General features: G+C 39.7%; 16 protein-coding genes, 3 long non-coding RNA genes and 6 other non-coding genes across 76 annotated transcripts in view; 12 read left to right on the forward strand and 13 right to left on the reverse strand.

Annotated features, from left to right (window-relative positions):
* The first annotated feature begins 3,379 nt into the window (after positions 1–3,379).
* Positions 3,380–16,824, forward strand: LOC122872285 (dipeptidyl peptidase 4-like). Of its 2 annotated transcripts, none has more exons than XM_044188300.1 (27): positions 3,380–3,570; positions 4,075–4,330; positions 4,424–4,511; positions 5,034–5,132; positions 5,941–6,032; positions 6,196–6,270; positions 6,355–6,404; positions 6,640–6,712; positions 6,855–6,975; positions 8,534–8,688; positions 8,842–8,939; positions 9,056–9,185; positions 10,340–10,378; positions 10,948–11,046; positions 11,257–11,327; positions 11,628–11,681; positions 11,790–11,902; positions 12,003–12,050; positions 12,141–12,239; positions 13,277–13,346; positions 13,449–13,643; positions 13,908–13,962; positions 14,180–14,279; positions 14,392–14,450; positions 14,537–14,609; positions 15,682–15,755; positions 16,189–16,824. In XM_044188300.1, the coding sequence occupies exons 2-27, from the start codon at positions 4,328–4,330 to the stop codon at positions 16,279–16,281; spliced, it is 2,226 nt and encodes a 741-aa protein (XP_044044235.1). In that variant the 5' UTR covers positions 3,380–3,570; positions 4,075–4,327; the 3' UTR covers positions 16,282–16,824. The 2 variants fall into 2 exon arrangements, with proteins under 2 accessions (XP_044044235.1, XP_044044236.1); XM_044188301.1 differs by having other exon boundaries at positions 3,382–3,570; positions 5,037–5,132.
* A 3,263-nt stretch (positions 16,825–20,087) lies between these two features.
* Positions 20,088–23,696, forward strand: LOC122872295 (glucagon-1-like). Its single transcript, XM_044188329.1, has 6 exons — positions 20,088–20,166; positions 20,280–20,386; positions 21,508–21,663; positions 22,481–22,597; positions 23,077–23,220; positions 23,302–23,696. The coding sequence occupies exons 2-6, from the start codon at positions 20,289–20,291 to the stop codon at positions 23,324–23,326; spliced, it is 540 nt and encodes a 179-aa protein (XP_044044264.1). The 5' UTR covers positions 20,088–20,166; positions 20,280–20,288; the 3' UTR covers positions 23,327–23,696.
* Positions 23,697–25,741: 2,045 nt separating this feature from the next.
* On the reverse strand, positions 25,742–88,478 carry LOC122872291 (sodium-driven chloride bicarbonate exchanger-like). 5 transcript variants are annotated; one of them, XM_044188321.1, is made up of 28 exons: positions 88,344–88,478; positions 86,802–87,114; positions 84,965–84,994; positions 65,175–65,256; positions 54,514–54,657; positions 54,143–54,284; positions 53,685–53,845; positions 51,590–51,778; positions 49,372–49,460; positions 48,875–49,032; positions 48,634–48,721; positions 45,358–45,504; positions 44,672–44,772; positions 41,031–41,205; positions 37,721–37,854; positions 37,291–37,536; positions 34,987–35,092; positions 33,982–34,143; positions 32,448–32,561; positions 30,837–30,998; positions 30,199–30,450; positions 29,808–29,876; positions 29,547–29,720; positions 29,336–29,458; positions 29,171–29,235; positions 28,606–28,719; positions 28,202–28,239; positions 25,742–27,662 (listed from the first exon to the last, which is right to left on the reverse strand). In XM_044188321.1, the coding sequence occupies exons 2-27, from the start codon at positions 86,847–86,849 to the stop codon at positions 28,227–28,229; spliced, it is 3,288 nt and encodes a 1,095-aa protein (XP_044044256.1). In that variant the 5' UTR covers positions 86,850–87,114; positions 88,344–88,478; the 3' UTR covers positions 25,742–27,662; positions 28,202–28,226. The 5 variants fall into 5 exon arrangements, with proteins under 5 accessions (XP_044044256.1, XP_044044254.1, XP_044044253.1 ...); XM_044188319.1 differs by lacking the exon at positions 28,202–28,239 and having other exon boundaries at positions 54,143–54,281; XM_044188318.1 differs by lacking the exon at positions 28,202–28,239.
* stk24b (serine/threonine kinase 24b (STE20 homolog, yeast)) lies at positions 88,351–101,500 on the forward strand. Of its 3 annotated transcripts, none has more exons than XM_044188328.1 (11): positions 88,351–88,525; positions 92,829–93,059; positions 93,465–93,521; positions 94,252–94,360; positions 94,700–94,857; positions 97,394–97,579; positions 97,701–97,849; positions 98,185–98,308; positions 98,607–98,675; positions 99,138–99,274; positions 99,392–101,500. In XM_044188328.1, the coding sequence occupies exons 3-11, from the start codon at positions 93,486–93,488 to the stop codon at positions 99,426–99,428; spliced, it is 1,005 nt and encodes a 334-aa protein (XP_044044263.1). In that variant the 5' UTR covers positions 88,351–88,525; positions 92,829–93,059; positions 93,465–93,485; the 3' UTR covers positions 99,429–101,500. The 3 variants fall into 3 exon arrangements, with proteins under 3 accessions (XP_044044263.1, XP_044044262.1, XP_044044261.1); XM_044188326.1 differs by having other exon boundaries at positions 88,405–89,211; XM_044188327.1 differs by lacking the exon at positions 99,392–101,500 and having other exon boundaries at positions 88,404–89,211; positions 99,138–99,278.
* Positions 101,501–102,299: 799 nt separating this feature from the next.
* Positions 102,300–115,871, reverse strand: slc15a1b (solute carrier family 15 member 1b). Its single transcript, XM_044188324.1, has 23 exons — positions 115,771–115,871; positions 115,422–115,456; positions 114,994–115,078; positions 114,102–114,243; positions 113,624–113,743; positions 113,416–113,515; positions 111,826–111,916; positions 111,633–111,716; positions 110,680–110,762; positions 110,389–110,475; positions 110,217–110,306; positions 110,031–110,075; positions 109,885–109,917; positions 109,658–109,746; positions 108,202–108,283; positions 107,986–108,102; positions 107,709–107,849; positions 107,049–107,095; positions 106,304–106,411; positions 106,104–106,215; positions 105,864–106,001; positions 105,559–105,666; positions 102,300–103,491 (listed from the first exon to the last, which is right to left on the reverse strand). The coding sequence occupies exons 1-23, from the start codon at positions 115,775–115,777 to the stop codon at positions 103,207–103,209; spliced, it is 2,229 nt and encodes a 742-aa protein (XP_044044259.1). The 5' UTR covers positions 115,778–115,871; the 3' UTR covers positions 102,300–103,206.
* A 3,213-nt stretch (positions 115,872–119,084) lies between these two features.
* Positions 119,085–197,748, reverse strand: dock9b (dedicator of cytokinesis 9b). 12 transcript variants are annotated; one of them, XM_044188310.1, is made up of 54 exons: positions 185,103–186,001; positions 174,927–175,043; positions 166,368–166,457; positions 164,441–164,523; positions 161,323–161,392; positions 160,473–160,568; positions 159,421–159,555; positions 159,071–159,245; positions 158,689–158,744; positions 157,356–157,430; positions 157,052–157,192; positions 156,008–156,352; positions 155,813–155,895; positions 154,775–154,897; positions 154,599–154,678; positions 154,310–154,497; positions 153,624–153,689; positions 151,613–151,705; positions 151,081–151,192; positions 150,673–150,791; positions 149,626–149,712; positions 149,398–149,487; positions 149,111–149,226; positions 148,640–148,709; positions 148,401–148,526; positions 147,252–147,323; positions 147,016–147,162; positions 146,673–146,756; positions 146,461–146,572; positions 146,178–146,356; positions 145,968–146,075; positions 145,625–145,736; positions 145,123–145,253; positions 142,199–142,313; positions 142,027–142,093; positions 141,196–141,243; positions 140,536–140,672; positions 135,014–135,129; positions 134,771–134,908; positions 134,347–134,529; positions 134,068–134,181; positions 132,853–133,068; positions 132,656–132,713; positions 131,127–131,233; positions 130,244–130,366; positions 129,191–129,304; positions 128,971–128,976; positions 127,792–127,938; positions 125,241–125,451; positions 123,637–123,827; positions 123,438–123,538; positions 122,279–122,417; positions 121,565–121,572; positions 119,085–120,250 (listed from the first exon to the last, which is right to left on the reverse strand). In XM_044188310.1, coding segments are annotated over exons 1-54 (6,183 nt in total). In that variant the 5' UTR covers positions 185,265–186,001; the 3' UTR covers positions 119,085–120,249. The 12 variants fall into 12 exon arrangements, with proteins under 12 accessions (XP_044044245.1, XP_044044250.1, XP_044044243.1 ...); XM_044188315.1 differs by lacking the exons at positions 121,565–121,572; positions 185,103–186,001 and adding an exon at positions 196,828–197,748 and having other exon boundaries at positions 140,536–140,603; XM_044188308.1 differs by lacking the exons at positions 121,565–121,572; positions 185,103–186,001 and adding an exon at positions 196,828–197,748.
* On the forward strand, positions 123,838–124,373 carry LOC122872297. Its single transcript, XR_006377071.1, has 2 exons — positions 123,838–123,980; positions 124,086–124,373. It is a non-coding gene; the product is annotated as an uncharacterized LOC122872297 (long non-coding RNA).
* Positions 130,267–131,103, forward strand: LOC122872296. Its single transcript, XR_006377070.1, has 3 exons — positions 130,267–130,383; positions 130,482–130,629; positions 130,717–131,103. It is a non-coding gene; the product is annotated as an uncharacterized LOC122872296 (long non-coding RNA).
* A 381-nt stretch (positions 197,749–198,129) lies between the features above and the next one.
* LOC122872292 (bone morphogenetic protein receptor type-2-like) lies at positions 198,130–234,715 on the forward strand. Its single transcript, XM_044188323.1, has 13 exons — positions 198,130–199,183; positions 210,626–210,811; positions 211,634–211,813; positions 217,023–217,130; positions 217,306–217,397; positions 219,927–220,157; positions 225,400–225,514; positions 226,876–227,036; positions 228,376–228,523; positions 228,837–228,973; positions 229,592–229,764; positions 229,865–231,192; positions 232,820–234,715. The coding sequence occupies exons 1-13, from the start codon at positions 199,105–199,107 to the stop codon at positions 233,071–233,073; spliced, it is 3,192 nt and encodes a 1,063-aa protein (XP_044044258.1). The 5' UTR covers positions 198,130–199,104; the 3' UTR covers positions 233,074–234,715.
* Positions 234,614–249,372, forward strand: LOC122872448 (protein FAM117B-like). Its single transcript, XM_044188695.1, has 8 exons — positions 234,614–234,647; positions 240,048–240,283; positions 242,838–242,921; positions 243,114–243,224; positions 245,457–245,600; positions 245,814–246,021; positions 246,150–246,270; positions 247,810–249,372. Exons 1-8 carry the CDS (start codon positions 234,614–234,616, stop codon positions 248,033–248,035), a joined length of 1,164 nt encoding a protein of 387 aa, XP_044044630.1. The 3' UTR covers positions 248,036–249,372.
* A 1,597-nt stretch (positions 249,373–250,969) lies between these two features.
* ical1 (islet cell autoantigen 1-like) lies at positions 250,970–270,440 on the reverse strand. Of its 4 annotated transcripts, none has more exons than XM_044188345.1 (15): positions 270,304–270,440; positions 269,144–269,176; positions 268,795–268,969; positions 264,964–265,036; positions 263,013–263,136; positions 262,626–262,824; positions 262,373–262,498; positions 261,927–262,025; positions 261,678–261,763; positions 261,077–261,126; positions 258,263–258,301; positions 257,875–258,078; positions 255,952–256,251; positions 255,720–255,815; positions 250,970–254,359 (listed from the first exon to the last, which is right to left on the reverse strand). In XM_044188345.1, the coding sequence occupies exons 2-15, from the start codon at positions 269,152–269,154 to the stop codon at positions 254,244–254,246; spliced, it is 1,698 nt and encodes a 565-aa protein (XP_044044280.1). In that variant the 5' UTR covers positions 269,155–269,176; positions 270,304–270,440; the 3' UTR covers positions 250,970–254,243. The 4 variants fall into 4 exon arrangements, with proteins under 4 accessions (XP_044044280.1, XP_044044279.1, XP_044044277.1 ...); XM_044188344.1 differs by having other exon boundaries at positions 250,970–254,356; positions 257,875–258,108; positions 270,304–270,437; XM_044188342.1 differs by having other exon boundaries at positions 257,875–258,108; positions 270,304–270,435.
* Positions 270,441–271,139: 699 nt separating this feature from the next.
* On the reverse strand, positions 271,140–279,548 carry wdr12 (WD repeat domain 12). Its single transcript, XM_044188348.1, has 13 exons — positions 279,368–279,548; positions 278,893–278,987; positions 278,347–278,441; positions 277,947–278,053; positions 276,317–276,432; positions 276,076–276,230; positions 275,909–275,954; positions 275,732–275,817; positions 275,458–275,598; positions 274,346–274,451; positions 274,050–274,182; positions 271,849–271,921; positions 271,140–271,651 (listed from the first exon to the last, which is right to left on the reverse strand). Exons 1-13 carry the CDS (start codon positions 279,406–279,408, stop codon positions 271,574–271,576), a joined length of 1,272 nt encoding a protein of 423 aa, XP_044044283.1. The 5' UTR covers positions 279,409–279,548; the 3' UTR covers positions 271,140–271,573.
* Positions 279,549–280,556: 1,008 nt separating this feature from the next.
* Positions 280,557–286,141, reverse strand: nop58 (NOP58 ribonucleoprotein homolog (yeast)). Its single transcript, XM_044188347.1, has 15 exons — positions 285,960–286,141; positions 285,350–285,426; positions 285,167–285,219; positions 284,734–284,858; positions 284,508–284,644; positions 284,246–284,310; positions 283,684–283,818; positions 283,239–283,384; positions 282,844–282,970; positions 282,492–282,655; positions 282,253–282,387; positions 281,601–281,662; positions 281,357–281,508; positions 281,138–281,265; positions 280,557–281,026 (listed from the first exon to the last, which is right to left on the reverse strand). Exons 1-15 carry the CDS (start codon positions 286,002–286,004, stop codon positions 280,970–280,972), a joined length of 1,608 nt encoding a protein of 535 aa, XP_044044282.1. The 5' UTR covers positions 286,005–286,141; the 3' UTR covers positions 280,557–280,969.
* Positions 282,728–282,810, reverse strand: LOC122872561. The gene has a single exon (XR_006377204.1). It is a non-coding gene; the product is annotated as a small nucleolar RNA SNORD11B (small nucleolar RNA).
* LOC122872558 lies at positions 283,070–283,153 on the reverse strand. Its single transcript, XR_006377201.1, has one exon. It is a non-coding gene; the product is annotated as a small nucleolar RNA SNORD11B (small nucleolar RNA).
* On the reverse strand, positions 284,386–284,474 carry LOC122872556. The gene has a single exon (XR_006377199.1). It is a non-coding gene; the product is annotated as a small nucleolar RNA SNORD70 (small nucleolar RNA).
* Positions 286,142–286,737: 596 nt separating the features above from the next.
* nufip1 (nuclear FMR1 interacting protein 1) lies at positions 286,738–292,142 on the forward strand. Of its 2 annotated transcripts, none has more exons than XM_044188341.1 (10): positions 286,738–287,113; positions 288,030–288,115; positions 288,253–288,354; positions 288,448–288,510; positions 288,599–288,675; positions 288,870–288,962; positions 289,115–289,296; positions 289,514–289,654; positions 291,035–291,306; positions 291,439–292,142. In XM_044188341.1, the coding sequence occupies exons 1-10, from the start codon at positions 286,870–286,872 to the stop codon at positions 291,916–291,918; spliced, it is 1,740 nt and encodes a 579-aa protein (XP_044044276.1). In that variant the 5' UTR covers positions 286,738–286,869; the 3' UTR covers positions 291,919–292,142. The 2 variants fall into 2 exon arrangements, with proteins under 2 accessions (XP_044044276.1, XP_044044275.1); XM_044188340.1 differs by having other exon boundaries at positions 286,739–287,113; positions 288,250–288,354.
* Positions 292,143–292,277: 135 nt separating this feature from the next.
* LOC122872298 (cilia- and flagella-associated protein 47-like) lies at positions 292,278–358,246 on the forward strand. 9 transcript variants are annotated; one of them, XM_044188330.1, is made up of 67 exons: positions 292,278–292,983; positions 293,999–294,153; positions 294,280–294,395; positions 294,949–295,087; positions 295,375–295,459; positions 295,589–295,729; positions 296,056–296,225; positions 296,548–296,654; positions 296,811–297,040; positions 297,130–297,337; positions 297,869–298,097; positions 298,336–298,488; positions 298,587–298,785; positions 298,916–299,012; positions 299,411–299,627; positions 299,713–299,957; positions 300,178–300,308; positions 302,190–302,312; positions 302,418–302,549; positions 302,654–302,731; positions 306,332–306,479; positions 306,634–306,713; positions 307,916–308,114; positions 308,347–308,444; positions 308,704–308,956; positions 309,899–310,115; positions 312,366–312,483; positions 314,029–314,135; positions 314,907–315,007; positions 315,329–315,451; positions 315,596–315,821; positions 315,946–316,017; positions 316,513–316,650; positions 318,472–318,553; positions 318,814–318,909; positions 319,352–319,538; positions 320,947–321,044; positions 321,512–321,628; positions 322,590–322,724; positions 323,261–323,373; positions 326,018–326,168; positions 326,383–326,471; positions 326,827–326,913; positions 328,349–328,413; positions 328,544–328,680; positions 329,184–329,289; positions 329,685–329,911; positions 330,087–330,228; positions 331,493–331,620; positions 331,744–331,809; positions 332,023–332,166; positions 334,200–334,373; positions 334,963–335,074; positions 335,317–335,370; positions 335,516–335,613; positions 337,212–337,387; positions 337,681–337,788; positions 339,314–339,425; positions 340,298–340,402; positions 342,287–342,443; positions 342,565–342,648; positions 342,812–342,959; positions 344,643–344,827; positions 346,348–346,522; positions 353,695–353,856; positions 355,970–356,135; positions 356,508–358,246. In XM_044188330.1, exons 1-67 carry the CDS (start codon positions 292,840–292,842, stop codon positions 356,697–356,699), a joined length of 9,357 nt encoding a protein of 3,118 aa, XP_044044265.1. In that variant the 5' UTR covers positions 292,278–292,839; the 3' UTR covers positions 356,700–358,246. The 9 variants fall into 9 exon arrangements, with proteins under 9 accessions (XP_044044265.1, XP_044044267.1, XP_044044270.1 ...); XM_044188332.1 differs by having other exon boundaries at positions 315,329–315,433; XM_044188335.1 differs by having other exon boundaries at positions 308,740–308,956.
* Positions 296,397–296,468, reverse strand: trnad-guc. Its single transcript has one exon. It is a non-coding gene; the product is annotated as a tRNA-Asp (tRNA).
* On the reverse strand, positions 333,779–333,849 carry trnag-gcc. The gene has a single exon. It is a non-coding gene; the product is annotated as a tRNA-Gly (tRNA).
* Positions 345,238–345,308, forward strand: trnag-gcc. Its single transcript has one exon. It is a non-coding gene; the product is annotated as a tRNA-Gly (tRNA).
* Positions 358,247–370,580: 12,334 nt separating the features above from the next.
* On the reverse strand, positions 370,581–392,383 carry LOC122872303. 5 transcript variants are annotated; one of them, XR_006377074.1, is made up of 4 exons: positions 384,207–384,407; positions 380,338–380,477; positions 372,408–372,536; positions 372,107–372,320 (listed from the first exon to the last, which is right to left on the reverse strand). XR_006377074.1 is itself a non-coding variant. In XM_044188350.1 (3 exons), exons 1-3 carry the CDS (start codon positions 392,381–392,383, stop codon positions 372,046–372,048), a joined length of 654 nt encoding a protein of 217 aa, XP_044044285.1. In that variant the 3' UTR covers positions 370,581–372,045. The 5 variants fall into 5 exon arrangements, 2 of the variants coding, with proteins under 2 accessions (XP_044044285.1, XP_044044284.1); XM_044188350.1 differs by lacking the exons at positions 380,338–380,477; positions 384,207–384,407 and adding an exon at positions 392,110–392,383 and having other exon boundaries at positions 370,581–372,296; XM_044188349.1 differs by lacking the exons at positions 380,338–380,477; positions 384,207–384,407 and adding an exon at positions 392,110–392,383 and having other exon boundaries at positions 370,596–372,320.
* A 116-nt stretch (positions 392,384–392,499) lies between these two features.
* Positions 392,500–421,283, forward strand: LOC122872304 (transmembrane protein 47-like). 2 transcript variants are annotated; one of them, XM_044188352.1, is made up of 3 exons: positions 392,500–392,739; positions 413,507–413,647; positions 420,251–421,283. In XM_044188352.1, exons 1-3 carry the CDS (start codon positions 392,511–392,513, stop codon positions 420,427–420,429), a joined length of 549 nt encoding a protein of 182 aa, XP_044044287.1. In that variant the 5' UTR covers positions 392,500–392,510; the 3' UTR covers positions 420,430–421,283. The 2 variants fall into 2 exon arrangements, with proteins under 2 accessions (XP_044044287.1, XP_044044288.1); XM_044188353.1 differs by lacking the exon at positions 420,251–421,283 and adding an exon at positions 415,211–415,361.
* A 12,399-nt stretch (positions 421,284–433,682) lies between these two features.
* dmd (dystrophin) overlaps positions 433,683–576,716 on the forward strand; it is a 419,464-nt gene continuing 276,430 nt past the window's right edge. For 13 of the 17 annotated variants that reach the window (XM_044188354.1, XM_044188358.1, XM_044188355.1 and 10 more), the window contains exons 1-2: positions 433,684–433,985; positions 559,587–559,648. In XM_044188354.1, coding sequence (XP_044044289.1) covers positions 433,904–433,985; positions 559,587–559,648 — 144 coding nt within the window. In that variant the 5' untranslated portion in view covers positions 433,684–433,903. Of the gene's footprint in view, positions 433,986–559,586; positions 559,649–576,716 lie in introns of all 17 variants that reach the window. The other 4 variants (XM_044188364.1, XM_044188362.1, XM_044188369.1 and 1 more) reach the window with 2 other exon arrangements.
* Positions 556,419–569,691, reverse strand: LOC122872311. Its single transcript, XR_006377076.1, has 3 exons — positions 569,558–569,691; positions 569,316–569,480; positions 556,419–557,520 (listed from the first exon to the last, which is right to left on the reverse strand). It is a non-coding gene; the product is annotated as an uncharacterized LOC122872311 (long non-coding RNA).

A 576,716-nucleotide genomic window follows, 5' to 3' on the forward strand; every position in this document is an offset into this window, starting at 1 on the left:
GCCTCTTTGCCATAATCGCAATTTTAGGCCTGGTCAATTAGATCTTTATGTCTTCTGTTGGTATGTGTATGTTCAATGGCATATCTTTAAACTGAAATACATATATGTTTAAAATAGCCATAGCAATAGTAGTACAGTGGATAAAGTGTCTTTGTGCAGAGGGAGAGACAGCGTTGAGGTCAGCTGCTGCTACAGTACATTAAGATGATGCTAAAGGGATGTTAATAGAAGCGTCACTGACCCATTTCTAACACCAGCGATTCCCTCACAGTTCTCCAAACAATAACTTCCAAACTCAAACACTATTCAACCTCAAGCCAAGAATGCAATTATAGTACTTACACCAAATCTGTTGACATCCAAACCCAGCTTCTCTGTTTATCCCTGTGAATAAACACTGGACATTCTAACCTTCTGACTTTCAAGTGCAAATACCCAGCATCCAATCCTGTTCTGTAGCTATGAAAAATGATTGTACGCTTAACCTCAGTTCTATTAGGTTTGTGCAACATTAAACTCAGTGTCGGTCTTTGTCTAGAAAATCACAAGTGCTGCACACAGAAACATTTGGAACATGATATCTTGCCTGTTGTTTCATCTTAGAACTGAAGCGATTAGTCAATTAATTAGTCAATCGACAACAATTTTCATTTTTGATTAATTGTTTCAGTCATTTAATCAAGCAAAACACACAAATATTTGCTGGCTCCAGCTTCTGAAATGTGACAATTTGCTGTTTTATTTGCCTTATATCATTTTAAATAAATATCTTTGAGGTTTGGAATGTTTACCAGACAAAACAAGACGTTTGAAGACGTCACTTTGGGCCCTTTGAGTTTTTAGATTCATTGAAAAAATAATCGACAGGTTAATTGACAATCAATTGTTAGTTGTAGGCCTATTTCGTATTGCCAGTATCTTTTTGTAATTTTAACATTGAATTCTTTTGGTTTGTTCATTTTTTCTGTCTAAACCTTAGTTATGAAGCACGTCAATAGTTATGACGTGCTTCCTCATTTTCTGAGTTATTTCTAACAAAAATGTTGATTTATAGGGTACCAGCAGACAGGAGAACACGGTATGTTAGAGTTAAAAATGTTACTGTGATGTAATCTTACTTATATCATTTTATAGACAAGAAATAACCTAAGAAACTATTTTACACACATTAAATGATGATTCAATCACAGCTCTCTCAATCTCTGTAATGCATAAATGGGTGCTTTCTTTCTCATTCATTCTCCCTTTCTTTTTTCTCTGCTCTCTCTCTTTCTCTCTGTCTCCATAGACCAACACTATATCAGTCCAATAAGAGCAAATGTGTTCAAAGTGACACCTGTAAACGATTTTAGTCGCTCTTAGTGTCAGGTAAATGGAGGCATCTATGAAGTAACGCTCTTCAAACAAGCTGTGCTGCATTAGGGAAGACATCCACTGTCTATTTGTTTGCTGAGGATGTCCGGTGTGAGGGGAACAAGTGCAGAATATGATGTCTATTCCTCATGAAGACACAGCTTTATATTTGTTAAGCTTTTAACAGGCTTTTAGCATTTACTGTGAATGGTCAGCACTTACAGTGTATGTACAAAGAGGAGAACTTTCACGGTCTGTGGCAACATGTCCCCCTGCTCTGAAGTGTACTTGACGCTGTTATGTACTTCTGTCTAAAAATATATTATATATATATATAATATTCTTATAAAATGTGAATACTGTTAAGTTTTTACCTTAGAAACTGTGTCCCACAGTCAATGACATAATTCTCATGCTAACTTAAGCAACTAGACCGAAACAGGAAGGATATTAATAATTATGTAAATACAGTGTATGCATTGTATGGCATTTATGACAGTCAGTTTATTAGCCTTCATCCCAGCTGTTATGTTATCAGTCATCCAACAGTTATGTAAAGTCATCTGAGGCAGTGATGAACCAGTCATACCTGAATGCAATTCAGGACCACGAGACATTTGGAGTGACAAATGTGGAGAAAGAGACCTCTGAGTCACAGAAAATGTACTTACTTGTCAATATGACAGTAGTGAATGTCTGAAGTTATAAGAACGGTATTAATGGTCATAAACAACATTGCCATGCCAAGAGCCATGCCACTAGCATGGCTAAAAATGCATGGTTGAGCAAAGTTGTAGCATAGCATTAAATTCCTGTGTTTATTCCCAAATCATAAATATGTCCTGAATGACATAATCTTCTCATGATGAGGTGAATTCGGGCAAAAGCCTTTAGTCCTTCTTCTTCTTTATCAAATCTGTGAAGGTCATAAAGGAGGAACTGGCAATAAACTGAGACAGATAAGTTAGAAAAGATTAGATTGGGATCATGCAAAAGGGAAGCAACTCAATAAACAGGGCCTGAATGTTTTCAGCAGCCAAGTATAGTGAAAAGTATTTAAGTGTATTTAATGAGGTGTTGAAGCCAGGAGTGCTTTAAGCTTGAACTGCAGCAATATTGCAGAGAAGTCTAACTTTTGCTCAGCAGCGTCCACTGTACCCACAGGTGACAACGATGGGATAATGTTAAATGCGCAAACAGAGTAAGCAAAGTAAATCAGTAATGTCTGTTTTACAGCAACTACCTAGGTTTGCTGGCATTAGCTAACACTAGCCTGTGTTTTATTGCAAGAATTTAACATTTCACTTATAAGAAGAAGAATGTGTCATTTATTCTTTCGAAAGTCACATAGTCTCGCTTTAAAGTGAGGCTGTATCAGCAAAACTCTGGATATACCGAATAGAGCAAGGGTTTGTTTTATTGCTTAATAATGAAACTTTTAACTTCTAAGAAGAAGAATGTGTTGTCGCTTTACGGTACTGTAGTAGCAGATAGCAGGCAGGGCCGCAGCCAGGAGTTTTTGTTCATATTAATTTAAATTCAGTTGTACATCCTCAGCTTCCCTACTGTCACGGACTAACAGGCAGAGGACACCGAGATGGATGGGAATGTCTTTATTTAAGATGACAGCCAGAAGTGGAGAGTGTGGAGATAGGTATAGTGGATCTGGGGAAGTTACCGGAGGGAAGCCACAGGAGACCAGAGAGACCACGGAGGAGTGGCGAGACACAGGAATGGTCTGGTGCATGGAGTCCTATCCACAAACGAGGTTGGACCCTGAGTGTGGAGAGTGGAGCGGTTTTATCCTGGGTGTGATTGGGGCTGATTAAGGGCAGGAGTGTAATTAGGAGCAGGTGTGGGTGATTACGGGCTGGTGAGGACATGACAGGCTGTGACACCTACGTGCTACTAAAAGCTGTTTTCTAAGAATGTTCTACACTCTGCCAGGAATAAACATTTGTGGGAAAAACTTTTAAATTGATGTTTTTAGGCATTAAATGTATTTTTTTTGGCTTATATTTGTTAAATTCAGGCACACTGAGTCTAAAAATATTTACATCTACCTTTTGAAAAGCCACCATGTGTAACTTTAAATTAGCAAATTAGCAAATGGAAGTCTGGAGTGGGAGCTTCCAGTGTGCTGGTACCTACATGTACTGAATATCCTTCATGAGATGCCCACACTGACCCTGACAGCTGAAGGTCCAGTAGATGCATGTCAGTATTATATAGAAATATGTTCAACTCTGAATTTGGCCCTAATATTTTGTATATTAATTGTATTTCAAAGATGTATTTTCTGTGCTTCTGAACATTACTTCTGCATATGGAAGCCTGGAAGTTTTGTTTTTCTTTGTTAGGAGGAATTTGTTTTCCTGTAGAACCAGCTGGATGACCGTAAGCAGGAGTCACTGCCTAAAGCTGTTTCATATATTGGGCTGCTCACTGTGCAGATACACCATTACCATTTCATACTATTCACTCAGTAAACAGTAGAACTCCCTGTTAGACAAGAATAGTGTAGGCTATTTGTTAACAGACAGCATAAACTTCCTTATGAGCTGCAGGCGGTTTGTTGCAGTTTTGCACAAAAAGGCAACTTATATTAATTGCAGTTTACAAGTAGAATAATGGGTATCATATTTATAAGTAAAGTCTATACATTTGTCGGCGATTTGCCTCGACTTATGAATCAATGACTTGTAAATATTTTATGGACAGTGGACAGCATGGAGAACAGCCTGACAAGCAGCCGCACACTTCCTCAAACCACTGGAACACCATCAAACTTGACGAACTTTACTCCGCTGGACTTTTATTGTCCCACCTTTGGAATTTCAGTTGAGATAATAGTTAACGGCAAAGCCAGTGTATCGCATAACTTTAGTGTTCTCCGCGCGTGAAGCCGCCTGGATCGATGGAGTTGTGATTTGGAAGGATATTGGTTAGACACCTCGCCAAAGCGCAGAATAAAATGGTTGGTGGCAATTTGTTAATACTCACATATCGATGTTATGTCGGGCTTCACACGGAGTTGTTTTCTGACTTTTGTCCGTTCACCTCTGAACAGGTTTCCGCCCCCAAGGTGCTCCTCGGAGTGTTCGGGTTAGCAGTCGTCGTCATTTTGATAGCGGTGCCCACGGCCATACATTTGAAAGGTGAGTCTTTGCCATTAAATGATACACATGTTTGGCATTAATTTATAATCTGTGGTCGGACGTACAGTTAAACACATCTGAAAGAAAGTACATTACGCACGCGTCATTACGCACGATCCGTTTGGATCGCTGTTAAATGGCAGCTCTTCAAAATACCGATAGGAAATGTGAAGCAATTCAACTCTGAGAATTTATATTTAGAATAAAACGAATGTCTCAATGGAAATTATTTGACTTTCTTCAATTTACATCACAAAGGGAGGACAATTTAGTTTCTCCGATACAGCCAATGCCTGCCATTAAATTGCTTCATACTCACTCAGTACACACTATGACAAATCCCATAAGTACCCCCAAACACACTGACGTTAGCAATATTCCACTTGTCATTATCACTTACAGCCATTACAGCACTTACCTTCTTTTATGATAATGAAGATTATGACGTGTGTGTATGATATCATATCTGTAACCTTTGACCGTCTAGTCCCTGCCAGGTTCTAACTTTCTAACATGTTTCAGAAGAGCAGGGAGGCAACAAGAAGCAGAGAGCTTTCACCCTGGAGGATGTCTTCAACAGCTCACTGCAACCAAAGTCCTACAACATGAGGTGGATCTCAGGTGGGAGACAGTTTATCCTCAGGATTCAACCTGTGAAAATGAGTGGAGATGGAACATGATGACATTGATGTGTGCTCCGGCTTCTAAACTGTAAATGTGTCACTAAGGATTCTTTTTTTTAATCTATCAGCAACAATAATCTCATCTGTTCTAGTTACTAATTCACTTAGATTGATCCCCTCATTAAAGTGTGTGTTCGTGCATGTATGGGGCGTGTACATGGAATTCTTTTTTTAATATTTAGTTGACAACACTTTATAATGAAGGTTCAAAACATGTGTAACGAATGCAAGACATGAATGAATGCAGGATATATCATGAATTTGTGTTGCGCACCATTAAGGAATGGTCAAGTCACTATGAGTTTATGTGATTAGGTAACACTTAATGGAGTATCAGTTAATCTCAGACTATCTGTTAACTCACAGCTACTTCATACATTACTCTATATCTATTACTTTATATTATACAACGGTTTTCATACGCTGAGAAGTACTCCTCATGATGAGTAACCTAAACTTTAGATGTAAAATATGTGGAGTGGCCCTTTAAGCGTTAACCAGTCATATAAACTCATAGTGACTTCATCATTTCTTAATGGTGAGTAAAAGGAATTCATGATACATCCTGCGTTAATTCATGCAGTAAATAATCATGACTCGTGCATTTGTTCCTTAAGCATGTGTTTTGATCCCTTATGATACAGTGCTACTGTTTAGTTGATGTCTTTAGGAATTTGCCTTCTTATCCTCCATTTTTAAATAAAATATTCTATTTTTACATTCATTTTTCTCATCTTCCTGCACAGATCGTGAGTATCTGCATATGTCCCAGGGCTCAGTCTTCCTCACCAACGTGGTCACAGGAACGAACTCAGTGTTCTTGAGCAGAGACGAGTTTGTAAGTCACCTTCCTCATGTGCACCTGTGTGCTTCTTTTGTGTAAGCAGCATAAACCACATGATATCAACATGAGAACTACATACCAGTCAATACAAATGCAGTGTTGTCTGTGAGGTCGCGAGCAAGGGGTCTGTGAAACCGTTTTCTTTTTTCCAACACAGAACAAAAAAGGCGCTTATGATTATCAGCTGTCTGCTGACCGCAAATATGTTGCATTCATGAGCAACCATTCCAAGGTACGCTAAGCTTTTATTCAAATTAATCTGTTACATATTTAAAGCTCCTGAAGTGATCACACTACTTTTTTTTTGTCCCATTAGCTGTGGAGACATTCATTTACAGCTTCATATTCACTTTATGATTTTGAAGGGTAAGTACCCAAACTATGAATTTTCATTGCTTTATTTTTACACCTACAAAAAGTATTTAGCTACCTATGGACAAATAAATGTATGCACTTATGATAATGCAATGTATTCCAGTTAAAAGCATCCACCAAACTGTCTATGTGCAGTTATGGCAGTTGTAGAGCATACTTGAAAGTGAAGTAAAGCTCACTACAGTTCCACAAATCTCTGAAGTATTTTTTCCCCACTTTATTTCAGCAAATCTTTCACACCCTCTGACATCCCTGACAATGTCCAATACTTTGCCTGGGCTCCTGAAGGGAACAAACTGGTATGCTTGGACAGACAAATGTTTGTTTTTATGTACATAGCTTTGAGTTACAGTTCCTTCAAAAAGGGTTTGTGAGGGTTCAAAAAACAAACCTGGCTGCCTTTCCTGAACTTGTGTATTTGTATTTTTATTGTCTTTTCAGGCATTTGTTTGGAAAAATAATGTGTATATAAAGACCAGTCCTGGGTCGGCGCGACAGCAAGTCACTTTCAATGGCGAGGAGAATCAGATTTTGAACGGGATCCCGGACTGGGTGTATGAGGGTAAGTGGCACACGATGTACAGAAGACATGTCAAACTATAAGGCCCCATTTACGCCTGGCATTAACATGTGATCTGTACATGGATACATTATCTGGATATTGACATCTGATCCACAGGCCTTTGCATTTACACCTGGTATTAACAAGAGTTCCCGTTATCTCTTCTTTGCCTTCATTGTGATTGGATCTTGCAAATTAGTTAGGCGGACTGGTGGACCCAGGTCAAGGCAAGCAATGCCATGGACGGATGTCATTAATTTTTTTTGAGTGAAGACTTGCTAGCTACTGCTACACTCGTAGCTTTTGCCGGGCTTGCTTGAGTTAGCAGGAAGAGGCGGTTGTTAGGTGACCTTTCAACTTATTGGTCAGATTTTGTGTGAAGTTGTGTTGCATTTACACCTGGCTGAGATCTGATCACAATGCGAGCCAGACCACCTCCAAATCTGGTCTAGCTGAACTGATCGCATTCTGATCCCAATGCGTTCTGCATGCATTTACAACTGTCATTAACATGCGTTTTTCCTTATCCAGATAAAGTATCCAGATACAGATTACATTTTAATAGCAGGTGTAAATGGGGTATGGGGTTTGTGATCCCTTACAAAAAGCTGTGTCTGGTTGGGGCCCCTTGTCACATTTTCACTTTAAACTTCTCAGCTGCAGTAGTGGGTAGTAATGAGATATATTTAGTAACTCTTTTGGGTAAATTGTACCTGTTGGAGTTGTTTCACTTCAGCATACTTTTCACTCTTACTCAAATGCATTTTGAGAAAAATGAATACTTTTATGTATTTGTCACATATATTGTCTTAAATACAAATAAATGCAGGTGTATATATGTTCACATCTTTGCCTTTACCTAAGGAAGACCATATGTTGTTAAAATGGTGCCACTTATAACTAAATAAGTGGGGAAAAGATAGCAGTGTGCTGGTATTTTTTACTCACTACTTAATAGATACTTTTCTACTCTCACTGAAGTAGTCTACTTAAGTACTAAAATACTTGTGCTTGAGCACAGTTTTTGCCTACTCTATCAATCTCTGCTTAGATGGTTTCATTTACATAACTGTTAGAGTCTCAAGAGGTAACCGTATCCAATATTTCACATCATGCGAGATGATTAATCAGCTCAAGACCCCTCCGATTTATCTTGTGACCCTTTTGAGGGGCACGACCCCTAGGTTGGGACTAAACTAGCTAACTGTATATAAAGTAGTTAAAACTAGCTGGAGCAGCTACAGCAGTGAAATGCTGCTTACACATTGAGGCATCAATATTAACAGTATAATAATGATATATATATAATAATATAAGTCACAGGGGACATCTTACTAAGGAAAGAGTTCTTTTACTTTTGATACTTTTAAGTACATTTTGCTAATAATTTCTTCTTTACTTTTACTTAATTAGATTTTCGTATGCAGGATTTGTATTTGTAAGAGTATTTTTACATTATTGTTTTTGTACTTTTACTTAAGTAAAGGAGTACTTCTTTCACCACTTCAGAGTACTTAGAAAGCAGGAATAACTCAGCTTCATGCTTTCTCCCTTCCAGAGGAGATGTTCTCATCCAATCAGGGCCTCTGGTGGTCCCCTGGAGGGAAGTATGTGGCTTACGCTGAGTTCAATGACACCGAGGTTCACACCATAGAGTACTCCTGGTATGGCGAGAACCAGTACCCCAGCACTGTTTCCATTCCATATCCAAAGGTAGGACCATTCTGGGGGTTGTTTGACTCTAACAAGCTTGACTCTAACAAGGATCATTGTATTGTTGTACGTCAATAAACGTGTACTCTGGGTTGAGACTTGCTTAGCATAATCATTATTATCTGGTGTATCTTATATTCTATTCTTGTGCAGTCAGGTACTCCCAACCCTGTGGTGAAACTGTTTGTTGTGGACGCTGACAACATGATAAAAATTACTGAGGTTGTTGTTCCAGCCTCATTCGGCTCGAGGTAATGAAAAATCTTCAATTAGACTTTGTGTCAGGCTATTCTCTCCTGCTATCAGGGAAGGGAATCAGAAACAAACAGGAGTGTCATCATTTATTTTCTTTTTTTCTTGCCCTCAGTGAGCACTACTTAGCCACTGTTACTTGGGTGACAGATGAACGTCTTGCTGTCCAGTGGCTGAAGAGAGTACAAAACCACCTCATCCTACAGATCTACAACTTAAGTGGATCAAAATGGGATCCTGTCGAGGTAAAACATTACATTAGAACAAAATATTACACTGGTGTCACACAGAGAAACTATACAAGCGACTTCTTGATGAGCTTTAAGTACACAAACCATTTCAACAGCAATAAAACCTACACCTAACAGCACATTTTACTGAAAAGGAGGATAATGTAAAGGTTTTATAGACCTGTACTTAGTTTATTCTGTCTAAATTGCATTCATGTCATCTGCTAATGTGACACCAGCTGCCATGCTTTGCTTGGTTAAATTTAGCCACACATAAATGATTTATATGAAATATATTTCCATATGTACATTGACACATGACTTATTGGAAGATGTGAGTGTTCCTCTTATTCATACTGCCTGTAAGAGGTTTCAAAAGGAGACGGCTCACTTGAGAGTCATTTCCTGTATCTGTGTCACGTGGGTTTCCCCACTGCCCCGCCCCTTTAGGAGACTAGTGGCAGCACGCATTATGACTGATTCTTTCGCCCCATAGTCACCAAAGTAAATATCAGACCCATTTTTCAAAAGCCACATATCTTCTGAACATTCTGACACTAAAATGGCAATTTTCAGACAGACAAATCAGGAGACAATTAACTTTGATCGAGACTCACAAGATCTGGCAACATCTGTTCTCTAACCGTCGGTCTGGTTTTACTGTAGTGCTGCCGAAGTCGCTTTCCAACCAGACAAACAGAAATTTAAAAGGGACTTAGACGTGAAACCATAAATTAAAAGTTAAAACTGAAATAAAACTTTTGTTTCTTTACTAAATAAAACTATTATTGTTATTATTATTTAACTGGGGAGAGGCGACCACGCCCACTGTAACTATGGAAGGTACTCCTGTTGGAGCTTCATATTACATATAATAGGCTAAACTTTGGAATGCCTTTTTGCCTGACCACCATCTCTTACATTAGAATAACATTACAAAGGGACCTCTTACAGCGGCCGATAACACTTGCAATGTACATGTTCAGACATTTTCAGCTTAAAGCAATGAAGCTTGATGCAGCTGCTGGAAATTTCCCATGTAAGCTAAAGGGTTTCTAAATTATATTCTGTGTTGCAACGTCCCTTTGTGTTTAGACTGATAAGGTTGGTGTATTGTTATAAAATGTAACTTAGTGCAGCTATAAAAACTATTCTATTTATTTTTACAGCATCTGGAGTTGAACAGTATCAGCGGTTGGATTGGACGGGTAAGTCCAGTACACTGTTATAAGATAAGTCTGTTGATTCTATGTTGTTATATGTTCTATATTTTTCTTTTTTGTAAACAAATTCCATGAAAAGACCAAAGACAACGATGAACGAATCCTACTAACAAGTACTGGGTCTGTATCCATACCCTGATCCTGATTCACTGTGCCGTAGAGCTCCATTGTCGTCCAAACACTATTAAAAACACATCAGTGAGCCACACTGTTGCACTGGGTGACATGTTCCTTCATTACCATGAACACACACACTGTAGTTTATTTTGACTGAGTCCTACATACACCATCTGGCTGCCAGAAATACACGCTACAGCTCCAAATGTGGATTAATCTGCCGCTGAAAATAGTCCCCATCAAATGTTTCCTCCTGTTTTAGTAATGTTTGCTAAAAAACTACAGTGACCAGCTAAAACAGCTAGTCACTGTAGTTACTTGGTCTTTAAAAAAAAAAAAAAAAAAAGAAACTATATAAGATTTACATCCTCAGTAGAAACCAATGGGCTTGGAGCCGAGTGCCAGAGCGTATATACTAATAAACGTGTTCTTCCTAGTTCTCTCCACCAGAACCAGTTTTTGCCACAGACAAGAACAGCTATTACCTGTTGATGAGCGACACCAAAGGGTACAAGCACATCCATCATGTGGTCCAGGTAGGTAGTCAGTAGTCCAGTATCAAATTAGCAAAAACAGCTTTTTTTGTCTTGTGCAATATCACACACACACACACACACACACACACACACACACACACACACACACACACACACACACACACACACACACTGAACAAAATTCTTCATGAATATTTTTCTGTAACATGTTACCACCCACACACATTCTGTTCGGACTCATTCATGCAGGGCAAACCTAGAGCAATCACCTCTGGAGAATGGGAAGTCATTGGCATCCTGAAAGTAACTGCAGATAGTGTGTAAGTTGGAATTGTGTGCATCATCTGCATACAACTGTGTGGAAGACCTGACATGCAATTTCTTTCTTGCGAAAACATAACACTTTATTGCAGCTGCACTTTTCCATCAAATGGAAATATTCTGGATCTCCCTAATGCATCATTTTATGTACTTTCCCAAAGTTTTGTTAATATTTGGTGTCTCTAGAAATGTTGTTGCTCAGTTATGATGGAGTTTAAGAGAAAATTGTCATGTCCCATGAGCTGAATTCCTCCTTTGCTGGTCTTTCTCTCCACTCATTCATACCAATTATTCCACAGATATTATTCAAGTAACCAAGAGGGCAGTAAGCCAGGAGGAAGGAATGTTTACAAGTAAGGGTCTTTATTTTACTGTTGTACTATTTTTGTTTGTTGAAGACATATTTGTTATTAAAAAGCATTTCTTCAGACTTACAGTGTGTCTGTGTTTGTGTGTGTCAGGTGGACCAAACAAGGGACAGAGTGTCTGACTTGTGCGTTACGTGGAGAAAACTGTCAGTACAACTCAGCCTACTTCAGCCAGAATGCCTCCTTCTACCGTATGAGCTGCAGTGGTCAGTTATACTTTGTTTGTTTGTTTGTTTGTTTGTTTTGTCTTTTCCTCTCTATTAAATAATTAAATAAATAATAACATTATTGTATTTTTACACAAAGGTCCTGGCATTCCTTACCATTCTCTCATGGATAACAGGAATAATAAAGGTGATCCACAAATTTATAATTACATCTGAAATAATGTCAATGAGGAGAAAATGTTATTTTAATGAACTTTCTATATTTTTACATTCGTAGAGCTACGTGTTTTGGAGGACAATACTGGATTTAGCAACCTGATATCTGACATCCAAATGCCCACCATGCGTCGAGGCAGCATCAAACTTGAAGGACACAGTAAGTGAATTCAACAGTGACTAATAACCAGTTTATATTTAACCAGTGGAGGAAAGTAACTAAGTACTAAGTAATTTACTTAATTGCAAATTTGAGGTATCTGTACTTTACTTGAGTATTTCCATTTTATGTTACTTTATACTTCCATTCCACTGCATTTCAGTGTGAAATATTGTACTTTTTACTCCTCTTTTTGCTGAGAGTTAGATGAGATGATTGATATTACTGTCAAGGCTGCACGCTAAATATAAAGCTAGAGCCAGCAGGCAATTAGCTTAGCTTAGCATAAGGAGATAAGAGGAAACAGGGGAAAAAGGTGTTTCTGGTAACAAAATCTACATCCCAGCACCTCTAGTGACCACTAACTAACATGTTACATTTCATTTGTTTAACCCACGTAAAAACAACACGTTGCTGTGTTACAGGGAGTCACCTAATGTGCCAGACTATTTCTTGACCACACTCAGTAACAGGAAGCTACTATGTGCCAGCAAGAAATAGTCCAGCACATGACTGCCTGTAAAACCACATCTTGCTGTTTTTATACTTCGTACTTTATACAATTTAACAAACGAGGTGCTGGTTGGCATTTACTGTAGTTACCATTGGACAGAGCCAGGCTAGCTGTTTCCCCCAGTCTTTGTGCTAAGCTAAGTCAACCGGCTACTGGCGGTAGCTTCATATTTACCGGACAGTAGAGTAGGGTAGAGTAGCATCAATCTTCTCATCTAACTCTCAGTAAATAAATGTATGTCTGATTGTTTGAGGCCCAAAGAGGTAAAATGACCCAATATTTCATAAAAAACAAAGATTAGAAAAAAGTCCAAAAGATGAATATAAATTTGTGTAGAAGAACTTCTTTCTTAGCCCATATATCATCTTATGACATGTCATATTTACCTTGTGAACCTTTGGAGGGGCACGACTAGTAGGTTGGCAGCTACTCAAGTAAAAAAGAATATTTCTTTCACTACTGTTTTTAACTTACCATGAATAATTCATTCACATCTTTCCATGAATATTTATATTTTTGACAGATCTCTGGTACCAGATGTTTTTGCCTCCAGGCTTTGATGAATCCAAGAAGTACCCTTTGCTAATAGATGTGTAAGAATTTATCAAAAAAGCATTCAAATTAATTTATAAAAGTGTAAATGCTTTTCAAAAGAGGGCTCATCAACTGGTAGTGAATGTTGACCAACCTTCCAGGTATGCTGGTCCCTGCAGTCAGAAAGCAGACTTCATTTACAGAGTAAGCTGGTCCACCTACCTGGCCAGCACTGAGAAAATCATCGTCGCCAGCTTTGACGGAAGAGGAAGCGGTTACCAAGGCGACAAGTTAATGCATGCAATCTACAAACATCTGGGAACCTATGAGGTGGAAGATCAGATAACAGCTGCCAGGTAAGGAAAGCAAGGACCAGTTTAGACAAGTCAGTGCATCTCCTGCTCAAACAAACAGCTTGACCCTCTCTGTTTCCCAGGAAAGCTTGATAAAACTGGATTCGACTTGTTTCTGTGGTCAAAATTCTCCCACGTGTACACAGATATACACACAGGAAATGTCATGAGCATCACTGGGTGACGACGATGACAAGGCCTTTGTCCAGTTTACATCCTTTTAATTTGCTGCCCTCAATTGAGATAATTGTCTTTTTTGTATTTTAGGGAATTCATTAAAATGGGCTTCATTGACACAAACAAAGTTGCTATTTGGGGCTGGGTAAGTTGTTGAGACTTTCTACTAAAAATTAAATGTATTGATACAATTTTCATGTTCCTTAAATAATATGCAGGACATGTGTGTTATTTCATAGTTCAGAGGGCAATAATGGCTCAGAAAATAAGTTAATGTTTCACCCTAGTGTCACTGTGCTTGGTCTTTACTTAAGGGTTAGGGTTAAGATGAGTTACAGTAATGATCTGTTTATCTTTCACAGTCTTATGGTGGATATGTAACATCAATGGCCTTGGGATCTGGAAGTGGAGTTTTCAAATGTGGAATGGCGGTCGCTCCAGTCTCCAAATGGGAATATTATGGTATTTTTTTTTGTCTTTTTAAGCAAGTTCTTCATGTAAACAACTTTTCCAGACCTAGTACACTCACTTTAAGGACACACAATATCTGCTATTGTCTGTCTGTTTATTCCAGATTCCATCTACACAGAGCGTTACATGATGGAGCCTTCAGAGAATTCTCCTGCTTACACTGTAAGTTTCACATTCAGTGATATCATGATCAAAATAAATCCTCGTCTCTTATATCTGACAATAAACACAACTCTGATTGTGTGCAGAACTCAACAGTAACTGCCAGGGCCAAGAATTTCCATTCAGTGCAGTATCTTCTGGTTCATGGAACAGCTGACGGTGAGTTATGCAAGGCCTTCTGTATTTATATATTATACAGTTATACCAATCAGGCATTTTCCCTCCATTACAGCAGTGGTTCCCAAAGTGGGTGCCAATCCCTTAACAAGTAACGTCTTTTTGTGCAGAAGCCCAAAAATGAGAAGTTTTTGAGCCCTTTTATTCTGGGTACCCCATAGAATTTTATCAGAATTAGTCTGACACCGAACCAGGTCAAACGTGGCAAAAATGTAGGATTTTTTTTTTTTATTTATTTTTTTTTTCATTATTACATTTTAAAATTTTTATTCTATATTTTTTTTTTTACCTGATCTGTACTGTGTGTATGCACTTACAAAATAGCAACTGTTGCTTTAGTGAAATTGGGATCTGAAAATATTCTACACAAATAGAGTCATAAGACTTTGTGATTTCAAATAATGTATAGGTTGTCATTGTTGTGGTTGTGTGAGAATTCAACCAGATGCCATCCTAAAAAGGTAACAGAACCCTCTCTTGTGAGCGGGTAAAAGATGGCCCAAGGGTACCGCAAGATTTGTTCAGATCCATTTTTTGATTGTACATTTTAATAAAGTTTTACCACATAAAAAACAGGGTAATGTTTACATTAACTAAATGTTTATATTGGGCCTTGCTGTCAATTCCCAAAACCCAGCATGGCAGTGGCAGATGGTCGCCCACCATTGAGTCTGGTTCTGCCTGAGGTGTCTGCCTCTTAAAAGGAAGTTTTTCCTTGCCACTGTCGCCAAGTGCTGGCTCATGGTGGGATTTTTTGGGTCTCTGTAAATAATATTATAAAGAGTACGGTCTATAGGAAAAGTGCACTGAGATAACTTCTGTTATGAATTGGCCCTGTGATTGACTCGCGACTTTCTAAAGGATAAACGGGTATAGATAATGGATGGATCTGTTAAATTTGCACTGAATAGTCTGTGGTGAAATTCTGGGTAGCCCCCTGACCGTTCCTTTTAGCACCACCTTCAGACCCAAATGGGCAAATTGCCTTGAAAGCCTTGTTATTAATTTAATTTTTTTTTTAATTTTTAATTTTTGTTGTTGCTGTGTTTTCTAGACAATGTTCATTTCCAGCAGGCAGCTGAGATCTCTGAAGCTCTTGTGGACGAGCAGGTGGACTTTGAGGCGATGGTACGTAATCTGGAAAATCCAAAGTGGAATCACTGGAAGACTTTTTGCTTTCTGAAGGATATGTGTCATTATATAGAGAAAAGATTAGACCATGTTGCATTTGGGGAAACTTAACAACAACATATTGCTGCACTGTAACTGCACTGGACCTGTCATGTGTTTTGTTTCATTTTATGATTTTATTTTATTTTATTTCATCTTTTTTTTTAAAATCTTATTTTATTCAGGTTTTAATTGCTTATTGTTTTTAAATGTCATTCTAATGATTTTCTTTGCCTATGTAAAGCACTTTGAATTGTCTCTGTGTTTGAAATGAGCTATATGAATAGGCCTTGCCTCACTGATAAATTGTGCAAAAAAAAATCCACTCCATGTTGAATAATGTGGCATAGTGTCAGTAAATATTGATACAGTTTTTGGCTTCTTCTTTCAGTGGTACACAGACAAGGACCATGGGCTTGGTGGCTCTGCCAATCAACACGTCTACACCCACATGAGTCACTTCCTACAGAGGTGCTTTGCATGAAGGCCACTGGATCACCTAGATCTTTCATTGTCTCATGTGAATAAAAAAAAAAATCTTTTTTGGGATAAAGACTTTAAATGCAGGCTTGATTATTAGTGCTTCAGCTGTCAGGAAAAAGTCCTGAGCAGAAATGTAATAAGTAAAAAGTGGTCCACGTCATAATGTCATTCTATGTCTGTGAAATTTTGTCTTGCATAGTTTCAGTCAGAAAAATTAACAGACTGTTAACTGATATTTTTACTTGTAACACATCTACATATCACGTGATTTATGTTTTTAAAGTTTGTTTCATGAATTCGACTTTTATAGAGGTTGTTACTTGACCTGTGGAATAACATAGATATAATAATGTGAAGGTTGAAAATGTTCTGTCAACGTGTAACTGTACTTGGACGTGAAAAGTATTTACAGTATTGTATTAAATTAATCACAGAAACACAATGCACCACAGTGATTTTGTACATTTTTACTAAATGTATGAGATTGTTGACTATTTGATGTAATAATTGTTTTGTAAAATAATAAAGGATTAAATAATGAGAACTTTTTTTAGTTAATATCATCTTCATTTGGTTTTAAGTGGAAATCAGCCATGAGAGCCTTTATTGTTGAATTTTCGAATGCATCTAAGAGTCTAGCCGTGCTAGTGGCTGTACTTATGCACAGCGGTGCTTTGATTTTGCTAATGCCAGTAGCCTATGCTACCATGCTCACAGTGACAAGCATAGTTTAGCATGATAGCATGCTAACATTTGCTAATTAGCAATAAACACCAAGTACATCTGAGGCTGATGGGAATGTCAGTAGTTTTGCAGGTATTTATCATAAACCAAGGTGTCAGACAAATTGAAAATTTGACCCGATGAAAAGTTATAACCTTAGTTATTTTATTAGCAATTATATGGACAAATAAAAATTTGGAGCGATCACCAAACATTTCTGTTTTTTATGAAACTATCTGATCCCCTAACTTTTCATCTAGCACCACCAGCAGGTCAAAAGTTTCACTAATCCAGTGAAATATCTCTTATCTATTTTTGGTTTTCAGTGAAATATCCCAACAACTTTACTGGATGGATTGCCAATAACAGGAACAGCACATATTCATGTTTGATTTTCAATTTGTCCGATACTTTTTTTAATGATCATTACCTAAAAACTAATGCACTAAGATGGTTAATATGGGTAAACATTATACCTTAAATCAATATGTTTGCATTGTCATTGTGAGTATGCTAGCATGCAACACTGGGCCCAACTGCATCTTATATTTCCTTAAGAAGAGGAGTTGGAATTATGGCGGACAAGTAGGCATACTAGGCGTTATGTGTGAAATTATACCAGACAAGGGAGAAAGGGACATACGTTCAAAATGATTAAAAATTGCAGGCGGAAAAAAGAAAACATGAGAAGCTTTCACAGGTTTCAGGATTTACCTCAGGACAATTACTGACATTAGGGTTCAGTACTATTGGAAATAACTATTTGAAAATAATAACTGAAAATAATAACTGATAATATTGTGTTTTTTCAATTTCAATTCAGTTTTATTTATATAATTCCAAATCAAAACAAAAGTTATCTCAGGGCACTTGTCATATTGAGCAGGTCTAGACTGTACTCTTTATAATAATATTTACAGAGACCCAATAATTCTCACCATGAGCAAGCACTTGGCGACAGTGGCGAGGAAAAACTCCCTTTTAACAGGCAGAAACCTCGAGCAGAACCAGGTAGTTGGCCATCTGCTGCTGCTGGTTTGGTTGAGAGAGCGAGAGAGAGAGAGAGCAGGAGGAAAGAGAACATACAGTAGCACAATGCAAGTTCACAGAGATGTAATGGTAGTGGTATTAATATTAATATTAATAATGATAGAAATACTAGTAATAATAACAACAACAATAATAATAGTAATAATAATAGGACTAATAATACAAATCATAGTAGCAGTTGTCGAGCAGGAACATGGGGGCAGTAGGTGCCTTGCAATCATAGATCCAGTCTCTGCAGCTCTGGAGGCAGAAATACCTGCTGAAATCATCAGTAGGAGAGAAGAGAGAGACGAGAAAGCACAAAACTACGGGAGAGAGAAGATGTTGAGTTAGTAACATGCTTTAATGGGATAAAAATGCATACAGATAGTGAGGGAGAAGAGGGGAGAGGAGAGAGGCGCATCATGGGAAGTCTCCAGGCAGTCTAGGCAGGATAACTAAGGGATGGTTCAGGGTCACCAGAGCAAACCCTAACTATAGGTTTCATCTAAGAGGAAAGTCTACAGGAGAGGAGCTTGATAGCTGAAGACTCTGGCTCCCATTCTACTTTTGGAGACTCTAGGAACCACAAGTAACCCTGAATTCCTGGAGTGCAGTGTTCAAGTGGGGTAATAAGGTATTATGAGCTCTTTAAGATACGATGGTGCCTGACTATTGAGAGTTTTGTAGGTGAGGAGAAGGATTTTAAATTCTACTCTGGATTTTACAGGGAGCCAGTGCAGAGAAGCTAATATTGGAGAAATATGATCTCTTTTCCTAGTTCTTTTCAGTACGCATGCCACAGCATTCTGGATCAACTGGAGAGTCTTAAGGGACTTATTTGGGCAGCCTGATAATAAGGAATTGCTATAGAAGTAACAAATGAATGGACTAGTTTTTCAGCATTACTTTGAGACAGGATGTGCCTGACTTTTGCAATGTTACGTAGGTGAAAAAAAAGGCAGTCCTTGAAGTTTCTTTTATGTGGGAGTTAAAGGATAAATCCTGATCAAAGATAACTCTGAGATTCCTTGAGGTGGTGCTGGAGGCCAGGGAAATGCCATCTACAGTAACTATATCTTTAGATAATGTGTCTCAGAAGTGTTTGAGGCTAAAGTGTCTAAGTCTTTTTAGAAAATTGCAGGTCATCCAGGTTTTCATGTCCTTAAGGCACGCTTGAAGTTTAGCTAACTAATTGGTTTCATCTGGCTTGATCGATAGATATAATTGAGTATCATCCACAAAACAATGAAAGTTTATGGAGTGTTTCCTAATAATATTGCCTTGAGGAAGCATATATGAGGTGAATAGAATTGGTCCAAGCACAGAACCTTGTGGAACTCCTTGACTAACTTGGCGTGCATGGAGAATTCATCGTTAACATGTACAAACTGAGATTGATCTGATAGATAGGATTCAAACCAGCTTAGTGCGGTTCCTTTAATGCCAATTAAATGTTCCAGTCTGTAATAGGATGTGATGATCAATGGTGTCGAATGCAGCACTAAGATCTAACAAGACAAGTACAGAGACAAGTTCTTTCAGCCTTGATACTATGCTGATGCACTATGCTTTGTCTTTTTCAACAAATAAAATACATGGGACTGTATGTGAGAGTCATACATGGACATTTACTTTTATAGAGCATCAACCTTGAACAATGGCCCTTGTAAAATGGAGATAACCGCCATTGATGCAAAAAACGGTCAATATTTCCCATCTTTATATTTTTGATCGGAAAGAATCCACGAATACTGACTCGTCCTCCAGATATGACAGACCGCTTATCACTTCCCATCATGATGACACAGTAGCACATTAAAGCATTTTCCCTACTTTCTGTTTAACAGGATGAGCTGTGGTTGTTTGATCTTAACACCTAAGTGCCAGCTGGAATTACGCATGAATACGCATCTTTCCTTTCTGAACAAATGCTCGGCTTGTTGATTCGGCCGATGTGACGGAGCCCGTGTCTAATGGGCTGAGAGTAACAGCTAGACCTGGCACCTGAGCAGATCCACCTCCTTCTATTACAGTATATAAGACCACAAAGTAAGTGAGGAGGGTTAGATACAGACACCAGCAACAAGCAGAGGAACTAACAGCAGCATTCTTTGGAAAGAAAGGAGAAAAGGTGAGTTGTATTTTGTTGCAATGGTGAAACCACCTTTAACGCTTTAACATTCTGATCCAATATGCAAACTTTCTTTGTGTCTGTCTGTGTGTGTGTACTGTTCTGTGGCGTAGGTTATAACCATGAAAAGCATCCACTCCCTGGCTGGTATCCTTCTGATCTTCAGCTTTGTACAGAGCAGCTGGCAGGTTCCTCTGCATGAGGCTGGTGACAGCTCAAGGTACAGAAATACCATCAAAACTAATGAGGCATAGTCAGCATAGTTTGATATGAGAGTCTCCAAAAAACTTTACATGTATGAAGTCCCAAAGACGCCAAATCATCTGTGGCCAAACTGCAGGCACGTTGAGCCAAAATCTGCAAAATGATGGGGGAAATCATGACAACAAATGCATTATTCTAACAGAAATTTAATTATTTCAAAGACCCTGAATGTATCCCAAATAAAGAGGATAAAATATTTCAGCCAAGGATTAGTTCTTTTTTGAAAACCTATAGAGAATAAAGGCACACAGTTATTTGAAGAACTTGACTTGAAATATGATTCATCACCCTTTTTTTTTAATATCTTCAAGTACGGAGCTAGATACAGTATGTCGCAGTCTTCCTAAAAGTGAAACATCGGATGATATACTGTACGTCCTGAACATCATCTTTAGTGTTGTGGAGAAATCTATGCAAATTTAAACTATATATTTTGGTCATGTGAAATAGTCAAATCATGTTGGATTGGTGTTAAAAGGGAAATAGAATGGAAATTTCTATGGCTCCAGATGTTATTTTATTTATCTTATTAGTTGTAATCACTAGTAAAATAATGGATAAAAGTAATTTAAAAGAAATTACTTAAAGTATAGACAAATGGAAATAACTACTTTTCCCTTTCTTTTATTTTTTCTTGTTCTACTCTCTCTGCAATTTTTATTATTAGAGTCTGTACTATAACATCTACAGCTCTTCAAATATGATGAATTATTGGGTTCACGTCCTTATTGGGTTACGAACCTAATAAGGAGGTGAAGGGAATCAATGAAAATAAAGTAGAAAAAAATAAGTTACAAAGAAACAAAATTCCTCTTGTTATGAGATGCTTGTTTTTTTAATCAGGAAAATGGTACAGTGCTTTTTATAGTACACTCAGCGTACCACATTGGCAGGTGTGAAACTTTGGAAATGTGAATGGGTATCATGCCGTTGTAGAAGAGAGAGTATATAGTAACTGTTGAGGAAATTGATGCTATGGTATATATTTGTAGCAAAAAAGGCCTTTTCTAAGACATTTTACAGAATGTTTAAACTTAAACTGAGTGTGATTCTCAAACTACGCTTTCCCTCCTGTAGTTTTGAGGCAGACGACACATTAGTGGATGAGGCGAGGGAGCTGTCGAACATGAAGAGACACTCTGAGGGAACTTTCTCCAACGACTACAGCAAATACTTGGAGGACAGGAAGGCGCAGGACTTCGTTCGGTGGCTGATGAACAACAAGAGGAGCGGGTCAGTGTGATATCCATTCAAAAAATGATCAGAAGAATCATATTGTAAAATGCTTTGACTTATTCGGCCCTATTGCATGAACAATGAAACACTAGTTATATTCAAGCTCAGGATATTAGAATGAACTTTTAAGGGGCTAAACAGCAGTGGTGGAAGAAGTACTCAGATCTTGTACAACAATGTGAAAATACTCTGTTATAAGTGAGTATATATTATAAGTCCTGCATTCAGTACAGAAGTATTATCAGCTAAATATTCTTAAAGCATCAAAAGTAAAAATACTCATTCTGCAGTAAAATGTCCTGTGATTGATATATTATCATATATCAAATTATCAGATTGTTGATACTGATGCATCAATAAGCAGCATTTTACTGTTGTAGGTGGAGCTTGTTAATCTACTTTATATACAGTTGATAGTTTAGTCCTGTGGTTCCCAACCTAGCGGTTGGACCCTCCAAAGGGAAGTACGTGACATTGCCTTTTTCTAACTAAGCCCTGCCCACTTCAAACTAGAGAGAAGAACACAGAAAGAAAAAAAAAGAAATCCATAATTCTCTAATGTGAAACACACAAAACTGTTCTAACTTTGGCAGAAAATAATGTGTTGATGATCACTCATAGTAAGAGACTGATTGAGAACCTTTAACAATGCATAATATTTCACAAGCTTATTGAATATTTTTTATGTAAATCTGAATCTTAAAAGTAACTATTAACTGTAGTTGTCAGATACGACTTTTTACTTCAGAGTAAAAAAACTTTACAACAATATGAAATATTTCAGTCCCTACTGAATCTCACTGTGTGTTTTTAGTGCTGCAGAAAAGCGCCATGCAGATGGAACCTTCACCAGCGACGTGAGCTCCTACCTCAAGGACCAGGCAATCAAAGACTTTGTTGCCAGCCTCAAGTCTGGACAAGTCAGAAGAGAGTAGGCTGTCCCTCCTTCCTTCTCCTCCTCCTACAGTACCAAAAACCCTAATGGCCTGCCAGCCTGTGTCTGATTCTACCATGACAAGAGAGACAGAAAGATCTTGAATCAGAGAGAAAGAGCTAATCAACTGCTTCTTGTGCCACTTCACATTTTTCCCATTCTTTGCTTTTTTTCTTGATGTTCCTTGTGTGCTAAAATAAATCACCTCAACTTTTGCACTGTGTTGATTGATAAGTTACTATCACTGTGTGATGATTGTGTGAGATGAATATTTTTGGTACAAACATGCAAGCAGGCAATGAACCAATGAAATGATCACAGCTACACAATGTCTTAAAATAATGATAAAAATAATGATTTTCTGATTAACACTGCACTGCAGGTCAATAGTAGAGTTCAAATGGCAGGTTTCCACAATGCAGGGTTACTGACCCTGAATGGGCAGTGTTTACATTGTGTGCCCTGTACGTACTTAGATCTGAAATGGACAGGCGGGGTGAAGCGTTCAGCAGGAGGCATGTAGATGGAAGCTTCACCAGTGATGTGAACAAGGTGCTGGACTCCATGGCTGCAAAGGAATATTTACTCTGGGTCATGACCTCCAAGCCTTCAGGGGAGAGGTAAAACTGAGTCACATGGCTAATCTAATAAATGCCAGAAATGCTTGACTTGGCATGATTGTGATTTTCTCTCTTTTGCAGTAAGAAAAGACAAGAGGACCAATGAGACACTCCTCAAGGACTCCCTCTGTGTGCTGCACACAAAGCCATACACAGAAGGAATAGAAAGCCATACTGCTTTGCATGTTGTAATGTCAACACTATATTTAAATTTGTAAGTCTTTTTTTACTTACTGTATGTGATGCAAAGATACAAAAACTACTACTCTTCCATAGTTTTTATGGTGCACCAAAGAGAAGAAATGAAATTGAGGGCATATTTTTTCTACAAATTTAAATTATTTTCTATATTTTTAAGGTGAAAACAAGAACACAAAAAGTGAAATCTCAGGTCGGCCTATAGAAAACACATGTAATGTAGTTGGTTGTCATTGCATATTATTAATCCGCTCTGCAAAATAAAGTCTTTCATTGTGTGTTTGTGGCATTTTTAGAAAATAAATACAAATCAGATAGACTTCTTCAACGAACTTCATACAAAATACTCTAACTATGTCAATGCGTATGTCAGTTATTTCCCTATTTTGTTTGTGGCTCTCAGTTCAAAGCCCATTTATTCTTTTTGAAGACGTGAAGCTTTAAAAACAGCTCACAAAGACTGTATATATTTTCGTTTTTAAATTTTTTAAAATATCTTTATTAGAGATACACAGTAGGGAGATGGCAGGAAGCGAGAAAGATGGGGAATGACATATAACAAAGATCTCCAGCCGGACTCAAACCTGGGACATTGTGGTTCATGGTCAGCGCCTAAAACCCCCTGGCCACCAGTAATTCCCTCAAACAGCTGGTCACTGGAGTTTTTGTCAAACGTTACTCAAACAGGAGGAAACAGTTTATTTGTTGAGGACTATTTTCAGCTGCGGATGAATCCACATTTGGTGCTTTAGTGAGTATTTGGGGCAACAGGACGGCGTATGTGGGATTGAGTCAAAATAAACTACAGTGTGTGTGTTCATGGTAATGAAGGAACATGTCACCCAGTACAAGAGTGTGGCTCATTGGTGTGTTTTTGGACAACAATGGAACTCTATGGTACAGAGGAATAAGATGCATCAGGCTTTTGATACATACACACACAATACTTGTTAGCAGGATACATTCATTGGAAGTTTTGGTCTTTTCATAATATATGTTGATAATAAGAAAAATACAGGCTCATCCTTTAATTTCAGTGTCTGTCATCAGATCAGCTTGAGACAGTCCAACTTTAATAGAGAACACCATTAAGAGCAAATTTTAGAAAATTGTCAAGTTTTAAAGAGATCTATCTGTGAATCGCTTACAAAACTGTCATGCAGGAGCAGGTAGCTTGAAGTTTAATTTCCATTGCACAATATCATTAACTGGAAAAATCACCAGAGCAGTGACGACAAAGTTGAAATCCTAGGAATGAGCCGTTTGCTTTTGATGAATATAGTGCCACAACTAACGATTATTCTCATTATCGATTAATCCGCTGATTATTTTCTCGATTAATCGCTTAATATGTCAGAAAATTGCCCATCATTATTTCCCAGAATCCAAAGTTACATTTTCACGTTAACTGTTTTGTCCGACCAACAGTTCAAAACCCAAAGATATTCCAGTTACAATCACATAAGATGAATAGAAGATGCAAATCCTCACAATTGAGAAGCTGGTACTTCATACTAGACACTTACTCTTGCTGAGTATTTCTTTTACTTCACTACATTTTAGAGGGAAATATTGTACTTTTTACTCCACTACATTTATTTGACAGCTATAGTTACTAGCTACTTTGCAGATCATGAACTTACATACAAAACTTCATCTTATAAAATATGTTATAAACTACCAACTGCTACCAACACTAGTTAAAATTAGCAACCACAATAGTAAAATGCTACTTATACATGAATGCATCATTAATAATAATGTAATAATCATGTATAATATTATAATTAATTTATTAATATAATTATTGTTTTCTGTATAATGTAGTTTATTTTTGACACTAAGTACATTTTTCCAGTGGTGGAGGAAGTACTAAGATCTTTTACTTAAGTAAAAGTAGCAATACCACAGTGTACATATACTCTGTTACAGGTACAAATCCTGCATATAAAACATTTTACTTAGGAAAAGTACAAAAGTTTTAGCTTCAAATTATATTTAAAGTACCAAAAGTAAAAGTACTCATAATGTGGAATGGCCCATTTCAGAATAGTATATCATTTATTAATGGATTATAATTATTGATGCATTAATGTTGTGCATCATTATTGGTCACCCCAGCATCAATAAAGTCTTATCTTGTTCATTACATTTTATATAATTAATCTGAATCTGCAAAGTTACTAGTAACTAAGTTATCAAATAAATGTAGTGATGTAAAAAGCGCAATATTTGTACAAAGTATGAAGTAGCGGAAACTGTAAATATTCAAGTTAGTACCCTCACCCTTAGGGATCAATAAAGTACCACATCATTTCAGTAGTTTGTTTAACATCTTTATTTATGCTCTCATTCACTCACTCTCTCATTCTCATGAAACAAATCACAATATAACAACAGATCTGAACTGATTTCTATACAGGTGACTTAAATTATTGAACAGAAAGTATACAGCTATCACTACCAAATTTAAGGCAGAATTCCACACAGAAGTGGTCAAAATATTTGATATTGATATAGTTTTGACCTATTATTAATTTCTCTAATCAACTAAGAACCATCAGTTAGACAATGGGAAAAGAACATCTACAACAAAACCCTGCCTTCAACACTGACTTCATGTTAGTAATATATTAGTAACATTTTACATGAATAAAATATACTATGTATTGTACATTGTTAAGACTCTTTACCGTTTATTACATGTTGCCCTTCCCAGAAAAAGGGTATTATTGCATCTCTAGAAGTAACCATTGTCCTGCAGTGAGACAGTCAAGTCTGTTTCACCATCATGCAGGATTTTTTTGTTTTAAACCAATTAGCTTCAGATGCTAACACATTGAGGGTCATTTGGATAGGAGATCACATGTCCATGGATGACACTTACTGACAAGATGACAAAGAGTATGTAGGTGGAAAACATAGAGCTTTCTGTACAGTCACCCTAAAGTTCAGAATTTGCAAATTTGATGAGTTTTTATAAAGCCAAGGCCAAGTAGATAGAGGTACTGAAAGTTCCCAAACTATGCTGCCATGCTAGCTTGAAAATGTCATTTTCGAATAAGCTGCGCCCAAAATATACTGTCCTCAAAGGAATAGTTTATTTTGATAAATATGCTTATTCGCTTTATTGGCGAGAGTTAGATGAGAAGACTGATACCTCTCTCATGTCTGTAAGCTAGCTATCGCTAGCTCCCAACCAAGAAGCCGTAAAACCATGTGTCTTTTTTACATTTCGGTTTTGGTACAGATTATAAACAAGATATAATTAATTAGTGATCTTCTGGCAGATTTTGTTACATTTGGACCGCGCCATGCTAGCTGTTTCACCGATTTCAGTCTTGCTAAGCTAAGCTAGCCAGTTGCTAGCTTTAGCTTCATATTTAGTGTACAGACATGAGAGAGTATCAGTCTTCTCGTCAAACTCTCAGCAAGAAAACAAGTACTTCCCAGAATGTCAAACTATTCCTGTAACTTGTTTGGGGAAATGCTTTACTGGAGGAGAGACATTTATTTGTAAAATAGCAATGGAGAAGACTCTGGAGTGATATGAGCTGTCACTGTCACAAAAAACATTTAGATATACAGAATATTTAAAATGTATATTTAATACTTTCAAAAAATTACTAGATTTGCTATATAGCCAACTCTTTTAGATACCAGTGAAATAGATTAGTATTAGCAAATATCTACTCTTTTTTATTGTGAGGTGCATCAAGTCAATAGCGGCATTAAATACTGCACACAAAATCCACACATTTGCGTTTGGCGTGGCAGGTTTTTTAAAGGACAACTCGCAATTGTAGTTTTTGGAAAAATATAAAAACATACAAAATACAAATAAAGTAGATTTAAAAATTGTTTAAAATGTTTACTTAATTGGCCCATTGACACAACAGTTACTGTAAGTGTCATATAATTCTGGCTTCCCTCTATTGCTGGTATCACCAAACATGGATATACATAGAAAAAGAACACAAATGTGTCTCCGTTCCTCGTGTTAATACTGTTTCTAACACATTTTTCTTTGTTTTACACAACTTGCACACAGACTTACATGACAAAAACACAGTGTAGCGCAGTACAAAGGTGGTTGAGTGTGGCACGGTATAGATTTTGTTTGTTGATCTACTGTTTGACAGCACAGTGGCACCGTTAGTATGTGTCATCACAAACTTGTCTCCCTGTCCAAGCTCTTCTCATGCTTCCGGCGCTTGTGTCGCTTTTCGCCGCCACTGGAACAACTGCACGAAAAACAAAGAATTTAAACCGAGCAAAATATTTTTTAAAAGCAAATGTATTGTTGTTGATTGTCTGTTCTGTACTGAATTTTCAAAAATTCAAGCCACAAGTGCAGAGTGCAGATGCACTGCCAGCTGCCTGACAATTAATCAGTCACTCCAGATCACACAGCATGCAATATGTCTCATAAAGCTTAATAGCATTATATCCTAACACTTGTGACATCTTGTGACATTGAAATATACAATAGAGTTACTAGTGAGAGAGATATAGTGCTATTAATTTTACAACTTTCATAACATGCGAAGGACATCATAAAATGTGTCCCTGAAGTATTATGCACACCCATGCCATACTGCGTTGTCAAGCCACCAACATTCATTTCTTACTGATTTATCTCTATTTATTGAGTCAACGCCCATCATCGAACCATAATTTGCAGCACAGGCCAACACCGTTTTCATCATGCAACAATCAACAGTCATCCGCAGTAAACACGAGACAAGATTCTCCATGCTGAAAGGGACTGGGAGCAACTTACCTTTGGGATATCAGCTTCTGAGAGGTTAGGAAGGGGAGCTTAAGGGTGGAATGGAATGAGAGAGGCAGGCAGGAGACACTATGTTAGTCTACTCTGTGGGAAATCTGTGAGGGCAGGGCTGCTCTTAGATAAACCAGTTTTATCTAAACATACTAGCTCCTCAGTTTCCTGGAAAAATATAAAGTAAATGTTCAATAACTTTTCAATAATAAACACCTGCCACTGCTTGCTTTAACACCCAAAGACACAATTTTCCCCCTTGAAATTGACAATTTTTTGACCCTGCATAAATACACAGGATTTGGCTTCAGTAAGTCTCAATACAACAATTGGTATTTAAGCCCTCTGATGTATCAGAGATACTGATCTGGATATCTGAGAGTAATGTGGATAAGGAGGCTAACCTTTTAGCACTTGGTTCCTTCTTTGTGCTCTCAGCAGGGCTGACACTCTTCCACACATTCCCGAAAGATCCTTTCGACATCTCATCAGTGATGTTCACTGTGGCTGGGTCACACCTTCAAAAACACACACAGAAGGCCAAACGTTATTATTTCCCTTTCCGTGTGAAGTTTTCTTCTAAGAAACATGCACGCTTAAAAGGACAGTTCATCCCAAAATCAAAAATACATATTCCCCTCTTACCTGTAGTGCTATTTATCCTTCTAGATTGTTTTGGTGTGAGTTGCTGAGTTTTGGAGATATCGGCCGTAGAGATGTCTGCATTTTTTTTAATATAATGGGACTAGATGGCACTCGCCCTGTGGTGCTCAAAGCGCCAAACAAATACATTACAAAAACTCAACAGCAATGTCTCTTTCCAGAAATGACCCGGTTACTCAAGATAATCCACAGATGTGTTGTGAGCGGTTTCATGTAGGGACTATTTTCTTTCTACCGTTAGTTCCTACATGAAACATTCTTGGGCACCTAAAATGCAGAATGTGATTAAAGATCAAAATTACGTACTTGTAGTTTCCTTCCAGTGGCACTTGTACAATGCCTTCTTCCTCTGCAATAATACTGTGCTCCTCCTGAAGAAAGAGACAAAAGAGAAAATCAATAAAAAGTCAATTTTATTTATACAGCCCAATATCACAAATCACACATTTGCCTCACGGGGCTTTACAACACCTCTTGTTCTGCATCCTCCAGTTTCTTCTTCTTCCACTCTGGCATCAGGTCATCCAGCCAGCTCAGTTCTCTCTTGGTGAAGATGAAGTCCAGCAGCTTACGAATGAACACCAGGGCCAAGACCTGATGCAGCAGAAACAGACAGATATCAACCAATCATATGCATTAAGCACACAAGTATATAATGCATACACAAATACGATCTGGTTACCATCATGGGGAAGACGATGGCAGCCTTGGAGGTCTTGATGACCCAGAGCAGGACCAAGCAGCTGAGCTGGATGATGGTGAAGAGGTGCACCTTCCTCAGTGGGACGTGACGAAGGTAGATGAAGTCGGGCTGATGTTTGGCCGGCATGCTGAACAGCCTTAGACGGTCAAAGAACTGCACAGATACAAACAGACATTCAAATTGCATCTTCTCTCGATTAGTACTTCTAATCAAAAACCGGCAGGCAGTATTTGAGCTCACCTGAATGCCTCTGAGTGAGGAAGCACCCATGTACAGAAAGACTCCGTACAGCACAGGCATGGGGATGAACTGGAGACAGGCAGATAAATATTCAGGATCAGGACTAAAACTATTTGTGTCTACTTCTTTTTGTATACATATACTTGAAAACTTACTGAAAAAATGCTGAAAAGACAATATTTGTAAAGATACTGTATAAGCAAGTTTAAAGAAGACCTTAAGGAAGAAAGAAAATTAAAAGACTTATTTATTGCAGGACTGTTGTATTAGACTGCATTGGTTTTAGTTAGGTGGACCTAATAAACTGGCATCTGATTGTGTATATATATATATACATATATATATATATATGAGTGTGTGTATATTTTGTGTGTATAGTTTATCCCCTGACCTTTAGCACAGAGGTCATGAAGACGGAGCAGCCCATCAGGGTGAAGATCATGAGGCCGGTGAAGCGCTGCTCTCGGATGCCCAGGAACTTGGGCTGCTCTCCGGGGGCCGAGCACTCCGACTCCAGCTTCAGGCTGTTCACGTGGGAGATGGAGAGCACGGTGGCTGCCACGAACCACGGCAGGCCCATCACCGAGCACACGCCCAGCATCACCCCCACCACAAACAGGTCCAGGTGGTAGCCGCAGCCTTTCTGCAGGGGTCAGAAGAGGGACAGTGGGATTTTGTTTCAACAGAGTTATTAATAAATGATTTCTAAAGTAAAGCTCTCTATTGTTGCTTGAATAAAATAGGGAAATCAGAGGTCAGGGTCACCAACAGAACAGTAGCCTCAGAGCTAGCAGGAATTACATTTTTGAGAGGCAGAAGGAGAAGAAGAAGATGGCAAATAATTTGTTATATTCTCTAGCCTTCATTCTGTACATTATTTCACATTTGTTGTACAAGTAATTAATAACTACATTTCCAACCAATTCTCTACATCAGTGAGAGCAGGTGATTTACAGAGCATAATTACAAAGTTTGTTAACGAGGCATTCATTTGGTTATTTTTGTCACTAGGATTTTAAATGAAAGTACCTTCAGTTTGTGCTCCTTCCTGTTGATAATGACGGCTGTGATCTGTTGGTCCATGAAGATGAGGATGGTGCAGAGCAGAGCAGGGATGGAGGTGATGATGGTGGTCCACCAGGGGTTGGGCCCCACCGGGTTTATAAGCCAGCCACGATCATCCCTGGTTGGCTGTGGAGAGTGAAAAAGAAAGGGGGAAATGAGAAAAAGAATGTGATAAGAGGAATCTAATGTTTAAAAATGTGTAGAGAGTATACACACACGTCTGCCAACTCTACATGTGCTTCAACAGGCCAGATCTACTATCGTACTGTGTAAAGTTGTGAATGGAAGTCACATTTTGTGGATATTTGGGGATTCTTCTCTCTTTTGGCCTACCTGCACCTACTCAAGTGCACCAGTCTGAAAGTTTTTACTGATAATTTCTATCTTGACAGGAAGGAACAAAGGTTTTCCTCTTTTATAGCTTCCTGACCATTTTTATCTCTGCCATCGGGCTGAAAAAAAGCTAACCAGGAGGAGGATTATTTACTGTTTATAATCCATGAGCTGATCTTCAAAGACTTACAGTAATTGTGCAACAGGAAAGAAACTTCAAGTCCTTTGTTCAACTATTTATGGACTCTACCAACCAAAGGATTGACAATATCATGAAAGATGTACAGGACATGAAGAACAGTCTGCAATTCTCTCAAAAGGATTTAGATGATTTTAACCAAAGACTCTCAGACCATACCATCGGTCTGAAGTGCATTTCACGTGAGTCTGTACAATCTTTTTTTTGACAAAGTCTCTGCAAAATCCAAAAAAAAAAAGCATCTGGAGAGTCAATCAAAGAGGAATAATGTCATCACTGATGGAGTCCCTGAAGAAATGAGTGAATCACGGCAAGTCACAGAATTGAAAGTCAAACAACTGCTGGTTGACTAAGTTGAATATGCATATCGCAAAGGAAACTGACAGGCAAGCTCACAGGCAATCAATTGTAATGAAGTTGCTCAGATTCCAGAATTAATAAGTGATTCTAATCAATGAAGATTTTACAGACAGTGTGTCACAGATATGAATGGAGCTGCGACCTTAAACTTGACATGGGGCAGATTGCATAGCTACATTATAATTAATTCATCCTACCATGTTCTTCATGAATGATTTGAGTTTATCTCATGCTCACATTCATTTGATCCTTGATTTTTTTATATGATTATATTCAGCTGATTAATGCGGAATTTCTGTGTAGTTTTATTATCATTTATTATCTTTGTATTTATGTGTAATATATAATTATATGTATATGCATGTTTTGTTAAATCATGCTTTACATATTAGATTATTTTTTTCTTAAGTTGGGGAGAGGCCCACTGTATGAGCCTATGGCTTCCTGACCTCTCTTTTCGCATCTGTGCGGAAACAAAACTAAAACTAAACTATATCAGAATATCTAACCAATGTTAAAATAACATGACCATTGGCTGGCATCAAACCTAAATGACATTCTTATTGTGCATTCATTCCCCTATGCCTTTTTTAATCTAAGTAAAAGATAGTACATAGTAATGTTCTGTATAAAACAGATGCATACAGCAGCTTTTTACATGGAAGGCTTTCAAGTGGACTTACTTTGAACTTGTTGGGGACCTGTAATTTAGGTGAGGGGATCCCCAAGGCATAATCTACCAGAACCATAGTAAGGATGGTGATGAAGACGGCAAAGTCACTGATGATGGCCCGCACCTGGAGGGAACAAAGAGACACGCTCTTCAGACAAAGTCTACTTCTACAGGTGCTGGATCGAAAAACAACCTGAAGGCAAAAGTCAGACGAAACATCTGCACGCTGTACTGATAGCACCCAGCACCCATATTTGATCGTCTCTCACAAGAGTTAATATCTGTTGATGCATCCACATTTTTTAATCTTTCTTTTGTTCGTATTTAATTCCCTGTTGTGGGTATTGATACAAATTTGCTAGTTTGTACTTGCTTTGGTAATTTAAATCCTTTTGGATAAATAATATATTATTATTTTCTTCTTTGCTATTTTTAGTATGTACCATTTTTCTATGTAGTAGTTTCTATGATCATTGTTTCCTCTTTGGATGATTTATGTGATTCATATATTACATTTTACTAAATCGTTGATGGATTAGATTTAATATGTTGTTGTATCATATTTTTCTTAATGACTTTTTCTATTTTTGTCCTTTTCATAGAGACATGTTTTGTCCCCTAAATGAGCATATTAAGCTCGGCTCCGATTAAGACCAGTCGGAGAGTAGACTCTCAATCAAGCAGATCAGAATCCGAAATACTTTGTTGATCCCCGAGGGGAAACTCTTTCGTTACAGCTGCTCACTATCACATCAGTGCACACAGGAATAGAAGTACTAATAGAATAGAAATAGAAATAATAATAAATAAGTCCGCAATGAGACAATTATTTCTAGGTAAGAAATAAGAGATGGGCAAATCAAAATATAATACACTATAATACAGCTAAGAACCACCTGAGATATGAATGTGTTTGTGTCTATATATTGCTTGTTATGCTTTGTGATGTTGATTTGACAATGGCTGGCAAATATTGCTCTGTTAAATTCAATTTACTGGGAGCTATTAGAAACGGGGTTTTTTTTGTTTGTTTTTTTTTTACATCTAAATATTGTACCACAGCCAGACTACAGTGCAGCGTTCATCACCACAAGGTGGCGCCCATATACTATAGATTAGTGTGTCAGCATCACGCCACACATTACGCTCATAAGTGTCATCTCAATGATAAATCATAGAAATTGCAAACACAGAATGGCCACACGGACTGCAACATTTTTGCTGTGCCATAAAACAACCAATAGATGGCAGCGTAATCTAAAATGACATAGAAAGAGACTAAGCTGTGGCATACAAACCAATTTCAGTGTAATTTCAGTCCCAAGGCAAAATGAAAAGTAAGTGGAGCACTCTAAAATGAATGAAGCAGATTCAATTTTGCGGCTACCATATACTTGAAGACAGTGTCAAACAGGAACTCTAACTCTGGAAGTGTGTGTATTTCAAAAGGAACAATTGATACAAAGATTGTTTTTAAAGATGGTAATAAGTGGGTGTATGTGTGTTTGTGAGTTATTTAGGGATGACTATAGTGTGATACGTACCTTTGTGGGGAAGTAACGGCTCGTCTTGAACTCCTTGAGGAAGGCGGACATGAAGACGGTGGAGAAGAAGAGGACCACGCACCAGAAGAGGACATCTGGGATGTAGGGGCCGTGGGGGCCACAGGCGCTGCCCTCGAACTCCCCGTGCAACATCTCGCACTCCTACTGGCACCAGAGGACACGGTGAGGATGATGGTGAGGATGATGGCGATGATGATGGCGATAACAATCAGGATGACGAGCACAAGGAGGGCAGGGATAATGATGCCAATAAAAATGATTAGAGTGACAGTGGAGATAATGGATGTCAGTGGTGAATTAGAGAAGTCTGAATACCAACAATCTGATACGTTCAGTATTGATTTTTTCAGTACTTTATGCTTTAAATATCTATAAAGTGCATGATTCATCCATTTGCATACAAGTACATACCAGTGTTGCTATATGTCTAACAAGCATGTGTAGGAGTGACGCAGCGTGCCGCCACTGGCATGACTGATTTGTGTCTGACAGTGAGAAAATCCAGTCTTCACACTGCATCGCCATGCTCATTCTGCACAATTAAATCCTGTGAAATCCTGCCCACATGTTCTTAATCCCCGCCTGGACTTCTAGACTATCGCTTCTTGATAAAGCAAAGTGTGGGCTAAGTGAGACACAACACGGTGCCAGAGACAGTAAGAAATATCCCCAACATTCTAGGGTATTAAGTTTGCATGCTATGTTTGAAGGCTGGGTGAGCAACTGTAATCAAACGTGCTATTTTTGTCTATGTTAGCCTTTCCTCTTCTCTCCTCCACACAGGATCACACTTTGACAGCTATTTCTTAACAGCTTACAGATCAAGATCTTCTTTGGATTCTTTATCCATCATTAGAAGTCTACTTGAACCCAAGAAAGTCTGTTTCATCCACGGATCTCTAGGCCATAGATAACCCTTATTTCTATGTAACTTATGTACAGCTGTTTTGCTATAATTTACTCCAAATGGCAGATGTTCCTTACCTTGACCTCCAGCATGGTCCAGTTGACCTGGGAAGCCGTGATGTTGCTCTCCTCCCAGAACTGCAGAGTCTCATTGCTGGGGTCCCTGGGCTCCACACACGCACACCTATGGAGGATATCTTTGTTTAGTTTTCTTAATAATCGTAACAGAACAAGGTGAATATATGAATCGAAAATAAAAAGAAATTCATTAATAAAGTATATATATGATACATTTTTTATGCTTGACCGTTTCATTGACTTGAAAACAATTAATAGGAAGAAAAAAACTAGAAAAGTACATTTGTGAAAGTAAAAGCAACCAAAAACATTTTCCTTTGTGTTATTTCTGTAACCATGATTTAGGTATACGTTTCAAAGCAGAAATCCTTAAAATGTTATTTTTTCAATTTCTATAATTGTTTGCAAGTAATGATTTGGTTCATTATTGATTAATCTGACGATTATTTTTTCACTAAATTGTTTTTAGAAAATAGTTCAAAATGCCCAGTATAATTTCTGAATTTTTTTAAAATATATTTAAACTCTTTTGAGACAATTTTTCAAAAGCACTGTCTATTTGATGAGTAAAATCTGGATCCTTACTTTTTCTCTTCATCTACATTCAGTGTTTTTCTAATTTTCTTCCAGACTCTTACTGTGTTCTCTATACATTGCTTTCCTATTGTTGTCTATTGTGGGTAAAATATTAATGTCTTTATTATTTTTCCAATTGATCAAGTAATAATATAGTCTTTCAAAAGTTTTCAAAGTCTGACACTGTGGGCCCTGTGACTACAACTTGAGCCCCGATTTTTTTAGCCTGTATGTGTTTACATTTAGCTCAATTGGCACCATTAAAAGTATGCCAAATTAGCTATTAGCAGTTCCTGTTCGCAACGTACTCATGGATGTACACACAGCTGTCACTAGATTACTGTCATACTGAAGAAAACTTAAAAACATGATGATTTTCAGGCAAGTTCTGGAGTTTCAAAGAGCGTCTTTTTTCTTTGATTTCTAAGTGGATTTTTGGACGTTCACTGAAGATAGACATAGATTGATATCAGCCCGGAAGTGTAAGTCACACTGTATCTAAAAATATGTGTATCATGTCTGTGTGTTCAGATTTGACTGAGTTATGACTCCAAGAATGAGTGCAAATTTTGATGCAAATTCCGGTTCAAGCCTCAGGTCTCTCCCTCCGCGCCCCCATTTAACGCTCCTTCTCAATTTGACAATGTTGGGCCCTCACCACTTGTGGGGAGCAAAAGACAGGGGACCAAGGGGCCTGAATGGGAAACAAAGACAAAACAGCTAAACAGCGCCAGATCTCCACCAGCTGTGTGTTTTCATGCTTAGCACGTTCCGTTGTGCATCGGTATCATGCTGTTGGACCGCTTAACTGTGTTAAGCCGGGTTCCTGTGTGATAAAGGGACAGCTATTGTGCTTTACCACGGCATTTGAGATTTCCTGTGCCTTACTCTGTGTGCTTTCTTTCTCCTTCCTCTCCACAAACCCACACATCTTTACACGTACATATACACTTACACACACCTCTCAAATGACCCAGATAGCGTGGTAGCATAACCAGCTAAGCTGCACGCTATCCTGAGGACAAACAGAGCGTGTCCTCCATTTTGGCTCTGCCCCTTTGTTTTAATTTCGCGGGTCTGCCCGCCATTTTGGCTGTGTGTGACGAAGACCCACGTGGTCACGTCCGCCGTCTTCCACCCCCTTTGTCCACCACACAACCACACACCCACACCTCCACACACACAGACCGACCTTATATGCTTGCTGATTGTTGTATGCTTATTGTGTTTAGATTAGACGATAGTGGCTGTTGGCTGAAGTTATTGATTGTTAACAAGAGCTAAGGTTAAATAAATGCTATTATATCTTTTAAAGAGCAGTTGCCTGTGGTTATTGTGTGTACGTGTTGTAATAACAGCTGGTTGTGACGGTCGGTGCTCACATTCACGCCATCAGTACTAAACATAGTACTTTAAATATCAGCATTTTTTGGTGGACAGCCACCTCTGAGACTGTTTTCCATGTTTGGTTATTGGTCCCTGATCCCAGGGTGGTGCCCTGTAATTATTAATTAATATTAATAATTGTATTAATATTCATAAATATCTTTGATATTTTTGATAATAACCAAACCTGCCCTATCTGAATCCCAACAACAACCTCTATAAAATGTCAGAAAATAGTGAAAAATGCCAAATTGCTTATGAAAATTACTTGTTTTTATCCAACGGTTCAAACTAAAATTACAACAAAAAAGAAGCACTTGGGGATTTCAAAAGAGCACTTACGAGTACTGTGTGAGTTTCTGAAGGTTGTTGTGTTTATTGATGGGGTAGTGCACCCCCAGGTGCATCAGCTTCTCCAGAGCCTCATAGATGAAAATGATGCAGATCAGCGAGGCAAAAGCTTCCTCAGTGAAGCGTGTGATGTAACAGACAAGCGAGCTGGCATCCGTGGCCACCAGCAGTAGACAGAAGAAGGCCGTCCACAGGCCGATACAGGCCCTAAGGGAGAGGTAGGACAGGCCATAGTCCCTGAGAGAGACAGGACACACACATACACAGGAGTGAAGGAATAAGTAATTAGTCGTGGCATCCCCACTCAGGCAGAATGTACACACATCCACCGTCAACACTGTAATATTCTATTATAAAAAAAACACAATTTGAACTAAATAAAACAAAAACAAAACAAGAAAAATAAAAAAATTTAACCTACTTGCAGAACTTGAAGAGGATTTTCTCAAAGACAAGAACAGGCCCCGTGCTGCCCAGGATGGTGAGGGGCTGACCGGCAAAAAGAGAGTAGGCTATTCCAGTCATGGAAGCCCCAAACAGGGACTCAATAGCACTCTGGAAACACAGGAAATTATGCTCTGATTCAGCTGCTTAACATCGTTACTTCACTACTACCCAAATACATGTTGCTTTTGTATTGAAGTTCATTTGAACAGACTTGCTTTGCAATATTTGAACAAACTCTAAATCATCAATGTTAAGGTACGCCTCTTCAATAAATTTGAACAAGACTAAGAGTATACAGCCATGCTAGCAGCCCTGTGAGGCTATGCTTAAACACAGCAGAGCTTTGAGCTAAATGCTAAATGTTAAAGTGACAATGCTAATATGCTGATGTTTAGCAGGTATAGAGAGCCAAAGTGAAACCGGAACTACTGGGTTTAGTTCCAGAAGCAAGAAAACCCAAACTCATACATTTACATATTGCAAATATCTAAAAATCCAGCCTGGTAACATGACCTTACTCAAAAGTATCATGTGGTACATTCCATTTGTCTAGATAAGGTAAATCATTCTTTCAAAAACATTCTAATATTGTTGTTCAATATTTCTGCTTTTAGAAGCCTTTAACAAACACCACCACAAGCCCTAGACAGTCGTGGGTAGACATTTTTAAACAGCAGAGTTTACCACTAAAAACATGAGAAAATGACTTTAGAAGAAAGTGTTAGTGAATTTTATGGCTACGAAAGAAACAAAGTTAAAATGACTACCCACCCTGCCACACTGGTTCATTTCCATGGGAGCTGTAGTTTTTTTTTTTCAATGCTGATGAATGAAACATTATTAAACATTCTAAAACTTTGAACTTCTAATGGCAAGTGCTGTGGTGGATCCCAATTTGTCTTAGAAAATGGATAGTAAACCCATGGAACTCATTTCAGTTTTTCCGAAAGACCAGTGAAAGAAATGCTCAGTGGGAGATTGGACTGAGAAGCTAGTGGAACAGAGACTAGCGCTGATGTGACATCAAGACTTCGGCTCTCTATATTGTTTACCTTGTTCACTATCTTAATTTAGCGTGTTAGCATGCTAACATTTGCTAATTAGCACTAAAGACAAAGTATAGCTGAAGCTGATGGAAATGTCATTAGTCACTGCAGGTATTTGGTCATAAATCAAAGTATTGGACAAAGTGAAATTTTGAACTGATGATGGCACAAGATGAAAAGTCAGAGGATTGCCAAAGTTATTACAATTAATCCCTGGGGGGATGAATCTGTGAGCCAAATTGCATTACAATCCATCCAATAGTTTTTGAGATATTTCTGTCTGGACCAAAGCGGTGAACTGACCAACTGACATTGCTATCCCTAGCATGGATAAAAACACAGCGCAATCTTAATTTACTATATCAATTGTTGAATGAAAGTAAGGTTTATGGAATTAAGTGGAGCAACATTAGAAATGCAAGGTTTCCCCTCCAGCAACTACTTGAGGTGCCTTTGAGCAAGATGTGTCAACTGTTTGACTTTGATGCAGGGTGCTGTTGAAAAAGGAGCTTGTGTTCTGAGTCATGTTTTCCCCAGATACTAGGCCTATATGTGTAGATATACATCTGACCTTGATTGTTGTTTCTAATCCATTCTCATTAATATAATGTTTATGACTGTACAATATACCCAATATTTCAAATATATCAAATATGATATTAATAATAATAATTAAAGCTGCAAGCAGCAATGTCAGGGATCGAAGCGGCCAGCGTAGGCTGGGGGCTGCTTTTTTCAATTTTGTAGGAGGCGCTATCAAGCCATTTTGCCATGCCCATGCGCACAAAACACGTACATTTTCAACACTTCTGACAAGTGTGCAAAGTTTCGTGAGTTTTTGAGCACGTTTAGACCCTCAAAAATACAATTCATTTGGGAGGAAAAGAAAAACAAAGAAAAAGAATAATAATTCCTTCAGTTTCAATAGGGTCCTCGCAGTGGTCCCTGCTCGGGCCCTAATAAACTTCATTTATACAGCACTTTTCAACTTTTCAAAAGTTACAAAGTGCTTTACATGGTTGAACCAGGATTAAAACGTTTCAGGACTGCAATGAGGCAAATCAAATCAGACAATTAAAACAATATAAAAATAAAATGGAATAAAATACCCAACAATAATATAAGATAAAAAGTAATAATAATAAAACAGATAAGATAAGTTTGAAATAAAGCTGTTCTAGCATTAATAAAAAGCTTTTTCAAAACGCTAAGTTTTGAGAAGTGATTTCAAAGATGTCACTGATTCTGCAAGCCTCAGATCCTCAGGCAGGGAGTTCCAGAGCTGAGGGACACTGACTGCAAAAGCCCAGTCAGCTTTAGTCTTGAGCCAGGAGCAGCAATTCAGCAATATAACTGGAGGCTGAATGAAGTGCTTGAACGGAATTCAGTAAAATCTTCAAATCAGTTCTAAAGCTTACTGGTTACCAGTGAAGAGAGGCTTAAACAGGGCTTATCAGACCGAGAGAGAGAACCTGATTTTTGAAATGCTCCTCAATTGATAAAAACATGACTGAAATACTTCAGGCTTGTTTTTCAAATGAAAGGTCAGTGAAATATTACACCCAGGTTTTTGGCTGCAGGTTTGACATTTGTAGTCAGGGAGCCAAGACGTTTTTGTAAAGTGTTGGGACATCCCCAGCACTTTATTTCTGACAGATAAGATAATAACTGATGAAAATTGCCTTCTTCACTGTTTTTTAATCACAATGTGAAAACAATGTGATAATGTGAAAGGGGTTGCTCGTAGTGATAAACCTACAAAGACTCACCTGAATCTGCAGCTCCCCTCGGCTTTATGGAGCTTTATAGCGAGTTTCAGATCATTGTCTAGCTGTGCGGCTGTATCTTTACTGTTTTGGTTCACTCTCACCATACATAGTATAATTTTCAGCTGCACAAGGCAGCAGTTTTCAGTGAAAAAGCTCTTAAAACCCACGGTATACTACCTGCTTAGCAGATAAGGAGCCAGATACTTCCCTCAGGAGTTGGTAGAGACCAAAAACAGAGCTAAAAGAGAATAAATATTGGACTCACGTTCGCCAGGTGGACACAAACATTACTCCAAATAACAACAAGTTTGCCATATCAACTTAAAAGGTGATGATATGTCAATGCTGTGTTCACAACTTGTTCCCAGTGCCTCTAAGTGGCCTAAAAAACAGTTATTGCAGGTTTAAGACAAAACCTATAGGTGTGATCATAGAATCTCTTGGCAGCAATAAAGGTGTTACTTCTTACCACACGTCCCTCTGTGGCCTCGCCCAGGAGTCCTCCGAAGGTGATGACAGGTGACATGCAGGCGCAGTAGAGGAAGAGGAAGGAGGCCAGACACTGCAGACTGAGGGCATCTGTGTAGTCGGAAAGGTAGTGAGGAGCCTTTCGCTTGATGTCCAAGATGAGCCCACCAAATAACCTGTGGTGAAACGGGGATTTTATGAAAGAAACGCACGCAAACATAAGGTATACATATGCTAATATGGAACCACAAATGCTTAAACCAGTTTTGTCCATCAGTGGTAATATGGTATGGGAACCTCCAAACCTCAGACAAATGTGAGATGATTCAACTTTTTACCAGACTTGTGAATATGACTGAACAGCATATTTATTAGGCTGATTCTTTTTTTATTTTTCAAAACAGGTAACAGTGTAATATTTATAATGCTCGGTGCAAATTGTTACTTATGTATAGTTTTTGTTATATCTTGTTTTTAAAAATCCGTACAAAAGGGAACCAGTGGGAGTTTGTTGTTTTTACACTTCAGTTTTTGTAAGCATCAAACAAAAGAGATATACCATGTTAATGCTTTCGAGGTGCAGGCAGGTAGATGTTGTTACCTTTGGACAGAGCCAGGCTAGCTATTTTCCCCAACTTTCAGTCTTTAAATATGAAGCTATAGCCGAGTAGTATAAACCCTCTCATTTAACTCTAGGCAAGAAAGTGAATAAGCTTATTAATAGAACTGTTCCTTAAAATAAACTGTATCATGTTCTAAAACTGCTTTGACTCGGACTCTATCAGCTGCAGTATGGTGGTACTTCTCTCTGCTGCCGAACAAATGCTTGAGCTTAGCAGACGAGTATCGAGAGTATTAGCTCCTCTATTTTCAGTGTCTTTACAGTGTTACCCATGTGAACCACAAGACAAAATATTGAAAAGGGACAAAGTGCCCCCACACTGAGCCTGCTTCAGTGTTGCGTATGTTCATATCCATGTAAGTGTGTGCGCATTTGTCGACTCGTGCATCTATCTTTGATCGACTCTCAGCCACAGCGAGCAGGCTCTCCTGCTGCGGCAAGCCAGGACAGTGGTGAACTAGTTGGAGGTGGTTGCTATGGCTACAGTGGGTGGGACGTTATGCTTATTTCAGTCTGAGCAGTAGGCAGCGATGCTATGTCCCGGGAGGGGGGGGGTTTGATAGCTGGGACTGGGCTTCCGGCCAATCTTAGCTGGGATAAGAGCCTGTACCGCAGCATACCGCAGCTCAGCAGCAGCACATCACTCACTCCTCTGCTATTAAACCACAGAGATGTGCACTAAACACCACTGCGCAATCATTTTTTGTTTTAAGCTGGGGTTCAAGAATCCTTTGGTTGTCATTAGGTGATATCTAGGTGATGACAACTTGACATGTTTTCATTTTTAATCCCTTCTGTAAATCTCAACATTTGCCTTGTGAAATCATGCTCTTTGTGATGATCTCTTTGTGCCAGAAAAGTATGTGAAAATGAAATTCTTTGTGTCATGACTTTTTTCACGTGTGCCTTTATCAAGGTGTTATGAACAGGAATAACTACAGTTTTAGATGCCAAAAAATGTTACTTTCAGAATTAGATATTTCTGGATATACCCCATTACATTTTATGTGTATATTGTACTGTTTTACACATAGACTTCTACTGTAACTGCTCAATGATTGGCACTTACCAGACACAAATTAGTCAGCACAATAATAGAAAATCACAGTCACTGTCTCTCATTGTAACCTACATACAAACATATAGCAGTAGTCCATCATTTTGCTGTCAGAATCATGTCCTCTGAACTAGTATTGTCATACTCAGACTCCAATTCTGCTTCTAAATGATCTGATTGATCACTTGGCACAAAAATATAATTATCATTATCGGTCGCTTCAGTGACTTCAGAATTACTGTCATCAAAAGCCCTCAATATCAAAGGTGCTTGCTCTGCTGCGGACCTCGTGAATTGGCGCGGCAACCTCATGTTACCCTGATAATAAGCTAAAATAAAGAAATTTCTTCATCCTTTTGTCAGCATTATTCTATAGTGTCAATGACACAAAATGAGGACAAACAGGAAAGCACAACATGATTTTACCAGCTACCTGCATACCATGAAAAGAAATACAACACCAGAAAACTGTTAAAAACAGGGCTTATTGAAATAAAATGAACAAATTATACAAGGTGTGATATGGTCCCAACCAGGTGTGCTTTAAGACTTAAGCGACAATTTTTAAAAAAAAAGCTTAATGAGGCTACTAATATAGCCTCTTTAAGCTGTTGGCTTTTTTACTACTGTTTATTTATCAATGAGAAATGTTGAATGAATGAAATTCAATTTCAGAGCACAAAAAATGCCCAGTTATTAGCATTGGTACATGATTATTATAATGAGGAAAGCAGGAGCAAAATGACTGCAAATACATAACACACAGTGATAATATGTGTCATGTTTAAACAAATTTAACAACTCACTATCTTTTACTTAAAAGTACCAATGCAATAATGTACAAATACTTCATTACACTTAGTGTAAAAGCCAGTTAAATATACTTAAGTATCAAAAGTAACAGTACTTGTACTATGTGGCTGATATATTATTATACCTTATTAGATTGTTAATTCTGATGCATCAATGTTAGAGCAGCATTTTACTGTTGTAGCTGCTCGAGGTGGAGCTAGTTTGAACTAATGTATATACAGTCAGGTAGTTTAGTCCAGTGGTTTCCAACCTAGGGGCCAGGTCCCTGCAAAGGGTCACAACATAAATCTGAGGGGTCGTGAGATGATTAATTACAGAGGAAAGAAAAATAAAAAAGTTCTGATACACAAATCTATATCTATATATATATATATATATATTTTTTTTTTTTTTTTTTTTCTCAAATGTTTTGCATTTTTTGTGAAATATTGGATAATTTGACCTCTTTGGTCCTCAAACTTAAGTTTAACTTAAAGTAAATTTTAACAGAAATTCCAGAAAATCAGCCAAAAATACATTTAAAAAATTGCATATTCATGCACATTTCCATCCACTACTGTTATGAGAATATTAGGAGGGCTAAACAGTTGGTGGCGCAAATTCTCCAGTCGGTTGCCGTTAAACCATTGTAGAAGAAGAGTGCCAGTCAAACCTCAAATGTTTTTTTTATTTAAATCTGAAAAGTATCTAGTAACTTTAGCTGTCAGATAAATGTAGTGAAGTAGAAGTATACAGAAGCATACAATGGAAGTACTCATGTAAAGTACAAGCACCTCAAAATTGTACTTAAGTACAGTACTTCACCACTGAGTGTGCATTATTTGGAAGTGAGTGTACTCACAAGGCAAAATGTGTTAAATAATATAACAATGTTGCAATATTGAACAATGTGACTTTATGTGTGGGACAGAGTGCTGGTATATCTCTAAACTCATAATGAATTCAAACTCAAACAAAAGGTCTTTGTGCAGTTGAAGTGAGAGGAATGATAATGGGCCAGTAGGGTAGTCTGCCTCTTAAGAGAGCTAAATTTATAGTTTGGGGACAGCGAGGCAGCTAGGAGCAGGAGACAGGAAGACGGGGACAAAGAAGAGCTTAGAGAGCTCAAGGCTGTACATCACAAACCATGCTGTTTCTCTCTCACACTTACATCCCAGTGCGCTGGAGCTCAGGGCCACCGTGCCCTCCATGTTCCTCCGACTCTCCAAGATCTGTCACTCCATTGGGAACAGGGGGAATCTTCCGCTTTTCCTGTGTGGTTAAGATCACCGTCAGTCATCTGTCTGTTACAGGCCATTATCATGAGAACAATAACAAGCATCAGTTGCACTCATTCCAATGTCCTTAACCAAGCTTAAATGCCAAATGATGATCTCGTATGCATGATTCTAGCATATTCTGATACAGAGTTAATCAGCATAACAATCAAAATGCACACTGGTATGTCATTAATTCACCACATGGGCCTAATGATAAAGAGGAAAAGAAAAACAAGACTTTTTTAATCATCTGGAGCAGCTTTCTGTTAGATAATAAAATGTCTCTCCGAAACAAGATGGCGGATAGATTTTCAAAGTAGACCAAAATAACTAATGGAGGAAGAATAGCTAATGTTTTGGAGAGGATTGAGAGCAGAACCCTGGGGAGAGGCATCAAAGCACAGAGTACAACGCAGTTGAGATTAGAGGAGAACGCAGATGTTTAAATATTACTCAGCAGGCAGTATGAAGCAGAGGGGACTCACAGTGGAATTGTGGAAGAACGGTAATATATACAGAGACTCTCAAACTCCAAACAGTCTCTCAAATAGTTCAGTTAGTTAGTAGTTTTGTGTACCTGAGAGGGCACGTTTTTGGGAGGCTCTATTCTGATGGAGGGGTCCCACTCTCCAGGGGGTAACACTGTCACCTGGTCCAGAAACTCATCGATGCCTGCCACCAGGTCATTCCTGTCTTTGGCCTTGTAAGCAACATCATGGAAAATCTGTGGAACAAATGAGGGGAGGCATAAAATATGAGTAAAAGGATTTCTGTGTGGCATAAATATGATATAAATAATTATTTTCTTTCATATTCTGATCTGTTCTATTACGCTGAGTGCATTTCTATGGATTTACACACAGAAATTACCAGTGCAATAAAAGGTTTTTTTAGCAGAGGATTGTTCCTATCGCCATACAAATCTCCATACGTAACATGAACACAACAACATCGGGAGATATTCAGAACATTATCATACAAAGTGAATGTACAGAAAAATAATCATGCCTCAGTTTCCCTGCAAACATCACTCTATCTCAAGTATCCTATTTGTTTGTCATAATCAGAATAATTATATGGAATACAGAATATGATTCCTGCACACGGTGGCTGAAAAGCAAATCATAGTGATGGGTACAATTCATTCCCATACATGATGAAGTAGTTTGACATCCATACGCTTCTATTTTCATGCATCCCAGAGGACTGCTACCAAAACAAAGCCAACATCTGGCTCTGATGATGGTAAGTAACATTAGCTCATAGCTGCACTGTGGGAAATCTTGTCACGTTTTCATGTCATGCTCTGCTCATCCCCAAAGGCTTCTTCTGCTTTTTAACAGAGGTCAAACGTCAGGTTCAGTTATAGCAAAGTAACTCTAGCTCTAGCTGGTTGGTGGACTTTTGATTTACAAGATGGTTTATCTACTCCCTAAGCAGCTAATGCCATATATAACAATTAATAACATATTAAAAAATATTATTATTATAACATTATTCCAGTTTTGGGATACAAATATGAGTACTTGACCGTGAATACATGATTGTAAATTTCAGAAAAATAAGATGCCTCCTTCCATCATCCTTACATAGTGCTTCTTGCTCTTCTTCAAAATATCTACAGTAAGTAATAAACTTTAAGGGGAGTTTTTATCAGGAAACTGGCATCCAGTGGTTGAAGTAAGTACATTTACTCAAGTGCTGTACTTAAGCACAGTTTTGAGGTACTTGTACTTTACGTGAGTATTTCCATTTTCTACTACTTTACACTTGCACTCCACTTCATTTAGAGGGGAAATATTGTACTTTTTACTTCACTACATTTATTTGACTTGACTTTAACTTTTTTTGACATCATTTTTTATACTTTTACGAATTTTTCTAAATTAACGTCTTCTTATTCTAGTGCCACGGCCTGTATCACTCTGTCTTGATACAGACGATTTTTTAACAAGTTGAATTGAATTAAAAACAAATTGAAATATTCTTACTGCACTGCAAAGTGTGTTTTTTAGGACTCAAATACAGACAGAAATGTCTTATTAAGATTGAGGTTTTGCAGATTAGACAGCCCAACACTTTATAAAGTACTTAAAATCAGTTCCACCTCAACTCAGAGCTGTTTTTGAATCTTTTGAACCAACTTCAAGTCAAGTCTCAAGTCTTCTGGACCAATTCCAACTCAAGACTCTTTAGAGGGCAAATCTATGGCACGTCCCAAAGACTTGACTGTGCAAAAAGCCCCATGATGAGTTTCTGTCTGGAACATTGTAGTTTCTATACATCAGCTTTAGCTTTTCAGCAAAAGCTATGGTTTGGCTGCATAGTGCATGAGGGATTAGACTTGAAAAAGCTTCAGTGAAAAAATAAGCATTAGGCCTAAAGGAAATCAGGCTTAACTAGCAGCTCTTGTCAGCATAACCAAACAGTCGTTGAGTGCACCTAATGTAATGTTTGGTTTTTTGTAGTTCAGTTGACTCACTATGTTTAACATTATAACCAGTGAACAAATCTTACAAACTATTCAGTACTAATTCAGTTAACTTTAAATTTTAAGGCAGTTAAGGCAGTGGTCACTCATATTTTTTTGTTGAAACAACCTTATATTTTTTTCACAGTGTATTAATATTTTTACAGTGCAATGCAGAGAGCTGTCCTTGATGATCATGTTGCTGAATGCGCACAACTAAACCAGTGACCCAAACACATGGCTCTCATTTTAAATGTCAGAAGAACGCAAATTTATAGAAGGATAGAAAGTAACATCATACTTTGGTATATTTGTTAATAACATTACAACATTAGCTTATCTAGGAGTACACAGGCTTGTGTTATGATGGACAAAAAACTCCAAAGCCCTGAAAGGCAAATCATAATTAGTTGAGTGCACACACTGACATATTGTGCTGTATTCAACTTAACTAACAAGGCTTATCTTCAGTTTTAATAGTTCTTCCTCTCTGAGGATTATGAAGCGCAGAGCCCTGGCTGTGTGTTTACAAGATGCATGAACCTCTTTATCCTTTATCCGATATTTTTATCACAAATTTCTCATGCAGTAGACGGCCGCCGCCTCGGATGTCTTGTTTAAAACCGGGTGGGTGGCATTAAAATAGGTTATTTCTAATAATGAATACAATAGACAAATTAAAATATTTTAATAATAATCTTAAATATTTAACAAAAACAAAAAGGAGCTCTTTTAATAACCAAAAGCAGGAACTAGCACATAAATATTGAGCTACTCGAGTACAGACTAATTGATTTTTTAATGAAAGGCTAATTTCTCTCATCTGAATTTAGAGTTTTTTCCATTTCATTCTGGTGAAGGCAGCTACAACTGAAGGTGTACATTAGGTTATGAAGAGGTTGTGTGCATCCTGGTTATGTTATTCATTATTCATGACAATTTGGCAGAGCTCCAAAAGACACAACTACATTCAATAGAGCATTTTGTAATATTTATGGGTCACCAAGTCAAGTCTCCTCAGCTTTTGGCCTTCAAGTCTCAAGTCAAGTCGAGTCTTCAGGCATTCACGTCTCAACAGCACAGCAGACAAGTCCAAGTCATCCGATAAAAATGCTGCTCACACATTAATGCATCAGTGAAAATAATCATGTATCCATTTGGCATAACGAGTACTTTCACTTTTGATACTTTAAGCTCATTTTGCTGATTCTTCTGTACTTTTAACTAATATCTTGAATGCAGGACTTTAACTTGTAATAGCTTATCTATACACTGTTGTATTACTACTTTTACTAGAGTACAAGATCTGAATACTTCTTCCACCCCTGCTTGCATTATTACAGCTAGAATTTGAACCTTGATAACTCTGTACTTAGGCCTCACCTCATCAGTCATCAGCGTAGCAATAGACCGGCCAATTTCATGATACTGTGGACCTTTTCCCAGAGGGCCAAGCAGGATGAAAAGAAACCTGTGCAATACAAAGGACAACAGGCTTTGGGTAAAAGTCAAATCCTTTTCTAATGAAGCATTCAGGGAATTATCAGCTAATCTATCAAGACTTGAATACAGAGAGAGAGAGAGGCAGACAAGCAGACAGTTTTTCCAGCAGTTCTTGTATAACCTGGTGGTGATGGGAACCTCAGCCAGGCCATTGAGCAGCACAGCAGGAGCCAGGCGGATGAAGGCCACCACAGGGCGGTCTAGGAATTCCAGCTCTCCCACCAGGACGTTGGATGCCTCAGCACCAGGAGGGATCTTCTTCATGAAGTGGAGGTCAATCTGTGAGACAGAAAGAAACCAAAACAACACTACATCTTTAGACAAAAGACTAGTATAAATGTTTTGTTCTGTTTTTATCTAAAATATCAAAATATGGTTTGAGACGGATTGAAAGTGTTTATTACACTAAATCATCTAAATAAAGATCCAAAATAATGGCTCGATCTGACTCTGATGGTCCACACAACAAAAGAAGACTAACTTTTCCCAGGGCAAGAGCCTTAAGGTGATCATTTCACACGTAACCCAATCTTGGTTAAATATACAGCACTAGTTATGTGTCCAGCTATCAGTGCCCGTAGATAAACAGCGGGATCAGTGGTGGGTCTGGTTGCTCACCTTACTGAAGTCGACAGCACTGTTTTCCCGGCTGACGTCCTGTTTGCCCTCATTGTTAGCTGGCTGGGACTGAGGTGAGACCGTTTGGCCTGTCAGGCAGAGCAGGAAACCAACATTATGTCAATTTTCATGGAGGCTCAGCCTATCACAATACTACTTTCCCACACAAAGACAAAGGTCTCCAGTGAGTGACTAGAGGGTACAGTTACATTCTCTGAAAAACATGATACAACAGTGGACCCTTTTGTTGTAGGTGCTGTACCTTTATTGACGAAAAGGTTCAGCACTAGTGACAAAAGATACAGTACTGTACCTTGTTTCAGAGTGTACCTGGTGAGTAAGCTGAATATTAAGATCATCAGATGAATGCTCAGTGATGCAGTGGAGATAGTGATTTTAGCTAGACCTTAGGCTCAATCTTTCCAAATCAAGTGTAGTAAACTAAGTGAGGTACAATCTTTAACTTCCATTTCAAATCAAAGAGTACAACTAATAGGTGCTTATTTAAATAGCTTTTTTTGTTTAGTTTTGCTGAAACAAAGTCAAAGATTGCTCCCTTTAAATTTAAATTTCAAGCAGTTTGTGATGTCAATGCACCAGTTGCAGCTGTTTGAGCAATTCACAGCACAAGGGAATGCTAAAAATGTGACTTGTTCAAAATGTCAGCTGTTTGAGTGAAGGTGTGATGCTATTACTAGTAAAGAAAATGTTTGACACTTTAGGAAATACTTTTATACGCTTTCTTGCCGAGAGTTAGATGAGAAGATTGATACCACGGTCATACCGATACCACTCTCGTCTGTTCAAAATGAAGATGGAGCCCGGTGGTCAGTTAGCTTAGCATAAATACTCTGGCACATAACCCTTCTCATCAAACCCCAAATAGTGTTTTTTACGCTTACCCTTTTGTATGGATTAAACAAACTAGATATAAAGTGTTAGTGAGTTTTAGAGGTGCTGGTAGGCAGATTTTGTTACCCTTAGACAAAGCCAGGCTAGCTGTTTCCCCCTGTTTCCAGTCTTTATGCTAAGCTAAGCTCATTGGCTTCACATTTACCATAATTGTGGTATAACTAACTATTTTTTTAAATAACAATCCCAAAGGCAACAAAATGAAGATTATATTTCATGTTAAACCATGAATTTAAAGCAAGGAACTACCACTATTAGTAATTAGTGACTGTTATGAGTGCAGAATATGAGTCACAAATCTCTTTTGGTTTCTAGTTATCAAACACATTGTTGACAATGACAAGAAGTGGAGAGCATTATCATGAAAATTGGTACCTGTTTAGACATATACATAAATAATTCTGCAGAATGACTAACACTTACCCAAAGTTTTTTTAAGATGTTTAAAGTACAAAACTTCTGAATGCTTAAATCCATCAACTATCCTTTTTATTGCCTCACTTTTAAGTATCAAAAATAGATAGAGAAACATGACAAATGTGGGCTTTGCTTAAAGAGAGTTCTCTTCTTGACTGCACATAACCCATTTCTAACCTCTCATGATGATGCTCTCCCCTTTAATGTGTTCCTTTTTATACTATTACTACTACTATCTCTAGGCTTTTAGTGTTTAGCATCAGCTTAGGTGCTCTGGTTGCCTGTGCAGATTTCCTGCTCTGTGTCTTCCTGTGCGATGGGACAGTAGCCTTGTGCAACTGCCTGAAGGACACTAAGACGTTTAGTCTTGGTTTTGCCAAAGGGTGTGTCTGGGGTCATGTGGCCATGGCTCCTGGAGGAGCTCAAAGGTGATGGAGGGGTGGACAGACGTGACACGCAACACACACACCGTGACCATGCCACACAGGAAAAGGCCTTTCTGGGTGGAGCATTTTTGGTGAGAGTTTTTTCAGGCAAACACTTGGGAGATTTTATGGTTTGATCATAGAGGCCATTTACTGGTTAAGTGAATCACACACATGTAAAATACAGCAGACGAGAACAAACACATAGACAAACATGGAGAAACACAAACAAGAGGAGAAAATGAGATATCAAACAGCAGTAAAACAGCAAGTCACTGATGGACACACCTTGGAAAAAACATGCAAAGGATTACAAGATTATACATAAAAACATACTGTATATATTACATATAACAACAATATATGGTCACCATGGAAAAGCAGAGAATAATACAGGGTGTAGAAAAGGCTACAGTCTTGGCAATCGACAGGTGTGTGTGTGTGTGTTCAGACCATTTGCTCACCATTCTTGTCCATGGAATGAGGCTCAGACTGCTTCTTGCCAATATCAGCGAAGGAGCGTACAATAGGTATGCGGTTGGCCAGTTTCTTGTGGTTTTGGTGGTGGTGCTGTTTGAGCAGGGCCTCGCGGATCCTCTTCCTGGCATCCTGACCTACAGGGCCCGACACCTCGTGCTGATCCAGAACCATGTCTGACAAGGGAACACACAAGTGTAGGTTTCCACATTACTCTTTGAACAGTTTGTTTTAAATTCACAAAGGCTATTCCTCCTGATAGCGTCTGTCCCTGCATGGCAGCCAGCGATGCTAAGCTGATTATTCCGACAAAAACCGACCCACTGCTGCTGATTTAATCACACAAAACCAGGTTAACTTCAACAGATCTCTTCAGCAGCACAGTTTCCCCCACAATCAGATAAACACTCTCTTCAAAAACTAAAACAGTTCCCTTATTCCTTCCTAGACAAGGTCAAATGAGCTTGTACATGAAGAAGCAAACTATTTTAAACCAAAGTTCTGGGTGAACTTCTGTTAATATGTTATGATGTTAGCCTCGTTGACCTGGCCTCTGCCCTGTTACAAATCTTTGGAATGGTAACTTTAACTATTCATGTTGATTAATAGTAACAGGCAAGACAAGTTTATTTATATAGCACCATTCAACAAGGCAATTCTGCAATGCTAAGACAAGATGTATAAGCATACTTGCCAATCATGAGATTCCAAAAATAGAGAGGATTTCGAAACAGGGGGGTCTGGGGATCATCCCCAAGAAAAATTTGAGTTTTGTTGTTTCCTGCATTCTGGTGACTTTTAAAGAATGAAAATAAAATAATAAGTAGACTGCAACAGCATTTTTATATTAAATAATTTTAATTTTACTTTTAATTCTCAGGAAACAATACAGAATAATTCGCCCCTCTGGCGTGAACTTGCGTGAATCTCTAGCATAAACTATTATTCATCAGTTTTCATTCATTCGCTCATTCATTCCATTTCTCTCTCCATCTTTCACTCACTCAGAAGGATGAGGCGTGAACAGCTCTCTCCTGTGTCGTGACTGCACAGTGCCAGAAACAGGTTGTGATAACGAAAAGGAAAAAAAGGCGTGAACATTTGCTATAAATCGAGATAAATGTGGGATAATTGTGACTCTGAAAGGAAACTGGGAGAGGGCAATGAAAAACGTGAGTCTCCCGGGGAAGTATGTGTATAAGACACATAAGGCAATATAAAAACACACATATGAAAGGATTTGAAAAAGATTAAAATAAAATAGATGGTAAAAACATTTGCTAAAATTGAATAAAACAAATTAAACAGGAGAATTAAAATGACTACAGTTACAGTGCAGTGAGAGATTAATGCCTTGATTTTGAAGAGAGTTGGAGCAGACCTCACATTTTCTGTTTGTTCCAGATATGTGGTCCATAAAAACTGACCTGTGTAGACCTGTCCCAGATGATCTGAGAGGTCTGGATGGTTCAGAATGTAGCAGTAGATTAGAAATGTATATTGGTGCTTTATAAACTAATAGTAGCATTTTAAAATCAATTATTTAACACCAGTGCAAAGATCTGAGAACTAGACTGATATGATCCAGTTTCTTGATTGTGTCTACTAAATAAAAAAGCATGGACAAGTTTTGCTGACACAAAAGTTTTACTTCTCAAGGTGTATGTACCCCAATTTTTTAATTGTCTTAATGTGGATGTAAAAATGTAGGTCTAAGTTCATGTGGTCTTCAACCTAAGCATTTGAAAGTGAACACTGACTTTTACTCATTCCTCTTTTTGCAATCATTGATTTGTTCGGTGCACTCAGTGATTGTACAGGACCATAGTCTCTTGGTGATATTCTTGAAGGGGAATTCTTTTATGGCTGCAGAGGGAGCTGTTCAAAGTCTGATTAACTGTTGCATAATTATGTTAAATATCTTGTTGTTTTTTAAGATGTTGAAAAGAAGAGAACCAAGAATGGAGTCTTGGGGAACTCCACATGACATTTTTTTTTCCCTCAAATGTGGCACAAACAGTCATATTTTAGTTTTAACCACTGAGCTACACAAGACCATGTGACACTTTTCAGCCTGTTCACCTGCAATCTCCTCCAGCGAGTTGGCCCTCATGTCCAGCATCACGGTGCCGTTCATGATGCAGCTGCGAAGCTCGAAAAGACTGTGTAGAGACAGAGTGGCTACGTAGGGTTTACTCCACCGCTCACCACCATCCTCAACATCCTCCTCAAACTTGAGCCACCTGCACACATTAAAAACACAACTCAGTAAATACATAAACCCATGATACATTGGTATTTGACAGAAGTACAAAAAACAGATTTTATAATTTCCCATCCCAACACAAAGCATTGTGGTGGTTGTTGTAGGACAACAGTATATGATGTGAAATGAAGTAAAGTGTGGATATCCCAAGAGGTATGGCGCCATAACAACATCCCTGTGATATAAGCAAACAGCATCAAACTCTCAGGTGCAACAGAGGAAAAACGCCACAGCTGGCCAGACCCAGCCCATGTGGCCGACTGCAGCGGTGTACCTGGCTGTCTCTTTCCATTCGGCGTCCTCACCCTCCCTGAGGCAGATTTCATCCAGCTCGGTGAACAGGGCGTGGGGGATGTGTTCCTCGTCGCCATCCTCTGTCCCCAACAGAAACTGCACCCTCTGAGCTGGTGTATCTGCTGCAGCAAATGGGAAGGGGCGGAGGACAAGTGGAGATAGAGCAAGGAGGAGGAAAGGAATGAAGCATGCAACAGGAAAGATTTGAAACATAAATATAATATGTAATGTGCATTGGTGAAACTGGTTTGGAGTGAACTCATATCTTCCATAAAAAATTTACTTTTGCATATATTTTAAAGTCAATTGTTTAAAACTTGCTGGAGTTTTCAGTCAATTTTGAAGACCTACTGTGTGAGGGGGATTCTCTTCCATCATCAGCTGTAGAGTCCCTCTCCTTGGACCTCTTCCTGTGTCTGTGTCCGTGGTGACGATGACGTCTGTGCGACCTCCTGCCCAGGGGAACATGAACCCCAATGTAGAGAGTGCGGTGACCTGGAGACAATATGCAGCAGACAACATAAGATTCTTCGCTCTGTCCTTTAAAGACTAAAGAGTCTTTCCCACCTTTTTACAATGTCAGGAGGTACTTTGAAAGATTGAAGGGTAGTTCACTTAATTTGAAACAATAGAAATTATGATTTCATTTAAGAAAAATATCCACATATTGAGCCAGCTGTAACACATGAACTCCACATGCTGAATTGAGAGTGCGTGAAAACGTTAAAGAGCGAGCTGGTAGGCCTAAACAGTTTGCTAAAAGTAATGGATAAATGGCTGACATTGCTAAAGATACATTGTTGAAGCTAAAAGTAATGGATAAACAGTTGAAATAATTAGCTAAAAGTAATGGATAATTGGCTGAAACATTCAGCATGATTGCAAACTTGACCAAACCGATCTAAATATTGACAATTGTATGAAAAATATCAATATCCACTCTGTCTGAGCATAAATGTGATTATTTGAGAGCTGCTATTAAAGGTAACTTCACTGTAAGTATAAGTAAGTGACTTGAAAAATGTCTTTTTTACTCCTAAATTGGCTCTTCATGTAATCAGTAGTGTTGAATAACATCCAGAGTACAAAAGGCACATTTATCAAGTCACTAACTTACAGCGAAGTGTAAGGGTAACCTTTAAGAGTATGTCTCAAGTGATCATATGTGTGCTCAGAGATGCCACTCACTGGGGTTATATATATATATATATATATATATATATATATATATATATATATATATATATATATATATATATATATTTAATATATATATATATAGATTGTTAATTGAAGATTGTTTGAAATGGAAACAAGAAGAAAACCAAATCAGAGCAGGGAGGCGATTTGGCTGCAGTACATCAGAGAAAATATGTAATAAAGGAAAAATTGCAGACACTGAATATGCATGGAAGGTGATTGTAAACAAAACCAATCCCAGCTTATTCTTGTTGCTTGTGCAAATGATTAATACAAAAGAAAGAGAAGTGGTGTAACATCCTATCAAATGTCTGTACTGCAGCTACCAAGGACCCCAACAGGCCCCTCTTAACCAACTTCAGAGACCTAAAGAGAGATAAAATTTAAGGGTATTTGTAAGTAAAAATAAATTTGATAAATATCTTATATTCATAAGTTTGTGAGTAGGAGGATTAGTGAAGGATTTCTATGTTTTATTTTTCACTAAACTCAAAATTTTTACTTTTACAGTATTTCAGTCTTAGAGAGACTGAGTTGACAGTGCTGTTCCATCGTAGAAATGGTTTCAGTCGTAGTCATCTGGACACTGTTTTCAGAATCAAGACGTTTCAGCTCCCATCCAGAAGTCATTCTCAATGTCAGTGCTGTTCCATCATTCTTCTTGAAATATCAACGAGGCTGGCTGAGATCTGTGCTATGACAGTGGAGTTGTCAAGGGTGAAGGACAAATAGAGCTGGGTATCATGGTAAGAAAAACCATGGGAGCAGATAATCTGACCATGGGAGCTGGTGTATCTTGAGAAAAAGAAGAGGACCAAGCACCAATCCTTGCGGTACCCCAGTGGAAAGGAAGTCACGCTTGAACACTTCTGCATGTTCTTAAGTTCGGAGTGCAGAGAAACGGTTTATCCACCTTATTCCTAGTCCCAATATACGTTGCATGAATTATGGGTGGGATTTCCAAGTCTGACTTTTTCTTTTAACGGGATAATGTGATCACAGCTATGCATTCTACTAGCAAGGAACCTCCTGAATAAGTGGCCTCAGATAGCAGTAATAAAGTAAGTTACCATGCAAGGTGCTGGCCTGACCATTAGGAGCTATTTGGGGTTCAGTGTCTTGCTCAAGGACACTCTGACATGTGGACAGGAGGAGCTGGGGATCAAATCGCCAACCCTGTGATCAGTAATTAGTGGACGATCTGCTCTACCTTCTGAGCCACAGCCACCACACAATAACCAGAAGTAGCCCCCGTAATTCACACAAGGTATCATGGGGCTAGGAATAAAGTGGATAGGTTTTAAGAGCTGGTAGCTTGTAATATTGAAAAAGTGACACCCAGCAAAAGGTAGTAGCAAGCCATGTAGTTAGTTAAAGTGGTAGTTAGTAGTTAAAGATATAGAATGATAGAAAAATAATGAGACTGGGATTCTGAAAGGACAATGTGAGCACAAGGGCCTTTCTCTGATGAGTCTGTCTGTGCCTGTGCGTGTATGTGCACACATGAGCGTGCACCTACAGGGTCAGCGTGAAGAAAATCCGAGCTGACTTTCTCTTCCTTTATTGCAGTCGAGTTGCCTGGCCGATGCTTCCTTCCCACTGGCCCTCGGCTCAATGGCCAGACACAGACAAGACCATTGGACACCCTGTTCTCTTTATCTGCCTCCTGCACCATATGAGGCGCCACAGTGTCCAGCATAATGTGACACCAAAGGCAATTTGATGCTTAGGAGCTATAAAGTGGGGTCCATCCGAGGATAATAAATTGGTTCCCTATTTAATCTTTACCTCTTTTTTAACCAAGAAGAAAGCACAATGGGAGATTGCAAAAGGATTACTGTAAATAATATATTCTCTCTCTTTACTGCTAGTAAATCACCAGAGTTTCAAAATCCTATTTTTGTCCCCCTCACTTCTGCAGTTTTAGTTTGATTCATTCACTAAAAGATCACTACTCCTCTGCATTTTTGGGTGAAAAATTATTTAGCTGTTTTTATTTGCTGATAATTCTCCTAGAAAGACGTTAGAACTAATCATCAATCAAAGATAAAGCAGTAAAAGACAGAGCTCTTAGTAGCAAAGACTGAAATAAAACATTATATATTGAGTTTAAAGGTTCATTGTTGACATTTGTTGTATAACATCACAACAACGTATCAAAAAGTATCAGGTCTTCAAGAATCTAATGACTATTATTAGAAAATTTATACTAACATTAATATGGAAAGCATGATAACCAATTTAATCATAATTTCTCATTTATTAGATGATACCCCCAAACACACACACACACACACACACACACACACTGCTCCAAACCTACGCTCTTGAATCTAATCTATTATAGAAAAACATTAAACCATTTGTGCAAAGTTGTTCAGAAAAAAAAATGAGCATATTATTTATCTGTTTATTATTGTCAGAGTTACAGTGAGAAATCTCAGTATATTTTCATTTAGTCTGAAGGGAAAATATCCCACGTGAATGACTTCCCACGTGAGTGAATTGTTTTCACTTGGTTGGAGACATGACTAATCACATTATAGCACACTAATCAGATTTAAGCAAAGCACAGACATAACATGAATCACCTAGGAACCCAGCGACATCACAGCATTTGAAAAGAGCCACTTATTCAGTACCTTCCACCAATAGGAATCCAGGATAGAGGTTAAGTGGGGTCTCAGCGAATGTAATGAGAAAACTAAATGTATGTCAAAATGTATTTGTCGTTTGGGAGTTGGGAGTTGGGAATTTGTCTCTGTCAGAGTGTGTGCTGCTGTAGACGCATTCAGCTAGAGCAAATTACTATTAGCATCGTGTAAATTATGTATGTCAGAAGCAGATGAAAGAGAAGAGACTGACTTTGCACATGAAGTAAATTTCACAATAAAAGGCACATTCCAGTCGACAGGAACAATAAGGTATCTGAGGAAACTATAAGGATGGAGCACTAGAGCTTTAAAGTTCATGAGTCAAGACTCATGAGGGGAGGACTTGACAAAAATAGCTCGCCTCCTCCAGGCCTGAACTACTGCTGATGTCATAGAACGTCTTTTCTCTTTTCTTCTGTCACCACATCTCAATGACTTTCAGCCAGTCAAGGATTGAATCATGCAGTGATGTGCTGAGTTTTAGTGTTCCATATCCTTAAGTCTTTTTGTGTGTATTCATGTATGTACTGCTTATCATGGCCACTGAATACAGCAATTCTGATTGGCTGGGGGTTGTGCATTCTCTTTACACAACTGGCTCTGGCTATGCGGCTCTGACATAGCAGCACAATCACTGTTCTAAATTGATTCTCAAAGCTGCAGTTACTAGGCTATAACTTCTTCTAATTGTTGGGGTTGTAAAGTCAAACATATTACCATGGTGCCCAAACAAAATTTCTATTCAAATATCATATAATACATATATTTTGATCTCTGGAAAGTGGCTGTGGTAAAAACTACGCTGACCAATGCAGCAAAAAACTTCAGGAGCCTCCATATTGTTTATTTTTTGATAACTTCACGGGTCATTGATAATATTTTTAAATGATGATAAGACTGACAATATTCTATATTCTTTCGATGTCAACAACGCCTATGAAAAGAGTAACACTAACAGTGTGTTAGTCTGTCTTTGAATACTTTTTGACTTCCCTTCCTCTCAGCCCCAAGCCCATTGGTTGCTACTGAAGACATAAATCTTTAAAAACAGCTCACAAATATATTGTTTAATTTTTTTTTAAAAGGCTCAGTAATTTCCTTAAACAGCTGGTCTCTGTAGTTTTTAGCAAACGTTACCCAAACAGGAGGAAAAAGTGCATTTGTTGGGGACTATTTTCAGCTGCAGAATAATCCACATTTGGTGCTCTAGTGAGTTTTTCTGGCAGCAGGGCGGTGCATGTCAAAATGAACTACAGTGTGTGTAATCATGGTAATGAAGGAACATGACACCCAGAGCTCTATGGCACAGAGGAATAAGATACTGTATACCAGGATTTGGATAAACACACAATACTTAGTTAGTTAGTTAGTAGAATTAATACATTGTTAGTTTCGGTCTTTCCACAGGATATGTTATCCTGGCACAGAGGAATAAGATACTGTATACCAGGATTTGGATAAACACACAATACTTAGTTAGTTAGTTAGTAGAATTAATACATTGTTAGTTTCGGTCTTTCCACAGGATATGTTATATAATATACAGTATATACAAATACACACACACACACACATATATATATATATATATATATATATATATATATATATATATATATATATATATTATATATAGCATATACAGCATATGACTCAATGCTGCACACATGGATCACTGAATGCTTGGAGATGTACAACATCAACAGGACTCAAAGAGACTTCATTGCAAACTCGATGAGGCTGTGGAAAACCACCCTTGAGGCCAATGGCAAGCCACTTGCACAAGTATTCATCAAATGTGGCATATACCAAGAAGATGCTCTGTCCCCACTGCTGTTCTGCATAGGTCTGAACCCCCTCAGCCAAATAATCAACAAGACTGGCTATAGATACCGACTCAGGAACGGGGCCACCATCAGTCACCTCCTCTACATGGATGACATCAAGCTATACACTAAGAGCGAGCGGGACATCGACTCACTGATCCACACCACCAGGATCTACAGCTCTGACATTGGGATGTCATTCGGGCTTGAGAAGTGCAGTTGAATGGTGACAAAGAGAGGTAGAGAGGAAGGTAGTCCACACAGAAGGGGTCTCACTCCCAGAAGGAACAATAGCAGACATTGAGGATGGTTACAAGTACCTTGGAATACCACAGGCAAATGGCAACCTCGAAGAGGTAACAAGGAAAACAGCAACGGCCAAATACCACCAACGAGTAAGGCAAGTCCTAAGAAGTCAGCTCAATGGCAAGAACAAGGCCCAGGCAATAAACAGCTACGCCCTGCCAGTGATCAGATATCCTGCGGGAATAATAAGGTGGCCAAAGGAAGAGATACAGACCCCAGACATTAAGACGCGAAAACTCCTCACCATGCATGGAGGGTTCCATCCCAAATCCAGCACCCTGAGACTGTACGCTAGCCGTAAGGAAGGCGGCCGTGGACTAGTGAGTGTGAGAGCCACTATCCAGGATGAAACATCCAAGATCCACGAGTACATCAAAGATAAGGCCCCAACAGATGATGTGCTCAGGGAATGTCTCAGGCAATGGGGAACAGAGGAAGACGTGCTGGAGGAGGGACCATCATGGGAGGACAAACCCCTGCATGGGATGTACCACCGGAACATAACTGAAGTGGCTGATATCAAGAAATCCTACCAATGGCTAGAGTGGGCTGGACTGAAGGACAGCACAGAGGCACTTATCATGGCTGCACAGGAACAGGCCCTGAGCACCAGAACAATAGAGGCCCAGATCTACCACACCAGACAAGACCCAAGGTGTAGGCTGTGCAAAGAGGCCCCTGAGACAATCCAGCACATAACTGCAGGGTGTAAGATGCTGGCAGGGAAAGCATACATGGAGCGCCAAAACCAAGTGGCTGGAAACCCCGAGGTCAAAGTGGGAAACACCTCCAAAGGTGGTAGAGAATGACCGAGCCAAGATCCTGTGGGACTTCCAGATTCAGACTGACAGAATGGTAATGGCAAACCAACCTGACATCGTGGTGGTGGACAAACAGCAGAGGAAAGCCGTTGTGGTTGATGTGGCAATACCAAGTGATGGCAACATCAGGAAAAAGGAACATGAGAAACTAGAGAAATACCAAGGGCTCAGAGAAGAGCTGGAGAAGGCCTGGAAGGTGAAGGCAACAGTGGTGCCCGTGGTCATTGGAGCACTCGGGGCAGTGACCCCCAAACTGGAGGAGTGGCTATTGCAGATCCCTGGAAGAACACCAGACATCTCGGTCCAGAAGAGTGCAGTAATAGGAACAGCAAAGATACTGCGCAGAACCCTCTGATGAGACCACCCGCGGAGGGTGAAGGACAAAGTTTTTATATATATATATATATATATATATATATATATATACACACACACAATATTGCCAGACTTATCCTTTAAGTCATGTCCTGTCATTTTATCCCACATTGTCTGACAGTATCATATATATTCTGTATCTGCTTATTTTAACTCTTCATTGAAACTGAGTAAAATGATCAAAGCACACCACTCCATGTTTTATATGACTGCATCATTCTTTCAAATTGAAATATTCTATATGCCATAGAATATGTTATATTATTATATAGAACATGTTATATTATATTATAAAGACAGTCAGACAACACTTGTTTGTGTGATAGTCTTTTCATGGGATTCATCAACAGTATGAAAAATATAGAATATCACCTGACCAATCCTTTAAATCCCCTGCTGCTATTTCTTTTTTAACATCTAACATAACATAACATAATTCAAACGGTATATGTAGTAGTAAACCAGTCTAGGATTGGAACTTTAAATCCCATAGAATCACAATGGAAACAGATCATGTCATGCTAACCTTTTCCTTTTATCCAAAATGTGAGAGTGTATGAGAATGAGGAAGCAGGTGAGTGTGGGGGCTGACAGGCGCTGTATGGTTCGGAGCCAGATAACTTCAGAAGCTCTCCTTCTCCTGCGTGGTGCTGACGCAGTATCAGCATTACCACAGCGCCAGACAGAGAGCTAGTCATTACGGCAACCATCATACGAGGATGAGGGTCCTTGAGATGAAAGCACCATCTCACCGGCAGAGTGTCAGAATCAAAGAGTGACATCTTTGCTGGCTGCCTCGGCAAGCGTTGCCTGGCAACAAAAATACAGCGGACACTGACAGAGGAACCACTTTCTGCTTAAGCTTCAGTTATGACTCACATTTTGAATGAACCAAAATTTTATATTATTTGAGTGAGGGGTGGCTGTGGCTTAGTGGTAGAGTGGTCAGCAGTTCGATCCTGGCTTCCCGCAGCCCACATGTTGAAGTGTCCTTGGGCAAGACACTGAACCCCAAATTGCTCGCGAGGGCTGTGCCTTCAGTGTGTGTGAATAATTAGTTAGTTTCTTTGAACTAATAGCAGTTAGCATCTGCCATCAGTGTGTCTAGTAGAAAGACTAGAAAGGCGCTATACAAGGACAATCCATTTACCACTTAGTATTATATAAGAAGGACTTCTAAAATGTATTTGACATTTTGTTCCTTGATTCTGTTTTGTATGTTGTTGTGCCTAGATGGTTCTTTTTATTTTTTCCTTTCTGCATCACTATACCTTCTTAACTTACACAAAAATGCAGTGGTGTGGCAGGTAAAAAGGAAAAGTTCTGCCTAATAAATGTTACAAGTTATATACATCATCAATGATACATCTGTCATCGTCAGCATTTTCCTGCAGTTATTTTAAAATTAAGCATTGTCATTTATTGTCCCCACTTTCCCTCAGCTTGCCTTGCCTACTTCTGCTCCTCTTTGTGATTTCCTGTGTTTCCCAAAGTACCTTTCAAGAACACCCAGACAATGTGCCTGAACTTCAGTTCAGCTGGGTTATACACTTGGGGGGGATAGTAGCAGCATTAGTAAATGCAACTTACAGTTTTTTTCGGCATTTAGTACTGTTGCATAACACAAACAAGATGTCATGTGGCTGCATTGCATCCTGGGGCCTGCTCCAAGAAGCAAGTTTACTGAGTGATCTGGATAACCTGGCACTTTCATCTAAGTATTTTATTTGGTATAATAAAGACATTGCATTCAAAAATCAAACTTTCTTAAAAGCATTAACCAAAACATTATTCTGATTAGTTGATTGCTCAGTGGCCAAGATTGAATTTTAAGTCGCCAAGAGTTTATTTAAAATCTTAATTTTTTCGATTCCTTATTGTGAATTTGTCTCTGTTATGCAAGCAATTCCAATTGGATCTCTTGTGTTATTTGAGGATAACATATTTAAATACAAATTCTCCCATGCAAATCCCCTCCATTAAAGGGGAACATTCCCCTGATTCTACATCAAAGTGTGTTGTTGGGGTGTACTACTGCAAATGTGAAAAAAATTGTACAAAGCCTTTAGTGTCTCCAGGGGGAGCTGTGTGATGTCTAACAAATTGAACAAATTGAATTCAAGTGATGTCACTTGAGACAGCGTTGGTTGGGTCTGAAGACTGCAATTTTGAAAATGAATCAAATCGGGGGTGTGGAGTTAGAAGTGAGCTTACCAGACCTCTGTAGCCCGCTCCTCATCTCTGCTGGAGGCCAGAGGCTCCAGGCTACATCAGCCGCTATTAGCATAACACACCTGAACCACATCTGCGACTGAACTGTCGGCGGTCGAGTTGTATTGTGGTTATTGTAGGCGCCAGGTTTTAACAGGGAAGAAGAATGTGTGGAATAAAAGAAACGATATCTCTAGTTCTGCCGCATCGATTTTGATCCTTTTCTTAAACTCTCCCCCGGGGAATCTGACAATGTTATAGGAGTGCAATGCTAAATCAGTGGAGTACTGTTTCAACCCCACTGATTCCTATATAAGGAAACTGTGTTTTTGTCCTACATCAAAGAATAACAATAGAGCCATCAGGTCTCTTTTTCAGCTAGATGTTTTTGTTGTTTGCTGAATATAATTGTGTATTGGAACAGCCACGTAGAACATTTACAGTGGAAGAGTATATGGATGTTACCACATAAATCTTTAATCATGAATAAAACAATGGAAGTTTCATTATTACTGTTAAATGATTGTTCTTTGCATTACCATAATGTGCAATTTGGTTTCCATGATTTTTCTTATAAATGTATTCATATTATTAGCCAAAAATCATATACATTCTGGTTTCAAACCTTTATTTTCTGTTTCTTAACCTCCATCTATTGAAACTTCAGTTAACAAAAAGGCTTTAAATTATCTTTATCCATCTGTAATACTTATAAGTTGTTCCTCATTGCTTGTTGTTTTTATCTGCATTACTGTTTAAATAATTGTCATGGACTATGTACCTTTACTTTTAGCTTTTTTTCTATCCATTTTTGTATTCATATAAACTTTCAAATAAAGAAAAAAAAAATAATTAGTAGATAAGTAAACCCTGGAACATGTCTTTTTACATCAGTTTATGTTCTAGATTTGAGAGGAATGCTTCAGGATGTTGTTGGTGCAGAAATGGGCATCTCTGTCACTTTTACGATGAAATGCTGATGCAAACAAACGTGTAGAGAATAACACTCTCGCTCTTTGATGCTGCAGGACTCACATCAAAATATATTCAATATATAAATATTCATTTGGAATGACTTGGACAGACAAGTTTCCTGCTGTAATTAAGCTCTGCTGTTAGTTATTGCAGCATTGAATATGTTTTTTGCTATCAAATACTGCTATTGCTTAGCTGGAAATATATTGTAACATCCCATCAGTTAAGCTTGACTACAAAGGGACAGAAAATACACCTCCAAACAATAAAATGAGGCCAGAATACAAAGATACAATAGCTTTTTTTGGAAATGGTATTTTTGTACTTTGATGTGTTGATGATCATCACGGTTATCTCAGCTCTGGAGTCTAAACATTTCTAACAGAAAGACTGTGTTACAAAATGGGGGTGTGGAGTTTTAAAATAAATGGGCATTTACCTAGCATGAAAGTCTAAGGAAGGATGAATTATGGGAAATGTGTTTTTTGAGCTGTCACTTGCAAGTCCCCTAACTTTATGGATGTGCAATACTAAATCACTAAATCACATTTTCTTTATTCTTCTCCACTGAAAATATGGACTACAGCTGCAATGCCACTCTTTACTGTGTAATGTAAATGGTAATTATCACTTATGGTTGTTACCTTCTAGTTCTTCCTTCTCAAAGTTGGTGTTGAGCATGGAGCGTGTGCCCCCACGGTCCACCACTGCCTCCTCATCGGTTCTCTAGAAGAGGCACACACAGACAAGGAGTATGAATATTTTACGTACAACACCCACATTTTTAATATTATTCTCATACAGATTCACACAAATACACATACACGTTACACATACAAGTTATGAAGTGCACACAAGTTAACACATATGGAGAGTTGAACACATGAACCATATAACACACCACTTAATCAGAGTTTCAACTTCCCCAATGCTGATCTCTGACTTAATGGCACGTTCTGTCTTTGCTGAAGAAAAATCCAAATTTCATTTAAATGCTACAAGTTGTTATGTAAGAGCACGCTGAGAGCACACACCCTCTGCCTAGTGGGAGGATGTGTCCTGAAATAAATACATATACACATACACAGACAAACTCAGCATTATAAGGCTAACTTCTACCGACTGTCACCATGGCAACAAAAGGCATCCAATCACAATTTGAAAAAGCCACGCTCATCAACTGAGTGCCAGATTACACTGGTTTTGAGTCATGGTTTTAACAAGAATGCATCATTGTGCATAAGCCTTAAATGTGTATGCCCCGCCACCCACACCTCTGGCAAGACGAATTTCTCAGGAACTGCCGACGCTGGATGCGTAGAGTGGAGAGAACAAGGACTGGTGCTAATGGATGCAACATAGTGCTTCTCTGGTTATTCCATGCTATAAATAGCTCTGACCTTGAAAAATGAAAGAGGGACTGGTCTTTGAATGCTTACTATGCTTTTTAATATTTAATGAAAACACTGGCTTGTTATTCATGGTGTTTGTTTCAATTGTGTTTTACCAGGAAGGAAAGTTACACATAATCTGATCCTGACACTGCACAATTCAAATGTGCAGTGGCACAGAAATACTTCTACACAGCAACATTGTCTGCTCTGATACTGTTAAAATCAATACTACATGCCCATGTGTCTGTAGGTCTGCACCAATTGTTTTGAACACATGTCCTCAAGCCATGTCAACTCTGTGAGTGAACCAACAACTCTCCAATCAACATTTATGAACTCAAAATGTGTGTCACTGAAAAACCAACCCTTATTAACATTGGATGTATCCAGTCATGATCATTTAAGCCAGTTGACAGTGATATTGACAGTTTTTTTTGTATAGAGAGATGGCTTCCTGTGGTTGTACTTAAATTCACAACCTTGCTGCACAAGGAGCTGCACGTCAATATCTCCAGGCCATGAACACCAGAACAAAAAGTTGCCATGGTGACGCCTCCTCCATCACCTTCTCCCTCCTCTCCTGCCTCGGACTCTTGTCTCCCTCCAGTTTCTCTGTGTGTTTGTGTTTGTTGTCCAGTGTCTAGTCTAGTGTTTATCATTTAGATCATGTGTCCTCTGCCCTCTAGACGTCCTCAGTGAATTTCCCGCAGGTCTCCTGTGTACCTGTCCTGCATTAGGTCATTACTGTTGTAACAGCAGTTATTTTTCACATTGTCTGAGTTGCCTTGCAGTTCTTTGCACACTAGTCATTGATGTTACCTTGCTGGTATTTAACAGTGGTGGAATGTAACTAAGTACATTTACTCAAGTACTGAACTTAAGTACAATTTTGAGATATGTGTACTTTACTAAGTGTTTCTATTTTATGCTACTTTATACTTCTACTCCACTACATTTAAATATTGCACTTTTGACTCCACTACATTTAACAGCTATAGTTCCTAGTTACTTTGCAGATTCAGATTACTAATTTAAAATATAATCAACTAATAATTGTGATGTATTATAATAGATTAAGCTATTCGGCAGTATATAATGTAGTTGCAACATCAGTGATGCTTACACATTAATGCATCATTAATTATATTATAATAATTAATTATAATCAGCTGTAACAAAAGAGTTTCCCCTCGGGGATCAATAAAGTATTTCTGATTCTGATTCTGATATTATTCTGAAATGGGCCATTCTGCAGAATGTATATTTTGGTGCTAATATTTTTATTGTTCTTTTACTTACATAACATTATCATTCTGATTCTGACTGCCTAATGCCACCTGTAAGCCAACCAACTACTACCAACCAATAAAAATAAAACCAATGTTTTATTTTATTTGTGTAGAATTTAGGAAGAAATTGTAATGTTTTCTGTTTTGCATGTTGTTTTCTCTAGATTGGTCTTTTCTTTCTTTTTTCTTTTCTTATTTTCCCCATACTTGAACAATAAAATGTAGTGGTGTAGCGGGAAAAGCTACAAGTTATATATATACTAAAAACTGGATCATTATACACTCACCAGCCACTTCATTAGGTACACCTCTTCTGCTGAAGTTCAAACCAAGCGTCAGAATGGGGAAGAAAGGTAATTTACGTGATTTGAGTATTTCAGAAACTGCTGATCTACTGGGATTTTCACGTACAACCATCTCTAGGGTTTACAGAGAATGGTCCCAAAAAGAGATCCATTGAGCAGCAGTTCTCTGGCCGAAAATGCCTGGTTGATGGCAGAGGTCAGAGAAGAATGGCCAGCCTGGTTCGAGCTGATAGAAAGGCAACAGTAACTCAAATAACCACTCGTCACAACCAATGTATGCAGAAGAGCTTCCCTGAACGCACAACACGTCAAACCTTGAAGCAGATGGGCTACAGCAGCAGAAGACCACACCGGGTGCCACTGTTTTTAGCTAAGAACAGGAAACTGAGGCTACAATTGGCACGGGCTCACCAAAATGGGCTAATAGAAGATTGGAATAACGTTGCCTGGTCTGACGAGTCTCTATTTCTGCTGCGACATTCAGATGGTAAGGTCAGAATTTGGCGTAAACAACATTAAAGCATAGATCCATCCTGCCTTGTATCAACAGTTCAGGCTGATGGTGGTGGTGGAGGTGTAATGGTGTGGGGGATATTTTCTTGGCACACTTTGTGCCCCTTCATACCAATTGGGCATTGTTTAAACGCCACAGCCTACCTGAGTATTGTTGCTGAGCATGTCCCTTTATGACCACAGTGTACCCATCTTCTAATGGCTACTTCCAGCAGGATAACACGCCATGTCACAAAGCTCAAATCATCTCAAACTGGTTTCTTGAAGATGACAATGAGTTGACTGTACTCAAATGGGCTCCACAATCACCAGATCTCAAACCAAAAGAGCACCTTTAGGATGTGGTGGAACTGGAGATTCGCATCATGGTTGTGCAGCCGACATATGTGCAGCAACTGCGTGATGCTATCATGTCAATATGGACCAAGAACTCTGAGGAATATTTCCAGCACCTTGTTGAATCTATGCCACGAATAATCAAGGCATTTCTGAAAGTAAAAGGGGGTCCAACCCAATATTAGCAAGGTGTACCTAATGAAGTGGCCATTATCAGTGATCAATCTGTTATTCACCAATTTGTTTTAGTTATTTACGAATTAGACAAGAGACACTGTCGTCATGACAAAGAGAAAAAGATCCACACTTGGAAATTGCTTTTAAGTAAGCTTATGAGAGATATATCTGTCCTACCCAAGCTACAGTCATCCTAATACTGGTGAAAGACGGCACTAGGCACCACTGAGACCATATCACCCACACATATGGGTTGTGAATTAGAGGAAGCACATTAAAAGCCCATTAATTTTTTGATATTGCATGGTTTGCCTGTATATTCTGACTAGGATGTCCTTCACTTCACCTGATTGAAAAACAAAAAAAGTGCATCACGGCGGTTTATGTACAGTGACTTATTTTGACGGCAAGATGACCACACACTAAGCTCAAATAATTGAATGTTATCACCTACGTTTCAACCACACTTGGGTCTTTTTGGTGGAGAGTTTGAATATCAATTACAATAAATATACATACACCACCTGGTGGCAATCTAGAAACAGTGACATCATCACAGAGTTAAAGGCGCACCTGAGTTCATCACAAATAATTATTCAGCATTAGAAAAAAGGTTGAATACATACATCCTCATTAACATCTATACATTTTGACAAAAAGAAACATGACATGAAAACTATACCTGTAAACAGTATGTTCCAAAATTATTTAAATGTACCGATAATCAAATTTAAAAAAGGCAATCTAAAAGTAAGAGCCATACAGACATGAACAAATGGGCCTGATAAATATCAGTGATAAAATCAAATAATTTATCACCACACAGCAGGATTTGAATCAGCAAATTAACAGAATTGTAAAGGTCTTGCTCTTCAAAAACTGAGAGCTACACTATACTGTAAATAACGACACAGGGATGTGGTATACTGTATTGTGACAAGCTAAAGGTGGCTGATGCTGGCCATCAATCTCTGATTCTGAGAGATTAAGCAAGAGAACATGTGGTACAACAATCTCTCACACACAGACACACACGCCCACACACATGGACAACCATGTGAGAAACAAGCCAAAGCATCAAAGGAGTGTGTGGTCAGATGCTGAGAGCTGACATGGTGGGCTTACTGTATGGAGGGACATCAACAGAGCAAGCACTCATAGACATGCAAGCACACACACAAAGGCCCAGATGAGGACTCATTATCAAGTCCCTGTAGACAGACTTCTCTAGATTTCCCCTGACAGATGGTTAATGGTAATCTGAAAGACATTTTCTCAATATGTTAATTTTCTCATTGTCCATGCCTCTGCATACCAATTCACTCCGATCCAACCTTTCACAGACTTCCACTGACCACTGCACACTATCTACTGCGAGAGGAACCACAGACATAATCAGCACCCAAGACAGCGAGGTAATATTCCACTGCCAATAACTAAATAAAGAACTGTCAAACCAGCCTATCAACTAATACATTTCTTATCTTTCCCCCCCCTCCTCGTAGTGACGGCAGCAACGATGTGAGTGTTTGTGACAAGCCTGGGAGAGGAGCAGGGGGGTTGGCACTGCTGATTTGCCCTGCAGGTCCCCAGGGAAACTCCCTCAGTCTCCGTAACACACTGTGTCTCCCTGTCCCCAACCCATGAGAACTACACACATCTAAATACAGCTAGTATGCAATTCAAAGCCCTAATATGAGTACCACCTGATGGCAACAGGATGAGGAATTTAAAACCAGTGTTGCAATATATTGAATCTGACTAACTGTAACCTCTGTCTATCTAATACTGTACATGTCTAACAAGTACTGTGATAGCCATCTCCTATAAGTCCCCTCTATCTATCCTGCATCTCCTCTGCATTAGCACTGCAGTGGTCACAGCTCACACCTCAGTATGACAGGCAGACTATAACACATTTATCTGAATTTCCCTCACTAAGGAAAAGAAACAGTGCAGCTGTATTTCACTGTAAATAGTAAAAAAAAAAAACTTGTGGTTAACTAATGCAGTGCAATGCAGTGATTAAATGATTTACTGCTAAACTGTTACAGTGATATTTTAAGTTGATTGGCCGAACAGTATTATTAAAATCCCATTTGAGTTTGTTACCTTCATCTTGGAAAATAATCAAGCGTGTTTACATACACACTAGTATCCTGGTTATGATCAGGTTTTTGGAGTATGCCGGTTATGTGTTTGCGCATGTAAACACCATATCCGGGTTTCAGAAACCCAGATAAGCCCTTATCCTGAGAGCACAGAGCTTAGTTGTTCCTACTCTGACCCATACTTTCAATAGAAATCTAATAAATACAGTACCGCATTCTAAAAACTTTATAAAGAGTTTGGTTAGATTGAACGACAGTTGAACGACTCACTCAAAAATGTAAAATTCAAATTGGATTCTGATACCAGAGCGGAGCTGGTTTTTCCTGGCCTGGCATGAACCTCATTTTCGATTTCCAAGGGAAATTATCAACAGGCGCAGACCAAAATGCCTCTGGACGCAATTGGAAACATGCTGAGCGACACATGCGAGTTGGGGCATAAACTTTCTCAAATTACAGCTAAACAGTACACTAAAATGTGTTTCTGAAGACATTTGAGGCAGGAAATAGGCAATACGGTAACAGAATCTTGATTCATATTTGATCAGCGGTCAAATGGTGCCTTGCGCCGTCTCAACCAATCAGAGCAGCAAAACGTGTGACATGTGACTTCAAATCTGGACCGGTAACACTACTCTGTCAGTCATCATATCAAAACCACCCCATATTAGATGAAAGGCTGTGATTGGCCCAACCAAATCCAGGACGGGTGGAAATCTGTTTGAATGGGAGGGGGGCCAGACGTATCTGCCAGAGCAAATGAAACATGAGCTTGGCAGATTGGTCTGGTTCCCAGGCTAGGTTTCTCCCTTTAAAACATTATACAATCCACTATACTATCTACACTGGATTATGAAGAACTGTATACTCATGCTGCTGCCATTAAACCACTGCATACTGGATTTACCACCGTGCCATTCAAACTATAACTCAAGACAGCTATTGCACTCACCACTGTGAGTTATATGAAAAGATCAGAGGTCATCACTGACATCCAGAAGGCATCGGCTTACCTGTGTTTTAATTTAAAAGGCCTTAGTATCTAAGTTGCTGAGATATTTAATATCCTTAGCGGAAATCAAAGTGAACAAGCAGATTACAGAACTGGTTAGCTTTAAAGGTTCCTCACACCAACTGTGAATTGGGAAAGACTGGGTTCCAGTAACACCTTACTACTGGATTGAACTGCAGAACAAACTCAAGTTAGAGACACTCATAATTCCTTTGTGTGACTGAATTATCGTGTCGTGATGTTGTGTTTGTTGTTTTTCGGTATCTCTTGTAAAAGAGAGCCTGATCTCACTGAGACTTTCTGAATAAATAAAGCCTAAAACAACTAAATATCTAAATAGCTGTCTGATGAAATGTCAAGCTATGACTACTTCTCATAAAATGACACAGTTTTCAGTCCTACTGTACCTATCTGATGCCACTTTCCATCCCAATCTATGCATTTTCTGATAAATAAAAAAAAAACTATATCCAAGAATATCCAAGGAATATACATGTACATGCTATATTCTGCTACTCACTGACAGAGTAACTATGCAGCATTTCTCCTTACTCATTTGCCCCTTTCACTGGATCTGTATGATTTTATCAACATAGTAAGAACTAAAGAGTGCGTTTACAATCTTGGCCGTTTTCCTCAAACAACAGGGAAAACAGTGAATTAGAAAGAATATAATCCACCTCCTTTTCACAATGGATTTATTTCAGTATATTTTACTCTTTCCCTAGCAACAACAGTTTATCTGAAATGATGACTACCTTACATATCTAAACCTGATGCTCTGCCCCTCTCTGCTCTGTCCCAAACAAAGCTTTAACCTGCTCAGTATGACAGATGAGCCAGAATCCCCCACCTGCAGGTCCCTGCTTCTATTTATAGACACTGGTTTCTCTACTTCATGATTCTGACCCCAGACCAGCCCAGAGAGTCGTATCCCTGCTCACCAATCTGGGTTGAGATTAATCTGCCAGCCTTTATGGCAGGATAAAACCTTGTTTCTGACCATGGGATCAGTGACGGAGGGCCCTGCGTGGTGGAGAGAATTAAATCAGCCGTTTCTCGGTTGGTCCGCTGGTCGGTGATGAAGGCTTCAGGGGGAACGGGAGCAGGGAGCACGTGACCAAGACTCCGGGGGAGTCGGGATGGGATAGGTGGAGGAGGGGTAGACATGTGACCAGCATGATAAATAGACACACTCTAACATAACATGAACCTTTGTGTCGAGAATGTGTTCACCATGAAGCTTCTTTCCTTCACAGGTTATCGATTTGATGGGTGTGTACATAGTCCTACACACCTATTAATTAAATGTGCAGCAAATAGCTTGCACAGAGTCATACAATGCAGGCTGCACATGTACTGTACACAGGGGGACACACATCATGCATAAGCCCACTAATGCATACAGTCCCTTTGCAGGCAGTGGTGTGATGGGGAGGAGCAGTGTGGATGAAAGAACACAGGGGAAGAGGAGCAAAAGGCTTCAGGCCTGGAAATGAACTGTGGACCAGAGGATGTTCTAATGTCACACAGTGTTAAGAGTGCATGTGTGTGTTCATGTATGTGCGCACAGTGCAAGCATTTGTGCAGTGATGGTAAGTAGAGCATCATGACCTCCATGAAAAAGGCTTGACATTGGACTCTGATTTTGATTCAGTGCGCATTCTGTAGATGTATGCAGTAGAGTTTCAAAGTCAATATCCTGCACTAGCAGAAATATCAAAACGTGAAATCAGAAGTTGGCACTTAAGTCCCAAAATGTATAATATAACCTGCTACTTAAAGGGAAACTCCACTGATTTTACACATCAAAGTGTGTTTACAGGTGTTGGGGAGTGTTACTGCAAATGCTCTGTAGCCCGCTGCTCCTGTGGCTAAGCCTGTCTAGAGGCTCCAGGCTTAGCCGTTAGTAGCTGACACCCGAATCTACGAGCCAACTGTCGGTGGTCGAGTTGCAAAAAGTAATTCTCCTGCATCGAGTATATGCCTAGTTCTGTAGCCTGAATAAAGTTTGTTATTTCAGTCTTTCAAACACTTTTCCTGAGGACACCTTGACCTAACAATAAAACTCTAGGTCTTTTTCCTTATCAGCCACAAAATATAATACATTAAGTGCAATAGCCTGAATACTAAAATCCCTCACGGGATTACCACCAGTGTTCCCCTCTGAAGAACAGGTGTCCCTGGGAGGACTGGATCTAGAGTTACAAGTCAAAGCAGGTGAGGCCATGCACAGGTTTCCCACAGGTTGATTTATTATTTGTGGTGCTTGTAACCAAGCTGGATGAATGTGGGGGGCTGCAACAAGCACTGAATTCACACACTAACTACCAATTGCACTTAAAAGCACCATTCTTGCAGACTTTTTAATCAATCTGCACTTTGAAATGCATTTTCACACAGGGGCCACCCAGATATATTCTATGCACGGTAAACACTGGAGGCATTTCTAAACCAATTCATCCGCCACCTCTCAACACCTGATTCCACACCTCAGACTGCCACACGTGCGGTCCGTGTGACGACCACTCTTCCTAATGAGTTTCATGTCTGACATTGTTAAACAGTGCCTGCGGAGGATCGAGTGATTGACCCAAAAGGGCCAACAAAGCCAGTGTGTCCTCAGGATTACCAGGCAGCCACCGCCCTTGCTTTTGTAAACACATCTGGTGACCACTGGTAAGCAGAAAAAATACCAGCAAGAACTGAAAAAATATCCAAATAGAACAATCTGTCTTTTTACCTGCACATACACTTACTGAATGATAATCCTAACCACTGCTATTGAATATTCAGAATGAATGAAAAACACTTCTGCTGTACCCTCAGCATAATCCTGTACACAACATCTTGTGGTGTATTTTCAAATGCTACAGCCCAGCCAACAGTGAAAGTGACCTGAAATGTATCTGCTTGAACTCAGAGGATGCTTTCTGAACATCCTGCTCCAAAAACACAACTCTAACCAGACTCATTTCACCACATCTTACAGTTACATCTCTAAATCTCCTCTACCTTGTGCTCCAGTTTCATCCTGACTCCGACCTCTCTGTGATAGTGCAATTAAAGGTGAATGCCACTCATTTGAAACTCTCGCAAAGCGACAGCCCAGTCAGCATTCGTTCACATGTAGACCACTCTGCCACAGCTGTAAACCAGAGAGCGAATGTAAGATTGTAATTCAGCTTGTCACAGCAGTGTACAGCCTGGAGCTACTGTCGTGGCAATCAATGGGAGACTGACTTTGTTGACTAATGGTGTTTGTATGTATGCAGAAATTGATGGAGGGTACTTTTAAAGACCATCAACGACATTTTGGTTTAAAGGCGATTCACACATGAAGTTCATTTTACTCGTCATGAAGCCTGTGCATATAAAAACGTGAGGCGAGACTCCCAAGGTGCATTTTGGCAAGAAACGTCCAATCTCCGAGCTCAGATTTCTGTCACGTGCGCCACTAATAGCGGGCAGAAGCTAAAGATTATGATGTTGAGAAAACTGATTTTACAGTTAAAAGCTTAACTTAACAATCCACATTACATGTACAGTTACTTCAATAGATCCTGGTCCAGTTCATAGTGTTCATTACAATGGACGTTATTTTCCTTTTTCAAGGGAAGGTGGAGACATGGAGGGACTGTGTCACTGCTTTCAGTTTCTATGGTGTGTGTCAGGGTTTATATACATTTTTTTGAATTTGTGAAGGGGGCGTGTTCAAGCTAATATGGGGTACTAAGTTGCTCTTTAAATCAGTTCACTATTATTTTCTGGGTCACTTTTAGGTCAATTCAGCAACTATGGTGCTACATTTTGTTAACGACTATAACGAGTGTTTCGATTTTCGATACCCATCTGATTTGTGCCTCTTACTGGCTTTTTCTCCACAGCAACAGTGGCAAGAATCATGGGTATTATAGTATTTTGAATTGTCCACCACACCAAACTGGTAGACAAAACATGATTTCTCAGAAACAAAGCTGACATAATTGAAACTGGTGGTCAGAATAAATCTGTATGATCGTTACATTATCAGGGAGAGTCCTGTATTCTATGTTCAGCAGAAAGAAAAATTTGAAATGGGAACACAGAACACAGAATGAAGAAAAATATTTCCAGAACCAGTGGCCACTCACACTTAGCAACTCCATGAAAGACACCAAGCATCCAGTTGCATTATGGGAATTGTAGGATCCAGTGTGTTTTGAGTTTGACCCATACCAGGAAATAAAAGTCAGAATATCTCTGCCTGTGCTGATTTGATTTTGACCATTCTCTTTTTTAATCTGTCTCTTGTGAGCCCCCCCAACTTTGTTTAACAGCAATACTAAATTGCCAGAATATCCCTTTAACGATCATTTTTCCTGTGGCATCAGTCTGAACAAATGCTCTGGACTGATATTACAGAAATTCAAGTTAATTTCATTTCACCAACAAAAACATGACTCAAATGAATTAAGTAGGGTTGCCTTGTACAGCATCCCTTGAAATTACAGTATGCCACAAATTAGGAGGAGGAATTTGACAAACTATTTTCTCTGTTTCTAGTTATGGAGGAGTACTTAACTTTTAAGACCAATTTTGTGATTATTTCGCGTATTCCAATTATGGATGCAAGCAAACTACAGATAAAACATGACTCCATGTTCTACAAAGATGAAAAATAAATTTACGAAAAATTACTGCTTCACATTTAGCTCTCAGATACCACACATTTATTTTACAAGAGCCTGGCCAATTGATGTAAAGATGAAAACTGCTTTCAAACTAATGCCTTGGCTTCCAGTGTTAGAAACAGTTAGAGAGATGTTGCATTTGGAATAAGGATTAGTCAGCAAAACAAAAATAAAAGTCAATTTTGTTTCATGTGTTTTTATTTTCATACAGTTGGATTTCTACCAGTGCATGGGAATGAAAACACAAGACGTAATGGAAAATAATTATGTCAGTAAATACAACACTAGCTGGGCATATTAACTATCCAGCGATGTTATCTGTCATACGTAACTAGTTATAAAACAACAGGGAGGATATCTTCAAGTGTCAACACCAGATTTGTCTGAGAGCTTATATTCCATTTTCTTGGCCAGTATAAATCACAGACCTATTGATTCACACAAGCTCCTTTCCAAGAATCTGTGCACATTATCACATTGCTCTCAGGGAAGCAGATACTATGTGACCTCATTTCTATGTTCTTTAGGGATATCTCCTGAGGCTTTCACAACAGCAGGGATGATGAATGTTTACAATAATATACCTTGATATCTAGGCCAGGAGGTGTACTCTAAAAATAATATTAGTGTAAGTAAGATGTAAGATGTAGTAAGTTGCATACATTTTCCACAGTAAGCCCAGAAAATAGCCAAGCAGGTGGTGTTTTAATGCAAAATCACTAAGACTGGGTCTTAATGTCAATCTGTCTATTTACTTTCAATCTGCTTTAGTTGACTTTCTACATGTGCTAAGAACCAGAGTGATTCTATAGCTTGCAGCTAGCTAAGAGGGGACATGGATTATCAGCAGCTGTACAAGCCCTTTGATTGGCTGACAGCTTCTGTTGTCATGGTTTTCATCCCTATATGGTTACCGTGGCAATGGCAGCAGGATCAGCATCGGCAGCATCACAGGGAAGAATATGCTAAGTGCACTGGGAACATCTCTGCATCATCACTTCTTGCTAACCTTGTCGGACATAGGGAGATAAGGAGTGTGAACACTGCCCTCCAAAAACAGAAAAGGAGGTTGAGATTTTTAAAAGCTGCTTGGATTTGAACTAGCAGAAAAACTTTCTGTATGTCCTAAAAGCAGAAAAAAAGAAAAGACCAGGAAGAAATCTATATACATGACAAAGTGCTCAAACACAAACAAATCCAACAAATGTTCCTGGCTTTTGTTTGCCTGTTTCTCCCTCAGAGATCACCAGGGTCAGTACAGCGGGTATAAGCTTCTCTCTCGCCCCAGAATGACAGTCCCATCTGTCAGCCAACCTCCCCGGGACCTTCTGCATGCACATCAGTACAACTGGCCCTCTCTGCAGCACAGGAGGCAAGCCCCCCACAGCACATTAACTATACATGCATTAATGTTATGCAGTTGGTAAAACAGTAAGATCACATGCAAGCTTTTTCAAGCTAATATTGTTATAATATTTCTAATTAGCTATCATAATATCTACTGTAGCTACTGTTTAACCTCAATGTCACAACTATAGTGCATCCAAATCAGTCTAAAACTTAACTGGTAAACAAATGTATATTTTTGCATGTTGCCAAAATCGACGAGACTCAGTGGTGGCTAACTATTTCCCATTTGAATTACAGCAAAGTCACAGAAATGCTCACCCTCTTACAGCTTGAATATTTTTGAATGCAAGATCAGAGTAACCTACCTGATAAATAAATCCTTTATTGTGGTCCACTGAGAGCATGGTGTGCCTCCTATAAGGTTGGGGCAGGATGCCCGCTAACTCCCCTTGTGCTTGCGGCAATGGTAAGATGAGAGGCTAAGGCTCAGGGCCTGAGCCCCACTCTGGACTCAAGAGTGTGTGTTTGTGATGGTATATGAGAGTCCGAGAGAATAGCAGACAAAGCTAGAGTTAGCGTCTCTGTTGGGCTATTAGTGAAACCCTCTCATCTCCTCAGCCGCTCTCCTCAGCCGCTCTTCCCATGCTGGAATATGGCAGCAACCTCACTCCGAAAGCCCCACGAACACAACTCAGCTCTGCTCAGCACAGTTCCGACTCTGCCTCTGTCTTTCCCTCTGCCTCCAACGGCTTTCATCCAGGGTAGCATCAAATGTTTCTGACGAGCGTCCATCCGCCAATCCCCCCAGAGAGATTAGCGCTCTGACATCACCGATGCTGTGCAGTGCACAGTTCTGCTCCGCTGATCCTCCAAGCTCTGTAGCCCTGTTACCTAAGAGAAGCCCTAGGTCGCAGAGAGTCTAACAACAACATCCTGTACAAGGGGCTTCACACAGCCCCGGTACACCTCACTGCTACATGTGCCATGGTCACTAAACACCTCGAGTAGAAGAAGCAATGAACAGGGTTGGCGTTGCAGTCTTACTGTTTACAGTATGTGTATCTTTAAGTGCATATGTCTGTGTGTGTGTGTGTGTGTGTGTGTGTGTGTGTGTGTGTGTGTGTGTGTGTGTGTGTGTGTGTCGGCACAACCTACCTGAGGCAAAGAAGCGGCTGTGGTGCATTGTCAGCGAAATTGTGATCGAGACATGGTGTGCTAGAAACAGATCCGGAGGAACCAGCAGCTATTTCTGCTGCGCTACCTGAGATGTCTGTCAAATTACAATAATGCTGTCTTTGTGGTTTATGTCGTCTGATCTTTCACAAAGTTTTCAACAGCAAAGATGACACTTAATGTAATATTCACAGGTGAAGATTTGACAGCCAAATCACACGTAACACTACACAATCTAATTTTCTATATGCCTCTCTCTACTCATCTTACCATCTGTCTCTCACGTTCTCCATAAGATTTTGTACCCTCTCCCTCTATCTACCTCCATGCCCTCTTCATCCTCCTCTCCACTGACACTGCTATAATTAACCATGGAAAGGAGCACAGCCGGTCTAGGCTCCTAGCTGCGGTGGGGAGGCTTCCTGCCTGCCCGCCTGGCCTGCCAGTTTTGCACAGTTGGATCACCAAATCAAACAGAGATTTCACACTGATCCAAGAACACCACGCTCAAAAGAACAAGCCTGGGCAACTCCAGCAGACTTCCTCCGTCTGTTCTCACTGATCTTCTCCAACCCGGCCAATCAACCAGTCCTAACTGGACAGCCTGGCAGAGAGCCTGCTGTTATGTCAGGGTTGTAATTAGGGCCACACCAGTAAAGTCCAAGTCAAATCCAGGACCAGGTCCACTTGAGTTCAAGTCAAGAAGTGGTTGACAGGGGTTCAAGATATATATTTCTGTAACCTTCACTATACAACAAATTATATCATAGGCACAGAAAGGAGTTCATTATAATCATGTACAAGGACAAACAAGGTTAAACCGCAGGTTCACCATAGCAATGTTAATGATGCTTATTGCTTTACCAGCTAACACACTGGCAACACAAGTGATGGTTAAATGGACTCAACCAAAACATACTATTTAAATACAACCTCCCATTTCTTTTCCTTGGTGAGTGCCAAAAATAATGTAAAACAAGGGATTTGTTTACACATTGTCCATTATTTTGTGTACATTGACTAATCAGTTAGTACACAGAAGTTTGAGGACTGCAGTAGTCTATACACAGGTTCCTACAGGTCAATCCCCTACCCTTTTTATGCTGGTGCAAAATTAAACAAAACATCAATAACATTTTTAAAAATAGTTTTAGAGCAGCAGGAATGCTTTGAAGAATCCAAAAGTGCTGCAGAGTCTCCTAGAAATTACATTTATACACAACTAATTTGCAACAGCAAATATGTTTTGAGGTAAATGACGTTTTCTATTAACATAATGAGGAAATGTTGTTAATTAACGTACCTGGCAAGTCGCAAAAATGTTGATACTGAACGTATCAGTAAAATGTTCACTGACAACATAGTTCACTTGTTTTCTGCCAAAATAGGCAATCTTGCAATACACTATCCCCTCGTTGTGACTACAGCATTATTAAACTTTTTTATGGTTATGTTATTGAAATTTAACCGAAATCATGATCTTTCCCCAACCATAACCAAAGTGCTTTTGTTGCCTAAACCTAACCACAGGAGTCTGGACGCAAACCCTGGATTCTGGTGTCACAGTCCTGCACTTTGTATGCCCGCCATCCACTCCCTTGCGACTCCTGCGCAGTACTGTTTCATTCATTAAAATAAACGTTGTCTTTGACGATAATCCAGGCAGCAATTACGTTGTCACCACAACATAATTAGGAAAACAATTTAACGTAATTTCTAGGAGACAGGGCTGACAGGACATAAATCAAAAACAGAGAACAAAACTGGCAGAGAACAAGTCCAAGCTGCCAAGACAGAGTTCTCAAGATTGGATTCAAGATTATTCACTTTCTTGCCGAGAATTAGATGAGAAGATTGATGCCTTTCTAAAATCTGTACGCTCACTATGTAGCTGGAGATAGCCCCCGGTTAGCTTAGCTTAGCATAAAGACTGGAAACAGGGGGAAACAGCTAGCCTAGCTTTATCTAAAGTTAACAAAATCCACCCACCAGCACCTCTAAAGCTCACTAACGATCTCATTTGTTTAATCTGTACAAAAACAGAGATGTAAAAACAACAAGTTGTGGTTTTGCTGGTCGTTATGTGCCAGACTATTTCTTGGTCGGGTGCAGTAACTTCCTGGAATAGTCTGGCATATAACCACCCGTAAAACCACAAAGTGACGTTTTTACAAAGACTGTTTCCAGTCCAGCTAAGCTAACCAGCTGCTGGGTCTAGCTTCATATTTAGCGTACAGACATGAGAGTGGCATCAAGCTTCTCATCTAACTCTCGGCAAGAAAGTGAATAAGCGTATTTCCCAAAATGTTGAACTATTTCTTTAAGATGTCAAATGCTATTGCACTGAAACTGTCTACACCAAGTCTTCTGGAGCGAGCCATCAGAGAGCTTTAAAATAAGTACACAAACTACCTTACTTAAAGCTATAATATGTAACTTTTCCACATTAAAATGTCTGAAAATGACTAGACCTTTGTTATATATTTTGTTGAGTTGTGTACTCACATTATCACAAATGTTTCCAAAAATGTTCAAACCTAGAGAAATCTATCATTTTAATCAAGCTAATGGTGCGTTTCATTTGGTTGCCTGTCAATGGCGTCATATCCCCTTTACGCATGAGTCAGCATTGTGGTTGTCATAAATTGAGTTTTTATCCAGTTTTAAGCGACACTTTTTACAATACACTTATTAGATCTTTGTCCTTTTTAACTATATTTTTTAACCTGATGAAGGATTTTAGTCATCGGAGGTCTGGTCTTAAGTAATCAGAGAAACAAACTGAGCAAACGTTGGCGGCAGCTCCACTCGCAGCCCCTCTGGGACGTCCTTTGTCCACCGAACAGCATCGGGAGAAACACAGATTTTTAATGGGAAACTGCTTTATTCAGTGTTTTTACCAGTTTTAATCACCCGGTCCGTTTGTTTTGGAGAGGAGGAGACCTCTGCGGATAATAAGTCTCCCGGTAAAAACCTCCTGAACGATGAACACTGAAGGAATCCTAACCGGAAGAAGCTGATTGCAATGACAGCAATGGTGGTGAAGACAACAACTCCAATGTTCCCACGCTACATCACGACATCATCAAACTACGTCTTTTGTTATTGTTTTGATGTGAGAGACCCCTAGCGGCAAGAAGCAAGCAAGCAAGAAATTACATACAGTGTGTTTAATCTAGCGTAAAAACTAGTATAAAAAATGTGTTCATTATAAAATTGCTAAAGATTACACCAAATATTCTATCTATAGATCTATATCAGAAATACTTTATTGATCCCCAAAGGGAAACTCTATACTGTACTTCTCTCACGAAGCAAGTAAACATACTTCTTGACTTGTCAATAAGAAGCTTAGATTAGATTAGTACTGAGTTTGTGGTTAGATTTATTCAAACACTAAGTTCTGAGATAATCTATTTATGACACCCATAATTCATTATACCATGTATCACAAAAGGCACCTTTATTCGTTTTATATGTATCTGTGAACATGAAATTTGATTTATCTACCGCTCTTGCCCAGAATTTATCCTTAAAAACCAATAATCTAACAAGTAACCTCAGCTACTCAGGAGTACAAGGGTTAACAACAAAAGGTGACAAATATCCCTGCGTCCTCACAATATTTAGGAATGTAGAAGTAAAAAACTAAGTTCTAGTATATGGAGGATTCACAGTTTGGCCACTGGCAGACACTTTGTGCTCAGCCTTGTCCTTAGCCTGGCTCACAGCCCACAGTTGCATAAGCAATATTCTATCAGGACAGATGACATGCATGCATCAAAACTCTTCTCCACGGCTGGCTCAGTTGTCTGCTTACACTCATATCTTGTGAGCTCTTCAAAGCCATTTCACTTCATTCCCATTATCTATCATTATTTATTTACCCAGTGCGTTATCAGCCTTGCGTAGCTGCCAGATACATAATGACATGTGTGACAATTGTGATCTAAAAATATGTGACATCTGCTCAACAAGCTGGCTACTTAAAGATAGAAACCAAATACAGCTGTGCAATATTACTGTAGATTACAGATTATAGAAAACATGGATTAACAGCAAAATGTGATCACACTGTTGCCATCAGAGCCATCAGGAAAATAGAACAGCCTGCCTGAAACCTATGTGATGTAAAAATACTCCATTACAAGTATGTCTTGCATTCAAATTAGGTAAGTAGTAAAGTCAAAGTTCATAGGTATTATCAACAAAATGTACTTCAAATATCAAAAGTAAAAGTTCTCATTCTGCAGTAAAATGTCCCCTGTGACTGATATATTACATATGACATTAGATTGTTAATACTGATGCATCAATGTGTAAGCAGTATTTTACTGTTGTAGCTGTTCGAAGTGAAGCTAGTTTTAACTACTTTATATACAGTTAGCTAGTTTAGTCCAGAGGTTCCCAACCTAGGGGTCGGGCCCCTCCATAGGGTCACGAGATAAAGCTGAGGGGTCGTGAGATGATTAATGGGAGAGGAAAGCAATAAAAGTTTTGCTATACACATTTATATTCATTTTTTGGACTTTTCTCTAATTGTTGTTTTGTGACATATTGGATATTTTACCTTTGGGCCTCGTTACTTAAATGAAACCATCTGAGATGTTTAGAGGAGACATTTATCTTTGGTGAAACTGCTAACAACTGATACGCATCTGAAATGTGATAAAGGGCCCGACTAGACGCTTTTCTGTGAAGGGTCACAAGACATTAACAGTGTTGTGCTTAAAGGAGCCTTTTGTAAGATTTAGTGGCATCTAGCGGTGAAATTGCAGTTTGCAACCATTTGAATACCGCTCGCCTCACCTTCCCCTTTCAAGCATGTAGGAGAAACTACGGTGGCCGAGAAACTCGCGCAAATCGCAAACGTCCCTATCTAGAGCCAGTGTTTGGTTTGTCTGTTCTGGGCTACTGTAGAAACATGGTGGTGCAACATGGCGGCCTCCGTGGAAGGAAACCTGCTTTCTTTGTAGATATAAAGGGCTTATTCTAAGGTAATAAAAACACAACGATTCTTATTTTTAGGTTATTATACACTAATGAAAACATACTTGTGAATACTATCGCCATATTCTGCAAATAGAGCCCCCTAAATCTTGAACACTGACCTTTAAATCAGTCTGACTTAATCCGACCGACTTATCACTTATTATCACTTTATAAAGATGGCAAACTTGTTAGCAAACAGTTACACTTGGAGCAGACACAGAACAACATTGGCATTCATTTAGAGTCATGTTTGTGTCCACCTGATGAATGTAAGTTCAATATTCACTCACCTTTTAGTTCTGGTTTGGTCTCCACTAAGTCCTGAAGGAAATATCTGGCTCTTTAGCTGCTAAATGCTCCGCTATGTTCACCAGCTACTGTTTGGTGCTGGACAGGTAACGTACATTGGTTTTTTAGCATTTTCTCTAAAAAAAGCTGCCTGCTGCTGCTGGAAACAACGCTGATAAGAGTGGTATATGAACCAAAACAACCAAGTTGTAGGGTGTAAAACCAAAACAATATGCTGAAAGACACTAAAACTCTCTGTATAACTGAGGGGAACTGCACAGCCAGGTGATAATTTTCTGTTTCTGTTGTCACTATTTTACACAAAAGCAGTTATTATAAAAAATATTGATTATAGCCGCTTTAACAATACATTGTATTTTATAAGCTTATCATATGTTTTCTGTTAACTAATAACTATGCTGTGAAATAAATGTAGTGGAGTAAAAAGTAAAATTTTTCACTCTGAAAGGTTGTGGAGCAGAAGTATAGTAAGTATTTATAGTACCTCAAAATTGTACTTAGGTACAGTACTTGAGTAAATGTGCTTAATTACTTTTCACCACTGCACCTCTTAAAACTCTTTACAGACCTGCTTTAATGTAATGACAGTCAGTACATTTCTTGTGACCCCCCTTTTATTATTCTTGCCTTGCCCTTTATATTTCTTATTTTATTGCTTTTTCTATTGATTTTTTGATTGTATCCCTGTGTTTTAAATCTAGTCTTTAACAAGTGAATTAAACTGCGTTATCATTGTTATTACACAGCAAATCAATATGACATTTTGCAGGCCTGGTGGAGAGAATGGGAAATGTACTCACCACATCTTTATTTTCTTGAGAACTTTGTTCCTGCAAGTCAAAGAACATCAAGAAATCAATCAACAGGACAAAAGCAAGGCATGTGGACACAATACTGTCATGGAAGATGCTCTGTTAAGAAATCTCTTAACATGTAGAAAATTCAAGTGTCCCACCTCAAAACAACTAAGAGAAATGGCACTAGCAATGATGCATTCAGATACAGTCCTTCCTGCTGTAAATTAAACACACTCTCATGCTTGACCTTGGGAACCTTGTAACCTGGTAGAATGGGATACAATAGGATTGTTTTTTCTAGCCATGTTGTGTTGTCACATACTGAGGAGTCCCTGAGATTCTCACCATACTAACACCTCACATACCCATACACATCCTGGTGAAACCATGACAACGCATTCGCTTGCTGTGTAGGCGGAGGGACAGGGGAAGCAGCAACGAGTTACAATAACAGGAAAGCTACCACACTGCATTGAGACTGCAGGGGAAACAGAACAGCCATCCTACGCCACATCAGCCCTGTCAGGCTTCACTGTACGCTGTAAGCTCTGGAAAACTAAGTCCTCATGTAACACATCCACAAAGAGAACAAACGAGGAGAGTATTGATTTGCCTCCAGAGCAATCACTGCTTTTAAACATGGTGAGCACAAAGCAATATACTTCATCTCTCTCCTCTGGCATTGACTGTGCATCCAAGTTTTTTTTTTTTTCCTTCTCAGCACAGTCGCACCTGAATGCTAATAAGGAGAGGCTGACCGCAGAAGTAGGCTCTGCCTTCAAGTGGCTCAATGTGTTATATTTAAGACATGGAATTCTGCCAGTGGGTTCATTGGGCTCTCACCTGACGGGACACATATTCAACCTGTTTGTTCCCTGTTGTACTCAACCAACATGTGATACAACCCGAGCGCACACTGGAGAGAATAAGTCTCAGTGAAATAAATAAGACTTTGGGATGCTTGAGTGGCATCTCTCTATATTTCAGGTGGATGGATGGTGATTTCAAGAGAAGGGAGAGATAACTGCTCGGGCAGAAATACAATGACGATCATGTACACATGTGAAAAAATCGGATTACTTTTTATGAATATTCTGTGTTACGCTCTCAAAATGCATACAAATTGGCCAAATGGGTTATGAATAAATCATAATAATCCAGAGAAGCTCCTCATGGAAAGATGGAAAGACAGTGAGCTCATTACATGAAACTGATGAAGCATATTCCTCCCTCTGTCTCCTCACTGTGAGGATCAAACACTTCATGCTCTCATCTTAGTATAACATCTTAGACCCACAGTACTGTATACTTAAAGCAACTGCTTGACAGCACGTTTTACAAAGAGTATAAAAACTGGGTGGACTGGTAAAGCATAGTATTTTGGCTGAAAGGCAACAGGAGCCCTTCCATGCAGGCAGTAGGGTACCAATGAATAACTGTAGCTGCTGTGTAAAACTGTCTCAACCTGTTCGGGGCATCACAAATGCCTTCTGTGAGAAGGCTTCGTAGTAAGGGAGTAATCTTTTGTTCAAATATGAATTGTGCACACGGTGAAAATATCAATTTTGTCCATTTATGGTGCGCAACAACCAATCTTTGCTATGATATCCAGGCGACACAACCAGTAACGCAGTCAAAATATGGGTCATTTTGAAATACAGAGGCATTGAAAATGCTTCATACATTTATGGGACGTTTCATCCCAAATGTGCCTGCTTTATTCTAAAGAGAAATTACATAAACTCATGACAACCAGTCCATTTAGCTTTGTCCGAGATTCAAAGCTACAGTAGCCTATACGAAATTTAACATAAACAATAGCGTGTCTATTTAGTCTTACCGTTGGTAAGAGCGGCTCCATTTGAGCTCCTTGATCCGTGATGTCCATCTTTTCTTCTCCTTGGCTTCACAATGGGCAAGTCGTGATGCGCTACTCCGCTTCTTGTCAAGCGCTTGTTGAAGACGAGGCTGGCTTTTTGTGATTCCTTTGGTTTCCCCTCACATTCACCGGCCGGGTTTTCTCAAATGGAGGTAGCACAGCATTCCCGTCCTGCCCTACATAATTTACGCATGAAGGAGGGAGGTAGTGCTTCCCATTTCACGCGTTCAACCCTGGATGCGATGATGAGGCGCACGAGTGAGACACAGAGCCGCTGCGAACACAAACATGCATATGTGGATACATTTTAGTCGTAGACTCTCAAATGAAAAATCTCTTGTAATAGGCTGTTTCATTACAGGGGCATGTGTATCACTCAATTGTGAATTTAAAAGCCACCAGGCGTTTCATTCATAGGGTAGCTCCATTGTATGGGCTACTCTTATAGGTTAGCCTACGATTTAATAGTTCTATATGATCTCTTTGTATCATTTCACCTACAGAGGTCAGATCCAGTTTAAAGGCAGCCATACAATCATGTTGCAATGCCTTCTTTAATGTACGCAGTGTGTCTTGTTCGGGTTACCCATGTGGATTTTCTCAACCACTGGCCTGCGCCATTCAGGCCCTCTGTTAGAAGAGGTTGAAAACAGCCGCAGCCATCATCATGACCAGAAGCTGGAGCCCACTCGCTTCAGCTATGAGCTATATATTGTATGATATTGTGTCAAACGTTCTTGGCGACAATCCCGCGCAACACAAATAGCAGATGCAGTGATGCACTGGCAGTCCCATCATTATTTCTAGCTGCAGGACGCGATGGTGCAATTACACAAGGATGCTACTGCAGTGAAGTTTATACACTAGCGCCCTCCTCTGGTGAAACACACGAAACGACAATTAGACAGTGCAATTAGCACTGCTGCACTGCAAATAGCATTGGTTGGAAAAGCATATTGGAATTTGATTTACTCACAATCCAATTGTGTTATTTCAATTCAGTGGTAGCCTATACAGTGTAATGCTATTACATGGATATCAGTATTACAGAGGAGAGCATAATGCAGGCCTAAGTGTCTTATTGTAATAAAGTTACTAGATCAATGCAGCCTTTAATAATTCAGTTCAATTTTATTTATATAGAGTAATAAAACGTGGATTTTAGTAGTAGGCTATCAGTAGGCCTAACTCAAGTACAGTGATTCCCAAGATGACAGGCTTTCACAGGGTGTCATAGAAGTGATTTAACCAGTAGCTCTCATTTTATTAAGCATATAGCCTTCTAAAGGATAACATGATTCATTAATTAGCTTAATAGCACTTTTTTCAGGCTATCTTGACCAAATCACCAGATCACCAACTGAAATTTTCTCAGATGGGATTCTGTGGTACACGTCCGTAACAATACGTTTTAATGTGGATCTCTTTAAGTAGCCTATCATTGACTCAAAAACTTTGGGGGTGGGGGGGTTGGACCTCGGTCCAGCCACCTGGCATCATCACCTGTGAGAGAGAAGTCAGGATGTTGTTGTTGATCCGGATCCGCCCAGCCAGGCGTCACACAGCACCGACAAGATGGCCGAGAGTACGGGACGAAAGTGAGGGAGCAAACAAAAACACTGGCGAGCAATCCTTGCCGCAGATGCCGGACCTGTAGAGCTGCTGAAGGGAAAGATAAAAGCTGGGTAATCGGTTTATTCAAGACTCCGTTCTGTGGGTGACATTTGCGGTATGCAGACAAATTGTGCCAGCTCGCTGACGGAACGTTTGTCAGGTTGTCTGCGTTGGCTAGCTAGCTAGCGGGCTAACCATGTTAGCTAGCTGACAACACCGTTAGCGAGAGAATACGCTTTCAGAAAGTGACAGATAGTTAATTTTAAAATAAATAGTTGTTGTTACTTCTTCGTTTCTGAAAATAAAAAAAATATTTCAGCAGCATAACTTCCCTGAGTGGGAAATCGGATTTAACGCTCTAGTTAACGTTTAGCCAGCTGGTTAGCAAACTAACATTGCGGATGTCTTGTTTGCAGCTTCAGAGTTAGCATTAGCAAACGTCTGTTAGCTTGCTCAGCTGTTTTGGATGACTTCGGGTTGTTCCGACACAAGAAAGGTACACCAGCGTGTGTGGAAGGACATTTGTCTCTGTGAAAGGACATTTTTCTCTCTACATAAAAGTACCTGAGACGGTTCTCAGTAGGCCTGTGTAACCAGGTGTCCTGGAGGATTGCTAACAATAACGGTACCACAGCCGGGACTGTAAACATAAGTCAAGCCGAGGAAATCTCAGCCCTGCGTTGTTGGACGAGGCGCAAAACCAGTCAGCATCACCATGGCCCATTCTCCTGTTCAGGGTAACCTGCCGGGGATGCAGGTAAGCCAAATGTCTTTTGAATTTTTCCGCAATAAGTAAGTTGAGGTCACTGCCAGAACAAAATGTACCTCCTTGACTCCCTGCTGTGGGTTTGTGCACAGCACTGCACACCTAACCAACTCCATGGTTTTGGGCATCTTAGAACTCAAGTACACCTCGTGAAATCTCATCCTGTCGCGGTCGGAAGTCGGAAATATTTCAGAGATCATGATGCACCCAGCTGTTGTTTGTTTATGCTGCAGTGTGCGGAATGATTTGGAGGAAATGCACGTCGGGCCCGTAATTGCTGTCACAATTTAGACAAAAACTGTGAAGCAACCTACATATATCCATAGTAGAAACTCATTTGTGTGGGACGCCAGACAACACAGCAGAAAGTTAATTTACATCTCTTCTGCGTCGTCGTTGTTAATTATTGTCATGTTGACAGCTAGTCTGCCACTGAATGCCACATCTTTGCAACAGAAAAACTGACGCAAAATATCTCAGTGATACCTCAGTAATGACTTGAAAGCCATAGAGCTCTCTGGGTCCCCTGTACAAAGACACTATTATGCACACATGAGCCTTGTTCTTGCCTCTGCTGCTATCTTTAGGATTTTGCCTATAGGGGATAATTGTGTTGGGTAGATAACTAGAGGTGATAAAGGCTCCTAATGTAAACTGCCTCATGCACCAGATTATATTCCCTGTGCAGGCTTGTTAGCAGATTTCTCTGGTTTGGAAGTAAATGCATGCATATTCACAATCTGGGATGCGTCAGAGGCAGACAAACTGCTGGGATTTTGGCACTAATAAAGGCACCATAATAACTCTAAGTTGTAAATAAGTTTTTGATGCCAGTCAGGTGAAGATTGTTCCCAGCGATTTTACTTAAATTAAAAGCAAGTGCAATCAAAGTTTTAGCTTTGTCAGTTGAATTTTCTAGCAATAATTTCAAAGACTGGTTTAAGACAGGTCTATATCTTCCAGTGTACATTGTAAATCTGGCAGCAAAAGTCAGTATTTGCCTGCAATTTGACTTGAAGCTCTTGTTCCAGTTTGAACCCTTGTTTCCTTAACAAAGTATCTTATTGTTTTAATAAAATATGACTCATCACTTTATCGCTTCTTCATCTGTTCTGCACCACACTTTCCATTAGTGGAATCACTGTTTAGTTTCTTGAATAAATCTCTTTCATGGCACCAAAAAGATCTTTATTGGTGACATAAGGATCCCTTCTTGCGTAAGGCAGCTATTTCATTTTTAGCTATCTCAAAATGGGCATACTGACCCTTTCTCTACTCAAAAGAGGTCATGAAAGGAAGTTGTTTTTGTCAGCGCCTGCTCTTGTGTTTCCCACATAACAGCCTCTGGAGAGTTAAGTCATTTTAGTTCACTTCCTGCAGCATTCAAGTAGGTTTTTTTTTCATTCAGCACTGAGATACACATGCTACAGTGTTCTACCCCAGAAAAGTTGGAAATATGGCTTGTCATTGGATTCACTGAACACATTTTCAGCTTTTTCCTTGATTTAATAAACACTTGAAAGGTCCACCTAAGCTTTTCTTTTGTCTGACCACCCTAACACAGTTTGAAATCATGCAACAGTACTTGACTTGTCTCTCCTGTCCTTATGGCCTCAAGAGGAGTTATAATTATGTCTCAGTGTGCCAACGGTCCTATTTTGGTGTAAAAGTAATATGGTGTTACGAGATTTTTCGTCATTTCATCTCTGCACAAACTGGCCCATTTACAACTACAGCACCTAATCTGTCCAAAACAGAGAAAATCAGGAAAGAGGGTATAACTATAGGTGACAAACAGGGCCATTTTAATCATTTTTGTCTTTGTCAGGTTTTATATAAAATGGTTATCTATGAGATTCTGCATTAGGTTCCATTCTGGCATCGCCAAGTCAAAATGAATGCATTTCATTTAAAATCCTAATATCAGACCTTGTGTTTTTGGTTTGTTAATGATTAGAGAACTAAACCATCTACACCAGGGCTGGTATAGTTATTAAGCCACTCAGTGTAAAAGTTTGGTCTTAAATGCATCAAAATTCTACAAATGATTGTCTCTTTTTGTTACAATTAAGAATAAGTGTCATTCATAAGCTTTCCTGGGTGTTCAGACTTGGTCTCAGCTCCCAGATTATTTCAGACGGCTCCAGAGGTCTCGACAGTCAGTCAGGAGTGACCAGCAGAGGCAGCGGATACACACTTTATGTATTTTGGAAACGTATGATGATAAGCTGATAAAAGATACAAGATCTGTCCAAATGCACACACTACCTAGTTTACAACATCAAAAAAGGATTCAGCATGAATACAATCAAATGATCACACGTTAGTGTGGTTCTTATATAAATCAGAAAAAGTTCAATAATTGTTATATTAACTATTCTAGTAAGAGAAGGAATCGCAAAACCTATAAATGACAAACTGATTTTAAATATACAAACTTTCTGGTAAACTTGTTAAATGCTTTATTTTTAGGTCGACACCTCTGTTCTCTGTTATGGAAACAATTAAACATGTATTTGATTCAAATACAAACATTGTATAATACTTCTACTAGCAGTTAGCCCTAAAAATGATGGCCACTACATCATTCTTAAACATGTAAGAGTTTTATGAAGAATATCCCAAATAGCATACATTGATATTGTCAACATAACTGTAGGGGAAGTATCATATAAGCTTTCCTGTTGAAGCTACAACATACATTGAAGCATACATATAACTGAACACACTGAATGATGGGTAGTCTTCAACAAAGTATGTATGAAGCTGGGATGACTGATGGGAATCAGCCCTGACCCTGTCACCTTTTGGAGGCCTACTATTGGCTCAGTCAGTGGTTGAAGGAGGGCATTGTGGTTAGACATAATTGTAGTCCTTATTTCACAACAATTAAGAGTCACTGCAGTCAACACTAAAGAATCACGCCAGGACCATTTTTATACAAACAGGTCCAGGTTGACAGAGTCCATAGTAGAGCTGCAATGATTAGTCAATTAATTGATTAGTAGCTTGCTAGTAAAAAAAAAAACCCGGGAACTATTTTGATAATCGATTAAATCGGGGAAAAAACAATTTTTAAGCCAAAAATGTGCAGTGTCAGCCTCTCAAATTTGAAGATTTTTTTTGCTTTTATCTATTGAAATTATTGCAGATTGAATGTCTTTGGGTTTTGGACTGTTGGTAAGACATAAGACATTTGAAGATGTGCCATTGGACTCTGAGAAACTACTTTCTAACATTTCACAGACTAATCGATTAATCAAGAAAATAATCAGCAGAGAAAAAACCCCAAAGGTGCAACGGAGTATTGAAAGGACAAAAATGTTATTTTAGGAGCATATTTTGTGTTATTTAACCTACATGTTATCCAATTGTTACACTCTTTCCCTTTCATTCTCCTGTGCCTTTCTTTCTGTGTACACAAACACAAGGTGTTGCAATGAGTGAATTAATGTATCCTGTAAGAATGGCACCCTGCTGGTGTTTCCTATTTACTCCCCAACATTGAGTTCTTTCCAAACATTCCTTTTTCTGTCTTTTTTTTTTTTTTTTTTTAAATCCACCTTCCCTTTCCTCCCCTGCTTTGTTCCCCCTCCCATCACCGCCAGAATGCCAAAGCTGACCCGGAGGAGCTGTTCACCAAGCTGGAGCGAATTGGCAAGGGTTCGTTTGGCGAGGTGTTCAAAGGCATCGACAATCGGACCCAGAAAGTAGTGGCCATCAAGATCATAGACCTGGAAGAAGCAGAGGACGAGATCGAGGACATTCAGCAAGAGATCACAGTGCTGAGCCAGTGTGACAGCCCCTTTGTCACCAAGTACTACGGCTCATACCTGAAGGTCATTTTTGTTACACACATAATGTCACAGGACACGGTTATAGTCAATATAATATACATTAAGAGTTCTTACTTCAGTATTTTTGTATCTGTTTAAGTAAAACCTCCAATTGAGCAAATGGGATGAGACATAAAAGGATTTCTCTTCCTCTACCCACATTTTCCCTGAATAATCCTAAATTAAAAAGGGATTAGCCTCAGACGACTTCAGACACCCACCGAGCCTTTATTGGTGTCATCATGACTTGTTTAGGAATCCACCTGGCTCTTGAAACCTCGCAATAAGCCAGTAACTACCTTAATTAACCAGCTGTGAATATTTCTCACAAATGCACCATAGTACTTAATGACCCCTTTTGTTCATCAAACGACAGCTCACTCTCTTCCTCTGTCTCCACTGTTCCAGGACACAAAGTTATGGATCATTATGGAGTATTTAGGTGGAGGCTCAGCATTAGATTTGGTAAGTGATTCCTGCTTCACGTTGCACTGAGCTCCGTACAGTCTTCCTTATCACCCAAACAGACAATAAAATATCAGGGTTTCCCCAGGAAATTGGTCAGGGGAGGTGGTAAGAACCTGCATTTGATATTTCCAAATCTTGGCAAATCACACCAAAACCATCTTAATGCATGCATAGCGCTCTGTGTAAATGTTACAATAAGTTTTATAAGATAAGGCTGGCAGTATTCTATATTTTTGTTATTGTTTTTTTTTGGGGGGGGGACTATTTTCAGCGGTGGATGAATCCACATTTGGTGCTCTAGTGAGTATTTCTGGCAGCAGGACGGTGTATGTGGGATTGAATCAAAATAAACAGTATGTGTGTTCATGGTAATGAAGAAACATGACACCCAGTGCAACAGTGTGGCTCATAGATGTGTTTTTGGACAATAACGGAGCGCTATGGCACAGAGGAATAAGATATATCAGGCTTTGAATACACACACAATACTTGTTAGTAGGACACATTTCTTGCTGGTGATAGTATATAGTATATCACCAGACTTATCCTTTAATGTAATTTTAGGTGAACTGTTCCTTTTTAATCTGAATCAAAGTTGTGTTTTTTGCTTTGGATAAGTTAGGCATTGCCATTGCTAAACTGTCAGCCCTGTAGAATTAATTATCATCCACCCTGAGGCTCAGCTGACCCCCACAGCTCATGGGTTTTGTTTGTTTTTCTTCTAAAGATGGAGCCTGGAGCTCTGGACGAGACCCAGATCGCCACCATCCTGAGAGAGATCCTCAAGGGCCTGGAGTATCTGCACTCTGAGAAGAAGATCCACAGGGATATCAAAGGTAGCTGACCGACTGAGAGTGCTGCTATTAGAGGATGCAGGTTTCATCTGACTAAATGGCATCAGTGAGCACACTCGAATATCACATAGCACGTTAAGGGTATTGAAGTCCACTTATGGTTTCATTCACTATATATTTTTTTATTTCATCGAGGAATTGAGATGAACGCTGCAGCGGTTCGCTAAAAGGCTTCTGACAGTCGTTCTGCCTTTATTAAATAAATTGGTGATGCAGATAAATGGCATTGACAGAAGTGTCTGAAGATGTGGCAAAGCTTCTCACTCCGTGTGTGCTCTGAGCCGGACCACATCAACCTTTCATCTGTCCTCCTCTCAACAGCTGCCAACGTGCTGCTGTCCGAGCAGGGAGAGGTGAAGCTGGCAGATTTCGGTGTGGCCGGACAGCTCACCGACACTCAGATCAAGCGCAACACCTTTGTTGGCACGCCCTTCTGGATGGCCCCCGAGGTCATCAAACAGTCGGCCTATGACTCTAAGGTAAGTTAAAAGACAATGTGTTATATTTACAGTGTACACTCCATTACATCTCTTCTAGCTACATTTACATTCCTCTGTGTTGTCAGACTACACCCGATTCAAGTTGCAGAACTTCAGTGTTGTTGACACTAAAGTGACAGAAAGCAGGAAACTGTATATTTATGCTGTGCTTAGACCTACTGCTTTAACACCATATACTGTGTTACATCTGCATTAAAATCCTCAGCTGCTCCTGCTTTTTTTCTCACTATGCAAACAAAGTGATATTGCTAATGGTCTAATGCAATAGCACACTTTAATTGATTCATCCATTTATACAATGAAGATACAAAGCGAATGAGAGAGACTCTCGACAGACAGCTGCGACCTGGAAGACGAGGGTCACATGACCGACCAGGGCAGACAAGCTAGCACTACCACAAGCGAGCTAATCTGTTATTATGTTTACAGCTGGCTGCCCACTATTGGCTGTGCGAAATTGTTATTACAATGTTATCACATAGATCACACTGGCTGTGGGGTTGACATTGTTGTTTTACAAGGTTTATTAATTTTTTTAATTATATAATGGATCATTTCAGTAGGAATTGATGATTGAAAATTGCATTTGTTGTCTTTTTACTACAGTAGCGTTGTTCTGTTTCCTCGCCATTATTTGATCTTTTTCGAGCCAGACATTCTGAACAGATCTGATAGGAAGTCTTTCGGTGGACGACAGACCCACACAAGAATTTTAGAGAGAATTCTGTGATAATAGAACTGTAATACAGAAATCAGAAGGTCCTTTATATTGAAGGGATCCTTAAATGTGTTTTTCAAAATCGGATTTGTGTTTGCTCAAATCATCCGAATGGATATAGAGGTTGGCTTGCTGCAAGATCTGATCATCTTTTTTACATTTGAATTTATTTTTTGCATTGTTCGAATCACAGTTTGTCAAAACTAAATAGAAGTGAAAGACTAAAGAAACTCTGCAAGTTGATAAACAAGCTTTTGCTAATTTTTCAAGGACCATTGTGTTATGCGCTTCTTCACTGTTTACCTTCCTCTACAGTACAAACAAGCTACTGACCCTTGACTTGCAGGTTGCAGTGGTCCCTCGAGAGTCTCCCTCATAGTGATGGCTGGCTAATGACGGGTGTTTTGTCTCAAGATGTCTCCTGAGCTCACGTGGCATCAATGCCACTTTTGAAAGTTTTTCCCTGCAGATGAGATATTCAGCTGTGGGACATCACAGCTACCACAGCCACCTTCCCCTATCCACAAAAAGTCGTAAGCCAAGTAGCTTTCACTTTACAGACACACTTCAGTCCTTTGGCCGGCTCAAAGGGTTGTTGTGGGCTGAGATGTATCAGCATTTCTTTGAGCTCTATTTACAGTGAAAAATCTTTCCATGGCTGCTCTGACGGTCATTATTTCTGACTGCTGTGCACCTGGAAAGTGTGTTATGTTGCTATGACAACAGGCAACCATGAGCTGTCGTCACCAATCTGCTGCATAACTGCTTAATTAACAGTGTTTTTGATGCAGTGCCTTTACGACTTACTTTTATGTTTTTGTTAAAAATGTAATATAAAAATGTAGTTAATGTAAATGTTGCCTTGTTTTGTTTTTTTTTGATGTGCCGAAACATTCAAACAAGTACAGCTAAAAGAGTGGAAATACATCTTGCAGCACCATTGGCCCGTCCTTAAAGATACCCTGTGGAGTTTCAGACCTCTATGTAGCGCAATGAAGCCATTTTTCTATGAGTGGGTCCCCGTTTTGTTGTGTCGTGCATGCATACGAGGACGCACATGCGTGCATATGCTACACAGGTGACACGATACACATTCCTGCCAGTGGCTTCACACTATTCTACTGATCTACAGGTAATACGCCATGGTATACAGCAATGCGCCAGAAAAGGCAGGGACAAAGAAGACTGCTAGCTGGTAAACATGCATGTAAATGATGCAGGTTTCAAACTTTTAAGAAAAGTCACCCTTGCAGATGTTAAATGAGGAAGGAAATGCATTCAACACATTTGTTAGACCTCAAAGATACACACAATGTGTTTCGGTGAAAAACACTGAATGTAAACATAATTTTTGTTTGTTTGCAAGAAAACTCTCCAGGGCACCTTTATGGCACCCCAGGGTGCTGTAGCACCCACTTTGGGAACCACGGATTTTCAATATGTGCTTTTCTGTTGAGATGCAGTCATTCATGGCTGGCAGCCTATGACTGACTTTAAGTATGAAGTCAGTCTAGTTTTTCGCCGCTAGTTATTTTGCATAGTTTTTGGCCTCTGGTCAAAGGTCAAGGATTTCTACAGGCTGTGCTGAGACTCGTTTGCAGCACTTAGCAGCAAGTTTCAAAACACTAAAATTAAAAAGCAATATAGATTAAGTACCATAAGACTGAGGAAGGTGGCAAGATTTATGCAAACCCCAAAATGACTAAAGAAGTGGTGGCTCCGATTGTTGGTTAGCTTATGTTTTTGTATAAATATTATGGATGTAAAGTTATCACCATGTCTCCCTGTGCATCCCAGGCTGATATCTGGTCTCTGGGCATCACAGCCATCGAGCTGGCGAAAGGTGAGCCGCCCCACTCAGAGCTCCACCCCATGAAAGTTTTATTCCTCATCCCAAAGAACAACCCGCCCACATTGGAGGGCAACTACAGCAAACCACTCAAGGAGTTTGTCGAGGCCTGTCTCAACAAAGAGCCCAGTTTTGTAAGTAGTTTTTTCGTATTTAAGGATTTGCTTTTTGTCTGTACAGATAACTCCGACTTGAAGTGTGCTTCTGCTGACTCCATCGTGTGCTCATCTCACTTGCTTCTCTTCATTTCCACAGAGGCCAACTGCCAAAGAACTGTTGAAGCATAAGCTGATCGTTCGCCATGCGAAAAAGACTTCCTACCTGACTGAGCTGGTGGACAAGTACAAGAGGTGGAAGGCAGAGCAGTCTAGAACCACAGAGTCCAGTTCTGATGAGTCTGACTCGTAAGTCTGATACCGTCCTCCTCACTTTAGATATTTGCTGTTTTCCTGGTGTACTGTGGAAATACAGCAGTCATGTTTCTTTGTAACTCTTATCTTCATTGTATTGCTTCTCTTTTTGTTTTTACTGCATGCTATTATGCCAGCAGCTCTTTTTACTCCTATTTGGTAGTACTAAAGTAAATGTGACACAAAAAACATCCTGCTGAGGGAGAGAAACATCCTCTGTGGTGCGTTCCTCCCACATTTGTTATGATGAGCTTTAAGCACTTAACATGCATGACTTCATCACTCATCCTGATAAGTGTCCAAAGCCTCTTTAATATCTGTCCAATCAGAGAGCAGGATGGCCAGGCGTCAGGCGGGAACGACTTTGGCAGTGATGACTGGATCTTCACCATCCGAGAGAAGGACCCCAAGAAGCTGCAGAACGGGGAGGGACAGTCGGGGGCAACAGACCAGGTGAGACATGAGTGCATCACAGCTTAAAAAAATGAACAATCAGATTATTCTTTAGGCTCTGAATTCTGACATTAACAGTTGCCAAAAGCCATCCGACTTAGAGAGAACAGATTTGCAGATAATGTCCACCATTTCACAAGAACTAACCCATGATGATAAGATGGTGTGATGTTATTTGGGGAAGTGTGCACGCCGTGCTGATTTAAAAAGATTCCCCCTAAGGTGAAGCTGCACTACTTTAATTTCCTTCCGCCCCGTCCCACCCCCCGTTCTTACGTCTCTCTCTCTCTTTCCTCAGACAAAAGACATTCCAAAGAGGCCTTATTCACAGAGCCTGGCCACAGTCATCTCTCCTGCATTAGCTGAGGTAAGGATGTTTACAATCCAAACTGTAACAAGACCCTCAATAGTGTTTTAGGTAGGATGTCCGTATTGAGTTCTTTCAGCCCCAGCCCGAGTCCTTCCATGTTGGGTATCTGCCAATGCCGAGTCCGATCCGATACTTATATTTACCTAAATGTTGATTAAATATGTATCTGACACACTGAAATTACAGATGTAGCTACTAAATCTGACACACCTTATTTTTCATGAGCTACTTGTTCCAAATACTAAAGGTCCTGATTTAATATTTGTGGTGGGGGTACTTCCGTGCCTATAACTGACCCTTTGTGTGGTTTGGTTTGGAACACCGGTGCATTTGTCTGGTTCCAATCAGAGAATTATACCCAGATGGGTCCCTCGTCTTATCAAATTGGTTTTCTCATCTTATCTATCTCTTATCAATCTAACCAAATCTCTGCCTCCTCACCTTTCTCCTCCCTCCCAGCTGAAGGCAAGACAGGAGCAGGTGAATGGGAACCCCATGGTCCTGGATGAGCTACGGGAGGCCATCCTTCTGGCTGAGGAGGCTTACCCCGGTATCTCCGATTCCCTGGTGGCTCACATGGTCCACAGGCTCCAGAGGTAACACGTGACTCTGATTTAGTGCACAAAACAGAATCCTTAATCATGTAATCCAGATTTTTTTTTTTATGCAGTAGATGATAATAATCTACCATTCTTGTTTTCTTTTTCTTGCAGTTTCTCCACAAGCAGGATGTCCTCCTCCTCCCCCTAGTAATTGGGTCTCTGCCCCAGCCCTGCTCTCCCAGGCCCCCACCCCCCCAACACCACAGCCAGGTCAGAGGGTTAAAAGCCAGGGGTCAAGTCATTCCATACCAGCTGACCACGTTTGACCTCCCGTGTGGGGGGGGGCTAACCTAGCCTGTAAAAATGAACTGAACTCCAAAGCAGAGGACAACAGAGAAACTCTGGAGAGCTTCTTTTTGACACTTATGAGAGGAGAAGCTCGGGGGGCAGCAGCACCCGTGGAATCGGCTGTGATGGGACAAGACTCAGAGTCAGAGCAACCCAGCAGAAAAACAATAACAACAGCCAAGCCAGACTGTGGGCTCTGTATGTGCGAGACTTCTCCAGCCTCACACCATGGAGTCTCTATATGGACTTTGCTCGACGAGGAGCTGAAAATCTCCCTCAAATCCAAGACAAGACTTCAATCCCCCTCTTAATGCAGGCGTCATATCCCCAGAACCTCTGAAAGCATGCTTGATGAACCTGCAGGGATATTATGTCCGTGTGCAAGCTGTGTGTGTGTGCGTGCTTAAATGCACAACATGTTGTGTGTGGGCACCTGCGAGCGCGTCTGTGTGTGTGCACGTGTGCTCTCGCGTATGTAAGACTCCCTGTTAAGGCAAATTGCAGCATTCTTAATGAAACCTCAGGTAAAGTGCTTTAAGTGGACTTTGTCCTCCGAGGCAGTGGGAGGGGGCGGTGGGGGTCGCCATGCTGTACATGATTACAAGTTGTCATTGCGGGAAATGAATCACTGTGTACAAAATGGTCATGCGCATTTTGTAGATATTGATAATGTTTAAAAGTAGATATTTAAAGATTTCAAAAAGTTCAACAGAGAACAGAAAATGCCTTGCCTTTTTGAGATACACACATCTATGTTCTGGCATTTCATCTGAGATTTAGTTTGTTTTCTTTTACTCGTTGGTGAGTGAAATTCAGTTCAGTATTCATCAGTGTTTTCTTTCAAAGTGACTGAGTTCCAATCTTCTATTTCAATCACCTGCTGAATCATCGAACTAACTATGATACTAAGCTTACTTTGTTTAGAGGCAGAAGCTTTTCCTTTGTTTTTGTAGTCAGGGGGGAAAACTCCTACCTGTACTTATGTTTAGGCAGTTTAAGTCAGTTTAGAAATTGTTTAGGACAAGAATGAAGGTAGTTCTGTGTCGGCACTGGCTCTTAAATAAGAATAACAATACTGAGTGAAGCCGAGGACAATTACAAGGGGGAACCACTATGGGCGGTTGATACTGATATCATGTGAAGTATTATTTTTCCTTGGCTTGTAATTTATCTTTAGCACTACTTAAAAACTACAGTGGGGGCGAGGAATAACTGGAAAGCACCATCGTAGGCAATCACATCATGACACTTGCTCATGGCCAAACTAAACAGTAGATCAGGACAAGCCAAGCTGCAGAAATCAATGCCATCCTTATTTCCTCACTCCAGACATTTCTGTTCTCACTACCACACCATGCTAGAAGTGCCATGTCCTCTTTTATGCTTTCACCAGATGTTTGTAGTATGATTTGCACCTTTTTGTTTTTAAAAAAAAATTTCAGATCAGTTTTTTGCACTTTGAAAGTGTGTCAAGTATTTAAAGAAACCTGTAAGAGGGGGAAAAAATGAAAAAAGTTGCTAATAGCCATGTTTTACTATATATGTTTACTTAAGAGTTCCAGAATTTACTACTGTGCTAATGCAGCAATAATGTTGAGGAGTTGCATCATGACGCACTTGTCAACACAGGGATTGAAAGAAATTAAGAAATATCTAATATTTTTATAACTGCGAAGAGTTAAGTATGGAAATATGGAATGCTTTATGGATATGGGCACCTGCCTCCGGCAAAAAAATATCTATACCTTACAGAAAAACATATGCTACGGAAATAACTACAAAATGTGTACATTTGGTCTCCTTTATCATAGCTGACAGTTTATAGTACTGTATATAATCTTTGCTTGTGTCATTTGAGAATCCCCAAGTTAAATGTAAGCTCCTTGTAAGCTTTCAAAGTGACATGAGAAATAAAGATCTAATGCTAACTGAGATCTTTGTGTCGTGCATATCTCTGGAGCTGGATGTGTGTAGAGCTGAAATTATTAGTCGATAGTTACGTTATCAATACACACTCACCCAAGCAAAGAGCAGATACTCGGTTGCATACTGATTAACCTGACCTTATATCTACATTGTGTGTATACACTAGCTGGCTGTAGACTCTTTTTGCGGCAGATGGCCGCCACCTTGAGCCTATAGGTTCTGCTCGAGATTTCTGCCTGTTAAAGGGAAGTTTTTCATTACCTCTGTCGCCAAGTACTTGCTCATGGTGGGAATTGTTGGGTCTCTGTAAATAATATTATAAAGAGTACAGTCTAGACCTGCTCTATATGAAAAGTGCAATGAGATAACTTCTTATGAATTGGCGCTATATGAATAAAATTGAATTGAATTAAATACCAAAAATTCTCTGAATCCACTTTTCTCAACATTTTTTGGATCTTCTATTATAGTAAATTGGAAAATAACAGTTGCACTGCCAGATGTGTGTAAAAGAACCATATAATCTATAGAAACATTATCAGATTTTGCTGTCCCTTTGGATTTCATAAGAAGATTCCCATAATTTACAAAATGTTAGGAACATCCATCAAATATTTAATTTCGGGCAGTCTTCATCCTTGTGTAAACACTAAAATGAGTCTAGTATCTCAGTCCATATTTCTGAAGTAGTATAATGCAGTAATATGCAAAAAGGTGTTGCATTCAGAAAAAGAAATGTATTTAACATAGTGTCATTGCATAGGTTTAAAGGAACCTGTGCCAGTACACATTTATTGACAACAACCCTTTGCTAGCATCTTTATTGAAAACCTTGGTGAGCAGCCATTATCACAGGGCAGTATTCTCCCAGGCCAGAACGAAAGTTGAGTTTGAATATGAAATATGATTTAACATTTTGAGACTAAATAAGCAGTCTTTGGTGTTAGATTTTACCCTGGAGGAGATGAGAACATTTTATATATCTATATAGATATATCTATATATATCTATCTATAGATATCTATATAGATATATCTATCTATCTATATATATCTATATATCTATATATAGATATATATAGATAGATATATCTATATCTATATAGATAGATATATCTATATAGATAGATATATCTATATAGATAGATAGATAGATATATCTATCTATATATATAGATATATAGATAGATATAGATAGATATATAGATATATATAGAGAGAGATATAGATATATAGATATATAATACAGTGACAATATATTACAATACATACAACACTGTGCTTGGAAATAAATACAATTGTTGGAATGGTTTCTTTGTACGTGTACTCCAGTACATTACAAAAATTACATAAAGCTGTTGCTACACAGTACAAAATAAATCATTGTAAAAAACAATTTACAACAGCAAACGCACAAATTAACAGTAAAGATCCAGGGATTTTAATGATATGAGTAACCTCTAAAAAAGGAATATTCTCTCAAAATTTTGAGCCGAAATGGTGATAATTGTATTTGAATTATCCCTGAAAAGCTCCTTCACTAACACTGTCCACCAAGAGCTTAACAATCTAAGCTCCATTTCACTCAGGTCCATGCATTCATTCTAACCACTCCATGTCCAGCAGTGCATTGACAAAATGTCCAAAACACTTGGCACAGAACCAAGCAGCATTTACATACGAAAGAGGGAAAAGCCGTAGAGAAGGGTCACTTTAGAACTTGGACTGGTGGGGTCCCTTCGCGTCAGAGCTGGAGTCAGAGCTGGAGTCAGAGCTGGAGTCAGAGCTGGAGTCAGAACTCCTCCTCTTCTCGCTGCAGTGCTCAACCGAGTCCTTCCTGGCCATCTCCAAACTTTTCCTCTTCTTGTCTTCAGGCTCCTTCTGGGCAAACTGGGCTTCTATCTTGGTCGGGTCCGTGTAGGTGTAGAAATAGGCCATGAAGGCAAAGATGATGCAGACTAACATCAGCAGAGAGGCAAAGAGGATGTACTCGGCCCACTAGTAATCAGAAACACACACACACACTATTAGTTTGGAGCTAAACTGAAAGGAATAGCTTGACATTGTGGGAAATATGCTTAATCACCGTTTTGCTGAGAGTTATATGACAATATCACTCTCATGTCTCTCTGTTAAATAGGAAGCTGGAGCTAGGAGAGTCATCTTCGATTAGCATAAAGACAGGAAGCAGGAAAGCTAGCCTGGCTCTGTCCAAAGGTTAAAAAAAAAAAGCTACCAGCACCTCTGAAGCTCACTATTAACATGTTATATCTCGTTTGTTTAATTTGAAGAAAAACCGAAGTGTAAAATAAATCTTGTTTTTTTTACTAGGCTTGCTCTTTTCCCCTGTTTCCAGTCTTTTTGCTTATCTAAGCTCACCATCTCGTGGCTCCACCTTCATATTTATTGTACAGACATGAAAGTGGTAACAAAATCTCATCAAACTAAGTGTATTGTAAAGTAAGTGTATTTCCCAAAATGTCAAACTATTCTTTTAATATATACAGCTGAAAATTTGACTAAAAAGCTACATTGATAAAGGCATCACACTTAGCCACAAAGACACCGTTAATAAAAAGCTATGAGAGGCAGTGAGTGGCAAAGGAACCTTTTCCTTTTCTACACTTTTTAAAATTGTTGCAGAAGATCACACTGGGAAAAATACCAAGGAGGTATCTCTCACCACAGACCAGTGGGAAAACATATTGCATATTGCGGTTATCCAGTTGAAGATTTAATTCAGGTTATACATAACCTCCACAAGTGAAAGAAAATGTGTAAAAATGTGGCAGGACAAGTACATTATAACATCAACTGTGGCACTGCTATTTAAAAAAATACTGTGAATGGGGCCAGTTTACATAGTGAATGAGTACTTTACTACTGTAAACTATACTGTAAATTCAGCTACTCTTACTTAAATCTGCAACTAATGATTTGTGGCCACTTGGTGGCAGCGGAGTAAAGCTGTAAACACAACACTGACATACTACCACATATGGCAAAATTGTTAGCGTACAGTTGCCTATTTACACATCAAGCAGACACAGAGCAACATTAGCATTCATTTTGGAGTCGTGTTTGTGTCAACTTGACGAATGTCCAATATTCACTCTCCTTTAGCTCTGTTTTGCTCTCCACCAACTCCTGAGCTGCTAAATGCTCCACTCTGTTCACCAGCTAATCGCTAACTGTGTCTGTCTGCCGTTTGGTGCTGAGCAGGTAGTGTACAGTGGGTTTGTTAGGGCTTTTTCACTGAAAACAGCTGCCTGCTACTGCTGGAAAGACGCTATAAGAGCGGTGAGAAGGAACCAAAAACAGTAAATTTGCCGACTGGAAAACCAAAACAATGAGCTGAAAGACACATTTAAAAAAGCTCTGTAGAGCAGAAGGGAACTGCAGAGTGGGGTGATAATTCTCGGTGGTTTGTCACTACAAGTGACATCTTTCACCTACAAGTAGTAATGTGATCCATTGTTATTATTTTTAAAAATCAGTTAAAGCTTAAATATGATTTTGAATGCTAGGCTTTACTTATAATGGATTGTTTTTGTACTGTGAGATCTAAATATGTGTTCCTACACTGGTCTCTTGTAGCGCTTGTTTTTTGTCATTTTAAAACATTTCAGAGAATTGTATCTCCTCCTCTTCAAGGCCAGCTCTAGGAGTTTGCAGGGTTCCCATGGGTGGTCTTTTTTTTTTTCATTTAAATTTAGCACTCAATAATATGCTTTATGTCATACAGAGGAAACCTTGAGATGGATATTTTTGCTGTCACGGGGAAATTCTCTCTATGACCAATCTCTTTTGACCAATGTTGTGTGTTTTCCCATGACAATTTTTACATATAGCTGAAATAGTTTTTGAAAAAGTCCTTGTGTGCACCTCAGGTACTTTAAGCATCCACCTTATCCTTATCTAACATAACCTGCATTATTATGTTCTATCAAAAGCAATTACAGCCAGTTTCAAACATAAATTATATTCGTTATCACATAAACTGAACTTGCCCAAGTTCAGTAAGGACAATATGTGTCTACAAATGGTTCAATAAAATCCACCCACCTGATCTGAGAGCGTTGCAGCTTCGGCGACAATAAGCACAATGATGTTACCTACAGCAACAGTTAACAGCCAACCAGCCTGCAGCACAGACTTCATGTTGCTGGGTGCCTGGAGAGCAAAGGGAGATTCAAATACAACTACATATTATAGCAGATTCATCGAGACATAGACAGTCATTCTGTATCTGGCCAAATTAACATTAGGACAGACTTTATTGTCGAATGCCACTTTTATTGTTTGTGTTTTGTGTTGTTTTCAAACTGCTTTTGCAGTGTTGTCAGATATGAGAGGAAAGCACCCTCTACCTGTGAGTAGGAGAACTCCAGGCCGGTGACAGAGAAGACCACCTCTCCTGCAGTGATGAGAAAATACTGAGGAATCTGCCAGGCCATGTGGATGGTGTTAGGGCTGATGTCCATCACTGGTCGGATGCTGTCTTTGCACTACAGGGCACAGACAGTTAACCAGATGTGTTGGTCAGGTCATGGGGTAATCAAAAGTTACATTCAAGCTATATTGTGACTCAAAATGTATTCATGAGTTACATTTTGTCCAAATGTGAAAGTTGGCGGGATGATCAAGGTGTAAGAGCTGCCGAAGCCCAGTGTTTGACTGTAGACACACTCTTGTCCATCCTTCTTGATCCGGAACTCTGCACTGACATAACAAGAAAAACGCCAGTCAGAGCAAATCATTTTCTCTAGTATAACTGAATGTGACATATATAATGAAATATCAGTCTTACTCTCCCTGTGGTACCGCAACATATGCTGACATGCTGTTGGTAACGATGTCCCCAAAGTCCTGGTTGCCCACTGTTACATTAAAAACTGAGCCAAAGCCATTAAAGAATCTGGGGAAGGAGAATTCAGCGCACAATAGGTGCAAAAACAAGTGAGACTCTGTAATATTTGAAACAAGATTAAACACATTCTTCCTCCTACAAATCCAAATAATTTATCATCAATAAGACGCACCCTTGCACAATTCAATACACTCAAGGGTTTTGTTGCTTCAGCCTTACTTGGTCTGGCATGACCAGTAGATTGTGGAGGTTAATGTTAGCTAATTTTGATATTGCTGTATAACAGACATTACTGTCTACTGTCCCTTGTGGCCACAGTGACTGCTGGTCAGCAAAAGTCACTTTATGTCTAATCTAAAGTCTCTAATAGTCAACAAAGGACTAACACAGGTACATGGGTGCATTGTCACTTTCACTTACATTAAAAGAAAATGACAGTGCCTCAGATTTAATATGGTTCTTATATGCTGCTGTTAAGCTAAAGACAAAGCAAAACTTTGGATGTCACAATCACAAAATAATTACTCTGTGTTCATGAGAAAGCAGAACCTCCTCAGCTTTGCTGAGAGCAAAATAATTATTTTGGGGGTCACAAGAAGACAAAACAGAAAAGTAATTACACATGGCCTCTCAAGCCTTCTATATAAATTCATTCCTAAAGGCTTTATAACAATTTGAAACTTGCCTGATAGCATTGGCGCCCTGTTCCGGCTTTGAGTTGATATCTGGGAACTGAGAGGGAGTTAGAAAGATACTTTAGAGCCTCCACATCTTTGTACTTAATGTTAAATTTGATACAATCAATGGATAAGGGAAACACACTAGAAACATAATTAAAGTCCAACTGAAATCACATTTAGTCGGCTCAGCTTCAGCCTACTGCCGGCGTTACACCATATTCTGTAACAGTACAACAACCATTTCACCTTCAGGTAACGTTAAGTGCATCACGCATGCAGAAAAATCAGCTATTTATTTAGTTGCAATTTGTTGAATGATAAAATAGATTTGATATATTATCTGTTTTATTTCTCCTTCTGCAGCTGTAGTGCAGCCCCTCAGTGAGGAGCAAACACAGCAACAGGAAAAATGAGTCAGCGTTAATGAATGCCACAGAGCAGAGACTAAATATTTAGTGAAAGCCATACACCCCTTTAGCACAGTAGAATCTCTGCGGTTTAGGTATGATACAGAGTGAAATAAAAACATGTATTTTTTTTAACTAAGAGATGTGGCATTCAGATTCAGAACTAGATTCAGATGCTATTGAATCCAATGCCTAGCTGTAAAAGACAAAAAAAATCTAATAATTTCAGCTTTAACCCTATCTGGCAGGCGCGCTCACCTTTATAGACTTGGGTAGGGGCCCATCCTGAATGATGACCACAGTACTCCGAGTGCCATTCACTACATTGATGACGTTGGTGACATTAGACCCCAGTTTCAGTTCAAATTGTTCATCAAAGTTCAGATAATCCTCATTGGCCTGTAGGACAAAATATAAGTATATATTAATATGTTTTCCAACCTTTAGTGTATGGTGACTCAGAACAGACCTACTTAGTTTTAATACGTTTGGATAGTTAGTGTCTGTGTACTGTGTCTTATGTTGACTGGAGTACCGTGAAAGCGTTCAAGGTAAAGATGTTGGTTCCAGCTTTGATGGGCAGCGGTCTGTCAATCATGTTGATAAACTTCACTTGGCCTACAGTGCTTGATGGGAACTTAGGCATGGTTTGCTGGAGAGAGAAATGAAATTGTGCGTGTGTGAATTGTGCTCCACAAGGTAATGTATGTTTAAGTTGCCCAGTGTATGTCTTTATGTGTGTTGCACTCACATCAATCTGTATCTGGACCAGACCAGCAGCAACGAACGCGAGAGCAGCAAGGAACATCCCCACAGTCATCCTCCTTAACGGACTGCAGAACGAACACACACACACACACACACACACACACACACACACGTTTATAAATATTTGAGTTTATCTCTATGCCATATTCAATCAAATGGAACAATGGTTTCAGAAGGCCAAAACGGTAACACTTTGAGTATTTATAAGCATTACATAAAGAATTACTGAATGGTTTATAACACAAGTTGTAAGTAGATATAAGGACAGTGTTTATTAATGTATTTCTTAACAATTCTAACTTCTGGTTATAATCTGGTGTATAAACAGGTAATGAATGATTGACAGAATAATTACCACAGCACAACAAAATACGTCATTAATAAACACAAAAATAGTTAACAAGTACAATTAATAAATGTATTAAATATTTTCATATAGAGCTTCATATAAATTATGAAGACATATTTACTTCTTTACTCTCTATGACAAATGACACTGATGGAAGCCATGATATGCGGCTGGAAGCTTTGGAAGAAATCTAGTCTTTTTTTTTTGTCAAACTACTATTTCTGAGGTAAAAGTGAACTCTGAAGCTTAGCATGTCTTGAACCCTTTTCAACAGTTTGAAATAATATTTAGTTATTTGTACATGTATATTAATATTAACATACTGTAAGGTTTTGTTCATGTAATCATACTGTATATCATTAAATCATTTATTAACTGTTAACAGATGTTTCAAGAAGTTATAACTTTGACAAATACATTAATAAACACTTAAAACACTACTTATATCTGCTTACAACTACATTATAGTGTGTTATAAACCATTTATATACTGTTTATAAATGCTAAATAGCTTATAGTAACATACATAGTATATCATTGTCTGTCAGTATGTCATGGCTGTAGACCATACCTTTTTTTAAATCCATTTTTAAAACTTTGAATTATAAATATTTTCAGTGATTTACAGGCATACATAGACTTTCAGTGAAAAAGACACAAAAAACCAGTTGAGATAAAAATCACTTTATATGTAAATAGATTGTATTATAATTTTAGTTCTTATATTTTTCTGCTGTATTTATGTGCATAAAAAGTGAAACAATATTTCTTTCACCCTTGAACTGTTCTATAGTAATATTTTGAGTGATTATCACTAAAGATTTCTAAATTTTTATAGGCGCCTGTGACAATTTTTCTCGTAGTTTTTGGTTGCTGGCAGCTTTATGCTTTGTTAAATTGACAATATGTTAAGTCAGACTTGTAGCTGAGTTTGTGCCGAAGAAAGGACACCATCCATGTGGGGTAAGGACAGTTTAAAAGGTGCAACAAAGACAAAAATGAATGCACACAAAGTCGGCAAAATGTAACCAAAATTAACCTAGACTAATATTTTCCATCACACAGGAATAAAAAAGAAAAATAAACTCACGTGAAGTTTAATTTGCACTTGGAAATCAGCGGGTAGAATACACTGTCCATGACTGGTACCAAAATCAGGATCAAGATAGGGTTGACAGTCTGGTGGGAAGAACAAAGAAGAAGGCAAATCACTCTTTGAAAGCCTATTCTCTAGGTTCAGATCAACAGCATGTAGGCACAAGCATCAACAAACTCCACAACAAAGGAAGTAAAGTGTAATCAACATAAGTATCTTACCTGCATCTGATCGGGCTGGATTATGAGAAATCCCTGTTGAAGAAAAAAAGCAGAGAGACAGACAAAATTTCATTTTAAAAATCAATTTCGGAGGTTTGCACTCACAAGATGTGACATTGCAAAAATGCTAAAAGTAAAACACTTACAAAGTCGCCGTTCATGGTGGTCGCCTGGAGGGTCCATCTTGAGCCCTGTGGAGGAGACAGCTCTTCTTTAGTCTGTCTGGATTCTGCCAGTGCACTTCTGGGTTTGCATTATCTTTTTTTTTTTCTATTTCAATTTGCTATTAATTACAATTAGTGTCAAGTGTCAAGTAGTAAATTGATAGTTACCTGCTGGTCAAAGAGAGCCCAGAACATGGGCAGAGGGATGTAGAGGAACAGCACCTTCAGCACCATCTTCACCTGGGCAATCAGGAGTTTCTGAAGCAAAACATAGAAAAGGATTAGGATTTTTACATCACTGATTTTAGCGTTTGTATTTGCGCACGTATACTGCACTTACATCGTATTTCTCCTCAGCCCAGTCCATCCAGTGGTGTCTCTTAGGTTCGTTAGAAGCACGATGCCTAAAGCGGTTCTTGATAGCAAACTACAGATAGCAGAAAGGACAATTCCATGTGAATTTTGCCTCTAACTGGAATGCATTGTTACCTAATCTGTAACTGAAAGTTTAGAAGGTTCACTAAAGTTTGAATAAATAGGATGTTCCTAGGTTCTATTTAAAACGATTCAAATCCATTTTGAAGCTGAAAACCTTTTGGAGAAACATGTTCATCTTTGAGGAGCCACTTACCCCGATGCATTTGCAGACTTTCACCATGATGTTGCCTTGAGGGGCAGTCTTATTGTACATACCATTTCCAACAATGAACACAACTGCCGACACACACACACACACACACACACACACACGCCAGTTATATAAATTAACATTTGACCATTTGTCAAACCAACAACAGGAAATTATCAGAAAACATTGTTAAAATGTCATAGACTTATCTTATATGCACCATAAATATTCATGGTACCCCTGTCTTGTAAAATATAGAGGGCAATTAAGGGTTTATTGTTGTTGTAACAAATGAGTTTAAATCATTTATTAATGCTTTTAGTGATAAGCCACCAATAATGAGTAATGATTTCGCAGCCTGACAACACAGAAGCTGTCCTTGTTGATTTCTTATCTATAAAAATAGTTAATAAATTATTACTAAATCATTTATTAATGGGGCATTGCAGCTATTTAACAATGTACTTTCATCAAGTTGGGAGACTCACAAAAGACATAATTGAAGCAGCAGAGACTGAAATATCTTGACTTTTTCAAGATCCAAAAATGATGGATCCTACAATTCCCATAATGCAACAAAGTAGCATGTTTCATTAGACCCTCCCTCCCTGGTAAATGCCCACATTTTAAACTCCACCCCAGTTTTTAATGCAAGCTCTCTGTTTGAAGTTTGTCGTCTCCAATCCCAAGATGACGTAACTCTGATGACATCACTGTGACATCATCAGGGTTATATTCTCAAACTTGACAAAGCTCCTCCAGAGCCACAGAAGACATTATACAACTGTTTTTATAGGCTGAGTAGCTCAAGTAAGCTGTCCCACATATGTAAAATTGGTTGGGTGCCCCTTTAACAATAAATAAAAACATTACTACAACTCACTAACATTTAATAAAATGCGCCTTATTAGAAACAGTCAATAGAGAAGTTATTTTTAAAAAAAAGTAGTTCTTACTCAGAGCAACCACCATGAGAGCAGCAGGAACACCAAAGGCCAGTGGGTAGCATTTCTGCTGGCTGTGAATACCACACTCTTGAGCTGGAAACCCCAGTACACACACACACACACACACACACATAAACATTTGAAAAAATTCAATATGTGAGTCATTTGTGTATTTTATGCTTTGTGATCAACTTTAGCGTACCTCTGAGGATGGGGGTGATGACAGTGGACAACAGACTGCCGGCATTGATGGACAGGTAGAAGATGGAGAAGAAGGTGCTTCTCTGCTTCTCCTGTGGGACACAGGAAGTTAAACAAGTCCTAGACGAAAAGCACTGACGTTTTTCCAAGATTATATTGGATGCATTTTCCCAAACTCTTATCCCGACTCTTGCATAATATCCCATTTCACCAGAGTCATTAATATCATGGGGTAATCTTTGTCCCTGGCCTTGAACAGTGTAATACCGTCATTGAGACAGATGTACCTGTGGTTACCTGTGGTTAGTTAATAAACAACTAGCTGGAATGAAACAGAGATACAAGAAGTGCTGACGAGATGCCATGGATAGCTGAGCCGTCTTTTTAATTGCTGCGTGTGTGCACACGTGTGCAAGAAAGAGAGAGATAATACTCGTGCCCTGCATGTGGTGCGTGCATGCATGTATGTGCATAAGTGGAAGGTCAATGTACATGTGTGTGTTTACTAGCTGCATTTGACTCATGTTATATTTGTTATATGTGCACCTGTATTAGACGTGCATGTGTGTGAATATACATTATTATATGAATATAGGTTTAGTGTGTGTACAGTAAGTATCAACATGCGTTAGACAGTGATGTGTCTGTATTTGTACGTCCACATTTGTCCAGAGTATAACTGTATGTATGCATGAAGGCAATCTGTGCATGTATCATAGTTGTACGAAATAAAACAGCTGTAAAATGCGACAGCGCTGCAATAAATTCCACCTTTGGAAGCTTATTTGTGAGGTGTCGAATTAGTTGCGTGTCAATGTTCGAGCCTAGGTTGTGGTGTTGTACTGAATTGTGTTGTACTGTAAGGAGTTGATGGCATTTTGAACCGCTCATATACACACAAAATAGCTACAAATACGACAAACAGTTTATAATATAATGCAATCCAATTCGGTAACATGAGGAAAAGATTATATAGTCGACACCAGTCTGACGTAGACTCACCAAACTAATTTTAAGCTCGGTAACAAAGTATTTTTGAGATAATCCAATGGGTTTATAGATGACTCGTAACTACGAGAAAAGTGACTCATTATTACGGGAAAACTGTCTCATAATTAAGAGCTCCAGCTCTCATAATTACAAGAAAACGTATCTTATAATTACGAGACGAGCATCTCAGTTACGAGATAGTAAGTCATAACTGTGATATAGCGAAGTCATAATTGCGAGATAAGACCAACAAAAAACTGTTCCTTTGTGAATACAGTGTGCTTGTCTCTAGACACATTTTCTTGTGACTAAATGACTCAAGGTCATGCTAGCAGCTGCCTGGAATTAATTGTAATTGTACCACTTGAACACTGTCTCTATTTTCCTTAAATAATTACTAAATGACATAGTTCTTCCCAGGATAATAAATCAGAAATTACAGACCTGTAACAAAATCTTTATATTCGAAGAGACATGGTTTTCACTCGGCGACAACAATAAGCCATCCAGTATTTATTGCAGGACTGTTTGTCTCCTCTCCCATGTGTATACAGTATGTGTGTGTGTGTGTGTGTGTGTGTGTGCTTGAGCAACGTCTAACCTGATCGTCTTGAAACTGGTCTCCACCAAAGGCAGCCACGCAGGGTTTGATGCCTCCTGTTCCCAGGGCAATAAGGATCAAACCCAACATGGACAGAGCCCTGGGGGGGGGGGGGACAGACACACAGCACAGACACAATGTCAGTACATATCTGAATCTGTTCACCTGCTGTATTTCTGTCACACAGTTCTGAGTGTGCTCCACTCACACGTGTAAGGTCATGTTGTCAGGCACGCCGTCCTTGTTTGCATCTGTGATGTCATGGATAGCACCTATTGCCATGACAACCTGTCCCAGCGCATAAATGATGGACAAGTAAACAATAGTCCTGTGCAGGGGGAGGAGGAGGAGGAGGAGGAGGAGGAGGAAGAGGAAGGAGCGACGAGTTAAACAGGTGTACATCAGACTCAGGTAGAGATAAGATAGACAAAGGTCAAAAATCCAAGGATGAAATTTAACAGCTGATTCTGTGAGATATGCTTTAACCCTAACTCTCTGAACAAGTTTTGATGTATTTAATATGTCCAGCTAGACAAGCACATAAAGCACAGCATGTAGCTACTACAACAGTATATAAAACAAACACAGCTGATGGATTTTGGTGCCTTTGTATATGCAAACTGCAAGAGAAAATGCATTTTTTTTATTTGGTTGCAGGTAAAAGATTTGCAGGATTTGAAACTCACTTGAACTTGCCGAGCCATGAATCAGCCACAATGGCTCCCAGGATGGGTGTCAGGTAGCAGAGAGCCACAAAGGTATGGTAGATAGTGGTGGCGAAGTCATCGTCCCACCTCAGGAAGTACTTGAAGTACAGCACCAGGACAGCTGCAGACGGGGGGGAGGGAGGAGGGGGAAAATGGGAGAAAGTAAAGATTTGGTGGATAGGGATGCAAAAAAATGGCGGAAGAAGTATTCAGATTTTTACTTAAGTAAAAGTACCAATACAACAATGTAAAAATAATCTGTTACAAGTAAAAGTCCTGCATTCAAAATCCCACATAAAAGTACAGAAGTATTAACAGTAAAAGTACTCTTGCAGAAAAATGGCCCCTGTGAGTGTTATATCATTAAATATATTATTTAATTATTATAAACATGGTTTCATTTAAATAACTGTTAGAGAAAGGTTTAAAAAATGAATCTAAATTTGTGTAGCAGAATTATTTTTTTTTCTGTCCTCTCCCATTAATCATCTCACGACCCCTCAGATTTATCTTGTTACCCTTTGGAGGGGTCCGACCCCTAGGTTGGGAACCTCTGGTCTAAACTACTTAATTGTCTGTAAAGTAGTTAAAAGACTCACAGGGGCCATTTTTCTGCAGAGCAAGTAATTTTGCTTTGGATGCTTTAAGTACATTTTGGAGAGTTTTGAGTGCAGGGCTATGCAGGATCTGAAAATTCTTCCACCACTGCATTTTATATACTGATATTGAATTTATATTTCATCACTCTTAATCTGCAGTTGTAACTATAACTGTCAAATAAATATAAATATATAAAAAAAATATATAATGTGAATAAAGCAAGTTCATGACACAAAGGGAACTGTATCAGATCCTGAACAAACCAACTCACCTCGCATGCCATAGTAGGAGAAGCGCTCGCAGAACTCATTGACCACAATGAAAAAGATGCTTATTGGGTAGCCACAGACAGTAGCCTGTCAGAGGGGAAGGAAAACATTAAGGATATTACCGCAGTGACTGAAAAGGAATTTGCATATTTACTGTGTTGTTTCACGTACATGCTGATAACATTGGGTTTTAAAAGACATGAGTCCCCTGACACCCAGAGTTAGGCAAGGTATTCTTTAAGTGCCTGGTACTGGAATTTGAATGCCACTGTGATTGTGATTCTGATATTTTATGATTTTTTTAATACCCATGGGTGAGTGCATATATTTTCCTCTTGAAAAATCAGTTCGGTTGGGTATCAGAGCAGTAAACAATAAAAATCATAATTTTTATAAATACCGCAGACAGTACAATTACAGTTGGACTTACACTTTTTTGCTTGGGCTTCCTCATCTCGCCTTTGTCTGCAGAAATGGTTACAAATCACACATTATATAAACAGATTTTTTTCAAGGAATAAAATATGGAAAAAAAAGTGAACAAATAAATATTGTTAAACTGAACAAATATAGTTGGTTTGGTATAAAAGTTTGTCAAATATTATTGAATTATAAGCTCACATGCATGAAGCAAATAATAACTCACTGTGAAGAAAGAAACCGTGTAATGCATGATATAAACCAAGAATATCCCCTAACAATAAAACTTGCAGGAAAAGAAATCCCAAAAAGTAAGGATGGGTTCCAGTCACAGGGTTCCCATTCAGACTGGGACTCACCTGCCATGGCTGCTGTGTGTGTCAACTTCGGGTCGCTTCTCCGACTGAATCCTTCAGCAAAAAGATACAGAGAGACTAGTGACCCCTGTTGAGATCCACAACATGAAGACCGAGCCAAGGCCTGGCCAGCTTCTTATGTAACCTCCCATCAACCCCCTCTGCAACGCCCACTGATGCTGGACTGTGGAACACACACACACACTGCGAACACCTTGTCCAGCACCTCCCAACAGGCAAGTCACCATTATTCCCACCTCGCAGCACATTCTCTTCATCATAATCACGTGTGTGTGTGTGTGTGTGTGTCAGTCAGTAATTACTTTATGACTCAGGGAACTCGGGTGCAATGAGAGGGTCTTGCCTTACAGATAAAAGAGGATAGGTCAGGTCAGCTGATAAAGGTGGCAATATTCATAGTGTACACAAGTTCCATTAAAAAGTATACACTGTATTTGAAGATTGAATTATATCAAAATATAATAGTTGTTAAAAAACGTAAATACGATGATGATCTTTCTTTTCTAATCATCTGAATAAAAAAATATTCTCTGTTGCACGATAAAAAAGATTTTTAACCCATTGCCCAAGTTGCACCTGTGTTTCCTAATCATAACAAAGATGGCAGCCAGAAATGACATATTTCCTTACTCAGTTTGAACAAAAACATTTTTTTTACCAGTTACTGTGTATTTGTATATATTTATTTGTCTTTCCAGTATTATATATTGTCATACAAAATAACACATTCATATTTTGCTTGTGTTTTACGAAAAGAGCAAGGACATTAGACTTTTTCTGTCTAAAAATCCTTTTTATCATGCAGCAGTCAAAATATTTTTTTATCCAGGTGGTTAGAAGAGTCTTTCAGGATTCTGGAAATACCTTCAGAATAGCAAAAAATGTTGTAAAATTACCTTCTGGGTTTTTCCAAGATAGCTGGGTATTTCATTTTTTAAAAATCTGATGCTTAGCTCTGTGACTGGAATGTAATGGAATACATGCAAGGCACTGGGCTATGTGAACATATAAAACATTTAAAAAGGTCAGTCTTACAGCAATATAAATCTTGAATTATTGTGTATTTCACCAAAAAAGACACACACAAACACACTCCATGAAACACTAGTAGGACTCACGCCAGACACGTGATGTTTAGCAGCCCAAATCTCTGAAACAATGACACAGTTGGGGTGTTCGTCCAGTAAATCAACAGCGACACAACAAGATGTGTGTGTGTGTGTGTGTGTGTGTGTGTGGTGTTGGTGGGATTAGCTGGTCTTTTACATGACACACAGCTCAGTGGGGATTTCACACGAGTCAGCATCCCGATTTCACCCCTGTCTCTCCTGTTTCTCTTCATTGAGTGTGCAGCTCAGTGCGATCACTAGCCTACACACAGCACAGAAAGCTCCATTCACTCTGACGCTGACCAGTACGCTTACTCATAACCACATACACAAACAGTGCAATTATTTTTAACTGATAATGCAATGACAGTTTTGGCAATTAGAATAAAAAAGTAAGCAAATCACCGTTTCTCAATATGACACATTATAGGCCAACACTATAATCACATTATCACATGTTACACCCTGAATTTACTCTGTAAACTGCATATTGTAAGGCTTTACTGATGGAGCACTGTAACTGACAAAATGTAGTAGCCTAAAAGGTTATAAAGACAAGTCAGGTAATTAAAATGGAGTGCTAAAGTTAGCTAACTTTGTTAGGGTTAGCTTGCTGGCTAAAATACTTTTGCTACTGTTTACAGAGTTTATTCAGTGATGCTGCAGCAGTACGAAGTATATGGACGATTAACATTGCTTGCACCAGTAGGATATTAGCTTTATGAAGATACTTAGCTGACGCTAGGTAGCTAACTGACGCTAGGCTGGTTCTCTGAATGTTTAGCTACCAGTATTTTCTGTTAAGCTAGCTTTTTTTCTTTTTAATATTTTTTGTTTGCTTGGGTTTTTGGCGGGGCATATTTGCCTTTATTGGACAGATGATAGTAAAGAGGCAGGAAATGAGGGGAGAGAGTGGAGTAAGACATACAACAAAGGTCCCCAGCTGAAATCGAACCACAGACGTTGTGGGTATGTAGTAGCCTATGCCCCTTAACCAGCAAGCTACCAGGGCACCCCTTCAGTTAAACTAGGTAGCCACACAGTCCTCTCTATTGCTCCACTAATAGAGAGGACACACACACACACACAAACCTGAATCAATTCTTGAAAATGTTTGGAAGTGATGCAGTCACCCACATTTTATATAATTGAATAGCTCGTGAATAGCTTGTGAGTATCGATGTATCGATCCTGCAGTATTAATCCGCCCATCCCTATTGGCTACAAGTGTAACAGTAGCAAAAGTGGAAAAGAGTCATAAAGTCAGCATAGTAATGCTGTTACTGAGCAATATCTCAAGCAATATCTACCTAAAGTTTGCTAACATTAGCTAACATTTAGCAACCAAACAATGAAATTAGCATGGGTGTGTTTTATTGCTTATGAATTCAACTTTTCATTTGGGAGAATGTCTAATTTCTTCTTTTAAAAGTTACATATTAGAGGTTTAAGGAAAAATAGAACCCTTTATATCTCTTTTTACAATTTTACACAATTTTAATTATTGAACTAATAGTAATATTTATCGATGTATTCAGTTATATTTTGGACTTTTCTGATAACCTTTTGCTACATTTTGTCAGTTTCGGGCCTCCATACTGATGAAAACTCTGCTGTTGCTGCAAACATCTGCATGTTTCAAAGTTGTTCTCTTTTGACATAAACAGTAATTGTCAACCAATCCAGTATCATCACTGTACAGTATAAATACAGCATACGGTATAAGGCCAATATCTACCAATTTTAACAGTCAATTTTTTCAGCTTACCCATAGTAACATACACCCCATATATCAGCCATACAGCGTGAAACACTCATCTTCTGTAGCTACTTGACAAGAGCATTTCCCCCTCTGCGCTGCAGAGTGTTTACACTGTACAGCGAGAGTTGCAAAAGCTTTACTGACAGTTAGGAGTCTGTAGCTTCTGTTTCACAGATAAGGGACAGCTTTGAGTTGTATCTGAAACAAAACAGGAGGGCTTAGAGGGTGAGAATATGCTACTGAGTCATCACTGCACCACATACAGACAAAAGTTTTAGGAAATGATTTTCTCAACAGCTGTAGACTGTGATGAAATTTGGCATGCCTGACCTAAATTTCCTGCTTCTCTTCCTTGAATGATAATAATTGAACAGACCTGAGAAATACTTTACAATGACCATACAAAAGCAAGGCAGGGAAGAAGGTAGTATTACAGATTTTATTTATTTCTAAGTCATATTTACATGAGCAGTCATTACGTAAAAATGTTTTGTTTTATTTGAACTCACAGATAATAAAAGGCATCTACATGACAGACAAAAAAACAAAGGGGGTAGATTACAAATACTGTAGTCACACCCTTGTCTTGCATTGCACATTTTTCTAATGTCTTTGGCAAGAGTGGTTTTCTGTGTAGTAGGTAGCCTTGGTAACGATAGAAAATATTGCACACACTTTTCTTTACAGAAAATAGATTAAAAACATTGTGGTTCACTTGGCTTTAGACAGTTTCTATACACGCCCATTGGCCTAAAATAGAGTGAATCATTCCTTTAAATGTCCAAAGTAAGATAAAAGATTAACTCTGATGCTTCTGCCTCAATGGAAAAGAATAGAAAAGAGAAATGTAAAAATATGCTGTGCATCAGCTGAAGAATGTATGTACGGTTACAGCAGTGGCATTTATTTATTTATTTCCATCAAAAACGTTCTTGACGTGCTCTCTTACAGACACTGTACATAAATGGGAGCCTTACAGTTAAAAAAACAGATAAGGTGTAGACTTGGGTCAAATGCAAATACTGACGTCCCTCATGTTTGTTACAACATCCCTTGGGTGGAGCTTAAGACACCAGGACAATTAGGATAACATAATCATGTTGTCAGTCACAGTATTGGGTACACACTTGCTGTGTCATCACATATGCATACCAGATCTTACATAGGATAAAACAAACTATACAAAATGGATAAATGACCCAAATCTGGCAATAAGTTGATAGAATCACCGTTCTCCAAGTTTGAAAGTCAACAGTATTGACTGTAGTCTCCATAGGAAACAAGAACAATGGGCCTACTGATAACAGGTAGCTGACATGTACAGAAATAGCAGGAGAAAAAATATCAATGGATGATGGCTTCAGCTTGTGTTTAGGTACTTAGAATGTGTCCTAATTGTTTCCTCTTGACAGGCAGGTAGTATAATCAGTCATTAGTGGTGAAGAAGGCATGAGACTGGTGTGAAACATCCATATCAGAGTATGGTGGTTGAGCCATGTGGGTTGACACTGGTTGGCGTGCCACTGATGGCGTTGAAGATGCCCATAGAGTCAGACAGAGTGCTCCTTGTGCTGTCTTCCACTGGGTTTATCTAGAAAAAAAGATAAATTAGGAAGATTAGGAAAGGTAGTCATTTGATCCTGTTTAAAAGTGAAACGCACACATGCATGTTAATTTAAGTTTAGGGACTGTAGGAAAATTATTTGAGGGGGATGGTTATGTATTTTTTTCTTTTTGCTGAAGGCAGGGTAGTCTAAATTTTTGGGGAGAGCAGGGGAGGGTCTTAACATTTTCTCATCCCTGATTTACATTTTGTCATTCTTCCCCTGTGAAATAATTTTAAAAAACATAAAAAGATCAAATAGTTACATCAAAAGGGCATTTGTGTCACTGAGGGTCTCTCTCTCTCTCTCTCGCTCTCTCTCTCTCTCTCGCTCTCTCTCAACCATACATGGCAGCGGCGGATGGCCGCCCACCCTGAGTCTGGTTCTGCCCAAGTTTTCTGCCTCTTAAAGGAAGTTTTTCCTTGCCACTGTCACCAAGTGCTTTTTTTGGTTGATTTGGTTGGTTTGATTTGTTGGGTTTCTGTAAATTTTAGTACAATCTAGACCTGCTCTATATGAAAAGCGAATTCTGTTATGAATTGGCGCTATATAAATAAAATTGAATATAGGTGCATTTTTTGGAGGAAAACAATCTATCTCTGTATTTGGGCATTATTTTCCTCATTAAAATGGACTATTTGCTAATAATAGTCTCTCTCTGCCATACATCAACAAGCACCGCACTTCAATTTATCAATGGTAATTAACGTTTGTTTGATTTTTAACAGTGCGCTCTTTGGTGCTGTCTGGAAGAAACGCCTCCAACAAGCCTGGCCATGCGACTTGGGCATCATCTAATTGGTTTGATTACAATGGCCAGTCAGATATCTGATCTAATCTCTACATCTGATCTCTACAACTTCTGTTTTATTAGATGAGATTAGATTAGATTAGATTAGATTAGATTTAAATAAATGTAAATTAAAATTTTTGGGAATCCAGAGTGCGGTGAAAATATTGCGATCCATCAGCAGTCAAAAAAATGCCGCCATCTGTGTCCAGTCACTCATTTGCTGGCAGTAATTTATTTAGCGGCTCTTTATTCAAAAATAGAGAGTGATGGAATACTCACCATTTTGTTACATTTGCCATAAATATGGATAGTGCTTTTTTCTGAGTTTAATGAAGGCTCCAAATAAAATACTAATAACACTGGGGAGGGCTTTGCTTTTATATAAAATGAATTATAAGATTCGGCCCCACATCCCCATCAAAATAATTTTCACACAGTCCCTTACTATTCCTCTAAAGAGTACACCAGTAAGGTTAACATCAAATGAAAGAATAAAAAGCAGCATTACCATCCAATCTGCTCAGGGCAGCACAAAGAGAGCGGGAGATAGGAGACATGGTTAGTAAATGAGAAGATTGCAGTAGTGGACAGTCCTTTAAGGTTACGGTAGTTACATATGCCGTTAAATATGAAGTTACACAACTTGAAACAGTGAGGAATGTGCAGCTTTAAATATCTCCTCCACATGCCGTTTTGGTGGACACCTTAACCCCAAGCACCTTAGAGAACTGTGGGATCACCAATAAACATAAAAAAGTACGAATAAAATACAACATAAATACAACAAAAATGGGGCAGCACATTTCCACAGTAAATATAGTAGTAAGGCTCTGCAGAATTCATTAGACAGGATACCTTCTGTTTGGAAACTCGTTGGTGTTCGGAAGTCATTTTGATTAGTCACTTGACTGCTAAATATTAGCAGAGGTGTGTTAAAACAAAGCTACGTGATTCTTTTGAGGACCTGGAAAAAATTCTATAAATTCACTTCAGACCTGGTTTGAGTACTTTTTATAGAATGCACTACCTGGGATCTTGATGGGTGGGATTTGGCTCACTGGACAATAAAATCTATCAGAAATCAGGTAACTTGGCATACTTTTCTGTAGCTGAAACTTATCTGACAAAGTGAAAAGACTCATAGTAGTATAAATGTCAATAAACAGTTGATCATGGTCTGAATGATACAGCACATGTCCATTGCCGTCTTTGGGGTTCCTACCTGTTCATGCATGATGTTTGACAGCTCCCTCGTCAGGTCCCTGTAGTTGGCCTTCATTTCATCATGATACTCCTGCTGGTCCTCTTTGATCAGCCGCTCGTTCACTCCCAGCGCCTGTCCGCAGGCGTCCACAAACTGCCTGAGGAGAGATGCAACAGCACTTTAGTGCCACTTCAAAACTCATGTGAAACAACATGGAGAAGACAGAAAGTGAAAAGTGGTAGGCCATATTTCCATCGACATTAGACAAGCAGTGCAGTCATTCGTCCTCTATGTTCAAAACCCAACAACCACAAAAAATAGTCCTTTTAGCAGCTGGTTCCTGGCTCCTCCAACCCCCATCCCCAATCTCCTCTGTACATTATCATAAAGTGTGTTTCTATCCACCTGTTTTTATGCACATTTTATATTTGTGCATAAAAAGACAAAAATGGCAGCAGACGAAACATCATATCTGTGTGGTGCGATGAGGAGATGTAACATTACTCAAATTACTAAATGAAAGAAAACAGAAATGCCATTTCCATCGTGTTTTCTACATTGTTTTCCACTGCCATCTGGCTGTCTTCTTCTGCGGTGGTTTAATGGCACCTGGCTGGAGAATTAACACCACCAACTGTTTATCTTGATGCGTCCAACTCTCTATTAAAATGTGTGCTATATTTGAATGGAAACTTGATACTAGATGTTTACACACTGGTATACTGATACGCACTACACATATATAAACAGATTTTTAGATATATATTGATTTATTTGCATACCAATACATAGCATTTGGACCATCTTTCTTTCCATATAACTACAATATAGAAACTCTGAATATTGTCCACTCAACATTGTCATACAGTTGTTTTATTGTGTTAAACATATATTGTATGTAATAATAATGTTGTCGCATATCTACAGTTCAAACCCTGAAATTTACCCCTAGTACGTGTTCACTTGACTACACCTGCACACACCCAAGGCACTGTATATATATATTTTTTGTAATGTTATTTCTATTCTTATTTTTGTTGAATTGAATTGAAATGTGCTTGTCACTTGAACTTGAAAACAACAAAGCTCTGCCATAAACAAGGAACAATGCAGAGAGGGAAGAGAAGTTCAAGTTTTAGTTTTACATAATGCAAATGTTTCTGTCATCGATAAGTACCTGAACACCTCTTTGAGCTGTTTGACCTTGTTGTCAGGATATTTCTTGGCACTGCTGTCATCAAGGAAGGCTCTGGCGTAAGCGAGAGGACCAGCATTGACCTGGAAAACAATGGAGGTCAAAGATCATACATTACAACTGAAAAAAAGTAAAGTGACTTACAACCTTTTAAATAACAGCACGACCTCATCACTTGTACCTGAACACTGATGCTGCCTTGCAGTTTGAGCTGCAGGCGGATCATGTCCACCTCAGAGGCCGAGCACAGAAGTCGCAGCTCGGCCACCTTGGCACTCATCTCGTCTATGGCCACCTCAATGGGGCTCAGGTCAGTCTGGTGTTGGTACATGACTGCTATGCGCTTCTTCACGTAAGGGAAACAATGGGTGGCTGGATGGGAATGGGATCGGGGGAGGAAAAAAAAGATGAGGAGGAGGATATATATTATGCTTTCAAATGTTATATAAATCGCACAAAAACAATATATCATCAGGAATACAACAGTATCATGTGACAGCAACAACATCTAGCTTGGATACTGAGGTATGTAAACACCTGTTATATTCATGCGGTTGTGTGTGTAGTTTTGTCTCCATGGTAACATTCATAACCAAGATATTAACCATGTTCCATTGTGCATGTAAACAGTCACTGAGTGAGCGAGTCTGTCCTACGGCCCCGTCACCAGGGCAGGAGTCGGCCGTCGTTGCCCCTCTGTCTGGCCTTGATGCCCTCCTGAAAATTGTATGCCCATCGGCCACTGTGGCCTTGGTGCCCCGCTCTCTGCCTGTTTTGTTTTTTTCTTTCCCTGCCCTGCCTCTCTGCCCTCTCCTGTAGAGAGTCCGCCCCAGCAACGGAACGTTAGTACATGTACTTGATTGTAACAGTAACGTAATCAACACGTGTGGTGTGACCAATAAAAATGCAAGTGTGAAAGAGCTCTCGTTTTGAAGCCATACATCCTGCCCAGAATGTTATTGATTAAATGTTATTAATTTATGTTATAGACTATTTCTCCATAGGGAACAATCCCATACATAAATCTGACATATGCAATAAATCTAAAATATGTAAACTACTTACGGTGAATATGTCTGTCTCACACATACTATATGCTTATAGATGTGATGTAAATATAAGTCATCACCATATATATTCATATTATATACCTCATCAGACTGCATCCAGAAGACGTTAAAACTTGTTTTTTAAAAGTTTTTTCCGGAGCTGATGATGGAAGTAGCTAATGAGTGAGCCATCTCGCTTCCTCCTAATCTTTCTCTGGAAGTGTTACACTGTTTATTAAAAAGACATTAATGTTTTTAGAAATGGATTTGTGTATTTACGTAAATTAAAATTGGGGCAAATTATGGCCTTGATGCCCTGGCATGTGGCCTTTGTGCCCTCAAAAAATTGTTCCGCTGCAGACCAAGTGGCTTTGCCAATAAATTGACATCGTAAATTACCCATCACTATCAGTCAGCATGATTATTAACAAGGCAAGATAACACCTGAACTTTGGGATTAAGTGGACAGTACAGTAATAAACCTCACCTGGCCTTATCTGATTAACATTTCAGGTGACTGACGCTAAGGCCTGATGCTTGAGAACAATAACAGATTGCAACCAGGAAGATATTCTTGTTATTTGCTTCCTGACATTGATATTGTGATAAGACTGGCTAGAAAGACTTGCTTTGGTTCTTTATTCCACATTAAGTCCACATTATATTTCTTGCTCCTTCTTCTTCCTGTGTCTAAACTGCTGTGATGACAAATCATTTTCATGGATGCGTGACTTACTGGTGAGAACGGTCCGGCGTTTACACTGCTCCTCAATCCCTCCCTGCTTCTTGCCCGACACTGTGAACGGCGTCTCAAACACAAAGCGCCGGATGTTGTGGCTCTTCTCAAAGTCTGTCTTCCTGTCCTCCAGCTCCTTGTCGTCTAGGTAGGGCGTGACGTGGGTCACCTGGATGTAGGCGTACTTGGAGTCTAGGTCCTTCGGGTTCACCTGTGGGTGCACAAGAGACAAAGATATTTTTGACTCAAACATAGACAGCCGTAAAATACCTGTGGTCGTGGGAAAACCTTAAAGCAATGGTTTGGAGGGTAGTGTCTTTTTTTTAGCCTTTCCAGCCAAAAAACACAAGAGCAAAAGTGCAAGGAATTAGTGTGTTCGTCTGCTCTAACATTAGCATGCCCAGCAAACTGGCTTACAACCTGAAGTAGTAGTAACCTAATGCAGAGTTACTTCCAAGGGAAGGAGTATTTCATTAGGTAAATACGTTATTTTGTGGAGATACTCATTACCTTAGAAAAATGTATTCAGGTCCACTCTGTAAAAGCCAGTGTCCTAGATGCTGCTATATCAGAGTTTAGAGTAAAGCTGGCGGCTCTGTCCTGCTCTTTATTGGATTTAGGGAAATTTACACTCCAGCAACCCTAGCCAAACTCTTTACCCGAGATAAAACCCTTTTCTCTTGTAACGTTATAAGTGAAACAGACTGTTTGAAAATGTGAATTAACACATGAATCTAACATCTGTCTTGCTTGTCCAAGTATGTCAGCTAAGCAGCCAAAAAGGGTTATGTGGCCCGAAAGTCTGATCTTACATTTTTCCTTATCATACTCATAATACTATAGACGTAAATATACTGTAGCTCTACACTGCAATACAAGAACAATGTTGCTCCTTTATTTATGCCCTCTGCATGGATCAACTGAACTGGTGAGGATGCTGACAGTCTCTTAGCACAATAACATGAAGCCAGTCTGTACACATTTAAGACCACTTTCACAGGGTTCTCATCAGTCCGCCAGAGACAGAGTTTTCCACCAACTCATGGAATTAACGATGGTTTAATTAGCTAGCACGCTACAACTGATAATATCTGCAAGCGACATTTGTAATTTCAGCTGGCAACATTTACAGTCACCGGCTAGAAATGAGAAGCATTAAGAAGCATTTTTTTCTATCTTTGTCTGAAATCAAGGAACCACTGTTTCCAAAATAACTACGAATTTCAAATGGTAAACCCCTTCCACCCCCATCCCCCCACCCATAACTATATAGTTTAGAGAATATTATAGATCCAAGACGAAACTGAAGAATTCACAATTACAAATCCATCTGATACTTCTGCACCCTGGGCAGCGCCATGGATTTATCAATACACAGCACAGTTAGGCTACTGATATTTCAGAGCCATGGTCAGAGCCATAGATTCTAACTCATGGAAACCTCAGTCAGATAAAGGATAAAGGAGTCAGGCAGACTAGACTAACATATTTAACTAAACAACCCCTCTGCCCCTGCACCCTCTCTGCTAGTAGGGGATGGAGAAAGGGGATGGCAGGTTGACAAGGGGGATGCATTTTGGTCATTTTGCTAACAAGGGGGATGGGCTTAGGGAGCAGTCAATTAGTAAGCTTTAGAGATGCTGGTAAGCTTATTTTTTACTTTTGGACAGAGCCAGGCTAGCTGATTCACCCTGTTTTGAGTCTTTGTGCTAAGATAAGCTAACATCTCCTGGCTGTAGCTTCATATTTAACATATAGACACAAGAGCGTTATTAATCTTCTCATCTAACTCCTGGCAAGAATGTGAATAAGCGTACTTCCTTTTAACTTCAAATGAGGGGATTTTCATCTTGTAAAATAAAGTATAACATAGGTTGAGAGAGTCAGCTTTATGAAACCATTTCAGGACTCCTCAAAACCCCATTGGACTCAAACTCAACTCAAACATGCATGTTGGTCAACTTAAAAACAAGGAGCAGTGTGGCAAATACTGATTTCACTGCATTACAAGTCCTGTTATTGTTGATCACACATTGCTGTATCTTCAAACAACATTGATGAGAGCGGTGAGAGTGAACCAAAACAGTAAAGTTGCGGGCCATATAAGCAAAATGATGAGCTGAAACACACTGAAACACTCTGTAGAGTTGGGTGATAATTCTCTGTGGGTTTGTAACTACACATGACCTTTTTCACATTACATATAATCATTTGATCCATTACCAATAGAAAAATATTGATTATAGCAGCTTTAAGGCATTCACATGCATAATCATATAGTGAAAAAATCTATAGTAAATTACATAGGGAAAGATTTACCACAAAAACACATGTATGTAAGGAAGTATATCACAAATGAAAAAGAAAAAACAAGCTTTAAATTGATGAGTTGTTGTATGGAGTTGTGTTGTAACCATGACTTTTCTGAATGCCATGCCTGAACTCTGCACTACAAACCTACAGCAACATGTCCTCCCAAGACCATTGCACAACTGTCAGGGTCTACCATTTACCGTCACAGTCATATAAACACACAGAAATGTGATCCCACCCTGCCAGAGTCCTGAATGATCTTGACGTTCTCCTGACCAAACTTGTCAGAGTAGAGTTTCAGGAGCCTCTGGGAAATCTCAGACAGTGGAGTGAACTTTGGCTCCTTGTAGATGTATTCCTTTCCATCTTCATCCTCAAAGAAGCCCTACGGAGGAGAGGAAGGAAGTCAAGAGCCTGAGCATGAACTCTGGGCATTTCAAACGCAAGTCAAACGCTGAAAAAAAAGGTTGACAACTGCTAACTTGCAAACATTTTTGCCATTGTATTAAAAATCCAGAATGCATAGCTTTCATTTTTCTAATTATTTTTTCACGGTGAATATGAAAACTAACTAAACTTTACAAGGGTTCTTTTTCAAAATTTGACAACTTGTAACCTATAAAGACAAAAAATGTTTCTAACACAGTACATACAAAACAATATTGTTTTTAAGAAAACACACACTATATAAGAGTCGTATGGCACACCACATTTGAGTGAGGTACTATATACAAAAGCCACTGGAAGGACAGCCATTTAAACAAAGAAACAAAAACTTACAAGAACTTTGGTGTATAAAAATCTAACACAGCATGCTAACAGAAATAAAAAAGACCCAACAATAAAGCAAAGAGAGGAAAAAAGGATGAAAATATCAAACATGCAAACTTGCTGGTCACTTAACAAACATAATCTATTTAGCATATATGCTACACAGTCGTGTGTGTATGGAAAAGTACACAGGCGTGTGTGGGTGGAAACAGGCCAGTATAATCACCGATGGTGGGAGTCCCAGAGGTAAGATCAAGGGAAAGGTTCAGAGGGAGGTTACCCAAAGCAACACATAGGGTTACAGAAAAAAAAGAGTCTATGTGCAAGCTTGTCCTATTTTGCTTTGGTGGAAAATACAGCAATAATAAAATACAGCTGACTCAGATAAAAGCTTTTGTTTTGCTAAGAACCTACATATGTCACAATAATCTGCATTAAACTAATATTTTCCCACTTCTGGGACCCCGGTTGTTCTCCGCTACTGTTCAGCGATCACAAACCACTATAGAGCTAAATCTAGGAAATCTACAGCTACATTTTGCCACTAATTTAACTAAAAAACATCAGGCCTTAAACAATATAATGATACAAGGACATGGATGAGCACACCAGGCCAACACACATAGCTAAACCTCTACACACTTACCGCAGCCTTCGAGGGAGAGGAGAAAAGAAGAGAAATCTCTATTAAAAAGAGAGTTTTAGTTGGGCTAGATTAAAATTCAAAGGTGTGTGTGTGTGTGTGTGTGTCTGTGTGTGTGTGTGTGTGAGTTAGTATTCGTGTTAGGCAAAAACGGTTGATTACTGTATTACATCTGTGGTTTATTGGGGGTTTTTTTTTTCATTTTGGAAACTCAGCCCCTTACCTGTCCAAAGAAGGCCACTCTGAAGTATGTGCCCAGCAGTCTTTTGCCAGTATGCATCACTTCCATCACTTTAGTATAGGCACGGTGGAGGGTATCATACAGGTGTGTCAGTTTCTGTTCCACAAAAATCAATCATTGACATGAAGAAAACGTCAGTTATGCAGGAGCGGGTAAATCCAATTGGCTGTTTTAATACATTGTATTTTAAACCTGCAATAACTGATTTTTTTTGGCCATTTGGCAGAAACAAGTTTTGAGCATTGACAAATCATCACCTTTTAAGTTGATATGCCATACTTGTTAGCAAACAGTTGTTCATTTACACATCCAGCAGTCATGGAGCAACATTGTTATTCATTTGGATTCATGTGTTCACCTGATGAATGTAAGTCCAATATTCACTCTCTTTTAGCTCTGTTTTTGGTCTCTACCAACTCCTGAGAAAAATATCTGGCTCTTTAGCTGCCAAATGATCCACTATTTTCACCAGCTAGTTGCAAAGTGTGTCTGTCTGGTGCAGAGTAGATAGTGTACAGTGGGTTTTTGGAGCTTTTTCCTTGAAAACATCTGGCTGCTGTGGCGAAAAACGAAGCTATGAGAGCTGTGAGAGTGAACTAACATTAGCCACCATAAGCTACTGGTTATACCAGACCAAAGTAAGGCTGTAGCTGCAAAACCCCTGAGCATATTGAAATAAGCAAGGCTGCATTTAATTGCTTATGAATTAAACTTTTTATTTGTGAAATAAAGATTGTGTTATTTCTTCTTTTATAAGTTACATAGTCTCACTTTTAACCTTCTTATTACCAATTACTTCTACAAAACTTCCACATACATGATTAACAAGTTAAAACCCATTTTTTGTTCTTAAAAGCACTGAAAACATGATGCAGACAAGCTAAATAAATAGCATTCATGTATATATTGCAGGGTTATTGTAACTTTTTAAATCTGAGATGCACACCATGTTTTCTGGCAGGTTTATGTAATGACAACACTACTCCTGCCATGCGATCCCTGTCTATTACTGTCTGTGCTCACTGTGCAATTTACCTCAAAGTCTCTGCGCTGTTCGTAGATGGGAATGATGAGCCTGTAGACATCAGCGATGAGCTCATAACGCTCCGCCTTCCAGAGGCCATCAGCACACTCCTCCAAAAGCTCCATCAGCACCTCCTGAACACACAGATAAAGTAAACTTCATTAACCTTTCCCCTCCTCCCTGCAGTTTCAGCTCAGAATATTTAATTGTTGCAAAGAGGGACATTTCTGTTTGTTCTCATTTGTCTAGGAGGCTACAGTGAACCTAAACTGAGCATAGTGTTCCTGTAAAGACAGCAGATGCGGGAGGAAATGGATCTATCATCTCCTTTCTTTTTATTGGGGGATGATACTGAGTCCAGCTCATAAAGAGGAAAGGATTTTAGAGCAAATGGAAGGTAAAAGCACTTTTCATTGCCTACAGATCTGTTGACCAACTCATAAAAGCTTGCACACACTCTAGCTGTCACTTTCAATTTCACTAGGTTATCAGTTTACCAGAAGACCTAGTCACAGGTGTCTGTGTCAACAAGCCACTCCGGGACATGCAGAGTGTCCTGGAGCAAGACACTGAATCCCTGAACACCTCTAGAAGTGCTGACCCTCAGTCCTTGTCAGATTTCCCAACATTGTTCCATCTGCCAGCTCAGTAATTTTTTTTACATTACCAACACATGTACCAAGCCCTGTGTGTCAAAGTCTACAGTAAATTCACTTCGCAGAGCAATTGATACTCTTAAAAGAGATAAGAGCTCTTCTACACAGTCATTATGTGACACGTGATGCCACTGAGGAACTTAAAAAAACATCCTAAATGCTTGGTCAACACAGCGGGCCTGGCAGATATTTACAGCATGCATACAGTATATGTAAAGATTACAATACAAAGTCTTACCTCATTGAAGTGAACATCCTGCATCCCTACGTCTTCCATCATGGCTGCCTCCTCATCGATGTTTGGAGTGATGACACGGAAAGCCGAGCATCCCTGCCTGAACATACCTAGCATACAGATACAGAACCAACATGAGTGAAATAAAACTTAATTATTTTCATTTTATTTGAGTGATTCCCTCAAAGGTAACAAGAAAAAAATTGTCTTTTTTTATGACACATACATATGGTATGTCAGTGTTCTAGCTGATTTAAAGTGTGCAAACCGAATGGTGGCATGATCATGAACATCCGCCTCAGAAATATTCCACTGACATATACCATTTGGTACATTAAATGAATAAAGAAAAGACATTTTGACATATGATGGCACTATAGCACAATGCAGTAGATACAACTAGCCCTGCTAGTTAAGATACCAGAAGAGTTCATCTTTTTTACTGGCATACATTAAACTACCACTTTTACACTGTACCTGTGGGTGAAAAGTTTCACCTGTCAGTGGAACACAAGTGGCATTCCGTTTTGTGGCACATAGCAGCGAAACACTATAAGTCTGCAGTGACATATGCCAGTAAAGAATCGTCATAAGCTGGTGGAAAGTGGTTTATTCCAGTGGAACATTAGTAACATTCTGATTTCATGTGCTATATGCCAGTCAGACAGCAGCGACACTAATCAAAGTGGCATATCACTAAGAATTGGCATAAGACACTAAAACAATAGAGACACACCATATGTCTATGCCAGTGAAAAGGTGTATCTGCCAGAGAAACAGAAGTCGTTTGTAAGTTACACACAGCAGCGACATGTCATAGCTACTGTAGCAGTGGCATATGTCAATAAGCATTGCTATATTCTGGTGAGAAGCGGTATATGGCAATAGAACATACAGTAAGTGACATCCTGTTTGACATAATCTCAGCGCCCCTGTTGGAGAACTTTTAACACGGGAATGAACAGATGACCCTTGGACGAGTGCTCAGGTGGAAGATGAAGGTGTATGTTCCTGTGTGTATATGTGTAGGTGTGTGGAACATGGCAACATGTGTGCTCATTTTATTTTTCCTAGTAAAAAAAACCCAGCAGTATAAAAAGCACATATGTCAAAAAAGCCAGGAAATATTTACCTTCACCTGGAAATTATGTAAATCATCTTATTTATTTTTCTAATTGTTGGTGGTGAACTGATTTACTGTAGCATAGTCCCATTAAAAAATGAGGAGGAATCTGCATTAATGAGTCCAGACATCCTTAGTTTTGATATGTGTAAGATATACAACATTTTTATTGTTGTCAATAACCTTTCTTCAGTACATAACAACTTAATCAAATCAATTTTATGGAGTTTACTAAACAAATATTCTGGGATAATCTCCTTTCTACTATGTTAACCTTTACCAGTTACTCATTATATGGCCTCTGTAAATTGGGATTATAAAAATGTTGGAATGGAGTTCAAACGGTTGTTTACTGTACAAGGAAGCATACCATTCCCAGGAGATGCACACTCCCATATCCACAACTTACCTTTCCTCCACAGATACTCAGCTACCAGGGCAGCAACATGCACGTAACACATGGCTGCCTGCAGGTGAAGTAGACAAACAGAGACCAGTCACAGGTTAGAACAAAAATGCTTCACTAAAGTGAAATGTTCCTTTAAAAGAATAACTTCCTGCAAGGCTGTGCCAATTTAACTGAAAAAGAAAACATCCTCAAAATACCTCTGACAGATCACCGTTCTTGTTGTGGATGCGAGCCATGCTGTCTAGCCAGGTCTTGCGGAGCTCGGGCGTGCTGGTATAGGACTTGGCCAAGCTGTACTGGAGGTCCACCAGCATCTCCGGGTCGTTCTCATGCTCCTTCATCTGCTCTGTGGCCATCAGCACTGTCCTGATGCGCTTTGTCAGGTCCTTCACATCGGACGGAAATGCTGTGTGCTGCAATAGTACAGTAGCAACAAATAAGGCTTTTATGCCTATTTTTGCATGAAAATGTCAAGGATTGCCACTATGGCAAAATAAAAAGAAAGAATTAAAGTATAAAATTCTATGCCAAAACATGGATAGTTTACCTGATTTAATACACTAGTACAGGGCAGCATAACTGAGGAGCATAACTAAAGATACAAACTCCAAGGGTATAGGAATGGAACAGACTGATGGTACTGCAGTCACTTCCATTTATGACTAAAGTGGACGGGTGAAAAATTTAAATCAATAATGAATCCATTACAGGGACACTGAAAGTATGGTCTGAAATAAGGGAGTAGCTACAAATTTTAATGTCTACATCCAGAGCCCATAAAATAGCAACAAATCTCCGTTGTTTCTTAAATAGCAACAAGTGGATTTGGGTTTTAATGGGTAAACAAGGGCCTAATCTAGATAGAGAATAAAATAATTTGAACACTCTTCCAAATAATTTAATTTGCCTACACAATTCTTAAAATTTAGACATTATCTTCAGAAACACAAAGAGTGGGAGAACATACTGTGTGTAAAATGGCACCTGAACAAGAGAAACTGTTTATTGCACTTGACAAAGACAGAGTTAACAGAGGTAAAATATCAAAGATTTATAAAGTCGTACAACATGAAGTTCCTGACAACAGTTTGGATATCAAAGGAAAATGGGAAAATTGGAAATGAATAAAGAAAACATAGAAAACATTCAAAACTGGACATAGACTAACCAAAAAGCCCAACATGGTCATATTCATTGTGGGTAAAGCCGCAACCTTTGCTTTTTCTTTTTTCAATTTATCTAATTTATGTAATCACTTATTTCTGATTAGTTGTTCTTTTGTGTGTTGAGTCGATGCGATGAAAATAAAGTTTAAAAAAAGACAATGTCAAGGATTACTACTTTAGACAAGGTACGTTAGTGGCTTGATCAAGTTTGTATCATGACACTCTGAGGCAGCGTCCACCCCTCACCTTGATGTTCTTGTCACTGTTGGCACAGTTGTTAATGATGGAGAGAGATTGCTGGAAACGGGTACCCCCGATACCGATGACATCAGCAATCAGCTGACTGACAGCAATTACCACCTTGGTGAATAGAGAGGAGGAACAAACTAAATCAATACTCCACTAATGCATGACCTAAAAAAACATGGTTAGCATACTTAGACACATCAGAAAGGCCATGTCTAAACAGTAAAAATGCCAATATTCAAACTTAAAACATGGACAGACTCAAATAGACACACATACCTGCAGATGTGTTCGTACGAAAGACTTGCGTCCGGTATAGTCGAAGTTGCTTTTCATGAGGAAGTAGAGAAGATGGGCGGCGTCACTGCGGATAGAGCTCAGCTTGGAGTTACAGCACTTGAGGATTTCATAGCACAGAGAGGCACACATGTCGGCCCGGCCGTCAAAGAAGGTACAGGGGAACTGGAGGGAGACACATGGGGAGAGACGGGATGTGATGCATGACAAATGGAAATTAGGTTTTAGAAAATGTAAAGAAGAGGACATTTAAAGAGAAAATGGGGCTATCAAGAAAAAGATAATAAAATTAATTTTCTAATTTCCCTAGCCACCCATGCATTTAAATCACCTGCCTTATAAAGTGTGATTTAATGAGGTGGCATGGTTAAACAGAGGGTGAACCAAGAAAGGGAGACTCTTTCACCTTGTAGATGAAGGTCCTGAGTGAGGTGAAGACCTGTTTGAGGGCGGCCTCAGACTGAGGGATCTGCAGGAAGCACAGATGGACCTGGAACACTTTCTTCATCAGGGGGTTGTGACCAAGATCTGAATTCAGCTGGGTCTGAGGACACACCAGAATGTAAGGACCAACCAACCAAACTGTGATTAGGATGCAAAATGCCATGTATTGTGGTAGTTTCTATCAACAGGCTGTCACAGTTAATACCTTGAATCCCATGATGAAGGTGCTGAGTGTGTCCAGCACAGTCAGACAGACTTCTGTAGACACATTGGCCTCCAGCAGGCACTGGCTGCTCACATCTGCTTCCGTATGAGTGTACACTACACAGAGAGCCCAGACACAAGGTCACTGTTAGAGATATCGCTTTATTGGAGCAATAAATGTGATTTTTGCCTAAACATAGCACATCATCTAATTGATTAGGTACCAATGACTAAACAGATATTTGTCTTATATAAGCACTTATATTTTGGCTAGAAACTTGTTTATGGAAGGAGATAAGCTCTGTCATAGTTATTGCAACTCCTACTGGCTGCCAACAGAGGTCAGTAAAAGACACAGAAAAAATTGTAGTTAGCATTATTTTCTACTGCCATTTACAGTATACTCCTCATACGTTTCCATGTAAGTTTAGCTGCTCACAAAATATACAAATAACATTATATTTTAACCATGTAGCTAAATTAATCAAATAACAAAGCAGGATTTGTATTTGAACACCACTTTAAAATGAAAAAACTAAGTCTGAGAATGCTGAGTCTAAATAAAAGCTTTATAACTGTTAATGGTCCAGGTGGAAATGAATGGGAAGTATTAACAGTGGGAAAATACAAGTCAGAAATGCATTGGGCCATACTGCATGAATTTTCTCTTAAATTTGGAAGTTGCAATGAGAGAGGCCCGAGATCAGTGTAAAGCTGGACTGAAGTGTCCATGATGAAAAATGAAAAAGCTGTTGACAAAAAATGTGCCATAATAGCTCATTGGGCCATAATGCATAATTTAAAATAAATGACAGTGGTGTATATAATGGGAGGAGGTCCAGATGAAAACAAAGAAATATTGACACCTTCAGGGGCAACACGTTTCGTTCAGCGCTTCGTCAGGTTCATGAAAATGTACACTAAATACGCAAACACACTTTGTGTAGTAATTAGCAATGGCATACAGGTGTGTAAAACAGGCTTGGTCACCTCAGACAATCAATGGTCGTAGGTGTAAACGTCATTAAAAATAATAATACAATAATACAAAAATACCCCAGAGCAAGACACAGGAAATAATTAAACAAAATGAAAAATACATATACAGTACTGTGCAAAAGTTTTAGGCAGGTGTGAAAAAATGCTGTATTGTTTAACTAATAATAGTTTTTTTTAATCAATTTACAAAATGCGAAGTGAGCAAACAAAAGGAAAATCGAAATTGTTACTACCCTTTGCCTTCAACACAGCATCAATTCTTATCGGTACACTTGCACAAAGTCAGGGGTTTTGTAGGATTATAGTCAGGTGTATGATCAACCAGTTATACCAAACAGGTGCTAATGATCATCAATTTCACATGTAGGTTGAAGGTCTCTCCCAGACAAAGATTTCAAAGCAGACTGGGGTGTCAAGATGTGCTGTTAAAGGTCTTATAAAGAAGCACAAAGAAACGGACAACGTTGAGGATTGTAGACGTAGTGGTCGGCCAAGGAAACTTAGTGCAGCTTATTTCCCTTCGAAATCTGAAGATGTCCAACAGTGTCATTGGCTCAGAACTGGCAGAAACCAGTCGGACCCAAATACACCCATCTACTGTCTGGAGAAGTCTGACCAGAAGTGGTCTTCATGGAAGAGTTGAAGCCAAAAAGCCATACCTCCGACATGGAAACAAGGCCAAGCGACTCAACTATGCACGAAAACATAGGAACTGGGGTGCAGAAAAATGGCAGCAGGTGCTCGGGACTGATGAGTCAAAATTTTTAATATTTGGCTGTAGCAGAAGGCAGTTTGTTCGCCGAAGGGCTGAAGAGCGGTACAATAATGAGTGTCTGCAGGCAACAGTGAAGCATGGTGGAGGTTCCTTGCAAGTTTTGGACTGCATTTCTGCAAATGGAGTTGGAGATCTGGTCAGGATTCTTGGTGTCCTCAATGCTGAGAAATACAGGCAGATACTTATCCATCATGCAATACCAATGCGTATGATTGGCCCCAAATTTATTCTGCAGCAGGTCAACGACCCCAAACATACAGCGAATGTCATTAAGAACCATCTTCAGCATAAAGAAGAACAAGGAGTCCTGGAAGTGATGGTGTGGCCCCCACAGAGCCCTGATCTCAACATCCTCGAGTCTGTCTGGGATTATATGAAGAGACAGAAGGATTTGAGGAAGCCTACATCCACAGAAGATCTGTGGTTAGTTCTCCAAGATGTTTGGAACAACCTACCTGCCGAGTTCCTTCAAAAAGTGTGTGCAAGTGTACCTAGAAGAATTGATGCTGTTTTGAAGGCAAAGGGTGGTCACACCAAATATTGATTTTGATTTAGATTTCTCTTCTGTTCATTCACTGCATTTTGTTAATTGATGAAAAAACTATTAACACTTCCATTTTTGAAAGCTTTCTTAGTTTACAGCATTTTTTCACATCTGCCTAAAACATTTGCACAGTACTGTATATATAATATTAAATGAAATAAATAAATGCATTGAAAAAGAAATAATTAATGAAAAACATATATATGACAATGTTATGACCAAAAAAGGGGAAATAGAAATAAGAGAAGAAAAGAAATAAAGTAGAAACAAGAAAATAAAAATAAAGAATTAATCAAAACAATTAATTATTTCCTGTCATCTCTCTACTGTCTGCTATCAGGAAAAAGGCATAAAAGCCTACCAAAACAATTTAAAAAGAAAATGAGAAAGCTATTGACAAATCTGAAAAGCTCTCATGGTCATTTTGCATGCACTTTTGAGATAGTCCCCAACTTCAAGTCAACATTTTACATCTACTGTCAAGTCAGCAAGGTGCCAGGCTTCAATATCTGATCATGAGGTAAAAATAACATCTGTGAAACATCAGTCAATCTTAATCCTGCACTGCACAACTAATCTGGTGAAAACTGATGAAATCATGAAATGAATATCTATATTTGTTTACATGTTGGCAAACTTTCAGCGTGTAACATCCTGCTGCTTTAGTTACTAGCAGTTACTGCACAAACAACAACCACCTGGATTACTTTTTATACTAGAGAAAAGTCTGATGACTCTAAACCAAGACCTGAAGTTATAGGGAGTGCCTTTTTCTATTAGTTCTAAACAGATTTATGGGCATCTGCTACCACTGTAAAAAGTGAGTTCCGCTGATTGAAGCAGTGTGTGTATGATGTCTGTGTGTTTTGATAATAATATAAATAATGAAACTTTATTTATAGAGCACTTATCAAAACAAAGTACAAAATGCTTCACAGAGAGAGAAATAAAATACACAGTGAATGATGAAATACATAAAAAAAAAACAATAAAATAGACAGCTCAGGTAAAATCAGGATATGCTTTCCGATAAAAATGCATTTTGAGAAGAGAGTTAAAAGAAGACACTGACTCAGATAACCTAATTTCTTCGGGCAAGTTTTTCCAGAGCCTCGGGGCCCGGATAGCAAAAGCTCTGTCTCCTTTAGTTTTCATCCTGGACTCAGAAACAGACAGAAGACCCCTGCCCGAAGATCTCAAACTACGTAAAGGTTCATAAGGGATTAAAAGGTCTAAAATATAGTCTGGAGCCAGGCCATGAAGAGCCTTAAAAGTAATCAATAAGATCTTAAAATCAATCTTAAAACAAACAGGGAGCCAATGTAAAGAGGCTAAAACAGGTGTTATGTGGTATATCGTACCCCTTGGTCCTGGTTAAAAGCCTAGCAGCTGAGTTCTGTACAGTCTGCAGTCGTGTCAAAGTTTTTTGATTAAGACAAGTGAACAGGCTGTTACAGTAATCAAGGCGTGAGGAGATAAAAGCATGTACACAGTTTCTGCATCAGTAAAATTTTAAATAGATCGGATTTTTGCAATGTTTCTGAGGTGATAAAAACATGATTGGACAAGCTTAGTGATATGTTGCCCAAAACATAAATTGCTATCAAACAGGACACCAAGATTTCTTGCAACAGGCTTGATATGTTGTGACAGGTTACCAGTAGATGGCAGCATTTGTTTAGTGATGTGCTGGGGCCCAATAACAAGGATTTCAGTTTTATTTGAGTTGAGCTGAAGAAAATGTATCGACATCCAGTTTTTTTTATGTCAGACAGGCAGTCCTGCAGAGAACTCAGCATACTAAGGTCAGGGGGCTTGACAGGGAGTAAGCCCAAAGTAATGTGGGACGCAGCCAGTAGACAGAGAGCTGTTCAAAATAGTTGGCAAATGTTGTGCAATACAATCCAACTTCCAATAAGAACCTAGTTGGGATTTCGTCCAGAGGGCTGGAGGATACTCTCATAAGAGACATGATGTCTGTGAGTTCAGGCAGAATAACAGCAGAAAAATTGCTCGCAGAATCCCTGAGCGGGTGATCCTCATCTAAAAAGGCCAGGTTGGGGGTGATACCAGATGTTATTAACTCCACCTTTCCAGCAAAGTGCAAAAGAAACTCTTCACAGTCAGCACCACAATAAGCAGAGGCACAAGGAGAGGCTGGGTTAACTAACTGATCCACAGTCTTAAATAGGAATCTGGGTTTGTGCTGATGGGCAGAAATAAGTGCAGAGAAATGGCATGTTCTGGCATCTTTCACCATCCCACTATAAAAGAGTAATAACTCTTTCATGGCCACAAAGTGGACCTGGAGACCTGATTTCTTCCATCTTTGTTCTGCTCTTCTGCATTTCCTTTTACAGCTTCGAATACTGTCATTTAACCATGGCTGTTTTCTAGTCTTTGAGTTTGGTCTATTTTTCAGAGGAGCAATGATATCTAACATTGAAGAACACAAGTAGTTAAAAGAATCAGCCAACTCGTTGGTGTTGGAGGAATTGGGAAACACATTGCCAGGAGAATTGAACAGTGTACAGAATTATGAGGCACTATGCTCATTAAGGGCACGTGTGTACTCAGAGCGGGATAAGACAGTACTAGCAGCATGTAATTAAAGTTAAAAACAATGCATAGGTGATCAGATACAAACATGTCCCTGATTTCCACAGATGGTATTCTCAGACTCAGACTAAAGACCAGGTCTAAAGTGTGGAATGAGTTTGGCCAGACACATGTTGTTGAAAGTTAAAAAAGAGTTAGTGATATTTAATAAATCAGCAGCAAGGGCATTAGAAGAGTCATCAACATGAATATTAAAATCAGAATTATCAAAATTTAAAACAAGAGTGGATAAAAACTCACGGAGTTCCAACAAGACGGAGCCAGCTAGTTTAGGGGGGGCGATAAATAACAGCAAATATGACTGGGATTGGGCCACCAAGTTTAAATGAGCACTTCAAAGGAGGAAAAATCATTGCAAGCTATGAGGTTACACTTTGAATGCTTCCTATAGACTAGTGATGTGACTGAGTTACGACTCTAAGAAGAAGTAGTGTGATGTTTGTTGCAAATTGTGTCAAGTCTGGGGGGAAAAAACCTATTTTACTGTAAAAATTGGAATGCTGTTTGTATCAGTTAATGTGTTCATATTTGTTTACAATCCTACAATTTTGTCCTATAAAAGTCAGGACAGGACAGGGAGGCTTACTGTTGTTGAAGGTGTGAGCGTTCTCCAGAGTTCCCAGCTGCTGAAGGCGGGCATGCAGGATCCCCGCCCTGTTACGAGACACAGGCAGAGTCAGAGACTTCCTGTCTGGAGCTACAGGCCCTGCCCCCTCCTGGCTCCTGTTGGGAGAAGAGAAATACCATTACCGGTAAGTTTGGATGTCAGCTAAACTATGGCCACAAGACAGCAAAGTTAATACATAGATAAAGAGGCACAAAAGAATCAGATGAACACAAGTCAAATGAGGAAATGTCTCGGTGGTGTTAGATAGAAGATAGAAACTCAGCAAATAAATGAATGTCTAGAATGTAATGCGGTTTTAAAAGTGAAAAAAACAAATGGTAGCATCATGCATTTAATTAAGCAAAGTGAGACAAAAAGACAGCAATCTCTTACCCATGCAGGAGGGACCTGGAGCCGCGACATTAACCACAAAACAACTTGCCAGCAGTGTTACAGATGAGAGAACAAACCAAAGGCAAGAGGTTAACAGATCCAGTAAGGTTTTGAGTTTGTAAGTCTGTGCATGGGTGTGAGTCATATTATTGCATAGATGATGAACATGATTAGTTTCAGTTCAAGAATCAATTCATAAATTCAGTGTCAAAAGAGATATGTGACATATTTCCTTGAACACTCTACCTGACAATGAATCTCTTCCCCATGTATCTAAACTGATGAAGGCAGACTCTGCAGAACACAACAAATACAACAATAAATGCAAGTGAAGCTCAGTCAGAGATCATTACAAGACTCAACACCTAGCATTCACATAAAACTTTCTGAAAATAGGAAGCTCATAGGATAGTCACAAATGTCAATACATAATAAAATGTTCTATCAGTGAAGAAATGTTATTAATTATACTTTCCATCAGGCTGTATTTCTACTAGTAGTAGAAAGTAGTTTCTACTTCCAGCAAAGACGTAAAGTATCAAATATAAATTATTGCACCATTATACTGTACTCAAATCCTGTGAGAAGTAGAGTGGTTAGTTCCTGCAAAGTAAAAATATTGGTGAGGTTGTGTTTTGGACACCTATAAATTATTGAAAACATTGTTTTAATAAGGTCTGAGTTAAACAAATTAATAATTAACCTACTCTTTAAAAAGGAGCACGTAGGCCAGTCTGCACTGGTACTTTCTACTCATTATTTATTTAATTTTTTACCTTCGGACAGAGCCAGGCTAGCTGTTTCTCCCACTTTTAGTCTTTGTGTAAGGCTAAGCTAAGCTAACCACCTGCTGTCTCTAGCTACATAATTAACATACAGATATACGAGTGGCATCGATCTTCTCATCTCACTCTTGGCAAGAAAGTGAATAAGCGTAGTTTCCAGAAGGTCAAAGTATTCCTAGAGCCGGGAGTTGATTAGCTTAGCATACAAACTGGAAGCAGGGGGAAAATGATATCCTCACTCTCAACTGCACATGTACATTATCATAAAAAAGTTGTTTAGTTCTGTACTTACTCTATTAATGTAAAGAAGTCCATTAGTTCTGATGGAGCTGCTTTGTTCCAGTATGCAAAAAGGGCCTCTTAGATGATGAAATGGTAAGAAAATAGCAAGAAAAGATTACTATGGACCGTTTGTTTATATCAACTTGTGTCAAAATCAAGTACAGTGACTTAGACTGTCCTACCCTCTGACATGCTCTTGAGGATATGCAGAAAGCACATGAGCAGGTTTTTTATCTCGTCCCGGTCCAGTTTGTCACAGCGCAGCACAGTGCTGCCCAGAGCCGAAGCACACTGGTTCTGATGCACAGGAATAAAGTAGGGAGAGACAGAGAACGAATGAAAGAGAGAAAGTTTCAGTTATCGGGCGCAGGCGGCAGAAAAATCTAAACTTCAAAGAGATGAAGAAAATCACTCAAACAACCCAAACTTCAGAGATGAGAAATGTCAAGTGTTTTCCTTGGAGGAGAAAAGTACACAACAGCGAAAAAAAGCACATTAACTGCAGCAGCTCTGTGCTTTGAGATAGCAACATCAATTGCAGGTTTGAAGAAACAGTTACATTACAGCATCTGAGGACAAGTGAAAAAGGCTATGAGGTCAGCTCAACATCCGCATTGGTAAAAGCACACACACTCCCTGATGTGGGACACTCAGAAGAGAAGAATGTTGGGAGGAACTTTAGGAGGATTTTGGACATTTTGTACAGATATCTGCAAACCACACAGTGCTGTATGTTTTGGTCTCTAAACTGGAATTCATTGACAAACAAAAGTACCAAAAGCATCAGGTCTGGTTTACTGAATCATTACAAAACACAAATTTGCTGGACTCTGTACAAATGTAACCAAAAGTCTCTGGTGGAGAGAGTCACAAAGGTCAAACAGAATACTTGTATAGGTATGTTTTCCTCATGAATTTCATCCACCCTCTGGCCTGCAGCTTGTTTGTCATTATCACTGTCACTGTCCTGCAGCAGGTCAGGCAGGGGCACAGAGAGGAGGGAGAAGTCCATGGTGACCCGCTTGGTCGCACGGTTCAGAGGTGGGACTCGTTCTTCCGGGTCCAGGGGTAGAGGGGGCACGTTGACCGAGTGCCTCCTGGTAAATCTTTCCTTTTGGTGGGGTTGGGAAGTTACAGAGCAAGGTGAAGGGGTGTGGGAGCTCTGTAGGAGGGGGTGGGAGGAGACAAGGATGTCCAAGAGTGCAGATAATGTGAAATTAAGATAAAATTTATGGGAGTGGTGTGCAAACTATCAACCCCTTGTGTTTTGTTGACATTGTCTTTATTTCCTCATTATTTTGGGTCTCACAGACCAGGGGCTTGTGTCACTAAGCAAGTTCAACTTAGGTTACCTGGCTTCGCTGTTGCGTTCGCGAGAGGCAGAGCTCTTAATTACATGTAAATGTCAGAATCATGGGTTAAGTGTTTAATATGACATAAGATGAAATAGTGGTACCCATAGGGAATTTGGGTTGCTGCAGGAGCAAAAAGTGATATTTGATATTCAGCTATATACAATATAATCACACAATTAAAATAGAATAATAAGATAAAAAAACGTAGGAATAATATCTAAATATTAAAAGTAAGGCTGTAAATAAGTGTAGTAATTATTATATAGGCCTTTTTAAATATGGTCAGCATTATCAACATGTTCAGTAGTCTAGAATAGTGAGCTTTTGGTGCTTTTTTGTCTCATGATGAACACACTTTTAGAAATAAGTGATACGCTTAGAAACAGTTAAAGTAGGACTCATCGTGCTGCTAAAGCAGAGAGGAAAAGTACAGAAAGAAATGTCTAAGGTCTGACCAAATGTTGCAAAATGTTATTACTGACGGTGTGTGCAATTAATGTGCAGCTATAATTGTCATTCATAAGTCTGTTAGTTTGGTAAATAATCTCTGTTTGTTAGAAGTCTTGTTTTAAATCCAGAGTGGACTCATGGTAACACATCTTGGATATAATTATCATGGTAGACAAAGTGATTCTCCTGATCTCTAAAATGTCTCTGTTGGTCTTTAACACTTGTCCCTTTATTGGGACAATAAAGTCAGTACTTTTTTCCGTGTAATCATCTTGGAGGAATGATGACTCAATTTTTCCAGAAAGTTGACTGGTCAGTAGGTGACTTGTTTACAACGTTTTGGTCCAATCTTCTGGAATAAAACTGCTCCGGAGCAGGTTAGCCGTGCAGCTGATACTGGGAAACCTGAGGTAACCCCAAAGATAGCTGGATAATACACTAATCTCACTTTGTGATTCAGGCCCCTGATGTGTGTGTGTAATAATAATAATAATAATTGCAAAATCAACCTTTTTTCTTTTAAATATTTTTCCTTTTCTTCTGAACTTATTAAACCCCTATATGTAGAAAAGAACTGAAATGATAATCCTCCTTTTTGCCACAAACTGAGCTTGTACATTGAATGAAGGTTACAAAATACAGAAATGATCATAAAGCATTGTTATTACAAAGAATATTATATGGGCTATGCATGTACAAATATATATGTATTTTTTGTCATTCACACACAGAGAAATGTACAATAAATAATTGAGGGTCAATTAGACCCCAGAGAGGTCGAAGTTCCTGTTAGTTAAACAAACTTTTAAAACTCCAATAACAGAAATCCAAATAGACTTATTTGGGATTTGGGAGGGGTAGTGCTGCGTACAGAGTACCGTAAACATCAACAGAGCAGGTGAAAATCCATTGTATTTTACCAAGTTTTACAGCTGGAGCCGTCTGAGACTCCAAACAGAAGTAATGAGTCATTTTCTGTAGCAGACTTCTGAAACACGTCATCAGTTAAAAATCGTGTTTAGAAGCAATTCTTATAAAATGAGTTAAAATAATCAAATATCAAGGTGATAAAACAATGTTAATATATATATATATGTTTTTAAACTGAACAGAACATTAGAGAATTTGATTCACTTTCACAAACAGTCAACCATAATCAAAGATACATACACACAGAGGCAAAAACATACACGTTTGGTATCAGAACTGATGACCAAGCAGCATGAAGTCCAGCCCTTAATAAAGGACTGGCACTTTTTACCAAGTATGGAGTGATTCATTAATTTCAAGTATTCATCTACCTTCTCCAGGGAGTTGGTCTTGTCACTGCTCTTGTCCAGCAGGCTGTTTCCAGAGTCAGTGGAGACCAGAGAGCCTCTGGAGTCTGCGTGGTGAACTGAGCTGACGTTGGGAGTGGAGCTGTGAGGGGAGGCTGCGGGGAGAGAGAGTACAGAAATACTCAGTTTGTTGCATGTCAGAAGACGGGATAAATCTACAGTGTTCAAGTTCACATGCAGAAGAGCATATATATATTTGCTGCCAAGTTCAAAATCGCAAAAAACTGCTATTTCGTTTGTTGCCCAGCATGGAAAATGAGGCAAGGCAAAGTAAAAGGATGTTAGGTTTATGATCTGCTTTGAGATGATGATTAAGTTTCAGCTTTAAAATTTTAACGTAATAACCCAGGTACAGTACATCTTTAAAATAACTTTTTTCTCATTAAGAAGATTTACACGAGAATTCCAGCTGCATTAGCTCAGACTATACGCTTATCAATGGTAAGATGGTGGAGTGAGGATTTACCCGTTCCAGAGATGACCCCAAACACATCTTTGTGGAGAGCATTTTCTATGCAGCTCCCAGGTTTGTGAGGAGTCACCATGGAGTTGGGAACCAGAGACTCCTCCCTGGCATTCTGGGACAGAAAACAACAAAGTGAGCTGGTTCAGCTCTGCAACTGAAATCACAATAAAAGCATGCTTTCAGCTGAAGAGAAAACACTAATATTGCCTTGAAATATTCAAGAGCGAGACATGTTAAGCTTACATTAACCCAGTAATTAATGTTTTGAAGAGATAGCAGGTCTTGCTTGAAATTAGAGATGCAAGCTGCTATTCAGTTTCCCACCACTAGATGTCAGGCTTACATTGTTGTTGCTAAGGGGGGCGGACTCCTTGATGTCAAGTCTGTAGACATTCTCCTGGAACAGGCCAAACAGAGGAAGGTAGAGGGTGGCAAGTCTGGCCTGCTGGCTCTGGAATGACACAGTAGATTCCATACTCAAAAATTGTACAAAATTTTTAAAAATCGGGGGGTTCAAAGTGCAGTAAAGGTGGTCGAGGGCTGTGGAACTTACTTTCGCAGCATAGCGGTCGTCAAACGTGTGTTTAATCATCAGCCCCTTGAGCACCTGGATGGCGATCTGACGGATCTCTCGGAACTCCTGAAGAGCCCCGCCCACCTCCCTCAGCAGCAGCCCCACGAGGAAGTGGTTTCGACAGAAGTCATCAGTCAGAGAATAGTCCAGCTGAAGGTCTGTAGTAGGCATCAATTAACAGAAATAACAGGATGCAGACAACAAGCAGAATATAAACTGGACTCCACTTAGATGAAAGTGAGTGAAAGTGTGTGTCATTTACCTTGGAACCTTTGAATTCTGCCTTTTCCAAAGGGCATGGGCAGATTAAGAGGGACATAGTGCTCATGGTTGCAAACAACCCGCAGGAACTCAAACTTGAACTCATACAAAGTCTGGTAGGAATATAAGAAAATACATTTTAGGGAAGCTTATATGGCTTTAAGTTAGCTTCATGTTTAATAACTTAAGACGGTAGCAGGAGAGCCTTTTAACCTTGGGATCTCCAGGCACAAAGCAGTTCATGTAGTTGTTGATCTGCTTGAATACAAAGCCTCTGTCCATGAAGGTGAAGCAGCGCTGAGTGAAAAGGTGAGTGAACACACATTATAACACAGTATATTCATTGAACTTCTGCCTGCAAGCTGAATTTTCCTTGAATTAAACTGAATCTTTGTTTTAAATCATTAATCATTAAACATAAACAGTCTTCAGTGAGGATGATTTATACATAACTCTACAGTCCTTGACATTTTCATATTTACCCTAAACAAAAGGGCAATTTTTCTAACTCATCTACATATTAAAGGGCATTGCAGGCATTGGGATTAGTGCCAACCTTGATAAAAACTGCCAGGCTGTGGTTGGCATTGCGAGCCGCATCCAGGTTGTCCTTGTATTTCTGGGTGATGTGTGGCATCAGCATATTCACCAGAGTCTCCACTGCATGGTAGAATGATGCAGAAAAACGCTGGTTCCTGGAGAGCTAAGGGAAACAAAAAGAAAAGAGGGAGAGGAGTTAGGCATGGAGGAAAGGGGTTAAAGAAAAGTAGCGGAGACTAAAACAAGACCTACCTTGACCTTCCCACTCTCTATGAGATAATGTGCAATTGATTTCACCAGAGCTTCAAAGAAGTACCATGAGTGCTGCAACACAAACACAGAGTCAGTGCAAGGAAAACTATCACCCTAAATGTGGGAGGATTAATTAACAAAATGCAAAAAAAAATTCCAGTTAACCTCTATGTAAAAGAGGTCAGGTGTTTTGTGGGAAAATGTATCATTTCTCTGTGTGAAATGAAAAAAAAAAGTGACAGACAAATACAAATTCGGAACAAAGAGCAATATTGTTGTGCAAAGGCAAAAAGCTGTAACTTCATAGTTTGTCAAAATTGAGTTTAGAATCTGACTCACTGATATCAGTTTTATCATATAAAATATTAAGCCATAGAAATGTATAATTATCATGAAAAAAGCATGTTGAATTTGCAGTTACTAACTACAAAACTAAGCCAAAAAGCCAAGAAATTGTCAACTAGAGAGCTAAGGAAAGAAAGCTACTGTATATCAAGTAAAAGCTAGCTTGGAAAATATCCAGCTAGCCTTTGCACAAGCTAAACTGACTTAATAATTTTTCCCTGGCTTTTATCTGTAATTAAAAAAATACATAATTTGATGAAGTGACATCTTGTAAATTAATGTTCTTAGTCCACATGAGGCAGTAACTAAAAAAAAGCTAAACTAGCCCTGCTAAAAGGTAACTAGCTCAAAAGAGTAGCAGTTATGCTAGTTTAGGTGCCAACAGTTTTTGACAATGTATGCACTCTGTGTGGTTAAGCTACCTTTCAAATGCAGTAAATTGTACATTCCTCTATTATATCAATTTAAATATAAATATTAAGAGTGAATGGACAGGCACATAGCAAAACAGAAATAGCCTACATTTAATTCCTATAAACTAAATTTAAAACAGTTTGTAGACACTGTGTCTTCCCTGTGCTTTTTCTGAAGATTGTCAAAAGCCAAGCACAATATGTGAATTTTAGGTATCATGTAAAATAATCTGCCTAAAATTAAATGCTTACAATTAAGGCATTACAACCTTTCTGTTGTACAGTTTGCCAGCCAGCCTGAACACTTTCAACCCTTTTATCTCAACTTCACCATTTCTTTAGTTACTGCTCTCTGTCTTTCTAAGGCAGGATAGTTATGAATGTAGGTTACCTTCAGCAGCTTGTTGCTAGTTAGGAAGTCTGTGGATGGCTTGAGAATGGCTGTCATGGCTTTAGCCAGCTCCTCATAAACTGTTTTTACATTGGTGGAGGAGTAAGGCTCTGGCTTAAACACAAACTGAGGGTGGAGAGGGAGAAAAAAAATCAGATTATAAAAATTAAATTCTACAGAAACACAGGAACATGCAAATATATTTTCTGCATAATGTCAGCAGTGAGAAAATACTGCACCTTGACATAAGATCTCAAGTAGTGTTCAAGCCCTTCTTCATGGCACTGCGCTACAACATGAACCATCACCCTGAGGAAAACGAGATAATGACATAAAAATAGGAAAAAGGATAAAAGGAGGAAGTAGTGGGGCTCACTAGAAGAAACAAGCCAAAGATATTACATTTATTCATTCTAAAGCACTGACCTCATTTACACACACACACAGACTACACAACTGAGATGTAACACACATACATGGATAGTGCAAGCCATAGGTGGGTGTCTAATGAGAAAAAGGATTCACGCTATTAAAGAGAAACAGGAGGAATGCACTATGGGATGAGAACCAGATGAAAGTGCTGTTATTCTAATCTTTCTACAGATGAAGTTTGTTAAAATAAACCAAAATATTGCTGTAACACAGCTTTCTGCTGCTGGAAACCAGGCATTTCATATATGTGTGTGTAAGTATATGTGTGTTTGGCTTGCCTGGTCACATTGACAGCCACATCCTCATGTGTGGCTCTGGTGAGGATGCAGAACAGCTGGTTGAGGATGGTGGGCAGAAAGTTGACCATCACATGACCCTCCATCGCATGGAGACTCTAAGAGGGAAGGGTGGAAGTAAGAAAAGAAAAATATATTGAATATATGTAGACTTTGGCTTGTCATATTCCTTGAAATGCTAGATTACAAGCTTGTATTTGATGAGGCATGAACAAAAGGGTGTGTTCCATTTTCCTTGGGGCATTAGAAATAAATGAAGCTCAGAATACCTTCAGGTATTTAACCAGCTCCCCCTCTGAAGCTTGTTCTGACGTCTCCATGCTTTGACGGTGGTGGAAGAAGTTGTGCAAGTGCTGATCCTAAAGGAAACATATTATTTTAATACATATTTGACTTTTATTTGCATTTTAAAGGGCATTTAAATTATGTTTTTATCCAAGGATAATGAGTGAGCAGGTGGGATTAATGGACATAATTAAATGGATGTGTGTATATACCTGAGTGTAAACTGTGGAAACAAGATGAGTTGAGACTTTGAACAGGGGTTTTCCTCCGTCTGCCCATTTGATCTCTGAGCCAGAGTGCTGTAATGAAAAGTGGGCATCAATTACTGCACTGGATACTGAATAAAACTGCACTGTGTTGATTTATTAGAGCACATCTTAAATGCCAAGGCATAGACAACCTGATATAAATGACAAATCAGTGACAGTATTTTTTGTAAAATAAGAAGACAAGCTGTTTTGCCATATGGTTGCAATGTACTACAAGATTAACAAAATAAGGCTTTTTTAAAACTAGATTTCTTATGAAAGAATGGCAGGTGTTGGTGTGTTCATTTTCCGCAACAGATGTCCTTCCCAACCACTGAGTTTATAGGCTCAATGTTAGCTCATTTTGAGAAAATTGCTTCTTACACAGGCAGTTAAATTTTAAATCAGCACTAAGCCTTATGCACAAATGCTTATTTTATGAGCCACTTTTGTATACATTATACTAAGGCTTTAATTAAATTTACACTAAACTTTAATCCATACATCAATGAAACACCACTGAGGGATTTTAATGGTGAGATGACATTGATTGTTAGTTTTAATGGATTACATTTTAATGCTGATCAGATTTCACAGGCACTTGATGTGAAAGCCTGTTGGACCTCTACAAGGTCCCAATCCAATCACAACTAATAAGATCTTTATCCATTAACCACAAACTACATTGGATCCTATATGGTAACGTTAGAAATCCCATCTTTAAAACTATTTTGGAAAACTGTTTGAGGGCAATTCAGGAAAACACTTTGACCCAAAAAACAACTTAGGTCTAAAGCACTTACAGTACATTCTTTACTTAAACAGAATATTGCAGCAATCACTGACTTGCCATAAACAACAAGAAGACCTGCAATCATAGATTCCTAGAAGGTCCTGAAAGCTCAGCAGATTATGGGTTCACAGTCCTCATACGACCTTTAGTGCATGACAATTCCCCAAATAACTTAAAAAATATTCAAATGTTAATAATAATTATCTTTTTTTTTTTACCTTGTTGACACCATCCTGGGAGCCGAGGTACCCAGCGGGCAGATTGGCAGCCACAGGCAGCTGCTGTTCATTCATGATGACTCTGCCATCCCTTAGCAGAGGCAGCCATGCTGAACCCACTGTTGGTAAAGAACAGGTACAGCCACACGTTTGTAAAGTAGTGGCAATACTGGGGTGGCTGCAGGATGCGCATGAAGATCAAAATTTCAAATATCTCCACCTACTGGGGAGACTCATAAAGACTACCATCACACTGTGTTAAGTATGCTTGTATCAAACTGCTTTGCCTACATTATGCACAGAGGATATTTACATGATACATTTTCATGAATTCACTTTAAACCACTTTAAATACCCGCTGGTGTTTCCATTCGGAGGGGGAAGACATGACTAAAAGCTGCAGCCTACCTGGAGTCTCCACCAGGTCTTTCTTCTTGCTGTTGCTGTCACAGCTAACATGATAGAAGGTGAAGAGAAGGTGATGCTTCTCATGCAGCTGAGTAGGCAGCTCTATCTTTATCTGAAGGTGAGAAAAACACAGATTCCTGGGGTTGGTTCCCTAATACAGAGAAAGCTTTGTTCAGGAAAATGAAAGTGAAACATTTCTGCGGCGCATTTCCACTGAGTATTCAGTGTAGAATTGAAATGTGCTCAAACAACATGAGAGGTTAGAGGTACCTCTTTACTTCAAATCACACTGCTTTCAAAAAATGTAAAACTTTTTGACTTTGAGCATATTCAATTGAATTCAATTTTGTTTATATAGTGCTAGACCATACTCTTTATAATATTATTTACAGAGACCCAACAAATCCCATATGTCAAAGAGCATATCTGGCTCTCTGATGGTTCAGCCATTAATAAGCATATTAATAAGCATATTACAATATCCATTCTATTAATAAAACTCTGATTATGGGTAGCATTGGCATAGAAATACCTCATCATAGAACTCAGGGTTCTGCTGGTGGTGCAGGACAGCTGCATATGCCTGCTTAGTGAATAGAGGACCTCCTGGATGACCATAGATGCACTGCAGTAGTAGCACAAAAGGTAGGAGATAAACATGAGAGAGAGATATGAGTGCACATTTTTAGACATAGTCATCACAACGTGGTTTAATGTTGTTGGTTTGGCTATGAAGTCCCAAGCCAGGAGTAACAAGTCCAAAGCCAAGATTAACAAGTCCAAAGTCAAGACCTAACTCAAGACCAACAAGTCCAAAGTCAAGTCCCAAGTCAAGACCAACAAGTCTGAAGTCAAGAACAACGAGTCCAAAGTCAAGACCCTATTCAAGACTAACGAGTCCGAAGTCAAGACCCAAGTCAAGATCAATGAGTCCCAAGTCAAATCCTGTCAAGACCAACAAGTCTAAAGTCAAGTCCCAAGTCAAAACCAATGAGTCCGAAGTCAAGTCCCAAGTCAAGACCAAAGCCAAGACCAACAAGTCCCAAGACAAGTTCAACAAGGCAAAAGTCAAGTCCCTAAACCAAGAACGCCAAGACCCAAGTCAAGACCAACGAGACCAAAGTCAAGTCCCAAGTCAAGTCCAAGTTCAAGTTTATTGTCACAGTAAAGTACAAGTACAGTGAAATGCTTGTGCCCCTGCTCTCTCATCCTTTGTGTAAATAAATAAATACAGACCAAACATACCATATAATTTAAAGCCCACAACAACCCTCATAGCCCACATAATTGTGAGCTATATACAACCCACATAACCATACACCCAGTGCACTCACATGTAACACTGCATACATATTATTTACAAAAAGTGATCAGTGCATGTGGGAGTGTCAGCTATTCAGCAGCCTGACTGCCTGTGGAAAAATACTGTCACTGAGACGGGTGGTGTGAGATTTGATGCTCTGGTAATGTTTATTAGGTGGAAGGAGCGAGAACAGTCCATGAGCATGATGGCTGGTGCCCTTAATGATATGGGCTTTCTTTTTGCAGCAAGTGTTGTAAATGTCCTGGAGTTGTGGTAATTCCTTGCCAAAGATTTTAACAGCTGTCTTTACAGTCCTTTTTAGTTTATTACAGTCCTGTGCAGTCAGGCTGACGAACCACACAATGCGGCCTGCCAGCACAGTCTTGATGGTACATCGGTAAAAGTTCGTAAGAGCTTCGGTTCCCATACTGGCATACCCTCCAGGATATGGTCTGGGCCAGCAGCTTTGCCAGCCTTACCCTTCAAGACCAAAGAGTCTAAAGTCAAGACCAAAGCCAAGATCAACAAGACCCAAGACCAACAAGGCAAAAGTCAAGTCCCTAAACCAAGAACGTCAAGTCCCAAGTCAAGACCAAAGAGTCTCAAGTTGAGTCCCAAGTCAATGCCAACAAGTCTCAAGTCAAGTTCCAAGTGAAGACAAGTCTCAAGTTCTACACCATGCCAATTTAAATGAAATGAGTACCAGTCAGTAAGTCAATTTACAGAAATAATTGCTTTTCAAAATGTATATTCATTACTTTCAAATGAATCTTATAACATTTCAAAGCAAAATTATCATGTGTGCCTTGCAGAGAGCACATTAACCAGACAACAGCCAAAAGTTTCATTTTGCCATTATCATATGCCATTAACTACAGATGATAAAAGCTTGTCATTTAACCTGGCAGGTGATACAGTGAATGTGATGGTGTGCACTGCCAAACGCTAATTTCGGCCCTGCTTGTGCAACGTGATTGGCTGCTGTTAAATTGATTCTGTTGTCTGAATATCTGTTGTCACAAAAATTAAGAGTTAATGAAGAGTCATTCCTGATCAAAAAGCTAAAGTCCAAGTGAGGCCACCAGTCATTGGTGTCTTTTTTCCGAGTCTGACTTAAGTCCAAGTCATGTGACTCGACTCCACAAAAAACACCTCTGCTAGTTTGAATTTTGTCATTTTAGATTCTATACAAAGAATGAAATGAGAACTGTGTTCAGCATTTCCTGATATGTAAATGTACCTTCAGTGGTTGGGCTTCATCCTCATCAGAATCCTTGAATTCAATGCAAACGGCAATATTCCTCGCCTGAAGAGGGGAGACAAAAGTTAAAAACAGGCAGATCATAAAAGCAAGAACAAGTTCCAAGAAATCCCTGTTGGCCTCGAACCAATATTTGCCAGACACTTTCTCTACTGTGTCTCTCTGTGTCCATTTCAGATGTCCATTAGTTTCTATTGAGAGAAAATATTTCAGGCGCAGGATTGCCAACTCTCATTAAAAATAAGAGGGCAGAGAGACATATGGGGAGGGAAGGCAGGTTGGTTTCCTATATGGAGCTGACCTAGTGAAAATAACAGCCCTGTATTAATGTATTAATCAGAAGCTGCAGCTCTGTGTAAGGATAATTCTATTCAGCTATGCTCTTTGGCTGTACAAGCCTGAGGCGGTTGCCAGTTGTCTTGTAGGCTAAACAGGAACACAAAATGATGATGATAAGAGGTTGCTAGCCAAAAAAAAGCATCACTTTCCAAAAATATGTTTTGGAATAATTTTATGTTACATGTAAAAGATAAAATACCGATTGTGCAGATCATGTAACCACCAACAGAAAAGCTCAAAATTAAAGTTATAATCCCCTATTTCCTCTTGTTCAAGGGATTGTTACATTAATTCCATTGTATTGCTATGCATCCATCTGTTCGTACCTTAGCAAAGGATTTCTGTCCATCATATTTGAGGTTTTTTGGGTACACATAGAGGTGGTTTTTATAGATGGTAAATGGTTGGGAGCACTTAGCGATGCAGGGTACAAACTCCTCCACCTCCAGAAGAGCGCTGCCGGGCCCGTTGCCTTCAAAGTTCCTCACAGGGATGTAGGAGGAAGTGACACAATCTGCAGGCAGGAAATGAGAGGAGTTACAGGGTTCAAGGTTAAAGTCTGATGATTATAAATAGACGGCTAAACGTGATTTTGTAAATATTTGGAGGCCTTACTGGTAACATCCGGGGCCACGCTGTCAATGGTTACATCTAAGTTCCCTAAGAGTACAGGGAGTTTGGCCATTTTCTCTGGTCTGTTGAAAAAACAGACATAGAAACAGCAATTACAAAAATGTAGCAAAACCAGTACAAGTAGTAGTGATATCTCGAAGAGAGGGGGAAAAGCATACTTTCTGAAGTCAGTAAGCAGTTTGAACATGTCCTCGTCTGACAGCTTGCTGCTGTCCTGTCTGTAAAGAGCTGAGAAGCGAGCGCTTTTGTCCAAAGTTCCCGATGCATCTTTGAACACAGTCCTGCAGTGACAGAAAAAAAAATCATTGAATCCACTAGAGAGAGAGAGCAAATTTCAGTTTTACACTAGTGGTTTAAAGATTTGTGCCTCCCAACAGGCTGACTTTCCTTTGACAGTTTCCATTCAGTTTATATGCAGTATCCTAAATCTGAATCACATGTGGTATCATGGCACAAGAGAATAAGTCCTCCTGATTTTTAGAAGCTAAAAGTTGTCCCTCAACTGCAAGAAATAATCAGTAATAGTATATGAGTCTGTTTATGAGTACAATGATATAAGACAGGAAATGCCCATTCCTTCATTTGTATTATTATTTATTCTTTATTATTGTTTTCCTTTGCTACTTGTGTGGATCGCCTACACAGGCCTCCACAGTCAATACGTCTCTTCACATCCCTATTCGTTATGTTAAACTCAATAAAAAATTGGTCACATAAAAGTAACAGTCTCTGATAACAGGAATTACTTAGGTCTAAGCTTAAAGGAAAGTTTGACATTTTTCAGAAATATGCTTACTCGCTTTCTGGCGGAGAGTTATATGAGAAGATGGTTAGCTTAGCTTAGCATATTATATCTAGGTTTTTTTAATCCATATAAAATGACAATTCACCATTTTACAGGGCTTATGTGCCGGACTATGTCTTGATTCTGAGCAGTTCCCTAGCAACTAGCTGAGACTCCAGGATATTAAACTAAAAAACAACAAATTGTCACTGAAGAAGTGGTAGGCAGATTTTGTAACCTTTGGACATAGGCAGGCAAGCTGTTTCCAGTCTTTATGCTAAGCTAAGCTAACAGGCTGCTGGTGGTAGCCTTACATTTAGTGTACAGACATGAGTGGTATCAAGCTTCTCATCTAACTTCTTCTTTGACACAAAGAATGGAGACAACAGATATACACAATGGCTTTTCATACCTTGCAGCCCAGGCGAATGGCATCCTGTACTGTCCCAGTCTGCTGCAGGCTGTCTTAGCATTCTTCAGCACCTTTTGAGCCATCTACATGTAGGCGAGAAAACAGGGGATTCATTTTACTAATTAATCATTTGCGATGACTTAAGCACACTGTACTTTACAGCCATATCTTTGTCGTCACTGCTAATGTCTGTACCTTGGCAGAGTCTGAGCTCTTCATGTAGGGTTCAGTGCAGTGGGTGATCCCCCCCTGCAGGACCTTCTCAATCCTGGCCACCAGGAAGATCTCTGGATGGGGGCATGTGACTGAGAACACCCCCTTTCTGGGGTACTGGAGAGCCCCCTCTGGGAGCCCACTGGCCTGCCTGTGGCCAGCCAAGGGACCATCACCACTGCCATTGATGTGCAAGTCCTGTCCGCTACTAGAGCCTGATGTCATTTGTCGGACCAAAGGGTGATTGAGATCCACGTGGAAGTCGGCCGAGATTTTTCTACTGTTCTGGACGTCAAAGAGGGACAGGACCACATAGAAAGGCTCCACCTTTGATGACAGAGGAGAGGAAGGAAAATATTTTTGTGACCAAAGTTGGAAGATGAGAGGCAAACAGAAAGAGTAGAGGAAAGAAAAAAGAAAGTAACAGTTTAAAGGATACCCATCCTTCCTAATGCACTTCTCATTTTCCATCAAGTCAAAATGTACCATTGATGTAATTTATCTTCCCATTCACTCTTTCCACCATGCATTTCCATTACACAAACCCATTTGTGTGTATGTGCGTGTGTGTGTGTGTGTGTGTGTGTGTGTGTGTGTTTTGAGTAGCAGAGCTAATAGCTGTGGTTTCCCAGCTGAGTGCTGAGTGTAGCAGGAATCTTCCTTTTACAGAGACAGAGACCTTGGAGTGACGGCAGGAAACCAGCCTCAGACTGGTGTTAATGCATGGTGGGAGGCCCAGGCTGGTTGCCATGGTAGCAGCCATTCCTTGTGCCAACGACACCGGTTTTGTAGGGGGGCAGCTAAGTGGGCCATCTGAACTGTCTGTGATCTTCTTAACTGATTTATACTTCACCCTGGGTTTGCTAAAGGACATTTCCTGGAATTATGCTGGAAGCGTGTTTCTGTACTTGCGAATACATGTGCATTCAGTGTGCCTTCTATGTCAACTTCGATAAAAATAGACGGTGCAGTTTTTAATTAACACCTTCAACTGTATTTGACTGTTTGTTTTTCATTGAAACATACATTAGTTGTTGGTCCCTCTTCATTCTCTGCAACACAGCCCTGCAGGTTGAAAGACAGGTCGTGACAGCTGACCAGGACTCTCTTCCCGAACTTCTCTTCAAACTGCCGCACATCTGGCTCAATGCCAGAGAAGTCCAGTTTCTGTGGAAACAGGAGATGATGTCAAAAGGTTTAAATTGCCACAACAAAAATCTTTGGTCATGAAATCAATAAAAAAGCAAAACGGAATTTGGTGCTAGTGAGAATAAAAACAATACTCATACAGAATACACAGGGCTTTGTAGTCAGTTATTATCTTTGTCACCTGTGTGTCAGGATCCAAAGTGAACAGTTTCAGGCGAGCTTCACTCCTCATTTTGGATTCAATATCTCTGGCAGTCTGTTAAAAACAAAGCAAAAAAAGTAATTCAACATCAATTACAGCTTATCATTTAAAAAAGGAAGTGGGATGGAAATGATCGTGCCGTCCATATCAGATGCCTGGGTTGGAAATACAGTTTCAAGCTTAAAGGAGGAATGAACACGTAATCAGGAAATCCAAGGACAGTGTATATATGCAGTGTGGTCAGTGTACAAAGCAATGTAAATTCACATCCGCCTTTGTAAAATCCAAGTCTGCACCCATTTTCTTCTCCTTTCTTATCTTCTCCATTTTTGTATTCATATACTAATTTTGGCAAACTCTCATACAGTGTACAGTGATAGTGAGCAGCTGTAACAAAAGAGTTTCCACAATATAGTATTTCTGATTTGTGATTCTGATTCTGTATCTTTCTACCCTTAAAGCTGCATTAACTTATTTTTTGGCCTCTTTGGGCCGCTGCAACATGCTGTAAATACAACATTGATATATTATCACCTTCAAAGTTGTTATGTTTGGCTACCGTGTTAGATTAGCATTTATTTAGAGTCGTGTTTGTGTCCACTTGATGAATGTAAATACAAATAATACTCAGCAAAGAGAGTGAACTCTGAGTTGTCTCTCTGTTTTGGTCTCCACCAACTGCTCAGAAAAATATCTGCTGAGTAGGTAGTGTACGGTGGATTTATTAGCTTTTTAACTATAAACAGCTGTTGATAAGAGCAGTGAGATTGAACCAAAACATGAAAGTCATGGGCCGGAAAATCAAAACAATGAACTGAAAGATGCTAAAACACCTCAAGTTCACCTCTCACATTACACATTTGATCCATTTTTTTAATATAAAATATTGATTAGTGCAGCTTTAACTCTATGTGTTGACTTGGTAAGTACAACAAATCACAGACTATGCCTTTAAGTGATCGTTTTCAGACTGCCACGTACTACTGCCAGACTCCTGTTCAGCACCAGTGTTGGCCTCATCAGGCCCCTACATTTGGAGACCATACACATTATACCAGATGTTTACTTGGTTAGCACCAACAGCAAAATGTGGGGACCTGGTTGCAGGAAATACGTCTGTTTAGCAATTCCACTCAAAGCAAAGCTCCAGTTACAGTTCAGACTGCTTCCAAGTGAAGTCATATGGCACCGTCAGACATCCAAAGCACCTCTACAGTATGTAGACTAATCCATATGTGGTCAAACATTGGTTGCATTGTATTAATGTTACTATAGACCGATATATATATATGTAGAGGAAAAAACAGGCCACCTGAAAGCTGTCTTGGAAACTTCCGGAGGAGAGGTCTGTTTTTCCATGCTCCTCATCTGTTGGAGAGATCAACATGAGCTCTGTTAGCTGAAGCAATTATATAAAAACATAATGATGTGTTGGTCTCTGCCTCTCTATGAAGACGAAAGGAGAGTTACATAAGAAAAAAATTTGACAGTAAAGTTGTTTATTGAGCATGAGTGATTTTCATAAGAAACATCCTAAAATTAATTATATAATATAAATTATTCCATGGGGTACAGGCACATTGAAGAACCCTGCAGCTGCAGCAAGCATAAAAAAAAACATGGAGACAAACAAATGCAGACACAAACACCATAAGGCAGGCAAAGATATTTTTCAAAAATGCACAAAAACACACCATCATGCAGGTCTCCGTTCCTCTTCTCCTGCATGGCCTGTTCAAAGCTGCTGTGGAGAATCTTGTTGAGGGTGCCAATCCACTCTTCCATCTCTGCTTCACTGTCTGCAGCCAGCAGGAACGTGCTCTTATCTTGCATCTTCAGCTCAAAGGCAAACCGACGCACTTTGCTGTTCTGAAAGAACACAAATGCAAACATTGATTTCATACATTTTAGTCCTTTCAAGTTTTAATAACATTCCAGCCCTTTAGAGGGCCTTTTTCTACAAGAAGCTTAAAGAATGCACAATTTTTCTAAATTCATATTGTGCGCTATGTTATCAAATGCCTCAGTGCGAAAGGTCCTTTACCTGAACAACCCCCATGCATGAGTCAAGAAAGATGGTTCCTTTGGGTTCCTTAGAGGTGTTCTCATCCTTGTAGAAGTTGAGGTTGTAGGATCCATCTCCCAGCTGGGCCAGATGGAAGTACCTCCTCTTGAAGGACTAGAGGATGAAAATAGAGAACGTAAACATCTCTGTTTTCCACATGCCAAAATACAGCTAGCACTTTGGGGACGATTTATTCCTTTTGTGAGGTGTATGGACTTGATAGATGATCAAGAAGAGGAGGAATAAATTATCCTTCGTGTAAAACTTGCAGAATTTTTCATGTGAGCTCTCAAGGCAGAAATTTGAAGTGAAGTTAATGAATACTTACTACAAAGCACTTGCACTCCAGAAAGTCTTATAAACAGTTGTCAGATTATAAACTCTGGCTGTGAAAGATTCAAAAAATCGGCTACTGTCGATCAGACTACAGAATAACTTGAGTACAAGTGATCGGTGAAGTAAATTAATGAAATATTATTTGATAATATATTTTCAATTTACTGATGGATGAAAAGTCTTTTTTGTTGTTGTTATTTTAATGCCTTAGTGTGTGCTTTCATTTACGCTGCTTTTTATTTTATTTTATATTTTTGTGTTTCCATAAGAATAACTATATTGTTTGAACCAAAAAAAGTGTTGTTATGTTTTAGGCTTCACGTCAAAATATAATGTTTAATGTTTAGTCCATTATGCTGGTCGACTCAGGTTCAACCCCAAGGGATAAAAAAATAACTCTGATGATGTCGTAGTGATGTCATCAGTTATTTTTTTCAAACGCTGAAGCTCCTCCAGAGCTAAAGAAGAGATTATACAACCGTTTTCACAGGCTGAGTAGTTCTCCTTGTGCTGAGTAAACTGAACTTCATGTGTAAATCAGTAGGAGTGTCCCTTTAACCACACTGGCTGAAAACTGTGTACTTACATAAGAACCCTTATTAAAGTCAAAGTCACCACAGTCACTACTAACAATATTAGAAGGGGCTGTGAAAGGCTGTGTTGCCGTTAGTGGTTAAAGCTGTTACCATACCCACCCGCATAGTAACACTGATTGCACTGTTCATGTTGCCTTTGTACAGCCAGCCATGTTTAGACACTCCTCCCTTCTGAGATCCCAGGGAGGCTGTGTCCTGCAGGAGGAGGTGCAAAGAGCACACATTAATACATGTATTCTACCGTTAAATGAAACTAAACACAGATGAGAATTACATACATTTATATCTGTATGTGTCCCCCTCTCCTCCACTAAGGTACAAAACACATACACGCTCTCACATACATTTATTTACACTTTTGAGCTTAAACATCTGCTGACTGCCCTCAAGGCCCGTGGGAGGAGAGGCCCACATTGACTGTCCGTTCAGAGAAGAATGCTCTTCATTAACGTCGGCATTTATATCAACACTGCACTTCTCTAATCTCAGGGGATTTCAGTCATGACGGTGTGTCCATTAACGGTCACTGGCCTTCAGTTAAATCAATGCCTGAAGCGAGGTAATTATTGGGAGGGGATGTGCCCTTAAAATGCTACAAATGTCATGAAGATGTCAGCTATTCTGGGAAACGGCGAGGGCCTAGAACATTAAACAAACCTTCCAGAGATTGGCTTGTAATAAAGGAGTGAAATTAAATAAATGAATACAATGTCGTGCTATAAATTAAATGTTTGTGCGTTATTGCATTCCCTTGTAATCAAGTTTCTGCTTGAATGAGGTTTGGTGAGTACTAGAGAAAGGCTGAACTTGTTGCCCTTGTAGAATCATTGTTATTAACACTTCAAGGGTTTGCTGAATAGTCAGCTGTGTTGTGAATTGTGAGAAGACTATGGGACAAACAGGGTTCCCTAAACGAAGAGGAAAGAAAGTTTGGGATTGATGGTCTTACCTCGTCTTTTTCCACATCTTCATCCACCTCAAACAGGTGAGCTGCCAGTTTCTCAGGTCTCAACACCTTACTGAAAGTACAGGGAAAATATAACTTAGACCTGGCTCACTCAGTTCAACTTCAACTTCAGTTTATTTAAAGGGCACATCACCCAAGGACTTACTGCACACTTTATAGGTTAAAATATAAACACCATACAACTATGAGAATTCACATGTACACACACACACACAGACAGGCAGAATCCAAAACATACATGGAAAATGTTAATACAGCAACATGATTAAGAAATGAAGAATGATCATACAATAATAACAGAATTTAAGGGGCAGTTCATTTTGGGAGCTTGGAAGCTTATTCGCTTTCTTGCTGAGAGTTTGATGAGAAGATCAATACCACTCTCATGTCTGTACGCTAAATATAAGGACAGAGCCAGGACACAGTTAGCTTAGCTTAGCACAAAGTCACTACTCCTGGTCAAAAATAGTCCAGCACAATTGTTCCCAACCTGTTTGACGTGCCCCCACAGTCCCTACAGATGATCTCAAGTACTCCTTCATCGACACCATCCATCATATTCCAAATGTGTTCATTTGAATTGATTTTAAAGTGGATGTTGTTTAACATTGTTAATTATATAAAAGTTTATATTACAATATTGTGTTATACAATTGAACTGTCAATGTTTAGGTTGTGTGATCAAGTTTGCATTCATACTACTACCATTTGAAGTAGCAGGAGCTGGACATTTATCCATTACTTTCATTTCACCATTCATCCATTCATTTTAGCTAACTATTTCAAGTTTATCCAATACTTTTACCTCAACAATTTTTCCATTACTGTTAGCTAAGTATTTCAACCATTTATCAATTACTTTTAGCTTTCTATTTCAACTGTTCCATTACTTTTAGCTAACTATTTGAACTGTTTATTCATTACTTACAGCTAACAGTTTCTCTGTTTGCTTGCTAATTCTTAATGCACTTTGTTACAGCTGACTCAATATGTGGATATATATATATTTTTAAATCAAATTGGAATTTCTATTTCTTCAAATTCATTGAACTACTCCACAATCTTTCCATGTACCCCCTGGCAACTGAACCCTGGTTGGGAATCCCACTTAAGCCACCCGTTAAAAAAAACACAACTTGCCATTGTCGTGGCAATCAGAAAACCTGATGCTGTGTATTGTTGGTGAGATGATTGTAATGAAATACCCAAACACACAATTTCTGTCTTAGTCTCTAGTTACGAAGAATTATTTATTGCTTGCAAGCAAGAGAAAAAGAGAGGGTAGAAATTAGTTGAATGTTTACCAAGCCAGACCATAGCACACAGAAAAAAGATGGGTTTTAAACCTATTTTTGAAAATGTCAACAGAGCCTGCCTCCCAAATTTGAAGTGGGAGCTTATTCCAAAGGAGGGGAGCTCGATGAGCAAAGGCTCTACCCCTGAAAGATGAAGGAGGGGGCAATCCTTGCCTTGTAAGTCTGAAGGAGGATTTTGAAATCTACTCTGGCTTGTATTGGTAGCCAATGCAAAAATATCAGGACCTGTGTAATGAGACCAAACTTCTTAGATCTAGAGAGGTCTCTGGCAACTGCGTTTTGGACCAAATGAAGACCCCATGTTGCTGCCATGGACAGGCCAGAGAAAAGTGCAATGAAATAACTAATTCTGGACGTTATGACAGCATGTGCATTGTATTAGATAGATTTGGACAGATCTTGACTATGTTAAATACATTTAAAAAGGCAGATTTGGTAACATTCTTGAAATGTGGTTCAAAGGTAAGAGTGGGATCAAAAACTCAATATACACGTATGTTTCAGAATCCAAAAATTGCTAAATGCAAAATGATTTTTTAAATTTCAAGGCTACTCAGTAATGTATATCTTTACAGGATGTAGCTCAAATACTGCAGCTGCTTCTCGAAGTGCAGCTCAAACCCCAAATGGACGATTTGCCCTTTGACCTTTACAAGACCCAGCTTACTCTGGGGAACTACTAAGATAAACAGTGTCAAGGCCAAGGCCAGGGCTTGTCCAGTTTGTACTCTACAGTGTTTTAAATATGACACACAACATCTGTAAAGCACATTCCTGTCCTTAAGGAAAGATGCTCGACTATTGTGGGATTTCCCTTAAGCTTTAATGATATCAATCAACAGCAGTCCCAGAATAGCTCTGCTTATCCTTCATAGAAAAACATAGGAAGCCTTCTATTGTTGTGGAAGAGCTTGGAGCCTTTCCGTGTTTCTAGAGATCCGGTTAAAACATTCGCTGGGCTGTAAACACAGGGCAGTGTTACTGAACACAATGCGATTTACAATATCCCTTGGAGGGCTTTTGCAGCATAGTGTGCTATGCGGTGGACAAAGCAGACTATTAGCTGAACAGCACATGCATTTATGGATATAAAGCTGTAGAGAAAATACAAAGCTACAGAGAGAATATATACACACTCAATCCAAGTGTGATGGACTACAACTGGATGGCACATTGCTTTGCCAACTGACACATTTTGACTATCCGTTTGTCAAATTATAACAATATTATCCAAATCAAATTTTAAGTATTCAAATTAAACTGTATAAGAGCAGTAACTTTTAGTCCTTAGTATAGGTCTAGCCCTATTTGGGTCTGTGTCATCCACTGCATGGCAGTCCCAGTCCCAGATGGTTCCCATAGAAAAGCTTAGTGAAGTGGCTTTGCGCTGCTCTTTAATGGAAGTGGGGAAGTTAACCAGACGTACATTTGCCAAAACCAACCAGCTAGTCTTCATCCTTGAACTATTTTCTCTAGTAACAATAAAAAATTGTTTGAAAACACTTCTGATAAAGCATACATTTTACCTTTGTGTGGCGTATCTGAGTCTGATTTCAAGTAAAATGGAATTACTCAAGTAAAGTACAAGATATGAAACTCTACTTTTAAAAAAAGAGTAGGTGTCAGTGACCTTGGCTGCATGACTGCAGCTTAGTAGAATGTTAAGAGTACTACAATAATGTACTGTCTTCTTTCACAGAGACCACAGTCTGATGATGGACCTGTCAGGAAAATGGTCTACACCGCACAACACCAGTTAGTACAGCTGAAGCACACACACTCACTTTGGGAGCTGGCGGAAGTCCCCAGAATACTCTTCATACTTGTAATTGACCACGTGCCAGTCGGACTTGTAAGTTTTGATACACTGCAGAGACAGAAAGTGAAGAGTGGGTGAGGGGTCATTTCAACAGGAACAAATTAAGACGTGTACTTACATACAAGGTCCAGACACAGACAAGCTCAGGTTTCCAAAACGACCTCAGTCAAGTACGGGTATATTTGATTTCCATCCAAAAACTTTTCTTTCTTTTTTTAGTAACAATGGACATGGATGGACTGTTCCTATAAGGCCATTCTTTAAGACTTGAAGGGGCTTTAGCAGATGCAAAATGGTAAGACCACTAAAATACATGACATCCGCCTGAATTAGCAAGACAAACATTTATCTTACTATATGTCAGGCAGTGGAATAGGGCTGTATCCCTGGGACAGATCAAGCACACGAGAAGCGCACAGCAGACCAAAAAAAATCATTTCATTTAAGTCTTGAGAACACAACACCCATTCAGACAGGATTAATATTACAAGGGGATGTGGATGATAACAAATTTCCGCTCCTTCCGTGTAATAAAATTCATCGTTTCGGATAGCATTTTTGCCACTGGTAAATTCTAGGACCTTGTTCTGTAACAGACAATGAAATGCTGCGGGAAAACCATGTGACCTTCCTTGCACAAAATAGTTTGCACATGGTAGAGCGCAGAATGAAGAGCAGCACAAAATGGCAAGCGACGCTATGGACTACACCAGAATGTAAACAATCACATTATTAATTTGATAGCCTGCTATCCACGTCCTCTCTGATATTTTCTGCCAGGCTTGAGATTTTTTTCTAAAGTCTCCGTAGGATCGAACAATAGAGTCACAGAACTCTGTGAATTCAGAGGCACAAAATTAACTATTCCAACATCGTAGAAAACGTTTCAATCGTAGTCATCTGGACACTGTTTTCAGATGACTACGATTGAAACCTTTTCTACGATAGAACACTCCTGGACGAATGAGGGACTACAGTGTCTTATTCCAACATCCTTCTCTACTGTTAAATTTTTGTTGTTTTTAATATTAGTATTACTTGCCAGTAATTATTTTAGCTGTAATTGAATAATTAACAGTGTATGTATGTATGTGCTCCAGACAGGATTAAAATCACTGACCAGTGCAGGTAATATCGATATACACCTGTAGTATCACTTGGTTTGTGATATTCCAATATGTGTTCATCAGTTCAGCAAAGTCATAAAATACACATGATGTTTAAGGCAAGGGGTCACTAAAAAGTGGAAAAATAAATTCAGAAAAAGAACAGCCCATATGTATAAGGCCGCACAGCTGCTCCAGATGTAGTTATGATGTAATTCCTGGCTGCAGCAATGGGGGACTATCCCCTATCAGGCTCTATCAGGCCGCACCCCAACAAACCCCAGCATACAGCTCCTCTGAAACAACATGATGTGAACCACCAATGAACTGTGGACTCCATCTGTGGCCGATCCTCTGCACTGTCGGGAAACATGTGAGGGGTAGAGAACACAAATGGAAGTTCATTTAAAGGCTAACGGCAACATAATTGACATGCACCATATCAGTTTTCCCTTATCTCTAAACACTTTTCTTTTTCACTAGCTTTCTCTGAAATCTAATCAGCTCTGCTTTATCCATACACCATAAACAAATCATAATGAATCCTTGTCTGGATTTATGTCTGAACTTATGAGCTCCAGTATCTGATGGGTCTTCAGGGTGTGAGAGCCAGTTACAGAGGCGAAGCACCTGTGTTTTGGGTAAAAGGAGATAAAACATGGCTGTGTGCCAAACAAAAGGCTAGAGTAGGGCTTCGGTCACGACAGAGAGGTTGAGGCTTTGGCCAAGACAGAGGGATAAAGAATGGACAAAGCAGGCTTACGTCCAGGTATGTATTAGTTTTACCTCTTGGACAAACAGCGAGTGAGCTTCTTTCTCAGCAGTCTCTGGCACGGTGGAGAACAGAGTCCTGCCCTGGCGCCTCAGAGTGGAGATCTGAGGAGAGAAAGGGAAAGCAGGCATGAAAAACAGACTGATAGAAGAGATTGGCACAACAGATCCATCCTGCTGGTGTTTTTATACAACAGGGCAAACACATAGTAGACCCATTTCCCGCTTTGGGTGTATGGTTAGTGTTGGTTTTACTGCTCCTCATGATTGTATTACATTTTATTGATCCCCATAGGGCAGCTCCCTTTGAACTTTCCTTCAAAGGAAGTTCAGAGACCAAGGTAAGCTGCAGACCAGCCCCCTGGAGCTGGTGGGGATCGGTGCTATGCTGGAGGACACTTTAGCAGACAGATGCTACTTGCCTCTCTGATTCCTTCTCATTAATCCAGATGGTCAAATCATATCAGGTAGTTAGCTCCGATTGTCAAAGCTGACATTTAAAGGAATAGTTTGACATTTTGGGAAATACACTTATTTGCTTTCTTGCCGAGAGTTAGATGAGATGATTGATACCACTTTCATATCTGTACGCTAAATATGAAGCTAGAGCCAAGGGACTTTTAGCTTAGCTTAGCATAAGACTGGAAGCACGGGGAAACAGCTAGCCTCTATGGATCAAACAAATAAGATGTGTTCATTAGTGAGCTTTAGAGGTGTTTTTTACCTTTGGACAGAGCCAGTGTGCTATGCTAGTAGCAGCTAATGTAGCCTGGAGCCTCTGGCCTCAAGCAGAGATGAGGAGCGGGCTACAGAGGTCTGGTAAGCTCACTTCTTTCTAACTCCACACCCCCAGATTTGATTTATTTTCAAACTTATAGTCTTCAAACCCAACTGACGCTGACTCAAGTCACATCACAGACTTCACACAGCTCCCTCTGGAGACACAAAAGGCTTTATACAACTTTTTTCACAAATGCAGTAGTACTCCCCAACACCTAGGAACAGACTTTGATGTGCAAAAGTGGTGTAGTTCCCCATTAAAGACACAGTACATTTTCCAAGATCTAATAGTGTGTCCCTGTGTTAATTATTCATTTATCTCTTGTTGAGTCAAATCTTGTGAAATCAAGCTTATAGTTAGAGCTGGCTTGGGTGAGTCCTGAACCATCCCTTAGTTATGCTGCCATAGGCCTAGACTGCCGGGAGACTTCCCATGATGCACTGAACTCCTCTCTTCTCCTGTCCCTCTCCATCTGTATTAATTTTTATCCCATTACTGCATGTTACTAACTCGACATCTTCTCTCTCCCGTAGTTCTGTGCCTTCTCGTCTCTCTCCTCTCTCCTTCTGTCGCTTTCAGCAGGTATTTCTGCCTCCCTCCGGAGCTGCAGAGTCTGGATCTGTGGTTGTGGGCCACCTTCTGCCTCCGTGTTCCTGCTCGACAACTGCTACTACAGTTGTTGTTATTGGCCTTGTTACTATTATCGTCATTATTATTCCTATGACTATCATTCCTATTATTATTATTTTATTAATATTAATATTACCACTACCATTACATTATTACTATTTTAAAATTCTAGGTGGAAATTGCATTGTGGTTCCCTCTCCCCCACCCCCCTTCTCTCTCTCTCTGAAAAGAGAGAGAGAAGGGGGGTGGGGTGTTTGATGTCTAAATTGTTCATTTAACCTTTATCCTCCTGGGTGAAGGTCCTACAGCTCCATATCTCTATCTAGCTCTATCTGCCATTTCACTATGATTTTAAAGGGTAACTACACCCTCAAATTCTGCTAGAACCCTCTCTCCCAGCATATTTAAAAAATGTAACAGAGGAGTGGGGAGTATAGGAGGCGTGGCCTTGTGACTACATAGTGCGTGACGCAAAAGGGTCAGGGGACACTGACTGACCATTGCTCAGTGTAGCATGGAAAGAGATGTAGAGCTGGTAGTCAGAGCTAACCAGCCATGAGAAGCTACTGTCAGACCATTTCTCTGCTGGAAAGACAGGGAGTCTGGTGGAGCTAGCAGCAGAGCTAGCGGCACAGACGAACAATAGAAAGCATCCTGAGTTGAAAAAATGACATGGGATGTGCATGACCCAGAACAGGAGTGCTTTGCAGCAGGTGATTGAAAGCGCCCAGAACATCATTAGTACCCATTTAACAAGCACCAGTGATATCGGTGAGGTGCCTGCACCGAGCCCAAAGGATACTAAAAGACAATACCTTATAATATATAATACCTTACAATATATGAAAATCTTGTTACAGATCTTGTTGCCCTCTACGTCGTATATGAACAAGATTTCATATACGACGTAGAGGGCAACAAGATCTGTAGTTTTTCCGCTGGCACTTATCAGTCTTGCTAACGCTAACGCAACCAGCAGCTATGTGTGAGAGGCACAAACTGGAGCTACGATTAGTAGCTAGTGCTCTGCTTTTTATACTTGGCGCAGCAGCTTTTTCCACAGTCGGGAGGGGGTCAACATATGTAATAGACATTTGAGTCTTGCCTATATCATCACGGTTAGGGAGGGGTGAGAGAATTTGGCTGCACCAAGCTTTCAAATCCGAGGAGACAGATAAAATCACCTGTAGTAACATCATATACCAAAGGGAATGTGTAGAGTGAAAAAAATTTAATTTAGTGTGTAGTTCCTCTGTAAGGGTTCTCCACACACTTGGAAATAAGGTAAATATTTGAAGCTTTGTTTGAAACATTGCACACTGGCACATTGACCCGTGTGCATGCGGGTTTTGTGACTGACGTTTTTCACTCATTTTCAAATTTATGGATAATAAATCTTCTCTAATCATACTATTAATAAGAAATGTTAAGATAGAAAGTAAATAAAAATCTATCAAGGTTAAGACCATTTTTTCAATTTCTGAGTGTTTGCACATAATTTTCCTGTCACAAATTTTGTCCAAAGCAATTTTACAGTATATAGAGTAAGAGTAGGGTTCATATGATGGTGAAAGTGTAGTGTAATTGGACAGATATAATTAACTCATGTGCACTGTATTGGGTATGTCAGCAATCAAATCTAGATTTGTGCTTGACAACTCCACCATACCACATTACAACCCACAAAGCGCATAAGTAACTCTGTGAACTTTATAAGGAAGAATAGCCCCATATTGTTTCAGATCAGTTTCAAACCAACCAAATGTTCACTGACAGAGCATCATCAGTCAACAAAGTTAAAAGTCTAACATAATAAGTAGAGATGAAAGGAGAGGGTACTTTTGTTCTTTTAAGTTGCTCCAAAAAAAAAAAAAAAAGTACTGCAGAGAATGTTCTGCAGCCTGTATTATTCCAGTCCTAATTCCTCCCTCTGATAGCCTTACTAGACGGCTACAGCCAGAGAGAGGAAAGCAAAGGTCCATAGCCAAGGAGCAAAAGGTGCCTCGAGGCATCAAGACTGTTGGGCTGGCAAGCCTTCCAAGCTATTGGACGCTATTGCTCCCACTTAGTGTTCTGCTTTTCTACTCAACTCACAAAGATGAGTAGGAAACAGTGGCACAATGACCTAGTTTTGTCATAAATCTCCTATTCTAGACTGGCAAGCATATGCAGTTAATGAACCTCTGCCCTAATTTGTCCAGCTCACTCTTGCAATAGCTATCCAAGACGTGTCAGTAGCCCAAGCCCCCTGAGCTCAGTTTATTCAGTCCTGTATAATCTATATGCAGATCAAATGTAATTCTTATAAGTAATTTAAATCAGTGGCACCAGTGATATACGTTAAAACATCTGCAGGGAGGAAAATATTGGTCATTCAGGGCGACAATGCAGTTGTTTAGCTACAATTTTTTTTTAACTGTTTAAGCTTTTGTTGTAGCTGTATAAAAGTAAAAATACCTTATTAAGGGAATAGTTCAACATTTTGTGAAATACGCTTATTGGCTTTCTTACCATGAGTTAGATGATCGATACCACTCTCATATATGTCCGATAAATATGAAGCTGGAGCCAGCGGGCCGTTAGCTTAGGTTCACCCTGCTTCCAGCCTTTATGCTAACCTAAACTAGTCGTCTCCTGGATTTAGCTTCACATTTAGTGTACAGACATGACAGTGGTATCGATCTTCTCATTAAGCTCTCCGCAAGAAAGATAATATTTCCAAAATGTCTATTGCTTTAAATTCATGAGTGTGTGAGCAGGATGAGATAAAACTACAGGGGCAAAGTTGCCCTACATTTGGTGATCATAAAAACTCAAGTGCAAACAGATAATGGCTGAATTTCAATTTGAACAGCCAATTAGCAGTATAACACAGTATGACACTCCAGTTGTACTCGCACAAACTTTAGAGCCTATTTCTCAGTCTGCACTTTTGCCAATTCACTGAAAACAAACCATTCATTTGACCAGTCACTCGTGAAAGAGTTTGACCAAAGCACACCGCTGTCAATCGCTGTCAATCAACTGTAACTGGCAGCCAATTAACAGCATTCCTTTCACAGTCATTAAAAAAGGGCTTTGATGGCTTCCACTGGACCAGAGGAGCATGTTCCCACAGACAGTGACACTGCAGAGCAGATAGGGTGATGCCAGGCAGGAATTAAATTCTCTAGCATTGCGCTATCTGGGCAGGGTGATTTAGGGATGGGAGGAGAGAACTGAGTCTTCTGATAGTCCTCTTTCTACTTTGAAAGATGAAAGAACCTGTAGTGTGACTGTTTTATCTGTGCATACATATGGTTACATGTGTGCAGGATAAAAAAAAAAAGACTCTGGATAAGCAAAAGAGAAATGTCAGTCTTACTTGACCACTATACCCTGTTAGGAATTCAAATCTTATAATTTGTTGGTTATGAAGTATATTGACAACATTTAGTCCAATATCAATATAGTCCAAGGATCTCTCCTGTTGTGCATGTAGGGGACGTTAATCCATAACTTAACACTTTACCTCCTTTTCCTTCCTTACTGTGCATGTGTGTGTATCCAGATGTGTGTGTATCTGTGCAGCATGTGCACATGCTAGACACATATGTCTGGCTGGCTCCCCCCTTCTCCTCTAAGCCCAGTGATGTAAAACGTATGGCAGGTTAGACAGATGGACGGACTGGGTCGGACACACACACACGCACACACACACACTCTCTCTCAAGAGTCCTGGGCAGTTACTAATGGCTGTGCTCTGCAGACAGCCTTGTAATGAAAACCATTCATCATCTACTGATTGTGAAATAGTCTGGAAGCAGACTGTACGTTGACGATTTCCTGTCACATACTTTGTTATTGCTATGAACTTAATTTCACAAGTGTGTCTCTTCTGTTCTCTTGTTTTGTTGCCTTAATTTGACTGTTACGGCATTGTCTGTATGATGACAACCAAATCAGACTGACAAAGGGAAGAGCTTATAAAACTGGTCACAAATACATAGTTTTTTTTAATAAATGCTCAGTAATTTCCTAAAACAGCTGGTCACTGTAGTTTTTTGCAAACATTACACAAACAGGAGGAAATAGTGCATTTGTTGGGGACTATTTCAGCGGTGGATGAATCCACATTTGGTGCTCTTATGAGTATTTACAAAAGCAGGATGGCGTATGTGGGATTGAGTCAAAATAAACTACAGTGTGTGTGTTCATGGTAATGAAGGAACATGTCACCCAGTGCAACGGTGTGACTCAATGATGTGTTTTTAATAGTTTTTGGACAACAATGGCGCTCTATGGCACAGAAGAATAAAATATATCAGGCTTTGGATACACACACAATACTTGTTAGTAGGATACATTCATGTTGGTTTGGGTCTGCACACAGGATTTGTTGACAATAAAAAAATATTGAATATGACCAGACTTATCCTTTAAATTCTGATTAATCAGAATATTTTTTCTTGAGGAATGACAAAAATTTGAGCATGAGCCTTGCCCTGTTTTCTCTTTCTCTCTCAAACTGGGAGTGGACCCCGCTGAGATCCATCTCAGCACTATGGTGATGTAATGTTGACACAGTCTTTGAGCTCCTTCAAGCAGCAGATCTATGTAGCGTGTAAACGTTTATAAGACTGTGAGCCAGCGACTTCATACAGTACATGTAGAAATCAAATTTATAACCCATTTCACACATAGGTTCACCAGGTAATATCATAATTTGCCCATTTCCTCATAATTAGCTGTGCTAAGCTGTTTCCTAAAGTCAAGCGTAAGTGCAAGAAATGTCTTAGCTATTAAAGACTTCAGCTCTGTGTAAATCAGTTGCCAGAAAACATTACCAGGTACAGTCATCCAGTCAAAAGCAATGAACTATGTGAACAGGAAGTCACTGTAGCATTACGAGATGTGACATAACTTCAAAAAATTATGGCCAAACTAAATGATATACTAAACTTAACAGCAAATCCTTTGTAAATGTAGGTATGCCTTTGTCTTAGTTTTATATACACACATGAAGAAATATGTGTTTCAGATATCAATGTAGTTTAGAATGAGTGGGAAATATCTGATTATGCTAACCTAACCAACATTAACTAACTTTGTTAGTAAAATGTTGTAATTTGCGGTATATTGTGTTATTTATGTGAAATGGAATTTAAAATGTTCCCAGTTTACATCATTGTTTAACAGCTTTTTATTTTTATTTTACACTTCAATCTAAACCAGTCATATATTAGCAAGCTAACATTAGCTTGGTCAGTTGGTTCCGTTAGCTACAGTTAGTCACCTCTAACTTTCACGGTCATCGTTCATTTTAAATACCAGTATAGCCGAACGCACAGCAGAGCTGTTGTCATTAACCTGGTTTTTAAAAACACTCCATGTGAGAGCATTTAAGACTGGTTCACACAACTACAGTCATCCACTTTCATCCATATCCCCTGTGAGCAGCTTCCATGGAAACTATCTGGGGCCCTTGGCTGACCCTTGTCCCCCTCATCATATTTGTTTGTCTCCCCTGGTAACACAAAATGGAGGTGAGACTATTGCAAAAAGGACTATTCTTCCTCCGTCTTAACTCTTGCCTCATGAATTTCTGCCATTCTGATGCTGTAGCCCTTTATAAAGTGTTTGACTATGAAAATTGCTGTATTACCAAGCACAGCTTCCTTTAACCATTCCCAGCCTTCAAACCTGCAACTTCGAGGTTACAAGCCCACTTCTCCAAAAACAAATCCACTGTCAGTACAGTATATCATCCTTCTGTTCAGAGCATTCCAGGAGTTATATTTTGATTAAGTGCTGCTGTCTTTACTTTATCTCATCATGCCTCACCCACTTCTGCTGCTGTTACTGGTTTTCTACATTTCCCAGAATTCCTTAAACAATCTGCTGAGAACAGGTGTTGTTTTAAGCTGTTCGTGTGGGTGGGGAGAGCAATGGCAACAATAGAGAGAGCAGAGATATAGCAAAAACAGTGAGTTTCCCAGTGGTGGAAAGTAACTAAGTACATTTACTCAAGTACTGCACTTGAGTACAATTTTGAAGTACTTGTACAATACTTGAGTATTTCCATTTTATGCTACTTACGTTTATACTCTATACTATATAGAAGTTGTACTTTTTATTCCACTCCATTTATCTGGCAGCTTTATTTACTAGTTACTTTGCAGGTTAAAGGGAAACCACCGATTTTACACATCAAAGTCTGTAGCTGCTCTTACTAGCATAACACACCCGAATCTCCGACCAAACTGTCGGCGATTGAGTTGCATTGTGGGTAATGTAGGCACTACGTTTTCACAAGGAAGAAGAATGCATGAAATAAGAAAGATGATATCTTTACTTCTGTTGCATCGACTGTTCTGTAAACCGTTCATTGTGAATACGACAATGTTATAGGAGTGCAATGCTAAATCGGTGGAGCACTTTCACTTTACATACAAAACAGATGGGCCATATACTGATCCACTGGTTGGCTGTTCGATCCCCAGCTCCTCCAGTCCCCATGTGTCCTTGGGCAAGACACTGAACCCCAAATTGAGCTTTTAATTGCTTTACAAAATGGCAGAAAGTCAATAGCAATAATCAAGTGTAATTGCTAGTTCAAGTGGCCTGCTCCTTTCCAGCTGAAAAGATATAAAGCTGCTATAGAACAACACGACTACTTGTATGTGAAAGAGGTTCCTCATACAAACACGAGTCCAAAAGAATGCTCTGTACCTTCTGGATGGATAAATAGGCAACATGTTTGTTAACATGTTCTCCATATCAACTTAAAAGGTGATAATACATCTTTACATCCTTACATCTGTATCTGTAACAAAAGAGTTTCCCCTCGGGGATCAATAAAGTATTGCTGATTCTGATTTACAGCTTGTTTCCGCTGATTTTAAGTGTCCAAAAAATCATTTGACACGGGTTTATGTAGTTTTACTGTGTTCAAATTGACATTTCAATGTGGACATCAAACTCTTATAAAATAATCTAAAACATATTATTGTAAGTAGCATCATTTTCTACATGTAAACAGTGGTTTCACATTTCTGCATTAGCCTTAATTAATACCAGATTCAAGCTCACTGCTCTGCGACCGAGTTTGACCTATGAGAGGGGAAAAGCTAAAGCAAAAATTTACCTAGAGGGCTCAATAAATAACTCTCTCCACGCCTTACCTGGAAGTCGTCCGTGGGGAACTGTAGCATGTCCCGCAGAACATCACTGATGATCTGGGTCTTCCTCTGTAGAAGCACATTCTCATAGTCCAGAGGCTCTATGATCTTCGGCTTTACCTAAAAGAGCAGATTACAGCAGTGGATCAACAAGTGGCAACATGTTGCAAGGCAGACTACCTGCAGCTTGTTTTTGTTCTGTCCAGTTGTCTTTGCTTCTCTATAAATATGTGTGGTCATTTAGTTCATTTTCATCCAGAGACATTTTTTTGACCAATAACTGTACAATTAATAAGGGTATCAGTGTGAGGGTTGTGAGATGAGTTACAGAGGGAGATGTGGGATATTCACGCTGTCTGGACAACAATTTGCTATTGTCCTTTTACAGAGTTACTGGTTGACAGCTACACCAGCAGGAACTGGCACAGAGACAGACATGAATGTGGGTTAACAGAAGAGGAGATGCTAGATGAGAGAAGCGAGGGATGGATGGATGGACGCATGAGCGAGAGTCTGTGTGTGCCATTGTACCAGTCACTGTGTCATGAGCTCACGTTCAAAACCCTGAACTAGATAAGTAAACAGTGGTCATTGCAGCTCTACAAATCTCTCTTTTGAGAATTTCCAGTGCTCACATACAGATATACAGTCCAAACAGGATTTTTCATTTTATAGCAAATCCTTATGCTACATTATAACAGAAAGGGCTTTGTAAGAATTGACAGTAGGTAAGATAGTGGAGCCTATTTCATGATCTAGCAGAGATTAAACTCCCCTGGCACTGCAGACGTCAGCTCTAACATTCCACAGAAAATACCCAAGGGATTCCTCCAGTATGTCCTCCCTCAACAAGCCTGACGGTGACATTAGAAAACAGATCTCCACATATGACACACACGTGTGGCTGCGTCTCCATATTAAGATTCTAAGGAAGTAAACAAAGCTTTGATCTATTTAAAGCTGAACTAAGACATATTTAAAATTTTGGGAAAGTTTAACAGTTATTTGGTCATAAAGCAAAGCATTAGACAAATTTATATTTTGACTTGATGATTGTGTTGGATGAAAAGGGAAATTTCAGTCTGGACCAAAGTAGAGGACTGAACAATGAACTGACTGACCGACAATGCCATCCAATCCCTAAAATGAGTATACTGAGTGCAGTTTGCTAACTGATACTGGAACTTTACAGGATTACTTAGTATGTGAAGTTAAAATTCATCAGTTCTCTCACGTGCAAAGTTGCCTATACTGCAGCTTTACCTAAAAAAAACAAACAGAAAAATTGGAAGAAAAACAGCCAGTCAAATATTACCTATCTCTCTGTATGTTTAAAAACTGCTATAGCTCTCTGGTGTGAATGTGGCCGCTAGGCGTGGCTGTGATCCAGATTATTTGGATTAGCCTCTTGGTCTAGTTCCAATGAACACATAACAAACTGAGGCCAATTAAACAGACGTCTGACCATAGATTTACATTTTGATTCGTCCAACCAATCCTACTGATGATGTAATGAAAATATCCCTCCATATCTCGCAGCCCTTTGGATGTATAAGATCATCTGATAAGCAGAAAATCGTCGGTCCTGATTTCCAGCTGGATAGTTGCCATTCAGACAGAAGATAACAACAAGCAGCTGTGAACTGTGACTTGTCATTAGAGAGACAGTTATGAGTTTAACTTAAATTCTGATGAAGATGTAGCTGTTATTATGCTCTGTGAGGTCAAATATTGCCAGTTGTCAGTTTAATAATACTCTTACCTAACTAGTGTAATACGATTTATAATGTTGTTTTGCTGATCAAAAAGAATCCAAAGGTAAATTGTAGGGAAACTATTTTTCTAGCATTTAGAAATAGTAGTAAAGTGGCAAATTCTTTGGTTTCCAAATGCCAGTCCAAATATGGAAATATCTACATCTTTCAAAAAAACTAAGTTATCTCATTGCACTTATCTGATAGAGTTGGTCTAGACCGTACTCTTTATAATATTATTTATTATATCACAGAACAAACTAGTTAACCTACATCTTTATCACTGCACCAGCTTTGCAGCCAACTTGTCAAACCTGACTCTGACACAAAGAAACAGTTAATGAACAAAGGGAGCCACAAGTGCTCCATTTCCTAAAAAAAGATCAACATTGAACCCCCCGGAGAGGTGTACCCTGAAGCTGCTATTTCCCATTTCCGTCTAACCCTTTTAAAATATCTTCAAAGCTGATCTTAAAAGGGAATGTAAGAGATAAAAAACTTGGGTTAAACAATCAGATCACATTGGTTCCTTTTAGCAAGCAACTCCCAGAATGAGAGTGGAGTTTAGAAAACCTTCTACTACTTCTATGTAAAAGATGGCATAGTACACACTTACCGCTGCCACCTGTGACCCAGCCTCCACCTCTGCCTCAATCTCAGCCAGGCTCTTGTACTGCTGAGGAGACTCTATCACCATCTCCCTTTTGGGGGCTTTGCCAGCCCGGCCCTGCATGGTGGTCAATCTTGCCTGATCGTAGCCTGTATTCAGGTGTAAAACTCACTGCACACACACTGCCATGGCACAAAGTTGCCTGCAGTGTGTGAAGGCTGAGAGCGCTTTGCCGACGTCCAGTGAGATTCCCTCTGTACTCAATCACAATGGAACAGCCTCCCGCTCCCTCTCTCCCGCTCTGTCTCTCATCAGAAGGGTAGGGCCCCTCCCACCCTCACAGCCGTGCAGCTGTGAGAGTGTGTGTGGATATGTGTGTGTGATTGTGTGTACAGTATGTGATTTGTGTGAGGAGGAGAAATCTACCACTCCCCCACTAAAAACTTATAAGAGGCCCAGAGATCGTGCCGTCATGTGCCTGCTCCACCTGCCTAGTGTGTGTGTGTGTGTGTGTGTGTGTGTGTGTGTGTACGAGGCACCACTGAAATACTTACTGGGGACCCAGTAGGTACAAGAGAAGAAGTTCAGGGAATAAGGGGATAACAAATATATGTTTTAGGGGGGAAGCACTTTTTTAATTACCCTGTACATATGAATTTAAATAATAACAGTGTACATACAGGGGACATGTCATAAAAAAGGTCCCAACTATGTGTGGCTCTTTTGCTAAGTAGAAAAAAACTTAAACTTTAATATATATGATTTTTTTTTGCAGTGGCCACTATTACAACCGTTAAATGTGACCAACTCACTAACATTTTACCCCAGGCTTATTCAGCTTTATCCGGACTTCCAACCACGGATCTTCAAGCGAACAAATAAATGTACATTCTACTTACTGTTTACACTTTGTCATTCATTTCAGCATTGAGATGGAAATATACTGTTTTCTGTTTAATAGCAGCTATTGTTGTGATTATTGTGTAATTATACTGGAATAAGTACATATTGCATAGTACATAATGCTACATATTACAGCATGCATACCCAATATATACTTTTCAATTACCTTGAAAAAGGGGCGAACAAAGAACCGCTTTATTTTACAGCCTGCATACTCTGTAACTACATGAAAATTAGAGCAAAACTGTGTAGCATAGTGTAATGTTACTAAAACACCCATTACCTGCTCCTTATTAATTATTTATGATCTGATGATATGACGGGATATAAAGTATGGCCTAGAGTCCTCTCTAACATCAGTTTTGATTGTCACGTGGATCCTACATTGGCTCAAAAAAACTGCATTACTGTTGAGATTACTAAAAATAACTGTCACCAGTCACAGTTAGACACTCAATCTGTGTTGATAAAGTTCTACTCCCCACTGGTGTTTTGCTCTGCTTTGAACTGTTCCTACGCCGTATCCGCTGCAGCAGGCACCCACAGCAGGGTCAGTTAAAACACACTTCCCCCTTATCCGGCTCTTAGACACAACACACACACTCACACACACACACACACACACACACACACACACACACACTCCTGCTGCTTCAGGAACAGTTTGACTTGCCCCTTGTTTCTCTATCCAGTCAGCGTTCTCTCCGAGGAGATTCACTCATCTTTGATCTTTACGCAACGAAGGCGCCTCGGCTCAGCTGTTTTCTATCGGAGAGAGTGTTTCAGAATGATGACATTTAGTGAAGTCAAGTTTTCAGTGTGGAATTACTGTGGGTAAATTTATGCAAATCCTGCATTTTGGAGGGGGTTTTTCTCTCTTATGCTGTGATACACACAACTCCCAAACCACACCGATGTTTACAAGCCACCGAATCTTTCTGACTCAACAAGCGCGATTAATAACTCCTCTAATTATATCTATGGAAGAGAAGTTGGGGCTCTCTTGTGCACATAGAATGAGAGGGGGAGAGGTTGGATGTCAGAGAGAGGGTATGACATGCCACGGGTCAGGATGACTTCAAAGGCCGCCGTCTCTCCGTTGCAGTTTCATCGCCTTCGCCCCTAACAAAATTTAGCACAAAGGTGGGCAAGTGTGTGTGTGCATATGAGAGAGTTTCACTTTTCATACAGCGGGGTTCTCTGATGTGTGAGGCACTGTGCATAATTAGCATAACTTGTTTCAACTGTACTCACTTCAAAGGGACTTGCTGAAATGTACCATTCAGAGAAATAACTTTTGAAAACACAGGAAACTGCACAGAGGCTGTAAAATAAGGTTGTTCCACTTATCCAACAGGGCCACAGGAATAACCATCATGAATGGAGCAGCATTAGTACCATAACTAATACAAGTGTGCAGGGATGCCACTGATGATTACTGTAATTATCAATTAATATGTCAATGAACCATTTAGTCTATGAAATGTCAGAAAAAAGCAATTACAATTTCCCAGAGTTCAAGGTGATCTCTTCAAAAAACAGTCCATCAACCGACAAAATTCAATTTATGATATAAAACAGAGTAAAGGAGAAACTCCTCACATTTGAGATGCTGGAATCACTGATTTTTTCATAGCCTTGATAGCAACGTGCCTCTAGGGATGGCAATGACAATCGTTCCGCCACTTTCGTCCAGACTGAAATATGTCAAGAACCACCAGATGGATTGCCATGATATTTTGGACAGACATTAACGGTGCCCAGAGGATGAAGCCTACCAACTTTGGTAATCCTCTGATTTTCCCTCTAGTGCTACCATGAGATTGATTGTGTGTTGATAGCTAGCTAGCTAGATAGCTAGACAGAGAGATAGCTAGATAGCTAGATAGATAGATAGATAGATAGATAGATAGATAGATAGATAGATAGATAGATAGATAGATAGATAGATAGATAGATAGATAGATAGATAGAATCTGTAACCAGTTACTCAACACACCTTTTTAGACTAATAAAAACATCAAACAAACAGGGGGATGACCTTCAAACTAAAGTCAATTTATTAAATGGGAATTCTCCTCCTGGTTCTTTCCATTCCAAAACCATCTCTAACAAGTCATGAGTCATTCCTATCAATGGAAGTACCTTAACATACAGCAACATAAATCAAGCAACTGGCCACAAAACTCTGATAGAAAACATCTAAGAGCTTCTTCCTGTACCCTTGAAGTGAAGTGAAGTATATAAAGCACATCTAATGCAGGTTTCTGACTTGACTTTCCTCTGGCCTCAGTCTGTAATGGCCTGCTGACTGTACTGCGTCCCCATCGTCCTGCGGAGGCCTCAGTGACAGCGTCACCAGCTCAGCGTGATAATCAGCCTCTTGTCAAAGACTTTGGCTGCACTGAGGTCATCCCGCTTCATTCACCCACATCTCTGGCGCACTCTCACGCCATCACGCTTCCTGGAGCTATCGCTGGTACCATGCCAGCAATACCACGAGGATGTGTGCATGATGGGTGATTGGGGTGCAAATTAGTTTCCAAGGCCATCTGCGTAAGAGCTTGACGTAAAAAAAAAAAAAAAAAAGGTTGTCCAAGAGAGAGTGAAGGAGGAGGAGGTGAAGAAGGACGCCGTCCATTTGTTTTTACACAGCTTGAACCCATTAGGACATGCGAGCCTTCCACACCCTTCCCAAGAGGCATGTGCGCAAACACACACACACACACACACACACACACACACACATAGAGCGTCACACAAGTCTCTGAAGAATTGCATAAGAGCAGGTTGACGTAATGTTTGGGAGCCGACCATCGCTACAGACGCCCTGGAGAGAGAAAGTGTGAGGGTGTTGCCTGAAAAGAAGTGAAACTTCCTGTTCAGACTGATCCCCTCAACACACACATAATACATACACATGTAGTAATCACATGCAAGTTAGCTCCCTAACCTAAAACCCACTCATCTGTCACAAGCCATTGTCTATCACACCAAGTAAAATTGCAGAATCCTTTAATCAAAGAATGAAAGAGCAGCTCTGTGTCTGTCTTGTGGTCAACATTATATTATTGTGGCTCCAGGTAGTACAGGGGGAAAACATGTGGGACAAGTTAAATATGACACGAGAGAGGGGAGTTCCCTTAGTCTCTATGATGTCAGAGCTCTCAGGGGCGCCGAGAGATCAGCTCAAGACTGTACAGCAACAGGAACTGAAGCGCAGAAAGTCCCTGCATGGGATTAGTCCATAGGAACTCCGAGAGGGCCTGTATGAGAAACCAACCTAATGATGATGCAGTGTGGGATGAGAGAGCACATTAATTAGCGGCGATTGTAAACTGTAAGAGCAGTGTTTTCTGCTTACTCACCAAACTTCATTCATAAAGCCTAGTTTCATTTCCTGTTGATGTACAAATGCACTCACGTAGTGAACGCACTTATTTGAGATGTTTTATAAATCAAGTGGGTAAATTCAGCATGGATGATTGCCAACAAAACAACGCTTAACGTCAACGAAAAGGCAATCTATTGTAAAGGTAGACAGAGTAGCGAAGGGACAGTCGAGGAGAGAGAGAGACGCAAACAGCTGTTTCAGCGCGCCTCCCCCTGCTTCTCTGTTTGGGTAGTGGAACACAACATGACAGACAGGCTGAGGGATAACAGAGCAGGAGGGTTTCCTTCTGTCTCACAAAAAAATCTTCTTAATAGTCGTCTTAATCGTCTTAATAGTCTAACCTGTAATATTTCTCTCCCATAGACTGTCAAAAATACGGAACAAACCGTTAGATGAATAATAACGACACATTATGAGATTGTGTGTTCCTCACTTTGTTGAATGGAACTGCATGGCTCATAAAATCCCATTTGAGCCAGTTGTGGTGAAGGAGGGTGGGATGGAAAACATGATGGACAGGGGGTGCGTGCTCTAATTGAGGTTTGGAAAACACTATCCTAGGTTAGTCCACTGTTGTGTGGGGCAAGGGAGAGAGACGGGCAGGAAATTAGCCTGAGATATTAACAAACAAAATCACAGAGAGGATGTAGTGGTAAAATAAAAGGTAGGTAAACTATAAATGTCTGCTGGCTAAACTGTCCAGTGTTAGGTAGGCCTAGAGGTAACCCGATGTTGCATTTGAAAAATGTGGGGTAAACTGCGTTTGTGTGTGTTTACCTTCCACTACATCCCAAATAATAAAATCAACAGGGCTAATGCAAAATATTAATAGCCACGTTACATTTAAAAGAGCCACTCTTTGATTTGGCTTCTTCACGAGTGTCCCATCTCCACAGCCGAATCCTATCCGATCGCAAATTGGTTCAGCATTTCAGCGACATTACAATCCTACTTTTAGCTAATTTAAAGTTTGGCTGGAGTCAGTGTTCATTCAACATACGCTAGCCTGTCTTTTCCTATGTTCTATTTTCAGTCCATGGTCACAGTTAGGCTAAATGGCATGTTTCTCACCTTTGTAAACACTCAGACTCCTGTGGGGATTGACAGACTGTGATTGACAGCCAAAGCATGCTGTGGCAAATGACCAGCGATGACTGAACCAACTCAAAGGCAGGCCCAAAAATGTGTTATTTTTTTATTACTTGTTTTTGTCAGTTGCTGAAAATAGTAAAACGATCATTGATATAGGCTGCTTAAATATAATCACCTTATTGCGGGGACTGTGTGATGATACATTTATTTTTTTTAAAGACAAAAAGTGGGGTAGCAAAACTATAACTTTACTCTCCCTAACTGAATAATGGGGATGCATTTGCTCCACTTGCTCCATTGCTCAGGTGCCTATGTCTTACTGTGTAGGTATACAAGAAGTGGTGCAGGAGTAATGTTGCATTCCAGACAACTCGGAACTTGAAAATTTCAAACCTCCTACAAGAAAATGTACAATGGAATGCAACTCAAAGTCGGAGTTCCTACTTTTAAACTCAGGGCAAAACCATCTACCCCGACTTCATGAAGAAGAATGGCAGCACCCATGGAATCGCACATTGTAAATGGTAAACCATCAACTAAAAGGTAAAATATATTTGCCTATATTTAATTAATGTAATACATACTTTCATATAGTAAAACCTGTTCTGCATGTGAATTGATGTCAAAATATGTCGGCAATGTAATTAGGTAGCTGGTTACGGTAAACAATCTCTGAAAGTCAATTCCGACTTTGACTGGAACGCAGCATAAGGCCCAGTCACACCAGCGTTTAAAGAGGCGTTGACCAATAGCAAGCCATCTTCATAGTGGTTACTTCTGAGGAACTGGAGAGCTGGAGAGTCCAAAATAGAGGAAGCTATGGTAGCTTATTAGCTGTGTTTCACCCTCCTCTGTCAGAGTATAAACTGCTCCACAAAAGAGGCATGGTCTTTAGACAGTTACGAGACAGGAGTCGATGGTACAAATACATCTTTTGAATAAACTGGGTGAACTATTGTCCCGTTAGGTTGGAAGTGGAGACACGTTGTCCATCTCTATATACAATCTATGATTTTAACTAATATCTAAGGGTGTTTTTCCTAACTTTAACTTTAATTGTTGCTTATTTAGTCAGGATATTTCAAGTTATAGAGAAATACTGAATATACCTGATTTTCCCTTCTGAGGATCAATAAAGGCTTATCTTAGCTTTTCATATCTTCCTCTACTATCTTGGAGGGATCAAAGACAAAAGAAAACAAGGACATAATGTATGTTTTCCAGCAACATAAATGATGAAGGGAAACATTTTGGATTTGGTCCACATACTTCATTTTATGCAATATTTTAAGCACAAAATGTCTGAAAGAATCTGTATTTTGAATGCTTGAATGAACTATAATTTGGATATTAATGGAAAGCTATATTCTGCTGCAAGTGCAGATGTAATAGTTGTTTTAATGGGAAGGGTTATAGGAGGCCACTCACAGCTTAATGGTTGTAATGGAAACACTGCATCCAAAAGTGATAATGGTTTGTAGTGAATGTCCTTGATTCAGTGTGCACTAGCAATCCTACTTAACCCCCTCATTATTGATTGTCCATTAAATCTCTTTGACTTAACACAGGGCAGGACTGCTGGCTAATGGAGCTAACTTGAGGGAAGTAGCTTAATGTAGCAGTGCATAAATCCAAGAGGAAGACAACATGGCTACAGACCAAGGAAAAAAAGAACCTATTTTTTACTTTCCTTGCTCAGTGCAAGCAAAGTTGTGCAAATCCCGAGATGTATCTTATATATTCCTCGTAGCCAAATGTTAAGCTTTTGATGTGCTGCACCAGTAATTGTATGATCGGGGGCACTGAAAGATATACTCAACTTCTAAATCTAGTTCCTCAGGGGAGTCTATTAGGAAGATTATTAGCTAAAATTCTGCTGATCTGTGCAGTAACTCATGTTTAATCCGACAAGTCTCTGCTCTATCTGTAAATTATTCATTTTTTACCTGGTTTCCATTCTCAAGAAAGAAATAATGATATACAGTATGTATATGTGTTATATATATATAGAAATTAAACTACTGTAACTCTGGCTCGTGGAATCACTGATCAGAAAGAAAAGCAAAGGAATTCTTTGCTATAACCAGTTTAGAGGAGAATTCAGTAATATGGACCCAGAAACAGTTAATTCTACTAAATGCTCATTTTTTGCTACTATCTGTTCAGAAATACAAGCCTTGGATGGTGTTGAGTTTCTGGAGATGAACCCTCCTTGTCATACGGAGTCTAAAATCTACTAATTTTGTGTGTTAAACATGCTGGTTAACAACTGTATAAAAATGAAACTGGAAAAAGAAAATTCTTCTCTACAGGCATGCTGGAGTTTAATTTAATCCCAAACACAACTGGTTGCAAAAGAGTGGAAAATGATTGGAAATTACCCACATAAACGACAGCAAAGAGGTAATATTTCGAAGTGGGTTTACCAGAGCAGTCGTGGGAATCCAGAGTTGAGATCCCCTCAGACTCAGTGTTTCCTCTTCCTCCTCCAGAGCCCCCAGCTCCACCGCCCCCTTGATGTAGCCACAGTTTCTCTCAAGGATGGAGCGCAGCCCCTGTAACAGAACCACGCTGGTGGTGCATCCCATGGTGCCACCAGACACTCACCACCACCATGCAGGGAAAAAATGATCTCGCTGTTGGAGCCTGATTTCTAAACTCTTCACCTTAATTTCAGCTCCAGGTTGATGCAGCAGTCCTAACTTTCTCTCAACCTTGACCTCTTCTACATCTAGAAAAAAAAAATCCTCTTACAGGTAGATTTTAAAATTCACTCAGGTATCGGTTTATCGGTAATCCAAGGAGTATTCACTATCATTCCGCTTGAAACACAACCACTTTCTTCGAAAGCAAACCCCAGCCCAAGTGCTGGGCCGCTCAGTCGTATCCTCTTGTGTACAGCTCAGCAGGGATGGAGGGATGAGCATGCGGAGGAGAGAAGCTGAGCTGCTCATTCAGTTGGAGCAGGGCGTCGACTCTCCGTCTCCTCTTCCTTCCTTCCTCCTTCTGCTGGGGGATGAGGATGCTCCGACGCTCTCACTTGGCTCTCCCCCTCTCACTGACTCTTCGTCACTGGTTTGCTTTCTCTCCCTCTTTTCTCAACCTTGCCATCTCTCTCCATCACTCACGCATGCCTGTCACTTTTTACTTCTTCTCTCCTCCCTCTCTCTCTCCTTCTTTCTCCCAGCGGGCTCTCTCCCTCCCTCGCTCTCACAGCTTAGTCATTTCTCTGACTCTGCATGCTTTGTCAACAGTAAAAGCAGACTGCTACCAACAAAGACACACACACACACTCACCCACACACACACACAAACTGGCTGCTGCAGACAATGTTTTACTCTTTCTCTCTGCTTCTTTCCCTCCCTTCCTTTTTCTCCCACAGACAATGAAATTACAAGCGATGCAGTCATCTTTCTGATGTCATTTACATGCGCTCTAAGACATAAAAAGGAATGATTTAACTTCTCTTTACCCACGTTGCCAGGCCCACAGCCATTAAGACTTTGCTGGACTGATCCAATAACCATGACACGTCATAGGACAACCAGGACAAACCTGGCAACACTCTGCAAATCATCATCTACTTAACATCACAGCATCCTTAACATCCTCTCTCCAGAGGCAAGGATGGTACTGAAGCTGAAGGATTTCTTTTTTTATGTAAGGCTAATTCAAATGCACATACAAACAATTCCTTGATTTCTCTCAGTTGGCTGGTGTTAATATTTCATCATTTGACACACTCACCTACTTTTAAGTGGATGATGCAGCAAAATGGATAAAAAGGAGAATCAAATTAAAAAGCAAGAGAGAGCACAAAGTAGAATCAGTATATATATATTAGCGTTAAAGCAAGCCTTTGTAACTGTTACTGACAACAGTTACTGTGGCATTTGAATTGGCATTTGAAAGTATGAGGTGAAAGAAAGCAGTTGAAATGTCATTTGATATGTAACTGAAAGCAGTCGAAGTGTTGTCTGAAGAGCAAAAGATGAAAGTAGTTAGTTGAATTGTGAGTCTGAAGAGTAAAAGATGAAACACGTTCAAATGTCAGTTTGAACATGAAGAAAAAATCAGAAGATTGTCATTGAAAAACACATCAGAATGCAAAAAAATAAAATAAAATAATTTTTTATTCCTGTGTTTTAATTTTCAGTGCCAATACTTGTTTTAGTGCCAATACAACTTTTTCCAATACAACTGTTTCAATGCAATGAGCGACACCTTTCACATAGAACTAGTCATGTAATCCATTCTTAATGTAAAAAATACTGATTATATATAAATTAAATTGGGGGAGTCACAAGAGACAGATTAAAAAAGAGTGGTCAAAATCAAAGCAGCAGAGGATGAGATATTCTGACTCTATCAATTAGCTCCAGAAATGGTGGATCCAACAATTCCCACAATGCTATTCCATACCATTAGACCCTCTCTGGCTGGTAAATACCCACATCTGTCAAACTTCACGCCCCAAGTTTGCAGTTTTAAGCTCAATCGGAGAGAACTCTGATGACATCATCAGGGTTATTTTCATAGACTTTAGAAAGGTCCCTTCAGAGCCACAGAAGACATTATACAACTGTTTTCATAAGTTGAATAGTACTCCTCGTGACAACTGATTTTCAATCAATTGGTGGCGTGCCCCTTTAAAGCGGTTAATTAATTTCTTTCATTGCAGTGTTTTCAAGCTTATTCAAAGAGCCTCAGCAGCATTCTTTGAACACTGTCATTACACTGGCAGCTTTAGACCAAAATGTGGATTTTTTTAATCAGCTTTTCAATGTGGTGAACCCTTGACAACACATTGTATTTTATTCTGAAGAACCAGACAACAATTAAATATAAGAGATTAAGATTGGTCTCCTGGCAACAAGACACTGTTACTTTAGAGAAAGTAAAGAGAGTAATGAGGAATATTTTTAGTGGACAGCCATCACTCATGCCAATAAACGTCAGCATTTTTCTGAAGCTGCATAAGCCAAATAAATAAAACCAGACCTGTGTAAAAGATTTATAGGGTGAATGACTAAATGAAACCCTTATTTCCATGACTGATGAATGTGAAAGTGCCATGCCACAGCTTAATGTTGACACAATAATAAAGACACACAGAAGAGCCTCTTCTCCACTGCTCTAAGAAAGCACAAGTCTTTGTCTTTACTTGTTTAAATGCTTACAGCATGATCATTCCTCTACAGTACCTCCAGGATAGAGGACAGAGGCAGAAGAGATGCATCACTGCTGCCTCCCACAGGCTGCTCCTAACTCTGCAACAACACTGAAGCCTGATGACTCACTGGAAAAAAAAGTCAGACGATGCTTCTTACCTCATCTTTTCTAATTGATTTTGGGAAACACTCCCTCCACATCCACATGAATTAAAGCAAACTGAAACTATGCCATGCGAGCTGCATGGCTGTACAAAAGGCCAGGGACACGCAATCATGAAAGCTTCACCCAAAACATAGTGGAATTTGACTCGTGCAGTGAGCATGCGAAGCAGAGCAATGATTCAAAAGAAGGCATGGCAGCCAAGTTTCACTGAAATGGTTTGATGTAAGAGTACATGGAAAAACTATCTAGGGTTTGTTTTGAGAGACTTAATCTACTGTGAGTTTTATTTTTGCATGTATGGTCAGTCATGTGAATGCAGATTGAGCAAATTCATGTCCTGTGTGATTACATACCATTAATTCAATTCAATTTTATTTATCTAGCGGCAATTCATAACAGAAGTTATCTCATTGCAAACACATTGATTGAAACAAGTTTGCTATTTAGAAAGAAACCACATTTCTCATTAGTGAATTAGAGTTATTCTGAAATTGAGACTGTGGTTGTGAGCCTGATTATAATATATATATTTATTTTATTTTATTTTTTTCTATAATTCTCTGTATTGAATTTTTCAAGTTATATACAAAAGAAGTAGGGGTACTATTAGTTACTCCAACTTTTTATCCTAATTACCATGGAACAAGACTACGAGTCTACAGCCATGCTAGCAGCTCTATGGGGCTAGACTTGGTGCTTTAAGCTGAATGGTAACATCAACTTACTAACATGCTCACAGTGACAATGATAGTATGTTGATGTTTAGCAGGTATAATGTTTACCATGTTCAACATAGTATAGCGTGTGTTAGCATGCTAACATTTGCTACTTAGTACCAAACACAAAGTACAGCTGAGGCTAATGAGAATGTCATTAGTTTTGCATGTATTTGGTTATAAACCAAACTATTGGACAAATTCAAATTTGAATCTGATGATGACACTAGTTGACAGGTCAGGCAATCAAAGTTATTACAAAATACTTACTCTGGAGACAATGAATGTCTGTACCAAATTTCATGGCATTTCATCCAGTTGAGAAATATCTCTACTGGATGAAATATCAATATCAACCAAAAGTGTTAATCTGTTGTGCTAGAGGAAAAGTCAGAGAATCACTGTTCATCATCTGGTAGTCATGAATATCTATACATAATTTAGTGCCAATCCATCAAGTAAATGTTGAGATATTTCACAGAATAAGTGAATAAAGTCAGGGGATCACCAGTCAGTAAGATTCATCCTCTGGGAACCATGAACATCTGTACATAATTTCATGGCAATCCATCCAATAGTTATTGGCTGGATCGGATATATTTTGGAAACTTTGGCTTTTCTTAAATGAACATAATGCACAATCTTAAATTGCATGAGCCCATGTCTACTACAGGGAGAGTAGTTATGTACTTGTTCAAGGACTACGCTAACAATAATGAATGTTGCTGTAGAATCTGGGTTACACTCATGTGATTTGGATATTGAGTGTCTCATGAAAGGCCTGCAGGTAATCTGGCAGACTAGGACAGGATCCTCGTGCACACTGAAAAAAAGCCAGTCCTGACATGAGGTTTTGGCTGTGTTCAATACTCTTCATGGCTAACAAACCAGTACTAAGAAAAGCAGCACACTGTTGTTGCCTTTGTTTACATTATATTTAACTAGGCCACTGGTTAATGTGCTCTAATTCTACCTATCGCAGCCTTACTTTCACATGGAAGGATTCTCAGGCAGCCAAAAGGATCATGAATGTTTTCCACACTAAAGTGAAATGGCTATTTTTACACATGCTACAGAGAACTGGATGTGCAATTGTGTCAACTGGGTCAGAGGATTTTTTATGGTCATTGCCCAATTTTTGCAGACAAGGCTGGCTGCACTGCTGATTGAAACAGCAACTGTTTTGTCATTGTCATATTAAAGGCACGTAACCGTTATAAATAAATGACCCAAAGTTAAAGGGGCACTCCACCAATTTTACAAATAAAAGTCAGTTTACTTGTCACGGGGAGTACTACTCAACCTGTGAAAACGGTCTTCTGTGGCTCTGGAAGAGCTTTGTCAAGTCTGAGAAAATAACCCTGATGACATCATCCTATCACTATGACATCATCAGGGTTATTTTCTCAGACTTGACAAAGCTCTTCCAGAGCCACAGAAGACCGTTTTCACGTTTTCAGCTTGGGGAGATAACCATTTTGTAACAGAAAGCTTGCATTACAAACTGGAGGTGTGGAATTTGAAAGATGAGGATATTTACCAGGCAGGGTGGGTCCAACCAAATATGCTATTGGTTGCATTATGGGAAATGTAGGTTCCAGTGTTTTGGAGCTTGACCCTTTTAGTCTCTGGTATAAGGGACTAAAAAACAGTATGTCTCGGCCTCTGCTGCTTCTATTTGGACCTTGTTTTGTAATCTGTTTCTTACAAGTCCCCCAACTTAATGGACGATCAATACCTAATCAACTTAACTCCTTTAAAAGGACGGCTCTCCTGATGCTACACTCCACTATTCAATTCAGTTTTACTTATAGAGCACCAATTCATAACAGAAGTTATCTCATTGCACTTTTCCTATAGAGCAGGTCTAGACCGTACTCTTTATAATATTATTTACAGAGACCCAACAAATCCCTACAGCACTAAAAAGCACTACAAAGCACTGAAACATTAGAAGATCTTATGAAATCATATGCAACCTCTTAGTTTTGCATAAACAGTATAGTCTTTGTAATATGCCCACATTAAGACTATTTCTGCTCATGCAAAGTTATACTTTGCATACACATGCAAACACATATTCACATGTAGGCACGCAAACATAACTGAATGCACTAAATGGTCAGGATATACTGTAATTTCAGCTGAAGCACATTTCAGGTTATTGACATTGCATGTGTTTAATGCCCTTTTTTAGCCACACTAGCGGCATGGCTCTATAAATGGTAATGCTTTAACATGTACATATCGTCATCATTCTCAAATATAAATCCTGCATGCTGTATATACTGTGTATAGACATTTATACATGCATATACTGTACACAACCACCCACTTCATGTATATACAGTACAGTAAAAGTAGTTACATTACCCATCCATTATTTATTCCTTTGCACTATTTGTATTTGTTTACAATTTACAGAAACACTTGGCTTGCATAAAACCAGAGTCAAATTCCTTGTATGTGTACACATACTTGGCCAATGAAGCTGATTCTGTTTCTGATGTCGGCCTGTCAGTCAGTCCACCACTTCCAGACTGAATTATCTCAACAACTAATAGATGGATTGCCATGAAATGTTGTACAGACATTCAGAGGATGAATCCTAATGACTTTGGTGACCCCCTGACTTTTCATCTAGCACCACCAGCAGGTTTGTGGTTTTGAGTGAAATGTCTCGACAACTACTGGATAAATTGCCATTAAATTAGGTACAGACATTCAGAGGTGCCCAGAGGAGTAATCCTAATCACTTTTCAACTTTTCATCTAGCGCAATCATCAGGGCAATAATTAAAATTTGTCCAATACTGTTTATGACCAAATACCTACTTAGTGTTTAGTGCAAATTAGCAAATGTTACCATGATAACATGCTAAACTAAGATGATGAACATGGTAAACATTATACCTGCTTATCATCAGAATGTTAGCACTGTAATTTTGAGCATGTTAGCATGCTGACATTAGCATTTAGCTCAGAGCACCGCTGTGCCTAAGTACAGCCTTTTACAGAGCCATTAGCATGGCTGTAGACTCATGAGTTGTGTCCCAAATCCATACTACATACTAATTCCATACAGTGAACACTACATACTAATCATCATAGTGTACATGACCTGAAGAAGACTGTGAGCTGAAATGCGTAGGCGCTAAGCCCATTTATTAAAGGCTTATTTCGCAAAGCAGTGTGCCTTGGTATTTTTTAGGTTATGACTTATTGATCACAAAGCAAAGTACAAGTCTAACTTTTCTCTTTTCTCTCTTTTTTTTGGTCTCACCATACTATATACTAATTCCATACAGTGTACACTACATACTAATCATCATAGTGTACCGTTTTAGCAGTTAGTATACAAATAAAATCTAAATACTTTACCATTATATACAAAAAGAAAATGATACAATATGTGAATTCGGACGTCAATCAAACTGCGACTTTGAAACTGCCAATTAAACTTCACAAAGAGACTTCAAACTGTTTGTCCTGAGATTTAATGCTTTTTTTGTTTTTTCTGGAACTGCTTCACCACCACCCACAATTTATTTTAATGTTTTTCAGCTGTGCGCCGCTCCTCCTTTTCCTTTGTGCATTGCATTGTGGGAAAATAGTGTCCATCAACAGCACACTTCATTTTCTCACTTGTCCAGTGTGAACACACTAAACACTAAAAACCTGCTTAGAATCTGTATGTAATATGACCTTGGGACACAGCATTAGTCTTGTTTCGCCAGAAATGCATAAATTAGATTACACTCTTTGTGGAATTTACATGCAATATGCATTCTGAGCATAGTAACAACAACAAAGAAAAAAATAGTGGGGTTCTGTTTTTATGTCAAGCTTGGAGCTAATTAAATAAGATAAAGTAATATAGTAAGTAGTGGTTGTTGTTGTTAACAGACTTGTTTATTGTTAACAGACATTTTTGCAGCAATGAGTCAATAATTAATGAAGATCTGTTTGAATTGCAAGAGTTTGTGAGACTGTCTGCTAAACTTGAAATACAGTGCTATTGTCTGCTAAACCTTAGGCAGATTCCTATAATAAACAACAAAAGAAACCTCAAAACAGTGAAGATGTTGCAATGAGCTGAAATCTCCATTACACGCTCTCTTGAATCAACACTGCAGGCCATGTTGCAGAAACAAAAACATGCAGCAACTAGCCAATAAAAATGATGTGGCACTCAAACAAGAACAGACTTTTTCATTTGTGAGCCTGTAGGCTCTAAAGATTGATAACAACCTTGTTTGCTGAATATGGTGGAAACTGGCAACAAATCATGTCATGAAGTAGGAATTTTGTATTTCAGTGGTGCTGTTTTCTGTCAATCTTAAAGGAGAAATTATGTTTGAGGCTGACAGGCAGGCAAATGACATACAAGACCCTCTACATACACAAACACACACATGTCTGGCCGCGAAAGCAAAAAGACAGTGCGTGTTTACGCCAGTGTAAGGGTGGTAATGACACAGAATATGAGGTAGCCTAAATAAAGAAGACATGCAAAGCACATGGCCAGAAAAGCCCTAGCCTCAGTTATCAGCGGCAGTAACTCGGGACTTAACCACAAACCCAACAGACGACCAAACGCCCCACTTCATCACAGCTCCTGTATCATGACACCGATATAGGTCAGCAGTGCTAAAGCATCTGCAAATCTGCAGATAATCTCTGCTAGGTTTTTTTTTATGCTCTAATCAGACCAAATCCTCTAGAGTGGAGTTCACTCTTAAGTGGAATTCCACAGTTTGAACTGCTGGTCTGAACGAACTATAAATGAGAGGTGCTATTAAGGTATCAGAATGCACATTACAGAGTTAGTGTTTCTCACTAGTCAGTGTACAGGAGTGGAAAGTTGACTGAGGATAGAGGAAAAAAAAAGAGAGTAGATAAACAACCCCCCCAAAAAAAAGACAAAGACATCACAGAATTTGAGTGTTTGCATGCAATTTCTATAGCATATATGTTTGTGTACATGAAGGAATGCGTACAGACACTTTTTCTGCAAGGAAGGGACAGGGCAGAAAGAGGTATAAAAACCTCGAACCAAGCATTTCCCACAGTTGGAAGTGATTATTAAAACTGCAGGGGCTATCTTTACTGCTCTACTGCTTGGCCTCCACTAAGGTATAGCTGAGAGCCAGCCACGCCTGCAGAAACTATGGTGTGTGTGTGTGTGTGTGTGTGTGTGGGTGCGTCGAACCTCAGTCTTGAATCTAGATGATTTATCACATATGCAGGTATTCATAATTGATGATCCCCTGGGTGCTTAGTATGACACCAAGTTACAGAGGAGAAAGAGGGCAAGTTTAAAAATAGTCAGGACACCTAACATCATCTCATCCATTATTAAATGCAGCCCAGAGATCTGATCTGACATCCATTATGCCACTCCACACACTGTGGGCTAAGACAGAATTAATAAGCTACTATGACATAATGGCCAAGTGTGGAGATGAAGATTAAGACTAAATAATGGATTGTGTTCCACGCACCAGGAAGAGGAGTACGTTACATTTGAGACTCTTTATATGAAAACAGTAAACACCTGTCCTTTATCTACAAAATACCTCCTGCACCCTTTTGGCTTTAATTTACAAAACCAGTTTGATCAGATCAAAGTTTCCAGCTAAGCATCACACCGCAATCCAAGGCCAGCCAACCTGCTTCTTACTGGGTGAAATCTGAGATGTTGAGGAAATTCTTTGATGTCCAGTATACTATATATATTTGCTTTGTCCATACCAGCATGTCAGTCTCCATGTCAAACGGGCAGGAGAAACAGCTGCACCATAAGTACACAGTCAAAAATAGAAGTGCAGGGGAAGTACGTTTTTCACAGATGTACTGTAACAGGCACATAATGGGACCCAGATGCATACCTTGTGATCCACCATAAAAGGTACAAAGTAGTTTCTGATACCTTAAAGTACATATTTCTGCTAATTCAGCCTGATCTAAATGTCAATGTTGATAAGGGGCACTTGTTTACTCATCATGGGTAGTACTACTCAGCCTGTGAAAACAGACTCTGGAGGAGTTTTGTCAAATCTGGCAAAATAACCTTGATTATGTCATAGTGATATCAACAGAGTCATCTCAGTTTGGGTTTGAAGGCACATTTATAACAGATAAACTGTGTTACAAACTGGAGGTGCAGAGTTTGATAGGTGTTAGCATTTACAAGGTTGGGAGGGTCTAACCAAATATGATATTGGTTGCATTATGGGAAATGTAGGTTACAGTGTTTTTAGACCCTGACCCTTTTAGTTCCTTCTAACAGTCAGGATATCTCGGCCTCTGCTACTTCAATTTTGACCATTCTGTTTTTTTATATATCTCTTGTGAATCCTCCAACTTTATGCAAGTGCAATAATAAATTGCTGGAGTACCCCTTTAAAGGAAAAGTTCAACATCATGGGATGTGCACTGGCACGCCCCCAAAACTAGCAATTCCTAGTGATTGGTCTGTCTGCACTGTGTCCTGTCTACACACTCCATGAGTGGCAAGAGTAGGAGTAAACAGCAACAAAAACACAGAGAAAATGTCATTTCAAATTTGGAGAAACATATGAAATGCAGAAAGCATACAGCATATACAAATGGTAGCTAATGTACTGACATCAATTTGTACAACAAAGTGTATACTTCTGCTCCACCTTTTTCTGCAGTGCATAACCTCACTGTACTATGAAGGCGATGATACACAGTAGGTGAGTGTAACATGATGACCCATGTCCAGCCCCAATACAAACTCATTAGCACTGACAAGATCTCACGGTCACTGGTCAGTGCCTGGACCCCTGGCTTCCCCTATCATGTGACCACAGGTACATGAAAATACCACGGTCTCAGCAAAATTCGGAAAACATACCAGCTAGTCAAGTGTGATACTATTGAATTTATGCTTGATGTAGATAAAATTGAAAATACAAACATGTTTTGAAAATGCTTCACTTCCAGTGTGCTGGCTCTGTTTTGAACTGACTTTATTGGCATAGGAACTTGACAGTTCAAGTTGGTTTCATTGCTACAAGTGAAAGGAAAATGCATTTATGGGTTTATTATGTTAATATAAGCAACCCTCAGGTCTCATTATAACTAAGACTAAACTGTCTGTGCCTTTTGTTGACTTTATTACAAGATCAGCAGGCGCACTGGGACCGTGGTGAGAGACAGCTTCCATAATTGACAGCAAAAGCCATTAGTTGCAGAAAAATGGCATATTGATCAGTATTATGCAACAAGGCACAGTCACTGGGTTGGTCAGGCCAGTGCTGTGGACAAATCCCTAAGGAAGAGGACACTACAAAAGGTAAACTGAACCACAAACAGTGCAATCTGCAGAGACAATAAAACACAACCTAAATAGGGCCTACAAGAAATTACTTATGGGGGAACAACATAACCTGTTTTAACATAAATGAAGATGTCATGCCTATACAATCCCAACATCATCCTCATTGTAGACAAATGCTTTTCGGTCATTACTCAGCTGTTTCTGTCTAACCTATCTGGTTGCAAGGTGTGTGTGTGTGTGTGGGGGTGGGTGGGTGGGGCAGTAAGATGATGAACTAAAGACATGTGCATGCCTTCGTGTGTGTGTGTGTGTGTGTGTGTGTGTGTGTGTGTGTGTGTGTGTGTGTCATCATTCTAGTCCCTTTAGAGCTGCAGGTGTATATTTCAGTTACCTGGCAACCCCTTTGAGAAAGTTGTAACAATAGACACCCTGCAGAGTCAGACATGGGGAATATGCACCAGCAAATGTCAGTATAACTATAGAAATGTCATTTCCAAAAAAAAAAAAATGATGAGTGATGTTACAGAATGTAGAATAGGTGGCCCAGCTTTTTAACTAAAGAGTCCCCCATAGTCAGCAAGCACCTGCTTTGCTGAAGTGTCCTTGAGCAAGGCTTTGAATTTTGTACCAAATCTAGGTGCTGTTTTGAAGTGACCCTGACCTCCTAATGGAAGGAGAGAAACCCTCTAACAATAATATTGTTTATGATATATTGTATAGTATATGATTATGTGCACCCAGTCTTCTTGTGAGAGTGCGTAACAGAGAGTTCAGGTTTTTTCCCCTTACCATCAACACTGACGTCCTGACAGCCTCGGAGACGCTTTGCCTCACCTCTGCGGCGGTGCCCAGCTTGTTGAGCCCCCGGGTAAACTTCCTCGCCTCAGGTGGAGCAGAAGCCATAGTATAGCCCACCTTTCATCCGGCAGCCAGGTACTGAGAAGTGCAGACTGTGAGGACTGTCCCAAACGGCGGTACGAAGGCTGAAATCCAGGTCCAGGCTGTCCGAAGTGCGTAAATGCACACTGGCGCTGGTTTATCCTGTCATTACGCTTCTCTTAAACTCTCATATCTACAGTGAAAACAATATCTCAGGATACCCGAAGATGAATTCCCTGGTCGACAGCAATCGGAGAGCAACATCCAAAGCCTGCTATGCTCTATCCCGTCAGCGGAGGTCCCAAACGGGCACGCCCCCTTCCTCAGTGTAATAATGCCCATTGGGGCAGATCTGTAAACTAATTCATCCATCATCTATGGAGGCTACACGTAGGGACAAATAAGTGCAACTGTATATGACATGACGTCATTATTTCTACAGCGCGGCTGTGAGACACTCAGCAGTGACTTTATAGTGTCCAAATGCCACTTTATTGTATTTTCTATCTCCGGTATCGCTATGGCGTGTACGTAAGTTAGGAATTTTATAGGCCTTAGAGACTTAGATAGCAATTAATGCCTTAATTAATAGTTCATATCAATACACGGCTCATACAGTATCTGAGCAGCACTAAATACTATTTTGAGGTTATATAACTGCAAACCGCACGCTGTCCTGCCGTAGGCACAGGCTAACATTGCCACCTGCTGGAATAGTTATTGTTTTAACCATACATTATACGCTTTAGGCTTTAACTCTGTATAAAGGTATTTGACCACACAGAGGCAGTAAAGCTTCATTAATAGTTGAATAACTATTGATGCCTTTAATAGCAAATATAGTAGTATCTTCAAGTAGTAGTAGCATGTGTGAAACATTGAAATAAGGGGATATCATGTGAATAATAATAATAATAATAATAATAATAACGCATATGTATTATTGAGCTTTCGCAAATAATTAGCAATTCCTTATCTCTTTCTTTATTTTTATCCTTCGCTTTACAATATTTAAAATAAGTGCGCATACTGACGCGGCATTTTTCCTCGTGCTTTTGCATTAAAATACAGGCATTACACAGGTTGCATTCAGATTTATAATGCATGCTCAAACTGAGCCACGCTTTACAGTGTTTACAGCAAACTAAAAACTCGGAGAATTGCGTCGAGAGACTGAATGCAGCATATGTTTACTGGCTGTTATAGCCACAGTCTGCGGCACAGCGGCGCTGCAGCACCCCTCCTGACGGTGTCGGACTGTCCTCCACCCCCCAGCGCCAACCCGCAGCAACCTGATACCGGAGACTAGCGGTCCAGACAAGCTTGCAAACGAGGCGTTCCCAGCCGCCCTGTCTGTCTGTCTACCCGTCTGCCCAGCGGAGCTCCAAATCGTCAATGCCAAACGCTGCCGACTGCCATGGGAAAGATTTGACCAAGAGATATCCATTCCCTCAACCCGTCGTCTGCCTGCACGGGAGTAACCTGAAAAGCGCACTGTAGGCACCGTTGACTTGAGAATAGTCCTTCTCCACATCGAAGATCGTAAAATGAGACGGGACCGGGAGAACTAGCTGGCTAGGTATTAGGCTAACGTCGGGTAGCGTCGCTAGCAGTCAGCTTGCAACCTAACCGAGCTAATTGGCTAACGTTTAATGTTATATGTCAAATTCTAGCCTATTGTGTCGAAAGGGTGGACGATGTTACAAAGTGTTCAACTGAGAATGGTCAGTATTTACACGAATTAGTTGTGCGTCGGTTATTTTGCGATATTTAGCCTCTTTGCCTAAGTTTTCGAGTACCAGACAGTCGCCCTAGGCAGCTAGCATGTTAGCTAGCAGATATGGACGTTGTTCGCTGGCTAGTTGTAGATGGCAGATCCGCCAAACAAGTTAGCTGCTTGGTTTATCTGTCCGGACTGTGCTGGAGTCGGAAGCAGGGCTAACTTAACTTTTATTGGTAGTGAATGTTAGTCATCGAATCACACCAGCCGACTCCTACACAACAGCGCCTCTTTTTCGCATCATTTCTCAATGTGTTCCATGCCTGAGAGATCAGTTCAAGTTATTGAGCTGACGTGAGGAGAAGGGGGTGAAAACAAAGTGGTATCTGTAAAAGAAGAGGGCCAGAAGAAGTATAACAAGACTTGGAGGAGCTCCAACCACCAGACCAAAGTCGTTGTACACTGTCATGGCTGTGGGCCGAAACACGATGAAATCACTCGCTAAATTTGGGTTTTGCCTGACGATCCTCCTGACTTCTGTGGCTGGTAAGTGGCTTATTAGTGAATTGATTTTTGGATAGAGGGAAATGTGCTTCTCATAAATATTTGATGCTTTCCTTTTGCTTCCTGCTGTCTGTATTTCGTCCACATAGCCAGTTGGTGCAGATGTTGTCGCTTGAGTAATGTAAAGCTACTTTAGCCTCTACCCAAATTCTATTTTTTCGGACTGGGATAGTTCTAGTGTTGTTATTTGTGTGATTATGTTGTAAATTTAATGCAGATAGTCTGCCTTATAGACAGTCAATATCAGACATAATTTTCCTAAATCATCATATGTGATTGTGTGTCTGACAGACCTGCCTGTCTGTCTGTCCCCTATCTATCTTTTCCATCCTGTGTACCTGCCGGCCTCATTTTTCGAGTGAGCCCATCTCACTGTAGTCAAGTAAACCTTCATAGATATATCATCGTGAACAGAGCAGCAAATGTGGCAGCAGCAAAGTTTTTTTAATTTTTTTTATTTTATCATTTTGTGTACAAAGGCCTGGAAAAACACTGCCAAACATACCGCAGTCCCTGTCTGCCAAGTTGTGCCCCCTGTTCAAGACTTTGGGCTGAAGCCAGGCTTCTGTGAGACCTTGAGCATGATAAGATAGTAGCTGGGCTGCACAGAGATGGAGGAACAGTGCATGTGAAGGGCGGGTGGGGGTGAGGTGGAATGTGTGGGAAGACAGGAAAGGTATTTTACAAGATGGGTAATTTAGGTAATAGAAGTTCAAGATGGTGCTTAGACTTTGGCAGTGTGTTTGAAAATAGGTTGTCTTGTTGCCTGGTTTGCTCATCCGGTGTTACTGCGTGGGTGTGAATGTGTGTATAAACTTCTTAATAATGTATTATCATTTCTCTGAGTGTGTGTTATTGTTGAGGCTCCTCCATCCATTCATAGACAGGGTATTATCAGAAGCCCAGAATAATAACTGCTGTTGCAGAGGGAAATATGTGAGTGTAGAGCATAATTTGAATACACAGTGGGCCTGTATTCATTACTTAAAGCTGCAGAGAGACTATGCCCCTATTTGCATTTAAGAGACAAATGGTAGTATGAGTGTTTTTTGATCCCCACTTTAAATGACAAGCAGGGACTGTAATTGTAAACATTGCAATGCCCAGGCAGTATTTCGGACATCCTCTGATTATGAGGTCATACATAAACAAATAGCAAAACAACATTTAATTAATTTAAATTTAGAAACACTGGAGTAAATAGATAAATAAGGCATAGAAGAGGGGTGATTCAGCAGAGAGAGCTGTCAGGTTGTGACGTAGGGTGGGGGGGCTGAGTGCAATTTTCATCCCAAATCATAATATTCAGCAAAATGTTAAACTGTAATTTATCATTTCAGCTGAAAGATTTCTCATCACAAAATATTATTGCCTTGATAAGCTCACCTTTATGAGACATGACATGCAAATTAGTATTCCCCTAGAGCGGTTTAATGACTACAGCGACTAGCAGAGGATTGACATATTCACTCAGTAATCAGTACAAGGAAGATTAATACGTATATGCACACATGCCATGTAAACAGCCAATAAATTCTAATTATTGCACTGTGCAAAATTAATTAGGACAGTAGGCAGACTTTGTTGGCATAATGACTGTAAAGAGACAGGAGACAAACCACTCTCTCTCTCTCTGTGCTGCTGTTTGGTTCGTGAATGCAAAGAAAATATATCCCAGTGCCCATTTCTTAGGATGATATTTGTAATGGTGATGATGATGATGAGAGGAAGCAGAGGGCTTAATAATCTGCTCGAGCGTGTTAGTCATCTCTCTGACCAAACACCTTTCCTGTTGCTCCCTCTGTCTCAGCTCCAACAACATTATTTCCTTTCCGTCATCCCCGTTTCCCAATTCACTTATTACCTCTGTTAATTTCATTTTCAAATTATCAGTCATTTCCTTCCACCAGCTATGCGTTTAACCTGTTTGCAGCTGAGCTTGGGTCGTCCTTCCGCTCCCTGTCCCCTGTGACTAATAAGTATGTGGGTGTATGCCTGCTGCTTCAAAATCTGCCGTAGAAACAGTTTCAAACACAGCACAAGCCTGCAGACACTACCTGCGGCGTGACCACAGGTGTTCTTAAGTAGTGACATTAGATCAGGACAGAGTTTGGCCCAAATTCTTATCAAGTGAAGTTCAACTTGTAGCACATGCATGCTTATAATGTATGCCACAACCCACATTCAAGCACTGTTTTTACTGTTGTCCCAGGTAAGCTGGAGATTGAGGGTCAAAGAGGATTAGAGCAGAAGTATTATTCCATAGCATAAAAAAGACTGCTCATTTGCTCCGCTTGTCCAAACTCTGAAGCTGTGTCTCGTGGGCCCCATACTGTGGCGTTGACAGGCACACTGTTCCCCAACCAGGCCGCTTCTCTCCAGCCTCTCAGGGCCACGGGGGGACTCTTGAAGCTGTCAGCTCTGCGGTCACATCAGCATCTCAACACAAAGTGACATTATTGGCTCGAGATTACACACTCGTGTTGAATGGCTGCGAGTCTGTTTGCCGTGCAGGCTAGCTCAGATTGAAGCCTACAGAATTTGGTGAGCCAGGTACAGACTGCTATCAGCCCTGGCATATAATCAGTGGTTTTTATGGCAAGGTTGGTGGGAGAAGACTAAGACGAGGATGAATCAGAATTACTTAAATGCCAAGTACAATACGTTCTCAGGAATTTGCCTTGATGACATTGCGGCATAGACATTTTAAAAATGAAAGGAAGGGCTGTAACAGTGCAGAGAGAGAGTGAGTAATCTCCTTGATGTATTAGGTGCTGCAACTAAAGATTATTTTCATTATTGATTAAAGGGGAACTTCACTGATTGTACACATCAAAGTGTTTGCACATGTGAAAAAAGTTGTATAAATCTGTTTGTGTCTCCAGAGAGAGCTGTGTGAAGTCTGATAAATGTCCTCAAGTGATGTCACTTGAGTCGCCGTCGTTTGGGGCTGAAGACAACAACATACATACGTACATATATAACACAGCCGAATCTCTAAACTGAACTGTTGGTGGTTGAGTTGTATTGAGGGTAATGTGAATAGAGAATAAAGAATAAATAGAAAATAGTGAGTCCAAGGTGGCGGCTTCAAATATCTTGTTTTGTCTGAACAACAGTCCAAAACCCAAAGATAATCAGTTTGCAAAGCTATAAAATACAGAAAAATGACATAAATGATTAATCAATTATCAAAATAGTTGGCAATTATTTTTCTGCCAATTGGCTAATTGTTTCAGCTCTTAAATTATGCCACCAGCTTATATCACATTACATTTCTATTATAACAATTACAGCAAATGTATGCTTTTGTTATATAATTATAATGAAAGCCAGAGACAGTAAATAGGCAGCACAATAATTGGAACAAATCAAGGTATAGAAACAAATTTTGTACATCAGTGGTGTGAAAGTGTGTGTGTTTCAATTTGGTTTTGCCCAAAGTCCAGGGGCCCACACTACCAAGCTGCATCCCCTTTGGCTCTCAAGCTAGTGGATGCAGCATCCCTCTGAAGGTAAACACAAAAGAATAGATAAATAGGTAAAAGTAGCTTGTAAAGTGATAAAATCAGTTGTAAAACTGCGAGGCAACCGGTGTGTAGAAGCAAAAATAGAGGTGTGTACTTACTGAGCCTACAGTTTTGCATCAGTATTCGCACAAATGCAGCATTGCAATTTTGACAGGAAAATAAGGAAGTAGTTGACGAGGCCGAAGTATATAAAAGCACTGCGCCCACTTTGATTCCATAATATTTTGCACTCAGTCCACATCATTATTTCGTGAGAAGAGATGACACTGACTGCAGCTAGAAACAGACCATTGAATGCTGGAATGGAGGGGGGTTGGGAGGCCATTTGGTCTCTAATACAGCTACCCTCTATTCTATTAGATCAAAAAATCAATGTCAGTCTCTTTTATTACCTTGGTTTGAGTTCTAAGCAGAGGTAAAAGCAAAGCGAGATACAATAGAACAGTGTTCAGCCGGCCTTCTGGTTTGGCAAAAAGGAGAAATTAGTGGATGTTTTAGAAAACAAAAGGTGCAGCCTTGAGATGGTAACTCAGAGTGACAGCCTATGATTAACACGAAGCGTTCTCCTTGACCAGCAGAGACAATAAGTCTAGAGCGCGCAAAAAATGTTGCTCAGAGTATGAATGATCTGTTTTGGTTAGGATTTTTTGTATTTTCATGGAAAGAAGCTCTAAAATGAAGGGTACTTGTTAGCAAGGCTTTAAGGTGATTGGTTTTATTTTTTCTGGTAGGATGTCACATCTGTGGATATTGTTGTGTCTTTGTAGTTGTCTCCTGTATACCATGTACATCTTAGGCCTCATATGTTTCTAGCCACATCAGCTTATAATAGTTGCAGCAATAGAAGATGGTGCAGTTACTTGATCCCAGTATTACAAGCAGTCATTGGTGAAAGGGACAGGTTTCAGACCAATTGTGCACTCACAGCATTCCTCTGAGAAACATCCCAGAAAGAAAAAAAAAATAACTGAGGAGACCAGAAGATGGCTTTTTGGGAGATTTTTTGAGGCAGATACCGATATAGATATTTGGGAGTTTTAAAAACTCTGAGAACGATATATTGGCCTTTTTAAAATTATTATGATTATTATTATTATTTTTTAAATACAAACAATCTTGATTTGGATTCCTTAGTTGTTGTTTTTTTTTTTTTATTTGTATCCAAGATGCATACTCAGCGCAACATTTTACAGTGTAAAAACAAACTTGTCAGTGTTCTCTGGTGGACAAACTATGTAATGGAGACACTGTTTCTAAATGACCTCAAACCTAGTTTGGCATTTCTGTACATCAATTTCTTGTTACTTATCAGCCGACATATACACCGATACTGATATAGCTGCAATAATATTGGCCAATAGCATATTTATTGGTCTAGTTATAAGGTTCAACTAATCAGTATTTTCATTATCGATTAATCTGCAGATTATTTTCTTGATCAAGAAAGCCATTAATGGTTTGGTACATAAAATGTTAGAAAATAATAGTGAAAATACCCCTTGCTATTTCATAAAGCCCAACGTGAGCTCTTCAAATTGTTTGTTTTGCTCGCTCCTCACTCCACAGCCTTAGGATATTCACTTTACTATCACATAAGACAAAGAAAAGCAGGTAATCATCACAATTCTGGAACTGCTCAAAAAATGAAACGATTGTCAAAATAGTTGCCAATAAATTTCTCTGTCGATCAATTCATCGACTAATTGCCTCAGCTCTACTCTTTTTAAAGAAGATGAGCTTTTCATTTTACAAGGACAATTAGCTCTCACAGAACAGGTGAATACCCCATCATACCAGACAACCACAGGCCTCCATTGGTGACACTGGAGTGGGTGGACGTGTAGGGAAAATCAGCCTGTCAAGCTAGTATGTAGCCCATCAAACCTGTAATGACTGTTCAAGGAAAATATGTTGTTATAAACAAAGACTAAATTCAGACGCAGCCTGAAACAAAATTTTTGCTTGTCCATAAATAATCTGAGATTATACCCCCTGTGGTGTGATAGTAAACACCACTTTTGTCATTCTGTCATCTGTGTTTTCATCACATATTCTGGAAAGTTAAGGTATACAGGGAGGGAGGGGGGCAAATTTTGGTATAAATGCATCGTGGTCAATAATGGAGGCCTCTAAGCTTTGAGGCTAGTATAAACCCCAGGATTAGCATAACTGTACCAGACCCAGACAGACACAGACTGGTGGTGTTTTTTGAGGGGGGTGGGCAGTCCCGTGGCAACAGATGGGACAGATTAAAGCTCACTCACCCCCCACATCTTTAAACTCAACCAGGGGACTAGGAAAATTGGGGGTGTCAGCAAATACCCCTGAATCCCATCCATCCTACCTCAGCAACAAGCATGCACCTAAACAGCAGCAGCAGGTACGATTAGGACCGATACATGCTTCTGATTGCTGTCGGCTTTTGTGATAATGAAAACACTGCGCATGTGGGCATGCATAGCAGCTCTTTGCATTTAGAAATTTTTTGTCTGTGTATGCATGAGTGCATCGAGCACGTTTCAGCCTTTACTTCTTTACTTTAAGAAGGCCTTCTCTGCTTTTTCTGCCCCTCCCACCCTCTGTTTCTGTCTCTAATCTTGAATGTGAAAAAACAGCCAACACATCAGTGCATTTGGTGACTTTTAATCAAGTCTCAGACTGCCGTGTCTTGCATCGCTCCAATGGGCCTTGGTAGTAGGAAGGAGAGAGCCAGATTAGATCTCTGTTGTTTAGCAGCGAGGCTGAGGGGAAGGGGGTAGTCCGGGGTGGGTGGGAGGGTGCACCGAAGGCCAAATGGGGGAGGAGGGTTGGGGAGGGGATTAGCAAATAACTGGGCCATGGGTAAACACTCAGCAATGCCCGCCATCATCCAATGAACAGGCTTGGAGCAGAAAACTACTCTGAAGCCTTTTGATATGACTTCTCTCTGTCTCCGTCTCTGTCTCTCTCTCTGTCTCGCTCCACTGGCCTTGCCTGCATACTCTGACCCACAATCCAATACTGCAGTGGAAGCCAAGATCACACAACAATCTTCACAGAACCAGGGACAGAGCCTGCCATGGCCAATCAGAGATAAACACAGAGATTGGCAGCCAACCAGAAACACTTCTAAGAAAGACAGAATTCATTCAAAGAACCAACCATAGCCAAGCAGAGCTGCAGACAAACCAATAAAATCTGCCTACAGAAGTGCTCCCATGGCTCAGACTGCAAATGAGCAAAGCTTGGTTGTGACTGCTTGGGTTTGCGCTCCATCCCATGCTACACTGTCTTAATTGCTGCTAAATCCAATAAATATATTTCAGAGGGCGAATAGCCCTTTTTTGTTTAGTCAGTAGGAAATGGGAATTAAAGAAGCTGTTGTGTGATCAGTCCGTGCTCTCCATTTGTCATGTGGACGCTTGTTATGTGCAGCTATGCACAATGAAACAGTGATCTATTATTTTCACATACATTATCATCAGGGTATGTGATACTTACTACATACTAATTAATGTTTATATGGAGGCATTGCTTTCTTGCTTCTACCTTTTCCCTTACGACAGTTACCTGCAAAAATTAGTCACGTGAATGAAAACCCAAAATCAATTTCTAGATTTAACTCTGGATATAAGCCCGTAGACTCAGTATCATTATGGAGTTTTATTTCATAGCCTTGAATTGTAGTAAAAATATTAATAATTAATGTCAACATACAGTATACCCAGCTTTGGTAGAAAGGCAGGAGATACTCTGCACTATGAATTTCTGTTCTCCCAATCCGAGTGTACAAAGTCAGTCTGTTTTTCTAACTGTCTGTGGGTGTTGTCACCGGCTCTGCACTTCCTTCTATTGTTCCTTAATGTTTCTCTTTTTACTAGAGTTCCTTCTCTACAATTCGTGTCCTCACCTCGACCGGCCACTCCCCTTGATTACTGGGTTAGGGTAATTAGAAAAGAAGCATATTCGAGGCAGAAAAGATCAATGTTGAGACATTATGTTTAGTCTTGTACCTTTTTAAGAAGTAGCTGCTATCAAGTAATTTGTAAGAAAGCACAAGAGATTGAGTTGTACAATCAAGGAAAGTGCATAGTGTCCACACCACACCGCAATGGCTGAATATAAAATACCAAAATTCTGAGTTAAACTTTGTAGTGAACGATCTTCACATACAGTGGTGTGAAAAAGTGTTTTCCCCCTTCCTGATTTCTTCTTTTTTTTTTTTTTGCATGTTTGTCACACTTAAATAGATAACACACGTTAACACAAAATGCAGTTTTTAAATGAAGGCTGTTATTATTAAGGGAAAACAAAATCCAAACATATATGGCCCTGTGTGAAATAGTGATTGCCCCCTAACCCTAATAACTGGTTGGGCCACCCTTCAAGCGTTTGTGATAACTTGCAGTGAGTCTTTTACAGTGCTGTGGAGGAATTTTGGCCCACTCATCTTTGCAGAATTGTTGTAATTCAACCACATTGGAGGGTTGTCAAGCATGAACTGCCTTTTTAAGGTCATGCCACAGCATCTCAATAGGATTCAGGTCAGGACTTTGGCTAGGCCACTCCAAAGTCTTCATTTTGTTCTTCTTCAGCCATTCAGAGACCCCACAACAACATCCAAAGAACTGCAGGCCTCACTTGCCTCAGTTAAGGTCAGTGTTTATGACTCCACCATAAGAAAGAGACTGGGCAAAAATGGCCTGCATGGCAGAGTTCCAAGACAAAGAAGGCAAGCAAACACTTGATTGCAGTTGTTGCTGCTAAGGGTGGCCCAACCAGTTATTAGGTTTAGGGGGCAATCACTATTTCACACAGGGCCATGTATGTTTGGATTTTGTTTTCCCTTAATAAAAACAACCTTCATTTAAAAACTGCATTCTGTGTGTTATCTTTGACTAATATTTAAATTTGTTTGATGATCTGAAACATTTAAGTGTGACAAACATGCAAAAAAAGAGAAAGAAATCAGGGAGGGGGCAAACTCTTTTTCACACCACTGTATTGTCTCGTATCAAACAGGTACATACAGTTTACAAAGATAATGGGGTCAGATTTCACTCGAAATTCTTGATAATTTCCTAAACAACAGATTCTTGATTTCAGATAGTGGTAAATCACAAGCAGGCTTCCGATGATTGTTTATTTTGTCAGCTGAAATGACAACAGTCGCTAGCAGATTTTATCAGCTGTAGCTAGCTTCATTCAGTAGCTTCATGACTTGGTTCAAAACGCTGTTTCCGGCTGACTTTTTAATGTTTAATGACTCGTTTTTAAATGAGAACCTTGTGAAAGGGGTCTTAGATATGCGCTGGATGCATGATATCATGCTAACAGACCAAGGCTATAGCTAACAGCTCCCAGGCAAAAAAAATCAAAGCCCTATAGGTATGATAAGGTAAAATGTAAGATTTGAGTGTTCTTTCATTCTAACATAACCCTGCTTAGCTTACATACTTGTACAAGCAAGACTGAGGTTCGATTTATGCATTCTTGTTCATATCAGAGAAAAGGCTTTTAGGATGAGGACTAATCAATGTGTTTGGCAAACATAACACTATCTCGGGTAACAAATTTGGATTGGGTTGCCAGAGTATACATTTCCCCAAATCCAATAAAGAGCAGGACAGAGCTGCTAATGTTAGCATAAACTCTGATATAGTAGCATCCAGGACTGGCTCTCACACATGTGCATGGATGTGCTAGTCGTGAACTGGGCTATTTTTATTTATTCATTTTTATTAACCTCTAACTCCACAAAATAATATAGTATGAAATGCCCCTGGCCATCGAAAAAATGCTGGGTTACTACTGTAGGAAGTAAGCCAGTTAGCCGGACATTCTAACATTTGTAGCTTATGTGTAACATACTGTTTAATCCATGCTATTTCTATTGAATTTTTGGTTTTGAAAAGGCTAGACCATGGCCGATTATTTTGACAGATATTACAATTGTGATATGATTCACGATTAGTGGGAATGATCATTTTTGCATCACAATTTTCATTTTCACTGAAAAAATATTAAAATCATGATGACGTGACATTTGTTGGGTTCTGTACCAAACAAACATGTAGTCTTACATCTGGAGAACAAGATTTGTAGGCCAGGGTATCTTTGCAGCACTACAGTACTTTATTAAAAGCCTGTTTTGTCACACATTTGACCTTTTTCAAAATATTGCAGCTTCTTGCGATTTGGATATTACACTTAGCCATATTGCGATGTCGATAATATTTTGATTAATTGTGCACCCCTACTTTGGACTCAAATGAAAAAACAGCGAATGATTTTCTGTGCTTGTGTTCATCAGCTCAGTATTTATTTGGTATATTTCATGCTTGGTGTAGTGTTAGTATTGTCAGGAATCTAACCGCTAACGCTGGCAGTGCCTTCGTCAGCTCATTGAAATTCAGTTTCCTCATCAAAATGAAAATTCCTCCACATACTTAACCCTTAGTTTGAACTCCTTTCCCACTCTGCATGTACATAACGTGTTTCCCCTGTAGGCAAAGTCAGTCCCACAGAACAGTAGGCAGTAAAGGCCCACAGGTTGAGGGCAGCTGATGCCCACAGTAGGCCAGAGTTGATAACTTTATCTGGGGATGGGAGCAGAAGAGATAAGTTGGCGCCATGCCCAGCAGAGCTACCACTCAATCGCGTCACCCTCTGCCCCTACAGGCTAGCTTGACCTTGGGCAGGACACAACTCCACCCCTCTTTCCCGAATGGAGGAAAGGGGGGAGCTAGGAGTAAAGGAAACAAACTAGTACATCATGTTTCCCTTATCTGAAATTACCCACAACGCAGGCTGTGTACATAAACACACTCTGACATTGGCTCAAACTATTTCTCCCTGACATTGTTAACACTCTACCAGACATTCACTGCTAAATAACAAGCAATTTCACAACTGGACACATTCTGGCTTTTCTTTTCGCTCAAAACAGTTTGAATCAAATGAAGTTCATCTGTATTTTCTTAAAATCCAACATAGAAGACAAACTTAGTTCATAGGCTATAAATCAGTTGAATTTAGTAAGTACAAGCTGGGAGCTTTAACATTTGTGTTGAACATCAATCTCTCATTTTCTAACATTTCATTTTCTTTGTACAGTGTTTTCATTGTCATCTTGTAGTTTTTGTCTATGTTTTTAATTAGGGGTGTTTTGAGCCCTATGTCTACTTTTCCTTTGTACCTCTGTATGTGTTTGTGTTATGTCCTTCAGGCTAGAGTTTAAATTGGTATTTCTATTGATCTTTGGCTTGTGAGAGGCAGCAGTCTTTTCAGACAGACAGCTATTTTTCAGCTGTTTAATCTTCCTCTATAGACAGCTGCAGTACCTGTGTATGTGTCTGTATATGTATGTAGTTTTATAAATATAATATGTAAATATGTGTGTTTGCATTGATGTGAGTGACTTTAAAATTTCTTCTACATCAGAGTTTCATCCCAAATATGCATAATACACATGTTAGTGTTTAGAGTAATGCTTGCTCATGGTGGGATTTGTTGAGTCTCTGTAAATAATATTATAAGAGTATTATAATACTATAAGAGTACGGTCTAGACCTGCTCTATAGGAAAAGTGCATTGAGATAACTTCTGTTATGAATTGGCACTATATAAATAAAATAGAATTGAAAAGTTAGTGTGTTGGTGGAATGAGACAACAATCGATAAAGAGATGCAATGAAATGGCATACATTAATGAAGCTGTTGAGCAGACTCTATCCCTCTTTCCTCACCCCACATGCTCGTTAACACAAACTCACAAACTGCCTCCATCTTAGAATTTTATGTGCTTGCCTCTTGCATCAAACTATTTCATTCACTTTGTTGCTACTGCAAAGCACAGCTCTGTTTTGCTAGAAATTTGATTTGACTCAGCTCCAACTCCTCTGTCTCTTCGCAGCGGCGCAGGGCGAGGAGAGGGAGTGTGCCTTCACGGACCAGCAGCAGCAGTGGGAGGTGGAGCGAGTGGCGGGGGGCGAAGGCCGGGTCTCCCCAGAGAACACCACCATCCGATGTGCCAAGGGCAGCCACTGTTTTGGCCTGTGGGAGAAAAGTCCTCCAGGCGAAGTGCGACTGGTCAAACAAGGTACAAGAGAGACTGTCTACAGATCTACTTGTACAAATAACACACATGCTGAGAAATATCTTAATAGACATTAGAATTTTACCTGTAACATACTTAGTCCACTTTTAAAGCGAGACTAGGTAACATTTGTTGAAGAGTAGCCACTGTTGCTAAGTGACAATTACAGGATAAAGGTAGCATTTACCATTATCCCAACCAAAGTGTAACAGTAGCAATAGTGGAAAAGAGTAATAAAGTTAGCAAAGTAGCTTAGTAATGTCTGTTATAGAGCAATATCTCGAGAAATATCTATCTTAAGCTTGCTAATGTTAGTTAACACTTAGCAACCATCAGCTACTGGTCATACCAGACAAGGTAAGGGTATGTTTTATTTCTTACGAATAGCTTTAAGTCGACAAATGTTACTAGGAGGCACAGTTTCTGATCAGAAAATACGGTACATTTAGTTACAAACGTCTCCTTTAGTTGGCTAGAAACAGGCTTTGGGGCTAGGTTTTGAGGCAGCTTTAAAATAGCAGTTGATTAGTCGATAGACTAAAATTAATTGCCAGCTATTTTGATAATTACATTTTTCAAGCAAAAATGCCATTTGATGATTCAATCTTCTCAAATGTAACAATTTGCAGCTCTTCCTTGTCTTAGCATTATAATAAATAAAACATTCTGATTTACACTAAAATTTGAATTTTTAGGAATATAATAAAATGATATAGGTGAAAAATAGGGTATTGTCGCATTGGCACACTCTGGCTCAAACCCTGCATACAGCAGTTTTTTTTTTTCAATCCCTGCCTCCATCCTCTTCTGTCACCCCTCTGTCAGGTTGCTGGACTCACCTGGGCGACCACCAGGGTTGCCGTGATGACCGCTGCGTGGTGACCAACCTCCCTCCCCAGATCCAAAATGGGACATACCACTTCTGCTGCTGCGGCAGCGACATGTGCAATGTCAACTTCACAGAGGACTTCCCACCGCCCAGCCCCACCACTGCACAACCCATCTGTAAGGACACATATGCATACTTGTGTACACAGCTTATCAATCACGGCTACGCTCTGAACATGTAGTCATACAATAGCTGATGTCCAATACATGCTTGTTTTGTAGTGAGTTCAATTTAATTTCTTGCCAAAGGATTCCTTTCTAGTCATGATGCATCTTCCTTTTGTATGACCGGTGGTCAGAGAACCGACAAAAGCAAGTCAGCCAAATAGACTCAAAGCCAGATCTCAGCCTACGCTAATACTTTTATGGTTTTATTTTTTAATTTTGTGCTGACTATTTTTTGAAATTAGAGGCAGTGAGGGAAATCACTAAACCACTGATCACTTGTGACGGCAGGTCAGTTCAACTACCAAGATAAACTCTAAGAGGAATTGTATTGTATTGAAAAGGTAGCTGTGATTTATTTGATAGGTAAGCTATTTTTCAGTAAGATAAATTGATTTTTAGCTTTTTATGAAGTAATTTCTTATACTAGAGAGAATCTAACTTTTCTGCCACAGTTACAATCATCTCTTACACAATTGTGTGCATTAGGCGGGGGGAATGAAAATGACTACCAAAGAAAAGAATGTTAGGCCCACACAGTTCCGAAACACAAAGCTACACAGAAAAGAATGAAAGGATGTTTGATATCATCAAAGCTGTCGCACCTACACCTACTTGTAGCTACTTCTCACTCCTCCTCCTCCTCCTCCTCCGCTTCATCATTCAGCCACACGGCTTAGAACTGAGCTTCCTAATTGCAATTCACAGTTGTCAAGGTTCAAAATGGATGGCAGAGATGAACTGGTTTGCTTTCACTGACAGATAAGCTGTATAGCATTTTCCAGTGTCCTCACTCAGAGCTGGTTTAGATTATATCCACAGCCATAAAAATGGTTGATATTGAATTCTGTTTGTATCAATGCTCGTCTGTTGTGTTGTGTTTTAAGTTGAGTGTTCTTTGTAAGGTGCCGAACAAAGCAAACAGATGTATTGTTAATTGTTCCTTCCTTTCAAGGTTTACCTGTGAATGAAGGCAGTGTGTGTGGTAGAAGGAGGAGGGGAGGGTGGATGGCGGCGGCGGCTCATCATCTCTCCTGCCCACACATAAACACAAACACTCACTCTACCATCCATGTCGTTTTTCTGCATTCCACGGATTACAAGGCGTCTGCTCTATCTGTCTGTCTGCGGGCGTGACGGTGACTGTTCCACTGTGTAGGCAGATGATGAGACAAAGACTGGAGAAAGGGGGGAAAAATAACCATTTGGCGTTAGGACGTTTGATTAATCAGTGAAGTTAAAGGGTTGTATTTTAACTTAGCTAGACTGTTAATTCCTGACATGTCTGGGCAGTATTATTAGAAGTAGGAAATTGTTTCAGTCAGGCTGTCTGAGTGATCTTAAGCCAAGAACCATGGTTGATAACATTTGGGCTAGGTGGTGGAAGAAGTACTCAGATCTTTTACTTAAGTAAAAGTAGCAATACCGCAGTGTAGAAATACTATAAGTCCCGCATTCAAAATTTTACTTAAGTAAAAGTATTCATTATGCAGAATTATATTTTATATAATCTGATTATAATTATTGATGTATTAATGTGTAAGCATCACTTTTATGTTACAGCTGGTAAAAGTTTAGTTTATTTGAACTACTTTATATACTGCTGGGTAGTGTAATCCAATTCATGATTTTGTATTAATCAGAATCTGTAAATTAACTAGTAACTATACTGTAGCTGTCAGATAAATGTAATGGAGTTAAAAAGTACATTTGTTTCTGAATTGTAGTAGATTAGAAGTATATAGTAGCACAAAATGGAAATACTCAAGTACAGTTTTGTTGTACTTGTATTTTATTTAAGTACAGTACTTGAGTAAATGTACTTATACTTTCTACCCCTGGGGCCAGGTGATATTTTGAATATCTAAGATATGATCTTGGTGATGATAACAAAGTAGGCAATATCTTTTAATATTGAGATTTTAAACAGGTTTTTGGCGTGTGTTTGGGTGTGTCAGTATGTGCGTCTGTGTTTGTCAGATCGCTTCTTGTGCAATCCTATTGTTGATTATGTACTCACTGACCTTGGCATTTGAGGGGAGCCGTGTCAACCTTCAAATGTGTATGTGTGCGTCAGAGTGTGTGTGTGTGCATGCATGTTCATGCTAGTATGTCAGTCAAAGCTGCCCTTAGGCTCTCAAACCCATCAATTATTGATAAAGCTGGTGTCTCACAGCAGCACCAGTGTGTTGACTGATGTAACGGATGCAGGAGAGTGTGTGAGTGAGTTTCCGGGCAGCTGCTCTGGACTTCTATACCGTATTTCTGCAGCACATAGAGTAGTATTTTATAAGAACAGGGCAAGTGTTGGTATATTTAAGGTGCGTGCGTGTGTGTGTGTTTGTCTCCAGAGTAGCACTTAAAGCTGATGCAGTTTCAATAAGTAAGGGATAATGTACAGCGAGAGGAGGGGTCCTGCATCACCCTCAAGGGGTTAATTTTGCAATAATGACCAGCTTGCTGTATATTATCCCGCGTATTACACTGACACTTACTAAAGACATCAATAATTTGACACCAAATATTAATTTAATTGATTTCAAAATGATTTCAAAACGTTTTTTGCCACAGCTGAAACTGCAGCCACCTCTGCTAACTGCTTCTACCTGCCACTGTAACCAAATTCACCTGACCAGCTCTCTAGTGAGCTCTCTGTTTTTACATAGTTGCTTTCTCTCGCTTTCTCTGTTTCTCTCTTCATGTACTGCTTTCCAGTCTGTTGACCATGCTTCATGGTTGTTTGGCTTAGTTGATATTTATTTAATTTTTTTCCCCTTCATGTGCTTCACGGCATGCCTGATCGTCCGCAAACACACATACATAGACACAGAGACGTGATTGTAAGCTCACAATCTGATCCAGTAATAATTTATTTGGTGATTTGCACTTAAAAAGGCGTCAAGGATAAAATACAGTAGAGTTTAAATTTTAGACATCTGTTTGGATCAACAGCATTCATTTTTATTTCAGCTACTGAAATGCTGTTAACACACGTTCAGACTATACGCAGCCTATTTAAAAAAAACTCACTTTCAAACTACATTCTGCAGCTGCACCACGATCCGGCTCACTCGGAAATATTAACATAATCTCCAATAATATCAGAATTATGTTCCATCAGTGCGACCAATCACATTATGAATGATAGAGATAATTATTCATTCATTGATCCTACGTGTCTAAAGCTTCATACCGATTTTTACAATTTAAACAGAGATTACACATTATGTGCAATAAACATTTTAGTTTGCGCAGTCACAGTGTTATTAAAAAAAAGAACTTCCACTCGCAATAAGGATATGCAGAGGTTTTATTCTGAGCTGAGGGTGTTTTGATGCTGTGTAATATTTGAATGTAAGGGCAAAAACCACTGTTCAAAGAAATGACTGAGAGCACAAAAAAGCAGTAACTTTAGATAGTCCTGAGAAACAAACTAATATCCAACCAGGATTTTGATTCTGACATACAGTAAACCTCCGCTAATTAATGCGCTTCGATAGCACTTTGATACGGATTGAATCAGTGAGGAAATAAAACAGCGTATCTGGCTCTGTAAGAGGGAGGAGACAGAGTGAAATTCAGGGTTTGTTGAAAAAAAACCTGCCATGGCTAGCTTCACAGAGTCAGTTACCATGGTAACTGACCTAGAGTTTAAGTTACCTCTCTTTCTGGAACTGAAAACCCAGAGCTTCCCTCATCTCAGGATTAACAAGTTTTCACTAAACCTGCTTTCTGGAATACACAACTGGTATTTGGGAAAGAAAACATCTGTATTCCCACTTGCCAGTCTATTCAAAATCTTGCAGTCCCACACAAAAAGTGTTTCATAGACCTGTTTCAACTGCAGTGCCCTGCTGGAGTTTTTACCTGAACAGCAGCAGTGTTAGAATCACCTTTTGACCTCAAAAAATGTTTATTTGCACAATACAAAATAGAAGGATAAAATGTCACAGCAAAATTCTAACAGGTTAAAACAGAAGGAAAAATCATATAGTAACAACATATTCGCAGACAGTATCTATACTACATTGTTTACATCCATGTTTATTACTGGCAGTCTTCCTCTTCCTTGCCTTTGTTGACGCATTGCTATGCTTCTTTTTGCGTTACCGCCACAATCTGTTGATCAGCGGAATAACGTGAAACTGGTGGTGGGGACGTGCAACACGGCGTCCACATGTCCACACGTGTGCATGTGCATCCTTGTATGCACGCATGATGCAAACAAATCGGGGACCCAGTCATAAAAATGTTGCTCCATAGCGCTACTAGTGGTCAGAAACTACACAGGGTACCTTTTTAAACTTCACAATTCAGTAGCATACTATGTAACTACTGACAACAATCATTCAATCAACTGTGCATACCTCAACCATACTGTTATGAATGTTAATTGTAATTTAAAACATACTTTGCAATGACAACACACACAAAAAAAAACCCCAAAACTTTGCAAAGTTAGTGGGGATTGAATTTCAGATTATTGGACCTCCTAAGAAATTCTAAAATGGGCATTTGAAGATCTTGAAAATGCAGGCAAAGCCGATGACTGTTCCTAAGTTGGTAGTTGTGTACAGTGCTAAATATACTGAAATAATCATCACAGACAGAAGGCAGAAAAGTGTGTGATGTATAAATTGAACAACCTGCTGTTTGTTGATTTTAGAAAAAAAATGAGAAGGGCAGAACTAAAAAGGGATCTGTATATTCCCTGCAACTTACACAAAGTAAATTCTATTTCTAATTCTTCTTTTATAGTTTTGTATGGTGTGTACTTGCCCAAGCTATATTGCAGTAAAAGGTAAACCATGTAATATATACATAATGTTTGCCACATTCATATGTTGTTTTGGTTTCAGATGAAATCTGAATATGAATATATGGTTTTTAATCTACCTTTACTCCAAGTGTCTCTTTCCAAAAGCTCGTTATAAATATTTATCCCAATAATAAGGCTGTAATGCAAATTTGTTGTACTAGATTGCATCAGACTGTACAGGTGTACCTAATAAACTGGTAACTCAGTGTATGGATATCAGCTGTGGTACATGGCCTTCCTCTGACTTCCTGCTCACAAATCAAAGGCCAGTGCATTTGCTCTTCCCACATAAAGGTCACAGTTTGATTTGTACTTTTGTTATTGATGTGTCCCCCCTTGTAGACTCTCGCGCACTGTGCTACGAAGAGACAGTAATTATCACCCTGGCAACAGTCTCCGTGCTGGCCGTGCTTGCTGTAGCAGCCTTCTTTGGTTATCGCATGATGCACGGTGAGTTACCATGGCGCCACACTGTGAGGAAGAGCAGAGAACATTCATTATTCAAGGCCGTTTAAATGTTTTTGGTAGAATTTATTAAATAAATGGAATCAGAGCTGATCTTTTGTGTAAATGCATTTTCTGGATTCTGAGCTCTGTGTATGTATGTGTTTCTGTATTTTAACAGGAGATGGTAAGCAAGGCCTTCACAACCTGAATATGATGGAGGCTGCTGGCTCTGAGAGCTCTCTGGACCTAGACAATCTCAAACTGCTGGAGGTCAGTGCACACATAGCTCAAAACTTCCTTTGTGCTCAGAAAGATGTTGGATTGTTAAGGTGATTAACTGCTCAACAACATAATTTTTTTACAGATAGGAAATTCTTATCCACCAGGAGAAATACAAAGCATTATTTCCTCTCTAAAAGCAGAAGTTCTTGTGATAGTCTTCTGACAGCTCGAACTAAACAGTCATCTGTTCATCAAGTGAATCAATTTGTTTTCTGACACAGGAAAGACTCTTAAGTATTTAGTGTAATGATGTAGAGTGCCAGCACAACACTAACCAAGTGAGCCAAAAGAGGGCCAGTACATAAGTGATTGTAAATTGTTTTACGGCAATTTGACTAATCAAGAATTAGTAACATCCCTGCTACAGCTCTACACTGGCATAAAGTTCTAGTTCTTTATGATAATGGTGGTCATGTCACAAAAAGTAAATCCCCCTCAACAGCATGGCTCACTACATCTTTTAAACCCCAAATCCTGTGGATTTCTACTCGCCTGTTTTTGGAAGGTGAAAGCTTGTATCATTGGTTCAGACATGCAGTGTTCTCACTGGCTTCAACATCTCTACACACAGGTAGTGTGTGCGTGAAGGAGGGAGGGAAACGAGAGTTAGAAAAAGAAAGGAGAAACCAAAGGCATAGAGGCAAAAATACACCCAAAATACATCACGGTTTACAGTTACATTTGTCCTTTCAGTGTGACCTTTATCATCCGATCACGGCAGGACACATTAAGTGACAGGTCAGGGCGCACAAAAATAGGATTTTGCTTACACTGACACAGAATCCTGAAAACCTGATATGGAAGTTGGAGAGCTCATATTGTGATAGGAAGTCAATGGAGTCTGGATGATATTCAGTCACAATGACAAAATAAGCAGGATGAAGGGATTAAAAGGCGAACAGGAGAAATGAATGCAGCTACCGATTTAAATAAATCCAGCCACAGGAGACAGCATGATGGTAGCTGTAACTTTTAAAGTACAATTTAACTTTTTTTTAAAACTTTACTATCTCTCATGTCATTTCTTTGCGTCCCACAGCCTCACACAGGTAAACAAACTGGCAAGTGCAAACAAATAGGCTGCTAGTTTGGTTAGCCAGAAAGATGCCCCGGAAGTAGATTCCTGTGCAGTTATCTACAGTATCTGATCCAGGGGCTAATTTCTGTGTTTACTTTGGGTTGGACTCAGAGACAAGTTTTTGAAATGATTTATGTAATACTCTAAGCTTTCGCACCGTCGTGCTGTTTGCCCTGATATTGTTTTGCTGGAGCCGTGTGTCCTGAACAGAGGTGGTGAGTGCAAAGTTAGCATGACCCATCGTCAGAATAGACTTATTTACGAAAATAAGACCCAGGTTAGGGGAAAAACAGACTTTCCCTTTAACTGTGTCATCTGTGTCAAACAGCCAAAGCTCTACATTCTTATTTTTAAAGTATTGTGGTGGTGTTTTTGTGTATTTTATTTTTCTACTATGCACCTGACCAGTAGTTTTATCAAAAACATGCTTTCAACTGCTTTACCACACAATGTTTACATTACTAACAAAACCAGAACCAAGCACTGAGCCGTCTGTCTCAAACTAGTTACAAGTCTCTGCAAGTTGGTTATCATACTGAAAAAAAATAACTGATCAAAATATCTATGGTATGCTTTAAAAAATGGCTCACAGTAATATTAACTGTACATGATTTCTAGTAAATTGTCAAACAATGCAAACAGAGTGGTATGTGTTATGTTAGCTGTCTCAGAAAATGATGCTTCTGCTGTGCTTCTTGACAAGACAGAAAGACGGCCAGCCAATCAGTACTGAATGTAATGATCAAATAACAGAGATGCCGTGATGCTTTTTCCCCATTTAGTTCTATTTAGTGCATTTCAGACCAGAGTGAAAGAGTGATATCTTTTCAGGCAGGAGTTGAATTTAGAACTTTGTCCTTGTGCTTTATCAAATGCAGGCACATCAGACTCGTTGCGGGGGGTGGGGCTTACTCACAGACAAAACAGAGTCCACTGCTTTCACAGTATATTTTATAGCCAGAGATAAATGTTTTTAGCAGAAGTGGAGGTGGAAATCACACAGAAATAAATGCACTCCTGAATTCATTTCCCACTCCCATGCAGATGACTTTTAAAGCAGAATGTTTGGATCTTAATGGCATGCTGTGCTCTAGCTAATTCAGGAAACTAATTGAATGATTTGGAACTGACTTTGGGCCATTTTAACTGTTTAACCCTACTGTAGTTTATTTCCTGTCTCCCTTCTGCCTGCCTGTCTGTCTTTATTTGTGTTTGAACCTTTCTTCATGTGTTTCCTTTTTTTTGTATTTGTCAAGCAATCTTTCTGTATCTTGGCTTATCAGTATTTCCATGACATTTCAAAGCAGCACAAACAAAATTATCATTTCATTCACACTGCTTTCATGTTTCTTGTTAGACAAGTGAGGGCAAAAGGTTTGGAATCACAAAGAAAGTCTATAAATAGTTTTTTCTTATCCCACCACCATTACCTCTTTCAGCTGATTGGGCGTGGCAGATACGGCACTGTCTACTGTGGCTCTCTGGATGAGCGTCCCGTGGCTGTGAAGGTGTTCACTGCAGCCAACCGCCAGAACTTCCTCAATGAATGTTCCATCTACCGGCTGCCGCTGCTGGAGCATGACAACATCGCCCGGTTTGTGGCTGCAGACGAGCGGACAGGCCCAGAGGGACGCACCGAGTACCTGCTGGTCATGGACTACTACCCACATGTGAGCAGTGGGGGGAGTAGGACGTTTTGTATGTAGAGTGTGTGTGTTCAACACACACTCTACATACATATGGTTGCTTTTACTTGAAATATTACTGTACAATTAAGTTGTAATCCTTAAGATGTCAGTACTGGTTGATTTGGTAACACCCATTGTTACTGTGGTAACAACAAGTGTGGTTTAATACTACAGGTCCCAGAATTCTAGGGGGGGGGCAAACACTTGTTTAGCAGCTACTTTGTCAGAAATACAACAGCTGAGCAACTGGTGTATCTGTTTACAGTGCAGCCAAACAAACACATGTCAAGTCAGTCAATAATTGGCCTTTTCCCATCATGCCATTAGCAACCTCGATCTGCACACCACAGCATTTATCTAACAGCTCACTGTGGCAGCTCCTTCATGTTCCATTCCTCCCTGATGATATTTAAAACTTATCCACTGACAAAAAATGACCATGTCTTGTGGATGATCAGTCAACACTAACCTCTGTGACAAATACATGGCGTTTCCTGTGATTGCTTCACAATTAAAGCCAGCTGAGTGCTTTTAATGTGAAGCAGCAGCAGCAGCAGAAGGAAATGTTGGGTTATCATTAGAAGTAACTTAATACAGCTCTGATACAGCTGTAGGAAAGTGAACAGTAAACAGTCAATCCCTCTTACGTGTGAAGGCAATTACAGAATGTACATACACTGAGTGGCTGTTGGGGAAAAAAAGGGCGACCATAAATTGTATCGAAAATAGGGTATGATTTTATGAAAATCTTAAGGATTATAACTTTACCAGTACAGTAACGTTACCTTGTCCAAATTGAGTCAACTTTAGCTTTGTTTGGCCCAGCGACAGCGGTGACCCACTGAACGTGGTGTGTCGCAAAGCAAAGTGCAGCCCTATTCATTCTCTATGTGACACGAGCATTTTGCTTCTCCGAGCATTGTAGCCGTCAGTGTATGATGTGCATCGAAACAGCCACATCTAGTGTTTTCTATGTAAATTTCTACACCTCAGCGGCGTCTTCAACTGTCAAGAAAAGCAGCAATCTTATCACTTTCGCTCCCTGGGTAGCCCCACCTTAGCTTCTGTTTGTACGGTGCGTGCATGTTATGGGCGTCGTTAAATGCCTGGAGTTTCACTGCCGGTAATACCAGTGCTGCGGAGAGAAGTGGTCAAGGAAGAAAATGGGCATATGGCAAAACAGTACAAGAACTAGAAATTTTGGTACAGGCCCTCAGACAAAATTATTAGGGCTAACAATACTAATACATTTGTCAATTAATGTGATGATTTTTTTTTTATTAATTGTGTAGTCTAGAAAATGTCAGATAATAGTGAAAAATGCCTTCCACAATCTCCCAGAGCCCAAGGTGACATCTTCAAATGACTTATTTTGTTTGACCAACAGTTCAAACCCAAAGATATTAAATTTAGAATGACATAAAAGAGAAAGAAGCAGAAAATTCCTCACATTTGGAAAAAGATGAATTGATTATCAAAATTGATGGCCATTATTTTTCTGTCAATTGACTAATCCAGTAATTGTCTAATCTTTACAGCTCTAAAAAGTTTGCATTTGAACATAATGTGAATTATTCAGACTATGTCCGCTCAATAGGGCGGGTGGGTTAGCAGGGGCTTTGGAGGAGATTGCCCCCGGACCCCCTGCAGGGGATTGGTAGAGGTACAGTCATTGTAAATTAAAAGTATAATCATTTTACCAATCTCAGCTATTCCTGCAGACAAATGAACGCAGCTGGTTTAGCAAAAGGAAACTTTGACACTGACTGCTGAAAGCTGCCTCTAGGAACTCTTCAATATTAATGTGGATGAATATGTTTGTTGTCAAGCCTTCAGCCTCAAAATTACAAGTCAGCTGACCCCCAGCAAGCCTATGAAAGGAGCCTATTATGCATCGTAACCATTACTCTAATACATGTTGTCATGGAAATGTGGTGCAAGCCAGGACAGGAGACTGGGACACATAATGCATTCAAGTAAATGATAATATAATTTATTTAAAACGAACAGATCTAATGTAATTTTCTTTAGTAGCGGATGCGCGAATTGCCTTGTGATTGATTTTGAGAGAAAAGATAGTGTATGTGCATGTGTGGTTGGGTTTTGTGTGTGTTTGTGCGTCAGGGCCAGGCCTATAATAGATTATCAAGGCTGATGGAGATAATTGAGGAAGGAAATTAATAATATCCAATATAATTTCTGGTAAACATTTTGTGGAGTTGTAGATACTCCTCATAATCAGAATCAGAAATACTTTATTGATCCCCGAGGGGAAACTCTTTTGCTACAGCTGCTCACTATCACATCAGTGCACACAGGAATAGAAGTACTAAGCAAAAAATACAATACACTATAATACAGGTCAGATAAGTCAAGTACCAAGTGGGTATAAGTATAAAATTAAAATAAGTGTGAAGTACAAAGTGGATTACCGGTTGATGATAAGTATGTATGTATGTATGTAAACACATCATCTTTACACCAGATTGTACATTGCTTTCCTCCTGGGTGGTGATGAAATATTCTGTAAATCAGTTTTATTGTGAAACTCTGTCCCCTCCACAGGGTGGTCAAAGCACAAGGTCAGCCTTTTTTTTTTTTACAGCTCTGTTATTAATGTGAAGATAATCCATCCATCCATTTTCTACCGCTTGGTCCCGTTAGGGGTCGCGGGTGACTGGAGCCTATCCCAGTGACTTTGGGCCTTAGGCAGGGTACACCCTGGACAGTGGCCAACTCGTCGCAGGGCTACGGGTGAAGATAATCTTTTTGCAAATTTTAGGGTTTTTAGTGATGGAGAAGAAGCAATGGAATTAACTTTTAAAGTAAAACTTAGCTTGGTTCTAGTACAAGTGAATGTGTGTGAGATTGGGTTGGACACAATAGCATAGCCGGAAATATAGTGATGGGTGAGCCTCGCCCATAATTGGGTAGCACAAGGAGGAACTTGTGTGCTTCCAAGTGTTGGGGAGCACTACTACGTATGTGAAAATGTAGTATAAAGCCTTTTGTATCTCCAGAGGGAGCTGTGTGAAGTCTGGTAAATAGCCTCAAGTGATGTCACTTGAGTCAGCATCAGATGGGGCTAGAGGCTCCAGGCGACATCAGCCGCTACTTGCATAACTCATGCAAATGTCTGACTGAAGTGTCTGTGGTCGAATTGCATTATGGGTAATGTAGGTGCCAGGTTTTGACAAGGAAGAAGAATGCATGAAATAAGAAACACGATATATCTGGTTCTGCTGCATCAATTTGGATCCTTTTTTGTTGTTGTTGCTAAATCAGTGGAGTACTTAAATCTGTAAGTCTGAAATAAGCCTGGAAGAGCCAAGCCCCCCAATTCTGTCCTATTAAATCATATATAAAATAACATAACCCAACAGGTTTTATTGTATGCACCTGATTTATACCAGTTACACTGAGCCCGATTTAAGCACACACACACACACACACCCCAGACTGTAAAATTCTCACAAAATTTTACCTTAATCTCTCAGAGAATTTTCATGTTGTAGCAAGTCAGAAAATAGACGTATGAACAATACAACACCTTATAGAAGGCAAGGTTAGTTTTAAACAAAGTGCATCGTAAACAGAAAAACCAGAACGGCCCTGGTGAGAACTGCAAATGCTAAGCCGTAGGCAGCTACGTTAACTAGATTATTAAACAAGTGACGGCCAGCCAATGGCTATTTCGCCTACTGTACAGTGAAGGCTTTGATTGCAAAAGATAGAACCATGGGTATCTTGCTTTATCAATCACTGATTGCGTCAGGAATTACTTCAGTTTTGGCTGACAAGCTGGCTAATCTATCGCAGACAGGTCACTTATCAGGCTATCAATCACCTGGGCCGGATATGCCTCAGAGGCATCAGGGAATAGGGCTGTAAGATTTTTGGGAAAAAAATGACATTGCAATGTTTTTTTTCCTGAGATATATATATACGCTTAAGTTTTGCGTTAAGCGTTTCTTACATTAGGGCACCAAGGAGGACCAGCCCCATGACAGTTACTTTTTAACTTGTAACCAGCACCGGGACGAGGTGCCGCTGATAACGGGAATACACACACTCACCACCTCACGTGATTGAATGCCTGCCTCTAGCATCCAGCCGACATTATCTTTGACAGTAGACGCATTGCCTGCATGTTTACAGGCAGGTGATATGCAGACTCTGCATGCGTGATCAGTTCGCTATGTGCTCTGGTGAAGGGGTGCACTTAATCAGTTTATCAAACAACCAAAACAGGCAGTGCTCATTTTCAGGTTGTGGTAGGCGACTAGTGAGGCCTGCTTTGGGTGTTTGATAAATTGATGAAGTGCACCCCTTCACCAGAGCACACTGGTAACTGACTCTGTGTATCCGAGAACCCTTAAATCGGACTAAATTATGTAATATCAGACAGACTTTTCTTGTAAATTAGTCATGAAAAATTAGAATGTTGCAAGTTTTCCTTTTGTATCAATCAGCAAAAAAGTTGTAGCATGACTTGTTTGAGTTAATTTGCCATACTGATGCTGAAACGATATATCGTGCAGCCCTACTTGGGAAGCAGGTGAGCCAGGCTCAGCGTTGTGTGAGTGGGGCTGGGGAGAGGCATTACCTGTGTAGAATCAATTGCCGAACTTGTCAGTTTGGAGATTGGGCTCACCTCTAAGACCTGGCCAGCTCTGAGAATGTTCCTCATTATCTTTGCGGTCTCTTGAAAAAATTAAATTAAGAGCTCTGTTTTGCCATGGGGAGTTACTGGACTGTTTTGTCTTTACACAAGTTAGCTAGCTTAATCACCATCAATTTCCTTCTAGTGCCCGCTACTGGTTCCCTCTGAGGTAGTAATTATTTCATTCATACATTTTATTAACTCAGCCAACTTTCAAATGGGTGTACAGTTGCACAAAATTGGGCAACACAGGCCTACCCGTCTCTACGTGTATGGTTGAACACACACATCACTTGCTGTTTGTTGACTTGTGTTTGAAGTGACAAACACCAAGTCAGCGATTTTAAAAAATAATTTAAAAAAACAACTGGCCCCCTCCTCTGTCTCTTCTTATCTGTCAGATCTTTAAAGTGATGCTGGTGATTGATTTTCTCTGTATTCTATCTCCCCTCTGTTTTTTACCTTTCTCCTTCATCTCTATTTCTTGTCTTATCCCTCCTTTGTCCCCCACTCTCTGCACCCTCTTTCCTTCCCTGTCCCCTTTCCTGATGTCCTCCTAAGGGCTCTCTAAGTCGCTACCTGAGCATCCAGACCAACGATTGGGTCAGCAGCTGCCGGCTTGCTCACTCCGTCACCCGCGGCCTGGCGTACCTGCACACCGAACTCTTCAAAGGAGGTGAGCTGGAGGGCACACAAACACACACACACACACAGTTAATTACATAACTGCTCAGATTTTCATGAGGCTCAAGTTCCAAGGCTTCTGCAACCATCTGTTACTGAAACACAAATGCATACAAAGAATTATAGTGGAAAATGGGAAAGCTTTTTGTGTGTTTAGCCCAGTTAGTTTAGATTATTTAGAAAGGCTTTAGTGTGTGTGTGTGTGTGTGTGTGTGTGTGTGTGTGTGTGTATTACACTCTCTATCCTGTCTTACTGCCTAGCACTTGAGCCGTCTTATGGCCTGCACACTGAAACTCCACGTGTGTCTGTTTGGCTTGGAGTGCTTTGTATCCCTGCATTTTGACAAACACACACGTACACACTGTGCGCACGCCCAGCCATGGGTATTTATAGACTGCCCTCAAGCTAGCCTCGGAGAGAGTGAAAAATAGAGAGCGGGACAAAGTAGGGGGAAGGAAGGCGGAGGCAGGATAGGGATTCAGATGACATGTGACTATCCCTGTGGCACAATGAAATCAGTCTTACGAGGCAGAAGTGACAATTGGACCAAGCCTCGACTCGACTTTTTTTTTCTTTTCACATCACCAAACCTCAGCGGTTGAACTTGGCCTCCCTCTTTTCTCTTAATCAGCACAGATACACATCAAACAGGCTTAGAATTGTGCACTTGCAGTAGTGTGTAAAGTAAAGACTGCTAAAGGGAAAAAAAAAGTTATTCTGTTTGTGCAAGCATGTGACAAATACAAGCGGGGGTGTCTATCTCCCTGCGTTCTGTCCCTCTGTAAGTCTAAAGTTATCGGCAGAGCGGAGAAGTGACAGAAGAGAAAGAGAGGCCTGGTGTTTGTCAGCTGTGTGGAGCTGCTAACAGCAGAATCTCTCAGGCTTTGGTGCAGTCGTCATCCTCCCCCACTCCTCCTGCACATCAATAGCAGGCGGCAGATAACTGTGGTGGCTGCCACAACTTCCAGCGGCCCTCTGCCTCACTGCGCCCTCTGCTGAACAGTAAAATACTGCAGGCAGAGGCTACTCAGTGATATGGTCTTAATCCCATTGTTGTAGATTAGATTAGAGGGTTTAGCTATCTGTTGACAGTGCAGCTTGCTTTGGTGAAGAATGCATAATGAGGGGAATGGAAAGCTATATGAAGGGATTTTCTGAATGTTATCATTCATTAGCAAATACCACAAAAACAGCCTGAGTACAATGTATCTATTAAGCAGGGAATTTTGGGAGTGCTGTACAGGCTTAATTTTTTTATGGAAGATAAATTAGCCCAAACATTTTGTCTTGTGTCTTCTTCTGATCCTCTCTTTGCCATTCTTTTTCCCCTTCTCTTTTTTTTCTCCATCAAGACGTGTACAAGCCAGCGGTTTCCCACAGGGACCTTAACAGCCGGAATGTTCTCGTCAAGGCTGATGGCACGTGTGTCATCATCGATTTCGGCCTGTCCATGAAGCTGACAGGTAACAGGCCAGCGCGTCACGGGGAGGAGGAAAACGCTGCTATAAGTGAGGTGAGTGAACTGATGTCAAAGCTTTTGGAATCTATATATAAATTCAGTGCAATAGCAGATAATCAGAAGAATACAGTATATCATCTCAAATCTACATTATGATTAACTTAAACACAATAATTATATGGTTCTGAACAATAAACAGAAAATCTTGTGAGAATTTAACATATTCGATATGAAGATCGGTATTTGTTTACTAAAAGAGGAAAATCAAGTAAAATAGGCTCTGTTCACATCTCCTGCGACCAGTTGGCGATTTGAGGGGGGATGCCATCCCCCTTGTTAGTAAAATGACCAAAATGGATCCCCCTTGTTAACCTGCCATCCCCCCTCTCCGTCCTCTAGTACCAGATAGAGTGCAGGAGCAGAGGGGTTGTTTAGTTGAATACCTAGAACTTGAATTAAAAGCCGAGCCCCAAGATGCTGATCCCTTTTACTGGCCCGGTGTGGCTACACGTTTTGACAAATAAACGCAGGTCTCATTTAGACGCAGGTCTGGTTTTTATAGAAGATCGTTGGATGTATAAAACCTCTTAAAGCCCACCGGGTCACCCGCTTGAGCTAGAACTAAGCTGCTTAGATTGTGCATACAGATATAAATGATCTGGGGGGAAAAATGGAAAATTAAGATTGTTTGTATTTGCCAGTGTGAACTGTATCCAACAATATCTTGCAAAAGAAATTAGATTACTTGTTTGCTATCCAAACACTACACTGTATGCTCCCTTTTGTCTATGTATTGACTGAAGCAAGTGTGTCCACTTGACAGACATGGCATCGTTTTGTTTGTTGACTGGATAATTACAAAACTAACAATGCAGACTCCACTTACTCTGTTTGAAATGAACCTACACAACACACTCTTGAGGTTTTATGTATTTATAGGGTTAGATGTTGTTAGAAAGCACCATGTATGAAGGATTGAGATCGGCTAGTTTCTGTACATTTTCGACGAAGTCCTACAGGATTCTTACAACAATTATTTTTGAATTGAAATTTTTTATCTGTCTGTTTACATTTGCTGTTTAACAACCAGTAATAGATTTTAAGCACAAAATCAATTCTTGGTGTGAACATTGTTATGTAGTTATCACAAAGAACCCATGGAAAGCTCTTATCTGATATCGTCACCATGTGGGGGAAAAAAATAGAATAAAGTTTGGAAATGGAAACGTCTAACTTTGGAACGTGCTGCATTAACATATCATTTCTCACCTTGGCTTATTTTTTCTTCTTTGCGTTCTTCCTGTCTCACCTCATCTTTCATCACATATCTTTTCTCATCACCCACCCCTCCAAAATCCCCCACACCTCCTTTTATTCCTGCTCCGTCTCCCAGGTGGGGACGATCCGCTACATGGCTCCAGAGGTGCTGGAGGGGGCTGTGAACCTGAGGGACTGTGAGTCGGCGCTGAAGCAGGTGGATATGTACGCCCTGGGCCTGATCTACTGGGAGACCTTCATGAGATGTACCGACCTTTTCCCTGGTGAGACAGACAGACAGAAGGACTGCGTGAAGTCGTTTTTTGAGTTATATGAATCAAATGAACTGCATCTCTCCAAGTACACAAATGCTTGTAGTATTGTTTTACTTTTTACTACCATCATTTTCACAAACAACAGAAGAATCCTACGCCACATACAGCAGAAAGCCATTAAATATACATTTATTATAGTTGGAAGCAGAGACATATTTTGTAATTTAATTTGTAAAGAAAGCACATTTGTAAGTTTAATGAATATTTCTGCTACATGAAAGATGTCTAAGACACATCCTTTCTCTTCCCCTCCTACCTCTAGGAGAGTCAGTGCCAGAGTACCAGATGGCCTTTCAGGCGGAGGCAGGGAACCACCCAACGTTTGAGGACATGCAGGTTCTGGTATCCAGGGAGAAGCAACGGCCCAAATTCCCTGAGGCCTGGAAAGAGAACAGTTTGGTACGTTTGTGTGTGTGTGTGTGAAAGCAGAGCAAGAATTAAAATTATAATACTGTAATAAACAAGATAAACACCGTCAGCAGATTGTGAAACATGTCACTACAACTTTGGTTATTTTCAATTATCTGAGAAATATCTTTTTTTAATTTATTTCTTTTAAAGATACCTGAACCTATCTTTTAAAGATTCCCCTAAGCTTAAAATTCTCCAGTAGTATGGGTGCTCCTGTGGCTTAGGGGTTAAGACCTTGACCAGTAACAGCAACCAGTTCGAGTCTTTTGTTGCATCTCTTTCCCTCATTTCCTTTGATCTCTACTGTCTGTAATAGTAGACACTGTGTGTCCAAATGAGGCTGTAAGTAGCCAAAGTATGGCCACACCATGACGTCTTGTTACATCGTTGATACACAACAGCAGCTTATGTTTAAAGGCTAGGTTCACATTTTTTCAAGTCTGTCTTAAAACAATACTTACATGCCCATATGTACATTAAAACTGTTGGTTGCTGTAATTGTTCCTCCAGTGTAAGAGATGGTGGACAAAATCCAAGAAATGTTTCCACTGTGATCCGTGTTTATATTGCTCATATTGTTAAATATTAAAACTGTGTCTCCTCCAGGCGGTTCGCTCTTTGAAAGAGACGATGGAGGACTGTTGGGACCAGGATGCAGAGGCCCGCCTCACAGCACAGTGTGCTGAGGAACGACTGGCAGAACTGCTCCTCATATGGGACCGCTCCAAGTCTGTCAGCCCTACACTGAACCCCATGTCCACCACACTGCACAATGAGAGGTATGCATAAACACTGAACTGCTTCTATCATTCCGGTACTTGTTTCAAATGTTCTCTTTCATGTTTTCTGCACTGTTTGCCTTTCAATATTTTCTGCCAGAAATCGTATGACGCCAAAGTCTGGCCCGTACACAGACCACCCCTCCACCTACATTGAAGAGCACGAGGGTGGGGCCAAGAATGCGCAGGCTGACACCACTAGCTCTGTGAGTGGTCGAGCTGGGGCAGGGACCGGAGAGAGAAACAGGAATTCCATCAACCAGGAGCGCCAGCAACAAGCCAATGCCCGCCTGCCCAGCCCAGAGGGCAGCAGCACCAGCATGGGCATGAGGGGCAGCCCCTCAGCCTCCACTACAACCACCACTATTATCTCTGAGTCTGAGGGACCTGCAGGGGTTGCCACAGTCCCAGTCTGCCTCCACCTGACCCAGGAAGACCTGGAAACCACCAAGCTTGACCCGAAAGAGGTGGACAAGAACCTGAAGGAGAGCTCGGACGAGAACCTGATGGAGCACTCACAAAAGCAGTTCTGCTCTCCAGATCCACTGAGCCCCGGCAGCTCCAGCCTCCTTTACCCCCTCATCAAGATGGCCAGTGAGGCCTCAGGCACGTCAGACCCCGCTGCCCCCATGCCCACCACCATCTTCCCCCTGCCCAAGCAGCAGAACCTGCCCAAGAGGCCGTCCAGTCTGCCCCTGCGCACCAAGCCCACCAAGAAGGAGTCATCATCGTCTTCGCTCAGGTTCAAGTTTGGACGCTCAGGGAAGTCCAACCTGCGACAGGTGGAGGGAACAAAGATAAACGTTGGTGCAGTAACAGGCACAAACACAGCTGTAGAGGCTCATCGGGGCACAGGCACAAACAACACACCTGTTCTACGGGACACGCACGTCAACGGTAGCGTTAACGGTCACGCCAGCACTGGGCTCTCAGCTATGGCTACAGGTGGAGCGACAGGCTTCGGAGGATCCAGCATAACTCAGAACGGGTCTGGAGCCCTGAGGTCGGACGACAGTCGTCTGAGCCTCGGCATCATCACAGCCAGCCCAGACGAACACGAGCCACTTCTGAGCCGCGAGCGAGAGCAGCCCGATCCAAGAGACACGTCCTCGAGCGTCGCCGCTCTCCGCTCTGCCCGACCCAACACCAACAACAACAACAGCAACACCGGCCACGGCCAGGGGGAAGGAGAGAGCGGAGGAGAGAGTGACGGAGGAGAGGAGGAGGGGAGCGGGGAGGGAGGAAGCAGGGAAACCACAGGGCCCCCAGGAGAAAGCTCGGGATCGGGATCTGGCACCACTGACCCCCAGGAGGAAGCACCGGTTACCATGAGAGGGGAGGCCCTGCTCAGGCAGCCTAGAGCCCGCAGGCCTGAGAGACCCAACTCCCTGGACCTGTCCTTCACAACACAGGACTTTGCCTCACTAGGTGATTTTATACACCAACACCTCACGCAAGAGTAGTTTGTCCAAAACTCCAAATCAGGCATCTATTAATCTTAACTGAACCCCATTTAGTAATTTGATTTGTCTGGGAAACCTTAAGCTGAGAAGATTTTTATTCCTAGATTCTTTGCTGTAGCAATGCAAAGTGACAAAGTGTGAAACCTTCTATCCAGTTATTTTTCTACATTCAGATGTATCTTCCAAGTGCCTATTTTGTCTGAACAAAATTTTAAGTGTAAGGCTGGCAGTATTCTATATTTTTGTTATTGTTAATAAATCCCATGAAGAGACCAAAACCAACAACACAGTTAGTCCATCTCTCAATACTTTCTGACTTTCCCCAAGCCTGTTGGTTCTTACTAAAGACATAAATCTTAAACAGCTTACAAATATATAGTTTAATTTTTTTTTTAAAGTCTCAGTAATTTCCAAAAACAGCTGGTCACTGTAGTTTTTAATCAAACGTTACTCAAACAGGAGGAAATAGTGCATTTGTTGGGGACTATTTTCAGCTGCGGATTAATCCACATTTGGTGCTTGAGTGAGTATTCGGCGCAGCAGGACGGCGTATGTGGGATTGAGTCAAAATAAACAGTATGTGTGTTCATGGTAATGAAGGAACATGTCACCCAGTGCAACAGTGTGGCTCATTGATGTGTTTTGGCACAATGGAGCTGTATGGCACAGAGGAATAAGATATATCAGGCTTTGGGTACACAGACAATACTTAATAATTCATTGTTGGTTTGGCTCTGCAAATGGGATTTGTTGACAATAAGAAAAATATAGAATCTCTCCAGACTTACCCTATATATAATACATATATAAGTGTTTCAGTTTAAAATTATATAAGATGCTAATCCTTACATTGGAGAAACTTGAACCTACAAATATTTGGCATTTTTATTTGCTAGATAACTTAAAATAATTTGGTAAATCATTAAGATTGTTGTTGATCAATTTTTTGTTGACCGACTAATACAATTGTAAGCACTCTGTTGTTAAATTACATTATTATCAGTTGTTGAATAGATCAACCATGATGGAACTGTGTAGCTTTAAAGGGACACTATGCCAATTTTACACATGAGGATCAGTTTACTTGTTGTGTGGAATACTACTCAGCCTGTGAAAATAACCCTGATGTCATAATGTCATAGTGATGTCATCTGGGTTATCTCAGCTTGGGCTTTGAGACTATAAATTTGTAACAGAAAGTCTGAGGTACAAACTGGAGGCATGGAGTTGGAAATAAATGGGCATTTACCACCAGGCAGGGATTGTCTAATGAAATTATATTGGTTGCATTATGGGAAATGTAGGATCTGGTGTTTTTGAAGCTTTACTAGGGATTAAAAATCAGGATATCTCGGCCACTGTTGCTTTGATTTTGACCTTTTTTAAAAAAAAATATGTCTCTTGTGAGTCCCCCAACTTTATGGAAGTCTACTGAATAACAGGAGTAACTTTTAAGTTATAGCAATGCTAAAGTGACCTTTTCAAGGACACGTAGTCTTGCACAGCCACCTACTGGAGACTGGTATTGAATATGTTCACTGGTGTAAAAACTTGCCACAATATACTGATCTGTTTTCCTTCGTGTTTCCCAGGGGCGGGCTTGGTACAGCCAGATGGAGCCTTGGGGACAGGAGATAAGATCAAGAAGCGTGTCAAAACGCCTTATTCCCTGAAGAAGTGGCGACCCACCACATGGGTCATCTCCACAGACACCAGGGGGCCAGAGGTCAACAACAACGGGTCCACCCGCGGTCAAGGTCACAGTCAGAACCGGCCCAAGTCCAGTTCAGCTATCTACCTGCGGGGGGGGAGCTTGGCCAGCGAGCCTAGCGACACGCACGTGTGAACTCAGACCCTCTGACAAGACTGGAAAAAAAAAAAAGAACCCAGAGCGTTTGGTTTCTGTCTGTTGAGCTTTCTGGTCTGAATCAGCAAGAGGAAGCTATGGAGTGTCTTGTGAACAAACAGTTGAGTCTGATCATGTACAGTAATTAGGCCTGTCTCGCTCCTGTGTGTCTTTCTGATGATGGCATTGCTTTAAATGGAATCCAGCTATGCAGCATTCTCATCCGCTTCTGTTTGTGCATTTTATTAATCTCCCTTTGTCGGTTTGTTTCGTCCTCATGAGCATAGCGATGCTTTGAATGGATTTCTTTTTTTTTTTTTTTAATGTGCACTTTGAACCGATTAAAATCAGTGTTTAGAAGTCTGTCTGTTGCGACCACGACAAGAAGTGGTCTCTAAACTTAAAAAGGCGATGAAAAACAATCAACACTTTGAACGTTCTTTCTCGTACTTTGCTGTATCAAGCAATGTTCGAGAGTAGGCTCTGTAAAAGAACTGACGGTCTTAAAAGACAGAACAAACTACTTTAATTTTTTTTTAATTTCCTTATTTGTATGCAATACCATGTTTTTGTTTTGTTTTTTTTGACTATGTATCCATTTTTTGTATCATAATTTTTAATTGTGCAATAGGATGTAGCTTTTAGATGCTTTCGATGTTTTTATCGCTTCCATTATTTTGGTCATTGTTTAATCTCGTCATTATTTTGATATGTTAATCTCTGTTGCACTTATGAATAGTCACAATCGTTTTGTTAACAATCCACCAAACCCTACAAACCCCCTGACTCGAGGAGAAAATGGACGACAATCCTCCTCTCTTTCCTTCTTCTCTGGACTATTTTTAGGGGGGTAGGTACAAACCCTAACAATCCCAGCTGACTGGAAAAGTGGGTTTTCATGGAACTCCTCTGCTGGCACAATTACACCAGGAATGGCTCAAACTCTGGGGTCTTTTAACACTACATTCATCAGAATGAAATCTATGGAGGGATCTGTTGCAGTGGCTGACGCAATCACTGTACCGCTATCACCTGACCTTACTGTGGACTGTGTGTTTAGCTGTCTGTATGTGACTGAAAGACCAGAAACACTAGAAAGCCCAGATTCTGCTCTTTGAACTCTGATGGAAATCAGAAACTAGTCTAAAAAAAACAAAAAACAAACCCCTCTGAAGCACGCTGGATATTATTTCTGCTTCTTGTTGTCTCATCCCTTGATGTTCAAGTGACTGACTGAGTGTGTGTGTGCGTGTGTGTGTGTGTGTGTGTGAGTGTGTGTGTGTGTGAGAGAGAGAGTGAGTGTGTGTGCACGTGTTAGGTTTCCTTACGTCAGCAAGCATTATAATTGTTGGCCTACCGCTGTACAGGCGTGCTGAAATGTTATTGTACTCAGTTCTGTATTTTCAGCGCTGCTTCAGGGCATATGAAAAGATCTCATTTATGTTTTTGTAATCTGTAATTTGTATGAAAACAAACATGTATGTGTATTGCATCGATATTTGCATCATTTTTATGGAATTCTGTTTTGCATTCAATGGACATGGCCTTTGATTCCATTGCTATGCGTCTGCTCGGTACAGTTTCTGTAAACATTTTCAAGTCAATATGGAAGAAAAAATTCTCAATAAATGTATGAAATAATTGTTGGTTATATCTGTTAAGGACATGTCTTGTGGGTTTCAGGCCTTATATTCTGAAAGTATTGAAGAGAAATTTGCTTCAAACTTTGTTTCTGAAAGTGTTTTGAATGGAATAGTTGGACTCATACCTGTATTCTAAATATGAAGCTACAGCTAGAGGCCTTTTAGCCTAGCTTAGCATAAAGACTGGACACAGGGGGAAACAGCTAGCCTGGCTCTGTACAAAGGTAGCAAAATCTGCACCTCTAAAGCACATTCTATTTCGTTTGAATCTGTACAAAAATCGTAAGTGCACAAACAACAATTTGTGGTTTTAACAGCAATTAAGTGTTTTCCCCCCAAGAGTCACACTATTCCTTGAAAAAATCCCACTAATAGCTGTGTATTGTTTGTACTTTTATTTCTCAGGTGTGCATTTTAATAATGCATATATTTTCATACTTTATTGGCCTTTGAAAGTAGGTAAGCTATGTAAAGTAGAAGCTCAAATATTATCAGGAAAGGGCAAGACTAAACCTGTTTTGGGTACCATTTTGGGAGCCATATTAGTTTTTGCATACATCAGACAGGGCAGCAGAAGAGAACCACAACTGTATGATGTACAGTTCTGTTCCTCAATGGTAAGTGGTTTTAAATATGTCAGAAACAGATTAAATATAGATTTTTGTAACCCTGTCACATATAAGAAGTATACAGTAACAGTCACTTTAAGTTGCTTACTTCGACACGCGAGGGAGACATTTCCTCTCCCCCACTTGTTTATCTCACTTCTCTCCGCCGTCTGCTCCACGCGCCCTAGCAACTGCAGCATCAGCACGAGCAGCGCAGCGTTTGTACGCTACGTCAGATCTCTCCGTCAGCTGCATCAAGTCAGTCAGAAATAGCCAGGACAGTACCGGAAATTGACCGACTTGCGTTCAAAATAAAATGTACAGTATTGGAATGTTTTCGTGTGACCATAGGGTGCTTTATAGTGATACAAGATTTCATTATCAATTAGGGAGCTCAGGTTTATATGGCAACGAATGTATGCTATGAAAAAAAATAACTTGGTGTGGCCAAACAGGCCGCGATCATCATCATAGCCTATCAACCTTCAGGGGGGTTATTACCCCCACACCTCCCTTTCCTCCCGATTTGTATACAATGTGTACAGTTTTGTTTGTGCTAGATACTAATTTGATTAGACACATCGATTTAAGAATGTGCAACATATAAATACAAAACTGAAATATTGAACGTCTTACAACTAGATTTTAACATCAGATTATATAGCAAAGCCCACCTTAAGGCCCTCGTGTTATCCGTTGCTGTGCTTTAGTGGTGCATTCTCCCAAACAAATTTCCAGTTAAATTACTAGTTGACCACAGTAAAGTCTGGCGATTTTGCGGTCAGTGGGCTCGATCAGCTTAAAACTTTGGAAAACACGTCTTACCGAGAGTCCCGGGTAAGACGCGACAGAGTAAATATTTTACTATGAAAATGACAACCGGAAGTTTTATTGTTTATTTTGGCATGCTTCACACTGGTCCCTCTCCCGTCGTGTCAACCAAGGCTAGCCCAGCATCACCGCCTCCGTCTTTCTATCCCTTCTGTATTTTCTGTCCTGTCGCTTTCCCGTCGTTTTCCGACACCTCACGAACTCCACCAGGTGCACAACGCATCTTCCTCTTTTTATAATCATTTTTTCTTCGACCAGAAAGCGTTTTGGTAGCTGCTTCAGCCGTCGTGCCGCATCAGCCGGGAGAGAAAAACATCCATCCACGACGACGAGGAGGCAGGGTGCGAATACAGCAACGCCCATTTTGACACCTACTGTATCACTACGGTACCCACGAAGACCTTTTACTATCTTTTCTATGTCTGCTTGTTTATATCTAAGAGGGCTTCCCTCACTTGTAGCCTGCACCCTCGTCCTTCTGTCCTGCCTGTTTCCACCGCCGCTTTAGCATCTTCGAGTAGCGGCAAATATCAACAGGGGCTGGGAAGAACTCCATGCCCCTTTGCATGCAGGGCACTCAGACCACATTTCTGCAGGTGAGTATGTTTTTCCTCCCACACACACATTTAGCCTCAACATTATGAGCCTGTATGATGCTCTTCTGTCATATGGAGTTGGAATGAGGTCTGTACTAGCATGGAGTATGTTTTGACGATGGTGATGATAAGTGTGGGGAGGGGTTGCATGCTTGTCTCCCAGTAAATACAATTGGCCTACATTGGCCTCGAGATTTGACATGCAGTGAGCAATCGTTCATGAATTAAAGTATACTATTTTTTTTAATGTTAATGTGTAGTTAAGAATTATTTGGCCTCAAAATTGTGCATTTTAAGCATCCCTGCTTTAGCCCTTTTTGATTATAAAACCCAACAATTTGCGAGATAAATGTATCTATTTTATTTTGTGTGGTTGTAAAGTCTTCCTGCTCCATTCATTTTTATTCCATTACATTCAAAATGTACAGACATGGCAGCTAAGGCACACAGTGTGCAAAGGCAGTTGTGTAAACTAGACTTAAAACGATTAATTGATTAGTCAGTCAACAGAAAATTAAACTATTTTGATAACCATTTAAGTCATTATTTAAAGCAAACATGCCAAAAATTCACTGGTTCTGACTTCTCAAATGTGAAATATTTGCTGGTTTTCTCAGTCCACTATAATGTATAGTAATAGTATAATAGTAAATTGACAATCTATGGGTTTTGGTTGGACAAAATAAGCAATTTGAAGGCATTGATTTGGGCTATGGGAAATCATTATTGTGGCATTCTTCACTATTTTCTGATATTTTATATACTAAACTGTGATGGAGAAAACAGTATATTTACATCCTGTGTTTACTGCTTTCTGTGCAAGCTGGCTGTCCCACTTTTACGCTTGGCTGATCAGTTAAGTCTGTCTTGTGTTATGAGCTTAACTGGTTTAAAATGACCTCAGGTGGTACTGAGTGTAGCTCCTTCAAAAGAGTATGAATTTATAGCCCGCACAAACCTAACATACTGCCAAGAATGATCTCTGAATAGGTTAAGAATCACTATTGCGAATCTGTGTTGCATGGATTGACACTTAAGACCGAACGAAATATGACAGCAGGCTGAGTAGTACTAGTAGTACTACTGCCACTACTAATACTACCAGCGTTACTATTGCTGTCAGCCTACAGTACATTGTAGTGGGTTGCTGATTTGTGTGCACAGACTGAGACAGGAAAAGCAGCAGTCAAACTAAAGAAGGCTGAGCGTTTTGCTAGTAGACTGCTGATGCCCAGACCTCTGTTTACTTACACACACACACACACACACACACACACACACAAGCGCGGCTGTGTGACGATCAGTCGGCCCCGTTCCCTAGCAACAGCGATGTGCGCTGGTCAAGGCCCCTGCCAAATTTAGCTCCAGGACCAGCACTGCCAATCGATGCCGTGTGTTTGGATACATGCTGCATGTACAGTATGTTGTTATTAGGATTGGGTAGCTTTTCAGTTCCTATTGGGAGCACCCATGCTAAAAAAACAAATGCATTCTTTATCCTGCAAGGTGCTTTGCATCCATTAAAATCGATTCTGTTGTTTGTATGTGCATGTATGGCTTCATTTATGCTGCATTGTTGTTCTGTTGTTTAAACTGGTGATCAGAAGCATTATATAAAAACCGTGAATATTAGGCCTAATATTAAAATGGCTTTCTTTTTTTGGTTTAATATCAGTGCAGTTGAATGCAGTGGGCATCAATTTGATTATTTAACACAATTTTGCATAATATCCTATACTAAAAAAATAAATCCTTATTGTGAATTACATGTACATGGAGCCATAATAGGGATAATTATGGAAACCTATGATCAGAGTATTTACACTGCATATTCTCTTAACTTGATCATTTGAAATTACATTGTTCTTCATTTTGCTGGTGACCCACAAGAAACCCTCCTTCCCCTTTCTCCCCATTAAGATGTCCAAAAATGTATTCAACAGATTAAAGTGACACTGTGTAACATTTGAAAGAAAAAAAATGTTTCCTTCTACTTTCTAAAAGAAAAGTTGAATCCATAGGAAATAAAATGCACCCTTGCTCAATTCAATATACTCAGGAGTTTTGCTTCTTCAGCCTTACTTGGTCAAATAGCTTATGGTGGCTAATGTTAGCTAACATTTGGTAGATATTGCTGTAGCTGACGTTATTGAATCACTTTGCTGACTTTATGACACTTCTCTACTTGTGTCACTGTTACAGTATGTTTTAGCATCATCATCCTGTACTTGTTACTTGTAGCCAGAGTGGCCACTGCAAAGTTACATAGGGTTGCTTTAAGGAAAAAAAATCCTCATTTTTATTGAAAGCACTGTTTTTTTGTCATTTTTTTTTCATCAACAATTTATTTATTTTCTAGAATTTATTATATAATTTGGATGTTGTTGGTCCCTAGGCAAAAAAGCACAATCACGCTAAATGCATTTTATGGTCAAAACTAACTAGATTCTTTGCACCACAATTTACATAAAACAAACTACCCCTACCCCCCAAATACATGTAATTTAGCTTTATATAGCAAATTAAGCTGCAACTAACAATTATTTTCATTATCTACTGTATTAAGACACTGATTATTTTCAAGATTCATCAGTTAATTGTGTGGTTTATAAAATGTCAACACACAGTGAAAAGTAACACTTTTTCACATTCACAATTTCCTAAAGCCCAAGTTGACATCCTCAAATGACTTTGTTTGTCTAACCTGCAGTCCAACGCCCAAAGATATTCAGTTTATTATCACATAAAAGAAAGAAAAGCAGCAAATGTAGAGGCTAGGGAATGAACTAGGGAATTGTTTGCATTTTACCTTTATAGTGAATATTTATAAAGCATTGTTGTGTTTGTTTTCCAATGTAAAACTGGAATCTGAATTTAGAAATTGGAATTTGCTGATGCTGGCTGATACCCATGGGTGACAGTGGACCTATGCACCCATGCAAAACATGCTGCTGCAGCTCTAAATCAGGGTCAGAAGCCAGCACCTGCCCTCAGTGCATAACCCCCGCTTTAAGCTGTTTTAATGCCATTAACCAGGGGGTTGTGTGAGACTAAGAGGGGGGCATATCCGCTATGCCCAGCACGGGACGGATTAACATCAGTCTGGCAACACACACACTCATAGACACAAATGCACACACACAAACCTAGACAGACAGGGCAAGACAGCCACGAGCTTATCCTGCAGGCCAGCTGTGTGTCTGTTGATTTGTTGATGTGTTTACCATGTGTTGACAAATAACTTGTTTACATCTCCAGGCAGACCATACTCATCTTGACTCCTCTCTCCTCCTCAGACTACATCAGTGGCCTTAACCTCCCACATCTCTCTGTGGTTCTCCTCCACGTCCTCCGGCGTCCCCTTCCTCTCCCTCTGAGCGCTCTGCTCCTCATTCTGCTCTCGGTCTCCCGCTATCGCGTCCAGCTGTGGCCCTCACAGGGCGCGCTCGCTGGCTCTCACCTGACAGGTCCCTGGCCTCAGGACGACAGCCAGCACCAACACGTTCCCTACATGAGGGACAAAGCGACGCAGGTGAGTGCTGTGGGGGGTTTATGTCTCTGTGTGTGGTGATGCTTAGGTGGATGGTGCATGACTTTGAGTTTGTTTATATGCAGAGGTTAAAATCAAACAAATGACAAATAATGAAAATGTATGTGCAAAGAGAGGGGGAAAAATCCCAAATGTCTTATTGATTACTTCTACTTAAATAATATAAAACAAATGTAGACTGTTGCTAATATGTTGTGACATAACAAAAAACAAAACAAGGTTATCAAGCAGAGATTAAATACTGTACTAAATGTACTTAAATATGCTCTGTAGGATTTGGTCATTTTAACCTTATAGGAAAAAAGAGTTCAATAAGTTAGGACCCCTGTATCTTTCCGTCTTTGAATTCTACATATTTAGACAATGTTAATATCATAAATTGGCAGTTTATGCAGTTGAGCTTCCAGAAATGAAGGAGCCAATTACATGCAAGGATTTGAGTGGGTTGCATTTCTAAGTATATTTGGAGAAGAAACCAAAAATTATAAATATATATGATATATATACACTGTAAGCAAACAAATTGTCACTAAATGTTAAACAGAGAGTCTACAGCCATGCTAGCGGCTCTGTGAGGCTGTACTTAGGCACAGAAGTGCTTTGAGCTTAAAGCCAACATTAGCATGCTCACAATGACTATTACAATAACATGCTGATGTTTAGGAGGTATAATGTTCATCTTAGTTTAGTGTGTTAGCATGCTAACATTTGCCAATTAGGACTAAACACAAAGTACAGCTGAGGCTGATAGGAGTGCCATTAGTTTTGCAGGTATTTGGTCATAAACCAAAGTATTGGACACATGAAAATCTTGACCCGATGATGCCACTAGAGGAAAAGTCAGAGGATCATCAAAGTCAGTAGAATTCATCCTCTGGGGACCGCGAATGTCGGTACAAACTTTCATTGCATTCATCTAATAGTTGTTGAGATATTTCAGTCTAGACCAAATAGTGGGCAGACAGACTGACACTGAGTTAGCTTCTTTAATCAATGAGTGAACATTTGAGTTGTGTCATCTGCAAACATTTTGACAGAAACTATGTTTGACACATTCAGTAAATTAAATAAGGAATAGTGGCCCATGAATGGATCCCTGGGGCACACCACATTGTAATAGTGATTTGTGGCAACCCAGCATCCTAACAAATTGTGCTCTGTTGGAAATATAGTTTTTAACTATACAAATGATGTGTCTGGTATAAATTAATGAATCTCAGGTGAAGCAAAGCCATGTAGGTTAGAGCGGTTTTTACATACGTGTGTGTTTTTGCTTCAGACAAGCTATAATGAATGCTTGCAAAATGTATATGTGTTTATGAAGGAGGCAATCAATGCAGGTTTAGAGAGATTGCAGACGGTTGCATCATCATGCTGTGTTGCCTCTGACTATCACTCACAGACTGACTTTGAACCAGACTCAGGTCAAACAGTAGCTGTAAGCTATTTCTTTAACAGCAGGTCATCTCAGTCAAGAAACCAGTGTGGTCAAACAGACGTTTCAAAATCGCCTCAGGTGTTGTTTCTCAATCTTTTTCAGTTCATTTGTCTATAATTAAATCTTAAAAAACACATTTTCTGCAAGTACGGTGAGAATTTTAATTTGTTTCTTATTATTTACATTTACATATTTGCACTTGAGTGTGCACAAATGTTATTGTATAGTTTGTCGCACAACTGTGACATTATGTACATTTTGCATTTTTATATACTGGAAAAATGGCAGAGCTCACTTACACACCAGGCCAATAGATATGTTAGCATTTTAATACTTGATATATGTATATGATATATCGCTGCACATATTGGTTGAGCATGTGACAAATAGAGCCTTTGAGTCTTCAGTCTTTTCCAATAGAAATCAATTTGTTTCAAGACCTTTCGAGAAATGAGTATCTGTCTTGAAACAAGAAGAAGAAGGCAGTTTGCTGTTCTAGAATGAAGAAAAATACTTGAAACAGATTTTTTCACTTGTTTTAAGAACATAGTAATACTCTGTAAGAAGGATATTATTGGAGTAATCGTGTGACCCCTCGTATTTATCTTGGGTGTCCCTTGGGGGCACTTGACCCCCAGTTTGGGAACCACTACTTTCAGGTATCAGATATGCAGACATTAGATGTTAGGTAGGCATCAGGACATTACAAGCAGCATCAGCTAAATTGCTACTCACAGAAACAACATTAATTTTTCCACCAGACTTCATTCATAATTCGTACAGTTTGGTTTTTGTTACTTTAAACCCAATAACACGAAATAATGGCACATTTAATGACAGAAACACATTAGAAATTGAGGTTTAGGATGTTGTGATTGGCTGTATATGAATAAGTAAGCCCCCCCATGCAGGACTCCAAACACAAACTGTGGAATATATGCATTATTTATGTATTATTTAATCTAGGTCTGGTTTTCTTGTTACTTTTTTCCTCCCATATGTCTCCTAATTTGGTTGTTTTGTGCTTGTATGTTTGATATTTAGCTCTAACCAGTGTGTGTGTGTGTGTGTGTGTGTGTGTGTGTGTGTGTGTGTCAGACCCCCAGGGCCTGGGCAGATGAGAGGAGGAGGGGCTCTCACAAACGCTCGGCCTCCTGTGGGAGCACTGACCAGCTCAAGGAGGTCCGTTTCTTTCCTGATTTTGGAGCCCAAATAAACAACCAGTTGGATAGAAAAATGCTCTTTTGTGTTGTACATAAATGTTGCTTCTGAGCATTGCGCAGCAGCTTTCACTCAACGCACCACCATTAACAAGATATGTCTGTGTCTCTCACCATTAACAAGATATGACTGTCTGTCTGTGAAATTCTCCAGATTGCCAAATTGCGTCAGCAGCTTCAGCGTAGCAAACGCAGCAGCCGCCATCGGAGGGATAAAGACCGCAAGTCCCCATTCAATGGCAGCCACACCATCATCCAGTCGCAGGTGATCAACAGAGACAGTGTGCTTGAGGGGGTGTGTGTATGTCTGCCAAGTGGCTCAGTCTCTGAGAGGAACTAGGTTGGCTCCCTGATCTGGAGAGTTTTGAGGACGTCCCACTTTTCCTCATGTCCCTGTTTGGCTCTGGCGTGCGTGTCTCCTGTTAATTTGAAATGTGACGTGGGGTTTTTAACGACTTCTGGTCTATGAAAAGTCAGTTAAATGGGGTTCTTCTGATACTGCAGACACTCATACACACACATACTCTTAGTGCCCACTCCTGTCATGTTGCTCTGTGTCGGTGACAGCGGCAGAACCAGTCATATGCTCCCTGTGGGAGTCTGCTGGAGTGCCGCTGTCCTGCTTTCTGAGCCTCCTCATGAGACAAAGAGAAAGAAGGACTGGCTGAGTTATCATGCAACTGTTCTCACAATCCCTTTGACAAGTTCATTAACTGATACAAAGAGCCACCAGCTATGTAAGCAGAAACACACTTACATGCCCAAAGTGACATACAAATGAAGAGTTTCCTTCCCCTTTCCAAAATGTGCCATCTATTGATTGCAAAAAATTACAGAAGAAGGCAGGTAACTTTAGTTGTTGCTTGTCAAACTTTCTTTTTGTTTTATTTATTTTTTGTTACAGGAGGGCAAAGCAAAAGTACCCAGACATTCTGAGACATTACATCAGTCCATGTATAAATGCATGTTACTGAACATAAAGTATTCTTACATAAACATACCAAGTACCATTTCTGCCCATGTACAATGCTGCAGTAATTAACTGCCTAAAAGAAGCTCTTCCTTGCTCCCTTTAGTCCTTAGATTAACCTAGAGGTCTTCACACTGTGAGGTGGGAGAGTTGACGGCGAGGCGCAGAGGGAGAGATTCAAGGCAAAGATACTGCGTCAGGTGTCAAAATAGTCCAGTGACAGCTGTCTGTACATCCATGTGTACATTCCAACAGGAACTGCTAATAGCTAATTCAGCATACTTTTAATGGTGCTAATTTGACTAAATGTAAACAAATAAAGGCTAAAATTTTGTCAGGGGGGTCACAGTGTCAGCCCCTGGATTAACCCCCATCCCACCCCAATTTCTGGATGGCACATGGGGCAAGAATGGAAAAAAACAAAACGAACAAAAGCAATCAATCAACACTCCCAAACACTATTTCGCAATCCGGGGTGTGTAAATAAATTTAACGCTAGAGAGACTTCAAGAGAAATAATATCCAATAGTGACAGAATCCATTTAGTAATATTAAGTTTATGAGGTGGGTATCACCTCAATACTAGCAATTTTTCAGCAGCTGTCAGACCTAAAAGTGCAAGTCTTTTCTGAGATACAGTTAGGCTAATTAATAAATCATCATTTAAAAGTCAAACATTCGGAATAATATTCAGGAATAGGAATACAGCTTTGAGTTATGTCGGATGCCACGTGGGACTCATGGGACTTAAGCAATCCCACATTACATGTGCACGCTAAGTTCCCACTTCATTCTTATAACATAAGGGGAGACAAAGCAAATAAAATCCATGTATCAGTTCATAGTGGAAAATTTAATGATTGAAGTTTCGAAATGAGACAGCAATATTTTCCCATACTCCTTTCCAAGTAATAGATTGTTGCCAGTCTACATTCCAGACCCAGGTCACACCCATTGTTTCTTCTTGTGATTTCTTGTGCAACATCAAGCCAGATTTGGTGGAAGTTGATGACTAGAGAGAACATTATTCCATGGAACTCTGTGATCCCAGACCTTCCTTATTAAAAATAGGTACAAACTTGATGTGCTATGCTTTTTTTAAAATGTGCATGCATTAAGCTGCCTGTACTTCCACATAAACAGGGTTTTTGTCATTGTGTGTGAGGAAGAAAATCAAGTAATGGAGATGGTATTTGTCATAGTACATCATTCCCTGTACTAATGAAAGCATTGTTGAGTTAATGATTCCAAGTCTCTGGTTTCTGAGAATTGTTTCAATATTTATGATTTATGGATACTTATGTTGGTATTACAAGTGCAGCTGTAATTTTTCTTGTGTGGGCTGAGCAATAAGCCCAGACATGTGAAGCATATGTTCATATTTGTTCTATCTGTGGCACCAGTTTCCTACTCACTGCAGCTAAATGAAAGTCAAAGTGCAACATCTGTAAACAGGTGCAGAATCCATACTAACCGCAGCCGTGTGTGTGTGTGTGTGTGTGTGTTTGTGTCTTGCGTGTTTTGCAGTCACCTATGCCCAAGACCATTCTGATACCCATCCCTATATCCAAGTCATCGGCCCCTCGTTTCCGCAACAGCGTGGAGGGCCTCAACCAGGAGATCGAACGCATCACCATCCAAGACACCCCTGAAAAGGACGAGACCATCGTTGTGAGTTCCACTAACTAAGAGATCAGGGTTAGGGTGTTTAGAAATGTACTGTTTTGTCCTTCCCTGAAAACGTTTTGTTCTTCACTGAAGTAATTAACATTCAAGGTTTTTTAAGGATTCACACACCGCCACTGGCCGGGGATTAAGCCCCCCGGTGCAATGTTGTTATTGTGACCTCATTTGTGTGTGTGTGTGTGTGTGTCTGTACGACAGCCGCAGGATGTCCCAGATGGGCACCGTGCACCCCCACCCGTCCCCCCACAGCGCAGCAGCAGCACCCGCAGCATTGACACACAGACTCCCTCAGGGGGCGGACTGAGCGGTAACCATAGCAACTGCAGTAGCCGTCCCGACTCCATCTCGCCCTCCTACCTCACCGTCCTCAACGACACGGGTGGAGGCAGCCCCTATGAGGACAAAGGTGACAACACACACACTACATATTGTACCGTATGCATATATATACATACACATGCCTGCCAAAGTCTCTTTGAGCATGTTCTGTTGCTGACCCTGATCTTTGAGTCTCCCCTCTCTGCCTGTCCTCAGAGCTGGGCCCCTACTCCCCGCTGCCTAAATACGCCGCCTCTCCCAGACCCAACAACAGCTACATGTTCAAGAGAGAACCTCCAGAGGGCTGCGAGAAGGTCAAAGTGTCCGAGGAGTCCATGTGAGTAGAAAATTCCCCGATACTGGGGGGGGGGGGGGTCCAAATCTGGGCAAAACATGTTAGATTTTACAGCATATCAGCAACACCCAAAAATACCTTAAAATAAATTATTAAACCTCCTTTGAAGGTGTTAAATATATTTAAATCTGCTATAATCAATATTTTTACATTAATTATGGATCAAATGACTACTTGTATGTGCGAGGTGCCGTTCGTATTGATGAACCCACAGAGAATTATCACCAGCTCTGCAGTTCCCCTCAGTTCTACGGAGCCTTTTAGCATCTTTCAGCTTATGTTTAGCTGTCCGGCCCACAGCGTTTGATCCTGTGTTGGTTCACTCTCACCGCTGTCATAGTGTTGTATTCAGCCACAGCAGGCAGCTGTTTTTAGTGAAAAAGCTCTAAAAAAAAAACACTGTATACTACCTGCTCTGCATCAAACAGCAGACAGACAGTTAGCGACTAGCTGGTGAACACAGCGGAGCATTTAGCAGCTAAAGAGCCAAATATTTCCCTCAGGAGTCGACTGAGACCCAAACAGAGTTTAAAAAAAAGAGTGAATATTGGACTTACAGTACAATCGCTAGGTGGACAGAATGTCCAAATGAATGCTAATGTTGCTCTGTGTCTGCTGGATGTGTAAATAAAACACGTTAGCCATATCAACTTAAAAGGTGATGATATGTCAGTGTTGTGTTTACAGCCTGTTTTATCCAAGTTGCAAAAAAATCAGGTAATGCAGGTTTAAATCCAAAGCGTTACATATGTGGTCTCTCTATGTGCAATTTTATGTTGATTTGTGTTGATTTCTTTCTCTAACTGGAATTAATAAGCGGTTAGAAAGTCTAAAGTGACTTGATAAAACTAGACCTATTTTGCTAAATTAAAGAATAAGTCTGTTGATTTTCTATATATGTTTTATTGTCACAAATCAGATGACAAGACCCAAACCAACATTAAATGTAACCTATTATCAAGTTTTGTGTGTGTATCGTGTGTAGCATGACACGTCTTATTCCTCTGTGCCATAGAGCTCCTGGGTGACATGTTCCTTCATTACCATGATCACACACACTGTAGTTTATTTTGACTCAATCCCAGAAAAACTCACTAGAGCACCAAATGTGGATTCATCCGCAGCTGAAAATAGTCCCCAACAAATAAACTGTTTCCTCCTGTTTGAGTAATGTTTGCTAAAAACTACAGTGACCAGCTGTTTTAGGAAATTACTGAGCCTTATATATATATTATATATATTAATAAAAATAAAACAATATATTTGTGAGAGGAACTGAGAGCCACAGTCAAAAAGTATCGAGAGACACACTAACACACTGTTGGTATTGGTCTTCTCATGGGATTTGTTGACAATAAGAAAAATACAGATTATCACCATCCTATTCTGCCTTAATAGTTCAATGAACAATGTAAACATATCTTCAGTAGACCTTTTCTTGTAAAGGTGATGTTACCACTATGAGTAGTATTAGTACATTTGTTATGAATGCTCAATGTGTCCCTGCATGTGTGTTTCCAGGCCCAAACCTCTGCAGGAGATCCCTCCCTTCCTGTGTCCCGACCGCAACAAGGTCAACTTCATCCCCAACAGCGGCTCTGCCTTCTGCCTCGTCAGCATCCTCAAGCCCTTACTCCCCGCCCCGGACCTCAACTTTCGCCCCGGGGTGGGCCTCCGAAGCCTGTCCCCATCCCTCGTGCCTCTGTCCACCCAGCCCTGCCTCCTGGAGGAGCCTGAGAGCTTCTGACGGGGCTTTAAGTCACCACAGCCCCCAAAAGAACCCCCCACTAAATCAGAAAACATTTGAAACTAGGAAACAACCCTTCTGCTCCAAAAACAAATGCCTTCAGCATGCCAGCTAAGCTCTCTCTGATGTCCTAATCTTGTTGAAAAAGCGCTTCCCACTGCCTCTCCTCCTCAGACGACTACAACGTGAGAGTCCTGCAGCCCTGTGCGGGTGTTTGCAGCTAACATTTCATCGCTTTCTTCTACCTTTAGTGCTGGTTATGTTCCTATTTTTGGGAGGAAAAGGGCGAAAGGACAGACTCTTTTATTTCATCGTATTATACCATGGCGCCTTTCCACGGACATATCTCTTTTTCTATCTGTAGTTATTTCTCTTGATATGAAATATGCCTTCCATTACAAAAACAAAGGCCGCTGGTTTCCCTGGCGACCAAGAGTTTGACCACGGAGGCTAATTTTGGTGCTGCCAGATATATCGTAGCAAAACTTGAACGGTCGTGACAAGGAGAAGTTAAAAATGTGCCTGATATCTTAGACCGCTCAGTTTCGCTAAACCAGCATAGTGCTCTGATCATGTTGGTTTCTTTAGCATGACACACATGATGTTTGCACTATGATGGCCATAGATACATACAGAAAGGCAGGGACAAGCAAAAAATATACAAGTAAGGTGGTACACAACCCACGCTCAGAAACAGTATATATTTAGAGCATCTGTGAAATAAATCCAGACATCTGTTTTGTACTTTTATCAACCATTTACAATGAAAGCTGACTGTAAAGTGGTACAAGCTGATGCCTTTGTTACACTAACTGGTAGCAGTGAGCCGGTCCCCTGCTGGGCGGTGTGTATCTATGGGAAACACAGGCCAGGGCTATGATGTGTGCAGCGTGTTCAACCTGTGTCTGCTTGCCCCTCCTTCCCAAGCGCCAGCCTTTGCTCAAATTGTCCCTTTTTACTCCACCACCATCACCCCACCCCCTCCCCTCCCTTCTGTTCCTCCTTTTTCCACCTCTTTCTCTCCTTTTCTTTCCCACTGTATTGCTGATTTCCTTCTGTCTTGCTCAGCTAGTGTTGTTGTGAAATGTGTCCAAAAGGGCCTCGTCCTTGCAGGACAGGGCTTGTAGGGCCCTGAGCATGGAAAGGTTGGTGAACCCAAATACTACACTGCAGACCATGATGGTAGATGGAGTTCTACCAATTGGCTACAACCTACCTACTGGTTTTTGTTTTTTTTAACTGTGATTCTTGGAGTCAGCACGGAAAGTCTTACGTAACAATGGATTGATATTGCTCTTTATTACTACATTTCAATAAAGTCTCCACATCAGTCCACATTGCTTAAGTGCAAACCTTAAAGACCCAGAAAATTTGGTTTCAAATCAAAGTATTTCTCTATAACCTTAATGCTGCACTAATCAATGTTTCTATATTAACAATGGATCAAATAACTACATGTAATCACTGGACTCTTCAGTTCAGTTTTTAGCTTCTTTCAGCTGATTGTTTTGGTTTTACAGTCCACAAGTTTTGGTTTGTGGCCAAAATAATAAATGATTGCGGGTTATGACTAAATAAGCAACAATCGAAGTTAAAGTTTGGGGGGAAAAAACATCCTGTGTGGGTGTGGTTTGATCAGATTTGATTGACAGTTGCCTGGCAAAGCAAACAACCGACCAACTCTCTGAACTGTTCCTAAATTTTGATTGGTGCACAGAAGTATGTGACATCATATTTTTCCAACTGAGCTAAGAAAAACAAAAAATACAGATGAAAATAAAACCAAAGGTGGCATAAATTTGGCATAAAAGTTTGTCTTCATGTAGGAGCTAATTAAGAAAACAAGTTTTCAGGGCCTTTAAAATAATTATATTTTATATATAAATATATATATAATAATTATTTTCAGTTTCAGTGTCATATGATGGCTCAAATTCTCCTGAGGTCTTTTTCACCCTGTCCATATTATTATCTTTATTAATATTATTATTCATCTTTTGAATTGAAATAGGCAGAAATTAAACACATTTTACATACATACATCGTCCCACATGGTAAACACCACCCGATTGAGACTAACGACGACACATTTGGATGTCTGAGGAGGAGATCACTGGTCAGATCACTCTCAGTGTAGTTTGCTGGTTGACAGACTCTCCATGCCACGGCCCATCTTCCTGTATATGTCATTACTACTTGACTGTGCCTGCTACGGTGGGATGGGAATGTACTGGATATGTAAATATAGAGGCACACTGTGTTTGTATTATCGGCTGACAAAGATGTATCTGAATGAGTCAACAATTGTACCATATACCCCCCTCCCCTGCTTTTTCTCCGCTGAGTACTGTGAATTACTACATGTCTCATTATTGTGAATAATAATGTATTTATTTATAAGGAGTGTAATTGGGTCTGCAGAGAATTTTAATCAAGAATAGATTACATCGTCCATCTCAGGTTGTAGTGAATAGGATACAAAAAAAGATATACTAACTTCTCAGCGCACACTAACAAGTCTACACTATTAAGAGAGCAAACCAACAGCTGCTATCTATGTAGCCTCACACAATGGAAATCCTGAATGATGTAAACCTGTAGCAGAGTAGAGAGAAGTAGAGAGAGAAGTGTGGATGTCATTTATCCAGTGACCTGATTTGGCATGAGTAACGTCTAAAATGAAATTAGTGAAGAAATGAAGAGCTCTGTTCCAAAATGAGATATCCACTTGCTGAAAAACAATCACACCTGCAGCGACGTGTTCTTCGTCGTTTTTTTTAGACATCTGTTTACAGAAAATAAGTCGTTTGAAAGAGCAGTTTCATACATGTGGAAATACAGATTTATTTCAGATGCCAACATTTTTATTTTTTTCAAAGTGGATAAACAGCATTTTGGAATGAGGCTCAACACAAGAAATACAGGAAACGATGATTCTTTGTTTGCTTGTCCAGTTTATTGGAAACAGAACTGCCAAGTTTTCATCTGTTAAACCCCTCGAGTGAAATAAAAAGGCATAGTTGAATTAAATAAAGCATTTGTGATTGACTTGAGTAATACATTCTTTTTTTTAAAGTGTGTAAATCAAGAATAAATAGTATAATACATGATGTGATAAATACTCATACAGAGTAGTTTCCCTTGTGACCACTACACTTGGATAGGAGCATAAATAGAGTTCCTTCCAGATTTTTCCTAAAAAAAAAGTCCACGTGTCACATTAAAGCAAGAAAACAATGAAATATCCTGCTGTGTAGCAGGGGTGTATTCCGCTACTAATGTGCAGCTTGTATAAAAAGTGTTTTTCTGAGATGAATTTCTTCCATGATGCACTCTGATCACCTTCGCTCCACTGAGTCCGACTTATACAGGCACACAAATGTCATAACGTCGGTGCATGTGGACATCATATTCACAACAACTCAGGTGTATTAGCCATAAAATACATTTTAGAAACACAACTCTACATCTTCATTTTTCAACTGTTCACTAAGCCAATTTGTAAACATTCAAAAATGTCAGTCTTGGTAGTTCAAAAACAAATATAATCAGTGGGAATTAAATCCACATCAAGTAAATTAGAAATCCATTTTACGACATGGTAACAGTTCTCCAGTGTTGATTATTTTCCCATAAAACAATAATATATTTCCAAAATCTGTGGATTCTCAAAATTCACAACACACCGAGCTAAAAATAGACAGTATTATACGGTGTTATTTTTTCAGTGTACTGCACAACAGAGACACCTGATTTTGCAAATAGTGATAAGATCTGAAAATAAATACATTTTGATGCAGCTTAGGTGTCGTTATTTGCAGATTTATAGAACTTAAATAACCCACCCACCCAAAAATAATCAAATTCCTGTGTCCTACTTTAAAACTTCCTTCAAGAGAAAACCACTTCAAAATAAATGTTTCATCCTTCGCACATTTTTCTTGGCCTTGGACTTGTGATTGTGAAATTCAAAACGACAGATGGGACTGAAGATGATTTCAAACACATCCTATTTTTACCCACACTACATTCAGAGAAAGTAGAATCTGGGCTGAAGGCAAGAGGATAATCAGGAAGTTTGGACTGAATTTCCACTGTGCCTGTAATCTAACTCCAGTTCCTCTCCAGAGACTAGACAGTTTACAGTTCAGTGTTGCTTTTAGACCATTAGACTGAAACCCTAACAGAAAACAGAGAATTTCCTTACAGAGATCAAACAAAAGTGTCACATTATTTAACAAACTGGTGGAGTCTTAAAGATCCAGAGTTTGAGCAGGGGTCTGTATCACAGAGCAAGTAACTTTGGGTTACCTGGCCTTACTGAGCCCAACATCAGTGATTCTGGATTATCATGAAGCTGGTCATCAACAGGCTCTGGCAACTCTGGGTTTTACTATCCAGCTACAAGAGCATTCATGTGAAAGAGGTGAAGTTCTTAATTACAAGAAACATCATCAGAACAATGAGTGGAGTACTGGTGATACCCGCAGAGAATAAAATCCCCAAACTAGAAAATAGTAAGCAGCCGTAGGAATAATATCCAAATATTTAAAGCAAGAATATAAAGAAGAATTATTAGGCCTTTTTAAATACAGCTGGCATTTGCATTTTCGGTAGTCTAGAGTGAGTTTGGAAGATTATCCATAGATAATCCATTTACTTTGCATAGTGACATTTTGGTGTGTAAGGCTGTTCCTGCTGCCAAAGCAGAGAGAAAAGGTACCGATAGTCGGAGCAAAAAAGGTCTGAAAAAAAAAAAAAAAAAGACATGCAAGGCTTGCAACATGGCTCTATGGATAGCACGGTCGGTCAGTCGGACGGTCCACCACTTTGGTCCAGACTGAAAGATCTCATTAACTATTGGATGGATTGACAATTGGTACAGACATTCATGTCCCCCCCAGGATGACTTGTAATAAAGTCGGTGATCATCTAGCGCCATCATCAGGTCAAAATTACGGTTTGGTTTATGACCAAATTCCTGCAAAACTAATGCAATCCCATCGGCCTCAGCTGTTCTTTGTGTTCAGTGCTAATTAGCAAATGTCAGCATGCTAACATGCTAAATTTAGATGGTTGAACATGGTTAACTGATGTTAGCATTTAGCTTATGTACAGCTCCAAAGAGCTGCTAGCATGGCTCGTATCTTGTTTTCTAATAAGAATTGACTGCTTAGCGACATGATAATTCTAATTAATGAGTCGAAAAAGATTTACTGACACTAAAAATCCCCTCATGTTATCCTGAGCTGCAGTGATGGAATAAGAGTGTAAAAGTATCTGTACTGTCCTGTCAGGGATGAAAGAAAGAAACGTAATGCGATTAACAACTGCAATTGTCACTTTAATCCAAACTCCGTAAGTTTTCCTCTGAACTGAACCTGCTCCAGTTGGCCCCGTTTAAGATGCTTTTAGGAAACAGGGCCCGGGTTAGTTGCCCCTTCTTACCATGGTGAGCCACTCCATTTAAAAATGAGTCAGCATTGTGATACCAGAAACCCTGGTTAAAGTCCAAAGACGGCTGGATAACACACTCATCTTGCTCTGCGATACAGGCCCCTGGTGCACCTTGAGCTTCAACTGCTGCTGTTGTTTTTGTGTGCAAATACAGGCTCGGGGTCCCATCTTGTACGCTCCTCATTCATATGTGACAATCATGTGCTACCATGTATAAACAACACTAAGCAGTAAATAGAGACTTTTTTTTTTACATCCTGGGTCCCTTGTGATGTGTACACACAGCAAACTGACACACCCAAACAATGTAACATATATAAAAACACACAACACTGTCCAAAATGAACCTGTAACCCAAACATTCTCTCCGCTCAACAGAAGCTGCAACAACTAATAGCGAAAGGTAATACACACCACATGAGGTTTGCCGTGTGCATATGAGTCAGTGGCTTCGCGTGTAGTGTTAACAGTCGTTTACAAAAGCTGCAGAGAGCAGCTGTGAGCCGCTGAAGAGAGCGTTTAACCGTCATACCGACCGACCGACAGTGTAACGCAAATGTGAGTGTGTATTTGTAAGTGTGGATATGTACACATCTCTCCTGCTAACAGAAATGCAGGCACATGTGTGTGCATCAATGTCTGTGTTTTTCACTGTTAATGTGTGTTCTTCTTCACACACTGCTGCACACACACACACACACACACACGCACGCACGCGCACACGCACACACACACACACACAGAGAGAGCTTTAAGCGTTGAGCAGCTCGTCCACAGAGCGTCCGATGGCGTCGGGGTTGGAGAGGGGATCCAGGTCTGCGAACAGGTTGAACCAGGCAGACATGTCTTTGGATCCACCTGGAGCTGCTGCACACACACACGTCATCAAAACAAGGTTTAGGTTTAGGTATGTAAAAATGTGTCCACTTAACTAGCTTTTTCAGAGCTTTTAGCCACATTGACCGTGAAATGTGGTCAACAGACACCTGTTATCCTTACTGTAATAAGCCTTTTTCACAGAAGACATTTTGGCTTGTCATAGTAGGAAAATCACAGGTGTTATTAATAACATTAACGACTGCTCTGTTCTATTCAATAGTCCCAGTAAGTCATGACAGTGTAACAGTGACCGAGCACGAACAAAACCAGAAAAAGGTTCAAGGTCTGATAAAAAAACAACATGATCAGCAACAAATCTAACATTTCGACTCTGAGAACAAATTTATCTTCTGCCGAGATCAGACTGCTCTCGCTGGGAACGACTACAGACTTTCTCTCGAGAAGACGAGCCGATCTCACCCGGCTAATGGATCCTCAAATCTCCGAAAACGCAGCGGCTAATTTTTAAGTAAACATTATTTTGATAAGTAACAAGAAATTGAAGCACAGAAATGCCAAACTAGGTTTGAGGTCATTTAGAAAGAGTGTCTCCATTACATAGTTTGTCCACCAGAGAACACTGACAAGTTTGTTTTTACACTGTAAAATGTTCCACTCAGTATGTAGCTTGATTACAATTTAACAAAAAAAAAATATATATATAAAAATCCAACTCCCAAATATCAATATTGTCAATGTGGACTTTGAACTGGGACAGCCAAGGCTGGATTACCAACTGGGCAAAGTGAGCTCGAGGGGCCCTCAAAAACCCCACGGTTTCCTCAAGCACAATATCAACTAACATGATAAGGGCCTTAACGTAGGTCCTGCTTTATTACGCCGTTATAATCTAGTTTTAAAGACCTTCATTATTTCAGCTGATATTTTGCTTAAAAAGGTGCATATTCCTAAATTAATTTGGATTTAATCAAATTACCACACAGCAAACTTGGGGCTGTGTATTTTTCCAGGAATAATGTATGCAACAAGGTTACCACAGTGTTTTAAAGCCTAAAACAAAGACCACCTCCACTAACATAATTTAAATAAAATTCAATAAAAATAAAGTGAAACATTTACCCTACTGTTTAGGCCATCATCTGCTAACTAAACTGATCATGAGATGAGACTGGTTTACCACTTCAGTTTAACAATTTCCTGGGATAAACCCTGCGCATTGAACATAGAGGGGGAGGGACATTGGGGCCCAACAGCTCATTTTTGCCCTAGTGGCCCCCAAGCAAGTTAATCCGGTCATGGGGACAGCACTTGGGTCATGACTGATGATGTTTCACAGCTCCACAAAAACACAAATACAGACAAGAATGCAGATTGAGAAAGACCTCACCATTAGCTGCAGAACTTGGAGCCAGCTGAGCTGATTGGTTCTGACCAGGGGGAGGCTGCAGGGGCGGAGCTTGGAACATAGGTGGGGTTGACCAGCCTAAAAGACAACGCAGGGTTAAGAAGAGCAATGAAAGACCCGGTTATTCTTTATTCTAATGTTTCTCTATCACAAAGAGTGATCAGTCAGTGTGCTGCAGTGAGCTCCTCCCTCCAGCGAGTGCAGTGTGGCTGACCTGTAGAGCTCAGACTGTGATCCAGCAGCTGGGAGGGCAGGAAGCCTGTGGGGCTGGGGGGGTTAGAGGGTGGACGTGCTGCTGGCCCACTACTTGCTGCTCCTGTGCTCGATGGGGGGACGCTGGGAGGGTCAAACAGCCCGAAAGCATCCTGCCACTCTCTGCTGAACTCGTCGCTGGCCCCCGGGCCGGGGCTGAGGAGGTCTTTGAGGAAAGCCATGTCGCCCCGTTCGCCATCTTCCTCCGGTCTCAGCCCTGTCCCAGCGGGGTGGGGCAAACCACCTGAGAGCAGACCCCCACCTAAAAGGGAAGGGAGAAAGACAGGAGGGGCGCTGTATAAATCCTGAGGCAAATACATCACAGTTTATTCTGAAAAGGCCAGAAGTGTCTGAGCATTACTAAAAAGGCCACAACTTACTACTGAGGGTTAGAACTTTATTCTGTTCGGACTTATCTATTAAGAACATGCTGTATTCTACAAATTGGAAAGCGGTTTTCATATTTCACTAGAAAGAAGGCAATCTAGTATCTGTCTCTGCGGCAGAAATGTGTCAGAGGCCAGGAGATAAGAAGCTGTTCTGTCAACATAAGTGACGCATGACTCCTAGTGGTCTGACATCCTAATTACCTTTTCATTTTATCACACAGCAGTATGACTTGGCAAATTGGAATACCTTTTACATTTTATCTGATGAAATAAAAAAAAAAAATAAGGTAGTTGTCAAGAAGAAGGCTCTTTAATGATAAAGCCAAGCTCCCAGTCTCTAGACTGGTGGAAAATGTGGCTGCAAAGTATTGCAGGTAGATTCAGGTCATCAAGATTCATTCAGAATGACATGATGAGCCAACTTTTGACAGGGAAGCCAGTCAAATCCTAAATATGACGAAGCCTATTATGCTCTCAAATTCACTGTCAATATAGTGAGAGAGCCTTATGTCGTTTGGGCGTCAAAACTGGCAAAGTTTAACTTGAGAATTTGAGAAACTCATGAGCAATATTCATGTCACACAGGAAATGGAACTCACAACTGTAATTCGAATGTCCACATCCATAGGAAACTTATGGGAACTGCATTTCCCATGTATACTTGCATGATAAAGCACAGGTGAGCTCTATTAGCTGTCATTATAAGCTCTGGAATTTCCCTTAACCAAACATTTGCTCTGATGAAAGTCTAGAGACCGAACGCTTGGCTTTCCCAGCAAATCTTGTTTGCAGAGCTTACTTTTCTCAGTATGAGTGTGGTGATGAGGGGTGTTATCCCAGGAGTGAAGCTATTTCTAACCAGGCTATCCATTATTTCCTGGCCGTTAGCAATAAGTGCCAAAACTGAAATGTAAAAACACAACAATTTGCTGTTTTACAGGCTGTTATGAGCCAGGAACAGTAAACAGACAAGACAAAGTGTTAATTAGTGAGCTTCAGAGGTGCTGGAAGGAGCCAAGCTAGCTGTTTCCCAGTTTCCAGTCTATATGCTAAGCTAACAGGCTGCTGGATACAGCTACATATTTACCATACAAACATGAGTGTTATCAATCTTCTCATCTAACTACCGGCAAGAAAGTGATTTGGCGTATTCCCCAATATGTTGAACTATTCCTTTAAGCAACAGTTTTTACATACAGCTGCCCTAACTTCACTATAAATGGTCAGTAAATGCAGCCCAGAATATCAAAGACGTGAGTTTCATAAGTGAAGTAGATGCATGACTGTTTTTCCTAAATGACAAAAGTGAAGGAAACAAAGCCCCTTGCACCAGCAAGGCAGACTGAATCCAGATCCAAAGTACAAAAGGAAGCAGAAGAGTTGAAATCCCAGGAGAGGTGAATTTGTGCCACAACCAAGTAAAGTCACATGGGAATGCTGAGAAGGCAGCTTGAAGTTCACAGGTAGAAGAAAGAAGAGACAGCCAGCCAGTTTACCGGTGGCAGGCAGCTGTGAGAGGCTGGACTGCAGGCTTCCAAAGCCCCAGGACTCATTCAGGTCGCCACCCTGAAGAGGAGGCAGGAGCTGAGCCAGGAGAGGGATGTTTGTTGAGGCTGGGAGCTGTGACTGTGGCAGATTACAGGCCATGAGCATCAGGTCATCATCAGAGCCCGCTGACAGTCCTCTGAGGTTGTGCAGGGCTGGAGTAGGTGTGGTAGTGTTTAGGCGCACTGAGATCAAAGGATCATAAGCATTTGTACTGTATACACAAGTGCTGGCTATAGAAAATGCCAAACAATACAGTCTCTGTAGAGGTACACACACACACACACACACACACACACACACACACACACACACACACACACACACAGAAAAACTCACCTCTGGTCTGGCTCTGTCCATCACTGCTGTGGGTGGGGTCTGGAAAGGAGGGCATATCAAAACAGCAGGATAACACATGGTTTTTAAAGGCAGCTCCTTACATTACAGTAACTTACACCTTTGGTCATGTTTTGATGTCTGTAGGTGTATTTATATTGGACATAAATGGCTAAACACAGATAACGAGATGCCTCAATGAGGTTTTTGTGGGACAGTTTGATAGCAGAAAAAATGGATTTTGGTGTATGTTCCCACCTAAAGCTGTGAAAGTGGTCTCACCTTATAATACTAAATGCTCTTCAAATTATGCTGCTTGGTATTTTTTCCCCCTTATCCTTCCAATCCCAGAGAGAATCATTACAGTTTTTTTTTTCTAAATTGCTTATGCTCATTTTCTGAAACACTGTTGCAGATTTCAAACCTTTAAGAGCAATCACCACATCATTTTATACTGTGAACCACACGCTTCATTTATCCTGCAAAAGGCTGTCGCTCACTTAAAACACTGAACTCCTGTGTCAAATGTAAATAAATTCATTGATTCCAGTAGGACTACAACCAAGTGGCAACCTCCGTGGCTGAAAAATGAAAGCAGTGTAGAAGTGCCAAAAACTGCAGTTCCCCGAATGGCCACTTGAGGCTGGCTCCAAAAGGGAGTCAATCTCATAAAGCCCAGTGTTAAAATGCCCAACTTCACAGCAGAAACAAATATGTTTACAACCTGGTACAAAACACGGTTTTGGTCTCTATAGCTAATTTCCCCCTTCATGACAAATGTGAGGGGGGTGAATTATTTTTTTTATAACTCACCCATTTAAATTATATTAAGGCTTAAAGTTATGCATAATTAAGGACAACTACAACTAGCCATTATTTTCTCAAATAATCAATTAATTGTTTGGTCTATAAAATGTCAGAAAATAGTAAAAAATGCAATTTCCTGTGGCTCAAACTGATGTCATCAATTGCTTGTTTTGTCTGACCAAGCCCCCCAGAACCTTAACATTTTCAGTTAATTATCACCAGCATTTCCCAAACTTTTAGGCTTGTTACCTCTTAACATAAAGCTGTGTCTACTTGCAACCCTTCATCGCAGGTGTTAAAAGTCTAAAAGTTACACGTTTTGACCTCCAAACGTCTCATATTGTCTCATTTCAATACATTTTCATAGCTCAAAGAAGTAAAACTATCTAGTTTTTCACAACTCAAACAAATAAAACTGTCATAACATTGTACAATAAAGACACATGTCTCCATATAACAAATGCATGTCAGTTAGTTCGTGTCTCATATTTGCCTCCCTACAAAACGCAAAAATCTCTTGGCATGGTGCAACCATTCCCTACATGTGATGTCCTCACAGGCTCTGTGTCTTTCTGTCCACCTCTCCCTCTGTCCAAACCAACACATACAGTTTTTTTGCAGTATGAGCAGGCTGCTGTCCCTCTCTGATGTTTGTCTGCTCATTTCACACAGTGTTTTGAGAATCATGATTTTCATTTGAGGTTCAGGTAACTGAGAAAACAAAGAATGTGGTGAAAAAAACTGGGAGACTAAACTGTGTGAAATTAAGGAAGAGGTTAAAAAAAAATGGGAGAACAAAAATACTAATTATAAATCAAGAATTTACATCGTCAAAACTTTCATTCTATCCAAACTCCTCTTCCTGGCTAACATCTTCCCCCCTACACACAAAATGATAATCCAACTCAACAAACAGTGTGTGAACTTAGTCTGGGGAACAACCGGGGAGGTAACCGAAAGGGAACTGCTGTTTAAAAGCAAAGACTGTGGGGGTTTGGGAGCTTTAGAGCTGGGGGCCAGGCTGACTATTGCCTTTGTTAAAAATGTAAGTGCTGCCATCTCCACGAATGCTCTCTGGGTCGGAGATCTCTCACACTGGCAGAAGAGACGAGGCAAAGACAGACGTGTCCCCTATTACAAGCTCACTTAGTGATTTTATTGCACAATACCAGCACTTAAAGATAAACTGGTGTGATTTTACTAGCAAAATAATTTTTAACAAAATTAACGATTATAAATACGTTGGGTTAATTAAATATAAATATGTAGGTGATGGTGAAGGCACAGAAGTGTTAAAAATATTAAAGAGCAAAAACCTCTCAGAGAGCATTCGTGATGTCCGATGGCTCATCTCTGTAGGCAGACTCCCTGTGAGAGCTGTGGTTTCATGGAGTTGTTATGTCACTACTAAGGTCTGTCCAATGATTTATTGTAACTCCGATGAGACACGACAGCACCTCGTGATGGACTGCTACAGAGCTCAAGAGGTCTGGACCACCTTGAAAGGACTCGGTCTCTCTTTCGATATAAATTACAACTCAGTCATGCATGGTCTCCTAGAAGACAAAATGCCTCCAAAACAAAAAGAACTGTTTCGACTCGTCATCAGCATTGTCTGTGTAAAGATCTGGAAAACCAGATGTGCCATGGTTTTAAATCAGACTGTTACTGACAGCAACATGGTAGTAAAACATGTGCTGACTGACCTCCGGAGGAGGAGAACTATTGATAAAAGACTTTTACTCCCCTGTACCATACTGGACTTTTAATATCTTATCTCTTTGTGCACTTTATCGCTTGGCCCTTCATATTAGCTAACACTTTTACCACTTTATACCATGTTTAATATTCATGTATGACTTGTATTGAAGTATTTATGCTGTATTTTTGTTTTTGTAAACTTTGTATTTAACTTGTTGAAACTTAAATAAAGATTTTTTTTTTTTAAATAGTAACTGAGAAAAACTGTAAAATTTAACTATGTTTCAGCCTACAGGGGGCAGTACATACCTGCGTCAGAGGTACTTCCTGATGGCTTGTCATCATCCAAGGACACCAGACTGAGAAAGAAGGGAGGAAGGGAAAAAAATAGAAAGTGCCTTATCTAGCTGGCGAGACATAGCTTTGCTATTTTTAGCGATGCAGTAGCCTCTATTTGATTTGGAGCTGCTGTTAAGAAGTGCAGTCTCAGGTTCACTATTTTAAAGCCATTAACTGCCACATGGATCACTACTGGTCATCATATGTAAAACCTCACACACACTTACTTGTGAGTAAACATGGGCATGGCATTGACCTCATGTTTGATGAAGACATAGCTGAGGTGGTTGTGTGCAAAAATACAGACAAAGGACAGAGCAGACAGCGAGGTGAAAATATAGAGATGGAAAATGTGTGTGTTTGTGTGTTAGTGATGACGGGGCAGAGAGAAGAGAGTAGTGGCATGAAAACACAGACAGATGGTATGGTAGGATGTGTGTGTGTATGTGTTAGGACTGGGTTCAAGAACACATATCTGACTACATTTGATTTATTAATGATAGAAGATGTTTCACGTTACATAAAACACTTTCTTTTACTTTCAGTGTGGGTGTTTAGTGTGTTCTCTTACCTGTCTATGTTGCTCTGTAGAGCTTTCTCCTTCTTATCCTCTTGTTTCTCTGTGTCTGTTATTTGCTCCAGTGGGTCTCGCAGGTCCTGTAGGAGGGAAGAATAAGGTTAAATGTAAAATAAAGACACATGTATTAACAGATAAAACAGCTGAAAGAAGATGGACTGCTACAATTACAGTTGGGTATTCATATTGTGTTGTTGCTGTCTACCTGGGATTGCACTCTAGTTTCTCTTTAGTTTCAAGTACCTTGAGTGTGGTGAACTGGTATGGTACATGTCCTTGGAAGGCCTCATGGATTCCTGACATGGCGTGGGCCGTCTTCTCCCAGAACTGCAACAGAGTGGTCTGCCGTGACAGAAAAGAAAGAAATATTGAATAAATGACAAAAAAACAAACAAACAAACTAGCAGGTAGACTGATCAAGATTCTTATTCCACAGAAAAAAGGAGCATACACTGGTGATAATAGCTGATTACACCCTCTAAAAAGGACTTTATATTATAATTATAAGATACGAGATAATGAAGAATTAAACGGTGTAACTAGAACAGATTTATAAAACACAGCAGATGTCCGTTTTGCAAATGGCAGCAGACAGTAACAATTTGTTAGGCTCATTCCTAAAGCATACTAAATATTAAGTACATTAAGTATAGGGTAACAGAGACACAATATACTTTTGACAAACATACCTGGTAGGTACAGAGGGAGTGGGAAAGCATGTTGCAGCGGCTTGCTCCCAGCATGTCAACCTTCTGACACACATCATTCTTCAGCTTCTCAAACTGGCTCTTCGTCCCTCGGACCTGTGCTTGGACCTAACAACAGAAAGAGCACAAACCCCCCCCACAAAAACAAGACAGTGAAAAACACACACACAAAAAAAACAACTTTAGATCATTAAGAGAATATCAACCTGATACACCCAAACAAGAGTCTTCCTACCTTGCGGAACTTTTCCAGTTGTTTGTAGGTGTCTGGGTCCAGTTCTTGGGAGACGTCTTTCATCCAGAGCAGAGCTCCTCTGTACTCGGTGCGGGCCTTCTCCATACGACTCACTGTCAGTAGCGTATCAGCGATGGCGCGCCGCCTGAACGTCTCCACTTCCTGGTGCAAACGGTGCAGTGGCGGGCAAAGTGCCATCCTGTGGAAAAAGGAAAGGTACAGTATACACATAACATTTCTCAAAATTAAAAGAAAATATATATATATAGCAAAAAACACAAGTAGGCAGTTCGGTTATTCACTTGAAAGTTTAAGATTGTTTAGAATGCACTGTATATTCATCCCTTCAACACATAATCATCGGCTTCATTATTTTCTGCTGCTGACCTCTGCTTGGCGGAGGCGCACAGGGCCTTGCTGGTGGCGTCCATCATGTTGCCAGCCTTTGTGCGATCACGTTCAGCCTGGAAGCGCAGGAACAGGCCGAGCTCATTCTCCTCCTGAGACAAGCCTGGGGAAAGAGCTCAAGGTTTAAGTCCTGCATATACACAAAGGACAAAATGGCTTAAAGAACATAACAAAACGAGAAATATAGACGGTTTACATCACACAGCAAAATCTCAAGGCTTTATTAAATCCCCTGATACCACCAAGAAGCACAAGTTTAAATAAATAAGTCACTATTCAGAATAATGAGTAAGTGAGTGATGTAGTTTCATAGCTGATTGCTCATACCATGAATGCGGTGGTAAGGATACCACTAACAACACGTTTATTTTTATAAAGTTAAAGTTTATAAACGAGACCAGGGCCCAGTTTCCCAAAAGCAACTTAAGGCTAAGATGATCGGAAAATCCGTCTCACGAGCTATCTTAAGCTTAAGAAGTGTTTCCCAAAAGCATCGTTTGAGGCTAAGCTCCCGATCTTTGAGGAGGACTCGAAAACGAAATGTTTCTTTGAGTTTTTATTGTTTTTGTTCATTTAATTGCATCTTTAGGTCCATACCTTTATCATGACCACTGACACACTCTGGAAAGTCATGTTTAAATTAGAAAACGAGAACACAAAACTAAACTAATACACACACACTCAAAAAATAAATAAACTAACAATGTGCTGCGATTGAGAGTTCGTGACAACTATTTAGCATGCAAATACAGTAGTGGAAATACAAAGCTAAAATAATAATAATAAAACTTTATTTATATAGAGCACTTATCAAAACAAAGTACAAAGTGCTTCACCAAGAGAGAAATAAAATACCACAGTGAATGATAAAATACATAAAAACAATAAAATAAACAGACAGCTCAGGTAAGATCAGGATATGCTTTCCGATAAAAATGCGCTTAAAAGAAGACACTGACTCAGACAACCTAATTTCTTCGGGCAAGTTGCTTGCCCCTGCTTGTTATGGATAAGTATTTAAAACGGCCAGCTTTGGCCACTCCAAGTGGTAGTAGTACAAACTTTGCTGAATCTACTGAAAAAAAATGAAAAGCACTGAAAATTCCAGGATGTCTCTGTCTTGTATGAAAAAAATATTGTAACAATGTCCACTTTTACATATTTAACAGTGTTGAATAATATCCAGTTTACAATCCATTCATAAGAACACATTTAAAACATGATGGATGGTGTCAATGAAGGGGTACTTGAGCTCATCTGATAGGGCACATCAGACAAAAAATGTTGGGCCCCACTGGTTTGGGCGCAAAGTAAAGGATCTTTACCTACATCCTCATATATTAATCTCTTCTGGTTGGAATGCCACGTTACTGATGTTCTGTTTTTAGTTTCCATATTTTCTCTTTTCAGTTTGTGCTGTTCACCATTTCCTTATATCGGTCTGTTACAGAAATGACAGTTGATGCTGTACATATCCATTAAGCTTATAAGAACAGTCACTGCTAAATTTGAGGTTTAATACATGTTGAACTGTATAGTAGTAACATGAATTATACAAAAAAAGTGTTGACTGCACATTAAGCTTTGTTTTTATACTGAATGGAATGTAAATATATTGGTATCAGGGAACGGGTCCAAGATTTCAAGTGAAGTCAAGTCAAGTCTGCTTTATTGTCAATTCTTCCACACGTACATTACATACATACAGAGAATCGAAATTGCGTTTCTCATGAATCTGGGACCAACAGCTGCTGAACAAACAGGAACATGACAAAAAACATAAAGCAGATAAAACTATATCTTCTATTTGGGAAAAGATGGTTAGTTGTATGTCTCTTGACTAATGTGATTTGAGTCTGAAATGAACACCACCTATTGTTAGTCAGCGAAGAGATATCATGTAATAGGTCTACTTTTGACTGTCACTCACGTGTGATCCTGTGCTGGTACTTCTCGATCACCTTCAGCAGCTCTGTGCACGTGGACTGAACCGAGCGGAAAAACTGCAGAGACAAACAGGCCCAATTACAATACTTCACGCACAAAATGGGTTACTATGACAGTTTCATCCTGAGATCTTCTCTCAAAACAGTTCCATGTTTAAGCAACATCGCTTATGTCTAGACTTTACTTTGTGGTGTGATGTTTGTCCCTCTGCTTTAGTGAGGCGGCACTCCAACCTCTCAATCTGTAAACACAACATATTTTTCTGTCGCTTGCTTTCTGTCTGGCAGTCAGCCGCCCCACATCCCATCTGGTGGACAAAGATGAGTGTGTCATAGCAACACAGATTTCGAGGCCACTCTAGTGCTGCTGTCTGATAGAAAGGGAAGACTGAAGGAGTCGCCTCGACTTTTAGAGCCTGCTAGAGATGAAAGTATACCGCATTGGGCTCAGGAAGAGTGTGTGAGTGTGTGTGTGTGTGTGTGAGTAAAGACCATAAAATCAAATCAGCCATGAGACATCTCAATATGGTGGACAGTAGGGTCCCCTAGGCTTCCTGCCCATTACACCACATAAGCAAATGGCAGTCAGCCAGTCCTGCTCTCTGCATTTGGGTTGTTTGATACACTTTTTTCACAGCAGACATTTTGACTTGTCCTAGTAGGAAAAGCACAGGTGTTACTAATAACATTAACAATGGCCCGCTTAACCATGACAGTGTGACAGTGAACCAGCATGAACAAAGCCAGGACCCTAAAACTGAAGCAGCTATGTGGAATTCAGCCATCATTTATTTTATTATTTGCACCTGTGCTTTTTGCTACTGTCCATAGACTGTATATAAAGATGGATGACGCGTCTCCACTTCCTCCCACTGTACAAAAATAAAGCCAAAATATCCCAGATACAGGAGCTGCCATCTTGCGCTGGTGATGTCATTTGGAGCCGCAGTTGTTGTATAAATCTGTCCCTATATTATGCTCTATGTCCTTTAGCCTTTACCTTAATCTTAAACCATGACTGCAGCAGGTTTAACTTAAAACTTCAGATACAATGACTCCTGGGGACATTTAGGTGATTTCTACAGGGCACAGCAGCTGGTTTAGACTAAACCACAGGTGCAGTTTAAACCACAGCTTCTGAGGACACAGCAGTGGGGTTAAAAGCGTACTCCATCAATTTAGCATTGCACTCCTACAAGACTGTCTGACTCACGATGGACAGTTTAAAAAAAAAAAAAGGATCAAAATCGATGCAGCAGAACCAGAGATTTTTATTCCACACATTCTTCTTCCTTGTCAAAAAATGGCACCTACTACACCCACAAACCCATCTTAAGCCTTAAACCGCAGCTAAGCTAATGACAGAGCAACAGCCCCTATCAGACTTTATTCAGTGGAAACGTATAAAGAAGAGTAGTGCTGCCTGCTTCTTCTCCCTGCACCCAGGCAGACTTAAGACTGTAAGAGCGCAGAGGGAGGAGGTGACTTGAACATGTGTATTATACAGTTAATCAGTAACTAAACAGTCGCTACCTTCAGTCTGTCTGCCTCAGCAGTGGCCACACACACACCTGTGTCACCAGTGTCAGATCTCTGGCCGTGTACAGGTCACAGTGCCTGCACAACACACCTCTTTCAATGTTTATTAGTGAGATAACGAGCAGTACTGACCGATCCGTGAACATCGTGTTTATGTAATGGAAACTGCTCTGTCCGAGTCCCCGCGATATGGCAGAGGCAGACAGACATAAACATCCACACCTGCGTTTGTGCAGTATATACACACACATCACTACATTCAGTTTTGTCTCTCTAATTGAGATTTCCCTGTGCTGAGTTTCCTCCATCATCCAGACAAAGAAAAAGATCTGCTCTTGCAAAACCTGCTCTGAGTTTACTCTTTGTAAATGTCAGAAGTGTGATTATCTTTGTATGTGCTTCTCCTTCTGCCTTGCACTTCTCTTTTTATCCACCAACACGTTCGCCTTCTTTTCTGACTTTCTGTCACACTGGGGATGAATGGAGGGACAATGAGAGAAGGAGGACAGAAGAGGCCTGATCTTGTTCCAAAGCACACAAAAGCCTCACAGTGCGTCTCTAGCAGCTCAGCGAAACACTACCATGTCCCCGTCTCACAGGACCGGACAGTCTGTCTCAAATAAATGCCAGCCAGGTTTCAGCCAATCCAAGCTGTCCACTCTCATTTGTTGCACCAGTGAGAAATGAATAAGAGGCAGAGGAACAAACTGTACCCTGTTCACATAATTTTCACAGCTGTGATGGTGTGAGACATCTCACGTATAATTAGAGCGGTTATATCTAGACAGCAAGAAAAGACCTCTGCAAACAATTGACACCTTGCGCCAACACACTGCTGATCTTCTGAAAAACCTGTCTTTGTATTCATTCTACAGCTACATAATCACACAACACACAGACACACAAACATTTGGTAAACAATATCTACATGTTATAGTTTACAACAGTGAACTAAACAACTGTTACAAGGCTTTACATGAATGAATGTGTGCTCCTATATCTCACAACTCTTTTTCAAAGCTACTGTATATGATGTTTTCACTGAGTGAGATAATCAAACCAAGAGTCCATGTTTCTAATGGCTCCATCAAATGGAAATATTCTAGATGTCTTGCACATCATTTTAGACACATTTTGCCTGACACATTTAGCATCTTTGGAAACTTTGGGATCCCCACTATAATTTAAAATCAAGTTCTGTGGATTTATACAAACATTGGCTGCAGAACATGAGTTTGTACTGACTGAACCAAGAGGGGGTCAGTGGGGTTTAAGAGGTTAATACCTATGACTTCACCCTCCATTAATCATCTCACGATCTTGTGGGGGGCCCGAACCCTAGATTGGGACCCACTGGACTAAACTTCCTAACTGTTTATAAAGTAGTTAAAACTAGCTCCACCTCAAGCAGCTACAAAAGTAAAAAAAAAACTGCTTACACATTGATGCATCAGGATTGACAATAATGTCATATATAACATTTTACTGCAGAATGAGTACTTTTATTTTTGATACTTTAAGTACATTTTGCTGTTAATACTTCTGTACTTTGAATGCAGGACTTTTACTTGTAAAGGAGTATTTTTACTTTGTTGTATTGGTGCTTTTATTTAAGTAATGGATCTGAGTATTTCTTTCACTACCGGATTATTACAGGCCAACATTACGACAGGCATTGGAGAGGTAGCAGGGACAGTGCAAGCCACAATTTGTCTCTTTCTAAATGAAATCTCACTGACAATCTCCCACAAAGTTTGTCACACAAGTGCTAAGTTACATGATGGGATATGGTTTTCCTTCACAAGATACACAGTGGGTCACACAAGAAAAGTTTTAGAAAAAATGGATCTGTGTAAAGCTTTTGGCACCGTTATTGGTTTACTGCTGTGCTTTCCACTGAAGCAATGGTTCTAGCAATATGTAATACTCCTGCAGTTATTGAATAGGAGAGGAGAAACCCAACATGGTTCCCCCGGGAAAGACATAATGCTTAGGAAATGGCCACCAGTGATAGGAACACTCAGACATGATGACACAATGGCAGAGGGAGTGTTGAGTCTTTACAGGAGAAAATATCTGACTTAAGAATACAACAATAATCAGAAGAAACATTTACATGACTAGTTTTCACCTGTCCAAAGGATTACAATAGGCTTGGTATTAAGTAGTGGTGGAATACGAGGAAAAGTGAAAACACAGCTTGTGTTGTTGCAACTCCTGCTGAAAGCCAAAAATAACAGCGGTCTAAAAGCTCGAACTGATCTCTCCTCTCCTACCTCAAGCTTGGCATCCAGGTCAGCATCTGAGGCCACTATGTATTCGTCCTCCTTCTTGCCCGTGGCTTTGATGAGGACCTGCTTGGTCTTCCAGAACTTCTTCTGCATGCGAGCCATCACCGAGCTGTCCTCACCGAGCAGAGCCCGGCCGCCGCTCAGCATGTCCCCTGCAAACCTGTGGCCACGGGCAACAGCTCAGTCAGTGACACTAGTAGGATACAGCCTATAGTTTCTACCTGACTGAAGTTGTGCTCATAACAACAGTGTTTTATATCTTAATAATAATAATAATAATAATAATAGTATTGGCGACAGTTATTAGTTTTGTCAATATGAGATTTACACATACCCGTCCATCATTGAATATCCGCCTTTTTCTGTTCTGAAGACAAAAATAAAAAAAATACAGATCATGTGTAGACAGAGGAAGAATAAGGATCAAAGCATGAGGCTTTAAAAATGGCATAAAAGTAAAATAGTAATTGATGTCAATGATTGTCCATCTGGTTTCCTATTTTTTCATTGTTTAGGATCCTCACACAGAAAGCACCACACCACCAAAGACCAGGCATTTTTAATTATAAATCAATCAATAATCTCGGGTCAAAATACATCTCTGATCTCCTTAAACAATATATACCCAGCAGGGCTCTTAGATATTTAGGAAGCAGTCAACTGGTTGTACCTTGAGTCAGAACCATACAGGGTGAAGCTGCTTTTTTGTAATTAAATTTTATTCTATCTTAATTGATTTTAATCTGTTTTTTATTGCTTATTATTTTGAATGCCATTCTAATGCTTTTCTTTGCCTGTGTAAAGCAGTCTGAATTGCCTCTGTGTTTGAAATGTTGCTGCCTTGCCATAATAGATTGCGTAAAACTGAATGACAACAATGAATGAAAGAACAGAAAACTGAGCTGCTGCTGGTTTTCCTGTTGTTATCTTTTGCTGGGCTACATACAAGGCAAAACAAGCCCGAAAACAGAGCTGACAGCTGTTCCCCAGTGAATTATAATCGAGTTATAAGCGGTTGCCATAGAGGGTTATCTGTGGCTGGATAAAAACTATTCGGTGCTAAAGGCTAAAAAGCTAATCTAATTTGGTTCTTGGAGCAGGGATCAGACACCTGCGACTTCGAGAATTCAGGAGAACTGGGAGCCAGCTGGCTGTCGAGATGGTGTTCAGTTACAAGAAATGTTACCTTGATGACACGGAAAGAAAAAGCTAAGGCAAGTGACATTCTGACATTTATCAATACTGCGAATACATTCACGACAAGGTATAAAATTAGAAACAAAGGTAACGTTATGTTTCTACTTTTATACCGGGAAAAAAAATGCCAGAAAACGTCAGTGAAGAAGCTTGTGTGCTAGTAGCAGTTTAGCTAGTAGCAACTGTCTTGGCCAGAACGGTAATGTCTTAGAAACACCTAACTTAGCGACAAGACAATTCAACAAGTCCGTTTTTATGTTATGGTTAGATAATTTCATGCGGTCAATATACCTTTACCTTGCTTTTAGTTTTGTCCAGTTGCCCGAGCATCTATGCAGCGCAGCTCGGCTAGCCTCCTCTACCGACAGCCGTCATAATCTGAGTCAGAGAAACAGGATATGTAAAGTAGCTGTACCGCTGTTTAGACACAAGGGGTCACTGCTGCTCAGGCCACATCGAAGATCGTCTATTAAAAGAGGAGCCATTCACAGCTAATAAATGGCTGCAAAAGTGGATTTCACATGTTAATTAATTCACCAGTTGAAAATTCTCCTACCTCACATTCAGTGTGTTGCAGCTGTCTAGATCAGAAAAAAAACAGGGAAGATATTTTGATGCCCGTGAGGTGTTGAATGTGTATGAAATATGTTCCTGAAATTTAGATATGACTTACAACCATAATCAGTGTACTTTGCACTTAATACCGCCCTACTTTCTTTTCTAAAATCAGGTTATTGAATCCCTCTGGCGTCTACTTCCTAAATTGATAAGAAAGCAGCATTAGCCAGATTTATGAGGGTTTTTTTTTTTTCAATAAAAGCAGTCTGTAGCCATCCCACTTTGATATTGTAGTACAATAAGAACAACCAGAGTGACAGCTCTTCGTTCTACCGCCTCTCTGGTCTAACCAGTCTGAGGAGGAAAAGGTCTAGTTATCCACAAGACAACAGGTTTTTCTTTTGCTAGCCAAAAACACGAGGAAGCTGATCATTTACAACTGTTATGGTAACTGCAAAATGTGAAATATATCATGTACATTTCCCAATATAATGGTATAATTACTGATTTCTTACTTCCATCATCAATAGTCTAATTAGCCAACCTGGAGGTAAAGAAAAAACAACCAATAAAAATTGAATGCAATACTTTAATATGATTTATATGTTGAACCTTTTCTTGTATTTTTCATTATATCACTGTTCCGTGGTTTTTGCATCTTCAACTTGCCTTCCAGTTGGTTATAAAACTGTGAACCACCATCAAAATATCACAAATTCACTATCAAGCACTATTGCATGAAACATTAAATAGAAGAGACATTTTAGGACACAAAATTAATTTATGATTTTCTTGGGTTACAGGAAAACAAAGACAATCCATAAGAAAATGTGTAAAAATTGAGGGGGGTAAAAAAATAACCAGGACAGCAACGAACGAAGCAAGCAAAGTTTTGTACGGTACACATTTCTGCTGCTTTCGTCTGCCTGTCACAACACTGATATGTCCATTCTGTGCATCTGTGGTGGTGGATGTAGTGGATCTCTGCAGCCCCTGTTGGCTGTTGAGCCTATGCCCCCGCATCTGTCTGACCGGCTGAGTATCGGAAGGTGTACAGCTTGTTATCTGCTCCTCCACTTAACATCAGCTGAAAATAGAAAACAGATCAAGGAGACAGCAAGTTATACATTGATTTTATGTTGGAAATGGGTGTGTAGGATTGAAATATTTAAAGATGCTGCATCTTTGTCTTTATATTTATCTGCATTCCATCCTCAATTTCCCACTGGATCAAGCACTGAATATTCTTTGCTTGGGGATTATATTTGTGGAAAACAGTCTTACCCCACTTTCTGTCCAGTCCACACAAAACACTTTGTCCTCGTGGGCCGCCAGGTCATACAGAGGAGCCTTACAGCTGGGAGACATGAAAGCAACATTTACATGTTAACTTTAATCCCTGAATGCCTTTAATACAGAGGTTTATTACTCAAAGTGTGAAGAATACAAGAGACCTACAAAAGATATACACCAAAATATAGTACCAACAAAAGACAGATTTCAGCTGAGTGTTGAGATGCAGTAGGTGTAAGCTGAAGAAAAGTTTAATAAACTGGCACAGTATTTAATTCTGACAAAGACAGGAAACTTGTTCCAGACAGGGGCTGTTTACTCTCAGATGTGTGGAATGAACAGGATGTCCTGCTCTACATGTCTGTACAAGTGACCTTTCATACTCTAACAGGATGGATATTGACCCAGCTTATGCTCTCATTAACTACTGAAAATGAATATAAAGTCTGAATTGTCTCGATGTAGCAAAAATACAGAAGAACAGTGATTTATTCAGTGCAAAGTTGGACAAATGTGGGTGCAAACTAGGGATGCACAATATATATAGGGGCCGATAAATTATTGGTCGATAATGGGAAATTTATATTGTTATGTATTATTCCGATAATGAAATTATAGCCAATAAGTAATTGATCCATAATAATAATTTATTTTGAATTCTTAATCAAGACGTTTGATAGGCTTTTTGTTCTATGAAAGCCAAAGTATGTTTGTTAAGTTTTTTTATGTACTTTACAAGAAAAAATAAAAGAACATTTGAAGAGTCAGAACTGTTCTTTGTTTTTGTTGTGTTAACAATAGTGATGGCAGTTAGATTTGGTTAGGTCAGAGGAATATTAAATCATCCATCTTAGCCTTTCTTACCCTCAGGTGTGCATAAACTACAGGTTATGAACTTCTTTTTAAAATACAAAAATGTGAAATTATGAGATGCTGTGGCATGACCTTAAAAAGGCAGTTCATTCTCGAAAACCCTCCAATGTGGTTGACTTACAACAATTCTGCAAAGATGAGTGGGCCAAAATTCCTCCACAGCAAGTTATTGCAAACGCTTGATTGCAGTTGTTGCTGCTAAGGGTGGCCCAACCAGTTATTAGGTTTAGGGGGCAATCACTTTTTCACACAGGGCCATGTAGGTTTGGATTTTGTTTTCCCTTAATAATAACAACCTTCATTTAAAAACTGCATTTTGTGTTTACTTGTGTTACCTTTGACTAATATTTAAATTTGTTTGATGATCTGAAACATTTAAGTGTGACAAACAAAATATAAAAACAGGAAGGGGGCAAACACTTTTTCACACCACTGTGTGTGTGTGTGTGTGTGTATATATATATATATATATATATAATAAATATATAATATATATAATAAATATATATATATAATATACATAATAAATATATAAATATATATATATAATATATATAATAAATATATAAATATATATATATATAAATATATATATAATAAATATATATAATAAATATATATATATATATATATTTATATTTATTTATTTATTTTTATATATATATATATTTATTTATTTATATAATTTTTTTATTATAATTTTTTTTTTTTTTTTTTTTTTTTTTTAATACACATTTTACTCATCTAAGTGAGATGAATACTGGAAACAGAAACCTACAATATTATAGCACCTAAGCCATATCACATCTATACTTACATATTTAATTCAATTACTGAACCATATTTCTGAAAAAAGTAACTGTGGCAAATGATCTCTTAGAATGATCAAAAACATAACTGGTGATATTTTGGTTATATTCTATATTTTTCTATTTGTCAACAAATCCCATGAAAATATCAAAACCAACAATGAATGTATCCTACTAACAAGTATTGTGTGTGTGTGTATCCAAAGCCTAAATACATCGATGAGCCACACTGTTGCACTGGGTGACATGTTACTTCTTTACCATGAACACACACACTTTTTTAAAAGTTTTACGTCTTAAATAGGAACCAATGGGCTTGTGCCACAGAGAGGGTAGGGAATTTAGAAAGTATTGAAAGACGGACTAACACACATTGTCAGTTTGGGTCTTTCTATAAGATTTGTTGACAATAACAAAAATATAGAATATCCGTTAAGTCCCAATGGGAATATGTTACTGACTTCTGAACACAAATTTAAGTATACAATGTGAACTACGTGCTTCACAGACCTTCTGGTGTCCCACAGTTTAACCAGGTTGTCAAGGGAACCGGAGACCAGCTGGTGCTCATGTGAAGGCGCCCACTTCACAGCGGTGACCCAGCCAGTGTGGGAGGTCAGAGACAGCAGCACCAGCGACCCGTCTGGAGAGGAAAGGTGCTGTTTAGAAACATGAAGAGGAAAAGTGCTTGCAGAGAGTGGAACTAAAACAATTCTGCTAAAACAGCGATGACTGTATTTTTATGAGATGCAGACAAAATTATGTGATTAATTAAATAATCTGTGGTATTTAGAGCACAGTGGTACCTTTGGTGCGAGGGTCCCACAGTCTGATGTGTCTGTCAGTGCTGCCTGAGGCCAGCCGTCGACACAGAGGTGAGTAGGAAATACAGTTGAACACTTTACTGCCCGTCTGTGGAAAGAACAAAAAGACGTCAGTCAGTTTATTATAGGAAATGCCAAATAAAGAGCGTCAAAATGTTTCTAGGTTTCCAAAAGTTTTACTAATCTACAATGTTTTCCCTGTTTGAGACGATGTTTTTAAAGAAATGTAATTCTGTGACAAAATAAAATTTCACTCCTTGGGGGAAATCAAAAGCATTTAAAGGCGGCAGTGTGGATGCTTTAAATAGCCATGATGTTCACCGTCACATGAAATACAATGAGGAAGTCAGAGGTTCTTCAACCAAAAAAACCCAAAAACTTAAACATGTGAATGCAAATTAATGGTAGTCTAATAAAAAAATGTTATGCTATACACATTGCGGTACTATTATACACAGTACACATCGGTTGTCACTGATAGACACCTCATACTTTAGGACTGTGCTTAATTACCTTATGCTTAAATTATATTCTATATATTATCATTTTAGGTGAATATTGACTGTTAATAAAAAATAGCAATTACATTTTTCTCAGGCTGCAGTTACAAACTCCACCTGTATGTAGCCTGAGAGGAAAAAGCCAGGACAAAGAAAGTCCGTAAACACCTGCTGCAGCTCATAAAGCTTAACTGAGTGAGTGCATGGTAATAACATTTTTATCAGTTCTTCTCTCATTTGAATGATGGTGGCTGTACAGTAAGAAGACTGTTTACATAGATTTTAGTGAGAGGGATAGTGAATGGAAATTATGATTTTAGCCTCTAAGTGTAAATTCACCAACAGACCTTTACTCACCGCAGACATTTTGACTTGTCATAGTAAAAGCACAGATGTCGCTAATAACATTAATGATGGCTCTGTTCTATGTAAGTGTCCCAGTAAGCCATGACAGTGTGACAGTGAGCCAGCATGAAGAACGCCATCATGAAACCATGGACAAAGTAAAAACAAAAACATCTGCCTACTATTGGGAAATCATTCAATTTGAATCAGTTCGGGTTTTGACCCGCTGCTGGTCAGTGTGTTTCTCACCAGCGTAGTCTTCATTCCTCCCGTCTCGACGTCCCACACGCGGATGGTGTGGTCCCATGACGCGCTGCAAACTTCCTCACTGTCGCACCACAGGACAGAGGACACTGCCTCGTTGTGTCCAGATAACGTCATCAGAGGAGTCTGTGTCAGTGTGAGAAAAATGGGAATCCTCACTTTTCTATATCCCTTCACATTCAATATGTTAACTTTGACTAATACATCAGTTTATATATAATCAGGTTAGCAAAACTGATAGAACTCTTGAACCACTCACCCTGGTAAGACCTAGCTGTTGAGTCTTCTGTTTCTTCCTCGGTCTGTCAGCAGGTTCTTCAACCTCGTCTGCCTCGTCTGTGGGCACTGACAGCACAGGAAAAAGGTGGTGGCTTGTTAGAGGTTCGCTTTTTATTAAGTAACGCTTAAGATGCAATCAATAATTCTGGCAACCTACCCGCTGACCAAATCTTCAACATTTTGTCCCAGGAGCCACTGCAGAACTGTATGGGAGCAACACCAATGCTTTGACTGACAAATAACAACTGGGAAATTTCATCATCCTCCATTCTTGTTTCTCTTTACCCTCCAACTCCATCTTAACCCCTATCCATCACTCTTTACCTTTGAGCCAGTGGGGTCTGTGGCAACAGTGTCAACGCTCCCTGTGTGTCCCCGACAGCAGTGTTTGGCTTTCACCTTGTTCCTCTCAGAGTTCCACTCCCACAGCAGGATGTTTTGGTCCAGAGAGGCCGTTAAAAGCAGAGAGGTCAGACCATCTGCACAGAAACGTTGACACGGATGTTTTAAGAGAGGCCGTCATTATTATTAGAAGAGTGAATGTCTCACATTCTATCCTGCTCACCTCTTTTGACCCAGGCTACATCTTTGACCACATCTGTGTGTCCGGCCACCGTCATCACCGCCTTGCCCTCCACAGACCAGATCCTGGCCGTCTTGTCATATGACCCTGTTAGGATCCTGCAAAAAAATAAAAATAAAAGTAAGAAAACAAGGGGAGATTATAGTAGATTTAAAGCACAAATATATTCAGAGCAAAGAAAAGCAGAACACTGATGTTTCTGTAAATGAGAACATCTGTATTTCCAAGAACTATTCAGGAGTTAATGTCTTAGTCTAGTGAAGCCAGTAATCAACTAATTAGCATATTTTTCCAAAAAAAAAACAACAAAAAAACCCCCCATAAAACATAACATCACACTGTTCGCTGGACTTCTTGCAGATATATAATATATAAATGACAAGAAATATCAGTGCAGAAATTCCAAAGATGGTTTGGGGGTAACTTGGAATCATAATTTATCCATCAGAGAACATGGACAGGTTTGTTTTTTGGCTGTGGGATGTCCTGCTCAGTGCATGTCTTGGTTGCACTTCTTTGGAGAATAAATTTGATCAAAAAATGTTTTAGTATGTCATGTCTTTATGTAAATTAAAATAGGGGAAATGAAAGAGGGAAGGAAAAGAGGAAAAAGAAAAGAGAATATAAAGTCAAATTGGCCGATTTATAGTTCCTTTTTTCCTTTTACTTTCAAATATAGACTATTGAGCATTTATTCCCATGTTGAGATGCGTTTGGTCATTACAGCATCAATTCAGATTCTGTATATACATTCAGTTGCCAGTTTATTATTAGGTACACCTAGCTAAAACTAACGCAGTCTAATACAACAGTCCTGTAAAACATCTTCCCTTCATGAAGGTTATAATGTTCAGTTTCTTTTAAACTGTTTTACCAAGGTGTTAATTTAACTGTATGGCCATTTTGGCGGCTGCAGTTTGTGGTGCCGTTGAACTGTATTGCATTATGAAGAGAGGCTGTTCTGTCTCTGTTATTTAGATTACTCTCAATGATATAAAAGTTGTGGACAAAATAATAGAAACATCTGGCAGTATAACATAATACAATTCAACAGCACTACAAACTGCAGCCTCCAAAACAGAGTTGAATCAACACCTCTCTAAAACAGTTTCAAAAACATTACTACGCAGTTGCTCTGTAGATTATTATTGTTATAGGTGTACAATAGTACGTACCCCCGTGTGAGCACAAACTGTCCTCAATAGGTCCCCTTTCATTTGATTACTGAGCATAAGAACTAGGAGTAATTTCTTGCAAATTTTTGTCTGTTTCGGCTTTTTTTTGTTCGCTCTCTCTCTTTTTAAAATGTATTCATGAATCTATTTATTCTTATGGTTAATTACTAGCATATTCACATTGTTCTATTGTAATTATTTAAGAAAACTAAATAAAATATTATTCACAAAAAAATAAATAAAAATCTTGCTTGGGACCAAAAGAGTCAGGAAACTTTGTGTTGCGTGATGCTGATGAAAAACACACATATTTCTTGGATGTTCTAAAGCAACTAGTTACATAATGCACTGCTGTGACCATACAATACAAAACAAATCAAAAAGTTTGATTGGGGGGGGATTTCCCTCCTTTGAAAGACTGGTGTCTGTCATCTTACCATTCAGCATCTGCATCTACGGCGCTAATCCAGTCATCATGCATCATACACTCCTCGGGCTCTGGGGCTGTGATCCGCTCAACATACTCTATCTCCACCACTTCTTCCTGAAACACAGACAGACACACTGCTGCATAAATATCAAATTATGTGTTCCCAGACAATCCAGACCCCATTTGTACCTCTTAGGCTTAAATCCCACAAGACCCTTCTCTCTTACGTCAATCTCGACTTCCCTACAATATAAACGGAATGGCATGGAATACATCTTCACTGTTAAGACAGTGAATGCTGAAACAAGCTTTACACAAACTGTCAAGTCACTGGAAGTATTCAGTGGCATAAATGTAACAGGCACCCAGCATATCCACTCAGGTTTAAGCAGTGAGGCTGGTCATACCGTTGATATGTCTTCTGTCTCCATGTGAGTGGACAGCGACGTTCGCAGGAACTGACCCCTGACCAGGAAGTCGAACTCCACTTTGCTGTGAGATGCTGTGGAAACAAAAAACATGTACATTCAAGATATTACGAGTATATTTGATCAAGTACTGGGATTTTATGAACCATTTGATATAATTTAGGCTAAGTATAAATAATAGAAAAGACATATAATGTACATATTCAGAAGTAGTGCTTAGCATAGGCTACTGTAAGTAAAATCTTCATGCTAGATAATACATTTGATATTAACTGCACTGACCTAAATTATAATATATAATACAACTTTTTTCCCAGCAGCACTGCCAACTTGTTTCAATTACATGTTCTACATGTTAAATGTGTACTTGTGCTTAATTAGGATAAGGTGATGATGCTACAGAAAGGCAGTGGTAATAGTTTTTACAGCCCTGCTGCAAATGGAAATTCAGCTGGGGAACTGTGTGCCAGAAATAGTAAAACATACTTGTTAAAGTTTAAAGTAAAGTGGGGTTTTTTTTAATACCATTTTTTGCCTCCAGTAGCAGGTTGATGACATTGCTGAGGTCCTGCACTTCAGAGGCAGCAGGGATGGAGAATGGGACATCATCTACAACATACCTACAAAGAAAGGTAGGTAAGTTTGTACCACAGGTTAAACCCATCAAATCAAATCCACACATACATTTCACATCTATGTATATATAATAAATTACCGTATAACATACAGGAAAGCAGTCAGTCATAACTTGGGATGGTTAGCATTAGCTAGCTAAATCAACAAGCTAAAAACATGAGCTACGAACTGTTGGAGGCTAACAGTAATTAGAGGCTAAGACAAAAATTTACAGTATACATGTATGGGTAAGAGGCAGAGTAGTGTCGCACAATAATGTCGTAGTATTTACTTTAAGTTACGGCTAGTTACCCAGCTCGCTAACGTTAGCCATTCTTGTCCTTTTTAGTTTTCTTATATTTTGTTTAAGGGAATAAGAGCTCACCTTTTGTTCTCCGTGAAGAACCTCGCTTGTAACTGCGACATTTTTATTTATGTATTTCTCTTACAGACGACTAGCAATACGAATCTAAGATATGGCTAAGTAGTTCTAACTGTTCCTTCTTTAACACATCTGACTCTCATGTAGTCATGCCATGTGGTTCCAAAGTAAGGCACTCCGTCAGAGCACAGATGCAGCCAATTGATGATGCGGTTCTGTGCTCCTCCAGTAATGCCTGTCCATAGTAACCTGACATGGCCTTGCCCTCAAGCAGTAATATTCAGTGGTGGAGAAAGTTGTCAGATCCTTGACTCAGTTAAAACTAGCAAGACTGCAATATTAAAATACGCCATTAAAAGTACGTCTTGCATGGAAAATTACACTTAAGTAAAGTATTATTAGAAAAATGTACTTAAAGTATCAAGTACTCATGCAGAAAAATGGTTATACTATTATATATTATTTCTGATGCTGTAGTGTACATAGCATTTTACTGTTGTAGTTGGTCGAGGTGGAGCTCATTTTAACACATTTACAATGTTTAATCCGTAACATTGCAGTGCTTCATATTTTATTAGATCATGTTTTGTATGTCAAATATTCATCTTCAAACTAGTAACTAAAGCGCTCAAATAAATATAATGTAGAAGTTTAAGTAGCGTGAAATTGAAAAAGTTAAGTACAAGTAGGTCTATTTCAAATTTGTACTTAAGTATAGCACTTTAAAAGTACTAAATTACATTGCACCCATTTGTAATCTAAGTATAGGCAAGTAGTCTTCTAATGAAGGGGTATCATGAGCAGATAAGATTTGTATTAAGGTTATAAACCTTCATAACCATTTATTTTTTCCTAACCACAAGTATATTTTCTTGAAGCCAAGGCCCTGGTCCTTTAAATGGGTATGTAACACACGGCATAACTGTCATGATTTTGTATTAACGATTCTGTGCTTTATATGTCCAGTTTTAACTTAGCATAATGTTCACTGTTACAGACTGTACACTGCGGACACAAGTGGCAATTACAGGATAATGGAACAGATGTTTATCTGTGGCATAATAAAGTCAGTCAGTAAACAGACATCAGTAGTGTCAGTTACACAGCAGTATCTAACGTTTGCAAACATTAGTCACCTAAAGCTAAATGTAAAATTACAATTTAATATATCCATACAAGAAAACCATACCAATACAGCAAAAATGTTTATTTCACTGGGGCAGTTGTTCAGTCTTAGACAGTAAAAAGGTTTGTTGCAACAGAACTGGGGAATCTTTCCTTATCCATTGCTTTGCAGTGAATTTGATATATGTCTGATACAGATGTGTCCACAAATAAAAATCAACATAAAAACTGTCAATCCAGGATAGTAGATTCCAAACTTATTACACATCTTTAAAAAAGAAAAAAGAAAAATAAGACTTTTTTTCCTCCGTGTGATTTCGACAGCAAAAAGTAGCTCCAATGATGACTTTGTTCTTTGACATGAACTCTTTTTCATATCCACAATCAGGCGCTCAATATAGTATTGCCCTTATTAGATATAAATGTCTGACACAAAACTAAAATGACATACTAGAACAGAAAAATATATACACTCCACTTTCAGTCATCTTCTACCTCCTTGACCTTTTTTTTCTTCTTTTTCTTCTTTTCTGTTGACTGAAAAGAGAACAAAAGTGAGCACAACAAATATTCACCAACAAAAACCAACACTGGAAAACTCTTAATGAATCGTCTTTGGACTTGGGAAATTTCCAAACAAATTCCTACCTCTGTTACTGCTACCTCTTCCTCTTCCTCCTTTGGTTCCTCGGGTTCAGCCTCTGCTTTCTTGTCCTTCTTCTTCTTCTTTTTCTTGGGAGTCTCCTCTGCTGCTGTGGATGTTTCTGCTGCTTCTTCTACAGAACATGCAGAAAGAAAACACCTTGAGCAACATACTCCATTGTGGACACTTAGCCACAAGATTACGTTCATTCCCGTTCCACCCACCTGCTACGGTTTCCTTTTTGGGCTTTTTGGATTTGACCACCGGCGTTTCAGGCTCTTCAGCAGCCTCTTCCTCCTCTACCTCCTCAAACTTCCTCTTCTTTGAGGTGGAGGGAATAGTAGAATCGCCGGATGGATCGTAAATTCTCACTTCACTGTGGAGAAAAAAAAGTGGTTTTTTTAACACCTTTCATATTAAAGTGGAAATATATAATTTTTTGGAAAGGAGCAGTTTGTGACTATTCACCTCTTGTGCTGGTATTTGTCTGCCTTTGCCATTGCTTTGCCTGTTCCACTGATTCTTCGGATCTGAGAAGAAAAAAATGGAGACAAGATTAGTTGACCAGCAGAAAGGAAGACCAGAGCAGATATTGCAGACAATATTAATATTATTGATGTCCTAGTTAAAATGGTCAAATTTATGACCATTTAAACTAGGACATCAATAATAAAGGAGAAAATGGATCTGGGCCAGTATGTAGAGAACTATGAATCTAGATTCTTAGTAAAAAAGTTAGAAGCACTGTATAAAGAAGCTTAAAGTACATGTGATTCTTCATTGATGCCTGCAGTGATTGCTAAGTGTTATAAAATAGGGACTAAAATTCTGTCTACCCATGATGCCCTCCTTCAAGCACTGACTCAGCCTGTATAGTTTATATATTTATAATCAGTCAGGTCTACATTTTGTTATGCAGTCTTTCAAACCCACCAGAATTCTTGTATTTTACAGCTCAGCGAATAAAACAATTATTGCACTTTACATTTCTGTAAAAAAAGGAATCACACTAACATGTGAGCATTTAAAAGTATTCACGTTGAATCAATCGTGTGATGAAATTTTTGATACTGAATGATACTGAAAAGGGTAAATATCTTTCGGTTGTAGTTGTACTTACGCCCTTCTCCTCCAGCTGGCGCAGTCTAGCCTCCAGCTTGGCACGGTTCTCCACTCCCATTTCTGCATTCGTGTCCTCTCCCAGGGCATCATAGCGAATAGCCAGGGATGCTTTAGCTGCCAGCATTCTGGAGATCTGGACAAATATTACAGAGCCCATGTTTATTTTCTAACCATCAGACGATGGTTAGTGATGGGTAGTGATGACCACTACCTAGTTTAGTTCCTTCTAAAACTTACCTTCCCCTTATTCTTGGCAGTGGTCTGGCCCACCAGTGAGGCATGGTAGATGAGACCGTACTTGGGTGTGTCTTTGCGGGTCTTCAAAGCTCTAAACAGAGCCTTCTCTGCTCCAAGGATCTGCACTGTGGAGGCTGGATGCTTTGCCAGATTCAGAAGGGAACCTTAATAACACAGTAACAAGAAAATAAATAAATATGATGCTCTCACGAGTACCTGCCCATTGGGCCCCTTAACGCAAGCTCAGATGAGGTAGTGACTTAATACCATCAGTCATTTTCAGGGAAGTGACATAATGTCAACATCATCACCGCTTGGCTGGTTTTCACGCAGTACTTTCTCTGTGACTTACCTGCATGTGAGATGAGGCGGGCGCCGACCAGCTCGCCCACCATTACTGTCAGGTTGGGGGCGATTGCCATCATTCGGTTCTTCAGGTAGTCGTACAGCTGAGTGCGGTACTCTGAAATCTCAATTACCTGTGGAAAAGGAGATCTGATTTGTATAACTACAAGCAGATAAAATATAACTAAAAGCTTTTAGGCCCTTACTGTAGTAAGGGCCAGAGTCAAGAAATGTGACTGTTCAGATGAGGTAGTGACTGAAAACCCACATGATTTGTTTCAGGATAAAGACAAATGTCGTCATCATCACCACTGTCACTTGAGCTCTCCAACATTCAATAGTGAAATACAGAAATAACTACATATTGATGTGAACGTGTAATGATGAAAGAAAGACACATACCTGATCACACAAGTGCCTAATATTGCCGATGTCCTGTTCAGACACTTCTGTTCCCATGGAGATCTCAGCAGCCAGTTTGACCTCTGCTTCGATTTCCTCGGGGAGGAGGTCTGACAGATCAGAGCCGGCCACGTTTGTGCGATCACCTGGAGAGACACAGACACATTTAGCAACTACTGAGAAGTACTCCCACATGACGAGTAAACAGAACATGTGTAAAATAAACTTGGGAAAACAGCTGTATAGTCTTTTGTGGCTCTGTGGGAGCTTTATAAAATCATTGAAAATAACCCTGATGATGTCATATTGATGTCATCAGGGTTATCTCAGCTTATGAATTGCACAATCGGGGAAAGTAGGCTCCAGCATTTTTTACTAAATCACTCGAGTACCTCTTTAAATAGTTATGTGCAAATGCAGATTATTATTATTTATTTATTTTTACCAATTTTGCGGACAGCTTTGCAGTAGGCCAAGTTGTCTGTGATGACTTTTCCCAGCTCAGGAAAGTGCCACCCATACCACTCCCTGCAGCGCATAATGTAGTTGTTAAGTTCCTTATCCAGGTCATCCAAAAGAGCTGAATAGACAAAGAAAAAAGTCAGACTGCATCTTGAAATACACAACAGCAGACATTAGACATCACAGCAGCTGAAAAGGTTGGTCAATTAATCGTCATTTTACAGTCCTTTTCTAAGCAAAAATGCCACAAAAAAGGAAACAAATCACTGTTTCCAGCTTCTCAACTATGAATATTTACTGGTTTTCGTAGTCTTTGATGAGTATGTTTGGGTTTTGGACTGTTTGCTGGACAAAACAAGCAGTTTGATTGAACTTGGATTTTAGGCAACTGTGAAAGTAACTAACTCTATTCAGACATTCCATAGACCAAACAATAAATCGATTGAGAAAATAAGATTAATTCATAATGAAAATAATGATTAGTTGCAGCCCTATTCATCACTAAATAGTGGTTAATGATTTTCTTACATAAGAATATAACTTACAGATGGCCTGCACAATCATAGTGTCCACTTTGTCTGGACTGAACTTCAGCTTGTAGCGGGATAGACTGGAGAACACAGAAAGACTTATTAATGAGTTGCTTCACACGCCAAACTGTTTTTGATGTTACTATGACTAGGGAGAGACTGCTGCCTCAGTGGTAGTGACGAATGCTGAGGAAAATCTACAGGGACATTTCAGACAGCAAGTGTAATCATAGGCAGCAGTCACGTTTATGTAACACTGTATCCATGTGCCATCTACCTGTGAGCCAACCCCAGAGACATGGCACTCATCTCCCTGGGAGGAAGTCCAGTGATGAGGCTCTCCATCTGGCTCCTGATGCATCTCATCAGTTCAGCCACAGCAGGGCTGTGAACGCAGCTCAGGTCCAGCTTGTCCTGAAAACCAGAGCCAGTTAGAAACACAACTCGCAACTTGCCTAAAACGCTTAGCTACTAAATACTAATGTAAATGTTGGGTCACTTACTTTAATAACCCCACCGAGTTTCACATCACTGATGGCCAGCTGCTCGTGAGCCTCCTTGGCAACAACTTTCTTCAGCACTTTCTTCAAACTCTTGCCAATTTTTCCCTCAACAAGGGCAGTGGCAGCTGAGAGGCAGATGTTAGGAACACTGCATTAAATTCAGTCTAAAACCACCATAAACTGACCCATAACACCATCAACCTAATATGCGATCTAATTCTGTATTAGAATGTAAATGTTCTATCCCTGCTAAGTTAAGAAAGGGGCAGACTACCTTTCTTAGCCATCTAAACTACCTGCTAACATGAAATGATGTGGTCTCAGGGGTAGTGACGAATACTGTGGGATGCCTCATGTTTGAATCAGACACAGAAATACATCACAGACCACAGATTTCAGGTGTACATTTGTGCACCTGGACATATGTCATTACCTGCTAAGGCCTCTGTTGTGTCCTGAAACTTCTCAAAGTGCTTCAGTTTCACACTGCCATGGACAAAACAAAAACAGTGAGGACACATTTCATCCACTTTACATGAATACAATATCAATCAATGACAACTTACATCTATAGTACTACGTGCTCTGAGCGGTTGAAGACTATATCAACACTTACACTTTGTTCGCTTTTTCAGGAGTTTGAAACTCCTTATATAGGCTGTCGACCTGTTGCAGCTTGGATTCATCGAGGACCTGAAATATTACAGAAACTTAAAAGTTGTCATGCATTAACAAGAGGTCTAATCAGCACTAACGGGGTGCACAAGAAAAACCAACACTGATATGTAAAATCTCTCTAGATTTGTGGACAACGTCGCAATCTCCTATATGTTGCAATCAGGTTGGGTGCTGATCATGTAACAGTATCGTCATTTACTTAATTTCCAATATGCACGTGAATGTGGTGTAGTGAGAAGTAGCGACATTCACTTAAGTTAGCCTCAACTTGCACACACGTGGTTACAAGGCCTTTAGAGACTGCTAACTTAGTGTTAGCTTGTGCATCAGCAAAGACACTCGCGCACAGGCAAAAACTTTACATTTACACATTCACATACTTGAGTACAAATTAAAAGATTACTTATTAATTTTGTTCGCTGTCCGTTACGTTACCTAGAACTGAACCAATGTGGGCTTTGGGTAACAATTAGCTGTGTTGCTAACTCAAGAAGCTAATGCGTAACCTGAATTGCTGTGTTGAAATGAAATAAAAGCAGAATACATACTTTGAATATTGCATATCCAGCGGCGGTCTCAAATAACACAAGCATTTTGGCAACAGCTCCGTTTCTTTATAGACTTTGAGCGCTCTCTAAATGGAGAGCCTTCAGGTTTTCCTCAAAGTCACAACGCTGCTGCTCTCTTCTCTCTACACTGTCTAATGCACACGCGGCGAGAGAGCACCAGGAAACTGTTGGGTTGCCAGTCGTTTCACTCGATATCACCCGAGATCTGACGTGATTTTATGATTTAATTGATATTTTAGCAGAAATAGACACATTGTAACATCCATACATATTTTGGTTTTACAAATAATAACTATTGCCTCAGTGTTGTTTACGTTATGATTATTTAACACTGCATAATTATGTTTAATGCCTCAAAAAACACAAAAGCAAAGCAGAGTTGGTGTATAAAAAAACCGGCCCAACTGGCGTATAACACTTTATGCCTACATAAAGATTTTATGTAGTCTTAATGTTTATCGGGCATCATGTTACTTTATCCACATTTCTCTATAAGTGGAAAATAAATTCCACACGGGTTTCCCCTCTTCAACCTGGCAACCCAAAAGGCGCTTTATATTAAAGCTCGCGAGAAGTTGTCGCAAACATGCCGTTTAAAAAAATAATACATTAAATACAATCGCAGATAAGACAAAGTTGCAATTGAACATGATATGTACAATTTACACAATACTATAATAACTATAATTTGATGGATATCGTTAACATTTTGTATTTTGTCTCTGCTCCATAGCTCTGCTCATATGTTTTATGTCCTTCCTGCTCTCGCGGAAGTGACGGTATAAACCCTTGGCAAAACATGCACATGTGAGAGCTGCGTGGTGAGGAACCCAAATTTACTTCAAATACACTTCACTGTCTACGTGAAGAAAGACTTCGGGCGTGTAGTATGAATGAACCAGGACATTATCCTCCGCCGGACTTCGGCTGTCCCCCTCCAAACTTTATCCAGCCCTTCCAGCATCAACAGCAGCCGCGCTCCAGCAGCTTCCACCCCAGTATGTGGAGTTGGTGCGAGACGCCCTCCGAGCCCAGCTGGGACCACAGCGGCCAGGCGGGATGGCATCACGGGGCAGCGGCAGGGTTTGGTTTCCCATCAGGCCGTGGAAACTATGAACTTAAACGTCCATACGGTGAGTAGCCCATACAGTAGTCTATTAATGGTGATCAATCCCAAAAGACAATGATAATGTATTATTGCTAGTAAATGTATCTGTAAATAGCACGTTTTTACCATGTTCACTTGACCTATCTTTTCCTTGAGTTTAATTGAAATAATTAGAATTCCTATAACTTAATCAACCATCAAAATCACAACCAATCTTAATGTCAGCAATATCATGCTATAGTTTGAATGTTATCTCTGTTGATCTTAGAGTCACCAGCCGTCTTACATGAGGAATTAATGCATCTACTTGGCCATCATGACCATATTATTAATGATTTCGTTGTTTCTTAAACAAACCACTAGTTTAAAAACACTGGGAAAGTATTAAAGATAAAGGTAAAAGGTAAGTTCTAGAAAGTTTGGGGGGGTACAAGAGACAGATTTAAAAAAAAAAGTGGTATAATCGAAGCAGCAGAAGCTTTCCTGACTTTTAGTCACTAGTATGGGTCCAGGTCCAAAAACACTGGATCCTACATTTCCTATTATGCCACCAATAGGATATTTGGTTAGACCCTCCCTGCCTGGTAAATGCCTATTTCTTTCCAACTCCACATCTGTAACGCAGGCTTTCTGTAAAAAATGGTTGGTCTCCAAGCCCAAGCTGAGATAGCCCTGATGACATCACTATGATATCATCAGGGTTCTTTTTCAGACTTGACAAAGCTCCTCCAGGGCCACAGAAGACATTACGCAACTGTGTTCACAGGCTGAATAGTACTCCCTGTGACGAGTATACTGACCTTGGTGTGTAAAATTGGTGGCGTGCCGCTTCAATAGTTAAAAAGAAAATATGTATGTATAAAATATATACATAATTAAAACTGAGGTACTGATGTATGTGTGTGATGCTGTCATGCCTCTAACTTCAGTCTTGTCTTTAGGTCAAAACTTTGGTCGTGAATGGCATCAAGGAGGACATCGCGGTGGAAGACAGAATTATGGACCCCCCAACAATCAAGGGAAAAAGGTAACTGTCTGTTACCACATTACTACTTAAATCATGATCATGACCTTCATAGCATTTGTCATACAACAGCAGTGCACTCTGCACTAAGAATAAGAACAGCCATATGGTGAACTGATCTGTCTATAACCCCGCAGCAGAAAAATAAGAAGGAACCAGAGTATTGCCATTTTTGTGACACCTGTGATCGGGGCTTCAAAAACCAGGAGAAATACGATGAACATGTTTCTCAACATGTCAAGGTAATTTGATAGGATATTTTACTTTATTTCATGTCATTTCTGGAAATCAGTATGCACATTTTACTGAGTGCCTCCATCAAATTTCTTTCGTAGTGTTCTGTGTCCGACTGCACCTTCATGGCTCATGAAAAAATAGTCAGCATCCACTGGAAAAATGTAAGTGAAACAACTTGCGGTGTATCTGAAACTTAGGCTCTCAGCATTTTCCGTTGCTAATATCAGTGCTTTTATATCCTGACTGCAGAACCATGCACCTGGCGCTAAAAGAATCAAGCTGGACACACCAGAAGAGATTGCAAAATGGAGAGAGGAGAGGCGCAAGTATGTATTCAGAAATAGATTGTTGAAACTGTGGCAGCGATTCTAATTTATCTCTGAACTATTGATGACGTTATACCATAAGATGATCCAGATTTTCTGTATTTTACATAGATTTTTACCAAAGATGTTTGCTTCCTATCAGCAAAATTGAATGATTGCTGTTGTTCAACTCAAGCCTTAATTTGTCTTTCCAGAAACTATCCAACACTTCAGAATATGGAAAAGAAGAAAAAAGTGATGGAGGTACGGGAGGAGACAGGAGCCGTTCTAGAGACAGCTCAGTTTGGGTAAATGTACAAATTTGATGTGTAAATGATGTATTTTGCACGGATCTGTCTTATTTTCTCTTTTATTGCAACCAAAAACAAGAATATATTTATATTCACTATTATATATATTATTAATCTAATCTAAATCTAGCCTTAAATATTTTATACAGACGAATGAGAGGCAGAGGATGGGGACGGGGTCGGGGTCGCGGCTGGGGTAACAGAGGGTTCCACGGACGACATCCTCGAGGGCCTCACCCATCAGACGGCAATGCTACAGAGAGACCTCCACCCCTCACCCAGCCCTGCAGGGACGGGGATCCACTGGGTGCGCTGGCCAGCAGCGACCATGGTGAGTGACTCATCTGACGTGGACGGGGCACAGTATTCAAAGACTGTTAACACTCACCTGAAATAAGTCACCGTACCTTTATTGTCACAGCCGTGTCTGCCAGTTTTTGGGGCATCACTGACCTCTGAACTACTGTTGGTTTGATATTGTCTATATTTTAAAGGGGGGACACACAACAGTAATGAAAACTTGCAATGTGTTTCTCATGTGCTTCCAGATTCTGACCGAGAGGACGCAGCTGCTGAGTCCAGGACTGGCGGCCTGGTTGTGGCTCCTAAACAGATGAGCTCGGCTCTGGGCTCCCTGGTGGCTAACTACGGCTCCATGAGTGAGAGTGAAAGTGATGAGGAACCAGAGGGTGAGTTTGCCACCGTCCTCAACCTGCTACAGAACAGAATGTGTACCTTACATGCCAATCTATCAGGACAATATGCGAGTACTACTTCCCACCGGTATATGATGTTTCGGACTGATATACGTCGCTGCTGTGTGCCAAATAGTCTACAAGCTCCGTGAGGCTGTACTTAAGCACAGTGGTGCTTTGAGCTAAATGCTAACGTCAGCATGTTAACATTCTCACAGTGTACTTTACTTTAGCGTGTTAGCATGCTAATATTTGCTAATTAGCACAAAACACAAAGACAGCTGAGGCTGATGGGAATGTCATTAGTTTTTGCATGTATGTGATTATAAACCGAAGTATTGGACAAAGGGAAATTTTGACCTGATGATGGTGTTAGATTAAAAGTAAGGGGGTCGCCAAAGTCATTAGGATTTAGCTTCTGGGGACCATGAATGTTTGAACCAAATTTCGTGGCAATCCATCCAGTAGTTGTTGAGATGTTTGTGGTGGACCGACCGACATTGCCATCCCTAGAGCCACATCGCAAGCATGGCTAATAAAAAAAAAAAAAAGGCAAACTGCTTATATTTCACTGGTGCCACTTTTCACCGGCAGGTACTGTGTAAAACTGGAAGCTTATGCCATGAAGATAAAAATTAACTTTCTGGTAGCTAGGCTAGTAAGGCTAGCATAGTGGCCTTGACAAAGTTTGACGATGCTAGCTATATGCCAACGGACATTCAGTCAAAATGTCTTTTCTTAATTTAAGAAGTGGTTTATGTCCGTGGAACAGCAGTGATAAGCTGTCTATTAGTTATACCATTACCATAGCTTTCTAAGTCAGTTTCAGCACTGCTAGCTGCATTTCTGAGTCACATAGTGGACATTTTTTTTTGCGGGTATTTCACTCATGAAGTTTACTCGTGTTTGCTGTAAGTGGAGTGTCTTTTGTTAAATGTTTGAATAAATCACAGCATTGGAAGCGTTAGCAAAATCTTGTAAAGTATGGAGAATAAAATTCAAAGACTTCCAGGTCATGAAAAGTTTGGAAACTGGGCAGAAATATGGAAACTACACATTCAGTCATATATAAATAACTGCAGTGACAAATCATTGGTCATGAGTATTTATCTATACCTCATATAATTAATTAAATAATTTAATTTGACCCAAGAAAGACTCTATTATAGTTAGGGTTGGTTTTATTCTGTTGAAACAACATATTCATAACATACTTGCAAAAATATACACAAGGACACAAATTTGACGAGTAGGTTTGTATACATTGATAGACAAAATACACATTGAGAAATATCATGTCACAGGAAAAAAAACACTTACATTTTCCATCACTTCTGTCCAGTGTTCCTATTATCCCCTGTCCTTGTGTTTCAGACACCCCCATTCAGAGAGCCAAAGACCTCGTGCAAGAAAACCAGGCTCTCCTAAACACAATACCACCAAGCTCCCAGGACAGAGGACCCCCTAGAGGCTGGGAAACCTCTTCACAGGGCACAGAGACTCACAAAGCCCCCCAGCCTGACAGTGCCCTTCACACACCTCACAGCAGAAGAGGAAGAGGGAGAAGAGGAGGCAGGGGAGGAAGGGGTGGTAGAGGAGGACACCAAGATACACCACAGACACGTCGTCCCACTCTACTTGAGATGGTAAGGAGACATCTGAGATTATACAAACATATTTCACTGGATTTTAAAGTGAGAGAGTAAAATTATATTTAAACTTGTAAATATCTAGATAATGCATCTCCTCAGCCCTCTCTATTTTCTTTCACTCTGTAGTTACTGGCCCCAGATATCCGCCATGAGAGGAATGTCCTCCTGCAGTGTGTGCGCTATGTTGTCCGCAACAACTTCTTTGGCCTGGAGAGCAGACCTCACACCCAGGAGGGGATAAAGGATAAAGCCACATCAGCTATCTCAAATGGAGGGCATGAAGGGAGGCAGACTCTGGTTGGTGGAGAGAGAAGTTCAGCAGAAGTTAGTAATGAGGAGGATTTAGAAACAAGTAAAGCTGTTGTAATTGACAAGTACTTGCCACAAAACTCTAAGGAACAGGGTTTGCAGAGTGAGCAAGAATGCTCAGAACCATCCAAGGATCATCCAGCAGCAAGTGCTGAGCACTTTGATTTCATCCAAAATGCTGAAGAGACAACTGCCAAAGACTGCCACAGCCTTGATTTGACGGCCACAGATAAAATCACATCTACCTCTAATATTTATGATGATGAAATATGGGAGAGCCCTGGTGCTGTTATGTGAAATCCTAGCAAGTTACTAAAATGGATGAATCTTATTTTGTTCTAAAACATTTGTATTTCACATTGATGTCAATACTTCCATAGTTTTGTTATTTTTCAAGGACTGTCTTATTTTTTATGTGATGTTAGTTTGACTAACAGTATTCAGTGATGTTTTTGTAACATGCTGTACTAAAGAAAGACTTATCTTTTTTTCTTCTTGTGAAATAAATCACATAAACTATCGACCATTTTACATTTGTACTAATGTTTGTTTAACTTTATTTTAGGCTTTAACTTTGGAAAAATGTTTAACAACATGCTTGTTGTTGAGTTAGAAACTGAAAGGAAATCCATATTAATTATGTATTTACAGCTCTTTATTATATTATATTTGTAATAACACAAATATTATGAGCAGTGTAGTGGCAACATAATACATTCACTTAATATTATGCCAGAAGATGTTAGATTGATTTATCTATCCATTTACACCATTATAACGTAACCTAATGGAAAAACGCTGATAAAGAAGCGGAGAAAAGCTTATTTTTAGAACACATCTCAGCTTTTTTTAATAATGATAGTCTGACTTGACATTTATAGTATCAAAAACATTAAATTCGTCCGAAATAAACAAGATACGTTGGTTCTGAATAAAGGTTTGCTGTCCAGTGTCAACAGCGGCACCGTCCACCTGGATTGCCCAAGTGTATAAAACAAGCTCAGTTGGAGTCGTCGCCTAGAAACCACCTGAGCCGTCGACCTCTGTTTAGTCTCCAACATTTGGGTAGCATAGCAACAGTCAAGTTGACTATCGGCATGCGAGTCAAGAAGTCGACACAATTGTGTGATAAATTATTTTACATGCACGTTAATGAGAGGGAAAGTATACTTGTGGCGTTTGGCGTCTGTAAGTAAGTAGTAACTAGAAAGTCATACCATGGCTGGAAGTTGTGTTCGAGTTGACCCAGCGTTTGTCGAGTTCAACGATGTGAAAGTCGGTCAGGTTTACAAGACTGTAGTCACGGCAACAAATGTTGGGAAAACGTCGAAGAAAATAATGATTGAAAAGCCCACATTAAAGGTATCGTAAACTCTGATGTGTTTTTAACAACTAGCTTAACTATACGAAATTTTAAAAATGACGTAACCTAGTTATTACGTTAACTAGCTAAATTATTTGTTAACTCTAGCTAACGCCTCGTTCAAGAAATTGCGTTAGCTTTAGTTGGTTAGCTAACTGTAAGTATGGACATTGTAGAAACAATTTCTCACCTATTTTTTAATTGTAAAATATCCCCAAATTTTTGGACAGATCTAGAATCTCACTTTTTTGAAGCCGCTAACTCTGTCGCTGTACTAACCCAGATGATTGCGCTCTGGAATATCTGATTCAGTTCATTATTGTATATGCAAAGTTTTTTATTCACAAACAGAAATTCTCGAAATCACTACCTAAGATCTCACTATTTCCCCCTAGAACTAAATTCACTACTTAAACCACTCAGTTTAATAACGTTACAAAACTACTAAGCTTCTGAAACATTATGGAACTTTTTTCCCCGACTGAATATGTTTACATTTGTGTATATGTGTACTCCTGTTTTTTATTTTTATGTCATTGTCTTTTATTATCTTCATATGTTTTCTATATGTATTTGTATAATTTAAATCTGATTTGTATGTGCTGATATTGTTTACCCGATTGTTTGTATATTATCCTTTTGCTAATAAAAAAAATAAGCATGGACATTGTTGGTTTGATGCTACCACGTCCATCTGTATCTATCTATCTGTCATCTTTTTCCTCCTATTTATCAACGGCTATGTCCTAGATGGTAACATTTTGCTAAAAAGAATCTACAAATATTGTTGAACAATATTTATACATATTTTTCTCCCTTTTCTTCTCTGAAGTTAACTATCTCTCCATAAACTCTGTCTTATCTGAGTATAAGGTTACTGTGTTAGTATTTTGATAGTAAGATGCATATGTCTATATCTTTAAATGTGTGTCTCTAAATGTTTGCTATTTCTACACATTTGATTGATGCCCTTTTCTCCCTCTTCTTCTTGTTTATTGCTTTTTTTTTTTGCAGTTGTTCAAGTTCACAGTATCTAGCTCAGCCAAAGTGGTGGCTCCTGGTCTGTCTGTAAGCGGCTTGCTGGAGTTCACTCCAGAGGAAGAGGAGGAGGTCAGAGACTGCCTCCTGATTCATATAGATGATGAGACCATCAAAATCCCACTGCTGGGGTATATATATATATACATTTATAAAATATTTAGGACCAAACACACTGTCTGTGTCCTAGTCATTTATTGATGTTCACATCCCCACAAATGTTTTGACAGTTTGTCTTTATTTATGTACTCCTCTAGCTTTCCCAGGGCTTGTTCCCTCCTAATGGATTCAGTCCTAGACTTTGGCTGTATTGCTGCTAGCAGTCAGGTGATCAGCAGACATCACCACATAACCAATCAGGGATCAGCGCCAGGTAAATCAAGCGTGTCTTTCTTGGCCTGAAGATACTGTATCTAAGTTGCTCATGAGGCGATGAACTATTCATTTTCAAAAACACAGAGTCCATGACCCATCAAATTAAAGTATTAGCTGCTCCTGTAAGTGATATCTATAATCAGAAAACTGTTTTTAAAGCCTGACAATGCAATTCCCTGTCTTTAGTTAATCAGAATACTTAATCATTTAATGGATACAAAAGTGAAATCTTTCAGTCAACATGAACAAAAATTAAATTAGAGAGACAGTTGTGGGATGCAGGAATGGTAAACTTTAGAACTTATGTAAATACATAAGAACAATATACAATAGTTTTTCTTTCTTTTTTTAAATGCAATGAGCTTTTTTTATACAAAATACTTTTGCCACTGATAAACTGTTTGCTCTGTTAACCCATGAACTGTCTGTCGTTTCTTTCCTCTGTTTTAAACCTTTACTATGATGTTATTAAGCATTAGGGACTATTTAGTAAAATCACTCCGTGAGAATATGTGTGTATTTGTGTGTGTGTCTTTGTTTGTGCATTGAAGGTGTGTTCCAGGTGCAATACAATGGAGACCCCTCAGTCAGACTCTCACCCTGCATTGGAGTCATAGCAGCTGGCGCCACCCAGTGGTTGAAGGTGGAACTACGCACAGACAGACCCAGGCAGATTGATGAGAAGGCTCTGTACGAAAGACTTTATTGCACCAGTCCAAAATAACTGTGAACACAGATAGCATGTATTGAAGGGATGGATACTAAATACTAAGTCGCATTTTTTAGGTTTTAAGATTTTTATGGAAGCTCGCAAAATTAGCTCATGATATTTTGTCATAAGTGTTATCGGGTAAATCATTGCATCATTTTACACTGGAAAATTTACAGCTCAATGGAAAATGAACCATTTAAGTAGTGGTTCTGTCTGACAGTTGTGCTCTTCCACTGTACCTGAATCTCACCCTCCCTCTGTCCAGGGTAAAACTCCAGAATCGCTCTGCTGTAGTTTTCAGTATCAGGGCTGAGGTGGTGGACCAGTGCCTTGAGGTCTTTGACCTGCAGGTATTTCAGTGGTCCAAGTAGAATTCACATACTGATGTTCACCTTTTTTGCTTTCCCCCCTCTAAATGGTGTTCATGTGAAGATGTTTATGCTTTTTTCTGTCGCTGAACAAAGCCTAAAATTTTACAGGGGGCTCCACTGTCCTGTCTGTGGTTTGGACCTGTATACTTTGGGACGTCCCGCGTGGAGAATGTGGTTCTGAGAAACAATGCACCCCAGGAATGTGACTGGGTCTGCCTGCTGCAGGAGACTGCAGCTGGGACTGAGGTGGTGAGTTATGCCCTTAGGGAAAGTAGGTTTAGCTGCCAAGCTACACAGCTGCTATGCAGATAGGTATGTTTGTGTTTAGGCAAGGAAATGGTTAGGTACAGATGGTACAGACAGGTTGATAGAAAGTAAAAAAAAAAATAGCTGTTAAAGTTATTAGTTTGGGAGGTAGACAAGTAGAGATGCAGATATAGACAGGTCAATAGGTGAGTAGGAGGGGTAAATAGGAAAGAAAGCTAAGTTGGTAGTTTGGTTGGAAGATAGACTGGAGGCCAGTTGTACTTAACTGAAAATGAAACAACAAGGCTTTGACTGTGATGGCTGTGCAGGGAACAGATCTCCAGAAGAGCACAGATGCCGCCCTGCTGGAGACAATGGAGAGTTGCAGCCCAGCCACCCAAGACGTCTCTCAGGTTTTGGTGTGTGTCCCCAAACAGGGTCGACTGGGACCCTATGACAAAACCACTGTGGCTGTACACTTCAGCCCCATCTGCAAGAGGTAAATTGTCTGTGAATGTGTCTGACCTAAACATTAATATTAAAATAATTGGTACTTAGAAATGTGAGTGGACTAATGTTGTATGAAATTATTGTATGGTAAAATGTCCTATATAAATAATGTAAAGATTAATTTTATAGATGGGGGGTGGGAGAAAAGTATAATGTATTACTCCCCGTCGGGGAATCGAACCCCGGTCTCCCGCGTGACAGGCGGGGATACTCACCACTATACTAACGAGGAGTGTACAATAGTGTGTTAGGCAGTGGTCTCAATTTATCTTAATCACCACAAACACAACACAACACCCTGTCTTTTTCAGAACAACTGAAAAGAAGAAGTGTGATTACTCAGCCAGCCGGCAAGACTACTGTCTTTTCCTGCTGTTTGAGTCAGTGGGAAGCAGATATGGCTTCACTCACCATAATGGTACTCTCAACACACACACAGATTTCACATTGCATAATACAATACAATAATGGAAGAGTGTTATAACATATAACTTTATGAGCAGATTATTCATTGATTAATTGACAGATAATTAAAGATAGACCACAATGATATTTTGATTCTTCGTCTCTTTAGGTAACAGTAGTGTGGAGCTGGCAGTGACAGGCTCCGGACTGCCTGTGTCTCTGGTGCCTAGTCCCTCTCAAAGATTTAATTTCCTCACCTGTGTGATGGGCCAACGCGTAGACCTGCTGTGTGTGCTGCAGAACCTCTGCCCTCAACTTCCCATCAACTTCCGCTTCCGCAAGTTAGCACATTTCACCACCAAGCCCTCCACTGGCACAATCGCTCCTGGACAATGCCAGGTAAGGATGGTGATTGTCTCAGTTATTTATTTAGAAATCCAAGTGGAGCAGTGACTGTGGAACTTTTTTCTCTCTGTTGCATTCCCTAGGATGTAGTTTTGTCTTTCACTGCACGGCAGCAAGGGAGCTTCCAGGCGTGTCAGAAGCTAGACGTCTTAGGTCATGTTATTCAGAGGGGTGGCAACACTGGTGAAGATGTTACTGGATTTGAGCTATGCAGCTTCCACACCATCACACTACACCTGTCTGCTGTCTGCCGAAGTGAGACCACACACCCCGTACCTAAACTAAATCCTGGTGAATATTGAAGGATTAATCCCATAAGACCAAAACCAACAATGTGTTTGTCTCTCAATACTTTGACTTCCCTACCCTGTCTGTGACTCTCAGCCCAGGTCAGGTTTCTGCTGAAGACAAAGCTTTAAAAACAGCTCGCAGATATATAGTTTCATTTTAAAAAAGGCTCTTTAAATAGTGCATTTCTTGGGGACTATTTTCAGAAGCGGATTAATCCGCATTTGGTGCTCTAGTGAGTATTTGTAGCAGCAGGTGTGTGTGTTCATGGTAATGAAGGAACATGTCACCCAGTACAAGAGTGTGGCTCATTGATGTGTTTTTGATTTGGAAAACAATGGAGCTCTATGGCACAGAAGAATAAGGCTTTCGACTATCACACAATACTTGTTAGTAGCATCAATTGGCTGATGGTTAGGGTCTTTTCATGGGATTTGTTGACAGTAAGAAAAATACTGAATATAACCAGACTTGTCCTTTAATTAGATGATTTTGATGCACGTACCTGTCCTGCTCTAATTGTCTCCTTCACAGGCATCACTCCAGCAGTGACCAATCCAACCGGATCATGGCCTCACATTCGGTCCAGTGAACTGGCTTGCTGCCGTGGGATGGCACATGCTGCTATCCTAAATGCCGACAAAACACGACTCCATGTACATCGCAGGGAGAGGAGTCAGAACACAGAGGTGGAGGAGTTCCTGGCTTTTCCTAATGACCGAGCCACAAGCATCAGGCCTGCCTCTGCACATAGACAGTACAGGTAGAGGTTAAAGAGACACACTCTTTCACAGGCTCAGTGCAGATTGACAGTCAGTTCGTCAACTGAAATGTGTTTGAAATAATAAGAAACAACAAATCCAAATTTCCCAAAAAGTATAAAATAGACATATTTAATTTTAAAGTAACAACAGCAAATAGTAATTTTTTTGTTCTGTTAAAATGATCCCAGTTTAAAGATTCCACAGTTGCTGAAGGATTCCTGTCTTTATTGTACTCAGGACCATTTTTACTGGTGTACACCGCTATCGCTATGTGGACACCAATTATGCTTTCACTGAGGAAGAAGAGGAGCAGAAACAGCGGAATCGACAGATTTACGCAGACTTTGTAAAACAGCTCAGACAAACACGCCTGCAGAAGATCAAGAAGAGGTAGGCTTTCTTATGAATGTTCTGATTACCCACCTAAAGTTTGTCTTACAGTTAACAGTTGGAAATAGTGAAGTTGGACCTTTGTTTTTGGTTGTTAGACAGCAGGAAACAGTGGAGGACAATGTGGATATTGGGATTGTTCCTTCTCAAGGGCTTGTTCCCCCTACACTCCGCATCAGTGACCTGGAGAGCAGTAAGATCTTAGAGACTAAGCCAAACTACAGCTATGCTCTCCTAGCAACCAAATCCACCTGCCCCCAAGACATGACATCCATCACCCAGCAGACCAGCAGTCAGGTCAGACGGTGGTCAAAACAAAACACTTTTCAATTAATTTAAATTGTAACAGATTAGTTAACTATTGCACAGAGTGGAATTTCAGTGAAAGTTTCAGGGGACAGTTGTCTTTTTCTCTCTATCTCTCTAGGTTTCAGAGGTAATGAATGCAGTTCCCTCTACCAGACAGGAGATGGCAGACTGCAACAGGACTCTGACAGCGCAGGAGCTCTACCAAGTTGACATAGGTTAGAGATTCAGTTCAGAAGTGCTAGAGTCACTGTTTCTAATAATAGCTTTAGTACAAACTGTAAGATACAGCAAAACACTAAGTATGACAAGTAGTAGTGTGTTTCTCTGTGTTGTTCTTTCTCCTTATATCCTCTCTGAAATCAGAATCAGAATCAGAAATACTTTATTGATCCCCGAAGGGAAACTCTTTGTTACAGCAGCTCGTCTTTACGTCAGGGCACACAGGAGAAAGTACTAGCAAAAAATATAATACAATAAAGGAAAGTAATGTGCTAACACTGTCACAGTGATTGTTGATAATCATGTTATTAAATAATTTACAAGTATAGTTAAGTGCAGAGGAATTGTTTTCATGTTGTAAAGCCAGGTAAAACTCTCACTCTTTTCTCAATAGGTCCATTGTTAGTGGACTTTGGCGAGGTGTGTGTGCAGTCAGTGTGTGTTCAGAAGCTGAAGCTGATCAATCATCTGTCAGTTTTCGTCTGGGTGCAGCTGGAGGTGGACTGCCCTGAGCTGCAAGGCTCCTCACCCCTCTCCCATGTCCTGCCACCCCACTCCCAAAACACCCTGCCCCTGACATTTCAAAGCAACAAGCTGGGTCACTTCTACAGGTTGGTGGGGGAAGCAGCTCAACACACTTTTATTACATGAAAATCAACTATTGCAGTTCAATATAGATATACTTCTTTCCCCCAGACCTGTATCCTACTCTGTAAACCAGCAACACCCTGGTCAGATACTGGTCCAGGCTGAGGTTGTCCCCTTGGCTCTGGAGTTATCCACCTCCCTGCTGGTGCTCCGCCCCAACCCCACTCTGCTTGCCCAGTCAGGATACAGGAGCTCAGTTACCCTTCGAAATCAGCGTAACCACGCCGCAGAGTTCACATGGAGACCAGTAGTCACAGAGAATGGCATCCTGTTCTCCATTCGACCAGCTACAGGTGCTGAAAATGCAGCTCATTTTTAATATCCCTGGGTGTGAGTACCTGGGTTAGCATTTTCCTTAGCATTAATATCAAGAATGTCACTTTGCATTTTCTCCCTCTCTCTTGTGTTTGTCTCTAAGAAGCTATTATTATTATTATTGTGTTAATAAGCATTTTAATTAATAGATTTGCCTATTTGAATTAGTGCTGATACAACAAATCCCCCCCTCCTCAGGTACAGTGGAGCCATACAGGGAATTGGACTGTGAGGTGGTGTGGCATCCCTCCTTCTCCTCCCCTCCAGAAGGAGACTTTGACCTCTGTGTCCACGAGGGCAACACACAACGCCTGCACTGTGTTGCTAAGGTCTCCTGCACCAAAATCCATTTCACCACTATCCATTCATATCAGGGGTGTGCAACATTTTTGGATGTGAGACAGTTGGGGATGGGGGGGAATTTGGGTCATACCATAACTGCATGCCAGCCTTTCATTCAACCTATGTTTTCAGCAACTACTGTCACTCTCTGCCTTTATTCTGAATTAGACAAGTCAAGTGATTTCAGCCAGAGCGAGGGAGCATATATGGACAGAAGGAGAGAACTGTAGAACTGAAACTTCTTTTGGAAATTATGTAATGTAATTAAGAGACTTTATCATTGCTGACTCTAATATTATATTAAAGAGAACAACTGATACAAAAGTTAACTCACCACTTAATGAGATATTTGTGCCTGTTTCTTCACAACTAACCTATCATGGCATGGAATAATCGATGTCAGCAACAGAAGGGGGTTGTGTCTTTTTTTTTTTGTTACTTATATCCTGTCTATTCCCTAATTAAATTTTTGTGGCTGACAGAAACCAGTCTTATGGGGCACCCTGTTAGCTGACCTGTTAGAGCGTGCTCCCCATATACTAAGGCTCAGTTGGGTTCAATTCCAGCCTGTGGCCCTTTGCTGCATGTCGTCCCCTCTGTCTCTCTTCAGCTGTCAAATAAAGGCTTTAAAAACCCTAAAAAAATTGTTTAGTAATTTAGAGGTTAGTGGTTGGGAAGGTTAGTAAGATTTTCACTGTTGAGAATGCAAATTGAAGTGCTCGCTCACTCCTAAATTCCAAAATCATCAGGCCTTGTGCTTATTGTTTGTGCAGTCAGGAGGGGCGGCAGGGGAGTTGATCGATGATGTCCATTCTTGGCACATTGCATCTTTGTCGTTCGGTAGCCAACACTACAGAGACCGGTATTAGGTTGCAGCCCGATCGCTAAAAAATATTGATTTATCTGCCCAACCATCATATTTTCACCAAAATGTAAACAATGTCAAACCTCACACGTGAGTCGAGTTTTCCAGCAGGTGCCTGGGTTTGTTTGTGCATATTAGAGAACTGATCTGTCTTAGGTAGCTCACAAGGGTCCAAAATCTAACACGTGAGCATCAAATGTGAACTTGGATGTCTGCTGTAATATGTTTACAGTTTTCAGTAGTAGCAGTATTGAGGTATCAAAACATCCATAGAAACGTTTTAGTTCACCCCTGCAACATAGTTGAAAACCCAGTTCTTAAACAACTATCAGGGACATGCCTTACATTTTTGGGTCCATTTTCTTATTTTATACTATACTGTATTTTTGTTATATTCATGACTAAGTGGCCAAACATGAATGATGTGATGTCACCTTGAGATTGGCTCAAGACAGCTATAATTAGGGTTAATAGCAAAAATATTTTCAACAATCTAAAAGATAAGTGATAAATGAAATGAAATAAATGATCAAATAGAAAGAGCATCTTTGTTGATTCATTCTTTTTTTTTTTAAACAAATGTTCAACAATCATACGAGGCCAAATCCATCAAAGAGGCAGATATCGATTTCTCCTCTGACAGCAGCCTCAGTAGACCAGAACACAATTGAGCAACAAGAAGTGTTTTAAGTAAGGCTTGTGACTTTCATGCTTTCTTCAATGGAAAACCTCTCCCGCTCACACTTGCTCACTCTTTTATCATCATCATTACTATTGCTCTCTTCACTGAGTTGTACACATGCTCCAAATACATGTGCTCTGGGGGCTGTCAAAAGTTATTTTGTAAAATGTGGGAAATCAGCATCAAGAGTAGAATTAGACAAGGCAGGTTTAGGGAGAGTGAGTAAACTACAAATGTAGAATACAACACAATGGATTGAATATCACAGGACAAGGATATATAACATTGAGAGAATTTTCCTTTCATCTCTGTCTTTCTCAGGTTGGATTCACCAGTGTCCAGCTGGCAGAGAAACGGGTCATATTTGGATCAGTGCCTCTCAACATGCCTTCTGTCAGAACTGCCGTCTTACACAACACTGGACAGAACCATGCCTACTACCAGGTGCCCCCCCACACACACTCTTGTTTTTGCACAGATACGTGTACACACCAAACAAGAAAAAGTGCCTCTAAACAGTCTCGCTCTGTCTCTGTTTGTTTGAGGCAGGTGCTAGATGTTTGCCCTCTGCCAGGCATGGTGGTGAGTCCACCTGAGGGCGTGGTGCCAAGTGGGGGGCAGGCTGCTCTCAAGATCCGCTTCAACCCCGTCTCTGTCATCAAGTTTGACACCAGAGTCGAGGTGAGAGAGATAGAAAGAAGAGAGAGGGTGCTTAATTTTCATGTGATGTGTGTGTGAGAAATAAAGAGAGGAATTGATGCACACTAAGCATGTGTGTATTACAGATAGCTCTGAGAAGCATGAAGTCCATTGAGCTCAGAGTGGGCGGATCAGTGGAGCTTCCAAATGTAGACATCAATGTGGTGAGTTTCTGTGTGTTGACATTATGTTTATGTTTTTTACACTTTTTTTTTTTTTTTTTTGCTGTATCCATTAAGGAGTAACGAACCACAGCAATTAACATGGCTATAAAAAAGAGATTACATAAAAATAAAATTGCGTAACAGTTTCTTAGCATAAAATCATTTATTAACTCCTTTTATTTACAGGCTCAGAGCTTACAGCAACAAAAACATACTTTATCTAACCTCAGTACTCAATGCACCACTAAACATTTATTCCCCATGAAAATCAGCGAGCAAAAGACAAAGCTCAAAGTTTAAAACATTAAAATCATCTTTTACTCTGCTGATACAGCAAGTAATGGGAACATCAACTACATTGTTCCTTGAGTAATGGAAAGGTCTTCTATGTATCATACAGTACACCATGCTTTATTCGCCAAACGTTTTCGGCTGTCTTGCCTTCATCAGGTTGGTGCCCGAGGCTGTTTTGGGTTTCCATATATACAACACATTGATCTGTTATGTGATCGATACATCACCATAGATACCATGTATACAAAACTTACCAAGCATACCACAAGCAAAATCTTATCCTTAGTTCATACAAGAACTTTCAGAAAAATATCTATAAGCACAAATACAGAGTATAACATTACAATCAACTTTTTACATTATTCCCTAACAAATACATTTTTTCATCTTAACCCAACTGATGGGGAAAAAGGTTAAATATCAATTTCTCAATACAAGTAAATCAATTCTGTATTCTTTCAACCCAAATATTCAAATTACTTGTTCAAAAGACATTGTGTATAAATCACTTCCATTACTTAACATTTATGAATAACCCTAACTAATGTCCATCTACATTTGAACTTAATACATTCATCCAAGATCCATACACAAATCGCGTAGGGCACCACCCTGATGAAGGCAAGACAGCCGAAAATGTCTGGTGAATAAAGCATGGTACTGGAGAAGAGTCGTGCAATGTGTTTTAATTTTGATGGATTTGCATTGAAGCTCACACTGGTCTGTACCTTAAATGATCGTGTGTTCCCTAATATGTCTTAGTGTAGCAACTGGAACCAGGACAACTATGATGTGACTCATGCTTTTCTGTTAAGATATTATATACATTTTTGGTTCAAATTAATTGAATAAAGACTGACATTATGTGCCAGTACACTTGAGTAAATGTTCAAGGAGTGGACAAAATAAAACAAAATAGAATAAAATATAACACAGAATTGTAAAAAAAAAAAAAAAAAAAAAACTGAGACACATCTGTAGAAATCCGATTGGAATCTCATTTCAAACCACCTCCAAATGTGGCTTGGATCCAATTTGCAAAAATCGCATTTCTTGTGTTTTTTTGCTGTCCAGACTTTCTAAAATCAATCTGGATACAATCTGGATATGCCAAAAAACAGATTTGGGCTGGCAGTTTGAACAAGGCCTAAGAGGTCTGTCTTGTTTGTGTAAAGTTAGAGCATGTTTGATGTCATCCAGTTTTTAATGGCATGAAAGCACAAATTTTTACTTACCAGAGGTGGTCTATAGCGTCATCCAGAAGTCATTAACTCAAATTCAGAATCGGGGGGTGGTCATTGTCTGAACTGTGTGTAGATGCTCCATTGAGCTCTTTCCCTAAGAAGGAAAATGTGTATTTCTTTGATATATGAAGGACGTGGAAATCCTACACACATACTGTGCTGCAAACCTAAACCTAAGATTTTATTCTGTAGCTCAGGAATCCGGGTTTTGTGTACTTTGCACCAAAGTGTCTTTGTGCTGGCCTTGCAGACAGGTATTGGCTGTACTGTAAATACCAGCTTTATGTAGGTTGAAACTTAAACTGTTGTTGTTGTCGGTAGCACTGCCATAGAGATTTTCATTTCTTTGTTCCTTTTTGAAGCCATGATGTTGCAGGTTGTCCTTTGGTGTTTAGCGACTACCTTGTTGGTTTTTGATCAGTTGCACTGTAAAGTCCTTTGTCATGATTTTGCCATGTTTTTGTGACTGAGACAGGAGTAGTATTTGGCCTCTCCTTCACTCTCTGCTGTTTGCCCCATTTTGCTTAAAAACTCATGCAAAATATATTATTATTACTTGGTTAGGGATCGTCAGACTTCTTTTCAAGCAGATATATAGCTGGTGCTATCATGAAATTATTCTTTTTGTGACCAACCTTTTGTTAGTATTTTACACCATTTATATAACTGACTGACATATAAATGCAAGATGAGAAGAAACTATAATAGAAAAGGAAAAATAGAGGAAAAGAAAGAAAGAAAAAACCACCCACACGGTCCCACCGACCCCTCATTTCACTTTACAGTTTATAGAAACTTGACAGTTATATACACATGAACAGTCACAGTGTAGCTTTCAGATACATTTTACATATATTTTACATAAGTCAGCAGCTGTCTTAATAGCAGCGGTTGACTTATCATTGACATCCCTAAAGCTAAATGTTTGTGGAAAGAGGGCGCCCACTGTCAGATACATAATCTATGCGGATGTTTGATCTTCATTTTCTTAGCTGCAGTAAAGCCAGAAAAAGGACCTTTGGATATCTTGACAGATTAAGAAGCGACTCATCATTCAACTGCACAGTGCCTGGTAGACATGGCATGCGAACCAATAACATCTGATAATATACAGTATTGGTCACTTGACACCAAAAATAATAAACATGAGGACGCTCATGTTTGCAGTGTGAAGTGCTTTGAGTGGTCAGAAGACTAGAAAGGCGCTATACAAATACAGTCCATTTACCATTTACCATTAAAAAAAACATGTAGATACATGTAGATTATTAATAACAAAGGGAGCATTACTGGACTTGGAATCATCTTTAACTGACATCATCTTCGAATTGATAAACAGTATCTATGAATAATTTTACAATGTTGGTGATTGTAACTGTATGAAGTGAAAGAAATATTGCACCATACACTTTTCCAATTAATAGTCTGTCCATAGTACTGAACAATACTTATAATTCCATGCAATTTCTGTTGCATTTTTTAGGTTTGCATGGCAGTGCATGATTGTAAATAAAAAATACATACATAATACATTGCAATTATCATTATGCCAATTTACCTCCCATTTATACCTCCAGTAGTCTTGTATTAATGACATTATTAAATGTTATCAATGTTGAAGTGTAAAGTGTTCTGCTTTTGTACAACTCCGGGCGTTGAAAACAGAAAATTTTCTCCTTGGCAGGAGTTGCTCTCAGAAATTTCAAGAGTGGTGTTTGGAGTTATCTCACTCAAACTTAATAGATAAAAGGAATAAAGACTTTTCAGCCAATGTTTTTTTATCGGTTTGACTCTCTCTCAAAGCGCAATGAAAGGTACCAATTTCACCTTTTTCTGTATGATATTTGTATTATTGTTTATTCTGAAATGGCAAATCATTTGATAATTAAATGTCTGGGCGACACACTAGAATGACATTTGTTGATTTCATTCATGATGATACACAAAAAAAGTGGGTGTCAGGCCTTATAATACATGCAATTTTCCAGGTTTTGAGATATCCACCTTTGAGATTACTGTTTCTCTCTTACTGTGGTGTTAATTTCTCCCTCCCTTTTTTCAGTCCCATTTCCAGTTTTACGGGGTCCATGCTGGTTCTCAGCGAGCAATACTGTTCGCTCTGACAAATCGCTCGTCAGCCGCAGCCCGGGTCACCTTCGATCTGTCAGAATACACAGACTTCTCTTTGCAGCTCCCTCATCCCTCAGCAAGTACGTATTTACTCACACAATGCAGCATATCACACAGTTGATATATGGTGATGGGTGGGTAATAAGAAGAAAAGAGGTTTTTTTCATGCAACACAGGACATATTATTATGATTATTTATTAAGATTATTACCGTCTTTGCATTTTTACGAGCAGAGAAGGAGCCAGGTGTGAAAGTTGTCGAGGTCCAGGGCTACCAGACTGTGGACTGTTCCCTTATCTTCTCCCCCACCCAGGTGAGATTTTAACCAAACATCTCCCAGTAGATACAGTATCGTAAGATTGAGTAGACCAAGCACAAATGCACATTTAGCATCTGTGGATTGACTGTTCTCGAAACCCCTCCTCTGAACAGCAATTATCCAATCAAAGCTTAGCAAACCGGTACGAGACACAGCAGATCTGTCAAGCTTTGGATTTTTCTTCTTGCTGAAGTAGCGTGCTTGGGTCTCTAGTAAGAGTGATACTCGATATATAAGAGTTTGTAGAGTTCTGTCTTTTTTTTTGCCTTTTCAAACACCTACTGTACTGGGGTGTGTAACATCATGACTTTAATCAGAATCAGAATCAGAAATACTTTATTGATTCCCAAGGGGAAACTCTTTTGTTACAGCAGCTCACCTTTACGTCAGTGCACACAGGAATAGAAGTACTAGCAAAAAATATAGAAAAAGGAAAGCTAAAAGTTGGAAAAAGTAAGACGAGACGGAGCTACGGCAACAGGCAGCATGCAGGCTGGGGCATGCGCACTAACTTTGACTAAGAAGAGTTTATACTCAGGACGTGAAAGGTGCATGCCGCCACCTACTTTACTGGGGTGTGTAACATCATGACTTTAAGAAGAGTTTATACTCAGGATATCAAATCTGTTTGTTGTGTCTCCTGTCTCCAACAGACATTTAACACCCCACTTCCTTCCCATTTCTACCACCCTGTAGACTGAAAAGGTCTGTCTACATTAATTTGCTAAGAATTTTCACCTTTATCATTGCCTGCGCTTTGGTCGTGCAGGCATGCCACTCGTTATGTAGCGACAAGGGCAGGGAAACACCACTAAATGCAGGTGGCATATGAGGCGGCAATTATGACCTTGAATCTCTAACAGCTGATAATCAGACTGTAGGAGGTTGTAGAGCTGCTGGAGTAAACAATACCTTTTCTTTTTAGATTCAGCCATAAAAAGCCATGTGAAATATGTGTGGTACTGTTTACGTGCCGCACAGAGATATTGATTCAAGTTGGCATAACTGGCATGTGCTGTTTTGCATCCAGAATTGAAATTGAGTTGAAACCATGCCCAACCGGTACGAAAACTTGACAGGCGTAGTAACGGTAACTAGGGGGGACAGGGCTTAGCGTATGGTCGATTACAGATCTTGCGTTTGTATGTTTGTAAAAGGGCTACATTAAAGACAGTCAAGGAAATGTCTTCCTACAGGCAGCCAGTTATGACTTTAACCTGCCACTGATGGTCAACGGAGTGAGATGGCCCACTGCTTCTCTGTCTCCTTTCCCCACCCCGTCCTCCTCTTCCACCTCCTCTTCGCTGGCAGCTGGCAGCAGGAAGCATGTCGTCAAGCCTCATCCCCAGTCTGTCACCATGGCGACACAACCGTCACAGCGTATACAGGCTACAGGTGGGGTCATTAATGTTAAAGTTAAGAGTTGCGTCTGTGTGATTGTGTGTTAGTGAGTGATATCTATATTTTAAAATACAATTTACCAAAAATGTTCTGCTGGAATGAAACTAAAATCACAGATAAAATACTGTTACATTTTATGTGTACATAACAAATTTCTCACATGGTACTAGGTTCACATAGCTAAATGTAATGTTTTCTTTGCCTTTCTATTTTAAAACTGTTTTAGTGCTGAGTGCCCCACTGGAAATGTTCCCTTCCAGCCTACAGTTCTACGTGGAACCTTTGCCACCACAGTTTGATGCTTACACTACGGTATCAACAAGGGTATATCTGCAGCTTCATCATTTTCTTGCCTCTCTCCATTTCCATTTTTTCACTCTACTCCCTTTTCCAAGCTTTCCCTCAACTTTCTTACTGGATCTCTTCCTCCTCTTTTCCCCCTTTTCGTTTTCATTTTCACTTCTACTTGTCATCTTGCAGTATGTACCATCCTACTGAATATCTGACACCACTTTCTGACAAATAAATGATTGCTTGTTTCTTTTTTTCATATCTTCTGTGCTTCTGCTGCCTGTTCTTTTAGTTCCACTCTGTCTCGTGCTCCTCTCCCCCTCAGCAGACAGTTGAGCTGAAAGCAGTGTGTGAAGAGAGTGTGTTTTGGCGTAGGGGGGTCAGGGAGCATGTAAACTGGTGGTTTGACTGCAGTGCAATAGCGGTACCAACAGAGGACAGAAGAGAGGGGAAGATATGTATGGTGGCTCCATCATCAGGCAGTCTGGGGCCAGGCCAGTCCATCTGCTTGGTGGTCAGCATCAGCCCTGAGGCTATCAGAACAGGTGAGAAATGATTGGAAACACACATACACACACATTATGATGGATTACTGTATCTTTCACTGCCTTTCCCTCTCTCACACATAAAGAGTCATGTCATTGTAAACATAATTTTTCTCTTACACACGCTCAGATCACACCATCGCAATTTATATCACATGACCCCTTTCTCCCACACACACACAAATACACGTGTCTGGAGGAAAACTTGATAATGCACAACATATGTCATAGCTTAATAGAGTGTAACATCCCTCAAAATATAATTTCACATGTGCCAGAACTAAGATAAAGTAAAACATAAACTAAATCTAAATTAAAATAATACTCAGTTAAAGAATGTTCTCATGCAGCTTTAAATCATGGAGCCTTAATAATCTTTAGTGATGGACTATAAACGAGGAATTATGTTTCGTGCTGGGACCCGGCCTCTTAAGGCAATACTTAATCTTGTCAAGCTGAGAGCCACCAGAAACAGTTTTGTCCAATAGTTTTAGGAAGAATACTTTACTTTTTCACCTTAAACCCAGTTAGCCATTAAGACATACGACTTCCTTCTGGCTTGAAAGAGCCTTAAATGTTATCCTCTTGGAATACCATATTATAACATTTTTGCCCACAGAACATAGGAGGCTCGCACAGCTTGCCCTGATACATATCGATTTGCACAAGTCCTCGTTCCCCAAATCTCTACAACGGAGGTAGTGAGTGCAAAATAAGCATGACCCATAGGGCTCTATTTTCATGAACTCCGTGGTGTGCCATAGATCGCTGTCAAGTGCGCCCTGCCCAGTGCGCTAGGCGCGTGCCAAACGCACTTTTTGTATTTTTTTGGCCAGGCTTGTCTAGCGCACTTGGGTGCAGCAGATGATGGCTCTTTTTAGTTGAATTCACCACCTTTAGCCTGCACTGACTGACCTGTGATTTGTAATTTGTTTCTCCTAGGGTCTGGAAGAGTGACCAAACTGTCCCTCCCTCTTTACCTGGGAGACGAGAGGATGGGAGGAGAGGAGGAACATCAACCCTACCGAGAACTGTGTATCACTATTACCCTCCAGCTCCCCTGTATCACTATCCACCCCCCTCAAATCCTCCTTTCACCAGTACCCCTGGAAAGCAATGCAACTGCCACACTCACCCTGCTGGCCTTAGGATATCCTAGGTTGGTTTACACACACACACACACACACACACACACACACACACACACACACACACACACACACACACACACACACACACACACACAAACAGTGTTTTCTATTCACCCCAGGCTGAAAACTGTTCCAGTAACAGTTACATTTTATGAATGTCTCACTTTGATTATTTGGATCATGACACATGGACAACTGCTTTGTGATCACAGTTGTAGTCGTCAGCTTATTGGGTAAGCTGAGCAATAACAATGATGGATTTTTATTTTATTTACATTTTTCTAGCTTGTGGCAATTTACCAGCTGTGTTGAGGCATTGGAGCTAAATGACTGCAGAGGAAACACTGCCACACACATAAACTGACCACATTATTCATTTCAGTGGGATTTGTATCATTCAAGCCAGGACTCATTAACTGGCAGTAATGCACTAATGTTGGATTTTGCTTACATTGTAAGCCAATAAGCTAATCCACATTCCTCAGTGGCTTACATTGTTATTCAGATTTCAGTGGACAACAGTCCAGTGCTGCACTATTACAATTCTGGCAGCATTTTCTGACTCACATCCTCCTGACTGAACTGACGAACATAGAGCATGCATAAAGATCTTTATTCTCCTCAAAAAAACATATTTAGGGCACTGATTACACAGTATAATATCCATATAAAACAATAAGAAAATAACTGCTTTGCACCCACAAGCAATGTGCAGAAGGTGGTATGTGTGAACACACTTGTATCCATACAGCTGGACACATTGCATCTAATTGTTCCATGTAAATAATTTCTAGCTTTCACTGTTAATAATACTGTAATTTGATCATTTGATTTAGAAGGATTGCTGTACTATCAAACCAAGCATTATCTGTTACCACTTTTCAACTAGTTACACTAAGCAATGTAAACTACAGTTGTCTAGTGTTTATCATACATTTTCATCTCCACTTTCATCTGCCATTCTTACTTCTTACATTTTCAAGAAACTGGTCTCCATGTAATGAAATCATTTTCTTAACTGAAACAATGAACTAGAAATGTTTCAGTCTGGTTTTCAGGCTTATCATTGTACAGAGGCAGCCATAGTAGTTAAGTTGATGATAATAGGATGAATCTAGATGCCAATAAACTTTAAGTTTTGCATGTACAACTTGATCTGAGTGCTGCTTTTGATACAGTTGATCACCAAATTCTATTAAATAGATTGAGGGAACACATCGGCCTGTCTGGAACTGTTTGTAACTGGTTTTTGCCCCCTATCATTCTGGCAGAGAGTTCTTTTTCTCAATAGATGATCATTTCTCAAAACACTGGGAAATAACTTGAGGGGTTCCTCAAGGATTGATTTCAGGTCCACTCCTTTTTCAATCTATATATGTTACATTAGGAGACACATTTTTTTCCTCTAGCTATGCTGATGACACACAGCTTTATGTGGCTGTGACTCCTGATGACACAGGGCCAGTTGATGCTCTTTTTAGATGTATTTTAGATATTGGTGCCTGGATTGTCATTTTACATTTTACAACTCAACTAGGATAAAACAAGCAAGAAACCTCAGTGTCATCTATGACTCAGAATTAAACTTTAAGGCTCATGTGGGGTATGTCACCGAATCTGCTTTTTATCATCTGAAAAACAAAGTGCTGATTTTTCTTTCTCCGAGCAACACAGACATCTAGCAGGCTCAATTATTGCAAAAAAGCCATAAATCAGTTACAATTCATTCAGAACTCTGCTGCCTGAGTGCTGACTAGGACCAGAAATAAGTTATTGAAGTACAGAGAAATATAAATACAGTTATATTTCCTGGTCAATAATAATAATAAGGACACTTTTTCCACATGTATATATATTTATCTATTTAAACATCTACTTTGGATGAGTTTCAAAGTGTATTCTTGACCTTAGAGACAGCAGTTGATCTAACAATCCCAATCTCTATTAGTAGCTGTACTATAGCTTTCGATCACAGCACATGATCTTCTTCAGCAGATGGAATTTGCTTTGTGTCATGGAATTGTAAATGTTCAAAAATTTCTATTTTTTCAGAGCAGTGTAAGGACTTCTCATCTATGTTGGCTAAAAACTTGAGTTTTGATAAACAAACCTCAAAGTCCATTTAGTAACTTTTCTGGAGCTCTTGATTATGTCACATGTTGATATTATCACCTACCATATCTCATATTCAAATCGAATTTGGATGTTGCATCTATCTGAGATGTTCTTCTTTTACATATCCACTGTCTGTCTTGCAGTGGAACCATGGTATCGGCTGAAGTGGATGAGGTGGAACTGGAGGATGGGACAAAGATACAGCCTGTTTCGGTCGTCTTTCCAGAGGGTAACAACATCCCTGCCCAAAACCAGGATCAGGTACAGTCCTGTACTCATGGAGGACCATCTGACCAAAAACAGATGTTGTTCTTGTTTTCTTTGCCTTAGTGCAGAGTTTTGTGTCATGTGGTCTAGATGCTGTCAATAATTTGTTCAATAATTTGCACTGTATTTGTTTTAATCGCGATTTATGGTATCAGAGATGTTTCCGCCCCATCAAAAAGATATTATCTAGTGGTGTAAAAGTCGCACCTCTACAACTAAAATTAATGAATGCAATTCATCCTTTGAATGTATTCTAACATGTGGATGAGCAGCCAAATTTACATACTACTCTAGATGTAACTGGTTTGAATTTCACTCACAAAGTTGCTGTCTGTAGTTACCATATCTGGCTACATTTGTGCATTTCTCAGGTGATATTCCCTAGTTGGGTTGGGTGATGTCTACCAAATTAGCATATGACGATGTCCACAGTGAAACATTGGGATGGATGGGGGGATTTGAGCCCATTCACAGCCCATCCTCACCTACTCACCTGGTCTTTCTTTACTTTTCCTCCCTATTTGTTATAAGAGTAGTGTGGCTCCTTTAAGGAACAGGGCAGTGCATAGTGAGTGTGTGGGTGAGCGAGAGAGAGAGAGTGACGGTGACTGCACTCAGAGCAGACAGGTGTTGGCGATCGGAGCAGAGGGAAAGGTTAGCAGTGAAGTTGTCTGATGGCAGTAAATGTACAGTGTAGATTACATTTTGCCCATGAATAAACTGCTGTAGCTCCTCAATACCCAAGATGTTCTCGTGTCTTGCTCTTCCCAGATGCTGGGTAAAAGTGAAGGTGGTTAGCCCCGAGGTTAGCATCAACTTTAGCCCTGGAGGAAAACAAAGTCTTCCCTGTGCTTCCCGACCACGGTCTGAAAGCTGCAGCAGGAACGGTTAACACAATGCTTAAGTTACCTCATTAAGCAGATCATATGATTATAAAAATATTTTAAATACTAGTCATAGCGATAAACTACTCTTATTAGCTTTTTACTCGCAAAGCTTTTATTGCACTTTTCAATAACAAGATTTTACTCGCCATTTGGGGGGTGTTAAATCACGATGTTACGATGGTAGAGGGCTCAGTGGTCGATGGCTGACCACTGACGATGGCAATATTCATTAGCCCAACCCTATTGTAGACCGTATTTTTTAAGACTGTATTAATGTACGTCCATACTAAGCCTAAAAAAATTGTTAGGCCTCTATCATGGCTGTATTAATCTGTACATTACTTTTTCCCACACTCTCTCGCTATTTCATTCTGTCATTTACAGTATATTCACACGCTGTCCAGACACCATCATGTCTATATAAATTCCAGTCGCACCATGAGACTGATCAGTTTTTGAAGATCTTGTAGCAGCATGAGCAAAACCTAATTTTGGGTATCCAGATCTGTCACTGAATCCACCTGGTGATCAGATGACACAAACTGGATTAATATGATTAATAAGTGTAACTGATTTTCCTGACTGGTACTTCAACAGAAATACCGTCATGATCTGTGAAATTATCCCACTTTCCCACTCTATCTGCAACCAGAACCAGGATGCCAGTGTGACCTCTCTTATCTGCAGTGTGTCCTTCTGCTCCACCATCCCTCTGTCCCTCTGCACAACTATCACCTTCACTGACCACCTCCATAACAGGTAACTGGTTATTCACTTTTTATTGTCTCTTTGTCTTTTTTCCTACTCTCTTCCTTCATTCTGCTCACAAACCATCCTCAAAAAAGGTAAAATTGCTCTCTCATGTGTCCATTTTACTGCCTTGTATTTTTCTATTGCTCTTCTTCCACCCTCCCTTAATACCTGTATTGCTCAGCTCCACAGAAGATTTGCTGTAACAAGCTTTCTCCCTTGGCTTAGGCACTAGGCATTTGACCTGAACTAAAAGTTGTGTAGTTGCACCTTCACAAGTACAACATTTATTTAAAGGATACATCTGGTGATATCCTATATTTTTTCTTCTTGTCAACAAATCCCATGTGTAGAGCCAAACCCCGTCCTGCTGACAGAAATACTCACAATAGCACCAAATGTGGATTAATCCAAAATATTTCTCAACAAATTTGGTCTGTTTGAACATTTGATAAAAACTATAGCAACCAGCTGTTTTAGGAAAATAGTGAGCCTTTTAAAAAAAAAACAAATAAAATGAAGCTATATATTTGTGAGCTGTTTTAAGATTTACGTCTACAGTAAGAACCAGTAACCCACAGGGTAGGCAAGTCAGAAAGTACTGAGAGACGGACTAACGCATTGTTAGTTTTGGTCTTTTCGTGGGATTTGTTGACAATAACAAAAATGGAGAATATCAACAGCATTATCCTTTAAACCCATACATTTAAAGTTGATTCAATCTACCAACTTGACTTTTTTTCTGTTTTTCTCTTTGACTCTGCCTTCCTCTCCCTCCAGGTTTAAGGTTAAGTTGTGTGCTATCACTGACAACTGTCTGTTGACAGTCTGGCCCTTCATGGCCCTGCACCGCTCTGAGCAACAGATAGTTCTCAAGACTGGTACTGTATAACATACACAAACACATATCCATGACACAATGTACTTATATGGAGCATGGGTAGACTGAAGGTCCAGACCTCATGAAAGTTTTGAAAAACTGGTTATTGGTGGATGGGAATTCAAACTGTGTCAACATTATTTTATAGCTGCAAACTTGTCATCTTTCAGCGAAATTTGCCATTTTGAATACAAGATGTGACACCTGTGTGATTCGTTTTTAACCGAAGAGTTTTTATTTTAATAATCATGCTGCAGCTATGATTATTTACTCAATATTTTTCTCTTAGCATTTGATTGGTTTATGTGTGAATGTCATTTAGGGGCCACAGCTGTTGAGGCGATCCTTCAGCGCTATCACACACCAAGTCCTGCCTCAGGGCCAACTTCCTCCTCCTCCTCATTGTTTGATCACATCAGCTCAACAAGCAAGAACTCAGCCTCAGGTCAGAAAATGAAAAGTACTATTTCATATGTGTGTATGATGTGTTTATGTGTCTGGTTGTAATTGTTTAAGTGTATCTCTAGATTTTGTCTCAGCAGGAGTGTGTTTTTTTGTACAGTTCTGTGTGTGTATCTGTCCTCTTCAGATTCCTTTCCAGACAGTGACAGTGTGAGTGGTCAGGCCAGCAGGGATACAGACATCTCTCCTAACAGAGACACCCCAACCCGTATTGGTGTCCCAGAATTCCCTGCTGCCAACTCAGAGGAAGGACTGTATTACCAGAATGTATTATTGGCTGTGGAGAGGTGGTTTAGCCTCTTTGGGTGGCCGAGTGGACCACATCCTATCTCTGTACCACACACGCTCAGAAGGTATACCCAATAGATTTCCCGATAGTTTAGCTCAAAAGTCATATTTGGAGACTTATTTATGTTAGAGGACTTCCACTTTCAGGGACTTCCTCTAGTATAATGTATGCCTCCTCTCTTCCTCCAGAGTTGAGTCAAAAATTCAAAGGAGTCATTCCAGTGGACGGACTTATCGAGTCAGTCAAAATAAAGACTCCAGGTGTGTATATGAGTGATGTTTTTTCAGTACACACCCTTTGAGCAGAAAGATAAAAATGTTTTTGTAGTTCTCAAATGAGTCATCCTTATGCTGCAAAGTAGTGAAGGCTGACTTAGCTAATGTCATGAAAACATAACATAGAATTGGATGTTTAAATCTAGTCACCAACCATGATGAAACTAGTTAATTGAAAGGGATTGAAAGTGTGCACCTTGAAAGCAGGTTCTGCCTGCTGACTGCTGCTTTTATATGGTAACCTCAAGAATAAGCAGAGGCTCTCATTCAAATAATGTGTGTCTGTTTTTTAAATGGCAGTGGGCAGTCTACTCAGGTTTGTATTCACCATTGATTATGTAGTGAATTAAAATGGGTCAAGGAAAATAGTTCATGATTGTTGAACTGAAGCTTGGGGCATATCATATCAGTTAGGGCACTGATCTGGCTCCAGATGCAAGGGACATAACTGTCTAGTGTTGTTTGTATTGTTGTGTCTAGGTCTGTAGTAGACATGCTTCATCACCTGACTGGAAAAAACATTCCTGGTATACCTCGCTGTCAGACATTTTCCGATGATATTGACCAGCACACCAATCAGCTGCTACAACAGCATGAAGCTATGCTTGCTTTTCTCAGGTAGGCCTTATACACATAGATACAATGCTATAATGCTGCTGATATTGTTTGACTCCTGACTAAGGCCCCTTTCAGACATGCATTTTGTTATGTATATGGGATGGCAATTTTACATGTTGGTCTTGTGTTTGAATAAGTACCTGAGTCACGTTTATGTAAAAGTCACAACAGCAATCTCACACGGTCGGAGCTAGTAACTTTTCTGTAAAGCTACCAACATGGCACATGGCAAAGGTATGAATTGAATGAAAGTAGAAGGTAGGGTGGAAAAAGGAAGTCGTACAACTACATTAATAATCAGACCAGCACTCCCTCCCTATATTTTCAGTTTTCATTCATGCCAACTGCATGGATGAAATTGTAAATATTCAGTAAAACACTTTACATACAGTATTCAGAGTCCCAACTTAATGTCATGTCATTCTATGTAGGGCTGCAGCTATTGATTATTTTAGTAATCGGGTATTCTATCAATTATTCCATCGATTAATCGAGTAATCGGATAAGAAATACTTTTGCTTTATTAAAGAGCAATAGTAAATATGCAAAAGAGAAAATAAGACAGGTCTCTTAAAATAAACAACTAATTGGTTTCCTATTTAGAAAAATCTACATTTGTGTTGCTTAAATTGGATATAGTAGTATTATCTGTCAAAACTAAACCCATTTAGTGCATTTAAGTGCCAAATACGTTCTGGGTTTTAAAGAAAACATGTTCTGAAATGCAAAAACAAACACCTTTTGCTTTAAAAAAGGTATATATACTTACGTTTCAGAACTACACGTTTCATATACCTACTAGCCTTCATATACCTCGTGTCAGGTCCGCTCTGTGGACTGGATGCATAGACTGTAACGTTATGCTTTCTGCTAAGATGCTGAAGCATAGACGTCGTGCTGTTGTGGTAGGCTAGTTCAGTTTTACAACAGACACACTGTACAGAGTTTTCGTGGACGCTTTCTGTCGCTTTCTCTGCCCTGTCTCTTCTCTGCGCCCCTCGCTATTTTCTCTCTCTTCCTCCTCTTTGTAATCCGCGCTGTCAAATCACACCTAAGACTCTCTGAACCGTTTTTGATCACACACAGCATAAGCACATTGTGCAGTAATAATCATCCGTGCAAAACACAGTGCGCTGTATATAGTTATATGGATTAAATAATTTGAATCTAAGATTTTTAGTAATCGAGTTACTCGAGGACTCGTTTCAGCCCTAATTCACTGTTTACTGTTGGAAACAGGCAGCAGAATTTGCTCTCTGATAAATGATAAAATTATTGAGAAAATGTATTAGTGGATTCACTGTGAGAAGAAGTGGCAAGCATCCCTCACACTCACAATGGTCATTCATTTTCTTAACTTAAGGCTTTAACGGCAAAATATGTTCATCATCGCTGATGCAGCCTGTTGGTGACCTGAGAACATGTCTGCTTCCTTGATATCATAACTTTTTAACACTCCGCTGTTCTTAAGCTTGACATTGCTCCCTCTTGCTCAGAAATGATTGCAAATTGCAGATACATTTGCATGTCCTACAGGGCTTCTGCATGCTCATGATTTCATATGGCTAATTGCAGCTTGCATGTTGCAAATTTGGGGGTCAAATATCATCCAAGTATGGTGGCTCTTTGTTTGAATAAATGTTTGAATAAAGCCGTAAGGAACATTTATGTAACAAGCACCTACTATATCGTCTGAATGGCAAAATGCCATTACTTTACCAGATAGATGAAGCCAGCAATGTAACATTTTCTATGTCTGAAAAGGGTTGTAATTACATTTTGGAAACCTTTTCTTTCTGTTCATTGTAATTCTGTTTTCAGGGTGCAGGGAGGCTGCCTTTGTCACATCAGACCAGAGTACTTGCTAGACATGCTGGAGTTCAAACACTGGTGCTCCCTGCAGGTACAGATACACATGTACACACAACAATCTGGTCCTAGACCTACACCATTTAAATCAAATTGCATGTCCTCTAAATCAATTTACTCAAAAATAGTTGCTTTAATGATGCCTCTTTGTTAACAATGGAAAAACCCATCCTGGTCTCATTCATGGTCCCTCTCTTTCACTCACACACAACATATTTAGAGTTTATTGTGCCATATATATATATATATATATATATATATGTGTGTGTGTGTGTGTGTGTCTGTTTCTCTCAGTCAAATGTGGAAGAATATGGTCTGGACTACAGCAGTGTTGACTATGAGTCTCTGAGCAAACGTTCCTGGACTGACGTACTGCTGCAAATATACAAGGTGAAAACCTCTTTCTGGCTCCCTCTGTCTGTTTTTCCCTGTCCTTATCCACAGTATTATATGTATATTTTAAGTCACACTGTGATCTTGCTGAAGTGGACCATAGCTGAGTTTTCTTTAAAATACATTTACATCTTAATTTCACACATCTGTGCAATTAATAGAATGGAGCTGCAATTGACCTCCTTCAATCCCTTGTACTTTTTATACTTCAGCTTTTTTCTATGTATGTCTTTCTGTCCCTTCCAGGCAGTGGTTGTCAGAAGTAATTGATACTTATTGACAGTCAAATAAAGGGTGAATCAAAGGTTGAATGAAAGAGCTTTGACTTGAGAAAGGTTTTTAACTCCTAACAGCTTAATGGAAGCCTGAGCAAATGTAGAGTAGTGCTGAAAAGTGTCAATCTCTTCTTAGTATTAACTATTCCTCTGCACATGCCCAGGTGCTGGTGTTGTGTCGCGTGCCAGAGAGCAGTTTGAACACAACTCTGAACCACGAAGACATAGACGGAATCCTTCCTGTCAGCTTACAGCCAGTGGCCAGTAACATCTATTCATCGTGGGAGCTCCATTTGCTCTCATGGCTCAACATGCACTACCAGAGCATGAGGAAGACTGTGTGGGGTACAGGTAGGACACACAACATGTACACACACGTAGAACTTTTTTTAAGATTGAAAGTTCAAAGGGTTTATTTGTCCCATGCAGTGAAATGCAGGGTGCTAAAAAAATGCTAGCGTGCAATTAATGATTAATGGGCAGAAACCACACTCTGGAACAGCACTTGACAATCGCGAGTGGACTGAGTGTTTTTGTAGTTGTAGTGCTACGTCTTCTTTGGTAAAATGATCAGCTGATTGTGTCACATTAATGTCAGGAGTCACATTCTCCAATTAAACCTTCATTCATATCATATCAATAATTTAAAGTAATCATCTTAATAGTTTTGAATCAGGTCCTTCAGAATTTGGATCAAGCAGCTCATGAAAAATATGGTTTGCAAAATTTCGTATGCTACACCTCACTTGCTATTTCCAAAAAAAACTTTATCAGGGTGTAGGGCTCTACAGCCCTGAGCAGAGCATTCCCTAGACCAGTTGGCGATGCCAGCCAACAGACTTGTCAGACCCCAATCTTGTGCGGATGATAAGGCTATGTGTTCACCTGTATGAGAGGCTGCCTCAGTACCTGTTGCTTTTCACAGCACCAGAGTAGAAGGTCTTTAGAACCCCCAGGGAGACTCTGTCCAAGGTGGTAAAGGCATTGCCTCGCCTAGATGTCTGTGTGTGGACCATGTCAGATTCTCGGTTATGTGGACTCCCAGGTACCTGAAGTGTCCACAAGTGTCCCATAGATTCTCAAGGGTGTGTAGTTGCTCTGCTGATTGGAGAGGTTGTCGTCTTTGCGCCGTTGTGACAGGTCCCCCATCTCATTGTTGCTGATCCAGCCTATCACTAATATATCATCAGCAAATTGGCAGTGAAGTTGGAGTCCTGTTCCTTTAAATGTAAAATAAATATTGTGTAGTCTATCAAATACGTTTTTTCCTTCTTTAGGTGCCAGAGCTCTACAGCATGTCATTAAATTACTGTGTGATGTTAAGAGTCTACAGTATATACTTTTGTAAGAACAGTTTTTCTGTATTTGTCATAATTTCTGAGGCTATTCCCCTTGTCATGTTAAATTATTTAGCAGCATTTGTGATCAAAACAACTACAATTTGTGGATATTCTGTTGAGCCCGTTTTAAACTTTTTAAACTTTTCAGCCACCTCTGTGACAGTTATTCCATTTTCAAGTGGTGTTTCTGTAACTTTTCAAACTTTTTCAACTTTTTTTTTTCATTTAATGTTTTAATATTTTGTGCATTTCATACTTTCTGAATTTAGTTAGACCTTGTGAAAGCATTTCTTTAACACGTGGAACACAATTTAAAATCCTACTGTAAGGCTTGAGGATGGATTTTCTTTCAGTACCTTTTGATGCCTTAATATGTATTATTGATTGATAGGTCATTTCTGCATGGTTATGGTTTGCAGGTAGTGTCCCATCAGCACGCTGGATAGTGAATTTTGACCTGGACTTGACAGATGGACTGGTGCTAGCTGCTGTGCTTGCTGCTTACTGCCCTTACCTGGTCAGTGTGTGTACATGTGTCTGTGAGTGTGTCTGCTAATTTTGTGCAGACCCTCTTCAGTGTGGTTGAGTCAATGAGGGATGGCGGTTAATGTCTGTAAGTGGCACTGTGATGAGGACGCAATTAATCCTGAACAAGATTAGGGGAGCCTCTTATCATGCTAAATGCAATTTTGTGTGTGTGTGTGTGTGTGAGAGAGAGAGAGAGTGCAACTCAATCTGGATTTTTGTTGTGGCGTTTTGCCTGTAAGAGTATGACCAAAATTCCAAAAACATCAAAACCCAAATTTTTGCAAGCCAAAATGTGATTGAAAAATCAAATTTACAGAGCGTATTGCAATAGAGCAATGGATAACAGGCAACCAAGTGGCAGAGAAAGTAGAGAGACCATCCAAACGAAACATGTGGAGTTACAGATAAACCTTGTCATAGTTTTTAAATCCCACTTCCCGCTATGTTTCGAATTAGATCTGCAGCCACTTCCGAAGGATGTACACCACAACTAGCAGCCTGGAGCAGATCCTTCACAACAACATCATAGTGGCCCAGGCCTTAACGGCACTTTGTCTCAACCTTGACGTACAGGTAAATACCATATGGGACCAGAGGGGTGTTTTGTACAGCAAGATTACCAGTTCAACCAGGCTTACTTCAGTAACAGGATTATTTTCAGAAAAAAGGAGTCAGACCTAAGTTAGCATGGAAACGTATTCCTCCAGACTAGCCTGGTCCTGGTCAGGTTAGTTTTCAGGTTTAGCTCCACCTCAAGCTCAACCAGTGTTACAGTCAATCAGCCAAACAGAGTGTTTTCTATAAGGTTCCTTCCTTTGTCAATCCCAAGTATCTACACATTATGTCAGCCCACATGTGTGCTTACAAAAGCAATGGGATAAAATGTAAAAAAGTAACATAAGAATGTTAAAATATAAGAAGTGAAACAGACACTTAGATATACTTTAATTGAAAAGGAAAGGTGGACAGACAACCAATCTAAAGCCATTTGTAAACATTGTTTAATGTCATGTTGCATCTTACACGTCTTGTACATTATCCATCAGTACTTGATAAACATGATAGAAAAAAAAATTACATTACTCTCACTGCACTGGAACCCAGGATGACATGATTACAGCAGAGCGCTGCAACAAACTGAGCTAAAAGAGTTGAGTTCATCTTTGCTTGTGTCAAAGTCTAGGTTCAACATGTTGCCAAAAGTTCTCTTGCTTTGCTTTGCTTTATGGCAGTGGTTTTGTCAGTTTTTGCTTTAATATTGTATTCTTCACATTATGTTTAATATGTGCCGCATCACTGTAAATTGATGTGACCTGTGCTTGATATCACAGTTCTGTGTTTCGAAGTTATGAACATGCAGTTCTTAAACCAGACTTGAATTAGTCCGATCCCATTGGCTTTGAGTCAGCTTTATGAAACAGCTTCAACCTGGCTTAGTTTGTTAGGCTTAGTTTGTTAACCAAGATTTCTGACTTCCTGTTGTGACTATGGACCTGTATGTCCCTGTATCTGAGTGTGTGTGTGGTGTGTTCAGCCAACAGACTTGTCGGACCCCAATCCAGTGCAGATGTTAATGCTGTGTGTTCACCTGTATGAGAGGCTGCCTCAGTACCTGCCACTGCACACCATTACTCTCTCAGGAGGCCTGCACAGCACTTACAGCAAACAGGTAACGCACACACACGCACGCACACACACACACACACACACACACACACACAACACTGACAAAGACACCTTAATAAAACTTTATTGCATGCCTTGTAAATCAAATTTATGAGCACTGTGAGACTGAAACTGGCTTGGATAATAACCTCCTGGACAGATAATGACACAAACACAGATACATACAAATACTGCAACTGGGATCACACAGACACACATTAACAGGATTATAACCACACACATACATTAATAGGATTATAGACACAGCCACACACACACTAACATGATTACAAACACAGACAAATATACATTTGGGTAATGAGCCACATTGTCAGGTTAAGCCGTATTACAAGCCTAACAAAAAAATAGATGTCAGTTTGTGTGTGCTAAGGAAGATGGATTTCATTGTTGTATTGTTTTCTGGCAGCGGCATTTGTCTGTGTGTTTGTGGTTTTGCTCGCCTGTGTTTGCATGCATAAAACCTTTTTCTGTTTGTATTATTTCTATGTGTTTCTGTGTATATTTGTGTGTGTGCTCCAGGTTCGTCTGAAAAGCCCATCCTCTAAGCCTGTCAAATACCAGGCCTTCCTTTTAGGAGAGGATGCTCATCTCTTCTCCCTCCCTGGTGGATCCACTGTCACCATTCCTCCAAAGTATGTTTTTTACCTAGAAAATTAAAATCACTATACACTTTTATTAAACATGCAAACATACGGTGCAAATTCGTACAAAACTTGCTAGAAACTAGGTTTTGTTTGTACAGTATCTTACATCACATAGGATTCTGTAAATACACGTTAACTAAAGTTTAGCACCTGGTGCATTTGCGTCAAAAATCATCCTCCTTCTCAGAGTCATAACTCACTTATTCAGCGTAACTTCCACTTTCCGGGGATATAAATATCTCAATACAAAAAAATAACTTTCCATGATGCAAATATGTCAAAATGTAAATAAATATAGGCTAAAAAAGTGTGACTCAAAATGTAGCCCACAGCTAAAGTCAGTCTTAAAGGTGGGGTGTGCGATACCATGCAAATACCATGATATAGAGTAACGACACAGCAAGTGATATAACTAACATTAGCTAGGTTGTGGGATAGCTTAGTTAGGTTGTGGGTCAGCAAACTGTTGCTACAGTTGCTGCTGGGAAGCTAACAGCCAGAGAAGACGAGACAGTTTCCCAGCCAGCAAACTAGCTCCAGACAGCGATACTCACAACTCTCCTGCTGCTATAGCTAACATCACAACAACAGCATATCTTCGCAAACTAGAAAGTAAGCTGAATGTCCATGGGCAAGTCATTTAAAGTTACCTGACACGCAAATCATGGCTGGAATAGTGTTATGTGGCTCGGTCCTAGCCACTTTGTTTATTTCCCATTTACAGAGACAGGGCTGTGTATAAAGACCGGATTTTTTTTTCAGCACACACAGAATGGACAGTTAGCAGACCGTGAGGAGATATTCGCTGAATTTGACAAAAAACGTGTATTGGATTAGAATCGCATACCCCAGCTTTAAGTGTTTAGTTAGTTTGATAGCATTTTTCCCCTGTGCCTCAGTCTAGGCAAGGCTACTTAAGGTCCAACCAATTAGGCAGACTTTGCGACATTATAAAAATAAAATTAAATGTACTGCCCACTACAGTACTTAAGAATACACTACAACACCAATGATTTCCTAACCCATAATGTTTAAAATGTGTGGATTATTTTAAAGGTACAGTGTGTAGCATTTAGGAGCAGCTGTTGGCAGAAATGGAATATAATATTTATAAGTATGTTTTAATTAGTGTATAATCACCTACAGAGGGAGCGGGTCCCCTTCCACGGAGGCCACCATGTTGCACCGCCATGTTTGTACAGTAGCCCAGAATGGACAAACCATTGACACTGGCTCTAGATAGGGACGTTTGCGGTTTTTTTTTGCGAGTTTTCACAGCCATCGTACTTTCTCCTACACGCTTGGAACAGGAGGATGATGGGAGCGGTATTCAAATGGATGCAAACTGCAATTTCACTGCTAGATGCCACTAAATCCTACACACTGGACCTTTCAGGGATTTTTAAATTCATATCATATTTAACTCTGAAATAACAGGCTTAAAATTACTGTGTGCTGGTTAAAGGTTAGTCTTGAAATAGAACAGTTTTTGCTGACCCTCTACTTAGTCTCAGGCTCATATGGACTTGATTTTGTATTGGGGGTGGTTCTGGGGTGGTGTTGACAGCCCTGTCTGTATTTATGTGCATTAGGGCTGGACAATAATATTATATTGCATATTGCTTTATGTGGTCTTAATTTAGTCCCCATGAGTGCTATTGTCTTCAAATCATGTCATGGTCTTTAAAGAGACTTTTAGATCTCTTGCAGTTTGTCTTAAAGTCTTAAAACCTTCATAAAGTAAAGTAATTACAGACTATACTTTACTGCCATATTAATGTGTATGTACAGTATGCTACATCTTTTTATGGTGATGATGGAACCAAACCTGCCAACACTCAGCGACAGAAGGTCGAAGAAATCTTACGAGGATGATTTTATACTTGAGCAAGCTATCTAGTATTACATTATGCACATAACTGGATCAGGATTCAGACTCAAATCGCCTTGCTTTGGGTGACTAATTTGCATTCATTCCATTTTAATCTAAGAACTAAATTTTTATGCAATGCACTAAAATTATCTGCTCAGGACACATATATAATGAAGTGTTTACAGGTTTATTTTTCCAGGTTAAAGCATAAATAATATTAGGGGGGGGAAGTCTTATGCAATAAAATTGTTATTATGAAACATTGGTGCATGCCTTTGTAGTGTGCATCAACAATAAATACTTTACTAAAACTGGTATCGTTAGTGAAGAAGTGCTGCCTTTGCATCTGTACTTCCAAAATAACTTTTTTGGGCAGACTTGTGCCCTGCAAAGAAAAGAAAAAACCCTCTTCAACTTATTCAGCTCAGAGTCCAAATGGTTGTAAATTTAGTTTTGCCTTGAGACTTTATCTAATTAAAATGTACCAGTTTTGCTCTCAAGTGAGGTCTCTATAAAAATAGCCCATATTCCATTTTGAATCCCTAGCTTTACTCTCAGAATGTTGTCTTTAAGGACAATGCCATTATGCACAAACATAGTATTAAAATTCTGCTGATGCATTACTATCATATCCTGAAAATGGGAGGTTGTACAACAAATTAACTGAGTTGTAAAAGCACTGTGGAGTGCATTCTGGTTCCTGTAGAACAGAGGCTGAACTATCAGATAATGTGCTGATGGCTGTGGTGACTTTCACAGGGCGAGCACTGAACTGACCGTCCAGTTCAACTGCTCCTTCATGCAGCCCATGGAGGCAGTCCTTCTGCTCATCTCCAGCTCTCCTTTTGGCCTGTACGGTACCACTCTCGCCTTCAATCTGAAGACCCACGTTAGTCACATCACACCCACAGTGAGTATAATTAAGTAAAGGAGTGGACTGACTGTCTCGCTACACTTATACACTTACTGCCTCACTTACTGATTTGTTGATAGCTTGCTAACCGTCTGACTGAATCGCTACTCACTAGCATGCTGTGTTTAACACAAAAGACAGTGGTTGGCTACAGGTGTTGGCCGATGATAACTAGATGACAGAGTGTCTGCTTCCTACTGTCTCTCCTTAGAACACTGTCAAGTGCAAGTCTCCATGCTACCAGCTGAAAGTAATCCAGGTGCCCATAACTAACCCTTTCAACAAAGAAGCTATGTTTAGGTATGTGTCTGTGTCCATGTACACGTGCATGTATGCAATTTGTGATTATTAAGAATCCCCTCTTGACATAAAGGTGAAAGTTTTAAAGGGTCTGTGCACCCAAAGTACAAAAAAAACATATTTTCCACCTAGTAGAATCTAGTTATCCAGATAGCTTTGGTTTTATTTAGATAACTGGCAGATACTTAGCACAATGGAGGTGAATTCAATTTTGTTTGCAGTGCTTACTGCGCTGAAATATTATATTAAAAAAATTAAACAGCAGTGTGGCTTTCCAAGTTCCAGTACAGAATGTTTTTTGTGTATTGCTGAATTCAAACCTCTCTGCTTTATGTGTATGTGCGTGTGTGTTTAGGGTGGTGCTGGTGGAGTCTTTGTTCAACCCACTGGAGCCTGAGAAGAAAAAACACAACCTTGTTCAACAGGCCTCCTCCAAAGCCAAGTAACACATGCACTGTTCACAACACTCAGCAGAGACAGCTAATACACTCACACACAATCAAAGACACATACTGTATTGTGGCAGTTTCTCCTGCCCAAACTTTTTCTATCTATTTTCTTGTGCACCAGCCAGGGTTTAACTTGACAAACGTCATTGTGTCACAAAGGATGTATGTCACAACCTCGAAAATGACACATAAATATTCAGTGCAAGACGTTGATAAGAATGCCCATACAGAACTTTTCATTAATAAAATGTTTTAACAACAAAGAATAAGCCAAGCAGGACGTAGTTCGGAATTCGAAAAGCTTTCCATTATCGTTGTCTTTGGATAACAAACATTTTGATTCAATTCATTTCCTTAATCACAAACCAAACAAAAGTGTCCAGCAAGAGCTCACTTAGAGTTTGCACAAAAACACACAGTTCATCAGAGCTCAGTTCAAAATACAGCAAACAAAAATAGTTAATCTAAAACACCTTTTGATATAATTCAGTACTCACGGTGTGAGGAATAACAACGTGAACGTAGTGCAGTTTAGTCAGTCAGTCAAGAAAGTTTGTCAGTTGGTCAACGGCCGCCTCCAGCGCTCCAGAACTTTTCCACATTAGGAATCCTCCCGACTCGTAAAGGTGTCCATAAGCTTGCGTTGATTTAGCTAAGCTAGATTTAGCTAGGTTTTAAACTTACTCAGGTGTACGCACACTATTGCAATTTTTCAGGCTATTTGGAGAACCAAACTGTCTCTTCTGATTTCTCTGTCTGCTGGCATAGGATTGTCGCGCCGGTGACTCTTCCTGACGTCACTTAAGTTCGACCTGGTGGCCGGCAGTAGCATTCAATGTACCAGGGTGCAGTATCTTCCTGGAAACTGGAGTCTGGCAACCTCACGGTTTTTTGCATTCCGTTTTTTGTACAGAATAAAGAAAACAAGATTTAACATGTTAATTAGTGAACTTTAGAAGTGCTGGTATGCAGATTTTTGTTACCTTTGGACAGAGCCAGGCTAGCTGTTTCTCCCTGTTTCCAGTCTTAAGCAGACTTCCTAAGTTAGCTACACATAAAAGCAGAATTAGACATAAAATGATCTGTATACAGTTGTTTTAGAATAACTTAATTAAAAGAGCTTGATTGGTTTAAAAAAAAGGGGTGTTCCTCCTGCTTCCCCTGCTTCAGAAGGTGAAGTAAAGTATGAGGTTGTTCCTCAGGAGAATACTGGGTTGTCATTAAGAATAGCTGGTTAGTATGCATCTCTCTCCACCTGAGACGTCTTCAAAGCCAAACATTCCAGCTACTCCTCCTAATCAGGAATTGACTTTGAGGATTTGAAGTAGGACTGAGGTCATCTGTCGTTCACCTGAATCAGGTTATATAGGCTGATATGCATATACTTGGAATCATTATGACTTTCTTTCCTCCTCATCCCTTTTTTAGTATAGAGAAGATGACTTCAGATGAGAGCTGTGGGGAGGAAATGGAAGGGAAATGCTCAGCTCTCAGTAAGTATGAACACACAAATGCACACATGCTCTGTGCTGCTTTAATTACTGTTTATGCATGTGTGTGAATGCTGTGCCTTTATTCATGTCAGCTTGGTTGTGGTCTATATACGTTTGTTTGTGCGCCCAGATGGTGAAGGCAGTGAGTTCCTGAGTGCAGTGAGGAGTGTCTGTCTGAAGCCAGGCCAAGCAGACACTCTCAGCATCCACTACCTGCCCTTCTGCCCAGGCACCAAGTATTGCTCTGTGCTGCTAGTTTGCCCTCAGGTCAGTGTCTGTGTGTCTGAGTTGTCTGTCAATCAGCTGAAATAGTTTTTTTTTTTTAATAATTGACTATTAACTCCATTTTTTAAATTGCAGACAGCTGTGAACACTTACTGAAGAGAAGTTTCTAATTGCTCAGGCTGTAAAGAAAATCTACAGTGCATACTAAATTAAATTAGAATGAATTTAATAAAAATCTTTATCCTGAAGTGTGTGTGCAAGTATATATGCTAATTGTGTGTATGTCAGTGCAATTTGATGCTGACAGCACTTTTATACATATACATATATAGACATATTCTTTTTTTTCATATGTTCATAAATATTGTTATTGCAAAAATACTTTGCAATATCATGATTTTTATTTTAGGGCCATATCGCCAACCCTAGCCAGTCAAATCTATAGATTTTCTTTTCTTTCTATAGGGTCTCCAAACATTACCAGCCAGTGTGTAAAGTGACCCTCATTTATTCACAACCATGTCTGTCTCTGTGTGTCCCTCTAGGTGGGAGATATGATCTATATGGTAAAGGCCACAGCAGAATTGCCTCTTCCTTCCCCTCTCACTGCCAAGCCCAGTTCTAACATAATCTCCATCCCCAACAACTCTGGTAGGAAACCTGTCATTCAAATGTTGCTCATAAAGCATTTTTGGGAATCATAGCACAATCTGAGTGAAACTAAACGTTATTTACTGTAGCTATTTTTCCATTAACCAGATATTATGAACATCACTCACCGTGACAGGACACTAACATTAATATCTGAATCATCATCATCATTTGAAGGCGGCCCGATTGTCTAAAACACGAAGCGCCCAGGGTGCATTAGCAGTGCGCTGACTGCCTATAGAAAACAATTGGGAAAAGATGTCTCTTACTGCAAAAAGCGCGCTCTGTCTGTTTACAGCTTAATATTTGCTCTTTAGCTGTATCGCCTTAATATGACGTTGTGTATTTATAGTGAATCAAATAATATCAATACTGATGTTTTTCCCCAACAATAGACCCAGCTGGATGTGTATCAGTACTAAGCTTATGCTGCAAGGTGGGGCAGGTGTGTGAGGAGGTGCTGCGTGTGCCGCTGATCAATATGGCCTGGGAGCAAGCTCTGGCCATCTGGGGTCAGCACAGCATGAGTGCCGATGAACACAGGAGGCGGATGCTGACACACACCTTGCATAGCAGCACCGTGAGGGCAACCACAGCTGCACGCAAGCTGTTCAAACAACAGGTACACACACATACACACTCTGGAAAAGCAGATCTTTGGATATACAGTAGGAAGTTGTGTATGGTTGGTTGGTGGCCTGGCAGGAATGCAGTGGAGATTCCACATGAGTATTGTGAGATGTTTTCCCTGTTGTCCATATTTGACTTGTCCCTCTTCTTCTCTTGTCTCCTGTTAGGCCCAACTGTTGGGAGGTGTTAACCACAGTAAAGGGGTAGAATACAGTGTGGAAGTTTCTTTGCCACAATACTTTGCTTTACCCAGTACTGTTACAATACCTATAAAAGAAGGCACCAACTTACCATGGGAGAATCCTGCAGGTACACACACATACTTACACATAAATACCTGAATTCCAGTATAACCAGGTCATACCTAATTTCTTCTTAGCACAGGTGGAGAAGTTACTTTGTGTATCATTGATGAAGCAGCATTCACCAACATTTAGCTTCTAATTCAGTGTCATATAACCCTTTTTGACCAAATAGTTTAGGTGCAATGGAACCAAAGGAAACAAAACTAGGAAATAAAAGTCCCTTTTGTGCATTCCTGTGTTTCCATTGCAACTGAAGAACTGTGACGATCAGGAAAATTAGACCAATGACCGATTTTAAACGATGGCGGTGTTAAGGAGCAATTTTAACACACAAGGAAACATAAATGGAGAGTATTCACTGTTGCATGAATGATGTGTGATTAGATGTAATGAATTAATAAAAAAGAGACTCAAACTCCCAGAACGCATGTCTCACAATGAAATATTCCGCAAATCAAGTTGTATTTCTGTTGTTCACTCACTTTACTATTATCTTCGCTCCCTCTCTCTCATTCACTCACTAGCTCTCTTGACCGCCTCTCCCTCCAAATGGCTATTGACTTGAATGAAAATTGCTCGCAGAGAGAGGTTTTCTACCTTCCACGTTTATTTCCTAGTTGTGCAGCCCACTGCACATGTGCATTAGTGTTTCTCCAGCTGCCCCCCCTGCGCGTTTCCTCTCGGCCCACAGGCTTTACATTGGGATGAAAGTTTTACAACTATAAAACCTTCATGGATTAAAAATGCATAATGCAGAGAATAATAATTGACCTTGTTTACAGTTGGAGGTGTCCTGTCAAAAGTTGTATGGACGTCTCTTTAATATTGGTGGTCTATAGGAAAATGCTTTTTGAGCTGCAGGGGATTTTTTTGTTGCAGTACTGCAAGTGGCCACTGGGACAAATTGGCAGCAAGGCTGATAGGCATCCATGATTAATAGTAGCGACACCCAGTACTTCTGTTATTAGAAGCTGTGGGGTCTGTGTTTGACAGATCAGCAACATTCTGCCCTACAAACTCCACCCCGATAGTTGCCTAACCACTGGAAAGTACTAACCTTGGGGAAGAGCCTTTTTTGATACTTGGAACTAGATAAAGTTCCTGAGTTCCGCAAAAGGTCCTCGATCCCCTTAGAAATGTTCCTGTGACTGAAATGCCCTTGTAGCTTCACTCATGTTCATGTCATTTACTTATGTAACTGTCAACACTTTTCCTTTAACTGTTCCCCTCCTCCCCTCCCTGGATCGTCCCTTCCTTCTGTTCAATAGATTGTGGCTGTGTGGACATCCCATTATTGTTCCAGGCAGACTCCGTGGGGCAATTTACATGTCAGGTGGTCCTGAGGTCCTGGTGTGATACCAGGGTCTATGTGCTCGAGGCCCTGGTTACTTCACAGGTAGATATCAGCTATCGGAGCTTAGAAAACCTGTAAATGGTATATTTAGTAAATTCTGAATTGCTTGTTGGTTCATGTGGTTTATGGTTAATGTTACCAAAACTATCCCATTTGTGACCACAGGGCGGATCCGTCCACTTGCACTTCAATTCGCCTGCTCACCGGTCAGTCACTCAAGACATACCACTGGTGAGGGGCAAGAGAAAATCTATTAATCAGTCTGTGTGTGTGCTGCTTATTAAGGGCCAACCTAAAAGCATTTTATTAATTATGAATGATTTGAGATATTACTTCCATAATGAGAAACTGATTTCTTAGAAGAATTGTTTTTTATACATGCTGCCAAAATGTTTAATAATGGTGGGTTCAAGTCAAATTATCAGGCCTATGTGTCTCTCACAGCACAATGAGACCCACAAAGACTGGAAAATGCAAGCTGAGGTGTGTGGTGAAGGATTCTCTGGCCCAAAGCTTTTGAATGTGCCAGCAGGGACAAGAGCCTGCTACCCCATCACCTTCCACCCTTCTGCACAATGCATTGTCATGGTAATGCCTTTTTTGTTGTGGTTTCGTTGTTTGTTTCTTTGTTTGTGTTTTCTTGCTTGTTTTCTGTCTTCCTTTGTCACATTCTCGCTATTTAAAGGCAGAATGAGTTGGCCCCTCCTCTCCGGCTCAACAAGCGACCGAGAGAAAGAGAGAGAGCGAGCAGTGGTGGTCGACCGAGCTAGAGAGCAAGTAAAGAGAGGGAGCGGCGTTAGGGAGAATGTATTCAGGATAATTCAACATCAGCAACACTTAGGAGAAAGCCCACTTTGAAAATCCCCTGCCACCAATGCTCATCCACCAAGCCCTCATATTTGGCCTTTCTTCTCATTAGCCTCCTCCGTTCCATCCTCTCAGGGAACAGTCAGCTCAAGTACGACCACTTATCTTGATGCCTCAAACAGCAGCACACTGTCTGGCCTTTGTGGCTATTAAGATGATATCTGGGAATTTAAGCTTCCTCTGTGGCCAGCATCATCTTCCAGTGCTTTTCTAAGAAGCACAGCAGACTTTTTAAAACATTTTTTTACTGCAAATGAGCTTTTAGAATGGTAGTTGATCCCTTACAGTGATGAATGAATACCTCACTACTTCTTTCGCATATAGAGAATGTTGAACGGTTCAAAGAATGATTTGTCCTTTTCAGACTTATTCATTTGTTTAATCATCAGAGGACTAGAAGCTGAAAATTATTCTTTATTTTGACTGAGAAGGTAAAAATATTTTAATATATAAAAACCTTTGTATTATAGATGTTTTTGTCTGTCCGATAAATCACTTCTCGATCAGTTATCTTGCCATATGAATAAATATTGCATCTAATGCATGAAAACAAACAAAAAAATATATATACACACTTAAATGTAGGTAATTAATACATAAATGTCTTCAATTTATTTTTCATTTCTGTATTTCTTTTTACTACCTACCCTGCATACAGACAAACTATAGAAATTAAGAAATAATTAATTTTTTCATCTCCCGATTAGTAACATTTATTAAATCTATCCATTTATCAATTAATTAAATAATTTATTATTCATTAATAATTCATTAATTTCTTTTTTTGTGATTGGTGGTCTTTTTTTATCCTCCACCTAGAGGGTGTCTACTGTATGTATTTCCCTTTTCTTGTTATTAATAAAAATTAAAGGGGACAACAGAAGAGTTCATTTATTTTCCACTGGTTGGGGCCGATAAACTAATGACGATGACAGCGGTGCGTATGGCAGATGGGCTACCACGAAAACACTTGCATGTTATGCATTTGAAATGTGTTGTTTATATATATATATAAATAGACTAAAAAATTTCCTTCATGACATGTCAAATATGGTAATATATAACAGGTGTTTATGCCTGTGAGTCCGTAGCCTCCCAGGATAAGAACACCCATCCAACACAGTTGTGTTCATTCATTTAACATGAACAGAAAGGACTGGTTGTCCTTCACACAAATATGCCTGCATATGAAGCAGATATAAGATGTATTAATGTTGCATTACTATGTCTAAGACATGACGGTTATTATGTTGTGTTTACAGTTTTTAGTACACGAAGATTAAACTAGCTGTATAACAAGCCTTACAGTACAATACATTCCCAAAAAGTGTGCTGCATTGGCCGGGAATCGAACCCGGGCCTCCCGCGTGGCAGGCGAGAATTCTACCACTGAACCACCAATGCGTTGCTACCCTTAGTTCTGGGGGCGGATCTGAAATAGGAGACATGCTGCTGCAGGAATTTGCTGCGCTGTTCATTCTTGTGTTGCTTTGTTTGCCTATCACACTACACAGATGCATCCTCAATAGCCTAGTTTTTTCCCCTCTTATGTAGTCTAATGCGTTTTAGACATTAATAAAAACATTTTTGTTCTATAGTTATTTGTCCTGGGTTCTGTAAGCAGCTATGTCCATGTGTCAGTGTTACAACACTTGGCTGCAGCCTCAGTCTGCTTACCATTAGTCCTCTGTGTGCCCACTTTACACTGAACACCAGTTTGTGTGACTGCCTGGACTTTATCCCAACCCCCACAGGGCAAGCTGTCCTTACATAATGACTGCGACGGTACTGAGCACGTGTTTACCCTCAGAGGAGTGGGAGAGCACCCCCTGCCTGTGGACCACGTGGTATTACACTGCTCTGTAGGTCAAACCACACACACAGAGCTGGATGTCCCCAACTACAGCCAGAACAAACTCACTCTCAAGGTATAACCACACATGCAAATAACTGCCACACATACTGCTACTTGCAGACAAGGTTTATTCTGATGCACGTTCCCACAGTCCTACACAACACATTGCACTGCCATTAATGTTTTTTTGCTTTTTTAAAAATGAAATCAGAGTGGCATCGTCATTCATGCCACTAACATGGCTAAAATGAGAAGACCATTAAGTTGTATCAGTATATTGTTTACTTCACTGACACTATTTCTGTTTTTCCTATGGTATCAACACTATGAAAAGCAATAAAAAAGATATATTAAAGGACTATGGACATGGCTTTTATCATAATTAATGTATAATTAGAAAAGCTAAATTTGTAGAACGTAAAATGGAGTGGAAGAATAATGACTTTCCTTGTGGTCTGACTGCTAACAGACTGTTGCTCTGATTGTGTATCTTTGCATCTGCAAATTAAGCCATTTGCAAGTAAGCGTCTGTTTAAGTGTGTGTGTGTGTGTGTGTCCTCTTGAGCAATTATTTCCTTTTTCCTCTTTATTTATGGTTCTTCTCTGTCTTGTGTGTGTGTGTGTGTGTGTGTGTGTGTGTTTGTTTGTGTACATGCACGTAGGTGGTGACAGACCTATCTGCTGTAAGTGGCACCCCCTTCCTGGAGATTCAACCTGGTCACAAAGCTCCATACACCCTAGCTGTGTCGCCATGGAATCGAGGAAAACAGACAGGTGATTTTAAAAGGAACTTTAGTGTGTGTGTGTGTGTGTGTGTGTGTGTGTGCGCGCGCCCGCATGTTTGTGTACGTGTGTGAGTGTTCAAAATGCTCATTTTGATAGATTCATTTTGTCAACTAAATAAAGCTAAAATGATTACAAACCTAAATGAAGAATACATTCGCAATTGCATAAATAAAACAAACAATCCAAAACAAAAACTAAACTGAACACTTGGTCCACAACTTTTCTTGCAGGCTGTGTGTCATTTGTAGAAATTGATGACATGCAAGAGGCAGACAAGCACAAAGGTAAGGTTAGTGTTGTACCACACATGAACCATTTAGAGCTCAGAGAGCTTCAAAAATCCTTCACCAAAAACCCCCAGACTTGATTATAATGTTAAGTGTGTGTACACATTTATACCATATTTATACTTGTGTGCTTGTCATCCAGGAAATGTACATGGACGCTACGAGGTGCATTTCTCTCTAGAGATCATTTGTGAGCCAACTGTGCCCATCAAGGTGATAGATGTACAGTGTGCTGCTCAGGTAAGTTCCACAAACATACTTGCACAATTAAGTGAACATTTACTTATGATTGAATGATTAATGATGAATAATTGAAGATTTTTGGTAAAACTTTTAAACTCTGCTGACTAGATTACTTCTGTAAAGAGATGAAGAAATAATATAACGGCCTACTTAATAAGTATAACTGGCCAGTGAGAGAAACAGAAACGTAAGTTGTGGAGAAAAAAAACAGCTTGTTGCATTGCCGCTCCTCTCTTCAGTCTTGGGTTGTGGAGTTGAGTGGAACTCTAGTAAAGTAACGTCATAAATCTTTTAATTTGCGTCTCTTCTCTCTCTCTCTGTCTGTCTCTCTCTGTCTCTCCCTGTTTGGACTTGGCTAGTCTCTCTTCCTCTGTGTTTTGGATTAAACACTGTCGCAGATTTTACACCCGTTTTTCACTGACGTTAAATTTCAGACACAGTTTCCTCTGCCGCAGTGATCACTCTGCAGTGATAAATCAGTTGCAGATGCTATTTGTATTAATTTCCATTCCCTCCTCACATATTTTGCACCTCTGAACAGGAATGTCTTACAATACATATTGCATGAGACCACGCAATTTTCAGCGGTGCCATTTTTATTCCATTTGACCTACAAATAAACCTCTGTGTGGTCCTTCAGTAAATCTGGACAAACGCAATTTTTTATGTAATTAAGGCAGAGTAGATGTAGAAACATATATCATTGTAATAACTCACTTTGTGTCTGAAACACAAATTCAATATAAATATGAGTAGTGTGGTGGTCTAGTGGTCTGAGGTTAGAAGACCCTGGTCAAGCCACTTGTTAGTAAGCAAGACACTGGACTGATACTTCTTAAAGAGAAATGTTTTGTAACACCATGTGATCTATATCTCTGTTATCTATTGAAAGTCAGTAAAAAGAGTAAATTTAGTTCAGTATTATTATTACATTTGGAACATACAGGCCCTTAAGAAGTGTTTCTGCTGCCGTCCACTGTTACAGTAAAACCATAGACTGTATAAAAAAAATGGACGCAGTGTCCGTAACGTCACCCATTGGTTTCTGAAGAGCCGTTGTGAAGCTCAAAGTGGGCTGCTCTGGTGGCTCCGGCCCTCACCATTTTGGTAGTCCCTGACCCCGGGTAATCCAAAAATGGGCAAAGAGGTGGAGCTGAGGCGGCCGAATGAAGCGTGGTTGATGAAACCACCTAGCAACAAGCCACCTGATAGGGCACCCACCTGTCACTCAAAGCAGCCATGTCCTTAATTACGCATAACTTTAAGCCTTAATATAATTTAAATGGGTGAGTGATATAAAAATTCACCCCCGTCACAGTTGTCATGAAGGGGGAAATTAGCTATAGAGACCAAAACCTTTTTTTTTTACCAGGCTGTAAACATGTTTATTTCTGCTGTAAAGTTGATTATTTTAACATGGGGGTCTGTGGGGATTGATTCACTTTTGGAGCCAGCCTCAAGTGGCCATTCGAGGAACTGCAGTTTTTGGCACTTTTGCCTTGGCTTCATTTTTCAGCCCTGGAGGTTGCTGCTTGAGTATTACATCACAAGGAAAATCAAAAACAGGTGTCATCTTTGAAGTGTTGTGTTCCCAGAGCTCAGTTGCCATAGAGATCCCTGTCAGTAACCCACATGGAGAGCTGCTGATGCTGGATGTGTACCTGGAAGGAAACGACCTGAGTGGAGCCAACTGGGTTTCAATTCCCCCACGGGAGACTCTCACCTACAAAACTATGTTCTCCCCTGACAGAGTAGGGAAGAGCACAGGCAGGTAAGACCCACTGCACTGTAGCTGACCTGACCTCCTTTAAAGGAGAAGGTAGAAAAATGTTTCTCTACACAATTTATCATTTAAGGTGAAGATCCCTGTTCATTAAATGCTTTGCATGACTCATCTAAAAAGACATACTTGCCCTGAATCTGAGACCATTTATTTTTTGGAATACAATATACTGTAGACCTCAATGTGAGTTTGGTAATGGAATATACCCAGCAATTTATTTGTCTGTGAATCTGTGGTACATATACAGTATTTGCATAGATTTGGTGTGTGTTCTATGACAGTGTGGTGTTCCAGTCAGAGCTGGTGGGGGAGTTCTGGTATCAACTGGAGCTTTATGCTCTTCCTCCTCCGGTCATCACGCTACCACAGGCCTGCTGTCAGCTGGGGAAGTAGGTGCACACACACCAACACACACACACTATCTCACTGCAGGGTTATTGGCTAGGAATGCATGCACTCATACTGGATACACACTCACCCCACTATGAATTTGGTCATGCCAGCGATCCCATCCTCAGGATTTTCCCACACCTCAGTGATATGTGTGCATAGGCTGGCTCTCTGTTGCATATTGCATAGCAATAGTGGGGCAGAGGACTCTGAAACAGCCCACAATAACCTTTATGTATAAAACAAAAAGGTCTTAAATTAATTTGCAGGAGAAAAAGTATAATGTGAAACATATTTTATTAATCAAATAGTTTTTATTTAATTTTTATATTAACAAACTGTTAACACAGACATTACCCACAGCTGTCCCAGACATACATAACATCAAAACAAGAAAGAAAAAAAAGTTTGAGGTGTGCCATTATATTCTCTAGCCAGCATTTATGAGCTGGCGATACAGTCTTTTTTCCATTTGAGGATAATCTGTCAGAACAGAAGACCACAACTATAGCATGGCCGTCAGAGGGTTAGGATCAATAATTGTGCCACATACATTTGAAAGGGTATGAAAACTCCCTGTCCAAAAAGCCGTGTACGGGACCAAAACATATGGCTGTAGGTGCCAGTATCATGCCTGCATCTTACACAATTCTTATACACAAAAAAAAACTGTGCCAATTTACTGCTGGTCAGATGGAGCCTGTTAAGCATTCTAAACTGCAGTAGTAAAACATAATTTATAAAGGAGGTAAAGAAATGTCAAAAGTATTGGTTCTAGTTCATATTCATATATTCACTGCTGGAAAATATATCAGTGTAAATTAGAATGGACATTTTTAAAGCTGAATGATACAAATGCTGTTTCAGAAGATAAAGACTCATACATTTACTAGTCAGCCAACCATTTCTGGTAGGACAAGTGACAATATTCAATTAATCCAATAATATGTGAACAGCTATCTTTGGGTGCAACTCAGGTTTGCATGTCAGAGATAGAAGAAACAACAATCATGAGTCCACTCTTAGTTTAAAACAGAACTTCTAATGAACAGAGAGATAGTTTACTCCACTAACAGCCTAATGAATGGCAATTATAGCTGCATATTAATTGCACACACTGCTAATTAGCTCAGTAAATTATAAATGCAACATTTAAGTCAGATAGACCTTATCAGGCATTCATTTCTTTACTTCAGGCATTTTTTGGCTATCTGTACTTGTTTCCTCTCTGTTTTGGCAGAAGGATGAGCCTTAGTTTAACAGTGTCTAAGTGTATCACTTATTTACAATAGTTTGTTCATCCTGAGACAAGAAAATGAGCACAAATGTCACTATTCTAGACTACTGAACATGTTGATAATGCTGACCATATTTAAAAACACCTATATAATAATTACTACACTTTTTTACAGCCTTGTTTTGATATTTGGATGTTTCTACTGCTTCTAACTGTCAACAGCTTCTTAATCTTTTTTAATGTATATTTTTTACATCACTAAATAAAACTTTATGTGTGTGTATCAGATGGACCAGACTGACCATTCCACTGGTTAACCCAACAGCTGAAACTCTTGAGCTAATTGTAGCCAACAGTAACCCCAGAAACTACACACTGGAAATGGATTCAGGAAGAACTGTTAGTACACACACACTCACATTCACCTTTGTGACTCATTAGATTAGATTTAACTTTATTGTCATTACACATGTACAAGTACAAGGCAACAAAATGCAGTTTAGGACCAGAAGTGCAATAAGCAAGTGCAGGATATAAAGTGTGTGAATAAATGCAGGATAGAGCAGTATTATGAACATATTTTACAAGTGGTACTATGGACATTATATTTCTGATAGCATTACTTTAAACAGAAGTATACTGATGGATTTGTACAATAATGAATTGGACTGGGCAGAACAGTAGTGCAATGAATATAAAGTAGTGCAATTTATGGAAATAGTTAACTGTGCAGTAGATGAGTTATTGCAGTATTCAGTACATAGTACTGGAGTGCAAATGATGCAGTATTAGAGTGCAAATGATGCAGTATATGTATAAATAAATAGTCTAGTAGTAAACACATGCTTAGTCATCCTTAGGTTTATCAGTTCAATATTCCATTCCCTTATTTCAGAATAAAACTTAATTTGTCACAACATACACCTGAAGTTACTTTGCTCCTGCCCTTGGGGAAATTTATTAACCATTATTTTTGATGTTCTTTGTAGTTCAATGGATATTTGATTGTATTTGCTTTGGTTTTCATCTCTTTAAAGAACCATACAGTAAACTAAGACACTTTATAACACAGTTTTTGTCTTTTTACACATATCCTAAAACAAAACAAGAGTCATTGTTGTCAGTTGGAAGGAAAATACTTCTATCTATTAATCTGTGAGCATGAGTGTGTTTATCCTTCCTTTCTGTCCTCTTGAAAGCTGTTCCCTCTGTTTGTTTGTTTGTGTGTGTGTGTGTGTGTGTGCGTGCGTGTGTGTGTGTGCGGGTTCCAGCTTATATTGGGGCCCCACTTCTCCACCCAGCTTGGTGTCCGTTTTAGTCCTTCATCCATCGGAGAGGGGAACCACACGGCAAAGATCACTTTCACATGCCCTCAGGTCTATATATACACACACAAACACAGAGAGAAAATGGATTACATAAATCACTGCCTTCCTGCCTTCACACACACACACACACACACACACACACACACACAGAACACATACAGACACACATAGGTGCAGGGATAGTTCACATCTTTTTCCTCTTAAATTGGTTTAATCAGGTGCTCTCATTTTATTTACTGCCTCATCACTCCCAATCATCCACATAAAGCTTGGAGCAATCAGATCACCACATAAAGCTTTTCATTGGCACAGATTGTACATTTTATTTAAGGCACGGGAGGCTGGTCACTAGGGCTGGGTGATATAAACAATATAAGCAATAATAAAAAAAACATTTCTGTGATAAGAAAACTAGAAACTCAGATATATTGTCGATGAGTTACTTTGCTTGACAACGCACTCACATCAACCAATCACATCACAGACACAAAGCTATTTCTAACCCAACCAGTGGCAGTCAGAACAGCAGGGTGGTGTGAGTTAGCTAAACTCACGGCTCAAAAGTCACTACAACCTTAATCATGAAGACCTATGGTGGATAAATGAGTAACAAAATGTGGCTGGACTGGTGATACTTTGTTTACTTAAAGCCCTGTTCAGCTACAAAGTGGCTGAAGCATTGCCATCCAATAAAGCATGCAGAGTGCAAGTCCCAGTCTCAAATACCAAACATTAGACCTACAGTATACTCTGGATCGAGCAGCCAGGCACTCAGAGAAACAATCCAGCAACAAACCATAACGTTACAATGTCCTTATTCCAACTGTAATAGACACATAACACATACTGTTGCGTTTTTAAAGTAATAGTTCAATATATAGGGAAATATGCTTACGAATATGAAATTTGCATTCTTACCAAGAGATGAGAGAATCAGTACCACTCTCATGTCTGTTCATAAAACATGAAGCTACAGCCAGAAGACAGTTATCTTAGCTTAGCATAAAGACTGGAAATGGGGAAAGAGCTAGCCTGGCTCAATCCCAATGTAAAAAATCAACCTACCAGCATCTCTAAAGCTCAACATGTTATATTAACATCTTACATCTTGTTTGTTTACTCCGCCAAGAAATAGTCCAGCATAAAACCACAACCTGTCGTTTTAACACTTTTACAAACGAGATATAACATGTTAATTATTGAGCTTTAGAGGTGCTGGTAGGTGGATATATTTTTTACGTTTGACAGAACCAGGCAGATTTTTCTCCCTGTCTCCAGTCTTTATGCTAAGCTATGCTGTCTCCGGGTTGTAGCTTCATGTTTAACAGATGACAGTGCTTTCGTACTTCTCATCTAATGAATGAGCATTTCCCAAAATGTCAAACTATTCCTTTGTTGGCTGAAGACATGGAAAATGAGGATTTATCAGGATTTATTCCAGCAAGATCGAAGATTTTTGTTTATTTTTGTATAATTAATTAATTAATTAAAATATATATTCTGTTTGCGGTTCCTATAATTCTTGTTTGTTTTTTTTTTGGTTCTGAATCTACTACTAGGGAATTTTAAGATTAGGGGAATCTTAAAGCTTAACATAAACAATGACTTATTGTGATATATATTGATATCGACTTATATAAAAACAATTATTGTGATACATTTTTTGCCTTATCACCCAGCCTTACTTTTTAACATATTATCTACAGTACATTTGTAAAATATTTCCTAAAATGGCATGAATCTGAAGATGTGATTCATGGTTATAGATAAGAGAGAATGGATACTGCCATTCTCTCTCCAAGTTTCTTGACCCCACCTTTTCTTTGTCTTCCCTCCTCTGTATTCCCTTCATGCTTTCTCATTTTTTACTTCATTTCTCTCCCTCTGGCCACTCATGTACATATGTCTTAATCTGTCTCTGTCTTTCTTCAGTTGCAGGAATGGTGTGTGTTGTTGAGTGGGCGTGGCCTTAAACCAGAGCACGAGCAGCCTCTGAGCATCTCATCCCTGATTGGCTCCAGCGCCTCCATCACCGTTCCCTTCACAAACCCCACTGAGCTCCCAGTCATCCTCAATATCACACTCACAGGTCACAGGCACTTCTTGTCTTTCTCCAACAGACGCTCACTCATTTGTTCTTGTTGCATGCATGTGACACACTCAGACATGTTCATAATACCATGTGTACTTGGTATTTCTTCATGTCTCAGATGAGGACCCGAGTGGGGCCCCCAAGTGCCATCAAGTCACTGCAGACAAGGAGGCCTTCTCTATCCCTCTGAGCCAGACTGAAGGTGTGTTAACTGATACGATAACTTTTCACCATTATTATGATAAAATGTTCAATAAACCAATTTTACCAGGCAACACATGAAATTCCCAAATTGTATTTCTCATTTGGTTACTGGGCAGAAAGAATGTTCATGACTGTGTGTCTGTCTTCCATTTTGGCTGAAGGAATACAGATCAATGAAGGGGCCAGTTTTGATGTGCCTGTGGTGTTTGCATCTAACTCTATGGAGCTACAACAGGCCTGGCTCTGCATCACTATGAAGCCCCTCAGCAGCCCGGGCAACAACAGTACCTTCAGTACAGACAGCATGAGGTGTGTCTTACTGACTGCATAAAAAGTTAAATCTGAGTCTATGCCTGGTCTTGTACAAGTTTCTAGACATTCACTAAAACTCATTAGCTTCCGTTATTCCTACATACAGGCAAGTTTCTGCAAAGCCTCTCACTGTAAACAAAATGAAGAATAGTTAAATGAGCTTTACTGCTCAGTAAAGTGTTTGAGCTCATTAAAGATGTTCTATTCCATACATGGTATTTGTACCGTATGAGGGTGTGACAACACGATTAGTATAATGTACCTAGACTGTCCCATCCATCCATTTTTCATACCCACTTAGGATCACCTGTAGCTGTTCCATTGTGCATTGGGTGAGAGGCAGGGTACATCCTGGACAGGTCATCTATCATAGGGCTCACACACTGACAAACACATTCCCACTTTTTTCACACCTTGGAACACTTGGAGGAAGCCCATGCTGGCAAAGGCAGCATAAGCCATGACTTTTACAGCATTGTACAATGGCTTTGGCTCAGTTTTCAATGTGTTTCAATGTCTTAATGTAATCTTAATGCAAACAGCCAAACTAACACAAAATGCTGTCCTTGCATACAAAGTGCAGCACACATGCTCAGTCCTCAGAATACAAACAACTCATATTAGCACACGAATAAATGCTTATTACTATACATACTATACTATACATCCTATACATACAGATCACTGAATCAATGCAACATGTGTTTACAAGCAGCTCCTTATTTTACATATCAACATTATCCTTACACAATATCATTACAGTTTCATTACAGTCACTCTTAGGTTTTACTTCATTATGCATATACTTCATTATGTTTTGGCAGCTATAAGCACTTGAGCGTTTTAACACAACAATTCCCAAAACAGGGAGCAGCATTGCAACAAACTTTGTGGTAAGTACAGAGTAGATTATGATGCAGGGAAGTTCATCACAATCATCATTTTGTCCTGTATGAATGAAGGATTTACAGCAAAGTCTGACTCAGTATCTATATTTACAGTTATACAGCATTAAAATAAATTCTAATTAAATAAAAAGTAATTCTTACTCTACATCTTTTCAAATACTTCATAAACTGTACATTAGTCTTCTCATTGCTATTCATATTATATGGATTCTCTTGAGGAAATGACCACTGTGGAGTCTGTTTTTGGTGAGAATTTGTTGCTGCATTATTTTATAATCACAATTTTATTATAAAATGCAACAATACCTGTATGATGTGTTACCTAATTTGATAGACGTTTTCATTTTGTGTACTATGAGAGATTTTGAGGCCAAAAGCAGGGGTACAACATTTTGTTTGAAGGGTTTTGCAAATTGAAACCCTGTTGTGAAAATTGAGCCAAAGCAATTGTAAAAGACTCTAATAATGTATACTTTTTATAATTGCTGTAATTATTTATTTATTTAGATTGTGACTAATAGACAAAAAAGTTGAGTATTCAGTCCATTTTGTCCTCAGTTAAATAAATGTAGAAGCTAGAACCCTAGCCTTGTGAAAAAGCAAAAAATCACTTTGATTTCTCTCTGATTTCTGACATGCTGTACACGGCTGTTCGTCTGGCATTAGATATCCTACCTTAGTAAGGTGCCTGGTATATTTTCAAATCCATTGGTTCATTGCTAATCCCAGATACTTTATACTGTGTAAAAAATGCACTCCATCAATATTTCAGATCAGAGCAGGAATTGTCATCCATCTGTTGGATTTACCCTCTCTGTGGGATTCCCATGGAGGTGCCTGTTGAGAACTCACCACTTGGCGTGGTCTTTTGTGAAGCGGGCTGCCAGCTGGAAAGGAAGGTGGATGTACTGCTAACAGGATGTGTGCCGGGGAATCAAGACCGGAAAGGACAGGAAGGTGTGTGCCAGTTTGTGATTTGTACTCTTTTTTTGAGGGTCAAGTCTGACATTGTTTAGTAGTTGGGAATTGTCCTCACAGTCAATTGTGGAAAAAGCAGAAAGAGGAATACTTTTCAAAAAGGCTGTCCTTGCATACAAAGTGCACTACATCACACAGCAAAGCCAATGTGAGGAGATTGTTTAAACTGTCATCTAGTAACTACATTGATAATGAGATGAGATGTGTCAGGATCTGCCTGAGTCAGCTCAGCAGGCGATTGATTGATGATCACATCATATGTTTGCTTTGCACGAATTAATTAAAGCAGCATGTGGAAAAAACACACAATTGAATAAAATGGGACTATATGACGCTCAGCTTGTGGTTCTCACCTCGTATGGGAAGTGGTTGGAGTGTAAGTCATGTGAGCATTGGTGGTTCAGTGGTAGAATTCTCGCCTGCCACGCGGGAGGCCCGGGTTCGATTCCCGGCCAATGCAGCACACTTTTTGGGAATGTATTGTACTGTAAGGCTTGTTATACAGCTAGTTTAATCTTCGTGTACTAAACACCATAAACACAACATAATCACCGTCATGTCTTAGACATAGTAATGCAACATTAATACATCTTATATCTGCTTCATATGCAGGCATATTTGTGTGAAGGACAACCAGTCCTTTCTGTTCATGTTAAATGAATGAACACAACTGTGTTGGATGGGTGTTCTTATCCTGGGAGGCTATGGACTCACAGGCATAAAAACCTGTTATATATTACCATATTTTACATGTCATGAAGGAAATTATTTAGTCTATTTATATATATATAAACAACACATTTCATTCATTAATGTTAATTAATTCACAGTCATGAGTAAAATGTCAAAAATGCATAACATGCAAGTGTTTTCGCGGTATCCCATCTACCATACGCACCGCTGTCATTGTCATTAGTTTATTGGCCCCAAGCAGTGGAAAATAAATCAATAACACAACAATAGTAGTTAGTAACATACTCATCGTGTTATGTTTTGAACACACCTGATGCAACTCACCAGCCCTCTCTGTTGGATCAGGGCTTGAGCATCAGCTGGTTCAGGTGTGCTAGAGCAGAGAGAACTAGAAAATGGGCAGGTCGAGGTGCCTGCAGGTCTGGAATTGGGAACCCAGGGTCTATGCATAGGCTATTATTATTATTAATAGTATTATTATTATTATTATTACCCAGTAGAGTCTGTATCGAGTTGAAGTTTGTTTTAAGCAGCTGGACTTGTATTGCGTTCAGTATTACTTAGTAACATTTTGACCATATCCTGACCTGTGGGCAGACAGACAATCTATCTGTAAAAGAAAACTGGTGTGTCTTATTTTTATGACTAACAAAAAAATTGTCAGTATGCTTGAATAAAATCAATGAAGCGGATTTCAATAAATAAAAATTGAAATCCACTCAAATACAGCAGCGCTCAGTAAGTTTTTTTGTGGTGTTCCTTACACCTGCTCAAACACCTTCTTCTCTCTTTTTACGTCCTGACAGTATCCCGGGTGATGATGGAAGACTTCCTGTGCGAGGTTCGTTTAGACAGCGAAACAGAGCACTCAGAAGTGGAGGACTGTCTTTCTGCTTCCATCGAGGCAGCGAGGAGGGACCCTGAGACTGGCACCGTAACACTCACCCTTAATCTAGTCTACACTCCTCTCAGGCCATGCAGGTTACAGTACTACACACACACACACACACACACACACACACACACACACACACACACACACACACACACACAAACCTGTTCAAAAAAAAGTGACACACATAGACAAGTGTGCAGGAAAATGCATACTGAGAAAAATTCAGATAGTAAGTAGCTTTTGAGTTCAATTCCATTCTCCTTACAAAACCACTCCGCTGGTTATCAGTTAAAGCAAACAAACATTTTGCAAAAACACAAAAAGAAACCATACAGGCACATTTTGAGAGATACAAACCATTGACACACCACATTAAAAGCCAAAAAACGAAACAAACTCACACATTCTGAGACACTGAGAGAGATGTAGACATGCACAAACACTCATCACCAGATAGAACTAAATACACACAAACACACACACAGTGAGAGTATTATGCAGATGCTGAGAGAGGCAACGTTAAAAAGCACACACACAAAAGAAAGTAAAAGACACAAAATTGCACACATTCAGAGAAACAAATATGCACACCTCCGCTGTGTGGGGGAAAAAACAAAAGGATGCTAATAATAAGTCAGAAAAACAAATCAAGCACATACAGTACTAGCACATTCTCTCTCACACACACAGACACACAACAGGAAGGAAAGCGTACAAACATAATCTGTTTGTTGCTCTCTCTCTCTCTCTCTCTACAGATAACACACTTGCATGTAGAGTTGTGAGTAAACACTGCATTCATTTATCTCGTGTCTTTCTCCGTCTACAGTACAGTCTCTTCTCCCTCTATCTCACTCTTTCTCCCATCTTCTCTCTCTCTCTCAGGTGGGTGTGGCCTCTGCATTCATTTATTACTAACTGTCTACATGTGCTGAGTCTTAATGTTTGTAGCTAAAGGTTGCTGTGCTCTCTCAGAGGTAAAGGGGAATGCCAGCTCATTAGCTGCCCCTGCTTTAACACTACTTACCATGTTAGGTCAGATCCCCATAGATAATACATTAACTTTGATGTGATCTAAAAACACATTTGATACTTTTTTTGATTTAAAACACCAGGGCTTCTTCTCCTCCTTTTCTAATTAAACCACACATGACTTTTTGAAACGTATCATTTATAATGGCAGTCAATGTGAAAAAGCTTTTGGATATTATTGCTGTAGGGATGGCCACTTTGAACCAATTTAAATTTGATATTGCTCACTTTTATCATGTTCTTAGAGGGATTTAGAAGACATAGAGATGAAGTGTAATTAACCTCAGTGCTCAAACTTTCACAAAGCATTTTCCAACAACTTTGTCGCAAAAACCTGTAAGTTTTGGGAAACTGTAAAACGTGCAAAACAAGCATTTTTAATAAGAATCCCTTAGATGTGGTTATTTAAGAGATGTGCAGGGATGGAAAGAGTACTAGAATATTTTACAAAAGTAAAAAGTGTAAAAAGTGGGTACCTGAACGTAACGTAACCCTCCCTGTGAAAAGGGAGGGTTAAAGAAAAAATGTTTTATGATGATATATGATTAGTATCATATTAAAGAACATCTTCAGGCTATAAAATAAATTGCATTAAATGTAAGCATATACAGTATAAGGCTATACCTCTGTATAGCCTTACTAGAAATAACCAGAAAATAAACAAGGACAAAACTCTAATAAATAAAAATACTGTCAATAAATGAAAAGTCGGACACCACTGAGGGTGCAACAAGCATTATTAAGTCACATAAATTCAATAGCCTGACACTTATAACAGCAGAATTAAATCACCAAAGCAGACAACACTGTATAAACAATAAAAACTCGACAGCCCACAAACACATATATTAAAGCAAAGGAGAAACTGCACAGTTTTTACACACCGCATACGGCACGAACACACACACACACACACACAACGCTACGTTAATAGGAAATGCAGTAGTTACTGGTGCTCTCATCTGTACAGTGAGTTACAACAATAAGTGAGTTTGTTTGTATTCACCTGTCTGAACGCCATTCTGTGAGTCTTATGGACCTCGAAGTCCTCCACAATCTGCTCTAAGTTCAACTTCTCTGCTCGTTCATTCTCAAAGCATAATATAACCAGTCCACTCAGCCTCTCTGTCCCACTGTACTCCTCAAGTTCTTTTAACACTTAGGGCTGAATGAGGCTCTGCAGTCACGTGTCTGCGATTATTGTCAAAAACAGCAGAAAGGCCTCACACACCTCACTGAAGGTACAAGTTCCTAAGTGAATGCAGAAGTCACCACTGGAGGAACCATCATAAGCATTTTAGCATTTAGCCAGACCCAGACTGCACCTGTTGGCAACTCAACATCGTGGGTGTGTTTTATTTGGGTCACTAAGCGCACTTGCTGTGTGGTGCATTAAATCAGTGATTAATGTAGATGGAACCTTTTTTTTTAACTATGTCGAGGTACAGTAATGCTAAGCTTAAACCATAATGACATCATCCTTAATTTTATTGCATTATTGTGCATTTTTCATACTGTTAACTGCTAGCCCCGGCCCTGGTGCCACCACACCTCCATGACACTCGGCCAGTGCACGAACACATTGAACATGTATGTTTTCCAGTGTGTCAGCTGAGTGCAGAGTGTCTCCTCTCTGGACATGGAGTTCTCTGGAGCTTTGCCCTCCTACAGCCGCAAACACATTAGCAGCTTCTTTTCTGCTGCAGATGCTGATTTGGCTCTTTTCTTCTCTTCCATTCTCACACTGTTTATCCTGACTTTTTCGTGTGACTTTTGCTTTTACTCTATAAAAGATGGGACTTGAAATGTAGTCAAGTACAATACTTGTGATAAAAAGTACTTAAGTAAAATCAAAATTACAGACTTTACAGTTACAGATTTTTACTCAAAAAGGTACAAGTACACAAATAACTACTTTGTTACAGTAACGAGAGTAAATGTAATTCGTTACTTCCACCCCTGGAAATGTGATATGTATTGAGCTGACATTTTACAGTTGAAAAGTAAACTATGTAACGCAAGGCAACACCTTTCAACAACAAGGCAATTCAAAGGGCTGTACATGAGACATAAAAAGTAATTAACAAAAAATGAAATGGAGATACTGTTTCTAAATGACCTCAAACATATGTTTGATGTTTCTGTACTGACATTTCGTGTTATTTAGCGGCCAACATATACTCAGATACCGATATATATCTACAATAAGCTAATATCGTCCGAAATATTAGCCTAGGGATTTATGTGTCTAGGTCTAGTCAATAATTAAGGCTTCATCTGCAAAATCAGTTTTAAAATCCATCAGTGATGCAGCCTGTGAGAGACCAGTATTTCACATGTCCTTCCTCATTGAACATTGGCTGTATTTTAAGTATTTTAAATCCTGCATTGTTTACATCCATGTTTACTAGCTGCTTTACTGCAGTATTCTTCTTCCTTGCCTTTGCTGGCACATTAATGTGTGTCTTGGTACATTACCACTACCGTAGGTCAGTAGAATAGTGTGAAACCATGGGTACGAATATGAATCGTGTCACCCATGTGTGCACGCATATGCTTCTTTGTGCCCACTCATATTAAAATGGCTCCATAGTGCTACTAGAATTCAAAACCTCCACAGGGTAGGGTTACCTTTACCTGACATTACATTACATTACCGTTACCTCCACCTTTCTTGCTTGATGAATGCTGTATTTACTTCTTTTACAAAATATCCATTGTAACTTGTATGTAATGGGAAAAAGTCACAAGTTACCTATTCTCTACTGTCCTCCTTACTGTACATTGCATGTGACATCCTGCTGAATGAAGAGTGCATTCATTTATCAGCCCCCGTCTTGATATGTGGAGTCCATTAATGAGGCGTGCCCTGGTAGAATCAATACCTCCGAGAGCTAATGACTTCTCCATGAGGAAATGACGGGGGGTGTGGTGCCACTAATAGGCTCTTCCATTATCTACATGTTATTTCTCTGCCGCGGGCACTGAAATGAGGAGACAAAGTATCATAAGCTGAAAGCGGGAATATTAAAGAACGGTTTAGTGAATTGTGTTTTTTTTTTTGTTGATGTTTTTTAGATAAATAGGAATGCTCAAATTACACTTTTCAAGATAAATTAGAGTGGAAGAATGATCTGAAGAAAACAGACGAGTGGAAAGCAGACTCTAAATCAGAGGTATTCATCTGTGTGCCATGGAGGGCCAACTGTATACAGGTTTTTATTCCAGTTAAAGCCTAATGCAACACATTTCACTGATTAGTTCCTCTCCTCTGGATGTAGGTAATCAGTAAACTCAGCTGGTGCACTCTCTGGTTGGAATATAAACTTGCATACGTTTGGCCCTTCATCACATATACAGGATCCCTGCTCTAACTGATGTTTTTTTTACCTGCCAGAGTGGCTGGTAACTCTGTGTTACTGCCAATGATTGCAAAATGTACCAGTATTTTACTAGTGGTATTTCACACACACACACACGCACACACACACAAAACACAGAAGTTTAAGACAGAACGCCAGATCATTTTTGCAACAAAAATGTAAATGTTAGAAGGATGTTTTTGGCAAAATAATTAGTTTTAAACCGTTACTTACAGTATCTGTCTCTCAGTATAAGCAGTGCCTTTTTAACATGGTCCTAAGGTGTAGCTTAAGTCTTGATTTGAATAATGTTTTTAGAAATACAAAGTACAATATTGTTTCCACTTGAAATGTTAAAGATTCAGTAGTGTTTCATACCATTCATACTGTTCCAATCCTTACTAGTTGTTTAGCGTGAAAACTGTCTCCAGACCAGTAACTTAAAGCACTTGTTGTACCACCCAACAAGAGGGCAACAGAAGGTGTGGAAACTACAGATTCACTCTGTGAAGCAATAAAAAAGTATTTGTTACAGTTTTCACAATTGGTTACACGCGTTGCTCTATACTGAGTTCACTTTTTCAAATGTTCTCACACAGTTCACTTTAACAACATGCAGCTCAGCACAAGAGTTAATGCACTAATACAAACAAAGCACTTCATACATATCTCAGGATCAACTCTTGTACTAGAACACTGACACTTGTCTCCCAACAAAAAATCTTTGTCACTCAACACAATGATCTAAAAAACAAAATTAATCAGTAATGCTGCAGTATGCTTCCATAGTCTTCATTTTCCTCAACTACAGTCATTCCAGCAATGCAATACAAAACTAAAGAGTAAACCTCAACGTTATTTATATAGCACCTTTCATATAAACATACAGCCAAAAGTGCTTCACGTAGCAAGATTAAAACAAAAATAGACGACAAGAGACTATTTTGCAAGACTGAAAATTACAACAATAAAATGTTGAAAATGAATAAAATAAACATGAGGGATATAAATAATATAAAAACCAATGATTAAAACTTAAAAAATGAGGCTATAACATTAATGTAAATTAGCCAGATTAAAAAGATAGGTCTTTAGTTTCCTTTTAAAAATACAGACAGAGCTTGCCATTCTAATATCCAAAGCAGGGTTTTTCATGGCTCAGAATGGCCCTTTGGGGGGTGACTATGCACATCACTATGCATGATCGGTACAGCTACAGTTAGGGCTGGGCAATTGTGGTTATAAATAATATCTCGATATTTTTAGGCTAATATGCCGTGATATACGATATATATCTCGATATACCCATGTTCTCTAGAATAACATATACCATAAATTCTCAGATTGTGCAAACATATGATATTCTTGTAGAATATGATACATTGCTATAGATTAAATTACCCAACAAAAGTATATAAAAGTAGTTCAAATTAGCTCAACCTTCAACATCCACAGCAGTAAAATGCAACATTAACGTCAGCTCAGCTGCTAACAAGTTAAGTTAGCTTTTCACCGTCTGGACAGCACTGCTGTGAAGAGAAAACGACGCCGTAAGCTAATAACGTTACATACCGCTAAACAGGGACTTTTTATTTTTATTTCTCTTTCTCAGTATTACACTTCTAGTGTCGTGCAGGAGGAAAATAGAGAATTGGACCCAAAATGCAGACTAGGAGGCAGGTGCAGATAAACAGTTTAATAATGTTCACAAGCTTACAGGGGTCGTCAGGCAGACAGAGATCAGCAAACCAGGTGGCAGTCTGAACAGGCAAATAATTCCAAGGAGGGAGAAGACAAAATACAAAATCCAGAACAAAACAATAGCTGGGTTATCCAGTGCCAGCCACATGTGGTAAAATATAGCGACTGGATGAGAGGGAAGTTGACTGCTGGAAGTAAAAAATGTCGGATTTAAGTTTGTGTTCTGCTTGTTCAGCAGTTGTTTGATAAATTGCTGATTAAATACATTCTGAGAGGATTTGAAATACTATTTTTATTATCAATTCTTATCATTTTGGCGCTGGCTAAAACCTCTTTGGGGGGCGGCAAAAATTTCTCTATGCAGGAAAAACCCTGCAGAGGCAGTGTGTTCCACAGTTTAGGGGAATAAAAACAAAAGTCACTTTTATGGGACACAAAAGGAACATTTAAAATCAAAGATCTCTGAGTAGTAGTGTAGGGAGGAGCACGGTCATTTAAAGTTTTATAAACAAGTACAATAACTTTAAAATAAATGATATAAATGGTAGTTGGTTAATTATGTTTCCAAGTGGGAGCATATATAATGAAAACAAAATTGGGCCAAGAGTGCTTCCTTGAGGAATACCATATTCAATACCACAAGTCTCTGATACATAAGCACTGAGGCTGACAAAAAACTGTCTACCGGTTAAATGAGACTGAAACTAAGCTAAAACACAGTCAGCGACTAGCTCTGAGTAATCTAGATTGGATTTCTTAATTTTACCAATTAAGTCTTGAATATATTCACTATACATACATGTATCAGATAGCTACAGCTATACTGTAAATATACAGCACTGCTAGTCAACCCTGTCTTCTGCATTTGGCCACAAGTTGTCATTGACATCACACCTTCTGTCCTCCCTTTGATTCCTTTTCTCACTTGGCTCAAGTTTTTCATAGACGAAATAAGACGAATCAGTGTTTTATGGCCTAATTCGTGGTTTATATATTTTTATTGAATTCACTAATGATATTCAATGAAAAGCTCTTCACGGTTTAGCCCATGTTGACTGCTGTTGTGCTGACTGTGTGAACAATTTTGAGTAAGTGAACTTACTAGTATTGAGAAATGCGCGTAACCAACTATAAAAAACTGTAATGTGTGTGTGCGTGTCCAGGTGCACAGCGGTCCTAGCTGTGCAGTGTGTGTCCGGCAGGATCTGGGAGTTTCCCATCACTCTCATTGCCATGGAGCCTCAAGTGGATGATGTCATCCTCACTGAAGCCACTGAGTTCGACAAGACTTCAGCTGTGGGTTTCCGTTTGACCAGCACCACCAGGTGTGTGTGTGTGTGTTTGTGTTTACTCGCCTCTGATTTTTGCTTTGTTTAATTTCCATTCCATACAAGTTTCCTAATAATTAAATACAAACTGCAAGTCACTACACCTCTAACGTGAAGTATAGCCATATAGCCCTTTTTGATTAAAAAACGTTTCAGGAGCTTTTGAACCATAGGATCTAAACACAGGAACTAAACTAGGAACTAAAAGTCTCTTTTGCACATTCATGTTTACTTCACCACATCTGAAGTACCATGAAGATGAGATAACTTAGTTTCATAACAGATTAAGAAACAACAGCGACTTTGAAATGCAATTTTCACAAACAAGGAAATAACAACACAGCCTGTTATTCTTTGTATTTACTGTGGTGCAATGTTTGAATGGATGCAAAGAAGATATGTAGAGGTGCAAAATGAGACTGCAAAGCCCAGAACATCTGTCTCCAGGGGTTTTCTGATTATTTATTTCTCCTTTAGTACAAAACCACAATAAAACAATCATCGAATTAAACAGTTCACCCCAACATCAAAAAAACATATTTTCCCTTTTACTGAAATATGTATTTTTGATTTCGGGGTGAACTGTCCCTTTAAGCTTTTTTGCTCTTGTTAACTTGCTTTGTTCTCTTGATCACTACTCCCTCCCTCCCTCTCTCTCTCGTGTTCCCTTCTGTTCTCAGAGTGTTAGCACACACACACTCGCTCTTTATCAAGTCAGGAGACTGACATCATATCTTTGCTTGTAACGTCAATAAACAGTACATGAAACGTCCACCCCTCCTAATATTGATACTAGAGGTACCCAGTGTTTGTTCACTGTGTGAATGAAACTGTGCACAAGTTGTACCACTTCTGTGTTTGACCAATCGGTGATCTTCAGCCCTGCAAATTCCACCCCAATAGTTCCTGGGTCATCAGAAAGTACTACCCCTAGTAAAGGGACTTTTCGGTTCTAGAAACCTCTGGTCGAAACGCAGGTAATAGTTTTTCAACCAAATTGTTGCAGAAACTATAGAACCAAAGGATCTAAACTCAGGAGCTAAACTAAAACTAAAAGTCCCTTTTGCACATTCCTGCTTCCATCATATCTAAACAACTGTGAAGATTAGGCAAATTAGATTGATGATGGATTACAAACGGCAGCTGCATTTAAAATGCAATTTTCACACACAAGGAAACATCACAGTCAATATAGCAACATTCAGCCCTATCGTAGAAAAGGTTTCAGTCGTAGTCATCTGGGCACTGTTTTCAGAATCAAGACGTTTCGGCTCCCATCCGGAAGTCATTCTCAATTGTGCAAGAAATGGGACGGGAATTGGAAATTTAAGCTACTTTGTGTTACATAAGCCCTGCCCTCAGGAAGGAATCTGCCTGAGTATCTGTTAATAGCTAGTTTCACCTGAAACTGACCTAATAGTTTCCAAGATGGCCCAGTAATCAGTAATCAGGCCTATTGTTTTCTGGCTGCATCTACTTCATCACTGTTAAGTACCTGATTAGCATGTGATTGGCGTGACCAAGGTGATAATACACTCTGATAGACTTTGGGCAGATTGAATCTCAGACCACCATTTCTGTTCAAAGAGGAGTTCTCTTTTTTCTCAAAAATGGCTTCCTTGACGCCCCGTTCAAACCAACTCTTCTCTCTACTTAGAATCTTCACCTCGCTGTCTTCAAATGTGTGGTTTGTAGCTTTTAGATGCAAATGCACGGCGCTCTGTAATCCTGAGTTAGCGTGTCGTCTGTGCTGATAAAATCTGGACGAATGAGGGACTACACCATCCAACATTCAGCCCTGCAAATTGCCCCAGTATTTCCTGAACCATTGGAAGGTGCTACCCCTGAGTACAGCAGGGACTTTTTTTGCCACAAGGAACTGCCGTAGAATAACCAAATTTTGTCCCTTATTACTCAATAGTCAATATGCAGGTGAAGTTCCTAAGTTCATCAAAAGATTCTTGGTCCCCTGGGAAAGTTCCTGTGGTGAAAAGTGGAAAGTAACATTCCCAAATATGTATATGTAATTTGTTCATCAACTCATGGTATGTATTTCTTTTGAGTTTGGGTCAGCTCTTGGCAAGTAGTAAATTTAAAATGTTGGTTCCAGGAGGCCAGAGCTGTTCACAGCAGCGTTCTTGCCAGGCAGCAGCAGTGAGTTCACAGTGACTCCAGCCTCAGGGATGTTACCTCCTGTTGGTTCTACTGGAGCTCTGATCACTGTGTCCTTCACACCCACCGCGTCCGGAAAGCACAGAGCAAGACTAACCATCCAGGTATTTTAATTATTTATTCTCTGATCATTTCATTGACTGTTGTGTCTATTTATAGATTCTGTTTTATGGTGATAAATTGTGATACAGTATAGTGACTGACTAGAGGTTTTATTTGTACCACTGGACATAACATGTTACCAATAAAGTGTTACAGTGTTATTATTACTTTTACCAGTTTCAAGTAGTGCAGTAAGTTACAGTACCATATAAGCCAGAAGTGAGAACAGGATTTCTAGTCGCAGATGCGAGGAGCCACGCTACTGGTCAAAGTTAAAACTATGCATATGCAAATTCATATTACATATTCACCCATGGTGACCCATTCACAGTTATCAGATTTGCATGACTGACAGCTTACTGCTCTTGTTACAGGCAGCAGACATGCAGTGGACCTATGAGGTGAGAGGGATTACCCCTCATGACTCCTCACCCCTCTGTACCACATACACCAATGGCAGCTCTTCTGTGGTGTGTCCAACCAATGAACGGCAGCGGAACTTTGTGGCTCGGAACCTTCGGCTTCCCTCCCTGGCTAACTCGTCCCCTCTCAAAGTCTGCAGATAAAGGACATCATCAGTCTCTCGTAGAAATAAGCATCGTCATTTTTGTCCAACATCTTTTTTAACCTTTTTTATCTAGCAACATTTACCACACAATGTCACTTTCAATTAAAGAAATACTTATATTTTGAAAATTAACTGTTACTTGGACAGGCACATTGCCACATGGTGGTCATAGCCATGGCTTTCAGCATTTGTCCTTTTTTCTCTTAAAATGGCTCATTAGTCGTGTTAGTGTTTCCCATCAGCAGTGCTAATGAGCTATGTTTCGGCCAATACAAAGATGTTTTTTGTCTACCTTGTGGCAAGTGAAGGAAATTTAGCAGGATAAAATTGAAATGAGGGCCATTTTTGAAAACTAATTTTTTTGCCCAGTCCTTTTGACTTTTGTGTTGATTTGAAATCAATGATAGTCACTGTTAATGTATCTCTTATTGTAACTAACTTTGAAGTGCATATACTCATGCTCAATACTCAGTGCATTCCTTTTAAAGAAGTACTGCACACTTAAATATGTTTTTTTGAGCTGTAAACTAAATTTTATAACTGTACAGTGATGAAACACATCAATACTGGTGTTAATATTGACATTCTTGCAAAAGTCTGACAGCAGCTGCTCATGGCTGGTTAGCTGTCTGTCTGTCACTCTGGTCGGTGTCTTCTTACCTCCTGCAGCACACACATGGCCATGTCCCCTAAAGTGTTTGTCCTGCAGTCCTCTGCTGCATTTTTTAAATATGCTGGGAGTGAGGGAGCTAGCAGAATTTGGGGGTTGAAGTTATACTTTAACAATACTCTCCAATGCTATCATCATATATGTTGTAACACATTACATTGCATCTACTGTAATTGACATATACACTATAGTTGGCACAAAACTCCACATGCAAAAATCTCTTCATCTCCTTGTCCTTTATTATTGGTATAGATTTAATAAGTAAAATCGATAAGGGATAATGGCGTTTCCTGGGTTCACCTCATCAGTGTACTTCATGAAAAGAGCCAGTGTCCTTGGAGTTTTACACATTCAGTAGGTATCAGATATATGATGAACAATAAATGCTAGTAATGGTTATGATGTCCCTATTATGCCTCAGAGTCCACTTCAAGTAAAATGTTACCAACTTTGTTTTTATTCATCCCTTCCCTTATGAACCTCTTTTAGATATTACAGAGAGTCTGGTCATAAACTAGATGAACCTCAAACTGCTGGTCCATGGATATTCCCACCACACATTATATTACACTAACCAGGACAACCTTGAAATATATAACAACCTTTCTGAAAACCTCAGCATCTTGCATTTAATAAATCAAACCACATGAGCCCTAAGAGGCTGTCCAGTGTGTGGGCTTGTGTGCATGCAGCTGTGTCTTTCACAGCACCCATGGCTACATGGCTCTACTGTATATACTTATGTCTGCATTTTAAGCCAAGACTTTTCAATGGGTTGTCTCAGTGGATTTGTCAAATTTAGTTCAGTTTCCACAATTTTCAAATATTACATACATTGCCTATAAAGTAGTAATAAAGTATATTATTCACCCCCCCTTGGAAGTTTTCATGTTTTATTTTTTTACAACATTGAATCAAAGTAGCTTTAATGTGGCTTTTTGACACTGATAAACAGAAAAAAACACTTTAATGTCAAAGGGAAAACAGACCTCTAAAAAGTGATCTAAATTAATTAAATATAAAATACATTTTTGCAAAAGTATTCCCCCCCTTTAATAATCACACACCTAACAGTGGAGAAGATAGTGGAGCCACCGTCTTCATATACTGTAATTCAAAAGTCCGGGAACCCTTCGGTTTCTACTACATAGATGTAACAAACACAATCGCCACATGGTATGTCAAACCTGTTGAGCTCAACTAAAATACACAGAAAATACAACTAAATATGCATAGCCACATCGTCCGACATCACCCTGAACTTTTAGAGATGCCAGCTAGCGTTAACATTAGAAAGTCTGGAAACCAGCCTACACTGGATAACGTATTCAGTGGAAAGCGCCACTTCACATCCCCACGGGCAATGGCTATCACAACAGCCATCACTGCCTAATTGGAAATATTTCGCCTAGAAGGCCATACCAACGTATGCAGAGACGAGAGCAAAGGTGGAGGACGCGCTTGAGTCTTCAAAGCAAGCTGGCTGGCTTTCAGCACATACAGTGTTTTGCACATGTATTGAACCTCGCCTCACAACGTGCCCTGAAACAGTTGCTGACGTGATAGTGAGCTGCTGTAACAAAAGAGTTTCCCCTCGGGGATCAATAAAGTATTTCTGATTCAAATTCTGATTCTGACTGCTCATGAGGATTCGAAGGGTATCAACCTTTCACCGCAGTACCTCATCTGGCGAAGCACTGAAGCGAAACCAGACCATGCTCTGCCTTTCCCAGCACTAGCTCATCACAGATGTAGTGGTGTTTTGGAACAGCAGTATGAGATGGTCTCCCGGTTTCTCGAGCAGCAGCCTGCCATCTGTGCTTCACTCTGCTCTCCTCAGGTAAGTTGGTTATATACATTTGCCACTATCACTGTTTTGTACCCAATACCCTGAATAGTTTTAATTCATTCATTTCATTTAATAACAGTTTGAATATTGAGGTTGTGAATTATATTAAACAGTTTGCTCTATGCTGTTCTGTTCTAGAGGATGAGCTTAATTGAGTACGGGTTGTGTATAAAAGCATTTTTAAATTCATGTTTTAAATTTAATTTCTTGTATCAATGGTGAGAAAGAGTGTGGCTGATCTCTGCAACCTGAATGATGTGGAGATCTCCCAAGAGTTGATGAAATCCCTCAAGCCAATGCTGGTGGCTACCAACATCATGTGCGAGGAGGAGATCCCAACCATTTCAGTCATTGCTCCACTTCATGCCCATTACTATTAAATGACACAATCAGCGCCATTGAGGATTCCCCCCTTGCCAAAGAGTCCTAGCAAAAAGATACAACACTACAGAGGAGAAAAGCATCCTTTATATCTCCTCAGCCTTAGACCCCAGGTTTAAGTCTCTACTCATCTAGCGAAGAAAAAATGCATGAAACTTATGCCAATGTGGTTTCGCATGCAGCGGATCTGAAGGTAGTTACATCTTGCATAACAATGCCTGTTTCCATTTGTATGCAGTACTGCTTTGTATTCAAAGCATATTTATTTATTCATAATGCCATGCATCAAGATCAAAAATTTAAATCTGTTGAATTGACATGAACATTATTTTATATGATTAAGTATTAAGTGACAGATGCAGACCTAGATCTGAAAGGACAAAGCAGCACCCAGCAGAGTCCCTCGGAAGAGCTCAACCAGCGAGTCTCCCGTCGAACCACCTTCACCAAAGAAGAGAAGATCAGCACTCTCTGATCTCCTCGGGCGGACCTTCCCAACCACCACCTAAGCTCTCCTTGTGTCGGCTTTGCCCACTGCTGAAGAGGAAATGAAGCGATACATGGATGCCCAATCTCTACCTCTGACTGACGATCCACTGGTCTGGTGGTAACATCAGTCAGGCAACTACTCACTACATGCTGAGCTGGCCCAGCGATACTTGTGTGTCCCTGGAACGAGTGTTGCAGCAGAAATAATCTTTTCAACTGCTGGTGACAAATTAGAATATTCTTTTTAAGTAGAATATTGCACAATTGACTGGTTGACTTTGGTTAAAGAAGGGTTGTCATGTGTTTGACCATGCAGGGTTACGTAACGTCGACCTTCTCAAAAGCAGTATAATAATATGAAACGAGATGCGTATGTAGTATCACATTGTTTTACATGTAGACTGAATCTAATCTTATATTATGTCAGGTTTCATTAAAACTTGGAGGCAGTGTTGAACAAGCTAGGCCTACATACATTTTTTTATTGCTATTTCAGGTTTCAAGGTAAAATGCAATCCAGAATCCAATTTCCAGCCACTTGAGTCCCCCCCCCCACCCCCGTTGCTTGACAGGGCGTGTCTAGATTCCACTGTAAACATGCCCATTCATTCAATTGCAGGATGTCACCATGAGATGGCACTTCCTTCACAAAAACACATTCACAGATAACAGCATAAACCTTGAAATTACCCTCACATTTCACCTTAATGACTTTGAAGTTCACTGCATCATTTTAGACACACTTCCCCAAAATTCAGCAATATTATCATAAATATTATTCTCACCTACCAGTATTTATTCATTGAGCATATAATGGGCAAAATAAGACTATTTATTAATAGATTATTTATTATCTTACCTTCCTGTTTACAATGTTTTGTATGAACAATATGAACAAATTGCTAACGTTTTATTCAGCCAAGTAGCATAGAAGGAAACCAGCGACAAAGGGAATCCTAGATACGTCATAGTGTCATCCCAGTGTGATGTAGCCAACTGTCACACCCACAGGAAACCCCCACAGAAGTGTGTTTTAGTGAGTTTGTGAAGAAACTCAACTCTTATTTCAGAATACTTGGTGTGCTCCCTCTCTCCCCCTATCTCCTTTTTTTGTCTGTATGTATGCTGTGCTTTTAACCCTCCGTGTTCTGCACCGTCTCAGTGACATAAAACAGCAACTGAGTGACAGCGCAGCCCCAAACAGCCAACATTATGAACTTTGTCAGACGCTGTCTATGACAAATTCTTAATTCATTAATTATTGTACTTTATGTCTACAGTAGATGCCTTGTTAACAGCAGATAAAGTCAGCTGCACAGATAAGTGCAGCACACACCGTCACACACACACTTATTTACTGTATATTAGCCTGGAAGCCCTGTCCCGCTCTCTCTCTCTCTCTCTCTCTCTGAAATATTCAAACAAAAGAAAAGAGAGCTTCCCGAAATATTAAGAAAAAAGAAAGAAATTAAGAGCTGTGTTTGGGCTCTACAGTAACTAAATTTGTAGTGTTACATTCAGTATGATTATCTGTGTGACAATGTCGGGGCTGGGAGATTGAATGACACACCGATGGCCCATTAAGAGTGAACAAAAAGGTACACTGTAATACTAATGATGTGTTTGGGGTCTCTTACCTGCCAAGATAAGCAGCAGATGTTTGTGAACACGCTGTTTCAACTGATTTCATCATTTACCGCAATAAACTCCTTTGTCGCCTGGGGAGAAAGTCCCCAGTCTCTCTTAAAAAAACGCACAGTTATGTGAGTTGATGAGTTAAGGGAAACATTACAAACTTTGAGAAATGCTGTCTATGACAAATTCTTGATTATTCGTGCCTTGCTGTAAATTCGGCAAATGGAATACATTAAGTTGTTTCTTTCTTTTGGTAAAAAACATTGTGACAGTGTGTCCTGATGTGTTGCTGTACCACTGCAGATAAAGTCAGCTGCATAGATGTTATTTCTTACTGTACATCATTAATTTCCCACTTGTATTGCTATTCATTTTTCACGCAGTTCTGTTGAATAACGCATCTCTTGGCACTTTCATGGCACAGAATAGAAATCAGTAACTAGAGGTGTGTTTCTTTCAGCCATCTGGCTTGCTCACTCTCTAAGTTTGAACAATAACCTATATTTTATGTTAGATAATACATAAAAACAATTTTTATCAGTGCTTTACAAAGAGCTTCAGCATCTTATGATATGATAAAAACAAGTGTTTCACTAAAAGTATGCTCTGTGTGGGAAGGACACTCCCTCATACACAACAAATATGATAAGAACAACTGATTTAAGGAGCACTGGATCAATGAAAATGCCCAGCGGCAAAGTGTAAGTAAAATGGTCACAGCAGTCTGATGGCAGTAAACAGTTTCTGCTTCCATAATCACTGCTCTTAGGGCCATTACGAGTCGGGGCTGCATTCACTACGTCATCGAAGGGTGATGTCATTACAGCCAAGGATCCAGCAGGGCTCGTTTTAGGATTAGGAATCTCCTGTATCGTGATATTATCGTTATCGTGGGCAAATTATCATGATCATATCTTGAGCATGTCTGTGATTCTCACCCCTAGTAGTTAAGTCATTTTATTTGATGGTAGTATAAATACAGCTGTAACTGGAAGGCCCAAACATTCGGTGAGTCAGAATCGTGATTCACAAAGACAAAGGAACCCTTGAAGCAACTCTGCGAAAAGGTGACTAAAAAGCGCAAGTCAGAGGATGGATACAAGAACATTTCCAAGTCACTGAACATCCATTGGAGTACAATTAAATCAGTCATTAAGAAATAGAAAGAGTATGACATAGCTGAATATGTGCCAAGAGCAGGCTGTCCTCAAAAACTGAGTGAGCATGTAAGAAGATAGGTGAGAGAGGCTACCAAGAGACCTGTGACAACTCTGAAGGAGTTCCAAGCTTAAATTGAGCTTTTTGGCTATCAGACTAAATACCGTATTACACTGCACATCATTGTAAACAGCATCCCCAGAAGCATGGTGGTGGCAGCATCATGTTATGGAGATGCTTCTCTGCTGCAGGCTTGCGAGTGTCGATGGTAAAAATGAATGCAGTAAAATCCAGGGACACAAAGTTAGACGCCAAAAAACTTTTCTAAAGCAAAACTGTCTGCAACTAATATGAGAGGCAGTCAAGGGGACGTGACAGTCACTGAGATAATAGACGAGAGAATATTATTATTAACAGTAGGTGATGTTACACTGTCGGGTGGACAGAGACCTGCATACAGACCCCAAGGCAGCTGTTGGAGTGAGAGAATTTTCCTAATAACTGCTGAACTGTAGTTGCTGGTGCGAAATATGGCAATAAAAATAATAAAATCTATTAAAAAAAACAGTACATTGGCAAGCCATGGTGATCATGATACAGTGAATAGAATAGTAATTGTGCATTAAGTCTGTTTTAGTTATACATTTTCCTTTTTTATTATTTTTCGAGTTAATCTCGACTTTCTTAAATCACTTGTATGTGCCACAAGTCTGTTCACACAAGTGCTTCCTGCACGAGGCCCAATGAGTGTGAGTATAAAGCCAAAGATATACAGGAATGGCCTCAACAAACAAAGTTAAAGTCCTGGAGTGGCTGAGTCAGAGACCAGATCTCAATCCAATTAAGAATGTGTGACTGGACTTGGACAAAGGCTGATTCAAGATCGGCATGCAACCTGACAGAGCTTGAGCAGGTTTATATCAAGGATGAAGGGAAGACACTCACTGCATGTATTTTGATTATCGTCTGTGAGAGAAATCAAGAGAGGGTGTGAGTGGCGTCCCTACAGAAGCCTGTGCTCCTGTCTGACAATGTGCATCAATGAGCGTGTGAGCATTTGTTGATTTCTGTTCATAGATTACCTGCGGAAATGAGCTCCCCTTCTTGCCTTCCTCTGCGGGTGCGTTGCCCCAGCAACAGATGAACCAAAGACATTTCATCGGTCTCTGTTGAGCTGGTCTGTGCAGCTATGGGTTAGCGCGTGTTTGTGACAAAGACACAGCTTTATTAAACAGATTTCACTTAATACTTATTTATCAAGCATCTCAGAATCACTCTTAGGACTAAAAGCGCTCCTACCTAAGAGTAGGACTGAGAGATATGCATGAGGCTTCTTACACTGACTTTCAGTAAGTAGATGGATTAGATGATGGAGCTGTAAAGTAGAAATATGGTAGTTTGACAGTTCCGGGTTGATATTAGATGCTGAGATACAAAGCTGTTTGCATAGTAGGCTTTAAGTAAACACTGGCAAGCTAGTGTGGCTTAATAAAATAAATGTACATACAATTGAAAATGGTACATAACTTGATGCTGCAAGAAATAAACCTTGCCAGCCCTCAAATTGTTTTACAGTGCCTATAGTAGTGCTGCATCTGTTATATATATATGCATATATTGTGCAGTATTTAAAGTGCAACAATGATGTTGCAATCCTTCTGTGGGCTGTGGAGCATGGAGAATATGGAATCTTCTCTTCTACTGTTCAGTCCCCCTTTCAGTGACACTAGTTAAGTGACAGGTGGGGAGAAATTAGTTATTTCTGTAGCCTAAGGGTGGTGTCCGAAGAATTAGTTCATAAGGCAAAAGTGTTTATAGCTGTTCTGCATGGCCACACTGGAAGGTGGGGTGAAAAGCGGGCCGTCATAGACAGAGGGAGATGCGGTAATCTTATAAATATGGGGATAACAGTGCACATTTTCAGACAGTCTCTCCTGTAAGACACTCATAGTGTTGCACTCGGTTGTTTACATGAAAGTGACAGAAATAGCTGTGCAAAGAATGAAAAAAATGCTTGAGAGAAAAGTTTAAACCCTGGCTTCTGTCTCACCTCTGCACAGCGGACCAGTCACTGTGGATGTGAATGTTTGATCAGTGGTTTCTGAAAGTTACAGAAATGGTCGGACACTGCTTGGCATAAATGCAGCTTGTGGAAATGAATGAATCTGTATTATCTGAGGTGCTGTAAAGGTGTGTTGAGACAGAAAGTGAATTGGGAATTTTCACCTGGGATATGTGCAAATCTTTTGCTCAAGTTAAAACATATTCAACTCAAAGTTTCAACATGAGTAAAAACTTCACTTTTGGTCTGAACACACCTTTAGAGCTACCAAAAACTGACTTATTACTGTTAAAATTGTTGGTTGTGACCAACCCAAATCATCAAAGCTACTTTTTCCTCTGCTGCCATAAGGTTGTGAAGACCTCGTTTTTTTGTGGAAAGAGCATGTGCTGCACTCATAAAATGTTTACATTTTTGACCAAACAGTAACTTTTAATAAACTTATTGTCTTCATTTAATACCTCTTCCTAACAGGTTAGGACTCCTCTGGAGCTCTTCTAAATATTGGAGATAGGAGTCATTTCCTAAGATAAGAAAGGTGATAAAATGCTTTACTCCTAGTCCTAAAATTAGAACCAAATATGAGTGACTCTGAGAATTTTTGGCCAACTGGGACTTATTTCCTACTCTGAGACGCTTTATAAATACATGTTTTTATAAAGCATAAACACAAAGGTGGGTCATAGTTGGTTACAAGCTAATAAAGTAGCATTTATCAAATTTCAGTTTGCTTGCAGTACCTCTTTGTCATTGTAGTTTGGTATGTTCTGCTGTTTTTCTGACCTTTAACCAGATGATAACGACCTCTATGAAGGGTTCATTGTCTCGTTTTGCTTTGAAAACTCCCACAGGAAAGTGCTGTTCATCACTCCTCTGACAGCTAACAAATGCTGCTAATTGGGATTCAACCTTACATGACCCGCCTTTGTGGCACTGTCTGCAACTATGATTAAGACCCTTCAGGACAAGAATCATCTTTAATATTTGTTAACATTATTTTTCTACCACAAGTGTTATCATACAATCTAATTTAAAGTAAACTAGTTCCCTATGGTGGATGCTAATGTTGTTAACAGTTAGCAGACGTGTCAGTACCCTCATTTCGACGGTCGTCAGATGAAGTAAATTAAAGGTTATATTGCTAAATTTTATGTAGACAAATTATTTATTTGTTTTTTTTAAATAATACATCCCCACAGCTTTTAGAAAGGTGCGACATAGAAGTATCACTTTTTCTAAAAAAAAATTATGATTGTGAAGTAATCATTTAAAAAAATTTTGCAGGTCCAAAATGAATGTTTTGTTTATCTCTGTGTAAGATGTCTGAAGTTTGGTTCCTGCTTTTAACAAGGCTTGTGAGCCAACAGTATAACAACATTGGTATCACGTGGTATAGTTGCCAGTGTGGAAAAAATGGACACTGATGTTAGCACATATTAGCTATCTTAGCTTAATCGTCCGAACAACAATATCCCATAAAATAACAGTTCTGCATATTTAAACAAAATAAACAACAACTACCAACAGTCATAGTCCTTAAAACCTTAATTAATGTGTTGTCACCGGTTAGATTGTCAAAATTAGAAAAATAACAGCTTAAATCCCTGAGGAGCTACGTTAGCATTATTGACGGTTGTGTCCAGTTACCTAACATTATAGTTCCCTCAATCAGTGTAACGTTGTAACAAAGATGCGTATCAGTGGGGATTTAGAACTGAGCCAGGGTTTGACATAATTGATGGCCTGGGGCCAGTGCAGGTTTATGCAGGGCAAATTGAATGACCAATCACTGGTCCGTCCGGGCCAGTGGCGGACTGGTCTGCTTATGAAAAGACGGTCGTTCAAAACATGACTGTTATTGAGCAGTCTAACGTTAGCCCTATTATGAAACACTTTGCAGATGTACTTGTGGCTAGCTAGCCATGTAGCCAGCTGTGTTGAGCTCAACAGCTACGGTACTAACGTTAATAAAAAATCGGAAAATACTGACATGATCATACAATCGTCCTTTCTCCCTGTAGCCATTGTTGCTGTGTGGCCCTTAGCTGTTTGTTTATAATCTGCTATGAGATTTGTTTTCAGGGAGAAAAGACTTCAACTAATGTTAGGTCAACACTACACGTGACACTACACTAACGTCTAATGTTGAACGTTGTGGGTTTTAATAGCATCCCTACAATGTACTGTACTATACTCTTTGATTGGATTACAATGTAAATATTTACCTATTGTTTTATAGTGTAAGGATGATTGAAATTTCATTAACGGCAAGTTTTGCAATATAGGGCCCCTACAATTATTAAATGATGTGGGGAAAAAGGGTTACCTAAAACTAGCTAGGCATAGCCATACCATAGATAACGTTACATGAAACACGTTCAAACACCACCGCACAAAGTAACCTAAATCTGTAGCTAATGCATAGCTATATGTTGCTAAATAAATGTATTACTCTATCACGAAAGATTCATCACTTGATATGACTGAGTCTGAGTCTCACGCCTCTCGACCATGAAATATGAAGGTTGTCCAACAAACTGCCAACCACTGGAATGGAATGGAAGGGGGTAATGGGAGGGCATCATCTAGTGGCTGGATTTTCTCAATGTTATCAATAGCACCTTGAGTAAAAGCTGTTCATCCAACAAAAATTATATTCAGTTCTTTTCTTTTAAGTCTAAGGTTTTTCCACTGGGTCCATCTTACAAAAGCTCAGGTAAAATGTAACATCCAAAAATACGGAATTTAACTAAGCCAGACACAACAGACTGACAATGTGTTCTGATGTGCCTGGGGCAAGTTTGTTTAGTTTGTCAGAGAGTTAAGAATTCCAGTAAAAAAAAAAATTAAAAGAGAGAGAGAGGCTGAGAATGAAAACATTTTAGATTTCAAACAACTTTGATGTCTTCTGACAGGCGAGCCATATGGCGCGCATTAACTAATCCTTCTCGTTTCCCAGACATTCCTAAATGGATTATCTACTTGGCTGCTTAATACTATTTCATTTTCATTCTGTCACAGTGAGTCCTATCCCCATAAATCACTCACACTGGGATTCAATTAGCATGGTAGTAATTAAGCAGGGGCTGTTTCTCCCTGAAATGCACACAAAATTATTTGACAGCCTGCCAGTAGAAGAGAGAAGTATGTGTGTCATTTTGACAGAGAGAGAGTGGGTGATGAAAGAATGTAAGAGGAGGATACTGTTCCGTCAAATGTTGTCGGTTTGTCTGATATCATCCTCACTTGTCACTACACAACATAATTGTGTCAACCAACACATACACACGCTCACACACCCACAGCTGTAAAGTTTGCTGTAATATCTAACAATAAGTATAAACAATAAGTATAAACTAAATATTATCACTTTACTGGATTTTTATAAATCCAGTTTATCAAATATGCAATCAGCACAATAATTTGTTCCATTTCATTTTGCAGTCTGGGTGTTAGCACTTTCAGTTTAATATTATATTCATTGATTCCTAAAGGGAAATGGGTTCACTGCAAGTAAGAATAAGGCTTACAGCAATAAATTAAAGTACAAAGGGCTTGACACTATTGACAATTAGTCTTCTGACACTGGCCATGATAAAGCATTTTATACATACAAATATAGTTAAAACCTAGATGCACAAGAAATCGATCAATCAATCAATCTGCCAGTTGAACGTGAGTGACATGCTGTTTATAAGTGCCATAAGCCAGTTGAATGGCAGCAACATACCAAAAACCAACAGTGACAGCCACTAAAACAAGAGTGGCATACTATCAGCCACTTTTCAGTCTCAGGGGCGAATTCACAAAAGGATTGCATGGCTTTTGCGGCCGCTAAACCTGCATAAATACGACAAAAAGAAACTGTGTAATTCTCAAAGCATCCGCAGAGGGCAAACTGCGCTACCAAGCAAACAGCATCTTGGTGCTCCACTGCTATTTGCAGGTACAGTATGTAAATTAGGTAATATGCATACAGTTGGTGCAAAATTTGCCCCTTTCTATGCAAATGAGCCTCATTGAAAAACAAGGTCAAATTCCAAATACCAGCGCTAATAGCCACACGCAGTTAGAGTGAAATTATTAGCATCTTCAGAGAGTTGGTGGTAACTGAAGCGCATTTCTAAGGGGCTTCACACCCGGACTCTCCAGTGATCATGGCAGCAGTGTGTTATAGTTTGAGGCATTTTCATTTCCTGTTTTATTTTGTAGTATTCTCCTTCCCTTGTGTGTCTTGTGGTTTTACTTCCTGTCTTTGTTTGCTTTCCCTCCAGTTTTGATTGTTTGCCCTTCCTTGATTGTTTGCACCTGTGTCTGGTTGTCTCACCTCCCCTAGAGTATTTAGTCTGGGTCTCTTTCTTTGTTCACACTATAGCCATCTGGCTACTTCACCCTCATACCGCTTCCTGGTCATCTGCATTTGGGTCCACATACCACTACACAGCACATGACACAGTGATTGTCGACAGATGAAGCAATAGCACATCACAGTACATCATATGCACACGGGTGGCACAAAGACAGCACAATACTTGATATACACCATGAGGGAACGAAACTGTAAAACAACATAAAACTGCTGTGAGAAACGGAGATGGTGGTTACGCACTGTGACAGTCCAGCAGAGGCATGAGGGAGAGCACACAGTTAAAGCACCACAAAAAACAGAGAGACATCCTGAATCCTGAAGATGGAAACAAATGAAAGAGCAGGGGGAGTTATTAGATAATTAGGGTAATTTTAATTAGAATACATTCTTTCAAATCAAACATCTCTTTCCACATGAGTGGAAAGTTTTGTTCTTGCAACAGCATTTAATTTTTTTTTTACTCAAACGCTATGCTACTTCAGTACACCTTAAGAATAAATATTACTGGGACCACTACAGAAAATTGCAGATGAACATTTAACAGACGTAAAACAATGGCAAATTGCACTCAGCTGCAAAACTTTATGGGCGTGTTTGCTTTGTAATATCATTAGAGCAATATCTTTTGTGAATCAGACCTTGAGGTGGCGCAGATAACGGTTGCAAATGATTCGCAATTCATGTTGCCATCAGCGGCCGCAATTCATTCTTTGTGACGTTGCCCCTCAGTGTCTGAAAATTTGTAGTCTCTAAGCCCATAGCTCCCTCCAGAGCCACAGAAGACATTATTCTATTCAATTGGAGCACAATGCAAATTCCACCCAGAATTTTAAAATAGTAATAATGCAATGGTAGTGGTAATATTAGTATTAATATTAATAAAGTAATAATAGGAATGATAGTCATAGGAATAATAGGCCAATAACAACAACTGTAGTAGCAGTTGTCGAGCAGGAACACGGGGGCAGCAGGTGGTCCACAACCACAGATCCAGACTCTGCAGCTCCGGAGGCAGAAATACCTGCTGAAAGCGACAGAAGGAGAGAGGAGAGAGACGAGAAAGCACAAAACTACGAGAGATGTTGAGTTAGTAACATACAGTAATGGGATACAAATGCATACAGATTGAGAGGGACAGGAGGAGAGAGGAAAGAAGTGCATCATGGGAAGACTCCCGGCAGTCTAGGCCTATAGCAGCATAACTAAGGGATGGTTCAGGACTCATCCAAGCCAGCCCTAACTATAAGCTTTATCAAAGAGGAAAGTCTTAAGTCTGTAAAATTAGTGGATCACCTTTTACATATGCCTTTCACAAGGCCACCTTATTGTAACATTTAAAAGTTTATAATTAGATTCTTTAACATTTATTAGTCTTTTCATGGTTAACAGTCACCATTTCATCTACACCAGTCTTGACTACATCTCAGAGCTGATGTATTCCCATTTCTTAATCAGGACACCTGTTTTTCACTGCTTAGTTTGATGTCAAAATGGTGGATAAAATGGTCCAATAATTTTTACAAGAGGAGTAAATTACTGTGAACTTAATTGTCATTCAGATATCTACACACACACACATACTAGCACACATAGTGACGCACAACAATACACAGCCCATCCCGCAGTATTAAAGCAGAGGAGGATAGTCCGGTATCCTGGAGCACCCACAGTCCCTCACCTGCTAGTTTGGGTAACCAATCATGCATCAGCACCGTCTCCCATCGAAACAACCGCATGGTTCTTTGAAGTGAAATTTAATTATTGCTGCGGCACTTCTCCACGAACACTGCATGTGTGTGTCTCACAGTCTGTATGGTGTCTTATGCCTCTGTCACTTGTGCCTCTGAGCATGAGTGCGTGTGCGTGTGTGTTAGCATACACCTATCAAAACTCCCTCTGGTGAACATGACAGAATAGATGGGGAGAACGAACAAGCTGCTCAACCCTTCTTTCATCTTCTCCCCCTTTTTACTGCCTGAAAACTCAGCTCTGACACATCTTACGCTGTGTGTGTATGTGTGTGAGAGACATCGTTACATATTTCATGCTGCTGATGATTATAGGAGTTATCATTCTGTTTGCATCCAAGCGTCTGACAAAGCAGCACTTGCGTGTGAAGAATAGCAGGCATGTGTTTGTCTGGTTTGGTTGAATGCTGTGACATATTTGGAAGCAGCTTTGATGACTTGACAGATTGTATGAGGGTATGACATGCTGGTGTGTGTGCTTTCATTTAAATGTGTTATTCTACTCTTTGAAGCTCACACTGACTAATGGTTGTGTGTGTATATCTTGGTGAATGATGTGCCAGCGTTGTTGTTTACCATAATGTGTGTGTGTTGTGTTTGTTTTTCTCATGAAGCTATCCTCAGCAAGCATCCAGCACCTGTGTCTTGTCTCCACCACTGATGGAGACAGATAGAGAGCTGGAAACACTGCAGCAGGATATGAAATATGCTAATGAACAAACATAATAATAACCCATCATCACACACACGGAAGAAAGAAAATGAAAAACTTTTCAAAGGATTTTGTCTTTTTACGACATTGTTTCGAGACAAAATTGAAATTCTCTTATTCTCCAACATTCCTGTTCCTGGGTCCCAGATTGGGACCTATTTGATTGGATCTGGCATCTCCTCAAAATCTGTTAATAAATTTAGTGTAATATTTGTTATCTGTTCTGTCACTTTTATTTCTCATTGAAGTCACTCGTAAATCTCTTGTTTGCCTATTTTGGATTGTTATAATTCACAAAGGCAGACTCAAACGCAGACTCAGACACAGAGAGGTGAGTTAGAGATAAGGGGGATTTATTGTACAGTTCACCAGAGTTTTGATAGGATTGAGGGAAGGAAGCCAGAGGACGGAGACCGAGGGGTGAGAGAGGAGCCGTGGGTTGATGAGGTATGGCTAGGGTCCAAGTCCGGAGGTATGTGTGGCTGTGTAGCTGAAACCAAGCGAGGCTGGCTGGCAGAGTTGCTGGGGGAGGCAGACAGACAGATCCTGAGCACAAGGAGAGCAAGGTTAGCACAGTTCAAAACACAAGCAAGCAACTAGAATGATATTCTAGTAACCGAGGACGTGAACTACCACATGGGTTGAAAACAACAATCTGGTGATGAGTGGAAGAAAGACCAGGGTTGATATACTGCAGCGCTTGATTAGTGGATGAGTTGCAGGTGTGTGGCTTGGAGCAGGAGGTGTTTTTTGGTGATGAGTCTGGAGCCCGTGGCGAGAGGGAGTGCCACACCCACAACACAGAGAGAAACAGACAGAGACAACAGAGAAACTCTAAGGTTACGGGACAGACCTTAACATGGATGCATTTTTAATGTGATTTTTTTTTTTTTTTACAGAGAGAGAGGTCAGGTCACAAAGTGACGCCTGAAGTGTGTGACTTTTGTGAGCTAATGTTACTGCGATTTGAATTAGGATACCCTCAGCAACAAGGGGGAAACTGGTAAAATGTCCACAAGACAATCAAATTTGTTGAATTGCTTTAAACCAGTAGGTCAACTTCTTCTACAGAAGAAGTTAAAAGGGTTGTTTGTTTTAGATATGGTATAATTCCATCAGCATAGTCCAAGTCCATTATTAAACCTGTTCCAAAGTCATCGAAGAACTACCCCAGAATACCCCTTAATTATAGGGGCATCAGCCTTCTTAGTACAGCTTTTAACATTGTATTCTAATATACTGAACAACAGGCTCACACAGTATTTAGAAATGGTACAGTATCTTGTTGATGAGCAGAATGGATTTAGAAAGAAACAAGCCCGTATCAATCATATACATTCAATATCAACTGTCATTAGGCCTTTGACTGGATAAATAGAGATTTCCTTGCCTTTAAACTTATGGAAGCTTTTACTGGCTGAGTCTGAGTCTGACCTACAGAATATTATTATTATTAAATGTGGTTAGTTTGTGGTGTTGGTGGTGATTAGCGATAAATCAGAGTAAAACACAAAAAATGCATTTCAGAAAGAAACATAGTTTTGGCTCAGTCACTTTAGAATATGTTATGTGCATATACTTGGGGTTTTCCTTTGATTTCCCTTGATTTCTGACTTATGGTTGGAATTGGGTCCCTTGTTGACTGTGCTGGGAGAGTGCTATGATCAGTCATTAACAAAGTGAAATTGTGTAATGATCTTGGCTATTCAACATCAACAAACTTTACGATACATGTGTCTCCCCTATACTGAGCTATGCTGCAGGGGTGTGGGGCTTAAAATAATCTAAAACTGTAGATACCCTACAGAATAGAGGTTTTCTGGGGGTTCATAGATTTGCTCCCATTCTATCAATTCAGGGAGACATGGGCTGGATACCAGGATCAGTACAACGAAAATGTGAAATGATCCAGCTGTGGAACTGTCTAATCAAAATGGCAGAGGATAGACTACATAAGGTGTTTATGTGGAGTAAATTAAACAGTGCTTTTTTTAAGATGATTTTTTGGGAATTACTGCTTTATTCGATAGTGATAGTAGAGAGAGACGGAAAGGCAGAGGAGAGAGAGAGAGAGAGAGAGAGGGGATGACATGCAGCAAAGGGCCCGGGGAGCTACCAGGGCGCCCCAAATCACACAGTTCTACATGGGCAAAAGAGCTTCACTCCTTTTTGAGGGTGCGGACAGGCTGTATATCTATAGGAATAGTTTGTGTTGTAATGTTAACTTTATTAAAAACAAGCTTTTATTGAAGTTTGAGGAAAAATCTTTCAAAAATATTCTGTCTGATTTGGGTGAAGTGGAAAGTAAGTCCCATTTTCTTTTGTAATGTGCATATTATGATGATTTAAGAGAGTTAATGTTCCATGAAATGGAATTCTCAGTTTGTACATGTTAACAGTGAGTCCTCCGTGCACGCCAAAGTTAGTCACAGAGTTCCACAAGGTTCTGCGCTTGGACCGATTCTATTCACCTCATATATGCTTCCATTAGACAATATTATTAGGAAACACTCCATAAACTTTCATTGTTATGCGGATGATATCCAATTATATCTATCGATCAAGCCAGATGAAACCAGTCAGTTAGCTTAACTTCAAGCATGCCTTAAGGACATAAAAACCTGGATGACCTGCAATTTTCTGATGTTAAACTCTGACAAAACTGAAGTTATTGTACTTGGCCCCAAACACGTCCGAGACACATTAACTAAAGATATAGTTACTCTAGATGGCATTGCCCTGGCCTCCAGCGCCACTGTAAGGAACCTTGGAGTTATCTTTAATCAGGATTTATCCTTTAACTCACATGAAACAAACTTCAAGGACTGCCTTCTTTCACCTACGTAACATTGCAATAATCAGTCTCAAAATGATGCTGAAAAGCTTTTGTTACTTCTAGGCTGGATTATTGCAATTCCTTATTATCAGGCTACCCGAATAAGTCCCTTAAGACTCTCCAGTTGATCCAGAATGCTGCAGCAAGTGTACTGACAAGAACTAGGAAAAGAGATCATATTTCTCTAATACTAGCTTCTCTGCACTGGCTCCCTGTAAAATCCAGAATAGAATTTAAAATCCTTCTACTCACCTACAAAGCTCTTTATGGTCAGGCACCATCGTATCTTAATAAGCTCATAATACCTTATTACCCCATTAGAACACTGCACTCCCAGAATGCAGGGTTACTTGTGGTTCCTAGAGTCTCCAAAAGTAGAATGGGAGCCAGAGCTTTCAGTTATCAAGCTCCTCTCCTGTGGGATCAGGTCCCAGTTTGGGTCCAGGAGGCAGACACCATCTCCACATTTAAGAGTAGGCTTAAGACTTTCCTCTTTGATAAAGCTTATAGTTAGGGCTGGCTTGGGTGAGTCCTGACTCACTGAGGGTCACGTGACTGACTGGGGTCACATGACTGACAGGGGTAGCCAAGGTAGCACTACCACTAAGCTGAACTGTTAACATGGTTACTGCTGACTGACCACTATTGGCTATTACCAAGTTATCTTATAGACCACAGTGGCTGTGGGTTTGGCATTGGCAATGTTGTTTTTATTAAACAAATTCTGTAGGAGCTGAGGGAATAGTTTGACATTTTGGGAAATACGCTTATTCGCTTTCTTGCCAAAATGAGGAGATTGATACCACTCTCATTATCAGTATGGTGAGTATGAAGCATCACTCAGCCGGCAGCTATCTTAGCTTAGCATAGCATAAAAACTGGAAACAGGAGTAAACATCTAGTCTACTCTGCCCAAAGAAAACAAAGTCAGAACTAATCAACATGTTTTATCTTGTTTGTTTAATCCGTACAAAAACAGAATTATAAAACCAACAAATAGTCATTTTACTGGGATTATGTACTATTTCTTGGGAGTGAGCTTTAGAGGTGCTGGTAGTGGATCATGTTACCGGCTTGCTGTTTCTCCCTGTTTCCAGTCTTCATGCTAAGCTAAGCTAATCATCTCCTTTCTGTAGCTTCATATTTAGAGTACAGATATGAGAGGTGTCAGTCTTCATTTTACTCGCGGCAAGAAAGCGTATACGTGTAACATAATATAATAAGTGTATTTCCCAAAATGTCTATTGCTTCAGGTATTGAAACTGACATTTGTTGTCTATTTACTAATATGGCATTGAGCTGTGCCCTCTTTGGAACAGAGTCTTTTGCTGGGCACAGACCCACACATTAAAGAATAAGAGTGAACTGTCTCATTAAATTAAAAGGATCCACAAATGTGATTTTCAAAGTCTGATTAACTAGATTAACTATGTTTGCATGAAGCAATGAAGTGAAGGTCTCTCCTCTCTCGTAACTATACCCCGCCACATGCTGTATTCTGTTTCACTTGGAAATATATAACATTATTAATTCATTAATATATATAACATTATGGAAGATAAAGACACTCTACCTGCTGTTTCACTGATCAGGAATATACCAACATTTGCCTCCTGGAGTATGTGTATGAACAGCCCATAACAGAAAACGATCAAACAAACACCATGACGTCAGTGTTTATCACTTACAGCCTGTGTTAATTTGAATAATGAATACTCCAAAGGACAGATTTGTTTTTATACACTTTATATAATACATATCGCAAAGCCACTGTAATCACATTCTGAAAAATGAATACAGACTAATATACTGTGCACTCTTCCATCATGTTAACTTAGCACATGAAATAAAGGGGACTTTAACCGATTCATTTTGTTAAGGACCCTCAGAGAGCAATTTCTCTTTTGAAGAATTACTGGATTCATTATTAATACTCACCAGGAGCTACGCTTAAAAACACTGTAGTGCTCCTTCATCATCTAATTGCAAAAAATATCTAATTAAAAATAACACGGAGTGGAATTTCAATAAACAAAAACAACTCAAACTTGCTCTGCGCTGTGTCTGTATTTCATGTTTAGAACTAGTGTCAGAATTTGTTAATTCTCTGTTAAATTAATTTAGGTGTCGTTTACAGTTAGCTGGTAAACACTATCTATATTGTGACCATGAATATCCCTATGCTCAGAAATGAGTATGCATGAGATTACCATGAAAACAAGCACAAACCACAGAGATCAACAGTGGTGGAAAGTAACTAAGTACATGTAATGTAATTAAGTACATTTTGAAGAAACTTGTACTTTACTTGAGTATGTTCATTTTATGCTACTTTATACTGCTACTCCACTACATTTTAGAGGGAAATTTTGTACTTTTTACTGCACTACATTTATCTGACACCTGGAGTTACAGGTTACTTGGCAGATTAAGATTTTACATTTAAAAAAACATAAACTCATAAAATACAATGCAATATTAAAGATTTAACCAGTAGTTCTGAACATTTTTGGCTTGTGACCCCTTACAAAAAACAGTGATAGTTGAGGCCCCTTGTTATGTTTCAGATGTCTAGCCAAGTTTCCATCCACATGTAGTGCAAATTTTAACTGACTTTCCAGAAAATCGGAAAAAATTAAATGTGAATTAATACTAGCTTAATGCTAATTAATGATTTCCATCCACTACTGTTATGTGAATATTAGGAGTTGGCACATCAAGATAAACATATGGTGGTGCTAATTCTCCAGTTGGGTGCCGTTAAACCATTGCAGAAAAAGATGGCGCAATAAGATGTCAATTCCCGCTCACACAATATTACCTCTGCATTGATTTATTGAAGTGAAGTTGATGTTTTGGTTACACGGACCTTTTTGAAGACAGACACAGTGATACAAAAGAGCTTCAGTCAAATCTCAAATGAATTAAAATGATGTGGAGAACATGATGGAAATATGCAACACGTCCTCATACCTAAACGACAGAATAGTTTGTTTGGCAGTGACTCCCAAAACGACATATATGACCGTTGGAGAGTACCAACGACAGGCGTACCAGACCTTTGTTGCAATTTTTCATCTCTTCAATGGAGTGGAAGCTTTAGTGAACGTTTAAGTCACATGCTTCATGTATGTCATGGTTTATTCACTAAGTATATTTCCATTGCTCTTTGTTGCACTTTCTTTTTATCAATACACCAACTTTTCTACCTCAGCCAATCGTAAAAACTTTTTTGCGGTATTTCACTTTTTTCCCCCCCGAATTTCCAGCATTTCCACTCTCCACTTTTTTATACTCAAATTGAAAATGCAAATAAAAATAGGTGAATGGAAAGGTACTTAACATGAGTTGTTAGCTGTTCCACCAAAGAGACATTTCCCCTCTAAACTTCTCACATGGTTTCATTTAAATAACTGTTTGAGGCTCAAAGAGGTCAAATTAGCCAATATTTCACATAAAAAGCAGAGATTAGACAAAAGTCTAAAAAAAACAAAACATTATCTCTCCCATTAATCATCTCACGACCCCTCAGATTTATCTTGTGACCCTTTGGGGCCTGACCCCTAGGTTGGAAACCACTGGACTAAAATAGCTAACTGTATATAAAATAGTTAAAACTAGCTCCACTTCAAGCAGCTACAACAGTAAAATACTACTAACCCATTGATGCATCAGTCAGTGGTGGCCCGCCTTATATGCTGAATATGCAATTGCGTAGGGCCCTGCAAATCCTTTCTTCTTTGTTTTTTGGGCAATGAATTTCACTCCGGTTTAGCTCTACTTAGTTGCAATTGCAATATCAGCCATCCATCCATTACCTAGTTGCTTATTCAAGTCAGGCTTGCTTGATGTAAGATAACACTAATTTGTAGAAACAAATGTTTATATGTAAGGCATTTACAGACTAGTGAACCTATGAAACTGATGTTCAGAAGACAATAAAAGCTCTTAGCTGTAAGTTTCGCTCTCTCTCTGTTCCACAAGACAAAATATTAATTGATTGAAGCAGCCAGCAATACTTATAAAGTAGACCTGTTAAATTATATTTCAAATGTTCACAACAATAATCTAGTCAAAATTGTTTAAAAGCGCTACCAAAAATCTACTTATTTTTCACAACTCATTCAATCACATATTTCTGTTGTGCTGACAACCTCAGGCTATTTAACTAATATTTCCTCACATATAAACTTCTTCTTGCTGTATGAACACACGCTTACAGTTCCAAAAACATTTAACCAATATTCCAAATTTAGCAGCAGAAAACAATTTATTTTGACACTTTACTTTATTTCATATACCTCTAAACTGAAAAATGCGAAGATGCAAATTTGTGATGCAATTTTTTTTTTTTAAATATTTTTTTTTAGGCTTATATAAATATACCCCTAAAAGTCTGGAAATTTCTGGCTCTGCTGCTTCAATTTAGTATTTTTTTTTGTGTTTCAAGTTAAGATTCAAGATGTTTCAAGATAAGATTCCGAACTTTATTGAATTGCAATAGTGCGCCCCTCTAAATAAAATATGAATCCAATAAGAAGGTATAAGATATTGGATATTGTAACCTAATGTGGATATTTTTGTCTATTAAAAGTTATTGATCTGAAAGAAGTTGCATTCCTTTTAGAAAATTGAGAATAAAAGAATTTTATGATATAGTGAATGATAAGAACAAGTAAATATACTTTCAAATCTCACATTTTACATGCCACTGTTAACACTATGTACTTAGTTTATCCAAAGGAGTACATATTTTACTACTGTGACACTGACATCCATAAAATGTAAACTTAGAATTTCAAGTTTACAATTTTCAGATGACTGTCACACCGTCCAATATGTTTTTAATCAAAGAGAGAAAGTTCTGCCTAATTCATTCGACTTTTGTTGCTTTTAGTCCTCATCACAGAATCTGAAGTAACCCGTGTGACTGTTTGTACTGTAACTCAACCGTCACGATGCACCATTTTTTCTTCTGCACTCTGGTTCTGTCTGTCCTTGAGAAGTGCATCAAAAGCTCCTGAGTCAACCGCATTTGGCATTTCTTCTTTCTTTTTTTACACAAGTAACAATTTGTCAGCTGCTTCACTACATGGACTGTCAAAAAAAATAAAAACAATAACTCTAAATCTTATGTTTCACAAAAAACAAGCCCTCCCCAGCATTATTAATATTTTCTTTGGACCCTGCCCTTGAAAACATTGGAACTGAAACCCTGAACATGTGAAAATAATAAATCACATAATAACATGGCACATGTAACAAAACAGTGAATATTTCAGCAACTCTGTTTATAAATGAAAATGGAATGCTAATAAATAAATGGTTATTACAGCCACTGAATTAGTGAACAGGGCACAGGTGGCAGCTCTTTTGGGTGCTGAGGGATTCAAGCACATGTATTCATGAACTGATCGTATAACATTTAAAATATTGTTATATTATAGTCTAACTTTATATGACATATTTAACTCTACTGCAGTTCTGCTTCTGTTGTCATGCACAGTAATTTGAAGGTTGGAGCAACTGTTGATTAGGGAAAAAATGATGCAGTTTTTGGAGAGACTACATTCTTATTAGTGACTGCATTTACTAATAACTATAAAAATCCACATGTGTAATGTGTTTCTGAAAATTAACATTGGTACTGTTAGCTACTCGATTATGATAGGCATTATAAAACCCTGTTACAGAAAACTGTTGTTCTCAGCATATGGCAAAACACACCTATATGAACTGGCACACAGCCCCCACCCGCCCAATAAATTTTGTAGTAGTCTCCCGCTGGGGCTTCTGGTTTTGTTGCTGGGGTGGGGGAGCCTGTTGCTCACTTCTCCAGTGGCCCGGTCTGTCCTCACTCCTGATTGCTGTATAAATGTAATGTTAATTATTATAATGGTTATTATTATATTATTACTATAATGATATTGACGTTACATCATATATTTATTATCACTATAACATTAACACTGTGTCCTTCTTCTTTTTCTCCGCCACACATGCCTTACTCTACACACTAACTTGTCCAGGATCACGGATACACTGCCTCTCATACAAACATCCAGACATGTACAAACACACATTACCAACGCATACCCAACTTAATCTAATCTAATCTCTAATCCCACTTATCATATCATCACATTCATCATTGTAACTGCTTTGTTACTGTCTGTATGTCTGTCCATTATGTCTATTATGTTTGTGTCACTTTTTTTGTCATACTCTACTTCAACAAAAAAAAAAAGATAATGTATAGTAGACGGTGTAGTCCCTCATTCGTCCAGGAGTGTTCTATTGTAGAAAAGGTTTCAGTCGTAGTCATCTGGACACTGTTTTCAGAATCAAGACGTTTCGGCTCCCATCCGGAAGTCATTCTCAATTGTGAAAAATTGCATGTGATTGGCGTGACCAAGGTGATAAAACACTCTGAGTGTTTTATCACCTTGGTCACGCCAATCACATGCTAATCAGGTACTTAACTGTGATGAAGTAGATGCAGCCAGAAAACAATAGGCCTGATTACTGATTACTGGGCCATCTTGGAAACTATTACTACTACTATTACTACTACTATAAGGTCAGTTTCAGGTGAAACTAGCTATTAACAGATACTCAGGCAGATTCCTTCCTGAGGGCAGGGCTTATGTAACACAGTAGGTTAAATTTCTAGTTCCCGTCCCATTTTTTCACAATTGAGAATGACTTCTGGATGGGAGCCGAAACATCTTGATTCTGAAAACAGTGTCCAGATGACTACGACTGAAACCTTTTCTACGATAATATTTAGTAGGAGGGATGATGTGAAACACTTGAATGTTTTTGATTGAGTAATCGATCTATTTCTGTTATGGCTTATCCCTGGCTTCACGGGTAAGATCCAGCTGCTTGTTCACACTGAGGCATTTGGCTTATCCTGAGTAACAGTGACATTGTTGCTAGAAAGCCGAAATACTGTTGATTTAAAAAAATAAAATAAATTCAGTGCTTTGAGTGCATTAAATGAAATTCCATTTGCCTCCATTGTGTCAGAGTATTGGTCTAAGTATCGAGACGTGCATTGCAGAACCTCAGCAGATAAAACCTTGTTTTTGTGATTTCTGTAAAGTGACACTATATAGTTTGTCAAATGTGGTGTATTTGCTGGTGTGCAGCCAGCATGCAAACTCATCATGAAAACATTACACATAAACTGTTGATTATCACACAAATGATAAATGTTGTGAGCTACAAGAGATAATCCCCACCTTTAAAAACAAGGAAAGTCCAGAACCTGATGGATATATTAATGAATTTTATAAAAGCTTTAAAGAATTAATATCCCCCCTTCTACTTGAAGCATATCATTATGCACAGCAATCCAGTACAATGGCCCCCTCATGGAGGGAAGCGAGCATAGAGGTACACACTTTATTTAAGCCCACTCTCCTCTGTCAAAGTTAATGGTCATAGATCAGTGAGTTTTGCATTGGAACGCAGCTGTAGACAAGGCTGCTCACTGTCGCTCCGATTGTTTGCCATCAGTATTGAGCTTCTGGGCCAGCTCATTTGGGATGACAGTAATATTAAGGGCATCACAACTGTAGAATAATCTTTTGTTGAAGAAAAACGTCACTCAGGTTCCAAACTGAAGAAAACATTTAGAACTTTACTTAAATGAAAACGAAAAACGGTGGTTGACACACACAAACACAGTATCTGTGCCTCTCTGCCCAGCAACCTAAGGGCAGAGATTATATTTTTTATGGTGGCTTTACCTGTCTTACAAACACAGTGCCACAGTTGGGACTTCCAAATTTCAGGTGTTACTTCTGGGCTGCGCAATTGAGACCCCCTGGTGTCATGGATTAAGGATTATACATATACTTGATGGCTTACTATTGAAAAGAACCTCTGCTTGGTAACACTTAAGGTAGTACCTTTCCTAGATCTTTCCCTAAAATATGCTCAAATGGGAAAGTGGACTATACGGTCACACAAAAAATTGCAAAACTAATCTTTGGCTTACCTAAGCTAATCTCACCCCATTACATATACAGTGGTGTGCAAAAGTGTTTACCCCCTTCCTGATTTATTTTTTTTTGCATGTTTGTCACACTTAAATGTTTCAGATCATCAAACAAATTTAAATATTAGTCAAAGATAACACAAGTTAACACTAAATGCAGTTTTTAAATGAAGGTTGTTGTTGTTATTATTAAGGGAAAACAAAATCCAAACCTACATGGCCCTGTGTGAAAAAGGGATTGCCCCCTAAACCTAATAACTGGTTGGGCCACCCTTAACAGCAACAACTGCAATCAAGCGTTTGCAATAACTTGCAATGAGTCTTTTACAGAATCAGAATCATCCTTATTTGTCAGGAAATATGACTTTGGTGCTATGATTTGTCAGGTACTAAGGGCCTGCAGTGAGACACAACAGCAGATCTGCCTGGCACAGAAAAGGACCACATTAGTGCAAAACAGACAATGTTGCTTACCATGTTACATATATCTGCAATATCATTGTGACCCTGTTGTTGCTGCAGAGGACTAGTAATATTTGAGGACTTAATCTGATTGTAGTTGGACAAAGGATCTCACTAAAATGTACTCTTAATTTATTTTGTCATGTTTGAGTCAGGAGTGGAGTTCTTGCTTCACATGATTCTAACTTTCCAGTTGAGAAGGTGGGTGAATCCAGTGGTGATGGATACTTAAGCAGCCCTTATAATTCATTCCAGTTTATTACAGCCTGGGTCTTACACTATTTTTGTAGTTCTGGCCATCATTCCTAGCTGTTATTATTAGATTGTGGTTTTCAAAACAATCTCACCACAAGATGAATAGCTGTTCTGAAGCTTTCAGTTGTATTACAAGATATTCCTCAGCAGATGAAGTTTCTCCAGTTGTCATGAAATTGTAGAAGATAAGATTGTGACAGATGGAGATAAGATTGTACTCATGCTGAGATCTCGAATGCAGCAGCATCAGTCGACCTACTTTTTATTTAATTGGGCAGGTAAAAATTGTATTGGGCACTATGTGAACATTTGGGTTAGTTTTTGCACAAAGAGGCACTTCCTAGGAATGATTATTTTTCTTCCTGCTCATATTCAGCTACATAACATGCACTGTATATATGACAAGTGAGAGGACAGCAGCAGGCCAAACTGTGTTCACCAGGCTGACTAATGTCAAGACAAAAATATTTTTCAAATAGGCTCCATGAGGATTATACAGGAAGAAAACTGTGTTGTTTTTATTTATCTATTCATTGATTTAATTACCTATAGAGAAATCAGCAAACTTGAGACTTGATCAATCATCACAAATACTGTTAATGGCTGTCTGTGGGGAATATGGTTCACTAAGGTCGCCAGAGGAAAAGATTTATGGAGTATGTATGTGTATGGAGATTAGTCGATCAAAACTCGACATATCATCCAAAAATCTCTTCATGTATTTCTCAACATTGGATGACATGTGTGATTTTAAGCCCTAGTACTCAAATCAGAAACGGAGGAAAACTGTTGCTGTCTGGTACTTAATTTTAAAAAAGTAGCTTGGCTGTCTTTGCTGTAGCATCTCCAAACCAGATGTACTGTTACTCACATTTTCCAGAACTGGCTGCTCCTTCGCCCTCCTTCAGTGTGGTGGTGATGGGTAAAAGCATAGCAGTGGTGGAGAGGAAGCTGTGTTGGTCAGATGCCCTGTTCTATTGCAGAGACTTCTACTGGGACCTGCTGAGGTAGTGAAGACGAGCAGGGGGAGGTGGAGAGAACCGCCTCCACCACCCCCCACCAATCAATGCGCAATCCCTGGTTGGGATTGCGCAGGTACTCTGTTTAATAATGAGGTCCATTTCACCAAGGGTGGATGTTACTCCTGTTAGTCAATTTACAGGCTTTTTTGTGCTTTCACATTTTGGAGTATACTTTTAAAAGTCATACATTTTCTACTTTACCAATGTCTGTTTGTATTGATGTTACAGTTAAAATCACAATCATCAAATACAGATTAAAAATGTTGATGGCTCTGCATAGGCTTCTATGGAAGCCCATTTCCACCAAGAAAAAAAAGTTAGGCATGATAAAAATTAAAATACTCATTGATTTAGGCCCTGTTTACACGACAACGGGTTTTGCATAAAATGGTAAACTTTTGTTGCGGTTTGGCCTTCCGTTCACACGACAACGCCGTTTTGGGGGCCTGAAAACACAAACTTTTGAAAAATGAGTGGAAGTTTTTGGAAATGCCACCCTAACCGTCGCCATGTAAATTGGCAATACGCAATTCCTGTGAAAACAGTGATGACACAGCCCCACTTTGCACGACTAATACGGTTTCAGCCAATAGTGGACTACTGAGCTATGTTTGTGCTGCAGGCTCTGCTGAGTTTATTATCGCTCTTCCAGCAAACAGAGTTGCTGCACCATTACTGTGATCAGCAGAGAGCGGAATACTCATTCCACCTCTACGTTGACAGAGGGCAACCAAAAGACGTTTTTGGACTAGACCTGCTTGCCTCCTGGCCTTGCATGCATACTAGAGTTTTTCAATTGTTTTGCTGATCCGTGTGCACAAAGGATCGTTTTCACCACGTTGTCGTGTGAACGCGGAACTTTTTTAATACGCAAAGGAAAAGCTTCTGTTTTTAGCACAACCGTAAACAGGGCCTTACTATACAAAAATTCTGACTTCGTATCTCATCATTTAGATTTTCAAAGTCAGAATTATAACATATAAAATTATGAATTAATAATTCATAATATTGACTTACTATTTTAATTGTACAAAATTATGAGATAGTAAGTCAAAAGTTTGGATACTAAGTCAAAATTATGTGATACTATTATTTCAGGATTGACATATAAAGTTGAAATTATGAGATACTGCATAAAATTTTTGACTTACGATGAGTATTTTTATTTTGATCATGCTTCAAAACTTCTCATCTCATAATCTTGATTTAGTATGAGTATTCTTTGCTTTTATCATACATAACTTTATAATTTCTTTTCCTTTTCCTACCAGAAATGGGCTTCCATAGCCATCAGATTTTGGACAACTATTAAGCCATTTTTTGTGAATGGTTAATCAGTGAGTAGTGTCATCTGGCTTCCTTTTGTTTGTGCACTTGTCGTTTGAACTCTACTCTTTCAGACTTTTGAATTAGTGGATCACATCTCAAAGTGTTCTTTCTCAGCTACACACCAGTAACTTTCACTGTGTATTTTAATTTAACTCAATTACATTTCAGACCTATATATACTGTAAATTAAGTAAGTAGATCATTGTGGTACTCCTAACACTGCATTCCTCTAACACTATTCTAAGATTTATTTGATGGTGCAGCATTGGGCAGGGCTGCACCGTTAATTGTGTGGTGTTATTTTTCACCTTTATTGATCTAGGGAAGATTTACTGAGCAGCGTGTTCTGTTTAAGCAGCTCCTTGCCTCTGCAATCACACACTGCCAGGTGTAACAACAATCTGCCACTGTTAACCTACGAGCAACTCTCTAGGAGAAGTTGGGTGTAGGGGCAAAATGCAAGAGTACACTGGAATAGTTGTTAGAGGAGTGGAGAGTTTTGTATTCATTTTCCCCTGCTTATGTTTTCCCACCTGGTCCAGAGATTTATACACCCCAGCAATGCTTTCTTTATGACACCTTCTGTAGTTGAACATATTTTGATGTTAATTTAAAAAGGAAAAAGTGCAGTGAAAACAGTTTGTTTGGGACAGATTAACAAAAGCTATTGTAATTCCCAAACCACATTTAAACCCTGAGTTTGCACGATAGTGATTCTTCCATTCTCAAACAGAATTCACTCTCATTAGTTTGATATCAGGGCCATTTATAACACCACTGCCCCACCAGACAACCATCTGGTACGTTAACAACAGGCCATTACAGGAGCAATAATCATCAAACAAAATTCACAGTCAATAAGCTCTGATTGTGACAAACTGCCATGCTAATAGGAAAGACCCACCTCTACCAAGGAATAGCTGCTAATAGCTATATTTTAAAGCAACTGCACTTCACATCCAAAGGCCTTTTTGTTACAGCTGCTGACATTCTGTACACTAGCTGGTTTGATGAGTGCACAAAACAGAATGCTTATGTCATTCTTTACTTAAAAGTTCAAATATCAGAGCATGTCTTTTACGTACCAGATGGGTTTCATTAGACCTTTATGTGTGTGTGTGTTATTTATACAACTTTTTTGCCACAAATGCAGTAGTGCTCTCTGGATAAAGCTAAACAATATATGGAGCGGTGCTTGGCACTTCCTTTGTAGTTGGTTGGTAGAATTAAATGGTGATTATGACAAGATTTTTTACATTTGGAATTTCTACTTACATTTAGAAAGGTGGTGCCTTTTTTTACCTTTCCAAAAGCAAAGGTATGAGAGCAAAAGTTTAAGGAATGGATTAAACTGTGTGTTTGTCAGACGAATGTACTGTAAGCTGTAAACGTTAGCATGTCTGGCTAAATAGCTTATTACCTACAGTGGTAATCTAGCGTTACTTCTAAAGGCAAAGGACATGTTATTATATAGGCTAATATATTATTTTATGGGGTTACAGGTTACGCTAGAAAAATGCCATTTCAGGACTGACACATCCACTGTGTGGGAACTAAGAGTTTAGAGTATGCTAACTCCGTCCTGCTCTTTATTCGATTTGACACGCAAAATTCAGCCAAACCTGCGTTAGATAATGTTACATTTGTCAGACTCCTCATCCTCAAATTATTTTCTCTTAAAAGCATACATTATTGTTTGAAAATAGGAACAATACAGCATACTTCTGACCACTGTGGCACTTGTCCAAGTATGTTTCGCTGTAGTAAGCATAGAAATCATTCAAGGGCTATTGTAGAATGAACAACATTTGAATTACATTTTTACTGGGGTTAAATAGCTCAACCCTGAAATACATTAACAATGCTGTTGATTTCCATGTCTTCTACATGACATCAACTGGTGAGTGCTGACTTTGCCAGGGGCATGTATGTTTAGCTTCAGTCTTTAGCACGTTATCATGTAGGTAGCCATTGTGCATATTTAAGGCCCTTTTACATTGTTCTCATTTTAAAATGAATCCACTGGAAACATAAGAAAGTCACCTGGAGACTGAGGGGCGACTTCACAAAGAATGAATTGTGGCCGCTGATAGCACCATGAATTGTGAATCATTTGCAACCGCTATCTGCGCCGTCTTAAAGTCCAATTCACAAAAGTAATAATGATATTACAGCGCAAACAAGCCCATAAAGTTTTGCAGCTGAGTGCAATTTGTCATTGTTTTGCATCTGTTAAATGTTCATCTGCAAACAGTTTTATAAATGCAGTTGCAAGAACAAAACTTTCCACTCGTGAAAAGAGATGTTTGATTTGAAAGAGAACTTATTGTAATTCTAATTATAACTATTCTAATTATCTAATAACTTCTCCTGCTCTTTCATTTGTTTCTATCTGTGGGATGTCTCTTATTTTTCTATGACTCACTCTGTATGGAGTGATTGTTATTTGAGGTGCTTTAACTGTGCGCTCTCCCTCTTGCCTCTGGGCGCATGGAGAGCTGTTTTCTTTCCTACTCTGCTCTCTGCTGGACTGTCACAGTGCGTAACCACCGTCTCAGTTTCTCACAGCAGCAGGTTTTATGTTGTTTTACAGTTTCATTCCCTCATGGTGAATATCAGACATTGTGCTGTCTCTGTGTCACCCGTGTGCACATGATTTACGCCCGGCATCACAGAAAAAGTTACCATCAACTCTCTTAAGCTAATAATTTCACTCACTGTGTGTGGCTATTAGTGCTGGTGTTTATGAATTGATCTTGTTTTTCACTGTGGCTCATTTGCATAGAAAGGGGCAAATTTTGCACCAAATGTATGCATATTACTTAATTTACATACCTGCAAATAGCAGCGGCGTACCGAGACACTATTTGCTTGGCAGTGCAGTTAGGGGCAAATTTCACTCTTTGCGGGTGCTTTGAGAATTACAGGGTTTCTTTTTGTCTTATTTAAGCAAGTTTAGCGGCGGCAAAAGCTGTGCAATCCTTTTGTGAATTCGCACCAGCTGAATTTCCAACCAACTCATGGAGTTTTTGCGGTGGTAGCACCTTACGCTGCCAGCTACAACGGATAACAACAGTCGTCATTTCCACCTGCAAAATCCATGGTCATTGATTAGAAACAAGAATTAAGATTTTGAGGGGTAAATCTGTCACCACTATATTAAAGTGCATTTGTGTCGTGCTTGAATGGAAAGCTTGCTGCAAAACTAACTAATGGCTTAATGAATGGTCACTTGGCAAAACTTTTTCCGGGAGTTGATGAGAATTGATGTGAATGATGATCACAAGAAATCATTAAAGGGTAAGACCACGAGCCAACAGCCCCAAAGTTCCTTCACTCAAGTCTCTCAGCATTTTATAAAGGACAAAAACAGAAGAAATGAACGTGAACTAGCTTTTGGTACTGTGAATTTAATTGAACTGAACTTTGAGCTAGCTCTTGTGAAGTGTGAACTTGCACAACACTGCCCACAGGACAGGGGTTTTTTAATATGCATGCATTGTATGTGGCACATTTACCTAGCCTTTTGATGGCATTATTTGGGGTGGTACCGGAGGACTTAACTTGCAGTATCTTCTACATTGCTTGCTCAACAACTGATTCTCCTCAAATGAAAAAAGACACCATCTCTCATAAATGATGGCTGGACGATGTAATGGAACACCTCTAACTCAAACAGCTAAACCATAGGCTACTACTCGAAGCTCATCCAGAAAGTTTTATAAGAAGTGGCAACCTTTTATGTCCTATATTTGAAATTTGACAAATCCCCATTAATGTGTACAATATTACAATGTACATTTTTGCCTCTTTTCTGTCTGTTTACCCTCTCTTCATAGCATGTATTCACGTATGGGACAGGTGTAGGCTGGTGTTTATATGTGTGGTAAGTGTATTTGTGAGCGTGGTTTGTTTGCCAATTTATATTCTATAAAAAATAGTTGAACGTAAAGAATAGTAATAGTAAGAGTGTATGTATGTGTAAGTATGTGAAAATATCAAGTACTCTACTCGTTTTATTTCTGGCTTGAGGACATTGTCTTCCCTACTGTGCGATTGTTCCAAAAGATCTTGCTTTTCCAGTTAAAATAAAATCAAGGTAAGCATTTTCTTTAGCTTGAGGCCTTGATACATTTAGGGGTGAAAAACAGAATGAAAAGTCCGCTGAACATCTTTGACTGTCCCTGGAGTTTTTCATCCAGCTACAATCAGCAGAAGACCATACTGTATGCATGTCCCCACTGAGGCCGTATAAACTGGATCTGTCAGCTCATAAAGAACATAAATACAATTTGTCGAGTATGTTCATTATTCTTCCACTGAACGTCAATAAAGGACTGGAAGCAAAGTCAAAAATTAAAAATGTCCTCGATAAAGTTGCATTATATTTCCAGTAAAGGTTTCTGTAGCTTTTACTTTAGTAAGAATGTAATTACCTCACTTGCATAACAGCCTCTCCATCTCATTTGTAACAGTTACTGAGTCTTACATTGTGCATTTCTAGTATTAAATTTAACCTTAATTTCCTGTGTTTTACCACAAAGAAATGGTGTTCCCTATAATACAATAAACAAAGTGAACCGCTGTCCTTCATTGGCTTTTACTGGTCTAGCAACAAAATCAGCATATCCCTTCATTATTCAGTAATATGTCCCCAAAATATACCACCACTTCCTATAATTTAACTACTAATGTTTAGGAGTATGAAGATGAGGTTTTTGTCTGAGAGGTGGTGTGTCTCAGAGATAAAACAGTGCCAGGAGGTATTTTCTTATTAAGCTGTGAATAACTGATGTGGATCAACAGTAAGTCTATTCATTAAGAGCTCTATCTAAGGCCTCTAAAAAAATAAACATTTCACTCCTCCAGGCTTCCATCTCTTTCACCTCTATCTGTTGCCCTTCCCCTCTCTTCTCCTCTGCTCTCTACTTTGCTCCCCTGCCTCCTTCTGTCTCTCCCCAATCATCGCTCATTATTGTCCTGATGGAGAGTAAACAAGGCCATCTTTTCCTTCCATCAGCCTCCCCATCCCTCCTTTCTTTCCGGTTGAATAAACATATGGATGGCTCTGCCTCCCTAAACCTGCTCACCCTTGCTTCTTGGCCTCCCCTCCTCTTGTCTCCCTCTGTCTCTTCTGTCTCATCTCTGGCTTTGTCATTAGTATGCAGAAGAAACAATAATATTGCTTCATGTGCCTCCCACTTTCTCCTGCTCCATCACTGTGTTGACCTATAGTGTATTCATATTTATACTACTGTCTATACTTTGCACTTTATATTTTGTTAACTGCTGCACATGTTCATACTCTTCATACTGTATATATTTTAGCGTATTCATATCACACAGTTCATACTGTTAATACTATATATATTAAGTATATAAATTTCTACCCTACTGTTTACTCTATATACTACCACTGTACATATGTACATTACTGTGCACTTTACTGCTTTTTGCACTTCTGGTTAGATGCTAAACTGCATTATGTTATCTCAGTACTTGCACTGTGCAATGACAATAACGTTGAATCTTATCCAATCTAAAAATAACAGAAGTTGTGTGGCCATTCAAAACGTGTGTTACTCCAATATTCAAAACATAGATTAACAGTGGAGACTCATCAGGTTAGTTCCCATGCTACACACAGTCCAGTTTTCCATGACATGGGCTTATTAGGGTGTAACAAGCTAATTAAAGCTAATTAAAGTTGGTGGAGAACAAAACAGCTAAAGGAGAGTAAATATTGGACTTACATTCATCAGGGGGAGACAAACACGACTCCAAATGAATTCTAATGTTGCTCCGTATCTTCTGGATGTGTAAATAGCCAACTGAATGGTAACAACTCAAAAAGGTGTCGACATGTCAGTGTTGTGTTTACAGCTTGTTTCTGCTGCCCCCAAGTGGCCAAAAAAAAATCTATTAATGCAGGTTTAATTAAAAACCTGGGGATTGCAGATGAAAACTAGCATTAAGCTAACTCTGGTACAATACATCAAATGGTAACATTTATGTTTAATATTGCACACGACAAATAAAATGAAAAAAATATTGCCACTATTGTGACTAGCGTACTTGATAAACTGACTGAGTTTAGCCAGGCCTACTTTCTACAATTAGCTACACATCTTCAACATTGAAGATGATTCTGATACATTTTTAGACTAAATATCTCTAAATGTGGCTGTTTTAGGCAAAAACAACTAACCTACAACAACAAAAACTAAACAAGTAGCCTAAAAGTGATTTCCCGCCAGTTAGGCTACATAGCCTACCTGGAAGCGCGGAGAAGGCTGTGAAACAACATTTAGACTAGGCTATAAAGTAGGGAGAGGAGATTGACAGAAAATATAGCTAATGGAACAGCTATGAATAAGCTAGACCAAATTAAATGTGAAGTTGTTTTTTAAATGGGCTACTCACCAAATTTTACAGAGTTTGGTTGGTGGCTGGTCAGAAAGTCTTTGAATTTGGGCTGAGGACCTCTGTATTTCTCATGTTCTGGCTTTCTTTCTGTCCTTCTCTCTCCCTCTAGGACCCTGTGGCACCTGCTGATGATCCCTTGAAACCTTGACGTCAGCGCTGTAAACGGTGGAGATCTCCGGTGCGCGGCGGCAGCGGTGCTCACAGGCGCAGCGTTTGTCCAGCGCGCAACGCAGGCGGCTGCGGCGGCACCAGCAGCAGCAGCAACACTCATCTCAGACTTCCCCGTCCGACTTTCGCATACATTCACACACCGCCTGGAAGTGATACATCAACACACACATCGACATCCTCCCCCCGGGTTTTGAACCGGTCCCCCTCTTCGCCTCTCCAGCCCAGCCATGTCGTCAGCTGTCACCGAGACGGAGGAGTCGGCGCGCAGCTCCCCGCTGACGCCGCTGAAGCTGGTCGGGCTGGTGTGCGTCTTCCTAGCGCTCTGCCTGGATGTGGGAGCCGTGATGAGCCCGGCGTGGGTGACTGCTGACGACCAGTACTACCTGTCCCTGTGGGAGTCCTGCTGGAAGCCGGCGAGCACCGAGAACTGGCAGTGTAACAGCACGCTGGGCTCAGGTAATGAGAGAGGGGTAAAGTCACAATGTATGGGCTCATAAAATAAAATAAAAAACAACCGCTTAATATGTTCTGTCCCGTGCGCACCGGCCAGGATAGAGGGGTTACCATGTGTCTTCTATCATGCATTAATGGGAGCTATTTATATAGTAGAGAACAAAGAGTTGTTTTGAATGACAGTAAGGAATGATGCTGAAGCCGATCATGATGATGGAGGGATGCTTCCTCATCTCTAGAAGGGCATAGGAAGAACATACCCAAAGACAATATTGTGGACTGTGGACAAGTTGTAGGAAGGTATTGTCCTGATTAGTACTGTGACTCCCCACTGTTTCTATCCAACCATAATAAAGCCTCATCCTGACAGTCCCTGTCAACATGTGACTCCACTGGGATCTCCACATTAATTACTGTGGAGGTGAAATTAAGGGCTGGAGTGCACTTAAAATAGAATTACACTAAAAATGATTTCAGAAGACTATGAAGGAAAAATGGATCATAAATAAGATGTTCTAAACAGACACTGATGCAGTTTGTTATACCTGCACCACAGGCTTCTGTTGCCAATGACATCCCCTCACATTCTTTCTCAGCCCTCCTCTTTTCCTACTCAAAAAAGCTGCAGATGTGACATTTTGAAATCACACAAACGTGTGGTAAATACTAATCCTGATGTTAATGGGCACACAAGTGGCTGACTGCCACAGGTCTTTCAGGGAGGTTATTACAGGAGAACCGGAGGTGGATGAGCAGCAAGGAAGAGGTAAATGCCTGTCACAACGAGGTGAACTACCACCAGTGGGCTGCAAACGGTCTGTGAATGCATTTGAGCTGAATGTATTAGTTGATAATTCAGACAGAAACAAATTGATAATAAATTAATTGTTTAAGTCATTTTTAAAGTTCAGGTTCTGGCTTGAAAGCAAAGACATGAGGAACATGGCAACTTTGACAAACTGGCAGGGACTGAGTGGAAAAGGGCTGGTTAATCTGCAGGGCTGACGAGGAAAGTGGGAACATGTGAGCAGGTAAGGCAGGGAAGGTCAGGTAGGTGACTGGGACTGGAGGGAAAGGGGTTACTGCAGTGCAAGATGACAAGAGGGAGTGGCTGAGACAAGCGGAAAAGTCAGAGGACATCTGGTGGACAGGTGTGGCAGTGGTTTGGTTTGGGGAGTTGATGTGGCTGGAGAGAGAGAGACAGAGAAGCAGAATGTGACAATATCTTTGAGTTTTGGACTGTTGCTGATAAGCAAAACATTTTAATATGTCAGCTTGGACTTTGGGAAACTGTGATGGCCATTTTTCACAGTTTTCTGACATTTTAGGAACCAAACCATTAATCGGTTCATCAAGAAAATAATTGACAGGTTATATTTAATATGAAAATTTCATAAATAAAGTAAGTTGCGGCCCTGAAATGCAATTTTAAGTTTTATGTATGTTAAAAAGGAATGTTGATAAAGCATCCCTCTGTGTACGTTCTAATATCTGATAGAGGATGATTATGATTTTCTTCCATTTGTCAGACTATACACAAAAAATGTTCATACACCTGAACATACTGCTGGCCATTCTGTGGAAATAAAACTAAAATAAATGTTGCTTATAACAAGCACTTTATGCCTGTTTTTGCGACTTCACCATCTAGATTATTAACGCTGCAAAACTGCCACCACCTTCATGGTAAAGTACATCAACTCTCCTGGGTGTTGCCACTTACCTGTGCCTAATGAATTCATTTGTCAACATAAGAGAAGGAAGGGATGGGGAAAAAGTGCTGGCTCGATATAGAGCTCATCGTTTCTCGCTCTTATTTTTTTTTGTTATCCTCCCCCCTCTTTTGTTGTCTAGAAAAGTGCCTTGTTGTCACGCCCAGGAGAGGTCTTGCAGTTTTGGGCAGGAGAGGAGGGGTTGATCTTGGATGTTGGATTGGTTTCCAGGGAAACAAGAGTTCATGAGCGTTACTTTAACCGAGGTGAAAGTGGCTTTATTTACTACCACTGTGACACTGGGAGCTGACTGGTGCTAATTACACATGAGGGCTTTAAAAAAGAAATCATTTAAAAGGTCTTTAGGCTGTCAGACACTGTGACAGACAATATCTATCTATCTATATCTTTGTCACACACACACTCTGTCTACCTGCAGAGCTAATATATGACCAATCCATGTCTCTGCTGCTCTCTCTGTGGATGGGATGGGATCATGATTGTCTGCGTGTGTGTGTATTTGTAGCAACTGCACAGTGTGTGTCTGTATCTGTATCCAAGTGAATGAGTGTCTGTCTTTGTGTGTATGTGTGTGTGTTTGTGTGACAGAAGGGGAGTCTGGGTCTCTGTATGTCAGCGTGTAAATTGGTGTGTGACTTTGTGTGTGTGTGTGTGTGTGCCAATAAGAGGATACCATGTTGAGCTGACCTATTTCTGGACAGTCTCCTCTGAAGCCCAACTGAATATTTCATGTCACACTCTGATTTCTCTGTTGTTGCATCTCCGCACCTCCTCTCCGAGGACCTGTGCGCACACACACACACACACACACACACACACACACACACACACACACACACACACACACACACACACACACATTCACTGACACACTTTGTGACACAACTTTCAGCAGTTTCTCTCTTTCTTTCTTTCCTTCTCACACACATACATCCAGACTCCAGACCAGGACTTTCTAATTACATGTCTTGGCATGAGAGGTTTGTGTCGGCTCATAAGTGTGTGAGCCTTACCAACACACACACATATTGATCTTAAAATATAAATCACTCTCTTGGCTTGTTAAGTTTCTGTTAATTTAGCTCATCCTTTTCATTCATTGTGATGATTCTCTTTTTGTAATGGGAAACTGAATTGATCGCCACAGACAATTTTCCTGTGGCGATCAATTCAGTCACGTCAGTAGAATCCTATGTAATGAAACCTAGTTTACTTCTCCAGCAAGTAGGCCGACCTTTAGTAACGACCTAGCAACAGAGACAATTTCTAGTCCCTGTTGAGTCAGCCAGCCAACTAGAGCTAATGCTTTCTAGAGATCGTGGGATTTCCCAAACTGAAGAAATACCACACATCTAAACACAAAACATCCTCACTAGCTCAAGGTTGTTTTAACTAAGATATCTGCTGAAAAAAAGATTTTTTTTTCCATAAACAGATTGAGCTACTATGTCCACGAATTTCACATGTATTTTTAAGATAGTAGTGCCGTGTCACCGACTCACTGGCACAGCTGATGGAGGACACCAGACCCTAATATCAAGGCATGTGATCCAGACATTTCCAATAACTCCAGAGCGTTGTAAAGTCAAAATGTACTGAAAAAAGGTAGATGTAATCATTTGGTGTGCTGTCATGTTGATTTGAGCATGTTCTAAATGTCTAGTTGACCAATCAGACTGCTTGGTCGGAACTACTTGTTGTATGATACGTTTTAAATGAGTAAAATGAAGGGATTTGAAAAGGTGTAATATGATACCGGGCCTCTAAAGGGTATGCCCAGGGTATGCATCTAAGTCTTAAATTGACAAGGGAACATCCACCAGCTCCAGACAAATGCACTGTCAATGAAACTGACCTCGCCCAAGCAACAAGCAAAATTCAGTAATGTATGCAGAGAGAGATCACGTTATTCGCATAGCTGCTAATTAATTGGACTGAGATGGAAAACCAAAGGCATAATGGAAGGATCTCACTTTGCAGAATAAAACAGAACTATTGTGTGTAGGAGTGTCTTCACTATAATGATCACAACTTGTAGTGCCATTTAACAAGTTTTAATGAACAGAGGAAGTTAATGTTACAGCTCTCGTCGTAACTATCAGCTATGCTATCCCTTAGCTAGGCTATCCGTCTCATACTGGATGTTAACATCACTTCTGTTAATAAACAATGGTAGTTGTAGTTGTATATTGTCACAAGTGACATTTCAGACATGTACCTGTGATGGCAGTATAACATGTCAGTCTCATGTATGAATAAGTGCCTGAGTCACTATGTAAAAGTCACAACAGCAATCTTAGTAGGTCAGACATAATAACATGGGGCATTTCATGCCTTTTATTAGAGATTTGACAGTAGAGAGATGACAGGAAATAAGGGAGGAGGGAGAAGGGGAATGACATACAACAAAGGTCCCCAGCCAGATGTGAATCCCACATTCACGTCATGTGGGATGGACAGATGGAACAAATTCCCATGTTAACAAATTGCGAGCGTGTACATCATCAGACAACTCAAGACGGTTGTATGATTACAGAGTTGGTCGTGTGAGGGTTAAATTAAATCTAATTACACTGAACGAGAGACTTTGGCTGATGTGAGGCATCCATGTTTGGCTGGTTTTCAGGCTCTTCCGTATTATTAAGTGCCAAGTCAGATATTATGGAGCTTTCACCAAAATCCCAGTCATAATTACAATTTGGTTTTTGGAATGAATGCTATTTTACAAGATGGATAATTCCAATATGACATGAACATGGCACAAACCCTTGGCCACCAGGGTGCCTTCATTTTTAGACTGTTCTTTTAGACATTCTTCTCATGTCAATTCAGTCTATTTTTCCCCCTTGTGGTGTAGGGCCAAATAGAAAAAGAATCTAAATTAAATAAATTCAGACCAGCACTCTATATTTTTTTTTATTAATGCCAACTGCATGGATGAAATTATGAATATTAAGCAAAAAACTTTACATACAGCAAGTGAACAAATAGGAATTAAATGACAACTTAAAGCTGCTATAATCAATATTTTTATGTTAATGCATCAAATGATGTGTGATGTGAAAGGTGTCATTTGTAGTGGTGAATCCACAGAGAATTATCAACCGACTCTAGACCTGTCACGATAACTACTTTTGTTGGACGATATGCTGCTCACTATCACGTCGATGCACACTTGAGAATAGAAGGAATAGAAGTACTAAGCAAATCAAAATATAATACACTATAATACAAGTCAGATAAATTAAGTACAAAGTGGATATAAGTATAAAAGCTAAAATACGTGCCAGCAATAACTGCTATAAACAATATTATTGTCATTTTAAGGGCATTTGCATGGCATTCCATTGCTTTCATTTGCATACAGCAAGGGAGAGATAGAGAAAACTTTAGCCAAATAATCACAAACTCACTACAGGGACATTGAATATTTGAAGTAAAAAAGTTTTTTGAAAATCTACAAAGGGAGAGAGAAGATCAGACGAACTATTTAAATATTTACAAGATCAAATAAACTTTTTAAATATTTACAAGCTATACGAACATTGTAATCCAGAGATCCAGAGAGAAAGAGTGAGAGAGAAGCTCAAACCTGCCTGCCCCATACGAGACGAGATGCGGCGCTATTGGCAGAAGAGCCGAGGTCTGCAATTACTCTGCGCAGCATGCATGGGAATGAATTACAATATAATATATGAATATATTTCTTGCCATTTACCTGATGGTCTCAATAGGTCGCTACATTTGTCACTAGTTGCTTTTTAGAAATAAAGCTGAAAAGTCACTAAATTTAGCGAGAAAGTTGCCAAATTGGTAACACTGCTTGAGCACCGCCCACGGTGAAACTCCACACAGAGGGCAGACAACGAGAGGACAGAAGCAGTGCGACCAGAAATGACAGCAAAATGTGTCTCAGCATAGATTTTTCTTTTCATTCAAACATTTAAGCACTGCACCCCAAGTCTTGTTTACACACATAAAGGGCCAGGTGGGAGACTTTGGGTGGGCCCGGGGGCTGGACATGTGCGGAGCTGAGGGCCTCGGGCGGATGGCCTGGGGGCTGGACATGTGCAGAGCTGAGGGCCTCGGGCGGACGACCCGGGGGCTGGACATGTGCGGAGCTGAGGGCCTTGGGCGGACGACCCGGGGGCTGGACATGTGCGGAGCTGAGGGCCTCGGGCGGACGACCCGGGGGCTGGACATGTGCGGAGCTGAGGGCCTCGGGCGGACGACCCGGGGGCTGGACAGGTGGAGAGCTGATCTCCTGAGGTCTGTGACGAAGACTGACACCATCTGGAGGCCTGGCGGAATGCCGGTGGCACAGGAGGGAGGTCCCAGGAGGCTGGCGGTGAAGACGCAGAGTCATAGGAGGCCGGCCACGAAGGCGGGACCCCTCGGGATGCCGGTGCCGAAGGCGGACCCCTCGGGAGGCCGGCAGTGAAGGCGGGACCCCTCGGGAGGCCGGAGAACCAGATTAGGGCCCGGCAACAGGACAGCCGGACAGATAACTGGCGGCGGGACAGCAGGACAGGAAGCCGGCGATGGAGAGACTGGTAGAGGAGCTGGCAGAACCAGTAATGTCTGGGAACCTGGAGCCTGCCACTCCGAAATGGAGGATACTGCTGCGATCCAGCAGAGAATTCAGTGACATGCGGTGACCCGGGGCAGGTGAGCAGCTGGGCAGTGGGGAGGCAAGCAGCTGGGCAGCAGGGCATGCGAGCAGCTGGATCGCGGTGCAGGCGAGCAACTGTAGGAGTCACGCTTCCTCTTGGAGTGTTTTCCAGAAGGCGCACAGAAAGCAACAGACTGAGGTGCCCCCTGGCTTGCAGGCTGAGATGCTGACTGGAGACTAGCATGTAGGAGGTAAGTATGTAGGGATATGAACTGGAGGCCAGCAGGCTGGGGTGCAGGCTGATGGCTGGCAGGCCGGGGTGCAGTCTGATGGCTGCGAGGACCACCGAGAGCTAGGCGGGTGCCTAGGTATGGGTTCGGGACTGGGACCGGTTGAGGAGTAGCCAGCTGGGTGGCAGGCTGGGGTGTCTGGGTTTGGAGGAAGTCCGTGAGCCACCCAGGGATGGCCTCCCTCAGCCCAGGCGATGTCGAGAGTCTGGTTTGGACCCAACCTTTGATTGCCTCTCTGCGGGACTCGTCATGCATTTCCTCCCATATGTCCCTCCCATATGGCACACCAGATCTCGGACCATCTGGTCCGCTTCCTCGGACAACTCTGCTGGGTCCATGATTGGTGGGGTCATTCTGTCGTATGTGCTGTGTAGTGGCATGTGGACCCAAAAGCAGATGACCAGGAAGCGGTATCAGGGTGAAGTAGCCGGATGGCTACAGTGTTTATTAAGGGTGATGTGGTTTACAGGTAGGTACAGGCAGATCGGTAGGCAGACAGGTAAACAAACAGACAGATAGGTTACCGGCTGGCAGTGGTGTAAGCAAGGAAGCGAGTCCAAGGTGGCAGAACAGTTCACTAGGGAGCTGGCAAATTACAAAAATCCAGAATCCAACCAAGGTCCACGGGAGACAAAGAATCCAAAACAGAACTCACTGTAAAAATGCTGGGGAACTGGGCACTGGAACCATGTACACAACGTACACAACGTGTACACACACACACACACACACACACACACACACACACACACACACACACACACACACACACACACACACACACACACACACACACACACACACACACACACACACACACACACACACACACACACACACACACACACACACACAATGCAGGACCAACAACGACCCCACACTGAACAAAGACAGAGATCCAGACTAAATACCCTAGGGGAAGTGAGACAACGAGACACAGGTGCAACCAATTAAGGAAGGGCCAACAATCAAAACTGGAGGGAAAACAAAGCCAGGAAGTAAAACCACAAGACACACAAGGGAAGGAGAATACTACAAAATAAAACAGGAAATGAAAAACCTTAAACTACCACATATTGAGGTCAGCAAAAATCATCAAAGTCGTGTCCATATATTGTACAATAAATCAGTAACTTAATTATTGCGACAGGCCTAACCGAATCTGAAGTTCCCCTCAGCTGAGAGTGTTTCGTCTTTCAGCTCATTGTTTTGGTTTTAGGGCCGGCAACTTTACTGCTCAGCAGTGAGAGTGAAGCACCACTTGTTTCCAGCAGCACCAGTTTTCAATAAAAAACCCACCTCTAAAAACTCACTTGACACTACCTGCTCAGCACCAAACAGCAGACAGACACAGTTAGTGACTAGCTGGTGAACATAGTGGAGCATTTAGCAACTAAAGAGCCAGATATTTCCCTCAGGAATTGCTATAGACCAGAAACAGAGCTAAAAGGAGTATTGGACTTACATTCATCAGGTGAACACAAACATGACTCCAAATGAATACTGATGTTGCTCTGTATCTGCTGGATGTGTAAATAGCCAACTGAATGCTAAGAAGTTCGCCATATCAACTTCATGAGTTATAATATATATGTGAACTTTGCATCTTGTTTGTGCTGCCAAAAACAAAATCAGTTAATGCAGATTCAACATAATATCATTCTATTCTTGTGCACTGTCGGACATTAGAAAACAGGCAGCTGAATTGTCTTATAAAAGATGAAACTGTGAGAAGAAATAATTTTTCTTCATGCATTTCATTACTCTTTTCTCGCTGCTGTTCTCCAGCAGTGCCACCACTTCCTTCCGCACACATTGTGGCTCTTTCAATAAAGCTGTAAAAAACATGTATGTACCAGAATGACAAAAAGCCATAACTTTAACACATAGATGAAGCAATGTTACATATGTCTGAAAAGAGATAAAGGGATTTTTGATATTGATGATAGTATGGAAACTTAAATAGCTGAACACCAACCAGTGTATGAGATCAAGTCAGCTCCACACAGAAATCCTGGAGTTGAATGTTTGGCAAATGGGACATGGCTTCAAATGAAAAATTTTATACAGTAGTGGGCATTTGGCCTTATAGGCAGACATCAAGGGAATCTCTACCTGTCAAACACACACACACCCATACACCATGCTCTGTTGAAAGCTGTTTGAACTCTAAGAAGTTCCACCTGGAAGCCAACCTACTTTTGTTCCTCTATTCTCTCTCTGCCTCACAGTCACTCCTTCTCTTGCCTCCTTACATCCTCCTGTCACCTCCTCCTCCTCTCCTATAGTCATTCATCTATCCTGTTGTTCCTTCCGTCTTCCTCCTTTTCTCATCTGCTCTTCCTCTCCCCCACCCTTTTCCCCCCATTCATTTTTTCCTTTGTTTTCTTACACTTTAAAATCCATCAAATAAACAAACATCTATTTTTCATTGCTTTTTTCAGTCAAAAAATGCAACACCAACAGCTTAAAATGAAATAAATTGCTTAGAAAAAAAGATGTGCAATTGCTACCAGTAGGTTTGTCATTTACCTGACCTTGAGAGAAGACTTCCCAGGCTCATTGTTGGATTTGGTTACAGCCTGAGATACCATTGCTAAAAAACATACAATGTTTTCTCTTTTTCTCACACTGTATTTTGTTTAGAATTATGAAAATGGGTGATCTTTTTCAGCTTATTAGCAAATTGTGCATGTGGTAATATTAACACATTTAAGAATAAATGCCAAAAGATGTACACAATTTTGTAAACAGATGTGATTTTAAACAGATTTAGTGGAAAGTGGTGTCGGTTTTGGCTTGTTTTGACCCACATTCACCAGTCTTTGTTGTCACAGATTTGAGATCAGTCACCACTGAAGACCTAAATGTTGCCTCCTCGCTCTCTGCCCTTCCCATCTTTCTCTATCAGTCTATTGATCCATCCGTTGCTTTTACTCCCCGGCCTTTTTCATTTACTCTTAAATGAATTGTCTTTTTCTCAATACTCAGCCCTCCTCCCATTTCTTTTTTCTTTCTCATTTTTGTTTATTCCTCTTTCCCTTTTCTCTCCTTTCTTCCTCTCTTCCTTCCTTCCTGTCCCTCTCTCCTCCCCGAGGGCTTCAGTGTTATATTTCTAATGTTAATCATTTTCCCTTTCAAATTTCACCATTCTCTTCCTCAACACTCTCCTCTCCATCTCCATCTCTCCTTTCCATTTCCCCCAGGGTCAAGTCGGTCCCCCTTTTCCTACTCTCCCTCTTCCCCTTCTCTCCTACCCCCTCCTTCCCTTCCCCTCCTCTCCTCTGACTCCATCTCTCCTCTCAGTGTGCTGAGCCCCCAGAGACGCCCGTTCTATTTGTAGCGGCTGAACGAGGAATGGGAAATGATGTGGCATTCGTTTCTGTGGCAGACAGACAGACAGGGGAATAGCCAGGAATATAGCTCCCACTTGCCATCCCAAATACACACACACACACACACACTGGGGCATGATTTCGAAAGGGATGTGCATGTGCCCAAACATACATAATCCTTTTGGTGGATGCAAATCAAGCTTTCTTCAAAGCATTTACACTATCACAGCAGCAGCATGTGGCAGCACATAAAAAGCCTTTAAAAGTCTTATCTATGGACATAAAAGAACAAAACTGTCTCAAATACAGTTATTCCTCAGGTATTAACTCTCAATTATTATATTTTTGTTCTGGTTTATCAGCTTTTTCATATTTGGTTGTTAAATCTAAGCATTAAAAAAGACCTTCAAAAGTTTTAAATATACTGTGGGAAATATAGGGGTTTCAGACCAATTAACACATAGCACCCCTGAAAAACCTCAAAATCACATCTCTGGGGTCTCGATTTCTGGGTCTCAGAAATCAAACTGATTATTTTCTATTTGTCTACATTGTAAAGTTTATTTTAAAGCTGAAACAATTCATTGGTTAACTGATTAGTCGATCAACAGAAAATTAATCTGCAATAATTTTGATATTGTAAACTGAATAACTTTGGGTTTTGGACTGATGGTCAGACAGAATAAGACATTTGAATACAATTGAAGTACTAAACAATAAATTGGCTAATCTAAAAATGATTCATCGATGACTATCATTAGTTGTAGTGATACTTTATAACTTGAAAGCATCACAGGCAGTAAGTAACAGTGAACACTAGGGGGCTAATGGAAATGTGGAAACATGGAAAGAGTCTACAGCCAAGCTAGTAGCTCTGTCAGGCTTTATTCAGGCACAATGGTGCTAAATATTGATGCCAACATGCTAACATGCTCACAATGACAATGCCAACAGGCTGTGTTGTTTGTTGTTGTTGTTTGCAGGTATGTTTGTCATGTTCACACTCCTTAGTTTAGCTTGTAAGCATGGTAAAATTTGCTAATTAACACAAAACACAAAGTACAGCTAAGGCTGATGGAATGTCATTAGCTTTGCAGGTATTCGGTCAAAAGCCCAAGTATTGGGCAAATTAAAATTTTGACCTGATGATGGTGCTATCATGAATGTGTGTACCACACTTTGTGAGGATCAAAGTCATTAGGATTCATCCTCTGGGTACTATGAATGTCTGTATACAATTTCACAGCAATCAATTCAATAGTTGTTGAGATATTTCAGTCTGGACCAAAGCCACATTGCTAGCATAGCTAAAAATGAATAGTCCTTAAGCATTCCTAAACGTATCACTATACAAACTGTATTTGGAGACATGCTAGTCAGTGTTACATATGCAGACAGTACAGGCAGACAGGTGCAGTTCAATGATTTATTGTCGCTTAATGGCAGGTACAGGTAGGCAGACTGGTAGACAGGGAGGTAGATAGTAAACCAGTAACAGGTAGGTAGGCATATAGCAAACAGGTAATAGGCGGGCAGATACTGGTCCAAATGGCAGGTAACAAGAGCAGAAGTCAACATAGCAACTGAGACGAACTGACCAAAAACAAAGGAATCACAGAGACTAAATACACAAGTGAGGGAAGATAACAAGATACAGGTGAAACTATTCAGGGCGGGGCAGACAATCACACAGGCGGGAAAACACACATTGGCAGGTGTGGAGTAGAAGACCTCAGGTGGACGGTCTCTGGGCAGGACAGTAGCGAAGCTAGAGACCTCAGGAGGCTGGACAAGTGCCTCTGGAGGTCGACGACAAAGGTGAAACCCCTCTGGAGGTTGGACTGGATGCTGGCGGCTTAGACAGAAGCCCTCTGGAGGTCGGCGATGAAGGCGAAACCCCTCTGGAGGCTGGCGGCGAAGGCGGTACCCCTTGGGTGGCTGGCAGCGGAGACAGAACTGGAGGATCAGGAGGCTGTTGCAGCCCAGGAACTGGTGATTGCAGCAGCTCAGGATCAGGAGACTGCTGCAGCTCAGGAACAGGGGACAGCCATGGCTCCGCAGGAACTGGAGACTGCTGCAGCTGCGGCTCAGCAAATTGCTGTAGATCAGGAACTGGATACAATGGCAGCTCAGGAACAGGAGACTGTTGCAGCTCAGGAACTGGGTACAGCTGCAGCTCAGGAACAGGAGACAGCTGCAGAACTGGCAGAGGACGAAGAGCTGTGCAGCGGTGAGGATGAGGTCTGTGGGTATAGAGGAAGTCTGTGACCCACTCAGGAATGGCTGTGAAAGTCATTGATGACATGACGTCGGTGGGAACCCCGCTTTCTAGGAGGGGCCGTTTTGTAGGCTAACCGGGTTCCACAGAAAGGAGACTCCCGGGAATTGTCTGTGGTGAAATCCGGCAGGTGGCTAACCAACTCAGGACCAATGAAATTGGATGGGCAGGTAGTAAACTAGCTGGTTTAGGACAGGCAGGTTGCAGGCTCATGAACCCAGGAGTGCAGGCTGGTGGCTAACAGGCCGGAACTCAGGCTGAGGTGCAAGCACAAGGCTAGCAGACTGAGGTGCAGGCTGGGAAGCAGGCTGAGGTCTGTGGGTATAGAGGAAGTCTGTGACCCACTCAGGAATGGCTGTGAAAGTCATTGATGGCCTTTCTCCACGTTCTTTGAGGCACATCAGGGTACAAATGATGTCGTACTGTTCCTCAGAAAAGTATGCTAGGTCCATAATGTGGTCACTTTGTACTGTTACAGTTGGCAAGCAGGGCAACAGGGAAAGGACCCAAATGCAGACAGAGGAGGCAGAACAATGACTTTAGTGATTTATTTGAAGGCAGGCACAGGTAGGTAGACTGGTAGACAAGCAGGCAGGTACACCGGTTGGCATGCAGGCAGGCAAGTAGACAGGCAGCAAACAGGTAACAGACAGGCAGGCAGATAATAAACAGGTAACAGGCAAGTAGATACTGGTCCAAATGGCAGTAAACAAGAGTCAACATAGCAACTGAGACGAACTGACCACGAACAAAGGAATCAAAGAGACTGAATACACAGTATGTTCCCTCACTTGTGTATTACAAGATACAGGTGAAACTAATCACGTCGGGGCAGACAATCACACAGGCGGGAAAACACACATTGGCAAGAAGGAAAGTAGCACAAGATACATGAGGAAAATAAAACAGGAAATGACTAAACTCAAACCCTCAAACCATGACAGTCAGCTGCTAAACTTGAAATGATCCCACTGTATAAACTGTGAATCTCAGCAGCTCAGAAGTGTGCAGAAAAGCTCAGAAAGGTCAGTTATGTTAAATCCTGGTGCCAGTAATTCATGAAGGCATCCACACTTTGCCAGCTATGTCTAAATTACCCAGGATTCTTAGTGTGATCCTCTGCCAACAAGGTGAGCTGAGCACATGGAAACAAAAGTGAACATAATCCACTGAAAAAATAAAGGGTTCTGCAGTTGTGTTCCCCTACAGTACCCTGAAGCACAGCGCTTTTGTCAGCAGCCACCTCTGAACCTTTTTCAAAAATGTATTTTTACCCTTTGCATCTGGTATTGATTCAGAGGTAATTGATGGTTGTGGTACTGAGCTCTGTGGGTACGGGTTTGCAAACTGGACCTGCTCAGGACTTATATGATGTTTAATTGTGTGTTCGACAGTTATTTGCAATGTGTGGCTGATGTAGGCCCACACTGTTATGTAAGTACTGCACATGGCACCTGATTGTTAGATTGGCATATGGACTAGAGTAACCTTGGCAGTGTTATTATTAATGTCATGATTAAAATGTTAAAATGACAACTAACAATGATAAATGTACTGTATGTGCGTACTATGAGCTACAGGACTGATGTGTTCTGTTTTGGATACAGAAACCCAAAATACTACAGCAGCTAATCATCGTGACAGCTTGGAGTGGCTTTACAGTAAAGAAAAAATGTGACAGTGCAGTGCAGTAATCCTGTCACATGGCAAACAGTCAGATTACAGCAAGAGGTATGTCTCTCTGTGCGAGTGAGAAAGAGAAAGGGAGATTTACAGCACAGCACAGTGTGGGTCTCTGTGTGAGAAAGACTAATTTGCAAGTTACTTAAACAAAGAGAGAAAGAGAGAAAAAGGATCCTCCCTTTTTATATGGTATGGTAGAGAAGTGCAAGTTACTGTAGATGTGTCATATACTTTAATATTTACTCCAAAACAAAAATAGAAATGCAACTTTAAGTGATAAAAACTTTACATTCAAAATAGGGATGCACTTAGCCGATACTGACCTTATTAAGAGGGTCGGGATTGTGACTGATCCACATGAGATACAATTTCTTCATCAATATTGTAAAATTCAGTGGTTACACATCAGTTAAATTCCTTATGTCTGCCGATTCTGTTTGTAGCACCGCAACAATCCCATGCAATGAGGTATACAGATGAAGCAAAAGAGATAGTCAACTATTCCATACACAATACAATTCTGTCAGAGCATAAATAAAATGCTAATGTTCCAATATTTTAGGCAAGTAAGCAACATAAGTAAGACTTTCATGTCTGTGCCTATAAATAGTGAATTACTGTAAGATAATGTTATGTTAAATTATACATGAATCTCAGATGGCTCCATCTTTCTAGTTCAATACCTGTATGGTGATAGTCGGAACCTTGTACAGTAAATGTGTGCTATTTATGATCATTTATAAATGATCTTTAATGTAGGGTCTACTGTTTGTATACAGCAGATGGACAGTTATCATGTGTCTTGTATTTGCTTACCTCCTTTGCTTGCTCCCTTTTTTCTCATCTCTTCTCAGTCAGCACTGATATAATCATCACCTCCATTTCTTGAACCAGGTGTAATACACAATGACCAAATACTTATTCAAGAGTAGAAGCACATGACCTGAACAATTTATATTGGTAGAAAAGCATTTGCCATTTTTAGCAAATTATTTGTGTGAGACTTTTTTTGTCAAGTGATTTTCAGCAGTAATAATTCAGCTTAAGATGGTCTGTCTCATAATATGTTTAATTCATTAGTTACCATTTCAGGCGGGAAAATTTACATTAGGATGTTATAGATCATATCTACACTATACTATATCACTTTGTGTGCCTCAATAAAAATACCATTGATAGACAATACAATGTGTAATTAATTGAGCAGTGACATAGCCAATAAAGCATAGGCTAACTAGTTTCTAACAAGTGAACTTACACCTATATAACAGGAATGTCCTTGGGGATAGCAGAACCAGTCAATTTCCTGGTTACATGAGGACTGGGGAGTGAGCACTCATAAAGGGAAGTAGCCAGAGGGAATACCCTGAGTTTACATTTAGTGTTACTATAAGTCAATTCAGTTTTATTTGTATAGCACATTTCATACACAGGTAAACTCAATGTGCTTTACAGTAAAACATAGAAAACATTAAACAAGATGAGAGATTACTAAGATATTAGGGCATTAAAATAGATTTTTTAATTACAGGAAACAGGTAAAAGGGGTAAATTAGCTTTACTTAGGGCTATCTCACCTGCTAGCCTTAACTAGCCAGAGTTTCACTGCAGTTTGGTTTTTATCATTGTTTTCTAGCTCCTGCAAATTGTACATGCCCCAGGCAGATTACAGGCAGATTCTGTTTTAAATGTGTGCAAAACTAAAACGTCTCTCTCCCCACATTTCCTCTCTCTCTCTGCGCTATCAAAATAAAGGTAAAAATGCCAAAACTAATAAAAACTAATATTCCCCAACACATGTATTTGATTCAGGTGCCTTACAGAGCCGCTAGTGGGCTGTAGACTCTTGGCCTAAGGCATAAACTGATGGAATACACATTTACTAAATGTTGATGTCCTGAAGTGAGAAATATGTAAATGTGTGAGACAGAGAGATATGATTCTCACTGAACTATGGCTGATGACATTTGTTTACACTTCTGATTGGTTATTTGATGCCTTCTGGTTTTACGCTGACTTTTGATTGGTTGAGGCTGCTTTCACAGAGTGAACCAGCTCTGTGCTTCTAGGCAAGTTAAATATGAATGAATGATAAACCACCTGAGCCTCCTGAGAGTCTTGTTTTAACCCTCAACCATCTGTCTCTCTTCCCTTATTCCACTCCTGTGTACCTTGTTGCGTTGCTCCTACAGAGCTACTTTTTGAGCAACTCTGAGGGGGCAACAGAATTGCCTCAGTGCAGTTGCTTTTGCTGAGCTGACTTCAAGTTAAAGCTGTAATTTTTGCCTGAAGTGCTTCAGAAGGGCAGATCAGAGTCAAAGGCTAAGAAATAGAAATTGGGCTTTCAGATAGGAATACCTTGGTCCCAGGAAACATTTTTAAAGCTGAATAGGTGTTTGTCCAGAAAACCTACGGTGTCACCTTCATAATCAGCAGCATCATTCAAACTGAAAATAAACTGATTTTGGTTGCTTTACATTTATAATATAAGATGCTACTGGTCTAGCTTTTTATCTCTACTCTCTTATTTCTGCTCTCTCTCTCATCTTCAATTTCCTCCTTCCCTGTCTGCCTCCCACTATCCACCTCTGCATCTAATCTTTCACCTCCATCTCTGTCTCTCTTTCCCTCCCTCTGCCTCTAAATCTTTCATCTTTCCTTATCTCTCCCCCTCCACCACCTTCCATAAGCTTTTTTTTTTACCACGCTAGTAAATTTAGGCATCACCCATATTTTCACAACTTAAATAGCTGTTAAATAAAAAATAAATTCACTTAAATAGCCCTGCAGTATACTGTTGATGCCAACTACTGTGCATTGACTTTGCATCTGTACTGACAGCTACATTTCTGCGTCAGACGCAGTTCATTGATGTTTTATCCAGAACTTTCAGTTTGAAGTTTCCCTTTTAAGAGATACTCTATGTCCTCAAGGTGTACAGATTATTTTATTTATTTATTTATTTTTTTGGTAATATTGCACTTCCTAGTTTAGCAGTGTAGTACAGAAATAGGTTTTACAGCAGCTTACATGAGCCCGGCTAATTTGACAGCATCACATCTGATCACAGTGTGAAGGCAGACAGGTGGAATAAAAGGTTAGCGAAATGGTCAAATCTCTTTTCTCCCTCTGAGCCTATATGGATTAGATGACGAGGTCTGTGTCTGTGTGTGTGTGTCCAGTCCCATAACGCCAAATTGCACCAGCTTATAAAGAATTTAAGAAGCAAGCTTTGACACACTAAATTGGCAGTGCTGACCTTTGAGGGAACAGAGAGCCAGAAAATCTAAAATGGAGGAAGCTATTGTAGCTTATTAGCTCCATCCACTTTTGTTTAAAGCGGACTATGTAACTTTTGCTGAGCAGCGACCACTGTGGCCACAAGTGGCAATTACAGGATAATGGCACATTGAATTTCTATTTATTCGCTGAAGTGTTTGTGTCGTGCTAAATGTAGAACAAGAGGAGTCATAATGTCAGCAAACTGCCTTCAATAATAACAATTACACAGCAATATCTCTCGTTTGCTAACATTAGCCATGATAAGTTACTGGTCATACAAGACCATTGAAATGTCAATCTGTGGCATGCTAAAACATTCTGTAATAGCACATGTTGAGAAGACTCGCAAATTGAGCAAACTGTCTGCTTTAATAACAGTTACACAGCAGTATCCATCTAAAGTTTGCTAACATTAACCACCATAAGCTACTGGTCATACCAGAGAAAGTAAGGCTGTAGAAGCAAAACGTCTGAGTGTATTGAAGTGAGCGTGGGTGTGTTTTACTGCTTATGAATTAAACTTGTTATTGTGTTATTTCTTCTTTAAAAAGTCACATTGTGTCACTGTAACCGTCTGTGTCAGGGTATAAACTCCACAAAAGAGGAATGGTTTGCAGACAGTTTTGAGACAGTAGCAAATGGTACAAATATGTCTTTTGAACAAATTGTGTGAACTAATTGTCCCATTGGCGACTGAGTTATCAGGCTTGCTAACTGACAGTTATGGTGCAAGCTTGCTAGCTAGGAGATCTTTTTTTCCACCTTCAATAATTCTTCATTGAATCAAATGGTGTACAATCCTAAGAGCAACATACCAAGGGGGAGTTAACGGCGTGACCAAGTGACCAAGCCCCCAGGGACGGAACTGGGCTGTGAAGCGAAATGGCGTAGTGATCGCACCGGGTATTACAGTCTCTCTCTTTTTTCCTCTCGTCTCCGTACGCTGACGTAATGCTAGGTTCATAAAGGCGTGGGATATGCAACATAACATTTCGCTCAAGTTAAAACATTTTCAACTCTTCGTGTCTTCGCCGCAGGTGAATTCATGTCCAAATATGTCACGTCTTTTTATTGACCGTGTATGCAGTCATGCTGCATCTAATATCAGCCATACCTTCTATCTGAACACACATTAGCAGCAGAATGTTCACAAATCTTGTGTTTGAAGTGACATATGGTGGCAGGTTTGGGTGTGTCTTTGCATGTGACCATGTATTTATGTGTGTGTGCTATTTCAGTGTGCATCAAGCCACGGTACTCCCTATATATAAATGCAGACAGATTTTTGATAACATGCCAACAAAGCTTTTTAGCTGAGGCTTTTTGTCAGCTCAGGTATACTAAGTGCTCTCTCTCTCTTCATTACTTTCACTCAGCGCTGCTCTGTCCCCAGCCCCTTCACGCCATCCTCACCTCCTTTTCTTCCTCCTCTCCCTCTACCTTCACCACCCTCCTTCTCTTCCTTTTGGCATTTCTTTTCATGCTGCCCTCTCTCTGTCCTTGTAAGATTATGCTGGCGCCTCTCCACTTGCATGTTTCTTCCCTTTTATCGCCCATCACCCTCTCAGAGACGCTCACCGCCTCGTTGCCACCAAACCTCTCTTCATTTCACTTTAACTTGTCTATCCATTTTTTCCTCAGTTCCCCTTTGTTCCTCGATTCACTTTGTTTTTTGTGGTTCTTACACACTCATTTGTTCCTCCTTTGCTCTTTTATTTCTCCTTCTTTCGTTTCTCCATTTTATTCATTCACCTTCCATCTGCCTGTCTTGTCTTTCTTTTTCCCTTCCAGTAATCTCTCCTTATTTCACCCCCCCTGCTCACTCCTTCCCATCCCTTATCTACCCTCCTTCCTCCTTTACTGTCTTCTATCTGTCCATGCCTTCTTAACTTCACCACCTGGTCTCCCTCATTCCTTCCTTCTTTCCATCTTCCCTTGCTTCCTTCCTCATCCCCCTTCTTTCTTTATCCCCCATTTCTTTGAACTCTTTCCTTGTTTCCTTCTTTTCAGTACCTTTATTTAATTTCCTTTCTCCCCCTCTCTTAACTTTGTCCATCCTCTTCTCCTTCTTCTTCCTTCCATCCTACCTGCCTTCATCTTGTTTTCTTCCCTCGCTTCTTTCCCTCTCTACCTTGATTCATCCCATCATCCTTACATACATTCCTTTCCTTACTTCCATTATTCCATCTTTTCCTCATTTCCCCTTGCTTGCTTCTTCCCATCCGTTCCCTCCCTTCCTTTTCTTTACTCTCGTCTATGTTTTCATGCTTCCTTAATTTCAAAGCCATTCCTTCCTCATTGTTTTTTTCCTTCCCCTTCTCCTATCTTCTCTGGTTCCTTCCTTATTGGCATTCTTTCCTTACTCCTCCTTTCTTTTCACCATCTGTCCTTGATTATTTCTTTTCATTGTTTTTATTGATTATTTTTATTATTATTTATTATTAATTTCCTAAATTTTGTACATCCTCTTCTCCCTTTCTGTCCTCCATCTGTCTCTTCCTTTCCCCTGTCCTCCCTTGATTCATCCCATCTTCCTTCTTACTTTTACTTTTCATCCTTTTCTTCCTTAATGTGCCTGTCTTACCTTTCTAATTAACTTTATAGTATTCTTTCCTTACCCCATTTCTCCCTTGCTTCCTTCTTCCCATCCCTTTTTGTTTCCTTACTCCTTTGCTCTCGTTTCCTTAATTACATCACTTTTCCTCCCTGTTCCCTCTTTCCTCTCTCCCCATTTTCCCTTTTCTTTCAATATCTTCCTTTGCTTGTTTCTTTCCATTGTCTTTATTTCATACCTTTTTCATCCCATTCCTTTCTCCCTTTTTCTTAACTTTGTCCATCCTTTCCGTCCATCCAAACTCCCTTCATCTTTCTCCTCCTGTCCTCTTGCCTTGCTTTTTTCCTTCTATATAACCTTTGTTCTATATCCTTCCTTCTTTTTCCTTCACTCTCTTTTATGTGTTCATGCTTCCTTAATTTCACCACTGTTCTTCCTCATTGTCTTTCCTTCCCTCTACCTTTGTTTCCCTATTCATCCGCCTTCTTTCTTCTACATCCCATTTTTCCTTCCCATCCCTTTCTTTCTTACATGTACTTGTGCTCTCCTTCTTCCTTCCCTCCTTCTTACCCACTATTCTTTTCTCCTTAAACTCCTTCCTATTTCCTTGTTCATTTCCTTCCTTTTTTATACCTTCCTTCCTTACGTCCTTACCCCCTCCCTTGTTCTCCCTCTAATCAACATACTTGATGGTGGTAAAGGCAGTAATAAAATGTCAAATCAAATAATATGCTTCCTCTTGTGGGTCTTTTTCTCCTCCCAGGCCACCCTCAAAGTCTTGTGCATTTCATTTTTAGCGATATTGCATTTATTCATGAATGTTCTCTAAATGTCAGTTTTTTATGTTGCATGCACTATGTTGCTTCCTCGTGCTCACTCAGTCACTTTCTTCTTCTCTTTACCACTTTCTCTGTCCACCTTCCTCCATCACTGCCCCACTTGTTCTTCCTCCCTCATTTCTTCTCCTTTTCACCCCCACCTCCCTCCCTCCTTCCCTCTCCAGACTGGCAGGTTGCTACGCTGGCCCTGTTGCTAGGGGGTGGAGCCCTGGTGCTGATGTCATTCCTGGTTGCTCTGGTTGCCGTGTGCATCGGCACGAGACGGCGATTCTACGCACCTGTCGCCTTCATGCTCTTTGCTGCAGGTCAGCGCACGAACACACACGCAATAAACTGTAGTCCATACACAGTTACACCAGTCCTGGGTTGAAGGCCATACACTCATTATGTGCTAAAATACACACACCTAATGACATACGCACACACACTCACAAACACACACACACACACACACACACACACACACACACACACACTTACTTAATTAGCCAATTTAGACAAGGTAACTGGAAGGTTACAGGATAATCACATTGAAAACTGACATGCATTTAAATGATAATCCTTACTTACTCATTAAATAGGCACACAGACTGCACACACGCACACCCACACCCACACACACACATTCTTACATTGACACTGACACACACACAATCCCTCTCGTCCTCAAACTCATTTAGAGAAAATCTTATTTTTATGATTCGGGCCCAGCAGGGTCGGAGTGGAGTGTCACGCCTGTCTGTTTAATTTCCCCAGCTAGCCCCAATCTCAAGTTGGACAACTGTCAAGTTTCCACATTTTCCCCATTCTCACCTCCCAGAATAATTGGAAAATTTAATTTTTTAGGCGTGAAATGTTTCATTTTGCAAAGCGGGATGTGTTGCCTGTCGGAAATTTTTCTCAATCATACTGTGAACAGAAGTGCAATACGGCACTCAAGAGGAATTCTTCTTAACTTAAAGGGATGGTGTAGAGATTTACAGAAGCTATGTGATTTCTCATGAACTGGGAGTCTTCTTATCCTGAGAAATACTTTCAAAGCATGTATGAGAAAGGAAAATGCATAAACGGATTGGAATTAAACATCCTTAATATGTTTGGATTGACATTTGACTGCTTGTTCAAATGGAATGATTTTGCATGCTATAATGATTGCGAAGCTTTTTTGTCTTTAGCCTCAGCAAAACAAAACGACAAAGTGTGACATTTCCAGCTTGAAAACATATAAAGGTACAAAGTGAGAGGAGCCACTGGTTCCAGAAGTATTTTTCCCCACTGTATATTCTCCTTTCAATGTCTTTAGCATAGAAACACAGGAGTCTCCTGGATAATGTAATGATGCTATAGGTTTATGTAATGGTTGTCAGTTTGAATTATTTCAATTTGATTTCTGAGAAATTATGTTTTTTTCCCCCATCAGGTTTGGCATGGCACATGGCTTAAAATACCAAAACATTTTTGTTGATTTACTGTTCTGTTATTAGTCACAGCTGTTTTCTGTGATCTTAGTTTGAAAGAAAAAGAAAGGTAAAATACAAAAGTGTAGAGTTGAGCTGTAAAGTCAGCCTGCAGTGTGGGGCTGCTAACCTGCAGATCTCTTGCTAACTGAGTAATCTTTACATATGTCTCCTGACCGAAATTCCGTGTTAACAATTTATTGTTTCCGTTTTATATTAAATAGTGTATTTCTTCTGATTACAATGCAAGAAATCATGGATCATAAGAAAGCAGCTAATGCTGGTTGTACACGGCATTTTCACATCCAGACTGCTATCGGACAAAATTAATGTACATTGTTTCCCAAAGCCTGTGTCAGAACCAATTTCGCACAAGTGTTTTGAGACTGAATAGCTTCCTTATTTACACAGGCTACCTTCATCTGTTGGCGAGGCCTATTTCCGACCCCAGGTCAACGCTTCTTCTGCTTTCACTGTCAGTAAAAATGTGTTCACCACAGCAAGAGTGCTAGAGAGCACAGTATATAATAGATAAATCAGCCGGCGGCTTAGTCTGTAGAAACCCTGGATTTTGACATGTTAAATCTACTATATGTCGAATTAGAAAGTTTTCAACTTTAGTGCCCCCTTGTGGTGGTATAATTTAGATACTGTGGCAGACATCAATGCGCTAATGCTAATTTTCAATGGGATTGCCTCATTTTTCTACAAAGAAAAACTTGCCATTAGAATAGTTTGACACATAGTGGCTTTAAAATATTAGCAATACAAATGGCTTCAACATATTAACAATGGAAGTGACTTCAAAAGATTAGCAATGCAAATGCAAGTTAGTAGGGATGAAAACCTTTTGACAAAATACTTATAATCATGTTTTCATGTGGGGCTGATTCCTAACATAAAGAAAGTGGAACAAGTCGTTAAAACTGGATTATGTTGTTTGTCATTTTCAGCACCATGAATTGGAACCGGACCAAAATGTGCCCATTCACTCATTAAACTCTAGAAAAGCATTTTATTGTGCAAAAAGTCCAAATGCACTGCTTTGATTCAATAATAATCAATACTTCAAGCAAAAATAAATATATAATTTTAATGCTTGAAAAACAGAGAACAGTAATCTATGAATACTTAACATACAAACAAACAAAAAAAACATTAGCTGTCAAAATGTACTTGTTTTCCCCATGATTGGACACAAACAACCTCTTAACAACGATATCTTAAAAGCTGAGCACAGAGGCAAAGTGTTTTTTGGTGCACTAAAGGGACCCTCAGTGAATGATAGATCACATACACACTTCTTAACATCCAAGTACCTCTTTAAGACTTGTTTTTCACACCATCTGTGTTAATATTTGCGTGTTTTTGGATATTATGCATTCTGTGTTGTTGTTTTTGCACAGGAAAGTGCCAGAGCTTGTTTATGTTCCCACAAGATGAATTCCCTTTGAAGAAATAACGATTGATGTGTTCGCCTTTGTTCCACTGCCATCCATCTCTCTCCCCCCTATCTTTTTAAACATTATCTCTCTGCCCATTCTCCCCCTTCCCCTCCCCGTCCTCCTTTCACCTCACCTCATCCCTCCATCTCTCCCTAAACTCGTTTCCTCTGACCCTTTAGTCCAACTCTGATACTTCTCCTTTGTCTCATTCCTCCAGTTCTTCTATACACCCTCTCTCCTCTTGCCTGATCAAGTTTGATTTATTTTGTTTTTCTACAATGTGCTAAATGAACTAAACAGAGCTAAATGACATACCCCCCGGCATACGACTCTCTTCTCGACCTAGTCGATGCTAATTTCTGCTATTTTTCTAGTATTTCTAAATTGTTTTGTATGTGACTGCTAAAAAATGTAAAAGAAAAAAGTGTATGTGACCAAATCCCATGAACCCAAACTCATTAAACTTTACAGCAGAATCATTTTATATCAGAGGAATTTTGTTCAGAATGTACTTTTGATTCAATAATGAATAATTAATGTAAAAATAAAACATTGACCCCCTACTGTGTCATATACCATTTTGAAGCTTTGAGTACAAATATCTGTCTTCCATGTTGACTCATATTTGTACTGTTGTACAGCTGTTGTTTTAGAATTTATAAATTACACAGTACATAAATATTTTTAACATTTACAACCCTTCTGCCTCTTCCAGCTGGCACCCATGCTGCTATCTTGTTGTAATTGGTATACTAAAAATAGATGCTGACTACAGTATATTTTAAATGATTTTTTATTTCTTCTGACCTTCCTTCCTCATCATCTAGTTCATTTTCTGCATGATCTATAAATTTTATTTATATTTTTATATGTATATATATATATATATATATATATATATATATATATATATATATATATATATATATATATATATATATATATATATATATATATATATATATATATATATATATATATACATACATACACAGGGGTGTGCAAAAGTGTTTGCCTCCTTCCTGATTTCTTATTTTTTTGCATGTTTGTCACACTTAAATGTTTCAGATCATCAAACAAATTTAAATATTAGTCAAAGATAACACAAGTAAACACAAAATGCAGTTTTTAAATGAAGGTTGTTATTATTAAGGGAAAACAAAATCCAAACCTACATGGCCCTGTGTGAAATAGTGATTGCCACCTAAACCTAATAACTGGTTGGGCCACCCTTAGCAGCAACAACTGCAATCAAGCATTTGCGATAACTTGCAATGAGTCTTTTACAGCACTGTGGAGGAATTTTGGCCCACTCATCTTTGCAGAATTGTTGTAATTGAGCCACATTGGAGGGTTTTCGAGCATGAACTGCCTTTTTAAAGTCATGCCACAGCATCTCAATAGGATTCAGGTCAGGACTTTGACTAGGCCATTCCAAAGTCTTCATTTTGTTCTTCTTCAGCCATTCAGAGGTGGACTTGCTGGTGTGTTTTGGATCATTGTCTTGCTGCAGAACCCAAGTTCGCTTCAGCTTGAGGTCACGAACAGATGGCCGGACATTCTCCTTCAGGAATTTTTGGTAGACAGCAGAATTTATGGTTCCATTTATCACAGCAAGTCTTCGAGGTTCTGAAGCAGCAAAACAGCCCCAGACCATCACACTATCACCACCACATTTTACTGTTGGTATGATGTTCTTTTTCTGAAATGCAGTGTTACTTTTACGCCAGATGTAATGGGGGACACACCTTCCAAAAAGTTCCAAAAACTTTTGTCTTGTCAGTCCACAGAGTATTTTCCCAAATGTTTTCTGGCAAAAATGAGACGAGTCTTAATGTTCATTTTGCTCAGCAGTGGTTTTCGTCTTGGAACACTGCCATGCAGGCCATTTTTGCCCAGTCTCTCTCTTATGGTGGAGTCATGAACACTGACCTTAACTGAGGCAAGTGAGGCCTGCAGTTCTTTGGATGTTGTTGTGGGGTCTTTTGTGACCTCTTGGATGAGTCGTCGCTGCGCTCTTGGGGTAATTTTGGTCAGCTGGCCACTGCTGGGAAGGTTCACCACTGTTCCATGTTTTCGCCATTTGTGGATAACAGCTCTCACTCTGGTTCGCTGGAGTCCCAAAGCTTTAGAAATGGCTTTATAACCTTTTCCAGATAGATCTCAATTACTTTCTTTCTCATTTGTTCCTGAATTTCTTTGGATCTCGGCATGATGTCTAGATTTTGAAGATCTTTTGGTCTACTTCACTTTGTCAGGCAGGTCCTATTTAAGTGATTTCTTGATTGAGAACAGGTGTGGCAGTAATCAGGCCAGGGTGTGGCTAGAGAAATTGAACTCAGGTGTGATAAACCACAGTTAAGTTATGTTTTAACGGGGGAATCGCTTTTTCACACAGGGCCATGTAGGTTTGGATTTTAATAATGGATCTTAATAATAACAACTTTCATTTAAAAACTGCATTTTGTGTTTACTTCTGTTACCTTTGACTAATATTTAAATTTGTTTGATGATCTGAAACATTTAAGTGTGACAAACATGCAAAAAAATAAGAAATCAGGAAGGGGGCAAACACTTTTGCACACCATTGTATATATGGACATTTTCACTATTTAGAAACAAAACTAAGAGTCTGTAGTCAGGCTAGCAGCTACATGAGGCTGTACCAGACATCCCGGTTTGTCCGTGATTGTCCCCTGATTGTCCCGGTTTCAAGCAGATATTTGTGTCCCAACAAATATCTGTAAAACACTAAAATGTCCTGGTTTTCAACATTCATTACCAAATTGCCCCGGTTTTCACCACAATCAAAATAATTATTCTAATATTATACTTGTTTTCAGTGCTTACATAGATGTTTATCACGTTCTGTCCCACTCATTATTACCTAACCCAATATAAAAACATAAACAATGCACCACGTGAAATTTTGACCTGATGATGGTGCTAGATGACAGATTATCACCAAAGTTATTACAATTCGTGGGGGACATGAATGTCTATACCAAATTTCATGGAACTCCATCCAACAATGGTTAAGACATTTAGTTCATAAACTACAAATGTCAACCTCATGATGGCGCTAGATGAAAAGTCAGGTGATCACCAAAGTCACTTCATCCTCTGGGGACCATGGATGTTTGTACAAAATATGATGACAATCCATCCAATTGTTTTTGAGAAATTTCAAGCTTGACTAAAGTGGTGGATCGACCGACCCACATTGCCATCCCCAGAGCCATGTTGCTAGCGTAGCTAAAAAAGCAACTTGCTAGAAACCAGTAAGAATACTTTTTGGAGACGAATTTGTATGTGGCACTTGCATTTCCAAAACATTTTTTACTACACACCACAAGTTGACATAAATCTGTTGATACTCGGCTTTGGCCAGCTAACATGACACAAGGAATTCCAACGAGAAATGGCAGCTAAAGCAGTGATAACACTACTAGCTGCTATTTGGGTAGCACCACTACTATAGAAAGTTAACTCTACAGGTAGTGAGAAATTACCTCTGTCCCAAACCATCAACAGGCAGCACAGATTAAGAGCACAGAAGCCCCCCGTCATACAAGTAAAGTTAGCATTTAAAAAAACAACATTAGCATGTATGAAATTCCCTCAGTTTGTGTTTGCAATATTCATTAACAGCCATAAACACACAGTAACAGTGTGAGCTGTCTTACCTTAAGACAGACATTTTTTCCTCACCTATTTATGTGAAAAACTATCCACCACCTCATTAAAATCGAGCGCTCTGACCAGAATGCTAGACGTGAATAGCTAATTATGCACTCAATCTAACAGGGTCACCTTTTGGGGATTTTGAACCTTTTTCACCCATTACTTTTGCGATTTGTGCAGTTTAAGACACAAAAACAACTACTAATACACTGCACGCCTATCCTACGATGAAACCCATCTATAGAAATAATACTTTTCCTATAGCTGTTGTTTTAAGAAGTGATACTTTGCCTTGTACTTACCATCTGCATATCTCCTCCAGTTGTCCTCCAGGCCTGCAGCTTGGTCCTCTACCCCATTAAGTTCATCGAGAGCATCAACCTGAGGATCTACCACGAGTTCAACTGGGGCTACGGTCTGGCCTGGGGGGGAACCATCTTCTCCTTTGGTGGGGGAATCCTCTACTGCCTCAACCCAAAAAACTACGAGGAGTATTATTAGCTCTTATTTAAGCTGAGAACCGTACAGTTACAGTATAGGTAACAGTACAGGTATTCAGGGAGCGAGGAGGGGGTTTGGGGATATTTTCCTTTAACGGCTCAATTCCAAAGAACTGTAAGGAATACTATACACCGTATTTGAGCCAATAACTGTATCGCCACAAGCTTCCCCCCCAGGGGAATTCAGGTGGTGAAGCTGGCTTCACAACATCATGGGGGTTTCTTTTCTTGCCTTAGTCAACAGAAATGTGAGTGCTGAGACTGGTGGGTATTTGAATTTACACCCCCACTGTCACCAGGTTGGTCCTGGGGAGGGTTCAGAGGGTGGGAAGGGGTCTTACTAGTTTATCCCTAGGACTTGTGACACACCTGGGAGAACTGACAGCCCTGCATTAACAAAGGATGGAGGTTTACAGTGATAATGCCACCTCCGTTCTTTCTTCCCTGTAAACTAAACTGCAAGAACTACTCTTATTATGTCATTAGTAACAACCCAACCTATCGACTCTGTTACTTAGGAAACAGGATGTAATACTGGGAGGCTTTTACTGCACATTTACGCACGCATACACATGCAAAGGCACGTGTATCTTCACCTGTAAACATCAAATCCTCGGGCTGGACAGCTTGAAAATCTACTCCCCAGTCTCCTGCTCCATCAGTGCATCATCATCAGTGCTTAGTTAGGAGTTGTGGCATTTTGTTTTTCAGAGTCCTCTGCATCTATTGAACTTTCACAAGGACATGGAAGAGGATCAGACGCTACAGTTGCGCTTCATAACTTTTCATAAGACAGATAGATTCCTCTTGGGGGTAAGTAAGAGGGGGGAATAAAATAAAGACACCCGCTCAATATTCTGTTATCGACCCACTTGTCTGTTACCGCGGCAACCACAAGGTGTGCACATGCAGCTGTCATGATCGATTAGCCATGGTCGGAGGTGTGAGGCAGGACTTCGCTCAGCTGCCTCCAAGGGTCTGCTAAATTTCAGTTCCCTATCGAGCTGAGTTTCTCTGCACTGTGACGTTCGGCGCATCCTTCCTCTTCTGGTTCAGCTCTGCATCCTGTTTGTGGATGGGAGTGTCTGCTATACACACCACAAACAGATATAGTATCTAATTGGGCATGTTTACATGCACATCAGTAGTTTAAAAAGTTAGGGTCTGCATTCTGAGTGTAATAATACGATTATGCACTCAGCTGATGTAAGTACAATTACAGAAACACATATGGGGAACTGTAACTTTCCTAGACACCCCTTGGGGCATGTATACACCTTTGTCTCATTTCATGAACTTAAGTTGCACAAGTACCCAGCTCAGGTGAAGGTGAAAAGGACGTGTGGCCTTTAGCTTTTATTCCAGATAGTGGTAGCTGGAGGTTAGGGTGGTATCCAAAATCACTCCCTATTTGCTACTTATTTCCGCCCACTACTCAAGGGTTTAGGTTGGACAATTCTGCACCGCACAAACTACGTCCAATGCCAACATTCAGTGCCAGCGCAGGAAATAGTGTGTCCTATATGTAGCAAAGTGGAAAGTAAGAATGTGGAGGCTGGGATGGTGGATGGACGTGTAGTGTGTCTGACTTACATGCAAGAGAGCAGAGTTTGCATTCTATCACACATCTACAAATAATGTTCGCTGTTTTATTAACCATATTACAATCGTAATACAAAGAGTGTTTCAGTTGCGTAACCCTAACCATTCCATAACCTTAGTTTATTTATCATAACCATGATCTTTGCCTAACTTTAACCATTCTCCATGGGTAAATATTGTAGAATTTCCAAAATGTTGGCATTGGATGTAAAATAAAAAAACAAAAAAACCCCAAAACCTTGTCATCAAACATAATTTTGCAGAATCGTTCAATATATCCTTTCTGGTGAAGGAGTCGATCAGAGTGTACAGCAATTTTAAAATTGGAAATTTTCACTGTCCGGACCCATGATTAGGATCTCATTTGAGTTTAGTCTTTAATTTCGAAATTCTGAGACATCCACGTACTGATGTTACAAAGGCAGTTTTGGAGGGATTACATTTTCTGAAAATGGTTTGCAGGGTCACAGCTTAGATAAAAGTCTTCGTAAAAGTGGAAATTGGTATTATGTCTACATATAAGATGACCTGAAGGAAGAAAGTAAATGGAAAAAAAGGACTGGGGACCAAGCATCGAGTTTTGAGGCACTCCACAGTGTGTACCTGTTTTGTACCTAGCATCAGCAATACCTACACCAGTGTAGGCCTAAACCAGTGCAGTACTACTATTATGCACAAAATCCACAATACTGGAAAAGTGTATATGTAAATGTACTAATACTAATATAGTATCCTGTTGTTGATTTTGGTGGAAATAGTCAATGAGTAAATAAGGGAGTGATTTTGGATGCATTCTAAGTGTTTTTAGAAATTTGGAATTTGCATTACATGTGTTGGTAAATGCATATGCATATGTATTGTAAAAGCAACATTTTAGAAAGTCAGAAATCACTATATAATCTAAAAAGGTACTTAACTCATAATAACAGGATTACTGTCAAGGACACAATCAGACAGTTGCCTAACTCCCAGTATGAGGAGTCGATGCATTATTGTGTGCATGTAAACATAGCCACTGAAGCTGACTATTTTTAAACTGGATCAGTTCAGGCCACATTTCATTAACACCAAACCGCTGTCTCCTTGTCTACAGTAAATGTCATGGATCAGCCCTGCACCCAGTGTGTGTAGATTTTGGTGGAAAACAAGCCGGGCATACATCTGTTGGCACAGGAAAAGCAAATGTCAATATCATCCAGTATCAAATGTCAGTATTAATGGATGCTGGTACACATATACTGTATACAAAAAGTAGGATTGTAGCTTACATCAAAGCATCACCACCTTACAGAAAAGATGATCTGATAATCACTGCTTTCATGTCCCAACAGGCTGATTTGAATTTATCTCATTTCCACTGTTTCCCCTGCCCTGAGGGTTTGGCTCTAATCGTCAGTTGTTTGGGTGATAGCCATGGATCCAATGCAATTTCTGGGTGTCAAAAAGGGTTAGAAGCAAATATTGTAACTAATATACTGATTTTAAATTCTAGATTGGGCGATAAAGCAGGTGATAGTTATTTTTTGCTTTCATTGTGTAAAAACCTAGTTATGTTTTCTCTCAGCTGAAGTGTAAAATCAACTTCTCCATGTGCTGAATTACTTTCCAAACCATGTAACCTTCATTATCCCTTCAGAACACATTCTGTAATTTCAAAAGTGCACAGGGAATGTAAAATAAGAATTCTCTGGCTGACATTTTGGAGACACAAGCGGTGTCTTGTCTGTACTCTCTATTGTCACATATTTACCGTGGAGCTGTCAAGCAACCATCACCCAAAAATAGGATTCAGGCTGCCTCCCTCGCCACCTTCACAAATGTAGAACTGTGCAGCCGCCACATGAATCATGCAGCTGACAGAAGTCCATTTATTTTATATAAACTGACACAATGATGTTTACCACAGACAAAATAATTTCTTCTGTTGTTGATGAGGAAAAGTTATATTTGTTTTTGGCACTTATGCCTGACACTACAACAGCAGTGCTTCTAAAATCAGTACATTCAAGTTTATTAATGACTGAGATCTGATGCGACTGGAAGAAGATATCGGTAATGCTTTAGATTACAGTCTGCATATTACAGTGTAAACATTTAGTATATACAGGGTATCAATAAAGTACCTACTGGGTACCTGTAACAGGATAAATATGCAAGTACAAGGGAAGAAGAATAGGTTAGGGAATTGGGGGTAACAACTTTTTGCTGTGGGTAACAAGGCAGTAAATAGGGGTCAAAAGGAGTAACACTACTGATATTGAAATTTGTTATGGTATCATTTATTTTGATATATTTACAAACAAATTGTAAAAACATTCTAAAGTAAAGTTTTTGAATACAGAGTACTTACCATTAGTAAAGGAATAGTTTGACATTTGCGAAATACGAGTAGAGTAGAGTAGATTGATAATGATGTTGATAAAAAGCTAGCCTGGTTCTTTCCGCATTACAAAATCCACCTACCAGCACCTCTATAGCTCACTAATTAACACTTTATATCTTGATTGTTTAATCCATACAGCAAGACTAGCTGTTTTCCCCTATTTCCAGTCTTTATGCTAAGCTAAGCTAAGCGGCTCTAATATATATACTGCCACTCACAACCAGACTTACAAAACAAACAGCATAATGAATAGTGTAGCGAAGTTTTTTTTTCTTTTTTTAACTAAGTAAATGTGGCAGACGTACTGTATTTGGCTCCTTTTCATGACTGCTAGCTATTTTAAAAGAGCATAGGCATAGCCCTGTAATTATTTTAAGCGTCTATAATAAATATCTTTTAATTGACCATGGATCACATGACTACTATATGTGTAATGTGAAAGGTGTCCCTCGTAGTGACGAACTCACAGATAATTATCACCTGATTCTGCAGTTTCCCTCGGCTCTACGGAGTGTTTTAGTGTCTTTCAGCTCATCGTTTAGGTTCACTCTCACCACTCTCGTCAGCTTCGTTTCCAGTAGCTGCAGGCAGCTGCTTTCAGTGAAAAAACCCACTGTACGCTACCTGCTCAGCACCAAACAACAGACAGACACAGCTAAGAGACTAGCTGGCGAACATAGCGGAGCATTTAGCAGCTAAAGAGCCAGATATTTTTCTCAGGAGTTGGTGGAAAACTAAACAGAGCCAAAAGGAGAGTGAATACTGGACTTACATTCATGGGTGTGTAAATAGACAGCTGACTGTTCGCCATATCAACTTAAAAGGTGACAGATAATATGGCAATGTTGTTGCCTCTAAATGGCTAAAAAATCAACTATAGTAATGCAGGTTTAAAATGTACTAGATAATTAAAAAGTGCTTTCAGTATGTTTTTTTCAAGGTAACCCCTAAACACAAATTTGTTATCCCCTTATTCCATGTACTTTTCCCCTTACTATACCTACCCCTGTACCCTATATGTACAAAATATTTACACTGTAATTTGCAGGCTGAAATGTAAAGCGTTACTAAAGATTACACTTGTGAGCAGGACAGGATGTGGTGGAGACTAAAGCCACTTAATCTCACATTACAAGCCTTTTCAGGCTGACATAAACTTCATGTTGTAAATTCACTGTGTATATTCTAGTAAGTAGTATTGAACTGATGGATGTTTTATGAAAGTACGGTCTTCTGAGGGGCAAAAAAATCCTAAACTTCAAATGGTAAATGGACTGTACTTGTATAGCACCTTTCTAGTCTTCCGACCACTCAAAGCGCTTCACACACACTACATGTCACATTCACACACTGATGGCAACTGCTCATCAGTCCAAAGAAACTAGCTAATCTTTCACACACACTCACCCACACCCACACCGAAGGCACAGCCTTTCAGTGTCTTGCCCAGGAACACTTCGACATGTGGACTGGGGGAAGCCAGGATTAAACCGCCGACCTACCAATTAGTGGACAACCTGCTCTACCGCTAAGCTACAGCCGCCCGATGCTCAATTATTTTATGTGGATTTTCTTTACATATAATGATTGGGTGTCACAGTTACTCATCTTTTTATTTAGCACTGAGTAACAACAGAAACAGTGCTCACTGTTAGGGCCATTATTCCATTAGTCATTCCAGCTATATGGGTCAGCGGGTGCTTTTCAGCATGTGACCCTGCTCTTCAGTGTTTTATCAGTTTGAAAGATGTCACAGCTTCACCGTGTTCAGTGGTGGGGCTCCAGTTAATCAGTGTTTACCTTTGTTGGGTCACCAGATTTTCTGTCAGGTCAGGACAAAGCACTTTGTGTCACCTGACTCAGTGTGTTGTTACTCCATGCAGGCAGAGTGAAACAGAAGTTCTTACGCAATAGAGAAGTGCTGTAATAGAGATCATCACCACCAGTATGATATTTGATATGGCCGCTACTGTATTTAATACTGTATTATCACAGCTTAGTGAGGATGTTTTTGCTACCTAGAAACTTCTATGTGCTTTGGTAGTGTTGAAGAGCCTTGGGCGCTAACACTTTAACAGACCTGGGTTAAAAAATACAAGAATAATTTCAAATATCCCCATATTAATTAATAGAAGGACTAAATAACAATTTAATACTTTAAAATGTTTTATCTTTTGTGCAGAATATTTGTCAGATTTGTCAGCAGCAACTCTGAAACTGATATAAAATATTTGATGTACTGAAAATGCTGTTGATTTACAGTGGTAGTCTGTTATTATAGCACCCTAACACATAAACACTATCTAAAGGAGATAAATCCCCTGCCAGATAGTTTCAGATCAAAGACTTACTGTTTTATTTCATCAGGCAGTTTAACATTGTGCAGCTGCTGTCTTTTATTCAAGATTCAAAGTGACGATAATATATTTAGATATATATATATATATACCCTAACTTCTCATGGCTGCAGCCTTCAGCAATGAGCAGATGCAGTTAAAGTTTCTGCGTTTTGATTCCTTAATTAGGAGCTGAAATCAGTGTCATGTCAGTTGTAATTATGAACTTGTGATGCTAAATGACAATGCAAATATGTTTGCACCAGTTTCAAAAATGACCTACATACATACAAGATTTTTAATGAAGCACTTCAATGTGGTTCTGGGTAAATAAGATTATTTGTGTTTGGCCCCTTAATGTAATTTCTGCAGGGAACTACATGAGCTTGGTGACATGCTACAAAAACACAACTGCCCTTTAATAGGTTATACTTGTGATTTGTGGACCCAGGGTGTCTGACCCGTGCTGGTTCCTTGTATGTTTTAGCCCAGGTCTGACTCGTAGTTATTAGCATTTATTTGGTTATAAACTTACTGATGAAAAGTAGACAAACAGACAGCTCTGTTTTATGCATCATTTCCCAGTAGACTGGAGAGAAACTCTGTCTAATGATGTGCATAGGGATTTAGGAGGTGTGTATGTACAGTATGTGTGTGTGAATGATAGAGGAAGAGTGTAAGTGTGTTTGACAGAGAGAGAAAAAGTGTGTGTGTGTGCATGTGTGTTGGCATGTTTTAGATGCCATTATAGAGATGTCAGTAATCAGCATTTATCTCTTTGTACGTTGGCACATTAAAGCACTGAACAGAATGTCTCTGTCTTAGTCTCATTTTGTTGTCATGTCTTCTTTCTTTAGTCATCTTTATTCAGTTCTAAAATGATTACTGTCATGCTTATTTCCCTTTCAGTATTATCTTATAGAACCAGAGATGTTGTTAGCTAAATTTAGCACAATATACACTACAATAATACACTGTAGTTTCCAGGTATGCTAGTTAAACTTGTCACATAGTGTGAGAGCATCCTGAAAAGAGAAAGCTACCACTAAGGTAAAATTAATCAAGTGCACCCAGGGGACTAACCAAGACTTAAAAATATACCTAGGTCTTTTTCATCATAAAAAAAGATGTATTCTTTTTTACCTTATTAATTTGGTAATCAATGCATTTTGAGGTGTAAATGCTATATGTATGCCTTTAGTTCAGTTGCACTGTCAATTTTTATGCCGATGATATCTTGTATGCCATCGGCTGTACTACAAACCAGGCTTTCCCAGGTTACATTCTGTGTTTGACGACCTCCATTTAATAATTTAAAGTATTGTTCTAAATTCTGAAAGACAAAAGACAAAATGTATGCATTTCACAACAATGGAAATCTAATTGATACAGTAAAGCTTTATAAATAGTTTACAGTAGGTAGCAGATTGTCCTACAAAACCATAGTTGAACACCTCGCCCAAAAACTAAAAATTCTAATTGGACTCTTATACCAGAACAGAGCTTGCTTCTCCTTTAATAATAATAAAAAAAACTACACAATCCACTATACTATCTACACTGGATTATGAACATATTCTGTATGCCCATGCTGTTAACACTACCCTTAAACCACTGGATACCATTTACCACAGATATTTAGAGTAATTTAACACTAGACATCACAGATGTGTTTGGGTGTAGTCAGAAGTGTTCTCTGTTGCACCTGTAACCACACCCAGCAGTAGTTATGTTTCCATCCAAATGTGCATTTGCAAAGTTTAACTGAATTTCCAGAAAATTGTCAAAAGAAATTGTGAATTAATGCACGTTTCCATCCACTACTGTTATGTGAATATTAGGAGTGGAGTGGAGCGTATCGAAATAAACAGTTTGTGGCTCCTCAACCGATGGAAAACAATGTAGAAAACATGATGGAAACATGGCATTTCTGTTTACAGTCTTCTCATGGCTCCACACAGATGTTTTTGTCTGCTGCTGTTTTTCATCTCTTCAGTGGAAGCTTGAGTGACAAATAAGTCGCATGCTTCATGTACGTCATGATTTATTCGCTAAGTCTGTTTCCAGTGCACTTTGTCACATTTTCTTTTAATCAATACATTAACTTTTCTACCTCAGTCAAGTGTAAAAACTTTTTTGTGATATGCCGTCTTTTGTTCCGAATTTCTGGTGTTTCCACACCGTTTTTTTACGTGCAAATTGAAAATGTGCATAAAAACAGGTGGATAGAAACGCACTTAGTGATGTCATGGCGTACTGACAAGCCCTGGTGTACACCTGTACATCACTGCAGCAAGGTGAAAAGTTAAGCCACTGATGTTCAGCAAAAACAAGATTTTCAGGGGGTAAGTTACTCATCAACATCTTATGTTGAGTTCAAAGTAAGCAACCAGAACACCAGATCACAGGGTAAGTTAGCTTTAAAAGTGGACTGAACTAGGACAGACTGGTTTCCAGTAACACGCACCTTACTACTGGAAAGAATACAAAACAAAATGAAGCTAGAGGGACTTTAAAGTTCTACTTACTGATATTGTTAGTAATATTTGTCAATGTATGTTATTTCATCTTAGGTCTCTCTTTTAAAATAGATTTTGATCTCAATGAGTTCCTGAATTAAAAAAACCTTAAATAAAGTTTAACTAGTTTTGACTTAAACTTGAGACCTTTGTGTTCTCAGTGATAGTTCTTGCCCTGAATGCTGTGAAACAACTAAATAAAAGCTTAATTCCTTATATCAGTATATAAAGGATTAATTCAGAAGAACCCAGATTCCTCCAGGAAGAGGACTACTTTTCTCTCAGAATCTGAATGAACACATTAGAGATTATACTGTATCTATTATAGTTTTTGACTAGTTTGCTCTCATGCCTGCCTCTTTAACAATCCTCCTGCCAATTAGGAGTTGTAGTGCCAATTACCAACATAAGGAAAGGCTCCATAGAGTAAGAGCAAACACTTGAGAAAAAAGGAACAGTTACTGTCTCCAACAAAATAACATATCAACATAATTTCAACATGTAGCCCCACAGAGGCCTGGATTTTGTTTATTTTTCACTGTGAAGGCAACTGTAAACAGCCTTTGAGTGACAAAAAGAGCCCAAGACGTGTTGTTCGAAGTAAAGTGGTTTATTATGGCTGCTGTGACAGGCACACTTCACTACCAGGAACATCAAGATCTCTGCAAGAGAGAAGACCTCATAAAGTTAAGTAATAGTTGGTTTTAATGCAGCAGTTCCCTGGAGCAGAAGCCTTTTTCCAAGAATCTGTAATGTCATAATGGGACATGTATTGCTCTTGTCACCTGACAATGACATTTTGAAACAATTGTGTTTTTTGACTGCTGATTGGCTAAATAATCCCAAATTAATTTGCCTCTGAAAGTAAAAACAGTGACTTCTTCACCTGCCCTCATTGCTCATTCACAAGAAAAAGCAGATACAGCACAGTTAGTGAGGAGAGTAAGAGCTAATTTTATAGCACAGCTGATAAACTGGAAACTCTGGCTCCAGCGGTGAAATGATTTCTCTGCCAACCCTACTGCTGCCAAAAACCTCCAGGAGCGTCGGAGGTCGGTTAAGGAGCAGCATGCCTTGTCAGCCTGGATTAGCTCTCATCAGTACGGTAAGTACACCTAACGTCTGCCACACTCAACATCTGTGTCATTTAGCTTCAGACTGACACACACAATCAGGGGGTGTCTAAATGATCTGACAATAACATGTAATAAATACTACACTGGATCATTTCTACTTCTCATGCTCCATTTAGTTTTTAAGAATTAACTGCAGCTCCTTTGTTGATTACTCAGCCCTGGAGAGATGTCTTCAGAAAACATCTTTCCAAGACTCACTGGCCTAGTTTACAGTAGAAATTCACACTGTACTCCCTAAACTGTGCTTATACTGGCCCCTGCTGTCCAGATTCTGCCACGACTACGTGGAGCCACTGATTGAGTGTGTCCCAAATCCATACAGATTCTCAGCAGGTTTTCTGCCTGTTCACACTAGAGAAATGAATAAATTAAGTATACTCAAACATGTTAGTATACAGACTAAAAAGTATACAGACACTCTTGTCCCAATATGCAATCCATAAAGGAAATGGAAGCCCTCACAGCTATAAAACATTTACATAAGTTGCAAAAGGTTGGAAAATCTCGGAAAACAAAAAATAAGTAATAAATCTTAACAAAAGACATTTTGCTTTTAAATGTGTAAAAAATAAATCAGTAACATTTTAGTTGACTATATGATTGTATTGTAAGACCCCTGGCAATGTAAATTATGTCTTCAATTTTTACTTTTAATGTTCTTTTGACTTTCGAAGAACTAGCATGTCTCTGTCTGTACATGCATTATAGAAATGTACATGTCTGTACATTTCTGTAATTGAAAGCAAAATCTAAAAGTGCAGTTTGATTGACGTCAAAGATATGTTGATTTGTATATAGTACATACTGTATACAGCTAGTATGTAGTATGGAATTGGGACACAGCAAGACTAATCTGAAAGGGAGTTTTGTGAGGCCTGTATTCTGTTTGATACTCATAAGCTGTAAAAATGTGAATGAGTGTGAAAAAATGACAAATGCTCTGCTTCTAGCCTAAAAAGCTCTGTTTCCCACTCATATTCAGTCCAATGGCTATCACTGAGGATAACAATGTGTGTGTGGATTTGTCTCTCTCAGTGGCAGGAAATGCACATGTTTGGCCCTGCTGTGAGTCTCTGTCAGATAGTGTTGTGGCACTCCCAGCTTTCAATAGCCTACTTTAATGCCATTTCAGTGTAGTTGATAGGAATTTTCTTGGGTGAACCCACATAATACAAAAACATTACAGCAACGCCAGGAGATAACGTAAGTAGGTTACACTTTCTTTGGATAGTCCGCTTACAAATAGTGTATAGAGTATTTGTAACATTTAAACAGCTTATTAGTTGAGATTCAACAATTCAACTGTTTCATAAATAAAACCGTTTTCTAGGTTTGGTTAGGTTTAGGCACAAAAAACATCTTGGTTAGGGTATATTCATGAATTGTCACATATGTTGATAATCTGTTAATCTACAAAGTGAAACAGTTGAAATGTTACAAATACTCTATAAACTATGTGTATGTGGACTAACCAAATAAAGTGTTACCCATAAGTACACTGAGACATAAAACGAGTTAGAAAATAAAACCTTTATCCATAAAAAACAATGAAAAAATGCTTTAAATAGGCATTCCTATATGGATGCACCACACCAGCACCACAAACCAACTATCAGAGTTGCTTAGAAACATGATTAAAGTCAGAGACCCCAGCTGTAAAACATGGTTAAATACAATGATTTTTCATATGCTTTATATCTGGTGTTGACAGTACTTATTATCCAGGACTACACTCCCAAATATGTCTATTTGAACCTCTCTTATTGGAGGCAAAGGAGAAATACAGGCCTACTGTATTTGTTCACGTATAGCCCCCATAACGTTTTCTGTCACCTTCATTAAATGTTCCCGCTCAGTTTGTGGCAAAGTGGAGAATTACCACCTACTTTTCTACATATTGGGTTTAATTAGTTCAGAAGAAAAGAAAAAGTATATATTTAAAGAGTAACTTATTAACACCCCCTGAAAATCTTGTTATTCCTGACCTCCTGTGATTTAACTTGTGCACTCCAGGACACAGTGATGTCACTGTTGGATGTGGTTACAGGTTCAACAGACTTGACACTTTCCACCAGTGGCCAGTGACAAACCGTTGAATTCGCAATTATTTTGACAAATTTCACAGCAGGTCCAAAGCAATGAGAAAATAAAGCCAATGTAAGCAAAACACAAGTGTTACTGTGAATTTAACGAGCTTACTTCATCTCAACATCACCAAGTGGAGCAGCTGAACAACACCCCCTCCCCCCAACCCACCCACACACACACACACACACACACACACACAGACTCTCCCTGTCCAGACAGCAGCCCCGGGCACCAGTAGGCGGCTGACTGGGATGCCAGTCAGTGCCGAGGTTTCTGTTTTTGGAACAGCTCATTCACTTACAGCACCCCCGCAGGCCTGTGAGTAGCCGGGAGATTGTGGCCCAGAGCAGCGCCTAGATCCATCATATCATCATCATATCTAATAATAGCAACTCTCCATTACAGTAAATCAAGTCCTACTTCTAAATAGCCGGGGAATCCAAAGTGGGTAGGCTATATCAGTTTATCAACAGATCTAATATTAGTAAGTCTGTAACTGCGCTGCCATCTAACCACAAAGAGCAGTGCGCTTTCCCACCGGAGAGGAACAGCAAAGAGACCTTTGCAACTGATTTTACATTTGAGTTTTTTTGTATTTACCTTTCATCTTTCATCCTTTTTTCCCTCGGAGATAAATACTATACAGGCCTTAAGTGATGTTTTGATTTAAACATTCAAAGACAACTCTTCTCTCCATTTGGAACGAAAAACAATCAGTCTGCTACACAGTAAATACGATTTTTAAACTTATTTCCTAATTTGCGGCTCTTGAATATCGAGGCTATCTTTTTCTAATTTAGAATAAAGTTTAGAACCCATCTTTCCGTACTGCTATAAACTCTGTGGCCCAAATCCGTGAACATCAAAGTAAGCAGTAACCTACTGAACTCATTTGGGTTAATCAGATTGAGGTTATGGGGGAAATCGTGATGCTTAAATATATATTTATTCACATTGGTTGTGGCCTGTCACGTGACCACTACCCACGGGAGGTCAAAGTTGACTCCATGATTGACTCACCTTAATATTTTGCAACTACATCATCGCCCGAGTGCGGAAATAAGCATCCACTGATGCGTCCGCTGGGTGTCGGGTTTTACGCATGGCGTCCGCCAAACGGACGGGGGCCCGCGGAGAGCCACCTCCTAGCATCCTACTATTTAGAGGTGGGAATGCCCCGATACCCAGCCCCCCCTCCCTGCACACCTGCTCCGCTCCGTCTGTCCCTGTCTGACAGACCGGCCGGTCCTCCTCCTCCTCCTGCCTTCGTCCTCCCCGTCTTCACCGGAGCTCGGTTCTGTGTGTCAATATCGTGAGCTCTACCTTTGCCCATTAGTTCTGGATTTGTACTTTGGGTCTCTTCCCCTCCTCCTCATAGCCTATAACTTTTACACCCGGTGCCCTGTTATCGATGGCGGAGGGTGTGCGCCCCGAGGACTACTGCGACGAGCCGGTGGAGGACGAGTTTGGTGAGATCATCAAGTGTCGCTCCGGTAGGAGATCAAAGCTTCCCTAGTGTGTGTGTGTGTGTGTGTGTGTGAGAGAGAGAGCCAGGGAGTGTGTGTGTTGCTGTATATTGATCTGCGCACGCGACAGAGACCATATGCTTGTGTATGTAATATTAAAGACCCCTCTGCCCACTGGTGCGAAAATATCCTGCGAGGATTCTCAATATCACTGATAACAAAAATAATCCCAAACTTTTCCATTATGCTGACAAGTGTCACAGCTGCAATATATCGATGCAAGAAGCAGTTGAAAACGCCAAAATATGAATTATGTGATATATTTTCTTATCTGTTCTCTTTTTGAGCACAACACCTTCCAAAGGCTCCATCTAGACTGTTTGGTGTAGATGTGATGGAGGAACTGGTTAAAGTGAGAGTGGTACACTTGCCTGTATGTGATTATGATAAAGTGTGATACACAGACTGAATGACCACACTGGTTCCATTTATTGTCAAAGCTTATAATTAAGTGTATATGTCTGATCTGACAAAGAACACTGCTGCGTCTGTTTTATGTTATTCCACATTGTTGTTTTTATGTATTTGGGGATTACGAGCAATTAAGACAAACAGCTGAATTTTATCACCTTTTTCATCTATGCTTTATACAGTACAGTGGTGCTGTTTGCACAATAGACCTCAGGGCTTTTCAAGACGGGTTAATTCACTATCAGTTTAATAAACTTCAAGTTGCAAGTAAAGTTTGAGGATCTTCAACGAGACAGGTTTAAAATAACCTTGATAACATCACCATGACACATCCGGAGTTATTTTCTCAGATTTTACAAAGCTCCTCCAGAGCCACAGAAGAAATTATATAACTGTTTTCACAGCCTGAGTAGTACTCCTCATGACAAGTAAACTGACCTTCATGTGTAAAATTGGTAGAGCGCCCCTTTAAGTATTTGAACACACTCCAACACAACATAACAATGCAATAACAATATAATAATCTTTTTGTAGAGCACTTTTCCAAAAACAAGCTACAAAGTGCTAAACATAAGGAGAAAAAAAAAACAATAATAAGATCAAATAAAATAATAAAATAAGGTTAAATAAGACTTTAGCTTTATGCAGCTGCTGTTAGTAGTACAATTTTTATCCAAGATTAAAAGTGACAGCACTACATTTTCATGCATAAAAATATACTGAGCAAAAAAATCATAATGTGTGAACTCAAACCAGGAGAGCCCAGAAAATAAAAGTAGTGTAACTTTTGCCAGTATGGGAAGACGTACTCAGATCCTTTATGTACCAAAACAACAGTGTAAAAATTCTCCATTACAAGTCCTGCATTCAAAATCTTACAGCAGACATTTTACTGTAGAACGCATACTTTTACTTTTCAAAACTTTAAGTACATTTTGCTGATAATTCATCTGTAATTTTACTTAAGTGACTGATATATTATATATATATAATATTATTAGATTGTTAATACTGATGCATCAATGTATAAGCAGCATTTTACTGTTGTAGCTGCTCGAGGTGGAGCTAGTTTTAACTACTTCATATACAGATAGTTAGTTTAGTCCAGTAGGCCCCAACCTAGTGGTCAGGCCCCTCCAAAGGGTCACAAGATAAATCTGAGGGGTCATTAATGATTAATGGATTAATGGGAGAGGAAATAAGAAACAATGTTCTGATAATGTGTGTGTATATATATACATGTATATATGTTCTGGACTTTTGTCTAATCTTTGCGTTTTTGTTAAATATTGGATAATTTGATATCTTTGGGCCTCAAACAGTTATTTATTCATTATAAACCATGTGAGAAGTTTAGAAGGGAAATGTCTCTTTGGTGGAGCTGCTAACAATAAGATATCTGAATCCAGACACTGTTTCTGTATAAGGGGGTCACAAGCCAAAAAGGTTGAGAACCACTTGTTTAATCTTTAACAGTGCATTGTATATTTAACCGATCATATGTTCATCTGAAAAGTAACTATAGCTGTCAAATAAATGTAGTGGAGTAAAAAATACAACATTTCCCTCTAAAATGTAGTGAAGTAGCAATAGCATAAAATGGAAATACTCAAGAAAAGTACCTCAAAATTTACAGTACAGTACTTAGTTACTTTCCTCCACTGACTTCATCACAGAACATGAAGGGATGCAATGTAAAACATTGTAGAGGCTGCCACTCCCTTTGATGTGATGATCTTGTTTTCTAAAGCTATTTATATCTTGTGTATTTAATTCACACAAAACTTCCCCTTTACTGTCCTTTTAACCCCTGAACAATCCTGTGCCCATGGACCAACACTCTGCAGTGAGTTAGTTTAGCCCAGGCCTCGCCTTGCTGCATTTAAAGTCAACAGTGCAATCATTTGTAGAACTAAATTGGGACTAAATTGTTTCCAGGCTAACTTGCCACCTAGCCCAACCCAGGGCTAAAAATGTTCTGGGTGAAAGTGTTTGTGTGATGTGTGACCATGACACTGACTCCTGACTTGCTGCGTGCTGAGGCCGCAGAGGTTTTATTTCCTGTTATAGTGCTTGTAAATACCGGAGGACCACCCAGGTCCACTGGGTGGTGAGACACAGAGTCAAACAGACTAACTGAGACAGACAGGTGGACAGTAGGGTCAAGATTTTTTTTATACAAACAGGGACTGGGACAGGTCATCTCCCCCCTCTGCTTCCTCAGGACATGAATTTCCTCTTGTCTGTCTGTCTGTGTAAATAGCTTTTTTCCTTGACTGACCTGCCTGCTTAAATAAAGCTTCAATGAATAAATAAAGCCCCTTCTCTCTCTCTCTCTCTCTCTCTCTCTCTCTCACACACACACACACACACACATTTCTCTTGTCTCTGTGTGTGTCTCTCGCCTACTCCCTCACGGTACAGCTGGTGGGTCATCTCATGCTGGAAATAGCGGTCAGCTGGCCTGACGGATGGCTGGTGTGCGGTGTCAGATAGCCCAGTTTGGGAGGTTGCCATGCCCCTCCCTCCTCTCTATCTTCTCTTTCTATCTCTCACTGTCCTTTTCCAACTTCCCTCTTTCCTCTTCCATTGCTTTCAATTTTTCCACACTCTCTCTCTGTCTACCAATCTATTTACATCTCCCTCTGTCTCAGTTTCTCCAAAAACGTCCTGCTTTCCTTTGCTCCCTAACATCAGCGTCTTTTTCTCTCCCTTTTTCTGCATTCTTTCTCAGTGAAACTTTCATATCCTTGTCTTTTTGGGCTTTCTTGTTCTTTTTATGTTACCTGTGTCAGATTTGACCACCCAAGTTTTTCTTCACTGCATGACTGGACTGTAGTAGCTAAATCTAGCTGTCTGTCTCTGTGCTGTATAGACCCCACTCCAGATATTTAACATACCATCCTGTGTGATTATAATGTATCCATGTATCCTAAGGTCCAAATTGAAACCACATTAATGAAAAACTGTAAAATTTAGCTTTATTTTATGGGTCCATAAATTCTTTGTAATTTCCTGGGAAGTTTCCTTGAAAGAAATGCATAATTCTAGGTAAAATGTGTTCAATTCGTACAGTTCTAATTATGAAATTCACATTAATTGCAAAGCTGGCACAACCTAGGGTCAGTTTAGCAAGTCAGGTGTTCATACAGTTGAGGCCAGGGCTGAAAATAAGAGTCTTAATCTTCATTATCCATTAATCTGTCAATTTATTTATTTGATTTTGGTCCATAAAATGGTGTAAAATAGCAAAGAATGCCCATCACAATTTCCCAAAGCTCAAGCTGACATGTTTAAATTCCTGACCAACAGTCCATAACCAAAATATATCCAGTTTGATATTATACAAGGCTAAGAAAACCAGCACATATATTCCTATTTGAACTAGAACCAGTGAAGTTTAGGTATTCTTGTTAAAATAGTACATAAATGATTGATTATCAAAATAGTTATAGATTTATTTTCTGCTGACTAATTTGTTAATGGAGTAATCATTTCAGCTCTAATTTAGGCAAGCATACAATTCAACGTATACTATATATACAATTTACGTATATCTCAGAACGTTGTCTTTCCCTATAATTAGTACCACATTACAGTTTGTTCCGGGAAACCATCAAGAAATTATTAAAAAAAAAAAAGTCATTACTCGAATGCAGTGTTTGAACGAACAAGATGAGTTCTTGACCACATTAGCGCTGCAACTAACTATAACAAATTATTTTCCTGCCTCCTGCGCAGGAGGTCACTACCTTCTGTTTCATGACTTCATGACACCTGTCTACCAGCTGTGCTTTAGACAACATTCACTCTACAAAGATTCGCAATGTTTTTGCAATGCATAGGCAAAACAACAGAATTTCCCAAAATATGTTGGAAATATATTTAAAATAATAAAAAGATCTATGAAGTTGCTATTTTTTACATACTGTGAATGAATCTTGCAATGAATTTTGAATCGTATTGTAAATGTGTGCAAATAGATTTTCTCATGATCACAACTGAGCAGTTAATATTTGCATATATATATTACAGTTTGCATGGATTTATAGACACGTTTGCAGAAATGGAATTGTTTTGCATATATTCTGGGAAGTTACCTTTTAATTTTCTAAGCAATGAATTCTTTTTTTCATTGTGATGTTTATTTATAATCGACTGATAGATAGAGACAGTTATGCATTTTTCAGTATGATTGGCAATTTGGTCTTATTTACCACCTCTAGCAACACAAAAGTATGCGGCCAATGATATGTTGCCAACTTGATTCATCCCTACTCTAGGCTGTGTGTTTCAGTGTGTGTGTGCATGAACGTAAATGTGTATATGTGAAGCCGCAGGAGGCTCTGTGTCCTTTTGCAGATTGGTTTTAAAGCTGTAGAATTTATCAACATTGACAACCTTTCATCGGGTGTTGGAGACTGGGAGGGTGCGTGTGTGTTTGTGTGTGAGTGTGTACAGGCATACATGTGTGTGTTTGTGCATGTGTAGCCATGTCTGCCTTGTAATCACACCCGGCAGGTCCATAACCACTTGCTGTTACCCATCATTCCTTGCCTAGGCACAGACCTTCCTGATTGAAGTAGATTCAGGCACTACTGTGGACAACCACACCCTAAGGACCTCTGTGGAACCAGAAAAGCAGTGGGTACAACCCGAAAAAAGGCCTGTGGTCAGGATAGAAAGCTTGTATCGAAACAAAACAAATCTTCTCTTTACTTCCCTATTCTTTTCTTTCTCTCTGGACTTGACTTCTCCACCTTACTTCACTTAACTTCTCTTCTTTTGACTTGGGATCCCTTCACTTCAATGCTCTTTACTTATCTTTTGACTTGAAATCACTTCTCATCACTTTTCTCCTTTCTTTTTCTCTTCACTTCATATCACTTTACTCTTCTTCTGACTTGACCAGATTTCACTTCTTTAGTCTTTGCTTCACTTGTCTTTACTTTTCTTTACTTCTCTTCATTTCACGTGACATCACTAGATTGTTTGTTTATTTGGTTGGTTATATCTTTTTTTCTGGTTAGAAACCCCCATGAAGATAAAGAGCACAAAGGAAAAGGTGCTAGAACCACACACACATGCACACACCATAGAGTAAAACTCTAAATATACTATGTAGACACACACAAAAGCATCAGTTTAACACTCAGGGATTGAAGTTGTCTCTCAGTGCTGTTTTAGGATCAGCCTCTCTGTCTTTTAAATCTTAACCTTATCAGCTGCACAGGGGGAGTTACTGATCAGAGTGCAGCAACAGTGTCTGGGGACAATTTAGTGCAACACCACTTAGGGCTCCCTATTTTCAGTTAACAGTCTTCACTTTGCATTTACAAAACAGCAAGTATGGGGTAAGTATGGGGAGAGAAAAGAAATAAAAATTTTAATAATAAATCAAACATTTTTTACCCTCCTGTTTTACATATCTTCAACAACCAAGGACAAAATAAGTCAATAAAGGCAAATAATTAATTTATGAAGCAGGGAACTAACTAACCAAAGAGGTAAATAGATAAATAACTCTTCAAAAAACAAACTAACCAAAAAGACAGTTAACCAACTGAACAAATAAACAACTACCCTAACAAACAACACACTCTGCTCTGAGCTGGCAGAATAACAGCTGTATGGTGTACCTGTTGTGTTGAATCCAGCTCATTGAAATGATGAAAATGAAACAACTCTATGACAAATTTTTCAAGCCTGAGTGAGGAACGCCATTCGGGAAATTAAATTTTGAAGACAGCATTATGCTTGATATAATAGGAACAGGCCTTACAGGAATGAAAATGTAACCAAAAGTTGTAACAAATGCTGGAAAAAAGAAAGTGAACACAGAATCTTGCATGGAGAATCCGTTACAGCTTATAAGTAAATGTAATTTTTTTTTTGCATAGTAAACATTAAATGGTAAATATTCTCAGCAAATATAAACATTTTAAAACTACGTGTTACATCCCAGGTCACTAAGGTACTGGGAAGCAACATAAAACCAGTTGGAATTGGCAAAACAGTTATTTGTTATTACAAACAAAAATACATGATTGAAAATGTAAGAAATGGATTTAAAAGTGAGCTCATCTGCTGAAAGTTTTGCGTACATGTAACAGACACATTGTGAAACAATCATTGTAAGAAACAATCAAACCATAAACTTTTCTGAAGCTCAGTGAGTAGTTGATCCAGCACTGGACCATATAGACACACTGGTTTTGTCAAGTTGCAGTCCAGGTACCCTTGACCAAGGCACCAAACTCTAGTGGAACAAAGACACGTACTGTATGAATGCAGGCAGCAGGTATAAATATAAAGCAGGGCCTTATTTAAAGCAAGAATAGACTCATCAATCCTCCCCTAGATGACATAATATTAAGCTCCCAGGAACTCCCAACTGTGAGTCAGTGGCTCTATATGATGAAGTAATGACATATATGGACAGAAGATGGCAGCAGAGGCAGCCGCTGGCTTTGTAAATGTCCTCAGGGAGACTGTGTGAGATGCTGGCAATAAAGATGAATGTGTGGGAACAGATCTGCCTGTTCTTGGGAGATTTGAGTCTGGCTCTGTATGAGAGAGAGAGACAGGTTGGATTGATGCAAACACAGAGAGAGAAAGGATGGAGGAGAAAACAAATACAAAACAAGAAAGATGGTGGAGAAGAAAGGCAGCTGTTGTTTTCTTGAGGGAGGAAAAGGATGGGCGGTAAAATAAATGACTGAGTAGTTATGGATATGAACACACACACACTCTGTCTCTCAGTCAGGATGGAATGGAGGGTTCAGTGTATGATCTGACCCATATGGAGTTTCTGGGTCACTACAGAGGAGGTGGAGGGCTGAGTGTGTGTGGATGTTGTAATGAGTCTGGCAGTCAAGGATCCCAGAGGAACCCCCTCCCTGCTCAATCAGATGCACACACACACATCTGCACATACAAAAACCTTTTCTGGGTTAGGAGGAGTCATGTTAGGGAAAGTGGGTTTTTTACCATCAGGTTGCCCATTCTCATGGAAGTAGGCCAACAGATTATCATGCCTTATTGATGCGTCAAGCCTCCATTATCATCACCACTCTTAGAGAGAACACCATATCTGACTTGCCGTGATTTGTTTTCTGTCAAAAGTAGGTCCAGGTAATGGGTGGGAATCCTGAATCTAAATGCAAACATTTCCACTCACATTGGGCTCAGGATCAGAATCTCACTGGGTTTGGATTAGTTGAGATTTTCCTCGTCAAAGTGTGGATCAGTAGTTTTAGACTTTTAAACAGACAATGAAAGTGACAGAAATTAGTCTAATACTGTGTTCACACAGGATGTAATAACAAAATATGTACAGAAATAAAACGGGGATTTTTGGTGAACTATATAGGAAAGACTTTTCATGTGTTTGTTTATCCATCACAGAAAATCTTAGAAGTGATAGAAAGAGGTAAAATAAGTAATACACCTTGCTTCTCAGATTATTCAATTAAGACTGTGTACCCTGCATGGAAATAACAAGTTATATAAATGATATAAAATGGAGGGAGATAGGAAAGATGCCGAAAAGAGGGACAAGTTTAATTTAAAAGAGTGATATCACCTTCCATCTGCACTCCTGCTGCGTCTTCCTTTTCCAAGTGCATCCTTCAACATTTGACTCAAAGCCTGCAGTGATTTCTTTCCAAGAATTTAAAATGCTTTGGTGCCTCAGAATAATTTTAGGTGTGTGTGTGTGTGTGTGTGTGTGTGTGTGTGCACGTGCGTGCCCTTGTGCATGAGAAAAAGAACATGTGTGAGTGCTTAAATAAGGCCTTCTTCCCGTAGGAAAATGTGTGTTTCCAAAGCTGCTCTTTTCCTCCATTTTTCAGTTGCAGAAAAATGTCTAAAGTCAACATAGATACAGGCCTTGGCAACAAGTTAGCTAGGGCTGCAACTAATGAGTATTTTCATTGTCACTTACAGAGTCTGTCTTTCTTCACAAGGAGAAAAATGCTAGTTTGATTTATTAAGAGTCATAATGAATCTGAATGAATTTGGAGTTTAAATCTGTTACCAAAGTCAGGAAAAACAAAAATATTTTGGCATCACAACTTACACTATCCAGTAGAAAATTCACACACTCCTGCAAGTTTGTGCAGTTAAGAGAGTTTGGTGAATCTGACTTGGAACAAAAAAGCTTCTTTCGTTAGGCCTGCATTTTTGCTTGATAAATGACTTATCAGTGACAAAAAAATGTTAAATTTCCTGTCGAAGTTAATCAACTAACAGTACTACCTCAACACTTCCTGTAGCTGCTTCACACTAGAAATCTTCTGGCAGTTCAGTGCTTCAATGCTGTATGAATTGATTGCATTACAGTATACGAAATTAATTGATTCACATTTTCTTTCTTATATCAAGTGAAAGAAGAACATTCTCTAGTAAAACCTGCATTAATTGATTAAATTGTTTGGCCACTTGGTGGGAGTGCAACAAGCTGTAAACATAACACTGACATATTTTCACCTTTAAAAAGTCGATATGGCTAACCTGTTAGCAAACTGTGGCTTTTCTACACCTGCAAGTCCAATATTCACTCTTCTTTTAGCTTTGTTTGTTCTCCACCAACTCCAGAAAAAATTATGTGGCTCTTTAGCTGCTAAATGCTCCATTATATTTGGTGATAAAAAGTTAGCGAAAAAGTTAAACTGCTGAGTTGGTGATCTCAGTGGGTTTGTCACTACGAATTACCTCTTTCATATAACTATAAACCTGAAGCCCCCCATTCCATTAACATCTTGCGCCTGGCCAACGACCTGAATGACTTCTACTGTCAGTTTGAAAGACAATGGGATAGTCCTGACTAGGGGTGTCACGATTTCGATTCTAAATCGAAAATCGATCGAAATGAGCTTTCTATTTCGACCTTCGAAATTAAAAGCAGGATTGGCGATTCTCCCAGTATTTTTTTCTCTCCGAACTGTAGAAAAATGCTGTAGAAAAACTACAGTTTGTAGGCAATGCTACACCCGGAGAAATTCTAATCCTGGTGGCTTTTTACAGGTGAGGAAACTCAAGCCGTTGTTGTAAAGTACCCTTCTACCATCTAGTGACTCTTTTTTTTGTTTTTGTGTTTAACAGTTGACTGGTGAAATAAGCTATTGTTATTATATTTTAAATAAACTAGTGCAGTGTCCGTTTGGAACGTGTGCCCGTTCGGAATGGGTCGATTGCTTGGCTCCCGGTATCGTTGCTTGCAGCTTTGTCGGGGTGCTTGCCCGTTAGGAGTGGAACGATTGCTTGGCCCCTGCAGCGTTGTCAAGAACCACGGTATGACTGCTTAACCTTAGCTTAATAACATTATGTTAACCACTGCGTCAGGTTATCAAAATGTTAACATTAAAACTCAAATTAGCCTCATTAGGGAGGCTATAACCAGTGCTGTTGAGTCTATATGGCTCTGGGTTTAAACTCGCGCATGTGTACGTCTAAAACTGTGGGTCTAATCCTCTCTCTGCATGGCTCTGGGTATAACATAGTCACCAACTGTCGTTTAAACTCACACATGCAGGGCGATGTTTTTCTTTTTATGTTTCTTGAGAACCACTCATCCAAACTACTTCACACTCGACACTGTACTCCCTTGGGTCTAGAGCTGCAACGATCAATCAGTTAGTTGTCAACTATTATATTAATTGCTTAACTGGTTGGAGTAATTTTTTAAAGAAGAAAAGTCGAAATTCTCTGATTCCAGTTTCTTAAATGTGTGTATTTTCTGGTTTCTTTACTCCTCTAAACTAAACATCTTTGGGTTATGACAAAAGAAGACATTCTAGGACGTCATCTTGGGCTTTGGGAACCACCAACATTTTTCACAATTTTCTGACATTTCATACAACTAATTGATTAATCGAGAAAACAATCAACAGATTAATCGAAAATGAAAATAATCATTAGTTGCAGCCCTACTTGGGTCCTCAGCATCCTGAAGCACTGTGCTGATCAGCGATCTCTGGTGTTCACAGACATCTTCAACACCTCACTGGAGACATGCCACGTACCAGCTTCAAGACCTTCACCATCATCCCGTCCCCAAAAAACCAAGGACCACAGGACTTAATGACCACAGACAGGGTGACACGGGAGTGGATTTTCATTCCTGTCCCATTCCACTCCCACAAAAAACCTCCTGTCCCTTCCCAATCCCATGACAGAGTTTAAAAAATATTCCTTTCCCATCCCAATCCCGGAAGAATGACTCCCGTCCCATCCTGTTCCTGATTTAAAAAAATAAATAAATCAGAAAATAGTGTTTATTCATATTAGAACTGCATATTTATATATATAAAAACTATCTATGATTCCCATCCTGCCTGCTCCTGTTGACGTTTTTCATGTCCTGGTCCAGTCACGTGATGAATAGTGAAATTGACTCCCATCATGCGGGAATCCCAGGAATTCCAGAAAAATTGAATCAATCTCTACTACAGACACGTCAATTCAATTCAATTTTATTTATATAGCACCAATTCATAACAAAAGTCATCTCATTGCAGGGGGGGAGGGAGGCACAATGCAAAGACGACGTAGAATACATTTTTTTAAAAGGGTAGAATAGTAATTGTATTGTTAATATTAATAAATTAGTAATAATAGGAATGATAGCTATAGGAAAAATAATGTCAGTATTATTAACAGAGCCAATAACAACAACTGTAGTAGTAGTTGTCAAGCAGGAACACGGGGGCAGCAGTTGGTCCACAACCACAGATCCAGTCTCTGCAGCTCCGGAGGCAGAAATACCTACTGAAAGCAACAGAAGGAGAGAGGAGAGAAACGAGAAAACACAAAACTACGGGAGAGAGAAGATGTTGAGTTAGTAACATGCAGTAATGGGATAAAAATGCATACAGATTGAGAGGGAGAGAAGAAGAGAGGAAAGAGGTGCATCGTAGGAAGTCTCCCGGCAGTCTAGGCCTATAGCAGCATAACTAAGGGATGGTTCAGGACTCACCCAAGCCAGCTCTAACTATAAGCTTTATCAAAGAGGAAACTCTTAAGTCTACTCTTAAATGTGGAGATGGTGTCTGCCCCCCGAACCCAAACTGGGACCTGATGCCACAGGAGAGGAGCTTGATAACTGAAGGCTCTGGCTCCCATTCTACTTTTGGAGACTCTAGGAACCACAAGTAACCCTGCATCCTGGGAGCGCAGTGTTCTATTTGGATAATATGGTATTATGAGATCTTTAAGATACGATGGTGCCAGACCATTAAGAGCTTTGTAGGTGAGGAGAAGGATTTTCAATTCTGTTCTGGATTTTACAGGGAGCCAGTGCAGAGAAGCTAATATTGGAGAGATATGATCTCTTTTCCTAGTTTTTGTCAGTACACGTGCTGCAGCATTCTGGATCAACTGGAGAGTCTTAAGGGACTTATTCGGGCAGCCGGATAGTAAGGAATTGCAGTAGTCCAGCCTAGAAGTAACCAATGCATGCACTAATTTTTCTGCATCATTTTGAGACAGGATGTGCCTGATTTTTGCAATGTTACATAGGTGAAAAAAGGCAGTCCTTGAAGTTTGTTTCATGTGGGAGTTAAAGGATAAATCCTGATCGAAGATAACTCAGAGGTTCCTTATGGTGCTGTTGGAGGCCAGGGCAATGCCATCTAGAGTAACTATATCTTTAGATAATGTGTCTCGGAGGTGTTTGGGACCAAGTACAATAACTTCAGTTTTGTCTGAGTTCAACATCAGAAAGTTGCAGGTCATCCAGGTTTTTATGTCCTTAAGGCATGCTTGAAGATTAGTTAACTGGTTAGTTTCGTCTGGCTTGATTGATAGATAGATAATTGGGTATCATCTGTATAGCAATGAAAGTTTATGGAGTGTTTCCTAATAATATTGCGTAGAGGATGCATATATGAGGTGAATAGAATCGGTCCAAGCACAGAACCTTGTGGAACTCTGTAACTGACTTTGGCGTGCACGGAGGACTCACAGTTAACATGTACAAACTGAGATCGATCTGATAGGATTTAAACCAGCTTAGTGCGGCTCCTTTAATGCCAATTACATGTTCCAGTCTCTGTAATAGGATGTGATGATGTCACCCCGACCTCTGTTGTAATGAAGTAATTTGATCACTTTGTGCTGTCCCTCCTCAAAACCATCACTGACCCACTCCTGGACCCCCTGCAATTTGCCTCCAGAACCAACAGGTCGGTCAACGATGCAGTAAACATGGCCCTCCACTTAATCCTCCAGCACCTGGACTCCTCAGGAACCCAAACCAGGGTCCTGTTTGTGGATTTTAGCTCTGCCTTTAACATTATCATCCCAGCTCTGCTGCAGGACAAGCTCTCCCAGCTGAATGCGCCAGACTTCACCTGCAGGTGGATCACAGACTTCCTGTCTGACAGGAGGCAGCGCGTGAAGCTGGGGAAACATGTCTCTGATTCCTGACCATCAACACTAACAGCTGCACCTCCAGTCATCAGTCCGTCAGCTTGTGGACAACACCACCCTCATTGGTCTCATCTCTGGTAGGGATGAGAGCTTGTAGCAAAAGTGCCCTTGTGAATGTTCAAATACTTTTGTTTTGCTGTTCTTAATTTTTCAAATAAAATAAATCTTTGTGCTGCAATTATTTATTTATTTTGACAATATAACGTAATAATTTATTCATTATTTCAGAATTTTGTAAATACTCCTAAAAATCAGTTCAAGTGGCAAAAAACAGGCGGCACAGGGGGGCAAGGAGGAGGGCCCAATGGGAGCATCCCTCCTGTTAAAAATGAACAGGTCACCTACTGCCTGGGACCCCCCTGGACACAGACTCTTTTCCCCCCCATAGAGACTGCATGTTACATTAAAGTACAATCTCCCCTTCTGTCTTAATGCGTTACATTAACGCACATCTTTTGGATTATTATCTCTGTACATTGCAAATATTCTTTATACGTCATACTGTGAACTTTTGCACATTCCTGCACAAAACTGTACAGCTCTTTCATCCTAAAAACAGATATACTGGACATATTTTTCAGAATCAGAATCAGAATCAGAAATACTTTATTGATCCCCGTAGGGAAACTCTTTGTTACAGTAGCTCGTCTTTACGTCAGTGCACACAGGAGAAAGTATTAGAAAACGATATGATACACTATAAACAATATAAAACAGGTCAGAAATAAATTAAGTATCATGTCGGTATAAGTGTAAGATAAACTAAGTGTCAAGTATCCAGTGGGTTTACTGGTTGATGATGAAAGTACAGTCTAATACAATGTAACTCCTTATGTAATAAATAATATTAATAAGCGGGGGTGCATGTACTGTCGAAGAGTAATTGAAGTATATAGTATCAGTAGCAATAAATAAGAAAAACTAACAAGGGAAAACTAATATTGCACATAAGTAGAACACAGAATATTGCACAATTATTATTAATTATGGCGGAGATGTAATGCTCAATGTCCAGTTTAGTGACCTAGGGTCATACAGACTAACCCTTAGAGGGAGGAGTTAAATAGTTTGATGGCCACAGGCAGGAATGACTTCCTGTGGCGCTCTGTGGTGCTTTTTGGTGGGATGAGTCTTCCGCTGAAGGTGCTCCTTTGCTTGACCAGCACGTCGTGGAGCGGGTGGGAGACACTGTCCAAGATGGCGTGTAGTTTGGTTATAATATTTTTTCAAATTTTTTATTGTCAGTTTTTTTATTTGTTTCTTGACTTTTGCAGTTCTTGCTTTTTATCTTTTACTTAGTTATTCTCTTACTGTGTTTATTGTTATGCACCTAAATACCAAGGCAAATTCTTTGTATGTGAAAATCTACTCGACAATAAACCTGATTCTCATTTTGATAAGCATGGTCATTTAATGCATCATTAATATAAAAATATTGGTTAGAGCAGCTTTAATTTTAATGCCATGAAGCAAGGAAGTTTTGCCTCATTCCTACTGTGGAGCAGCTGCCCCTTGTATTGAAGCATGTCAGTCATTTGACTGTGAAGGAGAAGATGCTCATCAAGTACTGTATAAGTCTGCATGGGAATTTCCAGCTGCAAATAACCTACACTTCTGTGTGAATGTGTTTTTTCAGCCAAGTGAACACTGTTACCTCAGTACTTTTGAGAGGAGTGTACATGTGCATGCATGTCTAAGTGGATGTATATGTGTCAGCTCAGTGAGTTCTCCCAGTATCTCTTCTTTTCTACTCTATATTATCTTTTCTTGTATTGCCTTGTATTGCTGTCTGTCTCTCAGTTTTTCTTGATTTTCATTTCAATTTTGTTGTTTCATTCTCTATCCTTTGCTCATACTGTCATCTAGTCTCACACACAGACCCCTCCAACCCCACCCCCCACCCCCACGAAACACACACTCCCTGCCTCTCAACTCTTTTCTATTCATCACGCCTTTCTGTCTCTCTCTTTTTTTATGAAATAGTCAGCAATGTTCTTTTCATTTTTGCTCCCTGAAATGGTGTCACAAGGTTGTGGAAAGGAAAGATGGAATGGGAGACATAATTTAGAAAATACAGATGAGTGAAAAAGGGAGTGAAAGAAAAATTCAGAGAAATGGAGACAGATGGCCAGAGGGTAGATGGGGCCACTTAGGTTGAAAGGTTGAATGGATGATAGGAGGGGGGAATGGGGAGGTGTAAAAAAAAAAAAAAAAAAAAGAAACAAAAAAAATGCAACGAGGCCAGAGGTTTTGGAGGGCAAGTTGCAGGAGGATTTCAGATGAAGAATATACTGAGGGATAGAGAGGAGAAGATTGAAAGAGCAGAAAGGGAGAGCTGCACACAAGTTTTTCTCAAAGCTGCTTGGATGGAGGAATTGAGGGGTTCAGAGATGTAGAGCTTGAGAAGCAGGAGGCCCTGAGGAAGATGGTACCAGATGGAGGAACAGGGTAGTGAGAAAGATGGAGGAATAGAGAGGGACAAGAAAATGACAGTTTGTTTTTGTAAACAGTGTTTATTAGTTTTCCTTTAACAGTACAGATGACAAGAACAAACAATGTTCCCCCCGCTCTCCCAAACCCTTCCCAATTACACAAAAACAAAACATTACACTCACAATAATGTATAGCTAACAAAAGGAAACAACAACACAGCAGTACCAAAATAAATAAACAGACAATAAATAAAAAATACATAAAAATTACATGTCTCTAAGTGTATATTCCTTCTTCCTTAGTTTTACGTTTGAAGGGTACAAGTCTTAGGATCAAAAGGGATCTCCACAGAGGTGATTCTGTCCATCACATGTTTTACTTCTTTTTAATTCATTACACTTAGTACATATTGTTACACACTGTATATACACATGAATCAATTATATTGCAATAATATTAGATGAGTATTGATGATGAGTTTTGAAGGTCTAGAGGACAATGCATCCAAGGAGCTGGCAGGAAGGAGGGTGTGACGGAGAGATTTTGAAGGTTGCGTTTCTTAAATATGAGAACCAGTGTGTCTGTGGGATGTTTTGTGGGTCTCTGAACTGGTTAGCAGGCAGTCTGACTCACCAGATGTGGACTGCTGTGAGAAGCCTCCCACTGGCCAAATATTCTTTCCTTTTTCTCTATTCTGCTCCCCCTATGTTGCCACTTTCGAAGTCTCAACTGCTAGTGCTCGAGCTAAAATGCTACATACTAATGATGTAAAGCAAATGTTGCCTGGCTCAATAAAATATTGTCTGTAAAAGTTACAATCATTGTGAGATGCAAAACCATGAATGTCTAGTTTGTAGATGACGGACTAAACAGTTTTATATGATGTGGTGGAGGTGGTTATTATTTTAAGCAAGGTGGCCCACCTCCACTTTGAAACACTTTGTGGAAACCCTGTGATCTGTCACAACCATTCTTTATGATGGTGGAATGATGTTTTGCAATCACAGGAAAACAAAGTTGTCGAGATAACAAATTACCTATTACATGATCATAAGAAAATTGTGCAAAATATTTAAGTTCATCAGTAGGCCTTCGACCCTTTAGGCCAACGCTTGATTATTCTGATTGGTTTAAGAAATTCAATCAAGCCAACCTTTACATATACTACACACTGATTTTAATTCTGCCAGACCTCGTGGAGAGTCACAATTTTAGCAGGTTGAGATGGTCAGAAGTGTAGAACAGTACACCTTCAGGTGTCAGGTAACCATAGCGTGGATATTAAAAAACTGTTGCACATCAGAGTTGCCAGGTCTGTTTTAATTAATGCTTTTGATGTTTTAATGTTTGATGTTTTATTAGACAGCAGGAGTATCAGGACCAGTGTGCTTGACTTATCTTTAAAGCATGCTGAAATGCAGCCCAATCTGTGTTATCCCAAGTGTGAATATTCGTGTTAATATTTTTTTGTAAGTGGGCTCAGTCGAATGTTGTGCTGAAAACCAAATCTGTTTATAATGTGGACCTCTTTTTAATGCTGTTTGTTGCTGGTTTTGCACTTGCCATGACCAACACTTCCCCCCAAGCATGGGCTTAATGTTGCTGAGTTTCATTAAAGGGCTGCAGGGTGTCCTTGGTGGATCAGTGCTGCAACTGTGCCTGCAGTTTCAACACCCACTGAATGCTCCATCCCTCTCCCTCACTGTATCTCTCGTTTTTTCTGTCATTCTTTAATTTTTATTTACCTTCTCTGCATTTAGCTGATGCAACCAGAGCAACTGACATAAGCTTCAGTTCCTATCATCATCATTACAAGCATTCTGTAATAAAGAGTCCGAGGATCAGAGCCACTGTGACATGATAATATCCTTGTGAACCTGTGAACATGAAAGGATCATGGATGAGGAACATGCATGTAAAGGAAATAAAAAATGAGAATTTGTGGAGAGAGGCTGTTATTTTAGTTGGGTTGGCATCAACCGCCACGAGTTATTGTATACCTAAAACAGCCAATGGGTAAAATTTACCCGCTATTAGAATGCATTGATTTTGTGATTATTTCTGCTACGCATTGCTCAAACACACTTTGCGCCGACATTCAGCACGTTGGGTGTGCACTTCCCACAAACATTAAGTTTTATTATGTTTGCATTCCACCTTCACAGGTCATTTTCTCCTGTGCTCTTCTGCACCTGTGAAGGGCACGTCCACACGCGGTGGCTCTTGTGATGCCATCCACTCCGCGCTGTTGTAGTTATATTCTAAACACAGTTTGAATTTAAATGCAGCATACTATTTAGAAAAAACGATTGACTATTGCAGTGTTTTTATAGGCCTACATCATGATGATGATGATGATGATGATGATAATAATAATAATAATAATAATAATAATAATAATAATAATAACTGTCAGGTTCAAGACACCTAGAACATTTAAATCATATACAAGGAAAGAAAGACAAAGGCATTAACTTAAGTTTTACTCGAGGAGAGTAAGCATAGATGCATTCAGTTACATCTCCTACTCACTCTGAAGTGCATCTATGCAGCCTCCTCTCTTTTATTCAGTTTAGGGAGTTTTCCTGTTACATAGTTTTCTAAGGAGTGGGGGAAGTGTATACTGCTACATAAGAAAAAACTAAGCGGTGTTATCAGGTTTATCTTGCGAGAGCGGCCTTGGAGCAGCCACTACTCTCGAGACCATCTGGTACGGTATCAGCCTGCCCTGCCGGTCATGGGATAGCAGGTTGCATTCCTGTTATTCTCACAGACACAAGTTTAATAACACACATACACACACAGCATTGCTGTGTACTTCAGAGAAGTAAAGTCACTAAGAACAAAACATAAATGGGATAACTTATGTACATTTTATTCTAACAATAACCATAATGACCACTATTGCTAAACAATAGGCCTACACTGCGGTCAAAAACTCCTACTCTCAGGTCAAAAAACACATAATGAGGGAGCCACATACCACCTGAAGGGGCCGCAAAACACACCTGTGTCAAAGGGAAAGACTATTTTGGACTAAGTCCATTTCATAAATGTTTATAGGCTACATTTGATAATATAGTATAATAGTTTTGCCTCTCTTTTCATAAAGGCTCTGGATCGCTGTCAGATGATTACCCATCAGTCAACCCAGGACACCTATGCTTCACTCAATGCACAGAGCAAGTCTAATGCCTGTTTTGCATTCATAACTCTCTTTCTCTTATCCAAATTGAAGGTTAGCCTATGATTTGACACAGCTCTATCATGCATGGTAGTAGACAAAAGGCGCCAATAGAATTTTTATCTAAATGTGCAAAATTCTCTATCGGGGTAAATTTTACCCGCTGGCGCTTATAGGTACAAATATTTTAATATAAATATTTTTTTAGATCTGGCTTTATCTTGACAATTTTTAACAATAGGGGGTGCTACATAACACACTTTTAGGAAAAGTCAAAGTCTGGGGGACTTGAATATTGTATTGAAACAAAGTAACATACAATCGAAAAACAGCAGCAGGTAAATTTAACCCTTGGCGTTTCTAGTGTTAAATTTGCAGGTGTATTTAGAATTTTAGGTGGAATGCCGTCCTGCCTTGACATTTTGACAACAGCTGAAGAGAGCAGCTGCTGTCATGCCCCTTGGATCGTGTTGTGTTCACCAACTAGCCCTGCGAGTAGTTCGTCACCAAGCTCCTAGAACAAAATATTTCACAAAGACGCACAGATTAATTTTGCTGCACCACTTTCTGGTGTGACCAGGGCATAATGCAGCAAATAGGGTTGCCAACTTCCTGAAATGGAAAAAACAGAACTTGGGGGTTGCAGTTTAACCTGAACTCCAGGAGGGTCTATGAGGACATCACTGGTAACTGTAAACGGTAAGAGCATTGTTTTCTGCTTACTTACTAAACCCTATTCATAAATCCTACAATTTTGTTTCCTGTTAATGTACAAAGGCACTCACGTAACTCTTTTTTTAGATGTTTTAAAAATCAAGAGGGTCTTAAGGTAAATTCGGCATGGATGATTGCCAACAAAACAACGCTTAACATTGACGAAAAGGCATTCTATTGTAAAGGTACAGACAGAAGGGAAAAGACAGGAAGTGAAGGGATACTCTCCCTCTCTCTCTCTCCCTCTCTCTCTCTCTCTCTCTCTCTCTCTCTCTCTGCGTATGTATCCAGTGAGGGCATAGGCTCAGGAGGCAGATTAAAGATCTGTAAAGATGAACACCTTGACAAGGATGACCCTCTACTTACCAGCACATACTACACCAAAGGAAAGGTCATGGTCCAAGGGAATGAAGCACACCTGGAGTCCTTTCAAGAGGCATTTCCCCTGTTGAAAGCTGAGGTGAACACCAAGAGGATCAATGTCCCCTCTGACAGTGAAGATGATGAGAGCCCATTAGGGAACCCCACCACCTTGTCAATCTCTGCTCCTCCCACACCTGCCAGTGCCACCAACCATCTAAGGGAAAGTATGGCCTTGCTGGACCTGGATTTTGCTGAATTCACAGAGCTGACCCAAGCCAGGCTGTCTGACCACCCAGACAACACTCTACAGCAGCTTAAAGAGGAGCTCCAGCAGCTAAAGAGAGACAACCAGGCCTTGGCATCTGACCTCAGAGGAAGTCTAGAGGCACTCAAACAAGTGAACAGTGTGCTCCATGCTCAGTTAGCCAAAGTGAAGGAGGATGCTGAGAATAGAGAAAGGAGCTTCACCAGGCAAGTCCAACACCAGACCAACTCTAATCAATCCCCACAATGACAAGTACTGAGACACAAACTCTCCCTGCCAGTGTCTCAAACCCCTTCCTTGTCTTTGTCCCACCCTCTTTGCTCTGCACTCAGCCGAACAACACCCTCGCACCTGCTGATACATCCACACAGCCAGCTGCCAACACCCAGCTCTGCCCATCCCAGCTTCCCTCCACTCAGTCTGAAGAGGAAGCCCCACAAGTGGTCCTGCTGGCTGACTCTGATGGGAAATTCCTGGATACAAACAAGGTAAGAAAGTGTTACCTAAATGCTGCAGCACCATAGGCCAGGCAATGAAGCTTTTGAAAAAGTGCCTGGTGATCCACACAGGAACAAATTACCTACACAGCCTCCGTAAAGACACTGCTGAGGCAGTGAGGATGATGGTAGAGCAGGCCAGTAGGGAGTTCACTGATACCTGCATTATGATCTCCACCCTACTGCCTAGGACAGACACCCCACCTCATGTCATCCATGACATTAATATGGAGATCAGAAGAGGATGTGCCACTTTACCCAATGTCTGCCTGGCCCTCCACCCAGCCATTGGCACCTGGGACCTCTATGATGGACTCCATCTACACAAAGAGCGGGTGAAGACATTTGCAAAGACAAATCCCTGGGACGCAATGCCCCCACCCCCTTCTCTACTAGCTGCTTTAGAGACCATCCCAGACACTACAGCTCAGCCTGGACCTCCCATTTACCGCGTGCCCACAACCTCACCAACCCCCCCAGGTTACCCCCCAGCCCCTGCCCACCAACCGCCTTTACAGCATCAGCAGCAGAGATATGTGGCACCACCTGCCCCATGTCCCCCTCCCCACCCCCACTGCACCGGGGCCATACACGTCGAAGCTGCCCGGTCCCCCTCCCCCGACAGCAGCGGAGCTATGCTGCAGTTGTTGCCCAGCCTACTGCTACTCCCTCCCCCTGCTACCTCTGAGCTGGGAGACATCAGGGAGATGCTGCACGCCCTGTGCACCCGGCTTCTGTTCAGCAAAGACACATACTCACTCAAGAACACCTTCTCACTTGAGAAACAGAACGATAGTAATAGTAGTAGTCAGTACAATGATAATATTAGTGAAAATAGTACATGCCTCCATGTAATCATGTAAAATTATTATTCAGTATTGTAAATACATGTATAGATAATTGTAGGTGTTTTTATATTTGTCTCACTATACAGGTTCATTTTGATTGTTTTAATGCGTTCATTTCATATAAGCTGCTGGAATATTCATGATAAATGATCACGATCAATATAAATGAGGTCTCCTCAACCTTTGAGCTGAAGAGTGAAAACCCTGACATGAAATCTATCAAAGATGTTGATGTAAACAGAAACATGGTGTCAAAATGATCTGCTCACTCACTGTCCTCCAGGATATAATGAAGTCATGGTGCCCTCTATAAAATTAAAAAACATACGCAAGGGCAGAACATCGGGGGGGATCTTGGTATGGTATGAAGAAGACCTTTGTCGTCAGATCTCACCAGTTAAACAGGGTAAATCACATTTGGATAAGATTAGATCAAAGCCTGGGCATAACTGATAGAGACCTATATCTCTGTGCTATTTACATAACCCCAGTAGATTCTCCTTATTTTGATGAAGACATTTTTTAAACTCTCCACTCAGAAATGGCCTATTTCCAGGCCCAGGAAACATGCTTCTAACTAGAGATCTAAATGGACGAACAGGAATTGAACTTGATGTCATCGACCCACAGGGCAACAACCATGTGTTTGCTCATTCTCCCCTGTTTACCACACCAGCCATCCCCCCTCGGAACAACCTTTATTCTGAAATAAACCAAAGTGGCAGGGAGGTAGTGCAACTCAGTTGGGCCTTAGGCCTGTACCTAGTTAACGGTAGGTTCAGAGGGGATTCTTTAGGGAGAGTCACATACTCCTCAGGTAGTAGACTATGCGTAGTAGACTATGCAATCACTGACATGGACCCCTCCACAATCAGAGCATTCACTGTCAGTCAGCAATCCCCCCTTTCAGACCACAACCAAATAAATGTGTTCTTTAAACTCTCAGGTCAAATGAGAGAACCCAGTAAGCTGTATAAATTAAACCCTACTTACAGATGGGCCCAAGAAAGTGGAGACAAATTCATCATGGCCTTAAACTCACGTGATCTCATGAATGACATATCAGTATATAACCAAAATCAATATGTCCCTACCAGAGATGGTGTAAAAAAGGCTATTGATGATATCAATATGGTATTTCATAAGGCAGATATTGAAGTTAACATTATAAAACAAAAAACGGAAGCCTATTAAAAAGCAAAACGCTGGTTTGATCATGAATGCAAGACCATCAGAAAAGAACAAACAACAAAATTATACCCTCAAGAAACTTATAGAACTATAGAAGATATTGGGGAGGGGAGGGAGAGAGCACATTTTGAAAATCTGTACAAAGACATACCAATAAATCTAATTAATTCAGATCATTGTATTATAAAAGAAAAACTCCAAACATTAGAAGAAACAATTAAAGACAACCAAAACCCCCTTGATTTCCCGATTACATGGGAAGAATTGACCACACAGCCTCTCAAGCAGGAAGTCTCTCAAGCCAAGAAAAACTTGTGGTCCAGACAGCATTAAAAACGAAATGCTCAAATGCAGCACCCCAGAGATGCAGGGTGCAATGTTGAAGTTGTTCAATATCGTACTACAGTCACACTCTGACCATGTTACAACAACACTGCTTTCCAAACACCAATCAGTGTAAACCAAATTATAACGCAATGTAAAGAAACCTATTTAAAACATTGGAAAGAAGAAACTAAAAGCCAAAGTAGATTAGAATGTTATCTCGCCCTATAAAGAGGTTATGAATTGACAGAATATCTCTCTACTATCAGAGATAGAAAGCAGAGACAGATCCAAACCAAGTACACGCTCAGTGACCACAAACTGGCAATTGAAAAAGGAAGACACAAAATATCATGGCAACCAAAAGAAAACAGAATATGTATATATTGTATATCTGTAATATATACAGAGATGCACTTCCTCCTACAATGTACAACATTCAATGAAAAAGTAATGTTTACTTTAACAAGTTCAATTCTGTAATCTCAGATTTCAAAGAGCTAAATGACCTCTCAAAATTAAAAATACTCCTAGGAGAAAGAGACAGGGCATATCTTACTGCCCAATATATATCAACATGCCACAACCTGAGGGACAGTGAATGGCCTACACACACATACATTCATAAAAAAAAGTTTTCACTTTTTGTATTTGTATTTTTAACTGCAAGTCTACAATTTATTATTATTAGTATTATTATTAGTATTATCCTATCTTACTTATCTGTATATATTTTAATATCACCCTTCTTCTGTTTATGTATGTTTTTATTTTACACATGCTTTGGCAACATCTGTTTCCCATGCCAATAAAGCCCAATTGAACTGAATAGAGGGAGAGAGAGACACGCAAACAGCTGTTTCAGCGTGCCTCCCCCTGCTTCTCTGTTTGGGTAGTGGAACATAACATGACAGACAGGCTGAGGGATAACAGAGCAAGAGGGTTTCCTTCTATTACATACAAATCACCCTGTCTTAATAGTCTAACCTGTAATATTTCTCTCCCATAGACTTGCACTGAATTTATTCTAAAAAATACGGAACAAAGCACGTCCCGTATCAGTTCAATACGAAACACGTCATTTAGTTTCCAATTACGGGATGATTACGTATTTTTTACGGGACGGTTGGCAACCCTAGCAGCAAACATGGAGTCTTTTACATTCATAAATTGCAATGGTTTTTCTCGCTAGTGTCATGGTTTTCCCAGCTAGTGTCTAAGAGCTGAAGGAGTGATTTAACCGCTTTCACCAGCAGCAACGCGATCTGTGTGTGCTGAAGAAAAGAAAGTAAAATCCAAAATATCAAGGGATCTCTTTAAGAATAATCAAGACAAAAACAAGTGAAAGGGCTGACATGCAGATGAAAGAGCAAGGGATGACAGATACAGGGAGAGAAGGTGGGAGGGCTGGGGAGGAGAGGGACAGGGCTCTGATTGCAGTTAATTGCTGTTCACATCCAGGGCGGGTCTAATCACTCTGAGGCTCTGTGCATGTGTGTGTCTCTGTGTGTGTGCAGACTATGTTAATTCTTCCCCAGCCTCTGGGTATAGCCCTGAGCTCAGTGGAGCGGCGGTCGTGCTTTAGCCTTGGTTTATAATTAGCAAATAGATTATATTCCAGAACCTCCGCTGCACTCTCCACGCCTCCGAATCAGACAGGGACCCTATTTCAACTTACATAAGACTGAGAGGAGAGACAGGGAGCCAGGACCATAGATAACGCCATATAAATAACTTTTCTTCCTCTGCTTAATTTTATGTGCCTGTGTGATATCTTTGTCCCCTCTACAACCTATTTCTTCTCTTCCTCGTTGCTCAGGAAGAATCTGTTTTGCCATGTTGAAGTCAGCAGCTAACTTCAAACCAACACAGTTTATATCTTGAGAGCAAAATCAGGGAATGGATTTTTATTTTGATTTAAAAGTCATCTGCCATGTCATATGGCATTTGGGAGGCACTTTCATCCAAAGCCCCTGATAATTTTGTACTAATTAAGTTTCATTGTTGAAGTCAATTTTTAGTAGGGCTGCAACAAACAATAATTTTCATTATCGATGAATTTGTAGATAATTTCTATAAAATATCAGAAAATAGCGAAAAATGTTCACAACAGTTTCCAGAGCTCAAAGCGACGTCTTCAAATGTCTTGTTTTGTCCATTCCAACAGTCCAAACCCCATGATTTAGTTTACAATGATATTAAACAGAGAAAAGCTGCAAAGAAGCAGGTTTGGAGTGTTGTGCTTTAAAAAATCCTAAAATGATGAATCAATTATCAAAATAGTTGCAGATACATTTTTTGTCCATTGACTAATCGATTGTTGCAGTTCTAGTTTTTAGGAAAGCCAGAGAAATACATTAGTAGATTGATATTATTGGGTGATGTCGGCTTATCGCTGGTATATCAGCATCGATTTTGGCAGATATGCAAAAAGAAACTGCAGAACAATAAATGTTTAATTGGCTGCAATTTTATGTATTTTTGACTGATATTTTCTCAATTCAAGTTTAATATAACTTTTGTTGGAAAGTTATTTAGCATTAATGATAATATTAAGTATTAATTATATCTATAAATTATATTATTGTATTATATTTATTAAATATTCTTATGGATGACTAATTATAATTAGATTTAACTATATTTTTAAGTATATATTTTTTCATACATCTTCACTCAGACAACTGAGCAAACTGTATCTGCTGATGAATCTGCTGTTGAAGGCCACAAGCTTTTTTTACTCCTTTATTTAAACAGGTAGTGTAATTTTTCAAGAGATCTGTGCACAAGAGAATATATACACTATGAGCATGGAGAAACATAAATTCACAACACATAATTTACAGTGACAATTTACATTGATGTAGCATGTTGCTGAAAGTGCCAGAAGAAATCTAGTAAGTTGACCTAAAGTTCTTATTTCCAAGGTCAAGAATTAACCTTCAAGCTCAAAATCAGTAGTTTTAAACCTACCCATGAATGATTTATACATGTGTATTAACAGTTAATAAATGCTTAATAACACATTGTAAGATTTGTTCACATGTAATTATACATAATTAAGTATGATTACAGTTGTGTTTTACTGTATTATCAATCATTCATTAACTCTTTATACACAGTTAGATGCTTCATAGGAGAAGTTATAAATACATATATCTGAATTGCAAAGTGTTTGTTTCAAAATGAGTATTTTTATTATTCTTAGGTGTCAATATAGGCTTCAAAAATCCAGTATTAATCAGGCTGTGGTTTTTTGGAAGTGAGACAATAGATGATGGCACATTCCTTTAACTCTTGCAAAACCTTACAATGGCTTTTTAATGGACCTTGAAGCCACCTACTCACCTAAACTAATGAAAATTTGAACACTGGAGGGAAGAGATTTATTGTATGCTTGCCATGTGGCACATTTCCAACAACAACCCAAGCCCCTGATCCCTTTTGGATTCTGACTTACAGTTTAGGAAATGCAGAATGAGAGTGCTCGAACTTTATGGCTTTGGGCAAATTGAGCAGCTTCTGCCTCCCTCTGAGACATTCACCATCTGTAGTTGTATATCAATTGATTTAAATAATGTTTATGTACTGGATGAAACTTAAGAAGAGGCCTTGGATAGGAAGCTGAATAGAGGCCTTGCTCATTTTTATTTAGCTCTTTTACAGAAACAACACTCCACATCAATCACCATTTTAAGCACCATTGTCAAAATCATCAAATGCAGCAGTTTGGTGTAAATGTTTTCATCATTGATTATTTACACATCTCTGCAGAACAGTTTGAGCTTAATTAGAGGCCGTCTAATTCAAGTATGGTGATTGCCTTGCTCAGTTTACTCCATTAGATTTAATTTGACCCGGGCAGAAGTGCAGAACAATCAGAATTTTGTCTTAATGAGCCAGTCTCACTTGGCTGGTCAGTTTTCTAGCCGCAGAGCCTGGTAGTCTGTTAGTTGACTTGTTTATAAGCCCTTGAACTAGAATTAAATTCATTAAGGGGCTTTGGACTTTCTCTCCTGTCAGTGCCCTTGACAAAGGCTCTGGCACTTAGTTGGCAAGAAAAATTATTTGCACTGGGACCAATCACAATTTTGTTACGCTGCGAGGAAAAAGGAAAAAGGGAACATATTGCTGTCCAACAGCTTTTCAACACAATTCTTAGACCAACAATGGAATTCAGGTGTTTTGAATTTGTTTTTTTATGGAAATTATTGCCTTCAACACTGAGCAAGATGTGGCCAACAGATGCCATGTCAGCTTGGAACTACCCAAATTCTCCCACACTTCAACGCTCTTCAGCACCCTGCACTGGCTACTTTGGCTGCTTGAATCCGATTCAATTGAATTGGGCGATAAATTCAAGGGATCAGGTTTGGATCAGTATTGCCTAATTTCCCAGAAGCACAGAAATTGGTCTTGGTGACTTTCCTGCCGAAACTGAATCACAACAAGCTACAGTGACACAAAATGGAACATAGACTAGAAACAACATTGGAGAGCAAACTATAAAAAATAATTAAACATTTTCGGAAATAAGCGTATTTGCTTTCTAGCCGGGAGTTAGATATGAAGATTAATACCACTCTCATATCTCTCTGTTATCCTAACATGGCAGCGGCGGATGGCCCCCCACCATTGAGTCATCTAGTTCTGTCCAAGGTTTCTGCCCTCTTAAAGGAAGTTTTTCCTTGCCACTGTCGCCAAATGCTTGCTCAAGGTTGGGATTTGTTGGGTCTCTGTAAATGATATTATAAAGAGTACGGTCTAGACCTGCTCTATAGAATAAGTGCAATGAGATAACTTCTGTTATGAATTGGCGCTATATAAATAAAATTGAATTGAATTGTTAAGCATGAAGTCAGCAGCTGTATTTATGAACAATAGAGTAAGCCAGCTGGCTAGCTGTTTCCCTCTGCTTCCAGTCTTTACGCTATGCTAAGCTTATCGGCTCAGCTCTTGCCTCATAATTAAACCTGCATTTACTGATTTTTAATTGTCAGTGTATCCGTCACAACGAGCGACTCTTTTTACATTACAAATAGTCATTTGACCCATTGGCATCATAAAAATATTGTTTAGAGCAGCTTTCATGGACAGCTATGAGAGCGTTATCTGATCTTCTTATCTAACTCTGGGCAAGAAAACGAACAAGCATATTTCCCAAAACTATTTCTTTAAATCAGATGTATTTCTTTAGCTTTATTATGATTACTTATTCACATCATTTTCATTCTTTACATGTTTTCCAGCAATGATAGACGTTCTCTTGCTGTTGTGTCTCTGATTAAAGCCAGCTTTAAGCCCCCCTGCTTAATCAACCAGGGTGACAGGCACATTTCAGAGGATAAAGTATTCCTAAATATGAGACAAGCTAAATAATTTAATTAGCCCTCAGGTTGTTTGAATCCATTGTATGCTGTTGGAACATAATTCAAAACCACTTTGGGTGTTCTGTCTTTGATCAACAAGAAAAGAGAAGAAAAAGTAGTCTTGAAGTTTTGTCTTTGGTAGTAAATGTTAGAAGAGGTTTGTTCTAAAATAACATCATCCCTATTTGACAAAAGACATGCTTACTGTTACAAAATGATTAGGATCACAAAATTACAATAAATGTACATTTAAATGAACTTTATTCATGTCACATTTAGGTTAGGAAACTATTCAGATGGGCTTTTATGGTTTAATAGAGGACTTAATGAAACACATTAGCTAAGCAGAAACAGCTAAAGCCCTGTTTGTCAGGACTCCTCCTGTGAATTCTAATAGTGGCAGAGATTGTCTGTGGTACTAACTACCTCACTCTGCTTCATTATAGTGTAATAATGGGAATTCTTGAAATATGATTCTGTACACATCTACAGATATGTACAGGATTTTTGACATTAATTAGACTGTAATGTTTTTTTAATTGTGTATCCATGAATTTTAACGTTTTATCATGATTCCTTGAAAATTCAATGAAAATTACAATAACTAAAACCTAGTAAGTAAAACAGTCCTGGACTGACTAAGGCACTGGCAAAAAAAATTGCTGCATCTGAAATCACTGTGGTTCACTCATTCACTACCTTCTATATAATAGACACTCAGTAGTTTACTCTATAGTGAGCAGTAAATTAAGATTTAGGACACTTATTAATCATCACCATTTTGCGTCATCACACATGCTGATACTATTTTTGATCCATTGTCAGAATTTGGAAACTCAAATATAATGATGGACAGTAAATATAGTGCACTATATAGTTAATAGAGTATTATTTTGGACACAGCCAATGAATATGACCAGTGTTGTGAATAGAACCTTTTTACAGCAGACATTTTGACTTGTCATAGCAGGAAAAGTACAGGTGAAACAAATAACAATGTTAACAATGTTAATGAAGTGTCCCAGGAAGCCATGACAGTGAGCCAGCATGCACAGTACCAGGGCCCTGAAACCAGCTCACCTAAATGGAATGTTATTTTTAACGTTATTAATCATACCTGTGCTTTTCCTGCTTTTCCTGCTATGACAAGCCAAAAGGTGTGTTGTGAAAATGGTCTATTCCCTTGGTGCTGCCCCAGGAACACTGAGGGCCAAAAGACAATTTATCCTTGACATGATCCTCCTGATTAGTATCTCTAGGTGTGTTCAGGTGTGCTCTAAGATGGATCACTTGCTCAGTTCAAAACAAACAGGCCTGGCGTGTCTCCACTCAGCTCCTTCATGCGTTGCTCACAATATGAATTTTCCTTCCTTGATGATTTTGTAATCATTATTTGAATTATGCTAAGGGGCCAGTGCAAACTCATGCTGTGCTGCCAAACTTTGTTACAACCCACAGAACTTTCTTTTAAATTCTAGTGGAAATCGCACCGTTTTCAAAGATTCCAAAAATGTTAAACAGAATTTTTTGGAAATGTATAACATCCAAAATATTTCTATGTGATTAGATGGTTGGAGCCATAAAAAAATGTGGAGTCATGGTTTTGAACATTTCATCATTTTAAACTTTCTATAGCTTTGATACAGAGTTTGAACAAGCCAATCCAGAATTCAATTCAATTCAATTTTATTCATATAGCGCCAATTCATAACAGAAGTTATCTCATTGCACTTTTCCTATAGAGTAGGTTATTATATAAGGAGACCCAACAAATCCCACCATGAGCAAGCACTTGGTGACAGTGGCAAGGAAAAACTTCCTTTATATATATGTAATACTGTTGTACAGTACATTTGATTACATTTCTATCTTATTTCTATCTATCTTATTTATTGATAGTTCCTGTTGTACTGATTATTAATTTATGTAGCCTACTTGTTTGATTATACAGCTTTTGATACTTGACACTTTTCAATACTGGTCTTTTCAATTATGGTAAGTATCCAGTCCTAAGTGTGACTTTAAAATGTCTGTTGAAATAAAATTTACAGATAATATATGTTCATGTATTACTAAAATGTATCCTCTATAAATTTTTAAATATCAATAAGTGAACTTCAAGCACAGAAAATCCTTAATTTCCATGAGTGTAATTCACTGGGTAGTCTGTATCCAGGTATGTGCTAATTAAACTAATTAAATCACAGAAGAAGATTGCTGGTGGACTATTTTCTATAATAATAATTCCAATTATCACATTAATACAGAGGAGTAAGTTAATGTTTTCAAATGATCCCTGAGACATACAATACTGAGGAAATTATTACAGTGCAGTTTGCTTGACTTGAGGCTGTTGTATAAATCTCAGGCAGGTTAATTGCTTGCTCACCAGGGGAAGCTGGGCCGGCATTTTTGAAAATGAATGAAAATGCTCTTAATAAGTAAACAAAACCCACAATTGAATTACCCATAGGATTATTTCACTCGGGGCAGGATTGTAAAAGTCTTTAATAAGTAAACAAATGGAAAGAGTGGATTAGCTCACAGGTTGTCTGACTCGTGGCGGTCGTATGAATGGATTCAAACAGGCTTTGAGTATATTTGGTTGATCAACTTGGGAACATTTCCGAGCTGACAATGATCTGAACTCCACTGGCTTGTTACTTTAATCAAACATCAGTAGAGTAGATTACTGAGGCCTTACACCGCATCTACAGTAATCTCTCCCTTTATTCTTCTCTTAATCGTATACATACACACATGAACTCACAGCAGGACAACACACACATACAAATGCACACAGGATCATACACACACTGGAGCATAAAAAGACAAAACGTTCTAGTTGACTAACTGTTTATCATGCTGCCAGCAGTAAAGAGGTGGTAATTATAACATACCACTGTGCAAGTGTGTGTTTGAATATTTTTGGATGTGTGTATTTGCAGGCCTCTCTTGAATAAGTGTGTCTTTCTATGTGATTTTGTGTGTGTGGTGTCATTTGAACAGTGCTCGTTAAGATAATGACTCCGCCCTCCACGGGCTTGCTCTCTGCGGGAAACATGCATACGTTTATCGCCGCTGGCAGTGCAACAATACAGATGCCATAGCAACTGTAGCTGGGATACAATACAGTAGGCACTGAGGTCCTTGGCAACCCGGGCGCTTCCCCAAAAACTCCCAGTGAGCCTGAAGGCAGCTGGAGCTGACACATGGCTACTGTGGTATACACATGCCCTGCAAACCCTGAGTGTGTTCAGATGGGAAGTGTATGTGTTGTGTGTGTGTGTGTGTGTGTGTGTGTGAGATAGAGAGGAGAGCATTAGATTCCGGCTCCCTGTATGTGCCCCCACTGTTGAGCTGTTGTATCTTACAAACCCCATTTAGGGCTTTTATGATTGAAATTGCAGCTGAATGTTTGCCTGTGGCGTCTTTTTGTTCACTGCAGCCTGTTTATACATAGAATTTAAGGCTGAGCAGACAAGCTTGTGACGCAGCATCAGTGTCAGTGGAAACAATAATACTGATGAAAAGTGGACAGAGAGTCCAAATGTTTCAATTGATGGAAGGTTTGAGTTTTTAAAGGATGACTTGAAATAGCAATTTGAGGGAATCCTCCTGGAATGTGTGTTTTTTAGGTACATATTTACATACATTTTTAGGTGTATATGAAGCTGTGTCCCTGAAAGTTTGAGCTCTTCCTCACCCAACCTTGAGGCCAGGAACCCCTAAGAGTTTGCAAGATAAATCTGAAGGGCAGTGGCTGATCAACAAGATCTGAAAGAAAAAGAAAAAAGCTGCACAAAATCAATTGTATTTTTCCCATTCCCATGGGAAGTTGTACAGTTGTACATTGTTGCCTTTTAGTTCTGGTTTGTTTTGTGCTGCACATTATTGCAGTATACGTGTTACCACTGTTGGGATTCACAATGGTTAAAGGGGGGGAGCACCCACTTGTGTAGGTGCGATAAATTAATTATGAAATTATCAGAATTAAAGATAACCATAAATAACTTTAATGAATAAAGTCCTTGGGTCACCACTCTTCTTAAAGAAGAGAAAAGATGAGCCAATTAATTGATTGAGTCTCATAAAATACACTAAACTATCAATTTGGAACTCAGATTAATAATTAAATTAATAAGTATAACCAGAATTACCCCCAATAGCTAGTAGGTTGAAGGATTTGGAGTTCTACATAGAAGAGGTTGGCAAATTACTCTTGTGAAACATTAAAGAAGACAGTATAATTACACACAAGCATTTATTAAAGATAACAAAGCAAAAACACCCAATATGAAGACTAACTCTAAATACACTACACTACAGAACAAAGGGTGTGTGTGTGTATGTGTGTGTGTGTGTGTGTTTTCTGCCTCCGTATGTCTCACATGCACGAGCATGAACCCATGTGGTCAGAAACAAAGGAGCATGTGAAGCGGGAGCTTTAACGTTATTCTCCGCTGTGTGTGTGTGGTTGTGTTTAAGTCAAATAAGAGGTGTATGTGTGTGGTCTGTTTAGGATAACGGTGCCAAGTTAAAAGGAGTTAATTAGCATGCAAAGACTGTCTGTGTGGCGCATAACATAAACTAACATCAACTTAGCATGTGGCTACCAAATTAACCTGTTACTCTATGTTATGCCCAGTTGTTACGTTACCCGTCCGTGGGAGGGAAAGAGGGGTGGCTTTGGTGCTGCTGTTAGCTGGCGGTCAGTCTGCTGTAGACGAGCCAAGCTGGGAAGAATTGTGGTTCCGCTGCTGAGCAGTGTCCGCTTGTAGAGTTCAGAGGAAGCCGGTCACTCTGCCTGTGGTTGTCCTTACAGAATTAACAGCTCTTTAACTTGCTTCGTGCTCCTGTTAGCATGTGAAGTTAGCTGGCAGGCTTTGTGTGTGGCAGCCGTTGGTGCTAAACTTTGTTGCAGAGATCTAGCAGGCTCTCGCGTCGCTGCTGTAAGATCAAAGACTTCAGTTCAGCTGCGTGTTTCTGCTTTGTGAAGATTACACGGTGGTGGTAGCAGACAATCGTCTGCTGCGTGCTGGAGGCGAAGCCAGGAGAAAAGAGTTCAGTTGGGTGACTTCTGGTGAGCTGGCCACACTGAGAGGGAGACAGCCACGGCTCTCTGCCGCAGTGAAGGATTCAAGGAGAAAGAGATTGAACAAATGATCGCTGACCTTTTTATTGACCTGGTGACATCCGGGTCACCGGTCAGACTGGCCAGTGCTGCATTCAATGGCTCTCAGGATTGTGGGACTAAAGAGAATGCAGTCTCCTAACAAAAGTTCAGTTAACAATCACCCAAATTAATGAATTCATCTGTGGAGTCCCAACACTGCGTTTACCAAATGTCAAACATGTCTAACTACCACAATAAAAAGGGTTTATAGTAGAACTAGTGACATTAACTTAAACGCATGATGGGCAGTTGTGTACTGTGTACCAGGTTAAAAGTAAATATGTTCATATAATATGTCCATATGTCAGTAACATCCTAGAGTTAGCAGCATACCCAGGCAGCTTACAAGAACAAACAGTTTATTCCATTGCATCCTTTATTTACACCTTGTAGATTATTTTTTAATGGCTTAGTTCAAGTGATATAATTACCAGTGACTGATGAATGCAATCTGGAAAATACAATGTGATCTTGAATTATTTGTGGAATTGGAGTTGAAGTCTGACTGCTCCATTACAGAATTGTCTTGTGCAGAATGGTTTGTGGGATACTGTTGTTCAAATGAAAGAAAAAGAGTGCTGCATTTTTTAGACGCATTTGGAGACACCTTCAAACAGGCTTTTTTGTCCATTATAATGTATTTGGTCCAGAAATGTGGACTTTGGAGGATCTAGCCACTGAAATTGAGAAATGTGGAGACGGGAAGTCACACTCAATCAGGTCATGTCTTGACTTAAGAACTGTAAACTTAAGCATGGGAAATTAGTGCCCAGTCTTGTACCCTTTGTACTTCTACAGCAGCCAAGTCTGTATCTCTGTCCTGTGATAAGAGTCCTCTTTAATGATACAAAGTTTGGGGGTTAGTGGCGTACATTGGTGTTTCACCAATGAACACCACTACACTAAAGTCAGACATTTTCAAATTCCACACATAGTGGCTCAAAAGTCAGGTATTGATTGTGTTGGGTGAAGTTTTATTTTTTAAAAGTTTGACCATAAACAGCCTAACTACCATGAATTAAATACACACAGCTGAATATTTTGTCCATGAAGTCTTTGATCTCTTCTTACTGATCTGTCTGTTTTGATGCCTTGGATGGCTCATCATTTGTCGACACTAAACTGCATTGCTGGCTTTAAGTTGAATAATATCAATATTGTATGAAAGATTTTAAGGGTTTTTGAAAAGCTGACGCTATACTGAATTGCTGGCTTTAAAAGTTGAATATTACGCCATCACTACAAGTGTCTTTAGCTGGATTAGCTGGATTAAACAGCGTGTTTGTCTGCTTTAGCATTACCTACAAAGGGTAGCGTGTTTGGCTGACTAGCTCCCTACAGTTGTCACCTAGCATTAGCCAAGAGTTAGCTTATAATAAGCTGACTGCATTACTTTGCCAAACACGTTGGTTAGTCCTCATGCTCAAAGCTTTTTTCTTGTCAAAGTGAAACATATTTTGAATTTACAAACAATAAATCATGTATCAAACCACTGCATTGTTTGTTAAAGTGTGTTTTTCTATAGTAAGCATTCAACGTAGTTATCTTAGAGCAAATAGCATTTTAATTTTGTTTTATTTATAATACTAAACTATAATACTCGGGCTGACTAGCTATCCTGTCATATGTGAACAATGTCGCTCCTTATTTACATGTCCTCTTTAGCCTCAAGTCTTTTAGCATGATATCATGTATGTAGCCATTGTAGCGTATTTATTTGACATGGTTCTCGTTTTAAAAAAAGTCAGCTGTAAACATCAAAAAGTCTTTTCAACCAACTCACACAGTTAACTTTAATTAATACAATTATTAATATCACTAGAATAATTAATAAAGATTAATTATTCCGGGGCACCACCCTGGGATGAAAATGGTGTAGAGCACAACTGAGTTAGGCTACAACACTATATGTGTGTTTGAGATGTGGATGCGCGTAAGGATTCAAAAATGTGTTCATCAAACACAAACACTGTTCTTGTTAGGCTTAGCTTTTTACATGTTGGCCTCCTTGTTAAGGCTTTACCTTTTCCATGTAGGCCCTTCTTTTGTTTCCCATGTGGTGAGGTGCCAACACTTCTTTGTCAAATTCAAGACCCATTGTTTAAAAAATTACTTTGAATGTCGAGTGCTAAGTCTGCCATCTGTAAACCCTATATGTGCCATGCTAGAGTTGAAAGCTTGACATGTGTAGCAACAGTAACAAAGGAGGCCAGGGCTTAGTGAATTATCAATTAACACTATATATTTTAATAATTTTGTAATCCCAAGGTATGTAGTCAAACATATTTAAAGTGTTTGTTCACTAATTGAAATTTTTACTCATGATAAAAGCATGATAAGCTTTAGTCTCCATCTGGTGAATAATAAGACACCGCCTGATGGCGAGCTTTAATATTTTCTATAACGAATTGCCTCAAAATATGGCTTAATCAAGAAAGCTAGTGATTAAGAGCCTAAGTTTGGTATGCACGTACACATGGGTGCACACACACACACACACACACACACACACACACACACACACACACACACACACACACACACACACACACACACACACACACAGGTACTTGTATTAACAAACACATGCTCTTTGCACACACACTTAGACACATTCCTATACATACAATCGAGAGAGCAGCCTCCTTAATGGCCCTGCTCTCAAGTCCCCAACTGTGATAAGTGAATTTTAATTAAGAGAATATTGAGAATTGTAATAAATTATTTTAATGACCTGCAAATGGTTTTGCTTCTCTACGGAGAGAGGGAGAAAGAGAGAGGACACACATCAGTGGTTTCACCAGGGGACAGAAGGGAAGTGTGTATTACTACTGTCACAGCCAAATTACACAAATCAGTCTGTCTGTTTTTAGTGACTGACTGTTAGTAAGTATTATATAGTCATTTATGGACCAGCCATTCCAAAATGAATTTATATTGATTTACTTTATATGATTTAAATGTTATTAAATCATCTCTTATTTAGTCCTAGTGATACTTTTCATGTGTGATATTCTATTTTCTTTCTATTCTTTTCTGTTTTTTCTTGTTTCAAGCACTTAATTGGCACTACTTACTTATAATATGTAGTAAATAATTGAAAGTACTTAGGTCTTTAGCTAATGTATGTGTGCATTGTGTGTGAATGTGTGTGTGTGTGTGTGTGTGTGTGTGTGTGTGCGTGTGCGTGTACCCGTGCCAGCTAAACTAGGGAGCAGATTGCGGTGATTTTCAGCCAGCTGGTCCGGCTGTGTTCCTATCTGTCACCCCCGCCAATGCACACACACACACTCACACACACTTGCACACACAGGGAGGTCATCGTCAAACCAATCAAAACCCCTTAACAAGGTCCCACAGCCAATGAGCAAGCGGGATCCATGCTATTTCCTGCGCTGGCTGACTAATGGCTACACTTAATGATGCTCGTGATCGCTGTAAATAAAGGCATATGTTTGCTAGCTGAGGACGTGCCAATTTGGGGGTTGTGTGTCATGTAGGCAGACTTACTCAGCTGTTGGAGAAGATGGACTGTGTTGTAGGATTTTGTTTTGCTCTTACAGGTTTGGCAGGAGTGAAGTTGGCAAAAGCAAGCAGGCCCAGAATAGAATTATGATATTCCCAGGTCTGCTGGGGGATAATTACAGTACAGTCAGGGAAAAACACTTCAGGCCAGCAGGAACAATACTACACAGGAATACAGAGGATCCTGAATGTCACTAGAAACATGGTAATCAGAATTTGTTATTTGAAGCATCCCACCAGGCAAGATATATACACACATTGCCCTGAACACACAAGAATCTCATCAAAGACAGCACAGAGCAGGGTCTGCAGCGTTCTTGGGGCAGTTTGGGGCTCAGCACTTCACTCCAGGGCAGTTCAGCAGTCATGGGGGGCACAGCAGATGAAAAACCAGACTCTCTCCAGTTCCCACATCTTAGCTGGAATACCACCTCCAGGCAGCGCCAGAGATGAGTCCAGCTGCCCTCCGGTTATTGGTAATCCTGTCCACTTCGGGGGGCTGACCTGTCTCCTGGAGGACGTTACACAAAACTCTGCACGTTTTCAGCCTGGCTCCTGTTTCCCATCATGCAGCCAATTGCTTCACTGTGGAGCTGCATGACATACGCATTGAGAATATGAATAAGAGCCATGCAGCCTTAATGTAATAAAACAATCGATGATATTATGGTCAGAAATAATCTGAACATGATGGAAAGATACATCCCTGGTCAACGATGACGGATGTTTCTTGACCCCATGGGTCTTGTTAACAGGAAGGTTACTCAGTTCTCTGTGGAGGGAGTGAAGTTCTGGTCACCACGCTACAAATGCTATTAGCATAATTGAAAATAATAAATTAGCGGGTCTGTCCTGCTTTCTATTGGATTTGGGGATGTTTACACTCCAGTAACCCTAGCCTGTGATAGTGTTACATTCACCAAACACATTAGTTAGTTAGTCCTCTTCCGTAAAAGTGAAATACAGTTTGAAAGTATGAACAATAAAGCATACTTAAAATACTAAAAATTACAAGTGGTAACTGTGCCACCAGTATAATTGTAAACTGTATATGTGCAATAACGGCAAGTTTGACAGACGTAGCAACGTGACAGTAAGAGAGGAATGGTTTTGATTATTCAAACTATAAATACCAACCTCCTTCAATTTGCTGCCTGTCATTGATCTCACAGACACTACTGCCATTGCTGCAGCTTTCAGACAATGCATAGTACATCCAGAGGGTTGCCATATCTTCAGGTCAGGTTTCCCCCTATCTCATTCTGTCACTCTCCTTTTTATTCAGATTTGTTGTGGATTTTGTGGAGTAAAAAAGTAGAATTCCATCAGTCATTTTAATGATTTCTGAGGAGATCTAGTGTTTATGACAGATATTAACCTTTACTATCCGGTTCACTTGTGTGACAGATGACCTGTAGCATGCGTAATAATCACATAGGCATTATTAGATCAGAAATATCCCGAGGTACAGGCTACAGTAGGCCAAGCATTGTAATGATGATGAGATAACCCCAGCTTCAATGTTAAAACAGTTACACATTATCACAGGGCGGAGGAGATTTTCTACTTTTATGTTGCCTTTTTGTGTGTGTTGTGTGTTTGTGACATTTAGTTTTATATTTACAACTAACAGTATCTGCTTATTCCCAGAACACTTCCTTCCTTAAATATTCCCCATACAGAACAACTACTACTTTGTGTAATTTTGTGTAATCCTTTCTAGTGTGGATCTGCATGTGATCATGATGCTGCCTATTTGCTTTAAAAACTTTTTCTTTGAATCTGCATGCTCACATTAGGTAAGTGAATATAGATCAGACTGTGCATAAACAAGAAAACATGGAGTAATTTTCCTTTTTAAAAGCCTACAAAAACTGAAAAAATGGAATTCTGACTTTACGAAATAAGTGAATGAACAGATGGTACATGGACCCGACTTCAATAACTTCATGAGTCACAAACCACGGCAACAACAAGCGTGTCCCAGCCATGTTCATCCCTTTTTAGTGTCCTCTGGAAAGACTTTCTATTGTCGTAAGCTACCTGCTATAGCTCAATAAACTCCCCACTGGAAGGGTTTCAGGACAAGCACGGAGGACACAACTCGAGCCACTTTTTGAGTTTTATTGTGCACACATACACAATAAGCATCCACAAGCTAGTTATGTGTAACATTTAGCTCGTCAATTAACTAATCAATTAAGTTGCTAGGTTGTAAACCTGCAATGAAAACACAAACAAACATCAGAATTAACTAATGAAATTACACAATCATGAGACATTAATTCTTAATCTGAATTACTAGCAATGCCAGTTTACAGACACTCACCGGCAAGCGTACAAGCCCTGATCAACAACAGAATGAAAAATTAACCTAGGTGGCGCTTGCGCACTGACTAACTTCGCATATACAGATAGACAATCTGGTGACTAGGAACGATAATAAAACATATCTGTAACCTAGTAAGATTATAACATATATGACATAAATGTGCCTACATTTAGAATAAGATGGTAAATATACACACTTATTTCTTCAAATACCCCAGGACATAATGATAACATCTATCACTTGTAATATACATATGCAAAACAAATAGTGACACCTGCTGGAAAGTTCTACAGGTTGTGTTTTCTGTATTTGCAGCGTGTTTTCTAAATGCTGCACATTTGTTGTCAAATTGGTGAGGATGTGTTCTTCTTTTTGGTTTGTGTTTTGTCTATTTGCATGTGTTTTCTTAAGTTGCAGTGTGTTGAGCTCTGTGCCACTGTAGGTAACACTATTTGGAGTTTAAATGACAAGATAATTTGAGATTGTTGATGTTGGTAGGGACGATTCAACAGCACCTTGACATTGAAAGGTACATGTTCAAGAAGCCCATATCCAAATATACACCTATGGTTATATATCCTTAATTTTGATGATATAATACTGTCTACTCCTGCAGCTAATATGGGGTCTGTTCAAAGTTCTACTTACTATTGCTGTCTTGCTGGCCTCTAAACAACATTATGTGTTCTTTATTGAAGTTGTTTATGGAAGTTTATTCTTTTTATAATCAGCCTTCCTCTGAATTTCTGACACTGCACTTCAGCAGACATACCAGCTTTATTTTTGTGGAAGAACTCCAAACACTGTTGCGCAGAACAGAATATTCAGCAACCAGTCAATCAACCAAGAAATAGATACTTTACAAACGCTGGAGGTCTAGTAGAACCACTCAAATTCACTGTTACAGAATATATTTGTCTTCATCTTCATCCTTGATTTACTGACTGAAAAGGATTGAATCACACTGGGAGGACAGGTGTCTGCTACTTGCTAACTGCTTTCACTTCAGCTATGTGGTACTGCCTAAGTGACGCTGACTGATGCTGGCTCTCGCTTTTAAATTTAAATCCAAATCTGGATTGTTTCAGATTTAAAGTGATGCCTTGAAGTGAAACACAATAATTTATTATGTCACAAATATCCCCAAACTTTCAAACATTCTTGCTCAAATGGTGTTTTTTGGTCATTGATAAAAGGGTTTGTGATTCAATTGGAGGACACTTTCTGCTTGACGGAATGATGAAAATGTGAGGCTGACAAAATACATCGACCTTAATCCTCACAGTAGGAATGTGTTGGTAAAATTATTTTCAGATTTCATAACTTTGCTGCATTGAACAAATTTTAGGAATTTAAGGCAACAGAAAAGCTCTCTCAGATGAGAGGTCAGATGTAAAATCTCTATTAATTTAATGCAGTTATGGGGGAAGTTTGGTCTCTATCCGTGTAATTTCCATAGCTTTTTTATATATATAATGTACATGTGCATTAAAACACTTACCTGTGCAGTAGTTCCTAATGTTCTGGCATGAATAATAGCCACTCTGGGGAGGTGTAGTTGCTGTCAATCCTTTCAATTTGCTAATCTGGTACTGAAATCCTACTTACAGTTTTTAGCAACTAATTCCACCATTTTTGAACTGCTGTGTCCCTGTGGGGATTATTAAAGTTCAACCTCTCTTTCTTTCTCTCTCCATGTCTATTTCTGTTTCATTAAGACATTGTTTAAAGCCTGAAATCCTGAACGTTTCTGGTGACAGCAGATCCAGCAGAGTTGCGGATACTAAAATGGTCTGCTTTTTATTTTTTTATTTTTTACAGATCCCTCTAATTGCAACTATAAATCTGATAAAGTGGCAGTTGGTTGCATAAGACCTGGGATGAAAGAAATATCCAACTTACTCACTTAGGTGAAGGAGCTGAGTACTTCTGTTACCAGTAAAAGTCCTTCATTCAAAATTACTTAAGGCTGTATTACAGCTATCAACACCTTGTTGTGAGCAGTTTCATGTAGGAACTATCGGTAGAAAGAAAATAGTCCCTACATGAAACCGCTCACAACAAATCTGTGGATTATCTTGAGTAACCAGGTCATGATTTCTGGAAAGAGACATTGCTGTGGAGTTTTTCAAATGTATTTGTTTGGCGCTTTGAGCAAGCCGAGTGCCATCTAGTTCCATTATATTAAAAAAATGCCGACATCTCTATGGCCGATTTCTCCAAAACTCAGCAACTCACACTAAAACAATCTAGAAGGATAAATAGCACTACAGGTAAGAGGGGAAATATGTATTTTTGATTTTGGGGTAGTTTAACTGTGTACTGCTGAGTGTTTAATATATAACAATACATGTATTTTTCTCTCATCGGGTCATCAAACGTTTTGTATGTACATGTTAAAAATAAATCTCCAGAGTAACTGGTAACTACAGATAAATGTGTAAAAAGGACAATATTTCCTTCAGAAATACAGTGGAGTAGAAGAAAAATTGTATTTAAGTACAGTACTTGACAAAATGTAATTTTTTATATTTTTCACCACTGGAATAAACAAGCAAGCTTCTTACTGGACTATTGTTAGTTCAGCGGGGAACATCTGGGTATTAACAGTAAAAAAGAAACACTTTCTCCTTGATAACCTTGACAAAAGCACCTAACACTCAGCAGGGCCAGACAAAACTCTGGTTACACTGGGCAGCTCCCAGGTGTGAATGTGTGAATATAACCTTCTTTCTCCTTACGACTGCTGTAAACAACAACACGTTCTTATCAGAGGTGTGGAGTCTTTCTAACTTTGGCTCCAGTGTTTTTGATGACTTCTGACTCACCGGGGACGTTGGCTGTCATGCACAGTCCGCCGTGCTCAGACCAGTCAGTGCATTATCCTGTCAATAGAGTTGAATAGATAAAGTTGCACCTGACAGAACTAGTTTTATATGACGGATCGCTTTATTCCCATTGCAGACAAACGGCTTCAGTCTCCTGGCCTTCATCACTGTCTGTGAATAATGGCCGCTCCTCCTGCTTTAATAGAGGGAGGATATGCATTAACACTCATTCTGCTGTTATCACCTTAGGAGGAATCCTCTAATAGGCAAAATGCAAATGTATTCATTTATTATTCATTCAGTGTTAAATATATAGTGTTTATATGCCACAGGAGCAGGCAAATATGCACATTAAAGAATGAATCTCATAAAGCCAGATTTTTATTGCCTCAGTCAAATGTATTACATATTTACTGTGATGTTTTAGCCTGCAACGGTAGATTTACTTATATCAGTAGGATGTAATGTTTGATCTGTCTTCCACTCCTCAACTGCGCTGTATTTGTCATTGATTTATTGATAGGTGAGACATGATTGTGGCTCAGGGTATGAAGCAAGACACATCAGCAGCATCATGCACTTGGGTTTACACACAACCACAAGGACAATGCACAATAATTTATTGCACCAGCGACCCTGTCTCCTAGAAATAATGTTTATACACTACCAATTTGTTTTTCCACATACATTTTGAGTGAAAAATAATTACTACGTGGAGAATTTGTAGTCGCAACCTTTTTTCCATTGAAGCAAGTGCTACGTTGTTGTGCCACACTCGAATTGTAGGGATGTGGTTGGATGGATGGTGGATGGACTTTGTATGCCGCCGACTGGAATTTTAATCTTGAGTCCTGCATGAGGTTAAGTTTAGGTAACAGAAGCAGTCTGGTTAGAGAAAGATTGTGGTTTTGGTTGAAGGACTTGTACGCCTCCAGGACCCTGAGGCGAGCAGGAAAGATTATGACCAACCACTCCCACTCTGGAAAGAAACTTTTTGAAACACTTTCCTCTGGCAGGAGTGTGTTTCTTTTCTCTTATTATGTTTATTGCACCAAAATACCAAGACAAATTCCTTGTATGTGAAGACCTACTTGGCAATAAACTGATTTCTGATCCTGAGCTGTGAGACTGAACCAAAACAGTAAAGTTGTGGGCTGTAAAACTAAAACAAAGAAATGAACTGAAATGACTCCATCAGGGAACTGTAAGGGTTGGTAATAATGTAATACATTACGTGTAGTTTTCTGACCCATTGTTAATATTAAAATATTGATTAGCTTGATCCACCTGCTGTGAGTGCCTAAACATAACCGTAAACATGTTAATCGTTATTATTAACTGCTCATTGTAGACTTCTATGTTTTGCTCTCATCCTACAACCAAGTGATGAAGATACCTGATTCCGTACCCTGGCATGCAGACTGGAAATCATTGCAATGAAAATAACAGCACTTGATACCTGCTTGTGACTCATGATGGAACATATGTCCCTGAATGCGGAAGGAAGACTTAAAGTTGGGAATCAGAGGGATTTTTAAAGTATTATTTTCAAAGAAAAGTAATAATGATCTGTACATTAACAGCCCTCCACCTTCGACTGTAATATAATTCTAAATTAAAACCAAAGAAAAAGAAAACTAATAAAGAAATACCATTAGTGTTTTTTCCTTTTAATGTTTTCCTAATGGTCCCTTTTTTATGTCCTCTTGTTAATACCGCCAAATGAAAAAAGTAAATGAGACTGCCTTACTGTTTTAATTATAAAGAGTCTTACAGTGCAATTTAAAACAATGATTAACTACACACTTGGCAGCACAAGCCTTATACTGTAGAGCAGCTGTTAAACTGCTTAACCCAAAATGCCCAATAACTTGTAATGTTTGGCAGAGTAACTGTAAAAAATAGTGGCTTTTTGTGTTAGTAATAATAATAATAATAATAGTAACTTTACACCAATTTTGTCATCAATTGCTAACAAAGAAACAGCGCCTCTGTCTGAGCTTGATGCCTGAGGTGTGAATTGCTGTAAATTGGGATCTCTTTGTAAAATCACAGCTATTACAGTGCGTGTTGATATGATGCTTAATTTTGAGAACACACACACAAGCTGTGAGCTTCAATGTAAGTCGATCAAAATGAAAACGTGTCAAGCAACACTTCTCCAGTACTGGAAACAGTCTGAGGCGGTTTCCATTGGTCCGTCATGTGACCTAGATAGATACTCAAAACAACATTGTCATCATCTCTTTAAAATACTTTTTCCAAAATACAATATTTACTCCTACTGGATTCATTAATTTACAAGAAAAATGTAAATGACCATAAATACAAACATATGATATTACAACCAACTTTTCAACATATAGCAAATACTATCTTTACTCATCTTTACCTATCAGTGGGTAAAAGGTTGAGTCTCCATTTTTCGATACAACTTATTTTTTTGATGGACTGCAGCAAAGTGAGGCCAATAAATGCGAAAGCCTGTCCTTGACTTACTGAGTGATGAACTTACACCATTGGTCGGTGCTCTTTCAAAATGAGTAGCTGCAACAGTTCTCAATTACATCCTGCAGAAGTTTTTACAGCGAGGCGCGGACAGTCCTCAATTCTGTGTAACAATTTGACCACAGTTTAGCACAGTGACCATACACGGTCCGGTCATATACTAGGTTTCGACCTAGTCTTGTTTTTGTGTCCATCTTAGGTTGATGTCGAACGTAACAATCGTGAACAAAAGCACATGTTGAATACAAACATTTTTGAAGATCGGAAGAAATATTATGCTTCAGCATTCATTTGGTGGTTGTTTGTGCTATACAGATACAAACTTTGATGCAAGCTACTCATTTTTGTCATCAACAAACCATTTTTTATTTAAAATATACAACATAATCCCAGAATGTGTGATTACTGTTGCTGCATATTTCTGTTTTGGAACTCTTGCCTTCCAATAACACACTAAGGTGTCTCCATAAGTCAGAGAAAATAAGCATAGGCAGAAAAGGCACGACAATAAAAAGGTGTAACATAAACAATAAGCATTTAAGGAGCATAATTATGTTCTCTATAGTCCACCGGCGCGCTTTCTCTGTCTTACTACTACAAACTGCATTGAATAACCAGTGAAAAAGAATTGCCCTTCTTCTACTACTTCTGCTTCAAAACCTGCTAGACTTACTTAAAGGCACCATCTGGTGGCGGATGCCGTGCAGCACATTCACAAACATCAATACTGCATAAAGTACTAAATTATGAACATTGCAGCCAAGATAAAATATCTTACACCAGTATATTTGGAATATAAACATTGCCTGCAGAAAAAGAAATAAGGATGCAGTTGCAAACTGACCTATTAGCTGAATTTTATTGAATTATACTAAAAAAGTAAAATGTAGGGTCTCGAAAATAGTAACCATAAACAATCTTCTAAGTATCAATTAACCTCTCATATGTAGCCTATGTGTAGGGTTACTATGTGTAGGTAATGGCTGCCAGCATTAACGATACACATTCAGAGCCAGAATACATTACAGTGAGCAAACGCAACAAGGCACACATTGAAACAACACGGAAAATCAAAGGTAAAATCGATTAGACAACTGTCCAAATAAGATTCCCTCATTGTAAGCAATTACGTGTGAAAGGATGTTATTGCTAATGGTCGGTCAGATTAAATATGCTAACATTGGCGCGGTAGTTGGTTATAGTTATATAAAAATATACCACTGCACTGTTCTAACATGAATATTACAAAGTAAATTATGCATAATGACAGTCTCACATGGTTTCACTTTATATACTATTCCTGTCCAAGTAGGTATTCGTTTAAGATCTTCTAAGATGTAACTTCCTTTGCATCCAATGTGTGCTTTTGTTTCATTTGTTGTGTTCAACGTCAACCTCAGTTAGACCAAAAACAAGGGGAAGGAAACGGGAAGAAAAGGCTGGGGGAGTTGCTCAATGTGGGCGGAGTCAAACATTTGACGCTACCCATGTCGAGCAACTCCCCGAATTGCACACTGCAGTGAGGGGTGCTTGAACCTCGGTGACAAATAGATCAGGTTTTCTGTGACTCCTTCACAATAAATAGGTAACTTAATCCAGATCTGATACAGCTGGAGGAGAGTGAACAGTAAACAGTGAGGCTGATATCAATGACATCAAATTAGAAATAGTAATGCTGGATTATATGTTGCATCGTTTCCTGTAACTGCTTAACACTAAAAGTCAACCCATGTTTCTCCAGTTAAGTCAAATGACTGATCAATGGACTGTTAATAAAGAAACTGGAAACAACCTCAGACACCACCCTGATTAAGGCAAGATAGTTGAAAACATTTGGTGAATAAAGTGTGGTGTACTGGAGAAGACTAGTGCAACCTGTGTTTTAATTTTGATGGATATGATGGTTGCTCTCAGCCACTCTTAAAGCCTTCCAGTCGGAGAACTGTCTGTTGCCCATTTGCACCACAGTATTTGAACTCTGGTTTTGCACCTTAACTGTACTACAGCATATAATATCAAGCTAATACTATAACATCAGCAACAAAATGTGCCTAAAATGCCTTGTAAGTGACACATAAAATACAGTGCTTTCCTTTCCCTGGATGTGGAGTTTGGATGTGTTCAGTGTGCTCTCAGTCCTTTAGCCAATTACCCGAGCAGCAGATGACCCAGGAAATGAGCTGATATTCTATTCATGAGAAGAAAAATACACTTTGCAGAGCAGAGCAGAGATCAAGTCACCCCAGTGCATATCCTCAAGCTCCATAATTGTCCCTCATTTAAGTTTCATCTCATTTGGATATTCCAAAATCAAACTCCGTTTTGTAGAATTTTCCTGGGCTACAAGTGTTGGGTTTGATGAATGTTTCAGAGCGCTGAAAGCTGCAGGGCTACTCACAGAGGGAGTGCGACGTGGTTAAAAGTCAATAGACAACAGTGAACACATAAATCAGGAATTTAGCGAGGGAGGGCCGCCCTGTGAAAATATCAGTTTGCATTTGGCCGGCTGCAATTTGTTCCCCACTTCCAATCAAATTAAGGGCTTGATTTTAAAATGAGACATTCATCTTTTGAAAACATGCACACCCACTCTTACAAAATGATTGTGAACAAGAAACTAAAGCTAACTATGGCTGATTATTAAAACCATTAGACGATTATTTACAAAATACAACACTTTAGAAAATGTGGTCATCTATATTTTGGAAGTACGGAGAAATGAACACTATCCATCATGACATCAAGCCACCTAACAACCACCTAAGCATTCAACTAACCAAAAGGGACGAGGAGAAACTGGAAATCATTTAATTTTTCATTAATGTTAATGCATCATCAGTCAAGCTGATGGGCTGCGTTTGGAATGTTTTTGATTTCAAATCCTGTCCAAAAGAAGCCCATAAGGCTGAATGATGAAGCATTAACTTTTGTGAAAAATTAAACTGTTCCTAGTTTCTCACTGTAGAGCAGAAACCCTGGCCAATATTCTCTGCTTTTACCGCTTCTCACTGTCTTCTACTGGGAGAAAAGTCTTCTCAATCAAGTTAGTAAGAAGTTAGGAAGTTCTATGAAGAAATGTTTTTGAAAGTGTAATTGATATTTGTTCCCAGTTTGTGGTAGTTATCTTACCATCTCCTGCTACTTTCTACTTTTCCTCCATGAAATTTCAAAGGGAAATATTGCACTTTTTTCCCCGCTACAGTTGACGGATACTAGTACTTTTACTCAAGTACTGTACATATAGGGGCAGTCCACTCATCATGAGAGGAGTTAGACTGTGAAAACAGTTGTATAATGTCTTCTGTGGCGCTGGAGGAGCTTTGTCAAGTCTGAGAAAATAACCCTGACGATGTCATAGTGATGTCACTTTGGTTATCTCAGGTTGGGCTTGCGAGTTCAGATTTTTGGCAGAAAGCCTACGTTACATTCTGGTGGTGTTCTAGTTTGAAAGAGGAGGGCATTTAACAGTCGAGGTTCCAATGAAAGAAGCTATTGAGTTGCATTATGGGATTTGTAGGATCCAGTGTTTTTGGAGCTAATCCATAGGGTCTAAATCAGGATATTTCGGCCTCTGCTGCTTTGATTTTTGACCATTCTTTTTTAATATGACCCTTTTGAGTCCCCCAACTTTATGGTAGTGCAAGACTAAATTGCTGGAGTAACCCTTTAAGTACTGTTTAGAGGTACTTGTACTGACCACAGGTTTTCTGTGTGATAATTAGTTTGAGGCAGTTTGATTTGTATTTATTAAAAACTAAAATTAAGTCTTAAAACTAGATTTTGTGTAGTTGGGTTGTCTGGGTAGTGGGGTTGCACTGGGGGACTTTGGATTGTTGGCCTGGCTACAGCACTGCAACTGATAGAACTTTTACTGAATACAGGATAATTCTTGTACCACTGCAGTTTACTCATCTTCCAGTACATGGGTGGAGAGAGAGAGAGAGACTTTGCCAGTTAAACACCGGACCACGCTAGACGGTGAGAGCGCCGCCGCCGGAGGAGGAGGAGGAGGAGGAGGAGGAGTTTCGGCCGCTCTGTAAGCGGCACCGGGGGGCTCTCAAACACCGGGACATCACCGGGACTACTGATTGACAGCGAGCGGAGAAACGGCCGGAACACTCTGACACACACTTCTTCACTGTTGCCCTCCGCGTCCGGCTTTAACACCCAGACACAACCACTAACACACGCACCTACACCAGCCGTGATTGCGCGTTTACCTGGATAAGCAGAAGGTCTATTACGCACGGTTTGGGGAATTTGGAGAACACCTCCGGCATTCACCTGTTTAACTGTGCCGAGCTGCAGAGCAGCTCAGCCCGGCTGGGCTCGGCTCCGTGGGATTAAAGGCAGCTGAGATGGCAAGCGGCTAGAATGGCACGTTTTCAGGTAAGAGCCTGGAAAGCAGGCTGGGATGATTGTGGAGAGAAAGAGAATGCGCACCACACACTTTAAGTCATTTCATCCGCTGGCGTTTCCTGCGGTTTGGGCGCAATTTATTTTAGTCAAACAAGTCCAGCTGACGTGCCTGTCATGAAAGCAGCTGCACGCGACTGTCAGATCAAATTTGACAGGACACAGAAATGTGGAAGATTAGTCCTGCGCAGAGTTTGGTGAATTTCTGCTGCTTATTATCCTCATGTTGTTTAGGAATAAACTCTGTGTTACAACAGCCAGGCCGGGCGGTGTTATGCAAGAGATATGAAATTCCTCAGCATTTAGCGCGTGCGTCTGTGCGCGCGCATACGCGTGTTTGCGAGGGATTATTGCAAATCATCTGTTAATGCTATAGTAGGACATGCATTGATTCTGTATCGGTTTATTGGCAACACATGTCTCTTAACTGTCAACCCAATAAACGTATTAAATATAGAGAGGGAGAGGGGACCTATTGGGCAGCCTTAGCAACTGAGGACATTCAGACCTAGCTGTGTGTGTGTGTGCGGTGCGTGTGTTGTGCATGTCCTGTCTCGCCCACACTATCAGCGTCTACACCCCCTTTTTAAATCTCTTGTTTTGTTTACCCTTTACACGAGGTAATGACTGCTCACTTTGAGCCTTCTCCCCTTTATAAATACATGTTTAACGGGAATTAATAAACTCTTCAACAAAAGAGCACATTTTTCTTCCAAAGACAGTTTCCATATCCGAAAATCATTATGAGCAGCCTGATTTTTGTATAGAAATAATTTTCTAAATCTCAGACCTGGACTGCCAATTAAAACAAGATACTACATTAATTTATGATGGATATGAAGAGATACTTTGAGAACACACAGCACAGCAAGGCCAAGTGGCAATATTAAGGTGATCCCTTAGGACATAGAAATAGCACAAGGATGCTTGATCACATAAACTCACTATAGACCTACACAGGTTTACTATAACTCCCACAGAGATAAAATAGTCATAATAGGCCTATATATCAAAGCAGATGAAAACACATGAAAGTACCATAAGGCTATAAACCCGCTGTTGAGCACCATACCCACACTGTTAAATCCCTTAAGGCATTTTGATGCCACACAGTATGAGACTGAAATAACATAAAAAACAATGAGGTAACTATAAACCAATGTGTAAAACATTTGTTTAAAGTGACCTTACTGAGACATAGACACAATATAAGTCCCAGCAGGAATATTGAAACTGTGGTTTTACAATAGGAGATAAACATATCAGTAAATATTAGAATCACTATACAGTCACTATTAAGTATCAGAGCCCATATTCTCCATCAGCAATGTTTAAATGATCTCATAACACTCAGTAGAAAAGATCTATACCATAAGATTACCATAAACCCATTGTTCATAGATAGAACCAGTAATATCATACTGGATTACTATAGGGATATAATGTATATAATATATAACAACATATGAAATCAATTCTTGGGAGTGATAATAGATAAACAGGAAAATATTGTGCTGGGAACAACATGAATTATGTCAGTCTATTGCAATACTGTATACAATTAAAACATTTCTTACATTAAGCTTCATTATATACCCTTCAGTTATATTGTTTACCTATACTTACTGTGTGAAAGTATGGAGAAACACATGAAACAAATACACGTTCAATTCTTATATTTCAGAAGAGGCCAGAGTTGATTAAATTAAACGTTCTAAAATCTAAAAAAAGCAGCACAAATGATGTATTAAGTCAAAAATTAATTACTACCTGAAAGTATCCAAACGTTATTTAAAGACCCCCTCCAGACATGTTTTAAGACATCTAAAAATTTACACGTAAAAACATTTTAAAATGAGGTTTGAATAATTATTTGTGTCTGGTATGGTTTTTCCACAAAAAAGTTAAATTACTTATTTAAAAAGTATTAAAACTACATCTCATTCTCCCTCATTAAAAATCCAGAGTCTATGAATATGTAAATATTGTTCATTTCAAAAGTTTAACTACTGGACACAAGGTGTCTCCTTCTTCACTGTCCAAGTGTATGTACACAGGAGGCTTCAAGTTTCCACATCACACTTGTGTAAGTTGCTTATTGGACCATGACTGGCTCCAAACAAGTTGTGATGTCATAAATCCTACAGGTACATCCAGGTGTTAAACTGAGATTTAAGGTGACCACAGAGAAACTTTCCCTCTAGCAGATTAATGTGAAAACATACTCTGACCATCATTCTGCACAGTGAAGCTCAAACATCACAGTGAAGGAACAAGAAGCAAAACACATTTTTGACTGGAGGGGGGCTAAACAGTACAAATCATGTACCAATCAAGTATCCAAAAGGTGTTTAAACCATTATGACTTATGAATATGCATGTTAAAGAAATGAATGGTGAGGACTAATGTAAAAAAAGTATTTCAGTTAAAGAGCTGAATTTATTGAACAGTTGTAGCAAAGAACTGAAAAAATGTAGCTCACATTGTAAGTTTAAAAAGATATATATATTAAAAATGTATTAGGGATAGTGTGAAATTTTGTTACTTTTTGACATTAAATGGGTATTGTGAAAAAGCCTGGTTCATGCATGTATCACGAGCACACAGAACAGTATCTGCGAGCGGGAAAACCATCCTCGCTGTGACGAGCGCTCGCTAAACCCTCCCTACTTGCTTCGCAACTGCTCAACACTCGCTCGCTAGGCAAGTTGACATTTGAGACTTTGGAGGTAGGGACTCAACTTTCTTCTAACTGGCTGGCGGAGGCCGCTTGTCTCGCCTACCATTCCATCTGCATTCAAGGGTTACATCATGGCCTCGCACAGATCCCGCTGTTGTAGGTGAGTCTGGTCGGTTTTTCCCTCTAAATACACATTTGGCAGAGGCGCCAACTCATGAGGAAGACTCTGTGTTAATGTAAATATACAGCATATAGCTTGAGAGCCACGTATAGTGATTTCCCAGGACGAAAAAGCTAAATACGCTAGTATATGTAGTTAACATTAGCCTTGAAATGCACTGTGTCTATGCTTCATAACTTAAACACTTGCAGATTGAAATAAAATACAGTCACATTGTAGAAATTAATCACTGTAAAGTTGATTAGCTGAGAAGCCCCCTCCCCGGCTCAGGTAAGTGCATACTGTGAGTCAGGAGGAACTGGTGCTACTGGTACATGTCTAAATGATTCTATGTAGATGTTCCAGCAGCTTAGTGATGTATGATCTGAGCTGTTTAATTAAAATCCTTCTTTTCCCTCACATGTCGCCTGTAGTGATGCTGTTGTCATCCTGCTCCCTGGCTGTGCTCCTGACCCCTGCAGATCCTCTTATCTCAACTTGGGACATCCTTCAACACTCCTCTGCAACAAACACTCAGCATTTACAACTGTCTTTATAAACAAGTCTGTCCATCATTTAGCTGGTAACCAATGTATTGTAGTTACAAATAGCTTCAAAGTTGACCCATCCTTTGTCCTTTACAGTGTTAGGCAGAAACAGCCTTTGATTTTGTACAGGTTTTTGGCCAATAAAAAAACAAAACAAATGGAATGATGCCTCCAGTCTCATGCCTTTTCTTTCATCCTGTTCTGAGCCTAGTTCCAAAGCAGCTACTTTAACAAGTTAAATTAGAAAAACTTAACAGCATTCAGTTTACACAAGCGTGAGTGTGGATGCAGACGAAAAGGCCCATTTCCTAAAAGCATCTTAAGGCTGAGACTTTCTTAGTCCCATTGTAACTCCATGGACTAAGATCATTTTAGCCTGATTTTGGGAAATGAAGCCCAGTCTAGTAATGATTTCCTCATGAGTTGGCGTCAAAGGCGTCATTTTGAGGGAAAAACCGACCAGATTCACCTACAACAGCGGGATCTGTGTGAGGCCATGTTGTAGACGTGACGGTAGGCGAGACAAGTGGCCCCCGCCAGCCAATCAGAAGAAAGTTGAGTCCCTGCCTCCAAAGTCTCAAAAGTCAACTTGCCGAGCGAGCAAGTGTTAAGCAGTTGTGAGTGCGTAGAGAGGGTTGAGCGAGCGCTCGTCACAGCCCCGTGCAGGCGGAGCAGAAATGCTCCCTCGCAAGGATGGTTTTCTGCTCGCAGATACTGTTCTGTGCGCTCGTGCATGCGCCTGGTTTTTATGTGTGCAGGTTTTGAGACTAATTAAACGCCATAGCTGTGTTACTGCACAGCAGAAAACAAAAATGTATAATAAGTTTACTGTAAACTCACTTAGTCCTCATCATCGCAATATCATAGTGATTTTTCCATTAGGGACCAGCAATGGTTCACCTTGGCTTCTGTGCTTGGCTGTCTGGCAGCTGGCTCCGTCAGTAGCCCCGTGGCTGTGAGCCAACTGTGACCAGTAAACAAACAACACATACTTCCCGTCTTTTTGTAGCCCTCTCCCTTGGGCTGTCAGTGTAAATGTAACACTGATCGGTGGAGGGTTTGGCAACACTACAGCACCAGCTGAGCCCGGTCGTGGGATGTAAGATCCCTTTCACGCTCCTATGATAACATCCAGGAGTGATGTTGGGTGATGGATCAAGCGTCTTGTGATAAAAAGGAAGGAAGAGGTTGGGCTCAATCACTGAGTGGGTGTGAGAGAGTGTGTTTGAGACCAGTCCTGAAATTGTGATGTCTCTGGAATGAAGGGACATTGAAGTATTTCACACCGAAATCCAAAAAGTGTACAAGTGAACTGTGCGTGTGTGTGAGGGGGAAGTCTTTAAGGCCAAATAAATTAGCCTTGTCTAGCTGAAAGATGCTTGTGTGCTTATACAGTATGTGTGTTACTGTGTGTGTGTGTGTGTGTGTGTGTGTGTGTGTGTGTGTGTGTGTTTTTCCACCACAAAGATGTTGCATCTGTGTGTCAATGAGAGATCCTTAAAGCCAGTGCATTTCTGATGAACTCTGTGCTTGTGTGACCTGTAATGCATTTATTTGTACCTGAGACAATGTATGCGTGTGTGTTTTTTGTTTGTGTGGGAGGAAAATTGGTCAACATTTTAGTAAACTGGCAGTTATCCTTTTCCATCCATTTATCCTATTAAATAAATACTATGTGTGTATACTTGTGTTTCTTGAATATGAAAGCTCGTATGAAAACTTTGGGAGAAAATTTTTTGTTCATTTAGTTTTGCTTAGCTGTAGTTCATATGTGCATCACAAGTATTGGTTATGACTAGATTTTGAAACAGAGGCAGTGAGCATGAAGTGATAAAAATATCCAGAATATTGCATTATAATCAAGTGCCATTGGGTGATTCTACCCCATTAGTCACTGTTGATGCTGTAACTGAGGTCAGCAGGTTGGCATACTGACCTTATTCCCACAGTGGCCATTTTAAATTCCCATCACACAAAGGAAATTTTGAGTGGAATCTCTACCAGGAAGAGCAAATACAGCCCAGCTAGGTTATACTGCTGTGCATCAAGATTCAAAGTAGACAGCTACAGAAATGTTTTATTATTGATTAACCTGTACATAATTTTTTGATTAAGCAATTAACTGTTTGACTATAAAATGTAAGGAAAATGTGTAAAATGCCCATCACAATTTCCCAGAACCACATGGTACATCTTCAAATCGCTTGTCTCTTCTGACCAAATGTTCAAAACCTAAAGATATTCAATTTACATTAATGTTAAAACAACAAAGAAGATGAACATCAACATATACGAGAAAGTGGAATTAGAAAATGTTTAGCATTTCAGTTTGATAATTAACATGCTGATGTTAATCAGGTATACTGTTTACCATGTAGCAGAAGTAATTAGCTAATTAGCAATAAACACAAAGTACAGCTGAGGTGGATGGGAATGTAATTTGTTTTGCAGGTGTTTGATCATAAACCAAAGTATTGGACAAATAAAAATTCTTACCTGATATTGGCACTAGATGAAAAGTCAAAGGATCACCAAAGGTATTACAATTCATCCTGAGGTGACCAGAATTGTGTGTACCAAAATTCATGGCAATCCATCCAATAGTTATTGAGTATTTTCACTCAAAACCACAAATGTGAACATCATGGTGGTGCTAGAGGAAAAGTCAGGGGATCACCATTGTCATTAGAATAAATACTGGGGACCATGAATGCTTGTACAAAATTTTGTGCCAGTCAGGATTAGTGAAAACTGTGACCTGCTGGTAGCGCTAGATGGAAAGTCAGGGGATCACCAAACATTTCAATGCAATCCATGGAATAGTTTTGAGATATTTCAGTCTGGACCAAAGTGGTGGATCGACCAACAGACCGATTTTGCCATTGGTTAAAAACTAATTAATAATTACTTTGTAAGAAGGAGATGCAGTGCAAAACATAATATTACTGTGGTGGATCGACCAACAGACCGATTTTGCCATTGGCTAAAAACTAATTAATAATTACTTAGTAAGAAGGAGATGCAGTGCAAAACATAATATTATTATCATATAAATTAGTTAACATTAAAATGCTGCTTACTGATGAAGGTGTAGGTAATAATAATCCAATAATATATTATACTAAAACACTTTGAAAGGGGCCATTCTGCATAATGGGTACATTTACTTTTTATTCTTCTCTTTGGTAATAAAACTTATTTACCTTAACTTAAGTAAGTAATTTGAATGCAGGACTTTTACTTGTAATTCAGTATTTGTACAGTGTGGCATTGTTACATGTACTTGAGTAAAGAATCTGAATACTTCTTCCACCACTGACACTGAGCATGACACAAGTTCAAAATGGCAGCCCCTAAGCTATGGTTATAAGGTCAGCGAGACCTTGAATAAGTTATTGAACCCCTCCCACCTCCAGGAATGTTCTGTAGCTGACCCCTGACCTCCGAGTATTATTATCATATTGTGTTGATGGTGCTGAACACTCCTAATATCCTTCCAAAGAGAAGCATAGCTGTAGGAAAGGAAAGCATAGTCCTCACAAGTATAGTCATACAAATGTGTGCCAGGCTGTGTGTGTTTGTCCTGTGCGATGCTTCCCAGGCACCAGGTGCACACTGGGATTTGCCACACTGGGTCGGCTCAGCTCCACTCACCTCATTATCCTCTTTGGACAAGGACGGACGTAATCTCCCTCTCTGTTTCTCACCCCCACCTCACCCCCTCTCCTGCTTTTTCCCTCCCTCTGTCTCACTCTTGCATCATCTTTCATTCCTCTCTTTTCCTACCTTTCTACCTGAATCACATTCTATTTCTCTTTTTTTGCTATTTGTCCCGCTCTCACCCCTCACTCCCTCTCTCGCTTTCTCCCACTGTCTTGGATAGTCTCTCTATCCTCTGGCTCTCTGCCTGTGGATTGATTAGTGTAGTCTGCTGTTGCTGTTGTTTGGTGACAGAGCCCGCTTGTCACGCTTGGTTTGGTGGGTTAGGGTAGCTCACGGCAACATGGTGGGATTGGGGGTGTGGGGGGCTGTAGAAAGGAAAATGACGCCATCCGGCCATCCGTTAAACTGCGGTGCATGATTCTTGTTCTGTCACCCTTGGCGGTCTACCTCTCACCGCCTAATATGCCCCTGTCACGTCCCGGGGGACCCGCTGTGACTGAGTGAGCAATGCTTAAAACTGTGTGTGTTGTGAGAGAGAGAGTGAGAGAGAGAGAGAGAGAGAGAGAGATATGAAACAAAGGGAAGAAAGGTTTTATCTAACTTGAAAGCAAATGTGAATGAAACTTTTGGAATGTCATAAAAAAAAAGAAGGTGGCGATAAAATTGTCATTCCCCAGGAATCCCTGTGGGCCAGTCAGCAACAATTATTTTACCATATAAACTGTAATTGTCACTATAATAATATAGTAATAATAGTATAATTATACTATAAATACTGGAATGCTTAAATATGTTGCATCATTTGCAAAAACTATCATCAAAATCCATGCAGAAGCAGATAGAGCAGATTTGTTATAAATGCATGAAAGGTGTTCTCATAAAGTGTTATCAGGAAATTAATGGACTTCTTCAATGTAAAATATCACTATTTCAAGAAACTCATCCACTACAAAAATAGAAATGGTCTTGCAAAAATTGATTCAATTTTGGGAATTATTGTTATTTAATTTCAGCTAACGCTGGTCACAGCCGAGGAGTTGATGGTATGGTGACAGTATAAGGTTAAAACACAGGTTTGTTGTAAGCGTGGGAAGAACAGTATTTGGCAACCAAAGGGCAATCAAAGGGACTTGGTTGGTTAGAAATATTTATTACCACTTATTTAAAATATACAGAACCAGGTTCAGTAAAACACTATGACATAATACAAATTATTGTTATAAATAAATTAAATTAACTCAGTTAAGTGGCATGGATTTTTAACTAAAAATAATCCAAAGAGACGGAAAATATGCCCCCCAAAAGACTAAAAGTCTAATAAAAAAAAGTAAAAGTCCCAGGAAGTAAAAAGGGGTCTCTACAAGTCAAAGTAAAAACACCCAAGTACCTACTGTGTCCACCTGGTCGGTTTTCGTGGTCGCTGCAGCCCTCCTGTTCCCTCTCTCTTTGGGGCCATGGGGTTGTCCAATGCACTTGAGGATGCCTGGGAGGAGACTAGAGCTTAAACAACTAGTTAATTCATTGATTATTTGATTGACAGAAAATTACGTTAATAACGGTCATGGATGTTGTTTTGGGAGTCATTGGCAATCGACCTATTCTGTCGTTTAGGTATGAAGATGTGTTGGTCTTTGCGTCTCTGCCTCACTCATCTGTCTGTTGGCTAGCTGGCATTCCTTGAAGTTGAGTCATCCCCACTTCCCCACTTTCTCCCTCCGTTTCCTTCCTTACGCAGCCCTGTTCCGTGCTGCCATTCACTCTGTCTGTCTGCTGGTTATGTTGAAGGGGAACTGTGTCAAAGCCCTGGAGCCTGGGGAGGCCATCCAACCTTTGGTTTGTGGCATTGTTAGACCCTCTCACACATGTGACAGACACATACAAGGCCGCCAGTAACCATGCACACTCACAGAAATATGCAAAGGCATTCTTTACATCAGATTTATAAAGCCATGCGTATACAATTTTCAATATTTGGCGAGGGTTTTCAACAAGGCCACAGCAGCTGTCATTATGCACGTCTCTGGATTTATAGCAGCTGTATCATTAATTCATCACATATACCTGTACCAATAATATCTCAATCACCATCATTAAACTTCAGAAAGGTAACCAATGATTATGTTTGTAGTGCTCAAAAAGACTTACATGCAAACTGCTTCACAATAAAGAAAAAAAATGAAAAGAACATAAACACAGGGAATTAAAATGATGCCTCTTATACAAAGACAAAGAATATAGATAACATTGATCACACAAAAGTAATTCAATTACACATAAGTTTATTTACAGTACACACCTCTGGACAGTTTACAAATTGCTGTGTAGAGAAGAGAAAAGTCACATTACCAATGAAATTGCTCAAAAACCTAAACAAACCATCTCTCACCTTATTTGTCTCATTATATCATCCATGGCTGACTCGAAAAAAAGTGTACACTGATCTGAAATACTGTATGCATGAGGTGTGCACATTCTTACTTCACATTCTGTTTTTATATGAGTTTATGTGAGGAAAATGTCATGCAGTATACATGATTTTTGAGCGTATGTATCCTTAATACTTCCAGCCCCAGGTGATATTCTAGTATTCTGCAGTGAGACTGAACTGACCACACATGACTGATTATGAAATTTGCCATTTCTGTCATTTAAACCTCATAATTCTAATAAAAATAGTTGGATAAAAACTTATATACGGAAAGCAAAAACATTCCTTTAGTGTCAAAGACTTGAGCTGTAAATCAGGTATTATGTGGTGCAGCTGCTGTCTTCTTGGAGGAAACATGATTTGTTTGTGTGTGCGTTATGCTGCATCACCATAGTGATGGCCAGACTACAGAAAATTGGAAGGGAAGAGCAATCCTTTATCATGATAGTATTACAGCCTGTTGTGTGTGTGTGTTAGCAGCCGGCAGTCTATGCAAAATCCACAGTATGTGCATCTGTGCAATGTGGTGTGTGTTTCTTTACCAAGATGTTATCAGTGGTTACAACTGGGGTGTGTGTGTTTGGAAATGTGTGGGAGAAAGATGGATGGAGTGAAAATGAAGGAAGATGGTTTGAGAAGAAGAGACTTGTGGAAAAAAGGGGTGATAAGGGTAAATAGTGGAAAAAGGGGGGAGGAGAGGTAGAAAGTGAGAGCTTGGATTCCTCCCCTTGTTTATCATTGCTGGACTGTCTGACCAGCTGGCAGAATAGAGCAATGAAAAGCAGATGGATGGAAGTCTGCGTGTGTGTATCTGTCTAGCCAGCCGAATAGAGCAATAGAAAGAGATAGAGCCATGAATAGCTTAGCGGGTGTGTGTGTGTGTGTGTGTGTGTGTGCTGGCAGAAGCGGTGAGTGTATTGACAGCTAGCTTATTGTGGCGGTGCTGAGGCCCTCGATAAATCACCTGGCCCCTCATCCTGTGAGACTGTGTATGTGACATCACACATTCATATTAACCCCCCACCCCCCACCCCCCCAGCGCTATGTCTGTGTGTGTGTGGAATAGGGCGTGAGGTGGAAAAATAAAGCCTGGTGGGGAGAGGGTGATGGAGAGAAATATTCCATATGCCATTTGACCTCTCCCTATCATGAGTAATACAGCACAACATAATGAGAGCATGTAAGTTTTTACATTTACTGTTTTAAATATCAAATGTCTGCCAAGTCTTTCATGAAAACAACACTCTGGGTAACAGAAAGTGATGTGTTGGGTACATTTGTACCCATTTGTATGTAGCTTTGGCCAAAAGTGTCTGACAAATGAAAAAACCTAAATGTATAAACAGCAGAGGAACTGTATAGATAGCAGTGGTAACCACCATGGCTAAAAAGAGTTAAATGAATAAATTAAAACTCAACCACATGTTTTGGAAATGTGAACAAAGTTTTTGACCAGCTGAAATCCAAACACACTCCCTACTATGATATTGCCCTGCTAGCTACCCACTAGCTAACGGTCACGTGTGGTTTTTATCAATCCCCCAGGAACAGAGCTGGCCTGTGAAGCGATTTGGTGTAGTGGCCGCACGGGGTATTACAACTTATGTGTTCATCACATGATGCACACTGGTCCAAAAAGCATTTGTGCATGCACATGCTCTATAGGCCCAAAAACACGCAAGTGTGAGGAAGCCCTCAGAGGCTTTTGTCGGTGCATGCATGAGTAGCATGAGTGAGCAACATGCATAGGACTGAATGGGATGCCATCTTTGAATGCGGTATCTGGTTCTCTGTAATACATCCACGGATTATTTATGATGCACTAGGTTAGCTAGTCACCACATATTACATTTGATTGGATACATTTATGTAACCACCCCCAAGGTCAAGATGCATCATCAAAAATATACAAAATATATTTAAGTTTCGCAGGGAGAGGAAAGAGAGGGATTTTCTTAAAAAAATAGTCAAAAATGTTGTTTTCTTAACACATATTTAGCTTATAATTAATACATGAACAAGAGAAACAAGATTAAAACTTAAAAAAACTAATGTATTTTCATTTCAATGTGTCTTTAAACTCTATACTGTTAGGCTTGTTCTTCATTTGCCTTACTTCACCCTTTGTTTACAGGCTTACACTTTATCACAACACTTTAAAGCTAGTGGTGTTATAGTAAGATGATTTTTGGGGATAAGGGATTACAATTTGAAATTCAGTAATTATATTACAGTGACATGTACTAGCAACATATTTGGGGGTCGACTTGTTTGCTGTTTTACCAAGAGTTTGATGGAGGATTGATATCAGACTGATATATATTAGCTTGATGCAGGGACTGCATTTGGGAGAAGCAGCTAGCCTCAATCAAATAATAAAAGTATTTACAGAATTATAATTAACTAAATCATTAATATTTACAAAATATTTGTCAGGTTTTAATAAAACAGATAAATTATGGGCCTACCAACCAGGTTATATACAAAAAAATAAAAAATAATAATAAACAATTAAAAAAGTCATATAGTTGTGTTTGTTAGATTCCACTGGCTGTCCTCAGGTTGTGACATGAGGTGATACATTTTGCTGCAATCATCTCACATTTGGGAATTTCTCCAAGTAAATGTGGAAGTTTCTCCATGCCTGTTGTGTTTTCAATTTTTGGGTGTATTTTTATTATATTGGGAAAATGTTCATTTCTCAGATCCTGGTATTTGGGGCATGACGTGAGGAAGTGTAGTTCTGACTCTACCTCCTGTCTGTTACACTGGGAACAGAGTCTCTCCTCCTCTGGCAGCCAGCTCTGTCTATGCCGACCCTTCTCTATAGCGAGAGATGCTCGCTGAGTCTGTACATAGTTAGGACATTTCTCCGTTTTTGTTATTTCCTTCCAATATGTGATATAGTTTTCTTTTTGTTGGTTGATAGTTTGGTTTGGTCTGGTTGGGTTGGTGTTGTGGTCCTGAGGTTGTCTGGGCAGAGTCTCAGGACCTGCTGGCTGAGGGGACTCTTCTCTGGCTTTAGCTCTTGGCAGGTTAGGGCTGTGTAATGGTATGTCTGGGGGTCACTGGTTTTTAGGTGATTGTAAAATTTAATTGCTCTTTTTTGTATTTTCAATATTATTTAACATAGAGGGAGTATTGGCCAAGTTCTGCTCTACAGACATTGTTTGGTGTCTTTTGCTGGACATGCAGGATACCTTTACAGAACTCTGTGTAGAACGATTCTATTATTGTTTTGTCCCATTTGTCAAATTTATGATTTCATTTTGGTCCCCAAAATTCACTGCCATAGAGAATGATACGTTCTAACACAAATTAGAACATTTTAAGCCAGATTTTAATTGGAATGTCAAATTTAATATTTCTTCTAATTGTATAGAAAGCTCTTCTTGCTTTGTCTCTCCTGTTAATGTAGGCCTACTTATGCCATTGTTTGTAAAAGGCTACAATGTCATACTGTGGGAAACACTATAATGGGAATTGTCCCCACGTTTTCATCACACAGCTATACAGTATCTGTATATCGATAGAGGTGTGTGTCAGTGTTGATAGGACATTCTATGTCTTCGTACTGTTACAAAATATATTGATAGTTTATTTCTGAAGTCAGTGAGTTAGCTGTGGGCTATGGCCTGAAGCCCTAAGGCCTTTTTATGCATCCATGCCGGCGATAGCCATGGCCGTAGGATGGCTGAATTTTTTACCCAAAAGGTCAAAGGTCAACTTCAGTGACATCGTGTCTTGGAAAAACACTTTTTTGGCCATTATCCAACACGACATTGAATAGGAGACACTTTTGACTCAAAGGTCAAAGGTCATTGTTTTTCCATAATTTAAGAATGAATTGGGCGATTCCAGATTTCACACACATGTTGACTGGGACGACACAATGAGTAAACAATAACTAGCACAGAACGGGCTTTCCTCCATCTCGTCCATTTTGCCTTTCACTTCCTGCCTCATTCTGAATTTCGAACGTCATCAGAATCACATGACTGCAAACAACGTATTGGAGCGCGGCTAGCTAATCGTGATCCTGTAAGTGAGTGAGTGAGTTTCACCTGCAGCTCATAAAGAGGCTTTGCATCTAAAACTGCCAGGAGGAAACAAAAGCACCACATTTTGTGTAGCTGTACTGTGTAAGAATCCGTCTTTACATAATAATCAAGTACATGTGTACCTGTTTAGCCAATGCATCAATGATAATCCTTCATTAATCAGTTCAACAATGTATATTCACTGGAATAATACATATATATCATCAATATAGTGATAACTTCCATTTAGCTAAAAAATACACTTACTGTACCTTTTATTCACTTCCTTCCAAGTATTCACTACATATATGAGTCTGGTGGACAGACATGGATGTAAAATGCAGCTTGACTGGTTGGCGGAGGCGTACAACCACAGGGTGGTAATTCTAGTTGTCTAAGTTTCTTTACACTGTCGTGAGTTTGCACAATTATGTTGTATTAGCTGTTAACAGTTCATGTTTGCACTGTAACCATGGATGTACAGACAACATCCACAAGGGTTTTGAAATGAAAAAAGTGTCAATATGATTGTGCTGAAGCAAGATCTGAAGTTAGAAGGAGTGACGTCTTTGCATGATTTCTGAAATGAATCACTTGGACGCTTATCTGCAACAGACATCGGAGAAGGTTTTGCTGATTCATTAGTATGTGTATTACATTAATGCATCCCAGTTTGACTGTTTTATGACAGGGTAGAAAGGGTGCAAAACAGCATTGATCAGTGCTAAAGGTTAATAGAAAATACAAGGACAAAGATGCAGAACACCACAGCAATGATCACTTCACATCATCATCCTTTGCCTTTAACTGCATTGGAAACACTTAACTTTAAATGTTAATTCAGGTCGCTTTGACGGTTTCCCCCATATAAACTGCCGCCATTAACACCAAACGGATGGGCTACAGGGCTTTTGGACCTGGGTGGGCACATTTCACCCTCTCCTCCAGCTGCTATTCAACAAGTAGATGGCTGAGCTGATTCATTTATTATTGAGATGATGTGAGGATAATGAAAACTAAGGAAGAAGTATGCCTAGATGGAAAACTGCCTTTGCACTACGCTGCATTTATACAGCCTATTGTATTTTGTATTTTCTTTGGGGATCTTAATCGATTTTTACAGCATATGAGTTTGTAATCTTTAGTCTGTAAGGCTGCAGTGTGGTCACAGAAACGCAAGTTGGCAAGGTGCATAAATTCAACCACATAAAAAAACTTCCAGTGTGAATAGAGAATGGGCCACTAAACAGAGGAGAGATGTCTTTGTGACTTGCTCTGTTATATAGAGATCCTTGCTGCAGACAAATCACTCAGTACAAAGGAAAGGTACTACAGTTACTGGCTATCAAAGGGAAACATGTTTAAAATGTGCTCAGTTTTAACAAGTCAAACTAAGTAAAAGTAAAGTTAATGAAGTAAAGTTTATTTTTTAGATGTTTGCTACAAATAAATTAATAAATACCTAAAAATTGAAGGTAATTGTTAAGGAAACCTTTCAAAAATCTATTTGTCATGCAGTGCATTTAAATTCATACATATTGTGTAAAAACTCTTACCATAACTTCATAACTTTTTCAGTGATTTTCAATGATCCATCCATCCAACTTGTTGCAGCAACATGAGTGTTTCAAAAGTATGTCTGCCATTGTTCCTCACCAGGAATTCATCGCTTACAGTTACCCGAGGAGTGGCGGGTTTGATAACAATCCCAGTGGAAGTGCTAACCGCAAGCTAACCGGTTACAAAGTGTTGCCTCATATTTTTTTTATGAAGTTTGAATTTTTCCTCCCCTCATTTTCTTCGTGCCGTTCCAGTTTGGAGAGATTGAGTTAGCGTCTGTCACTGTGAATCTTGAAGTTGTCTTTTTTAAAACATCACATGGAGGTAGAGTTGCTGTCAATGTAAATCTTTATTTTGCCAAAAGACTGGAGTCAAATATATAAAACAGAAATGTCTGAAATCACAGTGCAGTCCCTCCAACATTGATTTTTGTTTGCACAGCAATTTGGATTGGATTAGGGACATGGTAATCTGCCCAGTTGACAGTACAAATATGAACAAATCAGTGCATGCAGGTATAAATAGATAGATGGATGAATGGATGGAAGGATGAAAAATGGGATGAGATACAGATTTATGCAGAGCCAATCAATGAACCAACTCAACAGATGGAGCCGTCTCTGACCTGTTATGAGTTGCGGTTGGCAGACATTTCATTTGCCAGGAAAAGCGTTAGTCCCAACTTCCTGCCCAGGTTAGTGTATAGAACAGAGAGGCAGACCCAGATGGGAGAAAAGACAGGAGAGAGGAGAGTTGAAAGACAGTCTGGCTGTTTGTGGTTATTTTTTAAACAGGCTTTCCTTGTAGATCAAAGCAAAGGCTCCACAGAACAGCTCTGAAACAGTATTTTACATTTCTCTCTCATTTTTTGTGGGGAGTGTTTTGCTCTGAGGAGTTCCAGCGGAGTTGAATTTGGTCTTGTGATGTTGAATGCAGGTGTTATTCTTTGGTCACACAATTCTTGTTTTTTTCCTGCGGTGTTGTGAATGTGGCTATAAAAGCCTGAACCTTTAATTTGGTGTTGACATTGAACGCCTTCTTTGACACCTGAAAATGTTGCACTGGCTGTATGAATGCACTGGAATGCATTAAAGGTAGAGTTAAAAAAATATGTTTTTATGATCTGTCGAATTCTCCAACCATCCCATCACTTTTATGTTTTTTAGTCACTATTAAAATTGAATTACAGTGAGTGCAACAAATAGTAAGGAGTGCAATAAGCGACTGTGTGTATCAGACAGTAGAGGATGGTGATATGGAAAGATAAAAACATTATTGTCAAAATAACCAATCAGAAAAGGCTAAATTTCTGTACTTGCTTATGCTGAAAATTGCAGGTGCAAACTGTAAAATGTAAATGTAACATGTGAAATGTTGCAGTTTAAGTTGAAGCTCATGAAGCAGTTAAAGTGTCAGTTGAAGTTGAAGCACTGAAATTTCATTTAAAGTGTGATCGCTGAAAGCAGTTGAAATTTCTAGTTTTAGCCCTGTATGCTTAACACTTAAAACTAAAAGTGAAAGTAGTTGAAGTAAAATAACAATTGAATAAATAGCAGGTGAATTATCAACTGATTTGTAAGATGTGAAAGCAGCTGAAATGTCTGCTGATGTCTTAGCAACAAAAGTAGTTTAAATGTAATTTGACGAGTAAGTGAACTGTTAGTTGAAGTGTAAGCAATGAACAGTTGCTTTGTCATTTAAACTGTCATTTTGAAGAATCAAAATCAGTTCAAGTCTCAGTTCACATGGAATGGGTGAAAGTGATGTTCAATTATCAGTTCAAGTCCATGAAAGCAGCTGAAATGTCAGTTCACATGTAAGCACTGAAAGTTTGTGTATGAGTTCTAAGTCTAGGCTCCTGGAGTAAAATTGGTCATTTTGTGCTCTGCCATGATTTTCTATTAATAGCTGTCCAAACTGGTTGATGTGGATCGCTGAAGGAGGAAACACAGCACTGATTGATTGGTTACAGGCCAGGAAGAAGAGCTTTCAGGCCTTGGTTACTTAAAAAATCTGACAAGTTGCCAACAGCTTGGTGTTTGTTATTGTAATACACCTGATTATAAGCGGGCAGTTTCGAACTGACTGTTCCAGGTTAGATTAGATGACACTTAGATGACATCCCCGTGAGGAATTCAGGTGCTCTAATGGAAGGTTTGATCAACTGAAAATGTTGAATATCGCATCATCTTCTGGAAGCTTTTAGAGGGCCAACAGGTATTTTGTGGCCAAATATGGCCTGCTGGCATTACTTTGGTATCTCTCCAGTCTACTGCATATTCTGTCTGCTCTAGTGATGTCCATTAATGGTGGGAGAGCACTTTTTGATATTAGCCGACATTTATGTGTGTGTGTGAATGTTTTTGTGTCTATGCACTTGTGTGCATCAGTATGTCCATTTGTGCATTTAAGGGTGTGTGTATGTGTGTGTGTGTAGCACAAAAGTAGCCCAGGCTGCATCACTCGGTACCATCCATATTGCTTTTCTTATCAAAGAGGACGCTTTTAGCCCCCCCGGCCAGCATTCGCAATGCTCCTTTGTGTATGTAAGTGGTGGACCGTGAACAGAATTTTAAAGCGTCTGAGTGTGTATGCATGTGTATGCACAAGGCGGAGTGAGTGATAGAGATGGATCCTCAGAGGGACAGACGGAGATAAAAACAGAGGAAAGAGACAGAAAGGAGAGATGGACGGAGAGAGGAAGTGTTGGATTGAATGGGGTGAGAAAGAGGAGAAAGTCTGTGTCATGAACTCTGTGTTGAACAAAGTGCTTTAAAAGTTTATCAAAGCGTATCCAGATACACAGAGAGCAGAAGAGAGAGGGTAGAAGAAGAGGGATGTAAAGAGAACAGCACAAAGAGAGGATGTGGGAGGGATGGATATAAAACTTAAAATCTGTGCTGTCACAGGCTTCCCAAATTGCCTTGCATCCCCTGGAGACCATGGATAGGATGACTTACTTCCTTCCTGTCCTCTCTCTCTCCCTCTCCCTCCTCTCTCACACATACACTGATGCACACACGTAGTGTCTAGCCTCAGAACTGACAGGCATCTTTCCTTGCCACTTGAAATAGTCATCTGATGAACCATCTTTCAAGTCAAAAAGAAGAGCTTGGTGAATACTCTCCTGTGATAAGATTGTTCTCTATCAGTATGAATTTTTAATGAAGAAGTCTCATTATCACCATTATAGGCGTGGTTAGCATGAAGAGAACATAACTACAAAGGAAAATATGTTATACAATGAAACCCTTCTGTAATGTAATGAAAACTATCTGTATTTGATTTAGAGTGCAGTGTCTGTTTTAACTGGAAAATTCAGACGTCGGTTCTGCTATTCCTGTGAGCTTATAGCCTGATTAATAACTGTGCTCAGTGCAAACCTCCCTCCCAACCTGTGAGTTCAATTTATTTTCAATTCCGTGTCTTACACAGGCATGAAACTAAAGAGCAATATTGCAAAGGCATCACTATAAAATATCGAAATTCATAGATTAAATCATTTCCCTTTTGTATATGCGTGAATGATCCGGATAGCAAATTTGAATGTACAAATTTAATGGGAACAAAGGGAAAACAGCACACAACCAAACAGCAGGATTAAACTACAGTGCTAACAGGCTACACTATAAAGTACACACTGTATGTTGGATATCATCCTTAAGATCTGTTTGGCCAAGTGTTCAATATTAAGTAAATAAATAAGACATTATGAAATAAATAATCACATGGATAAATGATGACAAAATATATAATATATTCTCATTATTAAGCTCATTATTGTAAAATTCTGTTTCATTCTGCTTCTTTTCACAATAATATACATTTATTTGATGCCATTTTTATTTGATTCCAACAGTTTTCATTTCAAAAACCTTTTTCTGAAGTCTGTTTTTATTTGACAGTCTTTATCTGTTAATCAAGACAAACTGGGCAAAGCCAGTTATGTAATTGGCTGTTGCTTTGGGCTAAATGAGCAATCAGCCAATCACATAACTGGCGCTACCCCATTTGTCTTGATTGACAGATTTAGACTTTGTAATCAAAAGTGGCATTATGAAATATAGTCATTGGAAAAAATGGTGTTGTGAAATTCAATTAAATTTTATTTATATAGCGCCAATTCATAACAGAAGTTATCTCATTGCACTTTTCCTATAGAGCAGGTCTAGACCGTGCTCTTTATAATATTGTTTACAGAGACCCAACAAATCCCACCATGAACAAGCATTTGGTGACAGTGGCAAGAAAACTTCCTTTAAGAAGCAGAAACCTTGGCTAGAACCAGACTCAATGGTAGGTGGCCATCCGCCGCTGCCGTGATTTGAGAGAGAGAGAGAGAGAGAGATAGAGAGAGAGAGGTTTTGGGGGAGGGGGTGGGGGAGAGGGAGGCACAATGCAAATACCACCTAGAATTATTATTATTATTATTTTTTTTTAAATAGTAGAATAGTAATTGTAGTGTTAATAATAAATTAATAATAATAGAATAGAATGACAGCTATAGAAAAAATATTGTCATATTGTACATATTGTTAGTATTAGTAACAGAGCCAATAACAACACTGTAGTAGCAGTTGTCGAGCAGGAACATGGGGGCAGCAGGTGGCCCACAACCACAGATCCAGTCTCTGCAGCTCCGGAGGCAGAAATACCTGCTGAAAGCGACAGAAGGAGAGAGGAGAGAAACGAGAAAGCATAGAACTACGGGAGAGAGAAGATGTCGAGTTAGTAACATGCAGTAATGGGATAAAAATGAATACAGAGGGAGAGAAGGAGAGAGGAAAGAGGTGCATCATGGGAAGTCTCCCAGCAGTCTAGGCCTATAGCAGCATAACTAAGGGATGGTTCAGGACTCACCCAAGCCAGCCCTAACTATAAGCTTTATTAAAGAGGAAAGTCTTAAGCCTACTCTTAAATGTGGAGATGGTGTCTGCCTCCCGAACCCAAACTGGGATCTGATCCCACAGGAGAGGAGCTTGATAACTGAAGGCTATGGCTCCCATTCTACTTTTGGAGACTCTAGGAACCACAAGTAACCCTGCATTCTGGGAACGCAGTGTTCTAGTCGGATAATATGGTATTATGAGATCTTTAAGATACGATGGTGCCAGACCATTAAGAGCTTTGTAGGTGATGAGAAGGATTTTAAAGGATTTTCTATTCTGGATTTCACAGGAAGCCAGTGCAGCGAAGCTAATATTGGAGAAATATGATCTATTTTCCTAGTTCTTGTCAGTACACGTGCCGCAGCATTCTGCATCAACTGGAGAGTCTTAAGGGATTTATTCCGGCAGCCACATAATAAGGAATTGCAGTAGTCCAGCCTAGAAGTAACAAATGCATGCACCAATTTTTAGGCATCATTTTAAGACAGGAGGTGTCTGATTTTTGCAATGTTACATAGGTGAAAGAAGGTAGTCCTTGAAGTTTGTTTCATGTGGGAGTTAAAGGATAAATCCTGATCAAAGATAACTCAGAAGTTCCTTACAGTGCTGCTGGAAGCCAGGACAATGCCATCTAGTAACTATATCTTTAGATAATGTGTCTCGGAGTTGTTTGGGACCAAGTACAATAACTTCAGTTTTGTCTGAGTTTAACATCAGAAAGTTGCAGGTCATCCAGGTCTTTATGTCCTTAAGGCATGCTTGAAGTTTAGTTAACTGGTTTCATCTGGTTTGATCGATAGATATAATTGGGTATCATCTGCATAGCAATGAAAGTTTATGGAGTGTTTCCTAATAATATTGTCTAGAGGAAGCATATATAAGGTGAATAGAATCGGTCCAAGCACAGAACCTTGTGGAACTCCGTGACTAACTTTGGCGTGCAAATGTACAAACTGAGATCGATCTGAGAGATAGGATTTAAACCAGCTTAGTGCGGCTCCTTTAATGCCAATTACATGTTCCAGTCTCTGTAATAGGATGTGATGGTCAATGGTGTCGAACGCAGAAGATCTAACAAGACAAGTACAGAGACAATTGTCCATTGTCTGATGCAATTAAAAGGTCATTTGTAATTTTCACCAGTGCTTTCTCTGTGCTATGATGCACTCTAAATCCTGACTGAAAATCCTCAAATAAACTATAGTTATTTAGAAAATCACACAACAGATTGGCGACTGCTTTCTCAAGGATCTTAGAGAAGGTTAGATAAAGGTCTATAGTTGGCTAAAACCCCTGGATCAAGAGTGGGCTTTTTAAGAAGCGGTTTAATTATAGTTACTTTAAAGGATTGTGGAATATAGCTTGTTAATAAAGACAGATTGATCATATCCAGTAAAGAGGTGCTAACTAAGGGTAAAACATCTTTAAGCAGCCTAATTGGAATGGCGTCTAAGAGACAGGTTGATGGCTTAGATGAATTAATCTTCAAAGTCAGCTGAAGAAGAGCGACAGGAGCAAAGCAGCCAAAACACACATCAGGGTCTACAGCTGTTTCCAAGGTTCCTGTGTTTGAAGACAAGTCGGCACCGGTTGAAGGCAGGACTTGATGAATTTTTCTCTAATAGTTAAAATTTTATCATTAAAGAGGCTCATGAAGTCATTACTACTGAGGGCTATAGGAATACATGGCTCAATAGAGCTGTGATTCTCTGTCAGCCTGGCTGCAGTGCTGAAAAGAAACCTGGGGTTGTTTTTATTTTCCTCTATTAATGATGAGTAGTAAGCTGCTCTGGCATTCCGGAGGGCCTTCCTATATGTTTTAAGACTATCTTGCCAGACTAAACGAGATTCTTCCAGGTTGTTGGAACCCCATTTCCTTTCAACTTTTCGTGATGTTTGCTTTAATTTGCGGGTTTGGGGGTTATAAATTTATTTGAGGGAAATAAAAATAAAGTTTGAAAAAAGGACATTTAGAAATATAAACTGTTGGAATAAAATAAAAATACCTTGTGTAAACTGATGAAATAACTTATAACTTAAATATCATAATCATGATCTGAGATCTGAGTTTTTAAAGTGTATGGCATTATTTCACAATTTCATGCTTATATTATACATTCTGTCATTATTTATTTATATAATTATTTATTTCATAATGTCTTGTTTATTTAATATGGATCCCTTTGGGACTCTTTGGCTTTGACAGTATGATGTGTTAAACACCTTAAGAAGAACTGGAGAGAATTCTGGTTTCTCACTTAGGTGAGTTTGTTTGTCAGTGAGTGCAATTACATGCGTACTACTATCCCATTTTGGATCAGGGTTTTTGAGTATCCTGGTTGTGTGTTTGTGCATGTAAACATCCTGGCTTGTGAAACCTTTTGAGAAATACAGAATTACATAATCATCACTAAAACAAAACATATTATGGTAAACAATATAATAATGATCTACTGGTATAGGCTAATAAACCAGCAAACACAGAACAACATTAGCTTTCATCTGATCTTGTGTTTTTAGCCACCCAATGAATTTCCAATATTCACTCTCCTTTTAGCTGTGTTTTGGTCTCTTTAGCTGCTAAAGTCTCCACTATGTTCACCAGCTAGTCTTAAACGTCTCTGTCTGCTGTTTGGTGCTGGCAGGTAGTGTACAATGGGTTTATCTGAGCAAATTGGCTGAAAACAGCTGACTGCTGCATCTGTTAATAATGCTAATGAGAGCTGTGAGATTTAAACAAAACACTAAAGTTGTGGGCCATAAAACCAAAATACTGAGCAAAAAGCTGCTAAAAAGTTCTGTAGAGATGAGAGGAGTTGGGTGATAATTCTCTGTGGATTCATCACTATAAGCGACTGCTTTCACATTACTCTTACAGATTTGATCCATCGTTGATATAAAAATATTGATAGCACATCTTTAACAGTGATCAGATGAAGAAGCCAAATCCATCAGCGTCCAGGCGTCCAGCCAGAAAGAAAACCGGGTTCATCCTCAAAGGTTCAGGTAACTCAGTTAGAACAGAAATGACAAAGTGGTTGAGATGTTGAATCAAGGACACACCTGCACCCTCACATATGGTTATAAACCTGGATTTAGAGGGATCTAAATAATCAGGTTTCTCATGTTCAATGCAGGGCAGACATAGAGGCATCCTTGGTATTTTTTCTGGGAATTTGGGATTGAAGGTTTTAGATAAAATCCTACACATTTTATAGGCTGACTCTAGTACTTTTAAAAGATTCAGTATTAAGTTTTATTCTTGGCAGCGTGGAGAGGGATCTACATACAATAGTGCTGTATTTTACAATTCTGTAATTTCATAGGAGGCTTCTCAACTTGAAGAAAACAGCTGAAGTGAATAAATTAAACATAAAAAATCTGAATAATTAAAACAGACAAAACAGTTGCATATGAAATATCACATGAGAATTTGAAGTAACATTTTTTCCCAGTAACATTTTCCCCTCTTAATTTCCTTTTTTCTTGTTACATTAAGTTTTCAAATTTGAAACAAATACAGGCATTGAACTTGCATATTTTTGACTTTTGTCTGCTTCTCTGCAGTATCTCTAACATGGTGTGGATGACAACAACAAGTCTACAGTAAATATGCTGTAAATATGATGCCCTTCGCCCAGCGTTCAACAGAAACAGATGCAATCTAGAGATTACACCTACCTAGTTGCTCCTTCCTTATTTCATTCCCACCCGTGTTGTAGATTGAGCCAAACCGGGGCTTGTCGTGATTCAGCGGCTTGGAACGAAAACCTCATTGCAAACAGATGCCATACTGAGATTAGCCTGGGCCACCTCACAAGTATTGTAGGAGACTTTCTAGACAGGATCGGCTTTCTTTCAGTTTGTGGTGAATAAAAAGGAGCATTATGAACGGATGAATTCTGAAGATTATTCTGGAGTGATTCACTCAGTCTGATTGGGGTCCAGATATTACACCGAGCCCTCCTAATTCAATCTGATTGTGTATTGATTTTGTGTCGACTGGTCGATTGACAAGGGTGAAAGCGGTTCATTGTCATTGTCCAGTCAGTTTGTACTTGTTGTGGTTGGTGTGTGTTAGCATGTGTGTGTGTGTGCATACTTTATAAAGGGAAAGGAGGGCAGAGGAAGCTGGATGAGGGAAAAGAGAGTGTGAGAGGAGTGGATCTGTTGTTGCCAGGAGGACTGCTTTTTGTGTGTAGTGCATATGTGTAATCATGTTTTTGGCAGTGTGTTTGTGGCTGTTGGAGGCTTTGCACGGTCAGTTTATTGGCAGATAGATGGGCCTTATCATGCCGTGTCCTACTGGTCTTAAGTCAATGCTCTCTGAGGAAATCAGTGCTTGCATCTTGTTTATGTGTATATCACTTTTATTAATTAATTTTTTTGTATTTTAACCCGACTGCTGTCATCTTCTATCCTCCATCTCCTCCTGCATGTCTCCACTCGTCTATTCCTCTTCTTCTACCTCTCATCCTTCCACTTATATTCCCTCTTTTTTATTTGTGCTGCTCACCCGCTCCCCTTCTGTTATTTCCAGTAAAGTTGGGCGACAGGCAGCTGTACACAGGGCACGTACTCTTATTGTCGATACAAAATGGAGGGTCAGCATCCTCTCCTGCTCAGATAATATCGCCAAGAATTCCGGTTGATTTACATTTATATGCAGAAAGGCCAATAATATGCAGGTCCAAGTGCACACACTGCTTCCACATATTCTTTCTCCAGTTATTGATTCAATTTGACCGCTGCCTGTTTGAAGCGATTTAGGTGGGTTATATTGCCTTTAGTGGTGACAGAAACTCAACGTTTTTATAAATTTAATAGAATGGCACAGTGGCCCTTGACAAATTAATTAATCATCAAAAAAGACAATTGGTTACAGCTTCTGGCAGAGTTTCCTTGATAGGTATTGCAAGACATTACATCTTGAAAGTTTCCACAGTTCAGTTGTCTGAGTATCTGCAGGCAAAACATGCTAAAAATATCTGCTCTTTTGTGGCACTTTAACGCCCTTCAGGTAAAAACTTCCTTTTACAAACCCCATTTCCCATGAGCCCTAGCCATTCACAGGCTAAACGTCATCACTCAACAAAAGAGTCGATGGGTGAGTCGAGGGGTCGGGGGTTTTGCTGCTATAGCCTTACTTGATCTGGTATGACCAGTAGCTAATGGTTGCTAATGTTGCAAATTGCAAAATTTAGATAGATATTGTTGTGTAAGTGACATTAGTGAATGAGTTCAATGACTTTTCTCTGCACCACTATGTTGTAGCTTTTACAAATATCTGCTAATTGTCACTTGCGGCCACAGTGGTTGCTGTTCAGGAAAAGTTCCTTAGGGGAAAATTTGCCAAATGTCTCCAGTACATTAGTGTTTAAAGCCGTCTTTAAACACAAAGCAGCCTAATAATAACTTGGTCTTAAAAAATACTTAGCAAAATTATGATATAAGCAAAATAATGTCTAATTGTTCAATGCTAGCTTTCAGTACTTGACAGATTTTGATAGTGTGGTCAAAGGTCAGGACAGACTTTAGGAAAGAAGCTGTTTGTAAACCCACAAGTCTTTGATGCCCTATCTGCCGGCTGGGCGTAACTTTATTAAAAACCCAATTCCTGCCTCTCCGGTCACAGGACTTTCCCCAGAGACACCGATAGGGCGATACACACCCCCTCTTATCCTGTCGTCTCCTGAGGAACTTGATAGGCTGAACCATGTCTTCATTTCCTGTCCTTTGAGTGGTGGGTCCCTTCCTGTGACTGACCAATCTACTGCCAGATAATGATCTGTCTGAGAGAGGGGGAGATGACAGAAGGACAATGGTGTTTCTGTGTGTTTGTGTGCATCTCTGTTTGTCTTCTTGTTATTGCCTTGTAGCATGTATGTGTGGCTGATTTCATACATGAAAGTGGCCATCAATCAGCCAGTCCAATATCTCTAATAACAAACATTTGCTCAGAGGAAGGGATGGAGAGTACAAATAGACAAAAATGGGAAAAAAAGAGTAATAGAGATGAAGAAGAGATAATAAAATAATGGTGACAGATTGTGAAAGCTGTTTCTTCTACTACCATACTTCTTATGAGATTCATACACACGTGTGTATACCGCCCGTACATACATGAGTATACTATATTTAAGTATACTATATTTATGCTCTTGTGTTCATCTTGAGCCAGTGTTGTCCACAGCAACGGATGTTTTCCTTGTGTGCAGATTGCTTGTTATGTGCTGCTGATAGTAGAGATACACTCCCTTTGTGTGTGTGTTTTAGAGTGTGAGCATCGCCTTATTACAGTATGTCTATATCAGTAATAGGGGTCTTGCTGCCAGGCTGTGGCTCTCAAAGAAAACCACTTAAAGATGTCCAGGGAATGCCTGGGACTTAAGGGGGCTGCCTCAGCATGGCTCTAATGCATCTTTGCACACACACCGGGCATGATCACCACACACAGACGCTAGTGCAGCAGGAAACAAAGCAACCCTCACATGGACATGCATAAATAAATGTGGATATATATTGACACTCTCAAATGCTTAAAGCTCACTTAGTATCATTTCAAAAGCACTTAAGTTTCACCTTTGTGTCTGCTGTATTAACTGTGCTTCAGTGCTTTTGAAATGATATTAAGGGGGCTTGTAATATTCACAAAATGGAAACAGAGGGCTGAGGTTTTAGCAACGCTAAACACTGTGTACCAAATTAAGCAAAGGTAAGTTCTTACACTTTTACTGCGTGAAGAAAAGTCCATCCCTATTCATTCATTTATTCTATGGGGTACTTCAGTGAATTGCTTCTCAGGCATTATGGGATAGCAGGCAGTGGTGAGAAACATGGAGTCCCAAAACTGACAAAAATGTAGTAAAAGGTTATCAGACACTAGCTATGTTTAAATAAATATATTTATATGCGCATTTTGAAGTATTGCATCCAAAAAGGTTGATGGAAACGGCAGTTAATGCGCTTAATGGGAGATGGAAACACCTTTTCTGAATAAGTTCTGACATAGCGAACATTTAACTCACAACTGATCAGCTGTTTCCGCTCCAAGAGCGGAAGAAGCTGTCTGCTGTCGCCATCTTCCCAGACATTCCCATAACGTGTGAAAACATGGCTGGTAGTAGCAACAGGTAGGTGTAGGCCGATGAGGAAACAAAATTATTCCTCTCTCTTATTATTCTCTTTGAGGTTTATTGGCGGTTGGCAAACAACTGGTTTTGTTTTGTTCGTGACCTCTACTTCTTCTACTATGTTTATTACAACCATGCGTAACTCAGCATATACCGCCAACTTCTGATGAAACTATGCTTTGCGTAGCTTAGTTTTTTCGCTCCAAACCAGTTGATGGAAACGCACCTAATTTCCATTTTCTTTTTGTGACATTTCAAAAAATCGCTTCAAATTCGCTTGATATTTGGAAACACAGATGATGGAAACACAGCTACGTTCCTCACCACATTTCCAATTTTCCTAATGCTTAATTGATGAGATGGGTGTGTCCATGCATAGTAGACTGAAGCTTTTCAGCCAGCTTCACCTAGCTGAAACTAACGTTCATCAAAAAACACCAGCCACTGCACGTAATAAATCATCCCTACACTGTACTGAATACTACTGTAGCATTAACGTATAAACTCTCATAACTGTAGGTAAAGCATTTTAGCCTGCAAGCTAACGCTAGCAAGGTTAACTAGCTAGCGCTAATTAAAAGTTCTCACAGACACCATGCTTTTATCTTAATGACTTTATGCATCTTATCTTCAAATGCATGTCTCGTCATCAAGGACCACAATAGAAATAAATCTTGGACTTATTTGTGTTTTCCTTGACATTTTGTATATGTGTCTCTATGTCTCTTTTCTCATAATGTCAAACAAGCTAAACTATATGCTATTTGGAAGTTAAAAATGTATAACGTTATGCAAATGTGGCTGAAATTTTCCCGGAAGCTCCATAATGTTTTGCCAAAATAACTAACAAAGAGAAAATGATGCAGTGGTGGGCCAGGTAGTTTTGTCTTCACCAGGTGTGGAAAATGTATGTGAAGGAGAAGGTCTTTGTAGTTTCTGGGATTCCTCTTCTGTATAACTCTTACCTCCAAGATTACAGGTGCAAACAAAGATGAAGTGCTGATGGCAGCTGTGGTCAGCTTTGATTCAAAGCAGTTGCAATAGCGATCCAGAATTATGGCAAAAAATGCACCAAAATGTCCATCAAAACTTTAGAATGGTACCACTGCAGCATTGATTTATGCATTCACTACAGTATGTTCCAAACAATCCTCACATCACCAATAAATTTCTGCTAGAGTTGCTAAGCTATACTTAAAGAGCTACTTTTATAACAGGTACGTAATTAGACCCCTGATATATGAAATATGGAAATGTGTCCACCTCAATAATGTAATTGACCAAGCATGTCATCAGATCCCTCCAAACACTGAAAAATATATTGAGTTCCCCGCAATATTCAGTGTTAACCCCCACCCCCACCCTTGCTTTCAAGCCTTCTGGTGGTGAGTATTTGATACTCAGTAGATAGATTTTTGGTGGAGTATTACTTTAATATATATAATGATCTCTGATTAGCTATAATCAATGAGCATCACAGTACTTCCCATACAGTAGGATGTTTTATCACAGTCAGGCTCTTCAGAGAGCGACAAAGATATTGGTTGAATGCTAACTTTAGAAGACCTTGAAATTAATACTGAATACACAGTGGTGAAACTTTACCACTCCCTTGTTGTGCTGCAGTGATTAAAAGCTTATCTGCCATAATGTGTGTGTCTGTTCAGGAGAAAACTGCATATGCATAACAAACACACACAAAACACATTTATATTCTTCAAATGGAAACAAATGCAAGGCAAGCATATAGTATGTGCACATATTTGCAACAAAGTATAGTACTTTAAGGTGAAAACTGTCACTACAAGCATCCCAAAACACACACACACACACACACACACACACACACACACACACACACACATAGGGAGCGCTCCATTGAGACTGAGTGGAGGAGTGGACTGTTAAAAGATTCAGAGCATGGAGTGCCTGGCAGATCATTATAGACCCAGTGTGGGAATTTAGAGAGAAGACTGTGTGTGTGTCTGTGTTTGTCCATGTGTTCATGCGCATGTGATTGCGTGGTACAGTGTGGAAGATCATTATAAGGTCATGGCAGGGGTGTGAGCGAGAGGGAGAGGGCTGGAGGAGAGTTCAATCATAGGTTACCTAATGGAGATCGCCCCTGCAAAGTGTGTGTGTGTGTGCTGGGATGTTCTGTATTTGTGTGTGTTAGAGGAAGAGATAGAAAAAGAGAGCGTTCAATACTTGGTTTCCCGTTGGGAAACACCCCTGCAGTGTATGTTTGTCTGTGTTTGTTTGTAAGACAGAACAAGTGGGAGGAAACATGGGGGAGAGAAAGTGAAAGAGTGACAGTGACACTTCGAGTGTGTGTGTGTGCCTCTACACTTCATCAACACCTTTATATATAAAATCTCTCAGTATTCCACTCATGAAAGCTGTGATCATTTTCAGACACTTTGGTCTTTGTCCAGGCTTGCCAACTGGCAGGTTCATCTCTGTCATCTCTCTCTTTATCCCTGGAGAGAACTTCTATTTCCAGCTATTCCTGAAATACTTAACACTTGATATACAGTTTGTTCTCTTACAATCATGTAAAGCAATAAAAAAACAACTTTCAATCTGTGAAATCCTCCCTCGCAGCTTCCAGAGTTGTAATACTAACACAAGTACAAAAATCCCCAAATGTAATTGCATTGGATGTATTTTTCATTCAGTACAAACACAGTGTTATTCTGTTCATGCAATGGTTTTTCATGGGTAAATGCACTAATTAGTACACCAGAATGCGGCCCGTTGTAAACTGCTACCGTGAAATCTACAGCCTCTTGTGAATTGTGGTGCAGAAGTTCAATATTGTGATTATGTTTCATTCAGATGAATTGTGCAGCCTGGAAATGCAGAGGTCCTGGAGCTGCTGCAGAAGTCCCCCTGCTGTGCGTGCATATATTAACTCAGTGTTGTGTGGTGTTGTAAACCTGAACTGGAAAAGTACAAGAAAGTTTCTCAAATTGACTTGTATCAGTATTAATCTTGGATGCTTACTGTTCAAAGGAAAAGTGAAGAAAAAAGTAATTTTTCTTTTCTATTTTTCATTAGACAATATGTTGAAAGACAGATATTTACTAAGATGTTAAAAACACAAATTGAAGAATTGGTTTTGATGAAAACATGTGAAAGTGCGTTTTCATCCACGTATTTCATTGCACATCAATTTTCACATGCAAAACCTGAATTGAAATGCAGAAAATTTTGAAAAGTCCAAATATATATGTAAATAATTTAAGTTTTTACACTCAGCTGAGGTGGAAAATTATGTGTATCGATGAGAGCAAATGCGAAAAAGTGCAATGGAAACAGATGAAGTCATATAAATCATAAATCATGACATACATGAAGAATGTCCTTCCACTGAAGAGATGAAAACATCAGATATGTGCGGAGCGATGAGGAGACTGTAACCTTCCTCACATTAATACATGAAACAAACAGAAATGTCATATTTCCATCATGTTCTCCACATGGTTTTTCATTGTTTGAGCTTCGACTGCAGCTCTTTCAATTACATAACCTCTGAAAAGGAGGCTATTGTTGTTGTTGGTTGGGTGGTTACTTAGACTGCATCAGAGTTAGTCTGACAGCTTTCACATTGGCCCAAACCAACCAAACCAAACTGGCAAACGCAGCAGAATTAATTTGAACCTGACAAAACAAGTCTGACTCTGCCCATTCGTTCTTAGTGTATAATAGCGTACCAATTCATTCAATTCAGCCTCTCTTGTCCCACTGTGCTCCTCAAATAGTTTTTAATAATTTTGAGCTGAGAGTGAGCACCCAGCAGTCACTGTTGTGACAGGGATTGTCAGAATTAGAAGAAAGGTTGTGTTCACCTCACTGAAGGTAGAAGTTTGTAACATTCGTGAAGTTTAAAGACACCATTGGATGATCCACTATGGGCAATTTAGCTATGAGACCCAACATGCACCTGTCACACAACATTGTGATTTTGTTTGATTTGGGTCTTAGCCTGCCTTTTTATCTATACCACTGTATAATAATGTTAACCTTAACAAAAACTCATAATGTTTTCATTCGTTGCTTTTTTTGTGCATTTGTATGCCTTTATTAGACAATAGAGAGATGGAAAATGACTCGAACCAGGGACGTTGCTGGCAATGTTGTCATTCTTAACTTTACAGTATTGTTGAACATTTTTGTTGTGTTCACAAACATCTAATGGGGCCTGTCCTGCCCAAAGTGCAGGTGCACCCCTCATGCCCCCTGATGTTTTGCCAGTGTGGAAACACCAAATACATCTGTTAGGAGTGAGACAGTGGAATTTAGTTTTCAATTATTATTACTTTTTTTTGCATTTTGTCTTTTTATTAGATAGTGACAAGTTTAGATGCAGATAGGAAACATGGGGAAAGAGTGAAGGGTATGACATGCAACCTGGCCAGAATCAAACTGTAGATGTTGCGGTTATAGCATGCGTCTTAACCACTGGATCACCCTGGTGCCCGATGGAAATTCTTCCTAGCCAAAAGTCATATGTATGATTAAATACATCTGCATTGAATAAGCTGCCTTGAAGTATTTCTACATTTGTATCGATATTCTATTATTTGCAGCATACCCTATGGCTGCATTGTATTCTGCTCCTGAGGTCAGTGCCTATGGAGAATTTGGTATCTCTGCCTCTTAAATGATGGATTTCTCCCTGTATGTCTGTGGAATATCAGTTCAAAATGATTAATCTAGACAGGAGCTCTTGCTCTTTGATTCTAAGAGGCTAACAGCAAAACCTGACATTTACCACTGATGTTTTAGATTGTTGAAAAATTGCTAAAAGTGCTATCAAACTCCATCGCTGTTTTGCTGTAAATATCTTGATGGGATGTGACATTTTCTACGTTTCTATGTACAGAAACAAGATAAATAGCTAAGAAAATAATCAAATGGGCCCTGGAAACTAAAGATGCATCATCTTGAGTTTTTTCTCTCTCAGTGTAACCAGTTTTCAACAGTATACAGCTAAAGTAGTATAGCAGTGATGCAGCAAGTGCACAATAAACAACTTCAGATAGTTGATCAAAGAGCATCACGGTCGAACTGGATTCATTAGTGGGAAATTGACTTGACAAGCGTGACCAGGACTAGCAGGCTATTGATCAGCTGCTGTCATCAGTATAGGTGATTTGTGCTGGCAGCGACAACAATGAGTGGGAAGAGTGGGGAGAGGCAAAGCAGGAGTAGGTGGAGAGAACTGTACAAAATATCAAGACACCCTGATATAGTAATGAAATATATTTAGCATTTTTAGGGACTCACAGAGTACCTTAAGAGGAGGTCAGAAGGTCAACAGTAAAATGAATAACACTTTAATTCTGTGGCATTTTATTCACTAGAAATGATCCCAATTAGAGAAATGCATAAAACTGTTCTAGTTCTAAGCTACACTTGTCTCTGTACATTTTCAGGAAAGTATCTAAGTACATTTACATTTTTTTGACGCTAGAGCAATAATCCCTTACTCTTCTTTCAAGATTCAACCTCTTATTTCTTATTATCACAGGTTGATTTCTTTAGGAAAGAGATGGAAATAATCTTAACTAGACCGGCAGAGTTTTTCCCTTATTGTTTTAACTATGACTGACTTTTAGGACTCAACCAGCTAAGAGTCTACAGCCATGCTAGCAGCTCTGTGAGGCTGTACTTATAGGCACAGCACTGCTTTGAGCTAAATGCTAACTTCAGCATTCTAACTTACTCACAATGACAATGCTACCATTCTAATGTTTAGCAGGTACAATTTTTACCATGGTCCCCATCTTAGCATGTGCTAATTTCGCTAATTAGCACTAAATACAAAGTACAGCTGAGGTTGATGGGAATGTCATTACTTATGCACGTATTTGGTAATAAACCGAAGTATTGGACGAAAAGTCAGAGGATCACCAAAGTTATTTCATGAACAGTATTTACATGGGGAACATGAACATCTCTACCAGATTTCATGGCAATCCATCCAGTAGTTGTTGAGAAATTTGACTCATAACCACAAATGTGAACCTTATGGTGGCACTAGAAGAAAAGTCAGGTGACCACTAAAGTCAGTAAAATTAATCATCTGGGTTGTCTGTATAACATTACATGGCAATCCATCCAATAGTTGTTGAGATATTTCAGTCTGGACCAAAGTGATGGACTTGATGAACAGCCAATCTGGGCTCAAAACATTATACTCTTTGTAAATGTAATACAGAAAAATATTTATAAAAGGGAGCATTCTATAGTGTTACGAATCTGTGTGAAACAGAAAGTACTTTTACTTGAGTAACATTTTGAATGCAGAACTTTTACTTGTAATGGAGTACTGGTACAGTGTGGTATTGTTATTTTACCTAAAGGATCTGAATACTTCTTCCATCACTGTGAATTTTTATCGAATGTAAGCCAGGAGTCCAATGTGAGTTTATTTGGAGTGCTAGACCTTAAAATGGCTCAGGGGTTACCCAAGCATCCTTGTCCCTGTGGTCGGATCTTAGACAGACACTGAAAATCTGCATGGGGATAGTGACTGTGGGATAATCCAACCCCCCTGACAGCCTCTGCCAAGTGTTTGTGACAGGCAAGTCCCAAGTTAGAATTAGTGTTATTGTGCAGGGTGTCACTGAAAAAGAGCAGGAGAGCTCAGTCAAACATCCCTGGATAGATACAGTGTGATCACTTATTTCAAGACATGTTGACTACAGTGTGTACTGAGATCTGCTTTCTTTTCTTTTTCTTTTGTCTTTACATTTTAAGGTGTGTCTGTAGGTTAGGGGAGGAGGCGAGGGTCTTTCATTTCATGTTGTTCCTTACACCAACTAACCCTGATTTGGTTACCCCCCGACTGATTGGTTGTCATTAGAGGTGTACTTTGAGTGGGTCATAATGGCTGATTAACTGCCTGAATGATCAGCAATCTGGCTTTTAGGTGATCGAATTGATTCGGATTCAGATGGTCATCTGTCTGCAGTTTGAACAACTCTGCCGTTCCTTTTCCCACATGGCTGCTGAATATAAGATCTGCTATAAACTGTAGTGAGCTTGTTTTAATATGACTAGAGTAGTATTTTACATGTTGTGGCTAAAACTGTAGTCTGACTCAGACTGAGCTGTGATATATAACTGCAGAACAGACACCATGTTGCCTGCATCTCATGTGCAGCTCCATATTTTTCTTTTTTTCTTCTTTCTTTCCATTCATAGTAGAATTACGCAAAGTAATGCTGCCTTTCTCTCTTTTTGTCGACATTGTTGAGGATACAGCCATCTTGTTTAAATAAACCTTATTGGACTTGTCACTGGACAAAACCAAGTGTGGGATCTATGCTTATGTTAAGTGCGAACACCCACATCACCCAGGTTTTGGCTAAGCAGAAAGGCTGATTAAAAGTATGATGTAAGTTAACACAAGCTACAAGATTAATAAAAACACACAGTGTCTGCCCAGCTTTAGTTTTCCCTTTACAAAACATAAAAAATAGTCATCTTTGTGGTCAACTGTACTGCAGTAAAAGAAAGGAGGTGTTCAAATGCTGTATAATGTCAGCAGGGTTATTCATAGATTTGAAATAGTTCCTCTAAAAACAGTTTTAACAGATTTACCTGATCTTGATGTGTAAAATCAGTGGAGTGCCCCTTCAAGTGTAGTTCAAGTTCTTAATCATGCTGTGATTACTTGAATATGTTTGGAATAATTAATTAAGAAATGGTGGCACTGAATGTCCAAAATCTTCATGGAAAGGAATTCTGTGTTTTGTTGAAATGTCACATTGTTCGTAGTTGTCGTTCTTAGTATTGGGTTAGTAAATAACTATTTTTGCACCAGTTTCATTTATTTTTCCATGACTGTCCTTTAAGGGACAGGGCAGTGCGTTGTGAGTGTGTGGTTGAGTGAGAGAGAGAGTGATGGTGTCTGCACTCAGAGCAGACAGGTGGTGGCGATTGGAGCAGATGGTCTGGTTAGCAGTGAAGTTGTCTAGTGGCAGTGAACATATAACATAGTGTATGTTACAGTTTGCCCATGAATAAACGGTGCAGCTGCTGGGTGAAAGTGGTTAGCCCCCAGGTTAGCATCAACTTCAGCCCTTGAGGAAGTCTTTTAAATCACGATGGACGATGGCATCGTTCATCGGCCCAACCCTAGTTGCAGCAATCCTAGGTCAAATCTATGTGACATACTGTCTGTTGGTGAGGAGGAGGGGCACATCATTCATAAGAAAAACATTTTTACTGTTACCCTTTTTTTCATTGTTCGTCTTGATAGAGAGACCAGGGGAAAGAGAAAGATTGTGAGATTAAGTGTGAGAAGGTTAAAGATGGAGGAAGAGAAATAAAAGAGAATAATGAGAGATATTGAGAGGGGTGAAAAAGCTGGAGAGAGCAACATGGAGAGAGATGGGTTTCATAAAGAGCTTGACAGAACGTAGATAGTTGAAGTGGTGGAGATATTTCACATTGAAGTAACTTGCAGCACTGTTTGTCTTCTCCCCTCTTGGCAGGAGTGCTGGTATTTTTAGGTCCTGTTACAGTATTTCTCAGCTGAGCAAGAAAGCCATTGAAAGAGAGACAGATGGAGAGAAAATCATAGGGAAAGATAGAGTGATGTGGTGAGAGGCTGAAAGGTAGCAAGGCTGAGAGTGTGTGTATGGAAATGGAAAGAAAGGTGAGTTTATAAGAAGAGAGAAGCAAGAGAGAAACTTGAGAAAAGTAGATGCAGGACAGCAGGAAAAGATGAAAACTTTTTTCTCTCACTTTTCTCAAAGTGCTAAAACTAGTATGCTTTTAAGACCAGCCAGGGGAATAAAAAAACTTATCTAAAGCGTTCATTTGTGCCTAGAAAGATAGTACAAATGACAGCTCTCCACTTATGCCCAAAGCTGGGTACAAAACGGGCTAGGTTGGCGTAATGACAGACTTCAAGTATAAAAGATTATTTTAAAAACACATTCATCATAGCACTGAATGGTTGGAAACAGGTGCAACATTCTTGCTTGGCAAGAATTCTTTTTACATTACTAGATACTAGATTCAATACTAGATAAATAATAGAGAGAAATTTTATTGATCAAAGTGTATGAATTTGCATTCGACGACCACAAGATGCTAACGTAACGCTAGGGCAGGTAACTAAAGGGGAATTAATTTATCTTATTCAACATCAACTGTTTATCACAACAAAACCATGGGTTAGCCTACTGTTTTGAAGCACTGGCAAAGATGAGGCGTTTCCCCCTGGCTTTCCAACATGGTGTGCAGGGTTGAATCCGCTGTGCAGAGGAATTCAATTAAATTTAATTTTATTTTATTTATATAGCGCCAATTCATAACAGAAGTTATCTCATTGCACTTTTCCTAGAAAGAGCAGGTCTAGACCGTACTCTTTATAATATTAATTACAGAGACCCAACAAATCCCACCATGAGCAAGCATTTGGCGACAGTGGCAAGGAAAATCTTCCTTTAAGAGGGCAGAAACCTTGGACAGAACCTGACTCAATTGTGGGCAGCCATCTGCCACTGCTGTGTTAGGTTTTAGGAAGGTACCAACGTGTCTGCCTGTGGCTTAGACTCCGTGATTTAGGAGCCCAGCAGGTCGTTCCCAGGTGACTCTGTGAAACAGTTGGTCACCAATCTCAGACCACATCAGGGGGTGAGAGAAGAAAGAGTGTGTTGGTTTGCATGTGTGTGTGTGACGTGTGTGTGTGTGAGACAGATGTTTTTAGTTTAACCTCCTTTAGTTAAACTAATGCAGAGAGTCAATTTATTGCCTTTAAATTTTGCTGTTGCTCCACTAGCATGACAAGACATGTCTTTCCTCTGGGGTGGAAAGTCGTGGTCTTGTCTGGCAAGTATCCAAATTGACACCTTTACTGTTTGAGAGGGGAAGAAGTCAGTTGCAGATCCAGAGGTCTGAGCAGAGTTTATTCAGACCATGGAATTCCACTGGGTCGTAAACAATGTGGCTGTGTGTTGGTGAAAGTGGGGAGACATTCACCCCCCTGTTCTCACTACAAGTTAGTAGTTAGTTAGTGTTAGAAGTTGATAGTCAAACCACATTGACTCGCTTGTCTCAAATCCCACCAAAACTGTCTCTCTAGCTTTGACACTTGAACTTCAGTCGAACTTAGTTAAATAGTTTGACATTTTCTCTTTTTTGCCGAGAGTAAGATGATAAGATACCACTCTCATGTCTCTTTTAGCTTAACTGAACCAACCTGAATTCAGGGATACTTGACTTGACAGACTTGAGAATTGACTTAAAACTTGCTCTGACAGACTTAACACTTGATCTGGACTTGCTCTGACAGACCCGAGCTTGACTTTGACTTGCTCTGACAGACTTCAGACTTAAACTGAGACTTACTTTGACAGACTCGAGGCCTGACTTTGACTTGACTCAGACTTGCTCTGACAGACTTGTAACTTGACTTGGATTTGTCTTCATGACTAAAAAAACAGTGTCTTTCTTCCCACTAAACTCTCCTGCTGTCTGTCTCAGAAATAAAGCTAAAATAGAAAGGGCAGCAGACAGTCTTCAACACTTTAAAAAAGAAACTCTGTCCCTCTGAAAGTTTCCCATGCATCATAGTCTGTGTTGGGTTTCTAAATAGTACTATTCCACACAAAAGACAGATCACAGTGACCTGGTTCTCCCCACCTCGCAGTCATTCAGTGAGTCTCTTAGCACAGCATTCTCCCCTACAGGCCAGTCAGTCTTTCAGCCATTAGCCAAAAGAGAAAAAGTGCACACTGGCATTTCAGAGAAAGGAAGGTAGGAAGCAAGATTGATTTGCGGTTCTACCTAAGCACAATGCTGCTCATAGAGTTAAATGGCATTGCACCGGTGTAATTTCCTGCCACTGCAAGAGCTATCAGTCTATCAGTCTCCCACTACCTACTGAAACAGGCTCCTTCAGAGCAACATTATGTGATTAGGAGAGCAACAAAATGTCAGCCTGGCTCCTTGACTCTACCACTGACATAGCTATTTGGTAGAAAAAGTGAAATGAAATATACAGAGATAAATACAGGAGGAGAAATTGAAATAACACAGTAAAGATGGAGGACAGAGAGAAGGGTTCTTGTCCTGTTTAACTCAGCACTGTAGGTAGAGCATAACACACTGCCGAGGGCTAGTTCTGTTCCCGCTGGGGCCACTTATAGTAAACCAATGTATTCACTCGTAGTATGCTGAAAGGAGCATCTTCCAAAATGAATAGAATTCACATGGTACACAGGAAAAGAGGAGGGTGGAGGAGGAAAAGTACTGCTGGGATAAGCATAATGACCCATCAAAGGTTTCATGTTGGTAAGTGGTGGTTTTTCATTTGAGCTTCTAACGTCAAAAGTTTATTTTGTGGACATATGGTGGTCTGAAGTAGTAAACAAATAATTCTTCTTTGTTTTTCCTTGAATGTACACAGTGCAACTGAGAATCAGGTTTCGCAAATAACAAATAAATACAAAACTGACAGCCCAGCACAAATTAGAATATATGGAGAGGGATCCCATCAGAGCTCTCTCATCCATCTGAGAAAATCTTTAAAAACATGAAGAAGTGAAATTTTTAGAAATGCTGCTGATAAGGCATAATCAAGCATCCTAAAATTATATGAACACATTGGGCCTCATTTATCATTTCTGATTTTAAAATAATTATTCTTGCACAAATATTATTCTTACACATCTGTCAATTTCAGCTACATCTTACCTGTGAGGTCATTCACCGACCGAATAAGGTTGAGTCACAGTCAAGACCGCCAAATATCTTGCGAGAGATGGGTCTTGAAACCTATCTTTCTCAACCCAAGCTGGGACTAGGATTTCTATCGAAGTCTATAGGGGACTATATTAAAATGATAATATAAACTTAAAAATGAAAATGTAATTTGACAACAGCATTATAATTTCCCACATATGTTTGTGTTATTTGAGCAAAAATTTAAATGAAAATGCAATAATCAAATTAGCATTTTCATTTTCACATACTCGTATGGGTGTTCTATGACCATTTTAAAATGGAAAAGCTGTTTGATATTTAATTTTCAAAGGCATACCCTGCTCTACAGTGGACAATATTCAAATGTTAATTCAAATTTGAAAATTTAAATGCAATATAAACTAGGCTTCCATAGATTTCAGCGGTACCCATTCAATATTTTTGTTATTGTTTTATTTTTTAGTCTGCTACTCTCCTTCTCAATTGATAGATCACACATTGTTATTATTATTTTATTAGTCCCTGAAGTCAAGTTAACTTTGAGGCAACGTCTCAAGCAACCTTATCACCAGACTATAACGTTTATATTGGACGATCCTGTGAAACCCTGGGTTACATTAAATGCAATCGTTTTTTTGTCTTTGTTTTAAACATTTTTTACATCCAATGCCAGTTTTTTTTTTAATTCTTGCTTTCTATGGTTAAGGTATAGTTAGGGTTAGTGGTTCCCAACTTTGTTTTCTGATGAACCCCCACACCCCCTTGCAGATAAAAACTTTATTTGATAATAACTTTATTTATATAGCACCTTTCAAAACAAAGTTACAAAGTGCTTTACAATAAAAACATGTAATAAAAGCAAATAAGATCCATAACTTAAGATATAAACATGATAAAATAATGAATTTATTAATATTAATATTACCACTACCATTACATTATTACAATTTAAAATTCTAGGTGGAATTTGCATTGTGCTTCCCCTCCTCCACCCCCTTCTTCTCAGTCTTTAGACTGTTTATCCAATACCTTTAGCTAACTATTTCAACTGTTTAGCCATTATTTTAGCTAACTTTTTCAACCATCTGTCCATTGCCATTTAGCTAACTATTTCCTTTAATAAAAAGGCAAACGTTAATTGCAGGTCTGTGACAGAATGCAAACTCTGGTCTCCTGCACGAAAGGTACAAGCCCATCCACCATCCTGACCTCCACATCCTCACTGTCAGCCTTGCAACATAGGGCAAACTACTTTGTAAATTGACTTTGGACATTGGCATTTGACGTAAATTGTGAGATGCAGAATCGTCCATATGGTTGTAATTCCTAGGAGCCTGTCTCAAGAGCTGGGGGCAGGTTGAGGAAAATAGGGCAAAAAAGCGTGAAATAAAAAATAACTGGACTCTGTTGAGATCAATATATATTTACTCACACATACAGTAGGCTATGCTATGTGTATGATTTGTGCATTTGAAATAACTGACAGATGAGAGTTGTGAGAGTGATGAAAAAAGAATGCTTTGTTTTTAACATCAACAATTTGTTATATGTCGACTGTGAAAGTTTGAATGGTTGAGACAAATGACACATGCACTTATTGGAATGTCCTGTCCTCACTTCCAGCACTGCTGACCAATGAGGCACTTTTGCTTCCTATGTTTTATTGTTTTTTGTTCCCTTTATCCCTCTTGATTGCCTATTTTGTTCTGTATGACAGCCTGTGGATTGGTTTCTGTTTCACAGCTCAGTGGCTGCTAATCAAGCATATATTTGGTTTGATGAAAAAGACAATTGTTTTCAGTAGAAATTAACAAACTGCTGTCATTTTTCAATCCAAGCATTCTTGTACTGTGCGTTCAGTTTGGTAACCTGAGAAAGGGTAATCAATCAGACACATTGCTACACATTTCTTAGGACATTTTACAACTACATGTAGGCACCACTTGCTATTATATCATAATCAGTGTAATCAAATTGCAATAATCTAGCCTGTGCAATAATATCAGGGCTTATTGGGCCTTGTGTTTTTAAACTCATGGAGGCTAGCACAATCTGTAAGCAGCGAGTTCTCATAGCCACAGCAAACACATTCCTCTTGTATTCTGGATTTCATTAAACTGATGCACTGTATGGAAAGATACTTCTGAATAATATCCAGTTCTGACAAATAGGATTAAGCCAAACAGGAGATCTCTGTCTCACTTTGTGGAGTCAGACCAGTAATCTAAGACACAGGCTTTTCCATGCTTTAAGGGAATTGTAAGCACAGTCAGACCAGATTGGTTGTTTGACTGAACTTGAACTTGTTATGTAATATTTTATAATACACATTCATTATAAAAACTCTGAGGAAACTGAGGAACATAGTCATGTAATAATCAATGTCATTTATCAGCTCTGTATTCACAAGGGTTAATTCATATGTGGACTGTATGTGAGATTCTGCAAAAGCTGTAGGAGAGGCGTGGATTAGTTTCTATTCATCATTCATCTATCTGCCTTGTATTATCTCAGACACGTGGGATTTTAACTAAACATGGAGACCTGATGCATCTTACCACTGAGTTCCACCATATCAACCTTAATGCTTTGGATTTTAATCTTAGATTGCTAATGGTAGCATGGTGGCTCAGTGGTTAGCACTGTTAGCTCACAGCAAGAAGGTCCAGGGTTTGATTCCCAGGCAGCGCCTTTCTTGCATGTTCTCCACGTGGGTTTCCTCTGGGAGCTCTGGTTTCCCCCACCATCAAAACATATATGTTAATTCTCTTTTTGGTGCACTTAATTTGGTTTAACATTTGCTAAGCAGCCCTAAACACAAAGTACAGCTGAGGCTGATGGGAATTTTGTGTGTTTCTCAACTGATCATAACTAAAACTATCTGCCATGGTATTGCTGTGCTTTTAGACATTACTAATGTAAACATCCCAGAAGAAAACAATAATTTAAATATAGATGTTGTTTAGTGTTAGTCCCTGTATAAAAGAAGGTCAACCTTTGTGTAGCAGGTTCCCATCTTGAGTTTTGAGTTTATTTGGATGTAGTTTATGCCTTAAAAAACTGTTAGACCATAACAGTTTCTGCCTGCTGAGTATTTGAACATGTCTCTCCATAACCTTTCTCCTGTGCTGCTTCTGAATCAGTGTCTGTCTCTTTTCCTCTTTTATCTCTTTCTTTAAATCTTGAGTTCAGTCTTTCTTTAAATCTTCAGTTGCACGTTCTTTACTTTTTCCATGTTTCCATGTTTTCCATGTGTTCCCTGTCTCCTCCTTAATTTCTCACTCACTTCTGTCTCTCCTAATCCCTTCCTTCACTCAATATAAAAAGCCTCAGTTTTAGAAATTTGACAGTGCATGAAGCAGTACTTGAATAGTCTTAATTACATTAACAGTAGATGAACAACTTTGTTTGGGGGGATATAAGCTAGTTTACATTTAAGATAACTAAAACTATCAAGCCAAATTAAAGCAGCAAAAAGCTTGATAAACTGAACAGCTAAAATAACACTCATGGTAAAATCACTTTATTGTCACGTATAGGCTCAAAACTAGCTACGTACTTTGTGATCTTTTATTGAAAGTGGCACCTTCCAGTGTTTACAGTCTGCCTGTTAGTTTCGGTGTAGAGGGTTAGTTTGTTTTATCCCTCACATAGCACGAGTGGGTAGTGGATTGATGGTCAATATGTGTTAACAGGATACAGTGGTGCTAGCAGGAGGATACAATGTTCCAGTGGAGGACAAAATGAGGGATCCTAGAATTTGCAGAAGAAGCTGCGAGAGGGAACCCAAGTCAGAGTGCACTAACTAATGTGCAGTATGAGAAAATGTTATTGCAGAATTTAAGAAGTGGTTAAACATTGTTAAAGTGCTTTCACCCTCCACTACAGTCCTGAAAGACAAACAGAGACAGCAATGATCAGTTCTCCAACTTTTTCTGTTACACCCAAAGAGAGTGGTTGACACTGACTTGCATTCCCACTTCAATTTTAAGTTAAATTGATTTCCTGACCCTGCAAACATATTTGGGTTCAAGTCCACCACCTAAATTGAATCAGTTGTTCCTTGGCCAAAGGCCTGAACACCAAATTTCATAGACATGGGTTAAAACATAACTTCTTTGGTTTTTTCACTACCCCTGAGGTCAAAAGTCTTAAATCCAATAAAGCAAAGTGTAAACAAAGCCAGTAATGGGGTGACAGGGCTTCATGTTACAGATTGCAGGCTTTATTAAATCAGTTCTTTGCTATAATTTGTGTCCACTTTTAGCCAGGAAGAGAGTCTGGTTTTTCTTGAGCTCCGCCCCTCCACAAATCCCCTCAGATACCCTCAAGCCAATTAGGGACTAGAGAATTGAAAATGAGGAAGCAAATTGGTTTTTTGGCTAATCTCTCTGGGGAATGGCTAGCAAGAGAGGGCAAGAGGAGGAGGACAGAGAGAAGAAAAAGGTTTGGAGATAGATCGAAGAAAGAAGATAGAGAAGGAGAATTTAAAGAAGAGATGGGAGGTGTAATGAACAAGACGAGGACAAAGAGGCAAAACGAGAGGAAGAACAGCAGAATAAGGGGAGGCAAGGAAACAGGAGAGACAGATGGGAAAAGAGAAAGGACTGAAAAAAGAGGATGAAGGAAAGCATTGACATCTGAGAAAAAGAGTAAAGAGTAGATGTTCATGCAAGCGTGCCTGTACATATTTGTTTTCATATGCTACAATTGTCTGCATCTGTGTATGTGTGCTCAACCCCATGTACCTCCCATATGTTGGGTGATGTATCACCGGCAGCTGTACCTTCACGTCATCTGTTTTTGGCTCAAATCCCCACCCCCAGCTAACACACAACTACGCAGATGCTTCAAGTGGAATGGAAAACAGAACAGAAAAAAGATTTAAGAGCTGGACTACAATCACCACAGGGGAAAACCAGATTAGAACTGGAAATATACACACTTTGTGTACATGCACACATACACACTAACACAATATATGTAATATCCATGAGCCTTTCCCGTTCCCCAAGGCTACTTCAGGCCTGATAAGTGTTCAGAGTGTGTGTGTTCACCAGATAGTGTTTGAATGAGACTTGTTTGTGGAAGCTTATGTTGTTATAAAGGGTGCTTGTCATCGGTTGCTTTCTCTATCATCAGATTAAAGACATGCTTCCTGTACTTCAGCACACTCATATTGCCTCAGACATGTTTACCTGCAGCTTTCATAAACATCCAATGGTCACCATTCAAGTCAATTTATTTACAGTTTTACAGTTACTTTATATGCAGGGGGCACAAGTTGTCAAGTCAAGCACACACACAATCAGGGACGCTGAAAGGCAATAGGATTTGAGGCTGCTGAGAGAAACCAGCCTGCCATGAAACCACAAATAGTTGTTTTTACACTTCACTTTTTGAATGGATTAAACAAATTAGATATTACGTGTTAATTTGTGAGCTTTGAGGTGCTGGTAGACAGATTTTGTTAACTTTGGACAGACCCAGGCTAGCTGTTTCCCCATGTTTCGAGTCTTCATGCTAAGCTAAGCTAACCGGTTGATGGCTGTAACTTCATATTTAACGGAGAGACATGAGAGTGGTATCAATCTTCTCTCTAGCTCTCTGCTAGCTAACTCTAACTGAAAGCAGTATTCCACTAAAACTTCAGGATCACTTTTAAATCTAGAGCTACTGTATAACCAAATCACTTATATACTAATGAAATATAGCCTGATACAAATGGCATATAAGTGATTACTGCACAGTGGCAGTAATTAAAAATGGAACCATGTAAACGTTACCTTGTGTGGACAGTAGGTAATTCCAATGACTGCACTGAACTCGGGTCTTTCCAAGGGTCTGTCTGACAGGATGACCTGATCCCTTTTTTGGTTTGATTCAGTGACACTTGAAAACCTCCTCTAAAACACCTGTATGTGTTCATGCACAACAGAAAAACTGTGGGCAATTATGGGCAAATACACATTTTGATAATAAACATAAAAAACAAGCTAATAACTCTTTCATCCTGCCACAGACACGGTGTTCTACAACTAACCCAGTAAAACAGGAAAAGAACAATATATACTGTATGTTCAAGCTATTTTTTTTTTTTACAAACAAGTACATTTTTACTTTTCATAATGCTGCAGAACCTTCAGCACCCCCATGCATATGGCCATGCATGCCATATGCTAGGCTGAAATTAAAGAGGTTAGAACAACTTTTACATTGACCATACCAATGCAAACACAGCAGTGATGGCAATTCACAATGCAAATAAATTTGACAAAATGTTAGCTGATATTTATGTAGTACACAGCCGCAGAGCAGTCAGCAGTGGCAGCAATTAATAAGGACCCAATCCAATTCAATTCAATTCAATTTTATTTATATAGTGCCAATTCATAATAGAAGTTATCTCATCTCGCACTTTTCCTATAGAGCAGGTCTAGACCGTACTCTTTATAATATTATTTACAGAGACCCAACAAATTCCACCATGAGCAAGCATTTGGTGAGAGTGGCAAGCTTCCTTTTAACAGGCAGAACCAGACTCAGGGTGGGTGGCCATCCGCTGCTGCTGTGTTAGGTTTTGAGAATCCACACTTTTGAGTTCTGACAGAGTAAATGCCATGCATTTTTTTCTTGTTTCTATGCAGCACAGTCCTCACTGATAAATGTTTTCCCCTTCATCTGAAAGATATATTCCTCTTTCACCACTCATTGCCACATACTGCTGTGTGTACCCAGTGTTTCAGTGTGAAGTTGTGTTTATCCCACTGACTCCTACTGACTGCAGTACAGTTGAAAACATGAAATCTGTCTAAAATAACCAGCTTCTACTCATTCATATCACAGTACAGCTACTTCTCAATTTATCTGTTACCACTGTTGATTTTTGATACAATGCTAAACCAATTATACAAATAATGTAATGTGGTCACTGTGATAGAGATATATTTATCAGCAGTATGATGTATTTCCTTTTATTTACCAGAAATGATCATTGTCTTCCCTGCAGGCAAACTATCCTTCTTCTAGCTAAGTTTACACCCATGCCTGGCCTTAACATACATTATATATCCAGAGTGAATGAGATACCCCCATATCGACTGGTCTAGTTGTGATTTAACAGCTGTGATTTTACACTTGGAAATTAATTGCATCTCAAGTGTCCACACAAATCAAATTGCACCGGTCACTTCTCCCAGTCTTATAAACACCTTTTATAGACATAACAGTCATTTTAGAAATTGTATTACAATTTTTCTCACTCAGTCAAACACATAACAGGAGGCATTTATACCAGCCAAACTTGTGTGTGTATATCATATTTCAACCTTTGTCATTATTATAGTTTTGTAGTGATTCTCTAAAAAAACACAGCATGTCAATAAGGGAAATCATGGTTGCTCTGTGGTAAACGTAACATAAACGATCGTAGAGTTCAATAAAAAAAATGCTCATGCGGGTGCGGTAAACATTTCCATGGTAACAAGCTAGCCCCACTAATCAGAGATGTCGCTGTAACACTTTAGGATTGTGGGTAGTGTAGTACTTCTCCACGAGATCGCGAATAAAATGTGTTTTTCTTAAAACAAAGTTGATTTCACACAGACTTGTGGCTTCTACAAGAGAATATACCATCCTTTCACAATCTTGTAGCTCGTGGTAAGTCTGGTTACGACATAATGGTTAATAATCAAAATCCTCTATTCAGAATATGAATGGGATGTTGTTACATGTGAATTAGACTTTGTTATTAATGTCGCCAAATGCATCTCTCAGCATTTGGCTTGGCTGATGAAATACTTGTGTGTATTTGCATCCATATTTTGTGTGTTTTGATGCAACCATGATATAAGAGACAATATTTACAGATGAAAAACTACATCCTCGGTGCATTTCTCTGCTGTTTTTTTAAGCATTTGGGGAGGTATTTCTGAAAGAGGATAAAACATTTCTGCCGAGGCAGTAGATAAGACTAAAGTTGTTGAAGGTCAACAGAAAGTTATTGGTAGCCACTGGACAAAAAACTCAATTAGGCCAGTACTCTCTATTAAGCTTGAGGTTATGCCTGTGCATTTTGAATGTCTAAACAGGTCTGTGCAGAGCTATGCACAGGGGATTGTGGTTATTCATATCACACGCAGGCTCTTACGTGTACCTTAATGAAAACTGTGCATCCCATAAAATGCTTCTACAGACTATGTACAAATGCACATAAACAAGTCATTTTGCTTTGCTGTATTACAGACGCATCGGTTTTTGGATTTGTGCAATTTTCTGATATAATATCTTCTTTTTTTGCCCTGATACGGGGCTGAAATCTGATGCCAATGTCAGTAATCCCCATTCAAGGCAGATCTGAACAATTTTCCAATTACAGGGATGAGAAAATACAGAGCGCCACTCTTGGATGATGAAAATGAGTCGACAGAGGAGAGAAATTTTGAGAGAGATTGAAACAGCCTACGGAGTAAATAGACTGGCAGACAGATTGAGACAGTTGCAGTGAAACAAACCTGGAGGTAGAGCAAAATCGGAGCTTCCAACTTCAGTTTTCATATCTTGAATTTGAATTGGAAGCTGACGTGGTCTTGATGTGCCGAGGAAGTTGCGTGACCTGAGGGCCCCTCGAAAAGCATTTGCAACCTGGCGGCACAGGCTTCAGTCTGACTGGGGAACGAGGTGATTTTTTTTGTGTGTGTAAATGTCTGAAAAGGTGACATTTATACATCGACAACTACAGAGTTTTGCCTTTCAAACTGTGCAAATTCAACGCTTTTGTTTAGTGTTTGAAATGACTCGACGGAAAAAGAGACAGAGCGGAGAAAAGCCCTCTAAGGCTTCCTGTCTAATAAAACACAGCGGGAGGAAAGATTACTTTTCTTTATAGAAGAGGTAATTACAAGAAAGTCTGCTTTTATGAAGACATAAATTGGTATGAGAAAGAGATGGGAGATGGGGGAGGGACGCAGTGGGGAAGTAGAAAATACATTATGTTGGAGAGACGGCCTCTGTAATCTGTCAATAGGAATTATCATGACACTGTGTGACAGAATAGACTGTTGGGTGTGTGGAGTGTCTGTATCCTTACTTGTTCTCTTTCTCAACCTTTTTCTGTCTATCTTTCCACTGCACCTTTTCTATCCTGTGTCTCTCTGTACAGTGTGTGTGTGTGTGTGCGTGTGTGTGTGCGTGTGTGTTTGCTTTTCTGCCTGAGTGCTTCCTGTGTCCGTGTGTGCTTGTGTGTGTGCCTAATCTGCATTTGTAGTGAGGTTAATCCTTACCTGGCAAAGGAGCACACTGGGTTAATCTGGAACAGGTGGAAGCTGCATCATGTGGCACACACACACACACACACACACACACACACACACACACATACACATGTAGTAAGCAAATGATGGGACATCAGAAAAAGGCTTAAATGTCATTATGTATGGACAGGTTTATTTATGAAGGGAAATTTCCCTGAGAGCCCAGCTCTCTTTTGCAGGACAGCTCTGACCACACTCACGCAGTTCCACACATTCACACCTTGAAGCTGCCCAGTACAACCTATGTCTGATCTGCCACAGCAGCTCCACTGGAGCAGTTGGGAAGGGTTGCTCAAGGCCACCTCAGTGGTGGTAATGAGGGAGGGTCGAGCTACGCTATTTCACTTTGCTCGCCCACATTTATCCTATCCTTTATAGAAAGGCACGATTTCAATATAACTCAATATTATTAAGTGTAGTAACTTAAAGTCGAACTGAAATTTAATTTCTCTAAACTTTTTTGTGTCATTTGCCAGTTTGTGCATTTGCCAATGTAGCCAATGACTGTGTTCGTGTATGTGTTAATGTTGTTGTCATGGAACACACACATACCCCACTGTATTGCTAAAGCAGTGACGTAGGGCTGAGTCCGAGACATCTCAGCAGGACTTTCCTCAGGTTGGCGTATAATCCCCTGCCACAATAAAAGCAGCCTCCGGCCATGAGGACTCGGTCCTAATGAAAACTCCATACAGTGTGTGGGGTGTGGGGGAATGTACACCGCTGTGAGAAAGGCCGATATTAACTCCCTCGGGAGACAATAAGGATGGCATCCGATCATAAGGTGCTCTAGGTTAAGAGAACAGACTGTAGAAATCGTCTCCACATCTGAAAACCACTGGTTGTTACTCATCCCCATTACTATTGTCCGGTCTTGGTGGTAAATGGAGAGCCCCTCTGAAACAATGGCTGAATCTGGGATCGAAGAGTTGAGCCAAGTCTCCGTGAAAACCATAACATTACACTGCTTAGTGTCACGCTGAAAAGCCATCCTGCTCCTGAGTTCATTATCCAGTGACTGGACATTTGCAAGTGGAATACTTGGTATAGGAGGCCAGTTTGCACGTTTCCTCAGCCTGACCCTCTTTTCCTTCATCACCTCTGTTCTCCAGGTGCGGCAACAGGAAATCTATGCCATGGATATTCCTTATTGTTCATTGATCATGGTAAAAAAGTGTTGTCCACCAACGATCTGATGTGCACAAGTTGTTCTCTATCATATTGTATGATAGGGTTTGCTTGGACTGTGCGCATGTTGCGAAAAAGACAAAAATAGATATAAAATAAAACAACATAAAAAAGGAAGATGCAAAGTTGAGGAGGACCTTGAGACACAGCAGCCATCCCCGGTGCCATCTTCTCTGCCTAGTCGCCTTTGTATATGAACTGTACTAATAATCTTGCCATCCAATAAATAGAGATTAAAGATAACAGTGTGGCTGTCACTGTTCATTCTAAAGTTCTTGTTTACTCCAAACTTTGATGAATAAACCGGAGAAAAACTTAGTTTGTGTATGACTAATTTGTTCTGCTGTGCTCACTTTAACTGTTCTGAAGGGAATTTGAAGCAGTTTGTCGCTGTCGGTATGTACATCAGAATCAGAATCAGAAATACTTTATTGATCCCCGAGGGGAAACTCTTTTGTTACAGCAGCTCACTATCACGTCAGTGCACACAGGAATAGAAGTACTAAGCAAAAAATATAATACACTATAATACAGGTCAGATAAATTAAGTACCAAGTGGGTATTAGTAAAAAATTAAAATAAGTGAAGTACAAAGTGGGTTTACCGGTTGATGATAATAATACAGTATAAAGTAATAGTGCATTAAGTGTAGCTTATTAAGATTATAATGAGACGGAGGATATTGCACAGCAGTAATAGAAGTATGAATAAATATCAATAAATAGGGAATTTTAAACTGAAAAGAGTATATTGCACAGCAGTATTAACACAGAATATTACACAATTATCTCAAGTATTGCACAGATGTTAATGATCAATGTCCAGTTGATCATTAACATCTAACATCTAACATCCCTAATGACTTAGGGTCATATAGACAAACACTTAGAGGGAGGAGTTAAAGAGTTTGATGGCCACAGGCAGGAATGACGTCCTGTGGCGCTCTGTGGTGCTTTTTGGGGGATGAGTCTTCCACTGAAGGTACTCCTTTGTTTGACCAGCACATCATGTGGTGGGTGGGAGACACTGTCCAAGATGGTATGTAGTTTGGCCAGCATTCTCCTCTCTGCCACCACCGCCAGAGAGTCCAGCTCCATCCCCACAATGTCACTGGCCTTATGGATCAGTTTGTTGAGTCTGTTAGTGTCCGCTCCCCTCAGCCTGCTGCCCCAGCATGCAACAGCATACAGGATAGCACTGGCCACCACAGACTCATAAAACATCTTCAGCATTGTCCGGCAGATGTTGAAGGGCCTCAGCCTCCTCAGAAAATGGAGGCGGCTCTGGCCCTTCCTGTAAAGAGCTTGAGTGTTCTTAGCCCAGTCCAGTTTATTGTCCATGTGTACTCCCAGGTACTTGTAATCCTCTACAATGTCCACACTAACCCCCTGGATGGAAACCGAGGTCACTGGTGCCTTGGCCCTTCGTAGGTCTACAACCAGCTCCTTAGACTTTGTTGCATTGAGCTGCAGACAGTTTCCTGAGGGGCCCCAGTGTTGCTGACCATGCTCTCCGACACACAGTGCTGCAGACGCACATGCTGTGATCTACCAGTCAGGTAGTCAACAATCCAGGACACGGGCCATCCACCTGCATCGCTGCCAGCTTCTCACCCAGCAGGGCTGGCCGGATGGTGTTGAAAGCACCTCTCCCAGGAAGATGGAGGAGGGGGGAGAAGTGGACTCAGAGGTGCTTGAGGGCCGACAACAGCTGAGTTAGAGGGGGGATAAGCAGGATCCGGTGTGTTGAATCTGTTAAAGAACAGACTAAGTTTGTTGGCCCTGTCCAAGCTGCCTTCAACTCCTCTGCTGCTAGTCGGTCTGAAGCCAGTGATGCTCTTCATGCTGCTCCAGGCCTCTCTCATGTTGTTCTGCTGGAGTTTCCGCTCCAGCTTCCTCCTGTACTTCTCCTTGGCCTCCCTGATCTTCACCTTCAGGTCAGCCTGGATTGCCCTCACCTCCTCCCTATTACCATCAGTAAAGGCCCTCTTTTTGGCATTCAGGATGTCTTTGATGTCTTTTGTTACCCACGGTTTGTTATTAGGATAACAATGGACCATGTTAGTTGGGACATTGCAGTCCACACAGAAGTTAATGTAGCCAGTGATGCATTCAGTGAGCCCGTCATTGCCTCTCCATGAGGCTCACAGAGTGCATCCCAGTTTGTCACTTCAAAACAGTCCTGCAGTGTCCCATAGGCGTCCTCTGACCATCTCCTCACTGTCCTTGTGGTCGCAGGCTGTCTTTTAACCAGAGGAACATAGCAGGGTTTGAGGTGAACCAGGTTGTGGTCTGACCTACCCAGGGGGGAGAGGGGAAGAGCTGTATGTGTCCTTAATGTTAGCATACACCAGTGTCCTCTCCTCTCTAGTAGGACAACTCACATACTGGGTGAAATTAGTCAGTGTTGTTGAAACACTGACATGGTTGAAGTCACCCGAGATTAATATGAAAGCACTTGGGTGTTGAGTCTGGAGTTGTGCTATGGCGATGTGAATGGCCACTCTCATTTTCTTAAAGAGCGTAATTTAAATTATACTTACACACAAGTCATTCAAGTTTGGAAGAAAAAGGAAAGCTAAAAGTTGGAAAAAGTAAGACGACGAGACGGAGCTACAGCAACAGGCAGCATGCACGTTGGCGCATGCGCACCAACATCTAACACACTGCATGTGGATCCACTGTGCTTTGCTGGTTAGGGACCAGTTGATTTGAATTGAGGGAGAATGACTTGGAGAAGTACAGCGAGAGAGAGGGTGACGGGGCATTTGGTTTAAGCTTGTGCTGCTTTAGCAGGTGTAATGGCTTCAGTTACTTTTGTCTATCAGCAGCTTTAGATTCCCACTGCTGTGTGTGTGTGTGTGTGTGTGTGTGTGTGTGTGTGTGTGTGTGTGTGTGTGTTTGTGAATTTGTTGACATCAACATTTCTACAGAAATAGCAATAAAATCAAATATTGCTGCTCCCAAGTCACATTTTCAGTCCTAACTCTGTTTGGCTGCAGGTGACGCGCGCGCGCGCACACACACACACACACACACACACACACACACAGTCACGCACCTCTTTGTGTTTCACACAGACACAGTTAGACATCACACCTTTTCCCACACACAGTTTAGTGTCTGCACACAAACTCACACAGCACCATATGTTTCCATCAGTGGGGGTGTGGATGTACAGTATAACAGGGGTTTACCAGCCAGGGGAAATTAGTCTTCACTCATCTCTTTCACATATTCCCTTTATTTTTTATACTTCCCGTGTCACACTCATTTATTACTTTACCTCCCTTTCTTAGTCTCTTTTTTCTCTTCCTTTTATTTCTCTCTCTTTTTCTCCCTGAAGTGTGGTACATTGCCTTGCTCTATTTTTCATTCCTATGTCTCTGTCATCTGTACATCCCCTTTTTTGTTCTTTTTTCTTCCTCCTGCTGTCTTCTTCCTTCTTGTTTACTCTCTCTGGCCTTTGTATCTTTCCTTGTCCATTCTCTTTCTCTCTCTGCTCTCTTTTTACTTCCAAACCAGATCCAAATGTGGGGAAGGGCTGTGTATTTTGTAACACACCAGCATCTATGTTGTTAGTGACTATGATTGTGTATCACCTCTACTGGCTTTACTGTCTATAGTCTGTGGGAAGATGGCGGTGGGCTTCTCTGCAAGTTTTTAAATAATGTGTTGATGAAGTTTTTGTTTGGTCAGGCTAAATTGGCCACATGGCTCACAATGGCTTGTCTCTGCACTACTCAACGGCCCGGATAACTTATTTTCTCAGGCATGGCACACTACATGAACACAGTATTTTCAACTAAAGTTAGAACAGTTTTGGTTATTTCACATTACATATTTCTGTATTTCTCCACGCTGCACATAGGTGAATGTGTGTGGACATCACTTGGATACGTTTGTGTTTCTTTATACTTTTATGTGGCATGTTTACATCTGTTGTCGTCTCCTTTTTGAACCCACTGTCCTACAGGAGTTGAATCAGCCAATCATTTGCTTGACATGCAGGTCCACATGACGTGTTGTTGGGATTTGGGAGTTGTGCACTTTGGCTTCTCTGCATAGGTACGCATCGATGGGTTGTTAGGTCACTATCATTCAAATCTGATCAAACCATACCCACACAGTTGTGATAAAACAGATTAAATGAGTTTTTAAATGTTAAACTTTTAATAAATAATACTTAAAGATGTTTTTTAGCTTTGACTTTATTATTGTCATTGTTTACAAGTTTTTAGGGGCTTTAAGGCTGAATTAACCCTAATCCAGAATGAGACAAAGTTCCCCACCACAGCCTCCATCCCTTGGTGGGCTCACAGAAAATTTCATTCGCTCAGGTGTTCGCAAAATTTATTACGAATGTTGAAAATTCAAAATCACTGGGTAGTAGGCAATCTCCTACTTTTAAGGGTAAAAAAACCATCATGCTAGGTTTAGGTAACAAGAGCTGGTTCCATTGTAGATCTGGTTCCAGGTTGCGAAACATACCGAAATTCACTAAGCTAACAAATAGTTTATCAAAGCTTTTATCTCTCCTTGTTTTGTTATATTAGCAAAGTGCATTGTAGAAAACAGGTAGTAGCCTCTTCGACCACCACTTTTGCCCGGTGGTAGACTACATCAGCTGTAGCTAATTAACGGTAATCCTGTAATGCCTAATATTAAGATAGATAACCATTATTTTGATGATATTTTGATTACTATATTTTCAACATGTAAGAGGTTCTACAGGATCTCTTGGAAGGATTTCTTGGCAAAAGTATCGTATGTACGATCTTCGAACCCCAAAAAATGCAGAATACCGTGATGTCTTATAATCCAATACTTACTTTATTTGTAATAAAGTAGGATAGTGGGAAGGGCCGTAATAGTTCAGAGCGAAACCAGCGATGTCGAACTTGGTAACCCCAGGAAAGTAGCAGTGATGGTGAACAGGCAATGTGGACTGATGACGACAGGCAAGGTGAAGCTGTCTGGAGAAGCAGGCAAATAGGCTGACAGGAATCCAGGAAACGACAGGAGCGGTGATCACCAGCACTGGATAATCCTTCAGGCAGAGCAAAAGACAGGATCAAAAACACAAAGGAAAAACACACTTGCAAAAGTGTACTTAGCTTAAGAAGAGCCTTGACGTAGTTGTCGTACAATGTACGGGGACGATCTGGCATCGGTGTAGTGGAAGAGCCTGGCATATAAGCTGTGGAGACTGATAAGTAGATAGGAGACAGATGTGCCGGTGATCAGCAGCAGGTGGGGGTTCCTGGAGCCAGGCAGGTGACACACACACACACACACACACACACACACATCCAAAGACAAGTAGGGGACCCACAAGACACACCAGGAAGGGGAACACAGAGAACACAGGGCTGGGGAGGAAAAGGTGGCAGACTACCACAGTACCCCCCCCTCAACGGGAGCCTCCTGTCGACCCACCAGGTTTCTCCGGGGGGGCCCGGTGAAATTCCTTCACCATCCTAGGATCGAGGATGCGGGAACGGGGAACCCAGGACCGTTCCTCTGGGCCATATCCTTCCCAGTCCACAAGGTATTGGAACCCCCTCCCACGGCGGCGTACATCCATAAGACGTCTGACGGAGAAGGCCAGTTGGTTATCAATGACCCGGGTGGGTGGAGGGGTGACGGAAGGAGGGCACAGAGTGCTGGAGGCGACTGGTTTGAGCTGAGAAACGTGAAAGGTAGGATGGACCCTCATGGAGCGGGGTAGCTTGAGTCTGACAGCAGCTGGGTTAATGATGCGTTCAATAATAAAAGGACCAATGTAGCGGGGAGACAGTTTCTTAGACTCTGTCCTTAATGGAATATTCTTTGAAGATAACCAAACACTCTGACCTGGTCTGTAAGTGGGTGCTGGTATTCGGTGACGATATCTGGTATCTGGCGGTTCCTCTCAGTAGACCGAAGAAGGGCGGCCCGAGTCCCCCTCCAAACCCTTCGGCAACGCCGAAGGTGGTGTTGCACGGATGGAACCGCTACCTTACCCTCTTGGGCTGGAAACAGGGGTGGCTGATACCCAAGCAAGGATTCAAAAGGGGAGAGTCCGGAAGCTGCGCACATTAGGGAGTTGTGCGCATACTCTACCCAGGGGAGTTGGGAACTCCAAGAGGAGGGATTGGAGGCGACCACACAACGAAGAGCTGCTTCAAGGTCCTGATTAGCTCTCTCTGTCTGCCCATTCGATTGTGGGTGGAAGCCGGAGGAGAGACTAATGGTTGCCCACAAAGCTTGGCCAAAGGCTCTCCAGACCTGAGAAATAAACTGGGGACCTCGATCCGAAACAATGTCCAAAGAGATCCCATGGAGTCGGAACACTTGATGGGTCAGGAGCTCCGCCATCTCCAGCGCAGAAGGGAGCTTGTGTAAGGCCACGAAGTGTACCGCCTTGGAAAATCGGTCCACAATGGTTAGTATGGTGGTGTTCCCCTGCGATGGAGGCAGTCCGGTGACGAAGTCCAGGGCAATATGGGACCAAGGACGACTGGGAACTGGGAGTGGTAGCAGAAGACCAGCTGGTGGTCGATGTGAAGACTTCCCACGAGCACAGATGGTACAGGCGGCCACGAATGCCCGGGTGTCGGCCTCCATGGTGGTCCACCAAAAGTGCCGTCGGAGGAGAGAGAGAGTTCGGGTGATGCCAGCGTGACAGGCGAAGCGGGAGTTGTGGACCCATTGCAGTACTTGGGATCGAGTGGCATCGGGAACAAACAAGCGGTTCGGTGGACCGTTACCTGGGTCTGGGTGATCCCTCTGGGCCTCCCTCACTTTGGCTTCGATCTCCCACGTGAGGGCTGCTACCACACAGGTGGGGGGCAGAATCGTGTCTGACCTGGTCTCATGGTCCAGGGGAAGATCTTGACGGAACAAGGCATCGGCCTTGATGTTCTTAGATCCGGGTCGGTAGGTGAGGGTGAATTCAAAGCGCAACGCCAAAGAACAACGCCCAACGTGCTTGCCAAGAGTTTAATCTCTTAGCCGACTGAATATACTCAAGGTTCTTATGGTCTGTCCAGACTATAAATGGCTGCTCAGCTCCCTCCAGCCAATGGCGCCACTCCTCCAAAGCCATTTTGGCAGCCAAGAGCTCCCTGTTGCCCACATCATAATTACGTTCGGCGGTGGTGAGTCGGCGGGAGAAAAATGCACAAGGGTGGAGTCTCTGGTCGGCATCGGAGTACTGGCTCCGACCCCCACGTCCGAAGCGTCCACCTCCACCATGAATTGACGTGTAGCATCCAGTTGGATCAGGATGGGCGCGGCAGTGAACAGGGCCTTAAATTTGGCCCAGGCTGTGTCAGCCTCTGCGCTCCAAGCGAAAGCCACTTTCGAGGAGGTGAGTTTGGTGAGGGGGGCCGCCACACGACTGTAGTCCCGGATGAATCTCCAATAGAAATTCGCAAACCCGAGGAAGCATTGCAGCTGCTTTCGGTTGGTAGGTGTAGGCCACTCCGATACCGCCTTTATCTTGGCCGGGTCCATCTTCATCCGCCCACTCTCCAAGATGTAGCCCAAGAAACCGACGGAGTCCGCATGGAATTCGCACTTCTCTGCCTTGACGAAAAGACGGTTCTCCAAGAGCCGTTGCAATACTAGACAGACGTGATTGATGTGGCTGGCTGGATCTCGGGAGAAGATGAGGATGTCGTCAAGGTAGACGACAACAAAGCGGTTCAGGAAGTCGCGGAGAACGTCATTCACCAGAGCTTAGAATACTGCCGGTGCGTTGGTGAGTCCAAACGGCATGACTAGGTATTCAAAATGTCCCAGGGGTGTGTTGAAGGCAGTCTTCCATTCGTCTCCCTCCCTTATGCGGACCAGATGGTAAGCATTGCGGAGATCCAGCTTAGTGAAGATGGTGGACCCGTGGAGAGGTTCGAATGCTGAATTGATGAGAGGCAGGGGGTACTTGTTCTTCACGGTAATGAGGTTAAGACCTCTGTAGTCTATGCAGGGGCGTAGTGTCTTGTCTTTCTTGGCCACAAAGAAAAACCGTGCCCCTACCGGTGAGGAGGACGCTCGAATGAGGCCTGTCTGCAAGGAGTCTCTGATGTATGTCTCCATGGCCTCCCGTTCGGGTCGAGACAGATTGTAGAGGCGACTCAATGGAAGGGAGGTGCCAGGCAGGAGATCGATGGCGCAATCATAAGGGCAGTGTGGAGGAAGGGACAGAGCCCGGTCTTTACTGAACACCTCTTGTTGGTCGTGGTATTCCCTCGGGATCGAGGTTAGGTCGGAAGGAGCTGGAGAGGGTGTGGGGGTCTTGACCTCAGAGGGGGACCGGGCAGACTGGAGGCAGGTGGAGAGACAGTAAGAGCTCCAGCTCAGGATTCTTCCTGTCTCCCAATTAATGTGGGGATTGTGTTGCCGCAGCCAGGGATAACCCAGAACCGAGGCGCCGAGATGAGTTGAAAGCGAAGCTCCTCGCGATGATTACCGGACAGGACAAGAGTAACTGGGAGAGTGCAATGGGTTATCCGGGCTAGGGAACGACCATTCAGAGCCTCCACTTTCCGTGGACACTGCAACAACTCCGTGGAGATGCCTGCCTGTCGAGCTAGGTCCACATCCAGGAAGTTGTCCTCAGCCCCTGAGTCGACCAGAACCAGCAGCGGAAGAGAAGCACATGGGAGATGAAGAGTTGCCGGAACCTGTAGTCGGGAGAGCTCCGGCTGACGAGGGTTGTTGTGGCTCACCAGAACCCCCACTGCAACTGGTGAGCCTAATCTTTTGGCCTCACAGGACAGGAAGCCAGGAAGTGCCCCTGTTGGCCGCCATAGTAACACTCCCCCGCTGTCCGTCTCCATAACCTCTTTTCCGGTGTGAGACGAGCCCGGCCAAGCTGCATTGGCTGAGGGTCTGGACTGACGGGTAACTGCAGGCATCGTCTCCAGGAAGTCAGCCAAGGATATCGAGGTGAGAGGCCAGCTGGCGTGTGTAGCCTCTGCCCAAGCTAACGCTCTTCCCCGTAGCAGTCCCACGATGTAGTTAATCTTTGACTGGTCAGAGGAGAACGTGACCGGACTCTGGCAGAAAACCAAGGAACATTGCAACAAGAAGCCCCGACAACCGGTAACCTCTCCGGAGAAGTGGCTCGGGTCCGAAGTGTGGGATTCCCGGAGGGGTGGAGACGACAGGGCAGGAGCCGGTGTGGCCGGTGGTGTTAACGCCACCGGAGCCGAAAGTTGAGAGGAAAGTCTGGAGACCTTTTGGGTTAGCTGGGTAATCTGGGTGACCATGGCCTGGTTGCTGTCTGTTAGTGCCCGGATTAGCTGCTCATGCTGTCCAAGGAGAATGCCCTGGTTGGTCAGTGCTAGATGGAAAGGTGTTGCTTCCGGGTTGGCGTCTGTGGGGTTCATGTTTGGCCATGACTGTATGTACGATCTTCGAACCCCAAAAAATGCAGAATATCGTGATGTCTTATAATCCAATACACACTTTATTTGCAATAAAGTAGAATAGTGGGAAGGGCCGTAATAGTTCAGATCGAAACCAGCGATGTCGAACTTGGTAACCCCAGGAAAGTAGCAGTGATGGTGAACAGGCAATGTGGACTGATGACGACAGGCAAGGTGAAGCTGTCTGGAGAAGCAGGCAAACAGGCTGACAGGAATCCAGGAAACGACAGGAGCGGTGATCACCAGCACCGGATAATCCTTCAGGCAGAGCAAAAGACAGAATCAAAAACACGAAGGAAAAACACACTTGCAAAAGTGTACTTAGCTTAAGAAGAGCCTTGATGTAGTTGTCGTACAATGTACGGGGACGATCTGGCATCGGTGTAGTGGAAGAGCCTGGCATATAAGCTGTGGAGACTGATAAGTAGATAGGAGACAGATGTGCCGGTGATCAGCAGCAGGTGGGGGTTCCTGGAGCCAGGCAGATGACATACACACACACACACACATCCAAAGACAAGTAGGGGACCCACAAGACACACCAGGAAGGGGAACACAACAGAGAACACAGGGCTGGGGAGGAAAAGGTGGCAGACTACCACAAAAAGTGCTTAAAAAGTGAAATCCTTATACATATATTGTAGTGTTACACAGAGGTTTGCAAGTGATTTGCCAACACAGTGATGGCGGTTTGTTTACCTCTGTCTACAACCTGGATTCATCTATAGCTTCTGGCCACCAATGGCAGAACTGAGTCCACTTCTGCTGAGCAGTACTCCAGTTGGTGAGCGAGGAAGAAAATCCTACGGCATCTTTGATTTGACATGATTTGCATTGACTGTAATGCAAGAGACCAGTTGTTGTCGGTTGGAGTAATTAGTGTTATTTGTTACTTTACACGTTCCTGAGATATTTTTTCTCCACCTAAGAAGATTGACTACGATCTGGCAAGTTTGTATATTAACAATATTGGCAAATTCTATGAGTCCCAGAGTGACAGAAATGTCTGTCCTGAGGCTTTATTGTTAACATTTAAAAAAAAACAAAAAACTGTGGTGTACAGCGCTGTGATTGGCAGTTGGTGGACATGTTTTTGTAAAGCAGGGTAAACGTCAAAAGTGTTTCTCTCTCTCAAGTGTGGTACATTTCTGTTTTTATTACCATCTCTCTGCCATCAGTCCATCCCTTCTCCAATTTCTTTTTCTTCTGTTCTCTTCCTCCCTCTGTCTTTCTCCTGGCTGCAGATGATGGGTATCAGCTCTACATTTGGAGCTTGTAAATGTATTTTTTCCTGGACAGCTGCAGACACACACTGACTGACACACACACACATGCACACAACAGAATAGCAGTAGTTGGCCCAGCTGTGCCTCTCCAGCTGAAGAGAAAGGGCTGGAGTACATCTGTGGCAGCCTTAGTATGAAATGCAGCACTCTCTCTCTCTCTCTCTCTCTCTCTCTCTCTCTCACTCACACACACACACACACACACAGCTCTTCATTTTTCAATCTGAGGATCTCTGCCACCACATTCCGGCAAAATGTGTGTGTCTGTGTGTGCACTACCAATATGTGTTTGTTTGTGTGCATGTGTGTGTCTCAGAGTGAGGTCACTAGATTAGGTGAACACAACAGTGTGGGAAACTGAGGCTGACATTAGTTTGACTGTGAGTGTGTGTGAGAGTGTGTGTGTTTGCCTAAGTGTGTATGGTGCTAATTGACATTGAGGCTGACATAAGATTGTCATCCATGCCTCTGACTTTACAATCATCTTTTTTAACTCTCTCTCTCCTGCTGTCACTTTTCTTTCTGGTTCCCTCTCTTTCTCTTCCTTTTCCTCATCATTCTGTCTCTCCCCCTTTACTTCTCTCTTCCTTCTCCTCTCCTCTCTTCATCTGATTCCACCTCCTCTCTCTCTCACCGCCAGCTATCTCCCTCTCTGTCCTCCCTCTCTCCATCACTTCCTCTCCATCTCATCTCTCAGTAATGACCTGATCTGATTGGATTTGGTCTCAGATTCCTTCCGTGGCTAATAGCTGTGACCGTTGCTAGGCAGCTGGTGCCAAAACAGCGACAAACATGGCTGTTGCGCCGGGCCACACCAACAACGGAGATGGATCACTTGTTTGCCCTCGCGGGGCTTCTTTGCTTACACTTTCACTGAGCTCCATTAGGACGGTGACAGGCCTGTTGAGACTGGCCTCCATGATGGATCGGACAGTTACCATGAATTTATCTATCTATCACACAGTGCATGTCTATTAGAAATACATTTTAGATTGATAAGTACAAGTTCTGCATAATCTCCAGGCAGATATGTGACATATAAATGACATTTAGCGTCAGACTCAGTTAATTATCATTTCAGTTGAACGTGATCTTAGCTCTTCTACCGAGAGTACAGAAGTGCTATGGAAAGGTTGGCATCTGAACCGTAAATATAACTTAAAGCACATTACATACAGACATGATAAAGAAGATTTAATAACGGTGTGCTTGAGTGTAAAATACCACAGGATGAGTTCTTTTTAGCTGTAAGATTGTAAATCAAGTGTATCACAGCAGCCCATGCAGGCAAAGAGATAAAGAAGCATCACCCTTTGTGTGATGTCAAATTCATTTACATAGCAGAAGAGGATTACATTAGCTGTTGGAGAAATTACAGCTAATATATGGAGATTTATAGTTTAATTTCCAGTGTAACACAACTTTAACTTGCCTTCTGCTTGGTAATGATCAGATATAGTAGTAGGAAAATAAAGTTTCCTGCACAGTGGTGAAACTAGATTGCTTGATTGATGATGTTTGCTCTTAAAAAACTTTTTTTTTGGTAAAAAACATGCTTGTTAATGAGAAAATGTACATGGATTTAGCAGTTTAGTTTGTTGACCACCTCCAGTCTAGCCAGATTTGACTGACAAGAAGTAGCCCAGTCAGAGCCTAGAATCTGCCCAATGGTAGTAAAAATTTATATTTTTATCCATATGGATACAGTATATATGATTTTTTTTCTACAAAGTCTTTTGGATAATGTTACATTAAATGTTAAAAGTCTTCACTTATATCTTGGGATATCCTCAGGAAGTAGACTTTAAGTCACATTGAAGCTAAAAATATGTGTATCACATCTGTGTGTTCAGATTTGACTTAGTTATGACTGATTTTGGGGGATTGTAACAAACCTTTCATTTGTTACTACTTCTCTAAACCAATGCTAAATGTATGTACATGTAAACAAACTGGAGTTTGCAGATGAATAAGCAGCTAGTTGGGTTAGCTGGCAACTAGTATGCAGTTAGCTACCACTGAGTTTGGACTCAGATACAAGCGTTTGAAATGATTAATGTAAAATTAAAGTTTACCCTAAAACAGCCGCAGAGCAGTCAGCAGTGGCAGCAATTAATAGGGACCCAATCCAATTCAATTCAAATCAGTTTTATTTATATAGCGCCAATTCATAACAGAAGTTATCTCATTGCACTTTTCCTATAGAGCAGAAAGAAAGATAGAGAGAGAGAGCGAGAGAGAGAGAGAATACAGTAGCACAATGCAAATTCCACATAGGATTTTAAAATAATAATTATGAGACTCTACAGCTCCGGAGGCAGAAATACCTGCTGAAAGCGACAGAAGGAGAGAGGAGAGAAACGAGAAAGGACAAAACTACGGGGGAGAGCAGATGTCGAGTTAGTAACATACAATAATGGGATAAAAATGCATACAAATGGAGAGGGAGAGAAGGAGAGAGGAAAGAGGTGCATCATGGAATGTCTCCAGGCAGTCTAGGCCTATAACAGCATAACTAAGGGATGGTTCGGGGCTCACCCAAGCCAGCCCTAACTATAAGCTTTTTCAAAGAGGAAAGTCTTAAGCCTACTCTTAAATGTGGAGATGGTGTCTGCCTCCTGGACCCAAACTGGGATCTGATGCCACAGGAGAGGAGCTTGATAACTGAAAGCTCTGGCTCCCATTCTACTTTTGGAGACTCTAGGAACCACAAGTAACCCTGCATCCTGGGAGCACAGTGTTCTAGTCAGGTAATAAGGTATTATGAGATCTTTAAGATACAATGGTGCCAGACCATAAAGGGCTTTGTAGGTGAGGAGAAGGATTTCAAATACTATTCTGGATTTCACAGCAAGCCAGTGCAGAGAAGCTAATATTGGAGAATTATAATCTCTTTTTCTAGTTCTTGTCAGTACACGTGCAGCAGCATTCTGGATCAACTGGAGAGTCTTCAATTTGCTTCAGTCTCTGAGCTCAACCTGCCTATATTTGGGACAGGCGTCTATATGGGACTTTCACATAAAACTGCTCATGATTTCCATAAAATGAATTGAACGATTGCATTGTGGAGAACCGATCTAACTATGTGTAGCATGTCCATATTGACTAAAGTTAAAATATTTATATTTGTATGCGCAATCTAAGCAGCTTACAACCAACTCAAGTGGGTAAAAGGTTTTATACATCCAAATAACTTCTATAAAAACCAGTAAAAGGGACCAGTGTCTAATTGGGATGCTTTTAATTAAAGTTTTATAGTATTTGGAAAGCCTTAGGAGACTTGCCCTGCTTGAGAATATATACGCTTATTTACTGGAGTAGTGTTTCATGAATCCCAACACAATAGAAGTGGTGAGTGGTAAGTTAGCAAGACCTATAGTAGTCAGACTTATGAGAATAAGTGGGAAAATAAATGGGAATCAAGTGACAACCTCCTGGGCTGAAAAATGAAGCCAATGTGGAAGTGCCAAAAACTGCAGTTCCTTGAATGGACACTTGAGGCTGGCTCCAAAAGCGAGTCAATCGTCACGGAGACTACTATTTTATACAGTCTATAATGGGAAAATGCACATGGTTCCATAGTTAGCATTTTGAAAAGTTCAGGACAGGATACTGACAGTTTCTTAAGTAGTACTGCTGTGTACTGCAGGAAAGCTGTGTTACACTCTTCCATAGCTGCAGACTTCTTTTAGCCCACTGGTGAACAGACACAGAGACTGACCAGACAATAACTAGGCCATACTTTGATAGATTCAGTGCTCTATTACAAAATGCACTGTCTGAAACACTACGGGCTTTGTGTGTCCTCTCTGGGGACTAATTTCTTCAATTCCTGCTGGAGTTCAACATGAAAGCTTTAAAGGTGCTGCTGCGACGGCTCAAACTGTAGTTATACTACCTACAGCAGTTCCACTGAGGTCTATTAACTGTGCAACTGAGAAACCACCACCGGCGTCCATGGCAGTGGTGTGAGACACTCAGCACCTCTCCATGGCTTTTGTGAAATACCTCTCGAAGGCTAACAGTCTTCTCTCTGTTCAAGATTACATCAAAAATATTGATGACTTTTACTTTTGCTATGTTCTTGCTTTGTCTCAAGCATTAATTCTTATATGGCTGCTTGCTTTGTAAAAAAGTAAAAATGGCTGTTTGCATATTTCTTTAAGCTTAGTTTTCTGTTGCAGGTTTGGTAAGCCATCCTCAGCATGAGCATCTGCTAAATGCCTAAAATGTAAATGGAACGTAATGACTCAAGTTGAAAATGTATTTATGGATTTGTATTTGCTTCCTGAGGAGAGTGCTCTATTTGTCCTTTTTCACTTTGAAAGCAAGAGCCATTAAGGAGGACAAAAACGATGCCCGCTCTCCTGAAGTGTTAAAACTTAAAATCTTTTTATATATTTAAATACATTTATTTATTAACTTTTTCTCTGGCAACACAGAACAGGAAGATTTTATGTGCAGTTTGAAGTGTGGGCTCAGTTCTTCCTCAGAGCCTGTGCCTTAAAAACATGCAGGCCTTTCTCCCAGAAGAAATTTTGACATTTCACAGTAGGAAAAGCACAGGTGTAAATAATAACATTAATGATGGCTAAATTCTGGGAGTCAAAGGGAAGAGAGTAGGGTCCTTAGTAAGTGAGGTACGTCACTTCCTTTTCTGCCACGAAAGTATAAAAGTAAATAGGTTTATTTTTAGGGTTCATTTAACTCTTTGTGCTCCAAATGAGAGGGTAACAGCACTGTGACTTCTGTGTAAAAATCAAAGCTGTAAGAAAGTCACACAGAGTAAAATGTATTAGTGGGCAAAAATAACTTCATCATCAGTCTTTTATGAAAATGTGTGTATCTAGCATTACATTTTAACCAAGCGCCTTCCTCTGTATAGCCTCACAAAATTATCAATAAAAGAGGACAAAACTCAGACAATTAAACAAATGGCCAACAATAAATAAAAAGTCTATGGACACCACTGAGGTTGCAACGAGCATTATTAAACCACGTAAATTAAATAGCCTGACTCTAAACAATATAAACTCCACAGTGAGCCCACAAACACACATATTAATACAAAGCAGACACACCACGTAGTGGGCACACACACAGTGTTACGTAGGAAATGCAGTGGTTGCCGACGCTTTCATTTGTACGGTGAGTTACAACAGTAAGTGAATTTGTTATTCTACTCACATTTCTGAACGTCATTTGTGAGCTTTGAGCACCGCAAAGTCCTCCACAATCTGCTCTAGGTTCAACTTCTCTGCTTGTTCATTCTCACAGCATAATATAACCAGTCCACTCAGCCTCTCTGTCCCACTATAACCAGTCCACTCAGCCTTTCTGCCCCACTGTACTCCTCAAAGTTTTTTACCGCTTAGAGCTGAATGTGGCTCTGCAGTCACAACTATGACAGAGATTATTGTCAAAAACAGCAGGAAGGCCTCACATACCTCATTGAACAGCCCTGTCTCCTAGAAATTACATTTATACACAACTAATTTACAACAGCAAAAAGGATTTGAGGGAAATTACATTTTCTATTAATAGAGGAAATGTTGTTAATTAACGTACCTGGCAAATTGCAAAAATGTTGATACTAAATGTATCAGTAAAATGTTCACAACAACGTATTTCATTTGTTTTCCTTGCAATACACTATCCACTCGTAGTGACTACAGCATTATTAAACATTTTTTATTGACATTTAACCAAAATCACCATCTTTCCCTAACCTTAACCAAAATGCTTTTGTTGCCCAAACCTGGAATCAAACAGGAGTCTGGACGCAAACCCTGGACTGTGCTGTCACAGTCCTGCAGTTTGCACGCCCCACATCCACCACAGTCACTGCCTTGCAATTAAACAAAATGTTGTCTCTGAACATAGTCCAAGCAGTTTAGTAATATACAAATGGAATTTCTAGGAAACTGGGTTGCACTGAAGGCAAAAGTTCCTCAGTAAACACAGAAGTCATTTGGATGATCCACCATAAGCATTTCAGCATTTAGCCAAACCCATTGGCCATGCAGCATCATGGGTGTGTTTGGTTTGGGTCAATTGTTTACCGGGTTGCGTGTTCACTGGGTGGTGCATTAAATCAGTGATTAATGAAGGTAGATGCAACCTTTTTTAACTTTACCACGGTACAACAATATCAACCTCAATGAATCATCCTTAAATTTATTGCACTTTTTGTGCTGTTCACAAACTGCTAGCTCCGGCCCGGGTGCGACCACACCCCCATACCCCCCTGACACTCGCCCAGTGAACGTACACATTGAACATGTATGTTTTCCAGTGTGTCAGCTGAGTGCAGTGTTTCCTCTCTGGACATGGAGTTCTCTGGAGCTCTGCCTACCTCCAGCCGCAGACACACAAGCTTCTTCTCTTCTCGTGATTTGAACACCTTTCGTTTTTTCCATTCTCAAACTGTTTATCATGCCTTTTTGATATGACTTTTGCTTTTAGTCTGTAATGGATGCGAATTGAAATGTAATAAAAATTAAAATACTTGTAATAAAAAGAACTTAAAGGTCCAGTGTGTAACATTTAGGAGGACCTATAGGCAGAAATTGAATATAATATTTATAAGTATGTTTTTATTGGTGTATAATCACCTGAAAATAAGAATCGTTGACAAAAGTTGAGATGAGAGTAAATGTAATTCATTACATTGATTTTTTGTATATGTTTGACGGCAGTATGAGTTTGGGTACGCACAATTGACTAAAATCAAACGCTGACACTGACAACACAATAGAGTTATAAGTTTTATTCCAGAGGATATATTGTATTAGAATCCGTTTTTCAATCTCTTTTATAAGGCTAACTTAAATTTTAGCCTCTCCAACAGGCTAACATCACAATATCACTTTACCAAACATCAACCAGGTTGTAGTTTTTAGCATTGTATTTAGATAAATATTCTTTTTGTTTTGTGTTGGGAGTGAACCTATTTAAAACATATTGAAAGCCATACTGTCTGAGCTGTGGTCTTCTAGCAGCTCATGCTTACAGACCACAGCTCAGACCACAGCTAGCTCTGGTTGTGAACACCGGGCTGAGGTCAGTAAAACAGTGCAACACACTGACACTAAGATGACAAAGAGCAGCAAGACAAATTATTGTTTTATGTGGACATGACTGTCAATGTTTCAACTAAAAATGGTCTTTTTCTGTTAATGGTGCTGAAGTGATCACACTAGTATTCAGTAGACAATTAATGATGTCACATCATTATCTCTTAATTAGCCTTGTTGAGTCATTTATTCTTTTTTTCATTTCTCTTCATTTTTAAAAAATGTCAGGTTTACTCTTGGCCTCACATTCTTCTTTGCATAAGGAATGTTTTAAATATATTTAAAGATTATGTTATGATTATGTGATTTATAAATGTGTACCCCTTTTACTTATTTTCAGATAGTATATTACTGTTTTATTATTTGGTAAATGGACTGTAAGTGGATCTCACTAGTTTGAATTGTTTGTCAATTGACTATAAATACAGGTGTACGTTCACTTCTTTAAAGTTATGTCAGTCATGTCCACATATACTAAAATGAAATAAGTGGAAGCAAGACATCAGTGAGCAAGTATTATTTTCATTTTTGTAACTCAAAGTAGATGCTTTTGTATGCCTACTTATTTCGCTTAGTTATTTTGACATCTACTACTACTACTTGTTATTATAAACTAACAGTACTTCTACCTGAGTACAGTTTATGGCCACTCTACCCACCTCTGTATATCACCCAGTTTTTTATGGTAAGACAAAATCTGCATCCATATTTCATGACTATCAGCTCTGTACTTTGTCTCAGGTTAGAGCTCTGATTTTATTCCTGGTCTTTGTTTGTCGAATCATTTCCTGAGCCTCTGTAGTTTCACTGAGCTCCGTTCTGCTGACAGGCTCCAGCTGGCTTCCATGACGGATCAAAACAACCTTCCAGTTTCTCTCGCCATCATTAGCTGAGAAACTGATGGGTTGAAAGTACACCGCATGTTGGATTAAACTCCCCCCTCCCACCTAGTTTCAGCAGACTCTATTAGCCGGATAGCTGCTTTGATGCTGCCGCTTGTGTTGTGGGTGCACACAGCTCCAAACTCCTTTTCCTTCCTTTCGTCACTTTTTGTTGTTTGTCAAGTGCTGAGGTTTGGCGGACGCTAGGTGTGCCGCAGGTCTGGATGACTGTCTCCTGCTGTCCGACCGTCTAGTTAACTCCAAGTTCTGTTGCCTGCACAGCTTCCTTCTCAATAGGAGGTTTTCAGACATTTTTCTCCAGGGAACAGAGCACAGTATATTTGGAGATCAATCAAAGAGTTTTGTTCTGAAAAGTATGAAGCCCAGTAGGTTTCTGGGGAAATCTTTTGATAAATCCTTCCCTCACGTTAGTAATTTGAGCCCTTAAATTACAAAATCTTCCCCCAACAAAATACTGACTCGATATACTCACATTACTAAAGGTAGACAGATCAAGGGAAATGGAAAAATTAATTCAGCTCATCTTATGCTGTCATGGGATTTTTCTATTATCTTTAATGAGAAAGCCTCATAACCATAAAGTGTGTGACTGCAGTGTAGGATTTCTACCAGCCTGTGGGAAAATCTCAAGAACCAAACACAACTGTTAAAAGTTTTGTGGTGTACAGTGTACAGGGCGAGACCATGCAGAGCTTTTAAAACAAACAGAAGAACTGAAGTTAAGTTCTGAAACAAAGTTTACAGTGATATAAAAAAGCGAAAAGCAGTAAATTCTCACATTTGAGAAGCTGAAATGTCAAGCTCAAGCTGAAATCAACTGAACATGATTGAATGTATGATTTTTGCTTGAAAAAAGACTTAAATGATTAAAAGATTATCAAAATAGTTGATGATTATTTTTCATTGACTAAACGTTTCATCTCTACATGAGACCAATCAAGTGGACTCACCTTCTTTTTCTTTACAGTGTATTGGTATACGGTAATATCTACAATAATTCAACAGTTGTAAATAGGATGTATGCTTGTATGATTTAGTTTAGAAATTAAATGATCAGTGTTTGTTATCAATAAATTGGCATTCACAGTTAGAAAATGTGGTGCCCCAAAGTAAAAAAAAAAAGTATTCTTTATCTTGAGAAAATAAGATGTAAACTTGTTACAAGTTAACGTGCTAACAAGGTATTTCCTTTATGTTTTTTTCTTTAAGTAAAGCTTTTTATTGTTATATGAACATCATTTTGTTGCCGTTTGTAGCATTATATTTAGTTAAAATGAGCTACATTTTAATACCCCTCTCTCAAAGACTGTTGTTTGAGAAGAAAGAAAAAACCCACAACAAATTCACATGGGATAAAAACTAAAATCAAAGGTTTATAAAGATCTAGTTGGCACATATTAATGCACAGCATACTGTATGCCAATTGTTCTGTTATTTCTCAGTATGCGAGCTTTCCTCACAATATGTATGTGTATTTCATTCATACTGAATGTATGAATGAAATACCACACAGTAGTCAAAAACGGACCATATAAATGCTGAAGACAGTTGGAAAGTTGCCTTGTCTGTTTATCTGATCGCTGGTCGCTGTCCAGAGTGCTGATCCTGGAGCTGTCCCAGGAACTCACCATCATTCAGTCAGCAGTTTAGAGTCCTGCTGGAAAGAACTCTCATTTACCTAAACTATTTAGCTCACTGTGACTACAGATCCTGTTGCCTCTTTTCACTAAAAAAACACTGAAAAACTGCATTTATCCAGTCACTTTGTTGGAGAGTTTTGCAAACCATCAACTCTGGTGTTATTGGATTGTTTCGATTTGTTAGTGAGCTGATTGGACTCCTTTGCCATCAAAATATCCTTTCAAAACTTATTTTTTCCAAAATGCTGACATAATGAGGCACATTACCAGCAGCAGTGTCGTTCAAGTCTTTTGAAGCAGTCATTTTGTAATATAAACATGACAAAGCAGGCAGGGTTGAGATATGCCGCTTTACATGAAGTCAGCTGATCTTCTCTGAGATGTGGAAGCACATTTTCAGAAACTATCTTTTGATCAAGTGGAGGATCAATTCTGAATGCAATAGTTAATGTGCTGCGACCAATATTCATAGGCTGGTTTGCATTGTATCCTGTTGTCCCCTTAATTCTGTCAACACAAACAATGACACTGATTTTAGAGCTAGACAAAAACACTTTCATCTCAGTTAAAGAACTGGTTGTTTTGGATAGTTTATCCCCAGAAGATATAAACAAAGATTGAACAAGTTGTCTCCAAGTCTGTACTTCGTTTCAGCACAGACTACATATGTTGTGGTGTGTCATGGAACCACATCCTTTGTGTATGTGTTATTTAGAGTCCCAAAGCCTCTATTCCTGCAACATTGTACGTTTAGAGGCTGTTTTCCAATTTGGCAAAATGATTCTCTGCTGTCACATATATATTTTCTCTAACTCTGCCTCTGGTCATGGAAACCTGTTTGAGACTGATCCTCCATCTTCTTTTTTGTCTTTCACTTTGTGTCCTTCAGGTTTCTGTCCTTCTCTTTCTCTTAACCTTCTTTCTCTTTATCTATCTCTGTCTGTCTTTACTTTCCTCTCTCTCTCTCATGTCTGTTTTTCTTCTTCTCTGTTGCTCTCTTTTCTACATTTTCTCCGTTCATTTCCTTTCTACCTGTGATCTTTCCTCTCTCTTCCTTTTTGTTTCAGGCCCTGTTTAATCTATTTTCTCTTCCTGAGATTTCCTTTCCTTGTCGTTACCACCTCTCCACTTGATTTCCTCTCTTTCTCTTCTGTCTGACACCTCTCTCAAACCAAGATTAAGCTGTTGATGAGGCTCTTTAATTAGATGCATGTGGCTGTGTACATGAGTCATGAGTATATTTGTGTGTGTCCATGCATAACTGTGTGTGTGAGTGTGTGTGAAGCTGCCGCAGGTACCAGTAGCAGAACAACGTTTTAAATGGGCTATTGATTGTGCCTCTCTCTTCGTCAGTCTTTGACTTCTTCTTGCCCTCCCTGCTAATTTTTCACAAATTCACTCATTTTGCCTGACAGCACACACACATATATGCAAACTTACACACAGCTGCTCAGACACACAAACACACAAGGACATGTTCATAAACAGAAGAAAGCATACACATGCTCATGCAGATGCCCAATGTACTGTTAAAAGTCTTCCGCTGACGTCCAATGCCTGCATTTTTATAATAAATCAACCCACTTCTCACACAACAATATACACCTGATACTGACTTGTTATCAGATCATTAATTGAAACTGCTGGCTGTGACTTATTCTGTGACCCCACAGTTTAGTTGCGCAAACATCTGTGAAACAGTCATGTATACAAGGACATGAATAGCTCAATGCAATCATCGTATCATAATATAATCAAAACAGGGATAAAATCATACTGTAACATCCTAAACTCGAGTCACGAAGAAGTAAAGCTGTAATGATAAAAGATGATCTACATCCTGAAATGAAAATGAAAGTAATAAAATCAGATGTTTGCTCAGGGAATGGCAGCTGTCAAAAACATCCAGTTGCACTTTGCTAAGACCACACAGTGTCGTGAGCAAGCGACATGCTGAGCCACAACATAAATAAGCTGCAGCAGGTGAAGCATGCTTCTACAATGCTGTGTTTGTTATGTTAAAGTCTGATGTGTAAATCCCATTGAGACCTTCCTACCACAAAAGACAATGACATCCTCTAATTACATCATCTTTGCTGTTTTCTTCTGCAATGATTTAATGGCACCCGACTGGAGAATTAGAACCAACTCCTAATATTCACAAAGCAGTAGTGGATGAAAACATGCATTAATTCACATTTTCTTTTGCCAATTTTCTGGAAATTCTTGACACTCCTGCAGAAATGATCAGAGACAATCCGAGATATGAATAACAAGGTTTCTTATGTTCCATAAATCCATAATCTTATATATTTAAAACCAGGACAAGTCAGAACAGGGACACTAGTTTGCATTTAAAGGTACTAAATTTACAGACAGACATACTTTGTGTTGTTGATGACATGATACAGACCAGAGGTTTAGTGAAGTTGAATAAAGCTGAAATGAACACATGCACAAATGCACAGACACTCACAACATCTGAAAATGCATTCATTGAACATACGTGCACCTAGAACAACATTGCACTTTCATAGGCATTAATGCATAGAGAAGTGAATCCTGCATCATGGGTCAGTGACACACACACACACACACACACACACACACACACACACACACACTATGTACACAGATGTAGATGGATTACCTGCTTTAGATGAAATTGTTTGCTACATGCTTCAATTTCATTCATGCTTCACCGCTCAGCCTGCCATTATCTCACATTGGATATATGTGTGTGAATGTGTATGTGTGCTTGAGACTGCATGCTTGTGTGTGTGTGTGTGTGTGTGTGTGTGTGTGTCCGGCGTCTCACCACAGTGCACTGCTCAACGTGGGACCTTTTAATTAAGGGAGAAGTTTCATTATCAGCTCCATTAGTCATTGCTTGGCTGGTGTCAACACTCTCTCTCACACACACTGAAATAGTAATGTTAGCTGGGCTGGTATAATATTTAACCTGATGTTCTGTTTCAGGAAGTGAGTGTAATTTATTATCCATAGTAATGGGAAGTGACCCCATTTCCAGTCAAATGAGAGAGGCGGGGGAGAGGTGTTATTATAAGTCATCATGTCGTCATTTCCATTGTAATGCATGTCACAGGCCACACTACACTGTTCTGCTACAGAGAAAAACACCCTGTACAGTGGAGGATAATGTCCCTGCCATATAGTCATCTACGGTACACTTTATATTGATTTTTGGGAAACAGTCCCTCCTTGAAAATCATCATTCAGCAGTGGTGGAGGAAATATTCAGATCTGTTACCTAAGTAAAAGTACAGTACTAATACCATACTGTGAAAATTCACTGTTACAAGTGACTCTACACTAAAGACTCAAGTGAAAATCTTACTTAAGTAAAAGTATGTAAGAATGATTGGGGAAATGTTTTTATATATATACACAGTGGTGTGCAAAAGTGTTTGGCCCCTTCCTGATTTCTTAATTTTTTGCATGTTTGTCACACTTAAATGTTAGATAACACAAGACTTAAAGATAACACAATTAAACACAAAATTCAGCTTTTAAATGAAGGCTGTTATTATTAAGGGAAAACAAAATCCAAACCTACATGGCCCTGTGTGAAATAGTGATTGCCCCCTAAACCTAGTAACTGGTTGGGCCACCCTTAGCAGCAATAACTGCAATCAAGCGTTTGCAATAAGTTGCAGTGAGTCTTTTACAGTGCTGTGGAGGAATTTTGGCCCACTCATCTTTGCAGAATTATTGTAATTCAGCCACATTGGAGGGTTTGAGCATGAACTACCTTTTTAAGGTCATGCCACAGCATCTCAGTAGGATTCAGGTCAGGACTTTGACTAGGCCACTCCAAAGTCTTCTACTTTGACTAATATTTAAATTTGTTTGATGATCTGAAACATTTAAGTGTGACAAAAATGCAAAAAAATAAGAAATCAGGAAGGGGGCAAACACTTTTTCACACCACTGTACATATATACTGTATATAGCTCTTCGTATGTTTTGTATGCAAAAATTGTAATTTGTAAAGTAACTAGTAACTAAAGATGTCAAATAACTAGTGAAATAAAAGGTGCAATATTTCACTCTGAAATGTAGTGGAGTAGAAGTAGAAAGTGGCATGAAAAGAGAAGACTCAAATAAAATACAAGTACCTCAGATTTGTACAGTACTTGAGTACATTTCACCACTGTCATTCAGTCTCTCAGTGAATCTTTTCCTTGTATCATATTTCTTGGGGTCCTCATCATTTTAAGTTAAGACAAATCAAATGTTTCAGCTGTCACTTTGGAATAAAGGTCTTAATATCATCACTGTTGGAAAAAAGCCTCAGAATCTTCACTTTTTAACATCATTGAAAGATTACATTCTCTTCAGTGAAAGAATTCTGCAACCTTGGGCTTTTTGAAGCCTTTTAAAAAGCAATTAAAGTGGAAAATGTTCGGCCATCAAGTTGTGAAAGCAGGGCTGTTTTTCTTTGTTCCTGAGAGTTGACATTTCAGATAGAAGACAGTGGACAAAATCTGGTTCTCAATGTTTTTGTACTGATGCTAGATTAATGTTAATATTTTGCTATCTGAATTTTCTGTTTAAATTGTATTGTGCCAATCAGCAATTGCAAATGAACAAGCGTTAGTTACATTAAGAAAACCCAACTGTAAATATAATAATGGCCAGAGGGTGGTGTCAACAAAAAAATCACAAATAATTTAAAAATAATGCAAGTTCCCAAAGATATATCCCCTTTTTTAGCCATGCTAGCAGCGGGGCTCTATGAATGGCAGTGTCGGTCTGTCGGTCACTGGTCCAGACTGAAATATCTTAACAACTTATCTATAAGGAGAGAGGTCAATTGAACATGCAATTGCATTGCAAGAGAGCGAGACTTTGGCGATTAGACTCTATGGATGTGAAGCATCTTCATTAAGTGTAGGCCCGTATGAAGATAGGAGAAAAGACAAGATCCCTCATTGTCTAGACACTGGTGGTAGTAGTGGTGGAGTAAAACCAGTAGGTGGTTGATGGAAACTCTCAGGGGAATTTGTCTGGATCTGAAAGAGAACAGAACGACAGAATTTCAATGATATTTAAAGAACGGCATCCAAGGACTGATTGATCTGGGAAACCTGGACAGAAAAATCATTGGCCAGATATGGTGATGTCAGAGGTGTGAATGTAGGGACTTACAGGGTGGGAAAGCAGAAGTGACAGAGATTTGATGTATGATTCATGCATGAGGGTGATTCATCACTAATTAACTCTAATAAAGATATCGGCACGCATGCTATTCTTGTCATCACCATCGAAGCGTGGCGGCGCAATATCATAAAATTTTTAACTCAAAGATCTGTTTTAAGGTAAGGGCTATTCCCAATCAACTGTGTTATTCACTGTTAGCACTGAAGCCTATTGTATGTGATGGGTGTTGATGAGGACTGCCCTTGTAGGCAGCCTGGACTATTTTTGTTGGTATCTACAATGCTCATCCATGTGTGTGTTGTTATAGGCTTAGGTTTGTTGATATGTGACTGTGACATTTGACCTCTTACTTTTACCTTGAAATGATTGTGTATGTGATGGGTAACTTTAACCGTCGTTTATAGTACATCACTCTGAAAAGTATACTATACCCTGCTATAGTATAACATGGCCGTATTGTATCATACTTGTTTGATTTTGATACCCGTATGGTGGTTTGATGTGGTTGATTATCATATATCAGATGACACAAAGCAAGTAGGCCTTCATGCGTGCAGCTTTGAATGTTTTTGCAACAAGAGTCACAGTCAGTCTGTGAAACCCCCCTAAAAAAAAGTGAGCTCCCCCGAAAGCCATGATATAGTTTGTACACTGTACAAAAGGAATTGTTTATGCATTATTTATCATTAAATTCAGTATTTTAGTTTAGTGTGTTAGCATATGAACATTTGCTAACATGCAAAGTACAGTTGAGGCTGAAAGAAATGTCAGTAACTGACAGAAAAAAAGCATAACGTGATGTTATGACCTTTTATTTGAAGTTTGACTGAATGTACCTTGCTTTACATTCATGTCAGTTACACACATTAGCATATGGGAATTTCCCAGTACAACCAATTTGCTATTGTTGTCCCCTGCTCACATCTACTGGAGCAGGTGTGGGCATTTTGTATTCCTCATGAGCTCACTGGCAGAGGTTATTTAGAGAGTGGAATCTGTGAGTGATTAGCTTTTCTTTGGCAGAAAGTTTTTGGTACAAATTGGAAACTTTTATATGTCTTATTAGATAATTTGTAATGCAGTAAATACTTGATAGAATGCGTTTGATTCCAAAATGAGCCTTGGATACAAAGTAATAACACCCACGCTCTCTAAATGATTGACAGAAGAAAATTAAAACACATTCAGCAAAGCAAGAGAAACCTCAAATTCTGGGTTGATGAGTCACTTTTTCAGACAGGATCCACTATATCTACCCCATACAAAATAATGACGTTTTTTCTTTCAGTTTACAACAGCATCTGGTTTTGTTGAAGCGAAACAAATGGCAAGCAGCTTCACAATGGCTGTAATCACAGTAATGATTTTTAAATAGTAGAGAGGGGTCATTTCAGAGCAACAAGTGGAAACTGTGCAGACTCACTCCAGTTTGTCGTGTGATGGTGACGGCCGGGCGGTGAAGGCTGTAAGTGGCACGCTGATTGATATGATGAGGATGCAATTAGCCCTGAGCAAGATTAGAGGAGCCTCTTATCATGCTAAGCACCACTTGCATTTTGTGTGCGTGTGTGTGTGTGTGTGTGTGTGTGTGTGTGTGTGTGTGTGTGTGTGTGTGTGTGTGTGTGTGTGTGTGTGTGCGTGTGTGTGTGTGTGTTTGAGAGAGAGACAGAAGCCTGTATTCAGATATCCAAAGAGACACAGTTAAACATGTTTAGATTGTCAGCCAGTCAGTCTGAAAGATTGGAGTCTGGTAGGTAATGGTATTTATTAAAGTGTGTGTGTGTGCACTTTTCATGTTCTTTTTGAACTGCTGCCATACATCTGACATGACCTGTACTCTCAAATGGCCTCATCTAAGCACAAACCCTCACACACACACTGTCACTTAACTAACTGTCCATGTTTTTTCTTCCGGCAGATGAAAGAGAAGACGTTCAGAAGAAGACTTTCACAAAATGGGTAAACTCACAGTTGGCTAAGGTAAGACAGCTTACTGCTTCTTTTGCATTATTGCCTCTATATATCCTCTATTCTCTCTCTGCACTTGCAGACTCTAAGTGGACTCTTCGCCTTTCTCCTGACCACACACCGTGACTCATCCCTATGTAGTAAAATGTATATATGTAACGAACATGGGTTGGAAACATTACATTTTTTTTTCCAGATAGATATTAAATTATTTTTGATGAGACCTTGGAACCCACATGAACATAAAATGGTGAATGGACAGTACCTATGGCAGCGTGCAGTGAAGGTTGACTGCAGGATGACTGTGCGGCCTGTAGTTGGTCTCCCACAGGGTTCATTACGTAGCTCTGTGCTGTCAGCTGTATATTGAACAGGCAGTTTTCAGCTAAATATAATGTGAAACTGGTGGATGCAGCTTTTAATGCAGATGTATGGCAAACACTGCATGTCATTGATGTAGCATTGGTGATCCCACACCAGTCTGACATGGTTGTTTAGGTGGGTCGCCCAGCATGTGTACACAGAAGAGGCGAGAGAGAGACACTGGGTCTCCAACCCTATCTCCTAGAAATTAAACTAATTTGCAACAGCTAATACGTTTTGGAGGAAACATAATGCCGTCCGGATTACGTTTTCTATTAACATAATGAGGAAATGTTGTTAATTAACGTATCTGGCAAGTTGCAAAATGTTCACTGACAATGTATTCCATTTGTTTTCCTACAAAACCTGCTCTTGCCGTTCAACAGCTGCTTGTAGCAATTTAAGGAGAATTCAACTTTTTTTATGGTTATATTTAGGCACCCACAACACGTGGTTTAATATTGAAAAAGTCCACAGTGACTTTAGCACAAGACAACATATTTATTTTAGTAACGTGTAACCACAATCTTACCCTAACTTGACCAAAGTGCTTAACTGAACATGACCACACACGGGTCTCAAGATGGGGATGTGCGCTTTGTATGCCTACCATCCAACCCAACGACCTCCTTACAATTTCCAAGGGTTGACCCTTGTCTTGCCGTGACATAGAGCTGCAATTAACAATTCTTTTCATTATCAATTAATCTGTCAATTATTTTCTTGATTAACTAATTAAACCTTTAGCCTATAAAATGTCAGAAAAGTGAAATATGCACCACAGTTTCCAAGTTCTAATTTCCAATTCTTGCAAGCAAATGACAAAAAATCTGTAGGACCTTGCTCCTTGGAAGATCTCTGGTGTGTCTTGGTTTTAATGGCTGAGGCCCATTGCTTTTAAAATGGACTCTTAATGGAAAAGTTATCATCCAAAAAGAGGTCTCTGTGTGTGTTATGAGATGTTGCCCATCTCTTTCTCACACTCTCACATCTTGTGGGGTACTGTCCATGCACAAAGAGACTGACAGAGGTGAAGAGGTTGGAGATCTGGTCTGGGGGAGCAGGGAAAAGCAGGCCTCAAGCACTACACCTATCAGTCCTTTCGTTCTCTGTCTACTTCAGTTCCTCTCTCAGTCCCAACCCTCCTCCACTCACCTCCTCCACAATAAAACAAACAGGAAGAAAGGATTTGTTGTTGTTGTTTTGTTTTTTTAACGTTGGCAGCGTCCTCCACCTCCTTTCATCTAGGGGTGTTTTCTGTTCGTCTCTCAGAGTCACAGACAATTTTAGAGGCATTTCCTTTTACGGCTGTGATTCAGACACACACACAAACACACAAAGGTTATTCCCGCCATGTCCATTCTCTCTGGAGAGTCGGTTCGGTAAAGCTACAATAAAGAAAAACCCGGGGGCAGGAGAGAGTTGCACATTTTTCAGGTTTCCCTTTCTCATGTGATTCTACATGCTGTATTTGAGATTGTTTTAAGAAAATATGGACTGTTTTTTCTTAAAATGCACTTTGTCATCTCTCTTTTCATTTTTGTTACTTGATTGTTGTCTGGTGCACTTTGTTCCTTGTTCCATAACTCAGTTAGTTGCCCACCATGGGGACTGAATCACTTGTTTTGAATTTAATTCTAATTAAATTTCTGTGTTTATGCATGTGTGTTTTTCGTGTGCGTGCCAACACATCACTTCTATTCTTATTTTCAAAGTTGATTACAAGGGTGCTAGAGGTGTGCCGTTGCCATGGTGATGGAGACCTAGGTGAATGTGTGTGCATGTTGGTGCTCATTTGTGTGCATGTGTGAGTAAAGCTATTGAAACAGATTCTGATCTAAGCCAGATGATTAAAGCCAGGAGAAGGACAAACAAGCTGGAGAGATCTTCTCTTTTCTTTTTCCTTCTCCTCTCCTTTCCTTTCCTTTTCCTGTCCCCTCTTTCCTTTGTTTCCCTTTTCCTTTCCTTCCACTCTCCTCTCCTCCCCCCTCCTTCCCTTCTCTTTTCCCCTTTTTCTTCTCCTCCCCTCTTCTCTCAACTACTCTCCTCTTTTCCTGTCTCGCTCATTTAATTCCTATTCTCTCCTCTCCTCTCTTCCTTTCCTCTCCTTCTCCTTTTCTCTCATCTTCTTCCCTCCCTTTCCCTTTTCTGTCTTCCCTTCTCCTTTCCTCCCCTCTAATTTTCTTTCCTTTCCTCTGCTCCCCTCATCTCTTATCTCGTCTCCTCTTTCTCTCCTCTTCTCTTCCATCCTCTCTTCTTTTCCTGTCCCTTTCCCTGTCCTTTTATTCTCCCCTCCCCTCCTTCCTTTCCTTCTTGTCCCCTCTTTCCTTCCTTTCCCCTCCCCTTTTCTCTCTTTCTTTCCACTTTCCTGTCTTCACTTCTCCTTTCCCCTCCCCTCATTTCCTTTGCTACCCTTTTGCTCCCATCATCTCTTGTCTCCTCTCCTCTTTTCCTGTCCTCTCTTCCTCATCTCTCCTCTCCTCTCCGGTCCATCCAGCCTGCCTGATCCCCTCTAACCATGACTAAGAGAGGAAAGGAGGAGGGAGAAAATTTGGTGGGAGACGAGGAGATAGATAGAAAGAGGGGGATAGATATATGCGGGAGAGGAAGAAAGAGAGATCCCCTCATCCATCCAAACTCACCGAAGCATAATGAGTACCCCATCCTAGATAGATGAGTCTCTCCCACACACATACACACATATACACAGGCCTCAGGAGAGTAAGAGGTAGTGAGACAGCAGATGGGAGAAAGTAAGATTATAGGAGGGGAGAAAATGAAAGGAGAGAGGGAAGGAGACAAGGATATGAAGGATGAACGAAAGAGTGTGGAGAAGCAATGGAAAAGGATTGAGGGGAAAACAAAAGTTCAGACGGGAACAGGAGGGGAGGGTGAATGAGTTATGGCAGGAGATGGAAGGTTTGGTATCGGCAGGCGTGAGAAATATGGAGAAAAAATTCGGAGAGATGCCTGGCAGTGAAGCAGCATCGTGTCTGATTTTAGTGTGATTTGCTACTCAGCAAACCATAAAAAGAGGCACTTCAGGAATATACGAGGATCTGTCACCAGGGCAGGAAACTGATCTTTTTTTTTTCTTGTTTACCAACCACAGCTGGTACTTTATTCAAGAGTCAGCCAGCTATCTTTGGGCTCAACTTTCTGCTTTCTGTTATTCTTTTAGAGCAAGTTCAGTTCATAGGATAGCTCAAAATGTGTTAACAGCCCAAATATTGAACAATCAGCTCACTAGAAAAATGTCATCATTCCTACAGGATCCTGACATGGCCAAAAGTATTGATGTGACAAGTAATAAAGTGCAATAGATACACACTGGGTTTAAAACAAGACTTCTAACAAACAAAGAGAGTATAGTTTACCACAATAAAAGCCTAATGAATGGTGATTAGCCCTGAGAAGTTTGAATGTTATGTTGCTTTGGTAAATACTGGGTCTGGACCTCTAAATATAAATATATATTACTATTCTATATATAACTTTTCTGGCATTCGGGTATTAGGCATTAGGGCACACTAACAGGATGTGTTGGTATTGAGTGGAAGTAAAACTAAAAGCTAAATTCTATGAATCCATAAATTGTTTTACTTGAATTTTCAAGGACAGCTCGTATTGGCAGCAGTCAAGTCAGATCAGTCGCGTGTCTGTAGTACTGCCGATCTCAGCATTGAGTGCATTCAGCTAAGGTAAGCCCAGAGGGGAAAACGTGTCAGTCAGTCACCACCCACACTGCTTCAAGCTAGATTTTGCCACGGTACTGAGCAAGTTTGTAACACTGTTTAGGCTTGTGATGTTTCCATTTAGATCCCTTGCAGTTAGTTTGGTAACATATATAGGCCGAGTAGGCGGGAAAAGACAAGATATTTTGTCAATGTTGGACCTGCACTAATTATACTGTTATATGTTTCTTTCATGCCAGACAGGATTCTTGACAGTGTATATCCTTTTACACCATCACTGCAGCCCAGTATAACATTAGGCAACTTTGTGAGTATGAACGAGATCATCAGTAAATTATAAACAGCATTTAACATTTATAAGCAACATTTTGTTCAGATATACCTTATTGCATAGGGGTGGGTGATACTGCAAAAATGTAGTTTCAATCCGATACCAAGTAATACTGGCCCAGAATTATCAATATCAATACAGATACTTTTTATTATTAAAAGCGGCCTATGTACTTTCTAGTGTGTGTGCAGTGTGTCATGATTTATAAGAAGAATGCATCAGAATAGGCTTAATCTGAATACATTTTCACGACCACTAAATGATTTGCCAAAGGTTAGCAATCATTGTAAGGTTAGCTGAGTGGTCTATCTGCCACCTGTGAGACCTGGGTTTGATACACACATTGCAGTTAGCAACGTTTTCATTCACAGCTGTGAAAATAGCTCCAAACGATGACCGTCTTTCGTTCAGCCATCACTGCAGTTATGTGTTGGATTAAACTGGTCAGGGCACACTGCAGGTGCGTGACACGTATGTTGTTTGAGTGCACACAACACGACAATAGCAGAGGAGAAGCAAAGAGTACGTGCACTGCAACATGTCTTCACGACAACTGAACATTGTGTACACAGACAGTTCTACACTTTGATGAAATACAAGATAAAAACTGATCCCTTTTTTGGTATCGATCCTATTGACACTAGAATCAATCTTCAAACGAGACGTAGGTTCTTTAGTATCGATATTTTGGTATCGATCTGCCCACCCCTATTATCACACATTCATTTATTTTATTCAGGCCCTTTTTTGCAGAGTATTGGTGCTTTTCTTTTCTGCTTTTGCAGCAGAAGCAGTCTTACTTTACTTTTAACTGTAAATAGGTGTATCACTTATAGTAATAGTTTGTTCATCGTGTGATAAAAAACACCGAAATGTCTGTCCAGTTACTTTCAATTCTCACCCTAGACTTCTGAACATGTTGAAAATGCAGACCATATTTGAAAAGTCCTATATGATAATTCCCACACATATTTATAGCCTTAATTTCAATATTCAGATATTTTTCCTTGTTTCTATTGCTTCTTATTCCACTCTAGTTATGGGACTGTATTGTATATTTTCTCCTAATGTTTCACCTGAATCAGTTTTGACTGCCACAACGACTTAATTTTCTTTTTTATTTAACTCTGCGGGTATCACAATTTCATCTCATCTCATGTCAACTACTCCACTCATGGTTCTGTTGTTATTGCATGTGTCTGGCTGTAATTAAGAACTAAACCTTTTTCATGTCAGGCTTAGTGATGCCTTATAACCCAAAGAGACTAAGTTGCTCTTGGTCTATTGTGGCTGCTGTATAGTAAAGGAATTTGTATTACTGCATTTTTATGTTAGATTTCCTCTTGTGATTGTTGAGTTTTGGTGCAAAGTGGTGAAAGAAACTCTTTGATTTTAGAAGACTGAGTTTAATTGAAGTTTTTTTCTATAAGGTCAGAATGGACAAATTAATCCACCTCAGAGAGCCAGAAATGGAGGGAAATATATGACACAGAGAGGGAAGGACAGTATTTGTCCAGTGAAAGTGTTAATTTCACACCCTGGCTGTCACTGTTTGCTCAGGACCTCAAAAACAGCAGAATAACTCTGATACGGGAAGAGGGAACAGGAGAAGACAATGAAGCTGAGAAACGAAAAAGAAAAGGAGAGCTGAGATGAGAGGTTTAGGAGCACAGACAGAGTTTTCAGAGGTGAGGAGCGCGTACATTTCATGTTTTAGAATTCTTGGATGCCACGTTATGCTGATGATACAAGCTTAATTTTGTCGAATAACTTTCCCCATAGCTATGCTGATGAAGGATGATAATTAAATGACACATTCAGTAAATGTTTTAGAGCTGAAATAATTACACAGTCCTCAGTCTTATGGTTATTGTGGATCATCACTCTGTAGTATCTACATTTAGTGATGAGTCTGCACTGCATTGCTCTTGTTCTGACATCATCCGTGCAAAATTTGGGCCTTTTAAGAAGTAAAAACAGAACGACTACAGAGTGAAGTATAGGCCAATTTTGCTTAGAAAGGGAAATCAGACAAAAAAGATGTTTGAGCATGCTTATCTACTTCAAGATGTAAAAGAAACAGAATTACATCCAAGGAGTTTAACATTTAACTAGTAGAGTAGGTTGAGAGTTAGCTCAGCAAACACTGTGAATCTAGAAAGTAAATGCAGACACGGATGTTGGAAGTGCTGAGGGGGCCGTAGCACCCCTCATATCAGGCATTATAAAAATCACTGGTTTATTTAAAAAAAATTCTTTATACATATTGTGAAAGTGTTTGTGGCAAGATAGAGCTTTTTATTTTGGTATAATTTATGTGTTTATCGTGCGTTTATCAAGTCCATCATCACAAAAAAGGAATTTTTCAAGTGTCCCATTGAATCAAAATAACAAAAGAAGAATCACTAATTATTCCATCAGGCAGAGCCTTGACCAAAGAGAGCCAAGATCAGTCCAGTTGAAGTTGAAGGAATAGTTTTACATTTTTGGAAATACGCTTTTTTGCTTTCTTGCAGAGAGTTAGATGTTCAGATTGATACCACTCTCATGTACATTAAATATGAAGCTAGAGCCAGCAGCTGGTTTGCCTAGCTGTGTCCAAAGGTTTCAAAATCCACCTACCTGCACTTGTAAAGCTCACTAATCAACATGTTATATCTAATTTGTTTAATCTGTACAGAAACTGAGTGTAAAAACGTTAATTTGCGATTTTTATCTAGGAAGAAACAGAAAGAGAACACGTGTGAGAGAAAAGAGAGGGGCCGATCGTATATGGACAAAATTAATCAAAGAAATGAAAGTTTATTTGGTAATCAAATCAATTGTAATACAGTATAATTAACTGGTAAACAATACCAGTGAGGTATATAGAACTATACTGACGACTAGAGTCTCAGCTAATAGTCTCTGCTCTCCCTACTGTGCTAGCCTAACAGCATCTCTGACTGCAGAAGAATTTCTTCTGGGATTTCTGACGAGGTCTGGATCAAGCTGTGGAAATTAAGAGCTGTCACACAGTTACAACAGCTGAGAGATTCTTTTCCAAGTCAAAACTAATCTAAACCTGCTTGTGGAGCAGCATGGGAGAAGTGAGACTGAATGGGCTGCTTGTTCTGTCTACTGAGAGGTTCATAACTTCTGATGTACAGTAGCTTCAAAGGTCATTGTTGAGATTTTTGCAAACTGCAATGCTTGTTGTATAAGTTTAAAAAGGTGAGTGTGCTATTTCAAGGGCATTTGGGGTTTCTGATTGGCAGCTGTACCAACCTATTACAACTAATTTTAAAGCTGGTTCACTGCCAACTGTGTTTTTCATAAGCTTTTGGCAAACTGCTGTGGAAAATAGCAGCATAACTACACAATAAAATATGTGCTGTGGTTCAAAAACATGCACCTGTGTGCAGCTTTGTTTCTGATGTGTTTTTACTCTTCTGTCTTTGACGCATGAGTAGGTTTGATTTAAGTAAACCCCATAAACAGTAGTTAGGTATATTAAGTTGTTGACATAATTTTTTCCACTGGGAGTGTCTGTTTGTGTTGGTTCATGATTTTAAAGTGGAGCCTAGCTGATTAACAACACAACAAATCAACACACAAAAAGAAAACCAGTTTGCTTGAATGCTTGCTTGCATAATTCACGGGGTGAGTTAACCCATTCAAGGAACTTAAAGGCCCTGAAAAGCTTCATACTCTAAGTGATGGAGTCCTACATGAATAGTTAGTTTTCTGCTATAGTTAGAGCAGTTTTGGTTATTTCAAGTGGGAAATTTTTGTATTTGTGTTTTTGTCTGTTACTGGTTTGAAGTGGGCGGAGCTCTGTTGGAAAGAGGTGATGTCACATACTTCCATCTGCCAGTCAGGATTTAGCAATATATGAATCAAAGTCTGATGACAGATATTGGACTGTTTGTGTGTTAGCAGGCCAAATCTTATGAAACTACACACACACAGGCCGGATGAAGCAGATTAGCTGAGTATTGGACTGTTAAACTCTTAGTGAATAATACCTCAGGATATTTTTGATATTGATATTTTTTATTTTCAAACTTAGCTTTGATTGTTGCTTATTCAGTCAAGAATAGTTACTAATGTTATAGTTTATATATAGGGGCTTGAAACTAAGTAGCAGCTGCCAATTATGTAGATAGAACTTGGTTTACAATGAGTCTCTTGATATTATCAGCAAAACCAGCAGTTTGGTTCATTATTTCTCCTAACACTATAGGTTGATTTACCACCATTACCTCATGTTTTGCAATATTCTTTCCATCTTTTCTAAGGGTTTTTTTGTGAAAAGGTTCTTGAAGCTAAAACCCATAGAATAGGGAGAAAACATCTTTACAAATCAAAAGTTATTAGTGCTCAAACATAATGCTATATTACTAGGCCTCATCCATTAAGACTGCTCTCCAACCATCTGGTTAATCCAACTGGTTAATAATAGAACCAGAAGACTGTTGTCCGTACCGTTCTTGCAATACTAATAGCCCCTACTTCAAGTGTAATTCTCTTTACAGTTACAACCCTGGTGTATTTATTTCATATCTGGTAGCAAATTAAATCTGTCCTGCAATCTTAAAAGCCCTGAAAATATATTTTCTTTATCAGCTTTGCGCAATGAGGTCCAACATGTACACAAAAATTTCTGTCAAAGTTCAAACAAATCTGGTTATTTCAGTCAAAGTTTACTAACATTTGAATAAAAATGTAATGACAGTTGGTAGATTGTTTGTTTATGCTGCCAGCACTGCCAGTCTAACCTCAAACAATGGAAAACCATGTGGAAAACATGATGGAAATATGACATTTCTGTTAGTTTCATGTATTAATATGAGGAAGGTTACAGTCTCCTCATTGCTCCACACAGATCTGACGTTTATGTTTCATGTACGTCATTAATTATTCACTTAGATTTATTCAGTTTCCATTGTCACACTATTTTATTTTTATCGATACAACTTTTTGTCGAATCTCCGGCGTTTCTACTGAAAACAGGTGGATGGAAACTCCTTTACAATGTATAGATGATTGTTTTTTCACCTACTCGTACTTGTATTCTATCTGTATAACTTTCTGCCACCAGAGGATTACCTTTCTTCAGATAGCTTTAGACTGGAATCGGAAGAAGAACTGCTCCTATTCCACGTGATATATGGGAGGAAGAGCTTCAACAGACTCACCAGGTTTCCCCGTCAACCAGCCTCAGCGCGCCCCATCACCAGAATACTGATTATACACACCTGCTCCCCATCAGCACTCAATCACACCAGGATAAAAGCACACCACTCACCCCAGTCAGTTGTCTGGTCTCGTTCAAGACTAGAAGGACTCCTCTCGATGACAACGTCTATTAAACATGAATCCACTTCAGGGTGTGTCTCCTTCCATTCCACTCCAGAGGGTGCTTCATTCCAGTGTGGTTTCCCTACTAACTAACCCACCACCATCTACAGATCTGTAAGCATAAGGACAGTATTTGTGTACATTCCACATCCTCATAACTACTCAGTATCTTCAACCTGTGTTTGCTACCTGCTGTTGTCTCAATAAATCAACATCTGTCTCCATATCGGTGTCTCCCGACTATCTGTCCGTAATATCAACATATGCACACAACCTCAAAGAATTTGAGGTCTGTGGTCTGTCACCTCATGTTTTATTTTGTAGTGTTCCTCTTGTGGTTTTTACTTCCTGTCTTTGTTTGCTTTCCCTCCAGTTTTGATTGTTGGCCCTTCCTTGATTGTTTGCACCTGTGTCTCGTTGGCTCACCTCCCCTAGGGTATTTAGTCTGGGTCTCTGTCTTTGTTCAGTGTTGGATCATTGTTGTTAATGCATGGTGTGATTTCTGTTTGGTGTTGCCCCCATCTTGAGTTCTGTTCTCGTTGTGTGGGTGTTCCTGACTTTTGGGTGTGTTGCCGTTGGGGGCACATTTTGTTGTACCTGGTTCCTGTGCCCTGTTCCCCAGTATTCTTACCGTGAGTTTTGTATTGGATTCTTTGTCTCCCTTGGACCTTGGGTTCACATACCATACCACACCATATACGACAGAATTCGACAGACACTGATTCATTCAATTCAAAGTACTACACAATGCCACTATTACAAAACAAAAGTACACTAAATCTATATGGCTGTTTCTTCCATTTGTGACAAATGCCAGCCCTTGGAAGCAACTTTAAATCACTAATGTATTGTAAATTCAAACCTTTTTAGTGCTGTATTTTTGACATCTAAAGTCACGTCTAATCTAGAACTTGATCTTTTACGTTCAACATTAATTCTCACATACTGGGGAATGCTGGATGAATTAATTACAATGCTACATTTAGAGAATTTGATGTGCTTAAACAACTTATATAAAAAAAAAAAACAAAAAAAAACAAACTCAACTTGGTAACCTGGAGTCAGTACCTTGCAGCTTGAAATTAGAAGACAATCAACTATTTCTACCTCCTGTAATATTTCAGTATCATAAAAGTCTGAGTGGAAAAATACAGTGAAATTGGGTGTAAACGACATTGCTATCAGTATGTGAAACAAGCTCCAACAAAAATATGTTCAAACAAAAGGTTCCTGAAGCTGCAGACAGAGTATTCCAGGGGATGGTGCACTGGAGGGTTTTATTACCTCAAGGGGAAAGTACAGTTCAAAGTAGGTATGAGCCACCATGGTGAAACTAAACTATACTGGAATTATATTTTGGTGTTTCAGCTTGTCTGACCAGTCTTTACTGTATTTTGAGTCTTACTACAAGGAAATAAATCAACATCAATCCTAATTCCATTTTGCTTGCATTTACAATTGAGCTCTGTTACTTCACCATATGCCACTGCCACATTCCTCAAAATCCATGTTTTAGAGTAGATATTTGTTCAATTCACCACTCTCATCTGCCAGTCTGAACATTCAGCTTCACTTCTATTATCATACAGCATAAAAAACACATGTTAAGACACACACAGCAGTCAGAATCACATCTTTATTGTCCCTCAGAGTGCCTTCAAATTTAAATAAATGCAAAAATTTGGGCAAGTTGTTCTGTTGGTCAGCTTAACTGTGCTGAAGAATGCAAACCCTCAACCTCATCCATGTGTCCACAATTGATCATTTGCTCTGGTGATTCATGTCAACACAGCACACACTGTTGAGTAATACCAGTTACTAGCATTACCTCAAAAGTGGCAAACGGGAATGTGTAGCAACTTTAAATCTAAATGCTAATTTAAGTTGTACTGCATGCAATGTTTTGAGTTTTCAGTTAAGGTAATTGTGGCCTTAAAAACCTCACATCAGGTTCTGCTTTGCCTCCATTTTTAATCACACATGAGGTCAGAAAATTCCTGTGCAGGTAGAAAAGCTGCGGGCCCTGATATAGCTGCAATCCTGAAATAGTGTGCAGATGGGTTTGCCTCTATTATCATATTTTATGCCTAGTGGCATGGCTCTAGGGATGGCAATGTTGTCCTGTCGGTTGGTCGGTCCATCACTTTGGTTCAGACTGAAATAACTCAACAACTAATTAGATGGATTGCCATGAAATGTTAAACAGACATCTATCATCCCCAAAGGATGAATCCTACTGACTGATTTGTGGTTTTGAGTAAAATATCTCAGCAACGATTGGATGGATTTCCAAGAAATTTGGTTCAGACATTCATGTTCCCCTCAGGATGAATTTTAATAACTTTAGACTTTTCATCTAATGCTATCATCAGGTCAGAATTTCAGTATGTCTAATACTTTGGTTTATGATCAAATACCTGCAAAACTAATGACATTCTCCGCTGTACTGTTTAGTGCTAATTAGCAAGTGTTAGCATGCTAACACGCTAAACTAAGATAGTGAACATGGTAAACATTATACCTGCTAAACATCAGCATGTTAGCATTGTCATTGGGAGCATGTTAGCGTTTAGCAAAGCACTGCTATCCATATGCCAATAAACACTTCACTACAAAGTCAGCCTTCTGTCATTGATTGCCAGTGATGGCAACTTAGAACCTGGTGTAAATGTTTCCCATCAGGACTGTGATAAACAATCAGTGACAGGAACTTTCAATGCTATTGTTACTGAAATGTTTTTGTTTTTTAAGTGAACAGCCCAAAAACAACTAGGAATAACTTCCATAGAAAGACAAGTGACTGGGCTGAAAATGTTCAGATGATGCATCACAGTTTGTCTCTGTGAGTAACTGGAATCCTACATGGGAAAATCACATCAGACAGAGATTGTCACTTTGTGACTTTTAGGAAATGCTTGTGATCAAAAACTAGTTGTCCAGTGAGGTTTTTATACGTACTGTAAAGCATAAAATTAGCAATGACTGAAATTTTGCTGGTAGGGTTTGCTTTGTTTCCATTAAATTGACTTCTTTTTGCTTTCTCTTTTCTCAGCATGCATTTGTAAATAAACACAGTATAAACATAATGTACCCTCCAGCAATACTTTCATGGTAGCAAACCAGGGTCCTCTCCTACATTAGTGCTTTTCTTTCTTTTGTGCTAGGACAATATATATGATAATGTAAATATATTCTTATTGTTTCTTTCACCTTGAGTTGTTTGTGTTGGACAGTCGAGCAGAGGATTGTTTTTCTCCTTGGATGCAGTTTTTTTTTGTTTTTATTTTTTTTTCTCCTCAGTGACACAAATCAATTAGCTTCTTTACTTTCACCAACAAGAAGCTTCTATCTGTTGTAATTGGCTCAAACATGAAGAGAATACAACCACCTCAAGGTAAGAGGGTTTTTTGTATAGTAGATGACATGTTCCTTTTAGTTAACAAAAGCACGAAATCGAAATCTTGTGATTTAGTCATGAGTCACCTAATCTGGAAAATATGTATTTAGAGGCAATGAGAGCATCTGAATCTGTTGAATTCTGATTGATGACACACACTAGACACCATGTTAAATGCTGCTGCTTAAGGTAATGTAAAATCTTTCTGGAAATGACAATTAGCAACATCATTGACTGGAAAATCCCTGTGCATGTGTGTTTTTCTGTGTGTGTGTGTGTCTGTATTTCTAATTCCTGCGTACTTGTAGTGCATAGAGAGACTCTGAAATGCTCAGAGATATGAATTAAATAGATACATTTCACAGCTTCCTGCCTCTGAAATTGCTGATAGCATTCTGCAGTGTAGCTCACCTCTGTACATCATCTCAGTTTACATCTTGTCAAAATAAACTTAAAGCTGGCTTATTTGTTTCTTAGTTTTTTTTAATTGTTAGAAAGCTGTTCTATAAATAAGCATTCTCTAATATTAGATAAACAACTGTTCTCCCTCCCATATGCTAGAGGCCTGCTTGTTTATATGTTCCCATGTACAGAAGATGAAAGCTAGGGTGCAGTTGAAGATAACCACCTAAACTCTAGATGTATACCTCTGATAAAAAGTCAGAGGTATACATCTAGAACTACATCTATAGCTGTAGATGGTTTAGCTTACTCCTGCAATAAGACTGGAAACAGAAAGGTTGTCTCAAAACATGGTAAATGCGCTGATGCTTTTGCAGGAGATTCAAAGACTTAGGTAATGATGTCTTTCAAATAAACTGAAGTCAGGCTACCAAAAGAAAAAAGCAAGACAAGTGCAAGAAAGAAGTGTTTTTTTGTTTGTTTTTGTTTTTTTTCCACCAAAAATGTCTTATCTTTTAAAACTATGTCTCTTCCTTCTCCCTCATTAAAAATCCTGAGTCTATGAATATATGCATAGCTATGCATTGTTCATTTCAAAAGTTTAACTTTTACTGGACACAAGATGTCTCCTACTTCACTGTTAAGTCCATACTAAGTGCATGTATACTGGAGGTTTCAAGTTTCCACATCACACTTGTGTAAGTTGCTTATTGGACCATGATTGGCTCCAAACTAGTTGTGATGTCATAAATCTTGCAGGTACATCCAAGTGTTAAACAGAGATTTAAGGTGAGCACAAAAAAGGTGAGCACAAAAAAGAACTTTTTCAGTTCTTTGTACTTGTATGAGAAGGGGAAGGGGCCCACAAATTTTCATGCTATGCCCCTATTCACAATGTCTATCTTACTGTTTCAATATTTCTGCTCTGTGTACTGGCAAGTTTGCCCGCACATGTACTTAATTTGACTACATGCATGTAAAAAATATTTTTGCATGCTCAAAATGTCCCATTACACGCTACAGATTAAGGCACAAATATAATTGCATACATAAAGTGATGCTTTAAATTAGTAGTGACTTAATACAGCGAATAAGGCAACATTTTGGCTGAAAATGAACAAATTCCACTGAAAGGCTTTGCCATCTACTTGGAACCCCACAAAAATCATGTTAATCACAATCGATGGGTCGGTGACGCATGCTCTATACACAAGTATCCATCAAGTAAATGGCGTCCGATAGAATACACATGGCATCTTAATTATATTTTGCCTCAGAGACCAACCAGCTCTTCTATTCTGAAATACTGCCTGGCCTCAGGTTGGCTGTTGTGTCAATTAGCTTGTGACAATTTAATTAATTTAATTAAATATGGACCTCGGGCTTTTGGGTAAGTATCTGGACTAAAACTTTGCTGTGTCCATAATTCTGTAATTCTTTTCTATGATGCTAACTCAGTGAGTCAGTTAACTGTTCAGTCAGACAACTGATGTCTTCTGTCACTAACAAGAAATGGCGGTGACTCAAAGCAGCCATTCATCTGCCACTGGCTCCTGCCACGAAAAACAAGACGTTACCATTAAATGTGTCACGTCGACTGTTATCTCAGTGAAATCCAGACATTTCTAGAATAAAGATAAGTGGTCGGTAGGCGGATTGAAAGAAATGCAATTTGTTCAGAGCAATCCCTTTCAGTTGGCTGTTTACCCAATCGCTAAAATGCAAGGTTGTCTTCCTGTAACTGTCTCCTGTCCTCAGAGCAGATTGTGCGGGTTACATCCCATCTTTTTTTGTCATCTTTCCTCTTTGTGATTCAGAGTTAAGTCACCCAAGAGGACATGTTAGAAATTTCAATTACTGAAGCTGACATCTTAAAACATCCCTGCTTTTGATTTGTTTTCATAGCTGATGTTGGGTTTGTGTCTGACATGGGGGGTGGAGAGCAAACTGTTAACACAGATTTTACCTTTCAGTAAAAGTACATATACACAGTGTCTGCTCACAAGTGTTTTCTGATCTATTTGTTGTCTAAACAGTAGGGGTGAAAAGGAATGTTAATACATCAATCGAAAATTAATAGTTAATGTGCTCTCACACCACTTCTTCACACAGACATCATACACACACTGCTTCAATCAACAGAACCCTCTTTGTTGGCAGCAGGATATCCATTGTCCATGAAGGATATTTGTCCATATCCACAGTTCAGAAATCAAGGAAAAAAATCAAGATTTTGGCACGTAATTAAAAGATTTTTTCTTTTGTATCGAAGTAATCCAGTTGATTGTTGTCTATACTGTGCAAACAGGAACTGCTAGTAACCAAAGCATCATGACTTCCTAGGACGTGATGTCTTGCCTCTGTGTGATAAATGTCAGTCAGCTGAAGCCACTCTTTCACATAGTTACTCTGCCCCAAGCAACATTGTTTCCGGGTGGATGCTTTTGGTGCAATATCAAACTTAATAAGCACTTAGAACCAGGACAAACCTTTATGATATTGCGAGTTTCTGAAAATATCATAAATTTTAATAAATTTCATGCTTGTTATAATGGCTATGCTTGTGCAAACCATATGTATTGCTTCACAACTGTACTATAAATATACCTGTTTTTTTTCATTCACACCTTCTCCCATTATACATACAACCTCCAGTTTTTAAAGAAAAATCATTCATTATAGCTAAATGCAATTTTGCACAAGTCTCATCATTATTATTTTCAACATTTTTTAAAGGCTTTGTGTTCCAGCTTCCAGCTGTCTTCTGTGATAATAAACAGAATGTCTTTAGGCTGTAAACTGTTGGTCAGACAAAACAACAATTTCTTTTCTCTTTTGAAACCTGCAATCAGAATACATGTTGGTCATTAAGAGATTCAGCATGGCGGTAATTAACTATGATCAAGTATTATTATTAAGCAGCACTGTTTTCACAACTGCTGGTAAAGAAACCAATAAAAATAAAATAAATATGATACATAACAATATTCTGACCTCAGTTACAGCTGCACCTCCCAAGCCAAACATACAAATGTGTATTTGGATGTGATACAAGTGTTTGCAATAGTTTGTGGCTGGAAAGCTCACTCAGGTGGCTGCTGAGTGTGGGTGATGATTGTTAGGGCACCACAAAAAGCAGCTATACTTACTTGGCCTAAACTGTAATCTACAGTAGAGTTGATAGTCAGTGTACCCTCGCCTACAGAAGCATTGGAATAAATGGGCTGTAACAGACACACACTTAGATACACTTTCACATGCAAGTGAAAGAGACGTGGGGAAGAAAGTTTATTCAGTCTTCACATGGACTAGATGTCCTTATAGATTCAGTATTTTCGAATTTACAGCTAATGCAAACACACATTCTAGGATGCGCTGGGATACATCATCAGTGATATCTGAAGTCATTGGGTGTTTTGGGTCTTTCAACATCATACACCCTCACTCAGGTGACCTAACCGGGGTTGATCAGACCCCGACTTGTGTCCCAGCAGCATTGGCCACGGATCTCCCTTCCTGATCTCTTAGCAGCCTCTGTGGTGGACTTGA

Source organism: Siniperca chuatsi, linkage group LG24 (assembly GCF_020085105.1).
Source record: "Siniperca chuatsi isolate FFG_IHB_CAS linkage group LG24, ASM2008510v1, whole genome shotgun sequence".
Lineage (NCBI taxonomy): Eukaryota > Metazoa > Chordata > Actinopteri > Centrarchiformes > Sinipercidae > Siniperca > Siniperca chuatsi.

Bases quoted from the DNA above. Each gene is read 5' to 3' on its own strand.
- LOC122872448 (XM_044188695.1), top strand. From the start codon at position 234,614: ATGGCCTTTGATTCCATTGCTATGCGTCTGCTCG. The intron at 234,648-240,047 runs GTACAGTTTCTG...TCTCCTCCTCAG, and splicing joins CATTGCTATGCGTCTGCTCG to ACTACATCAGTGGCCTTAAC. The intron at 245,601-245,813 runs GTGAGTTCCACT...TCTGTACGACAG, and splicing joins AAAAGGACGAGACCATCGTT to CCGCAGGATGTCCCAGATGG.
- LOC122872304 (XM_044188352.1), top strand. From the start codon at position 392,511: ATGTCGTCAGCTGTCACCGAGACGGAGGAGTCGGCGCGCAGCTCCCCG. The intron at 392,740-413,506 runs GTAATGAGAGAG...TTCCCTCTCCAG, and splicing joins TAACAGCACGCTGGGCTCAG to ACTGGCAGGTTGCTACGCTG. The intron at 413,648-420,250 runs GTCAGCGCACGA...TATCTCCTCCAG, and splicing joins CTTCATGCTCTTTGCTGCAG to TTGTCCTCCAGGCCTGCAGC.
- nufip1 (XM_044188340.1), top strand. From the start codon at position 286,870: ATGAATGAACCAGGACATTATCCTCCGCCGGACTTCGGCTGTCCCCCT. The intron at 288,676-288,869 runs GTATGTATTCAG...TTGTCTTTCCAG, and splicing joins TGGAGAGAGGAGAGGCGCAA to AAACTATCCAACACTTCAGA. The intron at 288,963-289,114 runs GTAAATGTACAA...TATTTTATACAG, and splicing joins CTAGAGACAGCTCAGTTTGG to ACGAATGAGAGGCAGAGGAT.
- LOC122872292 (XM_044188323.1), top strand. From the start codon at position 199,105: ATGGCTGTGGGCCGAAACACGATGAAATCACTCGCTAAATTTGGGTTT. The intron at 217,131-217,305 runs GTGAGTTACCAT...GTATTTTAACAG, and splicing joins TGGTTATCGCATGATGCACG to GAGATGGTAAGCAAGGCCTT. The intron at 225,515-226,875 runs GTGAGCTGGAGG...TTCTCCATCAAG, and splicing joins CACCGAACTCTTCAAAGGAG to ACGTGTACAAGCCAGCGGTT.
- LOC122872298 (XM_044188330.1), top strand. From the start codon at position 292,840: ATGGCTGGAAGTTGTGTTCGAGTTGACCCAGCGTTTGTCGAGTTCAAC. The intron at 306,480-306,633 runs GTACGTATTTAC...TTTTACGAGCAG, and splicing joins GCTCCCTCATCCCTCAGCAA to AGAAGGAGCCAGGTGTGAAA. The intron at 308,445-308,703 runs GTATATCTGCAG...CTGTTCTTTTAG, and splicing joins ACACTACGGTATCAACAAGG to TTCCACTCTGTCTCGTGCTC.
- wdr12 (XM_044188348.1), bottom strand. From the start codon at position 279,408: ATGTCGCAGTTACAAGCGAGGTTCTTCACGGAGAACAAAAG. The intron at 278,442-278,892 runs GTATTAAAAAAA...TTGTTTCCACAG, and splicing joins GCTACTGGAGGCAAAAAATG to CATCTCACAGCAAAGTGGAG. The intron at 276,231-276,316 runs GTGAGCAGGATA...GTTTCTGTGCAG, and splicing joins TGTAGCCTGGGTCAAAAGAG to ATGGTCTGACCTCTCTGCTT.
- LOC122872303 (XM_044188349.1), bottom strand. From the start codon at position 392,383: ATGAGTGTTGCTGCTGCTGCTGGTGCCGCCGCAGCCGCCTGCGTTGCG. The intron at 372,537-392,109 runs GTGAGTAGCCCA...CACGGGCTCCAG, and splicing joins ACCAAACTCTGTAAAATTTG to ACTCATCACCAAAAAACACC. The intron at 372,321-372,407 runs GTAGTTCACGTC...CCTTGTGCTCAG, and splicing joins TGTTGTTTTCAACCCATGTG to GATCTGTCTGTCTGCCTCCC.
- LOC122872285 (XM_044188300.1), top strand. The intron at 5,133-5,940 runs GTGGGAGACAGT...CTTCCTGCACAG, and splicing joins CAACATGAGGTGGATCTCAG to ATCGTGAGTATCTGCATATG. The intron at 8,940-9,055 runs GTAATGAAAAAT...TCTTGCCCTCAG, and splicing joins CCAGCCTCATTCGGCTCGAG to TGAGCACTACTTAGCCACTG.
- dock9b (XM_044188304.1), bottom strand. From the start codon at position 185,264: ATGGGATGCACCACCAGCGTGGTTCTGTTACAGGGGCTGCGCTCCATC. The intron at 151,193-151,612 runs GTATTTCTATGC...TCTCACCTTCAG, and splicing joins ACCCTGAGTTCTATGATGAG to ATAAAGATAGAGCTGCCTAC. The intron at 149,713-150,672 runs GTAAAAAAAAAA...TTTTCATTACAG, and splicing joins CCCAGGATGGTGTCAACAAG to CACTCTGGCTCAGAGATCAA.
- LOC122872295 (XM_044188329.1), top strand. From the start codon at position 20,289: ATGAAAAGCATCCACTCCCTGGCTGGTATCCTTCTGATCTTCAGCTTT. The intron at 22,598-23,076 runs GTAGGCTGTCCC...GTACGTACTTAG, and splicing joins TCTGGACAAGTCAGAAGAGA to ATCTGAAATGGACAGGCGGG. The intron at 23,221-23,301 runs GTAAAACTGAGT...TCTCTTTTGCAG, and splicing joins TCCAAGCCTTCAGGGGAGAG to TAAGAAAAGACAAGAGGACC.
- LOC122872291 (XM_044188318.1), bottom strand. From the start codon at position 86,849: ATGGACATCACGGATCAAGGAGCTCAAATGGAGCCGCTCTTACCAACG. The intron at 34,144-34,986 runs GTAAGGAACATC...TGGTGCCAGTAG, and splicing joins GGACCATGCTGGAGGTCAAG to GAGTGCGAGATGTTGCACGG. The intron at 32,562-33,981 runs GTACGTATCACA...TGTTCCCTCCAG, and splicing joins GCCGTTACTTCCCCACAAAG to GTGCGGGCCATCATCAGTGA.
- ical1 (XM_044188342.1), bottom strand. The intron at 262,825-263,012 runs GTCAGCAGCAGA...CTTTTTCCACAG, and splicing joins TGCGCCTCCGCCAAGCAGAG to GATGGCACTTTGCCCGCCAC. The intron at 256,252-257,874 runs GTAAACTGGCTG...CTTCCCTTTTAG, and splicing joins CTCACAGCTGCCTGCCACCG to GTGGGGGTCTGCTCTCAGGT.
- nop58 (XM_044188347.1), bottom strand. From the start codon at position 286,004: ATGCTTGTGTTATTTGAGACCGCCGCTGGATATGCAATATTCAAA. The intron at 284,311-284,507 runs GTAGATGGCACA...TGTGTTCTCCAG, and splicing joins TCTCTGGGGTTGGCTCACAG to TCTATCCCGCTACAAGCTGA. The intron at 281,027-281,137 runs GTAGGAATTTGT...TTCTCTTTTCAG, and splicing joins AAGAGGTAGCAGTAACAGAG to TCAACAGAAAAGAAGAAAAA.
- stk24b (XM_044188326.1), top strand. From the start codon at position 89,170: ATGGCCCATTCTCCTGTTCAGGGTAACCTGCCGGGGATGCAG. The intron at 93,522-94,251 runs GTAAGTGATTCC...TTTCTTCTAAAG, and splicing joins GAGGCTCAGCATTAGATTTG to ATGGAGCCTGGAGCTCTGGA. The intron at 97,850-98,184 runs GTAAGTCTGATA...CTGTCCAATCAG, and splicing joins AGTTCTGATGAGTCTGACTC to AGAGCAGGATGGCCAGGCGT.
- slc15a1b (XM_044188324.1), bottom strand. The intron at 114,244-114,993 runs GTGAGTTGGTTT...CCCCGTCTGCAG, and splicing joins CTCCTACTATGGCATGCGAG to CTGTCCTGGTGCTGTACTTC. The intron at 111,717-111,825 runs GTACGCTAAAGT...TGGGGTTTCCAG, and splicing joins CATCACCCCCATCCTCAGAG to CTCAAGAGTGTGGTATTCAC.